General features: G+C 41.7%; 3 protein-coding genes across 6 annotated transcripts; 1 reads left to right on the top strand and 2 right to left on the bottom strand.

The window, feature by feature from the left end:
- Window positions 1-56,045: 56,045 nt before the first annotated feature.
- On the bottom strand, window positions 56,046-83,456 carry LOC140496027 (G-protein coupled receptor 83-like). Its single transcript, XM_072595476.1, has 4 exons — window positions 82,841-83,456; window positions 79,466-79,591; window positions 66,645-66,778; window positions 56,046-58,952 (listed from the first exon to the last, which is right to left on the bottom strand). The coding sequence occupies exons 1-4, from the start codon at window positions 83,234-83,236 to the stop codon at window positions 58,334-58,336; spliced, it is 1,275 nt and encodes a 424-aa protein (XP_072451577.1). The 5' UTR covers window positions 83,237-83,456; the 3' UTR covers window positions 56,046-58,333.
- Window positions 83,457-275,216: 191,760 nt separating this feature from the next.
- Window positions 275,217-466,058, bottom strand: LOC140496025 (phosphatidylinositol 3,4,5-trisphosphate 5-phosphatase 2A-like). 3 transcript variants are annotated; one of them, XM_072595470.1, is made up of 30 exons: window positions 466,018-466,058; window positions 428,327-428,528; window positions 413,959-414,137; window positions 375,838-375,901; window positions 343,076-343,220; window positions 338,399-338,522; window positions 333,594-333,725; window positions 330,120-330,204; window positions 328,004-328,096; window positions 325,273-325,392; window positions 324,219-324,333; window positions 323,020-323,126; window positions 320,125-320,227; window positions 317,680-317,876; window positions 316,109-316,226; window positions 315,254-315,350; window positions 313,820-313,958; window positions 311,770-311,869; window positions 310,018-310,106; window positions 306,428-306,509; window positions 302,918-303,007; window positions 301,477-301,590; window positions 297,427-297,515; window positions 294,668-294,755; window positions 293,763-293,918; window positions 292,095-292,176; window positions 288,048-288,194; window positions 282,896-283,637; window positions 279,044-279,159; window positions 275,217-277,744 (listed from the first exon to the last, which is right to left on the bottom strand). In XM_072595470.1, exons 3-30 carry the CDS (start codon window positions 414,099-414,101, stop codon window positions 277,651-277,653), a joined length of 3,771 nt encoding a protein of 1,256 aa, XP_072451571.1. In that variant the 5' UTR covers window positions 414,102-414,137; window positions 428,327-428,528; window positions 466,018-466,058; the 3' UTR covers window positions 275,217-277,650. The 3 variants fall into 3 exon arrangements, with proteins under 3 accessions (XP_072451571.1, XP_072451572.1, XP_072451573.1); XM_072595471.1 differs by lacking the exon at window positions 466,018-466,058 and adding an exon at window positions 465,880-465,916; XM_072595472.1 differs by lacking the exons at window positions 413,959-414,137; window positions 428,327-428,528; window positions 466,018-466,058 and adding an exon at window positions 403,929-404,036.
- On the top strand, window positions 448,876-525,609 carry LOC140496026 (beta-arrestin-1-like). Of its 2 annotated transcripts, XM_072595475.1 has the most exons (17): window positions 448,926-448,999; window positions 453,037-453,301; window positions 468,702-468,749; window positions 469,943-469,973; window positions 470,212-470,272; window positions 481,233-481,277; window positions 484,698-484,894; window positions 486,856-486,915; window positions 491,619-491,686; window positions 494,048-494,183; window positions 498,955-499,039; window positions 500,015-500,087; window positions 504,761-504,898; window positions 507,516-507,599; window positions 510,288-510,311; window positions 511,045-511,097; window positions 522,749-525,609. In XM_072595475.1, the coding sequence occupies exons 2-17, from the start codon at window positions 453,270-453,272 to the stop codon at window positions 522,763-522,765; spliced, it is 1,152 nt and encodes a 383-aa protein (XP_072451576.1). In that variant the 5' UTR covers window positions 448,926-448,999; window positions 453,037-453,269; the 3' UTR covers window positions 522,766-525,609. The 2 variants fall into 2 exon arrangements, with proteins under 2 accessions (XP_072451574.1, XP_072451576.1); XM_072595473.1 differs by lacking the exon at window positions 453,037-453,301 and having other exon boundaries at window positions 448,876-448,999.
- The last annotated feature ends 51,107 nt before the right edge of the window (window positions 525,610-576,716 follow it).

Here is a 576,716-nt window from a genome sequence, read left to right as displayed (position 1 = left end):
CAAAGGTGGCATTCACGTAGTGGACCCAAAGTTTGAGTTGGATGGCTGGCAGAGCTGTTTGTTTGAGTCTCTGTTAAGAATCTTGATATCGGAGATCCCATGGGTGTTCCGTTGGTTTGCCTGTAGGTTTTGTTATTGAAAGTGAAGTGGGTGGTAAGGCATAGGTCCACTAGCTTGACTATGTTGTCCTTGCTAATGATGTTGATGGTGCTTGGTGTATGTGTCTTTGGTTCTTCTAATAGTGTAGTCAGTATTTCTTTGGCCAGGTTGATGTTGATGGATGTGAACAGGGCTGTTACGTCAAAGGAGATCATTATTTCATCCTCTTCTATCTTGGTGTCTTTGGTGTTCACAAATTCTTGGGTGGAGTGAATGGAATGGTGTGAGTCTTCTATTAAGTGTTTTAGTCTTTCGTGTAGCTCCTTGGTTAATCTGTACGTTGGTCTTCCAGGTAGTGAGACTATGGGTCTGGGAGGTAGGGTGGGGAGGTGGGGAGGTGGGGTGAGGGGGAAAGGGGGTGCTCCTGGTTTGCTCAAGGACAGATTCTGAACATGTCCAAGATGGGGAAGATGGGAATGGAAGATGAGACTGCGACTTTCCAGGAGGGACATGGAGTTTTTGGTCCACGGAGCTGATGCAAAAAAGAGAAGACGTCTTCCTAGAGCAGTGGGAGAGGAGGTTATGCCCACTAGCCCTACCAGCCTAGTCTCAGGTTGCCTTCCACCTCCAGAGGAATGCCTAGTACTGTCATAAGATGGTCAGTAACCCTCTCCACCCCACCAGGGTAAGTACCATACTTCTCTCTGCCACCTCACACTCACTGTATCTCTTCACTCACCTCTCACTAAGGTTCATGCTCTACCACTCTCAATACTGCTTATAACATTTTTTCTCATTCTCTTTCACACCGCCAACCTTGAAGTTCTTGCCCAAATCTGCCCTAAATGTTGCCATAGTCCACATTGCTCAGACTTCGATCAGAATCTCTGAGTTAAGGAGTTAAAACTGAATTAGGATTTCGTCTTCTGTTTGTTATCTAGAAGCGCATATTTGAGAATAAATGCAGAGCCAATCATGGTTGTGTGTCTTAGCTATAAAATGTTATAGTTACATAATACTTTTAGCACCATAAAACACCCAAGAAACTTCAAAGAATGCAAAACTTGACGGCAAGCCACACAAGATGATTCTAAGTGAAGGAGGTAGATAATAAGGAATGCCTAAATGAGGAAAGTCAGGCTTAGTAGGGGAATTCCTATGCCCTTGGCACTATACAGTTGAAGGCATGGCCACCAATGGCAGAGCAATTAAAATGAGGAACGCTGAAGGGGTCAGAATGAGAGAAATACCGATGTCTCAAAAATTTACAGGGCTATGAAATCGGGAGGAGGGATTATGGAAACAGGAGGAGTGATACATATGCCCACACGGGAGAGAAATGTGAGGGTTGGCAGCACTGATTGGGCCTGAACTTGAATCAGTATCTCCAACAGCGGTAAGGATAAGAGCACACAGAGGTTGGCCTGGAAATGTTGGAAGTCCCTGATGTGCCGGTATAAATGCAGCATAGCAAATGCTGAGCAGAAACAAAGGAGATGGTCTATGTAGGCAAACGGCTGAAGAATACATGGCAAAAGGAATGTCACAGTTTTTGGGGCTGGTGGCAGCAAATCAGCACTTGTGTGAAGCCTCCAAGAGCAAGCTGGATAAATAAACACCCCGACTTTGAATGGAATGCAGATTGGGGTATTGCTGTAACAGGCCTTTGGTGTCCAACAGACCATGTCAAAATGAATGGCCTCACAAAGTCACAATTAGTGACACTCCATCCTGCAGCCTCGGACTCTTAGGGCCACATACTTCAGGAAATATATGCCAGTTACACTCTGAGTTCATTGGTTTCACTGAGGCTGGACAGAGCCCCCAGACCTCCCCATTCACAAAAAAATTATGGCTTTTCCTATTCTCAAATGGTTCTCCACATTCATTGCTGGGATAGCAGCAATGCCGTTGTCAGGTGATGCCAAGTTAAACCTTCCTTCTTATTAAACGGCCATTGATCCTGACAATAAACTTCAACAAAGGCCACTTGAATGGAACTACTCAAGGCAGCAGATGTTTGTGGGATTGAACTCCAGAAAGGAATAAGCAAAGACACAAAATGACAGAAAATCAGTGGAGAAAATATGCACAGCTGTTGTGATAATTTCCTCCATCAGATTGCCATTTCTGTCAACATATAGAGTTAATGCATTATTAATCTCATTTAACATATGTTTAATCACCCATGCTGCTGGCTGACTGCATGTGAAAACCAGGAGAGAGAGAGGGAGAAACCTGTACTAGTGATGAGGATGTACAATCACTTAATTTGGCATTTAGAGCCACAGCTCTAATATTGGTACTGCACAGACTGGAGAATTGGTCAGGATCTATGCATATTGAGTCACTGAGCGTGAATGGGCTGCAGCTAGACATTGAAAAATAAGAAGGTGACACTAAATTTACTTGCTGTCTCCACCAGGACTGAGATGAATAGATCACAAATTATAACAGCCAAACCATCAAATTTTCAGCCCAGTATCTCTGAGAATTCTGTTGCACTCCACTGGAATGTCAGTCTGTATTATACACATATCTAATACAATAGGGCATAAGCTCACAACCTGCTCACACAGCGGTGAGACTATTTTAAAAAAAAATAACCTTTTTTGCTTAAACAACCTGTTCAGAGAAGTTATTACAGACCTGCAGAGCAGGTAAGACTTGAACCTGGGTCTCTTGTAAGGACCACAATCTCAATGCCACAAGAGGGCCCATAAAGGAGAATGTCAGGAGTGGGATGTGAACACATTTCCCTGAGAAAGAGACCAGAATTCACCAGGCTCGAGCCAGGTGAGGACTAACACTTGTTGAGTCTGGAACCTTAGATCACTCAGCCATCTTGATAAGCTGTGAGCTGAGAGAATTACCTACGAAGCTAAATGCAGCCACTTGATATAATAGGAAATGAGAGATAATTAGAAGTCTGCACAGTATCATCTCTGCACCTTATTAGAGCTTGTGATATATCACTTCTGTTAACTTTAATTATGCTAATGGCATAGCTCTCATCTTTGACCATTTAATACCTCCTTTTATGAAACTAATCCTTAGGCTGGGCTTCAAACAGTAATTGTCTTGTTATTATCTGACCATCTGCACAGTAGATTGTGAAAAGCAACTCTTTGGCTACCTTTATTTTTGAGGGCAGTTCCTAGGGGCAGATAAAAGTATATTTATAAAATAGATTTCTCCAATCATGAATTAATCAATGTTTTAAATACCATGATAATTGCTGGATAGATGCACAATTGTTTTAAGCCACACAGACTGGTATCCAGGTCCATACACTTCAAATATAAAAGCCAGAAACAGTCCTTGTTCTGAGCACAGCAGGCATTATTTTGGTCAGAATGGTTTCTTTATTATTGACTGAGCATTGTGAGCCTCATAGTGGGGATCACACGACAATGGCAAACCAGGAAGGACATTTGGACATGATAGCATTTCAACCCAAACATCCTCCTTTAGACAAAAAATAATTACATGTATTATTATGTGCATTATGTGTTACACAAGTTAGGTAATATACATTAATGTTCACGTGCATAAGCAGTTCATTATTTTCATCAGTCTCTGCATATTATTGCACACATTGTCGGTAAATTGTGTGGTCTCTTAATGAGATGCATGCATGTCGTTGTGGGCTTTTCATCTGGGTGATGGTCTTTCACTGGAAAATGTTGCTCCCACATCATTTGTAATTGGTGTTGTTCTATTTCCATTGTTGGGTTGTTGTGGGCCCCTGGGAATGATGGGTAATCTGTGGACCTGTGTGGGTGATGAATTTATATCTTCCTGGTCACTGCCTGATATAAGGAACAGCATCTTGAGTTGAACTTCTGCATATGCAGTTGCAGTGGTATAACCAGTTATTCACTTCCACAATGTACAATCAAGATGACAACTGCAGTTTGGGTGAACTTTTGTTGAGAGATTTGAACATTTGTACCTTCACCGGCTCTCCAAAGATCAACTCTGGCAATGGTTTAGCAGTCTTTCCAAAACAAGATGTAACTTTCTGCCATTTCACTTTGACTTTGTCACTAACATCTGTTATTACTTCTGGCTTTTTGTTTTGGTATTGGAAGCGCTATTGCCTTGACACGAGACTTTGTATGAGACTATATTTCATGCCTTCACTTGAGGATTGTCTTGAATACATAGAGTCAAAAAGTTATAGAGGTAAAAACAAGGACTGCCGATGTTGGAAACCAGATTCTAGATTAGAGTGGTGCTGGAAAAGCACAGCAGTTCAGGCAGCATGCAAGGAGAAGGAAAATCGATGTTTCGGGCAAAAGCCCTTCAATTCCTGATGAAGGGCTTTTGCCCAAAACATCAATTTTCCTGCTCCTCGGATGCTGCCTGAATTGCTGTGCTTTTCCAGCACCACTCTAATCCAAAATGTTATAGAGTCATACAGCACAGTAGAGATCTTTCAGTCCATTGAGTCTGTGCTGACCTAGCTACACTGACCCCAATTTATCTGCTGACTTGCTCCTCTATATCCTTTCCACTAGTTTGTGGTCCATAGAGCGACTATGACGTTTGGCTGTCCAGCTACCCTTATGAGAATGTCCAGACCCTGCTCTGTGGCATCCTTGACTCTGGAACCAGGTCCAAGAGCAGGTCTGGTGATACGTTGAGGCTTTTCTCTCTCCTTCGTCTTTCCATCTTTCTTGCCATTACTCAAATTGTACCGGGGAGAGAAAATTCTAACCAAAGTATCAACTAGAATCCTCTAAATCCTCAAACTATTAATTAGAATTCTTTTACATCTACACACCCTGGTAACATTTTTATTCTCTACTTGTCTAAACTCTTTCCTAGTTATTCCCGTACTCTTTAAGTATTTATAAAACATCTTTGATTCCTTGTATATGCTTGCCAATAATTTTTAAGACCCACATTTATCTTTTGTAATATTCTTTTTATGTTCACCCTCACGTTCTTTGCTCTAGGATTTCTGTAGTGGTGGGTTTTTGGCATATGACATAAGCTTTTAATCTGTCATATCCCACTTGTTGGCTCTTAGATCTCTGGGGTTAGAGGTGGGAGAGTGTCTCAATTCGGGAGTCCCACCCTTTTTCTTTGTTGGAATATATTTTTCTAATCCTCGTCCACTCTTTCTTTGAAATGTTTCCCACGAGTTGGACAACAGCTTAAGTTCAAGTAAATGTTTCCAGACTACCTTTGCCAAATCACATTGCACCTTTTGTAAATTGGTTCTTTCTCCAGGCTGAAACGTTTATTCATGATCTATCTTCATCCTTTCCCACAGGTACTCTACATCTGACTGAATTATGGTCATGACCATTGGAATTGCTCTTTCGGTCCTTCTTCCACCCTGGTACGAGACCCTAGGCATTGGCAGCAGCTGAATCGGTGAGGTAGGCCCGGAGCAGACTTTTGCCAGCAGCAATGACAGAATCAAGTTTGGGCCAGTGTGGGACCTGGTGGCATCGGCAGCGATGGTTTAACGTGGTGTGCAATAAGGACTCATGGTGGCAGCAGTGTCAGTGGTGGTGAGATGGTGCTGGGGAACGGCAAGTCTTGTTCTGGTGGTGTGACGAGGGGAATCTTGGCTGGCTGCTCCAGTTCCATGGCTGAGCACTTAACAGGAAGAACTGTAAAGTAGAACTTTATTTATTTATTTATTTATTTATTTTTCTGGCTGTATAATTAGTGTTTTAAGATGGCGCCAGAGAATGGCAACACTATTCCCTACACTTTTCACTGCACTTTGTAACAGACTACACGTGACAATAAATAAATTAAATCTGCTCAGCTTCGTTCCTTAAAGCAGAGTCAAGAGTTGTCCTTTCACTTGCTGACCTTCCTACATATGAGCTGAATTCATTTTGCACTCAATGCATTACGGTTAAATTCCAAAGGGAATTGTTAGATGTATCTGCTGTTAGGATTGCCAGAGAGTGGGTAGAAATCAATGGTCTGTCTTGAAAGATGTGGAGAGCTTCAATGGCAAATTCTGCAGCTAAGATTGACATTTTGCATCGTTATTTTACGCAGACCTGAACTTCTGACTGTTTCCGGGGATATGGAATCCTTCCATCACAGTTCCCCCAGATCCACCTCAGACCATGATATTCCATTCTACCTTCTTCCAGGGGATGTTAGCATCACCTGTATGTTTCTCTTCTCTATTTGCCCTCGAACTGTACGGCTTGCCAGGCCATTTCAGGGGGCAGTTAATAAACAACCACAATAGGTGCAGACGTCAGGTTTCTTTCCTTTTAAAAGATGTAGAATCTTAGAATCCCTGCAGTGTGGAAACAGTCTTCAGCCCAACAAGTCCATGTTGACCCTCTGAAGAGTAACTCACTCATTCCCCTACCCTATTACTCCTGTATAAGGAATCCAAGTATGACCTTCGCAGAGCCATTTAAGACAGCCAAGGACCAATACCGATCCAAACTAGAGACCCAGACACCTGGCGTCTATGGCAAGGACTGAATGACATCATAAGTTCTAAAAAGAGACCGTGTGAGATAGCAGACGATGACACATTCCTCCCAGATCATCTCAACGCCTTCTATGCTCGCTTTGAGCAGAATTTCAGCGGAAAGGCAAAATCAATTCTGATAAGATCTTTCGAACCTATCCCAGCAACTCACTGCGTCAGAGGTCAGATCAGTTTTCCTTTGTATGAATCTAAGGAAAGCAATGGGACAGATGGAGTACCAGGCCGTGCACTCAGAGCACATGCAGATCAACTGGCAGAGGTCTTCTTGGACATCTTCAACCTCTCCCTGCAGCAGGCCACTGTGCCTGCCTGTTTCAAGAGGCCAACATCATCCCTGTGTCTAAGAAGGCTCATGCAGCATGTCTTAATGACAACTCCCAGTGGCCTAACTTGGGTGATCATGAAGTGCTTTGAAAGGCTGATCAAGGCATTGGTCAACTCCAGCCTCCCCATTACTCTTGATCCACTCCAATTTGCCTATCGGACCTTCAGATGCCATATTACTTGCCCTTCATTCCTCCCTAGAACATCTTGACACCAAGAACAATTTCGCAAGAATCCTACTCCGTTCAGCCTTCATCACTAATCCCCTCGAAACTGATTACTAAATTTAGTGATCTTGGACTAAGCCCCATTCTCTGCAACTGGATCCTCAGTTTCCTGACCCACAGGCCACAATCAGTGAAAATTGGGGACAATATTTCATCTCTCTAACACTCAACACTGGAACCCACAGGGGTGCGTACTCAGCCCCCTGCTGTACTCACTGGAGACCCATGACTGCATCACCAAATACCAGACTAATGCCATTTACAAGTTCACTGATGACACCACCATAGTCAGTCGAATCTCAGATGGGAGGTGGAAGACCTGGAAAAATGGTGCACTGAGAATAACCGAGCTCTCAATGCTGGCAAAACTAAGGAACTCATTATTGACTTTTGGCAGGATGTTACTCATGCCCCCCTACACATTCACAACACAGGGATGGAATGAGTGGAGAGTGTCAAGCTCCTGGGAGTGGTCATCCACAACAAGCTTTCTTGAACGCTTCATGTGGACGTACTAATTACAAAGGCCCAACAATGTCTCTTCTTCCTCAGGCAGCTGAGGAAATTTGGTGTGATGGAGAATACCCTTGCCAACATTTATAGATGTACCATCGAGAGCATTCTATCTGGCTGTATCCATACCTGGTATGGCAACTATACCATTCAAGATTGGAGACGGTTACAGAGAGTGGTGAACTCAGCCGAACAATCACAAAGGCCAACCTACCAGCTAAAGAATCCATCTACCAGGCCCATTGTCAAGGAAAGACTGCCAGCATCCACAAAGATCCATCCCACCCTGGCAATGTTTTTCTACAACTTCTACCATCGGGGAGAAGGTACAAAACCTGAACACATGCACCAGCTGCTTTCGCAATAGTTTCTACCTTACTGTTGTGAGAATACTGAATGGACTCACAAACTCCTAATATCTACCGGTACCTGTGCTTTTGTTTTTGCCGCTGTTTACCTATTATTTACTATCTATGTTACTTAACTCTGATCTGCCTGTATTGCTCGCAAGACAAAGCTTTTCACTGTGCCTCAGTACACATGACAATAAATTCAATTCTGTTCAAGTAATGCCCCTAGCCCATACATCCCTGAACACTATGGGCAATTTAGCATGGCCAATTCACCTGACCTGTAATCTTTGGATTGTGCGAGGAAACTGGAGCACCCACAGAAAACCCACGCAGACACGGGGAGAATGTGCAAACTCCACATAAACAGTCACCCAAGGCTGGAATAAAACCCAGGTCCCTGGCACTGTGAGGCAGCAGTGCTAACCACTGAGCCACCATGCCATCCGGGGCTTTTGCAACAATCAAATCTGTTTTAATGGTCACTGGTACTGAGACTAGCTTTATAATTGCAGATTTAGAAATCGTGAATTCAAATTCCCACCCAGGGCATGAGTGTGGGCTTTGCGATTACAATCCAGTGATGTACCAGCACCTTCCCTATTTGCATTCTTTCATCATAGAGCAAAAGCAGGATAACTACAGAATGCAGTAATTGTGTGTCAGGCAGCATTTAAGGATACTGAATCACTTAAGATAGAGTAATATTGACACAACATAGCTCATCTAAGAATCGCAGAGAGGAGAAATCATCAAAAAGGCAATAGGGTATAACTGATAACTACTTTGTGATGGCCAAACTTGTGACAATTTGTGTCTGACATAGGTTGGAAGCTGTCATGATACAGTGTCTTGCTGTCTGATTTTAGTATCTCAGGTTCTGTTGTATTTAATAAAAACCAGTTGAACTCAAAGACAGGTAATTCACTGATCCAAGCACTTCCTTTCTTACTTCTTGCCACACCAACCTGTGATTACCGCCTTCAATCAGAACATTTTAAAAGCTGTGCTCTGAGTTACTTGCATCCCAGCACGTTACTTGATTTTTACACTGGGTTAAAGGTCATCGCTAGTCCAATGGCTATTGTTTCCGCCCCCACTCCCAGCTCCACAGCCACACCAGATCCCAGCTCCCAGCCCTGCCGGGTTTTCACCATTCCCCCTGACCTCCCCCTCACTGAGGACGAACGATCAGTCCTCAGCAAAGGACTCACCTTCATCCCCCTTTGTCCACGCATCAATGAATTTAATACACGCCGTGATGTCGAACAATTCTTCCGTCGCCTCCGCCTCCGAGCTTACTTTCACAATCAGGACTCCCGCCCACCTTCCGAGGACCCCTTCACCCACCTCCAACATTCTGCGTCCACCTGGACACCCTGCGCTGGCCTATTACCCACTCTCAACCTCTTCATTTCACCCTCTTCATTGACAGGATATTAACCGCCTCAACCTGTCTACCCCCCTCCCCCACTCCAACCTCTCACCCTCACAATGCGCAGCCCTCCAATCCCTCTGCTCCAATCCCAACTTCACCATCAAGCCAGCGGATAAAGGGGGCGCAGTGGTAGTCTGGCGCATTGACCTCTACACCGCTGAAGCCAAACGCCAACTCGAGGACACCTCTTCCTACTGCTCCCTCGACCATGACCCCACCCACCATCACCCAACCATCATCTCCCAGACCATACAGAACCTCATCACCTCAGGAGATCTCCCACCCACAGATTCCAACCTCATAGTCCGGGAACCCCGCACTGCCCGGTTCTACCTCCTTCCTAAGATCCACCAGCCTGACCACCCTGGCCGACCCATTGTCTCAGCATGCTCCTGCCCCACTGAACTCATCTCTACCTACCTCAACACTGTCCTATCCCCCCTAGTCCAGGAACTCCCCACATACATTCGAGACACCACCCACACCCTCCACCTCCTCCAAGACTTCCGTTTCCCCGGCCTCCAACGCCTCATCTTCACCATGGATATCCAATCCCTCTACACCTCCATCCACCATGACCAGGGCCTCCAAGCCCTCCGTTTTTTTCCTCTCCAGACATCCCCAACAGCACCCTTCCACTGACACTCTCATTCGTTTGGCCGAACTGGTCCTCACCCTTAACAATTTCTCCTTTGAATCCTCCCACTTCCTCCAGACCAAAGGGGTAGCCCATGGGCACACGTATGGGCCCCAGCTATGTTTGTCTCTTTGTTGGCTATGTAGAACAGTTGATCTTCCGTAATTACACCAGCACCACTCCCCACCTCTTCTTTCGCTACATTGATGACTGCATTGGTGCTACCTCGTGCTCCCGCGAGGAGGTTGAGCAATTCATCAACTTCACCAACACATTCCACCCTGACCTTAAATTTACCTGGACTATCTCTGACACCTCCTTCCCCTTCCTGGACCTCTCCATCTCCATTAATAACGACCGACTTGACACTGACATTTTTTACAAACCCACCGATTCCCACAGCTACCTGGATTACACCTCTTCCCACCCTACCTCTTGCAAAAATGCCATCCCGTATTCCCAATTCCTCCGCCTCCGCCGTATCTGCTCCCAGGAGGACCAGTTCCACCACAGAACACACCAGATGGCCTCCTTCTTTAGAGACCGCAATTTCCCTTCCCACGTGGTTAAAGATGCCCTCCAATGCATCTTGTCCATATCCCACACCTCCACCCTCAGACCCCACCCCTCCAACCGTAACAAGGACAGAACGCCCCTGGTGCTCACCTTCCACCCTACCGACCTTCACATAAACCAAATCATCCGCCGACATTTCCGCTACCTCCAAACAGACCCCACCACCAGGGATATATTTCCCTCCCAACCCCTTTCCGCCTTCCGCAAAGACCGTTCCCTCCGTGACTACCTGGTCAGGTCCACGCCCCCCTACAGCCCACCCTCCCATCCTGGCACTTTTCCCTGCCACCGCAGGAACTGTAAACCTGTGCCCACACCTCCTCCCTCACCTCTATCCAAGGCACTAAAGGAGCTTTCTACATCCATCAAAGTTTTACTTGCACATCCACTAATATCATTTATTTTATCCATTGCTCCCGATGCGGTCTCCTCTACATTGGGAAGACTGGGTGCCTCCTAGCAGAGCGCTTTAGGGAACATCTCTGAGACACCCGCACCAATCAACCACACCTCCCCGTGGCCCAACATTTCAACTCCCCTCCCACTCTGCTGAGGACATGGAGGTCCTGGGCCTCCTTTACCGCTGCTCCCTCACCACCAGACGCCTGGAGGAAGAACGCCTCATCTTCCGCCTCGGAACATTTCAACCCCAGGGCATCAATGTGGACTTCAACAGTTTCCGCATTTCCCCTTCCCCCACCTCACCCTAGTTCCAAACTTCCAGCTCAGCACTGTCCCCATGACTTGTCCGGACTTGTCCTACCCGCCTATCTCCTTTTCCACCTATCCACTCCACCCTCTCCTCCCTGACCTATGACCTTCATCCTCTCCCCCACTCACCCATTGTATTCTATGCTACTTGCTCCCCACCCCCACCCTCCTCTAGCTTATCTCTCCACGCTTCAGGCTCACTGCCTTTATTCCTGATGAAGGACTTTTGCCCGAAAAGTCGATTTCGCTGCTCCTTGGATGCTGCCTGAACTGCTGTGCTCTTCCAGCACCCCTAATCCAGAATCTGGTTTCCAGCATCTGCAGACATTGTTTTTACCAATGGATATTGTAATAAGTTGACCCAACTCTATTGTGTCTCTTTAATTATTAATTAGCACTTAATAGCATTGCTCATAACTGCTTGAATGCACATACTAACAGCATCTGGAGAACTGTGTACAGTATTAGCCACTGTATTGAAGGAAGGAAGGATCTAAATGTATTGAAGCCAGTTCAGACTAGATTTGCTGGACAGTTGCACAGAATGGGGAGGGTTATCTTCTGTATCAACTTGAATTCTGAAGAGTAAGAGGGCACTTGACTGAAACATGTGAGATCTTGAGGGACCTTGATAGTATAGATGTGAAAAGGATGTTTCCACTTATAGAAGGATCTAGAACCAGGGGTCACTGTTTACAAATCGCTAATTTAAAACTGAAATAAGGCAAAATATTTTCTCCCAGAGGATTGTGAATCTTTGGAATTCTCATTTTACAATGTTGGTGGAAGCAGAGCTCTTTAATATACTTAAGACAGATTTTTATTAAACAAGGGGGCGAAAGGGTGAGGTGATACCAGGGCTTGGAGGTTGCAATGAGATCGGCCATCATCTTACTGATTGAGGAAGCAGTATAGAGAGGTTGAATGGCTGTCTCCAGCTCCTGATTCAAACCTTTCTATCTATGTGCATATATTGTAGATAAGAAGGAGCTGCATCCTTCAGTGAAAGGGTCAAGAAACCAAAGAGACTGATTAAACCAAATCTCCAAAGGCTAGATAAGAAAATTAAAAAAATTAACACAGCAAATCACCAGGATCAGGACTGTACATCTTGAGAATGTGATGTAGGAAGATTCAATCATGTCCTTCCTCCCAGCATTTCAGTTCAATGGGACTCAATGAATGGCAGAGAGTTGATGTGGAAACAAGGATCCCTCTTCTGCCATGTAACCACTGTATGATTCTGCGAGATTACAAAAATAAGCCTCAAGAAGTGAGATCAAAGAAATAGTATTGTAAAGGAGTGACAGTGGAGCGTTTGCATTCGGTGGAGATATCACTTCTGTAGATGTTTCAGGAAAGGTAGGCTGTGGATTGTGATAAACCAGTCCTTAGGGTAAAGGTCACAGCGGGGCTTAGAGTTAAGGGGTTTGGCAAGGTTACAGAAAATCTGAAGAAAATGGGGGTGGGGGACATTGTTACCTGAAGGGCTGGGAACAAACACCTAGCTCATCTTGGCCTATGAACAATGCTAGAAAAGCACATTCCAATTAGCTCTCCTTCATTGGTGCTTGTCTTTATGGCTATCCAAATGGCTATTAAAACCTGAAGCAGGCAGCCTTTCTCCCACCTTAGAATAATTACTAATTTCTTGCAAACAGGTTAGTTAGTTGCAAACCACTGCAGTCCAACTGACCATGTACTCCTTCATGACAGTTTGGAATCAGATTTCTAATTTTTAAGAAATAAAATCTCTCCTCACCTCTTGAATTCTTCCTCAGTTTTAAATGATCTTACAGAAATGACCATGATAACACAATAACGTCTGAGTGCTGTACTGATAGCAAACACAAGGACTGTTGTGTCAAATTACTTCTGAATATGTCATGAATTTCTGACAGTTACTTTGCATGAATTTATGATTTGAGTTCCTGGTCCTGTTTTTCAATAATTTGTAATGTTTAAATGGCATCCACTTAAGACTATATATCAGATTTAAGTCAATGTAATTTTTGGACTTTACACACCTCGATAATCTGTTAATAATATATTTCTGGGCACATTGTTGAAAGCAGGAAAGAACGAAGAGAAGAACAGACATTTTGGTCACATAAGTAATTGATATGGACTCCAAGTGAAATCCAGACAAATAAAAATGACGATATACAGCAACAAATCAAGAGGAATGGATGTTGCAAATCATTAATGAGTACACAGAAGTCGTCAGTAATCTCTCCTCTTTGGTACCTTTCCAAATATTCTAAAGAGGTCAGACCTAGTCTGGATCCCCACATGAAAACAAGCTGAAAGTTTATACAAGTTGGGAAGGAATAAAGATGTATCTTTTAGGCTAAAGATTGCTTTTATATGGGCAGTCAACTGTTGGTAAACATGGGCTGACAAATAGCAGAAATGCTGCTAACCCTGTAAATATGATCACCAGAGTTACAGAGTCAATGGGCTGCAAAGAAGGATAGTAGATAGGTACCTGACAGGGCAAAAAATTAAGAATGAAGCTCACCAAGGAAACAAAAGGAAACCTTAAGCCCACACAGGTCATGGTGAGAGAAATTAAAAATTTAGAGAACAAAATGAGGACTCTGTAGCCCTGATGAAGGGCTTTTGTCCAAAATGGCAATTTTCCTGCTCCTCGGATGCTGCCTGACCTGCTGTGATTTTCCAGCACCACTCTAATCTTGATTTGGAGTGAACAGATGAAAAACTCAACAAACAATCAAGGTATTTTTCAATGTATAATTTCAGTTACATCACACTGTAAACTTTTGCTCTAAATTCTGTGTCTTACAATTGTGTCCTCCACAACCACCTGATGAAGGAGCAGTGCTCCGAAAGCTAGTGCTTCCAAATAAACCTGTTAGACTATAACCTGGTGTGGTGTGATTTTTAACTTTTAACATTCTAATCTTGACTCTAATCTCCAGCATCTACAGTACCCACTTCTGCCTTGGGTAAGAGAACTGAAACTTTTGTGTCTATATTTTTCGGTGCCTGCCTAATTCATTGTTTCAGCCTGTTTCTTTATTTTACAAGGTGACTGGATGGGAAAAATCATTTCCTAAAAAAATCACACTCAGTTAATGACAAATGTCACTGTTAAGCACATGGTCATGAACATGAGGGTGGCTCACAGAACAAGCATGATATGCACAGAGAATGCTGGAAAAACTTATCAGGTTTGTGGCTGTTTCATCCACAACTATTTCTCCAAAATATTGAAGATGTTTTCATGAAGAGCTGCTTCCTGCTCTCTTACAGACTTGGAAATAATATCATCAGTTTTGCTTCCAATTTCCATCCTTCTCTCGCCTTCACCTGGTCCATCTCTACAGCCTCAAGGTCTCAATGTAGCATTCCACGTCTTCAGTTTCAAAATGTCATTGAAAATGTTAACTCCCTTTTTCTCTCTCCACAGATGTTGCCAGTTGAGTTTCTTGGGCCTTCATCTTGTTTTAGATTTCTAGCATCTGCAGTATTTTGCTTTTATATAAGCATCACATGATTGCAGTGCATGCATCCAGAGTTTTCACAAATTTGTATTTATCAGAGAAAGATCATATTTTTTATTTGTTTTGTGGAATGTGAGCATTGCTAGCAAGGCCAGAATTTAACCATTTCTAACTGCTCTTGAGAAAATGATGGCAAGACATGCTATTTAGCTGCTGCAGTCCATAGGGAGTAGATATGCCCAGTGGGGTGTTAGGAAGCTCCAGGGATTTGATCCTGTGACAGTGAAAGAACAATGATTACAGTTGCAAATCAGGATGGTGTTTGGCTTGAAGGGGCACAATATGCATGTGGTGGTTTTCTCATACATTTACTTCCCTTCTCTTCCACAAAGGGAAGTGGAGGCTGGGTCATTGAATATGTTCACAGATGAGTTAGACTGATTTCTAATTGACAAGGGAGTAAAAGACAATAGCTGACAGATAAGGAAGTGGAGTTAAGACTAAAAATCAGATCAGAATCAAAATTTAATTGTATGTGGAACCAGGCTTAAGAAGCTAAAACCACTCATCTCTGTGTTGCTGTTTTGCGCAATCTTATATTCAGTTTTCATTTATAATTGAGCAATTATCATTAAATCACTTGTAGTGCCATAATTTGCTGCATCTGTTGTTGTTACCCTGTTGTGGCATTAATAAGTAGGTACTTTGTTTTTAATTAATTTAATATTCAATGGTGCAAAATCATCACTCTTGAAACCTCAAGACATTCCTGGCTTCAAATGGCTCGAAATATTATTTTTCTCACACATCATTACTTCACTTATTATTAGCACCTCTTTAGTATTCCCCAGGCCTCTGCCCAATATGATTATAACAGGATTAATTGATAATATAATCAGTGATTGTAACATTCCCTGTCGGATCATTAGGATATGATTTAAATGGAAGTACAATATTCACATTCAAATAAATTAATTTGTGAATGCCTAGTTTTTTCAACGTGCAAGAATAGTTTCTTGAATGATTTCAATTGGACTTAAGAAAATAATAATTTAGATTTTAAACATTTGAATCATAATTTAATAGATTTGTTTTCTTTAAAAGTGCTGTTTATGCCCTGTAAATTTCTACAGTTCAAAGGAATAATATGTATACAAAAGAAACTGTGGTCAGCTGAAATATGTCATCTATAATATTATAGGTTTAGTTCTATGATAAATCGGAGAAGCTGGGGAGGTGCACTGTAGTCAAATTTGGAAACAACCCAAAACAGGTGGCAAGACAGTTTATGAGACGGATGCAAAGAGTTTCCAGAGAAATCTTGACAGGTTAAGAAAGTGGACAAAAAGTAGACAAAAGGTATAATGAGGGAAAATGCAAAGTTGTTCACTTGGAAGGAAGAATAAAAGAACAGAATATTACTTAAATGAACGGGAACTGAGAAACCTGCAACACAAATGGACTTGAGGGTACTTTGCACAAAACTCAAAGCTCACACACAGGTGTAGCAGGTAATCAGGAAGGCTAATGGAATGTTGGCTGTTATTTCAAATGGGTTGGAGTATAAGAGTAGGGAAGTCTTACCGCAACTGTACAAGGTGCTGGGGAGACCACATCTGGAATACACTGAGCAGTTTTGGTTCCCTTATTTAAGGACATGCATTGTTTCATTGGAGGCAGTTCAGGAAAGGGTCACTAGGATGATCCCTGGTATGGACGGATTGTCTAATGAACAAAAGCTAAACAGGTTGGAGCTCACTGAAATTGAGAAGAATGAGAGGTGATCTCATTGAAACATATAGGATTCTTAAGGGGCTTGACAGGATAGGATGTTTCCACTCGTAAGAGAGTTGAGGACCAGAGGACATGGCCTCGAATAAAAGGGTACAGCTTTAAGACTGAGATACGAAGGATTTTTTTTCTCTCAGAGGGGTAAGTGGGTTTTTATAACTCCTTGCCATAGAGAGCCATGAGGGTTGAGTTCTTGTGTATATTTAAGGCTGAGAGAGATAGATTCTTGGTCTGTAAGGGAAACACGAATTATGGGGAAAAGGTAGAAAAATGGACTTGAGGAAGGTTGGATCATCCATGACCCTATTGAATGGTGGAGAGGGCTCAGGGAGCAAATGGCCTACTCCTGTTCCAGATTCTTATGGTTTTATTGTCTTAGAGTGTGAAATCATGGAAGCTTAGAGTACATATGGAAAACCAGTCTCTTTGCTGAAGAGGTCAAAACCAAAGGATGGCACATGAATTTGTTGGGCAAGATGACCAAAGGGTAAATAGAAAACAGTTTTCATTATGCAGTGAGGTATTAGGATCTTGAATACACTGCCTCAGAAGCTGTGGAAGCAGATTTAATTGTACCATTGAAAATGGGATATGAAACTGAAGATAAAAAAGATTTGGCACAATGGAACTAGTTGACTTGCTCTCATATGTTTTCAGTCGTAATGTGATGGGCTGAATGGCCTTCTTCTATGTAATAATCATTGTAGAATTCTCAGATTATATTGTGATAACACGGTGGCTGTAAGAGGTGCGTTTTGTCCTTGTTTCTTTTACAGAGAGCGATTAGGGAACAGGTGCTGAGTAGTCTATTAGAAGTTAGATAATTAGTGAAGCCTTGGGTTTTTGTTTTTAAAAGTTTGAACAATGGAATCAGCCTGACGAGGTGTGGGCAAGCCCCCACCCACAGAACCAGGGATTTTTAATTTTTAGTTTTCAGCAGCAGTTGCTGTTGGGGTCTTGAAGAAATGGAAGCTATTTTTCCTTCTCTAAATTACAGTCAAAAGATGGGGGTTCTCTTCCTGGGCTGCTGGATTGCAAGTGAGATAAAATCTGTTTGCTGGATTTGCCTTTTGCCAAGTGTATGTTTATGGAATGTTACTACATTGGAACAGTTAGTTAGTAACAATTACTGAATATGTTATTCTGTTAAGTTTTCCAATAGAGTTAAGTTATTCTGAATTCTTATTTTTATTATATTTTAAGTTGTGTCTGAATCAATTGTTTTTTGCTTAATAGCGAGTACTTTAATCAATCAAATTGCATCTGGAACACAGCACCTGAGACTTACCTTTAAAATGCAAAAATGTTAGGGTTGAGGCTACCTTCTTCATATATTTTAAGGGGGTCTGGTCTGGTCCATAGCAATTCATATAACTATTGATGGCATAATTGTTTGGTGTGTTTTAATGTGGGCTTGGACAATACAAGGTAGAAAAGTCTCCAGTTCAATTCTTCATAAGTTCAAGGAGAAGAGTACCACAAAATAGTGGGTAGATTTAAAAAAAACAATTTGCCAATGAAGTGTTGGTTGGTTGCTTTGAATACCATTTTTGATCACACCCCAAAAAACATGGAATGTACTGGTGTTTAGTGTCAGCACAGAAAGCACAAAAATGGACTCAGGGCTGAATAGTATGGTTCCCTGCCAGTGAATAAGTCCAGAAATATTTGATCACTTGTACATATTGAGTGTCCAGTTAAAGATCTCTTAAGCATGTCAGCCTATTGCTGCAAGGATTAGTCAGAGTTCCCACTGTCTGTGAATCCTGCTACCACTCCTCGTACCCACCCCCCACTGAGCACTCACCTTGTTCCTGGATCTCTGAACTGTGGGATGGCTTTTCCAGCAATGGCCATGAGTGCTTCTGAGTGGCCAGCAGATCCAGTCAGGAGGAACTTTTGCTCCCAGAGATAGAATTCCAGACGAGGATATTTTGGTGGCCCTCCCTGATTGAAGGATGATTGAGTTAATTTTCCTTAAGATGCAGAATGAGCTTCCCGCCAGCTTTTTAGTTGGAAGGTGTAACCCATATCACAGAGGGAAGCAGCTGGCAATGCTACTAGATGCTCAACATGACAAAACTGCAATTTCTACTTCAGTGGCTGTGAGGTGTCTTGGGAAGTCATGAGATTGCTAAAGTCCCTACTTCTTCCTCTCTTTATTGCAATGAACTGGAGCAATATCCTGGGCTATGAAGCAAATAAGCAATGATTCCCTTAAATCCAGGTTCCCAGGTGACAGCAGCCACTTAACTTGAAATACTACAAAGTTGCTATGAAACTGTAACTCAGCAAGTCAACATTTTCAGGGTAAAAGGGGCAGCATTAAGAAATATAAATAAAAACAACAGCAACAACACAAACGATGACTTGAGCTCAGAACAATGATGCACCTGATGTGATAGTGACTTGTTTTTCTCAGGTGTTGAGGGTAAGGGGCCATGTAGATCTATTGTGCATAGTGCAGGATGGAGAGATGGGGAAATGCCACTGGTACTAAGGATGACATAGTGGCTCAGTGGTTAGCACTGCTGCCTCACAGCATCAGGGACCCAGATTCAATCCCAGCCTTGGGGGATTGTGTGGACTTTACATGTTCTCCTCATGTCTGTGTGGGTTTCTGCCAGGTGCTCGTTTCCTCCCATGGTCCAAAGATATGCAGTTTAGGTGCATTGGCCATGCTAAATTGCCCCATAGTGTGCAGGCTGGATGGGTTAGCCATGGCAAATATGGGCTGGTCTAAGTGGGATGCCCTTAAGAGAGCTGAATGGTCTGTGCCTGCAGTGTAAGGATTCAATAATATGTTGTGGGCATATGTCACACTCAGAAAACAAAACTTCAAAAATGTGTGAAGGAGATTGTGGCATCACAAAACGGTCTCAGCATCTAAACAGAACTAGGTAAAAACAAGGACTGCAGATGCTAGAAACCAGAGTCTAGATTAGAGTGGTGCTGGAAAAGCACAGCAGGTCAGGCAGCATCCAAGGAACAGGAAAATTGGCGTTTCGAGCAAAAGCCTTATTCCTGATGAACGGCTTTTGCCCGAAACATCGATTCTCCTGCTCCTCGGATGCTGCCTGAACTGCTGTGCTTTTCCAGCACCACACTAATCTAGACTCTGGTTTCCAGCATCTGCAGTCATTGTTTTTACCTCATTGATTTTAAACCTGCTGCGAATCCTCTTGCAAGGATGCCTGCCTTGAAGAAGTTTTCCTCCTCTCTCTACAAGAATCTCAGTGAGTCTCTCTCCCACTGCAACTTCCAGGTTGTCATCTCATCTAAACAGAACTGCTGAAGTATATAAAACTAACACCATGTGACCAGTCCACTCCATCCTTTTTAGTTGGAGCAAAGCCTGTTTAGTAGTCACATCAGGGATTTGCATATCGAATAGTCACATCAGGGATTTGCATATTGAATAATCACATCAGGGACTTGCATATCCAATAGTCACATCAGGGATTTGCATATCGAATAATCACATCAGGGATTTGCATATCCAATAGTCACATCAGGGATTTGAATATCGAATACTCACATCAGGGATTTACATATCGAGTACTCACATCAGGGATTTGCATATTGAATACTCACATCAGGGATTTGCATATCCAAAAGTCACATCAGGGATTTGCATATCGAATAATCACATCAGGGATTTGCATATCCAAAAGTCACATCAGGGATTTGCATATCGAATACTCACATCAGGGATTTGCATATCGAATATGAACTTCAATGCTTATTTTAGGTCCCCTGTAGACTTTCATATTCTCAAAGCAACATTCCAGCTGCTTTCTGTCTAATATACAGGAGCACTCTATTGAAAGTAGGACACTGAACAATTGTCCTTGATGAATGGCTTTGCGGAAGAGGAGCAGGATTAGAGGGCGTGTGTGGTGTAGGTGAGTCTAAAGCATAATTCCATCTATATACATTGCCCTCACAAAGACTCCATGCCATAGCTTAGTTAAAGTACAAAAGTATTTGATTTGACTTGTGTTACTATTGTGAGGTTTATAAGATTATGATTTAGGACTGTATCATTTGGTTTAGAATATTATTACTGGTCTGTAGTTTTAAATTTATGGCAAATAAACGAGGGAGGGCAGATGACCTGATTCCATCCAAACATGAGCTTGGGTGGTTTGATTGGTAGGATTCAAAGGCAAGTTCAGATTGTTTTACTGAGAAAAAAGTGCAAGACTCTTCTTTGTTGAAAATCATACAACAGCAGCTTACAGTCCAACAGGTTTATTTGGAAGCACTAACTTCTGGAGTGCTGCTCGTGAAACCGATGTTTCGAAATAAATCTGTTGGACTATAACCTGCTGTTGTCTGATTTTTAACTTTGTACACCCCAGTCCAACACCGGCTCCACCACATCAAAGATTCTTCTTATTGTTTTTGGAGACTTGTCGACAGTTGTGTTGTCGACAGAATAACCATCTACTGCTAAAATGGAATGAAGCTGTTTTTAGGATAACTTATAGAATTCGTACAATGCAGATAGAGGCCCATTGAGTCTACCCAGACACATCCCCTTCCCCTGTCCCCGTAACTCCCCATTTCACATGGCTAATCCACACAGCCTGCATATTTCTGGACCTACGGGGTAATTTAGCATGGCCAATCCAACCATAATGCCCATGCAGACATGGGGCGAACGTGCAAACTCCACAAAGACAGTCACCCAAGGGTGGAATTGAACCCAACTCCCTGGCATTGTGAGACAGCAGTGCTATCTAGTGAGCCAATCACGTCAACCATGTTTGATTGTCCACTTCAATGCCTGTATCCCACATTATCCCCATTTTCCTTTACATGTTTAGTAATTAGCCATCAGCCAATCTCCAAACTCAATAACTGAACTAAGGCAACCTATGGGACTACAGAATCCCAAATATTCACAGCAATTAGAATAAATAAAGATAACCTCACCTCAGTACATTGTAGCTTCCTCCTAATTTCACAATTGTTTTGCCTGGTTCCAGTCTCTCCAACCTGCACCTACCCTGTCTATTCATTTAAGTAGTTTGTAGATTTCAATTAAGTCATTGAGGTTGTCATATCTTCAGTCTTGAGCCCGAACTTTTCTTTATATTCCCTAAGTTAAAACCCTTGATGTTTTCTTACCTTCTTTATACACCTGCAGTGTCACGGAGCAAAGGCATATTTGTGAAGTAGTAACTGAATTATTTGCTTCCTGACTAAGCTTCGTTTCAATATCCAGTCCAATCACAGCTAGCCTATTTCTTATACTGTATACCATTGAAATTCTTGGTGCATATTACAATACAAAGCATTAATTTTCCCCAACAATTGCTGGTTGAGCATCACCATCATCACCATTCTGCCTGGTTGAGTTTGTGCTCACTTTGAACAATCTCTCCTTTAACTCCTCTTACTTTCTTCAGTTCAAATGTTTCATGCATTCTGATCGCAGGGAAGTTACAAATGTACACAGAATTGTATGTAATCACAAGACCTTCCCTTTTGAAAGGGAAGTGGAAGTGAGAGGTTGGTTGCTTTCTCTTCAATCTCACTCTTGAACACAATACATCAACGCTTAATAATGCAAACTGCATTTTATTACTAAACCTAAGCCAAGGTTTGCCCTTGCATAACACTAGTGATGTCAAAAAGAATAGAAACGTGTATGGAATAAATCAAAGGGTAATGTGTAGGTGATACCACGATTAGTTTTTAAGAGCTTGTAATGTGACACTATCATCCATTTGATAAATTGCTGATAAAATTGTTATGATACTGTTAAGGTTGGGAATTCTTTTTTAACTGCTTCCGGGGAAAGGAAAGCAGTTTATTACACTTCGCAAAGGTCTTGTGGACTTTGTTTTCAGTATATTTTCTCTTAAGAATTGTACCCACAGGTCAGGTTCCCATCTAGAAGTGAGTGATTCGCTGCTAACTGGTCTCCTTGCTGAAGTGGCCATGATTCACATGTGAAACACGAGAGTGAGTGAAGAATTATTTTAACTTCAGTCCTCCTTTTTGTTTTCTCTTTATTCATTAATGGGATGAGGGTGTCACTGACTAGGCAGCATTGAATACCCATCCTTAATTGCCCAGAAGACATTTAAGAGTCAACCACCTTGCTGTGGGTCTGGAGTCGCATGTAGGCTAGAACAGTTAAAGATGGCAATTTCCTTCCCTAAAGGACATTAGTTAACCAGATGGGTTTTACAGCAACTAGAGATTGTGAGGGAGTGCAGTTTTGGACCAGGCATGTGAGGTAGGAGTCAAATGAGTAACTCGTGATTGTAAATCCGTTTGCCATTCTGGAAACTACTAAAGGTGATGGTTCTTCAGGGGAATGCAGCCATAGATATGTTCATGGCACCAAGGGTGTTTCGACTGTACAGGGGAGGAGAAAGAAAAATGGAAAACCAATGGTGATGGGGGATTCCAGTGTCAGGAGATCAGACAGGCATTTCTGCAGCATGAAACATGACCCCAGGATGGTGTGTTGCCTCTCTGGTGCTGGGGTCAAAGATGTCACAGAGCGTCTACAGGGCATTGTTCTTGGGGAGAGGGTTAAGACCACAAGACCTAGGAGCAGAAATAAACCAGTTAGATCTAGGTGCAGGAGTAGACAATTCAGCCCCTCAACCTCTGCCATTTAATGTGTTCATGGCTGATCCAATCATGGCCTCAACTCCACTTTCTTCCCTGTTCTCCATTACCCTTCAACCCGTCATTAATTAGAAATCTGTCTATCACCTCCTCAAATGTACTCAATATCCCAGCATCCACTGCACTCTGGGGTAGTAGACTCCAAAGACTCAAGACCCCTCAAGTGAAGTAATTTCTCCTCCTCTTTGCTTTCTCATATCTGAATGTGAAAGTTGGGATCTGGGATCTGATCATGTATATCCCAAAGTGTTGAGGGAGGTAGCTATAGAGAAAGCTGATGCCTTGGTAAACTTGGAATTCCATAGATTCTGCAATGATTCGTGCATATCTGAAGCTTGCAAGTGTCACACCACTACTTAAAAAGGGAGCAAGGGTAAAAAAAAGTCTTGAATCAATAGAGGGGTAAGTGCTAGAATCTATTAGAAACAGAGAAACATATAACAAAGCAAGAGAAGGCCACTTGGCTGATCATCTGCCTCAGTCTCCTGTTTCTATTTTCTCCTATACCATTTGATCATTTTACCGCAAGAACTGTATCTAACTCCTTCTTGAAAATAGCCAGTAATTTGGTCTCTCAACTGCTTTCTGCGGAAGATAATTCCACAGGCTCATCACTGGTTGGGTGAAGAGATTTCTCCTCATCTCAGTCTTAAATAGCTTATCTTCTACCCTTAAACTGTGCCCCCCAGGTTCTGGACTCCTGGCTATCAGGAACATCCTTCCTGCACTTACCATGTCTCGTCTTGTTAGAGTTTTTATCATCTTCTCCATTGGGGAGTCTAGACCGAGGGGGCACAATTTAAAAAAAGGGGTCCCACTTAGGACTGAGATGAAGAGAATTTCTTTTACTCGAAGAGTGGCAGGTCTTTGGAATTCTGTCCCCAGAGAGCTATGGAAGCTGAGTCTTTCGGTATATTTAGAGTTTGATAAATTTTTCATTATCAATTCTAGAAAGAATTATGGGGATAACGTGGGGAAAGGCATTGAAGTGTTTGATCATAAGACCATAACATATGGAGCAGAATTAGGTCATTCAGCCCATGTATCATCTCCACCATTCAATCATGGCTGGTACGTTTCTCAACCCCATTCTCTTGTCTTCTCCCCACAACCTTTGATCCATTTGCTAATCAAGAATCTGTCTCTGTCTCAAATGTACTCAATTGCTTTTGCTCTGAAGGCCTCTGTGGAAATGAGTTCCACAGATTCACCACCTTCTGGCTGAAGAAAACTTCTCCTCATCTCATCTCTAAAGGGTCATCCCTTCACCCTGAGCCCATCTTCTCCAAGCCCACGCATCAGCATTCTATAATTTTCAATGAGATCATTCCCCTTATCCTTCTAAACTCTATCGAGTACAGACCCAGAGTCCTCAACCGCTCCTTGTAATAACAAGCCCCTCATTCCACAATCATCCTCTGTGGATCTCCTTCAATGCCAGCACATCCTTCCTTGTATATGGGGCCCAGAACTGCTCATAGAATTCCAAATGCGGTCTGACCAGAGCCTTAAACAGTCTCAGCAATACATCACTGCTCTCGTAGTTTAACCCTCTCAAAAGGAATGTGAACATCGCATTTGCCTTCTTAACTGTCAGCTGAACATGGATATTAACCTTAGTGAATGTTGAACTTGGACTCCGAAATTTCTTTATAGAATCCTAACAGTGTGGAAACAGGCCATTTGACCCAGCAAGTCCACACTGACCCTCCGAAGAGTATCCCACCCAGATCCATTCCCCAACCCTATCACTATACATTCCCCTGACTAATGAACCTTGCAGAGTGTGATGCTGGAAAAGCACAGCCAGTCAGGCAGCATCTGAGGAGCAGGAGAATCTACATTTTGGGCATAAGCCTTTTATCAGCCATTCCTGATGAAGGGCTTATGCCCAAAATATTGATTCCCCTGCCCCTCAGTTGCTGCCTGACCTGCTGTGCTTTTGTAGAACTATACTCTCGACTCTGATCGTCAGTCCTCACTTTCTCCTAATGAACCTAGCATCCTAGCACTAATGCATCCTTGAACACTATGAGCAATTTACCATGACCAATTCACCTAACCTGCAAATCCTTGGACTGTGGGAGGAAACCAGAGCACCTGGAGGAAACCCACACCAACACGTGGAGAATGTGTAAACCACACAGACACTCACCTGAGGCTGGAATCGAACCCGCGCCTCTGACGCTGTGAGGCAACAGTGCTAGCCACTGTGCTGCCCCAGTTTTCTGAATTTGTGCTTCAGTTTGATGAAATCTCACGCATTCCCACATCGTATTCCATCTGCCACTTCTTTGCCTACTCTCCGAGCCGGTCCAATTCCTTCTGCAGCCTCCCTGCTTCCTTAGCATGACCTGTCCCTCCACCTAACCTAGTGTCATCTGCAAATTTAGCAACAATGGCCTCAGTTCCTTCATCCCAGATTGTTAATTATAATGTGAACAGTTGTGGTCTCAACAGAGGCTTCTGCGGAACTCCACTAGTCATCAGCTGCCATTCTACTAAAGACCACTTTCTCCCCACTCTCTGCCTTCCGCCAGTCAGCCAATCCTCTACCCATTGCCAGTACCTTTCCCCTAAAACCACGGGCTCTTATCTCATTTTGCAGCCTCCTGTGCAGTGTCTTGTCAAAGACTTTCTGGAAATCCAAATACATCACGACCTTTGGCTCTCTTTTGCCTAACGTAGTCGTAACTTCCTGAAAGAATTGCCATGATCTGCTGTGATTGCATGAAATGGTTGAGCAGGCGTGATGTGCTGAATGCCCTTTTGATGTTCCTATGTTCCAAAATGCTCTCCCTTTGAGTAATGTCTGAGTCGGTTTCTGTTTTGGGAGAAAAAGATGTTCGTGGCAATATTGCCCTCTCCTGTTTGTTACTGTATTAACTCTCCTGTTCTCAGTGTCACGTGTCGTTTCTCCTGTTACTTTTTCATACTTGCCATGACAGATTTTCAATGCTTTGTATATCTCTGCAACATCAGCCTGTTTGTGGTATATTAAGTCTATGTCTCATCTGTATCATTTCTGCTTTGATGCCCCCTGGTTATGTTTCCTATATAACACTACTTATATATGATTTGGAGATGCCGGTGTTGGACTGGGGGGTACAAAGCTAAAAATAACACAACACCAGGTTATAGTCTAACAGGTTTAACTGGAGGCACACTAGCTTTCGGAGCGACGCTCCTTCATCAGGTGATTCCTGGTGTTGTGTGATTTTTAACTACTTATACGGAGTGCTCGACATAGAGATATACAGCACAGAACCAGACCATTCAGTCTAACTCGTCCAAGCTGAACAGATGCCCTAAATTAATCTAGTCCTACACTTAGCCCATATCCCTCTAAACCCTTCCTATCCATATTTCCACCCCCCCCCCCATGCCTTTTTAATTTTATAATTGTACCAGCCTCCACCACTTCCACTGGCAGATTTTATATTTTTATAACTAGTCTCAGTAACAAAATATTTGAACACACTTTGCAGAGACATAATAAAACAAAGTATGACTCTAAGATCTAGAAGGAGGTATTGGTTCAAATGAACAAAGTTTGGTTAAGAATGTACATTTTAAGAATTGCTTAAGGAGGGAAGCAAAGCAGAGAGATGGAGAGGGTTAGGGAGGGCATTCCAAAGCTTAGAATCTAAGCAACTAAATGTATGGTCACCAGTGGGGAAGGAATTAAAATTGAGGAAACTCCGAACACAGAAATTACAAGCATCTCCGAGGACTTTTTGGGGCTGTAGGAGATTCCAGAAACTGAGTTGAGCAATGCCATGGAAGGTTTTAAAAACTTGGATTTGAATTTTTAAATTCAATGAGTTGCTTCACTAGAAAGCAATGTAGGTATGTGGACACTTGCATTATTTTGGTAAATCATTCACATTATTTGCTGTGAATTAGATTGCGAGCAGCAATGTTTCAGATGAGTTTAAGTTTAGGGAGGATTAAATGGACAAGGATGGCCCAGGAGTAGGTTGGACTCATCAAGTTGAGAGTAAACGGAAACATGGATGAAGTTTTCAGCAACAGTGGCACCCACAGGTGGGTGACTTTATGGAAGTAAAAATAGAGACAAGGTTATGGGTGTGGAAGTTCATCTTCCAGCTTAATATGAAAGCCAGGATGGAAACTATTTAGATCATCCCCAGATCACTGCCAGAGAGAGGGATGGAGTCAGTGAAAAGGGATCTGATTTTGAAATTGGGAGTGAAAATAACTTCAATTTTTGCAATTATTAATTGAAGGAAAGCGGATGCTGGATGAACAGTCTGGCAGCTAAGGAATGAGGGAGAAGTTGAAGGAGCTGTTTCTGAAGTGAATTGGAGCATTATCAGTTTATATATGGAATGTAATGTTTCACTCAGTAATGTTACCAAGGGGCAGTGTGTTGATGAGAAATAGGATATGACCAAGGATTGATTCTCAGGAAACCCTGGGAGAGTGCTGAGATCAGATGGCCCTGAGATCCCACATCTACAGCTTTCTATCATTATAGGTCACATTAATTACAACATTCTGTGACACTCAACAACAGCAAAAAGATCAGAGATCTAAAAGTAGGAATAATGATGCTCAGCCGGTCTACATATAAGTGATGAATTTGATATAATAATATCCTACCTCAATATTAAAATTGCTGGGTTAATTGAAGAGAAAGTACTCACCTGGGACTTTAATTCCATGTCATTTTTGACTTGTTCCTCCCATCCCAAAAGCCCTGACTAATGTTGAAGCATCTTCAGCTATTCAGAAGTCAGACTCTCACTGCTTCCAGATTTTCCTTTTACAGTGTTGTGGTGCCCTCTGCTGGTGAATGATGCAGCTCCAGAGACAGACTGAAGCTCCACTCCGGGCCTCTTACACATGATTTGGAGACACTGGTGTTGGACTGGGGTGTACAAAGTTAAAAATCACACAACACCAAGTTGTAGTCCAACAGGTTTAATTGGAAGCATACTAGCTTTCGGAGCGTTGCTCCAAAAGCTAGTGTGCTTCCAATTTAACCTGTTGGACTATAACCCAGTGTTGTATGATTTTTAACTTTCTCCACCCCAGTCCAGCACCGACACCTCCACATCATAGAGAGAATGAAAGCAGGTTTTGGGTTTCGCTCGTAAATGGGTTCCAAAGGTAATGGGTGGCATAGTGACTAAATGGTTAGCCCAGTTGCCTCACAGTACCAAAGTCCCGGGTTTGATTCCTGCCTGGGTGACTGTCTGTGTGGAATCTGCACATTCTCCCTGTATCTGCGTGGGTTTTCATCCGGGTGCTCCAGTTACCTCCCACAGTCCAAGGATGTGCAGGTTAGGTGGATTGGCCATAGAAAGTGTAGGGTTACAGAGATATGGTCTGAGTCGATTACTCTTTGGAGGGTTACTGTGGATTCAATGGGCTGAATGGCCTGCTCTCACACTATAGGGATTCTATAAGTCCCATTATTTGCATGGTCTGAAATCCAGTTGTTTTTGAAATAGAAAGATGTGTGTGTGTGCTTCTAGATACAATGCCACTAAGAATGATCCTATGGGAACTAAATGTCACCTGTAGATCTCCATGTAGGTGAAAACTTCAATGTTTATAACTTTAAATGCTTTAAACTTTAAAATGAGAGCATCCTGAATAAAAATACTTCACTCACTTTCCTTTTAAATATTTACCATGTTTTTCTCTAACCGCATCTGCCAAAGGCATTGAGTCATATTGAAAACATTTTTTTGAGATGGAGTTCGAAACTGCAGCGTGGACGTCCCCATAATAAGGTTTTGGGGTGAATCCTTCCCCATTCTCTGGTTTGCCCTGTAGCAGTTTAATATTTTTCAGGCCTTAAAGTGACTTGGGACAAGACCTGCACCCTGATCCAGGCAAGGAGTCCCACCTCTGAGAGTTGCTAACCATCGATTCATCCTAGTTGCGCCACTTAAACTGCAACCAGCACCTGATGCATGTCACTATTAGAGCCAGCCACCAAGATGCATGGGGCTGAGGTGACGATGTGATGGCAGTGTGTAATGACTGAAATAACACCACAGCGGCTAGTATCCCATCACCAAGTCACCCTTTATTTACACTTGCATAGTTCTGGAAACTGATCCAGCTCTCTCAGAGCCAGCTCTCAGACTGAACAGAACCTCTGACCTTCCCAGTTATATCTATCAGCCAGGACCAGTCCTCAAAAGCCAATGGGCTCCATTAGAGAGCAGGCTGCCTCCAAACCTGTGGCAGAACCAAAGACCTAAGAAGTAGTGAGGGGAGTGAAAGAAGGAAGCCTATTATGGGTATTTTGATGGTGTGGTTGACAATGCATTATACATCATTTGTTATGTTTCTATAAATAGCACTGTTTGGACCAGACATCTGTTTGTTTGTCTCTCTGTGTAGCCCTGAAATGTAACTGGACCAGCACGATGCCTAACATCAATCGATGTCTGTGCTGAGAGGCTGCTGTAGCATCTGGAAGCAACAGGAAAACGATGTATACAGAACAATGGGTTATGCTGGCAGCACCAGCCATCATTCTACAATATCCTTATTCTTTCCCAGGCTTCTGTGTCCAAATGTGTTATGATTGCATTTGATTTGATTTATTGTTGTCACAAGTTAAGTGTTACCTTCATTATTAGACAGAATCTGATTCAACATGATTCACCACTAGATGGCTAGTTTTAAGTTGACAGAATTCGACTCTTTTTAAACTTAGCTGCTCCACACCGAAATTATCACACCGTGTTTTATGCTTTGGGAATTCATAAGGTTAGATGAAACATGCTGCATTGTTGTTAGACAGAAGAAAAATGTTCATTGTAAGAGCCGCATGAACTCAATATAAAGAGTGCACAACATGTTTTAAATTGGAACAACAGAAAGGATCCTCAAGAACCAGGGGCTAAAATGTGACAGTTTGAAAACTAACAGGACTTTCTACTGACATGGCTAAGTTATATTTTTGAGCAACACATTGTGGGAAAATCGATGCCACTTGCTCCGCTAAAGCTCAATTTGTGAACTGCAGGGTTGTTGCATTTGCCATGAAATGAAAGCTTTGGAAAGGAATCAGCAATTATTGGTGATCTACTTTCCTAACCATTTTTTTCTTTACTTCATCGCAAGATTGCTTTTCTGTGTTTGATGCTCTAACTTTCCATAGCCAAAAGCACAAATCTTTCAAATTACCTTTAACCCTGTATCTCAGCATTATGTATGAATAGAAAACTTGTTTGTGTTTCCTTCTTTGGTGAGTCAGCTTGAAGTATGAATCAAGTAAGTTCTTAAATGATAGCATTAATATTTCATCACCTTGAATTACTTTATGTCATGTGCGTCTTATCAAAGAATCACTCTTTCTTGTCTGAATTGAAAGTTGAGAAAATGAGTGAATTTAAACTTTAACTATAAAACTGCATAAATAGTGTTCATGTGAAGTGTATTTGGAAGGTAGTGTTGCCATTTAATACAGACTGGCATATATAAAACCTCACATTACATGCATTTGTGTATAATCTTGACATGGCATGAGGCCTGCATTATATACAATGAGTGTTCCTCATGTAAGAACAACCTAATTTTATGTTGATTAACCCTTATGTCTGGTGCTCGATGGCAATTGAAGATTATTGCTGCACCCTCGGTCAGCATTTGTCTCGATGCTGAACTGATGATATCTGACTTTTCTAGTTTGAAAATAAGCAAGAGAAGAGACTTTACAAGAAAAGAAATTGAGAAAGAATGGAAAGAAAGGAAGTGCAGATATATATTTAAGTGTGAAGGATAGAATGTGAGTGAGAAGAGGAAATTTACAAAGGTTAAATAACGAAGAGGAAAGTGAATCAAAAGATGGAGAATATGAGGTAGTGAGTGGGTCAAAGATGCCACAGAGAGAAGAACAGAGATAACAGGCGAACAATTTATGTCGAGGAGGGAATGAGAAGGAAGAACGAGAACAGAAGAGAAGCTGCCATGAAAAGAAGATCGCCATGACTTGGAGGAGCCGGTGTTGGACTGGGATGGACAAAGTTAAAAATCACACAACACCAGCTTATAACAGGGTGTTGAGTGATTTTTAATGAAAACCAGAGATTGAGAGACTTGAAATCAAACTGTTGGAGGTATACAAAGTTCACCTTTCATTTATTTTATTGGAAGTGAATACTTATTTTCGTGAATGCAAAAAATGCCAAAAATCTGTTCTCTTTCCACTGCCAGATGTGCAGATTATTTCCAGAATTTTAGGTTGACAATGGGAATGCCAGATTAGTCTGATTTAATTCATCAACCTTTTGTAGTTTAGCATAAAAGCATGCGTGAAAACTGTCAAAAAGAATGTGAATATCTTGAGATTCAGGCTCTGAAAAACAAAGTTGGTTGCTGGGAAATGGCAGGTGTATAGGATTGTATTTATACATCTCTGCCTGTGGACTTGAAGAAGGGTCCACATATAATTTAGTGATAGCCTTCCAACAGTATCCATCTGCAGTTGGTTATACCATCTTCCCCCATTTCTGTGTTCCATCAAATACTATTTGTGAGAGAAACAATAAAATTAAGTGATTTCATTCTTATCCCTTTGAACTGCTAAATGCTATTTTCAAGGTAGACATGCATTTAGATTATGCTCCAGATTTAATCTAGAGATTGTTGTATTTTATGGTGCAAATTGGAATGTAATCTTATGGTGTGCTTCTCGAAGAGACAATTTCAACATTCCTCAATAGTTTTCAAACAGAGGACATGAATGTTCATCTGCTTCAGGCTGACATAGTTGAAGCAAATTTCTGTGCTTCCAACTTGAACACGGTTGAACTCGTTCAACTGCTGGGTCGAGTGTTGAGTCGATTTAGTCTCTTGCATGCAGCAATCATTTATTCAGAGGTCACACAACATCAGGTTATAGTCCAAAAGGTTTATTTGAAATCACAAGTTTTCAGAGCGTATCTCCTTTGTCAGGTGAAATGCACTATGATCTGGTGTCATGTGCCTTCCCACTTTGTTTCCCCCCCCAGTTTGGGACCTTCTCATCATGGCAATCATTAACAGCAGGGATCAGGAAATAGTGGGCAGGACAGGATTGCCAGCAGCCCAAGTGTAGCTCTCGGATGCTGCCTGAACTGCTGTGCTCTTCCAGCAGCACTAATCCAGTAGTAGCAGCCCAAGTGTAACTACCCTTCTTGGTAGTAATAAGTGTGACTATATAGAAGGCATGATGAGCCAGGGTCCATTCTTCTGTACTGTATGATGCTATGAAAAGATATACACCACATTAATTTATAGATTAATATTACGTATAACAGTCATGCCAGTTTTATAATAATCACATGATGCATCTAATTGCTATTTATACAAACTGAATTATATCTAATGGATAGACTGCTGTTACGCTAAGTAATAGAATCCCCCACACTTCTTGCATTCATGTTAAATGATTAACACACCATTAGATCTTTTTGGTAATTTAAAAGTTGCCAGTTATAATTGTTTAATGCATCTATATTTTGAGCAGAAGCGGTTGTCTTTTGACAATGTATGAACCCACTGCATTTTTAAGAGTTGATCAATTGGTAATTCTTGCTTGCATTCTCCATAAGATCCTTAATTAATGCCATTTGCAATCATTTTAAACTTGTCATTCAAAAAACATGATTTGTTTTGGTCACAAACAATTGTCTTTTCTCAGTAGTTTGCACCTTGTTATGGTGCACTGACAACAGTGAAAGTCTCTGAGAATCTTAAGTATGCATTCTTGAAAAACAAAGGCTCTTCATTGTCATATATTGAAATGATGGCATTTATAATTTTAAACTAATGATGGGCATATTCATTATTCAAAGCTCAGGACATCAAACTTGACTAGGCTTTGCTGTGTGGATTATTGTTAAGATTCAGGTTAACATTTGGAACAGGGTGGGTGCAAGTCACAAAGACTCAGTATGATGTCACTACATTATTTAAGATTTGATCATTGGCTACTTCTGTTCCAAACCTTCCAAATCTTTTGAACACTTCATTAGTAATTTATTGTTCGGGATGGGTCTTAGAGGAGAAAGTGAGGACTGCAGATGCTGGAGATCAGAGCTGAAAATGTGTTGCTGGAAAAGCGCAGCAGGTCAGGCAGCATCCAAGGAGCAGGAGAATCAACATTTCGGGCATGAGCCCTTCTTCAGGAATTCTGAAGAACACCTGCTGTGTTTTTCCAGCAACACATGTTCAGCAGGATGGGCCTTACATAAGTCAAGGACAAAATTAATTGCTTTGCTCAAGAATGGAAAATTAATGAGCATGTTCAATTCTGCCACTAATATTTTTGCTGAAAGCCTCAATTAGCTTACTTGTATCTTGTATGTGATAGAGATAGATGGAAGATGTAGTAAGTGAATGTGAGCATCAACAAATTGAAATGTTTTTTTTATTAATACCATAATTTACCACTGGTCATTGAGTACAACAGGCAAATTGCTTTGACATTAAAACAGTATAGATGCAGCAGTGAGGACTGTATACATAACAATATAAATAGAACATTTCTGAGTAGTCCACTGCAGGATAAATCTGGAAAACAAAATTAATGTACTTTGCAAGTGGAATTATTTTGCTGTTGTTTACTTTCTGGCTCTTGTTTTCACAAGATAAAGGATAGAAGCTTCTGGAATCTGAGTGAAGTGGGCGATGGCTAGACTTGTTACAGAATTGAACATAAAGCCCGACCAAGCCTATCTGAATGTTGGGAGAACCTTACTGCATCTTTTGTGTTTTTGTCAAGCAATGAGGCAAAATTCTTGCAGGGTAACTGAGTGGCCAATAAAAGGATATTCCTGTTGTTAAATGCCTTTTCCCAGCCACAATTTATCTTATCAATATCCAGTTTCCTAACTTGCCAAATGTGCTCAACGTGCAACGTCAAGTATTCTCGACATGGAAATCAGAACAAGTACCTGGTGCCAATAGCTCATTGCTAGATATGAGGAGCCTCCATGTTGCTTAGCACCAAACAATATCTCAGGTGACGATCCCTGGGCACCGGCCACATGGACAGCCTTCATCCATGGACATTGGCCTCCAGGATTGGCTAGGCTGCTATGGCTATCTTGACATCTCTCTAGTCAGGAGAGGTGGTCAGGAAGTACAATCAGGATGCTATAGGAAACCTTGGCAAATAGCATTGAAAGGCTGCAATAGAGCCACTTTCAATGTCCAAAGATGCACCAAGCTCATGGAGAGGATCAGGCTGCTTTGCAGGACTGCCGACTTAGTCTCCTAGTGCGTGTTCACTTTGTGCCTACCTACACTGCGTGCGCCATCTATGCCTTGTATTGCAATTCCATGTTGTGCCAACTAATGCAGTCATACAACCAGACAGCTTGCCTTGCTAGTCAGCAGTCCTCATTGAAGGGGGTGGGTATCTTGGCTTTATGGCAGCGTGTTACATATCAATCTCACAGCTGCACCATGTGCCAGCAGCTTCTGTGGTAAGCGCACTGCACATGGCATGTCTCAGACTCTTAGGGGAGTAGACTTCAACAAAGGCCATGGAGATGCCCTTCAGTCAGGGGGTCCTGGCACAATAAATCAATGGCCACCTCCTCTACCAGTCCAGGAGATCGTATAAGATCAGGTACCTGATCCCATGGGACCATGGTTTTCAGGTTTACGGGCTACAGGCTTGGAGGGAAGGGGGAATGATAATTGTGAAGTGGGTGGGCCAGCAATATCTGCAAGGTGGTGGGGGGTGAGGGGGGGAGTAGGGTAAAGCTTGGGTGGGAAGTGGTTCACATGGAAAGTGCATTTATCCACATTCAGGGAACATCCTGGCTTCAAGGGAGGGCGAAGGCAGTGTATAATCAGTCCTGACATGGCTACCTCATATCCCAGCGGCTAGCGGAGGGCAAGGTGAGCAAGTGGAAGCACATATGGAGGGGTTGGATTGGGACCTGGGGAGGTGAGCAGGTTTTGGGGTTCATGGGAAGGAGTTCTGGATGTATGGGGCCTCACTGACATGGAAAGGCTGAATCTGCATGGCATTGGTGGAGGAACGCTCACTGTCACCTCCCATTGTGCTGCAGGTTGCAATTATAGCTGTGACCACCCTGAGAGTTGGCGGGACAGGTGTCTCCACCTTCTGAGGGAAGGGACTATGAAGTCCAGCGATGTAGGAAGTTTTAAAGAGAACCAATATTATGCACAGACACATGTATAGTCCAGGCACTGTGAGTCCCCTCATTCCTTGCCATCCTCTTGCATTAGATCTCTGTGTGCTGTACAACTCCCTGCCCCAGAGCTCGCTGACCAACTCATTCATCACAAACCAGCCTTCCATCCAATGACTGTCTAAACTTCCCACTGCCTCGGGAAAGCAGACAACATATTCAAAGATCCCTCCCACCCTGAGTATACTCTCTTCCACTCTCTTCCAGTGGGCAGAAGATACGAATGTTTTGAAAATACGTACCAATAAATTTGACAATAACTTTGTGAATTACTGATTATCAGACTTATGAACGGCCCTCTTATATTTTAGAGTCGATCTTTCTCTGCACATTCTCTGCAGCTGTAACACTATATTCTGCATTCTGCTCTATTACTCTGATGTATTTTTGTAAGGTATGGACTATCTGGATAGCATGCAAAACAATACTTTTCACTCTGTCTCAGTACATGTGACAATAATAAATCAAATCACAACACATTTGGACACAGACACCTGGGAAAGAATAGGGATGTTGTAGGATAAGGGTTAGTGCTATCAGCAGAACCCACTGCTCTGTATACATCATGTCCCTTTTGCTTCCAGATGCTGCAGCAGCCTCTCAGCACAGACATCGATTCCTGGTACATCCCATGTGTCCATGATGTTAGGCATCTTGCTGGTCCAGTTACATTTCAGGGCTACACAGAGAGACAAACAAACAGATGTCAGGTCAAAACAGTGCTATTTATAGAAACATAATGAACAATGGATAGTGCATTGTCTACCACACCATCAAAATACCCACAATAGATTTCCTTTTTTCACTTCCCTCACTACTTCTTAGTGTCCTCTTTGGTTCTGCCACAGCTTTGGAGGGAGCCTGCTCTGTAGTGGAGCCCAATGACCTGAGTCAGGCACCTCAGGGAGGCATGAGGGTTTGGAGGGGCTGAATATACAGAGGGTCCTTTTGACAGAGGCAAGCCAACCTTCTGTGGAAGCAACTTTGAAAGGTCGGAATGGGGTCAGATAGGGTGGGCCCATCAACCAGTGGAGTGCCCTGGGAGGTGACTTCTGACAGGGCTGAATATGGTTCCTCTTGCAGCAGTGTGCCTCTTTAACTGCCCCTCTCCTTGTATGAAGTGGGTGCCAGATTCTCTTCCCCTTTCACCATGCCCTCAGTCCTGAGGACCAACGGCTGGGCCAATAGTTTGCGTGCTGCTCCTGCAGATCCTAAGGATGCTGGTCCTGGCTCTCTATGGCAACCACTAACCTGTCCATGGAGGCCACTGCACTGCTGCAGCTTCTGGGTCCCACATCCCTGTTTGCTGCTGCTGCTCCTCCCTGTCCAAGTGGATGAAGTCTCTGATACTACAGGGTCCTTTCCAATCTAGGCCTGAGCTGAAGCCTGGTCTCTGACCATCTACTAAATGCCTTGAACCTGGGGAATTTCTTCCTGGGCCAGGCACAGGGCTGACTCTAATCTCCAGCATCTGCGGTACCCATTTCCACCTACAAATTACATTAGCTTGTTCTTTGTTGCTACTAAGACAATTGGGAGAAACTGATAAGACAATGGACCCCATTAAAATCCACTCTTCAGATTTCTCCAATTGAGACATTTTGTAAAAATGTTCATGCACAGGATGAGGATGTCACTGGACATCCCTAATTGCCTAAAGGGTAATTCAGAGTGAACTACATTACTGGAGTAACATGTAGGCCAGATGAGGTAAGGATGGCAGTTTCCTTCTCTAAGGGCATTAGTGTACCTTATGGGTTTTTCCACATTAGACTCTTAATCCCAATATTTATTATTGAATCCAAACTCCATAATTTGCCATGGCAGGAGTTGAATCCAGGACCCTGGAACATTAGCTGAGACTCTGGATTAACAGTCAAAAAGTGTGGTACTGAAAAAGCACAACCGGTCAGGCAGCATCCGAGGAGCAGGAGAGTCAACATTTCGAGATAAACTCTTCCTCAGGAATGTTCCTGATGAAGAACTTATGCTCAAAATGTTGACTCTCCTGCTCCTTGGATGCTGCCTGATTTTCTGTGCTTTTCCAGCACCACACTTTTTGACTCTGATCTCCAGCATCTGCAGTCCTCACTTTCTCCTTTCTGAATTAACAGTCCAGTGATAAAACGACAAAGTCATCACCTCCCTCGTCTGACATCATTGGATTGACTGGAGCTTGATGCAGTCTCAGCACTAAATCTTACCCCAGGGTTTTCGCCCAAAGTTAACACTTGTACACTCATGTACTTAATCACATTTATCATTACCACACCTTTGGTCATATCTCTGACTTTACAAGTTCAGGAAATCTGCAAGTTTCATATTTCTTCCAGAATGAATCTTCTTCCAACTAAACTTGAGGTCTAGTGAGCTTAGTTCTGATCTTCAGTTTGACTTGTCTGTAAATTGTCTCTTTGCTAGAGCAATCTTTTTCATTTTTGGATGTCCTTTATAAAGGGTGTTGTTCCTGTGAAACCTAGGTTTGGACTATGACCTCACTAGAGGACACTCACGCTCCAGCCTGGCCTTGACAGAGGTACCTTTCTCTGCTGAACCAGGGCGCTGCCCCCGATAACATTTGAGAGACATTAAATCTCATGAATTTCCAACATGGAAGATGACTGCTCACTGGAGAGTAGTCCTTACTACTTTGCAGTTTTCTGAATTCCTTCTTTGTGATCTTGTCCTGAATCTGAGAATGCTTTGTTGGAGAATACAGCACATCCTAACTTTATGTAAGCAAATCAATTTTCAACCTGCAGGTGGAACTGTTTTGAAGTTTAAGTTGGATATTTTCATTCTCGTTCTGTGATTGTTGCAGTGATGCAGCAAGCTCAGTCCTTGTACTAGAAGATGTCTGTTTTCTTAATATGTATTTTCATAACATGTTCTCTGTCACTTACATTGATAACTATATATCGGACAACAAAGATTTTAAATATCTTCCTTGAACTTACTTCATCTTGTTGTCTGGCATCAAATTCCAGTCTGTTCCCACAATTTGTTTCACAGATTGTTTCCCTGGCTGAACAACTTCATTTCAAGACATGTCAATGATCCCAAGTGGGTTGTACATCTCATTCTTGTTACTTGTATCTTTTTCTGCTCACAAACTTTGCTGATTTCTGTAAATTTTTTTTGAATTTAATAAGAATAGAAAATGTTTCCAGTGCCATTGTAAAGTCACAAATTTCCTTTCTGTTCACAGAATGAAACGATGCCAACATAAGTCGTTTCAATAGGGTTTTTTTTGGATTCCACTTGAATCTAAGAAGCCCAATTGAATCAGTAATGGTTAAATACATCAAATTGTTTCAGAACCAATTGTTGTCTGACTGGCTTCTTTTTGAATCGAATCAGAATAATTTGGTTTCTCTTGATGTGGAGGAGCTGGTGTTGGCCTGGGGTGGACAAAGTTAAAAATCACACAACACCAGGTTATAGTCCAACAGGTTTATTTGGAAGCACTAGCTTTTGGAGCACTGCTCCTTCGTCAAGTGGTTGTGGAGTATAAGCTTCTGCTCTGCAACCACCTCTTTCAATTATGAATGTGTTCTTAAAGTAGTGTAACTGTTAAAACTTGAAGAACTTTATGGTAACTGTGCCCTTTTAAAAAAAATTATGATGTCATAAGCCCTATTGATTATAAAAGTATATTTCCTTGTTCAGCCTGGCCTTTAGTATTTAAATTTGAAGCAGTTTTGTACTTTAAGAGCTGTTTTCTCCCAAAGTGACCAATCCTATGTTCTGTTTTAGCCCATCTCTGGTCACAAATTTTTCCGGTTTTTCTCCTGCCATGTCTTCCTATAAGATCTTAAGAATTACTTATTCCTCTTACATTAAAGCTTTTAAATTCTTGTATCTCAGTGTTGAAGCAATCTCCTTCCTGTTTTATTTTCCTTGATCTTAAAACTTTTAAATTATGCAGCATACCAATGCTGTACTGTTTGAGGAACATAGGCCATTCAGCCCCATGAGGCCTGCTCTACCATTCAGTAAGATCATGGCTTGATTTGTGGCCTAACTCCACATGGCTCCATATCCCTTGAAACTCTTGCTTTATAAAAAAAAGCCCATCTCAGATTTAACTTTGACAATTGAATGAGGGTTGACTGCCATTTGAGGAGGAGAATTCCAAATCTCCACTACCCTTTGTGTCTAGAAGTGGTTTCTAACATCACTTCTGAATGGCCTGGCCCTAATTCTTAGACTATGTCTCCAGGGTCTAGAATTTGCATCCAAGGAAAATAGTTTATCTTTCTTACCCTGTCCTTTCCTATTAATATCATGAAGACCTCACACAGATCACCCCTTAACCTTCTAATTTCTAGAGAATAAAGACTTAATTTGTCTAACCCCCGAAGTCCCAATATCTTCCTTGTAAATCTGTGTTGGGCTCCCTTCCTCAAATAACAACTTTGTACAAAGGTACTGCTTTTGAGTGTTTTCCTGTGATTTTGTGGTCAACAATGGAGGCTTCTTGCTTTCTGCAGCCAAATGAATGGCTTCACACATTCTGAGGACTTCTACACAATGCAGGCCCTCTCCTCACTTTCTCAAAATAAAGCCCTGAGTTTGCTGCTGTAATAAATCCTTCCAATCAGCACTGTGGTTTAAGTTATGGATCTCCTGCTCTTTTTGCCACCTCAAAAATCTTCTAAGTATCTTGTTCTGTTAGGCTCTGTCTGCTTTAGCTGTTAAATTGTTTCTTTTGTTACCGTAGTTCTGTTGCACCAATTTCCAGAGCTATGACCTTGGCATAAGGTGCTCCTTGCTTGGTTTACTTCAAAAAAATTCTTTCTGGTGTCTGTTTATTATGCTGGCCATACTTTGTGAGTTGTACAGGCTCCTTTTTCTACTTACAATCTGCTCAGCATGATTTTTAAATCTAAGTTTCTTTCTCCCCTCATTGTACAGCTTTACTCACAGAGCATTGCCTCTAACTAGAAATGATACTGCAGGTCCTTGCTTCCCAGTGGGATCTGTAAATGCCTGATACAAATAGCTTTTAAGTTCTTTGCAGTCCACATTGTTTCTTTTGTGCTTTTTATCAGTTCAGAAGAGAAGGCCTTAGTCTGTAATGTCGATGTGTCCTTATTGATATTTATGCACTTCCCTGTTGACTGTTTATTCAAGAGATTGTAGCTACATGTGGAAGTCATAAAATCGTAAAGTTTTTAAAGCTGCAAGCTCACTTTGTCCTCGGGAGATTTCTTCTCCTGTGTCCAGCAAATGCTTTCACCATTGTTAAACAACACCCACCACTGATCATTATGTTCTATATGTGGGCGGATGCATGCTGCCACCATTCCTCTTTTATTGACTGGATCTAAGGGCTAATTTGCTTCATAGCGATAGATGAACAACAGCCATAACAAGATGCTGTTGGTTGCATTGCAGTTATTAGTCACAAGTTACTCTTTCATGGCTCAGGCAGGATTCATTGCCTCTCCCTAATTGTCCAGAGGGAGGCTAAGAATCAACCACATTGCTGTAGGTGTGGAGTCACATGTCGACCAGACAAGCTAAGGATGGTAGATTTCCTTCCTTGAAGGACGTTGGTGTACCAGATGGATTTTACAACAATTGACAGTAGTCCCACGGTCACCCCTAAACTAGCTTTACCCTTATGTCCAGATTTTTAAACTTAAGTTCAAACTCCACCAGATGCTATGGTGATATTCAAACTCATATCTTCAGAGCATTAGCCTAGCGTTCTGGATTATTAGCCCAGTGACATTTATACCTCTGCATGATTATTACTAATGCTACTGAGTGACATAGATGGTGCATAAGTCCACCTTGAGATCAAGAGCTATTTTCCTAATTATCCCACGCAATATAATGATGATAGAGTCACAGAGTCATAGAGACGCACAACAGAATGCAGTCTCCAACATTAACCCTTTCAGAACCATTCCCCTGTACAATATTCCCAGGATTTATTTCTAGGTGTTGTAATCATTTGTGAAATCAAAGTTATTTCATATTCTAATAATTTATAATACTGTGATTTACATGGTCATTACATTTTCATGTCTCAGTGTATGATTCTAATTAGTGGCTCTTTAATACTTCATACAAGTGAACTATATTGTGTGTCAGCCCTGGCAATAGCAAGATCAGATCTTTTTTTAGGCTGGATAGTGTCAATTGATTGCATTGGCAGAGGAACTCCATTCTTTAATGCTCAATGGACTTTGCCACTTTGTCCTTTCCTCAGATAGCCACACTGAGACCAAATCAAGAGTTCCTCCTTCTGCTCCAGCCAACACTCCCTCAACCCCTGCTCTTGCCTCATGAAACATCAGTCGAGACAGAAATGATATTCAGCTTTTCTAAATGTTCAGTGTTATTAAATCTTGTTTGTTTTTTAAACAAGTAGGGCAAGAACATTTGAATCTGACATTTAAGGATGATCAAAAGCTGAAGGGTTGGCAGGTGCTCAGAGAGCTGTCACCGTTTAAGCTCTGGATTAAGAAGAAGCCAGAAGGGGCTTGGTCTTAATCTATTTGAATCAGCAAAATGAAAAAAAAAGACAAAATGGAAAAGTGAGGCACTCTTTGGGTAACTTATGATCTTATAGGATTTATTTGTGGTCATCAATCAGTTCAAACATTCCGTGCTGTTTTTAATTATTTCAAATGTGCTATATTACATACAAATGCCATTTACTTTGGCTCAAGATGTTTTGTACAAATGGAATAAGAATTTACAGTTAATTTTCATATTTTTCATAGTGATTGGATCTAATACTTGTGACTTAGTCTGCAAGTGCCTTAATCCTTGACATGCAGTTTAAAACTACTCCATGAGTAATATCTGGGAAGCAGACTCCCAGAAACAACACCAGCTGCTGAAATGTGGAGACATTCAATCAAAGAGCAGATTAAACATTAGCTGGAATTGAGACTGGTTTCATGTTTTGTCTCGCATTTAAGAGACAAACCAAATTGTCAATGGCAGAAACTGACAGCGGTGTTGGGCACCAAATGTGGCTTTTGACCAGAGATATTTAACTTTGTGGAAACATTTGAAAGAGTGAGATTTGCAACTTCCAAGAATAATATACACTGCAAAGCCATTTTAAACACATTGATCTAGATTAATTCTAAGCTTTTCTTTAAAAATATATTCTTCTCTTTTCCCAAAGGCATTAAATTTTGCTGCTGACTAAACACATCATTTTTTTTTCCCAGTTGGCCATTCTTCAAGCACACACAATGGTAGCTGCTTGCTATTTGAACACAGAAGATGTCACACTTGAATTAGTCCCTCTTTTCACATGATATGTGTAGGCAATTACCAACCAAGGTTAGATGATCAGAACAGGATACTGTTTGGTAATAATTGTAATGGTAATTGTATGATCTCAGAAGATCCAATCACTTCTGTGTGGCATTACCCAAACTCCACTCGTAACATGTGATCCTCTGAATAAAAAATATGACTGGGCCAATGGGCTGAGAAGTGGCAGATGGAGTTTAATTCAGATAAATGTGAGGTGCTGCATTTTTTGGGAAAGCAGATTTTAGCAGGACTTATACACTTAATGGTAAGGTCCCAGGGAGTATTGCTGAACAAAGAGACCTTGGAGTGCAGGTTCATAGCTCCTTGAAAGTGGAGTCGCAGGTAGATAGGATAGTGAAGAAGGCTTTTGGTAGGCTTTCCTTTATTGGTGAGAATATTGAGTACAGGAGTTGGGAGGTCATATTGCGGCTGTACAGGACATTGGTTAGGCCACTGTTGGAATATTGCGTGCAATTCTGGTCTCCTTCCTATCAGAAAGATGTTGTGAAACTTGAAAGGGTTCAGAAAAGATTTACAAGGATGTTGCCAGTGTTGGAGAATCTGAGCTACAGGGAGAGGCTGAACAGGCTGGGGCTGTTTTCCCTGGAGCGTCGGAGGCTAAGGGGTGACCTTATAGAGGTTTACAAAATTATGAGAGGCATGGATAAGATAAATAGGCAAAGTCTTTTCCCTGGGGTCAGGGAGTCCAGAACTAGAGGGCATAGGTTTAGGGTGAGAGGGGAAAGATATAAAAGAGACCTAAGGGGCAACTTTTTCACACAGAGGGTGGTACGTGTATGGAATGAGCTGCCAGAAGATGTGGTGGAGGCTGGTACAATTGCAACATTTAAGAGGCACTTGGATGGGTATATGAATAGGAAGGGTTTGGAGAGATATGGGCCAGGTGCTGGCAGGTGGGACTAAATTGGGTTGGGATTTCTGATCAGCATGGATGGGTTGTACTGAAGAGTCTGTTTCCATGCTGTATATCTCTATAACTCTTTGACACTAAAGCCTCAGTCCTGAAATTGTGCACAAAACCAAGATTGACCTGTCACAGCAGATCTCTCAGAGATACAGCCCTGTGGCTGAGTTGGTGCACTGGTACTCTTTGGCACGTCCAGATGGTGAGGTAATCAGTATCTCAGTGCTACCTGGAGTAGGGACTTGAATTATTATTGTCAATATTTCCCTCTGAAGCTGAAACAGAATAAATTATCCTTTCAATAATTTGTTACACATTGTAACATAGCTGCCACCCTTGATATATAATAGCAGCGAATCCAGTCCACTGTGGGGTTGAGATTTTTTTGCCTTACAGGCTCAATAAGGGGGATTTTCACTCTTTTGCCTTTGTGAATACATATGAAGTACGCTGTGGAAGTTAATTGGGTGGGTGGAATCAATCATAAGGTGATTTATAAAAGTACTTTGATGCAACAATTAATCATCTTTTGTTCTGTTTTCTCATGTCCTTACTGTGCCAAGGTGAATATCATGTTCCCCACTTCTTCTTCAACTCTGTCTGTTCTTTATCACTACAAAATTAACTTTAATTGTTCGAGGGAATTCAAAATCAATATTGCAGATAGCAGAAGATCCATGTGGAAGAATTCATACAGCATTTTCAGTACAGTTTCTGAAAGCAACATAATCCATAAAACCTGAAGAAATGGGACTAGGAGTGGGCCATTCGGCCCCTCTGAGCCTGCTCCACCATTCAATAGGATCATTGCTGACCTGACAATCCTCATATCCACTTTCCTGCCTTTTCCACATAACCCTTGATAATTATCAGTAATTTATCTATGTCAACCTTAAAGCTGCACAAGGCCTCTGCCCCCAGCTCACTAAACGTGTGGATCCAACCATGGATCAGGCTATTTTGGATCTAGTGACGTATAATGAGGTAGGTTTAAAAATTATATAACAGTAAAAGATTCCTTCATTAACAGTGACCACAATATGGTAGAAATAGCTTTCAGTTTGAGAGGGAGGCACTGGATTGGAAACAACTATGCTAAGCTTAAATAGGTGCAAATACAATAGAAAGAGGGTAGACTAGGATGGAGTGTTGAATGAGTTTATCTGCAAAGACATTTGAGCAATAATAGCAAACATTTAAGAAAATATTTCTTAGCTCACAGCAAAGACAAATTCCATTGAGGAAGAAGGATTCTAGGCAGGGTATAAGTCAGCCATGGTTAACCTGGGAACTTAAGGATAGCATTAGATTGAGAGAAAAAAAACATACAACGCAACAAAGATTAATGGCAATTAGAGGATTGGGAAAGTTTCAAAAAACAACCAAAAGAAAGAGGAGGGAAAAATGACCTTTACAAATAATATCAAGAAGGACAGCAAGAGTTTCTTTAGTTATATAAAAAGGGAGAAAGAAGCAAAGACGAATGAGACTGGGGAAATAATAACGAGGAACCAGGAAAAGGCAGAGGAGTTGAATGGATACTTTGCATCAGTCTTCACAGTAAAAGATACTAGCAGCATCCCAAAACTATTAAATATTCAAGGGGTGAAGGAGGACAGGAAATAAATACAATAACTATCACTTGGGAAAAAGTGCTAGATAACTAATGGGACTAAAGATGAATAAGTCCTCCAGACCAGATGGGGTGTATCCTTGGACATTAAAGGTCATAGTTGCAGACATAGTGGATGCACTGGTAGCTAATTTTGCATGAGTACTTATATTCTGGAAAAATTCTAGAGGATTGAAAAACTGACAATTTAATGCCTTTGTGTTCCCCTCTTTAAATGAAAGAAAAACCAGGAATTGTAGGCCAGTTAGTAGAGCATTTAGAATCTATATTATGATAAGCAGAGTCAACATGGCTTCATCAATGGAAATCATGCTTGACAAATTTACTAGAATTCTTGAAGAGATAACGAGCAGGTTAGATACGGGGAAGCAGTGGATAAAATATATTTGATTTTCAGAAGACATCTCATAAGGAACTACAGATTAGTCTACTTAATAAGATTAGAGCATTGGTGTTTGCAGATAGTCTACCAACACGGATAGTTGATTGGTTAACTAATAGAAGGCAGTTGAAATAAGTGAGGCATTTTTACAATGACAACTAATAACTAGTGGGATCATGCAAAGGATGGTGCGCGTATGGAATGAGCTACCAGAGGAAGTGGTGGAGACTGGTACAATTACAGCATTTAGAAGACATTTGAATGGATATTTGATAAGGAAGGGTTTAGAGGGATATGGGGCAGTGTTGGGGCCAGCCTTATTTATAATAAATATTAATGACTTGGAAGAGGAATGTGAATGCACTATAGCAAGGTTTGCGGATGACACAAAAATAGCTGAAAGGGCAAATGGTGAGGGTACACAAAGAGTCTGCAGAGGATTACAGATAAAATCCCTATTGTGTGGAAGCAGGCTATTTGACTATTTGAGTCCACACTGACCCTCCAAAGAACACCCCACCCAGACCCTATCCCCATAGCCCTACATTTCCCATGGCTAATCCACCTAATCTGCACATAAGACCCCAAGGTATAGGGGCAGAAATTAGGCCATTCAGCCCACTGAATGGTGGAGCAGATTCAATTATGGCTGATAGGGACTCCATTTTCCCACTTTCTCCCTGTAAACTTTGATCCCTTTGGCAAGCAATGAACTGGGCTCCACAGCTTTCTGTGGCAATGAATTCTATAGATTCACCACTCTCTGGCTGAAGAAGCTTCTCCTTATTTCTCTTTTAAAAGGTCTTCCCTTTACTCTCAGTCTGTGCCCACGGTCTTTCGACTGTGGAAATAAACCAGAGAGCTCAAAGGAAATCCACATAGACACGGTGAGGATATGCAAACTCCACACAGGCAGTCACCTGAAACTGAAATCAAACCTGGGTCTCTGACACTGTGAGGCAGCAGTGCTAACCACTGAGCAATTGTGCCAAGATAAGTTAAGTAAATGGATAAAAACTTGGGCAGATAGATTATAATATGGGGAAATGTGAGTCATAGACATGGATAGCATGGAAACAAACACTTCATTCCAACCAGCCCATGCTGACCAGATATCTTAATAAATCTAGTCCAACTTGCCAGCATTTGGCCCATATCCCTCTAAACCCTTCCTTATCAAATATCCATTCAAATGTCTTCTAAATGCTGTAATTGTACCAGTCTCCACCACTTCCTCTGGTAGCTCATTCCATACGCGCACCATCCTTTGCATGAAAAAGTTGCCCCTCGGGTCCCTTTTAAACTTTTCCCCTCTCACCTTAAACCTATGCCCTCTAGTTTTGGACTCCCTCGCCCAGGGAAACAGACCTTGTATCGTATCCATGCCCCTCATGATTTTATAGATCTCTGTAAGGTCACCCCCTCAGTCTCCCACACTCCAGGGAAAATAGCCCCAGCCTATTAGGCTCTCCCTATAGCTCAAACCCTCCAACCCTAGCAACATCCTTTTGAATCTTTTCTGAATCCTCACAACATCCTTCCTCTTGAAGGGAGACCAGAATTTATGTTTTATTGTTCATTCACAGGATGAGGGCGTTGCTGGCAAGGCCAGCATTTATTGCCCATCCTTAATTGCCAGAGAGAAAATGAGAGTCGACCACATTGCTGTGGGCCTGGAGTCATGTGTAGGCCAGACCAGTTAAGGATGGCAGTTTTCTTCCCTGAAGGAGATTAGTGAATCAACTGGAGCCAGAATTGCATGCAGTATTCCAAAAGTGGCTTCTCAAATGTCCTGTACAGTATTAACATAACCTTCCAACTCCTATATTGAATGCACTGGTCAATATAGGCAAACATACCAAATCCCTTCTTCTTTAATCTATCTACTTGCAACTCCACTCTCATGGAACTAAGAAACTGCACTCCAAAGTCTCTTTGTTCAGCAACATTTCTCAGGACCTTAACTTTAAGTGTACAAGTCCTGCCCTGATTTTTCTTTCCAAAATGCAACATCTCATTTATCTAAATTAAACTCCCTCTGCCATTCCATTGGCCCATCTGATCAAGATCCCATTGTACTCTGAGGTAACCTTCTTCACTGTCCATTACACCTCCAATTTTGGTGTCATCTGCAAACTTACTAACCATACCTCCTACATTCTGATCCAAGTCATTTATATAAATTACAAAAAACAGTGACCCAGCATGATGTACACTTTAGCTTGAAGAAAAGTGGGGGTGAATATTATTTAAATGGAGACCGACTACAAAAAACTCCAGAACAGAGGAGGCCATTCGGCTTGTCCTGTGCCTGCTAATTCTCTTTAAGAACAATTCTGCTTTTCCTGTCCTCTCTCCTTTCTCATAGCCTGGCATGTTTTTGCCCTGCAGCTGCTTATCCAATTCTCATTGAAAGCCATGACTAAACCTAGGACCACGACACTCTCAGGCAGTGCATTCCAGATTCTAACCATTTGCAGCGTAAGAACATTGTTTCTATTTTATAACCATTGTTTTTCTTACCTGTCACCTTAAGTGTACAAATTATACTTATTCATTACAAGGAAACATGTTGTTCGGCTGTTTTGTACTCAATGATAAATAATACTTGTAACAATTCATCAAATCTGAGATGTGTTTGTGTAAATGATGAGTCATGGGCTGAAATCCAATTGAAAGATTCCATTGTACATATGATAGGTAGAAATGAGTCATATACTTGATGTCTTGTTAACTCCCCACAATGAAAGAATATCAAAAGGGAGAAGAAACATGGATCCTGAAAACCCACATGTCATTATAGAAGCATTTATGTATGGCTTGTGCCCTTCAGCAAGAGTTTGTAATATCAGTGAAGACATCAACTTTGCAGGGTCATGGTTAACAAACCTCTGCCATGAAACAATAAAACCTCAAATCCCATTTCTTCCCACCTGCACCTGCAGCTCAATTTCCATGTAAGACATAGACAATATCAAGTCAACACCATAGTTTAGAAAGTTGAAAGAAGTTTGAGATGGAAACAATAAGCAGAGCTTAGAGCTGTCATTGTACTGGCACTAATTCAGTTCCTTTAAATCTACAGCAAGAATGGAACTTCATATCAATGCTGTCGGCATGAATTGAAGCTGTTTCTTACAGGTCAACAGGAATGAACAACTTCAAGAGTAATTAGAAGAATCAATTTGTGTTTAGATAAAGATTATCGCAGAATAGCCAGAAGCATTCGCCTGCTTTGATCTGTAGGGCACTCCCTTGTCTTCTTCAGAGCTAAAGCCAATGCATATATTTTCTCTGTAAATGCAGTTACAGTAGTGTGAACTAACAGTGTTTTGCCTTTAGTCGGGCATTTCTATCTGATTTGACAATGCTGATATTACTTCAGCATAAAAATAAAATGTTGGTAATTTGGTTATGCAGAATCTGATAAAATATTGATTACAGCTCACTGTTATACACAAACATTACATTTACAGACACAGAAACATGTGGGGCAGTATTAAGCTATTTAGTCACCAAGAGAAGCACACTTCTATCCACATGTCATGCTTTAAGTGGTCCCAGCTATGATGTGTTAGAGACTTTTATACTTGTAAGTGATATGCTATGACATTAGCAAGTTTTGAGAACATTTGTAGCTCAGGTTGAGGTTCTGGATGTAGGTTTACTCGCTGAGCTGGAAGGTTCATTTTCAGACATTTCATCACCATACTAGGTAACATCTTTAGTGACCTCCAGATGAAGCACTGATGATGATTCCTTTCTATTTATATGTTTGGGTTCCTTTGGTTGGTGATGTCATTTCCTGTTCTTTTTCTCAGGGGGTGGTAAATCGGGTCCAGGTCAATGTGTTTGTTGATAGAGTTCTGGTTGGAATGCCGTGCTTCTAGGAATTCTCATGCTTTTCTCTATTTGTCTTGTCCTAGAGTGGATGTGTTGTCCTAGTCAAAGTGGTGTCCTTCAGGTTAAAACAACCACCAAACCTCAAACAGATCATTGTTCATAGCAAACTGCCTGGCTTTCAGAACAATACCACACAACCTTGTCACGGTGGACGCTGCAAGACATGGATACCACCATTATGCATGGGGGCACCTCCCAAAATGTACATGGCAGATACTCCTGCGACTCAGCCAACGTTGCCTATCTCATACACTGCAGGCAAGAATGCCCTGAGGCATGGTACGTTGGCAAGACCAAGCAGAGAATATGGCAACGGATGAATATGGCAACAGACACCACACAACAACAATCAACAGACAGGAGTGTTTCCTCCCAGTTGGAGAACACTTCAGCGGACCATGACATTCGACCTCAGACCTTTGGGTGACCATCCTCCAAGGCGGACTTCGGGATAGACAACAACGAAAATTGGCTGAGCAGTGGCTGATAGCCAGGTTCGGTACCCATGGGGATGGCCTCAAGCTGGACCTTGGGTTCATGTCACACTACAGGTGATTGCATTGCACTATATACACACACACACACACACAGACACTCCTACACATGCACATAGACAGACATACACTCACGCAGACCCTCTCTCATACGCTCACACATGCACACAAGCACCCTCTCACAGACTTATACCTCTGTACCCTCACACTTACACATGTACACACACTCTCTCACAGACACTCATAACCCCTGCCCACCCCCCCATCACACACATCCACATGCACATGTACCCATATAAGTTTGTTTGATGAATTTGGACATGCAGAATTAGATTTTACTTTGCTCAAAAACTGCATGAATTCATGTAAGATTCTGTAAATCCGTCTTTTAGATTAAAATGAGTCTGAACATTGTGGCACAGACAGTCTCACACAGGGCAGCACACACCTTAAATGCATTATCTGGGCCAACATGACACCAATTATTAAAGTTCACTTGAGAATGTAACGTTTAAATGTTCTGCGATTTGCTTATGAAAGAACTGAAACCAACATGCTCACTCTAAAAGATGAATTACCTCACAAGCCAATCCAGGTCTTTTTCAATATATAATTTCAGTTACGACACACTGTAAAATTTTGCTATAAATTCTGTGTCTTACGATCTTATACTCCACAACCACCTGATGAAGGAGCAGCGCTCTGAAAGCTAGTGCTTCCACATAAATCTGTTGGATATAACCTGGTGTTATGTGATTTTAACTTTGTACACCTCAATCCAACATCGGCACTTCCAGATCATATGCATGGAATAGATCAGACCAGTTTGGGAGAATAGGGTGCGGGCTCACTACTCACACCTTTATCCCTCACCTGTGAAAATTAGGATCACCAGTAATGAGGGTGAGAATCCTGACATTAGGTCCCAGCTGTCATTGAAACACCATGACAATCCATCCCGTTAATGCTTTTACTCTTAACCTGAACCAGTTCCCTTCACCACAGCTGCCAGAGCTGCAGAGTGCTCTATTTCAGAGACAGTAGTACTTTATTTTTGTAGTCTGGCTAAGTGATTGCGCAAGAAGCTGGCAGAAGGAATATAATATTCTTTTCAGATTCAAGGAATTATGAAATTACCAAGCAGGTGCGAAAACTAGAAAAGCAAAATTACTTTTGAAGGTTGAATGATGAATAAATGTTGGCATAGAACTATTTTGTATGCTTGTACATGAATCACAGCAAGTAAGTCTCGAGGTTTAAGCAATTAGGAAGGTAAATGATGAGTTGATCTTTATTACGACACAGTTGGAATAAAAGATGAAGGAAATCTTGTCATAATTATATCGAGCTTCAATCCTGTGGATTGAAGAGTGAGGCTTTTGCTCAGGAATCTTTGACAAGGAGGTTGGGTGAAGTGATTGCGCCACAGTTGAAGAGGGTGAAGACATGACTGCCAAGCTGGTTCAGTGTGCTACGTGCTTGATGTGGGAGGTCAACGACTCTGGTGTGTCTGGCTCGTATAAGTGTGGAAAGTGTGTGCACATTCAGCTACTGTCAGAGCATATTGCAGCACTGATGAAAGAACTCGAGGACCTTAGGCTCATCCGAGAGAACGAGATATTTCTGGACAAGACCTTCTGCCAGGTTATAACACCAATCATACCAGAGAGCAGAAGAGAGCAGACAATGAGGAAGGCAGAGAGGAGACAGGTGCAAGAGAACCTGGGAGAAGTACCTGTCAGGAACAAGTTGAATCTTTCGGTAACAGTAGAGACAGATGACACTGCCAGTCCGCGAGGCGGCCAGGTCTGTCAATCAAAAGTTGGCGCAGAGGCAGAGCGGAAGAGTCGGACATCGCTCAGAGCCGTGGTAATAGGGGACTCCATAGTAAGAGGAACTGACCGGGCTTTATGTGGCAGCAGACGGGACTTAAGGATGGTGTGTTGCCTTCCTGGTGCCAGGGTTAAAGACATCACAGAGTGCAGGAAATCCACAAGGACGAAGGTGAAGGTGAAGGTGGTGGTACATGTCGGCACAAATGGTGTCGGGAAGAGGAGGAGGAACATACTACAGTGGGACTTCGGAGAACTAGGAAGAAGGCTGAAAAGCAGGACGTCCAAGGTGGTTATCTCCGGTTTGCTTCCAGTTCCTCGGGCTGGTGAGGCCAGAAACAGGGAGATAATGGACTTGAACGTGTGGCTGGGGAACTGGTGCAGGAAGCAAGGAGTTAAATTCTTGGATCACTGGGGTATGTTTTGTGGTAAGCATAAATTCTACAAGAGAGACAGTTTGCACCTTAATAGGTTAGGGACCAGCATTCTGGCAGGCAGGTTTGCTACTGCAACACAGCTACGTTTAAACTAAGTAGCGGGGGGGAGGGGACAAACTGGATGTTTAAGAAAGAAATTGGAGGGAAAGTTAGAACAAGGGAAGTCAAGAAAGACAACTGTATCAATGAGGCAGAAACCTCAGAAAGGGATTATGCTGTAAGGTTGAGTGAAATAGGAGTTGATGGGATGGGTAAGGGCAGTAACAAATTAAAAATACTATACATGAATGCACAAAGCTTTACAAATAGGATGGATGAGCTTGAGGCTCTTTTGGAAATTGGCAGATACGATATTGTGGGGTTAACTGAGATGTGGCTTCAAGTGGACAGGGCCTGGGAATGAACATTCAAGGCTACACTTGCTATCGTAAGGACAGACTGATGGGCAGAGGGGGTGGGGTGGCCATGTTGGTAAGGGACGATATTCAGTCCCTTGCGTGGGGGGACCTAGAATCAGGGGATGTAGAGTCAGTGTGTATAGAGCTGAGAAATACTAAGGGTAAAAAGACCTTCTTCGGAGTCATCTACAGGCCCCAAACAGTAATCTGGATGTCAGATGTAAGTTGAATCAGGAGCTGAAATTGGCCTGTCGCAAAGATGTTACTACAGTTGTTATGGGGGATTTTAACGTGCAGGTAGACTGGGAGAATCAGGATGGCATTGAACTTCAAGAAAGAGACTTTGTGGAGAGCCTCAGAAATGGATTCTTAGAACAGTTGGTGCTGGAGCCGACCAGGGAGAAGGCAATTCTGGATCTGGTATTGTGCAACAAACCAGAATTGGTCAGGCACCTCAAAATGAAGGAAACATTGGGAAGTAGTGACTATAATACAATAAGCTTCAATCTGCAATTTGAGAGGGAGAGGGTATAATCGGAAGTGACAATATTTCTGTTGAATAAAGGGAATTATGGAGCTATGAGGGAGGAGCTGGCCAAAGTTCAATGGTGCAATACCTTAGCAGGGATGACAGTGGAGGAACAATGGCGGATATTTCTGTGTATAATGCAGAAGTTGCAGGATCAGTTCATTCCAAAAAGGAAGAAAGATCCTAGGAGAAGGCATGGGTGGCCGTGGCTAACGAGGGAAGTTAAGATACATATAAAGTTAAAAGAGAAAAAGTATAACATAGCAAAGGTAAGTGGGAAAACGGAGGACTGGGAAGCTTTTAAAGAACAACAGAGGATTACTAAGAAGGAAATACACAGAGAAAAAATGAGGTACGAAGGTAAACTGATCAATAATATAAAGGAGGATAGTAAAAGCTTTTTTAGGTATGTGAAAAGCAAAAAAATGGTGAAGACTAAAATTGAGCCCTTGAAGACAGAAACAGGGGAATATATTACGGGGAACAAAGAAATGGCAGAAGAATTGAATTAGTTCTTCAGATCTGTGTTCACTGGGGAAGACCCAAACAATCTCCCTGAGGTAACAGTGGCTGAAGGACCTGAACTTAAGGGAATTTATATTTGCCAGGAATTGGTGTTGGAGAGACTGTTAGGTCTGAAGGTTGATAAGTCCCCGGGGCTTGATGGTCTACATCCCAGGGTACTGAAGGAGGTGGCTTGAGAAATCGTGAATGCGTTGATGATTATTTTCCAGAGTTCGATAGATTCATGATCAGTTCCTGTGGATTGGAGGGTAGCTAATGTTATACCACTTTTTAAGAAAGGTGGGAGAGAGAAAGCAGGAAATTATAGGCCAGTTAGTCTGACCTCAGTGCTGGAGTCTATTATAAAGGATGAAATTACGACACATCTGGACAGTAGTAACAGGATAGGTCAGAGCCAGCATGAATTTATGAAGGGGAAATCATGCTTGACTAATCTTCTGGAATTTTTGAGGATGTAACTCTGAAGATGGACGAGGGAGATCCAGTAGATGTGGTGTACCTGGACTTTCAGAAAGCTTTTGATAAAGTCCCACATAGGAGGTTAGTGAGCAAAATTAGGGCACATGGTATTGGGGGCAAAGTACTAACTTGAATTAAAAGTTGGTTGGCTGATAGGAAACAAAGAGTAGTGATAAACGGCTCCATTTCGGAATAGCAGGCAGTGACCAGTGGGGTACCGCAGGGATCAGTTCTAGGACCGCAGCTTTTTACAATATATGTTAATGATATAGAAGATGGTATTAGCAATAACATTAGCAAATTTGCTGATGATACTAAGCTGGGTGGCAGGGTGAAATGTGATGAGGATGTTAGAAGATTACAGAGTGACCTGGACAAGTTAGGTGAGTGGTCAGATGCATGGCAGATGCACTTTAATGTGGATAAATGTATGGTTATTCACTTTGGTGGCAAGAACAGGAAGGCAGATTACTACCTAAATGGGATCAATGTCGGTAAAGGGGTAGTACAAAGAGATCTGGGTGTTCTTGTACACCAGTCAATGAAGGTAAGCATGCATGTACAGCAGGTAGTGAAGAAGGCTAATAGCATGCTGGCCTTCATAACAAGAGGGATTGAGTATAGAAGCAAAGAGGTTCTTCTGCAGCTGTACAGGGCCCTGGTGAGACCACACCTGCAGTACTGTGTGCAGTTTTGGTCTCCAAATTTGAGGAAAGACATTCTGGCTATTGAGGGAATGCAGTGTCGGTTCACGAGGTCAATTCCTGGAATGGCAGGATTACCTTACACTGAAATACTGGAGCGACTGGGCTTGTATACCCTTGAGTTTAGAAGACTGAGAGGGGATATGATTGAGACATATAAGATTATTAAAGGTTTGGACACTCTGGTGGCAGGAAACATGTTCCTGCTGATGGGTGAGTCCTGAACCAGAGGACACAGCTTAAAAATACAGGGTAGACCATTTGGGACAGAGATGAGGAGAAACTTCTTCACTCAGAGAGTGGTGGCTGTGTGGAATGCTCTTCCCCAGAGGAGAGTGGAGGCCCAGTCTCTGAATTCATTTAAGAAAGAATTGGATAGAGCTCTCAAGGATAGTGGAATCAAAGGTTATGGAGATAAGGCAGGAACAGGATACTGATGAAGGATGATCAGACATTATCATATTGAATGGTGGTGCAGGCTCGAAGGGCAGAATGGCCTACTACTGCACCTATTGTCTATTGATCACATCTATGGCACTGTCATCAACTGCACTTCTTTTGAGATCTTAAGAATGGAAGAATACATTTGCCTTAAAGAGAGCAGAATAAAGTTTTGCTGCAGGAGTAGTTGAGCTGACTGGACCTCCACTCTCTGCAGTTTAAAGGGATGAAACATGATCTCATTGAAATGTAGAAAATTCTTGGATAGGCTATAAGATAGCTAGTGAGAGGTTGCTTCCCTAGGTGGAGGGAGGAAAACAAAGGTGTTGCAATCTCTAGATAAGAGATCAACTATGTGGTACTGAGGAAAAATATCTTTATTGAGAGGTTCACAAGTTTCTGCAACCTTTATACCAGACAATTTTGGATCCTTTTCTTTGCCATATATACTAATTTCCTCTCTCTGTCTCTGTTTCTTGGTCAATCAATGCTCTATTGTCCTGTTGATTAAGTTGCGGACTCTGTTCTACAGGATAACACTCAGTAAACAGTTTCTCTGAGCTTTCATAATTTATTTCAAGGTGCAAGTGTCGAAAGGAGATTAAAGATTCAAAATAAGTAATGTCTCACATATTTATTAGAATATAGGTTACATTACAGAAAAGTCAAACAACAAAAGTGCAGGTTCAGTGCCATGCTTAACCACACTGGAAAGCTCAAACAACAATGAGTCAAACCTTTCTCAGTGCGAATATATTTTGAGCACTAATTTCTTATGAAGAATAAAACTAAGATTGGTTTTACCTTTAGGTCTAAAACACTGATTGGTTATTCACATTTGAGATAGATAAAAGTCCTTGCTGGAATCCCAACTCAGATTTACCTCTTAACATTTTATTCTGGCTTGTGAACTTTCACAACTAACTTTCACAGAAGGTACAGGTTCTCTGGATCTTCGCTGAGGAAGTCGTAAAAACTAGAGGACATGTTGTGCCTGGACTTCCAGTATTCCTTTCCACAAAGGCCTACATGAAGAACTATGCATGGGATCATGGGTACCTTCATTTTTAATGTACTAAAACCAGGGATGTTTGTTCTGATCTTCACTGATTCAGATTTACATAAATGGCACAGTTCAAAATCACAATGTAAGTTTTTAGATTACTTACAGTGTGGAAACAGACCCTTCGGCCCAACAAGTCCACGCCGACGCGCAACCCACCCAGACCCACTCCCCTACACCTCACACTACGGGCAATTTAGCATGGTCAATTCACCTAACCTGCACATTATTGGACTGTGGGAGGAAACCAGAGCACCCGCAGGAAACCCACGCAGACACAGGGAGAATGTGCAAACTCCACAGAGTCAGTCGCCTGAGGCGGGAATTGAACCCAATCTCTGGCGCTGTGAGGAAGCGGTGCTAACCACTGTGCTACCGTGCCGCCCAAGTTGGTCAAATTTGCAAGTACCACTGGTTTGGAAAGGCAATTTATAGAGTCCTTATGGGAAGATGAGTTGAATGGTCTCCCCCACTCTTTTGTGGTCTTTTATGCTCAAGATAAATCATTGACAATAATCATTTTTGAAATATAAACAATGCTGTTTTTGAAAACATTTCTAAGATAAAGGTGAAAATGTTAATGAAAAGTAAAATTTTGATCCTTCCTTCCACCTCATACTAAACTAAATGATGACTATTTGTAAACAAGACAGAGGTAAAAATCACACAACACCAGGTTATAGCCCAATAGGTTTATTTAGAAGCATTAGCTTTCAGAGGAGCAGTGCTCCGAGAGCTAGTGTTTCCAAATAAACCTGTTCGACTATAACCTGATAATGTGTGATTTTTAACTTTGTCTACCCCAGTCCAACACCGCCTCCTCCAAATTACTATAAACTAAACAAGGAATAGATGTCTCCCTTAATGCTATAAATTACAAGATTTAAATCCAAGTTCCAGATATTAATGAAAATTATTTCTCGGATTAAACCAATACTGGGAAACAAGTTGTTAATAAGCATCTTGATGCCTGATTTTACATGTGGCCACAGAGGCAGTTAGTAAAAAAAATTTGATTGATTTGTGCACTTAACCATGCAATCTGATCTGAGTCCATAATACCCACGTATATATATTTGTTTTAACCAAGTAACACGAACACAACAGAACATGATTCAAAGCTTTAAGAATAATTTTGAACCATCTAAATATATGTTGTTCATAAGACTGCTTGGTGAGAACTGCAGTAACTCAATGCAACAATAAATAAGCTGACAACATTCAATGTACAGTTTCAGCAAAATGCACCGGTCAGCTAATAAAGCATATATTTTCACCAGATTACACCAATATTTTCCAAACTACATACAATAATTTAAGAATTCTTTAAAACTTTTCAACCATTTCTCAAAATCTCCTGGGAGACTAGATCATTCTTAAATGCCCATCAATCTTAGTTGTACAGTTCTCAATAAAAAAGGAGAACAATGGTGTCCTGATTAAATTGTTGGTTTGATAATCTAGAGACCTGGATAAGTAATGAGCTCCAATTTAGGAAGGTGAATTCAGATCCTTGTACAAACATGGGAATAGTGGAAGATGATGCTGGTATCAGTAAAAAGTGTGTGTGAAGTTGGATTGTTATAAAATCACACTGATTACAGTCATTCAGTGATGGTAGGTTCCTGCTTTGTAATGGATCAGATCTCTGATATACCATGTGGTTGTATCTAACCACTACAGTTCTGGCCATCAACACTTACTCAGGGAAAACAAGTGATGGCTACTAAATGCCAGCTTGGCCAGAGATGTTTATATCGGAAGAATGATGTTTTAAAGGTTGGAAGACCCTCCACATACTCTAGTTATTGACATTATCTTTTAAAATGCCCTGCCTTTCCAGATTAGTTTACAGTCACAATAGGTTCGACAATGGAAATATCGGTCCTTGCTGAGTTGGTGTTAAACCTCAAGTTTTGAGCTTGATTGTTTCTCTTTTGGCTTCTGTCTTCAATCCATGCCTGCCTGTAGGGAGGAGATACACAAGGAAGGGGTTGTGAGTGGGTGACCCTTTGCCTTTTGCACATGTCCAGCAAGGATTTAAGTTCACCTCGAAAATTTGCATTAAGCCAGCAATAGATGAAGGGATTGTAGCAAGTACTGCTCATGGCGAACCAATGGAAAGCAAAATATATGGCATTGTTGGTGTTGATGGCCTTGCTGGAGATGAGTACAACGTAACAGTTCAGGGGAAACCAACAGACGGCAAATACTACCACCACGAGCATCAGCATCTTCAGGGTCATTATCTTCTTGCGTCTGTGGGCAAAATACTGCTCTACAGTGATGTCTCCAATGGCATTCCGCAGCCAGAGCTTCTTTGCCACAGTTGTGTAGGCTACAGTTATAATCAGAAGCGGCAAAACATACAGAAGAATGAAAGTCGACAAGTCCATGTACTTCCAGTACAGATCAGCTGGCTGCGGGAAACTGTGGAGACATAAACTTCGCACTTTTTCTTTCCTGGAACATAAAAAAGATGAGTGATTTCCTTCATGATAACGAAGTAGACAGTAGCACAACGTGGGCGATATCATGTAATGTACAGTGATTGAATCCAATGATTGCAAATAAATTTCTGTCCACAATGAATGCTCACATTAATGTGACTTCGGATCTCTAATCACATGATCACACGAGGATGCCACTGAATGGAAATGAGAGCCTGGGCTGTCAACTATGCTTTTAGCTTTAGTTCTAAGTTTTGATTAATTAGCAGTTCACTGAATTACTCTACTCAATATTATTCAATTAATGTCAAAATGTGTGTCGTTGGATAAGCACAGCCGATCAGGGAGCGTCTAAGGAGCAGGAGAGGTGACGTTTTGAGCATAAGCTCTTGAGAGCTTATGTTCCAAACGTCGAGTGGCCTGTGCCTCGGATGATGCCTGACTGGCTGTGTTTTTCCTGTGCCACACGTTTTGACTCTGATCTCCAGCATCTGCAGTCCTCACTTTTTCCATTGTTCAATTAGTGCCAACTAGTGCCATGTGTCAGCCTCGGCACAATGACAACACTCTCACCTCTTGCTCAAAGAGTGTAGGTCCAGCACCCAGTGCAGAGACTTGAGAACATATCCTCGACTTTGGGGCAGTTTTCCCAAATTTTCGCCAAACATTTACCCCTCAGCTGACATCTAAAATAGATAATCTGGTAATTAATTTCATCACTGTTTGTGATATTGTGCCTGTGTTTAACTTGCCTGCATGTTTTCTGCAATATTGAAATACCTCAAAAGGGAAAAAAATTGGCTGTGCAGTGCTTTGAGATGCCTAAAAGTTGTGAAAGGCGCTATATAAAATATTTTCAGTGTGGTTCATCAGGAGCTTTAACATCTGTTTTCAATTCTGTCCTCTCCTCTGTTATCAGAAGGTATGAAGTCTTTGTTGGTGTTCAAGTTCTGGGGAACTTGAAGCCATCATCCAGTTAGTTTTGTTTATGTGTGAGCCTAGATCACAATAACAATAAAGAAGGTATTTAGCCAACACCAGCTCTGATCTCTGTTCTCCAAATCATTTGTCTGCATGTGTTTGCTTTCTAGGAATGTTACCAATATGGCTATTACATTGGCATCCATCTGGCAATGTGGAACATTATCCAGGTTTGTTCTATGCACAAAAAGCAGATCAAAGCCAATCTGTCCATTTACTGACCCATTGGTTGTCTCTGAAATGTCAAAGTTATAGAAGTTTTCACAGACAGTGCTATCAGGCCACACTTACAAAGCAATGCTCACTGATACTCAGTTTACACTCCACTCAGTTCTAGCCTCATCATAGCTTTGGTCCAAACATGGACACTAGAGTTGGGTTCAAGCATTGAGCTAAGAGTGACTGCTCTTGACAATACGGCAGCAATTGACTTAATTTTGACAAGCAGGGGCCCTAGATATTTTCTAATTAGTCTGTTCAGCAGAGATGTTATTGCACACCTCAGAAGCAAATGGGATTTGGACATGGGCCTCACCAACAAAGGAAAGAACATCAAATTCTCTCTTTAACTGACTTCTGGAACCATTCTTGGAAACCTTTTCTGCACGCTGTCCAATTTATTCACAAGTGCAGCACCCTGCACTGTACATGATACTCCAGCTGATGTCTGACTAGCAGTTTATACAAATTCAGCAGGACCCCATTGCTCCTGTCCTCTCTTCGGCAATAAAGGATTCTGTATGCTGTTAGAACTGATCGCTGTACCTGCTCCAGCACAACCTTTAGCACAGTACCATTTATTGTGTTTTGTTCCTCTATGTTCTTTCTACCAGAAGGTATCATTTCACACTTCTGAAATAAAATCAAAAAATGCTGAAAAAGTACTCAGTAGATCTGGCAGTATATGGCCTCTGCTTCTCACTCCATAGATATTGCCAAATCTACCCTGTGAATTGCAACATTTTCTTTTGCTTTAATTTATTATGATGATAAACTTGGATCATCTGAGAAATATCAACAACCCACTGTGCTGGATGGTGTCCCAAATCTTAACAACTTGTTCTTGACACTCTCTTCCTATTTCCTACAGCTCTCAATTTTCTCCTCTGTGACTCCAAAAGATTGGTAATGCACTGAAGCTTAGCATGCTCTTTCTGCGTACATATGAGCTTATAAAAGTTATACTTCAATTAATCTGGTCTTACTTCTGTGGCAATTTTGTTTGACTGAACAGAAAATACATGGAGAAAGGAATTGGCATACTCTTCATATGCTTTCGGATGGATGCCTGCATCTATAACATAGTGATCAGCTTTCAAATGAAGGCAAGCATGAACATTCTTTCTTTAGGCAACTATGGCTGACCCTTAATTCAGGAAATGTACACAATGATGTGTTTCATAGAATCCCTATAGTGTGGAAACAGGCCATTCAGCCCAACAAGTCCACACTGACCCTCCAAAGAGTAACCCACTGAAATCCATTCCCCTACATGTATTCCTGACTAATGTACCTAGCCTACACATCCTGAACACTATGGGCAAATTAGCATAGTCAATACACCTAATCTGCACATTTTTGGATTGTGGGAGGAAACCGGAGTACCCAAAGAAAACCCACACAGACACGGGGAAAATGTGCAAACTCCACACTGTGGAGGATGGAATCGAACCTGGGCCCCTGGTGCTGTGAGGCAGCAGTGCTAACCCCCCCACTGAGCCACCATATGAGGGGAAAAATATACCCCCATGATTCCAGATATTCCTTATGCATGTTAAAGTTGTTACATTCACCCACTTATTTACACTGCAAAGATATATTAAGTAGTTAGCTCTATATCATGCTTTCTAATACCATCAAATTTGTGCCTTCAGTTAACATGACCAATATGATAGGTAATTAATGGATGGTGGAGGTAGTGTGACTGTCCTGGTCAACTCCTTCCATTGTGCCTGGACAACTCAATAGATGGGGCATCCTCTCTTGCTGCCTTCTTAACCTTATTTCCATTAATCATTCCTCCACCACTACCATTTGAAGACGTGGGAGCTCTTCCTACTGTTGAAACCTTTCCTCTCGAACAGTGTGCTCATGTCAATTCTTGTGACCTTTCACCTGTTGTGGTATACGTTCTGAATTACAAAATGCCCAGGATCCTCTTAAATCTGGCACTGTGACCTGAAGGATTACTAAAATACATCTTTGTTTGATGAATAAGGGACTTACTGCTGTCTTGGACCTTTACTTAAAATATTGAGAAGATTCTTATGTCTGTTTTTGGTTAACTGTCAATTCTATCGAGTTAACTAGTGTTTCTCTCCATGAGGCCTACTATGTTTTCTCACATTATTAGAACAAACTTGTCTTTTTATCTACTTACCATGCCCTCATGGACTCCCTGTCGTTAGATGCCAGCTGAATTGTGTTACTCACTATACCCCAAAGAACAAAGAAAATTTACAGCCCAGGAACAGGACCTTTGGCCCTCCAAGCCTGAGCTGATCCAAATCCACTGTCTAAACCTGTCACCTAATTAGATTAGATTACTTACAGTGTGGAAACAGGCCCTTCGGCCCAACAAGTCCACACCACCCCGCTGAAGCGCAACCCACCCATACCCCTACGTTTACCCCTTACCTAACACTACGGGCAATTTAGCATGGCCGATTCACCTGGCCTGCACATCTTTGGACTGTGGGAGGAAACCGGAGCACCCGGAGGAAACCCACACAGACACGGGGAGGACATGCAAACTCCACACATTTAGTCGCCTGAGGCGGGAATTGAACCCGGGTCTCTGGCGCTGTGAGGCAGCAGTGCTAACCACTGTGCCACCGTGCCGCCCAAATTCCTAAGCATCTGTATCCCTCTGCTCCCCATCTACTCATGTATCTGTCCAGACGTACCTCAATTGAATCTACAGTGCTTGCCTCTACTACCTCTGCTGGCAACGCTTTCCAGGCATCTACCACCCTCTGTGTAAAGTATTTGCCACGTGTATCCCCCTTAAACTTTTCACCTTGAAAGCGTGACCTCTCATTATTGAATCCTGCACCCTGGGAAAAAGCTTATCTCTATCTACCCTGTCTGTACCCTTCATGATTTTGTAGACCTCAATCAGGTCCCCCCTCAATCTCCATTTTTCTAATGAAAACAAATCTAACCTACTCAGCATCTCTTCATAGCTAGCACCTTCCATACCAGGCAACATCCTCGTAAACCTTCTCTGCACCCTCTCCAAAGCATCCACATCCTTTTGGTAATGTGGCGACCAGAATTGCACACCATATTCTAAATGTGGCCAAACCAATGTCTTGTACAAATTTAACATGACCTGCCAGCTCTTATACTCAATACCCCATCCTATGAAGGCAAGCATACTATATGCTTTCATGACCACTCTATAGAGCATCCTTCGGGGTACAATGGACCTGCACTCCCAGATCTCTCTGCTCATCAACTTTTCCCAAGGCTCTTCTATTTACTGTATAATTCGCTCTAGAATTAGACTTCCCAAAATGCATCACCTCACATTTGCCTGGATTGAACTCCATCTGCCACTTCTCCGCCCAACACTCCAGTCTATCTATAATCTCCTGTATTCTTTGGCAGTCTCCTATGCTTTCTGCTACACCACCAAGCTTCGTGTCATCTGCAAACTTGCTGATCATACCAAAAGTGCCCTCTTCCAGATAATTTATGTATATCACAAACAACAGTGACCCAGCACTGACCCCTGTGAAACACCACATAATATGTGCCCTCAGTGTGGCAGGTATGGGGAAGCAGGTGTGCCACTTTGCAGACAAGGAGCTGAGGACCCTGCTGGATGAGGTGGTGCAGAGAAAGGGATGTGCTCTTGCTCCAGGACTGACAGAAAATACAAAGCCAGCCCGGTCTGAGGGTGCCAGCAGTCTCAGCCATCTGGAGATATGAAATAAGGTTTCAGTGATCTTCACTGCACGGCCTGGGTTAAGTGCCAACATCTTCTCTTCATACTCACTCTCTCTGCTACAGCACTCACATCCCCCTCAGGCTGGTGATCTATCCTTCTCACGATTACAGAGAGTATCTTATTTCACTCGCTGTCAACCTCTGCAAACCCCATCCCTTCTAATCCTAAATGGCCTCTGCACTGCCGACTCACTCACTCAGCAGATAGCGTTCAGCACCAATAGCTGTTGCAGCTGGGTTCATCCCACTCAATCTTTTCTCTTATCCTTGGAAAAAAGAGCTCACAGTGGGGTAGAGAGAGTCAAGATGAAAGATCAGCAGCCCGTTATAAAAGTTTATAAAATCCTGAGGGGCATAGATAACGTGAAGATTAAGGCTCTTTTCCCTGAGGTGGGGGAGTTCAAAACTAGAATGCATATTTTTATGGTGAGAGGAGAAAGGAAACGAGGGACAACTTTTTCTTATGGACAGCAGTTACTGTGTGAGATGAACTACCAGAGGAAGAGGTGGATGCAGGTCCAGTTACAACATTTGAAAGACATTTGGATAAGTACATGAATAGGAAAGGTTAAGAGGGATATGGGCCAAACACAGACAGGTGGGATTGCAGAACAACCTCGATTATCAGAACGAGATAGGCGGGGAGCATTTAGATCAAATAACACTCAGGGTTCCCGTAGTGGCGGCAATAGCAGGGATAGTGTTCTGATGGCGACCGTGTTCCTGCTCCCACCCCCAGCACAGCTCTCGTTGTGCTTTTATTTAAATTTAATAACATTTTTATGGGACTTTGAGATGTTGTTCAGCTAATCCAAAATTTGGATAATTGATGTTTGGATAACTGCAGTTGTTCTGTACTTAAGTTTGGGAACATGGTCAGCGTTGGACCGAAGGGTCTGATTCCATGTTCTATGACTCAATGTATAATTCCTCAGCTCATAGGTTGAGAGCACTTATCCTTGACCACCACAAGTGATTAACTGACTGATATCCAAGTCTGTGCTTGACGTCCTCTACCAGGACCTCCTGTCTGAAGGCTGTCGCTCTAAACTTGAGTCAATTCTGCCGTATTGGAGAAAGAGTATTAGGAGCCTTGAAGGGTAGTTTCATTCTCACCGCGCTTGTCCAGGTGTACAATGGGCCTTTGAAGATGGTGGAAGGTGGTACTGATGAATTCTGGGATTTCTGCTGTGTGGTGAGTTGTTTGGGAATTACACGTGACAAGCTAGGGCTGGAAGCAGACATGACAGACACGACAGGGGCGGTGTAGATAACTAATGTGGCGAGTTTGGAAGATGCGAAGAGAGAACTCAATGGGCCTCATGGGGGAAGCCCATGTAAAAAACTCTTGCAACTAAATCTTATTCAAACAAATGTAAGATCCAACCCTGGCAATCAAAGCTTTGGCCTCTTGTCTGCATAGTTTCCTATCTCATCAAGTCGAGTAACAGAAATGGACCTCTCTAACTTCAAATAATGTTGATCTTTTTAATGTTGATCTTGCTTTGTGCACCTCCTCTGCAACCATAACCTTGTACACCTTGCTCTGTCTAAGCACCCTATGTCCTTGTTTGTTATGATTTGCCTGTACTGCTCGCAAAACAAAGCTCTCCACTCCTTGTACATGTGACTACAATAAATCAAATCAAATATTTACAGGTGGCTCAGGAAAATAAGGAGCTAAATTCAGCAGATATTGAAATGTAAATCCCAACACAAAACAAAGCTTATCTAAGTGGTATGGTGCTCATTCATTTATGTCATTTAGACCAACTTCCTTGGTCTGGTTATCGCTATTCATTGTTTGAAAATAAACGAAAATGAAAACAAGGTTGATCATGGCCCAGATTTTGTGGACAGTGAATTGATCACAAAGTGATCTTTGTGATGTAGTATTCTGGTTTCTCAACACCAGTTTAATACAAAGTCAAGGTGAATACCAGGTGGTGAGGAACAATGATACCTCTAAAGAGGTAAAGACAAATGACTGCAGATGCTGGAAACCAGATTCTGGATTAGTGGTGCTGGAAGAGCACAGCAGTTCAGGCAGCATCTAAGGAGCTTCGAAATCGATGTTTCGGGCAAAAGCCCTTCATCAGGAATAAAGACAGTGAGCCTGAAGCGTGGAGAGATCTCTAAAGTTGAGTAGTCAAACACAATGAAGAATTCTCACAGACAGCAAATGAGAAAGTGAGATATTCTAATTAGCTTCATAGTTAAATACATTTTACACAGAGTAAAATAAACAGATTGTATTATACAGATTAGAATTTGACACATCATTAACAAATTTAGAAAAAATAATTACATTAAAGGGCTATGCAAGGTTTATCATGATGGAAAACTTTGTCATTACATAAATAAAAGATTAATTTTCTAGGTCTAGGAAAATTATTCAGTACCAGTTATAATGTCATACATAATTAAAAACTCAACAGAAATGTATTAGAGATGTAGCTTTTCAAGGCTTGCATTGTAGTATTACAACTAAAATGGGATGTTCTTGTCAGTTCAGTGATTTCTAAATCTGTAGTCTCCAGTCTCTTTAACAACACACCCAGTGGAGGAGAAGGCAATTGCTGATAGTAGATTCTATGCATGCTTCAGTGATGAAAGTTATAATCAGCTTCACAGGCTAATGATTGCAAAGTCTGACAGTTTCACTTCATCATATTAAAAAAAACTTGACCCAGAGTTATGTGCGTCTATGTGAAATGTAATAAACTAAAAGCAGTAAATATTTCTTGGCTGGTTTCACTCTCTGGCTCACCTGTATTCGACTCTGAACAGCTTCTGGTAGATCGCGTGTGGAAGGGAGAAGCAGGTTGCCATGATCCAAATGACAATAATACAGATGACTCCTTTAACTGTCGACATCCTGGGTTTCAATGGGTGCATAATAACCTGTGCAAAACAATGCAGAGGGGAGTCAGAACGTTCCAACATTTGTCCCAAATAACCTACGAGGACATACGCAACTTATCACCTGTGAGCACAGCTTCCAGTTTGAGTGAAAGTACTTTCTCTGCCTACAAATTTCTCTCTTATTGTTAAGGATGATGTGGAGGTGCTGGTGTTAGACTGGGGTGGACAAGGTCAGGAGTCATACGACACCAGGTTATAATCCAACAGGTTTATTTGAAATCACAAGCATTTGGACCGCTGCTCCTTCATCAGGTGAAAGAGTAGCACTCCGAAAGCTTGTGATTTCAAATAAATCTGATGGATGGCAACCTGGTGTCATGTGACTTCTGGTATTGTTAAAGACATCATTCTGGGTCACAGTTCCAAAGGTGCCAACTACCAGTGGGATCCTACCAGTGGGAAATGAACAGCATTTATGGGCGGTACGGTGGCACAGTGGTTAGCACTGCTGCCTAACAGTGCCAGAGACCCAGGTTCAATTCCCGCCTCAGGCAACTGTCTGTGTGGAGTTTGCACATTCCCCCCGTATCTGCGTGGGTTTCCTCCGGGTGCTCCGGTTTCCTCCCACAGTCCAATAGTGTGCAGGTTAAGTGAATTGGCCATGCTAAATTGCCTGTTATGTTAGGTGAAGGGGTAAATGTAGGGGAATGGGTCTGGGTGGGTTGCTCTTCGGAGGGTGAGTGTGGACTTGTTGGGCCGAAGGGCTTGTTTCCACACTGTAAGTAATCAAAACTTCAGACAACTTGGCCAGATAGAACCTCACAGACAATAGGCATTAGTCAAGATTCACATGCATGAACATAGAAACAATGAGGGATGGCAGGCTCGGAACCCAGTTATAAAAGACTCCCAAATACCTGTTTAGTAAGAAGTAATCATGAAATCACTGCAAGAAAGTGAAATGTAAGAAGTTAATTCAGTAGTTCTTACAGAGGAAATAAAACTTTAGAAGAGAAAATAATTGTTTTTGTCCATAGCAATAATGGAGAGATCAGTTAGACTTTTTTATTGCAAAAGCAGAAGAAATTAAAAATTGTACTTTTCATGATATGTGTTTGTTCTTTTTTCCAATTTGTAGATGCTGCTGGATTTGTTCAGATTTACTGGTAGACCACGTCATGGAATGTGGTCAAGCACTTCAGTAGAGATCACAATTGTTTCAAACATAAAAGGGTGCTGCTTAGAGCCACTGATCTAACTAAGCTGTACAAAGCAATTCAGTCCCCACTTAAAATAATATTTATACTGAGCCTGATCAATGATGGTATGTGCAAAAAAAAATACAGTAAATCAGCAGGTCTGGTAGCAGTTACAGACAGAAAAAAAAGAGGTTTATAGAACTGATTTCCTCCTCGTCCCATGCATTTGGAATTGGAGGGAGGAGTACAGTGATGTTGGGAGGGCAGGTGGTCAGAAAAGTAGGAAGAGAAAATCCCATTAAGATAGTTTGCTGGTGCCATCCCAACTCCCTGGGAATTACCCAAGGTGACAGCAAAGTTAAACCAGAAAGCTATGGAGGCTTTGGAGAAACAATTTACCAGGAGGTTGCCTGGTTTAGAGGATATTAACTATGAGGAAACATTGGACAAACTTGGCTTGAATGTCAGAAACTGAGGATGACCTGAAAAAAGTTTACAAAATTATGAGAGGAATGGATAGAATGGTTATTCAGAGTTTTTTTCCTAGGGATAGAAATGTCGATTACAGTCGAACCTGTTCGGATAACTGATCGTTCGGATAATCGATCTGATCGTAAACACATGGTAATTTATAAGTGCCGGTTATCCAAACATTTCTCGGTTATCCAGCAATGCACAATGCAGTTTAACTGGTAACTGAGTGCTGAGTTGTCTATTGCCATTTTTACGGGACCTTGAGATCTTGGTTGAATAATCCGCAATTTGGATAATTGACGTTCAGAGAATTGAGGTTGTACTGTACTAGGGGACATAGATTTCAGGTAGAAGAGGCAAAGTTTAAAAGGAGATCTGAGAGGCAGGGTTTTTTACACAGAGGGTGGTAAGTGCCTGGAATGCACTGCCAGAGGAGGTGGTGGAAGCAGATGCAATAACAATGATGCATGAAAGTAAGGGAATACAGGGATACAGACCCACACAGAGGCAAAATGTTTTTAGCTGGGAAAGGTGTAAGCTGTCAGTGCAGACTTGCTTGGCTGCAGGGCTGGTTCCTGTGTTGTACTGTTCCTTGCTCTTTGTTGAATAGCTTGTTTCAAACAGGCAGACAATTTAGAGTCACCTTTTTCCTGAAGAGATTGACAGACTGTGGAGGTTGGAAGCTCCTCAAAGGTAGTTGTCTTTCAGTGGGTCATTAGATTCAGAGGATCTAAGATCCAAATGATGGAGCTGCCATAATGAAAAGCCACAGCCAAAGGCCCAAGGCAATCCTGTGGAGGAGGCACCCTTTCCAAACTGATAGCCCCAAACCAGTTCAGGATGCTTCACTTTCAAATTTACATAAGGTATCTAAGGGAATCTCCACGTCAACCATTTTGAGACTGCCACTGTACTGCAGCAGTGCCTACCTCTCTCGGTCAACATGTGCTGAATGCCCTTCTGATTGCATTACTATGATAAGGAAAAATTTGCTCATGCAGAGAGTGGGGAGCCTGTGGAATTTTCTGCCACTAAATGCAGTTGAAGCCAAAGCACTAGATGTTTCCAAAAAGGAAATAGATACAGTTCTTCAGACTAAAGAGATCAAAGGGTATGGTATAGCAGGAATAGAGTACTGAGCTGGGTGATCAGTTCTGATCATGTTGAATGATGGAGCAGGCTTGAAGGGCCAAATGGCCACCACCTGCTCCTATTTCCTATGTTTCCCACATCCCGACCCTATCTGCCATTCTTAATAGTGTGGCAAGCATGGAGGTGGCCAATGGGGAGACAATGGTTGAGTTGTACTTTTGCTGTTAATCTAGAGATCTAGGTAATGCTCTGGGGACCTGGGTTCAAATCCCACCATTTTGGAATTTGAATTCAATAACAGTCTGGAATTAAGTGTCTCATGATGATGATGAATCTGTTGTCTGGTTCAGTCATGTCCTCTGGGGAAGAAGACTGCTGTAAACACATGGTCTGACCTACATGTGACTCAAAACCTAGAGCCCTGTGGGCAATTAGGGATGGACAATAAATACTGGCCTAACTAGCAGCACTCATCCTGTGAATGAATAAAACAAGAAATCAGGAGGCTGCTGATCAGATGGTTGTTCCAGGGCATGAACTGACGAGCCTGATATATTCACAAAGTTGGAGTTCTGATCTATTCCAGAAAATTCAGCCCTTTGATCAAATCAAAACCTTTAATCAGATCCATGGGTGGAATATCCACTTCCTTGAGTTTAGAGGTCAATTGTGAGTAATGTGGGTAAACACGGTGAAATGATAAGAAAAATGGAACTTCGACATTGAGAAAAGAATTTCTGAATTTCCTCTAATCAAATATTGAAGTGAAAAACAACCTTCACTTTTGCACATAACACTCTTGTCATTGATCCTGAAATCAAAAGGACTTGAGACAATTTAACCCTTGAGATATGGACTTTCGTTCCTCAGAATTTTATTGTCCCTGTCTATTCTTTTATTCCGCAATAATATTTGTATCAAACTACCTGACTTTTGTCTGCCTTAATTGTAAATGTAGATATTTTACTGTGTTAGAGGGGTATAATTTTAAATGCATTGGAGTGATTTGGAATCTTCTTTTTATCTCTGACAAAATGTGTTACAATAAATAGAGCCATCTCCTGTTAATGCTTAAAGCCTGGTGTGAATTGCTTTTATCCTGAGGGCAATCAGTCAGGCAATTTGGTCATCTTTGTAGCCTAAATTGTGTTTTATACTTTTAGTGACAGTTTGTGAAACAGTGGGGCATGATTATTGATGTACTCTTCCCAGTTAAATTGCAACAAATCACCTCTAACTTGCCTGTAACTGTCACATTGCTTTGGACTGCAGGAAGACACTCGAATCTCAGGCATGGGCACATAACGCATCTTACGGCTTTTTAGTTCCTCTTCTTAGCATTCATTCACTTTGCACTTACTGCTGGAGGCTGCCAGCCTGTATGGCTTTCATTGCCTTTTAACCTATAGGTAGAGGTGGCAGCTTGTCACAGTAGGAGGCACTGAACAATCAATGGAGTTGGTATGTTGCTGCACAGAAATGTGCTGTGTAAATGTCACAGTATGGGGCACGTGCCGGCAGTTTATATGGCAAACACAGTGCATGTGCTTCAGCCATAAGAGAAAGTTAAAGGGGACCAGTCCTTATTGAAGTCATAGAGTTCATAGACGTACATCATCTATGTAGACTCTTCAGTTCAACTCGTCTATGCTGACCTGATATCCTAAATTAATCTAGTCTCATTTGCCAGCATTTGGCCTATATCCTTCTAAACCCTTCCTGTTCATATGCCCATCCAAAAGCAGTAATTGTTTCAGCCTTCACCAATTCCTCTGGCAGCTCATTCCTACATGCACCACCCTCTGCATGAAAATATGGCCCTTTGGTACCATTTAAATCTTTCCCCTTTCACCTTCAACCAAACTGGCCAGTTTTGGATTTCCCTACACTGTGGAAAAGACCTTGGCTATTCATTCTAACTATGTCTCTCATGATTTTATAAAACTCTATCAGGTCATCTCTCATCAACCAATGCTCCAGGGAAAATAGCCCCAGTCTATTCAGCCTCTCCCTATTGCTCAAGTCCTCCAACCCTGGCAACATCCTTGTAAATCTTTCAGGTTTATAACAACATCCTTCCTATAACAAGGAGATCTGAACTGAATGCAGAATTCCAAAAGAGGTCTCACACCCGTACAGCTGCAACATGACCTCCCAATTCCCATACTCAAATGCATTGACCAATAAAGGCAATCATACCAAACGCCTTCTTCACTATGCTATCTACATGTGACTCTATTTTCAAGGACCAATGAACCTGCCCTCCAAGGTCTCTTTGTTCAACAACACCACCCACCCCCACCCCAGACCTTACCATTGAAATATGGGCTTTCAATCCTCACTATTTTATTGTCCCTGTCTATTCTTTTATTCTGCAATAATATTTATATCAAACTATCTATTTTTTGTCTGCCTTAATTGTAAATGTAGGTATTTTGCTGTGTTAGAGGGGTATAATTTAAGCCGCATTGGAGTGATTTGGAATCTTCTTTATATCTCTGCCAAAATGTGTTACAATAAATAGAGCCATCTCCTGTTAATGCTTAAAGCCTGGTGCGAATTGCTTTTATCCTGAGTATAAGCGTATGAGTCCTGCCCTGATTTGCCCTATCAAAATGTAGCACCTCACAGTCTCTAGATTAAACTCCTGCTGCCATTCTTGGCCCATTGGCCCATCTGGTCAAGATCCCGTTGCACTCTGAGGTAACCTTCTTCGTTGTCCACTACACCACCCTACAGTCAATCCATTTGCACTGTCACACTCAGTCAAGGGGGCTCATCAGATTCCAGAATGGGAGGTCAGGGGGCTATAATTTCCTGCAGTGTGACCAATAACGAGACTGAATATGAAGATGGTGGATGGAACAGCCGCTGGTAGGGATACAGGAGGACAACAGGTGGTGAGTGAAGAGAGGGGAAAAAGTATTACAGTCAGTTCCTCTACGACTATTCTTGTGCAACCCTGCATTATAGAAAAATCGCGCTTTAGAAATAGTGCTTAAAATGTTGGCACTATAATTGCATTGTAGCCAACACATGTTTTAAAAGGTCACACTGTAAAAACATCATTCCCAATCGCATTACAGTGAATCCGCACGGATGAAACACACGTTAAAACAGAACAAACTTTATTTTATTACAGATTTCCAGCTTCTGCAGTGTTTTGCTTTTACTTGGACAGAAAGACCAGCCTGCTCTGCCACTCAATAGGATCCTGGCTGATCCTATCAGGATGAGGTGGGAGAGAACCAATGAGTGGACAGGCTGCATGCAATGGAGAGAATTGGTAGGGTAGGTCAGAGGACCTCCTCGTGTGTCTGCTCCTGGGCCTGGCCAAACTGGCCCAAATCAGGTCCAGGCAGCAGGCTGTGGAGGGGGTTGTTATGGCCGATTGCCTGCCCCTCTTCCGCAGCTATGTCCGCGTCTGGGTGTCTCTGGAGAAGGAGCACATGGTGTCCATCAACACCCTTGAGCTATTCAGGGACAGGTGAGCGCCGCAGTGAGTGGAGTGCTTTATTTCCCCCTCCAACTCTATCTTGATGTAATCCTTACCCTCCCCTTCACTCTTTTGATCATGCAGCATTGCCCTTTGATGAGAAGGGCACTGCTGGTCACTGGCCGCTCGGGTGTTTCCTTTCTTCCTGGTGGTGGAATATAAGTAAAGATTTGTACACCTGTTGTCTTTTATTGTGTCTCATACCTGCACATGGGTGCTAGGGAAATACAACTACAGCTAGAAAAAGGAATAGGGAGAATTTGAGATTATGATGAGATGCGAGAGGCATGTGCAGTGGCTGAGCTAGTGAGTCATGGCCCCTTGAGTGTGAAGCAGCAGAAAGAAGATGATGGCATTCACTCTCGCTAAGGACAGAAGGTAATTTACTTTATCGCTGCATTCCATAAGAAAAGAAAATACTGGAAATATTTAGCAGGTCACTAGACTTTAGAAGGATGAGATGGCATATGATTGAAATGTATAAAACATGAAGAGGACTACAGAGAGTAGATGCAAGAGTATGTTTCCCCTGGTTACAGAGTCGAGACTGCAGTCACACAGCGCCAGGATTAGGACTGAGACGAAGAAACATTTTTACATTTAGGATGGTCAACCAGTGGAAGTTGATGGAGACTGATGAGTACATTCGAGGAAGAGATTGATAATATTTTTAGGTACTAAAGGCATTATAGAATTTGGAGAGAAACTGATAATATAGCGTTTAGACAGAGGAATAGCATTGAGTGCTGCAGCAGGCCCAAAAGGTTTCTGTACCAAGCAACATCTGTGGAGACAGAATAGAAATAACCATCCAAGCAGTGACCCTCCATCAGCACAGCAATCCATCCTGAGGATTTCACCAATCCAGTTTTTATTGTGGCTGAGTATCAGAATGGACAAATACTAATTAGCTTCTACTGGAAATGTATGTGGGCGGGCATCAGCAAAGATGCAATCAGGCTCTGCTTCTGTGTAAAACAATTTTAATCACTGAATTGATGCAGAAAAACTGCAAAACAGCTTACAAAATGAGGACAAGTTCAGCCACGATAAAATGTAAGGATTTTATTTTGAAAGGCAATTTATGTTTGGAGAATCTCTGAACAGCTGGTAGTAGGTGCAAGTTTACAACCTCCTATACAGCAGGCAAAGAGAAAGCAGTATTTGTAGGTAAGAAAAAACTTACAATGAAACTCCATTTTTCCCAATGCCATCTCGGAGCTGCCAGTTTGCTGGGATGGTAAACCGCTCAGGTGGAGAGCTAAGAGGTAATTTTCCCCTCACTGGTAAATCAACCTATTTACATGCCAATTCTCATCCCCCATTCCACTGCCAAAAGAATTACAAAACCCAACAGGTAAAACAGAGCAAGTACATGAAGGCTGTAGCTCACCAGATGCCTGCCTTGGCCAGCACTCCATTGTTTTTTCTGTGAAACATCCCCACACACTTCATGTCAACCAATCTCCTCGATCCTTCACGCACATAACCTCATTCAACATTGGACCAATGATGGACCACGAGCTAAATTCCAGAGATAAAGTGAGGATAACTGTCCTTAACATCAAGGTCACATTTGACAAAGTGTGGCATCAAGCAGCCCTGGCAAAACTGGAATCAATGGGAATCAAAGGAAACTCTTTCCACTATTTGGAGTCAAACCTGGTACAACAGGAAGATAGTTGCGGTTGGAGGTCAGTCATCTCAGCTCCAGTACAACAGTGTAAGAGTTTCTCAGGCTAATGTGTGAGGTCCAAACATCAGCTGCTTCAATGACATTCAATCCATTTTAAGATCAGAGGTGGAGGTTGTTCGCTGATGATTCCACAATATTTAGCACCATTCACAGTTCTTCAGATACTGAAACAGTCCATGCTGGGCAATATCAGGCTTGGGCAACAAGTGTCAAATAATGGTCATGCCACACAAATACCAAGCAATGACCATATCCAAAAAAAATAGAAATTAATCACTGCCCTTTGACATGCAATTGTGTTATCAATACTGAAACCCTACTATCAGCATCTTGGGGGCTTACTATTGACCAGAAACTGAACTGGACTCACCGTTTCAATATAGGCTACAAGAGAAGGTCAGAGGCTAGGAATGGTATAAGGAGTAACTCAACTCCTGATTCACCAAAGCCTATCCACCATTTACAAGGCACAAGTCAAGGGTCTGATGGAATACACTTCACTTGCTTGGATGACTGCAGCTCCAACAATATTCAAATGCCTGACACCATCAAGGACAAAGCATTCTGTTTTATTGGCAGCTCAGACACAAGCATTCACTCCCACTACCATCAACACAACGCTCAGTATCAACAGAGCATACCATCTACTGGATGCACTGCAGAAAATCAACAAGGTAGTTTTCAGCACCTTCCTCACCCATGACCACTTCTATCTAGAAGGACAAGGACAACAGCTACTTGGGAACCCTACCTTCTGCACGTTCCCCTCCAAACACTCACCATCCTGAGTTAAAATATGCCGCTGTTCCTTAAATTGCTGTGCCAAATTCTGAGAACCCCCTTCAAGCAGCATTGTGGATCGAACGACACCAAATAGACTACAGCAGCTCACCACTATCTTCTCAAGGGATGGATAACAAATGCTGGATCAGCCAGCAAAGGACAAACCTTTGAATTGTCAAAAAGATGCTCGATAGGATCAAACCATCAATCTCCCACATCATCAAGTCTGTTCGTGGTCCACCTCTGACAGGCCATGATTGACCTGGTCATCATGAAGCTCACTCATTACCACACTAACCACAAATAGGAAAGCAACATGGAGTTGAAAACCTCACTGACATCTCCCCTGAGAAAGTGAATCACATTGTATTAAGCCACCCCATGCTTAGTCACTAGCATGCTGATATGGTGAATTAAATCTAGGTTACTGACTCCAAGACTCCCTTCTCGATCTTGGTTAATCACAGCTCAGTTCTGAGAAAATATGATTTGCGATCTAAGCTATGTTAAGCTGTCAACTCTCAGCCATTTACATTCATAAGAACAAGTAGCAGAAGTATTTAGTATGATCATGGCTGATCTCATCCTGGCCTCAACTCTACACTCCTGCCTGTTCTCCATAACCTTTCAACCCATGACAAATTAAGCATCTGTCTAACACCTCCTTAAAATTACCCAATGTCCCAGCATCTACACTGCAACCAAATTCACCACCCTTTGACGAATGTAGTTTCTCCTTGTCTCTGTTTTAAATCTGCTGTCCTTTATCTTAAAACTATTTGCCTCCCATTCAGAAAAGCTACAAGAAGAGCTTAAGCAGAGAATGAAGATGTTGCAGTTATGTCAATAAAATGCCTTAAGAAAGGGATACACTCACAGGAACCATTTATTGGCCAAATGTGCAGAAGTATTTCATCTACCCACCTTTCTGATCTTTGACCTTGATGAAAGCAAAAGCTCATGAAAAGATAAACTAAAAAGAGGAAAAGAATGCTGCACTGTATTAAGCTAAAAGCACAGCCATAACCATAATTGGATAATGTAAAAGATAATATGACATGAATTGTGTTCACAGTTACACAATTCCCTCATTGCATTTGAATTATTGATAAAGACTGTCAAATGTTTCCACATCTCTCAGCTTTCTATGAAGTCGATGTCAATGCAAAATATGAATATTATTTCCACATCTGTGTTGCTTCCAAACACCATTATTTACTTCAGAACAAACAGAACAAAACAGACTTGCTCCACTACTGTTTTCTCTCCTCATTATTTTGACATTGCTCATTTGAACTCTACCATCTGGTTCCTCCCACATTTCAAATACACCACTTTATTTTCTTTCTCTACCACCACGCTGTGGTCAAGACATATACTGTATCCTACCCCAAATGTCCATTTCATGATCCCAAAACATTGTAGCTCCTTGATTCTCATTGTTGGAGGTTAGGAACAATCTATAGGATTTAAAAACCAAGTATGGCTTCTCTAAAATTGTAATTATCTTAAATTTTTGTCCATTGCTTTCATTAAATTTGGTGATGTCCTGCATAATGGGTCTTAGTGCTGCTTAAAGGGCATAAATCAAAATACCTTCCTCCTTGTAAGTTCCAGTCCATATACTGCACTCTGATTTATGCATTTCTAACAATATTGCCTTTCATACATTTTTTACATTACAGAATTACGATCCAGTGGTTGCATTTTCCTAAACATCAAGAATTTATTATGAATGCTTTCCAATGTATAAAGATTACTTTTGGCAACCACAGTTTTAGTGGGTTTCAGTCGAAGGCTTCCTTCGCACTTAACACTGCTACAAGTTTACTTTAAGTCAATAACCATAACATTTGAATTACTGTTCTCATTTAGAAGGAATTGCACACTCCTAGCATTGTACCTGTGAAAGAGAAGTATTTCCCCCACTTCTGACTTTTGAAATAAAGTAAAATAATTGCTGCTGTCAACAGAGATCCATGATTTGGAGATGCAGGTGTTGGACTGGGGTGTACAAAGTTAAAAATCACACAACACCAGGTTATAGTCCAACAGGTTTAATTGGAAGCACACTAGCTTTCGGAGTGACGCTCCTTCATCAGGTGATTGTCACAATCACCTGATGAAGGAGCGTCGCTCCGAAAGCTAGTGTGCTTCCAATTAAACCTGTTGGACTATAACCTGGTGTTGTGTGATTTTTAACAGAGATCCGGGTTTGCAGAGGACACAGACACAATAAGTTCAACAGGTTATAATGTAATCTATGTTGTACAAGCAGTGGTTTGAGTTTTGGTCTTCAATTTATCAAGTAACTGAAGTCAATTTTACCATGAAGGGATTCATCTAATATAATTATTTTCTGAACAGAACTGCACCAGATCAGCACAGAATTATTTGTTTTTAGTTACATCGAAGAAATCTTTCCTCTCGTGGAAAATACTAAAGGCAGAACAAATTGACCCAAATGTTTCATCCTTTGCCTGCGACAAGATAGCTAATAAAACTTCTGAAGAAACATCATAGACTTGAAATGGTAATTCCTCTTCTTCAGAGATGCTGCCTGACGTTTCAAGCATTTTCGGCATTTTCTATATTTATATGAGATAATCAATATTAGTTTTGAACCTGCCTGGTGATTCATGCCAATTGGGATTGTGCTATAAAGATGGCGTTGTTTTATGTTTTTTTTGATAGTGAAGGAAAATGGGAAAAGGGTGTTTTAAAATCAAGGAATGTAGAGGAATTTATACCCTTTTGAAAACAAGTTCCTGGAACTTACTGTGAATTTTGTTTGCAGTGCTGCTTTGTTTGAGCATGGTGGCAGAGGAAATAAAATCGTATTGCATTTAAAGAGGAGGAATGTGTGATTGCAGTGAATGTTTAACCAGCAACAGATCACTGATTGGCTTGTGCAAATGTGCAGCTTTACAACAGCTCTGTCATTGGTTCTGGTCAGATAAACACCTTGAATGTTTATATCGAGGATGAGAAGCCTCTGCATGTTGGGAGAGGAGGTTCTGTACCTCTGCAATAAAAGCGCCTGAAGCAAACTAGTTATATTCTCCCACCAGCTGCAGCAAATGTTGCCTTTCACCAGTGATTAAGACTCTTTGTTATCAATGTTCCAATCACTCTGTGAATCCTGAAAAGTGAGAAAAATCTGGAGAAAAGAGATCAAAGATCACAAAATCTTCGGAAACAAAAATAACATCTAATTTTACTCTGAAGAGTCGTGCTGTTGAAATGCATTCCCCTAGTTTCCCCTTCCATTAAAGTCTTTTTTATTTATCTATTTGTTTGTGTGTGTAGGGGTTTAAAAGTGGGTTAGAGTTCACAGTAGTTGAGGCATATATTCATAGTTTTGTTTACCCGCAGCTTGAACTTGTTAATATAATCAATAGATTGTATCAAGTACGGGAACCTGCTCCCTGTTTTCTGTTAACCTGATTCCTTCAGATAGGTAATGTGGGGACTTAGCATACTTTGATTAAATCATTACCTTCTGTGTTAACACCAGGATCATGAGGCTTGAGAATCAATGCACTTTCCCAAATGAGTCGTAATAGTACTCATTTTTAAGAAAAGATTGTCATTGACTGTCACGACCCTCTAGTCAAATCATGTGGCAGAATTCACTGCAAAAAGCAGTTTTCAGAAAAATGATCATACTGGGTAAGAGGGGGAATGAGGCAGAATTACACCAAGATGACAGGAAGAGAAAACAGTGTGTACACACTACAAATCAGAAACCTTCAACAAGGAAGAGAAAATAGTCAGGATAGGAGGTAAGTAATCATGATGCCTACTTTAAATCAAAGATAAGATTGCTGTTATTAGAAAAGGAACTTTCAGCACTTTAAATTTCCCAATTTGTAAACTCATATCCCCTTTGAATCCTTTACCATCATAAGCAGGTTCCCTGGATGTCTATTCAATAATAGAAATATGCAGTGCATTAATCTTGCCCTTTGGTATTTATTCCGTACCTGATGTCGGTCTAAAGCAATAGCAGTGAGGGTCAGTACTGACACATGCACAGAACAGTATTGTGCAAACCGACTGATGTGACACATCAACTTCCCGAACACCCAGTTGCTATTTACGAACCGAACCTGCAAGAGAAAGAGCAATTATCATACTGCAATCTCTATTCAATCTTTTATGGGTAAATTATCTTTTATTACCAAGAAGAAATAAAATATAACGCAGTTGAACAATTGAACAAGTTACCTTAAACACAAGTTCACCTGCCTTTGACTTGAAGACACTGACAAGTGGTATGGTTCCAATCTACTGAAATGAAAGCTACTGGTACTATACTTAGTTTAATATATGAATGTCAGCAGTGCATTCAAACAAATCTGAGCTATATTCTGTCTTCATTCAATATCCACCTGCACTTGTAAAGGAGGTGCTGAGTAACCCACGGAAATAAATAACAAAATGCTGAAGAAACTCAGTAGATTTGACAGATCTATGGAGAGAAAAACAAAGTTGATGTTTCAAGCCCAGTAACTCTCATCAGATCTGAAATCAGCTAAGAAATGGCGGCATTTATGCTGATGACAGGTGGTGTGGTTAGGGAGGAAGGAAAGAGTCAGATGAATCAATAGAGACAGTGCTCAGAGAATGAGAAAGAAAATAAAGGAAGCAGGCAATGGGATTAGTGACTGTAACCTGGAGACACAATAAATGCTGAATAAATGAGAATGGGAAATGTGAATTGGTTGGTTGGCTGCACTGGCAAGATATAGGACCAGGGGAATGGTGGGTGGTGAGGGTGGAAAGGGGGGGAATAGGAGTGGGGGGAACATAGAGGGGGCACACTAAATTTGTTAAACTTAATGTTGAGCCCTGAGGGCTGTATAGTACTGAGACATAAGGTCATGTTTTGTTCCTCCATCTTGGTTGAGCTTCACTGGGCCACTGCTGCTGGCCTGAGACAGAAATGTTAGCATAGGAGCAGGGTGGTGTGTTAAAGTGGTGGCCGACTGGAAGTTCAGTGTTACTTTTACAGAGATGGAGATGTGCATGAATCCAGCCTGATATCCCTTTATCTGTGCTCAGAACATAATGGCAAATATCCGCAATACAAATAGCAATAAAAGCCGAGGATTAAAACTCAGATCTTTGTGATCTGTATGACTCACGACCATACTCAATTGTACAGTTTTTATTGATGCTATTGAAGAAGTCTTTGGTTTTTTTTTCAAGAGAAAAGGAAAGCTAAGCAGAGTTAATAGATCTGTAAGCCTATGCCAGGGCTTCCCAGTTGAGGGGTCAGGAACACAAGTGGGGTCACATGCTGGTGGTGCAAACAGCCAGGCTGTAATAGCTGGTTCCCCTTTGCTCTAGTTAGCACCCTTCTCTCTCTCCCACAGCTCACCAATGAGTCACAACAGTTACGCTTTGAAGTGGAGTCACACCCAGTGGGAAAAAGGAAGGAAACACTTCCTTACAGGACCAATAGATTGTAGACTTTAGGACAAGGAAAGGGTTACAACAATCAACATTAAGTAATGTACAGCAGGCTAATTAATCCAAAACAATACTGGATGTGTACCACAACATTCATACTTCTGTGTGGGCGGACATATCAAATCAGTTGATTGAAATAATGAAAATAAAAAGTCAGGTAGACACACTTAATATACAACACAATTTTAAACAGAAACCAAAGTTACCCATCTGAAGTCAACAAGTAACATTCTTCAATCTCATGCGTAGTTGACAAAATTGCTGTTAAGTCTTTTTTTTATCATGAAACAGAGCATCTCTTAAAAAATAGTCCTTACAAGTAACATTGCTCATGACTGATCTACCTTCTCAAGGGCAACTAAGGATGGACAATAAATGCTGCCTAGCCAGCGATGCCCATGTCCCAGGAATGAAAAAAAAAATTAGAGATCTGCATCCAATTGAACAGCCAAAACTAGTCCCATCCATATCATGACCAATGGGGACATGGTTTTGAAAGACACTTTTGAGCTTATTGTCAATGTCAGAGCCATTAGTTAATTTAATTGAAAATGGAAGCTTTCTTCAGTCTCAATTTACGCAATGTTAAAGGCTGTCAGATGCAAGACATGCCTATTTGAGAATGCTAAGGAATACCAAAGAGACTGGAGAGTTGTCAGCAGTGATGCAAACCTTAAAATCATCAAATTCTAGTCTGCAGGAAGATGCAAGCCTATCAGGACTAACTCCCTGAGTCACTGGTAACCCAAACTCTCAGATTTTAATGTGCATATTCTCATGGATAATAAAGTCACTTTTTACTGCCATGCTTTACAGAAGGTATAACACAGATGAGATTAACTCATAGAAATCTGATTGGAGTTCTCGGTATGGATGAAATGAAACTGAGGCAGTACCATAATGTCCATTAAGAGCAAAACATTATAAAACCATTACATACCAAAAACATTTGCGAATATTTTGTTTCCAAAATCCTGGGTACCTTCTAGATGTAGACTTTAAATCAGAGATGTCTGAATTACACTGATGTACACTGATAAAGATACTTGCATCCAGCAAGGTGAACTCAATAGTCCAAGTGGAGATTCAATTCTAAGATAATTGGTTTCTGAGAATCAGTTCTGTAGCTTTATCTCTAATTCAAGCTCCCTTTGAGCTGAGTTTCTCCTACAAACTCGGGCATCACTGAACAACCCCCAAGACAGCAAGATTGTTAAATGTCTCCGGATTCAGAATATTTATCTTCAAATTTCATAACTGTTGGTACCGGAGCTATGACATTAACATCTCACAAAATGTCCACAAGAGTTCGCAAAAATGTCTCAAATGCACAGAGTGACTCATTACCAATGAAAACAAATCTGAATTGTATTTTGTAAAGCCAATACCCCATTGCCAAGGCATTTTAAGTGTACAATATGTATTGTCCATCCCTAGCTGCCCTTGAAAAGGTGGATCAGTTATGAGCAATGTTACTTGTAAAGACTACTTTTAAGGGATGCTCTATTTCATGATAAAAAAAAATTCAACACCAATTTTCTATATTTTAAATCAAGATTAATTGGCATGTTAAAAAATACTATCATTAAACATGGGGCAGCTTGAAAGACCTATGCCTGACCTATACCTCAGCTGGTTCCTACACCTCCCACCCTCAGCACAATAAGGGGGGGGGGGGTTCCAGGCACTTTTTCATCAATGTAGTCTTAGAACATAGAACATAGAACAGCACAGAACAGGCCCTTCAGCCCACGATGTTCTGCTGACCATTGATCCTTATGTATGCACCCTCCCATTTCTGTGACCATATGCATGTCCAGCAGTCTGTTGCTAATAATCCTGGCGCCTCCAGGTCTGGTGCAATGACAACAGGCAGGTCTTACCAAAGTGAAGGGGGTGTTAAGGAGTGTGATCATGATATCGGCCACAGCCAGATTGACCACGAACAGGCTGGTAGCAGAGTGCATCCTCTTGTTTTTGACCACCACCTGGCAAACCAGGACATTGCCGAAGAGCGAGATGACGATGATGACAGAATAAGCGACGATGAGCAGCGCTTTGACGGTCGGGTTCTGGGACTCGGCTTCATACTTGGACTGGTTGCTGAAGATTCCCCAGTCCTCGATGGTCAGGTTGCCCCAGTTGAACAAGGAGGAGCCGTTGGAGAGATCGTACAGCGCCGACAGAAAGCCGCTGGCATTGGCTTCCTCCTGGCTCTTTCGGAAGGAGTTGGTGACATAGGGCAAAGGCAGCCAGAGATAGCGGCTCATGGCGCTCATTTAACAGCAGGATCGGCAACTTGGGGACATCCAGCTCCGGCGGATCACATCAAGAGCCTTTGCAGTGCACGCCACTCCAATACAAATCAACAATTCGCTCAATGATGCGGCACCAGGTTCCTGTAAAAGTGCCGACACATCTCCCTTCTCTGAGATTTGATCTTTCCCCAGCATTGTGGCTCTGAACGCTGAGCTTCCTTTATACCGAACAGGAAAGAGGCGGGTTTACTGCGGCACTTCATCTGGATGCCTCCTATGCAGCCATTCCCCCACCCACAGTATTGTGCCCACTTCAACCGAAATCACAAACTGCTCCAATACTCAAAACTTTCATCACTCACCTTGCACTAGCCGGGAAGTTGCATTCACAAGTCTTCAACTTGTTTTGTACTGCAGTTCCAAAAGAGAAATGTATTTCCGTTCAAGCAGTCATAGCACGCCCACTGCACCCCACACCCCTCCCCATCCCACCCAAAGTCACATTTTATTCGGCAATTCAGGAATGAATGAACATTCTTTGCAGCAATTCTATTAAAAAGAGAGAAAAGTAAGGATACTCATTTCTGTCTTCGGCTTCAATAGGGACCCACCAGTAGTTAGTTTCTAATGTATCTACCCTCAACCCAGAATGTCCCTTTCACCATTTGCCCACCACCATTATTGCTGCGGTGATATTGAGATAAATGATCAACATCTATAGCACCCAAATACTGCGGATGCTGGAAACCTGAAATTAAAGGAAAAGAAATTGGGACAAACCCAGCATGCCTGGCAATATCTGTGGAGCGAGAAAACAGAGGCAACATTTCTTAAGCCAGTTTGACCAGCTCCACCGATTCAGCCAGACTTGCCAACCTTCTCCTGCACTTTTTTTTATTATATGTGAGCTACAGAGCCCAGTTGTGCTTCGCAAGTCAGAATACACAGAAAGATGTCCCCAGACACCAACAAGTGGAGGATGGCACAGTGGTCAGCACTGCTGACCCGGGTTCAATTCCCGCCTCAGGCGACTGACTGTGTGGAGTTTGCACATTCTCCCCGTGTCTGCGTGGGTTTCCTGCGGGTGCTCTGATTTCCTCCCACAGTCCAAAGATGTGCAGGTCAGGTGAATTGACCATACTAAATTGCCCGTAGTGTTAGGTAAGGGGTAAATGTAGAGGTATGGGTGGGTTGCGGGTTGGTGTGGACTTGTTGGGCCAAAGGGCCTGTTTCCACACTGTAAGTAATCTAATCTAAAAGTCATTTCCAGTACAATAATGTGAAGCTCCCCTCTAAAAGTAAAGCAAATAATAGAGAGCTGAAATGATAAAAATGCAAAAGATGTTTAGCAGGTGTGGCAGGATCTGCAAAGTGAGAAATAAAGTTTTCATTTCAAGCTCCCTTTATTTCTGCAGCTCTCTGTGATTTGGAAAGAGCCAGCAGGTAGAGACATCATTGCACTTTGCTATATTAGCTGAGGAGTCACCAGGAGGGCAGACTGCAACTATGTTCGTTACTTAATCAGGTTAGAAGAAAATAAATAAGGGATAAACTTTAAAAATAAACAACAATGGCGGATGTTGGAAAACAGAAACAAATACTAAAACTGTTGGAAAAACTCAGTCAGACTGACAGCATCTGTGGAGAGAAAGCAGAGTTAACATTTTGGGTCCAGTGGAACCTTCTTCAGAAGTAAACTTTTATTGAAGACGAAAACTCACACAGATGGATTTTGATGTAATATACTGTCACAAAATAACAACAATAATCCTTCCAGGTTCTCATGATTCACTGAGCAATTGCTTTTTTGTTTAATTGGTCATGTGATGTGGAGGTGCCTATTGGACTGGGTTGGACAAGGTCAAAAATTACATGACAGGAGGTTATAGTCCAGCAGTTTTTGAACCCTCGCTCCTTCTTCTGGTTCTAGCAAGAGAGCAGACATCAGGCACAGAATTTATAAGCAAAACATTAAAAGGCTTTACAACTGACATCAATGTATTGAACAAACCTAAGACAATGGAAATGACCAAGTTGGATCCCTACTTTGTGCAACATGAAGTTGTTTTACTGTAGCCATATGACCATACAGTACGGTCAAGAGCTAAGAGAAAAAAAATGAGGATTGCAGATGCTGGAGAGTCAGAGTTGAAAACTGCAGTGCTGCAAAAATGCAGCAGGTCATGCAGTATCCAAGGAGCAAGAGAGTTGATGTTTCAAGAAGGGCTTATGCCCAAAATATCAACTCCCCTGCTCCTCGGATGCCACCTGACCTGCTGTGCTAAGTCTCTACAAGGATAATGGGGAAAGTGGCCAGCTTCACAGGAACAAAAGCCTAATGTGCAGAAACAAAGAACAATACAGCACAGGAACAGGTCCTTCATCCCTCCAAGCCTGTGCTGCCACATTTTGCCCTTTCATAATAAAACTGTCTTCACTTACAGCATCTGCATCCCTCTATTCCCTTCCTATTCATGGATTTGTCCAGGTGTTTCTTGAATGCTGCTATTCTGTCTGCCTTCACCACCTCCTGTGGCAACACAGTCCAGGCACTTACCACCCTTTGTGTAAAAAACTTACTTTGCACATCTCTTTTAAACTTCGTCCCTCAGACCTTAAACCTGTAATTGACCCCTTGACCCATGGTAAAGTCTCATACCTCCCACTCTATCCATGCCATTCCCAATCTTATAGACTTCTATCAGGTCACCCCTCAACTTCCTGCATTCCAGTGAAAACAAACCTAGTCTATCCAACCTTTCTTCATAGCTAAATTGTCCCATACTAGGCAGCATCTTGGTAAACCTTTTCTCTCCAAAGCATCCACATCCTTCTGGTAGTGTGGTGACCAGGACTGTATGCAATATTCCAAGTGTGGCCTAGCTAAAGTTCTATAAAGCTGCAGCATAACTTGTCTTTCCTTATACTCAATGCCACTTCCAAAGAAAGCAAGCATGCCACAGGCCTTTTTTACTGTCTTATCCACCTGCGCTTCCACCTTCAGTGATCTGTGGACCTGCACTCCCTGATCCCTCTGCATATCAATACTCCTAAGGGTTCTGCCATTCACTGTATAATTTCCACCTGAACTTGACCTTCCAAAATGCATCACCTTACTTTTTTGCGATTAAACTCCACCTATCATTTTTATGCCCATGCCTCCAACTGATCTATATCCTGCTATATCCTCTGACAATCATCCTCACTATCCACAACTCCAACAATCTTAGTATTGCCCGCAAACTTACAAATTAGACCAGCTACATTTTCCTCCAAATCATTTATGAACAACAGAAGTCCCAACACTGATCCTTGTGAAACACCATTAGTCACAACCCTCCATTCCGAAAAGCATCCTTCCACCATTACCTTCTGATACTATGTGGCTTCACCTTTTGTATCAGTATGCCATGAGGGATCTTGTCAAAGACTTTACTGAAGTCCATGTAGACAACATCAATTGCTTTTCCCTCATCAACCATTTTCATCACCTCCTCAAAAAACTTGATCAAGTTAGTGAGGCATGACCTCCCCCACACAAAACTACGCTGTTCGTCACTAATAAATCCATTTGCTTTGAAATGCATTCAGATCTTGTCCCTGAGAATCTTTTCAGATTATTTTTCAAAGTAATTTTCCTACCACTGACGTGACACTCACAGGCCTGTATTTTCCAGGATTATCTCTATTACCCTTATTAAAGAATGGGACAACAATAACTATTCTCCAGTCCTCTGGGACCTCACTTCTGGTCAAGGAAGATACAAGGATGCCTATCAATGCTTCGCAATTTATTCTCTTGCCTCCCTCAATATTCTGGGATAGATCCCAACAGGACTCAGGGACTTATCTACCTGAATACCTCTTAAAATGCACAACACCTCTTTCTTTTTAATATCAACTTGGCTTAGAAATTCAACATTCCCTCCCCTGAGATCATCCTCCATCAATACCTTCTCTTTGGTGAATACCAATACAAAGTATTCATTTAGAACCTCACCTTTCTCTTCTGGCTCCACACATAGATTCTCTCTTTTGTCCTTGTGGGCCAACCCTTTCCCTGGCTACCCTCTTGCTTTTTATATATACACCTGGAACAATCTTGGTTATCTGAACATCAATTGTCTGAATTTCAGATTATCTGAACAAGATTTCAAGGTCCCGTAAAAATGTTATCCGTTATCCGAGCAATCAGTTATCCGAATGCTCAGTTATCCAAACAAAATACTCCCCACCCGTTTTGTTCGGATAATCGCAGTATATGTACAAATGCAAGGTAGAACCAAGCACTGCTGTCAAATCACAAAACTGGTATTCAAAGACTGCTTGACCTTCGTGATGATCAAAGTGACAAAACTAAACACAAATGGGAGGATAATGAAACAGACTCTTCTGTCTATACAACCCTTGGATAGGTTAGCTTAAATTCGCAAGTGTGACTTTAGGCAGGAGCTAAACTTTCCAGAACCTTTAAGAGAAAACGTATAAAAATCAGTGCTTTGAAGACATCGATAGTGTAATCTTGGACCAACCATCACAGGGGCAGGACCCTGACCTCAGAGCTCAGAGAAGAACCATAGACCCGGCTGGATGACTGAAGGCTGACCAGCTAGCCCTCATCAGTGTCGGCAATGCCTATATCTCAGCTGTGAGTCTGAGGCAGCTAGGTTTGTAACCTGGAACACTGTTATGCTTGAGTTAACTGGACTAAAAGATAAGTAAAGAACTAGACTGCAGTAACAGCGAAGGCTGTAATCATTGTGCTTACTGGCATTGATTTGCAGAGAGTAACAGACAACACGAACTCAGATGTGGGTTTGGCATTTGCATTGTGGAGCTGGAGCGAAAAGATTTATTATAGGTTGGAAGGTTTCAATAGGATAGATTCTTGGAAGTTATTCCCTATAGTGGGCAAATCAAGAACAAGGGGATGAGATTTTTAAATTGAAACTAAGTTATTCCAGAGCAGGATTGAGTAACTGGTTTGTGTACAAGGGTCCACTGAAGCCTGGAGCCAAAAGGCTGTGGAAGCTAGAGAAATTAGATCTTGCAAGACTCAGATCCAAAGAGTTTCTTTTGACAAGGAAAATGAAACATGGCTGATAATGGACAGCCATGGTCCAATTGAGTAGAAGAGCAGATTTAATTGACTGAATAACCCAGTCCAATTCCTAAGGAACAAAGAAGGCAGGGTTATCCCTCCCTCCTGACACCTAACGATTTCTGTTTGGGAATATTCTGGGTTGATTTCAAGCAATGACAGAATTTGATGGACCATAACCATTTTCCATAGCCCCAAACACTGAATAGTTACCAGTGCTCACTCTGCTCAAATGTGAAGAATGATCATTCAAGATCCAAAAGAGCTTCTTGGAAACTCACTGCCAGCAAAAGTCAATGTGTTCAGGAAAAGAAAGCACAAAACTCTGAAAAGATTTCATTGAGCTCAATCATCTCACTTTGAATAAACAGATTTCCCACAACATATTCTTGTTTATTAATGCTTTGCGGGTTAAATGATGCAAGAGATTGAAATTAAGTGAATTATTATCATAACTGAACAGATTTTGGATGTAGTGCTGTAGAAAGCATTACTAAAATAACAGAAAGCTGTTCAACAATGAGCAGTTGGGCTGAAATTCATCTGCCTGGAGGGAAGTTATAACAAATAATGACAAAATTATAACTAAATGCAATTAAAATTGTGTTAAAATGTGATCATACAGGCTGAATTTATAATGCTGTCTTGTGTTAGGTACATGATGTCTCGGGTTGCACGCCATCTGGTAGTTGATATTTTGTGTAGATATTCCTTAGTATACATATGGTTGGCCCATATGTACATTGACTGTTACACTGAGATATAATCAGATGAAAGCAAGGTTTTGTAGAAGGTCGTCTGAATTTACCATCCAATATCTTACTCAAACCATTGAATTCTCCTATGAAGGATTATGCAAAATTATTGTGACTGCTTTGCATGGCATTCAGATTAGTGTGGAGCATGTTAATATCCTAGGGCATTTTGGATCAAGAAAGAAGTGGTGTTGGGTCTCTTGAAGTGCATTAAAGTGGATAAGTCCCCAGGACCTGATGGTATCTACCCCAGGTTACTGAGAGAGGCCAGAGAGGAGATTGATGGGGTCTTGACCAAGATTTCTTTATTCTCATTAGCCACTGGAGAAGTCCTGAGGACTGGTGAGTTATGGTGAGTATAATGTTATTCCGCTGCTCCAGAGGCAAAATCTAGACAATCCAAGAAACTATAGACTGGAAACTATAAGCTATTGTCTCACATCAGTGGTTGGGAAGCTTTTGGAGAGGATTCTTAGGGACAGGATTTGCATGCAATCAGCAAAGCATGGCCTAATTAGGGACAGTCAGTGTGGCTTTGTGCAGGGAATGTCATGTCTTACTAATTTGATTGAATTTTTCGAGAAGCTGATGGATGAGGGTAAAGCAGTAGATGTTGTCTACATGGATTTGAGGAAGGCTTTCAACAAGGTAGGCTCATCCAGAAGACTAAGGTGCAAAAGATCCATAATGATTTGTCCAAATGGATTCAGAATTGGCTTGCTTATCGAAGGTGGAGGGTAATGGTGGAAGGTTGTTTTTCTGGCTGGAGGTCCATGACTAGTGGTGTTCTGCAGGGTTCTGTACTGGGACCTCTGCAATTTGTGATATGTATAAATGACCTGAGTGAAAATGTGGGTGGGTGATTTAGGAAGTTTGCAGATGATATAAAGATTGGTTGATAGTCTAAAAGGTTGTCAAAGGATACTGTGGAGTATGGATTAGTTGCAGATATGGAAGGAGAAATGCCAGATGGAGTTTAATCTGGGTAAGTATGTGGTGCTGCCCTTTGGGAGATCAAATGCGAAGGGAAAGTATCCAGTTAATGGCAGGACCTTGAACAGCTTTGATATATAGAAGGATCTTGGAGTTCAAGTCCATAGCTCCCTGAATGTGGCCACACAAGCAGATAAGGTGATGAAGGAGGTGTATGGCATGCTTGCCTTTATTGATCTTGGAACGGAGTACAAGAGTCAGAATGTAAAGTTGCAGCTTTATAGGGCTTTCGTCCAACAGGTTTATTTGGACTCACTAGCTTTCGAAGCACTGCTTCTTCATCAGGTGGTAGTGGGGCAGCATCATAAGACAAGCCTTTGTAGCAACAGGATTGCAGTTTCGTGGAATGTAATATTGAACAACTTTAGCTTAAGTCTTTCATCTTTTAGAATGACTGTGTTAGTTTCGGTTCCTTCATATATAAATCCCAGAAATTTTTTTAAGTTACATTCTCAAGATAGCTTTTAACAATAGGTGTCATCTCAGCTCAGATAATGTATTGAAGGTGTGAGGTTAAAGTCTGTCCCAATGTTAGGTAAGACTGATTCTGTTTCTAATGTGGAAGTTACAGAATATTACATGAATTTATGCAGTTTTTGAGCAAAATAAAATGTAATTCTGCAAGTTCAAAGTCACCCCACAAACTTATATTTGTGTGTGTGCAGGGGAGACCGAGTGAGTGTGTGCATGTGGATGTGTGTGTTGGGGTGTGAGTGTCTGGGAGAGAATGTAATGTGGTATAAGTCTGTGAGTGGGCGCGTGTGTGGGTGTGAGTGTATAAGGGTGTGTGTGTGTCAGCATATGCGAGAGAGTGTGTGTGTGTGTGTGTGTGTGTGTGTGTGTAGTCTCCTGTAGACATGAGACATGACCCAAGGTCCTGGTTGAGGCCATCCCCATGGGTACCGAACTTGGCTATCAGCCTCTGCTCAGCCACTTTTCATCTTTTCATTGTTGCCTTGGAGGATGGTCAGCCGAAGGTCCGAAGCCAAATGTCCTGGTCCGCTAAAGTGTTCCCCGACTGGGAGGGAACACTCCTGGCTGGTGATTGTTGTGTGGTGTCTATTTATCCATTGCCATAGCCTCTGCTCAGTCTCGCCAATGTACCATGCCTCAGGGCATCCTTGCCTGCAGAGTATGAGATACACAATGCTCACATGAGAACCTACTGCATACATGGTGGGTGGTGTCCCCACGCGTAATGGTGGTATCCGTGTCGACACTCTGACACATCTTGCAGCATCTGCCATGACAGGGTTGTCACGGGTGAAGTAACTGAAACTAACATGGTCATTCAAAAAGATGAAAGACTTTAACTAAATTTGTTCAATGTTACATTCCATGACACTGCAATCCTGTTGCTGTAAAGCTTGTGTCTCATGATGCTGTTCCACAACCACCTGATGAAGAAGCAGTGCTTTGAAAGCTAGTGTTTCCACATAAACCTGTTAGACTATAACCTGGTGTTGTGTGATTTTTAACTTTGTTCATGCCAGTCCAACACCAGCACCTCCAAATTATGAGGCTTTGTTTAGACCACACTTAGAGAACTGCATTCAGTGCTTGTTATCACATTGTAGGAAGAATGTGGAGGCTTCGGATAGGGTGCAGAAGAGGTTTACCAGGATGTTGCTTGCTTATCAAAGGTAGAGGCTAATGGTGACAAGGCTAGAAAAACTCAGTTAACAATCACACACAGAATTTATAGTAAAAATCAAAATGTCATACAAACGACATGATGTATTGAACAAATCTAGATTGAACAAACCTTAAGATATCTCAGGAATGTGACTTGAAAGAAGTTTTGGGATTTACACATTAATGAATCAAAACCTACAACTCATTTTAAGTGAAGCAGTCCAAGTTTGTTCAACACATCTCTACAGTTCTATGAACACTTTAATCTTTTACTATAAATTCTGTGTCCTATGATCCTGCACCTGATGAAGGAGCAGCGCTCCGAAACCTTGCAATTCCAAATAAACCTGTTTGACTATAACCTGGTGTTGTGTGATTTCTAACTTTGTCCACCCCAATCCAACACTCCACATCATAGAAAAATTCAGGTTGTTTCCTCTGCAGCAGCGGAGCCTGAGAGGAGACTTGAAAGAAGTCTATACAATTATGAGATACATCGATAGGACTGAAGTTCAGAACCTTTTTCCCAGAGGATGAAATGTTGAAACTAAGGGACATGTATTTCAGGTGAGAGGGGGAAAGTTCAAAGGAGAAGTGAGTGACAAGTTTTTTTACACAAGCATGGTAGGAATATGGAACACGTTGCTGGGGTTAGGGGTGGAGGCAGATATGATAGGGGCATTTAAGAGACTTTTAGATAAGCACATGAAAGGAGGGATATCAACTAAGGGCAGGCAGAAGGTGATAGTTTAATTTGGTGTCATAGGACCTCGTAGGCTAAAGGGCTCATTCCTGTCCTGTTCTTTGTCCTATTGCCTGCAGTCCAAAGACAAATCAAGAAGAACTAAATACCAATTTTGACTGATTAACCTACATTACGATACTTTGCTAAGTTTCTTCCTTGGCATAAACGCAAAGAATACTGTTGAAACTCAGCAGGTTTGTTAGCACGTAGAGAGAAAAACAGATCCAACGTGTTGAGTCTGGTCTGGCCTTTTTCAGAATTTCTTCAGTCTCAACTTAATCAAGCTTTTTTCCTCAGGTTTGTAATCGACACATGTGACCCATTGAAACTTAGTGTAGTTTTCTTACTTGCCTTCTGAGTCTACAGTTTGACATTATAAGAGGATCTTATAATATTACAACCAAAAAATAACATTGTCCTCAGAACTGATGATCAGCAAAATACCCAGAAAAGACTTAGAGACATACTTGTCTTTGCAAACCATAAACAATTACTGCTGCAGTTATCACTACAGAGTTCTCGGCCTTTTCTCGTTGGAACGGCGAAGGATGAGGGGTGACTTGATAGAGGTTTATAAGATGATCAGAGGAATAGATAGAGTAGACAGTCAGAAACTTTTTCCCCGGGTACAACAGAGTGTTACAAGGGGACATAAATTTAAGGTGAAGGGTGGAAGGTATAGGGGAGATGTCAGGGGTGGGTTCTTCACCCAGAGAGTGGTGGGGGCATGGAATGCGCTGCCCGTGGGAGTGGTAGAGTCAGATTCATTGGCGACCTTTAAGCGGCATTTGGATAGGTACATGGATGGGTGCTTAATCTAGGATAGAAGTTCGGCACAACATCGTGGGCCGAAGGGCCTGTTCTGTGCTGTATTGTTCTATGTTCTATGTTCTATGTTCTACTGTAATTTACTAATGTCAGTTCTTGTGGTAATGTCACTCTCCCTAAGCCTGAATCGTTGTGTTCAAATTCCAGTCAAACCTTGATGGCCATGGTTAGTGTGTTCATGGTAATGAATAATCTTCATAATCCTTCTGATATGCCTATAGCAGATGATAAGAGTGGGTGAGTGTCCTGGTTAGTCATGCCTGATATAAAGTGATGTCCTTCAAGCTCTTGTGACAGGCTGATGAGCTATTAGAATCACAGAATCCCTACAGTGTTGAACTAGGCTAATTGGCCCACCATGTCCAAACCAACTCTCTGAACAGCATCACACCCAGACCCACCACCCCTACCCTATCACTCTACATTTCCCTTGGCTAATCCATCTAGAATCATAGAATCCCTATAGTGTGAAAACAGCCCCTCAGCCCAACAAGCCTACACTGACCCTCTGAAGAGTAACCCACCTAGATCCAATACTCGTATCCTATATTTACCCCTGACTAATGCACCTCACCGACACATCCCTGAACACTATGGACAATGTAGCACAACCAATTCACCTAACCTGTACATCTTTGGAATGTGGGAGGAAACCAGAGCCCCCAGAGGAAACCCACACAAACACGGGGGGAATGTGCAAACTCCACACAGACAGTCACCTGAGGCTGGAATCGAATCTGGGTCCCTGGCACTGTGAGGCAGCGTACCAACCACTGAGCCACCATACTGCAACATCCCTAGACAGTATGGGCAATTTAGCAGGCCATTCCAACTAACCTGCACATTTCTGGACAATGGGAGGAAACCTACACAAACATGGGGAGAATGTGCAAACTCTGCACAGACTGTCACCCAAGACTGGAACTGAACCCTGTCACTGGTGCCGTGAGGAAGCGGTGCTAACCACTGAGCTACTGTGCCTGCAATGCATTAATTTCCTGCCTCTAAATACTTTAAACTTCTTCTGAAATAGTTAATTGAACTTTTTTTTTGGTGAATTTCATGCTAATCAGGACAAAGAAAAAGAGTTCCACTTTTGGACTATTGGTATCAGCAAGAGATAATCCTGGCTCATGCGAATTGTGTATTAGATAAAAAACAGAACTGTATGGTTCTGAGTATAAAACTGAGCAGTCTGGAGCTCTTTTCTTGAGAAAAGAGAAGGTTGAGCAGTGACAACATCAAAGTTTATAAAATCATTAGGGATTTTATAGAATGGATGTAAAGAAGATGATTCTACTTGTGAGGGAATCCATAGCCAAGGACCACAAATGAATGACAGCCATGAATAATGAATTCTGAATAAATATCTTTACTTTGAGAATGGTTAGAAACTGAAACTTTGCTGCTGCATGGAGTGGTTGAGCTGTATACTCTAACTGTATTTAAGAGGAAGCTAAATATATAAAGGAGAAAGAAAGAGTAGAGGGTGTCCTGACAGGATTCTATTGAGGTGGGTAAAGAGGAAGCTCTTTTGGAATATAAAGACACGCATGGACCAGTAGTCTAATTTCCTTTCTCTGTGCTGTCAAGTCTTCCTAATTTCTTGTCATACCATGTAATCAGTCCTGACTTCAGATGAGCTCTCCTACTCAGCTGGATGACATTTTTCTACTTTTCATTGTAGCTGTCTCTGAAAGCGATTGCAAATAGAGTGAAGCTCAGACCTGTAATCCCATTTTGAACACTGAAAAGAAAAAAAAATTATAAGATAATCAGGAATATGTTGTACAATAAATTTCGGGCCCAAAAACTAATATTACAAGATTATTTGACAAGGTAATATTTCCTGAAGAATCCAGTGCAACAAGTAATTGTACAGGAAATTAATTCCAATTCATTTAGCATTTCAATCCACCTCTGTTGAACTGCAGTAAACAGAGAGCTAGGACTGATTCATACAATTTCACGTTAGAAATCAAAGACCAGGTGTGACAGTGAACATTTTCCAGATTTGACAACTAAGGGGAAGAAGTAGCTTTTGTTCTTTCTCTCCTGAAATGATGCCTCATGCTGGGGTGTGGTTCCACAGGCGCCAGTTGCCCTCTGATACAACTCTCACTTGGGCATTTGTCTAGTGTGAGCCACATCAGCAAACATTGGCAGGACCACAAGAGACTCCCGGCCGATTGCATTTCTGTCTGCGACAAAATACTTTGAGCACATATTTTCTAGTTGTAGTCAGTCATCACGGGAGAAAGGATTTGATGGTCCCATTATAGTGAAGAATGTTATTGAGGGGCAATGGAGCTGGATTATTTTATCCCACACGGGAGTGGGAGAAGACAGGGGTGGGAGTGGGTATTCATAGAACATATAACATAGAGCAATACAGCATAGGACAGGCCCTTTGGCCCTCAATGTTGTGCTGACCTTTTATCCTACTCTAAGATCAGACTAACCTTCCATGTGCCTATTCAAGAGTTGCTTAAATATTCCTCATGTATCTGACTCTACTACCATTGCTGGCAGTGCAGTCCACCCATGTATTCTCTGTATAAAGAATCTACCTCTGACATTTCCCATAAACCTTTCACCAATCAGCTTAAAATTATATCCCCTTGTGATAGCCCTGTGAAAAATTCTCTGGCTATGCATTCTATCTAAGCTTCTCATCATCTTGTCCACCTCTTTCGAATCACCTCTCTTCCTTCTTCATTCCAATGAGAAAAGTCCTAGCTCCCTCAGCCTTTCTTCATAAGATATGCCCTTCAGTCCAGGCAGCATCCTGGTATATCTCCACTGCACCCTTTCTAAAGCTTCCACATCTTTCCTATAATGAGTAACCAGAACTGAGCACAATATTCCAAGTGTGGTCTAACCAGGACTCAATACAGCTGCAGAAGGGCTTTTGCCCAAAACGTCGATTTTGAAGCTACTTAGATGCTGCCTGAACTGCTGTGCTCTTCCAGCACCACTAATACACAATTGCAGCTCTTAAACTCAATCCCCCTGCTAATGAAAGCCAATACACCATTTGCCTTCTTGACAATCCTACTAACTTGGGTGGTAACTTTGAGTGATCTATGGACATGGATCCCAAGATCCCTCTGTTCCTCCATACTGCCAAGAATCCTGCCTTTAACCCTGTTTTCTGCATTCAAATGTAACCATCCAAAGTGAATCACTTCACATTTTTCATGTTGAATTCCATCTACCACTTAACAGCCGAGTTCTGTATTCTGTCAATGTCCCGTTGCAACCTACAACAGCTCTCCACATATCTCCCACTCCATCAACCTTCATGTCATCAGCAAACTTACTAACCCAGCCTTCCACTTCCCCATCCAAGTCATTTACAAAAATCACAAAGAGCAGAGGTTCCAGAACCAATCGCTGCAGAAAACCACTGGTCACCAAGCTCCAGGTTGAATACTTTCCATCTACACCCACCCTCTGTCTTCTATGGGCCAGCCAATTCTGTATCCAGATAGCCAGATTTCCCTGTATCCCATCCGTCCTTACTTTTGAATGAGCCTACCATAGGGAACCTTATCAAACACCTTGCTAATAACCATATACATCACATCCACTGCTCTTCCTTCACCAATGTGTTTTGTCACATCCTCAAAGAAATCAGTAAGGTTCGTGAGGCATGCTCTGCCCCTTACAAAACCATGCTGATTATCATTAATCAAACTATGGCTTTCCAAGTAATAATAAATCCTGTCTCTCAGAATCCTCTCCAATGATTTACCCACCACAGACGTGAAACTGATTGATCTGTTATTCCCAGGATTATCCCTATTCCCTTTCTTGAACAAGGGAACAACATTAGCCACCCTCTAATCATTTGGCACTACTCCAGTGGATAGAGAGGATGCAAAGATTAGCACCAAAGGCCCACCAATTTCTACCCTTGCTTCCTGTAGTAACCTTGGGTATGCCCCATCTGGCCCAGGGGATATATCTATCCGCATGAATTTCAAAACTTTCAGCACATTCTCCTTTTTAACGTCGGCCTGTTTGAGCATATCCTGTTTCATGCTATCCTTACAAACGACAAGGTCCCTCTCACTAGTGAATACCGAAGCTAAGTATTCATTAAGGACCTCCCCTACTTCCTCTGACTCCATGCACAAATTCGCTCCACTATCCCTGATTGACCCTATCCTCACTCTGGCCATCTTTTTGTTCCTCATAAAAGTGTAGAATGCCTTAGGGTTTTCCTTAATCCTACCTGCAAAAACTTTTTCATGCCCCCTTCTAGCTCTCCAAGTCCATTCTTCAGTTCCTTCCTGGCTACCTTGTAACCCTGAAAAGCCCTGTTTGATCCTTGCCTCCTCAGCCTTAAATAAGCTTCTTTCTGCCTCTTGCCTAGATGTTTCACCTCCCTTATCATCCAAGGTTCTTTCAACCTACTATCCCTTCCTTGCCTCAGTGGGTCAAACCCGTCCAGCACTATCTGCAAGTGCTTCTTAAGCAACCTCCACAGTTCTGTCGTGCACTTACCTGAGAACATCTGTTCCCAACTTAGGTGCCCCAGTTCCTGCCTAATAGCATTGCAATTCCCCCTCCCCCAATGAAATACTTTCTCATATCATCTGCTCCTATCCCTCTCCATGAGTATAGTAAAGGTCAGGGAGTTGTGATCACTATCACTGAAATGCTCTCCCAGGGATCTGACACCTGGCATGGTTTGTTGCCAAGCACCAAATCTAATGTGGCCTCCCCTCTCATTGGCCTATCTACATATTGAGTTCAGATCAGAGTCATGCTGGAAAAGCACAGCAGGTCAGGCAGCATCCGAGGAGCAGGAAAATCAACATTTCGGGCAAAAGCCTTTCATCAGGAATGAAGCTGATGAAGGAATGATGCTGCCTGACCTGCTGTGCTTTTCTAGCATCACTCTAATCCAACCTCTGGTTTCCAGCATCTGCAGTCCTCACTTCTGCCTATCCACATATTGAGTCAGGAACCCATCCTAGACACACCTGACTAAAACTGCTCCATCCAAACTATTTGAACTAAGGAGGTTCCAATCAATATTAGGGAAGTTAAAGTCACCCATGACAATATCCCTGTTACTTCTGCACCTTTCCAAAATCTGCCTCACAATTTGCTCCTCCATTTCTCTGTTGCTACTGGGTGGGTCTGTATTCAGCAATGTTGGCACATATGCCAACTTGCCAGAGGCAGAATTAGAGATGTCAGGGCTATCTGGTTGCACACAATGGGGGCAGTAAAATAATGAAGAGCAATTAAGGTCTATTGTCAGATGCCATCTGGAATTTTCCAGTTGGCTACTAGACACACCAAGGCATCAGGATTAGATCAATTGTCTTAAAGTGGTTTCTCAATAATAGATCAGGCTCAAGATAGGCTTTCAGGCCCTTCCCAGTTGCTTGGTCTCAGCAGTAGATCACCCTGTATCACGGGTCCTATCAATGCTGTGAGATATTTTAAAGAAAAATTACAGAGCTGCAGAGAGGCACATCCAATTTTGCACACCAAAAAGCAAGGATGTTGTCCAGGTCAAGATAGTAAAAGCCCATGAGATCCAAAGCAGAGGAGCATGTTGAGTACAAAATTGGCAGAGAAGCAGGAAGCAGGGTGTGATGATAGAAGAATGTTTCAGTGACTGGAAGTCTGTTTCTCATAGGGTTTTGCAGAACTCAGTGCTGGGCCCCTCGCTGTTTGTTGTGTACATTAATGATTTGAATTTAAATGTATTGGGTATGATCAAGAAGTCTGTGGATGACATGAAAATTGGTAATGTAGTAAATACAGTAAATAAATATATTGAGAAAAACAGCTGTAATCTGCATGGTCACATGGACAGAACAGTGGCAAATGGAATTTACACAGGAAAGTGGGGAATAACACATTTGGCAAAGGATTCAACCATGAATGGTAGGATCCTGGATAGTACTAGAGGTCAGAGGTACCATAGTGAGCATATCCACAAATCCTTGAAGATCGCAGAGCAGATAGGAATGTAGTTAGAGACATATAGAACACTTGCCCTTACTAGCCAAGGTGTTGACTAAAAGATCAAGGAGGTCATGCTACAACTGCATAAAATGCTGGTTAGGACACAACAGGGGTACTGCATGTAATTCTAGTCACCACATTATCGGAAGGTTGTGATTACATTAGAGAGGGTGCAGAGGATATTTATCAGGATGCTCCTGGGCTGGAAGGTCTAAGCTATGTCGGAAGATTAAATAAATTGGGGCTATTTTCCTTGGAGCAGCACAGTTTGAGAGGGGACCTGATAGAGATGTATAAGGACATAGATGGGGTGGATAGGAAGGCACTTCTTTTCATTAGTAGAGGAGTTAATAAACAGGATCATAGATTTAATGTAAGATGTAGAAGGCTCGAGGAGAGTTGAGGAGAAATATTTTCATCCAGAGAGTAGAAAGAGTCTGGAACTCAGTGCCTGAAAAAGTAGTTGAATGAGAAACTCTTGGAACATTTAAACAGTTTTAACGTCTTTATTTGCATTGCTGTAGCCTCACAAGGCTGCGGGCTTAAGGGCTGGAAAATGGGATTAATGTAGTCAAATATTTATTAACCAACACAGGCATGATAGCCTTAATGATCCTGTTTTTGTGCTGTAGCTGTCTCTGGGGATTTGAAAAACAGCTTGACAAGAAGCTAATGTTGTATGATAGAGAAATAGGATTCATTACACTTTCAAATATGGGCAGCAGTGTTTTGATGACCTGAAGTCCGCTGAGAGTAGAATGTAGGAGTGCAGGCAGGCGTGCATTGGAATAGTTAAGAGGAAATGGATGAGGATATTAGCAGCAGATGAGCTGAGGAGGGGTGAAAGAAATCAATGTTACTGAGGTGGAAATAGGCAGTCTCAGTGCTAGTTTGGAGCTCATCTCAGGATCAAATGTGACATAAGATTGTGAACAGGGTTACAACCAGGAGAGGAGAGATGAAGTTACTACCTTAACTCTCTCACTTCACATTTGACAGTAATAGGATTTTGCTTTGAAATTTAGAGAGGATGGGCTTTTGTTGTGAAGCTGTGAAGAATTTACACAGACAGGTTTCCATCATTAAAACAAACACAATGTAAAATTCTTGGAAATACTTTTTTTCCGAAGCTTTGTTAAAAAGTAATGTCATACTATTCATGGGGTCATACACATTTACTGGGGCCCCCAATCTCGCACAAGCACAGAATTAAAGATATGCCTGCAAGACCTTTAATCGTCCATGTAGGTTAAGATAAGGGTGTGTTTGATTAATTGACCCTTAACTGACCTCACTGGGATGAGTTGAACATCACATGTAAACATGTACAATTAGGCTGAGAAGTAGACCATTCAGCCCCTTGAGTCTGCTCTGGTATTAAATATGATCATGGCTGATCTAAATGTGTTTCAAAGTCCGTATTCCCACCTACACCCAATAATCTTTGATTCCCTTGCCTAACAATCCACCTCTCTCTTAAAAATACTCAATGATTCCTTTTGAGAGTTTCAGAGTTGCACAACTATCTGAAAATAATTTCTCCCCATTGCTGTCCCAAAAAGTCGAAATCTAATTTTAAACAGCATCCCCTATTTCTTTATTGACCCACAAGAAGAAACTTCCTTCCCACATCCACCCTGTCAAGATCATCCAGAATCTTAATAATTTCAAAACAAGTCACCCCACAATCTATTAATCTCCAGTGAAAATAAATGCAACCTTTCCAAACTACCCTCATAAGGCAACCCATCTATTCCAGGTATAACAATGTGGCCATTTGGTTCAGCTGTTCTCCTGAATACAGTTGTATTGAGGAGATTTCAACATTTTAAAAGATGTTGGTTTTCCATCAGAGTTGGTCAATTTTGCAGAATTGGGCACACCAGATAGAGAGAGAGAAAAAACACATACACAGCTTCTCAGCCTGTTTTCAGCACTGTATTGCTTTAATCTCTTTTACTTGGTAAGACTCTTGAAGTACTCTCCTCATTTGTATATTGCAGATGCATTGGCAATTGCTTCAAAACAAGTAATTGCATTTTGATAAAAGTAAAATACTACAGTGCAGGAAATATGAAGCATTTTGATTTCTTATTTCAGAAACATCAAATGCACCAGGAGTTTGATCGCCTACTCTGAGGATACTTGGTGAACTGCAAGATTGAATTATTTGCAGGCTGTTTGATCAGACAACCTTTTAAAAAAATTGCAATTGTCTGTTGACTGTTGTCAACATTTGGAATTGCAATTTTGGAGAAAACTTTAAGAAACGTCCTCATAATGGACTTAATCTCAGACTGTTGCAATGGAGAGGGATGAAGTCTGTACCTGGGGTTTGGAGTTTGCAGTGGGGACCTAAATCAGTGATTTCAGCATTTTCAATAGTGAATTGGAGAAATTTATGCTCATTCAGCATCTGCTTTTCCAGCTCTGGAGGACATCTTACTAAGCTCTCCACCTTCAAGCGGTGCCCATCAAATTAATTAAATAAACAAGCATTCCCATTGAAGAAACTTATCGCTCAGCAACTATTTAATGCACTTTGTGAACTTCTCCCACCCTTGCCCACTCCTGTTGACCTGGATGTAGAGGTGACAAAGTCTATGGCAAAACTCCTACCCTTTATATCAACAACAAGCAGTTCCAAATCAGAATAAAACAAATTGCTTCTTAAGTATCTCAGCTGAAACCAACTAATTTAGCACAGATCAGGAAGTGAAAAATTGCTCCAGTTGCTGTGTGCAGTGACTTTGTCAATGTTTTTTGTAACATTACTTTTACTTGAAGATTCTAGCAAAGTTGTAAAGGCTTCCCAAAAGTACAAAATGTCAATAGAAATGCAGTCATCATTCTCTTGGAGTGATTTACTGCAGATCCTGGAATCTATACTGAAAATGTGAGGAAACTAAGCTCACACACTTCAATAATTTCAGTCAGAGACAAAATCTGAATCAGTAGTATCCTTTATTTTACTCTTGCAAGAGGGTGTGATGTCCACTGTCTACAAGGCAGGGGACACACACACTGAATTCAATTAATACATGATATTTATATAATTTGGTTCGTTTTTTTTATTTCATTGCTCCTCCCCTGTTTACATCTTCCACTTCCCTTAGACCGGCACTCATTACTCCTGTTTATCTCTTGCTTTATCCGGCCTTGTCTGTGACAAAATGCTTATATCTGGCCTCACAAGGCCATTTGTCCTCATCCCGCTGTGGGTCATTGTTAGGCATATTATCCTTTCTTCACCATTATCTACTCCCCCCATCTGTGCCTTCCCTTACAATACTGATCCTTATGACCCTTTTAATTGGGGTTTGTTCCTGTGTTTCTGTAAAAGTGGGAAACAGATGTTTATACCTACTGTTTGTACAGACGTATCTAGCTTAACTTCCTCCCTTCACAGCATCTTATCTATTCTCCTGTAATATCTACCATTGCTTTGCAGTCACGTTTCATTTTTGCATACAATTTTAGCTAATACAAAAACAATTATGTATTTCCTCCTTCAGCTTTTGGCTGAAACAATTACACACTGGTGTGAGTTCATTTACTTTGTATAAGTAATTATAATTGCAGAAGTAACACTACTTTACCTTTATCCCACAATTGGGAAATATCTCAAGTTAATCAGATGGAGATAGCAAGGAGGGAGACTCCCCATCCCATTAATCTCCAAGCTAGTTAAGTAATGCTTCTCCATGGAGGGCAGTACTAAACACCATATCCTGGATCACAACACCTGGGGTCATGTGATAACAGGTATGCTTTTTGTCTTGGACTTGCATCATATCTGAGATGTCAATATTTTCTTCTCTGCTCTCATTTTCAGTCCTCAGATTGGTTAAAATATAACCACTATTTTAACAGCACCAATTTTAAAATGTTGAAAACTGTTTATGAAGATGTTGCCTGGATTTATAAGGATATTGCCTGGAGTCAATGGTCTGAGTTATAAGGTTGGATAGGCTAAGACGTTTTTCTTTAGAGCATAGGAGACTGAGGGGGTGATCTCATAGGGGTGTACAAGATCATGAAAGGCATGGATAGGGTGAATGCATGTTTGGGGAATCAAGGACTAAAGGCCATCAGGTTAAGGTTGGGGGGAAAGAATAAAAGGGAACCTGAGGGGGCAACTTTTTTACACAGAGGGTGGTACACATATGGAACGAGCTGCCAGCAGAACTGGTTGAAGCGGGTACATTAACAATATTTAAAAGGCATTTGAACAAATACATGGATAGGAGAGGATTGGAAGCATATGGGCCAAGTGCAAGGAAATGGGGTTAGTGCGGTGGACATTTTGGTCGGCATAGACCAGTTTGGGCCAAAGAACCTGTCTCCGAGCTGTAGGACTCTATGACTCTATAACAGTAAATGTCCTTTAATTTTGGAGTACGGATCCCAGATCCAACATATACTTTCACTAAACACTAGTCTTACATATATGCTAATTTGGAGTGCTGCCTGGAACAATTGTCATCCCTCTGGTTGGCACATACAATTATTCATGGGCATGGCAGTTTAGCTCAGTTGGCTAAACAGTAGCTACATGGATCAGATTACAGGCAACAGTAGTGGATTTAAAGGTCATCTTGTTGCACCTAGACCTGGGGCTTGCTTCCTCACTCTACCCTGAATAAAACATATGTTACTTAATCATGGTTCAGCGAACTATCACCAAGGACCTACCTTTGGGCAGAGGACTCAAGAAGAATTTTAACCATTCACATCCACCTACACAGCAGCTTTTGGTTTCTAGCCAGTGGTCTTCACCAGAAAAGCTTAATTTATCAACAATCACAACAAGATGGTAGACTGTCATGTTGCTTTGTAAAAAGAGGAAGAGAACAAAATTATTTCTGGGGAATAACAGTCTCAGAGAGACAACTACTTTACAAAATCTCCCTTTGCAAAAGCTGAGAGCATGGAAAATTCAAGACAGGATCTTTCACTTTAAGTGAGAATATTACGACTTGTAGGTAGCCCTACTTGGTTTCCTTTTGAGTCATATACACAGCTGTTTAATACAGTTGAATTATTGTTGAGAAGCAAATGCTGCTTATGCGTCCAAAAAGATGTTTTAAAGAGTAACCTTGCCTTCTCATGAAAGACTACAATGCCTTTTGAAGATATTTGTTTGTGTCAAGAGGGCACACTGTGTGATTGCTTTGATAATTTCAGAATGCAGACTCTTTGATTTAAACTGCAGAAGTGCAGCCTACATGCAGTTTTCATTGATATTTAGATGTTAGGAGAACAACAAAATTGTAACTGAGCAGAAATTAAGGCACTATGCACAATGAATCTTAAGCATTAAAACTGTATCGTCATGTTTGAAGTTTACCTGGAACTGAGCTACAACCAAATAGTTTTATTCAGTAAGGTTGTTATTACTACTTATTGGAGTTCTGAGTTCCAGTTGTGTTTTGTTGATGTGAAAAGGCTGCTTTGCATGTCTAGAATGTGAAATGGCATCTTCCCTGATTTTACTTTTAGCTTGCAATTGAAAGCTTTGAAATTTTGAATATCCCATTCATAAACAGTAGGTAGTTTTGATTTTGTGCGTTACTGTAAACTTGGGCAATATCAACGAGCTACTCAGTATGCATTTTTCCCAAAATGAAAATCAGGAGAGAAACCAAACAAAGACAAGTAGAGCCGTGGACAGTGTTGTCGAACAGACCTAAGGTTTCAGGTACATAATTCTTTGAAGTTTGCATGACATATTGATAAGGTGGTTAAGAATGCAATTAGCATGTTTGCCTTCATTGCTCAGCCCTTTGACTATAGGATTAGGAAGTAATGTTGAGGTTGTATAGGACGTTGGTGAGGCCTCTTCTGGAGTACTGTGTCCAGTTCTGATTATCCTGTTATAAGAAGGATATTGTAAAGCAGAAGACGGTTCAGAAGAGATTTTCCAGGAGGTTGTGGGAATGGAGGGTTTGATTTACAAGGAGTGGCTGGATAGGCTGGGACTTTTTCACTGGAGTATAGGAGGTTGAGAGGTGACCTTATAGAAGTTTAGAAAATCATGACAGGATAGATAAGGTGAAAGACAGAGGTCTTTAACCTAGGGCCTAATTTCAGGACTAGGGGGCATATTTTTAAGGTGAGAGGAGAAGGATTCTAAAGACATGTGAGGCAACTTTTTTTACGCAGAGAGTGGTTCATGTGTGGAATGAAATTCCAGAGGAAGTGGTGGCTGTGGCTATAGTGACAATATTTCAAACACATTTGGATAAATACATGAATAAGAAATGTTTGGAGGGATATGGGCCAAACCCAGGCAGATGGGGCTAGTTTAGTTTGGGATTAGTGTCAGCATGGACAGGTTGGACTGAAGGGTGTGTTTCCATGCTATATTACTCTATGACTCTCTGACTCTATGTATAAAAATGAGTTTGATATTGTCCATTTTATTCAATTGTTTGAGCCAATATTACTCCCCAGAGAACGTATTGGACAAAAACTTTAAATGGAATTTGGACCTGAAAGATAAATTCTGGGAGAACCCTACAGCAAATGGCCCTTGGATGATTTTGCAACTAGGGAGTGATTTCTAGTGATGTTCCACAAGATTTAGTAATAGTTTCCTCACTGTTAATGATATATATTCATGATTTAGATTAAAACATTGGAAGTATAATTGAGAAATTGGTAAATTTGTATGTGTCACATAATTGGCCACATAGTTGATAGTGAAGGGAATAGCTGTTGACTCCAGAATGATGTCAATGGTTTGGTTGAGGGGACAGGAAAGTAGTAGATGGATTTCAATCTGAAGAAGTGTGAGGGAATTCATTTGAGGAAGAAAAACAAAGGTATAGACAGAGGTATAGACAATAAGTGGAATGATATGAAGAGGGGGAGAGAAAGGGAAAGAGAGCTCAGATTGCCAGTCCTTAAAGTGACAGGAATATAGAAACAGGAATTGTCCATTAAGCCTCTCAAGCCTGTTCCACTATTCAGTGAGACCATGGCTAATCTGTGGCCTAACTCCATATACCTGCCTTAAGCCCATTCCCTTTATTATCTTTGCTTAACAAAGGTTTATCTGTCTTAGATTTAAAATGAACAACTGATCAAGCATCCACTGTAATTTATGTAAGATAGCTCCAAACTTCTACTGTCCTTTGTGTGTACAAGTGCTTCCTAACATTTCTCCCAGACAGCCTGGCCCCACTTTTAGGCTGCTTCCTAGTTCTCGAATCTCCAATCAGTGGGAATAATATATCTTTATCTACCCTGTTATTTTCCTGTTAATATAGAACATAGAACATAGAAAAATACAGCGCAGTACAGGCCCTTTGGCCCTTGACGTTGTGGCGATCCAAGCCCACCTAACCTACACTAGCCCCCATTCTCCATATGCCTATCCAATGCCCGTTTAAATGCCCACAAAGAGGGAGAGTCCACCACTGCTACTGGCAGGGCATTCCATGAACTCACGACTCGCTGAGTAAAGAATCTACCCCGAACATCTGTCCTATACCTACCACCCCTTAATTTAAAGCTATGCCCCCTCGTAATAGTTGACTCCATACACAAAAAAAGGTTCCCATGGTCAACCCTATCTTAACCCCTAATCATCTTGTACACCTCTATCAAGTCACCCCTAAACCTTCTTTTCTCCAATGAAAACAGCCCCAAGTGCCTCAGCCTTTCCTCATACGATCTTCCTACCATACCAGGCAACATCCTAGTAAACCTCCTCTGCACCGTTCCAGTGCCTCCACATCCTTCCTATAGTATGGTGACCAAAACTGCACACAATACTCCAGATGCGGCCGCACCAGAGCCTTATACAACTGCAACATGACCTCAGGACTCCAGAACTCAATTCCTCTACCAATAAAAGCCAGTACGCCATATGCCTTCTTCACCGCACTATTTACCTGGGTGGCAACTTTCAGAGATCTGTGTACATGGACACCAAGATCCCTCTGCTCATCCACACTACCAAGTGTCTGACCATTAGCCCAGTACCCCATCTTTTTGTTACTCATACCAAAGTGAATCACCTCACACTTACCCACATTGAACTCCATTTGCCACCTTTCTGCCCAGCTCTGCAACTGGAACCTGACACATCCTTCCTCACTGTCAACAACTCCACCGACTTTCGCATCATCCGCAAACTTGCTCACTCAACCTTCTAGCCCCTCCTCCAGGTCATTTATAAAAAGGACAAACAGCAATGGTCCCAAAACAGATCCTTGCGGAACACCGCTAGTAACTGCACTCCAAGATGAACCTTTATCATCAACTACTATCCTCTGTCTTCTTCCAGCCAGCCAATTCCTAATCCAAACCTCCAACTCACCCTTAATGCCATACCTCCATATTTTTTGCAGTAGCCTACCATGGGGAACCTTATCAAACGCCTTACTAAAATCCATATACACCACATCTACCACTTTACCCTCGTCCACCTCCTTAGTCACCTTCTCAAAGAATTCAATAAGGTTTGTGAGGCACGATCTGCCCTTCACAAAACGATGCTGACTATCCTTGAGCACCTTATTCCTATCCAGATGTTCATAAATCCTATCCCTTACAATTCTCTCTAAGACTTTGCCCACAACAGAAGTGAGGCTCACCGGCCTATAGTTACTAGGGTTATCCCTACTCCCCTTCTTGAACAAGAAAACCACATTTGCTATCCTCCAGTCTTCTGGCACTATTCCTGTAGACAACGAGGACATAAAAATCAAGGCCAATGGCTCTACAATCTCCTCCCTTGCTTCCCAAAGAATCCTAAGATAAATGCCATCAGGCCCAGGGGACTTATCTATTTTCACTCTTTCCAGAATTTCCAACACCTCTTCCCTACATACCTCAAAGCCGTCCATTCTAATTAATTGTGACTCAGTATTCACATCAGCAACAATGTCCTGTTCCTGAGCGAATACTGACAAATAGTATTCATTCAGTGTCTCCCCAATCTCTTCAGCCTCCACATGCAACTTCCCACTACTATCCTTGACTGGATCTATTCCTACCCTAGTCATTCTTTTATTCCTGACATACCTATAGAAAGCCTTTGGGTTTTCCCTAATCCTACCAACTAAGGACTTTTCATGTCCCCTCCTTGCTGCTCTTAGCTCTCTCTTCAGATCCTTCCTGGCTACCTTATAACTCTCAATCTCCCCAATTGAACTTTCACGCCTCATCTTTACATAGGCCACCCTCTTCCCTTTAACAAGGGATTCCAATTCCTTATTAAACCACGGCTCCCTCACACGACCCTTTCCTCCCTGCCTGACAGGTACATATTTATCAAGGACACTCAATAGTTGCTCCTTGAACAAGCTCCACATATCAATTGCGCCCTTGCCTTGAAGCCTACTTTTCAAAGCCACGCATCCTAAGTCGTGCCTCACAGCATCATAATTTCCCTGCCCCCAGCTATAACTCTTGCCCTGCAGTGCACACTTATTCCTCTCCATCACTAGAGTAAAAGTCACCGAATTGAGGTCACTGTCCCCAAAGTGCTCACCTAGAGGAGGGTGGAGGTGGGGAGAAAGTAACATAGAGTACAATGGGTGAGAGGGGGAGGGGATGAATGTGATAGGTCAGGGAGGAGAGGGTGGAGTGGATAGGTGGAAAAGGAGATAGGCAGGTAGGACAAGTCATGGGGACAGTTACTGAGCTGGAAGTTCAGAACTAGGGTGAGGTGGGGGAAGGGGAAATGAGGAAACTGTTGAAGTCCACATTGATGCCCTGGGGTTGAAGTGTTCCGAGGCGGAAGATGAGGCGTTCTTCCTCCAAGCTGCCTGAACTGCTGTGCTCTTCCAGCACCACTAATCCAGAATCTGGTTTCCAGCATCTGCAGTCATTGTTTTTACCTTTCTGTGCCATTATCCAAGTTGTTAATAAATAATGTGAATAATTGAGGCCCTGATATAGACCCTTGTGGGACATTATTTTTAAATTTCCTGCCAATTTGAGTATCTAACTATTATCCCTACTTTCACTTGCAACTCAACTAATTTCCGAGCCATGTTAGTAATTCACCCTCAATTCTGTGGGCTTCTACCTTAGTTTACATTCTCTTATATGGGACTTTATCAATCTCTCTGCCCACTACCTTAATCACCTCTTTAAAAACATTAATGAGGTTTGTCAGGCATGATCTGCCGTTCATGAATCCATGCTTCATAGAATCCCTACAGTGTGGAAACAGGGTCTTCGCACAACAAGTCCACACCCACCCAGACCCATTCCCCTACTCTCCTATATTTACCCCTGATGAATGCACCAAACCTCCACATCCCTGAACACTGTGGGCAATTTAGCATGGCCAATTCACCTAACCTGCACATCTTTGGACTATGGGAGGAAACCAGATCACCCGGAGGAAACCCACACAGTCAAGGGGAGAATGTGCAAACTCCACACACAGAGAGTTGCCCAAAGCTGGAATCAAACCTGGGTCGCTAGCGCTGTGAGGCAGCAGTGCAAACCACTGAGCCACCGTGCCGCCAAGCTTGAGTTTCCCCGATTTACTGAAACTTTTTGAAATGTTCGGTTATAGAGTCATAGAGATGTACAGTACTGAAATAGACACTTCAGTCCAACTCATCCACGCCAACCAGATATTCTAATCTGATCTAGTCCCATTTTCCAGCACTCGGCCAATATTCCTCTGAACCCTTCCTATTCATATACCCATCCAGATGCCTGTTAAATGCTGTAATTGCACCAGCTTCACCATTTCCTCTGTAAACCCATTCTATACACGTACCACCCTCTGTGTGAAAAGTTGTCCCTTTGGTCCCTTTTATATCTTTCTCCTCTCACCCTAAACCTTCACCATATCCTTCTATGTTCACATCCTCTAGTTCTGGACTCCCCCACCCCAGGAAAAGATCTTGTCAGTTTGTCCTATTCATGCCCCTCATAACTTTATAAACCTCTATAAGATCACCCCTCAGCCCCTAATACTCAGCCCTAACCTATTCAACTTCTCCCTATCGCTCAAATCCTCCAATCTGGGCGACATCCTTGTAAATCTTTTCTGAACCCTTTCAAGTTTCACAACATGCTTCTGATACAAAGGAGAGCAGAATTGCATGCAATATTCCAAAAGTGGCCTAACCAATGCCTTGTACAGCTGCAACATGGCCTCCCATCTCCTCTACTTATTGCTCTGACCAACAAAGGAAAGCATACCAAACGCCTTCTTCACTATCCTATCTACCTGCGACTCTACTTTCAGGAATTATGAACATGCACTCCAAGGTCTCTTTGTTCAGCAACACTCTCCAGGACCTTACAATTAAGTGTATACGTCCTGCTTTGATTTGCTTTTCCAAAATGCAACACCTCACATTTACTTAAATTAAACTCCATCTGCCATTCCTCAGCCAATTGGCCCATCTGATTATGCTCTTGCTGTACTCTGAGGTAAACTCTTTGCTCTCCACTACACCTCTGCAAACTTACGAACTATACCTTCTATGTTCACATCCAAATAATTTATATAAATGGTGAAAAGTAGTGGACCAGTTATCCCATCCTTGACTATAGACGCCAACACTTTTCCTACCACAGATGTTAGGGCTGGTGAATAAGATGGTAAAGGAAGAATATGTGATGATTTTCCTTTTTGGATGAGGTATAAAATACAAAATGAGCGATGTAATGTTAAAGCTATATAAAACATTTGCTCAGCCATAGCTGGAATTTTGTTTCCAACTCCAACTATGTCAGTCCTATATTGAAAGGACATGATTGCATTGATCAGAGTACAGAAATTTACAAGAATATTGCCAGGACCTGAAGCAAGATGAGATAAGAGGAATGGGATAGGATGGAATTGGATGGGATGACAGGGTGGGGGGAGTGCTGGGAGGGAAAAGGAGAATGGTGGTGCAGGTGACCATGTTAGGTATAGGGGCGAGCTGGGTGCAAGGCTTTCTACTGGGATCCAGACCATGTCCAATGTATAAAAATAAGGAATAGAATAGAAATGCCCTTTCAGCCCTCATCCTTTAAGACATTCCCTATGTCCCACCAATGTCAGACTACCTACATATCTCCCATAACCTATCATGCCCAAATGGTGAGGTATATCCACAAAACAATCAATATAACCCGCCTGCTCCGATGTCAAAAAAAACTCAATGATCAATGATGTGTTCATCCAGGCTATGATTCCTCTTCATACCAACATATAAGTAGGCCATTCAGCCCCTCAAGCCTGTCTCCAGTAACCTATGACCATTTTGCATATCAAGAATATATCTACCTGTGACTTAAATATATTCAAGGACTTTGCTTCCACCTCTTACTTAGACATGTGTACGCACACACACACACAAACACACAAAACAAATGGGTGTTATGTATATAGGGAAACTTCGAAGATCCGCTGAGATGGTTTTCGTTCTGATCAGAACATTATATCTCAGTCTTCCTTTTCCAGGCTTCACTGGTTTGCAAGAGACTCAGGGTAGCCTGGTCATACTTGTAAAAAGGTCTCTGACATGTTAATTCAAAATCATAGCCTACAGCAAGTGCTGAAGGAAAGATAAATTAGTTTCCTTGAGGCTTAACATGGCAGAGAGCATCAGAATGCCTGATTGTTGGAGGAAAGGCTTCTCCCTGTCTTGTTCATGGACCCAAGCTGTTCAGCTACCTGAGAACTAATCATGTAGATGATGGCAGGCAGAAGGCCTTTGTCATTAGTAATTAATCTCTAATCCACTGGCTGGCTGAATCTCTATCAGTACATGCTGCTTGACACCAGCTCATCTGAAAACTAAACTGCAACCACTGCATGAGCAGCAATTGTATAAACAGTATTCATCACATGCGTCAGGTTACCTGCTTTTAACACCTCGGTTCGTAAAACGTTTCTCTTCCCATTTTTATCTACAAGTAAAAACATAGGAAAGTTATGTCTTTGGGAAATTGAGGGTGAGTCATTGAGAGCAGGATTCCTTGCTGCCCTTGTAGCTGCAGTATTTGTTCTCAAGTCCAATTCAATCTCCAATTGCTGGTTATCCCCCCCCCCCCCCCCCCCCCAGGACGCTGATTCAGCAACCATAATACTATTCAACGTCAAGGGGGCAATAATTAGATTCCCTCTTGTTGATTGTTACTTGTTGTGTCCTCTTGCTGGGGAAATGTTTACATTCAGAGGGGGAGTAGGTGCCTGGGACCTTGGTAGCAGAGGCAGAAACCCTCAAGTCTTTTAAAAGGTTCCAGGATTTGCAGCGTAAGTGGCTTCATGAACAAGGTAAGAGAACAAATGCAGGAATGTGAGATTCAGCTCGGATACTCATAGCTAGTTTACCTTGAACAGATATAATTAGGCAAGTGGTTCTATGCTGCAGACTTTCTATGATTCTATACAATTCACACAATTTACTCAGCTCCCACTAACGCTTTATACAAGCACGTTATTTTCTCTTTGCTCACGTTCACAGATTCATAGTGACTCATGTTGTCAAGTTTATATATTCTCAATCTAAATACATCTAGATGCAGTACACACACCTTTGGGATCTGTGAGGCAACAGTCAAAAGCAGCAACCCCAACTAATTTGATGTTTCCCAGCCTGGAGCATTAAGCCAATCTGTAATGTAATTGGCAATACTTCACCTTTGCTGAGATGATCATACAGCAATGAATGAAATGCTTATAAAACAGCATGGCTGAACATAATAACATACTGGTCAAAACCCTTTTGTTAGGATGTGGGACAATTCACAATGTGAAGACTAAAGAGGGGGTTTTCTGAATGGCTGAATATAATATCATACTGGTCAAAACCCTTTTGTTATGATGTGGGACAATTCACAATGTGAAGACTAAAGAGGGGGTTTTCTGAATCTATCCATGAAATAATTCATTGTAGATCACTTGATTGATCAATATTTATACTCCAGGCATTGCACACTCTTGATTCTGATATATATCTTCACGTTGCTTCATCATTTGTGAAGTCTGTGTGTTTGCAGGTTTTAATTTAACAATGGAAAATCAAATGTTAAATTAAAATATCGCATAACAAAGTGAAGATCAAAAGGTTGTAATACAGTTACATCACAAAACTGAGGGCAGTTGATGGAGGTACTTATAAATGAATGATCTCTGTGCTAAAGAAAAGGAAAATAAATTAATAATTTTCATACAAAATAAGGGAAATGCTTAAAATGGAGATTTAACTTTTTTTTGTTATTCTTTCCTAAGACATAGGCATTTCTGTCAACATTTGTTGCCCATTTCTAATTATTCTTGAATTGACAGGCTGCTCAGTCATTTCAGAGGGTAGCTCAGAGTCAATCATCTTGCTGTGGATCTAAAGTCACATGGTTCCCGATTCTGTGGTACAATAGGTTAGCACGCTCGGTTGTTATCTGGAAGATTGTTGGTTCGAAACCACCCAGAGATGCATGATTTCCTTACTGATGGGTGGTTCAGTGGTGAGCAATGCTGCCTCACAGTGCGAGGGACTTGGGGTTCGATCCCAGCCTTGGGCTACTGTCTTTGTGGAGTGTGCATGTTTTCCCTGTGTTTGCTGGGTTTCTTCCCACAGTCAAAAGACATGCAGTTTAGGTGGATTGGCCATAGTGTCCGGGGATGTACAGACTAACTGGATTAGCCATGGGAAACGCAGGGTAGGTGTAGATGGGATACTCTTTGGAGGGTCAGTATGAACTTGATGGGCCAAATGACCTGTTTCCACACTGTAGGGATCCTCTGATGATGTAGACTAGACTGAGTAAGGACAGTGGATTTTCTTCCCTAAAGGACATTAGTGAACCAGAAAGATTTTTTATGACGCCCAATTATAGTTTTATGACCACCATCACTGCAACTTGCTTTCAATTACAGGAATTTTAATCAATTTTAAATCTAGTGCCATAGTGGAGCTTGAACCTAATTCCCCAGGGCATTAACCTAGGTTTTTGAATTATTATTCCAGTGACAATACCATTCCAATACCACATTTCCTTTAACTGCTATAACGTTCTTTGGGGCGGGACAGAGGAGAAGAAATTTTCAAGTTGGGTTAACAGAGATTGCTGGAAAAGCTCAGCAGGTCTGGCAGCATCTGTGGCAAGAAATCAGGGTTAACGTTTCAGGTTGAGTGACACTTTCTCAGAACCGTTTTTGTTTTTGTTTGTAAATTTCATTATCTTTTCAAGATTTTGAGTACAATTTTTCTTTCATAAGGGGGAAGTGCAGTGGATGTGAAATAAGACTTAGAATAGTCAATATTCTAAGAATACTCAATGGGCCAAAGCATGTCTTCTGTTTTTGTATGATTCAATGATCCTTTAATTTCATCTGCAATTATACTTTTTCTACCATATTTGTGTGTGCATGGGTGTGGAGGCAGATGCACAGAATCTACCTTTTGAGACTGACCCATTTGGGTTCTGATTTGGATCAGTGTTTTTTACCTGTAGGAATAAAATCACCATGCAACAAATGCAATGTTTCCCCTGTGAGAGAAAATAGGAAGCTGTTACATGTGACAGTTCTCCTTTGAAGTGTTATGCTGAAAACAATCGCCTCAGAGTTAGGACTGTGACATAAAATACTTTATTTAGATCCTAAGGCTGTAGCACTTCTTTAGTTCATTCAGTTAAATAATGTATCCAGGTGAGTGAGAGAAAAATCTGTCAATGTAACAGCCGACCCTTGAAAGCTTGTTATGATGACTCTGTGGGTGAATCAAATAAGAATGATCAGAATGTAAGAGAATAAGAAATGGAAGTTGGAGACATTTTAACCTTTCAATATAATCAAGTTTGATCTTCAAACGTAACTTCACTACCCCAAATAATTTCCATATTCCTTAATTGTCTTAATATACAAAACTTTATCAATTTTCATCTTAAGTATACTCAATGACTGAGCATCTCTGGGGTTGAAAATTCCAGAAATTCATAACTTTTTCAGAAATAAGTCTTTCCTTATACCAGTTCTAAGACATATACACAGTTTTCACAGAGGGTGATTAATTTTTGGAATTGTCTTTGACAGAAAGAATGTATTCAGGGCTGAACTAAAGAGATTGATGATCTATAATTGAGTCGAATGTTATGACCACCAAGCAGAAATACAGAGTTAAGACCACAACCTGATCAGCCATGATGGTATTGAGTGATGGAGCAGGCTCAGTGGACCTAACCATCATCTCCCAGACCATCCATAACCTCATCACCTCAGGGGATCTCCCATCCACCGCCTCCAACCTCATAGTCCCATAACCCCGCACTGCCCGTTTCTACCTCCTACCCAAAATCCACAAACCTGACTGCCCTGGCCGACCCCTTGTCTCAGCCTGCTCCTGCCCCACCGAACTCATCTCTGCATACCTCAACACGGTCCTGTCCCCCTTAGTCCAAGAACTCCCCACCTACATTCGGGACACCACCCACGCCCTCCACCTCCTCCATGATTTTCGCTTCCCTGGTCCCCAACGCCTTATCTTCACAATGGACATCCAGTCCCTGTATACCTCCATCCCCCATCACAAAGGACTCAAAGCCCTCCGCTTCTTCCTTTCCTATCGTATCAACCAGTACCCTTCCACTGACACCCTCCTTCGACTGACTGAACTGGTCCTCACCCTGAACAACTTCTCTTTCCAATCCTCCCACTTCCTCCAAACCAAAGGAGTAGCCATGGGCACCCGCATGGGCCCCAGCTATGCCTGCCTCTTCGTAGGATATGTGGAACAGTCCATCTTCCGCAGCTACACTGGCACCACCCCCCACCTTTTCCTCCGCTACATCGATGACTGTATCGGCGCTGCCTCGTGCTCCCACAAGGAGGTTGAACAGTTCATCCACTTTACCAACACCTTCCACCCCGACCTCAAATTCACCCGGACCATCTCAGACTCCTCCCTCCCCTTCCTAGACCTTTCCATTTCTATCTCGGGCGACCAAATCAACACGGACCTTTACTATAAACCGACCAACTCCCACAGCTACCTAGACTACATCTCCTCCCACCCTGCCCCCTGTAAAAACACCATCCCATATTCCCAATTCCTTCATCTCCGCTGCATCTGCTCCAAGGAGGACCAATTCCAATACCATTCAACCCAGATGGCCTCCTTCTTCAAAGACCGCACGTGATCGACAATGCCCTCCACCGCATCTCCTCCACTTCCCGCACCTCCGCCCTTGAGCCCTGCCTCTCCAATTGCCACCAGGACAGAACCCCACTGGTCATCACCTACCACCCCACCAACTTCCATAAACAGCGTATCATCCGTCGTCATTTCCACCACCTCCAAACGGATCCCACCACCAGGGATATATTTCCCTCCCCTCCCCTATCAGCGTTCTGAAAAGACCACTCCCTCTGTGACTCCCTCGTCAGGTCCACAACCCCCACCAACCCAATCTCCACTCCTGGCATCTTCCCCTGCAAACGCAAGAAATGCAAAACTTGCGCCCACACCTCCCCCCTTACTTCACTTCAAGGCCCCAAGGGATCCTTCCATATCCACCACAAATTCACCTGCACCTCCACACACATCATTTATTGCATCTGCTGCACCTGATGTGGCCTCCTCTATATTGGGGAGACAGGCCGCCTACTTGCGGAACGTTTCAGAGAACACCTCTGGGACACCCGGACCAACCAACCCAACCACCCCGTGGCTCAACACTTCAACTCCCCCTCCCACTCCACCAAGGACATGCAGGTCCTTGGACTCCTCCATCGCCAGACCATAGCAACACGACGGCTGGAGGAAGAGCACCTCATCTTCCGCCTAGGAACCCTCCAACCACAAGAGATGAACTTAGATTTCTCCAGTTCCCCCATTTCCCCTCCCCCCCATCTTGTCTCAGTCAAATCCCTCGAACTCAGCACCGCCTTCCTAACCTGCAATTTTCTTCCTGACCTCTCCGCCCCCACCCCCACTGCAGCCTATCACCCTCACCTTGACCTCCTTCCACCTGTCGCATTTCCAACACCCCTCCCCCCTACCTTTTATCTTAGCCTGCTGGACACACTTTCCTCATTCCTGAAGAAGGGCTCATGCTCGAAATGTTGATTCTCCTGCTCCTTGGATGCTGCCTGACCTGCTGTGCTTTTCCAGCAACACATTTTCAGCTCAATGGACCTAATAGCATATTTCTGCTTTCTATTCTAATGACTTTATGACCTAAATGACTAATCTACTTATTCTGAGGCTATGACTCCTTGTTCTAGACTCCCAGTGAGTACATGCTACCAACATCTATTCTGTTAATCCCTTTTGGAATTAATAATTTCAATAACATTGTCCACCTTTTTAAATGTAAATACAAGCACAGTCAATTTTGTCTCCACAATCTCTCCTCACAGGACCTCTGAGTAAGACTCAAGCTAATCGTTGCAACTGTCTCCTCGGTTTAAAATGAGACATGTAATGGTGGGAGTCATGTGATTTCATAATGGCGATGTTTGAGGACAAGTCAATGATCTAGTTGCCATGGTGTCCAGTATTTCAGATGAAATCAAATTGCAACCCAGGTGCCAGCTTGCACAGGTGGACAAGGAAAGGAACAGCTGCTTTGCTTTTGGTAAGGCAGTCAGATCCAAAGGCTCTGGACACAGACCAAGAGACCAATAGACAGGGGAAAGAGACAAAAAAAAAGAACAGCAGGGGCTAAAGGTGTTCTCTGTAAGCCCCTAGACAGAATGCAGGTGGGAGCTCATTGTCTGGCTCATGTGTAAAACCATTTGAAACTTAAGGACACTGAAGATACACCTTGATGCGGCTGAGATAAGGGAACACTGGAGTGGACCTTTCTGCTAGAAGTTTGTTTGGAGATTCTCAGAAGCCTGAGGAAAATGACTGAATGAACAGTGGAGATTATGACTGAACTAAATGGGGAGAACAGACCTGATAGAAACTGGGAGTAATTTTTGACTGGTTCCTGCAATAGTTAAACTTCTGCAGTGAGTCTTTGGTTGATGTTGAAGCCAGCAAGACAGGAGGATTGCTTCCTTGATCTGCTGCTTGAAGGCTGACTCCAGGCAGCTGGATATTCCCCCAGCACAATCTGTAGACCAACTCAGCCCATGATAAGCCATTAATCAGCTCAATTGGCAAGTCTGCCCTGGGGGAAGTAGTCAGGGATGAGCTGGAACCAAAGAATCAACATATCAGCTGTCAGCACTCTTTTTAACTTACTCCGCCTCCGTGCTTGACACCAGTGGGACCAAAAATTCCAATTCATCATTTGCAGCCTAATTGCTTGTTATACATACAAGTTAACTTTTTGTGGTTCGAGCTGCAATTCACTTGGGCGTCTGAATTTCAATTTATGGGCTTTGTTGGCTTCTGTTTTCCTAAGGAGTGCAATAATTTAATTTTGGTGATAACATTTTGTTACCTTACATTATGTCATTAATTTGCAAGGTACATATACTTCACTTGAGTTTTCTTGTCACTTATAAAAAAAGGATCCTACCTGCTTCTTTCCATCAGATTGTTAACAAAAGTAGCAGCCACAGTTCAACTCAAATGCTCATTATTTCACTCTCTTTCTATAACTGCAAAGTCTGACTCACTCCTGTAGTTTCAGTACAGGGAATGATCTGACTTGACAATTGTAGGCTTGTACTTTGTTTCCCAACAATCTCAGAGGACTGATGGCTTTACAATATCGTTCAATAAGGATAGCTAATCTGAAACATTGAGTTATTACTCCTGTCTGAGAGGAGTGTGCTACAAGTCAGCATCACTTATGAAGTAAATTGGAAGAGTAGAGCTGTGTGAGAAAGGCAGCAGCAGTTAGAGTTTTAAAAAAAAAGGAGCTGACTGCCCCTTTAAATTGTTTCTATCCATCAAACCTGAAGTGTGACATCACAGGAAATCAAGTAGATAGTTGTGATTATTTCTTCGGTGTCTCTTAGTTGGCTAAGTGGTTTAAAGTAGAAGATGTTATTGCAGCTATGAAATTTGCCTTTAAAATATATAATGGGCAATTTAATTAATTCTATTAAATAGAGGAGCTGGATAGGTAATGTGTTCCAGCTGTAGTATGTGGGAGCAGGTATGATCCACAGTGAATATATCTGCAGCAAGTATTGGCTGTTTGAGAAATCTAAGCCCAGAGTTAATAGACTGGAATCTGATGCAAAGGGATTTGGGTGTTCTTGTGCATGAAGCACAAAATGTTGCTGTGCAGGTGCCACAAGTAATTAACAATGTAGTTTGAATTTTGTATTTATTGCTTAGGCAGGTTGGAGTTTGTAAAAAGGGGAGATCTTGTTACAACTGCATAGGGTGTTCGTGAGATCTTGCCTGAAATACTGGGTACAGTTTTGTTAAGGAAGGATATATTGGCATTAGAAACAGATCAAAAGAGTTTAACTAGGCTGATTTATGGGATGCAGGGGCTGACTTATCAAGAAGGACTGGACAAATTAGTCCTTTTTAATAATGAGAGCTTAGAAAAATTCTGGGTTGAGTTTATCTTGAGGTAGTTTGAATGGGTAGGGGCTGAAAAGGTGGTTGCACTAGTGGGACTATCCCAGTTTAGGGGCAAAGTTAGAGTAAAGGGACATTCATATTAAACTGAGATGAGAAGATGATTCTTCTCCCAAAGGGGTGGTGAATGCTTGGAATTCTCCACCTCAGTGAGCTGTGGAGGCTATATCATGGAAAGTTATTAGAGGTCATTAATATTGTTTTTTTTAAATATATAGATATTGAGTGCTGTGAGGAGCTGGCATGAAACAGGATTTGAAGTCTAGGGCAGATCTGCCATGGTCTTATGGAATACCAGATCAGATTTGAGGTGACATGTCCTATTTCTTATGTTCTTATGGTATGTTAGGGGAAGTTAACACAAAGTGAATAGTAGTCATGTTTTATCACATGTATGAATTGTGTAATTTGTCAAATGTTAACTGTAAAGCTTATTCATAATTAGATTAGATTACGTACAGTGTGGAAACAGGCCCTTCGGCCCAACAAGTCCACACCGCCCTGCCGAAGCGCAACCCACCCATACCCCTACATCTACCCCTTACCTAACACTGCGGGCAATTTAGCATAGCCAATTCACCTGACCTGCACATCTTTGGACTGTGGGAGGAAACCGGAGCACCCGGTGGAAACCCACGCAGACATGGGGAGAATGTGCAAACTCCACACAGTCAGTCACCCGAGGTGGGAATTGAACCTGGGTCCCTGGCGCTGTGAGGCAGCAGTGCTAACCACTGTGCCACCGTGCCGCCAAATGTAACATTGGTCAATTAGGTTATAATGTCTGATATGGAGGAACTCTATCCACACATTATGCTTCACTCATTTTGTGATTTGTTGGAAATGTAACAGATGTAGTAGCTGGGGAAATGAGATGGAATCATTGTACATGGACTTCATAAAATGTCTTTATATTCCATATGATGCATTGTTAAAGGAAAATTTAATGACTTTGAAATTCGGGGAGGTAACAAACTAGATTAAGTCAGGACAGGCAGAAAACTGACAATTTTGCCACCTTGCTGGTAGGTGTGCTAGGTTTTGCCTAGTGAACATGTATAACTTAGCTCATTACCTATGTATGTGCAGGTCAAACACTGATTCTCACAGGTATGTGGGCACAAGATCATTGGCTCCACCATTAATGTGTTGAAAGTGCTGGTATACTTTAAGTATGCCCTGACAGCCATGCATTCCCTGAAAATCATGTCATATGCCTCCTATGTACAATCATGCATTGAAATGTGTATTAGTGTTGTGCAGAATCTAATTTGAAAGGGGAACTTAATTCTAGCAAGTTGGCATGTTGACAAATATGCATCAATTGCAAATGCATACAAAAGGACTTCTGAATGCTATCCACTTAAAGCAAGTGTGTTTGAGATGTTGAAATGATGTGACAGGGTAGATAGAGGTTCACTGTTTCCATTGACTGAAGATTAACCAAATTAGATGAGAAAGTAAGATAAACGCTCTTGTTACCCAAAGTTAGATTGGATAGGTAGATGAAGACAAAGGGAAATGGAAGTAAAGTGCAAATTGGGACAATTTGCTCCCATGACTGAGAAACTGAGTTGCATTGCAATTTTTATATATTCTGTGTATATGTTCAACATTTTTCCCACCCCCATATCCACCCAACAAACAAAAGGCATTTCAAATTGGCTTGTTTTATTCAGTTGACTACTTCATAATACGCAATAATCCTATTTAAAGAAAATATATTAGACACTTAATGATAGATTCATGGAAGAATGTGCCTTTAAACAAAGGCAAAGTGTTGCCTAGTGATTTGCGAGTAATTATATACATTTTTTTCACTGTTCTTGAAGTTCAACTCTTAAATATGAGATTTGTGCAGAATCTAATGTAAGTGGCTCCTCAAAATAACTGTGTCCTTTTAAATGTGTCATAACACCTGTTATCTGCCAGGGAAAAAACCCTACAATTACAATGAGGATTTGGATCAATTGTTGGCCTGACAATTGCCCTCCCAATGACAGACTGCAGCTGGCCAGACAGATAGTCTGGTGGTGCCTTCAGCTTTAGTTAGTCTGATTAACCATTGAGCTGGCAAGTAGAGAATATTTTAAGCTTGACTCCTCTTCTGACACTGAGTCATAAAACAGTAGTTTAGGATGTACAAGGAGGAAAGTTGTTTAATGTGCTCAACGGGTAGATTCATAGTTCTGGGATAAAGGCCTACCTGCTCAGTGTAAAAACATTGATTCATAGAGTGACCAAGATGTGCAGCATGGAAACAGACCCTTCTGTCCAACTCATCCATGCTGACCAGATATCCTAAATACATTTTGTTGCATTTGGCCCATATCCTTCTAAACCCTCCCTATCAATTTACCCACTTAGATGCCTTTTTAAATGTTGTAACTGTACCAGCCTCCAACACTTCCCCTAACAGTTCACTCCATACACACACCACCCCTTGTGTGAAAAGTTACCCCTCAAGTCCTTTGTAAATCTTTCCTCTCTTGCCTAATCTATTCCCTCTAGTTTTGGAATCTCCCATCCTTGGAAAAAGACCTTGGATATTTACCCTATCCATACCCCTTATGTTTTTATAAACCTCTGTAAGGTCATTCCTCAGCTTCCAAAGCTCCAGGAAAGAAAATTGCAATCTATTCAAACCCCCACCCCCCGCCCCCCATAAGTCAAACCCTCCAGTTCTGGCAACATGCTTAAATATTTTCTGCACCCTCTCAAGTGTAACAACATCCTTTCTACAGAAGAACTAACCTGGAATTGATAACACAACACAGATATACATGGAAAAGAAAATTTAAACAAGATGTGTAGGACAATCTGAGTTCACAAAGCATAGATAGTAAAATATAATGGCTATTTCACTGGATGACACTGATCGCTTTGAAGTTGGTGGCTGAACTGTCAATTTCAAAACTTTTGGCTTAAAGTAGTTTGGAATTCTTTTATTCTGGTTTGAAAATGAAACCATTACCTGGATGAAGTATAGGAAAATGTGGTGTAGTCCAAATCAGGATAGGAAAGAGAGGGGAATAGAAAATTGGAAGGAAAATAAATGTTTAATTTTCCCTTTTTTTTTTCACCTCAGTCCACTTTTGGATGTTTCAAATATCCATCATGCTCAGAACAGTAGATACTCAGTGCCAGTGTCTGGTAATGCTGCCAGTTCTAGTCCAAGAAATCTTCAAGTAAAGGGGTTGAAATGTTGTGGGTTAAGATACCTACCCATACAAGGCTGCAGTAATGATTAAGAATAGAATGCTGGTTTATGTTGTTACTCAGAGCACATGCTAAGCGCTTGACAAAGAGTTTAAATGTCAAGAGCATTTTAAATGAGTTTTGAGTACTGTGTACTTAGAAAAAGAAGACAGTGAGAGAAATTCAATAAGATAGCAGTTTCCTTATGAAGCTAGTTATTTAAGTTATTCAAGTGTTTACTAACATGCAACTGTTCCTATTAATTATAGCTTTTAAATTATCAGCAAAGTCTCTAGAAAGGTATTAGGTATTTGTCCCTTCCTGCAGTCCCATTCCATTTATGGGTGGCACGGTAGCTCAGTGATTAGCACTGTTGCTTCACAGCACTAGGGACCCAGATTTGATTCCAGCCTCGGGTGACTGCCTGTATGGAGTTTGCACGTTCTCCCCGTATCTATGCGGGTTTCCTCCGGATGTTCTGGTTTCCTCCCACAGTCCAAAGATGTGCAAGTTAGGTGGATTGGCCATGCTCGTGTTCAGGGATGTGTAGATTAGGTGTGTTATTTAGGAGTAAATGTAGAGTAGTAGGTTCAGGGAATGTGTCTGTGTGGGTTACTGTTCAGAGGGTCAGTGTGGACTTGTTGAGCCAAAGGGCCTATTTCCACACACTGTAGGGATTCTATGACCGTGCATGGATTGCTGCGACAATATTCTAATAACTTAATCTGCAATTGTTTTCTTTCAGCACCAGCTCCAGATGAACAGATACGCAGCATTATTTAGCTTGGAGCATTGAAATTCCATGTGACTAAGCTTTATTTCCTTCCAGCCTCTTACTTCAAAAATGGGAATGTTAAAGCCAATAATTTGATTTGGATCGTAGGGCCAGACTCCAAAATAGGAACGTGCAACAAAGTGGTGAAATGCTAGCTCGTGGAGTTTGAGTGAAAACCGTGTCAATATGAACTGGCTGTAAACCACAGGTCCAAACTCCCCAAGCCGTAGCTTAGAATGCAGGGAACAATTCTTCAAATCAGTCCATCCTAGTACAGGGAGGTGCGCTAGTGCTACAGAGTTGAAACTAGAGTGTTGGGGCTGGGAACCAGACAGTGGGTCAGCCAGTGGAGGGATTGAGGGGAGGGTAGATTGGTCGACCAATCAGTCAGAGAAGGAGGACAGGCAGAGACTGGCAAATGAACATTTGGTCCTCATGGGCTGGTGTGCTTATTTCAATACAAGGAGTATTATAGGTAAGGCAGATGTACTGATCCAGGCTCTAAATTCATGGGATGATGCTGTGGCCACTACAGAGACTTTATTGAGGGATGGACAGGACTGGCTGCTTAAATTTCCAGGATTTTGTTTTAGACAAGATTGCGAGGAAGGTAAAAGAGGTGGAGGAGTTGCTTTACTAATCAGGGAAATTATCAATTCTGTACTTGGAGGACATCTTAGTAGGCTCATCCACTGATGGATGCAATCATTCTGATGGGATTATATTAAAGGCACCCCAGCAGCCAAAGTTCTCATAGTGGGTGACTTTAACTTCCCCAATATTAACTGGGACTCCCTTAGAGCAAGAGGCTTAGATTTGCAGAATTTGTCAAGTGCATCCAAGACGGTTTCTTGAAACAGTATGTGGATAGCCCAACCAGAGGAGGGGGTCATACTGGACCTTGTATTAGCTAATGAGCCTGGTCAGGTGACTTGCCTTTCAGAGAGACAGCATTTTGGAAATGGTGATCACAACTCCTTAAGTTTTAAGATAGCTATGAACAAGGATAAGTTAGGACCTTGCAGGAAGGTAATAAATGGAGGAAGGGCAAATTATGTCAGTATTAGGGAGTGTAAATTAGGAGGAGCTGTTATAGGGCAAATCCACTTTGGACATGTGGGAATTGTTTAAAGACCTGCATGTTTTAGTAAGAGTGATGGCTAGGAAAGGGACCCTTGGATAACAAGGGAGGTTGTGAATTTAGTCAGAAGGAAAAAAGAAGTATATGTAAGATTAAGGAAGTGAAAATCAGACAGCCAGTGAGGAATATGAAGAAAACTGGAACGAAGTCAAGCAGTGAATTAAGAGAGCAGGAAGCGGCCATAAAATGACCTTTGCAAAAGGCTAAAGAGAATCCCAAGGCATTCTATATGTACAGTAAAAATAAGAGGAAAACTAGGAAGAAGGTAGAACCCCTCAAAAATAAATGAGGGAACTTGTGTATGGAGGCAGAGGATGTGGGTAAGATCCTAAATGAGTACTTTGTGTTGGTGTTCACCCAGGAGATGGAAAGGAAGGATAGTGAGATTAGTGTGGAATATGCAAATATGCTAGGGTATTTTGAAATCAAAAAAGAAATGGTATTGGGTCTCTTTAAAAAGTATTAAATGGTTAAGTCCCCAGGTCTTGATATATCCACCCAGGCTACTGACTGAGGAAAGAGAGGAGATAACTAGAGTTTGACCAAGATTGTTGTATCCTCATTAACCACTGGAGAGGTCTTGGAGGACTGTCGAGTAACTAATGTTGTTCCTCTGTTCAAGGAGGGGAGTTGGGATAATCCAGGAAACTATGGACTGGTGAGTTTTACATCAGTGGTTGGGAAGCTATTGGAGAGAATTCTTAAGGATAGGATTTATGTATTTGGAAAAACATGCCCTAATTAGGGAGAGTCAGCATAGCTTTGTGCAGGGCATGTCATGTCTTATTAACTTGATTGAATTTTTTTGAGGAGGTGACAAAGGTGATCGAAGAGGGTGGAGCAGTGGATGTTGTTTACATGGATTTTATTAAGACTTCTGCCAAGGTCCCTCATGGCAGGCTTATCCAAAAGATTAAGATGCGTGGGATCCACAGTAACTTTGCCACTTGGATTCAGAATTGGCTTGCTCATAGAAGACTGCTGGCTAGTGACTAATAGTGTTCCACAGGGGTCTGTACTGGGACCTCTGCTGTTTGAGATATATATAAATAACTTGGGTGAAAACGTAGATGAGTGGGTTAGCAAGTTTTGCAGATAGTACAAAAATTGGTAGAGTTGTGGATGGTGTAGAAGATATAGATCAGTTGCAGATATGGGTGGAGAAATGCCAGATGGAGTTTAATCCAGGTAAGTGTGAGGTGTTGCTTTTTGGGAGGTTAAATGTTAAGGAAAATTGTACAGTTAATTGAAGGACCCTGAACAGCATTGAAGTACAGATGGATCTTGGGTTTCAAGTCTGTAGATCTGAGAGTGGCCATGTAAATATAAAGGGTAATGAAGAAGGCATATGGCATGCTTGCCTTTATTGGTTGGGGTATTGAATACAAGAGTCAGGATGTCATGTGCAGCTTCATAAGTCTTTGGTTAGGCTACTCTTAGATTATTGCATTCAGTTCTGGTTGCCACATTACGGGAAGTATGTGGAGGCTATGGAAAGGGTGCAGAAGAGGTTTACTAGAATGCTGTGTCTGGATTAGAGGGTATGAGCTATAAGGTGGGGTTAGAAAATCTTTGTTTTTTTTCCCTGGGAGTGGCAGAGGCTGAGCAGAGACTTGATAGAAGTCTATAAATTTATGAAATGCACAGATAGAATTGATGGTCGAACTTCTTCCCAGAGTTGAAATGTCTAAAACCAGGGGGCATGCATTTAAGGTGAGGGGGGGGGAAAGTAGATGTGAGGAGCTAGTTGTTTTCCAGAGTGGTAGGAGTTTAGAACATATTGCCAGGGCTGGTGGTGAAGGCAGATATGATAGGAACATTTAAGGGACTTTTAGATAAGAACATAAATATGCAAGGAATGGATGGATATATACCAAGGGCAGGTAGAAGAGATTAGTTTAATTTGCTGTCTTGGCACAGCATCATACATCAAAGGCCTGTTCCTGTGCTGCACTGTTCTATGTTCTATCACCACTGCTATTCAGTTTTATTAATTACAAGTCAGCCTTTGTGTTGTATATGGGAAGGGCATACCACAAATGATCTTCAGATGTAGTTGTATTTGCTTGTGGGTTATCATTTGACAGAAGCGCACAGACACAGATATGTATGCATTTGAAATGGGAAATATGTATATACTTGAAAGTTAAACTTAAATAGATATATCCACTAGGAAAGCAGAGAAGTAGTGTTGATTGGAGCATAAAGATTGCTGTGCAGTGGTGACTGAAGAATTTGAAGCCATGCAAGGCCAGGAGATGTATGAAGTGGTAGAAAGTAGAAATAAATTAACTAGTGGATTCATACAAAGATCCATACTAGGTCCTCAACTGTTTAGAATGATAGAATATAGACACAAAATGGCCCTTTGAGTCTTCACCAACATAAAGTAGTCCCACTTTTTAACATTTGGTCATTGCCTTGAATGTTAATATATTTCAAGTGCTTCTCCAAATACTTGTTAAAGGCTATCAGATCTCCTGCCTCCATTACCCTCTGAGTCAGACCATTCCAGATTCCCACCACACTCTGGGTAAATTAAATGTTTTCCTCAAATCTCCTTTAAATTTTCTGCCTTGCAGCTTAAAATTTATGCCCCTTGTTGTATCCCCTTCGATAATGGGGAATAACTGTCCTGATGAAGGGCTTACACCCGAAACATCACTTCTCCTCCTCGGATGCTGCCTGACCTGTGCTTTTCCAGCACCACATTCTTGAGTCTGATCTCCAGTATCTGCCAGTCCTCACTTTCACCTCATAAATATTTTATCTCCACTGTGGCCATGCTTCTCACCTTGAGACAGATTGAGTCATCCATTCATGGGATGTGAAAGTTTTGCCAGCAACAATCATTTCTTGGCCTATTTGTAAAGGCACCATCTCCTTATTGAATATCTGTGATCGATATGGTATGGAGACTACACATCCGTGTTAGGTAGGATTTCAGGAATTTTGACGCAGTGATAATGAAGTAACAGCAAAATATTTGCAAGTCAAGATGGTGCCTCTCTTAGAGGGGGTGGTGTTTATGTCAATCTGTTACTCTTGCTCTTCCAGCCAAAGATCGCAACTTGGAAGATGCTGGTAAAGGATCATTGGCAAGTTGCTACAGTGTACTATCTCACACTGCATCTCAGATACACGAATGGTGCAGGGAGTGAATGTTTATAGTTCTCAAAAAGGTGTCCGTCAAGTGGGCTGCTTTATTCTGAAATATGTGAGGAGCTTTTCATTCCATTGTGTCCTGTAGATTGAGGATAAGCTTTAGGCTTCAGCCAGTCAGGAGTAAGGTACCTGCTGCTGCAGGATACTCAGCCCCTTACTGGCTCTAGTAGCCACAGCCACTTATTGGGTCATCTAGTTAAGCTTTTGGTCAATGATGAATGCCCAGAAGTTGATATTTGGAATTCAGTGAGGTTTATAAATTGACAAGGAGTAGTTTGGGCCTTCACTGACCAGGACCAGGTTTCTCTCTTCATACAGTTTCAAATGTTTGGCACTGCACCACCTATTCTGGCTCCCTCTTTGCTATTATGGGACATTTTCTGCTGGAAATGTGCGCACAGTCTTTAGTGCTGGTGCAGTGGAGGGGAGGGGAGGGGGTGGGGTGGGGAGGAATGACGCTTGCAGAAATTGAATTCTCAGAACCACACTTAATTCTTGTTCCACCCTCCCATCTGTAAGAGGGGGAAGATTTTAATCGGCCAGTTTTGAGTAGATTGACATCTGGTGTCACAAACCGCCCTGTTCCACTCTTTTTCCAGGGTCTGCACAAGTTAAAGGTTTTATCAAATGACTGAGTCCCCAATTTGCCAGTTGTTGGTCTCCAGTTAACGGAAACCACAGACCATGTTACCGTACTTAACAGGACTGCTATTTATCAGAAATCAATAAATACTAACCACAAGCAAAACAAAACTATGAATTAACAATGTAAAACTCTATTAGCTGAAACACTAACTCCTTTTAAAAACTCAGTAAACACTGGTATTTTATTTTCTGTAGTTTTGATTGTGGACTAATGTAAAAAAAAGGTCCGTTTTAACACTATGAAGTGTGGAACTAATTACTGCACTTTTAAAAATGAGTTACTGAAACTTGTTGTATATGGTGTTTACACTGCTGCTTTTAATTTGTAAACAGGAGCAGTTTGTAGATGGCCTGACACCTAAGGCAGTACGTGCAATGTGAGATTTGGCCAGCAACAAGGGGCTGATTGGTTTATGCAGTTATGGCCAGTTCTGGATGTTAAAGTTAGACTTTAATCTTCTTCTCACACCACTGGACACTTCTCTGGATGTATTAACCAGGTGGCTGTGTCGGGCCAGACTGGCAGGATCTGGTGTCATGGGATCTGCTGATCCTGTAAGGAGTGGACAAACCCTTCTCTGCACCATCCCATCCATCATAACCCCCATGTCCCTATCTGAAAGTCAGGGCACCAGTTTTCTCTCAATGGCAATGTCAAGGTCAAATAAAACAAACTGTGGATGGGGCATCTCCCAGACAGAGTGCGCACATCCTTTTGAATATTGCTTAGACACCACAAATCCCAGGATGCCCTATCAGCGTGAATACTTCTGCCTCTGTGAGTGGGAAAATTGGATAGGTGGGACTCAGTAGGGACATGATGCATTGTTAATGGGGCACTTGAGATCATAACGTCAGAAAATTGGGGATGAATTGTTGGGAACGAGTGAGACTCATGGTTGGTGTTTTGCTGCCCAGGTGCCAGGGTCCGTAATGTTTTGGATCGTGTCTTTGGGGTACTGAAGGGAGAGGGTGACCAGCTCCAAGTTGTGGTCCACATAGGTACCAACAACATAGGTGGAAACAGAGGGGTAGGGATGTAAGGCAGGATTTCAGGGAGCTAGGGTGGAAGCTGAGAGCTAAGACAAACAGAGTTGTTATCTCTGGTTTGTTATCCGTGCCACGTGATAGCAAGGCAAAGAACAGGGAGAGGTATCAGCTGAACACGTTGCTGCAGGGATGGTGCCGGAGGGAGAGTTTCTGGTACATAGATAATTGGCACTTATTCTGGGGCAGGTGGGACCTGTACAAATAAGACGGTCTTCGCTTGAACCAGAGGGGTACTAATGTCCTGGGTGGGAAATTTGCTGGTGCTATTCAGGTGGGTTTAAACTAGCTCAGCAGGGGTGTGGGAACCTGAGGTGTAGTTGCAGTTCACAAGAGGATGAGAGTAAGGAGGGCATAGACAGTATTTCATGGTCACAGGAATGTGCTGGCAGACAGCAAGCTGGTTGGAAGTGCATTTACTTCAACGGCAGAAGAATCCAAAATAAGGTAGGCGAGTTTGCAGCATGGATAGGTACCTGGGACTTCGATATTGTGGCCATTTCAGAGACATGGATAGAGCAGGATCAGGAATGGATGTTGCAGGTTCCAGGGTTTACATCTTTCATTAAGAACCGGGAAGGTGCTAAAAGAGGGAGGAGCATGACTTTGTTAGTCAAAGACAGTATAATGGTGGCTGAAAGAAATTTTGATGAAGACATGTCTACTGAGTTGGTATGGGCTGAGGTTGGAAACAGGTGGGAAGAGGTCACACTGCTGGGGTTTTTTTATAGGCCTCCACAGAGTTCCAGGGAGGTGGAGGAGAGGAAAGAACTAGGTGGTGGTCATTATGGGGGACTTTAACTTCGCCAAAATTGACTGGAAATGTTCAAACTCTAGTATATCGGATAGATCAGTTTTTGCTCAGTGTACAGGAAAGTTTCCTGACACAGTATGTTGAAGGGCCGACAAGAGGGGAGGCCACACTGATCTTGTGCTTTGTAATGAGCCAGGCCAGGTGTTTGATTTAGTTGTAGGTGAGCGCTTTGGAGAGAGTGACCATAATTCAGTTGCATTTAGTTTAGCAATGGAAAGGGATAGGTACATGCCACAGGTCAAGAGTTATCGATGGGGCAAAGGCAATTATAATGCGATTGGGCAAGACTTAGGATGTATGCAATGGGATAGCAAAATGCAGGGGATGGGGACAATCGAAATGTGGAGCTGGTTTAAGGAACAGATATTGCATTTCCGTGATAGGTATGTCCCTGTCAGGCAGGGAGGAAGTGATAAGGTAGGGGAACCATGGTTTATGACAGAAATTGCATCTCTTCTAAAATGGAAGAAGGAAGCTTACGTGACGTTGGGGGTGAGATGGTTCAGATGAGGTGATGGAGAGTTACAGATCAGCTAGGAAGGATTTTAAAGAGAGTTAAGAAGAGCAAAGAGAGGACATGAGCAGTCTTCAACAGGTAGAATAAAGGAGAACCCTTTCCATAGGTATGTGAGGAATAAAAGGATGACTAGGGTAGGAATAGGGATTAGTGGTGCTGGAAGAGCACAGCAGTTCAGGCAGCATCCAAGGAGCAGCGAAATCGATGTTTCGGGCAAAAGCCCTTCATCAGGAATAAAGGCAGTGAGCCTGAAGCATGGAGAGATAAGCTAGAGGAGGGTGGGGGTGGGGAGAGAGTAGCATAGAGTACAATGGGTGAGTGGGGGAGGAGATGAAGGTGATAGGTCAAGGAGGAGAGGGTGGAGTGGATAGGTGGAAAAGGAGATAGGCAGGTTCGACAAGTCAGGACAAGTCAAGGAGACAGTGCTGAGCTGAAAGTTTGAAACTAGGATGAGGTGGGGGAAGGGGAAATGAGGAAGCTGTTGAAGTCCACATTGATGCCCTGGGGTTGAAGTGTTCCGAGGCGGAAGATGAGGCGTTCTTCCTCCAGGCGTCTGGTGGCGAGGGAGCGGCGGTGAAGGAGGCCCAGGACCTCCACGTCCTCGGCAGAGTGGGAGGGGGAGTTGAAATGTTGGGCCACGGGGCGGTTTGGTTGATTGGTGCGGGTGTCTCGGAGATGATCCCTAAAGCGCTCTGCTAGGAGGCGCCCAGTCTCGCCAATGTAGAGGAGACCACATCGGGAGCAACGGATACAACAAATGATATTAGTGGATGTGCAGGTAAAACTTTGGATGTGGAAGGCTCCTTTAGGGCCTTGGATAGTGGTGAGGGAGGAGGTGTGGGCGCAGGTTTTACAGTTCCTGTGGTGGCAGGGGAAAGTGCCAGAATGGGGGGGGGGGGGGGGTGGGTCGTAGGGGGGTGTGGACCTGACCAGGTAGTCGTGGAGGGAACGGTCTTTGCGGAAGTTGGAAAGGGGTGGGGAGGGAAATATATCCCTGGTGGGGGGGGGGGTCTTTTTGGAGGTGACGGAAATGTCGGTGGATGATTTGGTTTATGCGAAGGTTTGTAGGGTGGAAGGTGAGCACCAGGGGCGTTCTGTCTTTGTTACGGTTGGAGGGGTGGGGTTTGAGGGCTGAGGTGCGGGATGTGGACGAGATGCGTTGGAGGGCATCTTTAACCACGTGGGAAGGGAAATTGCGGTCTCTAAAGAAGGAGGCCATCTGGTGTGTTCTATGGTGGAACTGGTCCTCCTGGGAGCAGATACGGTGGAGGCAGAGAAATTGGGAATACGGGATGGCATTTTTGCAAGAGGTTAGGTGGGAAGAGGTGTAATCCAGGTAGCTGTGGGAGTCAGTGGGTTTGTAAAAAATGTCAGTGTCAAGTCAGTCGTCGCTAATAGAGATGGAGAGGTCCAGGAAGGGGAGGGAGGTGTCAGAGATGGTCCAGGTAAATATAGGGCCAGTCAAAGACAGAAGTGGGAAGTGGAGTGTGGACTCTGTGGAGATCGGTGAGGTGCTAAATGAATATTTCCCATCAGTTTTCACTCTGGAAAAGGAGACTATTGTAGAGGAGAAAAATGTGATACAAGATATTAGTGGCACAAGATATTAAGGGTGGCACGGTGACACAGTGGTTAGCACTGCCTCACAGCGCCAGAGACCCAGGTTCAATTCCTGCCTCAGGTGACTGACTGTGTGGAGTTTGCATGTTCTCCCAGTGTCTGCATGGGTTTCCTCCGGGTGCTCCGGTTTCCTTCCACAGTCACAAACATGTCCAGACCATGTGAATTGCCCGTAGTGTTAGGTAAGGGGTAAATGTAGAGGTATGGGTGGGTTGCGCTTTGTCGGGTCGGTGTGGACTTGTTGGGTCGAAGGGCCTGTTTCCACTCTGTAATCTAATCTAGACTAGAAAGGATTGAGGTTAATAAGGAAAAGGTGTTATCAATTTTAGAAGGAGTGAAAGAAGACCAGTCCCCTGGGGCAGATGTGATTTATCTGAGGACTCTCTGGGAAGTTGTGGAGGTGGTGTTGGAGCCTTTGGCTTTGATCTTTTGAGTCGTTATTGTCTACAGGTTTAGGGCAGAGGACTAGAGGATTGCAAATGTTGTGCCCTTGTTCAAAAAGGGCAGTATAGATGACCCAGGTAATTATAGGCCAGTGAGCCTTACTTCTGTTGTTGAAAAGGTTTTTTGCAAATGAGTATAAGAGATAGGATTTATAAACATCTAGCAAGCAACAATTTGATTGCAGATAGTCAACATGGTTTCGTCAAGGGCAGGTCATGTCTCTCAAACCTCATTGAGGTTTGGAGAAGGTGACCAAGCATGTGGATGAGGGTAGGCAGTTAACCTGGTGTACATGGACTTCAGTAAAGCCTTTGATAAGGTTCCACATGGTAGGCTGTTGGAGAAAATGCAGAGGCATGGGATTGAGGTTGAGTTAGCAGTTTGGATTAGAAATTGGCTTTCTGTAAGAAGGCAGTAAGTGGTGGTTGATGGAAAATATACAGCCTGGAGTCCAGTTACTAATAGTGTACCACAAGGATCTGTTTTGGAATAACTGCTGTTTGTCATTTTTATAAATGACTTGGATGCAGGCATAGGGTGATGGGTTAGTAAGTTTGTAGATGACACTAAAGTCGGTGGAATAGTGGACTGTGGAAGAATGTTGCAGGTTGTAGGGGGACTTAGATAAGCTGCAGAATTGAGCTGAGGTGGCAAATGGAGTTCAATGCAGAGGAATGTGAGGTGATGAACTTTTGGAAGAATAACAGGAAAGCAGAATACTGGGTCAATGGCAAGATTCTTGGTATTGTGGGATCTTGGAGTCCACGTACATAGATCCCTGAAAGTTGCCACCCAGGTTGATTAGTGCTGTTAAGAAGGCATATGGTGTGTTTGGTTTTATTGGTAGAGGGATTGAGTTCAGGAGTTGTAATGTCATGCTGCAACTATACAAAATGCTGGTGCGGCCACACTTGGAATATTGTGTGCAGTTCTGGTCGCCCCATTACAGGAAGGATGTGGAAGCATTGGAAAAGGTGCAGAGGAGATTTACCAGGATGTTGCCTGGTCTGGAGGGAAGGTCTTATGAGGAAGGGCTGAGAGACTTGGGTCTGTTCTCATTGGAAAGAAGGCTAAGAGGAGATTTGATAGAACCATACAAAATGATCAGAGGATTAGATAGGGTAGACAGTGAAAGTCTTTTTCCTAGGATGATGTCAGCGTGTACGAGAGGGTATAGCTATAAATTGAGGGGTGACAGATTTAAGACCGATGTCTGAGTCTTGCTCTTTACTCAGAGTGGTAAGGGTATGGAATGCCCTACCTGCTAATGTAGTTAACTCAGCCACATTAGGGAGATTTAAACAATCCTTGGATAAGCACATGGACTATGTTGGGATAGCGTAGAGGGACAAGTGAGAACAGTTCACAGGTTGGTGCAACATTGAGGGCCAAAGGCCTGTTCTGTGCTGTATTGTTCTATGTTCTAAAACTCATTGGCCTCACTGAGAACAACACTCCATGGGACCCATCCAAAAAGGCACTGCGCTATTTTCCAATAAGATTAAGCCCATGCTTCTAACTTTGTATTGCTGGGTAATATAGCACATACCTGAACAGCTGGAAATAGAAAAGTCTTCACATGATTAGTTTCAGTGTCAAGCAATTGCAGGACATGACCTAAATGGATTAAATACAAGATGAACTCAGTCAGTTCTTCCTGAACTCCTCCTCAGAGCAGAAAATTCCATTGTACTAACGTGACATTACAGTGCCCCATGCTCATTATGAACAGGCCTTCTAAAATTGGAATGCAGTGTTAATTAAAGGAGAAGTGAGTATTTTCGAACTGCTACAGAAATTGTGTTCTCCGTGCCCCATACACGTTTAATGTTGCACCCTGCAACCTGACAAAGGGGGAGGATTTTAACAGGTCTGGTTTGTCTGTATTGAACTCTTATGTTATGATCTGCTTGTGAAAATGCATTGATACTCAACCCCCACTATTCCTGTGGTCATCACAAAAGCTAAAGATTTAATCAATATACTCCATTCCTCAGTTTAAGTTTCTAATGGATTCAGGTTAACGTAAAACACTAATACGGCTCCCGTATATAGCACTGAGCTACTAGTTATTACAAATAAATAAATATGAACCACGGCCAATTGTGACCAGTTATACATGTCAGAGGTCATCAGCCTGAGAATAATTCTGATTGGTTTCTAGTACGTGAGCAGATTATGCGTGTGAATGATGGTGAGAAGCCGAAAGATCTCCGGGAGGGGCAAACATCTCTCTGTCTTTGCAGTAAAAATAGCTGAAGCCTGAAGAAAGTCATTTTTTTAAACTCCCGTTAGTTGTTGTAAGCAGTTGTCCTTAAACAGTAACCAAGAGACTTTACAGGTTGTATATCAGTCACCCTGTGCCTCCTGCAAAGAAGTGAAGGAACATGCAAAAAAGAAACTGAAGAGTGGAAAGGCCAGGCAAGTCAAAATGATCACTTTAGTAAAACATATCGTGTATTGGGAGGTACAGTAGCATAGTGGTTAGCACTGCTGCCTCATAGCACCAGGGTCTTGGGTTTGATTTCCCCCTTGGGTGACTGTCCATGTGGAGTTTGCACATTCTCCCCGTGTCTGCTTGAGTTTTGACCGTTTTTCTTTGTTTCATCATTTGAGATGTAGGTATTGCTGGCTAGGTCAGCATTTATTGCCCAGAGGGCATTTAAAAGTCAACCAGGTAAGATTAGATTACTTAGTGTGGAAACAGGCCCTTCGGCCCAACAAGTCCACACCGACCTGCTGAAGTGCAACCCACCCAGACCCGTTCCCCTACATTTACCCCTTCACCTAACACTACGGGCAATTTAGCATGGCCAATTCACCTAACCTGCACATTTTTGGATTGTGGGAGGAAACCAGAGCACCTGGAGGAAACCCATGCAGACACTGGGACAATGTGCAAACTCCACACAGTCAGTCGCTTGAGGTGGGGATTGAACCCAGGTCTCTCGTGCTGTGAGGCAGCAGTGCTAACCACTGAGCTACTGTGCTGCCCACAAGGATGGTAGTTTCCTACCCAATAGGACCTGCTCCAGTCTCCTACCAAATGAAGATGTACAGATTAGGTAGGTTAGCTGTGGCAAATGGAGAGGTGGGTCTGGGTAAGATGCTCTTCAGGAAGTCAATGCAGACTCAATGGGCTGAATGAACCCTTTCTGTACTGCAGAGATTGAATGAGCCATGTTTCCCAGTCTTATCTTCCCCCTCCAACCCCATGAAACTAGTGTCTTTTATTTGTGTGTTTGTCTGTGTGTATCACTATTTTAAAAGGGGTTAAAGTTTTAATTGTTACGGCCATTTATTGATAGTTAATAGCTGTTACTTGTCATACAGTCATAGAAATGTACAGCACAGAAACAGACCCTTCGGTCAGACTCATCCATGCCGACCAGATATCCCAACCCAATCTAGTCCCACCTGCTAGCACCTGACCCATATCTGTCCAAACCCTTCCCATTTACACCCATCCAGATGCCTTTTAAATATTGCAATTGTACTAGCCTCCACCATTTCAGCTGGCAATTCATTCCATACGCATACCACCCCCTGAGTGAAAACGTTGTCTGTTTTACATCTTTCTCCTCTCACCCTAAACCTATGCCCTCTAGTTCTGGACTCCCTCACCCCAGGGAAAAGATTTTGTCTATTTATCCTATCCATGTCCCTCATAATTTTGTAAACCTTTATAAGGTCACCCCTCAGTCTCCGATACTCCAGGGAAAACAGCCCTAGCCTTTTCAACCTCTGCCTATAGCTCAAATCCTCCAACCCTGGCAACATCCTTGTAAAATTTTTCTGAACCCTTTCAAGTTTCACAACGTCTTTCTGATAGGAAGCAGACCAGAATTGCATGCAATATTCCAACAGTGGACTAACCAATGTCCTGTACAGCCGCAACATGACATCCCAACTCCTGTACTCAATACTATGATCAATAAAGCATACCAAATGCCGCCTTCATTGCCCTATCTACCTGCAACTCCACTTTCAAGGAGCTCTGAACCTGCACTCCAAGGTCTTGATTAGAATTTATTTATTTGTAATAGACAGAAGTTCTTTTTAATTACAGGAACATGTTCAGTGTTTCTCTGAACACCATTCCAGTCGACAGGTAAATTGGGTTTTAGCATGTTTGTTTAGATCATTAACTTTTGTGATGACCCTGGGGTAAATGGGGGACACTCAATGGGCTGAAGAGCCTACTCCTTTTCCTATATTCCTGTATATTATGGGGAAGCTGTGACCATAGGTCATAATCTTAGAGTAAGTGGTCACCTATTTAAGAGAGCAATAAGAAAGACTTTCTTCTCTCAAAAGGTATTGACTGTGGAATTCTTTACCACAGACAGCTGTAGAGGTTGGGTCCTTCAGGACATTCAAGGTTGAAATTGACAGATTTTTAATCAATAAGAGAATTAACTATGATGGTGGAAAAAAACCATAAAAGTAGTGTTGTGTTGAGGATTATCAAATCAGCCATGATCTCAGTGAATGGCATCTCAGACTTGATAGGCTGATTGATATACTTCTGTTCCTAAGTCTTCTGGTTAACCACACCCCACAATCAGGCATTCCTTTCCATATAGAATTTCAAATCCCAGCTGCTCACTCCCACACCAAAACCCAACCAGAACCCAAGGGGCATTTAAAACATTATGATCCTGCCCCACCTGCATTACCAGCAGTGGCCATCGATCCCAGTGGTGCTGATAGTACAGAAGATCTACTGATCCCTTGATTGGGTTACAGCTCTTTGAAGTGGGATTACGTGTCTCTGCTGTGGGCTAGCTGTTCTTCTGCTGTATGGACTCTCGGCTAATGTTTTTTAGCCAGGGCACAGAGACCTGGAAAATTCAGTGCATAATCTTCCAAATCATTCTGTTTTTGACATTATTATTTTTGATTTCAGACTAATGTCATTTACAAGTTCACTGACACCACCATAGTCAGTTGAATCTCAGTTGGTGACAAAACAGACTACAAATGGGAGGTGGAAGACCTGGAAAAATGGTGAACTGAAAGCAATCTAGTTCTCAATGCCAGCAAAACCAAGGAACTCATTCTTGACTTTCAGCAGGATGTTACTCATGCCCCCCCTACCCATTAATAGCACAGAGGTGGAAGGAGTGGAGTGTCAAGATCCTGGGAGTGGTCATCAACAACAAGTTTTCTTGGACTCTTCATCTGGATGCACTGGTTACAAAGGCCGAACAACCCCTCCTCTTCCTCAGGCAGCTGAGAAAATTTGGCATGACCGTGAATACCTTTGCCAACATTTATAGGTGTGCCATCAAGACCATTCTGACCATCAAGACCTGGTATGGCAACTGTACCAGTCAAGATTGGAGATGGTTACAGCGGATGGTGAACTTGACCTGGACAATCGCAAATGCCAACCTCCCATCTATAGAATCCATCTACCAGGCCTGCTGTCAAGGACAGGCCGCCAGCATTCTCAAAGATCCATCCCACGCTGGCAATGTTTTTCTACACCCTCTACCATCGGGAAGAAGGTATAGAACCTGAACACACATACCAGCTGGTTTCGAAACAGTTTCTACCCTATTGTTGTTAGAATACTGAATGGACTCATAAACTCTTAGCATTTGCCTGTACCTTTTTTTTTTGCTGCTGTTTACCTATTATTTACTTATCCAAGCTATTTAACTGTGATCTGCTTGCAAGACCAAGCTTTTCATTGTGCCTCTGTACACGTGTACACTTAATTCAATTCAATATTTTGGCTGGCTCTGTCATTAGTCTTTGCATCTCCCAGTATCTTCCAACATGGAGGCGTGTTGATGCATCGGCTGAGCTGTTTATAGGGGTGGGGGGGTGGTGGAGGGGGTTAATATGAAGTGATCAGCAAGAACTTTCCTTGTCCATGTTTAACTTGATGCCATGAGACTTAATGGCCATTAATATTGAAGAGTTGACTGTTTTGCTGGAAAGGCATAGCAGTTCAGGCAGCATCCGAGGAGCAGGAAAATCAACCTTTCAGGCCGGAGTCCTTCATTAGGAGGTGAAGGTATTGAAGACCCCAGGATCACCCCCTCCTGGCTGTATATCATTGTGCTGCCATCTCTAGTGGTTCAATCCTGTTGGCAAAATAGGAGATACAAGGGATGATGACAGAAGACCCTTCTACCGACACACTCTCATTTGTTTGGCTGAACTGGTCCTCACCCTTAACAATTTATCCTTCGAATCCTCCCACTTCCTCCAGACCAAAAGGGTAGCTATGGGCCCCAGCCATGCCTGTCTCTTTGTTGGCTACATAGAACAATCATCTTCCATAAATACACCGGCACCACTCCCCACCCCTTCCTCCGCTACACTGCTGACTGCATTAGCGTCACCTCATGCTCCTGCGAGGAGGTTGAGCAATTTATCAACTTCACCAACACATTACACCCCTATGTTAAATTCACCTGGACCATCTCTGGCACCTCCCTCCCCTTCCTGGACCCCTCCATCTCCATTAATGACGACTGACTGCACACTGACATTTTTTCCAAACCCACCAATTCCCACAGCTACCTGGGTTATACCTCTTCCCACCCTACCTCCTGCAAAAATGCCATCCCATATTCCCAATTCCTCCACCTCCCAGGAGGACCAGTTCCACCACCAAATACACCAGATGGCCTCCTCCTTTAGAGACTGCAACTTCCCTTCCCACGTGGTTAAAGATGCCCTCCAACGCATCTTGTCCACATCCTACCCCTCCGCCCTCAAACACAACCCCTCCAACCTTTTACAAGGACAGAACCCCCCCCCCCCCCCCCCCCCCCCCCGGTGCTCACCTTCCACCCTATCAACCTTCGCAACATCGAAAAACATTTCCGCCAGCTCCAAACAGACCCCACCACCAGGGATATATTTCCTTTCCCTCCCCACCCATTTCTGCTTTCCGCAAAGACCGTTCCCTTCGTGACTATCTGGTCAGGTCCACGCCCTCCAAAAACCCACCTTCCCCTGCCACTGCAGGAATTGCAAAACTTGTGCCCACACCTCCTCCCTCCCCTCCATCCAAGGCCCCAAAGGAGCCTTCCACATCCATCAAAGCTTTACCTGCAAATCCACCAATATCATTTATTGTATCTGTTGCTCCCAATGCGGTCTCCTCGACATTGGAGAGACTGGACGCCTTCTAGCAGACCGCTTTAGGGAACAGTTCCGGGACAGCCGCACCAATCAACCCCACTGCCCTGTGGCCCAACATTTCAACTCCCCTTCCCACTCTGCCGAGGACATGCAGGTCCTGGGCCGCCTCCACCGCTCCCTCACCACCCGATTGCTGAGAGGAAGAACACCTCATCTTCCGTCTCGGAACACTTCAACCCCATGGCATCAATGTGGATTTCACTGGTTTCCTCATTTCCCCACTTTCCCCTTCCCCGCCCCCCAACCTTACCCCGTTCCAACCTTCCAGCTCAGGACAGCCCTCATCTGTCCTGCTTGCCTATCTTCCTTCCCACTCTGCCCTCCTCTTCGATCTATCACCTTCATCCCCACCCCCATTCACCCATTGTACTCTTTGCTACCTTCCCCCACCCCCTTACTTATTTCTCCACTCTGCAGGCACCTGCCTCTATTCCTGATGAAGGGCTTTCGCCCAAATTTTTCCTGCTTCTCGGATGCTGCCTGACCTGCTGTGCTTTTCTAGCCCCTCTCTAACCTCGACCCTGGTTTCCAGCTTCTGCAGTCCTTGTTTTTACCATGATGATCAAGGAGTCTGGGGCACTGGTGGTCAAGTCTGACTTAGTGTGTATAACTAAGTTAGGCTACTGCTTGATTGTTGTATATGGAACTCTCATCTGTAGATGGAAATTTAATCAAGATCAACTGTTAACTTTAAAGCTAAGACTACCATACTTCTGTGAGTCGAATGTTTTAAGGGATTTGGTGTGTGGAGTTAGATTGCTGATCAGCTTGGCCTTCACTGAATGGTGGAGCATGTTTGTTGTAGTTGAACTTGACAAACCACCTGAAAACCCTGGCATATCTTGCAATTATTTATTCAAATATACATAAGTATCAGTCAGACTGAACTCTGGCAAAAATCCCACAATTTATTTTTATCTGTCACCCTTCAGATCATTTAATAAATCCCTTATTTTAAGTTTTCAGCGTTTAAAACTTTCATTTGCTCCCAGTTTGGTCTGTGGCATAGCCCATGATGGCCAACATAGTGGTATCACCTTTTCTCCTTCCACTTTGCCATCCATGGATACTAGGCAGGTATTGCTATTAATGTTGGAAACTTACTTAGTAACATGATCTGTACAGGGTTGACGCAATAATAGACACCATGGCCTCGTGCTTTGGCCCTTCAGTTTCTGTATGGTATACTCCTTGCCATTTCTTATGTGTCCTTCTGGAGTAATGAACCAAATATGCTAAGTGGAGAACCAAAAGCAACTGGGTGATAACCAAAACATAGGAAATAATCTCAATCCATTGGTATATCTGTATATTCGATCTCCACTTTCAAAATTCCCCAAACAATGGGTGGTCCCTATTTGCTTGACGGCATCAGCCAATACCGTAGCTTGTTTCTGCAATGTGTAGCATGGCCCTCATTGGAATTCCTATAAAGTGTATCAGAAGCAAATGATTTTATTGAACAGTTTGAGATACTGTCAATTTTTATTTTCTATTTCTTCAGCATGTTAATCGTTTCCAATGGAATTTGACCAGTTCTACTATTGCCACTCTTGCTGGTACCCATGAACATGTAAAGAAAACCACATGACATCATTTAATTGTTCCATATTGGTACTCCGTTTGTGACATGGTAATGCAATATTTGCAATGTGAGGTAGTTCCATTGCTTCCCATATGACTTCTATTGTAATCAGTGCTGTTGTGATGGTGGATGGCTGTTGTGGTTTGATGTTCTTGTGGGTAAAGCTGCCAAAGCCTGTTGTCCTGGACACTGGGATATGTCCCTGTCATTAGCCAGGCCTTATTTTCCTTGGAGTTCCTGATTCTCAATGAATACTATTCTACTCCAAACCTCTCATCCCTGCCTGCTATTCTGTCTCATGCCATATATGCCCTTCCCATTCCTCCTGAAGTGACGTAACCCCTTTGACAATGGTTATTATTTTGTTTTGCATTACCCTAATGCCATACCTACTGCTGTGTAAATGTTAGCTCCTTCAGTGTGCTGGTATATTAAGTGTAATAATATGTACTCAATATTTTAATTTGTTTTCAAAGTTCCAATTAGTGGCATAGAGTCACAAATGTACAGCATGGAAACAGACCCTACAGTCTAACTCGTCCATGCCAACCAGATATCCTAACCTAATCTAGTCCCATTTGCCAGCACTTGACCCACATTCCACCAAACCTTTCCTATTCATAACCATCCAGATGTCTTTTAAATGTTGCAATTGTACCAGCCTCCAGCACTTCCTCTAGCAGCTCAGTCCGTGGACATACCACCCTCTGAGTGAAAATATTTCCCCGTATGTCTCATATCTTTTCCCTTTCACCCTAAACCTTTGTCCTCTAATTTTGGACTCACCCTCGCCAGAGAAAAGATCTTGTCTATATACCCTATCCATGCCCCTCATGACTTTATCAACCTCTATAAGATCACCCCTCAGCCTCTGACATTCTAGGGAAAACAGCCCCAGCCTATTCAGTCTCTCCCTATAGCTCAACTCGTTCAACCCTGGCAACATCCTTGTAAATCTTTTCTGAACCCTTTCAAGTTTCTCAATATCCTTCCAATAAGAAGGAGACCAGAATTGCATGCAGTGTTCCCAAGGTGGCCTAACCAATGTCCTGTACAGCTGCAACATGACTTCTCAACCCCTATACTCCATGCTCTGATCAACAAAGGAAAGCATACCATCTTCTCCTTCAATATCCTATCTACCTGCGACTCCACTTTCAAGGAACAATGAACCTGCACTCCAAGGTGTCTCTTGAATATCTGGTATTGCCTGTCTATAGATTACCTCAATCAAATAAAAGTCTCTTGCAAAGTTATTACTAAAGATTGACTACTGGAACTGAGACACAATTGCTTTAATTATAAAATTAAATGAATTTAAAAGATCCTACAGTTTTCTTTTCCTTATGTCCAACTTGTGAATACCCTTTTTCATTTCTATTACAACCTCCTGATTTTTAATTGTTTCAATTCAAACATTATCTCATGTACACGAGTCTCAACTGCATTTTCTTTTCATTATAACCCACGAAAATTCCAATTGATATATTCAATTGAATTACACCCTGATGAATTATTCAAAGTTAACAAAAAAACAAAGTTGTTCGATTATCTCTTCTTACTGAGACATTATAAGCATTCTATCTCATTCATGAATATTAGGCAACCTTTTCTTTCCTATAAAATATTCTTAAAACAGAAATCAAACCAATTCCAAGTGCTAATGTTTCTTGCATGTTCATTCTTTACACTTGGATATCATATCAGATTTTCAACAGTAACCTCTAAATTTATTGAAGTATTTCACAACTCAAAATTTAAAAAACAATGTCATTTGTACTCTTGCATTTTAAATTTCATTTTTAAACTTGGTGTTTCCAAAGAAACTACATATGAGTAGGTGGTTGTCTATGCACTTGTTCATTATTTTTTACACACACCTCTTGTCTTCAAAAGGACTTAATGTTCTCTGCTGGCTGCTTTACAGAAGAAAAAAAACAAAGACAAAAAACTGCCTTGGCAATCAGTCAGGAGCTCAATAAATCTTTCAACATGGTCAATCGTACTTTTTTTTTTATAAGCTTAATATCTAAAGATCCAAAAGCTGTGTGGGGTTAGACGCTCAAAAAAAATTGCTAATTTCAAGGGGCAGAGCAAAACACTCCATGTATGTCAGCACCTTTTTAACAACTAGGAGGAAGCGAGGACTGCAGATACTAGAGATCAGAGTGGGAAAGTGTGGTGCTGGAAAAACACAGCATCCAAGGAGCAGGAGAAGCCGCAAGCCAAACAGGTTGGTGAAACTGTACTGGTCAGGAGGAAGAGAATATTTGAAGGAAAATCACGCACCTTTGTTTTTGGCTCCTTGGATGCTGCCTGACCTTCTGCGCTTTTCGGCTGTTTTATCACAGTTGCGTCTTAGACTTTCCTCTGACTTCTCTTCCAAAAATAATTTGTGTGATTTTCCTTCAGATATTCTTTTCCTCCTGACCAATCTGTTTTGACTTGTGGATTCTCAGATCCTGAACTATTTGCACAACTTCAGATTTGCAATTCTTTCCCCCCCCCCCCCGCCCATGTGTTTCTGCTTCCTCATGTAGAAAATTCTTCAGATTCTTTGGATCTTGTCCATGTCAGCCTGGTGTGGCTCTTTGCCCTATTAGAATATACCCAGCATATTGCAGCGCTAGTCCCAGGTAAGTGATCCGAGATCCTGCTAAGTATACCAGATACCAGACGAATTTCAAATCTGATCTATTTGAAACAATATATTAATATTAACCAGATGTTACTCATTTCTCACAGTACATATGGCAGGGTTTATTTATATCCACCATGACTTCCCATTGTCTTGTTGATCATGAAATGTAGGCTGCATGCTTATTTCTATCATTTAGTCCCTGCCCTGGCTCTTTGCCAACTTGTCCAGAGTGCACTTGCGAATCTAATGTCCTTTTTATTTTCTTTTTAACCCTTGTTTAACCCTTTCAACTTGAGCACTTTCAGTGTTCAAGGCATTAAATGGCTTAATTCTGTTCCAATGATCCAGCAATCTGGATATTGGCGTAACACAGCTCTTTTCTCTGACGAGTAGGCAGGGCATCAAAACACCTCAATCTCTTATGAAAGTGCTGCATGTTTCACACTAGAAATAATTTGTGGGTCAGAAAATTAGAATCTACTCTAATCATTTTCATGACATGCATCACTCCAAGGATATTTTCACTTTTAGAAAGAGACACAGTTTATCGTTACTCTGAATCCGTTTACGTTATTTGTTACGTGCCTTCATTGTGAAATGCAGGCATTACTTATTCCTAGAAAAGGCAGGATGAACACAGGAGGTTGCGTTGCCCATGAGCACTTTTCAATTTGCAGCCAGTTCCAAGAAGCATTTAATATCTGTTCACATCCTATCATGCTGATTTTAAAACACAGTCAAAGGAGGGAGCACACAATACATTTTCAAAAAAAGTATGAAGCATGCTCTCACTATCAAAACTTTACACCATTGGAGTCTCAGCAAATCGCTGTTTTAACTTCACATTGGATTTGAATTCATGCACAATATTCAGATAAGCCTTGTGCTTTAATTCCCTATGTGAATCATTAGTAACTCAAGAATGCACAGGTTGTCTCATTTCAATAACTGTGGCAAAACAGCCCACGCATGTATCAGTTAGCTCAAGGCACTCACTGCAGAAAGAATCTAATTGTGACATGGGTGATTGGCCTGAGACAGCATAAGAGTGCACATATTGGAGATTGTTGAAGCATTTTCCTGAATCGTTTTGCATTTGCAAATTTTAACATATTTGCCCAGATTTTGTGGTTGTAATGATGGTGTCAGTGATTGCTAACATTACTGTGAAACTTCCTGCAACATCTGCCATCTGCACATGTGCAGTTTGACATCTAATCCAGCTGTTAAAGTCAGCAATTGGCTGCTCCTGCACAGGTTAAGCTGTTGAGCTGCCTATAATTGTCAACTTTCCATATCACTGAGGGTACAGAAAAGATTTACAAGGATGTTGCCAGGGTTGGAGGATTTGAGTTATAGGGAGAGGCTGAACATGTTGGGGCTGTTTTCCCTGGAGCGTAGGAGGCTGAGAGGTGGCCTTATAGAAGTTTACAAAATTATGAGGGGCATGGATAGGATAAATAGACAAAGTATTTTCCCTGGGGTCGGGAAGTCCAGAACTAGAGGATATAGGTTTAGGGTGAGAGGGGAAAGATATGAGACCTAAGGGGCAACTTTCTCATGCAGAGGGTGGTACGTGTATGGAATGAGCTGCCAGAGGATATGATGGAGGCTGGTACGATTGTAACATTTAAGAGGCATTTGGATGGGTATATGTATAGGAAGGGTTTGGAGGAAAATGGGCCAGGTGCTGGCAGGTGGGACTAGATCGGGTTGGGATATCTGGTCAGCATGGATGGGTTGGACTGAATGGTCTGTTTCCATGCTGTACATCTCTATGACTCTGTGACTCTATGATGATAATTCCCTATGTACATTGCAATAGTGCTGATAAAATCCTCCCAAATAGTTACATCTTGTTAATGCAATCTGTGTTTTAATGTGTACTAAATCATGACCACTGCTGAACAAAATAACCCCTCTGGATAGGAAATGATTTTGATTTATGGAATGTCATTTAGCTCATGTTTCTAAAAAAAAATCCATGATGATTAAATTCAACAACATGTTCATTTTTTAAAAAATGCTGGTTTTTTTTTCAGCTCCTTATTTGTGTCCCAATTTTTATTCAGTCTCTAAGATTTTTAAAAAGTGAGGAGTAACCAATGTATCTTTTATTTTGGAAAGCACTTTAATATTTTTGGCTGTTTATCCTTCATAAAACATAAACAAAGTACTGAGAATGCTAGAAATTAGAAACAAAAATAGAAATTGCTAGGAAAAGTCAGCCAGTCTGGCAGCATCTGTGGAGAGCAAGCAGAATTAACATTTTGGGACCAGTGATCTGAAACCTATTCTAAAGAAGAATGTTATTTAACTCTCGACAGATCTTGCCAGACCTACTGAGCATTTCTGGATATTTTCTGTTTCCTTTTCATCATGCTAGCATCTGTAGTATTTTGCTTTCATCCTTTAATCTTGTCTGGTTGACTGAGTCACTAAGCCACAACAACAGGTGTTTAACTTGATTTGAAAAATTATGATGCTACTTTTTTTTTCTTTTCAAAGGTCTTCTTGCTCATAACCATGCACTGACCCAAATGTTCTCACTTGATTTTTTTCATGGAAAAATGTTCTGTAAACATGTTGCTTTCAACACTTCACTTTCTTCCATCAGTCAACTGGTGACAAATTCAACATTGATCTCATTCACTGACTATGCATTTTACAAATGTCACCAATGCGTCATTTTACGTCAATAGCACATTATTTCCCTTAATAACAGAAGGATGGTGCTTGGAAATGCAGATCCCCTTTCTTTTAGGGCATGACAACTACCAGCTGGACAAGGTGAGCAGCATTATTCTAAGAAGGAATTGATAGTAAACCTTTATGAAACACTGGTTTCACCTTCTGTTCAATTCTAGGCAGAACAACTTAAGTAATACATGAAGACAATGGAGAGATGTCAAAGTTCTAAAGGAATAGTTCCTGAATGAGGCACTTCAGTGAAGTGAATAGATTGGAGAATTTCGGGCTCATTGGTTAAGAGAGAAGAATGTTAAATGGAGGTTTGATAGTAGTGTTCAAATTCATGCAAAATCTGGACAGAGCAGGTTGGAAGAAACTATTGCTGTGGAAAAATATTTGACATAAATAGGCTCACAATACCATTGACCGAGTGACACTGAAGTAATGGTGATATATTTTCGAATCAGGGTGATGAGTGGTTTGGAGGGGAATTTGCAGGTGGTGGTTTCCTTGCCTACTGCATTGCTCTTTGAGATGGAGGTGGTCATGGTTTAAAAGGTGTTGTCTAAGGATGTTTGTTGAATTTTATCAGCACATCTTGTGAATAGTACACACAGCTGCGACTGTGTTTTGGTGGTGGAGGGAGCAAATGTTTGCTTATGTGGTGCCTATTGAGTGGACTGCTTTTTCCTGGATGGTGCCAAGCTTCCTCAGTGTAGCTGGAGCTACACTCATTCAATTCATTGCGAAGTCTTACGGAAATGGGCAGGATGTGGGGAGTCAGGAGGTAAGTTACTTGCTGCAGGGAATCTTAGCCTTTGATCTAATCTTGTAGCCATGTTATTCATGTAGAAAGTCCAATTCAGTTTGTGTTCATAGTAATCCCCAAAATATTTTTAGTGGGGATTTTGTGATGGTAATGCCATTCAATGTCAAGGGCAATAATGTTAGAGATTGTCATTGCCTGGCACTTGTGTGGCAAAAGTGTTATTTGCCACTAGTCAGTCCTGTCCTGGATATTTTTCAGGTTTTGCTTCATTTGGATATGGAATGTTTCAATATCTGAAGAGTCATGAACAACACTCAACATTTTATAACCATCAGCCAATATCCCTACTTCTGACCTTTTTGATGGAGAGAAAGTCATTGACAAAGCAACTGAAGATGGTTTCGTCTAGGACCACACTAAGAGACTCCTGGAGCTGAGATGACTGACCTACAACCACCACAAACCTCTTCCTTTGTGCCAAGTATGACTTCAACCAGTGGAGCGATTTACCCTTGATTCTCATTGATTCCAGTGTTGCTAGGACTTGTTGTTGTCATACTCCGTCCAATGCAGTACTGTTGTCATGGGCTGTCGCTCTCACCTCACCTCTGGAATTCAATTATTTGTCCATGTCTTTGAACCAGTACTGTAATGAGGTCAGGAGTTGAGTGGCACTGTTGGAAACCAAACTGGGTGTCACTGAGCAGGTTATTACTCTGTAAGTGTTGGTTGTTTGTATTGTTGATAACACTTTCCATCACTTTACTGATGATTGGGAGTAGACTAAAGGGAAAGTAATTACTCCAGTTAGGTTTGACCTGTCCTTTGCGTGCAGGAGATATCTGGGCAATTTCCTACATTGTCGGTTAGATGCCAGTGTTTTAGCTGTACTAGAACAGCTTGGCTAAGGGAGTGGCAAGTTCTGAAGCACATCTTCAGTGCTATTGCCAGATTGGTATCAGGGCCCAGAGCATTTGCAGTAACCAGTGCCACTACCCATTTTTTAAATAGCACATGGCATGAATCAAATTTGCTGAAAACTGGCAGTTGTGATGTTGTGCACCTTTAGGGGAGGCTGAGATGGAACATCCACTTAGTACTTCTGGCTGAAGATTGCTGTAAAACTTTCAGCCATAGCTTTTGCACTGTTGTGCTGGGGTCCCCCCACCATGGGCGATAAGGACTCTTCTCTTCCAATGAATTGTTTAACTGTCAACCATCATTCAGAGTTTGGGTCTGATCCAGTGATTGTGTAATTGCCTAACCTCCATCATTTTGGCTTATGCCAATTGGCATGCAAATAGTCCTGTTTGGCAGCTTCACCAGTTTAGCACCTCATTTTTGGGTTTGCTTGGTGATACTCCTGGCATGTGTCCCTGTACTCTCCATTGAATCCTAGCTTGATGGTAATGGTAGAATGTAGATGTGCTGAGCCCTGACATTACAGATTGCATTGGTGTCAAATTCTGCTGTTGTTGGCCCATAGCACCTTCTGGGTACTCAGCCTTGAGTTATTAGATCTGTTCAAAATCCAGCCCATTTTGCATCCCACACAACATGATGGCTGGAATCCTCAGTGTGGAGATGGGACATCGTTTCCACAAGGACCCTTACAGATATTCTCATGGGCAGACACAATTATTAGTGCAGGTGAGATCAAGTTTGTTCCCTCACCAGGTCCCAGAGACATAGTCTAGTAGCTATGCCCTTTAAGACTCGATCAACTCAGTCAGTTATGGTATGCAGAGTCACTCTTGATGATGGACATAGATGTCCTTAAGATACATTCCATGCCTTTACCACCCTCAGTCATTTCTGCATGTGGCGTCCAATATGGAGGGGCACTGATACCTGAATACCTTTAGAGGTAAAAACAATGACTGCAGATGCTGGAAACCAGATTCTGGATTAGTGGTGCTGGAAGAGCACAGCAGTTCAGGCAGCATCCAAGGAGCTTCGAAATCTACGTTTCAGGCAAAAGCCCTTCATCAGGAATAAAGGCAGTGAGATAGTGTGGAGAGATAAGCTAGAGGAGGGTGGGGGTGGGGAGAAAGTAGCATAGAGTACAATAGGTGAGTGGGGGAGGGGATGAAGGTGATAGGTCAGGGAGGAGAGGGTGGAGTGGATAGGTGGGAAAGGAGATAGGCAGGTAGGACAAGTCTGGACAAGTCATGGGGACCGTGCTGAGATGGAAGTTTGGAACTAGGGTGAGGTGGGGGGAGGAGAAATGAGGAAACTGGTGAAGTCCACATTGATGCCTTGGGGTTGAAGTGTTCCAAGGCGGAGGATGAGGCGTTTTTCCTCCAGGTGTCTGGTGGTGAAGGAGGTCCATGTCCTCGGCAGAGTGGGAGGGGGAGTTGAAATGTAGGGCCATGGGGCGGTGTGGTGGATTGGTGCGGGTGTCCCGGAGATGTTCCCTAAAGCGCTCTGCTAGGAGGCGCCCAGTCTCCCCAATGTAGAGGAGACCGCACCGGGAGCAACGGATACAATAAATGATATTAGTGGATGTGCAGGTAAAACTTTGGATGTGGAAGGCTCCTTTAGGGCCTTGGATAGAGGTGAGGGAGGAGGTGTGGGCGCAGGTTTTACAGTTCCTGCGGTGGCAGGGGAAGGTGCCAGGATGGGAGGGTGGGTTGTAGGGGGGGGTGTGGACCTGATCAGGTAGTCACGCAGGGAGCAGTCTTTGCGGAAGGTGGAAAGGAGTGGGGAGGGAAATATATCCATGGTGGTGGGGTCTGTTTTGGAGGTGGCGGAAATGTCGGTGGATGATTTGGTTTATGCAAAGGCTGGTAGGGTGGAAGGTGATCACCAGGGGTGTTCTGTCCTTGTTACGGTTGGAGGGGTGGGGTCTGAGAGCGGAGGTGCGGGATGTGGATGAGATGCGTTGGAGGGCATCTTTAACCACGTGGGAAGGGAAATTGCGGTCTCTAAAGGAGGAGTCCATCTGGTGTGTTCTGTGGTGAAACTGGTCCTCCTGGGAACAGATACAGCAGAGGCAGAGGAATTGGGAATATGGGATGGCATTTTTGCAAGACGTAGGGTAGGAAGAGGTGTAGTCCAGGTAGCTGTGGGAGTTGGTGACTTTGTTTTAAAAAAAAAAGTCACTGTCAAGTCGGTCGTCCTTAATGGAGATGGAGAGGTCCAGGAAGGGGAGGGAGGTGTCAGAGATGGTCCAGGTAAATTTAAGGTCAGGGTGGAATGTGTTGATGAAGTTGGTGAATTGCTCAACCTCCTCGTGGGAGCACGAGGTGGCGCCAATGCAGTCATCCATGTAGCAGACGAAGAGGTGGGGAGTGGTGCCAGTGTAATTACGGAAGATCAACTGTTCTACATAAAGACAGGCATAGCTGGGGCCCTAACGGATGCCCATGGCTACCTCTTTGGTCTGGAGGAAGTGGGAGGATTCGAAGGAGAAATTGTTAAGGGTGAGGACCAGTTCGGCCAAATGAATGAGTGTTGGTGGAAGGGTACTGTTGGGGACGTCGGGAGAGGAAAAAACTGAGGGCTTGGAGACCCTGGTCATGGCGAATGGTGGTGTAGAGAGATTGGATATCCATGGTGAAGATGAGGTGTTGGGGGCCAGGGAAATAGAAGTCTTGGAGGAGGTGGAGGGCGTGGGTGGTGTCTCGAATGTATGTGGGGAGTTCCTGGACTCGGGGTGGGGGAGAGAATAGGACAGTGTCGATGTAGGTAGAGATGAGTTCAGTGGGGCAGGAGCATGCTGAGACAATGGGTCAGCCAGGGTGGTCAGGCTTGTGGATCTTGGGGAGGAGGTAGAACCAGGCAGTGCGGGGTTCCCAGACTGAGGTTGGAAGCTATGGGTGGGAGATCTCCTGAGGTGATGAGGTTCTGTGTGGTCTAGGTGATGATGGTTTGGTGATGGGGGGGTGGGGTCATGGTCGAGGGGGCAGTAGGAAGAGGTGTCCTCGAGTTGGCGTTTGGCTTCAGTGGTGTAGAGGTCAGTGCGCCAGACTACCACTGCGCCCCCTTTATCCGCTGGCTTGATGGTGAGGTTGGGATTGGAGCAGAGGATACCTTTGCTGGGTATACTTGCTGGGTTACCTGAATAAGTTGCTGGGAGATGTCAGAGGGCAGTTAAGCATCAATCTCTTGGCTGGGGATGTGGAGTCACATGTAGGTCACTTCAGGAAAGAATGGCAGCTTTTCCTTCCCTAATAGCTATTTGTGAATGAGATGAGTTTTTACAACAATGATTTCATGGTGATCATTAGATTTTGAATTCCACATTTATGTTTTCTCCTTGAATTCAAATTCCATCTTCTTCCATGGTAGGTTTCAAAGTCAGGTCTCCAGAACAGTATCTGGGTCTTTGGATTACTAGCCTGGTGAGAAGACTGGAAAAAAAACTGATGCTCCTATCAAAAGAGGACCCCAACAGATGTGTTGACACACTGACATTGGATGAAAACTTTGGGAAAAAGCTTCACATTTAGGTCTGTTTTGTGGCTGTTAAAGTTACCAAAGGACGAAGTGGAGCATGTCTACATATCAGTGTTTGGGTCCTTTCAGGCTGGTTGGGAAAATGTCTTCACTTTTAGATCTGTTCGGACCAAACAAAGCTTTTATCCAAAGGGTCCAAATGGATGCAAAGAGACCTGCATGGACTGCTGTGGTACCAAAAACTGAAAATAACCTTTCTCTGAAAACTAGCTGGTTTGGAGGTTTTAGATTCAAGGATTCCTGACCTGCACCACTCCATCTCCATTTTCACCAAGTTATACTAAGTCCAAAAGTGATGCAAGCAAGAACTTTTTCACCTCGCTTGTGGGTAGGTTTTGCAAAGCACTGCCTTAAGGTGAGTTGCAGATGATTCAATTGTGTCTTACAATTTTGCGCAATATCGGGTGGAGTGCTGCATTGGCAGATGTCAAATAAGACATTAAATCCATTTACCCTCTCAGAGGAATGCGAAAGATCACAAGAAACTATTCAGAAAAGAATAATATTGTGGCAGATACTAATTCCTCTAACAACATTGCTAAAGATGTACTAAAGTTGGATTTTATCTCAATTCTACTTGTGCTAATGTGAGAAACTGGCCCATTGCATTTTACAATGAATATCCTTGAAAAGAACTTCATTTGTTGCAAGGCAGATTGGAACATCAATGAGGTCATGAATGCTGCTACATCATTGTAAGCTTGTCTTTAAGATGTTTTAGAAATGGGGGAAAAAAACATGAGGCTAAAGCAAACCTTGCCCCATTGGAGTATGAGACCAAAATCCAAGAGCCCAGTGCCTACACATTTCAAAAATTAAGATAAGTCAAATTCGATCCAGAGGTTTTAGTTAGCTGACATCATGCTGTCATTATCAAATTGAGTTGATTGCAGAAGGAAAGGAAGAGGAAGAGAGACTAGCTCAACACTTAAGAAAAGAGTGCGTTAGAACAAAGTGTGACAAAACGAGATTTCAATATAATTGAGAATCCAACAAGGACTGTACTACAAATGATAACCTGAATTTAAATAGCTACTTAAAATTATAAAACTTGCATAAAAACGCAAAAATGGCTTGTAGAATTTATCCAAAACTTGGGAGGCAAAGGAGAAGAATGTGGATTAGTGGTGCTGGAAGAGCACAGCAGTTCAGGCAGCATCCAAGTAGCTTCGAAATCGACGTTTTGGGCAAAAGCCCTTCATCAGGAATAAAGACAGTGAGCCTGAAGCGTGGAGAGATAAGCTAGAGGAGGGTGGGGGTGGTGAGAAAGTAGCATAGAGTACATTGATGACTACATTGGCACCACCTCTTGCTCCTGCGAGGAGGTTGAGCAATTCACCAACACATTCCACCCTGACCTTAAATTTACCTGGGCCATCTCTGACACCTCTCTCCCCTTCCTGGACCTCTCCATCTCCATTAATGAGGACCGACTTGACACTGACATTTTTTACAAACCCACCGACTCCCACAGCTACCTGGATTACACCTCTTCCCACCCAACCTCTTGCAAAAATGCCATCCCGTATTCCCAATTCCTCCGCCTCCGCCGTATCTACTCCCAGGAGGACCAGTTCCACCACAGAACACACCAGATTGCCTCCTTCTTTAGAGACCGCAATTTCCCTTCCCACGTGGTTAAAGATGCCCTCCAACGCATCTCGTCTACATCCCGCACTTCTGCCCTCAGACCCCACCCCTCCAACCGTAACAAGGACAGAACGCCCCTGGTGCTCACCTTCCACCCTACCAACCTTTGCATAAACCAAATCATCCGTCGACATTTCCGCCACCTCCAAACAGACCCCACTACCAGGGATATATTTCCCTCCCCACCCCTTTCTGCCTTCAGCAAAGACCGTTCCCTCCATGACTACCTGGTCAGGTCCACGCCCCCCTACAACCCACCCTCCCATCCTGGCACTTTCCCCTGCCACCGCAGGAACTGTAAAACCTGCGCCCACACCTCCTCCCTCACCTCTATCCAAGGCCCTAAAGGAGCCTTCCACATCCATCAAAGTTTTACTTGCACATCCACTAATATCATTTATTGTATCCGTTGCTCTCGATGCGGTCCCCTCTGCATTGGGGAGACTGGGCGCCTCCTAGCAGAGTGCTTTAGGGAACATCTCCGGGACACCCGCACCAATCAACCACACCGCCCTGTGGCCCAACATTTCAACTCCCCCTCCCACTCTGCCGAGGACATGGAGGTCCTGGGCCTCCTTCACCGCCGCTCCCTCACCACCAGACGCCTGGAGGAAGAACGCCTCATCTTCCGCCTCGGAACACTTCAACCCCAAGGCATCAATGTGGACTTCAACAGTTTCCTCATTTCCCCTTCCCCCACCTCACCCTAGTTCTAAACTTCCAGCTCAGTAACTGTCTCCATGACTTGTCCGGACTTGTCCTACCTGCCTATCTTCTTTTCCACCTATCCACTCCACCCTCCCCTCCCTGACTTATCACCTTCATCCCCTCCCCCACTCACCCATTGTACTCTATGCTGCTTTCTCCCCACCCCCACCCTCCTCTAGCTTATCTCTCCACGCTTCAGGCTCACTGCCTTTATTCCTGATGAAGGGCTTTTGCCTGAAACATCGATTTTGAAGCTACTTGGATGCTGCCTGAACTGCTGTGCTCTTCCAGCATCACTGATCCAGAATCTGGTTTCCAGCATCTGCAGTCATTGTTTTTACCAAAGGAGAAGAATTTAGCAATTGTCATGCTCATAATGACAAAATGGAAAAAACAAGGCAAGGCAAGTTATGAAAATGGAAACAGGTTGAAGGTGAGAATTGAGAAAGTTATCGCATGCGTGATACCCACCTATATCTCATTCAAATCCAAATGATCAATGAAACTCATTAGATGTGGAAAAAATGCTTATCTCGTAGCATTCAGTTTAATGAAGGAGAATGATGAGTTGTTCCTATGGTCTGTTTTATCAAACTGCTTTGAAGCCAATTGAAGAATGTGTAATCAATCACAAACTCATAGAATGTTACAGTGCAAAAGGAGGCCTTAAAGGCGATTATTCCCCCGGGATAGTATGTAGATGTCTAGCCTGATCCCACTTTCAGCTCTTGATATCGAGTCACAAAGATGTACAGCATGGAAACAGACCCTTCAGTCCAACCCATCCACGCCGACCAGATGTCCCAACCCAATTTAGTCCCACCTGCTAGCACCTGGTCCATATCCCTCCAAACCCTTCCTGTTCATATACCCATCCAAATGCCTTTTAAATGTTGCAATTGTACCAGCCTCCTCCACTTCCTCTGGCAGCTCATTCCATACATGTACCACCCTCTGCATGAAAAGTTGCCCCTTAGGTCCCTTTTATATCTTTCCCCTCTCACCCTAAAACTATGACCTCTAGTTCTGGACTCCCTGACCCCAGAGAAGAGACTTTTGCCTATTTATCCTATCCATGCCCCTCATAATTTTGTAAACCTCGAGAAGGTCACCCCTCCACCTCAGACGTTCTAGGGAAAACAGCCCCAGCCTGTTCAGCCTTTTTCCCCATAGCTCAATACCTCCAACCCTGGAAATATCCTTGTAAGTCTTTTCTAAATCCTTTCAAGTTACACAACAAATTTCCAATAGGAAGGAGAACAGAATTGCACGCAATGTCCTGTACAGCCGCAACATGACCTTCCAACTCCTGTACTCATATGCTGACCATTAAAAGAAAGCATACCAAATGCCTTCTTCACTATCCTATCTCCCTGCAATTCCATTTTCAAGAGCTATGAACTTGCACTCCAAGGTGTCTTTGTTCAGCAACACTCTCTTGGACTTACCATTTAAGTGTATAAGTTCTGCTAAGATTTGCTTTTCCAAAATGCAGCACCTTGCATTTAAACTCCATCTTCCACTTCTTGGTCCATTGACCTATCTGATCAAGGTCCTGTTGTAATCTGAGGTAACCTTCTTTGCTGTCCACTACACCAGCAATTTTGGTGTCATCTGCAACCTTACTAACTATACCTCTATGGACACCTCAAATGATTTGGCTCGCATCCAAATCATTTATATAAATAACAAAAAGTAGAGGACCAGCACTGATCCTTGTGACACTTCACTGGTCACAGGCTTCCAGTCTGAAAAACAGCCCTCCACCACCATCCTCTGTCTTCTACCTTTGAGTTCTGTATCCAAATAGTTAGTTCTCCCTGTATTCCGTGAGATCTAACCTTGCTAACCAGTCTCCCATGGGGAACCTTTTCAAACACCTTACTGAAGTCCATATAGATCACATCTACCACTCTCCCCTCATCAATTCTCTTCGTTACTTCCTCAAAAACCTCAATCAAATTTGTGGGACATGATTTCCCATGCACAAAGCTATGCTGACTATCCCTAATCAGTCTTTGCCTTTCCAAATATAGGTACATCCTGTCCCTCAGGATTCCCTCCAACAACTTGCCCACCACTGACGTCAGGCTCACTGGTCTATAGTTCCCCGGCTTGTCTTTACTGCCCTTCCTAAACAGTGGCACCATGTTAGCCAACCTCCAGTCTTCCGGCACCTCACCTGGGACTATCGATGATACAAATATCTCAGCAAGAGGCCCAGCAATCACTTCTCTAGCTTCCCACAGAGTTCTAGGGTACACCTGATCAGGTCCTGGGGATTTATCCACCTTTACCCGTTTCAAGATATCCAGCACTTCCTCCTATGTAATTTGGACATTTTGCATGGTGTCACCATCTATCTTGTTACTTTCTGTATCTTCCATATCCTTTTCCACAGTAAATACTGATGGAAAACATTCATTTAGTATCTCCCCATTCTCTGCGGCTCCACATAAAGGCTGCCTTGCTGATCTTTGAGGGGCTCTATTCTCTCCCCAGTTACCCTTTTACTAACAGCACTTCCAAGTCCACATCCAAATATGTAATAACTGTTATGAAAGTTTCTGTCTCTATCCTGGACAGTGAGGTCCAGATCCCCACCACCCTCAGGAAAAAGAAAAAGTCCCCTCATTTGCTCTAAACTTTATTTCTATTGCTCTTAATTTATGTCCTTAAAATTAACCCCTCATACAAAGGTCTTTTCACCGGCTTCATCTCGGTTCCTCATAGTTTTATACAGATCAACAATTATTATTTTCCAGTCCAGATAACATCTATATATATATCTCATTAATCAAAACTTTCCTAAAACATTGTGACCAAAAACCGCCAATTGTATTTCAGCAGTACCCCTCACTTGTGGTAATATACAAGTCCAGCATAAGTTGTCTCAGATCTTATATTTTGTACCTTGGCTAATAAAGGCAAGTATCCCTTCTCATCTGCATGTTCACCCAACTTCAGGGCTTTGTGGATGTTTTGATAGCAACAAAGGTTCTCCATTAAGCTTTAGGCTGTAAATTTATGAATGCTTTGATACCAGAAATATACCAACATAACAATGCAAAAGCAATTATTTTCCTTGCCTTGTCAGAGTGACTAACTCACTAAACAAGTGTTGAATACATTTATGCTCCAATTTTACTGCAGTACAGGAGTCAATAAATGCATATAGTCAAGCCCGAAAAAAAAGCACTAAGATGACTGGTGACAGCAATTAAAATTAAAATTCCTTTTAAGTGTTACATTATGTATTAAGTTTACACAATTTTGTTACTTAATCCAATCATATGGAAGGAAGTGGGTAGTGAAATTTAAATAATGGATTTCTATATATTGCTCTCAATACACAATGACAGAAAGACACTGTGTGGGGCACTGACCTTACCAGATTCAGCATAGTCAGGTCATTTGAATAATTGTAACAAGTTCACTGAGCATTTCCACTTTGTTTCTGACACCATAGGAAATAACTATTACTTTCCCTGAAATAGCACTTGGAGATTATAATGGATGATCTACATCCTATATTCTCACTAAGTACAAAGAAATGGGAAGTATATATTGGAAAAGAAATGCAAAAGTAGAAGAGGAAAAATCACTCCAGTAAGAAATAACGATTCTCATACATTTTGATTATTTCTTTCATATCATTAAACTTCTCGCAGCACACTTCTACTGGCAAGAGGTTGAAAGAGGATCCAGTCAGTACCGCATGTAACTTCCGCCATGAGACTCTGGGAACTTCTTGCCATAGCTTCTTTTCTATGCTTTTCTAACGCAGTATGTAGATTGTCCAACCAGAGGGGAGGCCATATTGGATTTGGTACTCGGTAATGAACCGGGACAAGTGGTGGGCTTGTTAGTGGGTGAACATTTTGGTGATGGTGACCACAATTCTGTGACTTTCACCTTGGTTATGGAGAGAGATAGGTGCGCACAACAAGGAAGTTTTTACAATTGGGGGAAGGGAAATTACGATGCTGTAAGACAGGATTTGAGGAGCATACGTTGGGAGCATAGGCTGTCAGGGAAGGATGTGGTGGAAATGTGGAACTTTTTCAAAGAGCAGATACGACGTGTCCTTGATATGTATGTACCGATCAGGCAGGAAAGAAATGGTCGTGTGAGGGAGCCTTGGTTGACGAGGGAGGTTGAATGTCTAGTAAAGAGGAAGAAGGAGGCTTACATAAGGTTGAGGAAACAAGGTTCAGACAGAGCAGTGGAGGGATACAGGATAGCCAGAAGGGACCTGAAGAAAGGGATTAGGAGAGCTAAGAGAGGGCATGAAAAATCCTTGGCGGATAGGATCAAGGATAACCCCAAGGCATTCTATGCGTATGTGAGAAACCTGAGAATGACGAGAACGAGGGTAGGTCCGATCAAGGACAGTGGTGGGAGACTGTGTATTGAGTCGGAAGAGATAGGAGAGGTCTTGAACAAGTACTTCTCTTCAGTATTTATGAACGAGAGGGACCGTATTGTTGAAGAGGAGAGTGTGAAACGGACTGATAAGCTAGAAGAGATACTTGTTAGGAAGGAAGATGTGTTGGACATTTTGAACAACTTGAGGATAGACAAGTCTCCCGGGCCTGACGGGATATATCCTAGGATTATGTGGGAAGCAAGAGAGGAAATTGCAGTACCGTTGGCAATGATCTTCATCGTCTTCACTGGCAACGGGGGTGGTACCAGGGGACTGGAGAGTAGCGAATGTTGTGCCCCTGTTCAAAAAAGGGAATAGGGATAACCCCGGGAATTACAGGCCAGTTAGTCTTACTTCTGTGGTAGGCAAAGTAATGGAAAGGGTACTGAGGGATAGGATTTACGAGTATCTGGAAAGACACTGCTTGATTAGGGACAGCCAGCACGGATTTGTGAAGGGTAGGTCTTGCATTACAAGTCTTATTGAATTCTTCGAGGAGGTGACCAAGCATGTGGATGAGGGTAGAGCAGTGGATGTAGTGTACATGGATTTTAGTAAGGCATTTGATAAGGTTCCCCATGGTAGGCTTATGCGGAAAGTCAGGAGGCATGGGATAGAGGGAAATTTGGCCAATTGGATAGAAAACTGGCTAACCGGTCGAAGTCAGAGAGTGGCAGTAGATGGTAAATATTCAGCATGGAGTCCAGTTACAAGTGGAGTTCCGCAGGGATCAGTTCTGGGTCCTCTGCTGTTTGTAATTTTTATTAATGACTTAGATGAGGGAGTCGAAGGGTGGGTCAGTAAATTTGCAGATGATACAAAGATAGGTGGAGTTGTGGACAGTGAGGAGGGCTGTTGTCGGCTGCAGAGGGACTTAGATATGATGCAGAGCTGGGCTGAGGAGTGGCAGATGGAGTTCAACCCTGCCAAGTGTGAGGTTGTCCATTTTGGAAGAACAAGTAAGAATGCGGAATACAGGGTTAATGGTAGGGTTCTTGGTCAGGTGGAGGAACAGAGGGATCTTGGGGTCTATGTACATAGATCTTTGAAGGTTGCCACTCAGGTGGATAGAGTTTGTAAGAAGGCCTATGGAGTATTATCGTTCATTAGCAGAGGGATTGAATTCAAGAGTCGTGAAGTGATGTTGCAGCTGTACAGGACTTTGGTTAGGCCACATTTGGAGTACTGTGTGCAGTTCTGGTCGCCTCACTTTAGGAAAGATGTGGAAGCTTTGGAGAGGGTGCAGAGAAGATTTACCAGGATGTTGCCTGGAATGGAGAGTAGGTCGTACGAGGATAGGTTGAGAGTTCTCGGCCTTTTCTCATTGGAACGGCGAAGGATGAGGGGTGACTTGATAGAGGTTTATAAGATGATCAGAGGAATAGATAGAGTAGACAGTCAGAAACTTTTTCCCCGGGTACAACAGAGTGTTACAAGGGGACATAAATTTAAGGTGAAGGGTGGAAGGTATAGGGGAGATGTCAGGGGTGGGTTCTTTACCCAGAGAGTGGTGGGGGCATGGAATGCGCTGCCCGTGGGAGTGGTAGAGTCAGATTCATTGGCGACCTTTAAGCGGCATTTGGATAGGTACATGGATGGGTGCTTAATCTAGGATAGAAGTTCGGCACAACATCGTGGGCCGAAGGGCCTGTTCTGTGCTGTATTGTTCTATGTTCTATGTTCTATGTTCTTTCTCTGGTGAGCGCAACAAGCAACTGTCATCTGCAGGACATTGCTCAGTCACACAGTAACAATTATAAAGTACTCAGCAATTGAATGAGTTTCCCATTCAATTAAAATCATTGCTGATATCTGTATTGATTTCATCCACTGGCCTCAGTTCCATTAGCAGTCAATGTTGAATGTCAGATAGCCTGCCACTGAAGGGTAGATCAAGGTCTTAATTTTTACAGAGTTTAGAAGATTTATTTAGAGGAACAAACAAATGCAAAAACCAAATTCCAGTATTCTCTTATATGTAGGATCACAAATGAATCTCCAATTTAAATATGCATGGCCTGTATAGAATTGATATGGAATTAATGTTTATTTTTTTGTCAAAAAAGCTATCCATATGTTAAGAAATTTTCAATCGACCTATCCACAAGAGCTCTTTGGTGGGTTTGTATTACTTTTCATGGCCTGGCTTTATGCTGCCTAATTCAGAACTCCCATACCAAAGAAAATTGTTTCTCTCCATCTACCCATCATGCCCTATTTTCATCCTGGACATGTCAGTGAGGTCAGCCCTTAACCATTTGTTTTCATTGGGAATTCAAGGTTATTCTATGAATCCTGCGTAAACTCACAGTTTAAGATCTTAGAGTCAGCATCACGCTGGTGAATCCTTGCCTCACACTTTCAAGGTCTTCAAAGGTCATTCACAAGATGATCTTGGGGATGAAGGGCTTGTCATAGGAGAAGTGGTTGAGGACTCTGGATCTGCACTCAATCAAGCTAATAAGAATAGCAGGTCATTTCATTCAAACTCAAAGAATATTGAGAGAGTGAAGGACAAGAGTAGATGTTTCCATTAATAGAGAGCGTACGAGCTGAGGGCATAGCCTCAGAGTGAAGGGATGATGCTTTAAAATTGGGATGAAGAGGAATTTCTTGAGCCAGGTGAATCTGTTGAACTCATTGCTGCAAAGGTCTGTGGATATCAAGTCATTGACTGTGTTTAAAACAGAAATTGATAAGTTTGTGTATAGTAAGGAGATCAAGGGTGATGGGGAGAAAGCAGGAAAATGGGATTGAGAAACATATCATCCAGGGCAGACAGGGTGGGCCGAATGACCTAATTCTGCTCCTGTACCTGATGGTCTTATGGCCTCATGTTAAACACATTTTTACAGGAACTGCGATACGGTGGAAAGTAAAACCTGCTGAACTGAGCATCCAGTGGGCTCCAATTGCCTGAAGCCTTCCTCAATAAACTCCAGTGGAAGAAATTGAAGCCAGAATTCATTTGTAAGGACTCAGAGAAGAGTCTGTGCCCACAGCAAGAAAATGTGGATTTAAACCAATTAGTAAGAGAGGCAGAGCAGAAATTTCTTTTTCTTATGTAACGAGTTAGTAGAATGCACTGCTTGACAGGACAATGGTTTCAGATTCAGTATAGCTTTCAAAAGGAAATGAACTTGGAAAGAAAATGAATTGACATTATTGGAAATAGCGGGTGTGTGTAATTGAGTAGCCTTTCAAAGAAATAGAACAATGAGCTTGATGGGCTTGAATAATATTCAAATTCCTTGCCAAAGAAAGAGCTGTGTTTAAACATTTTGGAAAAAAAACTACATGATGAATCACACTATTTACTTGCTGCCTTTCCAAGAATTAGTTGCAAGTAATTCAAACCCTACAATAACTATTCTACTCCAGTCCAGCAATTTGCCTCTTTGCTGCACAGTGCTGTATGATTAGGTTTGAATTGTACTTAAGAGATAATCCATACTCATGGCAGTGAAGAGCATTAACCTCTGTTAAGGAATGGAAACGGAAACCATGTACGGACCCTGACCTGCTATGTTTCTCCAGCTCTTTTTTGTTTTGTTTTATACAGATTTCCAGCATCTGGGATATTTTGTTTATGTTTAGGCTGTCTGACATATGAACTATTTTCTGTAGCAACTAAGGGAGGAAACTCTGGAAATACAATCCAAACTTCGACACCATTTTCCCTGGCTGTGCATTGCACATCTTCCTTTCTCACATTCAACTCTGCATTATCAATTGACAGATTCTTTCTTGCCTACACAAGCCTATAGTTTCTGCAAACTGATGAGAAATAGGTATCTTCATGTTCAGCTGGATCTGTGCAAGAAATAATCACTGTGGCTGCTATTACTGCAATTAATATTCATTTCAAAGAATGGAAAAAAAAACAACAGCTTCAGTAAATTGTAAACTTTGAGCTTACCCCTTGCTACTTGTCACCACGGGATTATATATGATTCATTTTTGATCTGAATACAGACTGCTCCATTTCTCTAGCTCTTGTTACTAATCCCAGTGTGAGTCGAATATTAACGCAAACAAAGCCAGTGCACGTTTGGCATTAATTGTTGATATTCCACTTCCACACATTTTGTGGCATTTGTTAGGAAGTTTTATTAGTAAAAACACCTAGAAAAAATTTTCAGAGTTTCAGAAGGTAATTTATATTCATCATCTCATTTTAATAAGTAACATAGGAATAGAGGTAAGTATGTGGCTCACTGTTTTGTTGCTCCAGCTCAAAATCCAGTTTCTAATTTTATCCCTATATCTCATCATTCCCTTTGTGTCAGAATATTGATTGATCTCAGCCTTGAAAATGCATCTACAGCTCTCTGAATTAAATTTCCAAAGATTCACATCCTTCAAATTGAAAGAATTTCTCATCAACTCAATCCAAAATGACTGACCACTATGCTGTCTAATTCTAGACAGTACAGTCAATTTAAACAGCCTCCTAACATACATCTTATCAAGTGTTTTCAATGTTTATCACTGCAGAGAATATGCAAACTTTCTATTTAAGCATTTCTTACAGCACACTCCTCTCCTCTCAGGAATCAATTTGATGAATCTTTGCTGCATCCTCTCGAGGGTAGGTTCTTCGGTCAGGAGACAGACTTGTATACAGCATTCTCAACATGTTCCAATCACTTTGTAATGAAGAATAATCTAGCATGTTACTCCTCTATAACAAACGCAAATCACTATGGATGCTGGAGATCTGAATTAAAAACAAAAGGTGTTAAAGAAACTCATCAGATTTGAGGAGAGAAACGGTGTCAACATTTTGAGTCTAATGACACTTCTTTGTAACCAATTGGATTTAAAAGAGTTATCTCTCTTTCTTTCCACACAGATGCTGCCTGACCTATTGAGTTGCTCCAGGATTCTCTGTTTTCATTTATGTTACTTTCCAAATTGTTCGGTCTACTTTCATGTTAACTTTCCATTATTCACATACACAAAGCTCTTAATTGTTCTGAATGCCAACATTTAATAATCTCTCACCATTTGAACAAAAATATTTTATTTTTCTATGCTCTCTATGAAAGGATCATTTCACATTAGTTTCCATGACCAGGTGTGACTAAAATCCTGAGACAAGCAGCCAGGAGCACTTAGAGTCATCGAGTCATACAGTTGTATAGCTTGGAAACAAACCCTTCTGACCACCTTGTCCATGTCGATCTGATATCTGAAATAAATCTAGTCCCATTTGCCAGCATTTGGCCTGTGTCCCTCTGAGACCTTTTTATTCATATACCCATCCAGATGTCTTTTAAATGTTGTAGTTGTACTAGCCTCCACCAATGCATCTGGCAGCTCATTCCATACACGTACCACCTCTGTGTGAAAAAGTTGCCCCTTAGATCTCTTTTAAATCTTTCTCCTCTCACCTTAAATCTATGCTGTCTAGTTTTGGACTCTGGATTAGTGGTGCTGGAAGAGCACAGCAGTTCAGGCAGCATCCAAGTAGCTTCGAAATCGACGTTTCGGGCAAAAGCCCTTTCCTGACGAAGGGCTTTTGCCCGAAACGTCGATTTCGAAGCTACTTGGATGCTGCCTGATCTGCTGTGCTCTTCCAGCACCACTAATCCAGAATCTGGTTTCCAGCATCTGCAGTCATTGTTTTTACCTAGTTTTGGACTCCCCTACCCTTGGCTATTTATTCTATCCATGCACCTTATGATTTTATAAACTTCTATAAGGTCACTCCTCGGTGTCCAGGGAAAACAGCCCCAGCCTATTCAGCCTCTCTCTCAAGCTCAAACCCTCCAACCTTGGCAACATGCTTGTAAATCTTTTCTGTACATTTTTAAGTTTAACAACATCCTTCCTTTCATGGGGAGAGCAGAACTGAACATATTATTTCAAAGGCGGCCTAACCAATATCCTGTACAGCTGCAACATGACATCCCAACTCTTATATTCAATGCACTGACCAATAAAGGTAAATGTATTAAACTACCCTGTCTACCTGTGACTCCACCTTCAAAGAAAAATGAAGCTGCATCCCAAGATCTTTTTGGTCAGCAACACTCCCCTTGCATTAAATGTATAAGTCCAGACCTGGTTTGCTTTTCCAAAATACAGCTCACATTTATCTAAATTAAACGACATCCGCTACTCCTCGGCCCATTGGCCCATCTGATCAAGGTCCCGTTGTACTCTGAGATAATTTGCTGTTGCTGTTCAATACTCTTTAGTGTTCACTACACCACCAATTTTGGTGTCATCTGCAAACTTACGAACCATTCCTCCTATATTCATGTCCAAATCATTTACATAAATGTTGAAAAGTTGTGGACCCAGCACCTATACTTGCGGCACACTGCTGGTCACAAGCTTCCAATCTGAAAAACAACCCTCTACCACCACCCTCTCTCTCTTACCTTCAAACTGATTTTGTATCCAAATGGCTAGAGCATTCCATGTAATCTAACTTTGCTAACCAATCTATCATGAGGAACCTTGTCCTTATAGACAATGTCTACTGCTCTGCCTTCATCAATCTTCTTTGTCACTTCTTCAAAACACTCAAGTTAGTAAGACATGATCTTCCACATACAAAACCATGTTGATTATCCCTAACAGTCCTTGCCTTTCCAACTACATGTAAATCCCGACCCTCAGAATCTCCTCCAACAACTAACCCACCACCGACGACAGGCTCACCAGTCTATAGTTTCCTTGCTTATTCTTAAATAATCGCACCACATTAGCCACCCTCCAGTCTTCTAGCATCTCACCCATGGCTATTGATGATATAATATTGCAGCAAAGGATATTAGAATGGTGGGTGAGTGGAGAACCCTGAGACAGGCAGCTAGCACCACCTAGAGGAGTGGGTGAGTGAAGGACAGTGAGATAGGCAGCTGACAACATCCAGAGGACAGGGTGAGTGGTAGAACCAAGACAGTCATTTTGAAAGAATCAGTGAAAGTCACATCACAGGAAAGCTATAAGACAATTGGCTGCTAAGTATAACTGGACATAAGAAAGGTGTATAAGTAGCTTTTAAGTCTGTTGTTACATGTGTCAAAGGATTATTCAATTTTTAAGTTATTTTCGTACTGTAAGGTGAAACCTAAATATATTTTTAAAAGATAATAATTATTAATATACACTTATTAATATATAATAATAATTACATTCAAAGGAAGAAGCAGACAGCTGTAGACCTGAAGGTTGAGACAGACAAAGATTAAAAAAAAGTAGTGTTTGAAAAAAATCAAACAGCGTCATTCCAGAGAAGTTGTGAGTGATTGGTTGGCAAGTATTTGCTGCTATGTTGACATTGAGAAAAATGCAAATATTTTTAAATAATCTATGTTTACCTAGCTTATAATTATTTAAGAGTTTCTAGCAGAAGGGAAATAAGATGTTAATGATTTCATTATTTATCTTACTCTTAAGTGGGAAAGTCTACTGGATTTGAAAATATATGTTAGGAAAGAAAATGTTAGTGAGAAGACACACGAGCATGGGTCGATTTGGAATGATTGATGGGGTACTTACTGTGACTCTGTATTCCAGATCCCTTTACAATGTGGGGGATCAATACTGGTCTCTGCAGCAAAGAGTAAGAGTTCAGAACGTTATGTTACCTGTCCCATGCCAGGATTCAGGTCATCTGCATATCTGGAGAGTGCCCATGACCTCCAAGATTATTACCAAAATATTGACATTTTATCATGAACATGGATAGAAACTTGAACTGTGGAATCCATGTTTAAACCTAACTGGACTCTTCAATTTGCAAACTGCGGAGCACAAACAGACAGTATTCATGCATCTAGGCCTTGGACAATCAACTTCCCACCGAAACCAGACAGACCTGGAACTGCCGGGCCAGGAGCTAAGGGCCACATTGTTTCAGAATGAAGTGTTATTTATTCCTCCAGTGAATCTGCTTTGTTAGAAGAACATTACACAGACCTGGTAGCATGCAGCTCAGTCGGAGGCCAGAGGCATAGTGTGACAAGGAGCGCACTTGAATATGAAGGTTTAAAACAATGTTCTGCAGCATTAAAATATGGAAAATTGTCACTTTGTGGGATCATACTGCTCCTGCCCAATGCTAGTGTTGAACACAAGACACAGAATCTTTAAGTAGGGCATGAAGAGGGGGATAAAAGGAACAGCCTAGAGCCTCAGCTCTCTGCAGTTTGCACCTCCTTCTCCAGAGAACACCTTCAATAGGCAGCTGAGCCTCCATCATCCCCAGCTCCTTGTGCCTCGTTGTGAGCATCATCAGACTAACCAGATCCAGGGAGACCTCCTCGGTGAGGCAACCTCAAATTCAGAACCCGCCCTAGATCAGGGGGGATGTCCAAATCGAAGACTGAACATTCTGAAACATCAGACAACCCTCAAAGACTGAGGAACAGTCTGTCCCAATTTTATTGAATGGGTATTACCAGTCCCTTCAGACAAAGAGTTGTAGGGTTTTGTGGATTGGGTGTAGTAAATCTTCAGAAGTGTGTGTCAGAAAAATATAATTAGTTAGTTTTGAGACTGTTTACTGAGAGATTTAAGATTGTTTACTGAAGAATCCTGTGAAGAGATTGATACAGTTTGACAAAGTTTAATTAAAGTATAATAGTAAACTCTAATAAATATTGTTTTTCCTTGACAAAGTGTTCAAAAAAGTTAATAAAAGACCTTCCTCTAACCTTTGTCCCTTTTGTCTATCTTATCACATGGCATGCCTGAATTTATGAAGGGTTATAGCAAACTGGTCAAGTTCAATCTTCATACCTTTCACTTTACAACTCGAAGGATACACAGTGTGAGGGTGAGGACTCTCTCCTCATGTTCCATGTATATAGCAACCACAAAGGCAGGATAACTAGTAATGTTCTACATTGGTATAATGAGGACCCAACAAACTAAGAAGCAGAATCTCAAAGGTAATAAACTCTGGATTATTATCCAAACTGTGCGATACTGGCACATGGTATTCGCAACAAAACAGAGTCACTGAGCATTCAAATAGAAATAAATAAGTCATCTGGCAGCCAGTACTAAGTCATGGCTGCAAGATGACATGGATTGAGACCCGAATATTGAAGAGTATATGATCTTTAAAAAGGACAGGAAGTGAGGAAAAGTTAAAGGGGAGACACTTTAATTTGTAATTGTATTAGCCTAATAGAGAGGGATAAATGAAGTTGAAGAAAAGAGAATGGAGAAACAGTTTGGGAAGAGATGTACAAAGATAAAGGCAAGAAGAAGCCACTTATGGGAGAGGCATACAGATGCCCCAACAGTAACCGTATGTCAGAGCAGGTACAAAGGACAAAATGATATGAACTTGTCAGAACAATACAGTGATAACTTGGGACATTTTAATATGCAAACAGATTACAAGAATCAGATGATCAAAAGTAGCCTAGATGAAGAGTTCATAGGATACTTTCAGGATAGTTTCTGAGAAGATTATGTTCTGCAGCCAACGAGAGGGCAAATTATACTGGAACCTGATGTTTTGCAACAAGATAGAGTTAATTAATGAGTTCCTTGTGAACATTTCCCTACGCTGAAGTGAAATAATATATTTGAACTTTACATTCGTTCGAGGGAGAGAAGATTTTTTTGAAAACCAATATTTTAAACTTGAGTAACTGTTTATGAAGGCAGAAAGCAGAGCTAGCTAAAACAAACTAGCAAAATAGATTAAGAGGTAGGTCAATAGAGAGTCAGTAGTCGGTATTTAAGGGAATATTTCAGTTTACACAAAACAGATACATTCCAACAAGAAATAAAACATCCACATGGAGGACATACCATCTGTGAATGACTAACAAAGGTGAAGATGATATCAGACTTAAATAGCAAGCATATAATTTTGCAAAGGTATATTGTAAAACAGAAGGTTGCACAGAATATATATGAACAGCAAAGAATGCCGAAAAACAGAAAACATTTAGAATCCAAAAGAAAGCTAGCTATAAATCTAAAAACAGAGCATATCAGTTTCTACAAATACCTAAAAAATAAAAAGAGTTAACAAAGTGAATGTTTGTAATATAGGAAATGAGTATGAGGAAAATAATGAAATAGTAGGTGAGTTGAATGTTTTGCATTAGCCTTCACTATAGTAGAGACAAGTAACATCACAGATATAATTGTCAAACAGGAAATTGAAGTAATTGAGGAACTCAAGAAAATTAAAATCACCAGAAACATTACACAAAGTTGTTGTAATTAGATTGACAGGTACATGTGTCCTACTGGACTTCATCCTCGGATCTTTAAGTAAATGGCTGGTGAGATGATTGATGCATTCATTTTAATTTTCCAAAATTCTCTAGATTTGAGAAAGTTTTCTTCAGATTAGAAAATAACAATTGTAGTTTCTTTTCAAGGAAATAGTGTTCAACAGGGTGAGCGATCAAAAGCTGGAAACTACAGGTTAATAGGATTAACATTTGTCTTAGGGAAGACTCAATGCTGACCCTCTGGAGAGTATGACACGCCCTCAGTGCTGATCCTCCGAGAATGCATATTGTGTCCTCAATGATTCCCAACGAGCGCACACAAAACCCTTTATAACTGAGGCTGATGTGAGATAACTATGGAAAGCTAGCCAGTGCAGTGAAAATTTAAGGAACTTCTATTATCATCATGGACATGACCTATTGTGCTCAATTCACATTCTTGTAATCATTCGTTAACAAGGGGAGGCATTGGCCTAGTGGTATTACCACTGAAATACTAATCGTGAAACCTTGGTTAAATTCCCACCAAGGCCAATGGTAGAATTTGAAATCAATAAAAATCTTGAATTAAGAGTCTAATGATATACATGAATCTGTTGTTTATTGTTGGAAAGCCCTGAATATTTCACTCATATCCCTTAGGGAAGGAAATCTGCCAACTGCAGGTATGTTTATTGGACGCAGTTCAGAGAAGGTTTCCTAGACTACCTGGAAGGGGCATGTTGTCTGATGACAAAGATTTGGACAGACTCAGCACATATCCACTGGAGTTTAGAAGAGTAAGAGTTGACTTCAATAAATCACATTAGATATTGAGAGGTCTTGACAGGTTGAATGCAGAAAGGATGTTTCCTGTTTGGAATCCTGGGTCCCTATTTAAGACAGAGATAAGAAGAAATTCTTTCTCACAAAAGGTTATGAGCATTTGAATGTCTTCCTCAAAAGGCGATGGGTACAGAGTATTTGAATATTTTCAAGGCAGAGCAGTTTAGATTCTTGATAATGCTATGGACCAGGCCAGACCCCCTTAACACATTTCAAGAAAATAGTCTGGACTCTAACTTTGCTAGTCATTTTAAGCAGGTGTTAACTGGATACTCTAGGAGTGATGCAGCTGACCCAACCACTTAGTTTTCAACAAAACAAAATTTATTTGCAAGGTTACCGAATGAATCACAAGCAAAAGAGACTAGAATACAGAATAATTTAACCAATCCAAAAACCCAACAGATTATCCCAACTTAATGATACTGTTCCAAATACTTGCAATAATCCCCATAAACAGTCCTTGGAGAAAAAAAGGACTTACAGGAGAGATGTCAGAGAAAGAGAGGACCAGCATGGACCTGATTCTTTAGTTCCAGCAGCTTCACAACTGACTGACTGCTTTTAGTGAACAGCCAGACTGCTAAAACCAAATCAAACCAGAGTAAAGCTGAGTTGGGAGATCTGGCCTCTCCCCTTTCATTGTACAAATATTTAGTTTTAAAACTTGAAAGCCTTTTGTCTGAGGCAGTATCTGTTATCTATAATCAAATTGGCCCTAAAACCTATACTTTTCGCAATCGTTGTTTTTGACAACTTTTCTGGAAAAAAAGACCAAGGACAGCCTAACCTTGATAAAGGAGCAACATCATCACCATAAGCAGGGTTTTGAAAGTTTATTGGGTTGGAGGGAATGTCAAGTAATCACGTCAGCCGTGATCTTTTTAAATGGTGGCAGGCCCGGGCTGCTGAGAAACCTAGGCATGCTCCCTATACGTTGTATTTCGGGGCACAACTGTGTCAAAGTGAAATTGCTATTCCTATAATAAACAGGTTATTTGAGCTGATTGTGCCTTCAGTGAGTTTGATACCTCCTGGACCTTTAACTTCATCAAATATGAATGGCATTTGTTAAATTTGCCCTATCAAATTCAAAATAAAACAACTAAATACATAACAGGTACCAAAGATGGTGAGTGAGTCCAGAAATTCAGAGTACATGGGGCTTAATGTTAGCCTAGGCTAATCAACAATCTGTGACTTATTGATTCCCACTCATGATAGCAATTTACCAAGTGCATTGCAGCTTGCTCACTGTGTAAAATCAATGTAATCTAGATCAATGTGACGCGAACAAACAATTTTATTAAGTACTACTTTTTTTCTGTGGAAGACATCCCATTGAAAATTTCTAAGAAATCAGTCAGTGGGTGTTTGCTGCATTTTGTGCAGTGAATAATATGGTGTAGGCAAGTTATAATTCAGCATGATTTGTCTGCAAAATAAAATTCACAATTTAATGCATGAATATACTGACCTGTTCCAAAACCAGAGATTCATAAATAGGAAACAGAACTGGCTGAGGGGTAGACAATCTATGGTTCAGGCTTTTTCATAATCTGCAGTAATTAAACATTTTTGAGGGTCATTAGCATGCTGCTGTGAGAATCTTTGTAATTGTTGCACATGAATAGGTTGCGCATTGGATGTGTTAGTTTATCTTCTAATTATTTTAAAGTGATATTGTCATCCTTTAATTGGTGCTGAGACCATTTCCAACTTGTTTTGAGACATACCACACAGTCGGGAAACCTCAGAACTCCACTTCTCACTTCTTATGCATTTCTGATTGTAATCAATCATAATTGGTAGCTGTGCATTCAGTTTACGTTGGCTCTAAACTGTAACCTGCTTCACTTTCTCACTCCGTTATCTTTTCAATTCTTTATGACCAGCTCTTTGGCCATATTTTTGATCATCTACTGTAATATCTCCTTATGAGACTTGCCAAATTTTGCTTGATAACATTGTTGCAAAGTACATTGGTAAATTTGCAACATTAAAGACACCAGGTAAATGCACCTTATTGTTGAAATCTGAAAACAGTTTTGTGTTACAAACATTGCATTTCGATGCTTGTGTATATGGAATTACTCCCTGGCATTTGCTCTTTTTAGTTGCATTCAGTTAGCAAAATGCCTCCTTCAAATTTATTGTTTAACGACTAATTGATTATATAAATATTCAATATTATGAAAATATTGCATATGAGTAGTATATGGAATTGCTACACCTATAATTAATGGGTTATTTGATCTGACAGTGCTTTCAGTAAACCTAATCCCTCCTGGACCTTTAACCTCATCAAATATGATTAGAATTTGTTACATTTGCCCTATCAAATTCAAAATGGAATGTAACACAATACAGCAGATAACTAGCAGAACTGGCATTGTTCATGTTAAGTAGTTTCAGCAGCTGCATTGACTTATCAGATATGTGGTGACTCGGGTGTCTGAGAATTATGGGAAAGGTCAGGGGTTTGTGTAAGGAACCAGGATTCAGCTGCAGTAGGATTGGAAATGTTGTGGTGGAGCCCTCATTAAAGATTATAAATACAGACTTGCTAGCTGTACTTGCAACTGAAGAACAGATAAAATACCAGAGAGCTGTCAAAGTTCATAGCGCCACAGACAACACATGAAGTGGAAGAATGAACATGTGTGCATTGTGTAATTGTTCTTACATCATCAGTTACTCACTATAACAGCACCAATAGGCTTTTTGGCCTTTCAAGCCTGCTCCATCATTAACATCTTGGTTGATCTTCTCACTTAGTGTCTGCATTATAATTGGTATCATGTAATATTCAAAGTTCTGTGGAACTCTGACTTAAAAATTTTCTAAAAAAACTTCCCATTCTAAAAATTATATTGATAACTTCCCATTTTAAATATTGATGCCAGTCAAACTTCAATCCAGGTCAATGTGAAAATTCAGGAGATTCAGGCAGTCTGTAGCTTGAGAATTACCTAACGGTTGATAACTCTTCCCTAATTTCAATTTTCACAGCTGAAGCAAGCTTTTCAACTTTGAAGGCACCACAACACTTAATGTTTAATAAGGATGATAAACTATCTCACAATCACAGAGCAACCGTTTATTCTTCCATTGCTATTGAAATAAAAATAACAAGGAGTTTACAAATTCAACCTCATCATGAGGATTGCCTAATATTTTTTTCCTGGTGCACTTTTGCTAATTTATTACAGAACTTTCTAATTGCATTTGCTATGCCAATTTGCACACTATCTCCTGCTGCAGCTTGTGGGATTGACTCTCATTCTGTGAAACAAGAAAGTGAGTGATGTTAGAATTGTACAATGGAGCACATTTCAGTTTAAAACACCAGCGCTAGCACAATGAATAATTTCCTAGTGAACACTGATTTGAAATTTCAAGAAAACTGATTGCATGTTGTTTTGTCCTGAGCAATAACTGCTGGATATTTTCTCATCAAACATTTCAGCAATGCCATTGCACGTCTCTGGAGCAGATGGAACTTGATTCCAGGCCTCCTGGTTCAGAAGTGGGAATACAACCATTGCACCACAAGATCCCTCCTGTTTTCATTTCAAAAATATACAGTAGCGCCTCGACATACGAACGACCCCATTCACGAACAAATCGGTTTACGAACAGGATTGTACGTAAAAGTTTGCTTCAACGTACGTACGAAATTCAAGGTACGAGCGAAGGTACGAACGCAAAAAGCCTGTGTGCGACCACGTGGTTTCATTGTTCTGCTTTGCTATGCGCTTGTTAAACGCAAAAGCTCTTGGGCCCTGCGTGATCTCATTCAGTTCGTCTTTGGTGCGTGCGCTGTGAACAGCGTTCGTTGCTACATCCAAGCATTCTTACGCTATCCGAACAATGGGAATAATTGATTCAGTTCGTGAACTTTTCGGCTCGTGAACCGGGTCGCGGAATGGATTAAGTTCGTAAGTCGAGGTGCTACTGTACTTTATTCATAAAAAATGTCTTTATACATATGCATAGTAACAAATGCAATTCGGTTCTGTACAGGATGAAGAAAACAAACAAACATTGGAGTTTGACTATCCAAGGAACAAAGAAAAGGCCTCGCTTAATTCTGCAGGATTATATTTACATATATTTGAGGTACAGTCTGTCCTGATATAATGTGACAGTTCTGTTCCTGTGTGATCCCACATTATAAGAAAATTGTGTTATAGCAACACAATTGAAACCAATGGCACAGAAATCATATTATAACCAATACAGGTAAGGAAAGTTCACCTTTTACATATAATGGTCTAAATTCTTCAATCGCGTTATCACCATTTCACATTGAAGAAATGCATGTCATGGCAGAAATAACTATAGTAGGTGGGTCCAATAACTGAACAGACTTCAATTTAATTTAACAGAAAGACATCAGGCAGTGGCTTTTCCCCAGCACGCCTTGGCAGCAGATATCCCAAGCTTTAGTGTGTCCCTCAGCACATAGTCCTGAACCAGTCTGCAACACTTGGTCGAGATCAATTCCTTAGTCTGGAAGTTTTGGGTGGACCAAAGACCGTCCTTTACAGAGTTGATGGTCTTTCAGGCGCAGTTGATGTTTGTTTCAGTGTGTGTCCTAGGGAACAGACCATAGAGCACAGTGTTCTGCATCATGGAACTGCTCGGGACGAACCTCGACAAAAACCATTGTATCTCTCTCCAGGCTTCCTTTGCAGACTTCCTTTCCTTGCACTTCAACTTCCTCTTTTCTTTCTGGCTCTTCTTCATTTCAGTTTTGCAGTCTTTTGTTTCTTTCTTCACAATGTACTTTACTATGGTTTTTGGTGAGTGTTTCCTTATTCACTTGATTATTAAAAATGACAGAAGAGGGAGGAAGCAAAGCTTTTATCATCATTTCCTCAGCCAAAATATTCATAGTAAAGGAGTTTGCAAGGAGCCTGGGTAGTAGTGGCTTTACAGAGACTTTCAAACAGTGGATCCAGATGGTTGGTTCCAAGGGAGTTGGGGGAGATGTTGGTAAAAGATAGAGACTGTCCATGGGGAGATTTACTAAGGTGCACAAAGTTTTGTTATTCTGAGCAGTCAGGATAGGAAATCCCCAGGAATGTTTCAATATTAAGTTTTGAGAATAATAGTTGGGGCATCATATTGAGGTTGTACAGGATGTTGGTGAGGTCTCTTCTATGTGCAATTCTTCATAGAAAGGATATTATTAAACTGGAGAGGGCTCCGAAAAGATTTACCAGGATGCTGCCAGGAATGGAGGGTTTGAGTTATAAAAATAGTCTGGATAGGCTGGGACTTCTGTCACTGGAACATCGGAGATTGAGGCATGACTTTAAAAAGGTTTGTAAAATCATGAAGGGCACAGATAAGGTGAATAGCAAAAGTCTTTTTCCCTCAGGTGTGGGAGTTCAACACTGTAGTGGTTGGAACTATGGCCACGTAGATCTCACTAACTATGGAGATCCTTGATTGGGCTTGTTACTCTGGGTCAATCTGGGAGTCCTAGCTGACCAATATAAACAGGAGATTCAGAAGGGTCGCCTCAGTCTAGGGAGTGGCTTTGAGCTGGCTGCTCAGAGCCCATGTACTGTGCACATGAAAACAATGAGTGGTTTGTTGACAGGATACCAAACTGTGCACACTTCAAAAACTAGGGGCATATTTTAAGGTGGGAGTAGCAAGATTTAGAAAGGGCATGAGGGACAACCTTTTCTAAACAGAGCATGGTTAGCATGTGCAATGAACTGCCAGAGGAAGTGGTGGATACACTTAGAACCTTTAAAAGACATTTGGATAAGGACATGAATAGTTTGGAGAGATATGAGCCAAATACAGGTAGTTCGGGCTACTTTCATTTGAGATCATGTTCAACATGGACCAAAGGATCTGATTCATGCTGGATGAATCTATGAGGGGCATAGACAGGTTAAACCGGAAGACATTTTTCCCCTTGGTGGAGTGGTCAATGACCAGGGGGCATAGATTTAAGAGAAGGGTCAGGAAGTTTAGAAGGGATGTGAGAAAGTTATTTTTGTCTAGAATCTGGAACTCAGTGCCTGTATGGGTGGTTGAGGCAGAAATACTCCTATCATTTAACAAGTGTTCAGAAATACACTTGTAATGCCAAAACATCAAGGCTATGGAGAAAGTGAGGAGTGCAGATGCCTGCATGAAAAGCAAAGAAAATTCCCAGCTGCTTTTCTCTTTAGTAAATTGTTTTCTTTCATCCCTTTCCCTGTCTCCATCACCCTCACTTCCAACAACAGTTGCAAGCATCTCATTGACACCTTTCTCACAAACATTGAAACAATCAGGTGAATTGGCCATGCTAAATTGCCCGTAGTGTTAGGCAAGGGGTAAATGTAGGGGTATGGATGGGTTGCGCTTTGGCGGGGCGGTGTGGACTTGTTGGGCCGAAGGGCCTGTTTCCACACTGTAAGTAATCTAATCTAATCAACTTTTTCAGCTCCTTCCCTCCCTTTTCCTAACCCATTGGACCATCTCAAGAAGGGTCATAAGAGTCGAAACGTTAATTGTGTTTTCTCTCCATGGATGCTGCCAAATCTGCTGAGCTTCTCCAGGAATTTCTGTTTAAGATCTCCGGCTTCCACAGTTCTTTGCTTCATCAGCAGATGAGTGGCTGTAAATTCTGCAGCCAGTAACTCACTTCTTGACTCCCCAAAGCTTGTTCATCATCTACAATACACAAGTCAAGAATGTCATGGAATACTCTTCACTTACCTATAAGGTTGAAATGCAACAACAGCCAAGAAGCTTAACACCATCCAACCCAAAGCACCCCCACTTGATTCGAACCACACCCACAATCATTCATTCTCTCCACCACCAATGCTCAGTAATGGCAGTGTGTAACAATTAGAGAATGCATTGCGCAAATCCACCAAAGATCTTGGAGAGTACCTTCCAAACACACAACCAATACCATCTAGAAAGGCATGAGCTATGGTTACGTTTGAACACCAAGGTCCCGTCCAAACCCCTCACTATCCTAAAGTGGAAATATATCACTGTTCCTTCAGTATTGCTGGGTCAATATCCTAGAATTCCATGCCTAATGCCATTATAATCCATCTGGAGCATCAAACTGCAGCGGTTCATTCTCAACTGCATTTTGAGTTGAGAAATAACTGCTGGCCCAGCCAGCGGTGTTAACTTTTCCCAAGTGACTAAAAGATTTACACACTCCTGGGGTCTTCCAGCCAATTTTGACAGAGCACTGTCAGCAATAATCATGGAATTCCAGAGGTCCACAGCACAGAAAAAAGCCCTTCAGTCTGCATCAATCAAAAACAATCAGCAAAATATTTTAATCCCATTTTCCAACGCTTGTCCCATTGCCTTGTATCAGAGTCAAAAAGTATCAATCTATAATTCAAGTCTTATGACCCTTCTTGACATGGTCCAATGGGTGAGGAAAAGGGAGGGAAGGAGCCGGAGCAGTTGAGCGTCTCAATGTTTGTGAGAAAGAAAACAATGAGATGCGTGCAACTGTTGTTGGAAGTGAGGATGATGGACACAGGCAAAGGGATGAAAGAACACAATTTATTAAAGAGAAAAGCAGCTGGGAATTTTCTTTACTTTCCATGGTAAATTTGGAATGGTGAACTGTTCGGTAAATGAGAGCAGGAATTGATTGTGCTTTATATGGTTCAAACTGATCAGGCAGTGAATGACCAAACTAATTATCCACAATACCTGCTTAAGTGCTGGCGCATCTGATTGTAATTATGGTGGCATAGTTGTTATGCTATTAAACTAGTAATCCAGAACTGTGAGTTAAAATCTCTTCTTTCTATTTTACAACTTTAACGTTGATTAATTAACGTGGGAAAAGAAGCCAATCTTAGTATCGGAAACCATAAAACTATGGAGTTTGCCATTAAAACCCTTCTGGTTCTCTATTATGCCAATTGCAAGGAAACCTGGAACCCTTATTCTACTGCTTGACTCACATTAATGTGATTGATTCTTAACTCTACCTGAGATGGCCTAGGGAACCATTAAATTGCATCAATACACAATTAAAAGTTATATTCCAAAGGGACTGCAATGATTTAAAGTGTGGTTCTCCACCATATTGTCAAGGGAAATTTGGAATGGGCAATATATGTTGTCTTTGGCAGAGGTGCTCATATCTCACTAATTAATTTTACAAAAGGTGGGCGTGACTTGGACTTAAGGGAAGGCAGGTAAGGACCTACTGTGTGAAATAGCAAATTTGAGAGAGAGTTCATTTTTGGGAATTAGGGCATCATTGGTGAAGGTGTGAACAGGTATGAGTAAAACAGTAACTGAAAATATCACAATGAAAGGAAAGTTAAAGGTGAAACATTTTGAAAGAGTCATTATAATAAACAGGGGAACGTTTCCTTTTCCCAATCACAAACACCAAGAAAGTAGGATTGGAAGGGAAGTGATTTGTAGATGAGAACGCTACAGGTGAGTGATTAAGAATTACTTTACATGTGATTGATATGATAGGTATAGTGAACCCTGGAAACGGACTGTTGGGAGATTCTTTTTGGAAAAAGAGATTAGCGAGAATAATTGGATTATGAAATCAGAGAGAGGAATAATGTTTCTATTATGGTCTAAATAAAACCATATGTAAGTCCCATTTGTCTTGGTCAGTTGTTGATACTGGTCTGGAAGTATAATTGAATCCTATATAGGACCTATGTGGCAATCATTGCCCATTCCACATCACCATGATGATTGTAAACCAAGCAATGATAAGAGGGTAACCTATTTTATACAGTACCACCATCCCCTTCCCTCCAGACTAAAGACCTGAAAATTCAATGTTTGAATGTTGTCGTGGTATTATTTAGATGATGTAAAATATGGACCCTTATCACTGAATTCCATCATCCAATGTCATATCAAAAGGGACCAAAACCCTGACAGAAAATGGCCATAGACATTGCTTGTTAGGTTAGTCAGTTTTCGTGAAATCAATGTAACTTTGACAGAAGACAGTCTGAGCTGAAATTATCAAGTCTCCTCAAAGGCAATAAAACAGTCAACTCCTCAAGTGCATGCAATGACCCTCATCTTCTATGTGATTTACACCATGGTGAGAATCCTCACATGTAGGAGATGGAACCTCAATTATAATTACCAAGCCTCAAAACAAAAATTTGAGCAGACAGGGAATTTACAACTAGTTGCTATTTCAATGGGCTTCTCTGACAGAGCAGGGGAGATGAAGCTAGGAAGGCAGAGCTAAACCCACGCTAAAGACTTTCTCTTTCTCTATCTCGCTCTCTGTCCCTCAACACACAATGTGCTCAGTTCCTGCAGAAACAGCAGAGAAGAAGTTTTGGAAAGTTGAGAAATTTAAAAATAAATGCAACCTTCACTACTGCTAATGTTCCAAAAGGCCAACAAATAAACTGTGGTCTCAGGTTAAATACTCACTCCTCAAGGACACCCATTAGACCCTAAATTGTACATTTGGTGTATTTGCAGAATGTGTTATTACAAATTTATTATTTTGTTTAGATTGAGCAGATACCAAAATTACTCGATTTTAATTAAAGTAAATCTTTCAACTGGTTCCTGACTGCTATCACTGAAATGTTTGAAATAACTCATCAGAAACCACTATCCTGTCACCAAGTAACCCTTTATTTACATGTGCACAGTACTTGACACTGGTCCAGCTTCCTCAGGGGCAGCTTTTAGAGTGAACAGAATCCCTGACACTCCTGTTTATTTTTAATTAAACAGTACAGTTTACAAAACAATTAACATTAAGAACTGTATACAGAGAAATAGCAATTTACAAGGGAGAAGAATGGCAAAGCCAGGCCCCAAGCCTCACCATTCAACCAGGTTTCAGGGAAATGAGGACAAACCTTAAATCCCATTTTCAATCATCACAAAATAGTAACAGTAGCAAATATAGACAGTCCAATTAGATTTTTAAAAAGTGCATAGAATCCAGATCCTGCCTTAGGGATTGGTAACCCTCTTCCTTTCTGCTTAAATTAATTACTTCTTTTTAACATAATTTTGTTTTTCTTCTTTTTTAATGTAAAAGCTATGTTATAGGTTAAAGCTCAGAAGATGGCGGGCAGGATAGCTGCCTTATCTTTCACTCCCAGCCCCCTCCCACCCTGCACACACACACACACACACACACTGCCAAAAACTTAGTTCAAGGTCTCATACTCAACCTGCTGGGTTCAAACGTTTAGCTCATTTCTTTGAAGGTGATGAAGAAACCTTGAACATCAGAGTATTTGACACTGCTATGACAGCTTAAGTCTTAAGACCAGTTCCACGCAAGTCATTGTCTTAATTGTCTCATCAACAGAAAATTAAACTGATCTGTTTAAAAAGATAGCTGAGGCAAAATCGTAGCACTTCAGTTCAGCACAAAGCACCTTAAAAATAAACAGGTACCATCAGTGCCATGCACTAGTTTCACAACTGCAATATCTTCCATCTACCAATTTCAGATATCAAACTAGATTGTTTTGAAATGATGAGTTTGTTACAGATAAATAAACATCAAGAAAATTAAATAATGCCCTCAGGGTATTTTTTCAGGTGAACAATTATCCCATAAGAGGGCTTATTCTTAAAATCACTGTGATGATCAGTGAACCAACTGATGGGCCAATTCTTATGGAAATGATTATTTGCATTCCAAAAATTTCTATGAACCAGTTGGAAAATAGTAATTAAATGCTCCTCAATTTGCCTATTCAGAATAGCAGGAGCATAATGATTAACAGAAAACCACAGTTTCATTGTAAGAATTTGCAAGTGTTTGTCTTGATGTGTATATAAGGTGGATAGAGTGTGATCGTTGGTGGATTGGGGTGTGTGCAGCAGACAGATTTTTAAACAGTGATGAGTTATCAGAGGGATTATGGAGATGGGACAGGGTGTGGAATTGTTGCCAAGATGAGATCATCAATAATCATACCAAATGGTTGAGTAGCCTCAAGGGGTTGAATGGCCTACTGATGTTTTATGATCCCTGAGCGTATGGTCAATTTGAAATGCCAACAGCAAGCTCGGTATGCATTTCGATAAAGAGGATTCTGTATTTACTTGTTCACCCAGAAAATCTACTGTCGCATTGCTCACTCACACACAGACACTCACATGAAGTCAAGGAAAATCGTTGGATTGTCTTTTGCAAGTGATAAATTAATTAATAATAGACAACTCACACTGAATATCTAAAAGAAAAGATTGTGCAGTGTTGATGAAAAAGAGGTCTTCACTCAAGAATTAGAGTGACTTCAGTAGCTGGAGTGATACTATCGAATTTCTGCAGGATTGCCTCAAGGAGCTGATTTTCCAAAAAAAGTCATGATGTAAGTACCTTGTAGATTCATTACCAGAAGGTCTGTTTTTGTTTAATATACTTGAAAAGGATCAGGCTTGTTGATTGTATGAAGCTGCAGTTTCTAGATCTTGAGGATGTAAGCATTGCGGCTCTTTCTGTTGCTGTCTCTATAGTTGTCATTCAGTGCTGCTTTAGACAACACATAAAACATCTATGTAAAGGGAAGCCAAGATGGCTGCCTGACCTTACGGCATCCTTCACGTCTCCCTTCCAAATGTGGTTTAAATGAATTAGCCACAACTAAGGTCTTTGTGTGAAAATGTTCAACTTAGGGATCTGAGACAACACTATATTTTATTCTAAACAGGCCAATACAGCCAGAAAACACCTTTTGAATGATTCAATAAATGGATGCTGACACATTTTAGTCTGGAAGGTGGACTCTTGTCCTTCTGAGACAATGTGGTCAAGTCAAGTCAGGTCAAGGCATGGCCATCTTTTGTGGGCCTTTAATGTCTACTTCTAAAAAGAGAAGTTAGCACCAGAAGATTCCAAACCATTTGCAGTCCATGTTTTGAATGTTATGGGTAGTTTAAGTAAATGGGCAAGAAGTTGGCAAATAGTGCATAATGTAGAAGTTGTTCACTTTGGAAGGGAGAGCAAAAAACAGTATTATGTAAATAGAGTAGAACTGCAGAAAGCTGCAACACAAAGGGACTTGGGGGTATTGTGCATGAAACAAAGCATAATGGCACATAGGTGCAGCAGGTAGTCTCAAAGTAAAGCATAGAGACCTTGAAACAAACATGGACACAAGAACTCCCAAGGAAAGGGGCAGCAAGGTAGCTCCCAAAGTTCTTGATATCCCACTTTACAGTTAACCCTTCTGCATCCCAGCATCCCTCCAATTCCTAGAATTGACTTCTCCACTTTCCCACCACAATTATGGACCCTGATAAATGCCCATGACTTTCATTGAGCTGAACCACAAGCTGACCAAGACCTACCCTCCTGACTAACTTGGACAGACAGCCCCAACTGATGACTGCTCAGAAGCCTGACTGATTTGAGCGTAGTTTCTTGCCTGAGTTTCTGTGTTTCCCTGAATTGTTGCACTGAACCTGCAAGACTCACCATGGCCTGTCATAATACAGACCCCCTGAGCATGACCATCCCAACCAGACAACTGACTGTGTAAGTCACTAGATGTGTATTGCATGATGCCCTTGGTTTACCGTGGCAGGATCTCCAAATGAAGGTTGTCATTTTTGGCATGACTGTGGATGACTTAGACATTCTGATGTGGCCATTTGGTTGGTGCACATGCAGCGTGTTTGCTACATACGCGGATGGCATGTGGTGTAGTTGTGAGATTGATGTAGAATGTTGGCATACTACCACATGTCTACCCTGTTGAGTGATCACTGCTGGCAAACTCAAGTTACCTGGCTTTGTATCTACACTAAACAGCGAAACAAAACAGAAGGACATTGAGCCTTTAAACTCTGGTTGAGGGAGAAAAGGCAATATAGGTGTTATGAGTTTCCAAGCAGCCACAAAATAAGTGAGGATTAACAGAGCAAGTGAGCACTCATTTGATTAAACTTGTTTCAATACATGATTGTCTGTCCCTAAATGCCTACCCCAAAGATGGTTTGGAGATGCAGGTGTTGGACTGGGGTGTACAAAGTTAAAAATCACACAACACCAGGTTATAGTCCAACAGGTTTAATTGGAAGCACACTAGCTTTTGGAGCGACGCCACTACCACCTGATGAAGGACCCTCGCTCCGAAAGCTAGTGTGCTTCCAATTAAACCTGTTGGACTATAACCTGGTGTTGTGTGATTTTTAACTTTGTACCCCAAAGATGGTTACGTAAATTCACCTCCGTCTTATTGTGGCTGAAATATCATGAGGATAAATTCAATGAATGAGCAACTATTGTTATTCTGAAGGAATGATTTCCTCACTAAAATATGACTCACAAACAGACACACTTAAGTTTTATGGGTATTTGGAAAATATAAACCTTTTTGACCAAAGTATGATCTTTATTTTACTATAAGCATTCTCAATGCTAATATATAGCTGCAGAATAATTGCAGTGTGGAATGAGTAATAGAGATAAATCAAAATATTCCAGTTGAAAACAAAACAAGGTGCAATTTCTCAGATAAGGAAGTTAATGGTTGAAAAGTGATTGGGATTGTTGTGATTGTGCTTCCATGCTGAGTAATTGCCTTTCCATGTCGTCACCAGTGTTAAATTCTGCTATAAGTCCATGACCCAAGCCTCCATTGAACTTTCCCATCTACAGCAGAGATGTATTTACTTTGAGCTTATAACATTTTGAACTGTTTGTCGTTGATGGACAGTGTTGTGGAAAAATCACTCAATGTTCTATAAAAAAATTACCAGGAGATGCAGAAAATCTTTCACGAAATTAAACTTTAATCTTGCAAAATCAAAGCTGTGGGAATCAGCAAATATCTTCCCTGACTCCCCACAAGCTTGTTGTTCTTCTGCAGTTTATTTTTTTATCCCCCCACATTACTGCCTAACTGCTTATGTTTTCCCCAGCACCCATGTTGTGTGTGTACAGGTGTGAGACACAGTGAGAGACACAAGGTGCACAAATCTTTATTCAAATTTCCACCACCAGGAAGAAAAGAAACACCTGAGTGGCTTGTGACAAGCACTGCCCTTCACATCAAAGGGCAATACTGTTTTATCAAACAGTGAAGGGGAGGGCAGGGATTAAATCAAAATAGAGTTGGAGGGGGAAATAATACACTCCACTCCCTGCGGCGCCCACCTCTCCCTGAACAATTCCAGGGTGTCGGTGGACACCGTGTGCTCCTTCTCCAAGGACACCCGAGCTCTAACGTAACCGCGGAAGAGGGGCAGGCAGTCGCCCCTAACGATCCCCTCCACGGCCCGCTGCCTGGACCTATTTATGGCCAGTTTGGCCAGGCACAGGAGCAGACCCACGAGGACATCTCTTCTGCAGTTTATACAGTTGTTATTCCTGTGCTTATTGGATAACATTAGCATAGCCTATCATGCTGGCTTGCTTTGACTTTCGAAACTAATCATCGTCTGCCACACTGGTTCCCGAGATTACACTTAACCTATCACATTACCCCACCGTCATCTTCAGCATTTGCTCATCTACCAATGATTTAACAAGCCTATCACAATGCACTACCATTATCTGTGACTGGCACGATGCTGGGCATGCATTGCAACACTAAATTAACTACATAACTGCCAGGAACTTACATAACAGGAACTGCAGATAGTAATGAAGCAGAGACAAAAGTACTTTTGAGTGTGGAGGAAGTGTTCAAACTTCATCGTCTCGCTCCGATTAGAATATTATGCATGCGGCCCCTTCCAAGATCAAGAATCAACCAAAAATCACAAAGCACAAGAACTTAGCAGCAAGTTGCCATTTCAACTCCTGTGAGATTGTACCCCACTCCTGTCAATGTTTTTTTTTAACACAAATGATGGTAGTCAGCCAACAATCGTATGGGTAATGTCAGAGCTCTAGGTGAAAGTGAGGACTGCAGATGCTGGAGATTAGAGCCAAGAGTGTGGTGCTGGAAAAACGCAGCAGGTCAGGCAGCATTCAAGGAGCAGGAGAATCGATGTTTTGGGCAAGAGCCCTTCATCAGGAATGAGGCTGTGAGCTGTAAGGCTGGTGAAATAAATGGGAGAGGGGTGGGGCTGGAGGGAAGGTAGCTGAGACTGCAATAGGTGGATGGAGGTTGGGGTGAAGGTGATAAGTCATAGAGGAGGGTGAAATCAATAGGTGGCAAGGAAAATGGACAGCTAGGACGGGTCGGGAGGGCCATGCTGAGCTGGAAGTTTGGAACTAGGTTAAAATGGAGGGAAGGGAAATGAGGAAACTGGTGAAATCCACATTGATGCAGTGAGGTTGAAGAGTCCCGAGGTGGAAGATGTCGCATTCTTCCTCCAGGTGGGTGGTTAGGGAGTGGTGATGTAGGATGCCTAGGACCTGCATGTCCTTAGCGGAGTGGGAGGGGGAGTTGACGTGTTCGGCCATGGGGTGCAGAGGTTGGTTGATGCGGGTATCCTGAAGTTGATTTCTGAAGCGCTCTGCGAGTAGGCATCCTGTCTCCCCCATGTAGAGCTGACCGCATCAGGAGCAACAGAAATTATATGTGTGGAAGTGCCCTGCAGGGTGGTTTCAAAAGTAGTCAATTGCTACATGGACAACCTAGAAAATACAAGGAGTTACTTTGTGTAGCATCAGCAGAAAATGAGCTTGCTGTCTTGTCATTGTGATGCAATCTTGTTCTTCGTTTTGTAGCCATTATGAATCACATGATTTGTCGAGTTTATACTGTGCTTCTTAGAAATAAATGACACACTGAAATATTTCTTTGACATATTCCAAATGACAGATTAGGACAATTCCATACTCAGAAAAGTGTTGAGTGCAAGAACTAATTGCAAAACCTGATCATTAGGGTTGTGAATACAGATGATTAAATAAAATGTATTGTCTGAAGGAATTATAACTGATAGGGCAGTGAAAGTGCTTGTTATATGCCAAGTACTGTGGAGATATTGGAATTAAGCAGACAGCTGCCGGGAAATAAATAAAATAATTGAAGGACAACGAACTAAAAAACACATCACTGAAATTCACTATCTTACTGGAACAAACATGTAACCAGTATCAAGGTTGGAAGAACAGGCCTTTGAATCCTGAGAATGAATATCATTCATCCTTGCTGAAAACAATTACCTTGGCAGCAATTAGGCTGCAATTTTGGTAATGAGCTGTATGGGTCAAAGAACGCTCTCGCTTCTCTTTCATACCCACTCTTTGTTCTTTTCCATAATCCTCATATATGCTAAATTACTCAAACTGGCTCATTTATTCCAAGGACCGAGGCAAAACACTGGGATTTTTTAATTAAAAAATCCATATCGTTCTAATAGTTATTATTTTTAAAAACCATGATTCTTATGAAAAAATGTGATAAACTCATCAATTTTCTGTGAATCTACCTCTTACATTGATTTCATGTCCTTGGCTTAGAATGTACTTGCATCATCAAAATGAGTTCAGCAAAACTATTGCAATAAAAAAGCATAACTTTAATATTTTCAAAGTGCTATTCCACCATGGAGGGAATCCTGAGTCAGGTCATTTGCAAGTTATTGACTTGGTTGCAGCATGTGAGCATCACTGACTGGGATAGTATTTATCCCCATCCCAGAGAGATGGTACTGAGCTGCCTCCTTGAACAGCAGTTCTTGCAGTGTAGGTGCACCCGCAGATCTGCTTGGGAGGGAGTTCTGAATTTTGAGCCAGCGACACTGAAGGAACGACAATATATTTCCAAGTCAAATGGTGAGTGGCTAGGAACACATAGGTGGTGTGATCTTAAGTCTCTGCTGCCCTCGCCTATCGAGGTAGTTGTGATCACATGTTTGGATAGTACTGTTTAAGGAGCCTTCGTGAGATGTGCAATTCATTTTGTAAATGGTACATATTGCTACCACTTACTGTCGGAGCGAGTGAATGTTGAGGGTGGAGATTGGGAGAAATGTCCCCTGATTCGCATTGACTTCAGTTTTGCTCAGGCCTTCTGATGCAGCTCTCAGTCAATACTGCATTGATATCAAGTGTCCTGGCTGGTGTTGGGCTTCTCGTCTGTTGAAGGAGCTGCTCATTTTGGCAAGTCGAGATTCCACAACATCCAGGCTTTGGCTTTGAGAAGTCAGGAGGTGAGTTAACCACTTAAGGATTCCCATTCTATGACCTCCTCCTGTAGTCACCGTAATTATATGGCTGGTGTGGTTCCGTTTCTGGTAAATAGTAATACCTAGGATATTGATCGTGGTGTTTCAATTATGGTAATGACATTGAATATGAGGGGGAATTTGTTAGATTTTCTTTTGTTGGAGATGGTCATTGCCAGGCCCCTGTGTGGAGCAACTATTACTATCTATTTATCTGTCCATGCCTGTATGTTGTCAACATCTTGCAACATATGGACAGAGACTGTTTCACTGAGGAGTGCAGAATGATGCAGATCACTGTGCAATTATCACCGAACATCCATATTTTTAGTCTTATGATAGAGGGAAGATCATTAGTGAAGCAGCTGAGTCTTGTTGGTCTAGGACACTGTTCTGAGGAATTCTCGCAGAGATGTTCTGGAACTGAGACAATTGAACTCCAACAATCACAACCATCTTCCTTTATACCAAGTATGACTCCAAGCAGTGGAGAGATTTCCACTGATTCCCATTGACTTTATTTTTGCTATGGTCTCCTGATGTGACTCATAGTCAATGCTGCCATGCTATTAGTGTAATCATTCTCTCTTCACCTATGTAGTCATTGTGTCATTACAGCACAGAAGGAGACATTTCAGTCCAGCAGGTTCATACACTCCCCAGAGCAAGCCAATTAATCCCATTCTGTCGCTGTATTTCCCCATACTCTAGAAATTTTCATATCCTCATCAATATGCGATTTCCTGTTGAGAGATTACCTTCTGTCCTTGAACTTTAATTACCTTCTGTCCAGTACAGCTCACTACATTAAAAAAAGCTGTTCTTCATATACCCACTAAATCCTGCTCAAAAATGTTAAACTCTGCCCCTGTAACATATTCAAATGGGAACAGTCAAATATTCTTAATCAATCTGGTCAAATGCTTCATGACACATATCATAGAATCCCTACTGTGCACTACCACACAGAGACAAATGGGAACAAATACCTAAACCTGCGTCATCTTTTACAATTGTATTAAATGTCACTCAATCTCATTTACTCCAAAGCGAATTATCCCTGCTTGTCAAACTTGACCTTGTAACTAAAACCCTCTGGGCTCTTGTGGTAGTGTCCTTACCTCTGAGTCAGGTTTCAAGTCCTAACCTGATCTAAAGGTGTCTCTGACATTTCTAAACAGGTTGATTAGAAAATAATTGCAACTAAGATCCTTCACCTCAGGAACCATTTTTATAAATTTGCTCTGGGCCCACATATCCTCCCTGAAGTTTAAATTTTTTGGAGTAGGCATTGCAATAAACAGGAGTGAGTAGCTGAAATGCAAGGAAAATGCTGGACAGTCATTATCAAAATGGGATGTTTTCTCATATAAGTTTGAATTGATAGGATTTCTTATGCAAACAATAGAAAGACGATAGGCTCCCATAAATGGCTTTGTACATGGGAAGTCATGTCCCACTAACTTAATTGAGTCTTTTGAAAAAGCAGCAAAGAAGATTGATGAAGGCAGAGTAGTGGACATTGTCTATATGAGTTCAGCCAGCATTCAGTAAGGTTCTGCATGGTAGACTGGTTAGCAAGTTTAAGTCACATGGAATTGAGGGAGGGCTAGCCATTTGGATATTAAATTGGCTTGAAGGTAGAAGACAGAGGGTGGTGGTGGAGCATTGCTCACTCCAAGAGTGTACTGCAAGGATCAGTGGTAGGTCCATACTTTTTGTCATTTATATAAATGATTTGGATGTGAATATAGGAGATATAGGGACTTTGATCAGCTGGACAGTGGGCCAAGGAGTGGCAGATAGACTTTAATTTAGATAAATGTGAGATATTGTGTTTTGATAGAGCAAATTAGGGCAGGACTTGTATACTTAATGGTAAGGTCATAGGGAGGTTCATAGTTCCTTGAAAGTAGAGTCACAGAAAGATAGGATAGTGAAGAAGGTATTTGATATGCTTGCCTTTATTGTTCAGTGCATTGACTATAAGATTTGGGAGTACATGTTGCAGTTGTATAGGACATTGGTTAGGCTTTGTTTGGAATATTGCACTCCCTTCTGGTCTCTCTGCTATCAGAAAGATGTTGTTAAACTTGAAAGGATTTGAAAAGATGTATAAAGCTATTGCCAGAGCTGGAGGTTTTGAACTACAGGGAGAGGCTGAATAGGCTGGGGCAATTTCTCTGGAACATCAGACGCTGAGGGAAATATAGAGGTTGATAAATTCATGAGAGGTATGGATAGGATGAATAGCCAAGGTACTTTTCCCAGGGAAGTCCAAAACCAGAGGGCATAGCTCTAAGGTGAGAGGAAAAAGATTTGAAACGGACCTAAGGGGCAACTTTTTCACACAGAGGGTTGTGTCACCGTTGTCTTATCAGACCATTGGGCCCACTCTCTCATTAGAGAGAAGCGACTGGTGGTGATTTAACCTGAGGGCCACCAGACCTCAGGCAAGGGAAGAGGTCGAGAAGGAGAGTCCTTCATGGTAACCTTAAACCAGTGATGGGAATTGAACCCACGCTGTTGGCAACATACTGCACTGCAAACCAACAATCCAGCCAACTGAGCTGAACTGATTCCCTCAGTAAAGATGAATTAACTACATTTTAGATGAAGAAAAGGGAGACAAATCACAGCTTTCTCACCTGGTCCTATCAATACAAGGAAAACATGTGTTTTATATCATCTCATCTTTATAGTCCTTAGAGTGACTAAGCACTTTCCCTATACTGCTGATTCACGCTCTATTGCTGGCACGATGTCTTCAAACCTGGAATCCTTTCTGAATTAGCCTATGTATGATTAACATTTAGAACCGTATATTACATAAAGTCATAGAGTCACAGAGTTGTACAACATGGAGACAGACCCTCCAGTCTAACTCATCCATGATTACTAGATATCCTAAATTAATCTAAGGCATTTGTCCATTATCCCTCTGAGTCCTTCTTATTCATATACTCATCCTGATGCCTTTTAAATGCTGTAATTGTTCCAGCCTCCGCCACTTCCTCTGCAAGCTAATTCCGTATACACACCACCCTCTGACCCATGATTGCACATAGCCTGTATGCTTAATGTCAGATCTTTATATGCTCCACAATGTTTTTTTTATAATAATGCTAAACAAAAGATTCTAATCTAGTGTTTGGAACATTGATGCTAGTATAACAAATGTCTCACTTGTCTATTTACCTTGCTTACCGCTTTAGTCTCATTGATTTTCTTCTGATTTGCATCATTTCTTTGCCATGATGTCCAAAAACCTGCTCTCAAAAATTTGTTCCTCATTGGCTTAAATGTTCAGCTGTCAGATCCAAGTGTAATGTATAAGAACACAGATTTGATAGAAATGGACCAGAGGTGACCAAGTTTACCTGTGTACTTGAAGTAGCATAAACAGGCCTAATTTTTAATAAGCTTATTGAATTGTTGAACTGTGATGTGCTAACCTTGCTTTTCTGGATGGCTGATTAAAACAAACTATCTATGTGATGATGCTGCTCCTTTAACAAGGTTATGCTGTCCTTGGAGGTCGTAAAACACAGGTTCCGAAAAGTCTGAGCTAGGATGGATTTTATGACCAGTTTGGTTATAGCTCTCAGATTATATCTCAGGCAAAAGGCTTTCAGGTTTCAAAAAAAATCACATGTACAATGAAAGGAGAGTGGCCTGTTCTCAGTGGCTCAGCTTTTCTCTGGTTTGATTCAGTTTGGGCAGTCTGGTTGTTCATTGAAAGCAGTCAGGCAGATGTGAAGCTGATGGACCCAAAAAAAACAGGTCCATGCAGATCCTCTCTCTCTCTCTCTTTCTCTCTCTGACGTCTCTCCTGTAAGACCTGGGTTTGAATTAACTTTTGTGCCAAGGGGTGTTTATGGGGATTGTTGCAAGTAGTGGGAGCAGCATCATTGGGATGATCTGTTGGGCTTTCAGATAGGTTAAGTTATTTTGTCTTCTGTTCTTTTTTGTTTGTGTTTCATTCAGTAATCTTGTACATAAATTCTGTTTTATTTAAAACTAAGTTGTTTGACCAACTGCAACCCTCCTGGAGCACCTGCTTAAAACAACTAGCAAAGTTCGGGGCTGGGCTACTTTCTTGAAAGGTTTGAGGGAATCTGGCCTGGTCCATAACACCAATTAATCTTTGTCTGCTAGAATGTAAAGTTAATTAGTGAAAAGTGAATCAACCAGAAGAATTTAATCCAGATAACCATTCTGAGTAGCTCTGAACATTCAAAGAATTTTTAAACCGGTAGTAAGCGCCAGTATAAGAGACGCACTACTGAGCATTTTCAATTAAAATGGAGATGCTTGCATTTATAATTGCACCTCTTGTGATCAACAATGCCTCAAAGCACTTTACAGCTAATTGGGTACTTTTGAAGTGGAGGATGTGTAGCAGCCAATTTGCATACAGTATGCTCCTACAAACAGCAATTTTATAATGTCATAAAATAATCTAATTTTAATTATATTGAATAAGAAACAAATATTGATCTTGCTTCTAGATGTTCTGCATTTTCTAAAAAATAATAACCCACCTATCCTGTCCCATCCATTCCTATCCCACCTCAAAAAGGGCAGACAGTTTAACTTCTCATCCAAAGAGTTAGTATCTCCAACAGCACAACACTCCTTCAGCACTGCACAGGGATGTTAGCATCAATTTTTGTGCTTAGGTTCTAAAGTGAGTATGAGGCAAGAGTTTTACCAAATGGCTACAGATTGACATTTGCTCAGAGGGGATAATAAAGGACAATAGATACAAGACAATAAAGTCCTATCAACATAACAACCAAAAACATTTCAATAAAATTTGAAAAGCAAGCAAAATAATAATTGCTGTCATTGGAAGGAACTTATTTGGTCAAAGAGGACCTACAATCAACAAGGACTGATCATCTATTGATATTTCCATGTATAACGATCTCTAATAACATATCGTTGCATTCCTTGGGCTTGTGTAGGGAATTGAGCTCACATCTGTAATACTTCTCATAAATTTCAGGAAAATGACCTTATTGTCTTGTATTTCTAGTCCTTTATTAATCCCTCTGAGCAAGTGTCAACCTGTAGCTCATTTGGTAAAACTCTTGCCTCATATTCACTTACCATAACACAAAAATCTGAAGGGCTCAAGAGCTGCTGCTTGCCAATGTGGGTCTGTCAAGATGAAAGGCCAGCCCAGCCAAGATGGGTTATGTGGTCAATACAAAGCCTTTGTAAGGGATTGACAATTTTAAGGCTGAACATGAAGTGAAAGGTATAACAATTCCATCAAGTGTGAATAGTAAGGCATTGCTCACAGTGAATGAATATGGCTTCATGCAGAAACAATACAAGTGTGGTAAACAGATACAGATCAACCTTTGTCAGAATGTGTTGCTTCATTTTTATGACTCCTGCCACTTATGACTCATTTTCTGTTGTGAGCAATATAATCAACATTATTTCTTGCTTTTATCTGAACTCTTACATGACTGATAACTTCTGCAATTCCCTTGGTGAAAATATTGGTAACTGACTCATTGATCTGTTAAAACTTTTGCTTACTCTTGCTAAACATTGATGATTGAATGTTTAGTGAATTTCAATAATAGTTTGCTGTCTGCTGCTTCACTAATTATTATAAATAAATTAACTCCTCCAATAACTTAATGAAAAGAAGAAAATGATACAAATGTGTTCAATGTTCATCTGCTATTACAAACAAAGATAATTTCCAGGTTACTGTGGTGTCTTGTTGCCAATCTTTTTGAACATAAATTAATTGTATATTCTTAGCCACGTAGATATTGGAGATATTATGAGGCTGATTTTAAGTAAAATAATCTGGGAAATTCTCAGTTTAATGTCATCCACTCTTTGGAGAAAAGGCTACAATGTCATCTATGATGTCCCACGTGCTGGGGAAATCTTGTATTTTCTTCTATTCAATTACCCTTAAAGACTAAAAGTACACTGGGTATTAGTCTGAAACAAGTCTTTTGTTTCTTTATTCATTCACAGTATGAAGGCATCGCTGGCCTAACCACCCAGAGGGCAGCTAACAGTCAGGAGTCACATGTCGGCCAGACCAGGTAAGGTTGGCAGTTTCCTTCCCTAAAAGATATTAGTGAACCAGATGGGTTTTTTCCAACAATCGATTCAGGGTCATTATTAGACTATTTAATTCCAGACTCTTATTGAATACAAATTTCATCATCTGCCATGGTGGGGTTCAAGCCTGGGTTCCTCAGAATATTATCTGGCTGTCTGGATTAAAGATCCAGCGCTAAAACCATTAGGCCATCTCCTCCCTTTTGGAGAAAGTGAGGACTGCAGATGCTGGAGATCATAGTGAGATCAAAAGTGTGGCACTTGAAAAGCACATTAGGTCAGGCAGCATCCCAGGAGCAGAAGAGTCGATGTTTCAAGCATAAGCTTTTCATCAGAACCTTGCCTCTACCACGATAGTATTTTTATTCTATTAGCTAGCTTACACTCATACTTCAACTTCTCCACCTTTATTGATTTTTTAGTTGGCTTCTGCTGATTGACTACTGGACCTTCTCCTGTCAGCAGAACCTCTCCCATTAGCACATGTAGACCACAGGTGCAATAGGTTTTCTAACCACTTCTTTAGTATACATCTGAAAGGGAAACACACAGAAAATGTCTTCAAGGTTTAGCTTTCTGCTGAATGGGAAGAGATAGTCACCCCTTATGATGTCTTCCTGCGTGATCACTCTGAGATTGTCCTGACACTTAACAAGTATAATATTCCATGGCTCCCCTAGACAGCACTGAATTTACAACCACAGTCCTTTTTTTCAGTCTGTAGCAGCCCTCTTTCAAAAGGAAAGCACCTTTTGGAATTAAAAGCTAAGAATGTCCACAGTACTTTGGTGTTTTGATCCATAATCAAGACAATGGTTGCACATTTGTGTGAGATCTGAGTGTTTGTAACTACATGAGATGTACCTTTACTGTATCAATTATTTCAAATAAAATTTAATTTCTTAATTTGAAAGATCCTTGGTCAATTAATTTAGATTTGAATTATGTTGCCACCAATTGGTTTCGCAAAGTAAAAGTTTTAAAAAGTGAAATTTCTTTCTTTCTGTGGAATTCATGAGAATTCCTTTCTTTTAAAAGGTATTGATCTCTGTGGGACTTGTAACTATCACATCTGCTATTACATGTCCAAAGGAGGCAGTGTTATATTCTCAAATGGTGCTGAGGCCAAAAACGATTTCTGGTGCAAACAAGACAATGGGCTTATTACACAGATGGACACAATGGAATATAGAACTCAAAGAGACTGACTTCCTGAATTGGGTTATATATTTACAAACCAGTTAATCATATTGGTTTCTTAGATATTCCAATTATAATAGGATAATATGTGATGTAAAATGATTACAGAACTTCCTTGCAAGAAAACCAAGTCAGAAGTTGACATAATGATGAAGATTGTGTCCCTTATTAAGTTAAAGTTAATCAGCTGTTTCTCAGTATGCACTTCACATCACTTGTCTCCTGTGCAGTACTGGTCAAGGCCCCAACAGTGTCCATAGCACAGCATTGGTGTCTTTCGTATTTAAAAACAGAGCTCCACCTTATCTGTCCGTAACAATACTTTCAGACCAAAGTGAAATTTTTTATTCACTTCATATCATGATTGTGGCTTCTTTTCCTTTATGTTTCTCCTCAACCTACCAGCTTCAGCTCTTAATGAAATTAAAATAGATTCCTGGCATTTAAAACATCATAGTGCTTATACCCCTTTGGTATGATAAAAATTATTTCTATTCCTTTGTTCATAATGCTGATTTCTATCTATCTATATGTATATCAGTATGTATAAATATTTCTTCCTGGTTGTTGTCCCCTCTTGATCAGTTTTGCAGATCAATAATGAATAACAGAGAATATAACATGCATTATCAATTGGATTTCATGTAAAGAAATACTGTTTATTTGCTAAATAAAGATCCAAAAATACTTTGTTCATCTATGAGGCTAGAAAGGCAAATACATACATTACAAATTCAATTGCAACTTCTAATGGCATGCTTAATATTTTCAAGCAAGCAGAAGTAGTTCATCACAAAAGTGATGTCGTTTTAAACTATTACTAAAGCACATGACTATTTTGTTAGTAGTATGACAAAACTTTAAAGTCTCCATTATAATTGTAAGTAGGTCATACAATTCTCTGGGTATGAGCTCCGATGAGATGTAAGTGAAAATCTGAATGGAATTTAAATCAGGTTACAACATGAAGAAATAAATTGCATGCAGAATTGAGATGCATACGACAGTTCAATACAGGTGACATCTGATTAATTCAAGCCTTTCACAAAATTTAGTGTTGTCTAAAAGTGTTTTGATGTGACGTTAGTAATTGCAATTGCATCACTAAAATAACTGAAGGTTTTTGCTGTCCTTGAAAGAGGGGATTATAGATTCCCATAAAGCAGTGAAAAACAAAATGTACAATCAGGCAACCCTGACTGCTGGTGTACACTTCCTGGTGGTCAGGTAATAGACTTCCAGTGGTAACGCAGCATTCCATATGTCTAGGGAGTAAAGGGCCTGTGCTCTCTTCAAACTTAATGACAGTGAGTTCTCCCAGTAGTGCAGTTACTAACTAACCAGTTGTGGTGGTGAATCAGATAAACCTCAATTAGTGTATTGAATGGGAAAAGAAATACATAAAACTCAACATCATTTACTGTTATCTTGCCTCCACTTCAGAATTATGGCGCACTGTCTATACAAGTTGAAATAAAGTCTTGCACTTGCACACTGCATTTTACAACCTCAGGATCTCTCATAGAGCTTCAGCACTAATTAAGTGTTGCTGAATTATTATCATCATTGAACTTAGGAAAGTTCTGCATTCCAAATATTGATGTATCTCAGTGACGAGCAACTGGCGATCAAACAAACTAGCTCCATCTAGGTAAAAGAAATGAAGTGAAGGGGAAATATTAATAAATGTACAGAAAATAAAAGCATCCCTGACTGTAGTGAAGTGTTCAGGTCTAAGAAACAGAAGTTAAGAAGTTAGAACTGAGAAGTCAAGTGAAGTGTAGAGGAGATTATAAGAACAAGAAAGAAAAAACAAAATAATTTAAGAGGCAACTCAATATATTTTAATGAAAAAAGGACAGAACGCCCCTGGTGCTCACCTTCCACCCTACCAACCTTCACATAAACCAAATCATCTGCCAACATTTCCGCCACTTCCAAACAGACCCCACTACCAGAGATATATTTCCCTCCCCACACCTTTCTACCTTCCGCAAAGACCGTTCCCTCTGTGACTACCTGGTCAGGTCCACACACCCCTACAACCCACCCTCCCATCCTGGCACTATCCCCTGCCACCATAGGAACTGTAAAACCTGAGCCTGCACCTCCTCCCTCACCTCTACCCAAGGCCCTAAAGGAGCCTTCCACATCCATCAAAGTTTTACTTGCACATCCACTAATATCATTTATTGTATCCGTTGCTCCCGATGCGGTCTCCTCTACATTGGGGAGACTGGGCGCCTCCTAGCAGAGTGCTTTAGGGAACATCACTGGGACACCCACACCAATCAACCATACCGCCCTGTGGCCCAACATTTCAACTCCCCCTCCCACTCTGCCGAGGACATGGAGGTCCTGGGCCTCCTTCACCGCTGCTCCATCACCACCAGACGCCTGGAGGAAGAATGCCTCATCTTCCCCCTCGGAACACTTCAACCACAGGGCATCAATGTAGACTTCAACAGTTTCCTCATTTCCCCTACCCCACCTCACCCTAGTTCTAAACTTCCAGCTTAGCACTGTCCCCATGATTTGTCCGGACTTGTCCTACCTGCCTATCTCCTTTTCCACCCAGTCAATCCACCCTCTCCTCCCTGACCTATCACCTTCATCCCCTCCCCCACTCACCTATTGTACTCTATGGTACTTTCTCCCCACCCCCACCCTCCTCTAGCTTATCTCTCCACGCTTCAGGCTCACTGCCTTTATTCCTGATGAAGGGCTTTTGCCCGAAACGTTGATTTCGAAGATCCTTAGATGCTGCCTGAACTGCTGTGCTCTTCCAGCACCACTAATCCAGAATCTGGTTTCCAGCATCTGCAGTCATTGTTTTTACCTAACTCTAGTATGTTCCTACAAACTCTTTTATTCACACAACTGAACATAATCCAGTTCTCTAGAAGTTCATCCTTTAGTAATACACAGGTACAGAACAGTGAACCAAGTAAAAACAAGGAACAAATAAGCCCAGCACTCAGTACAATGCCACAAAAAAACCATAGATCTTTAACATGAAATGGAAGGCAGGCATTTGATTAGTCAGCATGGGACATCTTCACTCATCTACAACTACATACAAAGTTTACTTTTCAGATCAAGCCATAACTCCTCCTGAGAAGATATATCTTGAAATGTTGCAATTGCTGGAAAGTACAGCAGTTCTGACAGTACCTGTTGCGAGAAAATGGACTTAACATTTTGGGTCCAGTGACCCTTCTTTATAATTTTCAGCAATTTCAGGTTTTTTTGTTTCTGATTTCCAGCATCTGCAGTTTATTCCTGTCTTAAGATATTGCCTGTTTTTGGCAGGGAGGAGCTTCACAGCTTTTCTGAAGACAGTAAAAAATGACCAGAGAAGATCCAGAGGCAACTTGAAGACCAACTCAAGATATGAGTCAACTCCTAGATTAAAAGAAGTCAGTTTGTCACACAGAGAGAAAACCCTTGAGTCTATTGACCACTGTATCGCCAGATGCTGCAGCAAAGGCCTGAGCACAATTACTCTGAAAAAGAACTTGCAGAGAGGCGAATTGAATAAGTAATCAGCTTTACTCTAATCAAAACCTTCCAGTATGATCCTCTGGACAAGAATAAAAGGATCATACCATTGATACCTTGGTGAGAGATGGATGCCAGTATGAAGTCATGGCGACAGGCCAACATTGATTATGTACTTTGGGTGCAAGTGACGAGTATTATGGTCAGCAAAGTGTAACATAAATGTAGATTGCGACACCTCACAGAATCACAGGATTGTCATGGTGCAGAAAGAGGCTATTTGGCCCATTGTGTGCATACCCACTCTTCAAATGAACATCAACAGCTAGTGTCAATCTCCTTGATTTTTTTCATACCAGAAATTCACATCTGAAAAGCATATAGTGCCAATGGCTATTTGGCCAAAGCCAAACCAGCCCCCAGAACAAGACCGAGGTGATCAATAATGTGGTAAAACACCACAACCTCAGAAATGTAAGCAGTTACCTGGTAATATGCACAATTGCACAATTGAAATGTGGAGCTTATTCAAGGACCAGCTACTGTGAGTCCTTGATAAGCATGTATTGGTCAGACATGGAGGAAGTTGTCAAGTGTGGAGCCGTGGTTTACTGAGGAAGTTGAATCTTTTGTCAAGAGGAAGAAGAAGGCTTATGTTAGGATGAGATGTGATGGCTCAGTTAGGGCGCTTGAGAGTTACAAGTTAGCCAGGGAAGAACTAAAGAGAGATCTAAGAAGAGCCAGGAGGTGACATGAGAAGTCATTGACTGATAGGATCAAGGAAAACCCTAAAGCTTTCTATAGGTAAATTAGGAATAAAAGAAAGACTAGAGTAAGTTTAGGGCCAAACAAGGATAGTAGTAGGAAGTTGTGCGTGGAGTCAGAGGATATAGGGGAAGTATTAAATGAATACTTTTCGTCAGTATTCACACTGGAAAAAGACAATGTTTTTGAGGAGGATACTGAGAAACAGGCTACTAGACCAGATGGGATTGAGGTGCATAAGGAAGAGGTGTTAGAATTCTGGAAAGTGTAAAAATAGAAATGTCCCCTGGGCCAGATGGGATTTATTGTAGGATTCTCTGGGAAGCCAGGGAGGAGATTGCCAAGCCTTTGGCTTTGATCTTTATGCCATCATTGTCTACAGGAATATTGCCAGAAGACTGGAGGATAGAAAATATTGTTCCCTTGTTCACAAAGGGGAGTAGAGACAATCCTAGAAGTTATAGACCCATGAACCTTACTTCGGTTGTGGGTAAAGTGTTGGCAAAGGTTATAAGAGATAAGATTTATAATCATCTAGAAAGGGATAAGTTGATTAGGGACAGTCAACATGGTTTTGTGAAGGGTAGGTTGTGCCTCACAAACTTTATTGAGTTCTTTGAGAAGGTGACCAAACAGATGGATAAGGGTAAAGCAGTTGATGTGGTGTATATGGATTTCAGTAAGGTGTTTGATAAGGTTCCTCATGGTAGGCTATTGCAGAAAATATGGAGGCATTGGATTGAGGGTGATTTAATGGTTTGGATCAGAAGTAGGCTAGCTGAAAGATGACAGAGGGTGGTAGTTGATGGGAAATATTCATCCTGAAGTTCAGTTACTAGTTGGTACTGCAAGGATCTGTTTTGGGTCCACTGTTGTTTGCATTTTTATAAATGTTCAGAATGAGGGCATAGAAGGATGGGTTAGTAAATTTGTGGATAACACTAAGGTCAGTAGAGTTGTGAATAGTGACGAAGGATCTTGTAGATTACAGAGAGACATTGAGCTGAAGAGCTGGGCTGAGAAGTGGCAAATGGAGTTTAATGCAGTAAAGTGCAAGGTGATTCACTTTGGTCGGAGTAACCGGAATGCAGAGTACTGAGTTGATAGTAAGATTTTTGGTATTGTAGATGAGCAGACATTTCTTGGTTTCCAGGTACATAGATCCCTGAAAGTTGCCACCCATGTTGAGAGGATTGTTAAGAAAGCATACTGTGTGTTAGCTTTTATTAGTAGAGGGATTGAATTTCGGAGCCATGAGAGCATGTTGCAGCTGTACTAAACTCTGGTCCAGCCCCATTTGGAGTATTGCATACAGTTCTGGTCACCACATTATAGGAAGGATATGGAAGCTTTGGAAAGGTTCAGAGGAGATTTACTCAGATGTTGCCTGGTATGGAGAGAAGGTCTTACGAGGAAAGGCTGAGGGATGAGGCCGTTTTCATGAGAGAGAAGAAGGTTGAGAGGTGACTTATTTGAGACATGTAAGATAATCAGAGGGTTAGATAGGGTGGACAGGGAGAACCGTTTTCCTCAGATGGCGATAGCTAGCACAAGGGGACATAGATATAAGGGTGATAGATATAGGACAGATGTCAGAGGTAGTTTCTTTACTCAGTGGAGGTGTGGAATGGACTGCCTGCAACAGTAGTAGACTCGCCAACTTTAAGGGCATTTAAATGGTCATTGGATAGACATATGGATGAGAATGGAATAGTGTAGGATAGATGGGCTTCAGATTGGTTCCACAGGTTGGCACAACATTGATGGCCAAAGAGACTGTACTGCGCTGTACTGTTCTATGTTCTAATATGACAGATTCACAGATAACCTCATAGAATGAAACTCCAGGTCAAGGTAACTCGCATTTGGACTATTATTTGGATTGGGAGAAATCTCAAAAATGCCTCTACACATACAAAAATTCTGGTAAGCCATGACTGACAACAATAGAACAATTTATGCTCCAGCTAAAACACAAATAGCAATGATATTCTTGAAGATTGAGTAGTGGATTAAGTAGAAAAGGAGGATCTTATTCTTGTTGAAGTTGAGTTTTATTTTACAGCAAAAACCAATATTTTATTGACAAACTAAGTGTCAAAGTGCACACAAGGATCAGACAATTCTATCTTCAAAGTATATTGAAATGTAGTTCACCAGCAAGCGCTGAATGTGCACCAGGACAAGAAACAATACTTGACAATATTGGAAGATCTTTGGGTGTATGAACAGAGAATGGTTATAGCAAAGGTGATACAAAGAGAAATCTTACAGGAGCTGCACTGAATTCATTTAGATCTCATAAAGTGCAGGGCAACACCACAACAATCAATGTGGTACCCAGACATTTTGAAAAACATACAGGATTACATTTTCTCCAACAGCATGCCTTATACAGCCAAGTGCCTAGAGATCTGAAAATTTCATCAAGGTTTCAGGAAAAGCCACGGGAAAGTCAAGCAACAGATTTTTTCTGATTTTAGAGGGAAGACGTATATACTCCTAGATGACTATTATTGAAATGGATTGAATTGGTAAGACTTTCTTCACTTACAGTGGACTCAGAGATTAGAGTACTGAAAAAGATCTCTGCAACACATGAATTCCTGGAAGAATTATTGGTCAATGGATCTAAATCCATGAAAGAGAATTTCAGGAAGTTCAGTTTGGATGCAGATGTCAATCAGGTGACAAAGTTTCCATTCCATCCTCAGTCAAATGAAAATGCAGAAAGAACAATTAAGACAGTGAAGTCACTGATGCATAAGATTCCATAATGAAATAATCCCGATGGTGTTCCAGAACAGCACCATTGAATAAAAGCACCAGGGGGATTGTTAATGGAGTGGAGGTTAAATACAGATCTATCAGTTTAATATTATCACCTCAGGCCAAAGATAACCTCTAAAGACCACAGGAACCAAAACAACCAGAGAAAAGCCACAATGAAAAGCAGCAAGATGGTACAACTCTAGACACAGGGTGAAAATTCTGTCAAATTTAAAGAAAGGGCAGAAAAAGTGGAGATGTATCAGAATGCACATGCATTAAGCAAACAGATCAACTAAGATCTTATATTGTCAGAAATCTCCTAAAAGGAAACTTAGGAGGAACAACAAGGCATTGACATTACGTGAGGCAATAAGGGAGAATCTGATTACCTCAAAGTACAGGTCAGCCATGCTGACACCAATTTTTTTTCTTAATTCATTTGCAGGCTGAAGGTGTCGCTGGCTAGGCCATCGATAATTACCCAGAGTACAGTTAAAAGTCAACTACATTGCTGTAGGTAAGGATGGCAATTTCTTTCCTTCAAGGACGGTGAACCAGATGAGTTTTTTTCCTGACAATCGGCAATGGTTTCATGGTAATTAGGACTCTTAATTACAGATTTTTATTAAGTTCAAATTCTACCATCTGACATGTCAAGATTTGAATCCAGGTCCCCAAAACATCATGTGAATTTCTAGATTGACAGTCCAGTGATAATACCACTAGGTCATCACCTCCAAAGAAGTCAACAACACTGTAGAATGGCACAACGTTATGTCAACAGCTAGTGTTGAACACAAGTGAACCAGATTGGGATGTCCAGTCAGTTTCATACCACTGAGTGGTGGGTGATGGCGACAATGGTGATAACAATGATACTTGTAATAACAGTGTAAATTATTACAAACATAATGGAGAAGAAGTAAACAAGAATAATGTAGACTAAGAGAGAAATTTGGGGTATAAGTAGAACAACAAGATTCATGTAATTTATAACAGCATAATTGAGGACTCTGATATCAGTAAGAGAGGAGGGGAGTGTAGAATGAGCATGTGAAGAGAGAGGATTGAAGGGCTGTGTTTATGAACCTGCTCTGTACAGATATAAATAAAGGAGTGTTTTGGTACATATAGAGTCATAGAGTCACACAGCACAGAAACTGACCCTTTGTTTAGATTAGATTAGATTAGATTAGATTAGATTACTTACAGTGTGGAAACAGGCCCTTCGGCCCAACAAGTCCACACCGCCCCGCCGAAGCGCAACCCACCCATACCCCTACATTTGCCCCTTACCTAACACTATGGGCAATTTAGCATGGCCAATTCACCTGACCTGCACACCCTTCTGTCCAACTCTTCTATGCCAACCAAACTAAACTAGTCCCATTTGTCTACATTTGGCCCATATCCATTTGAAACCTTTCCTATTCACGTAACTGTCCAATTGTCTTTTAAATGTTGTAACTGTACCTGCATCGACCACTTCCTCCGGCAGTTGTTCCACAGTCAAACCACGAATTATGAATATACTGGTCTTGTGCAGATCGATATCCCTGCCACCATTGAGCTGTTGGTATCTATCAGATCGAAGTTTTTGGGAGGCCAAAAGGAGCTTGTGTTTTGGCACTGAGGTTCTTGAAATGTATATCATTGGTGATCCCCCATTATGTAAGATGGTCTCTTTAAAGCTGCACCATCAAAACATAGAAATGTACAAAATTAGAAGGAGTAGTCTATTCAGCCCCTTGAACCTGCCCTGCCTTTCAATATCACCCAATTCAGTACAGTGTTCCTGCTTCCTCTCCATACTGTTTGATCTTTTTAGCCCTAAGAACTATATCAAACTACTTCAAAACATTCAATGCTTTGGCCTCAACTGCTTTCTGTGGCAGAGAATTCACAGACTCACTCCACTCTTGATGAAGAAATTTTCCTTCATCTCCGCTCAAAATGGCCAACCCCATGTCCAAAGACTGCAATCTCTAGTTCAGGAGTCCTTAGTCATCAGCACATCATTCTTGCATTTACCTTAGTCTTGTTAGAATTTTGTAGTTTTCTGTCAGACCCACCCTTCATTTTTTCAAACCCCAGTGAATGCAGTCCTAATTGATTCAGTGTCTGACCAGATATCAGTTGTGCTATCCCAGGAATCAGTCTGGTAAACCTTCATTGCACTCCCTCAATAGCAGAACATCATTCCTCAGATAAGGAGATCAAAATTGTACACAATACTCCAGGCGTGGTCTCTGCAAGTCCCTGCACAATTTCAGCAAGCCATCCATGCTCCTGTACTCAAATTCCTTTGCTATGAAGGCCAGTATACATTTCTTCATCACCTGCTGCACCTGCATATTTACTCTCAGTGACTGGTGTACAAGGCCTGAATCCACCTCCTCCTTTCCCATTCCACTGCCACTCAGATAATAGTCTGCCTTCTTGTTTATGCCATCAAAATGGATAACCTCACAGGTACCCACAATATACTTCATCTACCGTACATTTTCCTATTTATTCAGCTTGTCCAAATCAGACTGAAGCACTTTTGCATCTTCCTCGCAGCCCACTCTCCCACCCAACTTTGTGTCTTCTGCAAATTTGGAGATATTACATTTAGTTTCCTCAGACATGGAGCAACAAATTTGGCTATTGTTACTTTCCTCTGAGAGCTAATCATCCTACATAATGGTAATATGTTGGCACTAGCTCCCCTATCAATTTTAGCAATTATTGTTGTTGTGCTCTCTTTTCAGGAGATATGATAGTACTGGTATACACTAGTAATATGGAAAGCTTGAACATCTTCTGAAATTTACCTTTTGCTTAGTTGACTCTGAACCTCATTGATACGTTTGCATTTGCACACATTCTGCCAGTGTTGTTGTGTTGTACCACTGTGTTGGCCATCTGTGTTTTTGCCTTTGGAATCTGGATTGACCTTTGAAATCAAATGTTCTGCATGTCCAGTGTCTTTGGTGCCACATGCTTTACTGTGATTGAGAAAACCTAGTCAGCTTATGAAGACAGAGAACTGTATTTTTCTTTTGTTTAGTTCACGTTTGATGATCATAGCAATAATGCTGGCTGTAATTGCTGTAGGTCTGTCACTATGGCTTCACACTTCTGTCCATCTTCAAGTACTGCATCAGTGGCACAGAGTTGAAGAGGATGAGACACTGATTTTTAATCAGTAATGGAATCAAAGATTATGGGGATAAAGAAACTTGAGTTGAGAATTGTCAGATTAGCCATGATCATACTGAATGGCAGAGCAAACTTGATGGGCTGAGTGGCCTATTCCTCCTGCTACGTCAGATGGTTTAAAAAGTCCTACTTACGGATAAGGAGCAAGCAGCCTCAGGGACAGTCCATGTGCAGACACCCTTGGGCCAAGATGCTCCAGGTCAGTTTCACAGCTGCATGGCTCTCCATTTTAAGCCAGAGAGACTTCGGTACTGCAGATGCTGGATGACAAAAATCAAGTGGAAGTTCTAGAAAAGTTCAACAGATCTGGCAGGAACTCTAAGACTGAGTCATACTGTATGTGAATCATTAACTCTGTTTTTGTCTCTTCACAGATGCTGTCAAATCTGCTGAATTTTTCTAGCACTTTCAGGTTTGAGAACAGATTCTCATCTCATTAGTGCAATTTCAATTTATAACCAGATCCCTGCTATGCTGTTCAGTCTCTCTGATTTTTAAAAGATTGGCAGTTCCAGTGGGTGAATTTTCAGCATTTGTTTCTTGACTAATGCTTCAGGCAGGAAAGTAATTATATATTAGCAGGCATTGTTATTAATTCTGACTGTCAAAAAATGTACACTTCTGCCACAGATCTCTTAGGAATATTATAGTATCCATTCAGCCCTTTGGACTTCCAATGAAATTTTGACAGATCTGTGTCTCATCCTCAATTTTAACCTCTGGGTCCATTTCTTTCATTTGGATTCTCATCAATCCACCATGAATAAAATCTCAAAAGTTAGGCTTTTCTATTGATGCTGAAAAGGAAGATATCTTAACATTGAAAAAAAAAGTGATGCAGATAGTGATTTCATAAAAGCAAATTGATGACCTTGGTTTAATAACCTGGTGATTAACAGGACTATAAAATGGAAATCCAATATTCATGAATGTTTGTGTTCTTCAGATGGGTCTGATATCCTTCAGAATGTGCTTTGACTATGAAAATCGATTAAGCTAGAAACTGAGAAAATTACTGTAAACCCACCTTTCATGCATCTAAATATTTAATTGGTTTTTCAATGACATTGTTTTATGGAGCAAAGTACAACATGAAATAGACTGGAATTACTAGGACAATAGGCCTAGTAATTCATTGATCTTCAAGTCCCTCAAGTGCTAGTTATTCATTTTGACCACCATTTGCAATTTTCTCTCTTTTTCTATTTCTTTTTCCCTTAGAAGCTTCCAATTCATGTTGAACTGAAGTACATTCAAGGGAGGATTGTACAGTACCTCAACTAACATGCTTCGGGTAAGTGGGCAAGCCTAGTCGGCAAGAGTTATATGAGCTGTATACTTCCTTCCCTCAGCTGAATGCATGTGTGTACTTTTAATCATAGAGCCTGGACAGCAATTCAAGATTGATTTACTTTTTTTCCTCATTGAGAGAAGTTGAGGTGTCATTGTCAATTCCTTGCTTTCAAATCATTCCATAATTTTACCTTGCGCTATCTTTTTAACTTTGAAGCCTCCAATCCTTCAAGATGTCTGTGCCCCTCCAGCTTTGGCCTCTTGAGCCTCCCTGATTTTCATTGTTTCAGCAAGCCTTATTGTCTCTTCCCTAACCATTAGCCCTCACTTTTATCTCTTTCTTCCCCAAAGGCACTTCTTAAAATATATTTCTTTGGCTAAGTTTTTAGTTACTTGGTCTAGTATCTCATTTGTGGATCAGTCACAACTTTTGATGGATAACTCCACTGTCTAAGGCCTTAGGATAATTTTAAGCATTAAAGACACAAAATAAACATAACTTTTTATTACAATACTTTGACAAGAAGAGTTAAAGAGTATAAAACTGTTTAAATGGAGAGAGATTATGGAACTTAAGAACTACAGATGGATCTGGGCATTCTGTACAAATCACAAATGTTAAATGCAGGTACAGTAGGAAATTAGGGAGGCAAATTAAATATTGTCATTTATTGCCAGGAGAATGGAATATGAAGTCATTAAAGCTTTGTTACAGTTGTGCAGGGCATCAGTGAGACATTATCTTGAGTTCTGCATACAGTTTTAATCTTCTTACTCAAGAAAGGATATTACATTGAGACAATCTTTAAATCATGAGGGGCATGGATGGTGTGAATAGCTAAAGTCTTTTCCCCAGGGCAGCAGAGTTCAAAACTAGAGGGCATAGGTTCAATGTGAGAGGGGCAAGAATTAAAAGGGATCTACGGGGCAACATTTCCATCCAGAGGGTGGTGCGTATATGGAATGAGCTGCCAGAAGGAGTGGTGGAGGCTGGTACAATGACACCATTTAAAAGACATCTGAATGGGTACCTTATTAAGAAAGGTTTAGAGGGATATGAGCCAAATGCTGGCAAATGGGACTAGATTAATGTAGGATGCCTGTCCGCATGGATGAGTTGGACCAAAGGGTCTCGTTCTGTGCTGTACAGCTCTATGACTCTTTAACATCATCCAACTATTGCCATGGAATGCAGGCATTATCCTATAAGGAGTGATGGACATGTTGGACGTGTATCCATTGGAAAAATGGGAAATGATCTTATTGAAACATATAAGATCCTAAGGAGACATGACAGGGTGAAAGCTGAGAGGATGTCGTTCCTAATAGGAGAGATTAGAGCTCAGAGACACAGCTTAAACATAAGGAGTCTGCCATTTGACCTGAAGGTGAGGAGACATGTTAGCTTAGAGACTCATTAAACAGTGGAATTATTTACCCCAGAGAGAAGTGGAGGCTGGTTCTTTAACTGAGGACAGGTAAATGAAATGTATGACTGTTCCTTTTATTTTGTGACCAAAATGTGGTATCAAGACAGACCTGATTGACTGCTGTGGGAAGATATCAAACCTTTTGTATGTTGCAATGAAATAGGGAAATGTTAAAAGCAGTCAGTGTTGACACCAAATTTCAATAAACTACAATGATGACACGTTGCCCTCTGACTAAATTTGCTCAAGTCATCCATGTTTCAGTCATGTCAAAATGCAACTTCCATTCTCACGCCAAAATTGAAACTTTCATTGAAGCAAGCCTCTTTAGAGAGCTGAATGGAAGGGTTGCTATCTGATCCTTGAACCTATCTTTTTATTGTTGAGATACCAATGAACATTTAAATGTCATTGCAACGTGTGTGTCCTGTCTATTGTCAAGAAATGTAGCTGTGAATTGCAATGGATGAGTCAAAGTTCTTAAACTGAGCTACTTGAACTATGAACAATCTAGGCATTTAATGGAATAAATTGTCCTTTTGAATTTGAGGAAAAAATTCTTTTCTCGTACTTCGCAAATCCTCTTAGATTATTCTTCTCATTAGCCCTAGAGAGTCTAGTTTTATAACACTCTTCTAATTCTTTTTTACTCAGGGGACATTTACTTTTTGATGGAGCCCCCATTAGGGTTCTTGCCAAATGTTGTCTATTCCTTTTATATAGGATTTGCGTTTCCTTGAACCTTCCTTTCTTCGTACTATACCTTTTTTTAGCGTTATTCACTTGTATTCATTTTAAAAAAAAATTGCAAATTCTGACTATCTGACTATATTAGACAGATAATTCAGGAATCACACAGCAGGAGGCTAAATTTTGTTTTCGATCATAGTATAAAGTGGGCAATTGGCAAAATCACCTACCTCTTTCAATTCCGTTAAAACAAAACTAGGAGAGCTATGAAAGGGAAAGTTATTCCTAAACAGGTATAAATGTAAAAATTCTGTTAATACTGGAAACATGAATTGAATCAGAAATGGCTGGAGAAACTTAGCAGACCTGGCAGCACCAGTGGAGAGAGAAACAGAATACAAAGGTCACATTGGACTCGAAATATTAGCGCCGTTGCCAGATTTGCAGAGCTCTCCAGAATTTTCTGTTTTTAGTCACAAACACGAGATGCATTCATTTAATTCAGCAGGATAATGGGGTAGATCAATTCGTTCAGTTAGAGCCAAGATAAGATTTTTTTAAAAATAATTCTACCCCTATACTGACCTCAGTTGGAAGTCTCAATGCATGAGTGAAGACTGTGCAATTTTCACCATTAAACAACCCGCAGACACTGACAGCTAAGGCTGACAAATGAATAATGGATGCTGGAATAAGGTACTGGAGGGTAAATACCAACAAATGGCACTATATCTCAGCAATATGCAAACATCTCTGAGAGAGTAGGGAAGAAATTGAGATTATTTGACACAAACACACTCAGTAATGCATCCAAGCTTTCCATAAATCATGGAGTTTTTAAAATTTCAAGCTCCACTAAAAGGTAGATACCTAGCTTTTTAAAAAAATTACAAGGTATTTCATAACTATTACACGCAAGCAATTTTCCAGTCATGTCTCGCTCAACCAACTTTCCAACAAAAACAGCATCATCATGAGGCAGTACTCTTAGCTTATGGACCATGGCAATGAGATCCTAGTTTGATTTTACTGTCCTGGCTAGTGACTGAAAATATGGAAATACCTAACACTTTTCAGAATATGCCAGAATCCTGAGCTAGCTTCATAAACTCTGTAGGGAGGTGCATTTCCTCACAATGGGAAGATTGTCCTTGGAAGAGGTGTGTTCCATTTAATACCCCAGGCCTTCCTGACCCAAAAAAAGGTAACACAAAAGTGACGTGGGGGTCAGAAATGAAGGAGGAGGTATTTTCTTTCCAGCCAGAAAACAATGTTCACCAGAAAACCTGATGTACAACTCCAATGGGAGTCAAAAGACCGACCAATTAGTTCTGGTTCCAAAGCAGTGTTTTCCTTTATAAACTAGGGTGATGTGCAGCTCACATTCTCTTCAAAGAACTGGAAATTAGAATTTTTTTTTCCCTTTATTTATCTTATTTGCAAACAGCATGATTTTAAAATGTTCATACAAGAATCGTGAGTGAATGATCTAATCTTGGTTAAGTTGTTATGATCTCAGCTGATGATAATATTGAACAAATCAGATCCCAATGAACAAAATTGGTTTGATAAACCAAAATTTGTTTTCTTTTGCTATTTGTTCACTGTGATGGCCCATCACTGAACATATTTACAAAGGTCATCAATGTAGTTTAAACAAAAGAAACCCAACATTTATTGCTTCCTAAAGCAATAGAAAAACTAACCATTTTATATTAGTTAACAACTAATTGGAACAGTCTTTTTCCAAATATCAGAAATTAAGATTCAACTCTGTGCCTGAAATAACTCCATAGAGGCCAGTATCCCATCATCAAATCACTGTTTGTTTACATGTGGAGAGTTCTTGCCACTGATCCGGCTCCCTCACTGCCAGCTCTGTGGGAACAGGATGTCTGACATACCTGTTCTTATCTGTCAGCCATGGCTCCCTGATTAGACCAGATTAACCCAATCAGGGAACTCTTATTCTACTCTGGCTGACCTCATTACAATCATTAAAATGCCATATGACAAAAACTACACAAATACTCTGTCAACGTCAGTTAGTCATAGAGTCCTAGAGTTGTCCAACATGAAAGCAGAGCCTTCAGTCCAACTCATTCATGACAACCAGATATCTTCGATAAATCTAGAACCATTTTCCAGCATTTGGCCCATATCCCTCTAAACCCTTCCAAGTCATATACCCATCCAGATGCCTTTTAAATGTTGTAATTATACTAGCCTCCACCACTTTGTCTGGTAGCTCATGCCATACACATGCAACCCTCTGTGCGAAAATGTTGCCCCTTAGGTCCCTTTTAAATCTTTCCCCTCTCACCTTAAACCTAGGCCTTGTAGTTTTGAACTCTCTTATCCTGGGAAACATATCTTGGCTATTCACCCTATCCTTGCCCCTCAGGACTTTATAAACATCTATAAAGTCAACCCCAGTCTCTGATGCTCCAAGGAAAATCGCCTTAGCCTATTCAGCCTTACCCTATAGCTCAAACCCTCCAAACTCAGAAGCATGCTTGTAAATATTTTCTGAACCCTTTCAAATTTCCACAACAGCTTTCCTATGGAAGGGAAACCGGAAATGAATGCAGTACTCTTAAGCGTGGCCTAACTAATGTCCTGTACAGCCGTAACATTACATTCCAAGTCCGATATTCAATGCACTGACCAATCAAGGCAAGCATACCAAATGCTTTCCTCACCACCCTGTCTATATGGCACTCCACCTTCAAGGAACTATGAACCTGCATCCCAGGGTCTCTTTGTTCAGTAACTCTCTCCAGGACCTGACCATTAAGTGTATAAGTCCTGCCCTGATTTTCCTCACCAAAATGCAACATCTCCTCACATTTCTCTGAATAAAACTCCATCTGCCACTCCTCGGCCCATGAGTCCACCTGATCATGGTTCCCTTTAAATTTGCCCCTTTAAAGTTGCTCTTTCACTCAGCACAGCTGCAATGGGTTATTTGTTTGGCAAATTTCTGCAGTCACTTGATTTTTTTTGTGTGTGATGTCTGTTCCTCAGAATCCTTAAACAAATGACTGACATGGCTTCATTCTTTCTTAACATGGATTTTTTAAACACTTCCTCCATAACCTTCTGTTTCTGGAGCTTTTCTCTTGCTAAAATTAAGCCCCTCAGGACTATATTCTTCTCCTTTGACTATTTCAGGGACTGCTAAATTGCATTGCTGCTACCACAGGCTTTTTGCCTCTGAATGGCATCCCAGCATTCTGTATGGTTCTGCCTCTCTAAAAGAACTGCTGTCACAGTGTACCGAAGGACATCTTGTTGCTAAGCAACAGCTCAAATTTCATCCACTCTTCGATCCATGTTTCTATGCACCAAGTTATTAATTTCAAGTATATTTAAAAATCTCATTTGCATGCCTATAAACATTTTTCCATACATTTATTTGCCACTCATAGAATTCAAAAATGAATCACAATTATATATTTTTTTGCTAAGTGTTATACTGGAACCAGAGTCCTGGCGAATCATGTAAATAGCGCTGGAGATAGCGCTTTAAACTAAATAATGGAGGGGGGAGCTTTAATTGCATGGAAAGTTATAAAACCAAGGTTAAAGGAGAAAGTAGGATGGTAGGTTAGTGATGGGGTTGCCAGAAAATAAAAATAAGGGACGGAATGTGGGAATGCCATATTGTAAGGAACCAAAAAAGTGTAGGGAAACTTGATAATAGAATAAACTTAATGGCTTTGCATCGTAATACATGAATCATGTCGGAATAAGGTAGTTGAACTGATGATGTAAACTGAAGTCACAAGGATTTATACTAGTTTTAGGTGGAAAGGGCTCAGGAGAGGTTATTGCAGTTTCCAGAACCAGTAATAAGGCAGAGTATATGGAAAAGATCAAGAATCTAAGTTCAGGCACAGCAGATGAGCGGCCAACTATGAGAATGGGGTGTGTTAATGCAAGACTGAGAGTGTTGTAGTTAAATGAATGCAGTGTACAAAACAAGGTAAATAAGTATATAGTGCAGATTGAAAATTGGCAGGTACGATGTTACGGTAATCACCACGATAAAGTATGCAAAGTTTACCCTGCTTTCAGATCCAGATGAATGGAAAACACTTGTTTCTGTACTGAATAAGAATCACCACTTATCACAAATACTTAAGACTCTAGCAACAGGTAAACAGTTATATACCTTTGGCACCTAATATTAATTGAAACCCTAATCCCCTTTACACAAAGAGACAGATAAGTAGACAGGATGAATTAGTTTATGGGTAGAGGGGTAAAGTCTGGAAAGACAGTCCAGTAGCCTTTGTTCCTAGGTAGTGTTGTTGAGATTATCTCTATTACTTTTCTACAGGTCAGTGGATTGTTTCAATTATCTTTCTCCATGCCAGTGTGTGTGGGTGGAGCCTGCAGTCACTATCCATGGAGTGTGCCCCAGGTATTGGTCCAAGACAGCTATCTGGAGGAACAAGCAGTGATCTGGGGCCATCAAGTAACCAGTCTGACTGCATAGCAATGAGATGACATTATTTCATAATGAGATATTAGCAAATGTAAATGCATGCAAACTGATCTCTTACCACTCATCAGCAAGAGTCTCATCTTGTTGTTCAACACTTAGTTAGAAAATGATACTTTTGCTCTTGACATTGAGAAGCCCCTTGCTGTCCATCTCACATAATTTCCCAAATTTTCTCACCTTATTCATGTCATTCAGAGGCTGGAAAGATTCCACCCTGTGCTTTTGATTTCATAGTCTAACTTGTTAATAGAAATTGCTAACAACACCCTTCTTTATGGAATCCAACTTCCCACTTTCTGCCATTCAAACCAGTTAATCTTTGGCATTATTACCCACTTTCTTGCCACCAGCTACTTAATCATTCTCTACATTTTTCTTCACACCCTACATTCAGACCATTTTCATTACTTTTTTGGGTTTGGGTTAGAGTAACTAATTGAAGACATTATGGAAATTTGCATTTATTATTATCCCTTGTATAATGCATGTATAATCGCTCTGTTACCTCCTCAAATGATTCTGTGAGGTTAAACAAACATGGTTTTCCTTTTTTAAACCAATGTTGATTGCATGCACTACATATTTACTTTTTAGCTTCTTTTCTCTTTTCTTCTTTCATCAGGATTCCATTCTCTCTCTTATCAGCAGTGTCAAACTGACTCATCTCTAGTACCCTGGAGACATTCTATTTTGTTTCTTGTACATTGTCGCTGCTCACCCTCTGACACTACACCTTTTGCTAACAAATTGTTCAATTGAAATAGTAATGTCTTTTACTGAACTAAAGTAAGACAGGAGAACAATTACAATAACTTATGTTAAGGCCCACCGACTGGGTTTTTGAAGTGACAGCTAAGAAGGGTAATGGACTTATATAAACTTTACATTATTGGAAGGACGAGTCTTACCTGAAAATTAGTATTTGCTCCATTGCAGCATCCCTTCAATACTGTACTGGAGAGTCAGCCTCATTCTTGAGATCGATCTCCTGGAATGGCAAATAATCCCACAACCTCTGATTCAGAGCTGTGAATGTTACCCAATGAGCCACTATGGATACCTGCAGCACTGAGCAGCTGCTAAATGTACCCACCCAAAACTGATGGAATCTTTAATCACATGTATAGATCCCAATGAAGTTAGTGGAACAAGATTGCGCATACTAATAAAAGTTGAAGACTAACCATGTAAAAACAATTTTTCCCCAGAGTTGTAAATGCACAAGATGTCTATGACTCAACACTTACATGAATTTCTGATCTCAGCCAGTGTGCATCATTTCAAAGAATAAAAGCTGAAGAATACAGGCAGCTTTCATCTATACTCTGATATATGCAAGATACTGGGAAACTATAGTTTTACTCATAATGAGTTTAAGTATACAGTAATATTTCTTGTGCATTCAATTCTATTACACTCAAAATTAAGGAGAAAATCCATGTATTGATGTGAAGCAGATATTTTGACATGTTTCTTTAAAACAAATCAGAGAGTGGTCTGTAAGAAAGCAGTTATAGGAAGGATAGTACAGAACAATGCTTATTAGCAAGACAGAATGACACAAAATAAAAAATCATTACAATTCAGTGAGGGAGCTCTTCAAAGCTGTAGATGTTAATAGATAAAATCAATCTGTTTCTGAAATAAGGGAAAGAAAGATTGATTTACATATTCCTACTTGATTTTTTCCACTATTTTAAAAGAGCAGTTCACTTAAAGTCAATAGTCAGAACTGTCCCTTTTCTTCAGTAGTGTTAGAAGTGAAGAACAAAACCACCAAGGAGGTATGGATAAATATTGTTGGAACACACTTGCAATTCTCAAATTCAAGAAACAAATTTCAATGAGACCAGCAGCTGCTGATTTCAAATTAATCCCTCACCTCTTCCTGTGTGACAACGGATATAGTTTGCATTTATTTCAGAGATTGGAAAAGACTCTGCATGAAATTTCCAAATGGAGGATGGAAGAAAAGGTGAAGCCAACTGTGTATCCTCACCATTGACAGGAATCCAGATTAAATATGTCCGTTAGAATTCCAATTTTGCCTATTATTATGTCCTTGAATAATTGACAGTCTGGCTTCAGTGATATTCAGTGCCGAGGGTAGCATGGTAGCTCAGTGGTTAGCACTGCTACCTCACAGGGACCTAGATTTAATTCCAACCTAGGGCAACTATGTAGGGTTCGCACATTCTCTCCATGTCTGCATGTGGGTGCTCCTGTTTCCTCCCACAATCCAAAGGTGTGCAGGCTGACTAAATTGGCCATGCTAAATTGCCCGTAGTGTTCAGGGATGTGTAGAGTAGGTGCGTTAATTGGGGTAAATATAAAGTAATAGGTTGGGGCAAAGGGTCTTAGTGGCTTACTCTTCAGAGGGTTGTTGTGGACCTGCTGGGCCGAAGGGCCTGTTTTCACACTGTAGGGATTCTATGATTCTTCAGTGACCCTCAGAGGATTATATGGGGGAAATTTCTCACTGTGGTCATGTTCTGGTGGGAGGCCCCAAATCTGAGATATTTGTTCAATCCCTCATCCTTAATACACAAAGTACTACAGCAACGCTCATTAATATGATACAATTAACTACACAGGGGCTTAAAAGAAGCATTTGCAAAAAGAAAATTTTCGCTAAAGGGGTAAACTTCAAAAGCTGCTTGTCATTTTAGGATATTCTGCAGTGATGTTATGGGATTTCAAAGCCACCCACACACACTGGCATGGAGAAAGATAATTGAAACAATGCACTGACCTGTAGAAAAGTAATAGATTGGGCAGTATGGCAACCTCACAGCGCCAGAGACCCAGATTTGATTCCACCCTTGGGAGACTGTCTGTGTGGAGTTTGCACATGCTCTCTGTGTCTGCAGGTTTCTTCCCATGGTCCAAAGATGTGCAGGTTAGGTGGATTGGCCATGCTAAATGTCCCATGGTGTCCAGGGATGTGCAGGCAAGGTGGATTAGCCATGGGGAATATAGGGATAGTGTAGGGAGTTGGATCTGGTTGGGATGCTCTTCAGAGGGTCAGTGTCAAATCAATGGGCTGAATGGCTTGCTTCCACATTTGTAGAGATTTCATGATTTCATACTTTAGAAAAACAAAATCTGAAATTAATCAGACAAACATTCTCCCTGGCTAATGTTTCCCAAATGTATATGACTGAGGCCAATCAAGTACTTTAAGCATTAGGGACAGGATGGCACGTGGCTCAGTGGTTAGCAATGCTGCCTTACAGTGCCAGGAACCTGGTTTAAATTCCCACCTGGGGCGACTGTCTGTGTGGAGTTTGCACATTCTCCCAGTGTCTGTGTGGGTTTCCTCCGGATGCTCCGGTTTCCTCCCAGAGTCCAAAGATGTGCAGGTCAGATGAATTGGCCATGCTAAATTGTCTATAGCATTGGGTACCTTAGTCAGAGGAGGGTGGGTTGCTCTTCAGAAGGTCGGTGTGGTCTTGTTGCGCTGAAGGGCCTGTTTCCACATGTGGGGAATCTAACCTAATCCATTTGATCCTGTATGTGGATGCTGCAATTCTCCAAGAAAAACACAGAAAACATAACTCCCCTCTCGGGGATGTGTGGTCAATACCTTGAATTTTATATGTTGCAAAGCCCAGGAGAATTCTGTGTGAGGCTGTGCAATGTATTGCAGAGCAGTGTTGTCACTATCAAAAGGATTTCTTGGCCTAACTTTGCAACAACCCAATGCTTCCATACTCAGTCAATTTCACATAAAATTATGGCACAATAAAAAGAATAAACAAAATATATAAACAGCTCTCCTTTACCATTCATTCATCCGTTCACTAATTCCTTGATTTTTCTCAAAATACTTATCCTCAGCAACTTTAGTCTCTCCTTAATTTGGACAGTTTAGAAATTGGAGGAGGTTTCTCAGCCTATCGAGACTGCCCCACCGTGCAACACGATCATGGCTAATCAAATCCTTCAATGCATTTTACCTACCCCATTTTCATAATCCTGTCTGTCATTGTTAATAATAAACTTATCAATCTCTACCTTACATATACTCAAAGACTGACTTTCCACAACCCTTTGTTGTAGAAAATTCCAAAGCTTCACAACCCTCTAAGTAATGACACTTTTCCTCTTCTTCGACCTAAGTGGAATCCCCCTTATTTTAAATTGCCTACTGTTTCTCTTCTGTCTGCTGACCCATCACTAATCCATGTCAATACATTACCTTCTATTCATGATTAGATTAGATTAGATTCGCTACAATGTGGAAACAGGCCCTTCTGCCCATCAAGTCCACACCGACCCTCTGAAGCGCAACCCCACCCAGACCCATTCTCCTACATTTACTCCTGACTAATGCACCTAACACTACGGGCAACTTAGCATGGCCAATTCATCTAACCTGCACATCTTTGGACAGTGGGAGGAAACCCACGCAGACACGGGGAGAATGTGCAAACTCCACACAGACACCCGAGGGGGGAATTGAACCCAGGTCCCTGGTGCTGTGAGGCGGCAGTGCTAACCACTGAATCAGCCTCCTGTGAGGGTCCTTACCAAAAGCCTTCTGAAAGCCAATGTGTACTACATCCATTAGTCCTCCTTCATCAATCTTATTCTCAGAAAACTCCAATAAAATTATCAAATACAATTTCCTGTTTGCAAATGCATGTTGACTATGCTGAAACATATTATCATAGTTTGGGTGTGTATTTATTCCATTCTTTATGATAGATTCTAACAATTTCCCTGCTACTGATGTAAGTTTAACAGATTCGTAGCTCTAAGATTTTTCCTTGATAATCACCATTGCATTAATTATCTTTATGGTCACCTTCTTCAGTATTTTGCTTTGAACATTGTCAGATTCCAGGAATGTATTAATTTTCAGCCCCATTAATTCCTCCAGTAGACTCTTCTTACTGATTCTAATTTGACTCCTGAATCTCCCTAGCCAACTGCATCTTTAGTTCTGGAGATTTCTTGCACCTTATTTAGAGAAAACAGACAAAGTTAATCATTTATCTTCTCTGCTGTTTCTCATTCCTCATTATCCTGTTTCTGCCTGAAATGGACTCAATTGCATTTTAGCTGACTGTTTCCTTTTTACATACATCCAGAACCTGTTATAGGCTAGATTACATTCATTTTCAATTCTCCCTTATCAGTTTCCTCATCCTCATTTGCTGAATTTGAAAAACATTCAAATCTTCAGAATTACTGCGATTCAGACAACTTTATATGCCTTCTTTTTTAATCTTATATAGTTCTGAACTTCCTTTTTTCAGCCACGGTAAACTGACAATTTTTGAGCTTTTGCAAGGGACATGGAGTTGATCAAAGGGTCACACAGCATAACACCAGCACTGTTGCTGTAAGCATTATAATAATTCTTAAAAGGCTATCCATTGCTGATGTGCAGTCATGACTTTTTACATATTTTCCCAATCCACCTGAGCCAATTTGCATCTGATGCCTTCATATACTCCTTTATTCAGATCTAACAAACCTGCTTCAGAATGAAATACCCCATTTTCAAGCACAGTGCAAAACATTGTGATCACTCATTCTTTTACAACAAGATTACATATTAACCTTTTCTCATGACATAATACCAAATCTAAAACAGCCTGCTCTCTAGTCAGCTCTAGAAAACCATCTTTGAAACACTCCAGAAACTCTTCCTCTCCAGCTTTAATTACTCAGTCTGCATATAGATTGCAGTCACCCATGATTACTGTATTGCAGACGCTCCATGCTTCTCTCATCTCCTTAATTTATACCATGCGCTACACTACCACAACTATTTAGCAGCATACAAATAACTCAAATCAATGTCTGCTGTCCCATGCTGTTTCTTAGCTCCACCCAAACTGATTCTACACATTGTTCTTCAGATTCTAAGATTCTCTCTTCCTAAGGCATTTGTCCTAACTTGTTTTATCAGTGCAGTTCCATATCATCTTTCTGTCTTGTCGATCCTTCCTAAGTATCTTTGAATATTTAGTTCCTAGTCTTGGTCACCTCATCGCCATGTTTCTGTAATGGCAATGAGATCATCCATATTTATGCCTCAGGAACCTGTACAGAGATGTCCTGGAGCTGAGCTGTCTGACCTCCAACATCTACAATCACCTTCCTTTGGTCCAGATATGACTTTAACCCACAAAGAGTTTTCCTCCTGATTCATATTTACTTGAATTTTGCTAGGTTGCTGATGCCACACTTTGTCAAATGCAACCTTAAAGTTAAGGGCACTCACTCTCACCTCACTTTTGGAACTCAACTCTTTTGTCCATGTTTGAATCAATCCTGCATTGAAGTCGTGGAAGTGAGCTGCCAATCCATCATGGTTATGACCCTATCAGGAGGAACGCACTGATAGTCAAGCTCCTTTTCACTATTAGTCACACCTCTTGTCTAGTCAACTGTGTGGCACTCGAAAAGTACAGCAGGTCAGGCAGCATCCGAGGAGCAGGAGAATCTATGTTTTGGGCATAAGCCCTTCATCAGGACACCTTTTGTATGTTTGTTTAAAATTAATCAGTAAAATGGCCAATTGTTTCCTTTTCATTCTGCTTACCAGAGTAAAAGCAACCTTCTCTAGTCTTTTTCAATAAACTTGAAATAATCCATTTACTATAATACAAAAACCTTTTCTTAAAGCAAATTGCAAAATTGGATACAGAGGAACCTCAATTGTCTGAACAGTCAATATCTAAACATTCGATTATCCAACAAAATATTCCCGTGTCATTTGAATAATCAAGGTTCCTCTGTAGCATCTAATCTATAAGCCATATTTAGAATAAAGACTCCTTTTAATCCCAAACAAATGCATTCATACATGCACAGAGCAACTATGGCTCTGCAGAGTTAATACTTTGCAAAAAAAGGGTAAAATATATTTCCCAATTAATGATTTGTTAAATAAAGGACAGAGGTTGATGACTCTTAACGGTTCATTGAGCATCTTGTTATAGCTGCGTATTAATGGACGATTGTTTAAACATAGTTTCAGTTTGCGTCGAAATCAACTTTGTTCCAGGTCTTTGGAAAATAGTAGCACATCAACTTCTCGAGATTAGCAAGGTACTAAAACATTGCCTGACTCTATTAGTGTTGACTTAATCAGGTTCCCAAATTTTAACCAGGAGAGAGTGGGGAAGGGAAGAGAGAGAGAGACAGAGAGACAGAGAGAGCACGCGAGAGAGAGAGTGAGAGAGATCCCACAGCCCTCTGATCCTTCCTGCTGCTTCTCCTCTGATTCCTCAGGTAGTTAAGCAAAAGTCAATTTCAGTCTGGGTCACTAGGCTGCTATCAGCAAGTGTACCAACAAATAAGGGAAATCAATAACTTTTATTCTAGAAAATGATCAGACTGTTCACTATCTTTGATGGTTCTGCATAGCTGATATTTACAACATCAGTGAACACTAAATATTTGGACTGACAGTCTAGTGGATTAACAAGGGAGAGCTGTACTGTACGTCTTCCACGTAACATGTTCCATTGGGCTGACTGAATTTAATGTGGGCAGTGGTGTGGTGGACTCAGTGGTAAGCTGGAAAGACAGAGATCCTGGAACACCAGTTTTCCTGCTCCTCGGATGCTGTCTGGCCTGCTGTGCTTTTCTAGCAACACACTCTCAACTCTGATCTCCAGAATCTGCAGACCTCACTGTCTCCAAACCAGAGATCTTGGCCAGTGCTGGGAGCCCAACCTGGTTATGTGCCAATGAATTGCTGACATCTGGACAGAGAGCCTGTGTCCGTGAGCTGCTGGCCGTTTGTTCCAACTGACAGGCAGCTCTGCATTCTGAGCGACATCACCGGAAGCAGTGGGAGCACTGGTATTCTCCAGATTCAAAATTCTGGACCCCAGATGGATGTAGGAGTGAGTGTCTTGGGAAGGGAGGCACTGGGTTGATGGTGAGGTAAGTGATGGCAAGAGCAAGTTGGAATGGATTAGATTAGATTAGATTACTTACTGTACAGCCTCCACTACATTGGGTAGATGCGCTTCATCTCCCCAATGTAGTGGAGGCTGTACAGGACAGTGGTTAGGCCACTACTGAAATATTGTGTTCAATTCTGGTCTTCCTCCTATAGGATGGATGTTGTGAAATTTGAAAGGTTATCAGAGAAGAGTTACAAGGATGTTGCCAGGGTTGGAGGAATTGAGCTACAGGGAGAGGCTGAATAGGCTGCGACTGTTTTCTCTGGAGATTCGGAGATTGAGAGGTGACATTATATAGGTTTATAAAATCATGAGGGGCATGGATAGGATAAATAGACAAGATCTTTTCCCTGGCGGGGTAGGGGTGGGAGGGTCCAAAATGAGAGGGCATAGGTTTAGGATGAGAGGAGAATGACTTAGAACGGACCTGTGGGCCAACTTATTCACAGAGAGGGTGGTGCGTGTATGGAATGAGCTGACAGAGGCTAGTACAATTGCAACATTTAAAGTGCATCTGGGTGGGTATATGAACAGGAAGGATTTGGAGGGATGTGGACTGGGTGCTGGTAGATGGGACTAGATTAATTTAAGGTATCTGGTCAGCATGGACAAGTTGTATCAAAGGGTTTGTTTCTGTGTTATGACTCTATGACTCTATAAGTGTAGGTAAAGCGCTGCTTCAGTTGGGGCCTTGAATAAGGTGGGAGGAAGTAAATGCGAAGGTGTTACACTTTCTGTGGTTGTAGGAGAAGGTGTTGTGGGGTTGTAGGGGATGTTGGGAGTGAGAGAGGAGTGGACCACGGTTTTCCAGAGAGAATAGCCCTTGTGGAAGACTGACAAGAGAGGGCAAGGGATGATTGAATTGAATTGAATTAGCTTTATTGTCACAGGGACTTAGATGAGTTCAGTGAAAAGTTACACATGACAGCTATACACAGTGGAAAGGGAGGACTGCAGATGCTGGAGATCAGATCTGAAAAATGTGTTGTTGGAAATGCGCAGCAGGTCAGGCAGCATCCAAGGAGCAGGAGAATCAACGTTTCGGGCATAAGCCCTTCTTCAGGAATGAAGATTCCTGAAGAAGGGCTTATGCCCGAAACATCGATTCTCCTGCTCCTTGGATGCTGCCTGACCTGCTGCGCTTTTCCAGCAACACATTTTTCAGCTATACACAGTACAAACATAGGTCAGAAAAACAATAAGCAAAATTAAAAAGATAGTGTCTCTCCAAAACAGTACGAAACAGATCAGCAGTGGGGGCCTCCATATGGTCTGACTGCTGCTGCTGTCACGCTCTACACTGACCCCCCCCCTCACTGCCACTGTCCGTACTTGGACCCTGCTCTCACTCTCCGCACTGATCCATCACTGTCACACTGCCCACCTACCCCCTCCCAACCCCCCCCCTCCATTGTCACACTCCACACTTGGCCCCTGTGTCACACTCCACACTGGGCCCCTGCCACTATGCTCCACACTGGGCCCCTGCCACCACGTTCTGCACTGAGCCCCTGCCGCCATGCTCCACACTGGGCCTCTGCTGCCACACACTGCACTGGGCCCCTGCCGCCACACTCCACAATGGGCCCCTGCCGCTATGCTCTGCATTGGGCCTCTGCCACTATGCCTCACCTGGGCCCCTGCTGCCATGCTCCACACTGGGCCCCTGCTGCCATGCTCCGAACTGGGCCCCTGCTGCCTTGCTCCACACTGGGCCCCTGCCACCCTGCTCTGCACTGGGCCCCTGCTGCCATGCTCCACACTGGGCCCCTGCCACTATGCTCTGCACTGGGCCCCTGCCATAACACTCCACTCTGGGCTGCGGGTTTCTCTGATGGTGGCATCTTGCTGGAGATGATGGAAAAGGCAGTGAATGATCTTCTGGAAGTAGATGCTGATCAGATGGTAAGTAAGGACAGGGGGGCCCCTATTGCCATTGTGGGTGGGGAGAGTGAGGTGAGGGCTGAGGTGCAGAAAATGGGTCAGACACATGGCTCAGGGCCCTGATAACCACTGTGCTGTGGAATCCTCAGTTGAGGAGGAAGGTGCACATTTTCGAGGCCCCCTTATTAAAACAGATGCAACGGAGACAGAGGAACTGGAAGAATGGATGGGAGCCATTATAGGAAGCAAGGTGTGGGGACACATAGCAGCCATTCATGGTGACTGTGGGAGTCAGTGGGTTTGTAGTGATATTGGTGGCCAGTGTATTCTCAGAAATGGAAACATAGATGCCGAGGAAGGGAAGGGAGAAGTCAAAAGTGGACCAGATGAAGGTAAGAGCAGAAAGGAAATTGGATGTGAAATTGATCTATTTTTCTAATTCTGGACAAGAGAGGGAAGCAGTACCGATAATATCACCAACGTACCAGAGAAAGTGTTGTGAATGAAGGCTGGAATGGAACTGAAGCAAGGCATGTTCCATATAACCCACAAAGGACTGGCATAATTGGGACTCATGTGGCTACCCATGGCCACCCCTTTCAGCAGAAGAAAATGAGAGGAGTTAAAGGAGAAGTTGTCCAGAGTGAGGATGAGCTCAGCCAAGGGAAGGATGGTGGTGGTGAATGCGAACGGATCAGGCCTTTCTTTCCAGGAAGAAACAGAGAGCGCTGAGACCATCCTGATGGGGGATGGCCATGTAAAAGATTGTATGACCAATGATAAAGAGGAGATAGCCAGTGCCCCCAAACTGGAAATTCTGAAACAGATGTAATGTGTCAGACGAATCTCAGGTGGAAGTGGGAAGGGACTGGATTTGGGGAGATACAATCGAGTCGAGGTAGGAAGAGATGGGTTCTGTGGGGCAGGAGCAGGCAGAAAACTATCGGTCTGTTTGTGGAATTTCAGAAGGAGGTAGAAACAGGGTGTGCAGGTTTGAGTGGCTTTAAGCTTGAAGGCAGTTGGTTGGGTGAAATGAGATTAATGGCCTATTGGGGAATGGTGGGGTCATGGTCGACAGGAGATAGGAGGAGGTACCTGAGTGCTTGCACTCATCTTCTGCAACGTAGAGGTTATTCGGCAAACAACAACACCCTTGGCGGTGGGTTTGATTACTAAGTCAGGGTTGGATCTGAGAATATGAAGTACAATTAGTTCACAGGAGGATAGGTTGGAATGGGTGAGGGAGCAAAGAAATTGAGCCAACCAATGTCACATCGATTGCACAGGTGCACAATCCTTCATCCAAAATGCTCGGGACCAGCTGGTTTTCGGAATTTAGAATTTTTCAAATTTCAGAATAAGTGACAGTTTGATGGTGAAATTTTAATAAACCTTACCAAAGAGCAGAAGCACTGTGAGTAAAATGGGGCCTGAAACATAATTGAGGCCTGCCAGTGCTGGGCCATGCCCTCTCCCCAATGTTGCATCTGAGTGACCCGCATCAAGTGGGTGTGCGGTTAGGTTAACTGTTTGCATGCCAAACAACATTGTTAATGAGAAATAAAACTTCACTAAGAAACCTTCAGATTTTGGATCTTTTCGGATTTCGGGATTTCGGATTAAGAGTTGTCTGCCTGAACTCGATGAACAGGTCAAGTGCAGATAAACAGCCAAAGGAAGGGGTCTGGATGGAGGGAAAGTGTTGGAGGTGAGTGAAGGGATCTGTGGGGTAGGGAGAGGACACTTGTCCAAACAAATGGGCATGCAGGTGAAGGCAATTAAAGAAGAGTTCCACATTATGTCATGCCTGAAATTCATTAAGATGGCAGCACAGAAGGATTAAAAACACCAATCTTTACTGAGTACAGAACATTCAGCATCGCATAGCAGAAACTCAGAAGGGATAGGAAATCCACGATGGGAAGTGGAAAGGGATTCATTACTAGAGGTGCTCCTGAGGTAGTGAATAAAGATGTACCGGCGCAACACGCTGTATGTGTCCTGATGATGGGAGTCCGTTGCCAACCGACAGAGCGTTACCCAAGAATAACTCCACTCCCTCCATGAATGCCTCAGACAACAGGTATAACCACAGACCGTTGTTAGTGATGGTGTTACCCAGTTAGGTACTGCACAATAACCCAGCAGCTCAGCAAGTTAACCAACTACCTTATCCACAACCCAAGCTACAGATCTTTGCAAAAACCTTGAAGAGGTGTTCGTCTCCCTCTTCCCTCCACAACCACCAGCCCCATCTTTTCCTGAATAAAGCTTGAGTAGAGTGCTCTGCCGGACATTCCTCTCCACCCTATCCCGGAACTCCTCCTGCTAGGCACAGAATTGCTGCAAGGCAAGAAGCAGCCTTTCAGCGGCCTAAAATGGGTCTCACTACTCGCCATGAAATTGAGGACAACTCAGTGGTAGATGGGCGGGCAACAGGAAGGCCTCCTGGGAAAGATTGTGCCCCCCCACCACCCCCCCCCCCCACCAGACTGCAGACCCACTGACAGGGAACTGTGCCTCTTATTCCTGCACCATTTTCTTCATCCCAATTCCTGCTGGCTGCATTTTCTTTTTCTTTATGTTGTAACAATTTCATCAATGACATGCCAAGCTGATTACAAAATCCCAATGACCAAGATTCCTCCCCAGTCTCAGCTTCTGATCTGTCACTTTTGGTACTGACCCCTTTCTGATCCTATTCGATTTCAATTGTCAGCTGTCTTCCCTTGGTAACAGAAAGTGGCAGTGATACAGTCATAAAAGTGATATAAAAATAAATTAATATCCCTTTCACATTTAAGAGACAATTTTTCTGATGCTGCATTGGTGCTCTGTCATTGCTAATGAAGTGACTAACGTTGGAAAATCATTAGACAGTGTTCCTTCAAACGGTGGGAATGCAAATGCTAAAACCTTGTTGATGTGAGTGAAGACCTCATGTCAGTTTTAATGCAGAGCAATGCAAATGATCGGTTTTGATAGACCGAATGAGGAGAAAGCGTTTCCACTGACAGGGAGGTCACTGTGTGGAAGACACATATTGTAGGTAATTGGCGCAAGAACTAGAAATAATGTTTTTTTCATAGCTGACTTAGTTAAAGTGCACATCTTCCACCTAGTTGAAACAGATTAAAAAATAATTTTAAAAGGATGATTGTGCATGCAAGAGAAGAATGATTTGGAGAGGAAGGTGGGTACAGAAACGGAGGTGAGTTGGGGGGTGGGGGGGGGAGGGAATGGATTGGAATGAGTTGAATAGTGTTTCAGGATCTAATACAAGCATGAAGAACTGGCACCCACCTCTGGGACTGCTTATCCCAAAATTGTGAAAAGGTGCTCGACATTTAGAAGCCAAGGCTCAGAATCCCCACAGTGTGGCAGCAGGAAATTTGGCTCATCAAGTCCACACTGACCCTCTGAAGAACAAGGTAAAAACAATGACTGCAGATGCTGAAAATCAAATACTGGATTAGTGGTGCTGGAAGAGCACAGCAGTTCAGGCAGCATCCAACGAGCAGCAAAATCAACGTTTTGGGCAAAAGCCCTTCATCAGGAATAAAGGCAGTGAGCCTGAAGCATGGAGAGATAAGCTAGAGGAGGGTGGGGGTGGGGAGAGAGTAGCATAGAGTACAATGGGTGAGTGGGGGAGGAGATGAAGGTGATAGGTCAAGGAGGAGAGGGTGGAGTGGATAGGTGGAAAAGAAGATAGGCAGGTCAGACAAGTCAAGGAGACAGTAACTGAGCTGGAAGTTTGAAACTAGGATGAGGTGGGGGAAGGGGAAATGAGGAAGCTGTTGAAGTCCACATTGATGCCCTGGGGTTGAAGTGTTCCGAGGCGGAAGATGAGGCGTTCTTCCTCCAGGCGTCTGGTGGTGAGGGAGCGGCGGTGAAGGAGGCCCAGGACCTCCATGTCCTCGGCAGAGTGGGAGTGGGAGTTGAAATGTTGGGCCACAGGGCGGTTTGGTTGATTGGTGCAGGTGTCTCGGAGATGTTCCCTAAAGCGCTCTGCTAGGAGGCGCCCAGTCTCCCCAATGTAGAGGAGACCGCATCGGGAGCAACGGATACAATAAATGATATTGGTGGATGTGCAGGTGAAACTTTGATGGATGTGGAAGGCTCCTTTAGGGCCTTGGATAGAGGTGAGGGAGGAGGTGTGGGCACAGGTTTTACAGTTCTTGCGGTGGCAGGGGAAAGTGCCAGAATGGGAGGGTGGGTCGTAGTGGGGTGTGGACCTGACCAGGTAGTCATGGAGGGAACGGTCTTTGCGGAAGGCGGAAAGGGGTGGGGAGGGAAATATATCCCTGGTGGTGGGGTCTGTTTGGAGGTGGCGGAAATGTCGGTGGATGATTTGGTTGATGCGAAGGTTTGTAGGGTGGAAGGTGAGCACCAGGGGCGTTCTGTCCTTGTTACGGTTGGAGGGGTGGGGTCTGAGGGTGGAGCTGCGGGATGTGGACGAGATGCTTTGGAGGGCATCTTTAACCACATGGGAAGGGAAATTGCGGTCTCTAAAGAAGGAGGCCATCTGGTGTGTCCTATGGTGGAACTGGTCCTCCTGGGAGCAGATACGGCGGAGGCGGAGAAATTGGGAATACGGGATGGCATTTTTGCAAGAGATAGGGTGGGAAGAGTTGTAATCCAGGTAGCTATGGGAGTCAGTGGGTTTGTAAAAAATGTCAGTGTCAAGTCGGTCGTCACTAATGGAGATGGAGAGGTCCAGGAAGGGGAGGGAGGTGTCAGAGATAGTCCAGGTAAATTTAAGGTCAGGGTGGAATGTGTTGGTGAAGTTGATGAATTGCTCAACCTCCTCACGGGAGCACGACGTGGCGCCAATGCAGTCATCAATGTAGCGGAGGAAGAGGTGGGGAGTGGTGCCGGTGTAATTACGGAAGATCAACTGTTCTACATAGCCAACAAAGAGACAGGCATAGCTGGGGCCCATACGTGTGCCCATGGCTACGCCTTTGGTCTGGAGGAAGTGGGAGGATTCAAAGGAGAAATTGTTAAGGGTGAGGACCAGTTCGGCCAAACGAATGAGAGTGTCAGTGGAAGGGTACTGTTGGGGACGTCTGGAGAGGAAAAAACGGAGGGCTTGGAGGCCCTGGTCATGGCGAATGGAGGTGTAGAGGGATTGGATATCCATGGTGAAGATAAGGCGTTGGGGGCCAGGGAAACGGAAGTCTTGGAGGAGGTGGAGGGCGTGGGTGGTGTCTCGAACGTATGTGGGGAGTTCCTAGCATCCTACCCAAATTCACCCCATCCCTGTAACCTTGCACTTCGCACGGCTAATCCATCTACCCTGCACATCGCTGGACACTATCGGCAATTTCCCATGGCCAATCCAACTAACCTACACATCTTCCGACTGTTGGACCAGAACACCCAAACGAAACCCACACAGATACAGGGAGCAGATTGTACACAGTTACCCAAGGCTGGAATTGAATTCAGGTCCCTAGTGCTGTGAGGCAGCAGTCCTAACCATCACATCTTCACCATGGACATCAGGTCCATGAACACATCTATCCCTCATGGTGAAGGCCTAAAAGCCTCTCCCTCTCTTCCTCTCCCACTGACCTAACCATTCCCCCTCCACTGACACACTCATGCATTTGGCAGAACTGGTTCTCATCCTCAACAACTTCTCCTTCCAATCCTCCCACTTCCTTCAGACCATAGGCACTCACATGGATCCCAGCTATGCTTGCCTCTTTGTCATGGAACAGTCCATCTGCAGTTACACCAGCACCATCCCTCACCTTTTCCTCTGCTACATTGATGATTATATTGGCGCCTGCGAGGAGGTTCAACAGTTCATCAACTTCACCAACATCTTCCACCCTGACCTCAAGTTCATATGGATCATCTCAGATACCTCGCTCCCCTTCCTGGATATCTTTATTTCCATCTCCAATGACCGACTCAACACGGACACGTATGTTAAATACAGTGACTCCCACAGCTACCTTGACTACACCTCCTCCCACCTGCCCCCACCCAAAAACATGATCTGTTACTCCCAATTCCTCTGCCTCTACCATTTCTCCTCTAGGAGGAACAATTCCACTCCAGGACAACCCAAATGTCCTCCTACTTCAGGGACCACAATTTCCCCTCCCACATGATCAATAATGCCCTCCAGCCCACCTCCTCCACTTCCCACACCTAGAAGCTCAAACCCCACCCTTCCAACCACTGCAAGTATAGAAGTTACCCCGATACTTACCTTCCACCCCACTAATCTCCACATTATCCTCTGTCATTTCTGCCACCTACGGTCAGACTCCACCACCAGAGATATATCTCCCTCCCCACTCCTATCAACATTCCGCAGAGATCATTCCCTCCATGACTCCCTTATTAGATCCATGGTCCTCACCAACCCACCCTGCATTCCTGGCACCTCCCTTGCCACCGCAGGAGGTATAAAACCTGTGCCCACAACTCCCCTCCTCGCTCCCATCCAAGGCCCCACATCCAGCAGAGATTTTCCTCCTCATTCAAACACCTCATCCATTGCTCTTTTTTTTAATAGATATTTTATTAGAAATTTAACATTTTTACAGGTTTACAAAAATAAACAAAACTCTCAAGTACAAACATTGATATACAATTAAATCTTAAATATATAATAACCAAAATTTAATAAAAGAAAAATACCAAGAAAAATAAACAAAACTCAACTAACTACCAATCTAACCTACAACTAACTAGAGTGTATATTTAAGTCTCTATCCATTGCTCCTGATGTGCTCTCGTCTACATTGGAGAGACAGGATGCCAACTCACGAAACGTTTCAATGGACATCTCTGGGACACCTGCACCAGTCAACCCCATCGCCCTGTGGCTGACCACTTCAACTTCCCCTCCCACTTCACCAAGGCCATACAAGTCCTGGGCCTCCTCCACTGCCAAATCTAAGCCACCTGACACCTGGAGAAAATATGCTTCATCTTGCCCCTTGGGAACCTCCAACCATACAGCATCATCATTGATTTCACTAGTTTCTAAATCTCCCCTCCCACCCACCTCATCCTAGATCCAACCGTCCAACCTGGCACCACCCTCTTGAACTGACCTACCTGTCCATCTTCCTTCCCATCCATTGTTCCACTAACCTATCACAATTACCTCCCACCTGTATCCACCTATCGTCTTCCCAGCTACCTTCCCCCAGCCCCACCTCCACCCCCACCCTCCTATTTATCTCTCATCCCTCTTCCCTCTCCACATTCCTGATGAAGGACTAATACTCAAAATGTTGACTCTCCTGCTCTTCGGATGCTGCCTGACCTGCTGTGCTTTTCCAGCACCACACATTTCAACCCTAACCACTGAGTCACCATGCTGCCTGAAAGGACAAAAGGGCTTTTTCTATGCTGTATGATTCTTTGTTACTATGAGTTGCTGGCCTATGTTACAATCTGACTTATTTAGAATCCTGTGTCTCTTTTAAATGTTTTAAGTTCAGGAGCAACACTACCCCAACCTCTCACCCTGTCCCCCACTCTTGGAGGAGAAGATGCTAGAGTGTGGCTGCCAGGAGGTGAACAATGGATGTAGGAATGTTCCTTTGGCAGCTGATCAGTTGCCGATTAAGGAGAAAGTTAGATGATGGGACCTTTGGTAAGTCTCACAGGTTACAAGGGGACAGTGGAGTTTGGCATGGAGGAGAGAGAGTCTGGCTTTCTTTGCAGTCCCATAGAAGAGAATGCCAAATTATTGTGATATTAGAAAATCCAGAACTTGAACAACTAGGGATGGATCAGTGGATAGCACTGCTGCCTCAAGCACCAGGGGCCTGGGTTCAATTCCAGCCTTGGGCTGTGTGGAGTTTGCACCCTCTCCACGTGTCTCTGCGGATTTCCTCCGGGTGCTCTGGTTTCCTCCCACAATCCAAAGCCGCGCAGGTGAGATGAACTGGCCATGCTAAATTGCCCGTAGTGTTTAGGGATGTGTAGGTTAGGTGCCTTAGTCAGGGGTAAATTTAGGATAATAGGGGAGGGGAATGGGTCTGGATGGGTTACTCTTTGGGTTGGTGAGGACTTGTTGGGCCGAATGGCCTGTTTCCACACTGTAGGAATTCTAAAAAAAAACTGTTCATGGATTGAAATAATCAAAAACACCGCACTTACACATAAAGGGGTCAGCAATAACTCCACCTGGAATAAGCTGTTAAAGGACAAAGACAAACTGTTACTTATGAGATTGAAAGCAATGAGTCATGCCTGGGGAAAGAAGGACTTGAGCTACTTAAACCAAACTGTTTTGATACCTGCTTGATAACTGGATGCCTCATACAACATGGGGGAATGACCACCTTGCTGGATAATTTAAGGTGTTAATTGCAAGACAGGCTTGCGCTTTAAACAGACAGTTGAGACCAAATGTAACAAGAAACAGAGGAGTCTCTTCTGATCAGAAGACTGCACACTCAAGGACTCCAGAAGTGTATTCAATATTTTGGAGGAAAGAACCTAAAAGATCATCACTAAGGTCACACCATAGTTCCAAAGGACAAGAATCTGTATAAGAATTCAACACCAGAACTCTTCATCAGCAAAACTTTGAAGAATAACACTGCACAAAGATTAATCCTGGACATCGGAGTCAGACACTGTTGGTAGCTAAATTCCACCATCAGTCAGATAATAGCCAGTTGAGTTGTGAAGCTTAGCTTGCTTACTTGAGGGGTCTTATTTTGGTTGCTCCGTGCAATACAGTTTAAAATCATTGTTTCAGGACTCGATTGTCTGTGAGATTCCTTATGTAGCCGAATTAATGGTAACTTGTGATTTGCCTACAGCACTATTCAGAAAAGCCTCTGGTGTCTTCATATCAGCCACAATGAGGAGAGTCACGCTTTGATCACAGAAATGAATTTATTTGCCAGTGTCAATTTTGCACTTTTGTTATACAATCTCTCTGACCAATAAAAAAATAGCAGTATCAGAGACTCATCATGCCTGCATCATTCCTCAATTATCCATTATTTGATAATTGCTGTGTTCTTTCTGAATCACCTGATCGACTACATCTTCCCCAATTTAAAAATACTAATCTCATTTTCACTTACACGCTCTTACTATGTCTTGATCAGTAAATAGGACTTTAAAAAGCCCCGAGGCTGTCAACTAAGATAAAATCTCTCACACTCTCTTCTCTCTCATGTGCACTCCATTAGCTGCTGATGTACAGCAGATGTAGAGGTAAACTACTTAGATGATTCACTTTTAATAAATCCACTTGCTAGAAATAACCACTGGCTTTAAATATCAAGAGTTTAAATTTGCAAGAAGAACATTTTCCTCCCAGTTGAACACAATGTACCAGCAAAGGATAACTACAAAGATATTCAGTCTCATGGTGGCATGTTATTTTATAAAGAGAATGTGTGCAGATATTTGTCCAATGTTTACGGCATTGTGATTGATCAAAAATGGACCAATTTTTGGAATTTTCTTCATTAGGACAGTATATTTCAATCATATTTGCTGTTATGACACAATGGTGATCCCTTCTGTTAATTAAACTAAACACCCAGAAAAGCTCACCTTGTCTCATAATCTGGTAAACTATGAGTGGTGGTGAATTCTCAAATTCCACTACTTAAAGTGTCAGAGAATTGTCCAGTTGTGAATAAAACTTGTACATGGATCTTGTGAAATTGACACACCCTGATTTATTTCACGATATTGTGGGAAGAGAAATTGACCACACAGGTACAGAATGGCCACTCTGCACAGATGCATCTCAGCCTCTTTCCTGAAGTACAGGCAGATACAGTTTTATAGGGTTACAAGAGATCAGTATTAATTACAAGACAATACAGTTCTGATTACAGTTGATAGTTAGGCATTATTGAAATGGGCAAAACAATGCTGCAGGCCAGGCAGTATCGGTCAGTTAAACAATAGCAACAGGAGGTTTGCTAATCTAAAGGCATTGATAAAGTAAACAGGAGTATCCTGTCTACAAATAGTCCTATAGGGCTGTGGTCACCCATATTGAGCATCTTGGTGACATCTAGTCTGCGGGAGCATTGTGTCGGCTGGATTCCTGGGGATGCAGACGGAACCTTTGGGGCTTCTGGAGAGACAGTGTAATTGTGAGTTAGGGAATCCCATTAGTGAGTCATTTAGATAACATGTTCCTCTGATGAGGTAATGGTTCATTTGTGAGTACAGAGGAACCTCGATTATCCAGCATTCGATTATCCGAATTTTGGATTATCTGAACAAGATTACAAGATCCTGATGCTTGGCTAAATTGTGTTATCTGCCATTCGATTATCTGAACAAAATACCTCCTGCCTGTGTTATTCAGATAATCAAGGTTCCCCTGTATAGCTAATTTGCAGGTATCGATGAAGCCAGTCCAAAATATTAAATGGCTGGGAAGACAACTACGTTCTGACCCACTCTTGAGATATCCCCCTTATTATGGTTGGTGGGCAATCAGCCAGCCATGTCTTCCCTTAGGCCGACTGGGGAGCTTAACTGTCAAAGTATGTCTATATGGGATCTTCATTCAAAATTCTCCACAATAGTACAAAACCTGAAACATCTGCATCCTGGGCTAAAAGGGAAGGGGGTGTGGGAGAGTGTGGTACCTCATTTTAGGGAGGGATGCCTTTGCTCTGTATCTCCTTTCTGTAAAAGGAGAAATGATTCACGAAACTGCGAATCAAGTTAGCGTAAATTGATCATTGACAATGCCTCTCTAAAGACTCTCTCATTGTTAACATCATTCCTTCGACTAACAGCATAGTAAGAATCCAAACTTTGTGATAAATGACAGCATTGTCATTGGAAAGATATGACAGGAACAGTATTAAAGAGAAAAAAAAACAGTGTAGAGCTTTGGAGAATAAACAGTTCGTGTTTCAACTTACTCTGTATAGAAAAGAGGAAGTTATCAGGAGATACTCCCACTTGTTGCAATGTGTAAATTATTTGAAGTTCCACATATAAATGAATTGGAACAGTTTCAAAATGGACAGCAAATTAGTTACAAAGCAAGCTTCCACTCATATATTTATTGGAAACCATCAGAGTAAGTTCCAAAGCTAATCTGACAAGAAATGTTAGAGCCATAGAAGTGTTATGGCACAGGAAAAGTTCATTCAGATCATTGTGTCTGTGCTGAACTAGTCACCCAGGCTGATTTCTACCTTATAATGTCTGGTCTGCTGGCTTGCAGCTTGCACCATTTCTGGTACAAATCAAGATTAATTTAAAACAACTTCTGGATTTCTGTCTAAACCTCCAAAACACCCAGTCAGCCACTACTCACTGAGTGAAAATATTTTTCCCTTTGTTCCCCTTCAAGCTTTCCACCAATCTCTTTAAAACTGGACTCCCAGGTCTTCCCAATCTTCTCTATCCAATCCCCTCATTACACTTTAAACCTCAACCAATTCTCCTCTCAGCCTCCTCTTTTTAAGGAAAATAACACTTACCTAACTAATCTTTCCTCTTACCTGCAATTTTCAAGCCTTGGCAACATTCTTGTAAATCTGCTCTGTATTCTGTCAAGAGCAATTAGGCCCTTCCTGTAACGTGGTAACCAGAAACATACCCAGAATTCATGCCATGCCCTAAGCAGTTTCTTACATATTTCCAGCAGTACATCCCTGCTTTTGTAGTCAATACTTCTCCCAGTGAAGAAAAGCATCCCAAATATTTTCTTAAACCAACTGTTCTGCCATCTTCAAGGACCTATGGGCATGCAATCAAAGATTTGTCATTTCCTTTCCCCTCTCAGTATACACCTATTTATTGTGTATTCCTTTATTTTGCTTATCTTTCTCAAATGTGTAACTTCATAGTTTTCTAGATCAAATACCATTTGGCATTAACTAACCACTCAGCCAAACCATGGAAACATAGAAACATAGACATAGAAATATAGAAAATAGGAGCAAAAGTAGGCTATGCAGCTTTCAAGCCTGTTCCACCATTTAATACAGTCAATACTGATCATCCAACTCAGTCCCTGTTCCCACTTTTGCCCCACACCTTTGATGGTAAGAGCCACGCCTAGCTCCTTCTTGAAAATATTCAATGCTTTGGCCTCAATTGCTTCCTTTGGTGAGATTTCCACAGGTTCACCATTCTCTGGGTGAATCATTGCTATAATTCTGAAGTCAACAGCCATTTTCTTTATTTAGTATTGAAATGGATTTGTGCCACGGTCATGTAAGCTCTACCACAAAGCAGACACCCTGCAGACAGACAAATTAGAATGTCATTTCAACAAAGCCTTTGTGTTGAACACACTGCTATGTTGTAGCCTGGTGTCGGAAGTGATGAGTATCCAGAATAAATAAAAAGCACAGCCGCAGAGCTGGGAGCTGTCACAATTCTTTGAAAGTAGAGTCGCAGCTAGATAGGATAGTGAAGAAGGCATTTGGTATGCTTTCTTTTATTGGTCAGTGCATTGAGTACAGGAGTTAGGAGGTCATGACACAACTGTACAAGACATTGGTTAGGCCTCTGTTGGAACATTGCATGCAATTCTGGTCTCCTTCCTATCGGAAGGATGTTGTGAAACTTGAAAGGTTTCAGAAAAGATTTACAAACTTTTTGCCAGGGTTGGAGGATTTAAGCCATAGGGAGAAGCTGAATAGGGTGGGTCTGATTTCTCTAAACAGTGGAGGCTGAGGGATTATAGAGGTTTATAAAATCATGAGGGGCATGGATAGGATAAACAGACAAGGTCATTTCCCTGGGGTGGGGGAATCTAGAACTAGAGGGCACAGGTTTAGGGTGAGTGGGGAACGATATAAAAGGGACCTTTTCACACAGAGGGTGTGGGTGTATGGAATGAGCTACCAGAGGACGTGGTGGAGACATACATTTACAGTGTTGTTGAGAAAGGGAAAAAATGAAGGTCTTTGTGAAAGCACTTCTTAAGTTAAAATGGCTGCTGGTATTCCCACTAACAGCTCCTGTTCAAATAGGCAGCAAGGTGGCACAGTGGTTAGCACTGCTGTCTCACAGCGCTAGAGACCCGGGTTCAATTCCCGCCCCAGGTGACTCTCTGTGTGGAGTTTGCACATTCTCCCCATGTCTGCGTGGGTTTCCTCTCACAATCCAAAAATGTGCAGCTTAGGTGAATTGGCCATGCTAAATTACCTGTAGTGTTAGGTAAATGTAGGGGAATGGGTCTGGGTTGGTGTGGACTTGTTGGGCTGAAGGGCCTGTTTCCACACTGTAAGTAATCTAATCTAATCTTGAAATGACTGGGCAAAACTGGGAATTCTTTCATGATCAAGTGCAGAATTATGCAATCATGATGGATTTGTTCAGCAAACCTGAACAAACACAATCCATGGCTATTGGGAAAAAAAAATTGTTGTTGGGAAGAAACTATTCAAAATACAGTCCATATAATTCTCTCTGAAGAGCAAAAAAAGAACTCAAGGCAGACATTGTAAACACTTCAATTCCAGGAAGAAGTGAATGCACCATCTGCACAGGACACATATCACACATCAGGTCCAGAGGTCACAGCAACCCAGCAACAGAAATAGAATAGCAACGGCAGGAACAACTTCCCTGAGCGAAGCACCATCACCCAGATCAACAGCTAGCAACAGCATAAGACATGAGCCCCATCTAGAGATGGCTTAACATTTTTGTGTGCAATATATGATGGAGATAATGAATTACTAAGGTATCAGAAAGGTAGTGCATATAGTTGGTAACTTCTGTAACTAAAAATATATTAATAATGCATGCCATTTCTTGTGTGTTGAAAATGGGGTGTTTGTACTGAAATACAATTGCATACAAATGTCTGTCCTAGTCTGTCAAGCCATGTTATCTTGACCAGGAAGCATGTACCCCATAGGTAAATATCTTAAGCGTCACTAAGCTCTGGTATTGAACACAATGCTGTTTCTTCCACTATTCAGTAGAACCAATCTTCCCAATGTACTACACAGACAATTTTTATGGGGTCTGCAGATTTCCCAATCATGCCTTCCACATTTAAGTCTCAATCATTAATATACTGTATACCACAAAGAGGAAGGGATCAAGCCTTGAGCCTTGTGGAAGACTACTAGGAACTATTTTGTATTTGCAAAAAACATTATCCTTTGTTTATCGCCATTGAACAAATTTTGGATCCAACTATTCACATTTCCCTGCATCTTATGGGCTTTAATATTTTTGACCAGTGGGACCTTGCCAAATGTCTTACTGAAATTGATACAGACAACATCTATTTCACTATCCTCATCAATTCTCCTTGTTACTTGCTCAAAATATTAAATGATGTTTATAAAACATGGCCTTCCCTTTAACAAAACCATGCTGCCTATTCGCAATTAATCAGTGCCTTTGTAAGTGACAGGTAATCCTATCTCTTAGCATCGGTTCCAGTAATCCATCAGTGTCCATCAGTGAAGTCAGAGAGATTGGGCTATAATTTCACTTAGTCTATCCCACCTACCCTTTTTGAATAATGATACAATAGTCATAGACCTCAAATTCTCCACTATCCTGCCTGCATTGTATAAGATTTTTATCCCTTCTACAAACACAGTGAAGATTTCCTCTTCTTCCCAGAGGAAATTAACATTTTTCTGCCTTTCATGACCAAAAACACAGTGCACAACTATTCGCATAATTTTTTAATATAAACTTCTTTGATTGTGGCCTTATTAAATCTCCCTCCTGAAATGATGATTTAAATCCTGCGTGTCCAAATATTCTGAAAGTCTTAAGGTGCTCGTAACTATCTCTTCTGAAGACCTCTTTCTTCAAGCCTTATGAATTGGTCATTCTTTGCTCTTAATTAAACTGATGTGAGTTTTCTGGTATTGTCCCCTCAGCATAAATTAATTTCTGATTCTTGCTTTGTCTACTCCAGCTAAGCTTTGGAGAGTCTATTCACAATTTCGGTGACACTTTGAAAGGTGAGCAGTCCTTTCACTTCTTCTCAGCCTGGTCTTTGACACCATTTATTGGAAGGGTGTCAAGCCCCAAAGGGCCTTTAATATTACTCCCAAAGCTCCTAATAGTTGCCACAGAGCCTTCTTCTCAAAGACCTGTGTCATACCTGGATTAGTGTTCATGCTTTTCTGAGCTCACATTATCTTCCCATGCCGCTGATACAACCTGAGGTGATATGTTTCCTTCCCGATTGCTACTTTGACCCAGTTGCTGCTCCCATCACAGCAACAGACTATCATTTTCTGTGTCTCAGTAGTTGACTGGCTGCCTGTGATTTCATAAAATGACAATATTCTTAAAGTGGTAAAATCACTTGTCTTTAAACTTCTCCGTTCTGGGTCAAATAAATTCTCAGTCCTGTTGTTACTATTAGGTTTTTCAGTATTGGTATCAATTGCATCACCGTACTGTATTGGACTTTGGGTAGCAAGCACTGATGGCTAGTGGTTGATGTAATCTGCTGCCAGCAATGCTCCTTTCTATGCCAACTCTAATGGTCCAACTAATTATCATTGACAGGTGATAAAACACATGAAGAAGAAGCACTTGCTGTAAATAACAAGGTATGGCTTATTGCAAGATAGGAATAGATGCAATTACGATCAATTGATTTGGCATGGTAACAACCACAAGGAGATAGGTGAAACATCTAACTCCATTGAGATCTTGTGCAAGGCTCACTGAATCTTCACCAAAGACTGAATCTTACTATATTTTGACTAGGTATCATTTTTTGTCAAATTTCAGTTAGGGTTTATCTCCATGATGTCTAGCAAGTCTGGTTACGTACCAGGAGAAAGTGACGACTGCAGATGCTGGAGATCTGACCTGAAAATGTGTTGCTGGAAAAGCGCAGCAGGTCAGGCAGCATCTAAGGAGCAGAAGAATCGACGTTTCGGGCATGAGCCTGAAGAAGGCTTCATGCCCGAAACGTCAATTCTTCTGCGCCTTAGATGCTGCCTGACCTGCTGCGCTTTTCCAGCAATACATTTTCAGCTCTGGTTACGTGTCATCCAACACTTGTCTCATTAACTACGTGCCATGCCCCTATGGGATGGGTATATGAATAGGAAGGGTTTGGAGGGATATGGGCTGGGTGCTGGCAGGTGGGACTAGATTGGGTCGGGATATCTGGTCAGCACAGACAAGTTGGACTGAAGGGTCTGCTTCCATGTTGTACATCTCTATGACTCTATGGCACTCATCTTATCCAGTGCCAGCCTGCTTCCCCAAATCACTGCAGGGATACTTAGAGCACTCCTCCACCATTTCTATATTAATTGCATTTCATATTTGCATCACATTTTCAAATGGTCCTCATACTGCTGAAATGTGAAAATGTAGTCTTTTCCTTCAGTACTGTGTGTTCAAATAGTTTTTAATGACTCTGATTGTATTGAACAGTACGTGGGTATTCAGATACAAGGCATCTTTCCTTTCGGTTTCAGTGCTGAGAGACAATTTTCAAGTAGTTCTAGTTGAGAAATGTAATATTTTGTTTCTCGATCTAAGTATGAATAATCTTACCATACAGTAAATATGTATTTATACTTTTGGAAGTTGATTTCTTGGGTTCAAAATGATTGCCAATTTGACACTATGATTATGTTAACATTAGGGAACCATCTCAAATGACACTTGCAGAGATAGAATTGAAAGTGAAGAACACAATGCAAAAACATTGTAATTTCCATTGTCAATTGGGCCAAAGCGCTGATGCGAAAGTCATTTTGATAATTCAGAAAGCAGGTATTGTGAAGCTGCCTGAGTTGTGATGTAATTATAAATGATACATGAAAAGCTCAATTGCTTTTATTTGTATTTTGCAGAAGTCTGCATTTATCCATGAGTCATTTAGTGCCAATTCACTAATTCTGTTGTTGTGCAATATATTTTTGTATGTTATCCCATCCTTAAGATCACCACCAGTTTTATTTCAGAACTGTATTAGGTGCAGCAGAAATACGTGGAAAGATTTGGATAATTAAATGATAGGGTTAATCGCAATAAACTAAGCTCAGCTATGAGAAGGAATTATAATTGTCTTTGGTAGACAAGAAGAAAAAAAGGTAATTGTTCCATTCATGAACACTTGCCTCAAAAGCACAAGTGAACGCATGAAGAAAGGGCCCCAGACTTTCAGTATATTGGGGGGACTTTCCAATATGGGAAAATAGTGGAATTCCTCAGAAATCTTGCCCTGTGAACACAGCATTTCTGAATTGTTTGGGGGTAATGGACAGGAATGGAATTGGCTCTGAATTCATGCTGCATGGTTTATGAAATTAAAAATCACACAACACCAGGTTATAGTCCAAAAGGTTTAATTGGAAGCACTAGCTTTCGGAGCGATGCTCCTTCAACCACCTGTTAAAGGAGCAGTGCTCCGAAAGCTAGTGCTTCCAATTAAACCTGTTGAACTATAACCTGGTGTTGGTGATTTTTAACTTTGTCCACCCCAGTCCAACACCGGCATCTCCAAATCATGGTTTATGAAGACAGCTTGCCATTTAAATCATTAGGGTTCGAGTAAAGTAATAATGAAGTTTTGTTTCAATTGCATGTAAACCTGAAATGTATCCAGTTTTGTTCTCCTTATCTTAGGAATGATATTATTGTCATAGAGGGAGTGCAACAAAGGTTCACCAGAATTGTCCCCAGAATGGTGGGACTGACCTATAAAGGTCAAAAATCACACGACACCAGCTAATGTTTTCAAACAAGCCCTTTGTGCTATAACCTGGTTTTGTGTGATTTTCGACCTTGTTCAATCCAGTCCAACACCAGCACCTCCACAATATGTTTAAAAGGATAGATGCCAGTAAGATATTTTCCCTGATTGGAGGGTAAGAATTAGGGATCACAATTTAAAAATAAAAATTTTCATTACTCAGTTGGTGGTGTACCTGCGAAGTTCTCTGACCCAGATGTCAGTGGAAACCCAGTCTTTGAGTATAGTTAAAGTAATGGTTGATAAATAGACAATAGACAATAGACAATAGATGCAGGAGTAGGCCATTCTGCCCTTCGAGCCTGCACCGCCATTCAATATGATCATGGCTGATCATTCCTAATTAGTATCCTGTTCCAGCCTTATCTCCATACCCCTTGACTCCACTATCTTTAAGAGCTCTATCCAATTCTTTCTTAAAAGAATCCAGAGACTGGGCCTCCACTGCCCTCTGGGGCAGAGCATTCCACACAGCCACCACTCTCTGTGTGAAGTAGTTTCTCCTCATCTCTGTCCTAAATGGTCTACCCCGTATTTTTAAGTCGTGTCCTCTGGTTCGGCACTCCCCCATCAACGGAAATATGTTCCCTCCTGCCAGAGTGTCCAGTCCTTTCATAAGCCTATACGTTTCAATCAGATCCCCTCTCAGTCTTCTAAACTCAAGGGTATACAAGCCCAGTCGCTTCAGTCTTTCCGTGTAAGGCAATCCTGCCATTCCAGGAATTGACCTCGTGAACCTACGCTGCACTCCCTCAATAGCCAGAATGTCTTTCCTCAAATTTGGAGACCAGAACTGTACACAGTACTCCAGGTGTGGTCTCACCAGGGCCCTGTACAGCTGCAGAAGCACCTCTTTGCTTCTATACTCAATCCCTCTTGTTATGAAGGCCAGCATGCTATTAGCCTTCTTCATGACCTGCTGTACCTGCATGCTTGCCTTCATTGACTGGTGGACAAGAACACCCAGATCTCTCTGAACAGCCCCTTTACCTAATTTGATACCATTGAGGTAGTAATCTGCCTTCCTGTTCTTGCCACCAAAGTGGATAACCAGACATTTATCCACATTAAACTGCATCTGCCATGCATCTGCCCACTCACCTAACTTGTCCAGGTCACCCTGTAATCCCCTAACATCCTCATCACATTTCACCCTACCACCTAGCTTTGTGTCATCAGCAAATTTGCTAATGTTATTGCTGATACCATCTTCTATATCATTTACATATATTGTAAAAAGCTGCGGTCCCAGCACGGATCCCTGCGGTACCCCACTGGTCACTGCCTGCCATTTCGAAATGGAGCCGTTAATCACTACCCTTTGTTTCCTATTAGCCAACCAATTCTCTATCCAATCTAGTACTTTGCCCCCAATCCCGTGCGCCCTAATTTTACTCACTAACCTCTTGTGTGGGACTTTATCAAAAGCTTTCTGAAAGTCCAGGTACACTACATCCACTGGATCTCCCTCGTCCATCTTCCGAGTTACATCCTCAAAAAATTCAAGAAGATTAGTCAAGCATGATTTCCCCTTCATAAATCCATGCTGACTCTGTCCTATCCTGTTACTATTATCCAGATGTGCCGTAATTTCATCCTTTATAATAGACTCCAGCATCTTTCCCACCACTGAGGTCAGACTAACTGGTCTATAATTTCCTGCTTTCTCCCGCCCACCCTTCTTAAAAAGTGGCACAACATTAGCCGCCCTCCAATCCTCAGGAACCAACCCCGATTCTATTGAACTCTGGAAAATAATCACCAGCGCATCCACGATTTCCCGAGCCACCTCCTTCAGTACCCTGGGATGCAGGCCATCAGGTCCCGGAGACTTATCAACCTTCAGACCTAACAGTCTCTCCAACACCAAATCCTGGCAAATAGAAATTCCCTTAAGTTCAGGTCCTTCAGCCACTGTTACCTCGGGGAGATTGCTTGTGTCTTCCCCAGTGAACACAGATCTGAAGTACCCATTTAATTCCTCTGCCATTTCTTCGTTCCCAGTAATATATTCCCCTGCTTCTGTCTTCAAGGGCCCAATTTTTGTCCTAACCATTTTTTTGCCTTGGACATACCTAAAAAAGCTTTTACTATCCTCCTTTATATTCTTGGCCAGTTTACCTTCGTACCTCATTTTTTCTCTGCGTATTTCCTTCTTACTAATCCTCTGTTGTTCTTTAAAAGCTTCCCAGTCCTCCGTTTTCCCGCTTATCTTCGCTAAGTTATACTTTTTCTCTTTTAACCTTATATGTTTCTTTACTTCCCTTGTCAGCCACGGCCGCCCATGTCTCCTCCTGGGATCTTTCTTCCTTTTAGGAATGAACTGATCCTGCATCTTCTGCATTATACACAGAAATATCTGCCATTGTTCCTCCACGGTCTTCCCTGTTAAGGTATTAAACCATTGAACTTTGGCCAGTTGCTCCCTCATAGCTCCATATTTCCCTTTATTCAACTGAAATATTGTCACTTCAGATTGTACCCACTCCCTCTCAAATTGCAGATTGAAGCTTATTGTATTATGGTCACTACTTCCCAATGGCTCCTTCACTTCGAGGTCACTGACCAATTCTGGTTCGTTACACAATACCAGATCCAGAATCGCCTTATCCCTGGTCGGCTCCAGCACCAGCTGCACTAAAAATCCATCTCTGAGGCACTCCACAAAGTCTCTTTCTTGAGGCCCGATACCATCCTGATTCTCCCAGTCTACCTGCATGTTAAAATCCCCCATAACAACTGTAGTAACATCTTTGCGACAAGCCAATTTCAGCTCCTGATTCAACTTACCTCCAACATCCAGACTACTGTTTGGGGGCCTGTAGATGACTCCCATGAGGGTCTTTTTACCCTTAGTGTTTCGAAGCTCTATCCACACTGACTCTACATCCCCTGACTCTAGGTCCGCCCGCGCAAGGGACTGAATATCCTCCCTTACCAACAAGGCCACCCCACCCCCTCTGCCCGTCAGTCTATCCTTACGATAACACATGTAGCCTTGAATATTCATTTCCCAGGCCCTGTCCCAATGAAGCCACGTCTCAGTTATCCCCACAATATCGTATCTGCCAATGTTTGATGATCAATGGTGAAACTGTGAAAAGACTTTGATGTGTTCAATAATCCATGATCATATCAAATGGGGAAGCAGGCTTGATGGGCTGAAGGGCCTACTCATTTTCCTATGTTCCTATCTGCTATTTCCATTCTTGTGTGATCTTACAGGAATGCCAGAAGATGCAAATGTGAAGATTAAACCAGATAAGAACATATTTGAATCTTATGGATTCACTTAGATAGCCAGGGGATTATTTTGGAGGGTTAATGTAGCCCTTTGGTGAGATCAGGTGCCGCTTGTAATTGCTTAAAGGCACATAAACTCATTCGGACTATCAAAGCTGTCCAAGGGACCGATCTAAAGCCTCGAACATTCATTACCTCTTAAGTTTTGAAAAATGGGGAGATAAACAAAACGTTTGCTTTCCATTTTTAATATCTGTTGACATTAGCCTGACTGCTTCTGTTACTTAATTAGTGTAGCATGACTGATTTCATCATGATCCATGATCTCAGTGAGATGGTTTCTATTTCCTAGTTTGATTAAAAGCTATAAGTGATTTCAGAATTAATTTGAGAACTTGAATTCCAATGTTACTTCTATTTTGAATGAAATGTTTTATAAGGCTGTTATTGAGGTGATGCCATTTAAATGTGCTATATTTGTTTTTTTATTAATGAATGAAACAGTAATGCACTTATTTTGTTTAATAGTTATTTTTAATATAATCTATGCATGAGTCCTTAGGTCTGCCCATGATGGATAATAGATGAGTTGGCAGGGTAGGTGAAAGGACTGCAAGTTGTAGATGGTAGTCAAGATTAGAGACGTGCTGGAAAAACACAGCAGGTCAGGCAGGAGCAGGAAAATTGACGCTTTGGGCAAAAGCGTTTCATCAGGAATGACCTGCTGTGCTTTTCCAGCACCACTAATCTTGACTCTGATCTCTAGCATCTGCAGTCCTCACTTTTGTCTAGTTGTAGGTGGTAGCCTGATTTGATAAGCATATGCACTAAGTGGACATAAGGGCCATAATTGAGTGGGGGCAGTACAGGGGCATAGGTGGACGTGGAGTGTATGGAGGTTTGGGCTGGATAAAAAGCATTAGGTGGCATGGGTTGGCATGGATGGGGACTTGAGAGTGAGCATTGGAGGGGTGATTTATTTGTTAATCCTTATTTTTAAACATTAAACACATTGCTGGCGCCCCCAAGCACACTTTTTTTTGTCTGCACAACTCCGCAATGGGGCATCCTCTTCCAGGATATCTGCATGACATCAAATCCAGTCTGTATCTCCTCCAATCCTCTGAACCAGAAACAAGACGTCCACGTGGTCATTTTTAAAGGATGGGTTCACAGAGCTGAAATCCTGCAATGTCAGCACTCATGACGCAGGAACAAACGGCAAAGCCATAGTCAAGCAATGTCCAGATCTACAGCCATTCCTGAATCAGTGCAGAACGGAGATGGGATACCAGGAAAAATGGTGTTGTACTATGTGTAACTTACATAACTGTCAATATCATTCAGTTTTGATTTATGATTGTTGTATATGAACTAGTGGCATTTGGATTTTCTGTGTGTTGAAGGGATTTACTGATTAACTTGTAAATATTTCTGTAGCTATGGTGATTAATTTGAAAAAGATAGTCTGAGTGACAGTTTTGGAGAGTAATGAGATTATTTTTACACAGGTAGATTTTACTAGGGAGCAAGTAAAGACAAAGTCAACAGAGTAATACAGATGCTGGAAATCCAAAATGAAATAAAAATATAAAGTGCTGGAGAAACTCAACAAGTCTGATAGCATTTATAGAACATAGAACATAGAACATTACAGCGCAGTACAGGCCCTTCGGCCCTCAATAGTGCGCCGCCCTGTCATACTAATCTATGTGCTGATCAACGGCCTTAGACTGCACCAAGATCAATGCCAACTGCTGGCTTTCTGTGAGGAGGGGTGGTGGGAAAGAATCCATGAAGGAGAGTCACATTAGACTTAAAATATTAACTTTGATTGTCTTCCCAGAAAGTAGTAAGGGTATGGAATACTTTGCCTGCAAAGCTAATAGATTCGCCAAGTCTAAGTGTATTTAAGTTGTCATTGGACAGGCATATGGACATACATGGAGTAGTGTAGGTGGGATGGGCTTCAGATTAGTATGACAGGGCGGCGCACTATTGAGGGCCGAAGGGCCTGTACTGCGCTGTAATGTTCTATGTTCTATGTTCTATAAATGCTATCAGACTTGTTGAGTTTCTCCAGCACTTTATATTTTTATTTCATTTTGGATTTCCAGCATCTGTATTACTCTGTTGACTTTGTCTTTACTTGCTCCCTAGTGAAATCTACCTGTGTAAAAATAATCTCATTACTCTCCAAAACTGTCACTCAGACTATCTTTTTCAAATTAATCACCATAGCTACAGAAATATTTACAAGTTAATCAGTAAATCCCTTCAACACACAGAAAATCCAAATGCCACTAGTTCATATACAACAATCATAAATCAAAACTGAATGATATTGACAGTTATGTAAGTTACACATAGTACATCACACATCAAATCAATATCCCTTGGTTATTGACCTCTCTGCTCATGGAGACAAGTTCTTCCTAGCTATTCTATTTATCTAGCGCCCTCATAATTTTAGAATAGATTAGATTCCCTACATTGTGGAAACAGGCCCTTCGGCCCAACCAGTCCACACCAACCCTTGAAGAGTAACCCGCCCAGACCCATTTCCCTAACGCTATGGGCAACTTAGCATGGCCAATTCACCTGACCTGCACATCCTTGGATTGTGAGAGGAAACCTACACAGATATGGGGAGAATGTGCAAATTCCACACAGATAGTTGCCCGAGGGTGGAATCGAACCTGTGACCCTGATGCGGTGAGGCAGCAGTGCTAACCACTGAGCCACTGTGCCACCCCAAGAATATCCTTTATTGTCAAGTACATAAGTACAGGAGTATAGTAAAAAGTTTACAATGACACCCCACATGGTGTCATCTTAGGTACAAAGTACCTAGGTACAAATCTTAGATACAAAGAAGAGAAATAGAGGAAAAAAGTTACATTTCTTTGCAGTTATTCATGGTTAACATGAGAAAAATAAGAAGTAAAGTTAAAAAGATAACTATTACAGACTCTCCATAAAGGGTCTGTAGCAGATCCATGCAATGGCTTCCACACATGGCCTGACTGGGCTCACAAGCCACTGACTGCCCTCATCAGTTCCCAGTCCAACAACAGTCCTGCATTGCTCAGATATCCAGCCTGCTGGCTGTCCCTGCATCGCTCAGTCCATGCCTCCAGCCCACTCTGCATCAGAGGAACACACCAAAAGGGAAACAAATTAGGAAGAAAAAGAAGGAAATGGGAAAAAAAAGACAGAAGAAGCAGAGGAGATCCGTTTGCTAAATCTTCCCTCATTGTCTTCTGTTCCAGACAAAACTGCCTGAGACTTTGGATATTCTTTTTTTTGTAATCAAAGTTCCTCATTCCAGGAAATATTTCCTTTTACCATCTCTTGTGAAGCCACATACTTTCTGTAGTATGATGCTCAGAAATGTAAGTTGAGGTTTAACTTACTGTTTTTTCCATCTCTAACATAACTTCCCTGCTCACCTGCTTTCCACCTTGCCTAATATAGGAATGTCTCCTGTCTGTCTGCAAATGAGGTCCTTCTATGGATGAATGAATACTTCCATCTCTTCTGCATACCCTTGGCTTATTTACCTTTTCCAAGTACATGATCACACTTCTCCACATTGAATTACATTTGCCATTTTTCTGTCCATCTGGCTGGACCATTGATATCTTTTTGCAGTCACAGCTTTCTTTCTTGTTATCAAACAGAGTTTTGATTTCTTCTGCAAACTTCTTAATCATGCCCCTTACAGTTAAGTTAAACAAACAATATAGCAATCCCTTAGCACTGTTCTGGAGTGACAGCCTGAATTATGTTCTCAGGTCTCTTGAGCGGGATTTCAAACAACAACCTTATGACTGAGACGTAAGAATGCGATCAGTGAACTGTAGTTGACACCTTAGATACAGAGGTAGATGGATGAAAATGAGAACTAATAATAGCTCATTTGAAAGTTTCTTTTTGTGGAATCTTTGATCAGATTGCCTCACTGTAAAGATTCCTCTTTCATGTGTTGTTTAACAAAATCCTGTTCCAACAATGTTTGGCAGTGTCTTTAAATATTTATTAAAGTTTGGCTGTTAAGGCTCTTGAGCTTTCTCATTTTTGTGCTGAATATTTAATTCCAAATTAATTTTAAAAATGGTTTTTTGACAGTCCTTACTGAATAATAGTTTATAATATTAGCTTACATCCTTGCGTTTATATGCAATTCACTTTACAGAGACAGTAGTTGTTCAACTGAAAATTTTCTCAGTGTAGATTAAATAATGGAGAAATAGTCCAGACAATGTGCAAACATGGCTTGTTGAAGTGAGCTGGACCAGCTAACTTCTTGAAACATGAGAATTGCTTCCAAACTGGAAAATCTAAACCATTCCAGCAAGTTATTCAATTGGTCTCAGCTCTTCATTTATCCTTGCTCACTGCGTGAACAATTCTGTCCTTCTCCAGAAGCTCCAGACTAATTTTCTGAGGTACAAACTATTACTATTTATGTCAAATAATTCACTATCAACATTTAAAATCATGAACTCTTGTTTCTGAATACTTAATAAGATTAGATTCCCTTCAGTGTGGAAACAGGCCCTTCAGCCCAACCAGTCCATGCTGACCCTCCGAAGAGTAACCCATCCAGACCCATTTCCCTCTGACTAATGCACCTAACACTATGGGCAATTTAACATGGCCAATTCACCTGACCTGCACATCTTTGGATTGTGGGAGGAAACCAAAGCACCCGAAGGAAACCCACACAGACAGGGGGAGAATGTGCAAACTCCACACAGACAGTCAACCAAGGTTGAAATCGAAGCTGGGACCCTGGTGCTGTGAGGCAACAGTGCTAACCACTGAGCCACCATGCCACCATGTAAAAGGTGACTATTTTCAGCTTTTAAATTTGTTGTTTTCCAAAGTTTCGTAAACGTTTGTCAAACCACAGCTGATAAAGGGTGGTGCCTGTGCTTAAAGCTGATAAGACACAAAAAAGCCAATGAGTTGCAACAAGGGATACTGCAGGAAGTAAAAGTGAACATCATTGTGGCACTGGCTGTAATCTTCTAATTGTCCTCAAACACAGGGGAGGGTTTGTGATGCAGGGTTACACCAAAAGCGTGGGTTGAATTCCCACACTGATTGCGGTTACCATGAAAGACTGTCATTATCAACATCTCCCCTTGCCCAAGATGTGGTGACCTTCAGGTTAAGTGACCACTAGTCATCTGTTTCTAATGAGTGAGCAACCAGAGAGTCATGGAGTCATAGAGCAGGGAAACACACCCTTTTGTCCAACTAGTTCATGCTGACAAAAACAGATGTTGCAGGAAAAGCTCAGAAGCTCTGGTAGCATCTGTGAAGAAAAATCAGAGTTAAAGTTTTGGGTCCAGTGATCCTCAGAACTGATGGCAGCTAGGAAAATGTTGGCTTATATGCAGAAGATAGGGTGGGGAGAGGGTGTAAAGGAGTAAATGGTATGTGGGGATAGAGCTCAAAGAGAGAAAAGAACAGTTGGACAGACAAAGGAGGTGATAGTGATCTGGCTGGGAGGGTGACTAGCTGTTAATGGAGATCGTTAGAGGCCAATAATAGGCTTTCCGGATGAAGGGCTTTTGTCCGAAATGTCGAATCTCCTGCTCCTCAGATGCCGCCTGACCTGTTGTGCTTTTCCAGCACCACACTCTCGACTCTGATCTCCAGCATCTGCAGTCCTTACTTTTGCCAACAATAGGTAGTGTGTAATAGCAGACAATGTGATAACAAGGCCTGGACTGAGGGGTTGGGGGCTAGGACATGGGAGAGTTCAGGCCCTAAAACTTCATATTGAGTCCAGAGGGCTGCAAGGTCCCCAAGTAGAAAATGAGGTGCTGTTCTTCCAACTTGCGCTGAGCTTCACTGGAGCACTGCAGCAAGCCTGAGACAGTGATGCTGGCCAGGGAACAGGGTGGTGTGCTCAAGTGGCAGGCAACTGGAAGCTCAGGGTGTTTTTTTGCGGGCAGAACATAGACATTCTGCAAAGCAGTCAGGCAGTCTACACTTCAGTCCCCAATGTAGAGGAGACCACATTGTGAGCAGCAAATGCAGTAGACTAGATTGTAAGAAGTACAGGAAAATACTGCTTTACCTGGAAAGTATGTTTGTGCCCTTTCATAGTGAGGAGGGTGAAGGTAAATGGGTAAGTGTTACACCTGTGGCAATTGTAGTAGAAGGTGCTATGGGGCTGTGGGAGGGTAATGGGAGGAAGGATGGACCAGGATGTCCCAGAGGGGACAATCCCTGTGGAACATGGACAAGGGAGGAGAAGGGAATATGTGTCTGGTGGTAGCAATTTGCTGGAGGTGGCAGAAATGGCAGCTGATAATTTTCTGGATGTGAATGCTGGTGGGATGGTAGGTAAGGACAAGGGGAATTCTGGATTAGTGGTGCTGGAAGAGCACAGCAGTTCAGGCAGCATCCAAGGAGCTTCGAAATCGACGAAGGACAAGGGGAAACCTATCGCTGTTGCTGGACGAAGACAGGGGTGAGGACTGAAGTCTGGGAGATGGTTCAGACCCGGTTGAGGGCCCTGTCAATAATGGTGCTGCGAATCCTTAATTAAGGAAGAAGGTGGATATTTTGAAGGTTGCCTTGTCAAAGTTGGCTTCGTTGGAACATATGCAACAGAGACAGAGGAACTAAGAGAATGGAATGGAGTCTTGGCAGGAAGCAGGGTGTGAGGATGTATAGTCCAGGTAGCTGTGGGAAATAATTTGAAGGCCTTAAGTCTCCTATGCCCTAACCCCTATCCCACACGCAAGGCCTTGTTATCATGTAGCCTGCCATTAAAATGTGAATATGATGGAATTACTGAGGGATCAGAAAAGGTTTCCAAAAATGGCTCAAGGATGAGGGGAATTGAGTTACTGGATAAATTAGGGAAAGCTGTCCCTCCTGGAGAGAAGTGAGTTGAGGAACATTCAAAATTATCAAGGGTCTGAACGTGCTAACTTGGAGAAAATTGTTCACAGGACTTGAGCCTTAAGGACTTAATGCAGTTAAGAATTAAGAGGCAGGCCAGACCAGATAAGGATGGTAGATTTCCTTCCCTAAAGTACATTCATGAACTAGGTTGGTTCTTCCAACAACTGGCAATGGTTTCATGGGTATTATTAGACTCTTAATTCCAGATTTTTATTCAATTCAACTTCCACTGTTGGCCAGGGCAGGATTTGAGCCTAGCTTCATTGAATAAATGAGGTGTCTGGATTAATAGTCGTGCAATGATATCACTGGGTCATTGTGTGGTGAAGGCAGATCCAATTGTGGCTGCGAGGTGTGAATAGGATAAGAGAAGATAGATTGCACCAAAGTAATTGTAAAGATTTACCTCTTACAGTTTGAAGAAAAACTGAGTATTTGTTACAATTAATCCAGCACCTAATTCCTTCCCACCAATTAGAAGGCTCAAGCCAGGACAGCAATCCTTGCTCTTTGCCTGAATGAATGTGATGCCAGTTCCAATCAGGAAGTTCAACACCATCCAAAAATGTTGCTTGATGGCTAAACCATTCATTAACTTTAACATTTGGCTCCTCAAGCCTCTTCTGCCAATCAATATGATTGACCTGATCTTGACTCCAACTCTACCTTTCCACCTATCACCTCCGCTAATTTATTGGTTAAGAATCTACCTAATTCAGCCTGCTAAATATTTATGACTCTGCCTCCTCCATTCTCTGAGCAAGATGCTTCCAAAGAGCAGAAAAAAAATTCTTCCTTTTCTCTGACTTTAATGGAAAACCTCTCATTTGTACCAGCTTTCTTTTCAAGTTGCCCTCATGGTGAACACTCTGCACATTGTTGGGTTAACACAGTGCCAGTAGGGTAAAGCCCTTAAGTGGGCTTTAATTCTCCAGTAAAGGCCTCAAATGACAATGAGGCAGGAGAACTATTGATGATTCCCCACCCCACCATGGGCTGAATTGTACTGGAAGCAGGAAAGTGATCAGGGCACAACCTGGTACAACTGTGTCTGGTTAAATGCAACTCCTCCACCCCCCACAAAACTAACCAGAGGTTGCATAATCATTTCTGCCCTCTGTCTCTTGGCACACAGTTGCTGTATTCATGCTCAGTATCTGCAGCATTTTCTACTTTAAGGCATTTTCTACTTTCAAGGGTTTCATAGAATCCCTTCAATGTGGAGGTAGGCCATTTGGCCCATTGAGTTCACACTAACCTGCTGAAGAGCATTCCACCCAGACCAAAACCCCCAACCTAACCTTGCAATTCCCATGGTCACTCCACCTAACCTGCACATCTTTGGACTACAGGAGGAAACTGGAGCACCCAAAGAAAATCCATGCAGACACAGGGAGATTGTGGAACTCCACACAGTCACCCGTGGATGGACTCGAACCCAGATCCCTGGCTGTGAGGCAGCAGTGCTAACCAATTAGCCACCATGCTGCCTAAATTTTCAGTAAATGAATCATGATATATTCTTCAAGGGACTTTGGTTAATTCTTCAGTAACTTATTGTGTTCATGCTTTTTTGCTAAAACCAAAATAACAGTAAAAGTTAATGAAATTGAAATCAGTTTTACAAGCCACCTAGAAAAATCTGACTGCAAGGAAGAAGTAATATTTTATGCAGATTAAATGACTGCTGCTGAGCATTGCAATATTAATTTCAGTGTTTATTAGCAATATGAATGGAAAGAGCATTAATTTATTACAATGCTGAAGTGCCATTGTTAACACAGAAATGAGTATGGTAATTAGCAGAGGTTGAAATAATGAATTTGCTGTTATGATTTATTTTCTGTAGACAACCCAGGAAGATGCATAATAAAATGTGTTATTTGTTTCAGGGGAATGCCAACCTCCTGTTCCTGACAAAGTCATGAATCTTTCACAATACACAACAAGCTTTGACAATGCCCTGCCTACCCATAACAATAAGATGCTCTTTAATTAAAATAAAACAAAGAACTGCAGGTGCTGGAAATCTGAAGCAAACAAAAAAAAAACTCAGCAGGTCGGGCAGCATGTGTGGAGTGAAAATAGATTTAGTGTTCTGAGTCATGTGACCCTGTTTCAGAACCATTTTATTCAGTTCTGAAGAAGGGTCATAGAGTCATAAAGTCATTGAGATGTATAGCACGGAAACAGACCCTTTGGGACAATACATCCATGCTAACTAGATATCCCAACCTAATCTAGTCCCATTTGCCAGCACTTGGCCCATATCTATATTGATTCTCAGGGCCAAACTCAGGTCCTGTCAGATTTTAAGGGATCATAATATCCAACACAACCACCTTCTCAGGGGCAGCTAGGGATGGGCAAATCATATTCCTATTCATATACCCATCCAGATGCCTTTTAAATGTTGCAATTGTACCAGCCTCCACCACTTCCTCTGGCAGCTTATTCTACTCACACAGCACCCTTTGCATGAAAATATTGCCCCTTAGGACCCTTTTAAATCTTTTCCCTCTCACCCTAAACCTATGCCCTCTAGTTCTGGAATTCACCACCTCAGTGAAAATACCTTGTCTACCTACCCTATTCATGGCCCCTTATGATTTTATAAACCTCTATAAGGTCACCCCTCAGCCTCTGATGTGTCAGGGAAAACAGCCCTAGCCTATCCAGCCTGTCCCTATCGCTTAAACCCTCAAACTGAACTTGAAATGTTAACTTTGTTTTCTATCCACTGATGTTGCCTGATGTGTTCTTTAATTACTTCAGCCCAGCTGCTAGATCACAGGGTGGCAGCACTGTTACACATGTCGGTGCAATAGCAAGCTATATGTCTTCTACTAACCTTGGTCTAACACTAACTCGTTTTATTCTCTATCAATGTGTTTTTCAGATGGCTACCCTGAGAGGATTGTGAATGAACAGGGTCATTCATGCACATGTGGTGGAACACAAACTGTACATCTAAAATCAATCTATTTCTCAAGCACATCATAACAATTCATTCCATTCTTATGTGAGTCCGACAAGATCTGTTTTGACCGATAAGTTGTTTTTGTTCATTCATGGGATGTGCATATTGCTGTCAGAGCCAATATGATTTGCCCATCCCTAGCTGCCCCTTAGAAGGTGGTTGCGTTGGATATTGTGATCCCTTAAAATCTGACAGGACCTGAGTTTGGCCCTGAGAATCAATATTGAGTTAATAACTTGAGTTTGATCATACCAACCACCACACCCAGGTCTTGTTATGACATGGAATGATTTCAGCACAGCCTCCTTGTTCTCTTCTGTTCTTAGTCCTCAATATCACTTATTCAGTTTATGTTCTGTCTTGGCTCACTATCGATAATCCCCTTGTTTACCTATTCCTTCCATATCTCCCATGCTCAAGATTCCGTCACCATCTATCCACTTACCTTTCCCCCTCAAACCAAAAACCCCCAATCCCATCGTCACCACAGATACCATTTTCTCTTAACTGCTATCAATTCCGACGAAGAGTCACTGGGCTGAAACCATAAATTCAGTTTTCTCTCCACGGATACAGTCAGATCTATTGAGTTTCTCCAGCAATTCCTATTATCAGTATGTTGTTTTCAAAAATAAGAAAGCTTTGTTCTTAGGAAGAATGGTAATCTAACCCTCAGATGAAGGCAGATGGGGGACTATGTTCATGAATGGCCATTGATCAAAAGTCTTCAGACAAATTGGTTGACACAGAGAAAATAAACTGCCCCTAGGAATATAATATGGAGGCAGTTTATGATATAGCAAGAAATGTTCGGGTGTAGAGGGGAGTTCTTCTTAGGGAGTCCTTATCAAGCAGACCTTGTAGGTAGCTGTTGTCATTGGGTGGTCCTCAAAGAGCAGCCCTAATCAGGCAGATGGAAGCCTGGCCAATGAAGTGGGGGAACAACCAGGGAAGAGTTCCCTAGCACCTCGGCTAAAGAGAAGGATATTGTCCCCATCCCTTTAATGAGACCAAGACGTTCCACACCCACAGTCATTTTTCTTCTGGTATCAACGAACCTCCCCAATTGTGACATTTGTAAACATAACTAATGTATCATATCGAAAGTGCTGCTTCCCAATAAACTCAAAAACTGCAACATTTAAAAGGCATTTGGATCGGTATATGAATAGGAAGGGTTTGGAGGGATATGGGCCTGGTACAGGCAGGTGGGATTAGATCGGATTGGGATATCTGGTCGGCATGGACAGGTTGGACCGAAGGGTCTGTTTCCATGCTGTATATCTCTATGACTCTATGACTCTAAAATTGCTTACAAATTGCCAATTGCCTACATTAGGTAACTGCGGTCATGAACTTCTTAAAATCAATGGCGAGCTGCCTTCATGATCTATTATAGATATGTGTTACAGGTGCCATCAGGAGGGAATTCCAGGATTTTGATCCAATGATATGAAAGGAATGGCAGTATACATCCGAGTCAAGATGGTGTGGGGCTTGGAGGGGAATTTGTAGGTGGTGAGGTCCATGTATCTGATGCCCTTGTCCTTTTAAATTATGGTGGCTATTGGTTTAGAAGTTACGGTAGGAGACAGAGGGTGGTGGTCGAGGACTGTTTTTCGGACTGGAGGCTTGTGACCACTGACGTTCCACAGGGATCAATACTGGGTTCACTTCTGCTTGTCGTTTATATAAATAATTTGCATGAGAATATAAGAGGTATGGTTAATAAGTTTGCAGATGGCACCAAAATTGGTGGTATAGTGGACTGTGAAGAAGGTTATCTAAGATTACAAAGATTACAATTGGGTCAATGGGCTGAGGAGTGGCTTTTGAGGTTTAATTTGTATAAATGTGAGGTATTGCATTTTGGCAAAACAAACAAGGGAGGACCTATACAATTAATGGGAGGGCCTTGAGCAGTGCTGTAGAACAGAGTAACCTAGGGGTTCAAGTACATAATTTTTTTGGATTTTGCATCACAGATAGTCAGGGTGATTAAGAAGGCCTTTAGCATGCTTACCTCATTGCTGAGGCCTTTGAGTATTGGAGTTGGGACATCATGTTGAGGTCATGCAGGGTGTTGGTGAGGCCTCTTCAGGAGGGCTGTGGGGTAGTTCTGGTCACACTGCTATTGAAAGGATATTATTAAATTGTTGAGATTTACCAGGATTTTGCTGGGAATGGAGGATTTGAGCTATAAAAATTAGTGGATAGGCTGGGACGTTTTTCACTGGAGTATAGGAGGTTGAGAGGTGACCTTATAGATATTTATAAGATCATGAGGGGCATCGATAAGGTGAGTAGCAAGGGTCTTTTCCCTGAGGTGGAGGATTTCAAAACTAAGGGACATATTTTTAAGGTGAGAGGACTAAGTTTTAAAAAAACAACATGAGGGGCAATTTCTTTACACAGAGTGTGTGGAATTAACTGCAGAGAAGTGGTGGATGCAGGTACAATTACAAGAACATTTAAAAGACATTCGGATAAATAAATGAATAGGACAGATTTGAAGGGATATGGACCAAATGCAGGCAAGTGGGGATAGTTTCGTTTCGGAACATGGTTGCTATGGGCTAATTGGACCGAAGGGTCTGTTTCCGTCAAAAACTGAGTACAACAAACTTTTATATACCCACCTCCATAATCAGCACTCCTCAAACATTCCAGAAGGTTCCCCGGCCCTCCAGAACAACTAGGCCACCATTAGCCATGAGGCTGGTAAAGCTACCATCCCCACAGCGATCGATGATGTCACTTCCACCCCCATCGTGGCCACTTCCGCGCCTCACGACTTCACATATACCAGGCATGACATCACTTCTGCCCCTTACGTCATCATTGATGTCACACGCTCAGCGACTTCTGCCCACCCACTGCCGTGTTCACCACCACTTCCGCCCCCACCAACGCCACTCACCTGCATACTGCTGACATGTTTCCCCCCCACCACAGATCCCACTGTAACAATCCCCGCCCCCAGAACCGAGGGGAACATCACCCCTGCTCATGACTCCATCCCTATTCCCCCTACTACCACGCCCACTCCAGTTACAGGGTCCGCCCCCACTCCCAGCTACACACCTACACCAGGTCCTAGCTCCAGCTCTGCTGAATTTTTACCAGTCCCCCAGATCTCTCCCTCTCTGAGGAAGAACAGTCAGTCCTCAGCAAAGCCCTTACCTTTATTCCCCTTTGTCCACGCATCATGACGTTGAACACCTCTTCCGCCACCTCCATCTCCATGCTTACTTTTACAGTCAGGACTCCCACCCACTCCGAGGACCCTTTCACTCACCTTCAACACACTCCATCCACCTGGACACCTCGTGCTGGCCTATTACCTGCCCTTGATCTCTTCATTTCCAACTGCCGCCAAGACATTAACTGCCTCAACCTGTCTACCCCTCTCCCCCACTCCGACCTCTCGCCCTCACAACGCGCATCCCTCCACTCCCTCTGCTCCAATCCCAACCTCACCACCAAACCAGCGGATGAAGTTTGGTGCACTAACCTCGACACCGCTGAAGCCAGACGCCAACTCAAAGACACCTCTTCCTACCGCCCCCTTGACCATGATCCCACCCCCCCCATCACCAAACCATCATCTCCCAGACCATACAGAACCTCATCAGCTCAGGAGATCTCCCACCCACAGCTTCCAATCTCATAGTCCGGGAACCCCGCACTGCCCGGTTCTACCTCCTTCCCAAGATCTACAAACCTGACCATCCTGGCTGACCCATTGTATCAGCCTGCTCCTGCCCCACTGAACTCATCTCCACCTACCTCGATACTGTCCTATTCCCCCTAGTCCAGAACTCCCCACATATGTTCGAGACTCCACCCACGCCCTCCACCTCCTCCAAGACTTTCATTTCCCTGGCCCTCAATGCCTCAACTTCACCATGGATATCCAATCTCTCTACACCTCCATCCCCCATGACCAAGGCCTCCAAGCCCTCCATTTCTTCCTCTCCCAACATCCCCAACAATACCCTGCCACTGATACTCTCATTTGTTTGGCTGAACTGATCCTCACCCTTAGCAATTTCTCCTTCGAATCCCTTCACTTCCTGCAGACCAAAGGGGTAGCCATGGGCACCAGCATAGGGCCCAGCTATGTCTGTCTCTTTGTCGGCCACACAGACCAGTCCATTTTCCGTAGATACAAAGGCACCACTCCCTACCTCTTCCTCCACTACATTGTTGACTGCATCAGCGCCACCTCATGCTCTTGTGAGGAGGTTGAGCAGTTCATCAACTTCACCAACACATTCCACCCTGACCTTAAATTTACCTGGACCATCTCTGACACCTCCCTCCCCTTCCTGGACCTCTCTATCTCCATCAATGATGACCTACTTGACACTGACATTTTTTATAAACACACCGACTCCCACAGCTACCTGGATTACACCTCTTCCCACCCTACCTCCTGCAAAATGCTATCCCATATTCCCAATTCCTCCACTTCCACCGAATCTGCTCCCAAGAGGACCAGTTCCACCACAAAACACATCAGATGGCCTCCTTCTTTAAAGACCACAATTTCTCTTCCCACGTCATGCACCTCCACCCTCAAACCCCACCCTTCCAACTGCAACAAGGACAGAACCTCCCTAGTCCTCAACTTCCACCCCACCAACATTTGCATAAACTGCATTATCCGCCAACATTTCCACCACCTCCAAACGGACCCCACCACCAGGGATATATTTCCCTCCCCACCCCTTTCCACTTTCCACAAAGACCGTTCCCTCCGTGACTACCTGGTCAGGTCCACACACCCCAACAACCCACCCTCCCATCCTAGCACTTTCCCCTGCCACCGCAGGATTTGCAAAACCTCTGCGTACACCTCCCCCATCACCTCGTCCAAGGCCACAAAGGAGTCTTCCGCATCCATCAAAGTTTCACCTGCCCTTCCAACATGTCATTTATTGTATCCATTGCTCCTGATGCGGTCTCCTTTACATTGGGGAGACAGGACACCTTCTAGCTCAATGCTTTAGGGAACATCTCCGGGACACCCGCACTAACCAACCCTACCACCCAGTGGCCCAACATTTCAAATCTCCCTCCTACTCTGCCGAGGACATGCAAGTCCTGGGCCTCCTCCACTGCCGCTCCCTCATCACTCGACGCCTGGAGGAAGAACGCCTCATCTTCTGCCTCAGAACACTTCAACCCCAGGGCATCAATGTGGACTTCACCAGTTTCCTCATTGCCCCTTCCCCCACCTCACCCCAGTTCCAACCTTCCAGCTCATCACCATCCACATGACCTGTCCTACCTGCCAATCTTCCTTCTCACCTAGCCACTCCACCCTCCTCTCTGACCTATCACCTTCATCCCCACCCCCATTCACTTATTGTACATTTGACTACCTTCTCCCCAGCCCAACCCCTCCCCTCCCATTTATCTCTCGACCTCGGAGGCTCCCTGCCTTCATTCCTGATGAAGGGCTTTTCCTGCACCTTGGATGCTGCCTGACCTGCTGTGCTTTTCCAGCATCGCTCAAATCTAGACTCTGATCTCCAACATCTGCAGTCCTCACTTTTGCCTCTATGATTCTACAGCTGTTCTCTCATTAAAGAGAGCTGACTAGTATTGATTTAACCTTAGGGTCACAACACCTCTCTGACTCTATGACATGATAGTGAATTAACAACAAATGCAACAGGCTGTTCAATTCATCTTGATTCAGTTATCTAAATCACTTCTAATATCTCCATTATAGCGATCCAATTGATTTTTCAATGATTTTAGTGTTTGCCTTGTTGATGCTATCTGAAAGTTTGCTTCTCACATTGTACGCCCTAGACTTTGGAAAATTTGGAACTAATTGCTAATGCCAAGCAGGAAGCTCACAACATTGAAAACGGAATGCAGCATGCATTTCTGCAGGAATAATTAAGGCACATTATTATGTACATGAAGCTTTGATACTATAACAGAATTTGCAATTGATGATGATACAACTGCAGATGTACCTCTGAATCTGTAAGAGAGGTTGAGAGAAGGTATCAGACTGAAAGAAGTTTCTAAGGAGAGAGACCTTAGACACTGCATGAGGGAACTGTATTTAATAGTTACAACTCATCAGGAGTGACAGAGCCTTACTCAAGGGTAAGGAGCCAACAACATCATGCCACATAGTGTGTATATGTAGAACTCATAGGCCAGAGATATTAAGGAATATATTTAACTATGCCAGTAGCAGGATTATGCCAAAGCATAGCATAGAGTACATTACTACATAATTCACTTATGCTAAGAGTACTGGATGGTGACATTTCTTTACTAAACTGAAATGCATATCACTTTTCACCATTCTTGCTGCTCAACCTTTGAACATGCAGATGGTTGGTAGAAAAGGCCTAAATTTCCTCCAATGTAGAAGAGTGAGAGGTGGCCTCACTGCAACATATATCATTTAGTCACCTTGATAGAGTGGCTGCTGAAGGTCTGACACCTCTGGTTGGAGAATCTAAACCGAAGGGGCACAGCCTCAGGGTAAGAAATTGGTTTTTGAGATGTGAAGAAATGTCTCCTTTTGTAGACTTGTGAATCTTTGAAATTCTCAACCCCAGAGGAGTGACGGTGTTCAGGGTTTCTCAGGGAATCAAGGCGTATATGGAAAGAGCAAGTTCAGCCGTGATTGTACAGGGTTATAGAGTAGGATTGGGGAATGGTGCTTTCTATTTCTGTTTTTATTTCTTATTTTCTTACACTGACAGTCATCCAATTAAGACTCTCCCCTGTGAGCTGTGCTGCTGCTGTCACCAAGAGGCAGTGCTGATGAGACAATCCACATCCTCGAAGAGCACATGACAGGTTCAGCAAATGTGCAGCATAAATAATCATCATCAGGTTAAAAGGTCATTGTCTTTGTTCAGACCATTTCTTGAAAGTGGGAAATTGGATGCACTTAGTAATATTCATGGATGACGGAATTACAGGCTGCATTGACAAACAGTGCGAGGATGGAAATGACTGCATATAGCACCCCTCAAGCACACCTTGATATTGTTTATTTGGAGTCTGGGATTAACATTACACATTTATGGGCGACACGGTGGCACAGTGGTTAGCACTGCTGCCTCACAGCGCCAGAGACCCGGGTTCAATTCCCGTCTCAGGCGACTCTCTGTGTGGAGTTTGCACATTCTCCCCGTGTCTGCGTGGGTTTCCTCCGGGTGCTCCGGTTTCCTCCCACACTCCAAAGATGTGAAGGTCAGGTGAATTGGCCATACTAAATTGCCCGTAGTGTTAGGTAAGGGGTACATGTAGGGGTATGGGTGGGTTGCGCTTCGGCGGGGCGGTGTGGACTTGTTGGGCCGAAGGGCCTGTTTCCACACTGTAAGTAATCTAATCTAATCATTCATATTATGCAACTCTCCCCCACTGACTACATTTTACTGTAGAAATAGTGCTGCTTGACTGAAATCTCTTCACCCAGAGAGTGGTGAGTTTGTGGCATTGACTATCACAGGAAGTGATTGAAGCTAAAACATTATGTGTATTCAAGAAGGAGGTAGATATAGCTATTATGGCTAAAAGGGTCAAGGGATTTGAGGGGAGTGCAGGATTAGAGTATTGAGCTGGATAATCAGCCATGACCATAATGAATGGTGGAGCAGTCTCAGAAAGTCATATGGCTGACTCTTGCTCATATTTTTAATGTTTCTATCCTTACTTAGAGAATTGTAAAATGGTGGACTGAATAGGATTGGACACAGCTCCCAAACTTTTCTGATGTAGATCCAGGAGCAGGGAACTTTACTGCTCCCAAAAAGCAGTGTGGCATTTTTCAATATAATAATGACACTAGAAGCCAAAGATAAAACCCTCTTTGCAATTTTAGCTTCCATTGGAAATCCAGTGCCTAAAGCAGAGTGAGGATAATCTTGTTAAGGAAGCTGTACACCGCTCACTCTAGCCCGGAGGATGAGGAATTCTCCTTCTTGGTCCCCACCATTAGGCACAGCAGCTAGATGCTCTGGTGTGTGAATTCTCCCCATCACTCATATTGGAGATCAGACTCCCTTTGCAATATAATCCTTCCTTCAAGGATTCCTGCTGTGGTCAGTACGTGGCCTTCTTTGCAGTGTTCACCACTTAACAATCAGGATGACATCAAGGTAGGGAACTAGACTGTGCTAAAAGGTCAAAGTTCAACTCCACAGCATGTGGGGTACGCGAAGGCCTCAGGATTCACCATGAGCTATTGGATTCCCAAACCGCTGGCAAGTGAAAACCTCCCCTCTGCTTGTGTAGTCATGAGCCCAAAGACATGCTGAATTAAAGTCTCAAGTCCTACACCATCTTTTTTGAACTGACACAATACTGGCAACACCTGTTCTGTTTATCCAGGCTGCATTCAAACTCAAAATCCAGAGATGAAAACTCTGGGTGGAAATGTTACCAGCTTGAATGACATGGGCCACAATGCGAAATCCAAGAGAATTCCATGAAAAGTCCAGTGACGCCTGTCTTAATGTTGGGAGCAACTAGCTGCATTTTCCAATTACATTCCAGACATTGAGATGAGCTTCTCATTAGACAACAACGAGATGCATATCAATCACCGCCTGTTAATAGCCTTATTTAGCACTGAATCTTGATTTGTTAACATCCAACTTCTTATCCTACAACCCACTGTGAGGAAACCAGACATTGACTATTCCTGACCTGAAAGTCTGAAAAGATAACTGATGACTCCAGACTGCCATCTTAGACACAAGGCAGCAGCATTTCAGGGCATGGTCCAATGTATGAACTGTATGTATTCCACATTCATGGACTTATTTAGATTAGATTTGCTCCAGTATAAAAACAGGCCATTTGGCCCAACAAGTCCTCACCGACCCTTTGAAAAGTAACCCACCCAGACCAATTCCCAACCCTATGTTTACCCAACTAACAATATGGGCAATTTAGCATGGCCAATTCACCTGATTTGTGGGAGGAAACCGGAGCATCTGGAGGAAATTCACACAGAGAATATGCAAACTCCACACAGACAGTCACCCAAGATGGGAATCGAACCCGGGTCCCTGGAGCTGTGAGGCAGCAGTGCTAACTGCTGAGCCACCGTGCTGCTTTGGAGCTGGCATCTGACATCTGACAGCTTCTCAGGACCCTCACTGCACCTCACTGACCAACTTAGAGGATGTTCCTACACTTTAAAGCTGCACTTTACACCACATCAGCAATTAACTTTGAAATGTTGCAGCTGGAACATTACACACGCAGGGACAGGCACTCAGCTGATAGACTGGACCGGGTTCCATGCCAGGCCTTTTCACTTGCTCTTGTAGTGCTCACTCACTCTGAGCAAAGATACAAAACCAATAAAGTTTATCATGGCTGCCAGCAGTCCTCCATCAAGTCAAGGGAGACATACTTCAGTTGGGGTGTTAGCACAGGGCAACATCCGATACTAGTCCGAAGACTTGGACAGGAAATGTTGCTCATGGCAAGCGAATGATCAAAGTTCTGGCAGCCTGTCATTGTTCTTTCAGTGTTGGAGTGGGTGAGAGCGGGTGAGGGAAGATGTTGCAGGCCAGTAGCATGATCGGTAAAGCATGAGCCTTGGTGGGAGATTTATGCAATAGCAGAGATACAGTGAGTGTGCAGTAGCAGTGAGCACATGGCAGAGTGGAGAATGTCATTGACCTTCTTCCTACACAGCTGTGCATGCCATTAGATGTCTGAGACAGCATTGACCTTTGTTCCGAGGTTGGCAGGGTTTGGTGCTGTGGCCTCCCCTGCCCATCCTGGAGGAAGAAGATGGTTCACCCCATGCACCAGGACCTCCAGATTGCTGTCTGCAAAGCAAAGCGCCACTTTCCCATTCCCTGCCAATCACTGTGCCAGGCATCTCCACACTGATAGTGCTTGTGCAAGCCCAGGGTTGACTGTCTATTGTGGGTTATCCTGGCAGCAGCAAGTGGCAGAATCAAGCAAACAGTGACCAAGCATAGGTAGTTAATGAGAGAATTACAAAATAATGTGGTGGGAAATCTCATTGCACCTTTCAGAACAAACACCTCCATGAAGGTCTTCAAAACTGTCACATAGCCAAAATATAATAAGGATTAGCCCTCTGTTCCCACACCTGCCAGTCACATTGACTTGAATGGAGCTTTTATTTTCACCAGTTCAAATTCATCTGTCAACATTTAAACTACTCAGCTACTAGAGATGGTCCTCTAGCAAGCCAATCAGTTCAAAGTCATTTAGGGATTGGTAATGGAAGCAGACCTTGGCAACGATGCTCAAATCGCCAAAAGAATTTGTGAAATTGCAAACATCCAGGTTTCTATTTCACGTCAGAAAGCCCTCTTGTGGTCCAAAAATACTGTAGCCTTTTTAAACAGCATTGACAACAAATGTTTGATGCAGTCTGACAGTGAACTGGGTCATCCTTGGATTAATTTCAAACAAACAACTAAATCCGTCCATAGCAAAATTTGAGTAATAAGTGCAGGATTTATTTTACAATCATTGCAAATGTTGCCTTTTCTGCTATGTTGGAAGGTCCTGGCATTCTGCACTCTTCCAACTCATCTCTGCACTGAATTTACAGTCTTTGTTGAAACTTTCAGCATTTTATCACCACTCGCCCCAAATTTCCCTTAGTTTGAAATGGTTAAAAGAAATTCTGTCACTGAAGGTTAGTTGAGGTAATATTCTTGCTCGTGTTTGTTAGATTCATGGTGTTCATAGTCATAATTGCGCATTCCACTGGAGAGCATTATAATAAGGGTAAGAATGACAAACTTAACCTGTTTCTTATTTAATATGCAACTTTTCTAGAAAGACATGTTTAAAAGTGTTAAAAACACTTTATTGTATTTTGCCTTCTACTGTACACTGTCCATTTCAAATTCTTCGATGGTTGGAACCTATCCCATTGACTCCCATCATTAAATAGGTTTGCAATTTGCAAATTCAGTGCTTGTGGGGATATTCTTTCAGGGTAAACTGTGCACTCATGAGGACTTCAGTCACAGTGAGTAAACACAGTATGTATGAGATATACCCTCTACTAAGAGCCTTCTACACTGGTTGGCTTGTGTTTGGCCATGGGATTCCATGAAATGCTTTTGGCGAAGACTTTCGATGCTACTTTTAAAAGTGTTAAATTTTGGTTCATTTCAGAAATAATTTGTTTCAAGTATTTCTAAATTGGGGGCAAAGTGCTGACGATATCTATAGGGTTGCTGATTATAATATTTTAAAATTAGACATTCACAATGATAAGTTTAATGTTGATTTTATTTGTTTCATTTGTAGTTTTTATTCCTGCTATTTTTTCATATCTTCTTTTTCATTTCTATGCATCTCTTCAACATTTTTGCTCCAGTAGTTACATTTCCTGTTGTCCTAATAATACTTTACTGCATCATTCACAATCTTTTATATTACTTGATCATTTGATGATCATTTAATCCACTATCTCTACATCATTCTGTTCTTGCTAAAATGCCAGTTTATGTTTAGGTCATCAGTTCTGTTGGACATGAAACATCTTTTTCTTTGATAATCCAATAAAGGCCAAAGACTGTGGAAGCTGAAAATCTGAAATTAAACCTGCTGAATGGCAGCAGGAGTAGAGTTAGTGTTGATGGTCCAAAATGACGTTTGAATGCTTTAAATATACTTTACTGCCCATTAGATGAAGCTTTTATGTAGTGCCTTTCATGAAATGATTGATCCCTTGTGTAGAAATTCAGCCCCACCAGTCCACACAGATCCATTTCCCTCTGACTAATGCACCTGATACTACGGGGCAATTTAGCTTGGCCAATCCACCTGACCTGCACATCTTTTGGGTTGAGGGAGAAAACCAGAGCACCCGGAGGAAACCCACACAGACATGGGGAGAACGTGCAAACTCCACGCAGACAGACGCCTGAGGCTGGAATCGAACCCAGATCCCTGGCGCTGTGAGACTGCAGCGCTAGCCACCGAGCCACCCTGCAGACCCCATTTAGAGCCTGGGGCCTATAGTTCCAGAATGGTCAGCTACACAATCTCCCAAACTTCCTGAGCATTCAATACGTTTCAATCGAATCACTAGTTACTCTTCGAAACTCCATAATGACATGGGGCCACCTTAGACAATCTCTCAAATCTTTTTGCTGAATTTTACTGTAGGCTTCAGGACCCCACTATCTGAAGCTAGGAGTGAAGTGTGTGTGTGTTGGGGGAGGGGGGGGAGATGGGAGGGGGGCGGGTGGGGTAGTGGTTCCTATCCTTGCATTTGCCATCAGTGGGATCAGCTCAGCTGCTCCCCTGGAGGTAACTCCCAATTGGCAGCGTGCCCAATTCTGGTCAGTAGGTGGATTCAAGATGGTGCTGGTCTAATCTGAGGTCTGAAGCCTCAGTCAGTGAGACAGGAGGTGCTGAGGCACACCAGAGACCTTGGAGTCATCCACGGATGGTTTGATAAGATTAGATTCCCTACAGTATGGAAACAGGCCCTTTGACTCAACAAGTCCACACCAACCCTCCGAAAGGAAATCCACCCAGACCCATTCCTGTACCCTATATTTACTCCTGACTAATGCACTTAACACTATGGGTAATTTAGCATGGCCAACTCACCTAACCTGTGCATCTTTGGATTGTGGGAGGAAACCAGAACATCTGGAACAAACTCCATGCAGACAGTTGCCCGAAGCTGGAATAGAATCCTGCTCCCTGGCATTGTGAGGCAGCACTGCAAATCGCTGAGCCATCGTGTCACCCCGATTTGAGGTTGGAGAGGAACCCCCTTGAGACATTGGAATCTGCTTCACCTGTTATTGAGCTCCTGCTCACAAGGACCTTACAGCCATTGAAGTATTTACAAAGTAGTCTCTGTTGCAATGAGGTGAAAAGTGGCACACGCGTGGCTGAAGTGAATGTGGTAACAGTGTCTCCAATGACCAGCTGTAAACCCCAGTCAGGTCAATTCCAAGAGTCTCAAGACAATTAATTGCCTGTGAGGAATGTGCTGCCTTCTAACAAGATTCCTGTACCTTCGAGGCAATGGGTCTGCCTCCAAAAGCTGCTGCCCAATCAGATAGCCATCTGTCCTTCAGTCTCATCAGTGCCCACCAGAAGCGAGGTGGCCTGTGCTGGTACTGCAGGGAACCCAGAGCAGTATCCAGCAAGCAAGGCTTATTATGAGTGGCTATTGGAGCCAGTCAGGCAGGCCGTGATAAGGGGAAGGGGTTGTTATGGAAGCCAGCAGGGGACACCCTCAGTGTTGAGTGAGCCCTCTGTGGGGCACAGGATACTGATCAGAATTGTCCCTCTCACTGAGCTGGCATGGAACCAAACAGGGTTAGGGCTTTTGCCCAAAACGTCGATTTCGCTGCTCGTTGGATGCTGCCTGAACTGCTGTGTTCTTCCAGCACCACTAATCCAGTATTTGCTTTCCAGCATCTGCAGTCATTGTTTTTACCAAACAGGGTATACCAGGCTGCTACTTATGTGGTTTGGGCTTCAAACAATGGCAGCAGGATAAGGTCCTTAAAGAGCCTTTAACTGGTTATTAAAGTACCTCAATGGCCTAGGAGTAGATATGCTGCCGTTAGGCTTCCCTGCCCATAGTTGGAATATGTAGAAACATAGACAATAGGAGCTAGAATTGGCCATTCAACTCCTTGAGCCTGCTCCACCATTCAGTATGATCATGGCTGATCATCAAGCTCAATACCCCGACCCTACTCTCCCCCATTTCCTTTGATCCATTTAGCCAAAAGAATTAAATCTACCTCCTTCTTCAAAACACACTGTTTTAGCCTCAGCCATTTTCTGTGGGCATCACTGGCTGGCCGGCATTTATTGCCCATCCATGGATGCCCTTGAGAAGGTGGTGGTGAGCTGCTTTCTTAAACTGCTGCAGTCCACCTGCTGTGGGCTGTCCCACAATGTCATTCAGGAGAGAATTCCAGGATTTTGTCCCAGCCGTATACTTTTGAGTCAGGATGGTGAATGGCTTGGAGGGCAATTTTAAGGTTATGGTGTCATAGAGTCACAGAGTCGTACAGCATGGAAACAGACCCTTCGGTCCAACCCGTCCATGCCGACCAGATATCCCAACCCAATCTAGTCCCACCTGCCAGCACCCAGCCCATATCCCTCCAAAACCTTCCTATTCATATACCCATCCAAATGCCTCTTAAATGTTGCAATCGCACCAGCCTCTACCACTTTCCCTAGCAGCTCATTCTATACACATACCACCCTCTGCATGAAAACGTTGCCCTTTAGGTCTCATTTATATCTTCCCCCTCTCACTCTAAACCTATGCCCTGTAGTTCTGGATTCCCCGACCCCAGGGAAAAGACTTTGTCTATTTATCCTATCCATGCCCCTCATAATTTTGTAAACCTCTATAAGGTCAACCCTCAGCCTCCAACGTTCCAGGGAAAACAGCCCTGGCCTGTTCAGCCTCTCCCTATAGCTCAATTCCTCCAACCCTGGCAACATCCTTGTAAATCTTTTCTGAACCCTTTCAGGTTTCAAAACATGTTTCCGATAGGAAGGAGACCAGAATTGCATGCAATATTCCAACAGTGGCCTAACCAATGTCCTGTACAGCTGCAACATGACCTCCCAACTCCTGTACTCAATACTCTGACCAATAAAAGAAAGCATACCGAACGCTTTCTTCACTATGCTATCTACCTGCGACTACACTTTCAAGGAGCTATGAACCTGCACTCCAAGGTCTCTTTATTCAGCAACACCCCCTAGGACCTTACCATTAAGTGTATAAGTCCTGCTATGATTTGCTTTCTCAAAATGCAGCACCTCACATTTATCTGAATTAAACTCCATCTGCTACTTCTCTGGTCATTGGCCCATCAGATCAAAATACTGTTGTAATCTGAGGTAATCCTCTTCACTGCCTACTGCACCTCCAATTTTGGTGTCACCTACAAATTTACTAACTATACCTCTTATGCTCGCATCTAAGTCATTTATGTAAATGACAAAAAGTAGAGGACTCAGCACCGATCCTTGTGGCACTCCACTGGTCACAGGCCTCCAGTCTGTAAAACAACCCTCCACCACCACCCCTCTGTCTTCTACCTTTGAGCCAGTTCTGTGTCCAAATGGCTAGTTCTCCCTGTATTCTGTGAGATCTAACCTTGCTAACCAGTCTCTCATGGGGAACCTTGTCGAACACCTTACTGAAGTCCATGTAGATCACATCTACTGCTCTGCCCTCATCAATCTTCTTTGTTACTTCTTCAAAAAACTCAATCAAGTTTGTGAGACATGATTTCCCATGCACAAAGTCATGTTGACTATCCCGAATCAGTCCTTGCCTTTCCCTCAGAATTTCCTCCATCAAGCTGCCCACCACCGACGTCAGGCTCACCGGTCTATAGTTCCCTGGCTTGTCTTTACCGCCCTTCTTAAACAGTGGCACCACGTTAGCCAACCTCCAGTCTTCCGGCACCTCACCTGCGACTATTGATGATACAAATATCTCAGCAAGAGGCCCAGCAATCACTTCTCTAGCTTCCCACAGAGTTCTAGGGTACACCTGATCAGGTCCTGGGGATTTATCCACTTTTATGCGTTTCAAGACATCCAGCACTTCCTTTGTAATATGTAAATTTTTCAAAATGTTACCATCTATTTCCCTGCAGACTATATCTTCCATATCCTTTTCCACAGTAAATACTGATGTAAGATACTCATTTAGTATCTCCCCCATTTTCTGCGGCTCCACAGAAAGTCCGTCTTACTGATCTTTGAGGGGCCCTATTCTCTCCCTAGTTACCCTTTTGTCCTCAATATATTTGTAAAAAACCCATTTGATTCTCCATAATTCTATTTGCCAAAGCTATCTCATGTCCCCGTTTTGCCCTCCTGATTTCCTTCTTAAATATACTCCTACTGCCTTTATAGTCTTCTAAGGATTCACTCGGTCTATCCTGTTTATACCTTATATTTGCTTCCTTCTTTTTCTTAACCTAACCCTCAATTTCTTTAGTCATCCAGCATTCCCTATATCTACCAGCCTTTCCTTTTACCCTGACAGGAATATACTTTCTCTGGATTCTCATTATCTCATTTCTGAAGGCTTCCCATTTTCTAGCTGTCCCTTTACCTGCGAACATCTGCCCCCAACTAGCTTTCGAAAGTTCTTGCCTAATACCATCAAAAATGGCCTTTCTTCAATTTAGAACTTCAACTTTTATCCTTTTCCATCACTCTTTTAAATCTAATAGAATTGTGGTTGCTGGCCCCAAAGTGCTCCCCCACTGACACCTCAGTCACCTGCCCTGCCTTATTTCCCAAGCGTAGGTCAAGATTTGCACCTTCTCTAGTAGGTACATCCACAAACTGAATCAGAAAATTGGCTTGTCCACACTTAACAAATTCCTCTCTATCTAAACCCTTAACACTATGGCAATCCCAGTCTATGTTTGGAAACTTAAAACCCCTACCATAATCACCCTATTATTCTTACAGATAGCTGAGATTAGATTAGATTACTTACAGTGTGGAAACAGGCCCTTCGGCCCAACAAGTCCACACCGCCCCGCCGAAGCGCAACCCACCCATACCCCTACATTTATCCCTTACGTAACACTACGGGCAATTTAGCATGGCCAATTCACCTGACCTGCACATCTTTGGACTGTGGGAGGAAACCGGAGCACCCGGAGGAAACCCACGCAGACACAGGGAGAACGTGCAAACTCCACACAGTTAGTCGCCTGAGGCGGGAATTGAACCCGGATCTCTGGCGCTGTGAGGCAGCAGTGCTAACCACTGTACCACCGTGCAGCCCACTCCTTACAAATTTGTTTCTCAATATCTCTCTGACTATTAGGAGGTCTATAATACAACCCAATAAGGTGATCATCCCTTTGCTATTTCTCAGTTCCACCCAAATAACTTCTCTGAATGTATTTCCAGGAATATCCTCCCTCAGCACATCTGTAATGCTATCCCTTATCAAAATGCCGCTCCCCCGTCTCTCTTGCCTCCCTTTCTATCCTTCCTGTAGCATTTGTATCCTGGAACATTAAGCTGCCTATCCTGCCCATTCCTGAGCCATGTTTCTGTAATTGCTATGGTATCCCAGTCCCATGTTCCTAATCATGACCTGAGTTCATCTGCCTTCCCTGTTAGGCCCCTTGCAATGAAATAAATGCAGTTTAATTTATTCGTCCTACCTTGTCCCTGCCTGCCCTGACTGTTTCACTCTTTCCTCACTATGTCCCTGGGTCCCACCCCACCCCCGCCTTACTAGTTTAAATCGTCCCAAGCAGCTCTTGCAAATTTCCCTGCCAGTATATTAATCCCCTTCTAATTTAGATGCAATCCATCCTTCTTGTACAGGTCACTTCTACCCCAAAAGAGATTGCAATAGTCCAAAAATGTGAATCCTTCGCCCATACACCAGCTCCTCAGCCATGCATTCATCTGCTCTATCCTCCTATTCCTGCCTCACGAGCTCATAGCACTGGGAGTGATCCAGATATTACTACTCTCAAGGACATCCTTTTTAAATTCCTGCCTAACTCTCTGTAATCTCTCTTCAGAATATCAACCTTTTTCCTTCCTGTGTCATTGGTTCCAATGCGGACAATGACCTCTTGCTGGCTCCTCTCCCCCGTGAGAACATTCTGCACCCTCTCTGAGACACCCTTGATCTTGGCACCAGGGAGACAACACACCATTCTGCTTTTTGCTGCTGGCCACAGAAACGTCTGTCTGTACCTCGGACTACAGAATCCCTAAAACAATTGATATTTTGGAACCTGAAATACCCCCTCATTGCATTAGAGGCTCTCTCAATACCAGAAACTTAGCTGTTCATGCAACATTCCCTGAGAATCCACCACCCCCTACATTTTAGATTAGATTCCCTTTTCCAAACCAGCATACCTGTTTGAAATGGATATAGCCACAAAAGACTGCTGCACTAGCTACCTACATCTCTTAACTTTCCTGGAGCTAACCCATCTATCTGACTATATCTGAGACTTTCCCCCCATCCTATAACCGCCATCCATCATATATTGTTGCTGTTGCAAATTGCTCATTGCTTCTAACTGTCTCTCCAACCGATCCATTCGATCCGATAAGATTTGCAACCAACAGCATTTATTGCAGATATAATCTGCTGTAACCCTTAAACTCTCTTTAAACTCCCACATCTGACAAGAAGCACATATCACTCTACTAAAGGCCATTTTTGCTTCTTCACAATCTGCAGACTCAGAAACTAACACCATCTTATTCTGTGACAAACACTGCCCCAGGTTAAATAGTTATGGCTTATATTTTAAGTTTAATCAAGAGACACATCTCCAAAAACATATAATCAAGAAAGATCCCACTCTACTCACTACTACAGACTTTCTGTAGGCCACACTTAAAACAACAATTCACTTATCTGATTCTGTGCTGTGAGCTTTGCCCAACAGTTACTCCAAGATCAATTGTGAATTTTAATATTTGTTAATTTTCCCAGACACACTCCGATGTCCAGCGATACATGAATTCAAACAGCAAAAGCAGTGTCAGTTTCTTTCTTTCTCTCTCTCTCTTTCTCTCTCTCTCTCTCTCCTGCACTGTCCTCAACATGTGCTTCCGTTGTCTGTTCTTCTCCCTTTTAAAACTGCTATTGTTTCGACTTTTTATTCCCAAAATTCCAAAACAATGCAACAGCATATAAAACAGTAATTGCTGCTCCTGGGGTTCAAGGAAATCACCTCCAGCACCTAAAATACCTCAAAAAAGGAGCAGCTGTTACAGCCAGAAATTTTTCCCGTCCTCCAAGTTGGCATCCCTTGTCCTTCTAAATGGAAGTGGTCGTGGGTTTCAAAGGTGCTGTCTGAGGATCATTGGTGAATTTCTGCAGTGGAGCGTTAGTGGTGGAGGGAATGGATGTTTGTGCATGTGGTGCCAATCAAGCTGGTTGATTTGTCTTGGATGGTGTCAGGCTTCTTGAGTGTTGTTGGAGCTACACCCATCTGGGCAAGTGGGGAATATTTCATCACACTGCTGACTTGTGCCTTGTAGGTGATGGACAGACATTGGGATTCAAGAGGTGAATTACTCTCTGGGTGAGGATAACTGAACATACACCCACACATTCCTGTCTATTTTAAATACCTTTTGGGTGAAGTGGGGCATTAATTCTATCTCACGTCCCACAAAAATCAATGCAAAAATGATAGTAATCACACTCTGTACATCAAGCTGAATACCCCAATCCTACTTTCCCCCATTTCCCTTGATCGCTTGAGCCAAATGTGTCGGTTTCCAATTGCGTCCTTAAGGAGATATTGGTTAACCATTTGTTGAAGAAGATTGTTTGACCCTAACTGACCATGTGAGATATTCAAGCAACCTGGAGCATCATGTTCTCAAAAAATATTTTTTAATCCCAACATACTTATATGCATTTTGGTTATGAAGTTGAAGGCATGTACAGTACTATTAAGAAAGAGTGAATGCTGTTATACGCTGACAGCTGACAAGCACCCATCATATGACTAACTAGCAGTCTCAGAGTGTCCTGGACAATTGAAAATATTGAACATTTCACTGTGAAATAGATATCTGAGTTGGTTGCTGTTTTGACAACAATTTGAATTTAACCAATCAGTTTAAATTATGCCCCAGGATACTAAAACTCAATCAAGTTTGAATTTATTGTTTTTGACAACATTGAACCAATGAGATGATCCAATGTTTGGGTATAAGAAAAGCAAACATTTTAGAAGTCAGACAAGGTCACTGCCATTGAGAGAGACTGTCATTCAAAGCACTCTCTATCAAAGGTACTCATGATTTGGAGGTGCCAGTGTTGGACCAGAATGTACAGAGTTAAAAATCACACAACACCAGGCTATAGTCCAACAGGTTGAATTGGAAACCCTAGCTTTTGGATTGCTGCTCCTGTGTCAGCTGGTTGTAGAGTTTAAGATCGTAGGGCATTTCTGTGTCCTATGATCTTATACTCGTCAACCACCTGATGAAGGAGCAGCGCTCCGAAAGCTAGTGCTTCCGATTAACCCTGTTGGACTATAACCTGGTGTTGTGTGATTTTTAACTTTATATCAAAGTTACCTTTTTCATATGATACATCTTTGTAGCAAAAGACTGAAGATGACCCAAGGAATCTTCAGCCAGAGGAAGACAGACAGCAAGAACGACAGCTACTGTGTGGTTTTGAAATTAAGTTGATGTAGTCGTAATACAGGTTTTGATTGGAACAGTACATTCTTATAGGGATGGAGGTAGATAAGAAACATTTAAGAGAAAGGAGGCTTAGAATTGTAAATAGTTGTTGATTAATGCTCAGTTTTAGAGTTAAGGAAAAAATTGATATTTTTTCTTTAAATAGTGGAATTTGGGAGTTCTCTGTCACTCATATTTTAACAGATTACGAGGCAAGGTGAGCTTTTCTGGGTGTTTTGTTTAAGTAACAGAGGGGTTCACCTCATGTCGTAACATCTCAGAACTCCAAGCGATATGTCAATTAAAAATGTCGAAAGAAATGATGAAATCAAACTGATCTGTGGACTGCTATTAACAAATCTCAAGTAAGTTTTCAATCCATAATATATATTAAAATCAAACATTCATAAAAGCCTATACTGTGTACAACAATCAATAATAATAAGCTTTTTTAGAGTAGTATTGTCTCTATAAAATTCTAGCAATGAAATGCATTATTGTTCATATGCACATGCTGACATGGCAGCACATGTTTACAAAGATGTTGTCAAAATCGCCATCATGAAGTTACCACTTTTCAAGTTCACGATAAGTAAGGTGTTGTTGTTTGGTGTTGGTCTTACATATGTAGCATGATGGTCCATTGTGTAATCAAAATTCAACCCTCTCAGAACTTGTAGGTAATCTCACTTGATGTAATCAATTCAGAAAATGAAACATCAATTTACAGCAACCATGTAAGTCAAAGGATTCCTTTTCTGAATGCGCTGCTTTCCTCACTTCCGTGTTTATACAATGGTGTGAACTGAATTGAATTGAATTTATTGTCACATGTACTGAGGCACAGTGAAAAGCTTTGTCTTGCGAGCAATACAGGCAGATCACATATTCACAGGTTTTTTTTGTCTTTCAAATCTAGTATCCAGTGTTGTTTTTCCAAAGTATCTGGACAGCTAGAAAACCTTATTTTAACTCTGCCTGGTCTATTCTGCCTATTTTAAATCCCTTCAATGTCTTATCCATTAATTTCAATGACAAGAGTCTCAGATGGGATCTAGAAAGAGGGTGCAATTTATTCTCCTCGATTACTACACCAGAAGAGTTGGAGGAATTTACCATAGCCCATCTTTACTGAAGAGTCGATCAATTTGAAACCAGTCATATTCATATCAAAGACACTGTGGCTGAGATAGATTCTTGAACGATAAGGAATCAGGGCTTTCGGAGTAAGGGCAGGAAAGTGGAGGTGAAGTATGTTGGATCTTGATGGGTGGAGCAGGCTTGATGGGCCTGTTCCTATTTCCTACTGCCTTGTTTGCCCACTGTATTAGATCTAAAAAAAACTGGGAAGCCTCAAGAGAGATCACGGCCAAAATTAAAATGTTGGAATTAGAAAACTGTTAGATTGTGCTTGAACAAGAAAAGCTAGATTAGTCTAAGGTTTACATTCAAATTTCTGTCAATCTTTTATTAGCAATTGACACCAAGAATTTCTGAACATAAAACAAGCATAACACAATAAATAGGAGCAATACTGGGCCACACTGCCTCTTCAGCAGCTATACCATCAATAAGATAACAGTTTATTATTGACCACATCTCCAATTTCCCATCAGCTCCAGAAGTCTACCAATCTCAGCCTAGAATGTACTCAAATGCTGAGTCCTATGCATACAAAATTTCAAATGGTGGCAACTCAGCGAGTGAAGAAGTTCCTCCTCTTCTCAGTCTGAACTGGTGAACGCCTTGTCCAGTGACAGTGTCCCTGTGTTCTCGGCTCTCCAGCCAGGGGCGATGCCTCATTGAACTGTGCATGAGATGACAAAGTGCCACTGCTGACCCCTGCTTTAATCAACGGCAATCCCCAGGGATGTTGCCAGCAGCAGCTAATTAAGAGATTTCTGCAGGGTCTGGGGTCAGGGTGGAGACACAGCACCAAGAATTGCTGGTCCAATCTCAGGGTTGATGGCTTGCCACTCAGCAGTGGGCACTGGTTAAGATGCACAAATAGGGTGCATCAATGCTGGGGCACCAATGTAGAAATGCAAGTGTGGTTGGAGGAAGTGGAGCCTGGTGATCAGAGTCAGGGAGGAATGGGGCGGTTAGAAGAGTGCAGTGGTTAGCAAGTGCATTGAGATGCCATCACCATTGAACATGCCCACTGGGGCCCTTCCACGGGCTAAAGATTACCCAGAATAGAGGGCCCTGCCACATCCATAGGTATGCACTAGAAAGTCACCAGGGTTTATTTGGTAGGTCTCTACACATGGCAGCAGTCTCTCTAAGGCCAGTCAGAAACAGGGAATAGATCTCTTTTAAGTGATTTAACCCATTCATTTTGCAGGCTGGTGGGATGCCAACTTTACCAACACAGGCAATATGGCATTTTGGCAGTAAGGCAAAGGGCACCTCCTACCAATTCACCATTCCTCCCAACTTTCAGCCCATTTTCATTGAACTTGAGAACAGCCTTTCCCAAGTTACCGTTTCATCATCTTTCAGAGACTTAAAGTCTTTCAATGAAGGCACCTTGGCTTCGAAACTCCAGAGACAGTTGGTGCATTCTAGGCATCATGCCTAGTGACCCTTTGTTGTGCCTCCTACGAAGCAGTTCTTCTCTTCCTCAGGTAAAGAGATGAAAGCTGTACAATACTCCAATAATGGTCTCACTAAACCTGAGAAATTTGTGACTACTTAATTGTACAAAGGAAAATCAATGAGAATAAGTAGGATCCTCAGGAAACTCTAAACTTACTCCACATCCCTTTGTTAACATCTTCTGTCTTTATGAAAATTAAATTTCAGAGCCATCAAAACTTTTTGTTTTCAAACACTTCCAGTGCAACATTTAGGGAAAGGCAACCATGGACATTTTCCAAGTTTTCATTAAAATATTTTCAAAGATAAAGGGAATCCAAGTCTTTGTGAGAAGCTTTTTTTTTAAAAAAATCAGAAAACACCAGAGGTATGAGTGGTTCCAGTTATGCCTCTGCTTTTGGCCATAAACTTACAATGCACAGATATAAATGAAGGAAAACCACCTTCCCTGCACTTTTATATGGAGTTGGAGTGATATTGATGAGCAACAAAGGATTCTGATGAAGTTGTTGTGAAATCAACAGGAAGCCCAGGAAAGCTTAGGCACAGCATAAAAAATACAATTTGTCCAGTTTCTTTCCTCCAGTTCATCTATAGTCAGGAAAGTGTGATTCTTTTCTTAAAAGGTTTATCTTTTTGACAGCAGCCTGCAGTAGCCCCATCATATACTACTGCACAGGTTATTTGCAAACCAGGATTTCCTGAACACAGCTAACCCAGTGCTCACTGTGTCCAAAGTAAACCAATTTTCCAGAGGAGGTCCTGGATAGGTAAGACTTAGACTCCTCAGTTTCTTATGCAAAGGGTCTATTTCAGGCATATGCCCTTGGCCTCATTTTCTGTTGCTTGTACCATACTCATTTGAAGCTTCTGGCTTGTAATGAGGGTGCAGTTCTTGTTAGCCATATTAGATGGTGTACCTGAGCTTGAAAAATGGAAGTAAAACCATTGAATTACTAAGTGTTAAGATCTGCCAACACTGGATTCCATTCCTAGCTGGGGAAGCTTGACTCCCAGATTACATCCCTGATTCTGATCCCTAGCTATCATCTGTGTGTGGTAAAGGATTTACAGAAGTGACGAAAAGGGATAATTCCAGATGCAGTGCGGTCATTGCTGTTTTCTTCCTGGTCTCTCAGCCAGAGTGATGCTGGAAGCTTGATTGAATGTTAACCCCTTCCAAACATATCAAAGGACTATCAGGATATGCTCTGATTTGAGATTTACGGAATATTCTTTTTTGTTCAGTTAAGAATCATTTCTGAATTGAGAGAAATGATAAAGTACATTTATGTAACCTGCTGTCTTTCTTGCCTGGGTTGCTCATCAAGGCTTGTGTTGAGACGCTATTTCCAGGAGCAACTTCCTGTGAATGGGATCAGTGATGCCAGCCTCCAGCAAATCCTCTTCAGCAATGCCACTGAACGTGAAGGTGAAAAAAAGACATTAGACTCTTAACAGCAGTAATTTAGCACACAATTAAAATCATTATAATTATCACTTTCATCAGCTAGGTGCGCTAAATCAACCTCTTGTAAAATCTATCATGTATCACACATCATTTTTCAAGGATCACAGTGATGTGTTTGGCTGAGCAATTAACATTGGATGTGTTTGTAGAGGCACAACAGTAATTATCCAGTGCATCTCAAGGGGTTCTGATAGGATGCCAATCCAGGCTAGAGGGGCAGTGCCAAGGTTGTTGGATGGAAAAGACACAGACCAAGCCTGATTGGGTTATAATGACCCACGGGAATCTGTTAGTCAACTGGGACAGTATTTGCTCCATTTGAAATTCAACATCCTTAGGCCTGTGTTAGACCTAAATTGGGATTCATAGCTGTTAGCATCAGATACGAAAATTGCTGGCAATAAGGGACATGCATTAATAAGAATTTCTCGAGGAGCCTGAGAATTCTCACAAGCTGCTGCAGTAATTAAATGAGGGCACAAGGAAAGGGCAGGGACACAGCCTGAACATTTGCTGGAAGGGATCAAAACTCTACAGGGAAATGACAGTACATTAATCAATTTGCTAATTCACAGCCAATTTGTGCTGCTTTATAAAGTAGTTAGAATCCCTACACTTTGGGAAGAGGTCATTTGGCCCAATAAGTTTGCATCTACCCTCCAAAAAGCATTCTACCCAGACCTCCACCCTATTCCCATAACCTCACATTTACCACAGATAACGTACCTGGTCTGTACATCCCTGGACACTATGGACAATTTAGCATGGCCAATCCACCTAACCTCCACATCTTTTAGACTTTGGGAGGAAACTGGAGCACCCAGTGGAAACTCATGCAGACACGGGCAGAATGTGCAAACTCCACACAGATAATGCTGGAAGTGAACCAGGGTCCCTGGATCTGTGAGGCATTAGTGTACCATGCCAGCCATGCACCTAACTTTTGGCTATGGATGCCCACTACAACTGAGTTGAACCTGATTCCTCAATATCATACTAATCTGTACTAGAGTGCCACTCAATTTGCTGATAATGAGAGAAAGTGGCTTGAATCATCCGTCATTACAGCACTTCCCTTCCTCTCCAAGCCCCCACCTCCTGCCTTTCCCTGGGAACATTACAACACTGACCACCATAATAACCACTTGGTTATAACCACATAATAACCACCATAATAACCACATTTGTGTAAATACAAATAAGCAGACAGTTATTCATATTATTTAGGTGTTCTTTTGCTGTAATTACCTCCAGTATTCCAATTTATCCCATCCGTTCTCAACCAAACCTGCTTCATATTTTTCCAAACCCAAATGCTTCAGGAACTCAGACAGAGTACTTGAGTTGCTACGATTGTCAAAGTTCTAAAAGATAGAGAAAAATATTTTATCTTTTGAAGATACAGGAAGATTATTATTTTCAGCATTACATTACTATTTCTTGCATCTATAAAAATGGAACTACATTTGGAGTGCATGTGCAGTAATTGTTATGAATGTTTAGAGCACACACTTTCATACCCAGAGGGATGGTTAGTTCAGTTGGCTGGTTGAAAGTGAGGATTGTAGATGCTGGAGAAATTGCGGTCTCTCATCCATTGTTGGGGGGGCATGGACCTGACCAGTTAGTCACGGAGGGAACGGTCTTTGTGGAAAGCGGAAAGGGGTGGAGAGGGAAATATATCTCTGGTGGTGGGGTCCGTTTGGAGGTGGCGGAAATGTCGGCGGATGAGAGACCGTAATTTCCCTTCCTACGTGGTTAAAGATGCTCTCCAACACACCTCGTCCACAACCTGCACCTCTGCCCTCGAACCCCACCCCTCCAACTGTAACAAGGACAGAACCCCCTGGTGCTCACCTTCCACCCTACCAACCTTCGCATTAACCGCATTATCCACCAACATTTCCGCCACCTCCAAACGGACCCCACCACCAGAGATATATTTCCCTCCCCACCCTTTTTCGCTTTCTGCAAACACCGTTCCCTCCGTAACTACCTGGTCAGGTCCACGCCACCCCCAACAATCCACCCTCCCATCCTGGCACCTTCCCCTCCCACTGCAGGAATTGCAAAACCTGCTCCCACACCTCCTCCCTCACCTCCATCCAAGGCCCCAAAGGAGCCTTCCACATCCATCAAAGTTTTACCTGCACATCCACCAATGTCATTTATTGTATCCGTTGCTCCCAATGCAGTCTCCCCTACATTGGGGAGACTGGACGCCTCCTCGCAGAGCGCTTTAGGGAACATCTCTGGGCCCCCCCACCAATCAACCCCACCGACCTGTGGCCCAACATTTCAACTCCCCCTCCCACTCTGCCGAGGACATGCAGGTCCTGGGCCGCCTCCACTGCCGCTCCCTCACCACTCGATGCCTGGAGGAAGAATGCCTCATCTTCCGCCTCGGAACACTTCAACCCCAGGGCATCAATGTGGACTTCACCAGTTTCCGCATTTCCCCACCCCCCCACCTTACCTCAGTTCCTAACTTCCAGCTCAGCACCGTCCTCATGACTTGTCCTACCTGCCTATCTTCCTTTCCACCCATCCACTCCACCCTCCTCTCTGACCTATTACCTTCATCCCCACCCCCATTCACCCATTGTACTCTATGCTACTTTCTCCCCACCCCCACCCACCTCTCATTTATCTCTCTACCCTGCAGGCTCCCTGCCTCTATTCCTTTTGCCCGAAACATCGATTTTCCTGCTCCTCGATGCTGCCTGACCTGCTGTGCTTTTCCAGCACCACTCTAATCTAGACTCTGGTTTCCAGCATCTGCAGTCCTCGTTTTTACCTCCTTTGTCTTTGCTTTGCCCTCGGGCCTATCTAGTGGTTAGTGGGAGAGAATACACCACAGTGGAATATCCAAAGAATTGCCACAGTTCTTAGATATACACAAGATTCTTAGGGGACTTGACAGAGTCAAAAAAGAAAGGTTGTTTGCTCTTCTGGGAGCGTCTCGGGTCACAGGGCATAATTTCAGAATGAGAAGCCACCCATCAAGAGTTTTGGGAAAAAGGCAATGAGATGGATTTGAAGACCATCAGATCAAACATGATCTCATTGAATAGTGGAACACATCCGATGGGTTGAATGGCCTACTATCCGCTCCTACAACTTATGGTCTTATAACACAAAGATTTATTGCATGGTAGCATTGAAAAATCTTTGGTTAGCTGGAACTGCTAATATGTTAGGGTGCTAATATAGGTTCATCAATTTGCTCTGAAAGTTGGAACGGAACACAGTGTCTCCAGCCACAGACTGTATATGATATCAATAAAATGAGAGGAGTCAATGTGACATTCATATTAACCACTTTGGAAACATTACCCTCCATAATAATAATGACAGGTTTTGACTTAATATCTAACTTTAAAGGCTGGATGTTACTTCTGCCTTCCAAATGTGACTTGTTTCATTCATTCAGGGGGATTGCTGGCTAGACCAGCATTTATTGCCCAACCCTACTTGCCCAGTTCAGGGTCAACCACATTGCTGTGGGTCTGGAGTCATATGTGGGCCAAACAGGTAAGGATCGTAATTTCCTTCCCTAAAAGATATCAGTGAATCAAATGGGCTTTTCCAACATACGATGGTCATCATTAGACTCTTGATCCAAGATTTTTTTAGAGAATTCAAATTCCACCATCTGTTGTGGCATGATTTGAACTCAGGTCCCCAGAACATTTCCTGGATTGCTGGATTAACAGCCCAGCGATAATACCACAAGGCCATCACTTCTTCTGATTTGGGTGGTGGAGGGTTGGGGGGAGGGGAGTGTGCATAATGTAGAGAGGATGGTTAGCCCACCAACTTCACACTCACACCCATGTTCATCCCTATAATGTATAGGATGGGTGGGCAGTAAAACCAGTAGCCTGGCCCATAATATGAAAATAAATGGTATCTAGTCACAACCCATAAATGACCATTGGCATCTCTATTCATTGGAGAACACCAGTTGGGTACATTCAGATTGAAAGTAAGTACTCCATAAGCAGGAGTTAAGGTGACGTGGTACAGCTCACAACCAGTATGGACATTGAACAGGACTGCATCAGATTCTAGTCATCCAGCCAACTGAACTAACTGAACCCCGATGTAGCTAAATACTTCAGGGTCAATTGAACATGGTAAAAGCTCAAATGACCCAGTGTTACACTGCCAATGTCATAACATGGTAGTCAGGTGTGAGTAGGATTCACAATTTTTTTTTAATAGTGCTAAAAATAACAGGAATGAAGGGGCTATCATTGAAGGGGACCTCTTGCCAATTGAGGCACCCCGAGAGAAGATAACATCACAAACTGCCTCTTTAAAATGGTTGTCTCTGGCAGCCCCCAAGTATCGGCGTAGCTTCCAGTGAAAGAGGGAAACTCAACATGGAGTGTGTTTGGCCCAATGTGTGCTGCTGGTCAAGCTTCTAACTGTTCAGTCAGCTGGCTGCCAACTTTTCTCCTGGGCAGGAACCAAGCCGTAATTTCCAACCCACACTTAAAGTGCACCACTCAGTACTGCACTGGAGTGTTAGCTTAGATTTTGTATTCAAATCTCAGGAGTGAGGCTTGAACCCACAAGCCCTAGACTTAGGGTAAGAGTGCTACGTCCAATCTGCGGTTGATGTCTATTCTCAACAGAATAGCTGGGACAAACCCAATAATTTTAAGCTAAAAAGGAGTAAATTAAATACATCTAATTGAAAAGTGTGTTATTATGCAATGACAAATGAAACAAACACACAGATTCCCCATTATTCATACATACACTGTCCACAGCAGTAGTCATGTACAATGATCAGGGACAATCAGGTAATATTTCCCTCTTTAGCTCAGGAGTATACATTTTAATTGTTATGCTCTCACTGCTAACCTTGAGATCATCCAATCATCACAAATTGGGAATTGACCCTCAAATTATTTGCTCTGTACATCTTAGTAGCCTACTGGGCAACACATTTTTCCACTAAGACGTTTGGGAACCTGGTTTACATCTGTGTTCCAAATGTTGCTTCTCAAATGACACCGCTGTGGGTGAAACAAAGATTTAACTATTCCATGGTTCACACCGGAATGTTTCATTGTTTTAAATACGTACCCCAGCCTCCATAGTTCTGTTCTTGACAGGTAGTGGTGGAGGTACGTCCGTTCGTGTAGGCCGAGGTTGGAACTCTGCTGTTACTTTGTTTCTGGCTGGTAACCGAGGACTCACTGCTGGCCGTTCTCGAACAGGAAGGGGGAGTTCATATTTGTTGACTTGGCGGTCTTTGCTGCTCAGAGACTTTGTCGTATGGAAGTCATCCATTTTTCTTTCAGAGAGTTTGTCTCGGACCTCATTGATCAGCGACACTTGAGGCCCACTCTTGCCTGCCAGCTGAGCTCTGGAGAAGCTCCTAGGTGCTGTGGTAGGCGCTTTGAATTCCTGGGAATCCCTGGTTGTCGTTGCAGCCTTGTGCCACTCTTGGTTAGTTTTGGATGGCGCAGCCTGGTGAGCTTTACCCCATACATCAGCAGAACTGGCATAAAGTGGGTTGTTCTGCATTTCAACCTCCCCCACTTTGGGGAAAGTGTGCTGGGACTGATCGTAAGAGCCACGCAAACCTTCGTGGTCTAAGGAGCCTCCTTCACTGTTCAAGTGTCGGAAGGAGGGGTCTCTCGGTTTTTCCAACACTGTTGGAGGAAAAGGTTGTGGCATATTCCTGGGAACAGTTTTTGACACTGAATTTTCCTGACTGCTTGTTCCAGACTGGGGGTAAGGAATTCCTTCAAGTACAAAGTAGGCTGGGTTGTTGAAACTGTTCAAATAGGAATCATCGTCCGCAGGAATATTTTGTTTCATCCTAAAAAACAAAATAATAAAGGTACAACTTAGATTATGTGTGTCATCTTCAGTGTACAAGCTTATCATTTACCCTCAGTATGAGATAGTTTTGAATCCAGGACAAAAGACTAGCTGCCCATAAAAGGATTCTCATTATCATTATGGAAAACTCTATTACATCTCAATTCAAAATTACTCCCCAGATGTAGTGCCACTACTCTTCCAATGCCACATAAGGAAACCACTCCTCAGTGCTACTTACTCAGGATATAGAATATAAAATTAAGAGTACCCACTAAAATTTGCTGCTACTGTCCTCAATTGCCACATTTCAACTTCTCCTTGAAAGACCCCAGCAACTCCTTGGCCAGGAGTCACCTCAACTCTTGACCGTTGCATCTACGTGGGCGTCCAGGACAGATTGTCGGGTATCATCACTCCTAGGAACTTGACAGTGTCGACTCTCTCCACATCAGCTCTGTTGATGTAGATTGGGGTATGTCCTCCTCCTTTCTTCTTGAAGTCAACGATCAATTCTTTTGTTTTGCCGACATTGAGAGAGAGATTGTTATGATTGTACCATGACACCAAGCCGTCAATCTCCTTCCTGTATTTTGCCTCATCATTGTTTGATAACTGGCCTACCACATTGTTATCAGCAGCAAGCTTGTCAATGGCATTCATATGGAATTTGGCCACACAATCATGGATGTACAGGGAGTACAGTAGGGGAACTGAGGATACATCTTTGTGGGATGCCAGTGTTTGAGTTTGTTCACACTGGACTTACAGGATGGAACTAATATCAGCCAGAATTCCCACCTAGAGTTCTGAAGAAGAGTACCTGACTGGAAACATGAACTTTGTTTCTGTCTCCACAGATGCTGCCTAATCTGCTGCACTTCTCCAAAATCCTCTGGTTTTTTTTCAGATTTCTCACCTTTGATTATTGTCCAGTTTGGTAGACATTGCAAGACTTTGCTCCATGGTTGAATAATTTGCTGTTAGGTTGGGTTAGGCTGCTCCATGGATGGTTGCCTGGGACTCGGACTGGCACCAATAGACATGAGGTTGTATGTGCCTGCACAGACACATAGCAATCATGAAGGTCTGACACAAACTGCTGTCAAGTCTGTCCTCCTCCATGGTAGCCCAGTGGTTAGCACTGTGGCCTCACAGCATCCAGGGTCAATTCCAGCCTTGGGTGACTGTCTGTGTGGAGTTTACTCATTCTCCACTTTGGTTTTTGTCAGATGCTCTGGTTTCCTTCTACAGTCCAAGAATGTGCAGTTAGGTAGATTAGCCATAGGAGATACAGGGTTACCTGGATAGGGTAGACGGCTAGGTCTGAGTGGGATGGTCTTCAGAAGGTCGATGGTTTGAATAGCCTCTTTCCACAGTGTAGGGATTCTGTGATTGATTCTATACTGTGGCTGTGCAAACAAATATAATGCTACTGCGCATTGACCCAGGTGACACAGAAATTCTTTTTTTAAATGGAAAGGTATCAAAGCCCAGCTCACGTCATTACCTTTAGAGAAAGAGAAAGAAGACTCAACAAATTTTAACATCATCCAAAATCAAAGTGATCTATTGATCTGAAATTGGAAGAATATTCTCGCCCAAGTTGTCTGAATTTCTGTCAGCATGCTGTAAACAGCACAATACACAAATGCAGGGACGCCCCCTGTGGTTCAGTTTTAATTAAGTTGTAGATACCTCTAAGATCTATTCAGTTCAGTCACAGGTGCTCCATATAAAGATCTTTCACTCAAAACACAATTCTGTTTCTCCAATTCAATATCAGTTTAATAAAAGGTTACATATTAAGCTTTCATGCCTATAGTCTGAGTAGTTTTATTATACGCAAGCTAAAAACAGAATCCTCTTCATAATTGTTGCAAGACACTTTGCAAAGATCTTTGACTTCAGATTTCTCCTCTTTTACATTCACTCCGCTCCCTCCTGTGGTGAGCACAGAGTGAGTAAAAGAATACTAAAGCCAACACCAAGCAATCATTTTGATTCTTTCAGACAGCTTTTCCACCTTTTAACCTTTTGTTTATTAAGTAACATTTCTGTTCTTGCTGCGGTGTGGGACATCAATATTGAATAATGAAACATTTTCTAATTCAGACACTGAGCAAACACTCTCAGTGCAGACAAAGTGCAGTAAAGGGCATTTTATTCCAACAACATATTGGAGATGTGGTCAAAGAAATTCAATAATAGTTCCAGTTTCCCTTAGCTAGTAGGGAAAATGGAATTACGGCAGAAAATTCATTGCCAGTGTTTTATTATGAACTTACGCCCCCAAAAGAATTGAGTCAACATGGCCCAAAACCATTATTAAAAAAAATCATAGAGAGAGCATAAAGATTCTTTTATTCCATGTTGGCTTTCATCCCAGGAGCTGGAACAATGACAGGACAAGGTGCCAGTCCCCTGCACCTTCCATCTCACCAGCACTCCATTTTTTAAATGACACAGCACTGTAAGAATGGAGAGTGAGGGAGAGGACAGGACCTGTGAGGGTAGGGAGTGAGGGAGAGGACAGGACCTGTGAGGGTAGGGAGTGAGGGAGAGGACAAGACCTATGAGGGTAGGGAGTGAGGGAGAGGGCAGGACCTGTGAGGGAAGGGAGTGAGGGAGAGGACAAGACCTATGAGGGTAGGGAGTGAGGGAGAGGGCAGGACCTGTGAGGGTAGGGAGTGAGGGAGAGGACAGGACCTGTGAGGGTAGGGAGTGAGGGAGAGGACAGGACCTATGAGGGTAGGGAGTGAGGGAGAGGGCAGGACCTGTGAGGGTAGGGTGTCAGGGTGGGGGCAGGAACTGTGACGGCAGGGAATTGGGGGTTGGGGACTGTGAGCATAAGTTGTCGGGGTGAGAGGTTGCAGATTCTGTCCAAAAAGAAACGTAAAGATAAATGGGAAATTGAATGCAGAGATTGAGTGAGGTACAGGTAGAGAGCTGCTTCACCTGGAAGCTGTGTGTGGGTCCTTGGATATCGAGGAGGGATGAAGTAAATGGGCAGGTGTTACACCTTCTGTCTGTGCAAGGTAGATGCCATGAGTGGAGGGGCTGTGTTGGGTTGAAGGAGGAGTGGACCAGCAGGTCCTGGAGGGAATGGTTCCTGCAGAAGGCTGGTAAGGGAGATGAATATGTGCCTGGTTATGGCATCTCACTGGAGGTGGCTGAAAAGGTTGAAATGATCCTTTGGATGTGAATTCAGGTGAGATGGTAGTTGAGGACAAGGAGGATCCTACTGCTGCTATGGGAGAGAGATTGAGTGAGGGTGGAAGTGCGGAAGATGGGTTGGACCTGTTTGAGACCCTTGTTGACCATGGTGCTGGGGAATGCTCGATTGAGGGAAAAGTTGGACATTTTGGAGGCCCTCTTGTCGAAGTTGACATTAAAAGAGATGCAACGGAGTTAGAAGAACTAGGAGAATGGAATAGAGTCTTTACGGGAAACAGGGTGAGGATGTATAGTCAAGGTAACTGTGGGAATCACTTGGTTTGTAGTGGATATTGGTAGCTAGTCTATCCTCAGAAATGGAAAAAGAAATGTCAAAGAAGAAAGGGAGGAATCAGAGATGGACCAGGTAAAGATGAGGTCAGGGTGGTAATTGGAATCAAAATTCATAAATATTTCCATTTCTGGATATATTGGAGAAAGAGTGTGGGTGGGGACAGGAGTAGGACTACAACAAGCAATGTTCCACTTATGCCACAAAGAGACAGATATAACTGGGGCCTATGTGGGTAAAAACAAGGACTACAGATGCTGTAAACCAGAGTCTAGATTAGAATAGTGCCGGAACAGCACAGCAGGTTAGGCAGCATCTGAGGAGCAGGAAAAATCGTACCCTGGCCACCTTTCTGACCTGAAGAAAATGAAAGGAGTTAAAAGAGAAGGACAAGCTCAGCCAATCGGAGAAGTGTGGTGATGGGTGGAGCGAGTTCAAGCCTTTGTTCCAGGAAGAAGCAGAGAGCGCTGAGACGATCCTAATGGGGGATGGACGTGTAAAGGGCTGGCACTTCCATAGCGAAGGGGAGGTGGCTGGAGCCCACAAACTGGAAATTCTGGAACCGACGTAAAGTGTCAGAGAATTGAAGTTGTAAATGGGAAGCAACTGGAGAAGGGAAAAACATGTTTCTGTTTCTGATTTCCAGCATCCACAGTTCTTTTGGTTTTTTTATGCCATCATAGGGCAGGAGATCTCAAATTGGTTGCATGCTGGATTCATAACAGTCCATGAAGGGTTGTCTTTCTGCGAGTGTAGATGTTTTTTGATTAACTTGTTCAGAGATGTTATTGCACACCACTGGAGTCGGTGGGTCTTGAATCCAGATTTCCTGGTGTATATGAGAAGAAGGTAAGAGTTCCCTTTCAGCCTAACCTCAGGTGTGATGATCGGTTGACATACCTTGATTGAATGACCTCTTCATTGCCCTTCCCTTTAATTCCTACACCAGTACTCCCAGGGTGAGGGCCATCATCAGGCCAATTGGAAAACATGGAGCTGATGACTTCAGAGAACGCTGAATTCTGACCACATTTTTTCTCACTGCCTCTGTGGAGTAACAGACAAATGTTAATAAACCATGAAAAATATTCTTTCAGTTTCAGTGCTACCAAAAGCCTGGTCGTCCCTCACATGAGCTCAAAGTATAAATGCTACCAAATACTTCTGCTAGCTTTGTATTGTAGTATTCTTTATAGTGACTTTTTTCCAGTTCAAGCATCGTAGTTTGTTGCCAAAAACCATCCCAATCCCTCATAAGTCCCTCAAGACTCCCCCACAAGATTCCTTATGAATCAGCGCAAAAAATACATTCTGATTCCTTGCTTCTCTTGAGCTTTCTGATCTCAGTTAAAAAGCATTAAGCCAGTTACAAACTGTCTGCTTGCATGTGTAGTAAGAAAAGGAGAGAGTAATACCAGCTGGGATCCCTGCCCTGAATTTCTGCTGCAAGTAGAAATACTAGGAAAGAGAGATCAGGCTTCGCTGATGTTGGCCCTATCATCAAGTACTCTACAGGTGCTCATCATCTGGATGTTACATAACTAATAGCTTGCTTTGTTGTATGGTATCCAGATGGCACAAAGAAAAAGCTACTGGCAGCTGGGAAACCCTGCTCAGAATCAGTCACCAGCTGCAAAGGAGGTGAGGGAACGGAATGTAAGAAAATTATTTTTATTTTAAATCATCTTTTTCGCAAATTATTTTTCCTTCATCCACACTTGGCCCCCTGATACGTTCAGTTCTCTGTATCAATATGGAGATATGTAAGAGGCATCTGGGAGTAGTCGCTGGATCTTTCTTTCTCTTCCTTTGTCCATTCAGTGCCACTTCCCAATGGCTGAGGTCAGGAACTTGTGTGAGAGACATCAGATAGGCATCAGTGTGCCACTGTGGATCAGAAATGCCAAGGAGCATTCAATGCTAATGGTCTTTTAAGAAATGATAGCATCGCTGTCCTCACAGTTTGAAAATGTTTCAAATCGCAATGTGAGGACCAGTTTAACAGTTTATTTCAAAATAAAACTGGCTGTGCAAGCAAAATTCTGCACCTAAAGAAGGGCAAGAGGGTGATGTTTTGGGTATCTGTTCTGTTTATTAAATTGATTGATTTAAGCAGGAACTGAGGTAATCTTCAGTTGTTTGAGTCTCAAATGATTTTTTAAAAACAGTAATGCTATTCACACTCACTGAAGTGTTTGCAACATGTAACAGCAAGATCGGTATAACCAGGGAGGAAGGCAGCAGAAGCATGCACTGTTCAATCATTTAAATGCAAGATTCTTTCAGAAAATTCTTACAAGGTCATTTCCCGGAATTATGAGGTCAATTCCTGGAATGGCGGGACTATCTTATGCTGAAAGATTGGAGCGACTGGGCTTGTATACGCTTGAGTTTAGAAGGCTGAGAGGGGATCTGATTGAGACGTATAAGATTATTAAAGGATTGGACACTCTGGAGGCAGGAAACATGTTTCCGCTGATGGGTGAGTCCTGAACCAGAGGACACAGCTTAAAAATAAGGGGTAGGCCATTTAGGACAGAGATGAGGAGAAACTTCTTCACCCAGAGAGTGGTGGGTGTATGGAATGCTCTGCCCCAGAAGGCTGTGGATGCCAAGTCTCTGGATACTTTCAAGAAAGAGTTGGATAGAGCTCTTAAGGATAGTGGAATCAAGGGTTATGGGGATAAGGCAGGAACAGGATACTGATTAAGGATGATCAGCCATGATCATAATGAATGGTGGTGCTTGCTCGAAGGGCAGAATGGTCTACTCCTGCACCTATTGTCTATTGTCTATTGTCTATTAATATTTTGAGATATATTTAAGGTAAGATATATAAGAGGAACATAGAAAACAGGAGCAGGAGTAAGCCATTTGGTCCATCAAATGTGCTCTGCCATTAAACATGATCATGCAACTCAGTACCCTGTTTCTACTTTCTCTCCATACCCTTTGACCCCCTTATTCCCAGAAACTATATTTAGAAAACATTCAATGTTTTGGGCTCAACTGTTTTCTGTGGCAGAGAATTCCACAAGCTCGCTACTCTCTGGGTGATAAAATACACTTCATCTCAGTCCTGAATGGTTTATCCCATATCCTTAGACTGTGACTCCTGTTTCTGGACTTCCTGGTTATCAGGAACATTCTTCCTGCATAATATATTCAGACAAAATATAATATGTTTGACACTAATGATTTCCAAATTTTCCATCATTCTCTGTATTATGCTTGGATTTGTTGTGGGTTAGGAATGAACTTCCTGATTTTCCAAAATTCCATTGTTATTTTTAATGTGTCTCCCAGGATGGTCAAAGATGGTACTAATCACCTAGTTTTCATGTTCTGATGAAGGCTTACTTCTGAAATATTAATCCCTCTCTTTTTGAAATGCTATCTGGTCCACTCCACATTTCTAATAATTTCTGTGTTTGATGAAGAACATATTTGCATAGAAACTAGGATCAGAAATAGACCATTTAGCCCTTCAAACCTGCTCCAACATTCAATGAGGCTATGGCTTATCTGTTCATGCTTGAAATTCTACCTTTGATGAACCTTCCCTAAAATAATATACTCATCTCCACTTTTAAAATATTCAATGGCTCCTGTCTCCACCATCTTCTGAGGCAGAGTTCCAAAGTCACACAAGAGGCCATTTCCCCTGATCTCTGTCCTGAAAGGGAAAGCCCTAAATTGAAGTCAGTGCCCTCAACATCTGTACTGGCCCACAATAGTAAATGAAGAGACCAGATTGAGATTTTAAGATAATGAGATGGTTTCATACAGTGGACCAAGAAAAACTCTGATGAGTGGGTGAATAAACAGATTAAGATATATTGGCAAAGGTCCAGAGTCATAGAGTCATAGAGATGTGCAACATGGAAACAGACCTTCGGTCCAACTCGTCCATTCTGACCAGATGTCCCAACACAATCGAGAAGAGAGTTGATGAGATATTTTTTCAATCAGAGTATAGGCAGGACATTGAAAGCACCTGAAAATGCAGTTGTACTTGATTCCATAAGTGATTTGAGAAGGGAATTGGATAGGTACTCAAGGATGAGGTAATTATAGGGAAATGGAGAAAAAGTGGGGATGTAGGACGAAGCATGATTGCACCTTCAAAGACCCAATAGGCCGAATGGCATCCTACTGGGTTCTAAGTCTGTATGAGTCTAGAAAGCATGAGGTCTTACATGTTTGAATAATTTTTCAATAATTTTTCAATAATGTTTTCAATAATTACAATCCTGCCTCACGGATGAAGAAAGACTGCTTGAACAAGCTACATGAATGTGAGAACGCTAATGGAAGTGTACCCAATCAAGTCACTGATTCCAGTGAAGAAGAAGGAAACGTTCTCGGGGTTAGGGGTCCTTTTGTGGTGCTGTAGTAGTGCCCTTACTCTCTGGGCTGAGAGGCCTGGTTTCATGTCCTGCCTGCTCTAGAACAGGTTGATTTCGAAAAAAAAAGGTTAAATAAAAGAAATGCTATGAATAGAAACAGGAGACTATTGAAAATGGACATAGAGTTATACAGCATGGAAACAGACCCTTCAGTCCAAATCGTATTCTCTGACTAGATATCCTAAACTGTTCTAGTCCCATTTGCCAGCATTTGGCCCATTCCCCTAAACCCTTCTTAATCATGCGTCTATCCAGATGCTCGGTCCACACACCCACCACCCTCCGCGTGAAAAAGCTAGCCCTCAGGTCCCTTTTAAATCTTTCCACTCTCACCTTAAACCTAGTTTTGGACTCCCATACCTCGGGAAAAAGACCTTGGCTACTCACCCTCTGCATGTCCCTCATGATCTTATAAACCTCGATAAGGTCACCCCTCAGCCTCCAATTTTCCAGGGAAAAATGCATGTTATAAATGCAAAACTGGAAATTCAACAATTTTCCAGCACCTATCCCACAAACCTGTTCCAATGTTACCTACCCAGGGTTGTCCTGGATTGGTTTGGAAGATATAGGCTTATCTTTCAGAGACCGGATGCCATCTCTCTCTGAACTAATCCATTCTGTTCGAAATAAAATGAAGAAATGTCAGTAGATTGCAAATGCACTAAATAGTCAACCAATTTGCAAAAGGTTTTGAAAATTTATGCTTGAACGATAACATTTTATAAAAATAGAACTTTTGCTAATTTATATGTTGTGTGAATTTAACCAAGAACAAAGATATCCAAGATGCTTTTAGACATAGACATAAAACATTATAGCGCAGTACAGGTTCTTCGGCCCTCAATGTTGTGCCGACCTGTGGAACCAATCTGAAGCCCATCTAACCTACACTATTCCATTTAAAAGTCCTTAAGATTGGTGAGTCTACTACTGTTGCAGGCAGTGTGTTCTACACCTCTAGTACTCTTTGAGTAAAGAAACCACCTGTGACATCTATCTATCTATTATCCCTCAATTTGTAGCTATTTCCCTAGGGCTAGCCATCACCATCCAAGAAAAAAGGCTCTCACTGACCATCCTATCTAACCCTCTGATTATCTTATATGTCTCAATTAAGTAACCTCTCAACATTCTTCTCTCTAACGAAAACAGCCTTAAGTTCCTCAGCCTTTCCTCATATAGCCTTCCCTCCATACCAGGCAACATCCTAGTAAATCTCCTCCGAACCCTTTCCAAAGCTTCCACATCCTTCCTATAATGCAGTGACCAGAACTGCATGCAATACTCCAAGTTCGGCCACACCACAGTTTTGTACAGCTGCAGCATTACCTCGTGGCTCCAAAACTCAGTCCCTTTACCAATAAAACCTAACACACCGTACTCTTTCTTAACAACCCTATCGATCTGTGTGGCAACCTTCAGGAATGGATATACATGGACACCGAGATCTCTCTGCTCTTCCACACTACAAAGAATCTTACCATTAACCCAATACTCTTTATTCCTGTTATTTCTTCCAAAGTGAATTACCTCATACTTTTCTGCATTAAACTCCATTTGCCACCTCTGAGCTCAGCTCTGCAGCAAGTCTACGTCTCTCTGTAACCTGCAACATCCTTCAGCACTATCCACAACTTCACTGACTTTAGTGCCATCCACAAATTTCCTAACCCATTTTTCTGCACCCTCATCCAGGTCATTTCTCAAAATGACAACCGTGGCCCCAAAACAGATCCTTGCGGTACACCACTAATAACTGAACATCAGGATGAACATTTCCCATCAACCACCAGCCCCTGCCTTCTTTGCGCTAGCCAATTTCTGATCCAAACCACTTTTGTTTTGGAAGGAAGAAAATAGCTGAGGACAACATTATGAGAGTACCAACAAGTAATATGACTGAGTTCATGCCAGCAATACCCCACCAAAGGCTGAAAAATAATTTTCAGTCAGCATTTGGTAAGAAGGAGATGCCAAGTGGAGATCCCAAACTTCAATAGAGGGAAAGACAATTAGGCACATTACCTCCTGGACCACTTAGCGGATATTTTTAATGGTTTGCAGGTTATATTGTTGTCCAATCATTGCTTATTGTGTAGGTGATGTATTAAATTTTGAGACCATAACAGAGAGGTAATGTGCTTCTGTACATATTACCGTGTCATTTTATTGTACTGGGAAGTCCGGCATCTGAGGAACTCACCATAAAGACGTTCCCGAGTTCTTTTGCGTTCAGCAGGAACAACGACCCTCATCGTAACACGGATAGATCCTGACTCATCTCCCAGGTGAGACAGACCTGTCTCAAACATCTGTGGTGTGTTTCCAATTAGGGACTTCAGTGCAATACAACACTCTCCTGTCAAAGGGTGGGAAGTGAGAACACAGCAGCCTTATAACAATGTAATTCAAGTTCATGTTGGATTGATTTATGGCCTTCAGTAGTATTATGAGAGATTTCTGTACTGTTACTATCAGCATTCTTCTGTTATTTTTGACTTTTGTTTTGCTTTAGAGCATCGTTTGGAGGTAACTTCGTAGCAGATACTCCTGATTTAATGAGGACAGGGCAAAGCAGGATGGGTTGCTGGAGTACAATGCACTCAAGATGGGTGATGTGCATTGAACATGCAACATAATCCTGCTTAGGGCACCTGCATTCCCCAGAAGGTTCATTAAAAATGTACCGTTTGGTCTCCTAATTGGTCTATTCAAAGGCCTAACACCTGGTTAAGACAACAACATACCTGAAAAGTATCAATATTGAATCAGATTCCTTTCAAATTAGTTGTTTGCAAGGAGGAAGTATGAATTGCTGAGTTATAACTCTACACCTTAAATTCTTCCCTTTAGACATTCTGCCTTTACAAACAGACAGACATATGAAGACAGATAAGACATAAATATTAGGATTGGAAAAAGAAAATCAAAATCACCGTTTGAACACACATGTCTGGACCACAGGCTTCAGTGAGTTACTTTTCCTTGTTCCTTCAATCCCTTTGTCGTCCGTTGCGAATGATAGAAGGTTGCTTAAACACATCTTTCCCTCATTAATTTATACTTTTACTGTCTTTAAAAGCTAGTTGGAACTTGGTTTTAACTTACCATAGGATTCGTATCCATCTGTTGATTTTATGGTCAGCAGGAGGTGTTGGTCTTGTAGGTACTCAATATCAGACAGAATTGGAGACAACTAAAAGCAGCAACAGTGAGTAATGAGACATGGCAAAGAGTTCAGTGAGTTTAAATTAGTAATGATATATTAACCAGGATTTGGAAAATCTTTGCTTTGGGTCAATGTCTCTATCAACAGCTTTTCATTATAAATCAAAAGGTTAAATTATGCTTTGGTGAAGTCAGAATTAGAATACCGTGTATCATAAGGCACACCAATTTCTAAATGATAGTGATGAATTTAAAGGATTTTAAGAGTATTGGAGTTATGTTCACATAAATGGATACATCAGAATTCCACATTTAACTCTATTTGGTCCTCGTGTTCTTGAGAGAGCAGTTCAACAATTTTATTCTGCATTAGATTTATGATATACCTAGTTTGAATGTCCTTGATGAGACACCTTATTGGGAATGTTACACTGGATCAGACCCATCATAGATACAAAGAATCCCTAGAGTGTGGACACAGGCCCAACAAGTCCATACCGACCCTCCAAAGAGTAACCAACCCAGATCCATTCCCCTACTACTCTACATTTACCCTGACTAATGCACCTGACCTACACGTCCCTGAACACTATGGGCAATTTAGCATAGCCAATTCACCTAACCTGCACATCTTTTGATTGTGGGAGGAAACCACAGCACCCAGAAGAAACCCAAGCAGACACGGGGAGAATGTGCAAACTCCACACAGACAGTCGCCCCGGGTGGAAATTTAAACTGGGTCCCTGGCACTGCGAGGCAGCAATGCTAACCACTGAACCACTGTGCCACCCTGTACCTAATGCTCAAAGTATTTGATTGACGACTGTCATACATATTTGGGAAACATTAGCCAGGAGAGTGAACTGCAGCAAGTCCTCCTGGCTTAGAAATGGCTTCAAAGAGGCCTCTCATGTCTTCCATCAAATTGTGGGAATTATCAGAACTTTTTCATTCATTTGTCGGACATGGGTATCTTGAGCTAGGTCAACATTTATTGCTTTCTTGTACCACTGCAATCTATGTGCAGTGGACAGACTCACAGACTCACAATGCTCTAGACAGACTCACAATGCCATCAGGGCGGGGCTTCCCGGAGTTTGACACTGAAGGGATGATGATATATATATCCAAGTCAGGATGGTGAGTGTCTAAAAAGGGAATTTGTATGGTGGTTGATTCAGTCAGCTGGAGCGTTAATGAACCTGCAACACAAGGGAAGGACATTCCTGTGAACAACAAGAAATGTGTTCTTGTTGTTCTACAGGTCCTACATCTCTGTGTTCCTTCATTAGTGGGGCGGCATGGTGGCTCAGTGGTTAACACTGCTGCCTCACAGCAACGGGCATCAGGTTTGATTATACCCTTCGGAGGCTGTCTGTGTTCAGTTTTCATATTCTTCCTGTGTCTGCGTGGGTTTCCTCCGGGATGCTCTGGTTTGCTCCCACAGTCCAAAGATGTGCAGGTTTGGTGGATTGGCCATGGTAAATTACCCAGAGCATCTAGGGATGTGTAGGTTAGGTGGATTGGCCGTGGGAAATGCAAGGTTACAGGGGTAGGGTACAGGGTTGGGTCTGGATGGAATGCTCCTTGGAGAGTCAGTTTGGACTCAATAGGCCAAATGATCTGCTTGCACATTGTGGAGATTCCATGATTTCAAGAGTGTATTGTCAGCCCCAATTCTATAAGGAATGAATGACCACTCATTGAAAATTAAATTTAGTCTGTTTTGAAACAATATTTAGATTCATCCCATTAAAGCCAACATCATGCTCACCTTGGACAATAACCTGCTCCCCAAATGAAAATTAGATGGAGTCGACTATTTTTTTACAAGGTCTATGTACAATTGGGTAAAAACAATGACAGCAGAAGCTGGAAACCAGATTCTGGATTAGTGGTGCTGGAAGAGCACAGCAGTTCAGGCAGCATCCAAGTAGCTTCGAAATCGATGTTTCGGGCAAAAGCCCTTCATCAGGAATAAAGGCAGTGAGCCTGAAGCGTGGAGAGATAAGCTAGAGGAGGGTGGGGGTGGGGAGAAAGTAGCATAGAGTACAATGGGTGAGTGGGGGAGGGAATGAAGGTGATAGGTCAAGGAGGAGAGGGTGGAGTGGATAGGTGGAAAAGAAGATAGGCAGGTAGGACAAGTCCAGACAAGTTATAGGAACAATTACTGAGCTGGAGGTTTAGAACTAGGGTGAGGTGGGGGAAGTGTACAATTGGGCATGTTTAAATCTGAGATAACTTTGAGCTTCTGCATACAAATACAAAGCTCATTCACTCTTACACATGTCCAGTTTATTTCCAACTGTAGCAGTCAAGTAAGTTTTTCCTGTCTGTCTTTGATGTATTAATCCCAGGTGACTGGCCTGACACTAGCCTATTAGGATGGGAAAATGGTAGGATAGTTTATCCTTCTGGATTCTCAAGAGAGGTCTTTGCTGATTAGTGAGACTAAGGTTCCTGTGTTGCTTCTAACACAACCTTGGCTGAGACCAGTTAAGGACAAGGATTGAATCCTAACTAACTAAGCTTTTTGTTTGCTCTAGACATTGATCAAATAACCAAATAACATTTCTCACTGTTCAGATCGAAACATAAAGACCTGGTTGAGTTTACAGTAAATGACTGTTGTATTATGTATAAAATAAATATTATATATTTTAGTTATCATCTTTCATCAGGCTAAAACAGTGACCTACCATTGGCAACTGGTGTGCAGACCACTGAACTCTCAGGAATCCATGTTTAATACAAATCTGCAAAGCATTATCCAAACTTTTCTTAAATTCTGTCAAGAAAAAGTGAATTTTGGAAAAATTAGCATTATTGTTTTCAAAATGCGTACTTTTCTGTTCACCTGTGAATATCTTTGTGGTAATTTCAAACAGAGATTTTCATCTACACTGAGTGCAAATCTTTGCTATTGTCCTTGCATTGCCATGTCTACATTGAAAAGGTAGAGTCAGGTTTGACAATACCTTGCGCATAATCTTTGTCCAGCTAGAAATCTGATTACTGCACAAGATATCACTGAGGCACAAAAACAGATAAGCCATAATAATGGTATTAAAATTGTTAGTTACTGTTTGCAGAACAAATTGCGCTCTTCATTTGACTGTAAGGATTCTGCACCAATTGTTCGACTGGTGTTAAATCCAGAATTCAACAATTGCAGACAGTCAGAAACCTTTTCACATTTATTGATCATATTGAATGGTGGAGCAGGACTGAGTCAAATGGCCCAGTCTTGCTCCTATCTTCTGTATTTCTTTTAACTGCAGTTGAGATTGGAAGCTGCTGGGATCTCCACTTGCCAATCTTTCACCTGATAAACCCGCTACAGTCATTTACAAAAACAGGAGATCAGTAAACAATGGCATTGATTTATAGCAGATTGGTTCACCCAGTATAGGAGTAATAACAACTGATATGACATAGGCACAGAACAGCTAGAAAAACTGTCTTTGTTCCTTTGAATGGAATTGAATACCCTCCCCCAGAATGAGTGTGGTGGGTGGAGGAAGGGGAGTGCAGTGGATGAGATAGGAGTTTTCCAACCTCTGCTGTGAGTGGGTACACCTTTCCTAAAAGTCATGGGGCTTTTGTCAGCACCCTGGGCTGTGGGTGAGACCCATGTCACCTCTCATAGATATCACAAAGTTCGGGAGTGAAATTAAACGGGAAATGTGATAATTTACAGAAAAAAATAACTTGTTCCATTGAAAGTTATTATAAAGAAGGAAATTCATTTTAAAAAAAGGAACAAAATGTGAGTGCCAATCAATAAGGTGGATCTCAATTAAACTCTGATCAGTCTGAGAAACCAATCTCCTAACTGCAATGTGTTTAAAACTTCCCATTAAAATCCTGCAAGTTTTATCATCTTAAGTGCTGCTGTTAAATGTGTTATTACTCCTAATAAATCCTATTATAATAAACTTGTGCCATGTATTGTTGTGAATCCTATTTAATGGAAAAGTAAGTTATGAGTAAGAACATTTGTCCTTTAATGATTATCTTCATTCTCCCTTCCTGTATTGATGGAATTTTGTTCCTCTTGATGTTTTTGTTCCATATATTCTGGCTGTTCTTCAAGCAATCTGGCACAGAAATGCGTTGAGGGGTGAAATTTGTTCAGGTTGTGAAATGTGTGACAGTCATTCAGCTGCCCATTATTCAAACGTCAACTGAAGTCAATACAAAGAAACAGGGTATAGCAGATGGCCAGACAACCAATGCCCATTCTGGATTGTGCAGGAATAATAATCATATGAATTTACACAACCAGGCTATGTTGGTATATATGCTGCATACCCACAAACAATAAGTCTGATTTGACATGCTGCATTGTTTCCACATCACTATCACACTTTTCTTTAACTATATATAAATATTTAAATATTGACTCAAGTTGTTTCAATCATTAACTCCACGAGTCAAAGCAAAACCCTCAGTATACAAAACCATCCACTGAGAGAAAGTGAGGATTGCAGATGCTGGAGGTCAGAGTTGAAAAGTATGGCACTGGAAAAGCACAACAGGTCAGGAAGCATCAAAGGAGCAGGAAAGTCAACATTTTGGGCATAAGTCCTTCATCAGAAAACCATCCACTGCCCCTCCAAGTTACTATTGCTCATGCATGATCTTGGAACCTGTGGGCAAAGTGTTTTACAACCAGTGCTGACCTGAAATTTACATATGCTTCCCACTCACAGGGTTTCAGTCAGTAATGCAAAGTAATCAGTCACTGATATATGCATGGATATGAAATTTTCCTTTCTTTATTCAAAGACATCGTGGCCAATTGTAATGAACCTATCGCTACATGTATTAGAACATAGAACATAGAACATAGAACAATACAGCACAGAACAGGCCCTTCGGCCCACGATGTTGTGCCGAACTTCTATCCTAGATTAAGCACCCATCCATGTACCTATCCAAATGCCGCTTAAAGGTCGCCAATGAATCTGACTCTACCACTCCCACGGGCAGCGCATTCCATGCCCCCACCACTCTCTGGGTGAAGAACCCACCCCTGACATCTCCCCTATACCTTCCACCCTTCACCTTAAATTTATGTCCCCTTGTAACACTCTGTTGTACCCGGGGAAAAAGTTTCTGACTGTCTAGTCTATCTATTCCTCTGATCATCTTATAAACCTCTATCAAGTCACCCCTCATCCTTCGCCGTTCCAACGAGAAAAGGCCGAGAACTCTCAACCTATCCTCGTACGACCTACTCTCCATTCCAGGCAACATCCTGGTAAATCTTCTCTGCACCCTCTCCAAAGCTTCCACATCTTTCCTAAAGTGAGGCGACCAGAACTGCACACAGTACTCCAAATGTGGCCTAACCAAAGTCCTGTACAGCTGCAACATCACCTCACGACTCTTGAATTCAATCCCTCTGCTAATGAACGATAATACTCCATAGGCCTTCTTACAAACTCTATCCACCTGAGTGGCAACCTTCAAAGATCTATGTACATAGACCCCAAGATCCCTCTGTTCCTCCACCTGACCAAGAACCCTACCATTAACCCTGTATTCCGCATTCTTATTTGTTCTTCCAAAATGGACAACTTCACACTTGGCAGGGTTGAACTCCATCTGCCACTCCTCAGCCCAGCTCTGCATCATATCTAAGTCCCTCTGCAGCCGACAACAGCCCTCCTCACTGTCCACAACTCCACCTATCTTTGTATCATCTGCAAATTTACTGACCCACCCTTCGACTCCCTCATCTAAGTCATTAATAAAAATTACAAACAGCAGAGGACCCAGAACTGATCCCTGCGGAACTCCACTTGTAACTGGACTCCATGCTGAATATTTACCATCTACTACCACTCTCTGACTTCGACCGGTTAGCCAGTTTTCTATCCAATTGGCCAAATTTCCCTCTATCCCATGCCTCCTGACTTTCCGCATAAGCCTACCATGGGGAACCTTATCAAATGCCTTACTAAAATCCATGTACACTACATCCACTGCTCTACCCTCATCCACATGCTTGGTCACCTCCTCGAAGAATTCAATAAGACTTGTAAGGCAAGACCTACCCTTCACAAATCCGTGCTGGCTGTCCCTAATCAAGCAGTGCCGTTCCAGATACTCGTAAATCCTATCCCTCAGTACCCTTTCCATTACTTTGCCTACCACAGAAGTAAGACTAACTGGCCTGTAATTCCCGGGGTTATCCCTATTCCCTTTTTTGAACAGGGGCACAACATTCGCTACTCTCCAGTCCCCTGGTACCACCCCCGTTGCCAGTGAAGACGAGAAGATCATTGCCAACGGTACTGCAATTTCCTCTCTTGCTTCCCACATAATCCTAGGATATATCCCGTCAGGCCCGGGGGACTTGTCTATCCTCAAGTTGTTCAAAATGTCCAACACATCTTCCTTCCTAACAGATATCTCTTCTAGCTTATCAGTCCGTTTCACACTCTCCTCTTCAACAATACAGTCCCTCTCGTTCGTAAATACTGAAGAGAAGTACTTGTTCAAGACCTCTCCTATCTCTTCCGACTCAATACACAGTCTCCCACCACTGTCCTTGATCGGACCTACCCTTGTTCTCGTCATTCTTGTTTAACATTACCAAAGTAAGGAAATCAAAATGGTCTTTTTCTGTGGATGTCAATGCTACAGTGGCGTTTTTATATCTAACCAATATTGGGGACACTTAATTGGGAGGTATCACCCTATAATTGGTTGCAATGTGAGTATTGAATATTCCAAACCTTCCAGACAGCTTGAGTGAAATTCAATGAAAAATTTTGTTTTACATGTTGTCTTCACAATGGCTTCAATGAGTTCAAACTCAATGCAGGCCTGCCCGGAGCTGTTACCAGGACCTGCAAACAACATAAGTTTAATTAATTGTAAAAGAGAAACAGTCAGCAGCAACAATAACCTGCATTTTATAGTGTCTCTTAACCAAACTCACCAATATATGAATGCATATCATACCTTATGCACACTAGCCTTCGAGTAGTGTGTGTGCGTGCGTGTGCGTCAGTGTATATGTGTGCCTGTGTGTGTGTGCATATATATGTATGTGTGTGTGTGCGCGCGCGTGCGTACTCACTAAGTTGATATATGTCTTTGCTGGAAAATGAAACAATGTCAGTGTTATATACTCCTAGCCCAAGCTATGGTCAATTATAAAATAAAAAGAAAACACAAACTTTCAGGAAGCACCTAAATTTACTTAGCTCCATAATATTAGCCAAGCTTTTTAAATGGATGTCTCTCTACCACCCTCTCACAATAATACTCATTGCTTTGTTTCTGTAGGAACAAGCCTAGAAGTTGCTTTGACATTTAACAGCATTTTTCAAAGGCTCTGCTTGGTAATTTGAATGACTCACTGACTTTATTCATAATTTCCTAATTTTAATTTGTATTTCCCTAAAATCATTCCCTCCTTTGTAAATTCCTTTATAATTTTGCAAGCAATTAATTATGAAATCTCAAAGTGTCGTAGCTTCAACCAAACACAAATCTAATTTCCCTTAACATCTTATTATTTTAATACTCAATACCCACAACCACACTTGTTGCTCATGTCTATACAGTTTAAGCATTACAATATCTTTGCCTGATTTCAGGAGAATGGCACAGAGTATCCAGTCATAGAACCTTGTCTGATTTGCACTCAATGGGCTGCTTTTTACTAGCTATTTGGGTTGGGTTGGGTTGGGAGGTTGTAGCGTGGGCAGTGGAAGTTTGGGCAGACATATAAAAAGGGCCAGGAAAGAGAAGGTGAAGGGCAGCTCTCCTGTGAAATTTCGAGATCCCTCAACAATGGACCAAGTGGAGAATGTATTGTTTATTGCAGCCTTGTTGTATTCCCATAATGCTCATCTCCCTAATGTGCCAATGACAATCTTTAACCAATAACTAGCAATTTTCGTTGCCTCTGGACTTATGTGTACTCTGCTGCCTGTGCTGCTTAACCTGACCTCAGACAAAGAGACTTTAATTCATTCACCTTGATCTAGGTTCATAGCCAAATGCAGAAGATGAAAGATCAGTGGACAATCTGCAGTGACAACCCACTCTAATCAATTCAAACTGTCCAATTTCACTTGCAGAATGATTCAGGAATCGCTCCCCCCACGCGCTCTCCCCACCCTTGAACTGATGAACATGTTCTTTTCAGTATGTTGCTCTTTTTACCTTTTTTAGATACAAACTGGGAAGTTACCCCAATTTCAAATGTGGAAAAGACAGGTGAATGGTCGCTGGTCATAATGTCATCAGTGCAACCTGCAGAAAAATGAAATAGCGTGAATATGTGAAAATGAATTATTATACTCTTGGTTCTTCTGAGACAGGTGATCTGGTACAATTCTGTCATTATTGTACCACGGTAAGTAGTGGTGAGGAGCACACACCTTTAAAAAAGAGGAAAATAATACCTTGAACTTTCAACTGCTTTTTAGAAATAGTGGTTGGGACCAGATTCTTGAATTCTTACCCCCATTCTCACGTCTTGCAATTTTCACTGGTATGGGATAAAGATATCTGTAGCACACTCACACACATCCCTTGTCAGCTCCTTATATTTCCCAAGGTTAATACAATTGAACACGTGCTGAATGGTTGGTTGAGTCCCAAAAGTCCAGAACCACTAACCTCACAGGAGACTGTGTTTACATTTTAACTGGTGGCATAATGAGGGAATTCAAGTGTTATCTGTTTTTGATGCAATTAGTGAATCGATTGATTTATTGTTTCATAATAGGTTGACTACTTGAAAGGGTTTACATTTTTTGAATGAGTTTTATGAATTCAAGTTTGTTATCAGTCAGTTTGCTTCAGGGAGAGCTAAATTCGATTATCAATAGTTGAAATTTTCATCTATCAGCCAATGTCATGGCTTATAAGGTTTACCCATCGTAGATATTGGATGATTGGCAGTGAAGCACACTTAAGATGAGGAGGCACAAAGGGTTCATGGGAAATATGAGGGATCATGTCAGGTAGAAGTGGGTAGGGGAGGGTTTGAGGGCCTGAAACTTGTGTTGAAAACCAGACCAACATCCCAGTAAATGTATGAACGCATTCCATCCTGCTGCTTGGCCGTTACCCATGACATTGCTACCTCTGGACATTGTGGACTGGATCTATCCCATTCCACCACCCCATCACAAAAAGAAGGCAGGTGAGGGGAATTTTCTCGGACGTAGTTCAGCAGGTATCCCATTCAAGCTCCTTCTACTCCACAAAAATCTGAACTAATTGTGTTCATTAAAACATTGTTAAGATGGTTCCGCAAAATCCCTTCGTCAAGTAAAACCAATTTCCTTTCACTGTCTGTCCGATGTGACGATCTAAAATGGTACTAGTTTCAAACTATGAACAAAGGGTGGGACAGAAAGTGGGAAAAGCCCTATAACATGGGTGAAAGTTGTGGTAGAAACAGAGTTACTATCATTCCATCCAGTACAAAGTTCTGTTTTCTATTCCACTGAAAGGAATTAAACAAATCGTCCACCCTTCCTATGACATTGAAAGGCAGTGCACAAGGATGTCATAGGCTACTCTGAGAATTCTGCCTAATATACATTTATAGGGTCTAAACAAACCTCTCATCAGGTGAGATGTGGTTTGTGTTCCATTGAGGGGCTTGAGAATGCCTCTGGGAGTTTCAAGACAAAGATAATTAGCCCAGTAAACCAATTACCTTTATATAGAAAAGCTTTAATTCCTTTAGGATCTCTATTGTAGGATTTAATTTAGTCATAGTAATAATGTCTATCTTATTAATGTAATTTGTATCTGATTGCTAATAGTGTAACAAACTACAATGCCTCTTCTCATTAAGACACACTTGATGACAGTAAATTATCCCAAACGCAGTCTGGTAATAGTTGGCATTCCCAAAACACACAACAATAATCTCCTTATATACTACTGTTTGCTATTTCTGCAAATAATCGTGATTTCCCTGAAGAGTTTGGGTGATGGACAGGTCCTCCACTCGTAGTTATTAAAATTGCATTCAAGACCTAACATTGATCCCTGCCAACACTGCTAGTTACTGATTTCCATTTTGAAAAGTACCTATCCACCGTTACTCTCTCTTCTCTGACCAAGCAAATTTTGATTTGATCTTAATGGCTCATCCTAGTTCCCATGAGACTCTACCTTTGGTATCAACTTGCTATGAGGTACCTTATCAAATGCCTTACTGAAGTCCATGTAGACAACATCCACTGATCTTCCCTCATCAGTTATTCTTGTCACCTTCTTAAAGAACTCAATCAAGTTGGTGAGACATGACTTTCCCTGTACAAAACTATGCTTCCTTTCACTAACAATTTCATTTCCTTCCAAACGTAAATAAATCCTGTCTTGCAGTATCTTCTCCAATAGGTTCCCCATCACTTATGTTAGGACCTCCTACCTACAATTATCTGGATTATACCTATTTCCCTTCTTCAACAAAGGAACAACATTGGCCATTCTCCAGTCCTGTGGAATCTTGACTGAGGCCAAAGAGGATGCAAAGGTATTTGTTAAGGCTCCAGCTATTTCCTCCCTTGCCTCCCACAGCATCTTAGGAAGAAAGGTTGAGGGAGCTTGGGCTTTTCTCACTGGAGTGAAGAAGGGTGAGAGGTGACTTGATAAAGGTGTACAAGATGATGAGAGGTATAGATATTGTGGATACCAGAGACTTTTTCCCAGGGTGGAAATGGCTATCATGAGGGAGCATGATTTTAAGGTGGTTGGAGGAAGGGTTAGGGGAGATACCAGAAATGGGTTATTTACACAGAGAGTGGTGGGTGCATGCAATGCACTGCCAGCAATAGTAGTAGAGTCAGAGACATTTGGATATTGGAGCAACTCTTGGATAGGCACATGGAAGATAGTGCAATGAAGGATATGTAGAGTAGTTTGATCTTAGAGTAGGATAAAATGTTGGCACAACATTGAGGGCTGAAGGGACTGTACTGTGCTGTACTGTTCTATGTTCTATTTCCAAAATGCTCCCCCACTAAAACTTTGATCACCCAGTCAGGCTCATTTCCCAATATCAGGTCCAGTATGGCTGCCTCCTTCATTGAACTATCTACTATTGTTCCAAAAAACCCTTTCTGGATACACCTAGCAAATTGTTCTCCATCCAAATCCCTGGTGCTAAGGGAGTCACAGTCAATATGGGGTAAGTTAAAATCATCCACCACAACAACACTGTCAGTTTCACATCTTTCCAAAATCTGACGACATATCTCTTCCTCTATCGCCCACTGTCAGCTGGGAAGTCTGAATTCCAATCCCAACATTGTGATCATACCCGTCCTATTTTTCAGCTCTGCCCATAATGCCTCACTGCAAGATGCCGCCAAGGTGACCTCCCTCAACACAGCTGTGATACCAGTAATACGACTCTCTCACCACTTTTGCTTCCTCCTTTGTCTTGTCTAAAACGTCAATAAAGTTTGCTTATTTTAAATATTAGATGTGATAAAAATTTGTAACATATTTTCTCAGTATGGGCTAACCTGAGTATGAGTAGCAAAATTATTCATGTTTGGAAAGTTGATGCAAAATATTTTCAAAAACTTCATAAGTGACATGTCTTTGTTCACCAGCACAGTAATGGCCAGGATACTATGGAAGTATCCTTGCCCTAAGCTGCAAAGTATCCATTTATTTCAAATGATAAATTATTATACTCACCATATGAGGTACATTGATTATATGTCTCTGGGTAAGATTTCCATAGGACTCTATCACACCAAGAAGGAACATTTATTCTTATCTATAATAAAAACAATGAACAAAGATATGAATAATAAGCTTGAATGTGTCTTCAAATGATGTCAAACTTTTGAGTCTGAAGTTGCTTCCTTCCTCTTTCTCACCATTTTTAAATGATAGAGCTATATTTGCAATTTTCTAACTAAAAACACATTTCAAAGATCTAGAAAGCTTTAAAAAATTACGATTAATGCATCTGTACTTCCCTCACCTGATTTTTCTAATGTTCTGGATTGGAAACCACAAGGTCTTAGAGATTTTTCTGCCTTAAGTCCCATTACTGTTTTCCTTATTCATATTAGATCTAGATAGTCCTTCCCTTTGACTTATATTTAGGTTTCTTCTATTTCTGCTTGTTTGCCCTCTTCTAATACTGTGAAAACAAAGTCAAAATACTCATGTAAGCAAGTCTCCAACTTCCGTATAGTTCATTATGGTCAGGCAGACTTCAACCTTAAATTAGCTCTTTGTACCTTCTCTGAATCTCTTTCTCTTAATATATTTACAAACACCTTTGCTGCTAAATTTAATGTCCTTTACTCTTATGTTCAGAAACTGTTTCTTCTATTTATAGATCTCACAACTTGCTGGATGCATTAGTTTTCCTTTTGTTCAGACTGTTAATAAATGCTCTTCCTGACCTCGCTTACTAATTTTGGTTGCTAGATTACACAAGTGGAATCTTTGCCTTTCAGAAATATATTTTGGTTTTGTACTACTGGTTTTTATTTTACCCATTAACAATCTACTACGGATAATTCATTCCTTATGTTACAAAAGATTGTCTTGCTTAAACTTTAATCTGTAGTCTGAGACTTGTTACAATTCTAGCTCATGTTATTACTGGAAAAATCTGAACACAGACTAAAATCTGGCTTCATAGATTGTTTTTTTTTTAACAAGGTGCTCTTTTACTGAAATATAAACACACAATGCTTCAGATCTGATGTTAACAATAAAATAGAATTGGATTATGCAGACTGGAGGCCTGTGACCAGTGGAGTGCCACAAGAATCAGTGCTGGGTCCATTACTTTTCTTCATTTATATAAATGATTTATTTGGATGTGAGCATAAGAGATATAATTAGTAAGTTTGCAGATGACACCAAATTTGGAGGTGTAGCGGACAGCGAAGAAGGTTACCTCTGATTACAACGGGATCTTGATCAGATGGGCCAATGGGCTGAGAAGTGGCAGATGAAGTTTAATTTAGATAAATGAGAGGTGCTGTATTTTGGGAAAGCAAATCTTAGTAGGACTTATACATTTAATGGTAAGGTCCTGGGGAGTGTTGCTGAGCAAAGAGACATTGGAGTGCAAGTTCATAGCTCCTTGAAAGTGGAGTTGCAGGTAGATAGGATAGTGAAGGTGGCGTTTGGTATGCGTTCCTTTATTGGGCAGCGTGTTGAGTACAGGAGTTGGGAGGTCATGTTGCAGTTGTAACATGGACATTGGTTTGGTCAATTTTGGAATATTGCGTGCAATTCTGGTCTCCTTCCTATTGGAAGGATGTTGTGAAACTTGGAAGGGTTCAGAAAAGATTTACAAGGATGTTGCCAGAGTTGGAGGATTTGAGCTATACAGAGAGGTTGAATAGGCTTGGGCTGTTTTCCCAGGATCGTCGGAGGTTGAGGGGCATGAATAGGATAAATAGACAAAGTCTTTTCCCTGGGGTTGGGGGGAGTCCATAACTAGAGGGCATAGGTTTAGAGTGAGAGGGGAAAGATATAAAAGGGACCTTAGGGGCAACCTTTTCACGCAGAAGGTGGTTTGTGTATGTAATGAGCTGCCAGAGGAAGTAGTGGAGGCTAGTACGATTGCAACATTTATGGATGAGTATATGGATGAGTATATGAATAGGAAGGGTTTGGAAGGATATGGGCAGGGTGCTGGCAGGTGGGACTAGATTGGGTTGGGATATCTGGTCGGCATGGATCAGTTGGACCGAAGGATCTGTTTCTGTGCTGTACATCTCTGTGACTTTATGGCTCTAAGAGAAATTCATAAAAGAATACATTATACCAAATTATTTTCATATAACACAAGTTTGAAGATTTTGAAAGACATGATAAAATATAACCCCATTCATTTCAACACAGCCCTTACAGAACTCAAGTACCAGAGAGAATTCCCTTATGACATCTATAGGGTTTTATTGAATAGGTGTTTCAATTTCTGTTTTTGAAAATCTGATAACCTCTTTTTTGAGTATTCACACAACTGAGATTAAGCTTTCTCAGCTTGAAGTAACTCCTTCAGTATTTTACCGAAACATTTCTAAGGTCTAGAAATTGTAAACAAAACTCCTTAACCTAAGGTAGCCTATTGCTCAACAATTCTAATCAATTCCCTTTCTTCAGGAGTAACTGTTTGATATAAGCGGGAAACAAAGTGTGGGTGCTTCCTTTAAGTAAAAAAAATTACAATTCCGTATCCTCCTAACTAAAGTCTAATTTCTAACTGAAGTCCAATGAATACATCGATCACTTGGTTCACTTATGGAAATTTTCCCAATGTCAACAAGTTTGCAAAAGCCTCCAAAAACGATCATATTGTATTTTTTTAAGAAGTCATAGCTTCATAAAATCTTCCAAGTTAATAATGTAACCCCTTCAGGCACACAGACCAAAACCTACACACCACTAGTTTGAAATTCAAACTCAAAAATAAATGATATATATATTATAACACAGATGCTCTAGCCTCCCTTGTCACACTCAATCATACCAAGACCACTGCTTGCCAGATATTCCCTGACCAACTATTTCCAATATATTCCTATCATGTCCATGTCTATTTTCTTGTAAAACAACACTCAAGAGCAACACTTTTTAATGCAAATTAAAATCACACAGGGGTTAAAGATGATCTGATCCCTCAGTTCCCTCCATCGTTAAGATGCGGTAGGTAGTGGACAAGGAATTAGGTTAAAATTGTTCAACAAAACTGCCCCTATCACATTTTAGACATTAATTGCCCTCATTATTGGAGCAGTACTTCTCCCATTCAATGTTAAAGTTTAAATGACCTTTTGAACTACATTGCATTCTTATTCACTCATGGAATCGTCCTCTCCATCTCTTCCCCACTGCATAATTGCGATTAGGTGATCTGTAGCCAACTCCTACCAGAGTCTTGCATCCCTAGCTGGTCCTTAGCTCTGTTTAATGGTGTTTCCAGTGCCTGATCACCCTTATCAAAATCTTTTCTTTGTACAGCTTTCATTAAGTATTTTATCAATATAGCTATTACTCACATCCTTTCCCAATTTCTCTTTCCTTTCTAAAGATTTGATATGTGGCCCTTTATCATGCTCAGTTTGTAGCTAGGTCTCTGCAGTCCCATCGTACTATGGAAGGGCAATCTGTTTGTCAAACTCCATTATTTTATTTCTTATGCTTTTGGGAGTCCTAACAATCTTCATGATACCCCTAAGACCTTTCCATCATTTTCTCACACTTTCTCACAAAGAAGAAAATTAGAAAATAATCAGCCTGGTGATCCTTACCCCAGTGGTTTTATGTTTTTGCCATGAATAAATGTCTCTGGTATTTCGCTCGTATCGATAAGTAGGAGGAAACGTGATTTCTTCCTCATCTGAGAGATATGGAAAAGAAAATTGAGAACACCGTGTCACAAGTTTAGAGCCTTTTGTAAGAATGAGAGGGATAGTGTTTCAGCTTTATAACCTTCAGCTTTGACCTGATCCCTGCACACCACCATAATGCCAAGGGAAAATTGAATGGCCAGCAATATCTGCTGTTCCTTCTGCAGTGAATGACAGACAAGGGAGTCAAGGGTTACAGGACAGACAAGTAAATGGAGGTGAAACCACAACCTGATCAACCATCATCTTACTGAATGCTGGAATAGGCACAATGAGGGTGATAAATGGAATGTCATTGCATGGGTAATCCAAGATCCCAGGTTATGGGTTGGAATATCACCATGGCAGATGGTGAAATTTGAATATGAATACAATATCTGGAACATAAGGATAGCTGCAAGACAGCCACGTAACCAGGGTCAACTTCAATCTAGGGCGGTACAGTTTCTCAGTAGTTCACACTGCTGCCTCACAGCGCCAGGGTCCCAGGTTCGATTCCAGCCTTGGATGACTGTCTGTGTGGAGTTTGCACATTCTCCCCGTGTCTGTGTGAGTTTCCTTCAGATGCTCCAGTTTCCTCCCACATTCCAAAGATGTGCAGGTTAGGAGGATTGACAGTGCTAAATTGCAAATAGTGTTCAGGGATGTGTAGGCTAGATGCAATAATCAGAGGTAAATGTACAGTAATAGGGGAAGGGGTCTGGATGAGATTCTCTTTGGAGGGTCGGTGTGGTCTTGTTAGGCTGAAGGGCCTGTTCCCACACTGTAGGGATTCTATTCTAATTGTGGTAAGAACACCCATCTGGTTTGTTAACGCCCTTTAAGGAAGGAAGTTGGCCACAAGAACAGAGAATGCTGGAGAAACTCAGCATATCTTGCAACATCTGTAGAGAGAGAGAAAGAGAGTGAACATTTTGATTCCACCGTGACTCTTCCCCAGAACAGGCTTGAAACACTAACTTTGTTTTGCTCTCCACAGATGTGATCAGTCCTGATGAGTTTTTGCAGCATTTTCTGTGTTTGTTTCAGATTTCCACCATATTTTGCTTTTTTCACAATGAAATCTGTCTTCCTTTCCTGGTAGACCCGACATGTGACTCCAGACTCATAGCAATGTGGTTGACTTTTAACTACCCTCTGGGCAACCAGGGATGAACAGCAAATGCTGACCAAATCAGCGATGCTCATATCCCATGAAAAAAATCAAAAAAGAATCAAAAATTTTATCCAGCTTTTGGAACCCAACTGAATTTCACATTACCACAATCTTCAGGCTTAACACAGTCTTATTGTACTTTTCCAATTTTAGTGGCATTAGCACTTCAAAAATATTTCTCCCTGGGAAAAAAATATAATTTTGTGATGTGGTGCTGTTTGACATGATGAATTAATCCATTAAAGACCACTCTTTGTCAACAAAATATCTGACTATGCGGCCACCAACTGTCAATAGGGCATATGTGGACCTAACATCTGGAGGTTGTTGAAGGGTTGGTGTTGAGTTCAACTGAACATTTCCTGTAACTTTGGTGGAAACTCTCCAGAAAACCCGAAGAATTAGTATAAATGCAATTTATGCCATGGTGGTAGTTTATGTATTTTACAATAACATGGAAAAATTTAATGCATTTGAATCATCGGAAATTTACTTACAGAATTTTAGAAACACCTTTCTTTTCTCTTGCTCCAGGTTCAGTTGGTCTACACTCAATAATGGCTCAAATTCCTTTTTGCTGATGTGACTTAAAATATCCTGAATGATAAAGTATTTGAATTATTTGAAGCTTTTCGGCAGTGCATTATCAGCCACTGAGTCTCTCCAAATGATCAACTTATGCTTTAATTTCTTGACCCTCCCATCATAATTATTTCATCCACTTTCAAATCTCATCCACTGGCTAATTTTCACAGACAGCAGTAGACAAATAGTGGGCGGCACGGTGGCACAGTGGTTAGCACTGCTGCCTCACAGCGCCAGAGACCCGGGTTCGGTTCCCTCCTCAGGCGACTGACTGAGTGGAGTCTGCATGTTCTCCCCATGTCTGTGTGGGTCCCCTCTGGGTGCTCTGATTTCCTCCCACAGGCCAGGTGAATTGGCCATGCTAAATTGCCCGTAGTGTTAGGTAAGGGGTAAATGTAGGGGTATGGGTGGGTTGCGCTTCGGCAGGGCGGTGTGGACTTGTTGGGCCGAAGGGCCTGTTTCCACACTGTAAGTAATCTAATCTAATCAAATGGTGCTGTGGAGACAAGGCTGAAAATGGGAGAGATGGTAATTTCCAGTTACCAATTGGTATGCTAGAATGCATATTTCTACCACTTGATTGTTTTGGCACAATCTAGTTTACCAGTGATAGTAGATAATCTACAATTTAAGGGTGACCATATAGGCCAATTAAAGTCCCTACTAAGGCCCCTCTCCAATGTAAATTAAATTGGAATTCCATCAGTTTGCCATCTTGGGTGCTAAAATATAGATGTAAGCAGTTTCACCAGGAGTTTCCATCCATCTATTTTCTGAAAGGAGATCATGGATGAATATGCTCTCCACTATCAAAATGAAAGAAATTCCCCATTCTTTCCACTGTAGGCTTCACACCAGCTGCCAATTAGCGTGACGTCTACTGATGCCAGCAAGAAGGCCCAACCCTTTAGGCCCACAGGAAAATGGTAATTTTAATAATATAGTTGGGAAGTTATAGCAGTTCTGAGAATTTTACAGAAATGCTGAAATGATAGCTTTAGTAATACCAATGGAAATGATGAACCTGTGGAGCCCAAAAGATTATCTCCATTTATTTTCAAGGAACCTTTTGGCCTTTACTGGATATAACAAAGACACAGCACAGTCAATTGCTCATTGCGCGCCAGACAGGTTTTACTTAGGTTCCATTGCTCCTTCAGGCATAGGTGTTCAGGGTGACAGTCCTAGGCCTGAATAAATCAAGCCATATGCCCTTTAATAAATAAGATAATTTTACATGATAAGTAATCAGGTCATTTCAAATGCCAGCCCTGGATGAAAAGGGAAAGAAACCTTGGGTATTCATATCTCATAACTGGAAGATTGAATGGAAAAATGTAATTGACTGAGTGACCAGACTGAGACATCCATAAGTCTCCTAAAGATAAAGTCTGTAAACAGGCAGTTATGAGAACAGAAGAGTATGGGGTGGGTGTGTGTGTGGAGGAGTGGGGGTGGGGGGGAGGGGGGGTGGTGGAGGGGGTGGTGAGGTAGGAAGCTATTTAGGGTTGCTAGCTTTTGCTTAATGTATTTTTCTGTCTAAGATAGAGAGAATGCCATTGAATCTATCTGAATGCTGGACTGGTAAATCTTCACTATCATTGATTGTATGTCCACTATATCTATTTTGTTTATATGATGTATTGGAACTAATGCTCTTCATTAGACTGCATGAAACCTTTCAACTAAATAAATTGTGACTCCCCAACTTGAATTGGATACACAGGACCCATGTGAGTTTGGATTGACCAATAATTAGGCAGGCAATAATTCTGAAAATTGGCACAAGCATCAAGGAAATAGATTCCTGGAAGAAGAGAGCCAAGGGATATACTGAGGATTCAGGTAGGTCAAATTACAAGAAAACAAAAAATAGAGAATTGGCCTTTTACACTTAGTCCTAAAAAGTCTTATTTTCCTGAAATATGGATTCCAATGAAGCAGCAAGATAATGATCCGTACCTGGATATCCATATCCAAACGATAATTAAGATCTCCAAACCAGAAAATATGGGTGAAGCGCAGAGCAATATCAAATGAGCTGAGCTGCTTATCCCCCAGTGATAACAAACGGAGTATGTCCAAGTAATTCTGGTTGCGCCTAAAACAAAAGATGATGGAAGATTACAGCCAAGGCATCTCAGTCTCAGAAACATAAGCTAAGAAATTCAACTTGTGCCAAAGACATGAAAATGCCCCGTGAAATCTTTGGTTTAAATTATTGTCACTCTGAGAGATGCAAATTATCTCCAGTTTGGTGGCAACTATTTGCAGTCCTCCCCATTCCCTCACTCAAATTACCAGCAGGTTTCAGGTAGGAACCAGATGATATGTCCAGTTTTCCCTGACTTGATGCTGTCAGAATGATGAGGCCTGATGCTGAAATTTCCTTGTGTGCCACACTAGTATACTGAGCTATTTCTGTTCTCACTTTACAACCAATTTTGAAAATAAGGTAAATTTCCTGGATCAGAAGTGCCCAATCGAATGCAATTCTGGTGCCAGAAGTTTTTCCGGTGATGCAAAGTTTGGAAGATATAAGCCAATTTTACAGTTTTCTTCATGCTGAACCACTCTGTTGCATTGGTAATAAAGCTAACTGAATGCTATTGCTTTATGAGAAAGTGGCCCAGAGTGGTACTGCCACCTGCATCACCCATTCATCCTTCCCCTGCACTGAGTGTTTGGCCTCGGTGTGATGACAGAAACAACAGAGATCAGGTACTTCAACACAGTAAGAGAAATTTAGACAATGGTTCCTGTCTAGCCTGTTTATGCGAGTCCTTTATTGATCCGGGAAAAAAGATCAGGCATCTTTTTCATGTTTTCATCTTGCAAGTCTGTCCATATTGAAAACCTACATTCTGGTTCCATAGTAAAGACTATCTATCACTTAAAACACAGCGCAGTTGAATGTGCTGCAAAATTTAAGATAAATTTCACTGTGAACAGGATTATGTATAGAAAAAGTTAAATTTATGTTATACAACGCTCAGTTGTCTGAGATGTGTATTGGAGAATGCTGTTTATATGGATATTGCATCTCATTTCGAGGAATGAGAACCAACCCTTCTGACACCAGTAGACACATTTTATATTCAGACACGCTATCCTTTAAGAATATAGGCATTCACAGACTTAGTCAGCACTGCAACATTTCATTCAGCTGAAAAACAGGAGGCAATTTCCACTTTAACTGGTTCTACCACACACCCGGAGCACATATGAGGAAATATTGCACCACAGCCTGTGATTTTTTTCCATCCATTAACTCTAATAAACAGGAAATTACAGCCTAATGGTATGCAGTTACCTTTGAAAGTCCCACCTTATGTTTCAAGATTGCAAAACATGGTCTGACTTTGTTTACTTGTTTAAACAAATGAATGCGTGTACCTGAGGACTTTTTCACTACCAGATGTCAAATGGCAGTTGACAAAACCCAGGGATGTTCCATTAAATAAGAATGAAACCCCAACTGCACCTTTATTACCTGCAGAGAAAGTAAAACAAGACAAAACAAAAGGTAGGTTTTGGCTAAGTAGTCACAGAAAATGAAACTGTGTTGGAAATGCAGAACACGCTTTTTTTTTACATCATTTCTACTTTCCTTTCCCGAGAGAAAAAAATTGGTGTCCTGTGTTACAGACCATCAGTTCAATACCAAATATCGAAAGAACAAACTGCTTGTGTGGATCACAGCTTTTCCAGAATACTGGTATTTCAACAAGATCCAAAGCTTAATTTTGGGCTGGATCAAGGTCTTTCTTTTTGCTCATGATTTTGACCAGATTAATATCTAACCCAATGAGTTTTATCCAATTTGTTTGAAAACAGGCAGCGAATGTGGACATTAGACAAGAGATTAATTTCAGGTTTATGAATTGAATTTAAATTTTAGCACTTTGAACTCATGACCAAGAGCATCAGCCTGGGCTTCGGATTCCCAGTCTAGTGACGGTACCAATAAGCTCCACCAGGCTTTCCACTCATCTTCCATCAAAGTTAAAATGGGGATTGAAAAGAACAGCTGTGGAAATTGCAAGAAAGACTATCTAACTTTACATAGTTATTTTGATATAATAAAAAAGCACTCTGATAAATTGTGATTAGTGAAGTGTGTATCATCATTTCAGTCTTTTCACTTTATTCCCATTTCACTCCAGCTCCCTTCTCATTTTACTTCCAGAAAAGAATGCTTTCCCATCAACCTGTTCATCTCAGGGCATTTTCTACAACACAATGACTTACCAAACGTATTTGCTATGCCCGTTTTAACACTGGACATGTTGATGTGACTGACTCGGTTCTCATGGTCTGGTTTGATCAACACTGCAATTTTAATACTCCATAATGAATGTGTGGCAATCTATAATACAGATACATTATTGAGTGGCACAGCAACATAACAGAGAGAGTAACAACTGGGAATTCCAGTACACATTTCAGTAAATTCCAGCCTCTTTCCATTGACTCAGATCAACTTCAGATCAGTTATGTGACAGTAAGTCAACAATATTCCACCTACTCAAATATCATAAATATTGCTGGAATGATACAACTAAAATACACACTATCATCCACAAATATGATTCTGATTGGTGGACAATTGCCAAAAATACCTCATGTTTACGAGGCTGATACTCAGGATGGCAGGATAACTTGATTCAGCTTGGTCTGTGTTCACTAGTGTGTAGAAAAATGAGAAGGAAATAAGATTGAAACATACAAAATTTTAACAGATCTTGGGCAGAGAAGATGTTTCCCCTGGTTGGAGAGTCTAGAATCGGGGGTCACAGTCTCAGAATGTAACATAGGCCATTTGTGACTGAGATGAGGGAACATTTCTTCACTCAGAGAGTGGTCAACCTGTGGACTGTGCTACCTATTGAGGCTAGATCACTGAGCATATTCAAGGAAGAGATTGATTTTTAAAATATATATTAAAGGCATCAAGAGATATGGAGAGAAAGCAAGAATACGGTATTGAGATAAAGGATCAACCATGATCAGATTGAATGACAGACCATGTTTGAAAGGGTAAATGGCCTCCTCCTTTTCCTAGTTTCTATACTGATGCATGCCTTTTGCTCCTTCTAGGTGGATATACCAATGTAACTATGATTGCACCAGTCACTAACAGAGCTCTGAATGGGTAAAATTTCACAAATTTACAGAGCAGTCGCCTCTTGTGAAATATTAACAAAAAAAACAAAATAAATTGGCATGATGTGTGACTATTTTGAATTAAAAATGGTATTTTTGTTGAATTTTGATTGCATCAAGATGATGGGAATGTCAGAAGTCAGAAGCAGAGGACATGATCCATTTCTGGATTGGCCTCACCTTTGTAGGACTTGGAATTGTGGATCAGCCCATGAACAGTGCCTGCCAATATCACCCTGCCAAGCGTGCCAATACAGCATGGTTGTTTCCGCTATCCTATTAAATGAGGATTATCAATTTGATGTCAACTACTAATCTGCTTGTTTAGAATGAGTTCTTGTCAATTAAGCATTTGTTCAGATTTCTTGGCACTTCACATCTTATCTCTCTGCATTTAACACAAATTCTCTTTTGTATCTGTAAATAGAAACCTCAAGGAAGCCCACTAATTTAATTCAGTTTGATAATTGTGCTGGCCTTCATTTATGATCTCCTTGCATTTCACTACCACCAACTGCTTTCCAATTTGACTGCCAAATTAAAATACAAACAGGTGATAGTATACAATGTGTTATTACTCACAGATTCCTATTATATAAACTGACACATTTTTGTTATGCTATCAAAGTTATCGTCCCTGGAATTTCAGTCCTTACCACTTTGAAGTCCAACTCTGTTACATCTTTTATTCCGGCTCTCAGGAAATCCACCCATTCCTTGTCACCTAGCGAGTTCTCCTGGGTGCCAATCACATAGATATCATGGGGTATACTGGCTGTTGTTTCATCTCTTGTACGTCCAAGGCCCTTTGACATTAGCCAAGAAGCAATGCTTTTTGGAGGATTAGCAGCACCTGTTAAGTATTTCAAACGATCTTCCATTAATGTCTTGGTCATTTGATTTTTCAGATTAATTTTCCACACTCAAGTGATATTTTTAAAAGGATGGAGATAATTGAAGAGGGCTTTTGCAATTGGTGACAAAAATTCTGACTTACCATCTCAGTTCAAGTTCTGCATGAAAAAGGCAGAAATTGGGCTAAGATGGTATATCAAAGTTTTTTTTTGTCGCCAACTGCAAAACTCCTCTTCAATTTTCTCCATCCTTTTAAAAATATCACTTGAGTGCAATTTTCCATTCTCACTGATAGCGTTGACCTGAAACCTACCCAAATTTGTAGCTAAATCTAAGTTGCACAAATGCTGACATTTGAGTTCCAGTAGCATGTCGCCCTGATGTTGAGAATGGTAAAACGTCTTAACCGTTTATAGGTGACTCAAACCAGTATCAGAAAATTGTTGCAGTATTGTTGGACTTGCCTAGTTGAGTCAGCTCCAACAACATTCAAGAAACTTGACATCACTGAGGACAAAGCAGCATACTTGATTGGCATCTTATCCAAAAGCACCAATGCTCAGTAGAAATGGTGTGTACCCTTCTACTAAATGCATTGCAGAAACTTACCATGGCATTTTAGACGGCACCTTGTAAATCCATGATTACTGCCGACTAAAAGGACAAGGACAGTAGGTACATGGAAACGTCACCACCTGAATGTTCTCCTCCAAATCAGTCACCATCTTGACTTAGAAATATATCACTGTGCCTTCATTGTCTCTGAACTTGCTCCCTAACAGCATTGTACGTACATCTACACCAAATGGATTATAGCAATGCCGCATCACATGAATGAATATAAATAAAAGGTTTCTCATTTTTTTAAAAAAGTATTATGCCTATGGATTTATTAAAGTATTTTCTATTTCTAAAAGAAACAAACTTGCTGCCTGATTAGATCCTGCTCCCTCCAATACACCCTTGCAATCTCACTAATGTCACACCCATGCAAAACAAACTTATTTTCTTTAAAGTAACATGGAGAATTGACAATCTGTATTGTGACAAGATGGAGTGAAGAGGATCAAGTGGTCTCTCTCATTGTCTGGGGACAAAAATGAAATTTCACAAGGATGGAAATAGCTGGCTTTTTTGGACAAGAGGTGAACAATGTAAATGACTACTTTGGAACACAGCTTTGAGAACACATTAAAATGTAACAGATTTTCCCTACAGATTTAACAGCTTATATTGTCAATGCCCAAAGAAACTAATGCATAATAATCACATAGACTTGATGACAGCAGAACAAAAATAGCCAGTTACTGGGTGAGGCTAAAGCATTCTCTCGCAAGAAAATGCAAAGACTGAGAATCAAACCCCACTGTGTGCCAGCGTTAATGTTGCCAAGGAACCATTCATGTGGACAGTAGGAGAATTGATAGCACAGCCCTTGACAGAAGCCAGCTTGTGATAAGAAATATTAATGAACACATATCTTGACAAGCAATTTCACAAGTATCTTCTCAGTCAGATAAAGCAATCACAGAAGCAAGAGTTTCCACATACCTAAGGAAGAGCCCTGCATAGTGTCTGTGAAAAGATAGAGTAGTGGGCCAGCCTTTTACATAAGGCTTGTAGAATGAAGCCTGATCTTCACTACAGAGAACTCAGCAATTACTTTGAATAGAAGAGAAATGTGCTGTTGCAAGAAGTGTGCTACCAGGAACTTCCAACCTGTATTTTCTTCAGTGATCCAAAAATCAGGCATGCAATACTTTCAACTTCTATTTTGTAAGACAAGAGCCATAGCGACTTTATGAACTTTATAAAAACCTACTTCTTTCACAATCATCTTTTCTTGTATGCATGACTCTTATGAATGTAAGAGTGGATGCTGTTGCAAAAGCATTCCACATGATGAAAAATATACACTTACTGTTTCTTTTGTTAAACTTATGAGTAAATTGGTCTTGTGCATGCATTTTAGGAACACAGCGTTCAAGAGGTGAAAAGACTTCTTTCTTTCTGTGGTTAGTATAGAAGTAGAAAATAAACAGAAAACCATCCTGTTGTCTCTACACTGTTCATAATACTGGCAAGGAGTATTCGCCTTCATGTGGAAGCAGCTTGCACATAGATTAGACTGGCCTAGGAACCGATCCAGGAACGCCATCCCTAGGAATGCATGCAGCCCATTGCACATACAGCATAATTCTCTGGTACAGTGTTTTTTCTAGGTGTACAATCCTTCAATAACTTACCCATGTTCCAGGTTCCAATAAAGATGGATATCATGTCTGGTTCATCCTGCTGAGAGTGTATGTTCTTCATAAGCTGAAGGAGCTGACAGAAAGCTTCACGCTTCTGCAGGGTAAAGATTCAGGACTGTCACTATTAGAATGATAAAAACTTTCGTATAATCCACAAGAGCAGCAAAAACGATGACCACCTTTATGAAATGCACAAGTCAGCTTCATACACACCGGAGAAAATAATAATGGCCACAACATATCAAGAACATAGGAACTGGACTAAGTTATTCAGCTCATTCAGCCTGCTCCACCGTGATATGATCATGTCTAATCAAACACTTCAATGCCATTTTGCCACCTTATCCCAATAACCCTTTATGCCATTGGTAATCAGAAATCTATCAATCTCTACTTCAGCATACTCAAAGATTGGATTTCCACAGACTAAACACCAAAATTCAGAACTCTGACTAAAATAAAATGGCTTCATCTTGGACCTAAGTATTATCCCCCATAGTTTTAATTTCTGACTCATGGTTTTTGATTTTCAAACCAGGGGAAACATCTTACCTGTATGTCCCCTGCCTGTTCTTCTAAGAATTTTGCAGGTTTCAATGAGATCTCTTCTCAATCTTAAAAACTCTTAAGAATACAGGGCCAGTTTACCTAATTTCTCCTCCACACCCTCCATCCTGGGAACAATCAAAGTCATAAAGTTGCACAGCACGGAAATGGACGCATCGGACCAACTCATTCATGCCAACCAGATATCCTAAATTAATCTGGTTCCATTTGCCAGCATTTGGCTCATATTGCTCCAAACCCTTCCTATTCATGTACCCATCCAGATGACTTTTAATTGCTGTAATTATACCAACCTCCACCACTTCCTCAGGCAGCTCATTCCACATACGCACCACCCTCTGTGTGAAAAAGTTGCCCTTTAGGCCCTTTAGGTCTCTTTCCCCTCTCACTCTAAACCTATACTATCTAGTTTAGGAGAACCCAACCCAGAGAAAAAACCTTGTGTATTTACCTTATCTGTGCCCCTCATGATTTTACAAACCTCTTTAAGGGCATCCCTCAGCCTCCAACTCTCCAGGGAAAACAGCCCTCGCCTATTCAACCTCTCCCTATCCCTCAAGTCCTCCAACCCTGGCAACATTCTTGTCAGTCTTTCCTGAACCTTTTCAAGTTTCACAACATCTTTCTATAGCAGGGGATTCAGTGCAGCAGTCCAAAAGTGGTCTAACTAATGTCCTGTACAGCTGAAACATGACCTCCCAACTCCTATACTCAATGCACTGACCAATATAGGCAAATGTACCAAACACCTTCTTCACTGCCCTATCTTCCTGTGCCTCCACCTTCAACGAACTTTGAACCTGCACCTCACGGTCTCTTTGTTCAGCAACAATTCCAAGGGCCCTACCATTGAGTGTCTAATTCCTGCCCTGATTTGCCTTACCAAATGCAATACTTCACATTTATCTAAGTTAAACTTCCTCTGTCATTACATTCCATCTGTGAAAATATGCTTCTGAGGTACGGAGACCAAAAGTGTACACAACATTCCAAGTGTAGTCCTCACCTATTTTACATGCCCTCCCTCACTGAAGTTACACCTGTCAGGGGCAAGTGGAATGCAGCTCTTCAACATGTTTTACAATTGATGGTATTCCCATAAACTGTCCCCTTGACCCTTTGGTTGCAGGAAGTCCTGAGAGGCTTCACAAAGCTTGGCAATGTGCTGCTCTGTATCCTGTGGATAGTACAGGCTACAACTACACCATAGTAAATATAGACATTTATTGGTTGCTGGTGAAAATTGGTTATGGAAAATGCTGCAATTATCATTCCACAACTTTTAAGATTGATTTGAATGCCATTGTAAATTAACAATATGAGCAAAAGTTGCCTGAAATGGAAAGAAGTCTCCAACTATTTAGCAATGATTTCTTCTATTTGATAATGAATTTTTAAAATATTCTAGATTAGATTAGATTACATTAAAGTGTGGAAACAGGCCCTTTCGCCCAACAAGTCCACACCGACTTGCCGAAGCGCAACCCACCCATACCCCTACATTTACCCCTTATCTAACACTACGGGCAATTTAGCATGGCCAATTCACCTAACCTGCACATCTTTGGACTGTGGGAGGAAACCGGAGCACCCGGAGGAAACCCACGCAGGCACGGGGAGAACGTGCAAACTCCACACAGTCAGTCGCCTGAGGGACTTCTATTTATGCAAGTAACCAGAAAAAAAACCTTATGTTTCTACAGAGCTTTTCACAGGCACCAGATGTCTCAAAATACACTACAGTTAATAACGGATTTTTGATTTGCAATCGCTATTATAATTTAGGAAACACAACAGCTGATATGCACACAGAAAATTCCCAGAAACTGTAATATGATCTGTTTTGGTGATGTTGATTGAGATTTACATATCAATTGGGGGAATCTTCTGCATAAATGAACAGAAATTGCTTGAGAAACTCACAAGTCTAGCAGCATCTGTGGAGAGAAAGTAGAGTCAATGTTTCAGGTCCAGTGATCCTTCTTCAGAACTCTGAATCTGAAATGTTGCCTCTGCTTTCTCTCCAGAATGCTGCCATACCTTCTGCGTTTCACTAGCAATATCTGCTTTTGCTTCAGATTTCCAGCGTCCAAAATGTTTTGTTTTTTGTTCAGTTCTTCTGCATAACTGTGTTGTCAAATCTCTTACATGCACCCTAGCAGGCAAGTGGATCCTGATTTTAACATTTCTCTGAAAGATTACACCTCTGACAGGGCAGCATTCCTTGGGTACATGAGCACTTATGTGTTATGATGTAAAGACTAGAGTGCAAGCAACTGAGCCCCTATTCAACACAAGTAGGTTATGCTCATAACTTACCCGTGCGTTTTCAAAAATGAAATCCCTCTGCTGATTTTTCTGATTTTCTTTGTCAGTCACAATCTGTAGTGTGTTTGGTGTGCTCTGATATTTAACCAATTGCAAAACTGTAAAGCAAAGAGATTTAAGGGGAAAGTCAATGCTCTATATTTATCAGCAGTTTGCAGACCAGCCTTAGAAAGGAAATCTAAAGGTGTTTCATATCTCCAGCCTAGAACATAAATCTCTGACAGGAGATCTTATAGAGGTATATAGTATTAGATCATTACAGGTATAGAGGAACCTAACACAAAATATTAAAATAAATTCTGAGAGTAAAACAAGAATTTATGGTTTCAAGTTGATATCAAGAAATTCTGCTTTCACATAGAGAGATTAATGTGTGAAACAGATGTCTAGGTAAACTGAAACAAAATTTGTAAAAAAATGATATGACTCAACATAGAGCTATCAGAATGAATAGGTTAAGAACGGATAAACATAACTTCTTTCTGCGGGATTAGGCAGTTTACAACCATCTGTGCTCAATATTGAGTTTAACACTTGCAAATTGTGAACCCATTCCTTCCCTTCCTTTTTGCTTTACTTGTTATATTCTCTGTCACCTTTGGTCTCCTCCCCCCACCCCAGTGGGACTGTCTGTTCTTTCCAATCTGGCAGGTGGACACACCATAGTTCTGCCTTTCTCACATTCAGATCACTTTTTGAACTATCAACATCCTTTCTACCCCCCCAGCACTCCAATCCCCTCTGTCCCAGTATTGCATAAATACCGCCCTGTCAACATTCACTTCAGCTCCGATGAAAAGTGATCTAGACTTGAAACATTTGCTTGCTCTGATTCCATGGATGCTGTCTGACTTGCTGTGATTTCCAGCACTTTTTGCTTTCAGTTCAGATTCCAGCTTATGTAGTAATTTGCTCCTAACTTAAAACCTTGATGCTTTGAATTTTCCCTTAAATATTTTCAATATGATAAAAATGCTAAATAAGAAGTGCATAGACTGCAGCCACCAATGAAGACTGAGCAGAAGACTTGATCCTGGGATACTCCAGTTCTGAGGAAGGATCACTCGACCTGAAACGTTAACTCTGATTACTCTCCACAGATGCTGCACAATATCTGAGCCTTTCCAGTGATTTGTGTGTTTGTTGTTGAGGATCGATACTGGGCTTGACTAATAACCGATTCTCCTTACTCTTATCATTTGAAATAGATTCCTCAGGTGATCCGGCGGCTTTCTTTGAGATTTGAAGTTTTCCCCCATCCACATCAACACTCAATGTATATTTCTGAGTCTTTCCAAGCTTTACCTAAAATGTAAGAAGAAACAGATAGTGTTAGCTGAGCAAGATAATTTCACATGACCATTAAGATCCTTCTTTGTCTCATTTGCTGAGTTTGTGACAAAAATTGCATTGCTCATGTCGTCCTGTGAAGGATTGGATTTGATTGATGCATTATGATGAATTAGTTGATCTCAGCCAGAATTAGTAACAGAAGTTTAGGCAGCATGAAAATCAGTTGGGGCTCCCACTTCTGCTCAGCATCCAGTGACCTCTGCTTTGAGCATGATGTGAAGGGAGATTCAGGATAATGGTCAACAGAAATGTTTATACAGGCTGATGGTGTACACATCCTGAACTCACAAAAGAAAAAAACAATCAGTTGTGCACAGACCAAGGGCTTGTGAAGTTTTAACTCTGCCACAGTTTTGTACCTTTTAGGGTAAGGGAGTTCAATAGGGTAAATGATCATCCTCCACATAAAAAGAGACTTTGAAATGTCCACAGCATAATAGTGCATGTGCTCATTATGCCATGGTCTACTTATGATTGAATGAGTTCAAGATTGTAGCCATGTTACATTGAAGACATGTTGAAAGGTTTCTGTAACTCTTCCCATGGACAAACACCATAGCAAAGAATTGGAGTAAAATTTTGATAATTTGGAGTAATAGACTGGAGTAAAATCAGGGACTGTGAGATGTAACCTGTCTGTCCTATCCTCAAACAGCAGAGACACTGAATAGCATTGGGAGAAGCATAGAGACAAGCAGGCAATATGTTACAAACTGCTTTTACATTAAGAGATTTTCTTCTAAACAACCTTGCTTCACACCTGATCCAAGCTTGATGTAATAACAGGAGATAAATACTCCATTCCTCATAGCTTCAATTTCTTCCATGATAAAAACTTATGCATTAGAACTTGCATTTGCTTAAAAAAAAGGAAAGCTTTTTCTCTTTTACCTCGAAGCTCTGGATTGGGATGGGTTTGGATGCATTCCTGCCATTGTTTTCAGGAGATGTTAAGTGAACAGGTAATTCCACCCTGTTTGTGATCATCATATGCTGCAACCCCTTCAACACCTGTCATCAAACAAAAGTACAGTGAGTGAAGCCCATCTGAACTTTGTTTCGAGAATACAAATAGATCATCTGTATCTTTTCATATTTTGGCAATGATGCATAAGCAGCGACAGTTTGCTGGTATTGTTAAAGAGCGAAAGAATATGGGAAGGACATTCTAAAGGTTCCAGGTTAACTGAACTTGGTGGACAGTGCAAGGAATGAATGCTAACAGAATAACACTTCAGAAATCAATCAATGACCTCACCCAGTTCCAAAATAACCCTTGGTTCCTCAATGTTCATTTTTGACATTCCCCATCAGTGACAGGATACAATGTCCATTGGTCAGAGAACTGTGCTAGCAACCTACAGGTTGCAAGCTTAAATTCTGCCCAGGAAGGCAATGTGAAGGCTGTGAAACATGCCTGTATGTTGGACAGACCTTCTGACTCACAAATGTCCTTGTACAAGGGAACCTTCCTGCCCCATCCAGTCCAACCTACATGTGATACGAGAGAGTTTTCATCAGGAACATTTTCCTTATAAACTTCATCAACTGCAATGTATCCAAAATGTAGCTATTTATATCTTGTCCTACAGTGGTGCAAGAATTTATCCAGCAAAGCAAGTTAAACCTCTGCCAGCTGCCTGTGGGTCCCCCAGTCACATGATAAATGTTTCTTTGGTTTATCTTTGGTTTTCCTGTTACCCCACCCAAGTATCTGCAAGAAGTTGAGAAGTGCCAGCTTCGCCATGCCATCAGAAGCCATGGAAGGTAAAGGGCTCATTATACTTTTACACTGATGATTGCAATAGGGTGGGTGGGTAAACAGCCATGTCATAGTGACATGAGATCACTTGGAACTGGTGCCCATGTTTGTAGGGTCCCAGCAGGATTCCCTCCCTTCCCATGCTGGAAGGATGAGAGGAGATTCAACTGAGGTAAAAAAGATGCTAAGGAGGATTGACGTTGATACTATGGTCAAGAAAGCACAACAATATAGCTACTTTCTCAGGAGGCTAAGGAAATTTGGCATGTGCACAAAGACTATGATCAATTTGTATAGATGCACAATAGAAAGTATCCTATCTGGATGCATCATGGCTTGGTCTGGCAACTGCTTTGTCCAGAACCATAAGAAATTACAGAGAGTTGAGAAAACAGTCCAGTACATCACACAAGCCAACCTTCTATCCACTGACTCCATCTATACTTCTCACTGCTTCAAGAACTCTGCCAATATAATAAAAGGCCCATCCCACCCTGGTTATTATCCCTTCAAACCTCTTCCCTCAGGTGGAAGACACAAAAACTTAAACACACACAGATTCAAGAACAGTTTCTTCCCCACTGTTAATAGACTCCTGAATGGACCTTTCAAATTTTAAATTTAATGTTGATCTCTCTCCTTGATCACTTTCTCTGCAGCCATAACATTGTATTCTTTGCTCTGTTCTATTTCCCGAATGCACTTTGCATGGCACAATCTGCAGGTACTGCACACAAAACAAAATTTTTCACTGTACCTCGGTACATGTGACAATAACAAATCAAATCAAGGTAGCTATAGAAAGGATAGTTCCCTTTGTTGGTCAAATTAGAATGCTGGAACAAGAGATCATGTTTCAAACTGAGACAAGGAGGAATCTCATGTCTCAAATCTGTGGAATTTAAGTCAAAAATCTGTTTGATTCTTAAAGCAGCACCATCTTCATGACATAACATCATGGAAAATCACTTCCTTTCCAACTTGCTTACAAAACTATAGTGAGATACAATATATATCAAAATAAGTTATTGACTACCTAACTGGGATATAAACTGATAACTATATTTTCTGGTTCTTTTCATTTCCCAAATATGAAGAATGATTTCTTAAACCATTTCCTACATTGATAGAGATCCTTTAAAGAAGTTGCCATTTTGAAGAAAATCTACAATGTCGCACTGCAATACAACTGCTTCTTAATATCGCATTGTTGTGGCCTGTCCAAATGAGACAGCACATTGGTATCAACATTGCTGATTCTGTCTTGCTCTGCCACTATGACCTCTATTTTCATAATCGACAACCCTACATCTAATTCTGAGATCCTGATCTCAGTCCACTACCTCATATGCATCCCTTCCTCCTTTTGCCCTATCACAGAAAATGGAAGCAGGAGTAAGCCATTGGCCTTTTGAGCCTGCTTCTATTGGAGATTCATGCATCAATGGCAGTCATACCTTCAACCAGGTAAATCATATTCTTCATCTGGAATTCCTCGTCTAAGCCATTCCACCCCCCAAACTCCACCCCTTTCTCCTTACAAATTCACACTTTTTCCTGAGTGTTTGGTCACACATCTTAAGCTCACTTTATTTTAGCCAATGTTCCTCACACCTTTCTGAAGAATTTTTATATCCTGATCCTCCATTAAAGACATTATGTAAATACAAGATGTTGCTCAAATGTGAGCAGAAATAGGAATCAGACTGTGTGCACTCAAGCTCATTTCTTACTTCATACAGCCTGAAGAGAGAAGAACCTTTCATTTGACTGGATATAAAAGATGAAAGTTTAATATACTAGCCCATGAAACAATTCACCAGCCCCAATACAGTCTCAAATCGGATATAGAAACTGTACCCTTTCTTCCATGTTCGGCAGCAAATTGCCCAGATTTTTAATTTTACTGATGAGGATTTCCAGCTCATTAGAACCACTTGGACTGAGAGGCTCCTGTGAAAATTAAAACATGAGTTATTAAACATTGGACATAAAAAAACTTTGGCTTCCAAGTTTTTTCTTCTAATTTAATCATAATAGGGCATGATCATGTCATGGACAACAACCCAGAAGTAAACATTGACAAATTGATGTGGAACCTCAATTCATTCTAACAAACCAATATCCTTCACATTAAAGGAAGAAAGTACTATAAGAACATAAGTAGACCCTTGAATCTTTTCCACCATTCAATTTGAATATGGTTCTTTATGCATCTGAACTCCAAGAATCCTTTAAACCTCTCCTCCTAAATCTGTCAATCCGAGTCTTTATGATTTTCATAAGATGAATGGCCTCAGATTTTACCAGACTTGACTCCAATTTTCTGCTCCAACTGATCTGCCAGTTCTGACTAAATTGCGTTCTTCACGCCCATATTATGTGCATGGCTCCAAACTCAGACACTCTTCTTGAAGAGTTATCACTAGCAGAAGTGCCTTTGAAGGACTGAGTCATCGAGGGTGACAGCGTGGAAACAGGCCCTTTGGCCAATTTGTCCATGTCACCCAGTTTTCACAACTAATCTAGTCCCATTTGCTTGTGTTTGGTCCATATCCCTCCATACCTATCCCATCCATGTATCTAGTCAAATATGTCTTATATGACAAAAATGTACTCGACTCCACCACCACCAGCAGCCCATTCCAGACACTCACCACTCTCTGTATGAAAACATTGCCTCTCTGGACCCTTTTTTTTATCTCTCCCCTCTCATCTTAAATCTATGCCCTCTGGCTTTAGACTGGGAATTAATAGTAATAACATAAATTACCAACATCCTGAGAACAGGTACAAAATAAAGCTTAATATAAGAGAAATATTAGAAGAAGTGGGGTCTGCGCTGAAACATTAACTCTATTTTTCCCTGAATAGATACTGCCCTGGCCTGTATAGCATAGCTAGCATCTACAGTAGTTTGCTTTCCAATTTCGCAACTATTCTCAAAATTAGCAACTAAAAATATTGATTTAAAATATTTATACATCCAAATTGTTTTGGCATCTTGTCTTTTTTAAACGTATTTAAATTTGGATTGCTAATAAGAGCAGGAAAATTGGATTTGTGAAGACTCATGGTACACAGATTTTGTGTTAACTGTTGTTATTCATTCAGTGACCTTGACATTGCCACAGTCAATAAAGCCATAGCAGTAACCCCTGCACTTCTATCATAAACCTTGATGTTATCAGGATCCTGCAGACTTGTTCAGAACGTGGTTGGAAATTGGATGGAAATATCTTACATATTAATCTGAATATTTCAACATTTGATGATGGAGCCTATGCACAAGCATGCACTTCATGTACAAAGAAATCCAGCACTAACTTTTGATCATTGAATGCAAGTGTTTCACAGACAGCTCCAGTGTCTATTATCTCAACTAGACAAATGCAAGAAATGTAATGGAGACAACACTTCCGAAGATCAGGACTGATGCTCCTATGCCACTGGAGTAGCTTCACTGGAGGAGAGGAAATTTCACTTATATGACAATTGCACAGCTTTTCCAGTTACGAAGTGGGACAGTTAATGTCAGCCCCACTTTCTCATCATGTTGCATCAATTTTCCTCAGGGTCAACTCAAGGTGCATGTCTCAATGAAATGATAACCAATCCTCTCTCTGCAATCAATCCACTTTCTTTCCAAAGATTCTAGGTTGTCTATTGGTACTCACATGGAACTATGCTGCACGCGAAAGGCAGAGTATCCTGGACAGTGCAGAAGTGTCACAGGCAAACAATGTACATGTGACTGGTGGTGGGGGGGTAGAGGTGTGGTGGACAGAAAAATCTGTCAGCACCCCGCTCTCAGCCCCAGAATTTAAAGAGTAGAAACCCAATGAAAGTGAGAAGTTGTAGGAATCTGCAACATATCGGATGGTTTCAACATCCTTTCTTGACAGCGTACAAAATGAAAAATTATATTTAGAACTGAACTTCAGGTCATTGTTTTTGAGTGCCATTCATACCTTACCTCTTTTTTGGCTGTGTTGGAATGGGTATTCCCACTAAACACTTGCACTATTGCCTCAAGGTTGCTGGACACCAGGTCTATCTCCCTGGTGAGAGAAACTGACAGTGAGTTGAAACAGATAGAGGAACAAAATCATAATTAGTCCATTCTAAAAGGTTCATCCTGAATTTGAGTCTCTGAAGCATTTAACAATTGGGGATGCCTTCAAAGTTCCCCTAAAGTGATCAACATTAATATCAAATCATGGGATTCCCTGTCCTGAAGCTGGGTAAAATGGAGATATTTCATCTGGAAAGCACCAAATCTGTCAAGAGACCTTGTTGGAAAGCAACACGAGCAAAGTCAAAGGTTGGAGGGAGTGCAGAAACCCTCCAAACAACCTATCCAGCCAATCTATCCAGCACCTACCTTGTCTGTGGTAGAGTCTTCAGGTCGGGCATTGGACTTATCAGCTATCTCAGAATCAATTGAACCATAGTGGAAGCAAGTTATCTTCAATATCAAATGAGCCAATGCCTTTTTAAATTGTTTTTTAATTAATTTCTTTATGTTTGTTTTATTCAGTCATTCATTCACAGGATGAGAGTGTCACTGGATATTCCAGCATTTATTGCCCGTCCTTAATGATCCAGAGGGCTGTCAACCACATTGCTTGATTCTGGGCTAACACGTCGGTAGCTTCCTTCTCTAAAGGGCATGAGTGAACCAGATGGGACTTTTCTAACAATCGTCAATGGATTCATGGTCATTATAAGATTCTTAATTCAATATTTTGTTTTTAGTATTGAATTCAGATTCCGCCATCTGCCGTGGCGTGATTTGAACCCAGGTCCCCAGAGCATTACCTGGGTCTCTGGATTAACAGTCCAGTGATAATACTACAAGGCCATCACCTCCCTGTTTAGTAAGGGGATCAAGGATTATGGGGAGAAGGCAGGCAAGTGGGATGGAGAAACATATCAATCATGATCAAATGGTGAAGCAGACTCAATTGGCCCAATTCTGCTCTTATATCTTATGGTCTTATGAGCTTAATTGGAACGTAAATATCTGATAAGACAATGTTGTGGTTTCAGCAATCATCATGTCTCTCTGACAAATTTGAAAGTCGTACGTAATAACTCTGACTAAAAGGACATGCTGGAAAAGATGGTCCAGGATATTCCAAGATGGGCCAAGGGTGGCACGGTTGCTCAGTGGTTAGCACTGCTGCCTCACAGCACCAGGGTCCCATGTTCGATTCCAACCTCGGGTGATTGTCTGTGTGGAGTTTGCACATTCCCCCCGTGTCTGTGTGAGTTTCCTTCGGGTGCTCTGGTTTCCTCCCCCAGTCCAAGTGGGAGGGTCTGTGTGGACTTGTTGGGCTGAAGGGCCTGTTTCCACATTGTAGGTAATCTAATCTAAGCCAAAGATGTGCAGGTCAGGTGAATTGGGCATGCTAAATTGCCCACAGTGTTAGGTGCATCAGTCAGAGGGAAATGGATCTGGGTGGGTTATTCTTCGGAGGGTCAGTGTGGACTTGTTGGGCAGAAGGGCCTGTTTCCACACTGTAAGGAATCTAATTGTGCTAGACTAGAGAATGCTGCAGTACAGAGGACAAGTTACAAAACCTTAGCATAGCGATACAGCAAATTCTTAAGAAATCAAATTCCTTTAATGCAAGTGGGAAAAGGTGTATAAAGGTAGGGAAGTTTTGTAACAACTGCATAGAGCAAGACTGAAAACCAGTTTGGAGAACTGCTTATGGTTTTGGTTTGCTTATTTCAATGGGAATATACTTGCATCAGATGCAGTTCAGAGAATGATTGTTAGGATTAAGGTGTTCTTGTTTGAAGGAAAATGAGCAGATTCACCCTATACTCATTGTAGTTTAGAAGAATTAGAAGTGATCTTAATGAAACATATAAGACCCTGTGGGGTGCCTGGCAAGGCTGATAATGAGGGGAGTTTTCATCTAATGAGGTAAATTAGATTTAGGGGATTAAGTTTCAAAATAAGGAGTCTCCTATCTAAGACAGACAGTAGAAGGAATAGTCTCTGTTTATTTTTAATTTTTGAACTTTTTACAACAAGCTTCTGGGCAAACTTTGTCAATTTGTTCCATTTCCCAACAGGTGACCCAAAGTTATATTCCCGAGTGAGGGAGGGTTTTAGGGGCTCCACGCAGGACAGGATTCACTAACCCAGGAATGGAGGCTAGGTCAGTGAATATATTCAAAGTCGAAGGAGTCAGAATTTTGCTTTGGATGGGAGTCAAAAGTAATGAGTGCGTTAACAGGAAAATGGTGTGAAGGTCACAATCAGATGAAACTCTGATCTTTGCAAGACAGAGCAGGATCGATGGGTCAAAAGGTCAACTCCTGCTGCTATTTCTGAAATTCTTATGCTCTTGTGCAGATCAAGAGTCAGTCTGTTGAATGTATTGATCTTGATAATAAACAGTAGGAATCAATAGTCCATGACGGTCTTTTTTTTGTGCTATAATGACACCCTGATTCTGATTATAGCAGTCTAAAAGGAAACAGAAGACTGGCTGTTAGCTCACGCAGAGAATCGTTGTTGGAGCATAATGTTGTTATATGTCAAAATCATTAGTGTATCTTTTTTATTTTTTAGGCACTGATGAACTATCTACGCATTGCCAGAATTTTCTATATTTATTTTAGCGTAAAGAATTGCTGTTGTGGGTTCGAAAAAGTCAAAACTATTTTTCCCTCTTTTGGTTACAGTAAGAAACTGGAGTTTCTCTCTGCTGCTGGGTTACCTGTCAGACAAGTCATTTTTTCTGAATTTGCCTTTTTGCCAAGGTGTCTATTTATGGGATATTAGAACTGTTAATTAGTAATAGTTACTTTATCTATTATTCTGGCAAGTTTTCCAATAGTGTTAAGTTATTCTAAGTTCTTCTTTCTTGTGATTTATTTTAACTATAATTTAGATTTAGATTTAGATTTAGATTACTTACAGTGTGGAAACAGGCCCTTCAGCCCAACAAGTCCACACCGCCCCGCCAAAGCGTAACCCACCCATACCCCTACCCCTACATCTACATCTACCCCTTACCTAACACTAGGGGCAATTTAGCATGGCCAATTCACCTGACCTGCACATTTTTGGACTGTGGGAGGAAACCGGAGGAAACCCACACAGACACGGGGAGAACGTGCAAACTCACACAGTCAGTCGCCTGAGGCGGGAATTGAACCCGGGTCTCTGGCGCTGTGAGGCAGCAGTGCTAACCACTGTGCCACCGTGCCGCCCACATGTTTAAATGTATTGTATTTTGTTTCATGTACAGTAGTTTGACCAAGGGAATTACATCTAGAACACAATAAGTTAAATTTGCCTTTAAAATAAAAAAAAGTTTAGGGTCTAGGATACCTTCTTAAAATATTCTGAGTACTCCTCTGATGCATAGCACTACTCCAATAATATAAAAGGATGCGAGTGCCTAGGCAGGGTCCTGAAACTTACCTGTCCAGGTCTTTGCATAACCTCATAATGGCCTTGTTGAGATGTACCAGTGCTATGTTCCCTGCACCAATAGCATCAAGGTCTTTATGAAGACTCATCTTCAAGTAGTCACTCAGCAAAGCAGCATACTCACTGCAGTAAATAAGGCAATTGTATTACTGCACAAAATACATTCACATACCCTCAAAAGCTTAGACTACTTATTAAGTATTTTCAACATTGTCACATTCCAAAGATCGTTAGTTATTCAATCAGTTACAGTCAGTAAATGTTCGGATGTAATCTCGTCCAAAAGCTGCTCAGTGTGAATCAATTCAAGATACCTGACAGTATAAGTGCATCAGTATAAAAATTCATTTTAATTTACTGAGTTTTGTTTTGATTGACATTGTGAAATGGGTAATGTGCCCTTACATTTCAGAAAGATCAAAGCCCTTGATTCCTTTACAGACCAAGTACTCTTCTTCCTTGCTGTTAGTTTGAACGTTATTCTTACCACATGCTCCAGCTGAGTCAGACTAGTAAAGATCAAGGGTTTGGTGCTGGAAAAACACAACTGGTCAAGCAGCATCTGAGGAGTAGGAGAATCAACATTTCGGGTACAAGCCCTTCCTGATGAAGGGCTTATGCCCAAAATGTCGATTCTCCTGCTCCTCGGATGCTGCCTGACCTGATGTGCTTTTCCAGCAACACACTCTCGACTCTGATCTCCAGCATCTGCAGTCCTCACTTTCTCCTAATAAAAAACAAATAGATCCTGCTAAACCAAGGTTTGAGTTTCAAACATTGCATTTTATTTATCACCAAGGTCCCTTTGTTCCAATTCAGTCAGTGTCCAGCTCTTTGGGGCATATCCTTTTTTAAAAAAAAACAACCTGTTCAGACATATTAGTAAACATCTCTGGTACTGGTAGGAATTGAGCTTCTGGATCAAAGATAGGGGCACTACCATTGCACCATTAATGACCTTCAATTTTCTCAGGGCAGTCTCCTTGGCCTGACTATCTTCAGTTGCTTCATCAATGAACTCCACTAAAAGGTCAGAAGTGGTAATGAATGCACAATTTTCAGCTCTATTTGTGTGTCCTCAGATACCTAAACAACTCAAGCACATTTCACAAAATTACACAATTCTCATAGTGCAGAAGGAAACCCATCATATCTGTACTGACTCTTCAAATGAACATCTCATTAACTGCCATTCTCCTGCTTTTTCCTGTAACCCTGAATATCTTCCTTCCCAAATAAAATGAAGAACTGCAGATGCTGGAGATCTGAAACAAAAATAAAAAATTGCTGGCGAAACTCAGCTGGTCTGGCAGCACCTGTGGGAGCAAAGCAGAGTTAACTTTTCTAGTCCGGTGATTCTTCATCAGAACAGATTCCTTCCTAAATAATTGTCTGAATGCCCCTGTGAAAGCATCAACTTACTGCCTTCACCACACTACATGGCAAACCATTCCAGACCCTAACAAACTATTCTGTGAAAAACATTTTCTTCATATCAATTCTGCTTCTTTATTAATGGCAGCCATCTCTGTTCTCCAGAGTAGTCCCAACTTCTCCAATCTATCTTCATTTCTGAAATTCCTCAAGCCTGGAGCCATTCTCAGAAACCTCTTCTGCACACTCCCTAATTCCTTCACATGTTTCTAACGTGCAGCTGAGGCCGAGCTAGTGTCTTATACAAGTTGATCATAACTTGCTTTTTGTTGTACACTGTCCTGAAGAACAAAGCCTTGAATATTGTATCTTTTATTAACTGCTCTTTCAATCTGTGGCACCAGCCTTAATAACTTCCTGCTCATATATACCCAGCGCTGTCTACTCCTGCACTCCCTTTTGAGTTGTACCACTTATTGTACATTGTTTCTCATGTTCTCCTGACCAAGATCAATCATCTCTCTGTTCTCCATATTGAATTTCACCTGAAACCTTTCTATAGACTCCACCAACTTGTCTTAATCCTTTTGAAATTGCAAACTGTCCACCTCATGGCTTATAATATTTCCAAATTTCTTTATCCGTTGCAAATTTTGAAATTGTGCCCTTATACCAAGATCTAGATCATTAATATATATATAAAAAAAAGGAGTCCAAACACAGATCCATAGAGAACTCCATTGCAAACCTTCTCCGAGCCCGAGAAAATAGCCATTACCATTTCTCTCTGTTTGTTTTCGCTTGGCCGATTATGTATCCTTGTTGCTAAAATCCCTTTTATTCAACCAGCTCTAAGTTTGCTCATAAATCTGTTGGTCATGATGCAGTACTGCATCAAATGTCTTCTGAAAGTCCATGTAGACTATCTTAACAGCATTGCCATAATCAATCCTTTCCAATCCATCTTCAAAAAACTTCAGCAAGTTAGTTAAACCTGATTTTCTATGAAAAAAAAATGCATGCTGCCTCTCCTTAATTAACCTTCTTTTGCTCAACTATTAATTTTGTCCTGAATTATTGTTTCTCAATCTCTGAATTTGGACCGACTGGTCTACAGTGGCTTATGCTCACAGCCTTTTTGATCAAGTTCGTAATGGTTACAATTCTCCAGTCTTCTGCCATCATCACTGAGTCTAAAGATGATGGAAAAATTCTTGTCATTGCCTCGGCAATTTTGACTCTTACTGCTCTCAGTCTTCTTGGATTCATCTCAGCTGGTCCTGGTGTCTTGTCAACCTAAAGTATAAACAACACACCCAACACCTCTTCCATCTAAATTTGAAGAACATCTAGTAACTGAATTTTCTTCTGTTTCACCATGGACGGGGTTGCATCTTCTTCCTTGGTAAATCTGCAACCTCTAGCACCTCAAAGGACATGGGCTGTAAATGCATGAGAGCACACTACCTGCAATTTCCCCTCGAAATCACATACCAACTTGACTTGGAATATGTCACAAGTCCTTCACTGTTAGCAGAGGTCAACATCTTGGAACTCTCTGGCTAACAGCATTGTGTGTGCCTACACACTAAAGACTATAACAGTTTAAGAAGGCAGCCTCATGGGGTAACTAATATTGGGTTAGCCAGTAATGCAGCATCTCACGAACAGTCAAAAATTAATACTTTCTCCAGAATGCTTATTGCTGGTGCCCGATCTGTCACCGTCAACATCAAATTGTGCAAACTGTCTTGTTAATATTAAATATTGCTTCCTGACCTGCATTCTTCCCTGTCTTCCCTCCCACCTTAGATTTTCTCTGAATTAACACTTTTGTCTTCAATTCCAGATCCTCTCAAAAAGTCAACTCTGCCACCATGCTTAACATTATATTCCTCCTGTTCCTTCAGTTTCTTGGCTGTAACATTTAGTTCATCATCTCACTGGCTTGACACTATTAAAGCTGAAAAGAAAATTAGTGGAAATGTAAAACAGGCTGCCAGTTCTTTGTCACTTATAATTGTTGGTGATAAAAGTTATCACTATTTCCTCTGGCATCTCCCTTCTATTGCCTTAGCAGGAGGTTGGTTAGCTCAGTTGGCTGATGGCTGGCTTGCAAAGTCATACCAACAGCATGAGTTCATTTCCTATAGAAGTTGAGGTTACCAGGAAAAATGTTCCTTCTCAATCTGTCCATTTACCTGAGGTATGGTGACCTTCAAGTTAAACTACCACCAGTCTTCTCACTCCAATGAGAGATCTGGACGATGGTGACTTTATCTTTTCTTTAACCTCCTTAGTACCTAATTTTCTTCAGTAGTGTCTGTGAGATACCTTTCCAAAGGTTATCTTGAAGTCCATGTACACCAGCGAAAATGCATTTCCCCTGTCAATCATGGCCTCCCCCTCCTGAAGGAACTCAGTTAGGCTTGCCAAACATTATCTTCCTTTCGGAGATATTGAATGCTTCTAATTATGTATATATCTTAATATTGCATCATGATCTAAAGATGTTAAAATGATCTCTATTGCATCTATTAAACTCACTGATCTTGAATGATCTCTATTATTTCCATCTCTTTATTTGAAAATAGGTAAGACACTGGTCATTCTCCAGTCCTGCAGTATTGCCCAGTAGAACCACACAACTCAATTTCTACACTCCCTACTCTTTTATTGTCCATTCCCCCAAGGTTTATCACTGTACGTAATCAGGCTTCTGCACCTTGCCCTGAGCATGGTTACCATCACAGACTCCTCTCACTTGGGTGTAATCCTGGCAGTGGCCACTTTTCTTAGTGACGCTACTGAGATTAAACAACCCCCAGCCCTCCAATTAGCCATTAGCTCTGAAAGGCCCATCTCATCCTCGAAAGGGCCTGGAGCCTCAATATAACTAATATCTTGCTGGGCAGACCAAATGTTCGGCTAGAATTCCCTGAACAGAGAAGATTGAATCTAGCTAATAGAGCTGATACAGGCATGATGGGCCAAATGGCCTCCTTCTGCAATGTAATAATTTTGTGACTTGATCAAAGCTTATGGCAATCTGCCCTAATTTTTTTTGAAATGGCCTGGTATTACATCTTATTTGATCATGCTCTTGTGGTTCCATATTAAAGATACCATATAAATGCAAGTGTTGTATGTTTGTTGCTCCTTTCGTCACTGAGATTTTATCATCGTGCAAACATTAATGTCCTGTAATCATTACTTTGCTGAAATATCCAAACACATAACTCAATATCCGACTTATTTTGTTACTCATAACCAAATTTAACTTCACACCTGCCCTTATAAACATACAAACGTCACATTGTCCGTTATACATTCCAAGTACATCATCCCCTTTTTCTTTATTTGCTCCGTCTCTGTTCCAGTTAATACGTGGATATTTAAACACCCATGTCTCACAGCATTACCTTTTTAAAGACCCCTCCTGTAAACGTTCCTGTAGCTGTTGACTTAGGGTGTTTTTTGCCTCTGGTGAAGTGATGGAGGTACTTAATGGACGAGGAGGCAAGGCTGGTTTCTCATCCTCACCATCTACAAATAAGAAGACATCTGTATAACTTCTGAGACTGTTATATGTAATGGAGGAGACAGAGCACAGTGGTAATGTTACTAGACATTCAACATTTTCTAGGGGCTCAGGCTAATGGCTTGGGGCATGGGTTCATACTCCATTATGACCAATGATGGAAGGTGAATTCAATTAATAAATCTGGAGTTGCAAAGTTATCTCAGCAACAGAGACGATGAAACCTTCACTGACTATCAATGACATATTTATTTGCCTTTTAGCGCACACGAAGCTAAACTATCAATTGAATTTATTTTACAAGAAAAATAAACAATTTTATATGTAACTGTCTTATATTTCCATTGTATACTTACCCACTACCTATCTCACAGTCCTAAAAACCGATTCTTTAAAAATAATTTGCAAATTCATCTTCAGAAATTTCAAAGTATCAATCTCGAGCTATATAGTGGTTGCACGTTTCAGATATCAGAAGTGTTTCTCTCAAGGGAATTACTTGGCATCTGACCAACATGAAAATTAAAATGGCTACAAGCCAATGAGTGAACAGGAATTCTCCTGCTTGAGAATTCATAGTTAGAGATGAGGGCCATGAAGTACTGGAATATGGAACTGCTCAGGTGTTCCAGATTTTTAAAATGGGTTTCTAAGGTTTTGAAGGGATGTTTTGAAGGGCTTTCTTGAAATTGATCATTACTGAAAATTGAAGTAACTTTGCAAAGGAGACAAGCAAAGGTTTTGCAAAGTAAGAATCAGTCTTCATTGCCTTCCTTGCTGGACAAACGCAATCGGAATAGACAGGGATTATGTATTAAAAGTTGCCAAGCAATACTAGTGTGGATTGTTTTCTGTCTTTCCAGGGCACCTGGTTGTGTCAGTGAAAGTACAAGGCCTCCAAAGTTTGGAGTTAGCAAATCTCTCTCACCCCAGGAAAAAGTCAGAAAAGTCCAAAAGCAGCATAAGCAACAGAATTCTCTCTCACTGAAATATTTCTGAGAAGTTGAGAAAGTTCCAAATATCAGCATCTGAAGATGTGATAAATTCTGAAAGCTGAACTGTTATTTCTGTTCATAGACCTAAGTCCAACTGACCTTTCACCTGAAGTGAAAGCTGATCTAAAGACTTTCTCTCACTCCACAATAGTCAGCATTTCAACCTCCTCTGCAGGAAAGTCAGGAAACAGTGAAAAATGATCCAATTTTATCATTTGAGTTTTATCATTGGCCCACAGGGTCTTTTTTCCCCCTTTTGTGCTTTTTATATAAAAAACTATACCATCTCTGCAGTACCATATATCTTGTTTGTCATGTGAATCTGATTGTTTGGAATTAGGGAATATTGTTTAATTTCAGATGATAGTTTAGTTGTTAATGGTTTTGCCAATTGTTTAAAGAATAAGCTTTGTTTATAATAAGCCAGTTATTCTTAAGCTTATCAAAGAAATGTTGTGAAGTCTTTTTTATTCTGGAGGATAGGAATAAAGTGAAACAATTCAGCCATTTTAGTGATTGAACCAAGCATTTACATTATTGTGTGGCTCATGGAGTAATGGGACTTAATTCTCAATGCATTTCTTCCATCAGATTTGTAACAACTGCTGTTCTACTAAATAGTGGGTGTTAGAGGAATAATTATCAGTTGTGTGTGCAGATGGTAAAGGTCCTGTGAGCTGACAATTCCGGAGTTGTGTGGGGGCCTAGTGGTGCAGCGGTAATATCCCTACCTCTAGACCTGGAGGCTTGGGTTGAAGATCCAGAGGTGTGTTGATAACAATGCTGGTTGAGTAAATCTTTAAAAAGCTGAAGTTCTGAGTTAAACAACAGATCAGCCTGCACGTAGCATAGAGACAAAACTGGTATATCAGTTAAAGGTTGTGCTAGAAATGATTACCTAATGCTGATGAATGGGCTGACTCACTTGAATGCCTGTTTTTGTTCATTAAAGAGGCTACATGGCAAAATGTTGGCTATATGTTTACATTGACTTCCTTCTTAACAATGAATAGTTGATGGAGTAAACAGGCCTTTATTTCTAACATTAGTCAAGTGTCGTTCCTTATTCCATCTTCCCTTGCTGTTGTGGTTATGTGGAGGATCTTTGAAACTCATCTGAGATTTTCTGGAACACTTTCTCAGGACTTACCAATATGTTGGCAGCATTGATATTGCAAATTCTTTCGCTAGAGAGAGTAAATGCACTCAAGCACTTTTGCACTCTGATCCTAGACCAGTCAGACTGCTAGTACCCAGTCTAAGAACACATGTGCCCTGTCCCTCAGGCCTTGAGCAATCCTACAACATGCCCTTGTGTGTCAACCGGTGCATTCCACATCTCCAGTCCAATTGGAAACATAGAGCCCACAATTACTATTTCATAAAATGTGTTATGTATTTAGTATTTGCAAAGCTTGCAGTTTTATTTTGCACTTACAGGCAAGTTCAAATTATGGAGATCAGCAGTAAGACCAAAACTGTGTGCTATACCTAGAGTTTCACAAAGTTATATTTTCTCAACAGCTGTTTGGTGCCCTATCTCATGCATATCCTATGAAAAGTCTGCTGACTTTATCCTGTGACTAATTTATCCGATACCAGTGTCAAGAATGGGAGTTTCATTGAATCATGAATATTACTGAAGGAATATTACTTTGTATCTTGCTTGTATTAAATCTGCGAGTTCCTGATACAGGGCTGACTGCAATATAAGTCAAATATCGCATCGACAGCATCAACAGCACTTGTGCTGACAAATCAAACTAGACCCAAACATCAGGGAGGAGAAAGTGAGGACTGCAGATGCTGGAGATCAGAGCTGAAAATATGTTGCCGGAAAAGCACAGCAGGTCAGGCAGCATCCAAGGAACAGGAGAATCGACGTTTCGGGCATGAGCCCTTCTTCAGGAATGAGGAAAGTGTGTCCAGCAGACTAAGATAAAAGGTAGGGAGGAGGGACTCGGGGGAGGGGCGTTGGAAATGCGATAGGTGGAAGGAGGTTAAGGTGAGAGTGATAGGCTGGAGTAGGGGTGGGGGCGGAGAGGTGAGGGGGAAGATTGCAGGTTAGGAAGGCGGTGCTGAGTTCGAGGGATTTGACTGAGACAAGGTGGGAGAGGGGAAATGAGGAAACTGGAGAAATCTGAGTTCATCCCTTGTGGTTGGAGGGTTCCGAGGTGGAAGAACTGTATCGGCGCTGCCTCATGCTCCCACAAGGAGGTTGAACAGTTCATCCACTTTACCAACACCTTCCACCCCGACCTCAAATTCACCTCGACAGTCTCAGACTCCTCCCTCCCCTTCCTAGACCTTTCCATTTCTATCTCGGGCGACCGAATCAACACGGACATTTACTATAAACCGACCGACTCCCACAGCTACCTAGACTACACCTCCTCCCACCCTGCCCCCTGTAAAAATGCCATCCCATATTCCCAATTCCTTCATCTCCGCCGCATCTGCTCCCAGGAGGACCAGTTCCAATATCGTACAACCCAGATGGCCTCCTTCTTCAAAGACCACAATTTCCCCCCAGACGTGATCGACGATGCCCTCCACCGCATCTCCTCCCCTTCCCACTCCTCCGCCCTTGAGCCCCGCCCCTCCAATCGCCACCAGGACAGAACCCCACTAGTCCTCACCTACCACCCCACCAACCTCCATATACATCGTATCATCCGTCGTCATTCCGCCACCTCCAAACGGACCTCACCACCAAGGATATATTTCCCTCCCCTCCCTATCAGCATTCCGAAAAGACCACTCCCTCCGTGACTCCCTCGTCAGGTCCACACCCCCCACCAACCCAATCTTTACTCCCAGCACCTTCCCCTGCAACCGCAAGAAATGCAAAACTTGCGCCCACACCTCCCCCCTTACTTCCCTCCAAGGCCCCAAGGGATCCTTCCATATCTGTCCCAAATTCACCTGCACCTCCACGCAAATCACTTATTGCATCCATTGCACCCGATGTGGCCTCCTCTATATTGGGGAGACAGACCACCTACTTGCGGAACGTTTCAGAGAACACCTCTGGGACACCCGGACCAACCAACCCAACCATCCCGTGGCTCAACACTTCAACTCCCCCTCCCACTCCACCAAGGACATGCAGGTCCTTGGACTCCTCCATCGCCAGACCATAGCAATACGACGGTTGGAGGAAAAGCACCTAGGAACCCTCCAACCACAAGGGATGAACTCAGATTTCTCCAGTTTCCTCATTTCCCCTCCCCCCACCTTGTCTCAGTCAAATCCCTCGAACTCAGCACCGCCTTCCTAACCTGCAATCTTCTCCCTGACCTCTCCGCCCCCACCCCCACTCCGCCTATCACCCTCACCTTAACCTCCTTCCACCTATCACATTTCCAACGCCCCTCCCCCAAGTCTCTCCTCCCTACCTTTTATCTTAGCCTGCTGGGCACACTTTCCTCATTCCTGAAGAAGGGCTCATGCCCGAAACGTCGATTCTCCAGCCCCTTAGATGCTGCCTGACCTTCTGTGCTTTTCCAGCAACACATTTTCAGCTCTAGACCCAAACATCAGTCAAGTTTATTAAAAATTACCTGAAAAATCATCCATCATCTCTTTTTCATTTTCTCTCTCCACTGGATATTGCAGCGGTGTGACCAGCCCTTGAAAGGGTTGCTGATAGTTTAACATTAGATCGGTGAGACATGAGAATTTCTTCACTGGGACACCCTTTTCAGTCTGTAATATAATTAAAATGTATCACTAAGGATACTTATTGGTTCCATTGAGTTTATTAGTTAATGAATAACAAATGGTACAGCAATCATGCAGAAAGTCTGATTCTGGAGGGATTTTTGTTCTTTTTTTTTGATGTGAACATTGTGCGAAAGTCAGCATTTGTTGCTCATCCCTCCTTGCCCTTCAGAACCTGTCAAGGGGTCTTCTTGAATCTCTGGTCAAGATGAGTACTGGGATCTCAGCTATCACAGTAATACCAGCAGAATGGGCGGCACGGTGGCACAGTGGTTAGCACTGCTGCCTCACAGCGCCGGAGACCTGGGTTCAATTCCCGCCTCAGGCGACTGACTGAGTGGAGTTTGCACGTTCTCCCCGTGTCTGCGTGGGTTTCCTCCGGGTGCTCCGGTTTCCTCCCACAGTCCAAAGATGTGCAGGTCAGGTGAATTGGCTATGCTAAATTGCCCGTAGTGTTAGGTAAGGGGTCGATGTAGATGTAGGGGTATGGGTGGGTACGCTTCGGCGGGGCGGTGTGGACTTGTTGGGCCGAAGGGCCTGTTTCCTCACTGTAAGTAATCTAATCTAATCTAATGTATGATGGTTAAATTTACCAATGACACCAAAACAAAGTGGGAATCTATCAAGTTATTAAGAGTAGATAGAAAGATAACAAGAAAGGGATAGGGACAAACAATTACTTGTCAGAAGTTTGGAAGGTGGAGGATTTGAGCTGTAGGGGGAGGCGGAATAGGCTGAGGCTGTTTTCCCTAGAACGTTGGAGGCTGAGTGGTGACTCTACAGAGGTTTACTTATAAAATTATGGAGGGCATGGAGAGTGTGCATAGCCAGGGTCTTTTTCCGAGGTGAGGGGAGCCAAAACTAGAGGGCATAGGTAAAAGGGGAAAGGTTTTATAAGGGACCTAGGGGGAAAATTTCCATGCAGAGGGTGGTGCGTATATGGAACAAGCTGCTGGAGGAAATGGTAGAGGCTAGTACAATTACAACATTTAAAAGGCAGCTGGATGGGTACATGAACAGAAAAGATATAGAAGGACATGCGCCAAGTGCTGGCAAATGGGACTAGATTAATTTAGAATATCCGGTCAGCATGAATGTGTTGGACCAAAGAGTCTGCTTCCATTCTGTACAGCTCTATGACTCTATGAGTCGATAATGTAGGGAAATGTGAACTTTTGGCAGGAGGAATTGAAAAGCATTATACAGTGTTAATTTAATGGAGAGAGGTTAGAGAACTCAGGAGTACAGAGTGACCTGGTGCATGAATCACAAAGTTACTATACACATACAGTGAGTCATTCGGAGGCAAATAGAATGTTGTCACTTATTGCAAAGGGAAATGGAAAAGATGGAAGAAAGTTTCACTGAAGTTCTGCAGAGTGTTAGTGTGATCATGTTTGGGTTACTGTGTATAGTTTGATCTCTTTAAAAAAAGTACAATTGTTTTTGAAGCTGTTGAAGCCTAACCCTGTGGCCTTATCTTGTGAAGAAAGATTGAATAAATTAAGCCTTAATCCACCAGAGTTTAGCAGAATGACAAGTGATCTGATGGTAACACATACGATTGTGAGATGATTGGAAAAGGTGGTTACCAGAAGGATGGTTCCTTTTATGGAGGATATTAAATTAGGGACATAGATATGAATAAGAGGTCTCCCTTTTAAGATAGACGTGAAGAGAAAGATTTTCTCTCAGAGGGCCATTATGCGTGTGAAATTCTCTACTGCAGAAGGGAGAAGAGGTTGGCTCTTTAAATTTATTCAAGGCTGCGTTAGAGAGAGTTTTGATGGACAAGAATGTTTTCAGGGGCGACAGGAAAGTGGAGCTGAGACCACAAACAGATCAACAAAGAAGATTGATGAGGGCAGAAGAGTAGATGTGACCGATATGGACTTCAGTAAGGCGTTCAACAAGGTTCCCCATGGGAGACTGTTTAGCAAGGTTAGAGCTCATGGAATACAAAGAGAACTAGCCATTTGGATACAGAACTGGCTCAAAGGTAGAAGACAGAGAGTGGTGGTGGAGGGTTGTTTTTCAGACTGGAGGCCTGTGACCAGTGGAGTGCCACAAGGATCGGTGCTGGGCCCTCTACATTTTGTCATTTACATAAATGATTTGGATGTGAGCATAAGAGGTACAGTTGGTAAGTTTGCAGATGACACCAAAATTGGAGGTGTAGTGGACAGTGAAGAGGGTTACCTCAGATTACAAAAGAATCTTGACCAGTTGGGCCAATGGGCTGAGAAGTGGCAGATGGAGTTTAATGCAGATAAATGCGAGGTGCTGCATTTTGAGAAAGCAAATCTTAGCAGGACTTATACACTTAATGGTAAGGTCCTAGGGAGTGTTGCTGAGCAAAGAGACCTTGGAGTGCAGGTTCATAACTCCTTGAAAGTGGAATTGCAGGTAGATAGGAAAGTGAAGAAGGCAATTGGTATGCTTTCCTTTATTGGTCAGAGTATTGAGTAGAGGGGTTGGGAGGTCATGTTGCGGCTGTACAGGACATTAGTTAGGTCAATGTTGGAATATTGCAAGCAATTCTGGTCTCCTTCCTATCGGAAAGATGTTGTGAAACTTGAAAGGGTTCAGAAAAGATTTACAAGGATGTTGCCAGGGTTGGAGGATCTAAGCTACAGGGAGAGGCTGAACAGGCTGGGGCTGTTTCCCCTGGAGCATCGGAGGCTGAGGGGTGACCTTATAGAGGTTTACAAAATTATGAGGGGCATGGATAGGATTAATAGGCAAAATCTTTTCCCTGGGGTTAGGGAGTCCAGAACTAGAGGGCATAGGTTTAGGGTGAGAGGGGAAAGATATGAAAGAGACCTTAGGGGCAACCTTTTCACGCAGAGGGTGGTACATGTATGGAATGAGCTGCCAAAGGATGTGTTGGAGGCTGGTACAATTGCAACATTTAAGAGGCATTTGGATGGGTATATGAATAGGAAGGGTTTGGAGTGATATGGGCCAGGTGCTGGCAGGTGGGACTAGATTGGGTTGGGATATCTGATCAGCATGGACGGATTGGTCCGTAAGGTCTGGTTCCATGCTGTACATCTCTATGACTCTATAACCGTTAACATTAAACAAAACAAGTAACTGCGAATGCTGGAAATCTGAAACAGAAACAGAAGTTGCTGGAGAAACTCAACAGGTCTGGCAGCAGCTGTGAAGAGAAGACAGAGCTAATGCTTTGAGACCAGTCACCGTTCTTCAGAGCTGATAGTACAGATTAGGTGGATTAGCCATGGGAAATGCAGTATTACAGGGATGGAGTGGGTCTGGGTGGGATGCTCTTCAGAGGGTCGGTGTAGACCTGACAGTCCGAATGGCCTGCTTCCACAGTGTCAGGATTCTGTGATCTTATCACCCATTCCTTTGTCTCTGTATCTGTGGCATTTATACTACCTTTAACTAACTACTGTCAGTTCTGAAGAAATGTCACGGGACTCAAAACGTTAACTTTCTGTCTTTCTCCACAGATGCTGCCAGACCTGCTGAGTTTCTCTGTCAATTTCCGTGTTTGTTTCAGCCATGATTTGACTGAATGGTGGAATAGGCCTGAAAGCCAATGGAGAACTTTATAAAGGAAGGCTCATCCAGATTTCAGACTGCCAGAAAGAAGAAGAAAGTCAATAGTCTTCCACCCAGAAAGCTACAAGCTCTCCTAGTCCAATGAGAATATGTTCAAGGAGAATGTTCCGCAAGGATCTGTTTTGGGACCATTGCTGTTTGTCATTTTTATAAATGACCTGGAGGAAGGGTTAGAAGTTTGGGTGAGCAAGTTTGCGGATGATACGAAAGTCGGAGGAGTTGTAGACAGTGAGGAAGGATATGGCAGGTTACAGCGGGATATAGAGAAGCTGCAGAGCTGGGCAGAAAGGTGGCAAATGGAGTTCAATGTAGCTAAGTGTGAAGTGATTCACTTTGGTAAGAGTAATAAAAAGATGGATTACTGGGCTAATGGTAGACTACTTGGTAGTGTGGAAGAGCAGAGGGATCTTGGTGTCCATGTACACAGATCTCTGAAAGTTGCCACCCAGGTAAATAGTGCAGTGAAGAAGGCATATGGTGTACTGGCTTTTATTGGTAGAGGAATTGAGTTCCGGAGTCCTGAGGTTATGCTGCAGTTGTATAAGACTCTGGTGCGGCCGCATCTGGAATATTGTGTGCAGTTTTGGTCGCCATACTATAGGAAGGATGTGGAGGCACTGGAACGGGTGCAGAGGAAGTTTACCAGGATGTTGCCTGGTATGGTAGGAAAATCCTATGAGGAAAGGCTGAGGCACTTGGGGTTGTTTTCATTGGAGAAAAGAAGGTTTAGGGGTGATTTGATAGAGGTGTACAAGATGATTAGGGGGTTAGATCGGGTTGACAGTGAGAATCTTTTTCCACGTATGGAGTCAGCTATTACAAGGGGGCATAGCTTTAAATTAAGGGGGGGTAGATATAGGACTGATGTTAGGGGTAGGTTCTTCACTCAGCGAGTCGTAAGTTCATGGAATGCCCTGCCAGTAGCAGTAGTGGACTCTCCCTCTTTATGGGTATTTAAGCGGGCATTGGATAGGTATATGGAGGATAGTGGGTTAGTGTAGGTCAGGTGGGCTTTGATCGGCGCAACATCGAGGGCTGAAGGGCCTGTACTGCGCTGTATTCTTCTATGTTCTATGTTCTAATAGAGAAACCTCCAGATTACCCAAATTTGTAAAGTTACAGACTTGTGGGGACATAGGATAGTGGTAAAGGTAATTATATACACAAAGTAAAAATTAAAATTATGAACAAAAAGCTTGCAGGAAGATGTTGAGTGTGAGTTTGGAAGAGTTAATACCACAGAGTGCTATCAGCATTGCCCCCAATAATGATGTTACTTGGAGTGCTGGGTAGAATAGCCAGAATCTCAAAGAACTGAGATCTGTCATTTGATCTTCGGATATGGCTTTGTACCAATGTCTTCACATGAATGTCATCTGTAACTAGCTGCTAACATGCAATAAATGATACCTTGGAGAAAGTGAGGACTGCAGCTGCTGGAAATCAGAGTCAAAAAGTGTGGTGCTGAGAAAGCACAGTCGGTCAGGCAGCATTCCTGATGAAAAGTTTATGCTCGAACCATTGACTCTCCTGCTCCTCAGATGCTGCCTGGCTGCCTGCACTTTTCTAGCACCACACATTTTGACAATACATGAAATCTTGTTAACTTAACTCTCAGCATTTAACTAGTGCTGCCTATTCTCCAGAATTATTCTCGCATGGCTCAATCGCAAAAAGTGAAGAGACTTTCTGTTGTCCCATCGGGCAGATGACAGACTCACGCACTCTCCTATTACCACTTCCGTGTGACAGAGTCAGTTACAAGAGAATCTCCTCCAAAGTTTTGAAACTCACAGGTTCAGCCCATTTCAGTCCATTCTCATGCGATCTGAGGTCTCTCTAAACAGCGAAGTCACCAGGATGTGGTCACTGTCAACAGATGAACTTTACTCTAAAATTTATTGTGCTGACTGAACTATTGTGGTCTTTGTAATGTCATACAGAACAGTTCCCTTAAAAGGTAACCCTGTGCTTCACACATAATAATCCTAGTTAATCAAAGGCATGTGGCACATGAAGAAAGTTTACATTAAGTGAGATGATAAACTTTCCAGCATTTGACTGCAATCGAATGATGTTGAATTTCACGCTCGGAAGTCCAAATCTCGAGGCTGATATATCTAATTAGTGCTGCAAAGGCAAAATTCCAGTTCAAATCTTCCTTCTGATGAATTCACCTGAGCAACACTGCTATTAAGACTAGTAAAAACTTTTACTAGTCTTAATAGCAGTGTTATAACCTGGTGTTGTGTGATTTTTTTTAACTTTGTCCTCCCCAGTCCAACACCGGCACCTCCAAATTAAGACCTGGAAATTAGCCATGTCCTGTAAGCCATCTGCTGTGATAGGGCTAGCCTGAAGTATCTGAGGGGAATGGGGCAAAAACAGACAGACTCATATTCTCTTTCACCCTTAAGATTTATTTACAGTAAAGGATTAATACTCAAATATCTCTAGTCAACTATATCAGTTGTGGTGTAAGAGATCACACGGCAGAGAGATTCTGGAAAGAGATGCCGGTGTGTCAACCTGATGCCAAGTCTAAGAGTAAAATACTTAGAAACATAGATATGCAGAAAATTGGGGCAAGAGGAAGTCTTTCAGCCCCTCAAGCCTGCTCTGCTCTTCAATACGATCATGCTTGATCATCCAAATGAATACTCTGCTTCTGCTTTATCCCTACACTCCTGGATCCCCTTTGCCCTAAGAACGATATCTAACTCTTCCTTGAAAACAATTTCTCTTTCCTGTGGCAGAGAATTCTACAGGCTCACCACTCTCATCTCAGTCCTAAACAGCCTACCCCACCTCCTTAGCCAGTGATCCCCAATTCTGGACTCCCTGGTCATCGGGAACATCCTTCCTGTGTGTACCCTGTCGAGCCCTGTTAGAATTTGGTAGGTTTCTATGAGATGCCCCCCCCTCATTTTTTTCCTGAGGCAAATCACATCTTTAAAGTTGTAGATAGGGCTGGAGACAACAGTGTGTAGGGTAGGGGGCGTGGAGAGTGTTTGGAATATTAGAATGCCAAACGTGAAGGAGAATGAAGAATTATAGGTTAACGATGGGGTTGATTGTTAACAGAAAATAAAAATAAGGGATAGAATGTGTGAATGCCATGTTGTATCAAGGAACCATAAAGTGTAGGGAAACGCAATAATAGAACAAACATAAAGGTTTTGTACTGTAATATCTGAAACATTCAGAATAAGGTAGATAAACTGACAGTGCAAATCAAATTACATGAATACAATCTCATAGCTATTACAGAAACATGGTTACAAGAAGACCAGACTTGGGAGCCTAACATTCATGGATATTTGACCTTTTGAAGAGATAGGAGGGATGGAAACAGTGGTGGGATAACACTGTTAATAAGAAATGAAATGAGGACAGTTGTGAGAGATTATCAAGGCTCCAACAATGTAGAGCCCATTTGAGTGGAGGTACTAAAACATAAGGGAAAGAAGACATTGATAGGGGTAGTGTACAGACCCTTAAACAGTAGCCACTCTGTAGGAAAGGTTACAAATCAATAAATAATAGGGGCATGTAAAAATCAATGAACAATAGTCAAGGGTGATTTTAATCTTCATGTCAATTGGATTGGAAAGGGTAGCTATAATAAAAAAAGTCATAGAGTCCAGGGAACAAGTTATCTTGAATGTGGTAATCAGCAATGAGACAGGTTTAATGAGTGACCTCTGAGTAAAAGATCCACTAGGAAGTAATTAATATTCAGTTTGAGAATGGGAAACCTCGGTTGGAAACAACTGTGCTAAGCCTAAATCAAGGGGATTGAAATGAAATGGGAATAGAGTTAACTAAAGTGAACTAGGTGGATAGATTAGCAAGAATGACAGTGAACAAATAGCGGCAAACATTTAAGGAGGTAATTCATGAGTCTCAATAAAAACACATCCCAGTATGGAAACAAAATTCCAAAAGTGGGATAAACCAACCATGGCTACTCATGCAGAGAAAGCATAGATTAAATTCAATGATAGCCCAGCAGACTGGGATAAATTCAGAATCCAGCAAAGGAGGATGAAAATGATTTTAAAAAGACAGAGAAAATAAGCTATGTGGGCAAACTGGTGAGAACTCTAAAAATTGATAATAAAAGTTTCTTTAAATATGTAGAAAGGAAGAGAGAGGTCAAAGTGTACATAGATCCCTTCAAAAATGAATCTGGAAGATAGTCTTGGGGAACAAGGTAATGGCAAAAAAGTTAAACATAGAATTGAGAACATAGAACATAGAAAATTACAGCACAGGAACAGCCCATTAGCCCACAGAATCTGAGCTGATCATGTTGCCATTCTAAACTAATCCCATCTGCTACACATGGTCTATATCTTTCTATTACCTGCCTGTTAATGTGTCTTTCTAAATGCCTCTAAAATGTTGCTATCATACCTGTTTCTACCACGTCCCCTGACAGTGTATTTCCGGCACCAATCACCCTCTGTGTAAAAATGATTTGTCATAGAGTCATAGAGATGTACAGCATGGAAACAGACCCTTCGGTCCAACCTGTCCATGCTGATCAGATATCCCAACCCAATCTAGTCCCACCTGCCAGCACCTGGCCCATATCACTCCAAACCCTTCCTATTCATATACCCATCCAAATGCCTCTTAAATGTTGCAATTGTACCAGCCTCCAACACATCCTTTGGCAGCTCATTCCATACATGTACCACCCTCTGCGTGAAAAGGTTGCCCCTAAGGTCTCTTTCATATCTTTCCCCTCTCACCCTAAACCTATGCCCTCTAGTTCTGGACTCCCTAACCCCAGGGAAAAGATTTTGCCTATTAATCCTATCCATGCCCCTCATAATTTTGTAAACCTCTATAAGGTCACCCCTCAGCCTCCGATGCTCCAGGGGAAACAGCCCCAGCCTGTTCAGCCTCTCCCTGTAGCTTAGATCCTCCAACCCTGGCAACATCCTTGTAAATCTTTTCTGAACCCTTTCAAGTTTCACAACATCTTTCCGATAGGAAGGAGACCAGAATTGCTTGCAATATTCCAACATTGGCCTAACTAATGTCCTGTACAGCTGCAACATGACCTCCCAACCCCTCTACTCAATACTCTGACCAATAAAGGAAAGCATACCAATTGCCTTCTTCACTTTCCTATCTACCTGCAATTCCACTTTCAAGGAGTTATGAACCTGCACTCCAAGGTCTCTTTGCTCAGCAACACTCCCTAGGACCTTACCATTAAGTGTATAAGTCCTGCTAAGATTTGCTTTCTCAAAATGCAGCACCTCGCATTTATCTGCATTAAACTCCATCTGCCACTTCTCAGCCCATTGGCCCATCTGGTCAAGATTCTTTTGTAATCTGAGGTAACCATCTTCGCTGTCCACTGCACCTCCAATTTTGGTGTCATCTGCAAACTTACCAACTGTACCTCTTATGCTCACATCCAAATCATTTATGTAAATGACAAAAAGTAGAGGACCCAGCACCGATCCTTGTGGCACTCCACTGGTCACAGGCCTCCAGTCTGAAAAACAACCCTCCACCACCACCCTCTACACTTGAGCCAGTTCTTCTACATTTGAGCTTGTTCTGTATCCAAATGGCTAGTTCTCCTTGTATTCCATGAGATCTAACCTTGCTAATCAGTCTCCCATGGGGAATCTTGTTGAACCCCTTACTGAAGTCCATATAGGTCACCACTATGGCTCTGCCCTCATCAATCTTCTTTGTTAGTTCTTCAAAAAACTCAATCAAGTTTGTAAGACATGATTTCCTACGCACAAAGCCATGTTGAGTCTCCCTAATCAGTCCTTGCCTTTCCAAATACATGTACATCCTGCCCTTCAGGATTCCCTCCAACAACTTGCCCACCACTGAGATCAGGCTCACCGGTCTATAGTTCCCCAGCTTGTCTTTACCACCCTTCTTAAACAGTGGCACCACGTTTGCCAACCTCCAGACTTCTGGCACCTCACCTGTGACTATTGATGATACAAATATCTCAGCAAGAGACCCAGCAATCACTTCTCTAGCTTCCCACAGAGCTCTAGGGTACACCTGATCAGGTCCTGGGGATTTATCCACCTTTAACCATTTCAAGACATCCAGCACTTCCTCCTCTGTAATCTGGATATTTAGCAAGATGTCACCATCTATTTCCCTACAGTTTATATCTTCCATATCCTTTTCCACAGTAAATACTGACGCAAAATATTCATTTGGTATCTCCCCCATTTTCTGTGGCTCTACACAAAGGCTGCCTTGCTGATCTTTGAGGGGCCCTATTCTCTCCCTAGTTACCTTTTTGTCCTTAATATATTTGTAAAAGCCCTTTGGATTCTCCTTAATTCTATTTGCCAAAGGTATCTCATGTCCCCTTTTTGCCCTCCTGATTTCCCTCTTAAGTATACTCTTACTTCCTTTATACCCTTCTAAGGATTGACTTGATCTATCCTGTCTATACCTGACATATGCTTTCTTCTTTTTCTTAACCAAACCCTCAATTTCTTTCGTCATCCAGCATTCCCTATACCCACCAACCTTCCCTTTCACCCTGACAGGAATATACTTTCTCTGGATTCTTGTCATCTCATTTCTGAAGGCTTCCCATTTTCCAGCCGTCCCTTTACCTGCGAACATCTGCCTCCAATCAGCTTTCAAAAGTTCTTGCCTAATACCGTCAAGATTGGCCTTTCTCCAAATTAGAACTTCAACTTTTAGACCTAGTCTGTCCTTTTCCATTACTATTTTAAAACTAATAGAATTATGGTTGCTGACCCCAAAGTGGTCCCCCACTGACACCTCAGTCACCTGCAAAGAGTAGGTCAAGTTTTGCACCTTCTCTAATAGGTACATCCACATACTGAATCAGAAAATTGTCTTGTACGCACTTAAGAAGTTCCTCTCCATCTAAACCTTTAACACTATGGCAGTCCCAATCAAGATTTAGAAATTTAAAATCCCCTACCATAATCACCCTATTATTCTTACCGATAGCTGAGATCTCCTTACAAGTTTGTTTCTCAATTTGCCTCTGACTATTAGGGGGTCTATAATACAATCCCAATGAGGGTATCACCCCTTTCTTATTTCTCATTTCCACCCAAATAACTTCCCTGGATGTATTTCTGGGAATATCCTCAAACAGCATAACTGTAATGCTATCCCTTACCAAAAATGCCACTCCCCCTCCTCTTTTGCCTCCCTCTCTGTCCTTCCTGTAGCATTTGTATCCTGGAACATTCAGCTGCCAGTCCTGCCTATCCCTGAGCCATGTTTCTGTAATTGCTATGATATCCCAGTCCCATGTTCCTAACCATGCCCTGAGTTCATCTGCCTTCCCTGTTAGGCCCCTTGCATTGAAATAAATGCAGTTTAATTTATTAGTCCTACCTTGTCCCTGACTGTTTGACTCGCTTCTGTTCTCAACTGTACCAGTCTCAGATTGATCTTTTTCCTCACTATCTCCCTGGGTCCCACCCCCCCCCACCTTACTAGTTTAAATCCTCCCAAGCTGTTCTAGCAAATTTCCCTGCCAGTATATTAGTCCCCTTCCAATTTAGGTGCAATCCGTCCTTCTTGTATAGGTCATTTCTTCCCCAAAAGAGATTCCAATGATCCAAAAATGTGAATCCTCCCATACACCAGCTCCTCAGCCATGCATTCATCTGCTCTATCCTCCTATACCTGCCCTCACTAGCTCGTAGCACTAGGAGTAATCTAGATATTACTACCCTTGAGGACCTCCTTTTTAAATTTCTGCCTAAGTCTCTGTAAACTCCCTTCAGAATCTCAACCTTTTCCCTTCCTATATCGTTGGTTCTAATGCGGACAATGACCTCTTGCTGGCCCCTCTCCCCCTTGAGAATATTCTACACCCTCTCTGAGACATCCTTGATACTGGCACCAGGGAAACAACACACCATTCTGCTCTTTCTCTGCTGGCCACAGAAACGTCTGTCTGTACCTTGGACTAGAGAATCCCATAACACAATTGATCTCTTGGAAGCCAATGTACCCATCGCTGCATTAGAGCCAGTCTCAGTACTAGAAACGTGGCTGTTCATGCTATCCATCACCCCCTACATTTTCCAAAACAGCATACCTGTTTGAAATGGGTATATCCACAAAAGACTCCTGCCCTAGGTGCCGACCTCTCTCACCCTTCCTGAAGTTAACCCATCTATGTGACTGTATCTGAGACTTTCCCCCTTTCCTATAATTGCCATCCATCACATACTGTTGCTGTTGCAAATTCCTCATGGCTTCTATCTCCAACTAATCCACTCGATCTGGTAAGATTCACATCCAACAGCATTTATGGCAGATGTAATCCGCAGTAACCCTTAAACTCTCTTTAAACTCCCACATCTAACAAGAAGTACATATCACTGCAAAGGCCATTTTTGCTCCTTCACAATCTACAGACCCAGAAAATAACACCGTCTTATTCCTCTACAAAACACTGCTCCAGGTTAAATTAATAGCTATGGCTTATATTTTAAGTTTAATCAAGAGACTTATCTCCAAAAACATATAATCAAGAAAGAACCCACTGTACTCACTAATACAGCCTTTCTCTTGGACAGACTTAAAACAACAATTAACTTATCTGATTCTGTGTTGTGAACTTCGCCCAACAGTCCCTCCAAGATTAGTTGTGAAATTCACTGTTTGTTAATTTTCCCAGATGCGCTCCGATGTCCAGCGACACATGGCTTCAAAAACAGCAAAGGCAGTAACTGTGCAGGTTTTCTCTCTCTCTCCTGCACTGTCCTCACCATGTGCCTCCTTTGTCTGTTCTTGTCCCTTTTAAAACTGCTGTTGTTTTGACTTTTTTTTCCCAAAGTTCCAAAACAATGCAACGGCATATAAAACAGTGATTGCTGCTCCTGGAATTCGAGGAAATCACCGCCAGCATCTAAAATACCCCCAAAAAAGGACCAACTCTTACAGCCAGAAAGTTTTCCTGTCCTCCACATCTCCTTTAAACTTTCCCCCTCTCACCTTAAAACTGTGCCTCTAGTATTTGACATTTCTATCCTGGGAAAATGATACCATATCCATGCCTTTCAAAATTTTAGCAACTTCTATCAGGTCACTTGGCAGCTTCTGCTGTTCCAATGAAAACAATTCAAGTTTATCTAACCTCTCCTTATAACTAATACACTCCAATCTAGGCAACAACCTGATAAAGCACTTTGCATTCTTTCTGAAGCCTGCACCTTCTTTCTATGGTGTGGCAAGCAGATCAGCACATGTTACTCCAAATGAAGCCCAACTAAAGTCCTATACAGTTCCAACATTGTTTGCAACCTTTCTACTCAATGCTGGCAAGCATGCCATACACCTTCTTTACCATCCTATCTACTTGTGTTGCTACTTTCAGGGAACAATGGACTTGCACTCCAAGATCTCTCTGTATATCAATCATCTAAAGGGTCCTGCCATTAACTGCATGTTTCTCTCTTTCATTTGACCTCACAAAATGCATCACATCACATTTGTCTGGATTAAACTCCCTCTTGTCATTTTCCTGCCCAAATTTACAGCTGATCTATATCCTGCTGTAATCTTTGACAACTCTCCTTCCTGTCCACAACTCCACCAATTTTTGTTTCATCTGTAAGTTTACTAATCAAATCATTTACATTTTCATTCAAATTTTTAATATACATGTCAAACAACAGAAATCCCAGCATTGATTGTTGCAGAACTCCAGTGGTCACAGACCTCAAGTCAGAAAAACACCCTTCCACAATTACCTTTTTTCTTCTTTGATCAAGCCAATTTTGTTTCCAATTTACCAACTCATTGTGGATCCCATGTATGTTAATCTTCTGGACTAGACTACCATGAGGGACTTTGTCAAATGTGTTCCACATACATAAAGTCCATTACCCTATCCTCATCAATCCTCTTTGTCACTTCTTTAAAAAAGTCTCAACAAGTTTGTGAGACAACACCTCCCCACACAAAGCTGTGTTAATTATCCCTAATAAGTCCATTCTTTTCCAAGTGTGAGTAAATCAAATGCCTAAGAATCTTCTCCAATAATTTCCTTTCTACTGACATAAGTTTCATTGGCCCATAATTTCCTGGATTATTTCAGTAGCCCTTCTTAAAAACAGGAACATCTCTGGCTATTCTCCAATTTTCTGGAACTTCACCTGTGGCTAAAGAGTATACAAAGATTTCTGTCAAGGCCGCAGCAATCTCCACCTGTGTCTCCCTTAATATCTTGGGAATATTCCCAAAAGACCCTGGGACATATCCACTTTAAAGTTTTCAAGACACTCAACTACCCTTATCTAACTAGCGACATGCCCGAGAACATCAATATACCCCTTCACAATCTCACCATCATCCATGTCCTTCTCCATGGTGACTACCAATGTGAAGTACTCATTAAGGATCTCATCCACTTCCCCTGGATCCATACATAAACTCCCTAATTTGTCCTTCAGTGGTCCTACATTTTCCTTTGCTATGCTCCAAATACGCAGAAAAAGTGCTTTGGGATTCTACTTAATCCTACTTGCAAAGGAAATTTCATGGCTCCTTTTTGCCCTCTCAATTCCTTGTTGAACATCTTTCCTGCTTCCTTTATATTGTACCAGCCTCCACCACTTCCTCTGGCAGCTCATTCCATACATGCACCACCCTCTGCATGGAAACGTTGTCCCTTAGGTCTCTTTTAATTTTTTTCCTCTCACCTTAAACCTGTGCCCTCCAGTTCTGGACTCCCCACATCAGGGAAAAGACCTTGTCTATTTATCCTATCCATGCCCCTCATGATTTTATAAATCTCTATATGTTGTATTTAGATTCTCAGAATGCGTTTGACAAGGTATCTCAGAAAAGATTAAGTCATTGGGTAAGCATCCATGGTGCTGGAGACAGTATGTTAGCATGTATAAAGAATTGACTCATGGACAGGAAACAGCAGGTGGGGAAATTTTCTGGGTAGTGACCTAGGACCAGTCGGGTTCCACAGGAGTCATGCTGGAACCATAGCTGTTTACAATATGTATTAATAACTTGGAGGGAGGAAGTGAATGCAGTTTAACCAAATTTGCAAACAACAGGAAAATATGTGGAAAGGTAGATTGTGAGAGGGATACCAACAGTTTAGAGAGATAATGATAGGTTAGATAAATGGACAAAAAGTTGGCAAATTGAGTATAATGTGGGAAAATACAAAGTTGTTCATTTTGGAAGGGGGAACATAGGAACAGAATATTACTTAAACAGAGAAAAAAATACTGTAGAAAGCTGTAACCCATAAGGACTTGGTGTTATTGCCCATGAAACACAGAGAGCTGGCCCACAGATGAGGAAGGTAATCAGAAAGGCTCATGGAATTTTGGCTTTATTTCAAGGAGCTTGGAGTATAAGAGTAGAGAAGTCTTACTGCAAATGTACCAGGTGCTGGTGAGACCATATCTCAAGTACTGTCAGCTATTTTGGTTCCCTTATTGAAAGATGAGGCATTGAAATATATTGGATTTGTGAAGGCTTACCGGGTAAATTCTGAGGGTATGTTTCCCCTCATGGCAGAGTCTAGGATCAGAGGACATGGTGTCAGAATAAAGGTGCACCAATTCAAGTCTGTGATGAGGATAAGTTTCTTTTCTTAGAGAGTTGTGAGTCTTTGGAACTCCTTGCCACAGAGAGCTGTGGGGGCTGGGTCCTTGTGTACTTTTAAAACTGAGATCGATAGATTCTTATTCAGGAGAATCAGTAGGCAATCAAAGTTTCCAGGAAGAGGGAGGGAAAGTGGACCCGAGGGAGGACAGATCATCCATGATCTTACTGAATGGTAGAGCATTCCTGAGGGGTCAATGGCCTACTCCTGTTCCTATTTCTTATGGTCTTATGGGCTTAAGATGATTTCAGAGTGAATTCCTGAAAATGGGTCTGAGGCAGTTGAAGGCTCCTTTTTCAATGGTCAGATAAAAATATAAAAATCACACAACACTGGGTTATAGTCCAACAGATTTACTTGAAAACACTAGCTTTAAGGGCACTGCTCCACAGCTACCTGATGAAGGAACAGCACTCTGAGAGCTAGTGCTTCCAAAAAAACCTGTTGGACTATAACCTGAGTGTTGTGTGAGTTTTAACTTTGTCCACCCCAGTCCAACACCGGCTCCTCTACATCATCGATAAAAGGAGGCGGGGGCGCAGGACAGTACAGAGTTTGGGCAAGTGAAATTTTGGGGTGAATAATGTTTCTGGTCCAGAACTGATTACAGCCACAAGGTGAAGAGATCCTTTAGATCAGTGCTAAAGTTGATTCTAAATCCTTCACATTTCTGCTGAAGTGGCTAAAAAGGTAAAGGAAAATATGTATACACAAGTGGCCTGACAGTGAAATAAATGTTGGCAAAAAAAAAGCACTTCCTAAATCACATACGATAAATGATTAGATAAGGGAAACACCAGTAGACAGTTGCAACAACTAAAACTGGATCAAAATGAGAGAAGAACATAATTTATCAAAAATTAAAATGATAGCAGCCACAATTTTCCCTCTTTGAGGTGAAGTGTGGAGGTGGGCCTGCAAAGTATAAAACTAATTTGTCTCGCCCCATCACCACGAAAACTCAATCAAACATTGCTTGTTGAGAACCTGGAGAGATTTAGTGAACATATTGGCCAATCACAGATCTCGTTAGTGGTGTCCCGGCTTCCCAGAAGGTGCCAGCCAGTAAGAGTCCGGCAGCCTCTGTGTTCTGAAAATCATTGATGGAGACCTAATCCTTAGGAGACCCAACAGCAACATGGAAGGCCTTTTTCTTTTTCTTTCTCTTCCTGTGGAGATAATATGGTGGGGAGAGGTGTTATCAAGGGGCTGGATGCAAAGCCCAATGCATGGCTTTCAGAGATCAACCACTTGATATCACAACTTGCCTAACCATTTCCCCTTTTTACCATCTGAGGCAGGGAAAATTGCACCCCTTTCCAAAACAATCAAATTTTAATCCTCTATCTTTGGGGTAATCTTTGTTTCCTTTCTGAAGTGTTGGCAATAATCTTGGTCTCCCTTACTTCAGTACGAGGGTTCAGTTGATTTGAACTTCTCCTGAATAGTCACTCTTTGTGCTGGAACTTTCTGGCAGGAAATGGCACAGCACATTGATAAACTACTGACCCTAAACTGCAACAACAAAATGAAATGCAAATATCCTCAACTAAAAATATCACTTCAACAAAATACTGCAGCTCAGAAATAAACAAAATATAGCAACGGAGAAATAAAATGAAGATCCTGACCACGTTTCAACTCAACAAATCAGGAGAGAAATTGTATGAAACCACAATGTTAATTTTATATTGCACTTGTGAACAGTGGAAAGATGTTTGACCTAGTTGTAAGCTTTTGCAGTTACTTTTAAGTGCAACTATGCATTTCACAGATCAACCTATTCTGCACAAAAAGTCAGGAAATAAAAAAAAAGTAAATCGCAACAATCCACTGTTTACCATTTACATCTTTTGTTGTTTAGAGCCCTAGAATATTGGCGTCACTGGCTAGGCCAACAGTCATTGCCCATTCTGAATTGACGTTGATAAGGTCGTGGTACGCTATCTTTATGACAGCTGAATGGCTTGCTCAACCATTTCAGAGAACAGTTTCAGAGTAAAACCACATTGCTTTGGGCTAGGAGTACTACAAAAGCCAGAGCTGATCAGGAAGGCAAATTTCCTTTCCTTAAGGGCAATCATGAACAAGATGGGGTTTTTACAACAATCCATAGTCCCCTGCACTGGTGCTAGCTTTCTCATCCAGATTTATTAACCACATTTCTAGTTGTGAAACTTGAAAGGGTTCAGAAAACATTTACAAGGATGTTGCCAGGGTTGGAGGATTTGAGCTATAGGCAGAGGTTTAACAGGTTGGGGCTGTTTTCCCTGGAGCGTCAGAGGCTGAGGGGTGACCTTATAGAAGTTTACAAAATTATGAGTAGCATGGATAGGATAAATAGATAAAGTCTTTTCCCTGGGGTCGGGGAGTCCAGAACTAGAGGGCATAGGTTTAGGGTGAGAGGGGAAAGATATAAAAGAGACCTAAGGGGCAACTTTTTCACACAGAGGATGGTACGTGTATGGAATGAGCTGCCAGAGGATGTGGTGGAGGCTGGAACAACTGCAACATTTAAAAGGTATCTAGATGGGTATATGAATAGGAAGGGTTTGGAGGGATATTGGCAAAGTGCTGGCAGGTGGGGCTAGTTTGGGTTGGGATATCTGGTTGGCATGGATGGGTTCGACCGTAGGGTCTGTTTCCATGCTATACATCTCTATGACTCTATGACTCATCTCCGAACCTGCTCAATAACCTGCATCAACAAGTAATAATTTTTGGGTCAGTCACCTCAGTTGTGGGAGCTTGCTGTGCCCAAATGGCAGTCACATTTGCTTGCATTTTAACAATCGCTGAATTTCAAGAGTAATTAGAACATAGAACATAGAACATAGAACAATCCAGCACAGAACAGGCCCTTCAGCCCACGATGTTGTGCCGAACTTCTAACCTAGATTAAGCACCCATCCATGTACCTATCCAAATGCCGCTTGAAGGTCGCCAATGATTCTGACTCTACCACTCCCACGGGCAGCGCATTCCATGCCCCCACCACTCTCTGGGTAAAGAACCCACCCCTGACATCTCCCCTATACCTTCCACTCTTCACCTTAAATTTATGTCCCCTTGTAACACTCTGTTGTACCCGGGGAAAAAGTTTCTGACTGTCTACTCTATCTATTCCTCTGATCATCTTATAAACCTCTATCAAGTCACCCCTCATCCTTCACCGTTCCAACGAGAAAAGGCCGAGAACTCTCAACCTATCCTCGTACGACCTACTCTCCATTCCAGGCAACATCCTGGTAAATCTTCTCTGCACCCTCTCCAAAGCTTCCACATCTTTCCTAAAGTGAGGCGACCAGAACTGCACACAGTACTCCAACTGTGGCCTAACCAAAGTCCTGTACAGCTGCAACATCACTTCACGACTCTTGAATTCAATCCCTCTGCTAATGAACGATAATACTCCATAGGCCTTCTTACAAACTCTATCCACCTGAGTGGCAACCTTCAAAGATCTATGTACATAGACCCCAAGATCCCTCTGTTCCTCCACCTGACTAAGAACCCTACCATTAACCCTGTATTCCGCATTCTTATTTGTTCTTCCAAAATGGACAACCTCACACTTGGCAGGGTTGAACTCCATCTGCCACTCCTCAGCCCAGCTCTGCATCATATCTAAGTCCCTCTGCAGCCGACAACAGCCCTCCTCACTGTCCACAACTCCACCTATCTTCGTATCATCTGCAAATTTACTGACCCACCCTTCGACTCCCTCATCTAAGTCATTAATAAAAATTACAAACAGCAGAGGACCCAGAACTGATCCCTGCGGAACTCCACTTGTAACTGGGCTCCAGGCTGAATATTTACCATCTACCACCACTCTCTGCCTTCGACCGGTTAGCCAGTTTTCTATCCAATTGGCCAAATTTCCCTCTATCCCATGCCTCCTGACTTTCCGCATAAGCCTACCATGGGGAACCTTATCAAATGCCTTACTAAAATCCATGTACACTACATCCACTGCTCTACCCTCATCCACATGCTTGGTCACCTCCTCGAAGAATTCAATAAGACTTGTAAGGCAAGACCTACCCTTCACAAATCCGTGCTGGCTGTCCCTAATCAAACAGTGTCTTTCCAGATACTCGTAAATCCTATCCCTCAGTACCCTTTCCATTACTTTGCCTACCACAGAAATAAGACTAACTGGCCTGTAATTCCTGGGGTTATCCCTATTCCCTTTTTTGAACAGGGGCACAACATTCGCTACTCTCCAGTCCCCTGGTACCACCCCCGTTGCCAGTGAAGACGAGAAGATCATTGCCAACGGTACTGCAATTTCCTCTCTTGCTTCCCACATAATCCTAGGATATATCCCGTCAGGCCCGGGGGACTTGTCTATCCTCAAGTTGTTCAAAATGTCCAACACATCTTCCTTCCTAACAGGTATCTCTTCTAGCTTAACAGTCCGTTTCACACTCTCCTCTTCAACAATACGGTCCCTCTTGTTCGTAAATACTGAAGAGAAGTACTTGTTCAAGACCTCTCCTATCTCTTCCGACTCAATTCACAGTCTCCCAGTACTGTCCTTGTTCGGACCTACCCTCGTTCTCGTCATTCTCAGGTTTCTCACATACGCATAAAATGCCTTGGGGTTATCCTTGATCCTATCCGCCAAGGATTTTTCATACCCTCTCTTAGCTCTCCTAATCCCTTTCTTCAGGTCCCTTCTGGCTATCCTGTATCCCTCCACTGCTCTGTCTGAACCCTGTTTCCTCAACCTTATGTAAGCCTCCTTCTTCCTCTTTACTAGACATTCAACCTCTCTCGTCAACCAAGGCTCCCTCACACGACCATTTCTTTCCTGCCTGATAGGTACATACATATCATGGACACGTCGTATCTGCTCTTTGAAAAAGTTCCACATTTCCACCACATCCTTCCCTGACAGCCTATGCTCCCAACGTATGCTCCTCAAATCCTGTCTTACAGCATCGTAATTTCCCTTCCCCCAATTGTAAAATCTACCTTGTTGTGCGCACCTATCTCTCTCCATAACCAAGGTGAAAGTCACAGAACTGTGGTCACCATCACCAAAATGTTCACCCACTAACAAGCCCACCACTTGTCCCGGTTCATTACCGAGTACCAAATCCAATATGGCCTCCCCTCTGGTTGGACAATCTACATACTGCGTTAGAAAAGCTTCCTGGACACACTGCACAAACACTGCCCCATCCAATCTACTTGATCTAAAGAGCTTCCAATCAATATTTGGGAAGTTGAAGTCACCCATGACTACGACCCTGTGGCTTCTGCACCTTTCCAAAATCTGTTTCCCAATCTGTTTCTCCACATCTCTGCTGCTATTGGGGGGCCTATAGTAAACACCCAACAAGGTGACTGCACCTTTCCTATTTCTGACTTCAGCCCATACTACCTCCAGAGGCAGATCCCCCTCAAACTTCCTTTCTGCAGCCGTTATACCATTTCTAATTAGCAATGCCACCCCCCCTCCTTTTTTACCACCCTCCCTAATCTTACTGAAACATCTGTAACCAGGAACCTCCAACAGCCATTCCTGTCCCTCATCTATCCACGTTTCCGTGATGGCCACAACATCGTAGTCCCAGGTACCGATCCACGCCTTAAGTTCACCCACCTTATTTCTGATACTCCTTGCGTTGAAGTATACGCACTTGAGCCCATCTCTGTGTCCGCAAGTAGTCCCTGTCAGTGCTACCTTCTCCACAGCCTCCCTACAGTCTTGGGCATCCTGACACACAGCTAGCTTACTTGCTGGACTACAAGTCCGGATCCCATCCCCCTGCCAAATTAGTTTAAACCCCCCCGAAGAGTGCTAGCAAACCTACCCCCCAGGATATTGGTGCCCTTCTGGTTCAGGTGCAACCCGTCCAATTCTTTGCTAATGAAGCCTCAAGAAATGTCCTGAGGATGTGATAAGATACTACCTAATTGCAAACCCTTTCCTTCTGTTAATGATCACGTATCAGCTGTTTATAGAGGTCAGGTAGCTCAGTTGTATAGATGGTTAGTTTTCAATAGACAGTCATGTCAACAGGGCGGGCTCAACTCCAATACTAGCTGAGGTCACCATGAAGCTCCCAATTTCTCAATCTCACCTAAAGCTTGGTGGCTCTCAAATTAAATTCACTGCAAGGCATCTGTCTGTGGTTCTCTGGTTCTATGGAAACCATCACTCCACCTGTAGTACAGCAAAAGCTGAGTTTAACAATCTGCCTCCATTAATGCTTGGTCAAAAAACTGTAAGTGGAGAAAATAAGATAAGCAGGAATTAAAAGGGGCAGTGTTGGCCTTAGTGGTATGAGTACCAGCCTATTAATCCAGAGAACTAAGTCATGTTGTTCCCAGGGACGGGATTTTGAATCCTGCCATGGCAGATGATGGAATTTGAATTTTATAAAAATCTGGAATTAAAAGTCTAATGATGACCAAAAAACCACTGTCAACTGTTGCAAAAAACCCACCTGTCTCACCAGTAATGGCCCAGTCAACTATGCATCCATCCCACAAATTTAAAAAAAGTCTTTTTTTTATGGTGCTAAAAGATACAACATCCAGTCAATTTTGTTTTCAAATTTTCAGGTTTTTAAGTCACATGCTGTATTGATTTGAGTGAACGCAAATATTATGGTAATAAATTTTTTAAAATGTCAGGATTGGATTTAGTGCTGTAACACCTTAAACTATGAAATAAGCATGTTGAACACAACCTGAAACAAGTTTTTTTTAAAATTGTCAAAATATGTCATGGGACAGACAGAGTGACCATCATATTGTCCTTGTGAAGATACAGGTCTGTTTTGACATTGGAGACACCCTCCACCATGTTGTGTGGCACTATCATCACGTTAAACTGGTTAGATTTGAACAGATGTAGTAACTCAGTAGTAGATAATCATGAGGGCCATTAGCAGCAATAGGAATATACTCAATCACAATATGTGACATCATAGCCTGGTGTATTCTCTCTACCATCAGTACCAATGCAGTGGATCGATTCTGGTTCAATAAAGAGTACAGGAGGGCATAACAGGAACAGGATTAGGCATATCTAAAAATGAGGTGTCAACCTGCTGAAGCTACCAAACAGGACTGCTTGTGTGCCACATAGCATAGGCAGCAAGTGAGAGACAGACAATTCCACAACAATGGATCAGACCTAAGCTCTGCTGTGCTGCCACATCCAGTCATGAATGGTGGTGGACAATTAAACAATTCACTGAAGGAGGACGCTCCACAAATATCTCTGTGATGGAAGAGGCCCAGCACATCAGTTCAATAGATAAGGCTGAAATATTCGCAACAATCGTCAGCCAGAGGTGCCAAGCAGATGATCCACCTTGACCTCCTACGGAGGTTCCATTTACAAAATGCACCAAAAATATTTACTAAAGTTTGTTTGACAACATCTTCCAAAGCTACAACCATTTAGAAGGATGCAAGCTGCAAATACGTGGGAACACACTAGCTGTCCGTTCCCCTCCAAAGCACTCATTATTCTAATTCTGAAATATATCACTGTTCCTTCAGTGTCACTGGGTCAAAATCCTGCAGTTCCCTCTCTAATGGCAATGTGGGTCTATTGCTAGCAATGAACTGCAGTAGTTCAAGAAGGTGGTTCACCATCACCTTCTCAGGAACAACTGGGCATGGGCAATCAATACTGGTCCAGTCAGACGCTCACATCCCATAAAGTAATAATTTAAAAAAATCCTGTGTCTTTTGGATTAGATGAGATTCCCAACAGTGTGGAAACAGATCCTTCGGCCCAACATCTGTGGGTTAACATCAGCCTGTTTAGGCACCTGAAGAGACCTGGTAGAAACCCCTGAACCTGAGCTTGTGATCCTCAAATCAATGCACAGCATGTGAGCTGCACTGAATAAGAGTATAGGGTGAGAAGGTCATGTTGAAGTGTGTTGTCTAAGACATCAGTTCAGCCACTGCTGGAGTTTTACATCAAGTTCTGGCCACTTCACTTTGGGAAAGATGTGAAGACATTGGAAAGCATGAAGAACAGATTGATGAGAATGATTCTAAGTGTGAGGAACTTCAGTTATGAAGATAAGTTGTAGACATTGGGACTATTGTCCTTCCTGATGAAGGGCTTAGGCCCAAAACATCGACTCTCCTGTTTTTCTGATGCTGCCTGACCTGCTGTGCTTTTCCAGCACCACACTCTTCGACTTTGATCGCCAGCATCTGCAGTCCTCACTTTCTCCTCAGAGACTGAGAGGAAATTTGATAGATGTGTTCAAAATCATTAGAAGTTTGGACAGAGCAGATCAGGAGCAAATGTTCTTAATCATGAAAGGAGGATTAACAACAAAACACAGACTTGAAATAACTGGTAACTGAAGCAAAACTAACATGGGGAATAATTCTTTCACACAGCAATTGATTCAAAACTGAGATTTACTTGCTGAAAGTTTATTGGATGCAGGTTCGATTGAAGCATTCAAAAGAGATCAGGACTTAATAGGAAATCATGCAAGATTGTGAGAACATGGCTGGGTGAAGTGTTCATTTAGAGAACTAAAGCAGACATAATGGTTTGAATGACCTCCTTCTCCCTTATAACAATATTGTAATTCTGTGAAAATTGCCTCACTACCTCTCCCTCCATTCAAAAATCTCCCTAAAACTGCTTTATCCATCATTCTTACTTAATTTCCAACAAAGTTGACACTGCCTGGCCCATTTGAAACAATCATCAACAGGCATGGTGGAATGTAGGGGTAAATTATTGCTCGTCAACAGCTTTAACTAAGAAATCATTGTATAAAGCCACCAGACACATCTCCATGCCTTTGATTAATTTTCAAGTTTTAGACTTTGCTTGAAACTGAAACAACAGCAATACACATTGGCAGAATAACCTTTGCAATGCCTTGCATTACTGGACTCATTGTAATCACAATAAAACCTAGAGAGTTTTGAGAAGGTTTGTAGCTCAGGTTGAGGTACTGGGTGTAGGTTGCTCGCTGAGCTGGGAGGTTCATTTTCAGATGTTTCGTCACCATACTAGGTAACATCTTCAGTGAGCCTCCGGACAAAGCTTTGTCTGGAGCTCACTGAAGATATTATCTAGTACAGTGATGAAACGTCTGAAAATGAACCTTCCAGCTCAGCGAGCAAACCTACACTCACAATAAAACCTATTGGGTGGAACCAGCCCTCCCTCCAAAGAGAAGGCCTGCAATTGAAGTTTTCTTTGGGCTGTAAAATTTGAAGTTTTCCTTAAACCGTTGACAATTAATAGTTTATAATTACACATATATTTTACATAGACAATGCTATAATTTCTGGAGCAGCTGCCTTTAAGTAAAAACGAGCATTTAATTTTATGAAACTTCAATAAAGTCAGCAAGTAGCAAAGTGGCTCGGTTGATGTTCACTGTTTGATCTGAGAGGAAATACATCAGGCTCTGTGGGCACATCAACACTTGGTTGTGTAAAAACAAACCTTAAAATTTTGGTAGGAAATGCATCTGTCAAGCGGCTGCATTGTTATCACTGAAAAGGCAGAGCTGTGCTAAGGAATGTTCACAACAAAGGCAGGCACTGGAGATGAGAGACTAAAAACAAACTCAGATGGAAACATACTTTTAATGGAAGAAGACAGCAGGGAATTAGAGTTTTACTCTTTCACACTTCAGCTGAGATCAGATTTCGTATCAGACCCTCAGTGGCATGATGAAACTGTCTTCCCTTCTCCTGCCTGTTCTATTTCTATAAATATTAGAAACCATGGGTAGAGGTAATGAAGCCTATTAAATTGGCAATCACATTCAAAGAAATCACAAGTGAAACTGTTGGGAGATGTCAGACAGACAGAAACATGAACCTGATTTAGTAGGTCATGCCTGACTGAAATAAGAGTCAAAATGTATTGTTAGAGGACAGGAAGATTCACTCAGTAGTTAAATATTGGCAGTGCTTATTCACAGATGGGAGATGGAGTGTTATTCTACTTCTACTGAATGCTGCACTTGAGATGAAGTCATTTGAGTGTGCAGTAGGGAAAGTTTATTCAGTGTCTTGTCCTGATTTTAACACACCAGATATCAGATGCTAGAAGCCACTACTGCTTATAAATGAAGATGATTATATATAATGCATACCATGTGATTGACATTTGATTCAAATTCAAAAAGCCTTCTGAAGTAAATAAATGTAGTATTTAGATTAGATTAGATTACATACAGTGTGGAAATAGGCCCTTCGGCCCAACAAGTCCACACTGACCCTCCGAAGAGCAACCCACCCAGACCCATTCCCCTACACCGAACACTACGGGCAATTTAGCATGGCCAATTCACCTAACCTGCACATTTTTGGACTGTGGAGGAAACCGGAGCACCCGGAGGAAACCCACACAGACACGGGGAGAACGTGCAAACTCCACACAGTCAGTTGCCTGAGGCGGGAATTGCACCGGGTCTCTGGTGCTGTGAGGCAGCAGTGCTAACCACTGTGCCACCATGTCGCCCACCAAATAGGTTTTCTGGGAATAGATAAGACATCTAATTAAAAACAAAGTTTTAAAACACTGATAGAAAAAGATAGACCAGATCTAAAAGTTGAAGTTCTAAATTGGAGAAAGGCCAATTTTGACTGAATTAGGCAAGAACTTTCAAAAATTGATTGGTGGAAGATGTTCTCAGGTGAAGGGACGGCTGGAAAATTGGAAGCCTTCAGAAATGAGATAACAAGAATCCAGAGATAGTATATTCCTGTTTGAGTGAAATGAAAGGTTGAGAGGTGTAGGGAATTCTGGATGACTCAAGAAGTTGAGGTTTTGGTGAAGAAAAAGAAGGAAGCATATGTCAGGTATAGACAAGACAGATCGAGTGAATCCTTAGAAAAGAATAAAGGCAGAATGAGTATACATAAGAGGGAAATCAGGAGGGCGCAAAGGGGATATGAGACAGCTTTGGCATATAGAGCTCAGGAGAATCCAAAGGGTTTTTACAAATACATTAAGGACAAAAGGGTAATTAGGGAGAGAATAGGGCCCCTCACAGATCAGCAAAGCGGCCATTGTAGGGAGCCGCAGAAAATGGGTACGAAATAAGTATTTTGCATCAGTATTTACTGTGGTAAAGGACATGGAAGATACAAAATGCAGGGAAATAGATGGTGACATCTTGAAAAATGCTCATATTACAGAGGAGGAAGTGCTGGATGTCTTGAAATGCATAAAAGTGGATAAATCCCCAGAATCTCATCAGGTGTACCCTAGAACTGTATGGGAAGCTAGGGAAGTGATTGCTGGGCCTCTTGCTGAGATATTTGTATCATTGCTAGTCACAGGTGAGGTGCCGGAAGATTGGAGGTTGACTAACGTGGTGCCACTGTTTAAGAAGGCTGATAAGGACAAACCAGGGAACTATAGACCAGTGAACCTGACGTCGGTGATGGGCAAGCTGTTGGAGAGAATCCTGAGGGACAGGATGTACATGCATTTGGAAAGGCAAGGACTGATCAGGGATAGTTAACATGGCTTTGTGCGTGGGAAATCATGTCTCACAAACTTGATTGAGTTTTTTGAAGAAGTAACAAAGAGGATTGATGAGGGCAGAGTGGTAGTCATGATCTATTATGGACTTCAGTAAGGCATTCAACAAGGTTCCCCATGGGAGACTGGTTAGCAAGATTAGATCTTATGGCATACAGGGAGAACTAGCCATTTGAATACAGAACTGGCTCAAAGGTGGAAGACAGAGGGTGATGGTGGAGGTTTGTTTTTTAGACAGGAGGTCTATGAACAGTGGAGTGCCACAGGGATCAGTGCTGGGTCCACTACATTTCATCATTTATATAAATGTTTGGATGTGAGCAAAAGAGGTAGTAAGTTTGCAGATGCCACTAAAGTTGGAGGTGTAGTGGACAGCGAAGGACGCTACCTCAGATTAAAATAGGATCTTGTTCAGATGGGACAATGGGCTGAGAAATGGCAGATGGAGTTTAATTTAGATAAATGCAAGGTGCTGCATTTTGGGAAAGCAAATCTTAGCAGGACTTACACACTTAATGGTAAGGTCCTAAGGAATGTTGCTGAACAAAGAGAGCTTGGAGTGCAGGTTCATCGCTTCTTGAAAGTAGAGTAGCAGATAGATAGGATAGTGAAGAAGGCCTTTGCTATGTTTTCCTTTATTGGTCAGAGTATTGAGTACAGGAGTTGGGAAGTCATGTTGCGGCTATACAGGACATTGGTTTTGCCACTTTTGGAATATTGTGTGCAATTCTAGTCTCCATCCTTTGGAAAGATGTTGTGAAACTTGAAAATGGTCAGTAAAGATTTACAAGGATGTTGCGAGGATAGGAGGGTTTGAGCTAAAGGGAGAGGTTGAATAGGCTGGGGATGTTTTCCCTGGAGCATCGGAGGCTAAAGGGTGACCTTTTAGAGGTTTATAAAATCATGAGGGGCATAGGTAGGATAAATAGACAATGTCTCTTCCCTGGGTTGGGGGAGTTCAGAACTAGAGGACATAGGTTTAGGGTGAGAGGGAAAGATATAAAAGAGATCTAAGGGGCAACATTTTCACTCAGAGGGTGGTATGTGTATGGAATAAGCTGTTGGAGGAAATGGAGGAGGGTAGTACAATTGCAACATTTAAAATGCATCTGAGTGAGTATATAAATAGGAAGGGTTTGGAGGGATATGGGCCGGGTGTTGGCAAGTGGAACTAGATTGGGTTGGGATATCTGGTTGGCATGGTAGTGTTGGACCGAAGGGTCCGTTTCCGTGCTGTACATCCCTTTGATTATGACGCTATAATTGAGTTTCTGAGAATCACTGGTGTTTATTTGTTCACTGCTTGGTTCTAGATGGCTGTTGTATGTTCTAATGTTTAAATTTACTCAGCACAGCAGTGCCATAGGTGCCACCTGGCATCTGTCCACTGACAAACTGCAGCAAAGACAGTGCCATCCATGGATGGGATGGGAGTGGACTGAAAACTGTGGTGACTAAGCATTTCTGTAATTTAAAAAAGTCCTAGCCAAGCTAAAGTCTTAAAATCCCAAAGAAGGGTTGGATTGTTGTGTTTTGAAATTTATTGCTGAGCTGGCGCACAAAAGAGAATAATTGGCTTGAAAGCGGAAGGAAATGGAAAATAAGTTTCCTCTCCCTGTTAAAAGGGCTTCCTTTTTATTGGGATACTGTGCATCCTAGTGTTGCTTGACCCGTTCTTTGTGTACAAAACTGGTCAATGAGCATCTACCCAGATCACAGACTGGGACAGTACAATAGCTGAATAAAAGCCTGAAGCCTTTTGACATCCAGACTTGCACCATTTTGAGGAGGAATTGGGAGCTGGTTTTCTGCTCCTCAGCCCAGGGGTACAAAACTGAAATTAAAAATGTTTCAAAACACTTCAAAAAACAATATTCCGTTAAATAAGTTTATTTTTGTTGTATTAATGGGAAAATGCACTGTATGTATTATACTACATAATATAGCCAGGAAAGATTCATTTCAGTTTTTGGTTTTAAGTTAGCCTTGAGGCTGGATTGAATCAGCACATGGTGGCACAGTGGTTAGCACTGCTGCCTCACAGCGCCAGAGACCCGGGTTCAATTCCCGCCTCAGGCAACTGCCTGTGCAGAATTTGCACATTCTCTCTGTGTTTACATGGGTTTCCTCTGGGTGCTCTGGTTTCCTCCCACAGTCCAAATATGTGCAGGTTAGGTGAATTGGCTATCGTGTTAGGTGTAGGGGAATGGGTCTGGGTGGATTGCTCTTTGGAGGGTCGGTGTGGACTTGTTGGGTCGAAAGGCCTGTTTCCACACTGTAAGTAATCTAATCTTAAAAGAAAATGCCTTGTTGAAGCTGTTGATGCTGCCCCTGAGAAATCTTCCTACTTTCAAGAGTCCAGTGCACAACACTGTGTCTGAATAGGTGACCATAACCATTGGTTTGGGTAGAATTATCTATGTGTGCCCACAAATATCTACCCATTAAAGGCAGTAATTTGAGAATCAGTGAAAAACCCTGACCGTAGACTGGCTAATTTTCTCAGATCAATGTGAAACATGTCTCCAGTATTAAACACAGACCTTAAAGCAAACAGCAATACTTGTCTACTCCTGAATGTCTAATTAACATATAAGTTCAAACAACCAAAAACATATGTGTTTGGATAATGTTTCTACTGAAAATATTCCACTGAACTTGGGAAGGTACAAGCTCTGAAAAGATTTTGTGGTCCATCAAAAAATATATTCATTCAAATATCCAATTCTTCTTGAAGTGTTTTCACTTTTCAACATCTCCTGGCTGTGGATTATATATATTCATCAGCTTCTATACAAGGCATGTTATTCAAAACAATTCTTGCGCCTTCTGGATTGAAAGCTTCAATCACATGGTCTCTCCTAGATCATGTTGCATGATGGCTGTGCTTGATTTGCCAATTTCTCTAAAGGAGGTTGAAAATATTTAGACATCCAAATTGTATCTCTCTTGAGCTTCCTCTTGCATTGAGCAGGGAATCAAAAAAATAGTTGTCAATGCCCGCCTTATCTTCAAATAGTTGTCTGTCTAATATATCATTATCCATCACATTATTGCCTAGTTGCCTCAACCCACTGTGGACACAATAGTTCCACAAGGACGTACCAAACACAACAAATCACATAATGGAGGAGAAGTTGAAAAACATGTGAAAGGGAATCATAAGTCTGCCTTCCATTCCTCTTAACTTTCTTTTCCTGATGGAAGTAAAGCAGAGACAGTATATAATAGGCCGCTTATTCATTTTTGTTGGTTTTCTTTAGTTTAGATAGGGTTGACAGTGAGAACCTTTTTCCGCGTATGGAGTCAGCTGTTACTAGGGGACACAGCTTTAAATTAAGGGCTAGGACAGATGTTAGGGGTAGATTTTTTACTCAGCGGGTTGTGAGTTCATGGAATGCCCTGCCAGTAGCAGTGGTGGACTCTCCCTCTTTATGGTCATTTAAGTGGGCATTGGACAAGCATATGGAGGTTATTGGGCTAGTGTAGGTTAGGTAAGCTTCGGTCGGCGCAACATCGAGGGCCGAAGGGCCTGTACTGCGCTGTATTTTTCTATGTTCTATGTTCTATGTACCATGCAAGTTGAATTTGACTCCTCTTGCATCTTTCTGTCTGATGCAAAGCAACAAGATATCAGCAGCAGCTTCAAGTGTAATGTTCAATTCCAGCCTCAGATACAAGTACAAGCCTAGGTGAAGACATTTTAATTATCAATTTGACATTTGAATTTGCTGACTTCCATTGAGCAATTATTTTATAGGCTTGTGATATTACTGATGCTAGCTAACATCTTCCTTTTACAACAGCAGTGATGAAAAGAGTATTTGGAGTGACTACACACCTCCAAACGTGAGACACAGGTTTTCAGACAGATCTAGACAAAGACAGGGGGAATACCTTCCCTGGGTGTCACATGTGAGACGTATGCAAGGATTCTTGTTGCTTACTATCTCCTTAAAAGACTTGCATGCCAAAGACACTGCACTTGGCAAAACCACAAAATACACTTAAGGATAGGCAGGGAATCAGGTAACAGAGCCAACAAGGCTTAAAATGAACGTGGATACATACCTTAAAATAAAACAAAGGTTATGGTTAAAAAGTAGGACAGTGGGATTAATTGAAGAATTTTAAAAAGAACAAAGAAGAAAGAACAAAGAAAATTTGCAGCCCAGGAACAGGCCCTTCGGCCCTCCAAGCCTGAGCCGATCCAAATGTACCGTCTAAACCTATCGACTAATTCCTAAGCATCTGTATCCCTCTGCTCCCCACCTACTCATGCATCTGTCCAGACACATCTTGAATGAATCTACCGTGTCTGCCTCTACCACCTCTGCCAGCAACTCGTTCCAAACGTCCACCACTCTCTGTGTGAAGTACTATCCTCCTGTATTCTCTGACAGTCCCTTATGCTTTCTGCCACGCCACCAATCTTCGTGTCATTAAATTCAAATAATACTTTCAAAGAGATGGCAAAGGCATGATGGTGTGAATGGCCTCATTCTGTGCTATATTTTTCACAATTTTGCAGGTGAAATTGAAGACTGATCAACACCATGCAAAGTGACTTCTAGTGAAATCCATTCTGAGGAAATTTGGGTTTTTGGTCAGCATGGCAGACTTGTAAAGGTGATATTTAAGGGCAAATGCTTACAGATCTACACGTGGAAATAAATGCTGTAAGCAAGCAATAATGTTAATTCAAATAAAACTTGCTAGTCAAAATGATCATTTTTCTAATAATTTGCATCTCTTATCTGCAAGAAACTGATTTGTTGCCATCCAAATATGTCAAATGGTATTTATTTATGTACTTGAGACGTCCTGCTCTTTATTTCCAGTTTTGCATAAAACACATTTATACACATACCTGTATAAATGTTTGTGCCCACTTGCTAAAAGATGAGTTATTTTATCACTTTAAGAGGGAATATGATAATAAACAAGTACCAGGATGTAGAACATGTGACTCCCAGCCACTGCATAGACTTGCTGGCTGTATGTTGTGTGAGGGGTTATAGTTGACATTTCTGTTAAAAATAATCGGTGAACCTTTCTTGTGAGCCTATCTGCTGGGTAGGCCTTCAAAATATCTTCATAAATACAAAATCTAGATTTGGTCCTGATGTGGGATTGGTAAGTTTGTGTTGAACAAACATAGAACCACAACAACATTGACATCATTCTGGCTTGGATGCTAAGTACTAAATAGCATGCAAAATGCTACAGAATGACCATCCCCAATAAGAGTAGGTCAAGACACCTCACTTTGACTTTCAGCACAGTTATCTTCACAGTAACTTCCCCACCATCACCATTGATCAGAAACTTAACTGGACAGGTCACATAAATAAAGGTGGGTGGATATAAAGGTGGTTCAGGGCTGAATATTTGCATCAAATAACAGATTTATCAGTATTCAAAGAGCTCAGCACAACTGAGGGCAAATCAATTTGCTTGATCAGCAGCATATTCACCATATTCAACATTCAATCCCTCTGCCATTGTGGTGCAAAGTGTATCAGCTATAAGATGCATCACAGCAATGTGCCATATAACTTTAACAGCACCACCGAGAAGGAAAAGAAATCTAGTAATTCTTGGTCTAGTCATACTGTCCCTAGGTCAAATTCCTGGGACTCCCTTTCTGATAGGACTGTGGGTGTCCCTCACAATAGAGCTCAAAAAGACACCTCATCACTATCTTCTCAAGGTCAATAAATGTTGGTCTTGCGAACCATACCTATTTTTAAATAAAAATACACAAACAGAGGCAAACTGAATATCACGTGCTGAATAAGAAAAAAGTGAAGTAAGTTATTTTAAATGTGCTATGACATTCAACTTACCTGTACAGCCAGAAACCCTTCCTCATCTTGCAAGATTCTGTATGTATAAACTTGTTTTAGATACCTGTATGGAAAGAACAGACATGGTACTGTTGATTAGCTATGATAAAAGTGACTTTAACTTACTGAAAAGGATCAGCAGTAAAAGAGACAGGCAGTGCAGTCCTTTCATCTCTGAGTTACCAAGTTGATTTCAACCACTCCACACCAAAATGTCTCTGCCTTCTCTTCACCTTCTCCAAGTCAGTTTTCTTTCTTTTTGCCTTCCTCTTTTTCAAGCTTATATCTTCTCTTTTGTAGAAGAGTCAAGTGGAACAAATTTGTCGGTGCTGCTAACATACCTCTGCACAGACACAGAATTACCGAAAAAGTTTGCTGAAATTTGACCAATAACTAATAGGGACCAAAACGATAACTGGTGAATGGTGCTCCATTAAGATTGGGTATGAACTGTATCTGCATCTTCCAGTTTCCATGAATAAAAGTATCTCAATCCATGATATTAAATCTAAGACCTAAAGCAAGATAATAACCCATTTCATTTCAACATGCCCTCTGACTTCAACTACTTTGGCTTCAAGACAACCCATTGTCTGGTTTGATTTTGCACAACTGGACCTCGGCCCAAGCTTTGGTCCTTAATCATATCTGAATACCATGTCTACTTTTAATAATTTTGCAATTTCATTGTGGTCATTTCTCCTTGAAATATTGTACAAAGCTTACTTTAATTACATTGATCAGAAAGCCTTACACAGTGGACACACTTTCCCAATCTGTCTCAATTCTGTCACATCTGACATTATTCCATTGAGAAATCTCATTCAACAGCTGTCTCTATAGAAACAAAGTTCAAATAATGGATGCTGCATCCTTCTTCAATGTGCTTTACATTATTTGAACCTGTACTGGCAGATAGAATTAATGTCATAATTCGAATTAGAATCCTTGCAGTGTGGAAACAGGCCCTTCAGCCTAACATATCCACACCGACCCTCCGCAGAGTCACCCACCTAAAACCATTCCCCATTACTCTCCATTTTCCCCTGACTAAGGCATGTAACCTACACACCCCTGAACACTATGGGCAGTTTAGCATGGCCAATTCACCTAACATGCACAGCACCCAGAGGAAACCCACGCAGATAAAGGGAGAATGTGCAAACCCTACACAGACAGTCACCCGAGGCTGGAATCGAACCTGGGTACCTGGTGCTGTGAAGCAGCAGTGCTAACCACTGAACCACCGTACCACCCCAATCTCAGTAAATGTATTATTCTATCAAGGGAACAATATACAATCTTTCTGAACCAGAACAGAAAATCAACCTGAAACGTAACAATTCTTCTCTCCACAGATGATGCCTGACCTGCTCAGCATTTTCACAATTTTCTGTTTTTGTTTCAGGTTTCCAGCATCTGTGCGGCATTGCTCTTAAGCTTAAGTTCAGAAAGATCTGATCAGAATAGCAAATAGTGGAATTGCCAATAAATTGGTTCAAATAAAGGGGTAAGAGGTAAAGGAAACTGTTAAATCATCATCCAGCCCTTCAAAACAAAAATCAACTATTTTACTGTTGGCCAAGATCTTTCTGTTATGATGTCTGCTGGGATTACTCAACTGCAATCCACTTCCTGTGTAATTAATATATTTTTTGACGTGTTGCACATTTTTTCTTATTTCTCATCAAAAATGATATGTCTCCAAATGATAGTACAGTTATTTTAGGAAAATGACACATTCTCTTGAAAGTAGAGACACGGACCCAGCCACACATAAAAATAATAAGAACACCGCGCTGATTATCAGAGCAGATGCTTGTTTTGGTTAAGTATCAGTTTGCATCAGGGAAGCTTCCATTTCATGTTGTTTAGTTTTCAGATGATGGGAAAGAAACCTCTCTGAATTTATTTTTCGTCTTTTTCCCCAGTTGCTTTCTCTGCAATGCACTATTGACAGCAATCTAGTTCCAAGTCGCACCATCCTTTTGAGAAAGAAAGAAATTTCATAAATGCAGTACTTTGCTTTTACAGCCAATGAAATATTTCTGAAGTGGATGTATTATTGACATGGGATATTGAAGGCAAAGGAAGACTAGCATTTGCTGAAAATCAACAAGATGTGCAAGATAATGTCATAGTTAATATGCCCATTTGCCATTAACGTCTTTACCTAAGACCATAAGGCATAAGAGGAGAAAGAAGCCTTTCGGCCTATTGTATGGCTCCACCATTCAATGCAATCACAGTTGATCTAATAATCCTCAATTCTGCTTTCCTGCCTTTTCTACTTAACACCTGATCACTTTAATTATTGAATTTTACATTGAACAAAATAAGGCTGACATAACTTAATTGCATCGGGTCTATTGGTGCAGAGGGTAGCACCTGCATGGTGTTTACTGCAGCAAGTTGAAATCACAATCAATTAAAACTAATCGATGGGAAAAAAAGTGCGCTGCATAGTCTCTGTCCCTCTGGTATGCACTAATCCCTTAAATTGGGGGGATGGAATGAGTTTTATTAAATGAGATCAAAATAATATGAAAATACCAAACAAAATGGATTTCAGTAGAAAGTGCAAAGGAATCTCTGCATTTTTCAAAAGCAGTTTACACTTATTTCAAATTTATAAACATCCAGAAACTCATAATTTGCAACTTCAGCCAGAATGTTACACGTAAAATTGGATTTTCACAGTGGTCTTTGCAACAGACACAACAGCGGAGTCTGAAAATAAGTCATGATATGTGACTCCAAAATAAACTATTGTTACTTTCAAAGTCCAAACTGGAACAAAAGATGATAAGGTTGTCTTTCAGAATCAAACATGATCGATAATTACAGATGAGTTTCCAAGACATACAATCTGTGCTCTGTGTTTTAATCACTTACATTGGGAAGTGCCTTAAGGGAGAGTCACGACTTCATTTGCCAATTGGCACAGTGTCTCAACATATTAATGGGAAATTGTTGAAATTCATATGGTCGACATAATGTATTTATTCTGATTTTTTTTAAAAAATCATTTGCAGGATGACAGCTTTACTGGCTAGGTCAGCATTTATTGTCCATCTCTAATGGCCCAGAGGGCAGTTCAGAGTCAATCACATTGCTTTGAATCTGGAGTAACATGTAGGCCAGAAAAGGTAAGAAAGGCAGTTTCCTTTTCGAAAGGACATTAGTAAATAAGATGGTTTTTTTCAACAATTGACAATGGATTCGTGATCATCATTAGACTCTGAATTCCAGATTTTTTTATTGAATTCAAATTCCACCATATGCTGCTTGGGATTTGAACTCAGGTCCCCAGAACGTTACCTGGGCCTTTGGATTAACAGTCCAGCTACAGGGTGGCAGGGTGTCTCAGTGGTTAGCACTGCTGCCTCACAGTGCGAGGAACCAGGGTTTGATTCCAGCCCCGGGCGACTGTCTGTGTAGAATTTGCACATTCTTCCTGTGCCTGCGTGGGCTTCCACCAGGTGATCCCACTTCCTCCCACAGTCCATAGATGTGCAGGTTAGCTGGATTGGCTACAGTATATTATCCAGGGATGAGCAGGCTTGGAGGATTAGCCACAGAAAATGCAGGGTTACAGGGATTGGGTTGGTCTGTGTGGCATAATCTTGGGAAGCTCAGTGTGCATCTGATGGGCTGAATGGCTCATTTCCACACCATAGGGCTTCTATGAATACCATTATGCTTACAGCATAATGTGGCAGCAAGTTGGTTTAATAATAAATAATAACAGGATTGGGTTCCAGAATTGAAAGAGCTGCGAGAGCTGATTATTTCCTTTTAACTGATTTTCAGTTATGCAAAACGTTTTTTCTAATAATTCACTTAAAGTTAATGATCTTAGTTTCTTGCTATTATCGTTAAAGATTGTCAACAAAGTTTTAAAATGAGTTTGAACGAAACTTATAAGCATCTGCAGTAACTGTAGATTTTATGCAGAAACCAAGAATATTTTATTTGTGAATTAACACAGTATTTCAAAGCAGAGTTACCTAGTTCACTATTGCATATGTTTAAACAGACTGCCAGGCTTTGCTTTTCTGGTGACAGTGAGGTAAACAGTGTGAAAACCTACTGTTGTTTCACTTTGTCAGAACGTGGCATGTCGTGTCTTATGGACATTGCCATCTTATCAAACCTAAACTTAGGAGCAGATTGTCAAGACAGGGCTTTGTGGCCTCTCAGCGTGCACACAGATTCTACCGGGGTCTAATGAGAATGAAGTACCTCAATTACCAGTGAGAGCACTGACAAACTGCCCCAGCTCATCTAATTAGTATCACCCAACCAGTGAAGATATTTGGGAAATGTCAACTTCAAAGACAGATCTAGCCTTCCATATTCCTTTGTTGGGCTGCCTTATCAATTATCAGCTGTATTCTAAGATACTGCGGACCTCTATATTTCAATTAGCAGAATCCTGAGTGTGTTACTGGATTTGGTTCAGAACCCCCTAATATCCCTCTTCATATGCTTTTTGGGTGCATATGTCGCAGTTGTCATCCCAAAGAGACCACATGTAAATGGGATGACTCATTTGCCAAAAACATCTGTTTCATCTGTAACAGCACCCTTGGAGTCTTTATCATTTGCTGCTTTAGTTTCCCATGACACTTTAACCTTTGGTAAGGGTGGCAGAGTGGCTCATTTATTAGCACTGCTGCCTCACAGTGCTAAGGACCTGGGTTCAATTCCAACCTTGGGTGACTGTCTGTGTGGAGTTTGCACATTCCCCCTGTGTCTGTGTGGGTTTCCCCCCATAATCCAAAGATGTGCAGGTCAGGTGAATTGGCCATGCTAAATTGCTCATAGTGTTAGGTGCATTAGTCAGAGGGAAATGGGTCTGGGTGGGTTACTCTTTGGAGGGTTGGTGTGGACTTGTTGGGCTGAAGGGCCTGTTTCCACACTGTAGGGAATCTAATCTAAAAATGACACAAGGTTACAGCAAAATAGGTAAATAATATCTGGAAATAATTCACTTGCTGTTGGGGTGACATCTCACCTTGATTCCTTTCAGGACCTTCAAGTCTTGTGTCACGGTCATACATCACATTATTGACAACCTCCTTATGGCATGAATTAACAGTCCTAAATTGTTACAACAACATGTTTTTTTTTATTAATGCTGTAAATCCAACAATTTCCTGGCACTCCTTGCTCTCCAGTGGGGAGAGATGGTAATTTCTGTCAATGTTGCTGAGGCTTAAAGTGGAGACAAATTGTCCTGCAATTTGTCACAATTCAGTGTATCTGTACTTCAACACAAATGACTAGATCTTTAGAGTGAACTAATATTTGCTAGTACTGTTCATCTATCATCTATCATTATTTTCCATTAATTTCCATCCCATTAACTGTAAAAGTTATAAAGGGGAACACTTGGATAAGGCTGGTCATCAGGCAAAGGGATCACAATGCATGATTAACACATGCCCTTCAACATCCACATTTCATTCTGCTTATTAATTTAAATGATAGTGGCTTCCAACCCACATTGGTCGATGTGCTGTGGAGTGCATGTAGAGCTCAGCAGCTTGGAGCCTTTGCTGAAAGGCTGCTACCATTAAAGCCAGCCTGCTGTATTTAAAGCAAGCCTGTCCCGTCTAAATGCAAGGTCCATTTTAGCTGGTGCAGCTTTTGTTTTTTTTTAAAAGAAGAGTTGATACGTGTAGAAAAGAGTTGAAACTGGCAGGAGAGTATTCCCAAGAGCCTTTGATGGAGGTCACAGTGGAGGACAGGAGGAGAGAAGACATTTTTCCTCAGGTGCCTAGCACACTCTCCAGTCAGGTATTATAAAAGCAATGAGTGGGAATAGCTTTTGTGCTCAATGACAGCAGCTGAACTCCAAGGAAGAGGGTGGTACGTGTATGGAATGAGCTGCCTGAGGACGTGGTGTAGGCTAGTACAATTGCAACATTTAAAAAGCATTTGGATGGGTATATGAATAGGAAGGGTTTGGAGGGATATGGGCCAGGTGCTGGCAGGTGGGACTAGATTGGGTTGGGATATCTGGTCGGCATGGACGGGTTGGACCAAAGGGTCTGTTTCCATGCTGTACATCTCTATGACTCTATGACTCTATGTACTTTTGCAAAATGATAATTAATATCATTCATGTGGTTAAGGTCAGTGAATTCATCTGTACATGACATTTCGTCACAACTACACCATTGGCCTTATACATTTGAACTGCTAATTCACCACATCCCCTTCACTCACCTCCAGTTTCAATCAAGCACCACTCATACCAAAAACTCCCTTACCGTTATGACGTTGTAATGGGGGAATGTTCATGAGACTTCTGATGTGAAAATACAATGAGATGCTGGTGGTTTTGGTAGCTTCATTTGCTTTATCAATGACCTTCCTGTTACGCTCGGACCAGAAGTGGGAATATGCATGGATGTTTGCAGAAGGGTAATGGAATATTTCTAATTTGCCTGGATGAGTGCAGCTCCAATCATACTGAAGAAGCTCGACACCATCCAGGACAAAGCAGGTTGCTTGATCAGCTTCACATTCACTACCCTATAAACAAGTGATGCATAGTGATGTGTGTACTGTTGATAAAATGCAGTGCAGCAACTCACCAAGGTTCCTTTGATAGTACTTTCCAGACCTTTGTACCACCTATAAAGGTATGGGTAGCAGACATGAGGTATACCACATCCTGCCTTCAAAATGACACATCATCCTCACTTGGAATGATATTGCCATCCTTTCACTGTTAACAGGTTAAAATCCTGAAACAGCCCCACGCTTCTGCCAATAGTTTTGTGGATGCCCCAGTGCCCCAGACATTGTAGTGGCTCAAGAAAACAATTCATCGTCAGCTCCTTAAGGGTAATTAGGGAAGGGCAATGTATAGTCAATGACATCAACCACCCAGTAACTGAATAAATGACAAGCAAGATCAACCAGAAAGCATGCTTTCACTATCAAGGAGTTTGGAACAGCATAGTTCCCAGTTCGCTAAGGGTTTTGCACAAAGATTTGAGCCCATCTTTTCCAGATTTGGAATGTTACCAATTCCCCAGAAACACTTGTGAGAACATGATACACAGTATGATAGGCAAAGACTCGACACAATCTCCAAGTATTTAGTGAGAACTCACACGGGAGACATGAACTCTCAGCTTGTTGCCTTGCAGGCTCAGATTGTTGGTGCTTCAGGGAGCTTTCAACATTTCATCACAGTCCAGTAGACTGGCCTTCAGCAGGTTACGAAGGTTGGACAGGCATCAGGGAAAGGGCAGGATCTCCATAGTATTCAGGTCTTCTGACCTCGCCAGCAGGACAGCATTTGTCTTCTCAGCAATGCCCCTCCAGCAATGCCCCTCCAGCACTGCCCCTCCAGCACTGCCCCTCTAGCAGTGTTCTTGCAGTTGGCCCTAAACTGAGATTATACAGTCTGATGTTGACCACAAGTTACTTGAGGTTGTCAAGTGAAACATTTGCAACCTGCTGTAGCCACTAGGATAGCATTGTGTCAGTGTGGTGTTCCAGTGAAAGATATCAGATGCTCAATGAATACAAAAGGGATATTTGTTGAGTTTTGTGTGGAAATTTTTCTGGTTAGTTGGATATAGCAAAGTTAGAAGTTATATTTTGGGGTGGCCTTTCTTCCAGTTTTATAACAGAGAAGATTAGATTAGATTCCCTACAGTGTGGAAACAAGCCTTCAGCCAAAAAGGTCCATATCAACCCTCTGAAGGGCAACCCACCCAGACCAATTCCCCTATGTTTACCCCTGACTAATCCACCTAACACTACAGGCAATTTAGCATGGCTAATTCACCTGATTTGCACATCTTGGGACTGTGGGAAAAAACCAGGGCATCCAGAGGGAACCCATACTGACACAGGGAGAATGTGCAAACTTCACACAGACAGTTGCCTGAGGTGGAAATTGAACCCAAGTCCCTGGTGCTAACCACTGAGCCACCATGCTACCTGTGGTATTATAGGACATTGCAGTGTTCCATTGAAGAGGGATGCTAAAGTCTAAGCCTATTGTATAATGATATTTAGGATCATGTTCATGGAAACTATTGTTGAATTAAGGCATCATGAACAGCTAACTGAACATGAATATGCCAGCTGCCACTGCCCTTTTCCCTTCCCTTCCTCCTGAAATGCATCCAGATTCTTGGTGATAAGAGTAGTGCCCTCTTGATCGTGAGGTTTTAAAACATAGAATGTAGAACAGTACAGCATCGTATGGGCCCTTTGACCCTTGATGTTGTGCTGATCTTTTATCCTACTCTAAGATCAAACTAACCAACAAACACTTAATTTCACTATCATCCATGTACCTATCCAAGAGTGGTTTTAATATCCTCAATGTATCTGACTCCATTACCACTGCATTCCACACACCCACTACTCTCTGTGTAAAGAAACCACCTCTGACATCTTCCCTAAACCTTCTTCCAAACACCTTAATATTTTGCCTCCTTGTGATCGTCATTTCATCCCTGAGAAAAAGTCTCTGGCTATCCACTCTATCTATGCCTCTCATCATCTTGTACACCTCTATTAAGTCACCTTTCGTCCTTCTTTGCTCCAGTGAAAAAAGCCCAAGGTCACTCAATCTTTCTTCATAAGACATGCCCTCCAGTCCAGGCAGTAATCTGATAAATCTCCTCTGCACCTTTTTTAAGCTTCTACCGCCTTCCTATAATGAGGCGAACAGAACAGAACACAATAGTCCAAGTGTGGTCTAACCAGGGCTTTATAGAGCTGCAGCATAACCTCATGGCTCATAAACTCAATCCTCTGCTAATGAAAGCCAACATACTGCAATCCTATTTACTTGGGTGGCAACTTTGAGGGATCTTTCGACATGGACCCCAAGATCCTTCTGTTCCTCCACACTGCCAAGAATCGTGTCTTTAACCCTGTAATTTGTATTCAAATTCAACCTTCCAAAATGAATAACTTTTCCAGGTTGAATTCCATCTGTCACTTCTCAGCCCAGTTCTGCATCCTGTCAACGTCCCGTTGCAACCTACACAGTCCACAACTATCCACAACTCCACCAACCTTCATGTCATGGGAAATCTTACTAACCCATTCTTCCATTTCCTCATTCAAGCCATTTATGAAAATCATAAAGAGCAGACATCCCAGGACTGATCCCTGTGGAACACCACTGGTCACGAAGCTCTAGGCTGAATGCATTCTATCTATTCCCATCCTCTGTCTTCTATGGCCAGTCAATTCTATTTCCAGATAGCCACATTTCCCTGTATCCCATGCCTTCGTACTTTCTGAATAAGCTTACCATGGGGAAACCTATCAAATGCCTTACTAAAATCCATATACACCACAGCCACCACTCTCTTTTCATCAATGTGTTTTGTGACATCCTCAAATAATTCAATAAGGTTTGTGAGGCATGACTTGCCTCTCACAAAAACATGCTGATATCTGTAATAAAACTATGGCTTTCCAAATAATCATAAACCCTGTCTTTCAGAATCCTCTTCAATAATTTGCCCACGACAGATGCAAGACTGGCTGGTCTATAATTCCCAGGATTATCCCTATTCCCTTTCTTGAACATTCACCATTTTCCAACCATCTGGCACTACTCCAGTGGACAGTGAGGATCAGCGCCAAAGGTGTGGCAATTTCTTCCTTTGCTTCCCATAGTAACCTTGGGTATATCCCATCTGGCCCAGGGAATTTATCTATCCTCATGAATTCCAAAATTTTCAGCACATCCTCCTTCTTAAAATCAGCCTTTTCAAGCTTATCAGCCTGTTTTATGCTGCCCTCACAAATGACAAAGTCCCTCTCAGTAGTGAATACGGAAGCAAAGTACTCACTAAGGATGTCCCCTACCTCCTCTGACTCCAGGCACAGTTTCCCTTCACTATACTGATCAGCCCTAACCTCGCTCTGGCCATCCTCTTGTTCCTCACATAAGTGTAGAATGCCTTGGGGTTTCCTTAATCCTACCCACTAAGGCTTTTTCATGCCCCCTTCTAGCTCTCCTACTCCGTTCTTCAGCTCCTTCCTGGCTACCTTGCAACCCTCCAGAGCCCTGTCTGATCCTTGCCTCTTCAGCCTTAAGTAAACTTGCTTCTTCCTCTTGACTATATGTTCCACATCCCTTATCACTCAAGGTTCCTTCACCCTACCATCCCTTCCTTGTCTCGTGGGACAAACCTATCCATCACTTGCAGCAACTGCTCCCTGAAAAGCCTCCACATTTCGGACATGCATTTCCCTGAGAATATCTGTTCCTAATTTATGCTTCACAGTTACTGCCTAATAGCATTGTAATTCCCCCTCCCCCACTTACGTACTTTCCCATATCGCCAGCTCCTATCCTTCTCCATGACTATCGTTAAGGTCAGGGAGTTGTGATCACTATCACTGTAATGCTCTCTTACCGATAGATCTGACATCTGACCTCGTTCGTTGTCAAGCACCAAATCCAATATGGCCTCACTTCTCGTCAGGCTATCTACAGTTTAAGTCAGGTATCTTTCTTGCACACACCTGACAAAATCTGCTCCGTCCAAACTATTCACACTAAGAAGGTTCCAATCAATATTAGGGAAGTTGAAGTCATCTGTGACAACAATCCTGTCACTTCTGCACCTTTCCAAAATCTGTCTCCCTATCTGCTCCTCCATGTCTGTGTTGCTCTTGGGGTGGGTCCACAGAAAATTTGCAATAAAGTGACTGTTCCTTTCCTGTTTCTGACTTCCATCCATACTGACTCAGTAGACAAACCCTTCTCGATGACTTCCCTTTCTCCCTGATTAGCAATGCCATCCCCCACCTCTTTTACATCCCTGCCTATTCCTTTTGAAAAATCTAAACACCAGAACATCCAACAACCATTGCTGACCCAGTAAGGGCCACAACATTGTAGCTCCAAGTACTGAACCATTTTCGAAGTTCATCATCCTTTTTCTTGACACTTCTTGTTTAACCGATCGCACTGTCTGCAACTTTGCCCTATCAACTATCTATCCTTCCTCACAGACTGTCTGCATGCTGTATCTGCCTGCTCACCCCATCCTATGAACTATAGCTCCAGTTCCTATCCCCCTGCCAAACTAGTTTAAATGTTCCTGAAGAAATCTAGCAAACCTCCCATCCAGGATATTGAAGGATACACCAGACCACCACAAGAATCATGACACTCTGACTCCAACAAATACATCAGGCCTCTTCCAGAATGGTACAGTCAGCAGAGCCATTCTTACAGGACCCCAAAGGTCTGCTCTGTCATGTTTAACATGGGGATTGCTCATGTGGGAGGATAGCCTTTGCAGCACAGCTGCTGGCTTTTGATTTGACCATAGCGCTGTATGACTGAGGCAACAATACATTGACAGAATAAAAACAACCAGGGTAAGACGCATTCACCAACGTAATGTGCCCTGCTCGCATGCCAACCAGACTTTGCACTAGTGGTGACTTCCCCCTATAGACAGTAGGATAACCCGAAAGTCACACATTTGTGCAGTCAGTGGTACTGTAGGGTGGTCTGTTAAAGTCACTTTCACACTTTGTGTATTTCATTGTATTCAGAGAGAACATAGTGACTTCTCCCTCCCCCCTTACGCAAGAACAAAATAAACGGAATACACCATTGAACCTTGACTGATTCCTGGGATGGCAAGACTGACATGTGAAAAAAGATTGGATTAATAAGGATTATATTCACTGGAGTTTAAAAGAATGATGGGAGTGGAGAGCAGGAGGAATGTCTTAGCAGCCTATAAAAGTCTAACAGGATTGACAGGATGAGTGCAAGCAGAATGTTTCTGATGATCTGGAGAGTGCAGAACAGTTTAAGGATATGATTTAGGCCATTTAGGATTGAGAGGAGAAATTTCTCCACCTAGAGAGTTGTAAGCCTGGGGAACTCTCTGATGCAGAAGCAGTTGAGGCCAAAACTTTGAATATTTTTAAAAGGAGATTTGGACGGCATGGTGGCTCAGTGATTAGCATCGCTGCCTCACAGTGCCAGGGACCCAGGTTTTATTCCAGCCTCAGACGACTGTCTATGTGGAGTTTGCACACTCTCCTCGTGCCTGCGTGGGTTTCCTCTGGGTGTTCCAGTTTCTTCCCACAGTCCAAAATCAAGCAGGTTAGGTGAATTGGCCATGCTAGTGTTCAGGGGTATGTAGGCTAGTCAGGGGAAATGTAGAATAATAGGATAGGGGAATGGTTCTGGGTGCATTACTTTTCGGACAATCGGTGTGGATTCATTGGGCCAAATGGTCTGTTTCCACACTGTGCGGATTCTATGATACAATTCATATGGTTAAAGGGATTACAGGGAACAAATGGCCTATTCTTGTTCCCAATTCATATGGTCTTCATGAAAAGAATGGTATATATTAAATGTGCTATCTGCTGCAGACCGGAAAGTTTCCTGGTATCCACTGTAAAGAATCACGTCTACTCCCCCATCCTATCCTCGCCTACCACAACCCACCCACCCCTCTTTGAATTAGCAGAGATCCAAAATCAACACCTTAACTGCTTATAGCTCCTCTTACCTTTCTAAGTGAGATCTGAGAGTAGTTTTTACAGATGGATTCTGCTCCAGAGAATGTGCAGTGCGAAAATGATTTTCACATAGCTTCATTTGTACTAAAAATCACAACTGATTGAGTACTTTTCTCAATCTGGTAGTTTCGTCCCATCCCTGGGGATAGCCAATCCTCTTCAGTATTAGCTGTGTGTTGTGGATAATTCAGTTCCTCTCATGACATTAATAATGAGACAATCATTTTCAAAATGCCATTTAAGGATATTGAATAAAGACAATTATTTCTGGTTGGGTCTTCCCCTGAAGTGTATGAGATGCTTTGTTATGGGTATAGTCACCATGCAGTTCAAAAAAAGCTGGGGGAAGCAGGGCTGGAAGTACAGATTCTCAATCAGAGAGTTTCCTGGGCCCATTCTTGTGGTGTATTGTGGCGCACTATGATGTATGCAATTTAGCCTACGCTAATTGTGTGGATGATCTGGAAAGTTTATAAAAATACTTTATTTATTTAATGAGTTAGGGGTCATTAGATGAGTGTTCTTGATCTTTTGAGGAGAGTAATCACACCAAATCTCAGGCCCCAGGCTTGTCATTAGTTCTTTTGATTTTCAATCTCAGAACATCAAAGACTTCAGAAGTGCTCTTAATGTACACTATTAACGAACCAGAAATCTATTGCCTTCATTTAAATGAAGCAAACTTTCTCTGATTCTGAAGATTTTGGCAGCGTCTGTGTTGAAAGTCATTTGCTGATTTCTTTTTGCCTGAATGAAAGTGCAATAGAATTTCAATCCCAAATCTTCTGAAGCAGAACAGGAAATTCTCACAGTATTCTGGGTCCACTTTTCTTTCTCAGGATTTCAGATTAGGAATTTTATCTGACCTTGACAAGGAAAACAAAGTTTGTTTACTGACTAAAATTTTGTGTTTGTAGCATTGTCGAACTGTGTGAATCTTACGACATCCAGTCAAGATTATAGGATGGCACTCATTATTAATTCATTTTTACAAACTGGCTAATAGGATCCTCTACATAATAATAGTGATGTCAAAAGTAATCTATTTATTGTAAAACATGTTGAGAATTCATGTGCATTTGCTAAAGCTTTGAATGAATGCAGATTCTAACTTCCTTTGGATAAAAGGGGCTTTCCCCCTTGATTTAATTTTCACAGCCTTTGTAACTTTATTTAACCAAATTAATAACATCATTTGCATTGATAAAACTTCTTCAATGTGTTTAGTAACCTTAGGTATTTCAAAGAGGAAAAATAGATGTCAGGTTGAGAAAGAAAAGTTAACCAAATATATGTTTGAAGAAATAGGCGCTGAAGATGATTTTAAAGATAAGGAGGGAGTAATCAAATTGAAAGCTGGGGAGAGTCCCAGGGTGTACACTCAGGATTGCTCAAAGATTTTTCATCTGACAGGGAACAGGAGAATACATGGGGAGCTACAAAGTGGACAAAAGGACATGGGTAATGTTTGAGTAGGTTACTTTATTAAGGTAGGACATGACCATATGGCTTTATGGAATTGTACACATACTCTTGGAAGGAAGCAAAGGAAGTGTCGATGGACTTGAACAAAACATGAACAAAAGTTTCTGTGACAGTGAATAATAATAGGAGATGGCAGTCAGTAGGTTCTTTGATAAGTAGGTTATAGGGTTTAAAGTTTCTCTTTTTTAAGGTAAAGGTTAACCAAGTCTTTACTCTAATAATAACTACTGAGCATGTGCTTTGGCTTAAGAACCAGAGGTGACACAACAAAGGTTTCCTTTATATTGTGGATTGTTGTGCACTGCCTGAATTGATAGTGAAAGTAGTGTCAGTAACAACATTTAAAAGAAAACTGGTATAAACTTAAATGGAAAACATTTAGAGGGTGATGGGGAAAGAGCAGGGGAGCAGTGGAGGTGGTGCAAGAGCAGTGGACATATTGTTTAACTTTACCAAAGAGCCAGATCAGGTACAGTGGCCCCATTGTGTTCTGTACACTTCTGTGATTCCATGTCTGACTTGCTGATGGTCAAGCACTTTTACTGTGTACAGTGATGGTCATGAGATCAATGTGCTGGCAGACCAGGTAAAGCTGAATATCACAGAATTGTGACAGCATAGAAGGAGGTCACTCAGCCCATTATGTCTGTGTTGGCATTCTGGGAGACAATGTAACTAATGCAATTCCCTTCCTCCTCCCCATAACCCTGCAAATTCATCCTTTCCAGGACACAATCCAATTCCCTCTTGTTTACCTCATCTGAAACTGGCTCACCACACTCTTAGTTACTCTTACCCTCTGCTCTTCCTAATCTTTTTCCTTGGTTCTATTATCAGCATAAATGGGGAAGCTGCCCTTACGGGTAATACACTTTTGAAGTTAAAACAAGTTCATATTCAAGATGATTTTTGATTAGATTCCCTACAGTGTGGAAACAGGCCTTTCAGCCCAACAAGTCCACATCGACCCTCCAAAGAGTAACCCACCCAGACCCATTTCCCTCTGACTAATGCACCTGACACCATGGGCAATTTAGCATGGCCAATTCACCTGATCTGCATATCTTTGAACTGTGGGAGGAGACCAGAGCACCCAGAGGAAACCCATACAGGCACAGGGAGAATGTGGAAACTCCACACAGACAGTTGCCCGAGGCTGGAATTGAACTCTGGTCCTTGGTGCTGTGAGGCAGCAGTGCTAACCACTGTGCCACCCCCTAATGAATGAATTCAATTAATGCAAATTATTGGAGAAAAAATAAATTACTCAATTTGCCAGTATTTCAATCAGAAGAGACTTGACTGTGTTCCTTAGCTTAAAGGGACCATCACTATTTCTGGAGTGAGGAAGAGCTGAAGAATTCTACAATGAAACATCATTATGTAAGGTTTAGAAGCATTCTGTTCCAGTGGGAGGGCAGTTTACCAAGTCACAGCATCTTTTGGTGAGGTACAGAATAAAGATTCAAAGATTCAAGGTACAAAAGATGAGAGATAAAGAAATACTAATTCTTGGGGAGTAACCATGAGTTTTAAATTTACTGTGGATTGCAACTGGAAGGAAAGATATTGGTACATCATTAACTTGTGAAGTCCTGGGACATATTTTAAAATCCTGGGCAGTAGTTTCACAGATAGCTCACCACCACTTTCTCAGGTTAATTAGGGATGGGCAATTAATGCTGGCTCAGCCAGTGATGCCCACATCCCAAGACTGACTTGATCAAAATATAGGGGTTATTTGATTCAATGGACTTGTGGAAAAACTGCTTGGGAACCCATGTCCCTTTTCTGAGAACAGCTAACTCAAGTGCAATCAGGCATTGAACTGGGCTGTGTCAGGCCAGCCATAGAGTCAGAAGTAGAATTAGGTTTTGTTGTCACATATGAGACTATAAGGGGAAATGGGAGTGACTACAAGAATATATTGAATTGAATTGAATTTATTGTCACGTGTGCTGAGCACAGTGAAAAGCTTTGTCTTGCAAGCAATATAGGCAGATCACAGAGTTAAATAGCACAAATAAGTAAATAGTAGGTAAACAGCAGCAAAAACAAAAAAAACACAGGCCCAGGCGAATGCTAGGAGTTTGTGAATCCATTCAGTATTTTAACAACAGTAGGGTAGAAACTGTTTTGAAACCAGTTGGTGAGTGTTTTCAGGCTTCTGTGCCTTTTCTTCGATAGAAGAGGTTGCAGTAAAGCATTGCCAGACTGGGACGGATCTTTGAGAATGCTGGCAGCCTTTGCTTGACAGTGGGCCTGGTAGATGGATGCTATAGATGCTAGGGAGGTTGGCCTTTGTGATTATCCGAGCTGAATTCACCACTCTCTGTAATAGTCTCTGATCTTGAATGGTATAGTTGCCATACCAGGTAGTGATACATCCAGACGGAATGCTCTTGATGGCTCACCTATAAAAGTTGGCAAGGGTATTCACCGTCATGCCAGATTTTCTCAGCTGCCTGAGGAAGAAGAGACATTGTTTGGCCTTTGTAACCAGTGCATCCACATGAAGAGTCCAAGAAAATCCATGGATGACCACTCCAGAAGCTTGACACTCTCCACTCGTTCTACCTCTGTGCTGTTAATGTGTAGGGGGGCATAAGTAACATCCCTCTGAAAGCCAATAATGAGTTCCTTGGTTTTGTTAGCACTAAAAGCTAGGTTGTTCTCAGTGCACCATATTTCCAGGTCTTCCACCTCCTGTGTGTAGTCTGTTTTGTTGCCACCTGAGATTTGATCGATTATGGTGGTCGAATCTCAGATGGCGGCAAAATTGTAAATGGCATTAGTCTGGTTTTTGGCAACGCAGTCATGGATATACAGTGAGTACAGTAGGGAACTGAGTACGCACCCCTGGTGTGCTCCAGTGTTGAGTGTTAGAGAGGTTAAATATTGTCCCCAATCTTCACTGATTGTGGCCTGTGGGTCAGGTAACTGAGGATCCAGTTGCAGAGAGTGGAGCTTAGTCTGAGATCACTAAGTTTAGTAAGCAGTCATGAGGGGTAATAGTGTTGAAGGCTAAACTGAAGTCAATGACTAGGATTCTTACATTGATGTTCTTGGTGTCAAGATGTTGCCTAGAAGGTGGGCACTGATGTGTAGATTGGCATGGAAGGTATGAAAGGCCATGATGGAGGGAGGGGCATAAGATGGCAGTGTCTGGGGGAGGTGAATTGTTGCTTTAGATGAGGGCTGATTCGTGGAGGTTGTTCTTCACATCCTCAAAAGAAAACTGTTGTGTCAAGTTGGGTTAGCCTGGTCTCGCACCTAGCATCCTCCATAGTGTTTCTTGGGTCACCCAACCTGACTACAAACACCCCTTGTCTTACCACCGCACCCCCCCCTCCCCTCCTCCACCGCACCCCCCCCACCCCACCCCAGAGTGGAAATCTAACTTGGGGCACCCTGTCCCAGTTCAAAAGATTCCCTGAGCCACCACTAAATCCCTGTGAGGTTAGAGATAATGGCCTTTTAGTGACCCAATAATAACCCTTTAACCAGCAGGTAGATTCCCTGCATTCTCACTACTGACTAAAGAGGAATCACTTTTCTCACTTGCAGGAAGAAACTGCATGACTTTGTCTGTAGTTATGCAAGCTGGTCTGTCACCTTGCCCACTTTAGTGGGCTCCGTTAAAGCTTACACTGCGCTAATGTTAGATATTGCCTTTGACCTTTCAACTTGGGTTCATATCTGTTGCCCTCTTCCAGATTAGAAACATACTCCATCTCTGTGCTGTCAGGACGTCTGTAAGGAATACATTTAAGCAGATTCAATCCAATTTCTTTTGGGCATGGGTTAATTGTCCCTAATGTAGAAAGCTTTAAGGAGTGATTTATGTGGGAAAGTAAACTGATATATCAAATCAGAGACTTCAAGGTAATTGTGAATTCAATACCATAAAGAATCACTTAAGTGATTTTAAAAAATGTGTAAAACATCAGGTTTAAAAAGATCAAGGAAAGAATTGTTCCTGTTGGAACACTTCATTGAATATCTGGCAATGCCATAGATCTGATAATTGCCATAAATTGATACAAGAAATAAAGCCCCACCTCCACACTGCACATCAAGAAGATCAACTCACTTTTCAGGACTGCTCAGCATAATCCTCAAATCCCTGTCACTTGAAAAATCTATCTACTTCCTCTTTAAATACTTCCAGTGATTAAACTTCCAGAACCTATTGGGGCAGACAATTCCAAACATTGGTTGACCTCTGGGAGAAGGAATTCCTTCACCTCTCAGTTTTAAATGAGTCTCTCCTTATTCTGTAACTGTTAAGATTCCCCACAAGTGGAAATAAATTCTCCATATCTACTCTATCAAGAATCTTGGATGTTTCAATTCGATCACACCTCATTCTTCTAAACTCTAATGAATAAAAGCCCACTTTATTTAACCGTGATTCATAAGTCAACTCCTGCATTCTAGGAATCAGCCTAATGAATCTCTTTAGAAGTGCCTCCATTGCCAATGTATCTTTTCTTAAGAACAGGGATAAAAACTGCACAGAGTATTCCAGATGTGGCCTCATCAACACCCTGTATAGTTGTCATAAAACTTCCACCTTGTTAAACCACAACCCACTAACAATAGAGACCAAGGTTCAATTTGCCTTTTTAATTACTTTCTGCATCTGCATGGGAATCTTTTTGCATGTCATCCATAAGAACAATTGACCTTTTCGTGATGCACATTTTTTGGAGTCTCCCTCCATTTAAATAATAGTTTACCTATTAATTCTTCCCACCAAAATGTATTTACCGACATTAAACTCCACAGGCTAGGCTTTTGATCACTCCTCAATCTATCTACTGTATATCCCCTTGCAAATTCTCTATGTCCTCATCGCAATAAGTCCTATCATGTAATTTTGTGTCATCAGAAAATTTAGATTCTGCCCCCTCCTCCAATTCATTACCATTTGATCATAAATAACTGAGGCCCTAAGACTTATCCTTGTGACCTTCCACTGGTAATATCTTTCTAAGCTGATTAATCCTGACTCTGTTGGCTGTGTGTTAACTGACACTTAGTGCATGCTAATTCAATATTGTGTAAGAACCTTTTATCTCGTACCTTATTGAATGTCTTCTGGAAATCCAAATGCACTACATCTACCAGTCCCCCTTTATCAGCTCTGCTTGCTATATCCTTAAAGAACTTTAGCAAATTTGTTAAATATTATTTCCCTTTTACAATTCTTTTATTGTATTAAGTGTTTCTAGCAGTTTTGCTATTTCGTCCTACAGCTGATGGATGTTATGCTCCTACATTCTGTTTCCTTCACTTCTTGAATGTAGAGTCTAGAGTCATAGAGATGTACAGCATGGAAACAGACCCTTCGGTCTAACCTGTCCATGCCAACCAGATGTCCCAACCCAATCTAGTCGCGCCTGCCAGCACCTGGCCAATATCCCTCCAAAACCCTTCCTATTCATAAACCTATCCAAATACCTTTTAAATGTTGCAATTGTACCAGCCTCCACCACTTCCTCCGCCAGCTCATTCTATACATGTACCACCCTCTGCATGAAAAAGTCGCCCCCTAGGTCCCTTTTATATATTTCCCCTCTCACCCTATACCTATGCCCTCTAGTTCTGGACTCCCCGACACCAGGGAAAAGACTTTGTCTATTTATCCTATCCATGCCCCTCATAATTTTGTATACCTCCATAAGGTCACCCCTAAGCCTCTGACGCTCCAGGGAAAACAGTCCCAGCCTGTTCAGCCTCTCCCTATAGCTCAAATCCTCCAACCCTGGTAATACCCTTGTAAATCTTTTCTGAACCCTTTTAAGTTCAACATCTTTCTGACAGAATGGAGACCAGAATTGCACACAATATTCCAACAGTGGCCTAACCAATGTCATGTACAGCTGCAACATGATGTCCCAACTCCTGTACTCAATACTCTGTCCATAACAAACGCCTTCTTCACTATCATATCTACCTGTGACTCCACTTTCAAGGAGCTATGAATCTGCACTCAGAGATGTCTTTGTTCAGCAACACTCTCTAGGACCTTACAATTAGATTAGATTAGATTACTTACAGTGTGGAAACAGGCCCTTCGGCCCAACAAGTCCATACTGACCCGCCGAAGCGCACCCACCCAGACCCACTCCCCTACACCTAACACTATGGGCAATTTAGCGTGGCCAATTCACCTAACCTGCACATTTTTGGACTGTGGGAGGAAACCGGAGCACCCGGAGGAAATCCACGCAGACACGGAGAGAATGTGCAAACTCCACACAGTCAGTCACCTGAGGCGGGAATTGAACCCAGGTCTCTGGCGCTGTGAGGCAGCAGTGCTAACCACTGTGCCACTGTGCCGCTAAGATGTGCTTTCCCAAAATGCAGCACCTCGCATTTATCTGAATTAAACTCCACCTGCCACTTCTCGGCCTATTGGCCCATCTGATCAAGATCCTGTTGTAATCTGAGGTAACCTTCTTCACAGTCCACTCCACCTCCAATTTTGGTGTCATCCGCAAACTTACCAACTGCACCTCTTATACTGGCATCCAAATCATTTATGTAAATGACAAAAAGTGGAGGACCCAGCATCAATCCTTGTGGCATTCCACTGGTTACAGGCCTCCAGTCTGAAAAACAACCCTCCACCACCACCCTCTGTCTTCTACCTTTGAGCCAATTCTGTATCCCTTTTTTTCTATGAGATCTAACCTTGCTAACCAGTCTCCCATGGGGAACCTTGTCGAACGCCTTACTGAAGTCCATATAGATCACATCTACTGCTCTGCCCTCATCAAACCTTTTTGTTATTTCTTCAAAAAACTCAATCAAGTTTGATTAGATTAGATTAGATTACTTACTGTGTGGAAACAGGCCCTTCGGCCCAACAAGTCCACACTGACCCGCTGAAGCGCAACCCACCCAGACCCATTCCCCTACATTTACCCCTTCACCTAACACTACGAGCAATTTAGCATAGCCAATTCACCTAACCTGCACATTTTTGGACTATGGGAGGAAACCGGAGCACCTGGAGGAAACCCACACAGACACAGGGAGAATGTGCAAACTCCACACAGTCAGTCGCCTGAGTATGTGACATGATTTCTCACACACAAAGCCATGTTGACTATCCCTAATCAGTCCTTGCCTTTCCAAATACATGTACATCTTGCCCCTCAGGATTCCCTCCAACAACTTGTCCACCATTGATGTCAGGCTCACTGGTCTATAGATCCCTGGCTTGTCCTTACCACCCTTCTTAAATAGTGGCACCACGTTAGTCAACCTCAAGTCTTCCGGCACCTCACCTGTGACTATCGATCATACAAATATCTCAGCAAGAGGCCCAGCAATCACTTCCCTAGCTTCCCACAGAGTTCTGGGGTACACCCGATCAGGTCCTGGGGATTTATTCACCTTTATGCGTTTCAAGCCATCCAGCACTTCCTCCTCTGTAATATGGACACTTCGCAAGGTGTCACCATCTATTTTGCTACTTTCTATATCTTCCATATCCTTTTCCACAGTAAATACTGATGCAAAATACTATTTTAATATCTCCTCCATTTTCTACGGCTCCACACAAAGGCTGCCTAGCTGATCTTTGAGTGGCCCTATTCTTTCCCAGTTATCCTTTTGTCCTTAATTTATTTGTAAAAACCCTTTGGATTTGCTTTAATTCTATTTGCCAAAGCTATTTCATGTCCCCTTTTTGCCCTCTTGATTTCCTTCTTAAGTGTACTCCTACTGCCTTTATAGTCTTCGAAGGATTCACTCGACCTATCCTGTCTATACCTTACATGTGCTGCCTTCTTTTTCTTAACCAAACCCTCAGTTTCTTTAGCCATCCAGCATTCCGTATAACTGCCAGCCTTCCCTTTCACCCTAACAGGAATACATTTTCTCTGAGTTCTCATTATCCCATTTCTGAAGTCTTCCCATTTTCCATCCATCCCTTTACCTGCGAACATCTGCCCCGAATCAGCTTTTGAAAGTTCTTGCTTAATACCATTAAAATTGGCCTTTCTCCAATTCAGAACTACAACGTTTAGATCTGATCTCTCACTATTTTCCATCACTATTTTAAATCTGATAGAATTATGGTCGCTGGCTCCAAAGTGCTCCCCTACTGACACCTCAGACACCTGCCCTGTCTTATTTCCCAAGAGTAGGTCAGGTTTTGCACCTTCTCTAGTAGGCACATCCACATACTGAATCAGAAAATTGTCTTGTACACACTTAACAAATTCCTCTCCATCTAAACCCTTAACCCTATGGCAGTCCCAGTCTATGTTTGGGAAATTAAAATCCCCTACCATAACCACCCTATTATAGATAGCTGAGATCTCCTTACAAGTTTGTTTCTCAATTTCCCTTTGACTATTAGGAGGTCTATAATATTTATTTCTCAGTTCCACCCAAAAACTTCCCCGGATGTATTTCCAGGAATATGCTCCCTCAGCACAGCTGTAATGCTATCCCTTATCACAAAACGCCACTCCCCTCCTCTCTTTCCTCCCTTTCAATCCTTCCTGTAGCATTTGTATCCTGGAACATTAAGCTGCCAGTCCTGCTCATCCTTGAGCCATGTTTCTGTAATTGGGGCAGCATGGTTGCTCAGTGGTTAGCACTGCTGCATCACAGCACCACCATCCAGCCTCGGGTGACTGTCTGTGTGGAGTTTGCACATTCTCCCTGTGTCTGCGTGGGTTTCGTCCAGATGCTCTGGTTTCCTCCCACAATCCAAAGATGTGCAGGGTAGGTGAATTGGCCATGCTAAATTGCCCATAATGTTAGGTGCATTAGTCAGGGATAAAGGTCGGGGAATAGGTCTCGGTGGGTTGCTCTCCGGAGGGTCAGTGTGGACTTGTTGGGCCAAAGGGCCTGTTTCCACAATGTAGGGAATAAAATCTAAAAATAAAATAAAATCCCATGTTCCTCATCATGCCCTGAGTTTATCTGCCTTCTCTGTTAGGCCCCTTCCATTGAGTTAAATGCAGTTTAATTTATTAGTATTATCTTGTCCCTGCCTGTCCTGACTGTTTGACTCTCAACTGTACCAGTCTCAGATTGATCTCTTACCTCACTATCTCCCTGGGTCCCACACCCCCACCTTACTAGTTTAAATCCTTCTGATCAACTCAGTGGTATCACATTTGTAGCTTTCCAATCCACTTGAATGCTTCTGAAATCCCTGAATCCAATGAGTTCTTGTCAACAAAAGGCAACAATTTTTCCTACTCCTACAAAGAACCTTTGGTTTTCCTCAGGAAAATAGCTTATCCTCCAGTTGGTGAATTGACTTTGTTTTATTTCTTGTGGAATTAATTATTGAAAAATGTTCCATTTCATTTCAATTATTTTCATCAACATAGGTTATAAGATTCCAATGATGATAGTTACTAATGATTTGGATGAAAATGTAGATGGTCAGTTTGCAGACAACATGGAAATGACTAAAGTTGCAGATAGAGAGGAAGGTTGTCAAAGGATGCAGCAGGGTATAGAACAATTGGAAATTTGGGTGGAGAAATGGCACATGGAGTTTAATCTGGGCAAGTGTGAGGTGATGCATTTCTGGAGGTCAAATCCAAGAGGAAACTATATGTAAATGGCAAGGTAGCATTGACAAATAAATGGACCTTGGAGTGTAAGTCCAAGGTTCCCTGAAATTAACAACACAAGTGGATAAAGGTGGTAAGAAAGCCATACAGCACTCTTACCTTATTGGTCAGGGCATTGAGTAGAAAGGTTGGCAAGTCATGTTACAGCTGTGTAAAACTTTGGCCACATTTGGAGTATTGTACACAATTCTGGTCGTCACCCTATAGGAAGGATATGGAGGCTTTGGAGAAGATGCAAAAGAGGTTTACCAGGACGTTGCTTGAATTGGAGTGGATTAGCTGTAAGGAGAGCTTGGAAAAACTTGGATTGTTTTCATTAGAGCATTGGAGGCTGAAGAGCAACCTGATAGGAATACATAAAATTATCAGAGACATGGCGAGGGTGGATAGTTAGAGTCTTTTTCCGAGGGCGGAAATGACAAATACTAGGAGAAAAAGGTTTAAAGTGAGAGGGGGAGAATTTAAAGTAGATGTGCAAAACAAATTGTTTTGTGCAAGAGGATAGTAGATGTGTGGAACACATCCAGTGGAGGTGATAAAAGCAGGTACAATAGCAACATTTATGAGGTGTTTAAACTGACACATGAAAATAGAGGAAGATGCAGAGGGGATTACTACAGAATTGCATCATGGTTGGTACAGACAGGGTGGGCTGAAGGGCCTGTTCTATTGTTCTACTGTTCTATATTCTGAAAATATATATAGAAAGCAACACAGACAGTGCTGTTGTGACTCTGTCCTTGCAGGAGAAATTGAAATAAGATGTTTCAACTTGGGAATTTGCCTGACTGAACCTTTCTGGTATTTAAATCCTATCTCCTTCACAAATTTGTCATAATATCCCTTAGCTGGCTAGTTGCAAAATGTGTTTGATAATGCACCCATGAAAGTGTTTTGGAATATATAGCTTCATTAGAAACTCGAGAAATGCAGCTTATTTTTCTAGATGCCCCAAGTCCAAAGGAGAAAAGAAACACGTCGGTCTAATAGAGTCATAGAGATGTACAGCACGGAAACAAACCCTTCAGTCCAACTCGTCTATGCCGACCAGATATCCTAAATTAATCTAGTCCCATTTGTCAGCATTTGGTCCATTTCCTCCAAATCCTTCCTAATCATATACCCATCCAGATGCTTTAAATGCTATAATTGTACCAGCCTCCATCACTTCCTCTGGCAGCTCATTCCATACATCACCAGCTTCTGCGTGAAAAAGTTGCCCCTTAGGTCCCTTTTAAGTCTTTCCCCTCTCACCCTAAACCTATGCTATCAGGTTTTGGACTCTCCCACCCTAGGGAAAAGAATTTGTCTATTCAACCTATCCATGCGCCTCATGATTTTATTAACCTCTATATGGTCACCCCTCAGCCTCCAACACTCCAGAGAAAACAGCCCTAGCCTATTCAACCTCTCCCTATAGCTCAAACCCTCCAAACCTGACAACATCCTTGTAAATCTTTTCTGAGCCCTTTCAAGTTTCACAATGTCCTTCATGTAGCATGGAGACCCAAACTGCATGCAGTATTCCAAAAGTGGCCTAACCAATGTCCTGTACAGGCAGAACATGACCTCCCAACTCCTATACTCAATGCACTGAACAATAAAGGCAAGTATACCAAATGCCTTCTTCATTATCCTGTTTACGTTGGACTCCATTTTCAAGGAAATTTGAACCTGCACTCCAAGGTCCCTTTGTTCAGCAGCACTCCCCTGGATCTTACCATTAAGTGTAAAGGTCCTGCATTGATTTACCTTTCTAAATGCAGCACCTCTAAATTAAATTAAATTTAAATTAAATTCCCATCTGCCACTCCATCTGTCCATTGGCCCATCTGATCAATGCCCCACTGTACTCAGAGATAACCTTCTTCACTGTCCACTACATCTCCAATTTTGGTGTTATCTGCAAACTTATTAACCATACCTCCTATATTCACATCCAAGTCAGTTATACAAATGGAATAGGAAGGATAGGAAGGGGGCAAGAAAGGGCTGTGTTGCATTTTTGATTAAAAATAACATTACAGTGGTACTTAGGGAAGAAATTCCTGGGAATACATCAAGGGAGGTTATGAGGGTGGAACTGAGAAGTAAGAAAGGGATGATTATCTCATTGGGATTGAACTATAGACCCCCAATAGTCAGTGGGAAGTTGAGAAACAACTTTGTAAGCAAGTCTCAGTTATGTTGGTAAGATTTTGGAGTCCATGGTGAAGGATGAGATTTCTGAGTACTTGGAAGTGCATGGTAAAATAGGGCAAAGCCTGCATGGTTTGATCAAGGGGCTGTCATGCCTGACAAATCTGTTGGAATTCTTTGAGGAGGTAATGAGCAGGTTAGGCCAAACAGAGCCAAGGGATATTATCTACCCGGAGTTCCAAAAAGCCTTCAACAAGGTGCTGCACAGGAGGCTGCTCAGTAAGATAAGTGCCCATGGTGTTAGAGGCAAGGTGCTAGCATGGCTAGAAGCGGGGATAAAAAAGGGTCCTTCTCAGGATGGCATTCAGTGCAAGTAGTGTTCTACAGGGTTGAGTTTTGGGACCACAAACCTTTCACTTTATACATTAACAATCTAGATGAAGGAACTCAGGTCATTCTTGTTAAGTTTGTAGATGATACAAAGATAGCAGAGGGAGAGGTAGTATTGAGGCGGTAGGGAGGCTGAAGAAAGATTTGAATAGGTTAGGAGATTGGGCAAAAAAGTGGCAGATGGAGTACAATGTGGGAAAGTGTGAGGTAATGCAGTTTGATAGGAAGAATCAAGGCGTGGAATATTTCCTAAATAGGGAGAAAATTCAGAAAAATGAAGTCCAAAGAGACTTGGGAATCCTAGTCTAGGTTTCTCTCAGGTAAACTTGCCAATTGAGTTGATAGTTAGCAAGGCAAATACACTTGGCATCTATTTTGAGATGACTAGAATATAAAAACAGGGATAGTCTTCTGAGGCTCTATAAGGTTCTGGTCAGACTGCATTGGGAGCACTGTTAGCAATTTTGGGCCCCATATCTCAGGAAGCATGTACTGGCCCTGGAGCAGGTCCAGAGGAGATTCATGAGAATGGTTCCAGCAATGATAGTCTTAACATATGAGGAATGTTTGAGGACTCTGGATCTATATTTGATGGAGTTTAGAAGGATGAGGAGGTATATAATTGAAACTTGCAGAATATTGAACAGCCTGGACAGAGTGGACATTGGGAAGATATTTCCATTAGAAGGAGAGATTAAGCCTTAGGGCACAGCCTTAGAGTACGGGAAAACCCTTTAAAACAGAGATGAGGATAAACTTCTTCAGCCAGAGAATTGTGAATCTATGGAATTCACTGCCACAGAAGGCTGTGGAGGCCAGGTCATTGAGTATATTTAAGATGGAGACAGATAGGTTATTGATTGTCAAAGGGATGAAAGGTTATGGGCAGAAAGTTAGAGTTTGGGTTTGAGAAACTTATCAGCCATGATTGAATGACGGAACAGACTTGTTGGACTGAATGGCCTAATGTCTGCTCCTATGTCTTATGGTCTTATGATCTTATCCATTAAAGGAGCATTATTCTATTCATGAGATGGGTTTGGTCAAGTTCTCAGAACTGCAGTCTATTCAAATAATTCAGCTGCCATGTCATCAAATCAGTGACTCATGATATCTTTGCACTATTGCAACTATTATAGCTGCAATGGAACAAAAAACTTTTAATGGTTGTAAAAAGGATTCGGCTAAAATTATGATTATGTCAATAACTGGTTTATGGTAAGTTAACCAATTAAATTATATCATTGCTGTTTGTAAGTCGAAGGAGATCAGCAAGACAAAGTTGGCCGAAATACAGTTTGCCTTGTCAATGTTCTGTGCACTCCTCCAAAGCACCCTTTCTTGCTTCAGATCTGAACTTGAGTTTTAAATAAAAACACAGCATCCGAAAAAGCTATCTGAGGTCTCCACCAAGTGTGCTAAACATTGATTTAATCTTGTGCTTCTAATCCAGTTGCAAGTCAGTTTGATATCATTTACTCTCCATTCTCTTCCAACACAATATGACTGCGGTTTTAGAAGATCAGCTCAACTGTAATTTAAACCAAATGAAAAGTACTTCCAAGGCAAAAAGCCAGACTTTTCTTTAAATTTCAATGTTGAAGTTGCTTTGGTCTGTGCCTCTCACTTTAATTTTACTTTAATCTTGTTATGATTAAGAGACAAAGTTAAGAGACAAAGAAAACTGTACAAAATATTGAGTAACAGTATCATTTGCAAGAATACAAGTTGTGCATTCAATTTATGTCTTAATGTAAATAAATAATCTAAAAAACAACTTTTATTTCTCTTGCCTGTATGTTTTTAATGCCAATCTAAAATGCTGATTACTGAGTAAATGATTTTTAAGACAGTACTAACCAATTGCAAGAGAAATGGAAACTTTTAGCAAAGACATACCAATTTTAGATGCCAGCGTGGAAACAGTTAAATGGAAGCAACATTCAACACATTTTAAAATGACCACATCCTTTCCATTCAACTGTGAGTGAAATACTTGCAGTCGTTTGACTTCCTTTGTACTCTAAACAATCCCCACAGCTTAGATAAGAGCACTTTCACATCTCGATCTAGACATATATTGAAGCTTGAAAGTTGTTGGAGATGCTGTCTTTCAGATGATATATACTGAAGCCATGTCTCATCAATGTAAAAGTCCAAAGACACTATTCAAAGTAAAGAGTTTTCCAGTTGTATAGGTTAATATTTCTGCTTGTCAATGTGTAGTCTTTGGAACCTTACTCAGCACAGGTGGACTGCTCTGGTTTCCCAATGCAACAGCTTGGATCGCAACTGAAAATTTCTACAATGATTACATAATGCATTTGGATGTGACAAGCTTGAATTGATTATTGTTATTGGGGAGAATTAAGAAATTGTGCCTGCTTGAGGTTTATTCAAATTGGTGATAAAAAGGAACTGATCAACAGTTGGGGAGCTGTTGCTAACAATTGTTTGAGGAAATGCAAAGTGTTATCATCGCTGACAATCTCTGTTATATACAGGAAGTATTAGGCCTAAAAAGCAGTCAATGTTCAATGCCATTGAGTGTTCAAAACTGCGTTGGTGTACTGTCTCCACTGAGAAAAATACTGTACAGCATGCACAATTACTACTCTGGTTAGGTAGCGGGGCTTGCAGTTTACAATTTCCCAAAGAAAATATTTCTTTGGATTTACTGTAACTCTCAATTTCCCAGCAGCAGCAATTGGTGCTTGCATCTAAAAAAAAATTTTGATCACAACAAATATGGGAAATTACAAAAACTTGTCTTATTTTCGTGAGTTTGCAAAAAATAAAATGTTTTCAAACAGAGGGTGGTTTTTGTGTGAAATGAACTACCCGAAGAGTTGATGGATGCAGATACAGTTACAACATTTAAAAGACATTTGGATAGGCATATGAATAAGAAAGGTTTAGAGGGATATGGGCCAAATGCAGACAAAGGGGACTCACTTACTTTGGAAAACTTATTTGACATGGACAACTTAGACCAAAGAGTTTGTTTCCATGCTGTTTAGCTCTACGACTCTAATCTGACCATTGCTGCTACTGTTTGAGAGGATTAAATCAAATAATTATTAATGTAGTTCAGCTCAATTTTTCAAAAACTCTTTAAACCAAGTTAAGGGCTTGATTACTCAGCTTCGATCTTTGCACTGTGCATAGCTAATCTCAGCTCAGGCTACAACTTAGTGCCACACTGTAATGGTAGAAGAATTCAGAAACATAATTGAGACTACGAAATGTGGATTTCCAACAGCTAAGTCTTTCTTGAACTTGAAACTTTAGACAATCCAGACAAAGCACAGACCCTAGAATTGCAAAAGGTGTGGTATGCAAGGACCTTGAAAAATAATATGATAAACTACCATAATTGACACCTGCAGATGATGGCATGCTGAACTGAAGGGACTGTGATGACAGGAACAGAAACCTGTTCCTGTTCCTGGAGGAGGGTGAAATAGCCAAGACTAAGGGTTTGAGATAGTTTATAAGGCTATTAAAATGCAATCTTAAGGGACATGAAAGGCTATACGCAGCAAGGTTGTTTCACCTTGTGGGAGAGTCTAGGACCAGAAGGTGTAGTCTCAGAATAAGGGGTCACTCATTTAAGGCAGACGTGAGGAGGAATTTCTTATCTCAGAGGATATTGAATCTCTGGAATTCTTTACTGCAGAGGGCTGTTGAGGAAGGGTCATTGTGCCATATTCAAAGTGGAAAAGTCAAATGGTAAGGAAATTAAGGATGATGGGGAAAAAGGAGGAACGTGGACTAGAGGATTATCAGATCAGCCACGACCTGATGGGCGAACTTGATGGGCTGAATCGCCTCCTTGTGTTCCAGTATCTTATGGAATGATGATCTAAGTGGGCTGATGCTGATTGCTAATTGTATGTTAATTATATCATTAAAATACACAAAGATGCAGTTTTCAATTAAGTACTTTATTTGTTGTTGATTCATGTTTCATCATGCTTGTGCTGTTGTATACAAAAGGCTCTGGACTTAGGAACTGAAGGAAGAACAGTGAAATTGCTGCGGATAGTTTGTGGAATAATATGACAAACAATGATGAAAAATTTGAAAGAATGTAGGAGAACATAGTCAGGGCTGCCTTGGCTAGTCATTATCAAGGTCAATGTAAATAAATGAGGAAATAACAATGGCAAACACTATGTGCAGTTTGTATCCCGAATGGAGATAATAGCTGAGAGCAGGTTTTTTTTAAGATTCCCAACCCTTTGGCCCAACAAGTCCACACCACCCCTCCAGAGAGTAACCCACCCAGACCTATTTCCCTCTGACTAATGCACCTAACACAATGGGCAATTTAGCATGGCCAATCTACCAAACCTGCACATCTTGGACTGTGGGAGGAAACCAGACCACCTGGAGGAAACCCACGCAGACACAGGGAGAATGTGCAAACTCCACACAGACAGTTGCCCGAGGCTGGAATTGAATGCAGGACTCTGGTGCTGTGAGGCTGCAGTACTAACCACTGAGCCACTGTGCCATCCTAAAGAACCATGAGCACATTAACAGTAATCACTGAGCACTGTGCCACCTTATAGAAATTTTTAAGATAATGACAAGTATAGATAGAGGTAATGGTAGTTGTCTAGAATGGGGGAGTTTCAAGACCAGGTACCACATTTTTAAGGTGAGATGAGAGAGATTTTAAAAAGCCATGAGAGAGAGTTTCTTTTTACGCAGAGGATGTTTTGTGTGTGGAATGAACTTTGTGAGGAAGTGGTGGATTTAGGTACAATTATGTTAAAAAGACATTCGGATAAGTACATGAATAGGAAAGATTTAGTGGGATATGGTCCAGGAGCAGGCAGATAGTACTAGTTTAGTTTGGGCTGATGTTCAGCATGGACTGGTTGGACTAAAGGGTCTGTTTCTGTGCTGTGCGGCTCTGTGATTCTATAAGTTATGTTATGGTCCTGGTCATCTAGAGGCTTGGAGTAGAGTCATGAGCTTAAATTTACCACAATGTTAATAAAATACTATTATCAGTAATGGTGAGTATTTAATGGGGAGGTGATCGTCTTAAGGTATTGTTGTTGGACTGTTAATCCAGAGACCCAGATAATGTTCTGGGAACCCAGACTTGAATCACGCCATGGCAGATGGTGGATTTTGAATTCAATAAATATCTGTAATTAAGGATCTAATGATGACCATGAATCCATTGCTGAAAGTCTGGAAAAACCCCATCTGGTTCACTAATTCACTAATGTCCTTGAGGAAAGGAAACTGACATCCTTTCCCGGTCTGGCCTTCATGTGACTCCAAACCCTCAGCAATGTGGTTGACTCTTAACTGCCCTGGGATGGGTATTAAATGCTGCCTAGCCAGTGACACCCTCATTCTGTGACTGAATAAAGAAAAAAAGCTATCAGATATTTACAAAAGCTTGTCTGATTCTCTTGTCTCTTTTCAATGAATGATATCTGCTGCCCTTACTTGGTGCGGTTGTTTTGTGACTCCAGGGTTTATGTTCGCAATCAGGGATTAATGACCATTAATTGTCCCTTGACATGGCATAGCAAGCCACTCAGTTGTTAAGATTTTAGCTTACCACCAACTTTGCAGGTACAATTAGAGATTGTAATAAATATGTATAATGTATATTACCATTAGGAATCTATTATATAAAAGATAGATGGATTTTGGTTTCAGTTCTGTGAAGATAACTGCTTTTTTAAACAGGTCAGAAAGTCCTGTGGAACCGTGGCCTAAATACTTTATTTCCAAGAAAGCATATTAAGTGCTCAGTTGGATGCATGTGGTCTTAATTTATGGAATGTTTACATTGCTGCATTTGCAATGAAGAGAACAGATCGGGACTATTAGGTTAGTCTGGACTTTGGTTCTGAACTGAATTGAATTGAAATGAATTGAATTGAGTTGAATTGAATTGAATTGAATTTATTGTCACGTGTACTGAGGCACAGTGAAAAGCTTTGGCTTCTGAGCAAGACAGGCAGATCAAGAGTTAAGTAGCATAGATAAGTAAGTAACAGGTAAACCAGCAAAAACATAAACACAGGTACAGACGAATGTTAAGAGTTTGTGAGTCCATTCAGTATTCTAACAGTAGGGTAGAAACTGTTATGAAACCAGCTGGGGTGTGTGTTCAGGCTTCTGTACCTTCTCTCCAATGGTAGAGGTTGTAGAAAAATATTGCCAGGGTGGGATGGACCTTTGAGAATGCTGGCGGACTTTCCTTGACAGCGGGCCTGGTAGATGGATTCTATAGATGGGAGGTTGGGCTTTTGTGATTGTCCAGGCAGAGTTCACCACTCTCTGTAACCATCTCCGATCTCGAATGGTACAGTTACATAACCATGTAGTGATACATCCAGACAGAATGCTCTCAATGGCGCACCCATAAAAGTTGGCAAGGATATTCACCGTCAGGCCAAATTTCCTCAGCTGCCTGAGGAAGAAGAGATGCTGTTGGGCCTTTGTAACCAGTCCGTCCACATGAAGAGTCCAAGAAAGCTTGTTGTGGATGACTCAGGAGTTCAGTTTAGAAGAGAATCTTCCTCACTCATAGCAGAAGAATCAAGTTTCTATTTCAGGAGATCAGTCACTGTAATTGAAGGGATTTAGTTGGAGAAGACTCCAAGCTATGAGAGTTTGAATAGGAATTTCAAATTGTAAAGCTGTCTTATAATTCCAAGGAGGAGAACTGGAAATAGTCAATCAACCAAGAAAATAAAGGTCGCATATAGGAGTGCTATCTCTCTGGGATAGAGCACTTGTGAAAGGATATTCCTTGTAAGCAGATTTAAACTTTGTTTTGATGCAAGTGTTAAGATCTTCCTAAACTGTCATTTTCATAAATACTAAATTAATATAAATTTACTATTTCTCTTTTATGCAATAGACTGTGTCCTTTTGTTAAAGAACATTTGCAACCTCATGCATGTTCAACCTAACCACCACAATAACCAACTGCAAAATTCCGTTAAAGATCTATCAAACAATGTTTCACCGAGAACATCTCTTGTCCAGTATTGCCATCTGTTGCAACCACAACAAGATTTGAATAAATGCTCCATCAGTAACTTTCGCACTTTGTGAATGATTGAAAATAAATTGATTTCAAAAGTGCGAAGATGAGGTATTGAAAGAAAGATCATAGAATCCCTACAGTATGAAAGCAGGCCATTCAGCCCATTGAACCACCACCACCCCCATCAAGAGTATCCCATCCAGACCCAACCCTATCCCTACATTTTCCATGGCTAATCCACCTAGCCTCATATCTCTGGACACTTTAGCATGGCCAATCCACCGAACTTGCACACCTTTTGAGTCTGGGAGGAAACTGGAAATCCGAAGGAAACCTACGCAGACATGGGGATAACATGGAAGCACCACACAGACAGGTGCCCGAGGGTAGGATCAAACCTGGGTCCCTGGTATTGTGAGGCAGCACTGCTAACCACTGAACCACTGTGCCACCCTTGCAACACACCTGAAAACCCCTCTCCCTATAAAAGTGGGACACATAAAAGGCAATAATTTTGAAAGCTAAGGGCATGCTGTGTAAAGGACATGCTGCTGACTGTAAAGGAAGGGCAGGGAATAAGATGAGGAGCTGAATCTTGAGCTCCCAGTGGTGGCATGGCTGGAGGTGAGAAAGCAGTCTCATGAGATGGTGGGGGAGGGTGTGCCTGACCCACACTACCATCTTGATTTTACTAGAATTACATTCTGAGTAGGTTCCCTCCCAGCTCAATGCTGATTGAGACCTGTAAATGGTCTCTTACGTCATCTCTAAGTTGTTACTTAATGACGTCTTCCTGCCATTGCTGGGAGTAACCCAGCTCCAGGCGGGTCTGCTGATAAGTGGTCTGCATGACTGACCAAAGAGTGTGGAGCACGTTGCCTGAGAGAGGAGGGAGGGATGCGTCAATAAAATGCACTCAGTAACTGATTGAAGGCATGGGCAATGGGCAAGGAGCTGTTGGCAAGAGGAAACCTCTGCTTAGCTTCTGACACATCGTACACCCCTCTTCCATGTTAATTCATACCACTGAAACCTCTCTCTCTCTCTCTCTCTCTCTCCTGGATTGTGGAGAAAGACCCAGAAGTGCCCTCTCACCTGCTGATAGGAAGAAGATATCCTGAAGAGAGAGTTTGGGTGTCTCTGCACTTTTTAACCAGTGAGCAGAGCTTGCAAAGGAAACCAAAGATTCTGCTCTAGGGGAGGGCAGAGCGAACAGAAGTAAAGTATTCATACTCATATGTTTAAAGTGATGTTTTGAGTGTTTCTTTGCAGTTTCAGGATGATACATTAACATTTCAAGTACCTTTATTACAATGATAAGTTTTCTTTTGGCGTTGCAAAATGGTTTGCTTGTGAAAATGATAATTGATGATTTGAATTAAAAAATAGCATTTCAAATTTCCACTGACACAAACATAATCAAATTAATTCAATAGAAATTTGAATGTGAATTTACATTTTTTTTTAATTGCAACTTGTGTTTGAAAATATTGGGGCCTTTTAAATTACTGGACAGAGCTAAGTGACATTTGATTCAGTTCTGTAGCTGAAGTCTGTTGATATATTCATAGGTTTAAATACGGATATTGACAGAATGTTTGCAACTAAATCTACACACCTTCAATACAACCAAGTGTTTCAATGTCATAGGTATAGCAGAGCAGGGTAACAGTTGGCCGTCTACGTCCATCAGGTGGTATACAGCTTTTGCACAATGGCTTTTTGCCATCTAACCCTAAACTGAGCAGGATACCATTAAAGCTTGAAGGAATACGTTGTGGTGAGGTCCACCGCTACTTCACAGACCAACTACTATTCTCTTTCTCCCTGTCAGAAATGCCACTGGGCTTCTTCTTTTCCACATATGAAAATGGATCTCAGAGGGATGCCAGTGAATTGCCTAGCATCTGAAGGCTGCCATGAGAAAGGTATTGCTAGCTCGTGGGAGATAAGCGATAGGCCCCAGTTTCTCACATAGAGGCAAGGGCTCATTGAAACCACATTGGCTTCCATCTTTGGAATTTAAAGAGCATATCTTTGGGATTCTTTCCATATGAGTATGAATACTTTACTTCTGTTCACTCTGCCCTCCCCTAGAGCAGGATCTTTGGTTTCCTTTGTATGCCTTGCTTGCTGGTCAAAATGTGCTGTGGGTACTCAGTTGAAGAGAATATTCAACACTGACATTAATAGATTTTTCAGCACTAGGGCTGTACCTACACTAGATGGGTAGCTGTAGACCAATAAGGTGGCTCACCACTACATTGTCCAAGGCATTTAGGGATGAACAACAAATGTTAGCATTAGTGATCACATCCCATAAATAAATAAAGCCAAAAATTTAGCAAATCATGTAACAGAGGGATAGAGGCCCAGATAATAAGTTGACCTATATAAATTTAACTGTGATTGTAGTTGTCGGATTTTATTTCCACTTTCCATGGTCTGTCCAGTTTATTCTGAATATTAATAAAACAACACACTTCCAACTACACAACATATAGCTAAAATGCTGTCAGGCAAGTGTTTTATGACACTCTTTCAATACAAAGAAGTTAGATATTCAAATGCTTGACACTATCCAGTCTCTATCAAATGATTAGTTTGATCACTGGTAAATATCACAGACATGTCACTTACCATGACTAGTTTTAATCAATTATGTTGTTAGGGCTTAGTTATCTCTCTTTGGAAAGAAGCTCATCTCCTGCTTTTAATGAACTCAGCTTTAGCTTGCTCTGTGATTGTATTAGATTCCCTACTGGATAGAAACAGGCCCTTCAGCCCAACAAGTCCACACCAACCCGCCAAAGAATAACCCAGCCAGACCCATTCCCCTAGCCTATATTTACCCCTGACTAATGTGCCTATCACTATGATAGACAATTTAGCGTAGCCAATTCACCTGACCTGCACATCTTTGGATTGTAGGAAGAAACCAGAGCACCCAGAGGAAACCCACACAGACACGGGGAAATGTGCAAACTCTACACAGACAGTCACCCGAGGCTGAGATTGAACCCAGGTCCCTGGTGCTGTGAGGCAGCAGTGCTAACCACTGAGCCACTGGGTCACCCTGTGTTGCTCAATCAACTGAATGACATTTACACTGCACAATCACTAATTGTTAACTGATAAATTATCCACATTATTACATCTATTCACTGCATCTCTGTCTCAAGAAAACATCTGCTTTTTTTTGTGACAGTTTATTAGTGACACTATTAGTGTTGAGTTACTACTCTTGCTGTAAACACATACACATTCCTTGAGCAAAGCAGGGAAACACATTAAAACTAGTGACCTTTCTAATCATTAGGTTGTCAGCAGCCTCATTTCTATTCCCCATTTCTTTCCATTTAATTTGATGTTGGCTAACCCAGCTAATCTTAGGTTGATATCTACAGACTGAAGCAGGCTTAAGGTGCCTACTTTGGCAACTGAATTTTATGTGCCAACTTAACTCTTATTGGTCGACAGAAAATAACATACCTTTTGGCCTCTCTCAATGTTGCTTTATGAAGTTCATTTGAAAGTAACATATAGCTTTCTCCAGGACTGTCCCCAGAGCTGATTTTCTTTCTCAGAGAAGAGGTTGAAACTGGAGGTCCGTCCAATTCCCTGATCCCTTATCACATTCTCTTGCCTCATTGCTAATGAAGAGTGAACCAGGGTATGGTCCCACTGAGCCAAGAAAGGGAAGGTGGGGCAGTAGGACATCAGAAGATAATCTGGTTCACTTTGCCTAATCTGGACTCTATGTTCATTATCCATACTTTATGAATTCCCTTCAGAGAAACTCTCCTTGCTCTATTTCAAAAATATTTTGCAGCACGTTCTAAATTATAACCACCCTTGTGTGAGTTTATTTAATCACCATTTAAAGTCCTTTTATGATAATTTCAATCCTGTTCCCACTTGTTGCTGATGTTGCTGAGAAATAGAGCTAATCTATCCATGGACTGCCTACCTGGGCGGCATGGTGGCTCAGTGGATGGCACTGCTGCCTCACAGCATCAGGGACTCAGGCTTGTTTCCAGCTTCGGGCTGTGTCTATGTGGAGTTTGCATATTCTTCCCGTGTCTGCGTGGGTTCCCTTAGGGTGCTCTGGTTTCCTCTCATTGTCCAAAAATGTGCAGGTAAGGTGAATTGGTCATGCTAAATTGCCCACAGTGTTCAGGAATGTGTTAGGGGTAAATGTAGAGTGATAGCGTAGGGGTTTGGGTGGTATATTCTTCAGGGGGTCAGTGTGGACTTTGTTAGGCCGAAGGGCCTGTTTCCACACTGAAGGGATTCTATGATTTATTCTACTTCTGCTTCTATGAACTAAGCTCCCACAGCATGCATCATCCCTAGTCCTTCATAATCTTGAAAACCTTCATCATGTATGGGAATATGTTACCACATAGGCTGCAGCTGTTCAGCTCGGCAGTATACTGCTACAGTTTGGCCCAAACTGTAAAATTGGCATCCATTGAATGAATAAATAAATATCCAATCAATTTTCTCATCCCTAGTTTCTTCTCCAGCAACTTGAGTAACAATCGTAGACATGACCTCTTCAATCCCATCCATCCAAAGTGATCACCTGATGTTTCTCCATTTGTTGGCAAATTGTATTCAGTTTGTTCTTGAAACCCACAAAGATCTCTTGTCTCATCACCCCCAAACCATCCTTTCAGTAAAAGGTTCCTCCTGCATTTCTAGTTTGCTTTTCTTTAGTCTCATACTTCAAAATAAACTAAAGACAACAGAGGTCAATTCATCAGCCCCACTTGAACATTGCCAATTCTCACATGCTAAATCCAAAGTGGATGCCAAGACATCAGAATATTTGCTTTGGAAGTTTCCTGTATCACCATTAGTATTTCCACAAATAGGCTCAGTAATACTCACAGCAGACAAAGTGCATACGCTCCAACCACTGACTCGCTGCCTCTCACCAGGAAGCTCCCATCCATTCCAGCTTTGGCGAGCAGTTCCTCAGCTTGAGCTCGGCTAATGTCCAAGTGATACCACGGTGGACCTGCTGTAGCCATTCTGACCACACCCAATACAAACCGATTAGTGAAACCCTGGAAGGAAAGAAAAAAGCCATCAGCAAGATGTTAATGAAGGTGTGTAAATAGTTGTAAACTGGTGCTGTCATTATGGTTCATGTGATTGCACTGTTGTTGCAGAGTAAGAAGGATATAGGTAGACAATTTGAGGACAAAATCTAGTTCACTGTTGTACAGTTGCGGATGGCTTTCTTCTCTTTCTGATAGATGCAAAAGGTCCCATATCACAGTTTCAAAGAACAGCAATGGAATTCTCCCTGGTGTCTCAGCTAATATTTATTCATCAACCAACATTACTGGGATGGATTGGCTGATTACTTCCAAATAGTTATTTGTGCGCAAATTGATTGCGCAGTTTTGTTACATAACGGAGGTGAATTTACTGCAACTGTACTTCATTGCCTATATGACACTTTGGGCCAGCACTCGATTGTGATGGGTGCTATATAAATGCAAAGTCTTTCCTTCTAACTGTCCTGTGAATTATATTTGACTTCATGATCCAATGTCTGACCCTTGGTTGTGCATCACCTCATGAAAAGTCAACTTATAAAGAATTGGCCACTGATCTTCCTCTTTCCCTTCCAAACCCCAGTTGGGCCATCAGCGTCCAGTAATGAGGAAGGACCAAATGTCCTCCTCCTGTTCCTGTTTTCCATGCTTCTCAGGTTTGTTCAGTCCTGCACACCTTGGAGCTCAGAGCCAGTTTAAGTTCCTATCGGTTTCTGGAAATATTCAGTCACTACTGAATGACCTGTGATTGGCCAAGATTGGCATTTTCAACTTACTTTTTCATTGGCAATCCCCTTGATCCAAAAGGAGCAAGCATCAATCTCCAACATCTACCTGCTCTCAGCACTCTTCCTGCCTTTGAATGCTGGGATCCAGAAAAATGACACATGAAAAATCAAAGGAAAATATCTACTGCACTTAGGTTAAATTTTAATGCCTCCATCAATTGCAGGAAATGTAGATTGAGTGAAAGTGTGACAGAATCCAAATATTTCAGGTCTTCCCCTCTGTTGTATCTGGGTTTGAGAGAGACTGAAAAGCTTAATATTTGGTTGAATTGATGTAAACACTACAAACGATTATGGTGTCAGAATGGCTTCGTCTGAAGAAAGTAGGAATGTAAGAACATAAGAACCAGGATCAGCAGTAGGCCATCCGGCCCTTCAAGCCTGTTCTGTCATTCAATAAGATCATGGCTGATCTTCTTGTGGCCTCAGCTCCACTTACTTACCCTCTCACCATAACCCATAATTCCTTGACTGTGCAAAAATGACCTATCTAAACTTTAAAAACTTGCAATGAGGAAGCCTCAACTACTTCACTGAGCAGGGAATTCCAGAGATTCACAACTCTTTGGGGCAAGAAGTTACTGCTCAATTCAGTGTTAAATCTTCTCATCCTTATTTTTGTTAGAGACAAAAAAAACTGCAAATGCTGGAGTCCAAGGTAGAAAGCAGGAGGCTGGAGAAGTTGATGTTTCAGGTTTCACCCTTCTTCAGGACTGGGGGTGGGTGTAAGGGGGAGCTGCAGATAAAGGGAGTGAGGGGGCCCAGGGTAGTGAGGTGGGGAATCAGTGAAGACAGGTAGAGGGTACGACCTGGTTGGTTGATGGGAGGAATGAATCCAGTTGGTGGCTGGGAGGAGTGGAATGGCTGAGGAGGGGCTGGGAAGGGAGTTGGAAAAAGGGAAGGGAGTTTATTTGAAATTGGAGAACTCAATGTTGAGTCCTCCGGGCTGTAGGCTGCACAGGTGGAAGATGAAGTGTTGTTCCCCCAATTTGTGGTTTGGTTCATTGTGGCAATCGAGGGGGCCAAAGATGGCCATATCGGAAAGGGAGTGGGAAGGGGAATTAAAATGGGCGGTGACTGGAAGGTCCAGTTGGCACCTATGGGCCCCTTAGTTTGAGGCTGTGCCCCTTTGTTCTAGTTTCACCTGCCAGTGGAAACAACCTCCTTACTTCTAATTTAGCTATTCCCTTCATAATTTTATGTGTTTTTATAAGATACCCTTCATTTTTCTAAATTCCAATGAATATAATCCCAGTCTACTCGGGGTCTCCTCATAAACCAATTCCCTTGACTCCGGAATGAATTTAGTGAACCTGTCTGCACTCCCTCTCCTGCCAGTACATCCTTTCTCAAGTAAGGAGATCAAAACTGCACACAGTACTCCAGGTATGGCCTCACCAGCACCCTGTACAGCTGCAACATAACCTCCCTGCTTTTAAACTCAATCTCTTTAGCAATGAAGGACAAAATTCCATTGGCCTTCTTAATTACCTGTTGTAGCTGCAGACCAACTTTCAGCGATTCATGCACTAGGACTCCCAGATCCCTCTGCATAGCAGAATGCTACAATTTTTTACCATTCAAATAATAATCCGCTTTATTGTTATTCAAACCAAAATGGAGGTTCACATTTACCAACATTAGGCACACCAGTAGTTACTGATTGCCAACCAGAAAAACACTGATTTATCCACACTCTTTGCTTCCTGTTACATAGCTAATCCTCTATCCGTGCTAATACATTGCCCATACATTCGTGCATCTTTACCTTATGCAGCAGCTTTTTGTGCAGCACCTTGTTGAACGCCTTTTGGAAATCCAGATACACCACATCAGTCCCCATTGTTCTCCGCATTCATAACATCCTCATAGAATTCCAGTAAAATTAGTCAAGCACGACCTGCCCTTCATGAACCCATGCTGCATCTGCCCAATGGGACAATTTCTACTTAGAGGTCTTACTATTTCATCCTTGATGATAGTTTTACCTGGCCTCCTTATCAAGGTGATGCTTTCTGTTGTCCACCTCTCCCAGCTTGCTCTGTTAACACTTCAAACACTGCCAGCCACCTGATTGATAAGATAATACTGGAAGTCTTGTCTTAAAGCAATGAGCTCCGCTGTCAGGATTACCTGACATTTACGGCCATTTACGGGATTGTGAGATGGCCATGGGAGTAGGGGTGCCAACCTGGAGTCTCCAGGAATTGAAAATCAACCTTCAGGACATTGCTCTGTGAGACTGTGGAGAAAGACTTGGAAATGTATCACTATTCCTTCAATTTCATTGGTTCAAAATCCTGGAATTCCCTCCTTAATGGCATTATGGGTCTACCCACAGCACAGGCACCACCATGGTTCAAGAAGGCAGCTCACTAACACCTTCTCAAAGGCAACTATGGCTGGGTTTGGCCAAGGAAGCCCACATTCCTGAAGAAGGGCTTATGCCCGAAACGTCGATTCTCCTGCTCCTTGGATACTGCCTGATCTGCTGAGCTTTTCCAGCAACACATTTTTCTGCAAGGAAGCCCACATCCCATGAGTGTATTTAAAAAGGTCATGGCACCATTAAAAAATTTTTTTTGTCATTTTCTTAGAACATTTCTCTTTACCAGGCAAATGATATTGGATATTGGGGGGGGGGGGGGGGATAAAGGAACTGCTTGGCTTGCAGTTAATGTTCATGCCTTGTGGGTAATGAGAAATTTTACTTTCCAATTGATGGAGCAAAATAGCGTGTCACAGGGATATATAGAGCATAGAACATTACAGTGCAGTACAGGCTCTTTGGCCCTCGATATTGCGCCGACCTGTTGTAGCAATCTGAAGCCCATCTAACCTACACTATTCCATGTCCGTCCATATGCTTGTCCAATGACAACTTAAATGTACTTAAAGTTGGCAAAGATGGATATAATTATCAACTAATAACTGGGAGCATGAGGGTAGGTCAAGTGATTAAACGTCCATGAATACGTCCAAACACAGTTGGCAACCCAACACAAAAGTATGGACTGTGGCACCCCATATAATCCAATAGACAATAGACAATAGACAATAGATGCAGGAGTAGGCCATTCAGCCCTTCGGGCCTGCACCACCTTTCAATATGATCATGGCTGATCATTCCCAATCAGTATCCTGTTCCAGCCTTATCTCCATAACCCTTGACTCCACTATCTTTAAGAGCTCTATCCAATTCTTTCTTAAATGAATCCAGAGACTGGGCCTCCACTGCCCTCTGGGGCAGAGCATTCCACACAGCCATCACACTCTGGGTGAAGTAGTTTCTCCTCATCTCTGTCCTAAATCCACCCCTCAATCTTTCACTGTTCACTCAGGTTACTCAATGTTTTGAAAAAACAGACAAGTGAAATAGATGGGAACATTTCAATGAAGTTTAGTACAGAGAAATGCAGTGCAGTGTTTGGAAAGAAAGACTGAAGAGCAGGGAAAATAAATTGACTTGTAGAGGGCTGGTATAAGAGCAGCCTTGGCTTTATAAGCATCGGGGTGGAATACAGGGCAAGGAAATGATATGCAAATTTTATAAAACACAAATGAGATCTCAGCTAGAGTTCTTTGTTCAAGCACCACACTTTAGGATAAATAACCAGGTCTTGGAGAGTGCACACAAATCTTTTATGAGACTAGAATAGGGATGAGGGCCTTTATTTACATTCGAGACTGAAAAAGGTGGGATTGTTCTCCTTAAACTAAAGAAAGCAAAAGGTTCAACAGAGAGCTCAAAATATGTAAAGGTATGTTGTCGGGTAAATAAGAAGAAACTGTTTTCATTGACAGGTTAGTCGGTAGTCAGAGGACACGTTTAAAATGGTTGGTGAAAGGATGAGAGAGGGAGATCATTTTTTCATGCGCTGTGTTGTTATGACCTGGAATGCATTGTGTGAAAGAATGGTGGGACTGATTAAAGAGCTATTGGCAAATGAGAATTCGATGGAAAAGGAAACATTTGCAGGGATGTGGGGAAAGAACAGTGCCGTGCGATTAATTCAGTGGCTCTTTCACAGAGCCAGCACAAACACAATGAGCCAAGTGAATTCCAATCTGGGAAGTATCATGTTTTAATCCTATAAAGGTTCTGGCCCTTTCTTAGAACATGCTACTGGCAGTAATATTATATGGTAATCATTTCCACTCCTAAGGCTGACTCGGCCTGGAGTTTGTCACTCGTACATTTTATGCTCAGCAAATCAAAAAAAGGACAGAAGGAGGCAATTCAGCGCATTAAACCACGCTGCCGTTCAACATGATCATAGTTGATTATCCAACTCAGTATCCTATCCCTGTTTTAACCTCATACCTTTTGATCCCTTTGGCCCTAAGAATTAAGAATCCAGGTTCATATCCCATTTTGAATGAGCATCTGTTTAATAAGAAATGGTGTCACCTAATTAAATCTCTTACTCTACAAAAGTTATGAATCCCAGAATGTATTCAATGCTGTTGGGCGGAGTTCAATGCCCCCTCTGGATATGTTTCAGAATGTGTAGAAGAGTGTTGTCTGAATGATCAATACAGAGGCATTGCATTCCTGCTTCACTCTGATTAAGTCTGTGACAGCAACTCTTGTGGCACTCACCATTGACTAACAGGGTGGATTCACTATGTACTGAGATCACCCTGGGATCCCATCAGCTTTGCTGACAGATTTGTGGGGCTAATAAAAGGCTTGACTGAGGGAACCAGCATCAGAAGAGGGGGACTTGTTAAAAGACAGGCATTTGAAGGCCACTTCCACAGATCCCATGCTCTCACCTTGCCCTACCTCCTCCCCTATACTGCTGGTGACCCTCTCTCACAGGCCCCACTCTACCCCCACTTAACTTTCTCCAGTGATTCCAGGCAGAAGTGAATTATCAGCAGTGGGCACCGGTGCCGGTAATATTATCCTTAATGGACAGCTATTGATGTTTGACAGGGTGGGAGCTCTTAGGACATGTTCTCCACCACACTGCAGCAAGTCCTGGGAATAAATATCCACAAGGATTCGAGAGTCCCAGTGATAGGATTCCCACTGTCAATTCGGGAACTAATCCCCATGCGACATCTAGAAATTCTCAGTGGACACATCACCGGCTGTAATGACAAATGACATGCCTCACAGCCTCTCTTTAAATTCCACCTAATCTCTCCATCACAAAGACCTGCTTCCACTTTCATTATGTAGCCTGGTTCTAGTTTCATTATATCCTTTAACTCTTTAACTATTAGACAGAGTTAAATCCAGGTGCCATAGTTCAATCCATGTAGGATTCACACAACCAGAGCAAGGAAAGGTCCTTGAACATCCCTGTGATTAGTGTGAGGTGAAGATCATCCAGAACATAGCATGAGCCAGACAAAGTTACAGAATCATTACAGCACAGTAGGAGTCCATTTGGCCTGTTGCATGTATGCTGGCTCTGTGAACTAATCCTATTCTCCCACCTTCTCCCCGTAACCTTGCAGTTTTTCTTTTTGAATAATAACTTCATTCTCTCCTGAATGTTCAAGCTGTATAGTCCTCTGGTCAAATTCAATCTTAAGTGTTACGTCTGATCACAAAACCACAGAGAAAAATGAACATGCACGATGCATCTCTCAGAAAAACGACAGGGTTTATTCCAAGTATCAAAGATCTGATTCGTGGGAAAATAATGGAAAGACCTAGGTTTTACACTCTGAGGGACAAACAGGTATCAAACATTGGAAATGATATGGAAAGGGTAGATCTGCAAAATGGCTACAAGCTGAGTTGGGAGAGCAGAGAACAAGAACAATTTTAAACTCATAACAAACAATCTTATGACTTTAATTATGAATTTTCTGCAATTAAAAAGTGACCAATTTATCTGGACTTTCAGTTAGAAAAAGAAACAAGAGCTCTGGAACTGCTCAATAAGCAAAAGTGAGACTATGATTGCAGCCCTTCGACATCTTTTGGACAGATGCGTTTAGATTGCTTGAATAATATTTGCTATATTTATGTAATTCTGCAACCTTACAGAAAATACAGTCAGAAGTTTGCAAACAGTAGTCTAGCAAAGCATAGACATAAAAGGCTTCGGACTTTGCACAGTGGAAAAAAAACAGTGCATTGTGATGTTGATCAAACCATATCCTTTATCTTTTCCATCCTGGTCAGCAAGACAACAACAAAAATTTAGGTTGTTTAAATAAAAAGGCAGTGCACACATCATTGATGGATATAATAACACACAACTGTGGCAATAAAGTCTCCAAATCATAGAGAATCACAGCATAAGAGGCTATTTACCCATCATTTTTTGTGTCAACCAAAAAAAAATTGCCATCTACCTCTTGGTTTTTAAACCTAAAGGTTATGGCATTTCTAATATTTATCTCAGTGATTTTAAAATAGTGAGAGTTTCTGCCTCTACCACCATTTTAATCTTTGAGTCCAGACCTCCACCACACTTTGGGTGAAATGTTACTCCTCAATTCTGTAAAATCCTTCCACCAACTACTTTAAATCAATGGTCTAAGATAATGGCCCCTCTTCTAGTCAACGGTCTTCCTTATTCTTTCCTATTCAGGCTCTTCATAATTCATTGTGATTAAATCACCCTGAGAAACTTTGGAATGTGTCCTTATGCCAATTATTTGAAATTAGAACTGTAAAGTGTCCAGGGTAGTTCATGTGTGCATTGTTTGATCACCTCCTTCTGACTAAAAACAGACTGTTTCCAGTAGTTGAGTGGTCTAGGGCAAGAGAATTAGAACATGAATTGCCAAAATAATATAATGAACATTATGGACGAGATGGACATTATGCTATATTCCCTATTCTATCCAACACTGATAGACCATTAAATTAAAGCAATTATAACATGGGAAAACATAGAATATGTAACATTGTACAGTACAGCACAGTACAGGACCTTCGGCCCTCAATGTTGTGCCGGCTTTTTATCATACTCTAAGGTCAGACTAACCTACATACTCTTCATTGTACTAACTTCCATGTGCCTATTCAAGAGTCGCTTAAATGTCTCTGATGTCTCTGACTCTATTCCACTGCTGGCAGTGCATTCCATGTACTCACCACTCTGAGTAAAGAACCTACCTCTGACATCTTCCCTAAACCTTCCTCCATTAATCTTAAAATTAGGTCTCCATGTGATAGATAATTCTGCCCGAGGAAAATGTCTCTGGCTAGCCACTCCATTTATGACTCTCAACAACTTGTACTCCTCTATCAAGTCACCTTCTCATCCACCTTCGCTCCAATGAGAAAAGCCCTAGCTCCCTCAAACTTCCTTCATAATACATGCCCTCCAGTCCAGGCAACATCCTAGTAAAAGTCTTCTGCCCCCTTTCTAAAGCTTCCACATCTGCCACGAGTGGTGGCAATGTTTATGGACATGAACCCCAAGATCCCTCTGTTCCTCCACACTGCAAAAATTCCTGCCTTTAACCCAGTATTCTGTATTCAAATTCGACCTTCCAAAATGAATCACTTCACACTTTTCCAGGTTGAACTCCATCTGCTACTTATCAGTCCAACACTGCATCCTGGCAATGTTCTGTTGCAAACTACACCAGTCCTCCACAGAACCCACCACTCTACCAATCTTTGTGTCATTGGAAAATTTACCAACTCACCCTTCCACTTCTTCATCCAAGTCATTTATAAAAATCACAAAGAGCAGAGGTCCCAGAACCAATCCCTGTGGAACACCACTGGTCACCAGCCACCCACACTATCCACAACCTCACCAACCTTTGTGTCACCAGCAAAGATGATATCTCCATGTTTTTTGGCTCTTGCAGAAGAACCATATTGGATTCCAAATATTAACTCTTTTTGTCCAGATGATGTCAGATCAAATGAGTATCTCCAGTACTTGCTATTTTTATTACAATTCACTCTACATTTGTCTTTAATCTTTAAGGACATGTTTGTGCATTATCAACCTGCTTTTTCAATGGACAAGCAGCTAAATTCCTCAATATCCATCAGACTCAAGTCTCACATAATTAATCTTTCACTGACTGCCTACACGGACATTAGAACTCATTACTTCCAGGAGCTTTTGAGCTATGTTCCACAATTACTTTGTTCAATGAGCTCAGTGTGATTGACTATCATGACATTGAGATAACCCCAATGCACAAATCCAACTATTTCCTTTATAGATCTGAGAAGAAAGCAGAATCGACATTTTGAATCCAGCGATTGATTCTTCTGAAGGGTTCTGATGAAGAATCATTGGACTCAAAACATTAACTCTGTTTCCAACCTACAGATGCTATCAGAGCAGTTGAGTTTCACCAGTAAATTCTGTTTTTGTCTCCGATCTGCAGCATTGGCAGTTCTTTGCTTTACCCTTTATAAATGGAGCTGTCCTGTTTTACATAGACAAGAGTGAGCTGCATCTCAGACTGTTTCTAAATGCATAAAGCAAACAACCTCGAAAGACCACAACCAAGCAACAATTTAACACTCTTATTCAAAAAGAGAGGGAGACATAAACAAGTAACTATAGACCAGTTGGCTTAATATCTGTCATTGGATATGTATTAAACTGATCTTCAAAGGATTTAACAACCGAGCATTTAGAAACACAGCATAATCAAGCAAAGTCAGTATGCTGTATGTGTATGATTACAGGGAAATCATGCCTGACAAATTTATTACAGATCGTTGAGGAGGTACCAAGTGGGATAGATAAAGGATATCCAGTAGATGTAATACATCTGGATTTCAAAAAATGTATTTGTTAAGGCGCCACACATAATGCTACTTAATAAGATGAAAGTATATGGTGTTAGGGTAGTAAATTAGCTTGAATGGAGGATTGACTAACTAATATAAGACAGAGAGTTAGGATAAAAGGAGTATTCTCAGGATGGCAATACAGTACCAAAGGAATGCCTCAGTAGTCAGTGCTGGGGCCACAGTTATTTACAATATATATTAATGACTTGTATGATGGAAGTGAATGTATTATAGCTATGTTTGTGGAAGGCAAAAAAGAAAATGGAAAGGCAAGTGGTGCAGATGGCATATAGATTCTCCAGCAGAATATAGAAAGGTGAAGTGAGTGAGGAAAACTTTTGCAGATGGAACATATTATCGGAAAATGTGAGATTGTGCGTTTTGGCAGGAAGAATAGAAAAGCTGCAGCACAAAAGATTTGGGGATTCCATTGTATGAATCACAAAAAGACCAGCAGGTAATAGGGAGGGAAAATGGGCTGTTGTTCTTTATTTCAAAGAGAATAGTGTACAAAGGGAAGTCTTGCTAAAATTATGCAAGGTCACAGATGAAATACTGTGAATAGTTTTACTCCCTTTATCTAAGGTAAGATGCACTGACATTGGAGGCAGTCTGGAGTAGGTTCATTGGATTTGTTATTGACCAAACCAGACCCCCCCCCTCAAAACATTTTAAGATGACCCTAACTTTTCTTATTTTAAAGGCAGATGTGAGGTGGATATTCAGGGTGTGACGCAACTGGTCTAACCACTCGGCTTTAAACAAAACAATTTATTTAAACACTACAATTGAAAAATGAACAAAACAAAATGGAATCTAGAATAACAACTATTGGAAAACTCAACTGACCCAAAACAGCAACTTAATTTTTAAAATTTTTTTCATTCATTTGTGGGATTTGGGCATTGCTGGCTGGCCAGCATTGATAGCCCATCCCTATTTGCCCTGGACAGATGGTGGTGAACTGCCTCCTTGAATTGCTGCAGTCGACTTGGAGCTGTTCCAATTCCGGTAACATCCCTTGGCAAAAGGTCAATTCAAACACAGGTTCTTACAGGCAGGACTGATTTCAGAGACAGAAGCCAGTCAAGAATCATCTGAAGAGCATGTTTTCTGCTTTTCTGCAGCTTTTCCGCTACAACTAAGCCAAAATAGAGAGAAAAAAAACTGAATTGGGAGATCTGGCCACTCCCCTGCCATTGTTAACCTCGAGTCTTTCCGACATTTCTGCCTTGACAACCTCTCTTAAAAAAACCCAAGGACAATATAACCTTATTAAAGTGACAGCATTGTCACTGATTGAACCTGGATATGGCAGGTCTGCCTTATGACAAATAGTTGAGCAAGTTGGGCCTTTACCCATTGGAGTTTAAGAGATTGCGAAGTCACCTCATTGAAATATGTATTAATCGTAGGGGCCTTGGCAGGATAGATAGCAAGAATTTGCTTCCTTTTATGGAAGAGTCTACAAGCAGGTTACATAATATCAGAATAAGGATAATGTAGAGGTGCCAGTGTTGGACTGGGGTGGACAAATTCAGAAGTCACACGACACCAGGTTATAGTCCAATGGGTTTATTTGAAATCACAAGCCTTTGGAGCGCAGTTCCTTCATCAGGTGACTTCTGTCAGAGCAAGGTGTAAGACAGATATGAGGGGGACATTTTTATCTCTCAGAGGATGGAGAATCTGGCATTACTTGCTGGAGAGGAGTATTGAAGGTGAGTCTTTAAGTATCTTCAAGGCAGAGAGAAACAAATTTGCAATCAGTAAAGGAATCAAAGTTATGGACAACAGCAGGGAAGCAGAATTGAGGATTTTCAGATCCACCATGATGTCATTGAATGGTGGAGTGAAATTGATGGGGTAAATGGCCGACTTCTGTTCCTACACCTTCTGATTTTATGCTCCGAAACCCGATCATGAAATTAGTAATTAAAATGTCAAGTGAACAATCAAGTCGTCTGATACACAACCTCAAAACAAATGAAGATTTATACTCTAATACTAAAGGCATATTAAGCTACCCAAGTGTTGGGCATTTTATTGACAAAGTACTATCATAGCCATTATCAGGTGAGCAGGACAATAAAGTAACTTGCTATGAAATATCTATTATAAAATATATTAAAGAACAATATGAAAGAGACTGTTCAAGCAAGGTCTGAAAGATAAATAATTTCAATTCCAATTATTTGATTTTTCGCTCTTGGTCTGTTTAAGCCGAAGGCAGGAAAGGATGCAATTAAGGCTAAGCTTTTTACTGTAGATTAGATTTATTTGAAACGTTGATAATAATATGTAACATAAAAGACTCGTAAATTGAAAAAATGATCTGTTTACTTCAACAGCAGATTTCAAAGTCTGGATATTCCTCTCAGCCAGTTTCACCACTGAGACCATGTGTGTGAAAGACTCGAGCCCCTCAGCCTGCTCATCATCTTCTCTAACTGCTCTGCCAGAGTGCTTCCTTTCCCTTGTTGAACTATACCTGTGTTGCTTTCCCTTTCTCCACGTATTTTCACTTCGACCGTACCAGCAAGTAAAAGCATACTGGGAAGGGTCTCATGTGATGAAATTGTTGTGACAATATCTTGCCACGTAGGTTATAGCAATCTGTTGTGAATGGCTCCAAATACATCAACTTGTCTGCTTTAGTATTGCCCTGCCCAGAACTTCAGTCCTATCATTTTACCACTTCGTTCACAATTTCTCTGGATAGTCTCCCTGGAATGCTGGAGGTTGAGATGTGACTTTATAGAGCTTTATAGTGAATAGCCAAGGTATTTTCTCCAGCGTTGGAGTGTCCAAAAATAGAGTGCACAGGTTTAAGGTGAGAGGAAAAGGATGTAACAGGCAAATAGTGACCTGAGGGATAACCTTTTCACAAAGAGGTTAGTGAGGATATGAAATGAGCTGCCAGACGAGGGTAGGAAGGGCGAGTACAATTACAACATTTAAATGACATTTGTAGATGGATAGGATGTGTTTGGAGGTTATGGGCCAAATGCAGGCAAATGGGACTCGTTCAGTTTAAGAAACCTGGTCTTCATGGACAAGCTGAGCTGAAAGGTCTGTTTCCGTGCTGTATGACTATATGACTCTTTAACGCAGGACTGCAGAAATGAAAGATATCAACCAGGTTGTCAAACATATAAATCAAATGGTGACAGAACCATCCATGGTGTGCATCCTAACTATTTCAGAATTTGTGAAACTCAATAATCAAGGGGTCAAAATCACTCTGTATTGAACAGATTGAAGTAACATATTTCCCACTGGCATTAATTTCTGACTATTGGTGCTGAATGTTGAGTAGGGTTTAAAGGTCGCCATTACAGTATCTGTTCATGTATTAACAGCAATTAAGTGAAAGCTGTTGCACTCCTGATATGATCCTTTATAAACAATCAAAAAAAGATTATTATTTATCCTTTGCAATTCTCTCTGCACCTTAAAAAATCCATTAATGCTGATTGATTTGTGTGTATTTCCACTTACCTGAGTAACCATTTATCATGTTTGGTTTGAGTAACCAATTGTCAAGCAGAGAGTATCATAGGTACTTTCCACTTATGGGCATCATCTAGTAAGTTGGAGGGGCAGTGTCAATGATATTAATTTTGGAATCATACAATGAGGAAGACCATTCAGCCCCTCAGGTCTGCGTTTAATCTTGGTAGTTCATTTTTCTTCCACTTCAAACCTGTGTAGACCAATTATAGTATCCCTGTCATGACCACGATTGCAATCAGCTAACTCAACATCGACTAGGAGTGTGGAATCTGGGACTCTCTATTTTGCAGTTTAAACTTGATAATCTTGAAGAATCAATGGTGAAACCCAATGAGGTAGATCTCAATATCATACAATCGTGTCAAACTGCTGACGGGGAATTAGCAGCCCATGTTACATCGCTCCCAATTTTATACTTCCATTGAAGTCAATGAAAATTCTGCATTATCTGTTTCACACAGAATTACAAAATACCACAGTCAGTTTTCATTAGGTCACATTCAAACTGGCAATCAAAATATTTTTTTGAAAAGTGAGAATCTCCAAAATCAAGCAAAATTAAATGCCAAACAATGAAATAGCTGAATCAGAAAGCAATCATGGAAAAATATGAAACTGATACGAACTTAATGATTGTTGTCAAAGTGAAAGAACACTGGATGTAAAATTGCACTTCACCAAATGGCTACTTGGTGAGAGGCTGAGCACTAACCATTAAAACATTATTTATTAAATCCAAAAGACGAAAGTGTAGCAACTCGATATTCTTGCCCAAACACAGCAGAGCATGTCACACACCATCCATACCCTGACGCAGAAGAACAATCAGTATTGATCAACATGGTGGACAACTGGGGCGAACGTCTTTGTTACTTTCAGACTGCAACATGTCTGATATTTATCTCTACAATGTTACTTACTTCAAACAGAAACTGTTTTATTCTAAGAATCCAACCAAACAGAAACACAAGAGTCAGTCTTACAACCATCTGATGTTAAAAGTCTTATGTGAAGCATATTCATTAAACTTAGCTTGAACATAAATAGTACTTTCCATTCTTTCATGTCCTTTATCTAAAACTAAATGTATGAAGTAAGAGTTTCACTGAACACCACTCATTGCGATGAAGCCATACACTTACCCTTTTGGCCTGTTGCTTGCTTGGTGTTTAGGCTTTAGACAACTACTCTGTCGTTGCAGCTTCCGAGGAGATAGCCTCGTCTGTCTGTCCTGTTGCTTCAATCATGAGCTTTCCCACATGCCTGCAATTCGTGTTGTTCACTAGCAGTCCTGTGTGTCACACAGGCCCTCCAGTGGCGGGACTCCTCAGTGGCAATCACCTCCTTGGTGTGAGAAAACCAATATAAGTCGAGGTGAACTTTGAAAGGGGATATGTGTCATTCCTGTGTTGAATTGCAAGATCTTGTGATCTCTAATTAAATCTATTAAACCTGCAGTGCTTAACCTCCCAAGTTAATTTTATAAATAAGATATAAGTCAATTTGCACTGCACACTTTTAAGTGATTAAGATCCTGACGTTTAATAGTACAAAGGAGGAACCTTGAGATTGGCTAACAGAAAGGGACGTTTCTTGTTTGCACTGGAGAGAAATGGTCTTGCAGATAGGTGAATGACTAAGGAGGTGCAGAATGGGAAATGGAGTGGGTTAAAGGCAATACAAGTGAAGTAGCAAATTCGAGAGCTGATGAGAGGGGAAGGGGAGCAGACGGGTTGGTCAACAGGCACATTGGAACACCAGTAGGGAAATGGGGACCAAAATTTGAATATAACCCAACAATTGTTTAAGACAGAAACAATTCAGCAGAACAAATATATACACATGTTACAAAGCTGTCCCATGACAATGGAAAATATTTAATCATTGCTTTTAAAAAAAATGCTTAACTAAAGGCAATTGGAGATATTAAAAGTAAACAATATTGAGTTAACCAAAAGAGAAAATGCTGGAAAATCTCAGCAGGTCTGGCAGCATCTGTAAGGAGAGAAAAGAGCTGACGTTTCAAGTCTAACTGACCCTTTGTCAAATATCTACAATAGCATCTGGAGGGATTGCCTACTTTAGTTTTGATTTGGGGGAAGCGGTAACTCCACCTAGTGTTGGGCAGACTGAAAGCTAAGAAGAGTTTATATGAGAGAACATTTTTACAGTCAGATGATAGGAAATGTGACGAACAGGAAGTATGCACTAGTTGCAAGATTTTTACATGGTTCAGCTTCATGTGCCATAACGCTGTTGTTTAGGAAAATATGCGATTGGATAAAAGTAAGGCTTTTTGTAGCAGGTTGTCTGTAACATCATTGAATGGGTTGCCAGGTCTCTCAGTGAGAAGCAGAAAGGCTGGGTCCTAATCTAACCATATTTCACTTGAACATTTCCCAGCCTTTAAGGCAGATGACACTGTTACTCACTTTCAGTCAGAGAGAAAATTTGTCCAGCAAGCTCACACATCTAAAGACTTCCACTGCCATCCAATACAACAGAAAATGGAATCCCTGTCATTAACACTATTCCACAACAGAGACAAGTCACTGCAGGAATCCTAAATCCCCTCAATAGACACCTCTAACCTGCCACCAACCTCAACCACCATTCCTTATCTCCTTGAGATTTTGCCATCAATAAAATGCTTGCAATAAGGTTAGGCTTTGCTTTTCCATCAACCTCTACTTGCTCCTCTCCCTGTACTTTTGTGTCTGCACTAAATGGCAAGGAGAAACAGAAGTAATATGAGCCTGGTACGTCTGACTCAGACAGCAACGTGCAAAAAGCCAAGAACAAAAACGGAAATTGCTGGAAAAGCTCATTGGGTCAGGCAGCATCTGTGGAGTGAAATCAGAGTTAACATTTCATCCAGCGATCCTTCCTCAGAACCAGGGAAGGATTACCGGAACCAAAACCTTAACTCTGCATTCTCTCCACAGATGCTGCTGAGCTTCCCCAGCAATTTCAATTTTTGTTCCTGACTTCCAGCATCCACAATTATTTTGGATTTTACTTTGCAAAAAGACAAGGCAAGGCAACACAAGGCAGGGATGCTGTGAGCATACAGTTTGGTTAAAGTAAGTGAGTGCTATGAAAGTAAGTGAAGAACCTGGAGATACAGCCTGTTCCAGCCCATGGGCTGGGTGTGTGACCTGAGCAGAGCATCTTTGCTGCAGCATTTCAATGAGAGTTGCTGGTGCAGCCCAAAGTGCAAACATTGAAGTGCTAAAGGCTCCTATAAGTGGACTGAAGATATGCCACATGGTTTCTACCTTTCTTATGCCAATGTCCATGGGCATGGGGTCCACTTGGTCAGTGCCCAAGGAGTGTGCCCTGATATGTTGGAGCCCAAAGTCCAACACAGAGGTCATTTGTGGCAAGTAACAACCTAAATCTGTCAGATAGTCACTCTGGTTTTCAAGTCAAAAAGTGTGGCGCTGGAAAAGCACAGCAGGTCAGACAGCATTGAGGAGCAGGAGACTTGACATTTTGAGCATAAGCAGTTCATTAGGTGCTGAACAGCTTATGCTCAAAACATCAACTGTCCTGCTCCTCGGATGCTACCTGATTGGCTGTGCTTTTCCAGCACCACACTTATTGACCCTGATCTCCAGCATCTGCAGTCTTCCCTTTCCCCTACTCTGGTTTCCAAACTGAGTCTTCTCAATGGCTAGCTTAGTAACAGCGAAAACTGAATACTAATGATGTGAGTTGGGCTGTCAACAAGGCATTTAACAAAAAAAATTATCATTGAGCTTAATTAGCAACTCATCACTGCCTAGACAGCAGGACATAACAGATGAAATCTCACTAGAATTTTTATTGAATTCTACCATGTCTTGCCATAGCCCACATAGCTCAGACACCAATAAGATTCTGCCAAAAGTCTCTGTGCTTTCCCCTCCTCCTCTCAATTATCAGCATGTTCCTCTTCCTGTGCCTCCCAGTATAGGGAGGAAAGGCAATATCTCAGAGATTTGCCACCTTCAGACAGAGAGGGAGGGTAAAATCTTCCATCTGTGTGAACCATCATACCGAGGTTAGGCCAGGAATATAGATGCGCAGGCACTATCCTGCCCTTGGCAGAACATTACCAAATTCTCTGCTTCCTCCAGCCACAGCCTGTCAAGAAGAGTTCAATTATCTTTACCTTAAATAGAATGAAATCTATAATGGTGGATATATGCTGACTCTCATGGCCCCTGCTGATTGATGCTGTATCCCGATTTCTTCTGCAAGCAATTGAGTAAATGGGAGGAAGGCCAGCAGCTAAGGAGTGTGGGCCAAGTGGCTTTGGAGAATTGAAGTAATGAAAGCAAAATGATGATATATACTTTCTGGAATAGAATATGTTCTATTCTCAATTCAACCATTCTTCAGCTGGTGTGGGTTTATTAAAAAAAAGTCATCAGTAAAGTACAAATGAGAAAAACAGTAGCTTGGTAATTCAAAACTTGGCAATTGCTGAAGAAAACAGACATGCTGCCATAGATTTTGTCTTGCATTAAGCAGGACCAGAAGCAAGAATACCAAATTTAAAAGGGAACTGCAATTGTCTCTTTTCTATCCTGTCTATTCAACAAAATGGTTTAACAAAAAACAATTGGCCTTACAACTTAAAGATTCACTTTCAAACTAATGTAGGCTGTCCATCTATTCCTTTTGATATGCTCATGGGGAAGTGGGCATGCTTGGACCAGCATTCGCTACGCTAATCACCTTTGAGAGGTTGGTGGTGAGTCATTTTCATGAACTACTGGAGTTTATTTGCTGTACATATTTCCACAGCACTGTTCAGGATGGAGTTCCACGACTTTGATAATAACTTAACAGTAAAATTATCTCAAGTCAGGAAAGTGTATGAGTTCGATGTGAACCTGTGGCTGGTGCTCTTCCACTGCATCTGCTACTTTTCTTCATCTAGGCTGTGTGGGTTATAAATTTAGAATGATCTGTTGATTTATTTACTCAGATAAAGAGAAGATTAAAGTATTGCTTGAATTAATTTCCTTTCTATGCATACTTCAACAGATTGATTAAAGACTCATCACCTTTGTTTCCATGACCCATTATCCATAGACAACATATTCTATCCATGACTTGGAGATGCTGCTGTTGGGCTGGGGTGGAGAAAGTTAAAAATCACACAACACCAGTCGGTCAGGTTGTTGTAGGAGCTGTGCACTGAAACCTAGTGATTCTAAATAAAGCTGTTGGACAATAACCTAGTGTTGTGTGATTTTTAACAATATTCTATCCACACAAAGAACCCATGATTCTACTGAAATTGCACAGAACATAAAATCAGAGGCAGGCCATTCAATCCTTTGAGTCTGCCCACCATTCAATATGGTCACGGTGGAGCATCTATCTCAACACCACATTCCCACTTTCTCTCTCTTTCTCTATGCCTTTAATATGTAAAAATGTATCAAATCTCTTTTGTGAACGTACCCAGAGACCTGCCCTCCAGAGCCTTCTCTAAATTCCACAGGTCCTATCCTCTGAGTGAAGAGATATTTCTTCATCACAGTTTGAAATTGCCTACTCTATATCCTGAGATTGTGATCCCCAGCTCTAGATACTGATACATCCTCCTTGCATCCAGTATGCCTAGTCCTGTTAGAAAGGTATACATTTCAATCAGAGTCCTTCTCACCCTTCTAAACTTTAGCCAGTCGAAACAATTGCTCCTCACACAGCAGTCCTGCCATTGAATTCATGGGAATTCATGAAAATGTGGAATTGAGCCACATTTTTAAGAAGGATAAACTTACTGATTCTCTTATTTTTCATCTCCCCTTCCAATGCATATGTCAACTTCGGCTTTAGTTTATTTCCTTGAATTTGAGCAGCTTTCCATTAACTTTGTTGTTCAAGTGGTTATTTTTCATCAAATACAGATAGCGCATGTTCACAGCAGTGAAAACATCCCATCCCATTCTTAGTTTTACCCAAGTTGACACACTCATGCCTTTGAACAATCTAAAACCCAGATTCCCTGTGAAAGTGGAAGAGTATCCCTGTGGCTTCCACAAGAAAATACTAAAGCTTCTTCTCCCCAATCCCCCAACCGTTTTCCATTTGCATCTTCCACCCAAACTTGTCTTTCTTCTCACCCATACCTGCAACCTAGCCAATGGGAGGGATTTTCTTCAAAACCCTAATGGACCCATAGCTTAAAACTCTCCAGAAAGTGTGGAATGACAGTCAAGGGCATTTAAACAAATCCTCAGAGATGAAATATATGATTCTTTTTTGGCGGAAGGACTGAGCTTTGAAAAAAATATCAAAATTTCCCATCAAAGACAGGCCAGAATGTAGCACAGTCTGCAATTAATCTTTTGAAATATTACACAATCACCAGATTGTAAATAACCACCCAACATGTGTATAGGACAGTAACATCCATGGCACATCTGCCACAAAACAGTAAGTGGCTAGTCACTGGATCAATGGGACATAAATCTCCTTGGATCTCAGCTTTAAAACCATAGTATGGGAGTCCACAACACATAACACATGTTTTATGGTGAAAAACAACATATTATTGGTTCAAAGAATCAAAACATTGTTCACTTTTTGGACCACATTACCAGATGCCTTTGTGATGAAAGGAGTACTAAGTAAATCACCTATTTTTTGGAACTTCCATTGTTTTAAAAGAGAAGTGTATAAATGTGAGGAGTTTTCTAAAACAAAAGGTCAGAAAGTCATTCTGGAACCTAAGTGACTGAAGTACACCAGTTCCAAGAAGACATGCGATTGAAAACAAGGACTTTGAAGGAACCTTGGAGTGTTAATGCCATAAGATGGCTATATTTCTGCCTGACCTGCTGAATTTCTTCAGTGCTTCCTGTTTTTATTTCAGATTTCCAACATCCACAGTGTTGTATTTTTGTCAACGTAACTTAAGTTTCTTACCTCTGAAACTATTCTTGAACCCTATTTGTGCCTTTTTAAGGTGTGGTAAACAAGACTCAACACCAGCTGAGATCAAGCCTGTGATTGTTTTCATACACATTTAACATAACCTCCTTGCTTTTGTTCTCTATTCCCTACTGATAAAGCCCAGGATGCTACATGCTTTATTAATAAATCTTTCAACATATCTTACCAAGTTCAATATAGCAGGTGAGGAAGTGGCTCATTTCTATTTAAACCTCTATTGTTTGCTGGCAATCCTCTTTAGCATACAGCTATCACATTTGGATGAAAATTTCATAAAGAGGACGGCTTGAGTAAAAAGACGAAAATAATAATATTGTGTGACGTCAAACAGACAGGAACACAGGAGATAAGTTTAAAAAGAAGGGAGAAAGTGTCTTGGGGTGGACAGTAAAGGCAGTTGCAGTTTAAAGTTTTTAAAGTACTTGAGTTGCAAGACTGAAAACTGAACCATTTTACTATTGCCCTGTTTTCTCAGGATCTAGCAGATAACCTTGATTTCTCGGCTTATGATGGTTTCTCTACATTTCCTTGCTTCTGTTATTGACAGAGAGAGGGAAAGAAGAGCTTTCAGGTATGCTTGCTGTGAGCTTACTCCCTGCTGTTTTGCTCAAAGACTGCTGTTGGTATCCTTTCTGGATGACGGTGTTGTGTCATTGTTTAATTTCAAAAAGGAGAATTGTAGGCAGCTTTTCATCTCCACTTTGTGAATTCATCAGTACGTAACGAAAGAGATGCAAAAATCTTGATGCCTTACTGAGTTTCAGTATATCACGTTTGAAGTGATCATTCTAATGCAGCTGGTTTCATATATACTATGTGACTTTCCTGAGCTTATCAAGTCATCACAGAAGCCATTTTAGATCAGTAATATTCTTCCTTTAAAGCATTTTGTACTCCATGAAAGTCTCAGACATTAAAGGCCAATGATGAAAGGTAAGTATTGCCTGCCTCTTCTTACCACAATTATAACTAAATCCAGACCCAGGTACCCTCTGCTCTTGTATTCCCTTTTGAATTTCCCTTTATGATGTCTCTCTAAGATCTTCTTACTGAAATGAATCATTTCACACACTCCTGCATTAAATTTCTTGTTTGCTCCATCTAATGAATTGTCCATATCCTTCGTAAGTTAAAGTCACAGATTCATAGAATCATACAGCACAGAAGAGGCTCTTTTAGCAGCGACAAAATCTACACTGGTCCCACCATCCAGCACTCGGTTCATAGCCCTGAATGTTAGGACATTTCAGTCACTCGTCTAAGCAGTGTTTAAAGGTTGTGAGGTTTCCCACCTCAACTGGGCGACATGATGCCTCACAGCACCAGGGACCGGGTTCGATTCCAGCCTCGGGTGATTGCTTGCGTGGAGTTTGCACATTCTCCCTGTGTTTCCTCCCACAGTCCACAAATATGTGCAGGATAGGTGAATTGGCCATGCTAAATTGCACACAGTATTAGGTGCATTAGTCAGGGATAAATGTCGGGTTGGGGAATGGGTCTGGGTGGATTACTCTGTGGAATTGTTGGGCTGAAGGGCTTGTTTCTGTACTGCAGGTAATCTAATCTAAACTACCCTCCCAGGCAGTACACATCATATTCCCACTGTCCTTTGGGTAAAAAATATTTTTCCTCAAATGCCCTCTAAACATCCTACCTTTCACCTTAAAATTATGCCCCATTCAACTAAGGGAAAGAGCTACTTTATATTCACCCTGACCATGCCTGACATAATCTTATACAATTCAATCAGCCTTCTCTGCTCTAAAGAAAACAACCCAAGCTTATCCAGCCAATCTTCATAACTAAACTACTGAATCCCAGGCAACATTCTGGTGAATCTCCTCTGCACCCCCTCCAGTGCAATCCAATTATCTATTCTGTGGTGACCAGAACTGAACACAGTAAGGAGCCAATTCGATTAGTAACCTAATTGTGCGTGAACATTTTTCAAATAGAGATCATAACATGATTAAGTTCAATGTAGCAGTTGAAAGCAAAAAGCATGAATCAGCTACTGCTGTTTTAGGTTTAATTTTACTGCAATGAGACAGACTGTCCACAGTAAAGCGAGAATATCTGCTAATGTGTAAAATAACTGAAGAATAGAGGAGCATGTTTAAAGAAACATTAAAAATAACACAAAACCAGGGAGGGAAAAGCTCCACTTCACAGAAACTACAGTGATGGAAATTTAAAGAGATAGAGACATCATGAAACTAAAAGAACGAGCTTACAAAAATGCAAAACAACAGCATGAGTCCTGCAGAATGGGAAAGATACAAAGACCAGCAAAGAGCCACAAAGCAGTTTATAAAAACTACTGAACGGGATAATGAAATGAAAATTTGCCAGGGACATCAAAATCAATAAGAAATGGATGGAGGTTCGCTTGCTGAGCTGGAAGGTTCAATTTCAGGCATTTTGTCACCATATTAGGTCACATCTTCAGTGAGCCTCTGGACGAAGCCTTGTCTGGAGGCTCACTGAAGATGTTACCTAGTACGGTGATGAAACGTCTGAAATTGAACCTTCCAGCTCAACAAGCAAACCTACATTCAGAACCTCAACCTGAGCTACAAATTTTCTCAAAACTCGCTATCAATAAAAAAAATGTTATAGCTGCTTAAAGTGAAAGTGAGTCAGCAACAATATTGGCCCAATAAAAACTGAAAATGAGGATAATGATTCTGACTATGGGGAAATAACAGACATACTGAATAATTACTTTATCTAAGTATTCACAGTAGGAAAGGAGGATAGTTTGCCGGAAGTACTGAGGAAATTAACAGAGGAACAGGAACAGGTACTGAATAAAATTAACAGAATTAAAGCATTGGTAATTATGAAAGTAATTGATTAAACAGTGACAAAACTTCAGTACCTGATATTCCCATCCCATGTATTAAAATAAGTATAGGAACACATTATAGATACCCTAACTATAATCTTTCAAATACAGTATCTGTAGATGGAGCAGTCACCCTTCTGGATTGTAAAATTGCACGTCATTCCACTTGTTAAGGAATGCAAAAGAGGAAACCAAGGGGAAGTTGTTGGAGCCCATAATCAAGGACTGGGCAATTGAATACCTTTTCAGTGAATCAAGGAGAGCCAGAATGGATTCATGACAAATAGGCCATGCCTGAGAAAACTCAGTGAATGTTTTGAAAAGGTGTCAACGGTAATGGACAAGGGAATGTCCGTGAATGTTTTTAGATTAAATTACTTACAGTGTGGAAACAGGCCCTTCGGCCCAACAAGTCCACACCACCCCGCCGAAGCGTAACCCACCCATACCCCTACATCTACATCTACCCCTTACCTAACACTACGGGCAATTTAGCATGGCCAATTCACCTGACCTGAACATCTTTGGACTGTGGGAGGAAACCGGAGCACCCGGAGGAAACCCACGCAGACACGGGGAGAACGTGCAAACTCCACACAGTCAGTCGCCTGAGGCGGGAATTGAACCCGGGTCTCCGGCGCTGTGAGGCAGCAGTGCTAACCACTGTGCCACCGTGCCGCCCACATGTTGTTTATATGGATTTCCAGAAAGCACTTAATAAATTCCCACATAAGAAACTGTTAACTCAGGTATAAACCCATGGGATTGAGGGCAAAATACTGACAAGCTTGGGAACTTGGTTGAGTGTCAAGCAACAGAAAGTAAAGCAGAAAGTACCCAAATTGGCAGGCTGTGACCCGTTGTGTCCGACAGGGATCTGTGTTAGGGCCTCAATTATTCACATGATCTATTAATAACAATTAATAAAACATGGCATAGAAACTACAGAAAGTTGTGTGTACAGCCCAGACTACCAGGAAAGCCAACCTTCCATCCATTGACTCCATCTACACTTCCCATTGCCTCAGAAAGGCAGCCTACATCATCAAAGACCCCTCCCATCCCAGTAATCTCTCTTACAATCTCTTCCTCCAGGCAGAAGATACAGAAGCTTGAACACGTGAATCAGCAGGATCAAGAACAACTTCTTCCCTGCTGTTTTTAGGTTTCTGAATGGAACTGTCTAATTTCAAATCTAGTGTTGATCTTGCTTTTGTGCACATCCTGCACAGTCATAACCTTGTGCGCCTCACTCTTATGATCTGTATGTCCTTGTTTTCTCTGATCAGCCTGTACTGCCTGCAAAACAAAACTTTCCACTGTACTTAGGTGCACATGACTACAATAAAACAAATCAAATAGAAAATCATATATCCAAATTTGCTGGTAACACAAAGTTAGGTGGCATTTTAGACAGTGTAGACAAAGGGATATTGATATATTAAGTGAATGGGCAAAACTGTATCAGATGGAATTCAATGTAAGCAAATGTGAGGTTACCTATTTTGGACCAAGAAAGGATAGATCAGGATACTTTCCAAATCGTATGAATTCAAATATAATGGATATCCAAAGACACTTTGAGGTTCAGATGCATAGATCTTTAAAATATCACAAACAGGTGCAGAAAATAATCAAGAAAGTTAATGGGTGGTCTTTATGTCTAGAGGACTGGAGTACAAGGACTGGAGTTATATTACAATTACACAAAGCCCTGGGTAGATCTCACTTGGAGTAGATCTGGGCACCACAAGTATGGAAGGATATATTTGCCTTGGAGATAATACAATGTGGGTGGACAAGAAAAATACCTGGACTTCAGGGGTTAATTTATAAAGAGAGACTATATAAATCAGGCCTGTTTTCTTTCAAATTTAGAAAGGTATGGGGTGATCTATTTGAAGGCTTCAAGATATTAACAGGAAAAGACAGAATAAATCAAGACAAACTATTTTCACTGGTTGGAGGTTCAAGAACATCGGGGACATAGAGTCAGAGAGATGTACAGCATGGAAAAGACCCTTCGGAGAACCAGGGCCAGACTGTTTAGGATAGATGTTAGGAAGCACTTCTACACACAAAGGGTAGGAGATGTTTGCAACTTTCTTGATGGTATGTTAATGATGTGGAGGTGTCAGTGTTAGACTGGGGTGAACAAAGTTGAAAATCACATGACAGAAGGTTATAGTCAACAGAGTTATTTGAAAATACAAGCTTAATGGCCAAGCCCTGGGGCATGTTGCCAAACAAAGAGACCTAGGGAAGAATGATCATAGTTCTTTGAAAGTGGAGCCAGAAGTAGATAGGGTAGCATTGACAAGCTTGACCGCATTGGAATTTTTTGAGGATGTAACTCTGAAGATGGACGAGGGAGATCCAGTAGATGTAATGTACCTGGACTTTCAGAAAGCTTTTGATAAAGTCCCACATAGGAGGTTAATGAGCAAAATTAGGGCGCATGGTATTGGGGGCAAAGTACTAACTTGGATTGAAAGTTGGTTGGCTGACAGGAAACAAAGAGTAGTGATAAACGGCTCCATTTCGGAATGGCAGGCAGTGACCGCAGGGATCAGTGCTGGGACTGCAGATTTTTACAATATATATTAATGATATAGAAGATGGTATTAGTAATAACATTAGCAAATTTGCTGATGATACTAAGTTGGGTGGCAGGGTGAAATGTGATGAGGATGTTAGGAGATTACAGGGTGACCTGGACAGGTTAGGTGAGTGGTCAGATGCATGGCAGATGCAGTTTAATGTGGATAAATGTATGGTTATCCGCTTTGGTGGCAAGAACAGGAAGGCAGATTACAACCTAAATGGAATCAATTTAGGTCAAGGGGCAGTACAAAGAGATCTGGGTGTTCTTGTACACCAGTCAATGAAGGCAAGCATGCAGGTACAGCAGGTAGTGAAGAAGGTTAATAGCATGCTGGCCTTCATAACAAGAGGGATTGAGTATAGAAGCAAAGAGGTTCTTCTGAAACTGCACAGGGCCCTGGTGAGACCACACCTGGAGTATTGTGTGCAGTTTTGGTCTCCAAATTTGAGGAAAGACATTCTGGCTATCGAGGGAGTGCAGTGTAGGTTCACGAGGTCAATTCCTGGAATGGCGGGACTACCTTATGCTGAAAGACTGGAGCAACTGGGCTTGTATACCCTTGAGTTTAGAAGACTGAGAGGGGATCTGATTGAGACATACAAGATTATTAAAGGATTGGACACTCTAGAGGCAGGAAACATGTTTCCGCTGATGGGTGAGTGCCGTACCAGAGGACACAGCTTAAAAATATGAGGTAGACCATTTAGGACAGAGATGAGGAGAAACTTCTTCACCCAGAGAGTGGTGGCTGTGTGGAATGCTCTGCCCCAGAGGGCAGTGGTGGCCCAGTCTCTGGATTCATTTAAGAAAGAATTGGATAAAGCTCTCAAGCTTAGTGGAATCAAGGATTATGGAGATAAGGCAGGAACAGGATACTGATTAAGGATGATCAGCCATGATCATATTGAATGGTGGTGCAGGCTCAAAGGGCAGAATGGCCTACTCCTGCATCTGTTGTCTATTATCTATTGTACTGAGTATGGGAGTTGGGATGTCATGTTGTGGTTGTACAGGGCATTGGTGAGGCCACGCTTAGAATACTGCATTCAGTTTTGGTCACCATGCTATAGGAAAGATATTGTTAAACTTGAAAGAATTCAGAAAAGAGTTAAAATTATGTTGCTGGGATTGGAGGGTTTGAGCTGTAGGTAAAGGCTGAATAGACTCAGGTCTCTTTTCCCTAGAGCATCAGAGACTAAGAAGTGACCTTAATGAGGCTTATAAAATCACGAAGGGCATGGGTAAGGTGAACAGCCAAAATAGTTTCTCAGAATATGGGAGTCCAAAGCTAGAGGGCATAGGTTTAAGGTGATATAGAAAAGATATAAAAGAGACCTGAGGGGCAACAGTTTCATGCAGAAGGTGGTGAAGATATTGCTGGCTAGGCTAGCATTTATTGCCCATACCAGAGGGTCATTAGAGTCATCCACATTGTCGTGGGTCTAGAGTCACATAGTGTTCATATGAGGTAAGAATGGCAGTTTTTTCTCTAAAGTATATGAGAGAACCAGCTAGGCTTTTCCAATGAATTCATAGCCATTATTAGATTCTTAATTCCATATATTTATTAAATTCTACTTCAATGCTTTATCCTGAAAGTGTTCTTCAAGAGGAAATATCAAGGGAGAATTGTTCCTGAATTTCATTTGGTGGGCAGCAAGAGGACCTTGGCTTGTTGTGCACTCACCTCCAGGAGTAAGATTTGGCAGGTGAAGTAAACTAGATGAAAATCTCACTATAAAAGGGAAAACATCCACAAAATATTTGGCAGAATCCAGAAAAATAAGTTTGAAACCTATTATTAATCCTTGTGACAGTTAGAGAAATGAGCCAGAAGTGATTTATTCTGTCGGCTGAAGAAATGGAAATAATTGATTCTTTTTGGCCTTGAAATGACACTGTATGATGTTAGAATGCCTGCATTAAATATGAGCATATAAAATCTCTTTGCCTGCTAAATTGCTTTAGTTTCATTCCATTATTTGACATATGGTGCCCTTATAGTACATACATTGTTCATCAAAAGCCAGAGGAATATTTTCCGACCAATTCATTAATGAACCAATCTCAGTATAAATGACTTGAACAATTACAGAACTGTCAAGCATTGAGTTAGCATATGAGTGGAAGAGCTTACAGAGATGCACTAAGAGGATTAAGAAAAATCATTGCTAATTAGAGATAGAACAAGCACCATCTGTCTCTTTTTGAGCTCCATTCATCTCATGCTCGGGATTTGAAAACATGTGGAACAAGAGGCTTAGTTAGAGGAAACACGTTAGTCTGAACAAATGGATAAAACGATTTACCCATCATGGTCACCTTGATGAAAATATCTATCCTCCCATCCTTAATCAAAGATAATACATTTCTGAATATTAAAGCAAAAATATATTCATGTTAGATAGATCAAATATTTCAAAGAGATTTAAACAAAAAAAAACTTTTATCCTTTCTTGTGCTTGATTCAATTATCATCAATATTGTGAGGCTTGGTTATATTTTCCATTTGCTAATATCAGACGCAGTATCTCTACTATTGCCTGCTTGGAATTAACTGAACCCAATTGAGACGAACTGAAATGGAAACACATTGATCTGTGGAGGGTGTTCTAGCATTGGGTGGTGCCTGACCAACGTCACCATTAGGAAACCATATCCCTCCTAGAGCTGACTTTTCCCACAATGGAAGAGGAAACAAAAAGAATCATGGAGTCACTGACAGCTTACCTTTCAGAGAGACAGGAGCAGATGGGCTACACCCCTACTGAGTGCTCAGGTGGCCAACCTCAATTCCTCTTGAACTATTCAGGTAAATGAGGAAGCACAACTATAGTTATTTCTAGCTGCCATGATAGCAACTGGAGCAAGCTGATAAAACATCAGCTAAATGGTACATACCAATATGTTAGACCTAAATAAAGTGTTATATAACATAGAAGGGACAAATGTTTCATCTGAACTATGACTGCCTTGTTGTATATTTTCTGAAAATAACTGTCTGTAATTCAAGCTTTTATTATTTACAATTCAATTAAATAGAAGCTTTGTAGTTGCAATATTTCTTCTTCATACTTGTCTATTCCCTTTGTATCTGTCCCAGTTTTTGCATTTTTTTGAACAAGACATAAATTGTCTGGGTTTTATTTTTAAGTTGTAACATTGTTAGGCAGAAAATCACATATTAAAGCTTCTAAGGACACCTTGTACCTCATGACTGAATCAACAAATTCTAATTTAGAGATCCATCTCACCAATGCCAAAGACTGCCTGACTTTGCATGTGACAATGGAAGGTCTGCTTGAACATTGTTTGACTTTCTATAATTAGGTGAAACATTAGCTTGCAAAAATTCACGGAGGCACTTTAATGAGGCTACTGCATACATCACCCATTCGTCCATCAGATAATATAATGTTAGAGACCCAGTCCATTAGCTACTTGAGTCAGGCTGGAGCCTCTTTTGTCATTGGTCAGGGTAAAGATGGAATGCAAAATGATTAATGCTATTACTGAAATTTCGGCCTAATCTTCAGACCCCATTTTCAAAGAAATGTCTCCTGGTAAGAAGATATGAAGACATGTCTTTTTCGACACTGGCAATTACTTACACATACAAACTATGAACATAAAATGTAGCAGATGAACATTTGTGCTACGCCTGTTTCCCCATGTAACCTATCAATAGATAAGAATGCCTTTTTAAGGCACTTATGTCCCATTCATCCACATTACTTGAACCAAAAGCAGAGAGCTTCACCCCTTGAATTCCTGAGTGACACTCAAATCAGTTATTGGGATATAACAGGAACAAATATGGGGTGAACATTGCCTTCTCTGCCAGATACTTTCAAAAGTCAACAAAGCCGAGGATAATTGGCTGTATTTACCATGAAGGACTCTCCATCTCAACCCTTTGTCTGAGGCATGGTGACCCTCAGGTAAAACCACCACCAGTCATCTCTCTCTAATTAGACAGAAGGACAATTGCAACATTACGTTCAGCTTATATCATCGGTGTGAATCTACTCTTTGCCAAATCTAAGATTCTCCATGTTCCAGTACTCTCTCCTCTGTCTGAATCACATGACTTGAGAATATGAAAGTATCTTTCCTGTTAGGTTGCACCTGTTGGGATGGACTGTATCACTGATTGTGGAGAACCGCCTTTACGGTCCAGACATGGGTTAAGAATTCTCAAAAGTAATATCTGACCCTCGAATTATTTAAATCTTTGCTCCCATATACGTTCTCCAAGGAGATAGAGATTTCTTTTTCAATGTATTAATGTCTCCCATGACACCAAAGGAGACAAGGCAGGAGATTGTGGGGGAATTGACAGAGATCTTTGAATCCTCTTTAGCCACAGGTGAGTCCCAGAGGACTGGAGAAGAGTCAATGTTGTTCCTTTGTTTAAGAAGGGCAACAGTGATAATCCCAGGAAATTATAGGCTGGTGAACCTTAGATCATTGGCAGGAAAATCATTGGAGAAGATTCTTAGGGACAAGATTTACTTACATTTGGAAAAGAATGGACTTATTAGGGATAGTTGGTGTAGCTTTTTGTAGGGAAGGTCTTGCCTCGCAAATTTGATAAGTTTTTTGACAAAATAACAAAGTTAATTGATGATGGTCTGGCAGTAGATATTGTCAACATGGGTTTTGCTACAGCATTTGACAAGGTCCTTCATGATAGGCTGGCCCAGAAGATTAAATCACATGGGATTCATGGTGGGTTGGCAGGTTGGATACAACATTGACTTGATTAGAGTGGAGCTGGAAAAGCACAGCAGGTCAGGCAGCATCCAAGGATCAAGAAAATCAACGTTTCGGGCAAAAGCCTTTCATCAGGAATGCCCGAAATGTTGATTTTCCTGCTCCTCGGATGCTGTGCTTTTCCAGCACCACTCTAATCTAGACTCTATTTTCCAGCATCGGCGGTCCTCACTTTTGCCTACAAGATTGACTTGGTCAGAGAAGACAGAGGGTGGTTGTGAAAGCGTGTTTTCTAACTGAAGGTCTGTGACCAGCAATGTTCCTCAAGGATCAGTGCTTGGATCTCTGTTGTTTGTAATTAAATAAAAAATATGGATAAAAAATGCAGGTGATCTAATTAGTAAATTTGCAGATGACACAGAAATTGTTGATATTGTAGTTAGTGGGGCAAGTTGTCAAAAGATACAGCAAGATATAGACCAGTTAGAAAGTTGGGTGAAGAAATGGCAGCTGGAGTTTTATCCAGACAAGTGTGAGGTGATGCATTTTGGGAGGTCAAATGCAAGAGGAAAGTATACAGTAAGTGGCAGGACCTTTAGGAGCATAGATATACAGGAGGATGCTGGGGTGCAAGAACATTGTTCCCTGAAAATAACAATACAGGTGGATAAGATGGGAAAGAAGATGTACTGTATGTATGACTTCAAACAGTCAGGGCTTTGTGTATAAAATTTAGCAAGTCATGTTGCAGCTGTGTAAAACTTTAGTAAAGCCAGATTTGGAGTGTTGTGTGCACTTCTGGTTGCCACACTTTAGGAAGGATGTGGAGGCTTCAGAAAGGGTTCAAAAGTGATTTACCACAAAAGTGATTTGTCTGGAATGGAGCATATTAGCTATAAGGAGAAGTTGGACAAACTTGGATCATTTTTGCCAGAGGCTGAGAGGTGAACTGATAGGGCATATAAAATTATGAGAGGCGTGGATATGGTGGATAGTGGGAGTCACTTTCCCAAGGTGGAAATGTCAAATACTACTGGGCATAGGTTTAAAATGAGAGGGGAAAAGTTTAAAAGAGATATATGAGGCAAGTTTTGTTTTACAAAAAGGATGGTAGTTGCCTGGAACACACTGCCAAGGGAGGTGGCAGATACAATAGCAATGTTTCAGAGGCATTTCGACAAACACATGAACAGGCAGCGAATACAGGGAAATGGACCACGTGGAGGCAGATGGGATTAGGTTAGGACAGCATTATGGTCGACACAGAGTAGATGGGCCAAGTGACCTGTACCTATACTGTACTGTTCTGTGTTCTGTATTAGGATTGGGAGCTCTTTTAGTGTAGAGGTCGTGTCTCTATTTCTGGATGAAAAGAACTGGATTCAAGACTCAATTTATCTAGAGTCATAACCAGTCTAAACAGTTTGATTAAAATTATCTACCCTTCAGGATTCTGTGACATACAGCCAAAAATACAAGATGAGGCTATTCTGGCCTTTGACTCTGTTCTGTCATTCAATAATATTATGGCAGATCGGATTGTAACCTCAATTTTACATCCCTGCCTATCTTGATAATCTTTCATCATCTCAGCTAATGAGTGGAGGTTTCTTGTCTCTGTTCGTAACATTGCACAATACATCTATCCCCAGGCCATTCTTTATTCATAACTTTCATTGTCAAAGTAAGCATTGTCAAACTATAATGTACATATTATTACAACTTGCTAACTTCAGTGGGCATACTCAGGATCAGACCATGCAGTACTGATGATGGCACACTGAGTATTCTCCACTCATGGACTACACATGAATGAATTGTCTGCTAAAAGAAAGAATCTGCATTTATATATCACCTTTCAAAATGTCCGCAAAACCCAAAGCCTGTTCTCGCTAATTTTTTAAATGAAGTTATTGATGTAATCATCAGGAGCTGGTGGCTAATTCATAAACAATAACGTGATATTGGCCGGGTAACTGTTTGTTTTAGTAAAAGTTGTTTGTGGGGACTGGTGGATTGGAAGACTGTTATGGCACAGCCAAGGTGCCCAGGTTCAAGTTCCACCTCCTTCAGAAGTGTGTCATTACCATCATTAAATAGGTCGATTGTAAATATCCATAATGCTAACATGGTTAGGCGTGTGGTTCCTGAGAAACTTGACCTAAAATTTCAGACACGAACACAGGAAATGCTGGAGAAACTCAGCAGGTCTGGCAGCACCTGTGGAGAAACAGAAACGCTGTTAATGTTTTGGGTATAGTAGAACTTGAAGGCATAGGTTTAGGATGAGAGGGGAAAAATGTAAAAGAGACCAAAGTGGGAACTTTTTCATGCAGAGAGTGATATGTGTATGGAATGAGCTGCCAGAGGAAGTGATGGAGGCTAGTACACTTGCAATATTTAAAAGGCATCTGGATGGGTATATGAATAGGAAGGGTTTGGAGGGATATGAGCCAGGTGCTGGCAGGTGGGACTAGATTGGGTTGGGATATCTGGTTGGACCAAAGTGTCTGTTTCTGTGTAATACATAGAACAAAGAAAACAAAGAAAATTTACAGCCCAGAAACTGGCCCTTCAACCCTCGAAGCCTGAGCCAATCCAAATCTACTGTCTAAACCTGTCGCCCAATTCCTAAGCATCTGTATCCCTCTGCTCCCCACCTACTCATGCATTTGTCCAGATTGTCCTCAGTCATTTCACTGAGTGCCAGGATAATCTCTGCATCTCTTCTGGCTCTTCAAAACTCTTCAGTTGCTCTGAAGCAGGCAGTTATTTATAACACAAACTTTATCCAGTTAATAAATTAATAGGATTCGAATGAAAACAGTGTCGAGGCAAGCTGCACTCCTGAGTGGGAGGTCAAGGCTATAAAGCAGACACCAAGTGTGACATTTGGAGACACGTTGGGATTGTTACAGTCGGAATAAGTCGATGCAACATTATCCACCCGTGAAGTAAAAAAAACTTAAATGAATCTATCGTGCCTGCCTCTACCACCTCTGCTGGCAACGCATTCCAGGCATCTACCACCCTCTGTGTATCCCCCTTAAACTTTTCACCTCTCACCTTGACAGCGTGACCTCTCGTTATTGAATCCTTCCTCCGGGACAAAGCTTATGTCTATCTACCCTGTCTATACCCTTCATGATTTTGTAGACCTCAATCAGGTCCCCCCTCAATCTCCTTTTTTCTAATGAAAACAAACCTAACCTACTCAACCTTTCTTGATAGCGAGCACCTTCCATACCAGGCAACATCCTCGTAAACCTTCTCTGCACCCTCTCGAAAGCGTCCACATCCTTTTGGTAATGTGGCAACTAGAACTATACACAGTATTCTAAATGCAGCCGTAACAATGTTGTGTACAATTTTAACATGATCTGCCAGCTGTTATACACAATACCCCATCCAATGAAGACAAGCATACCATATGCCTTCTTGACCACTCTATCCACCTGTGCAGCAACCTTCATGGTACAATGGACCTGCATTCCCAGATCTCTCTGCTCATCAACTTTCTCTAAGGCTCTTCTGTTCATTGTATAATTTGCTGTAGAATTAGACTTGCCAAAGTGCATCACCTCATTTTTGCCTGGATTGAACTCCATCTACCACTCCTCCGTCCAACTCTCCAGGTTATCTATATTCTCCTGTATTCTTTGACAGTCCTTTATGCTTTCTGCTACTCCACCAATCTTCATGTCATCTGCAAACTTGCTGATCATACCAACAGTGCCCTTTTACCAACCTACCAACATCTCTATGACTCTCAGAATTAGGGCTTAGATTTGACTGGATTTGAAACATTAACTCCATGTCTCTCTCCACAGATGCTTGCAGACCTGCTGAGTTTCTCCAGCATTTTCCAAGTTTTTGTTGGATTTTCAGCATCCACAGTGTTTTGCTTTCATTGTTTTTAGTAAAATTACTGGGTGCTGATCTTAGAGCTGTGAGTTTTACATGAAATAGACGGTAAAAGTTTGGAATGATTAAAAAAAACCCCACAAAAGTTGGTTGAGGGACAAGCATTGGACAAGATATTGCTGGAGAAGTCCCCTGAAATAAATATCATGGACACTTTTCCATCCACTTTAGTGTTCAGATGGCACCGCCTGGTTTAATATTTCACCAGAAAGATGCAGCTCCAACAGTGCAGCCCCCCTCATGAAATAAACAGGCAAGATTAAAGATGCAAGATCTTTCATTGAGTTATCTAACTAGTAGACAAAAACCATATGTTTTAAATATATGTCCTTGTCTGGTTCAACCAAAGGGCAAAGTGTTCTTGATATAAATCTCTCTTTCTGCACTGTCTTGAAACCTTTCCAGGTTTCACACACTGTGTGGCATACATAACATTGCAACAATGTAATACGCTTGATTAATCTTTGTGGATTGTCCTCAGTCATTTCACTGAGTGCCAGGATAATCTCTACATCTCTTCTGGCTCTTCAAAACTCTTCAGTTGCTCTGAAGCAGGCAGTTATTTATAACACAAACTTTATCCAGTTAATAAATTAATAGGATTCGAATGAAAACAGTGTCGAGGCAAGCTGCACTCCTGAGTGGGAGGTCAAGGCTATAAAGCAGACACCAAGTGTGACATTTGGAGACACGTTGGGATTGTTACAGTCGGAATAAGTCGATGCAACACTATCCACCCGTGAAGTCAAAAAAAAACTCGTCAAGGTAATGATATGTGTATATACTGAAACTGCATGCTACTGTCTATACAGAATATAACGCCACTCTAGTAGCAATTAAAACTATTTACCTCTCTCTCTCTCTCTCTGTATAAGCAATTAAATCTGAACCCCTCTGCCTGTGATCATTTTCCTTTGTTCTGAACGGTCCTGCAAAAGAGGCAGGTCTTAGATCTGATCCCACTCGAAGGAGGACAGGGTAGAGACTGAGTCCTGGTTATGCCCAAAGAAAGTTGGCATAAATTGAAATGGACAAACGGCAAGATGCCTCTTGCCAAATGAGAGAGTGGCATTCCGCCTCTTCGTCTGCGGACTGTGCTCTGTGCATGCTGTTGCTTATACACCTGAATGAGATTTGTAAATTTTTGTTTCCTCTTAATTTGACCTGTTCTTCCTTTCAAAGGAGCGCTGAGTTCCTTCACATTTACAACAATATCTTTTGCATTTGGCATTCCCCACTCTCCAGCATCACCAAGTGCCTCTGCATGTGTTGCTAACAATCATGCTCTTCCAATATTTGAGACATTTGCTCCTGTTTTCTAATTAGCCGAGGCTGCATCTTGTTGTTGAAATGCTTCGTGTATACATCCAAAAAACTTTTTCTTCTCACTCCACAAGTACCAACTCAGGACAACATCCAGTTATGAAACTGATTTAAGGTGGTAAGGATAAACTCTGTGGTATATGATAGCTGCAGTCTTAAAAAGACTTAAGGATAGCATCTATGAAATGTAATCAATCAAGTTTAAGTTATGTGAACTCTAACGTCAGATTATCATCCAAGAAGTTTTCATCTGAACTAACTTAACAAAAAAGGTCTGCAGAACTCTGTTCTGGCAAGTTGTACCTGGCATTATCACTGCCCTCAGCAAGCGAAAGAAATTTTTGAAGTAATTTAGATTGTTTAAATCTGGAAACAAAACTGCAGTACAGAAAACAAAGACAAGGGTTACAGGTGTTTAGTCAAATGTCTTGTTCCTGTAGTTTCACTATGATCTTATAACAACTGTTCAATTCTAAACGTGCATTAGAAATGCGTTAGCAGCATATTTTGATTGAAGTTGCTATAAATAATGTGAGCCAAATGCTTGGATGCATTTCAAAGTTAAAATATGTAACTCAACCCTTACATGGACTACTGATGAGGCCATTAATAAAAAAACATTAATGTGCAGTATTGAATCTCCCGACTTGGAAAGAGTTTTATGCATCAGAGAGAATTGAGAAAAAAATTACAAAGATTAGAGAGGGACATAATTCATGATGAAAGACCCATTGAAATGAATTTGAGAAAAGAGAGTTGGGTCACTGGACAGGGGGAGGATGTGAGACCCTTTTTTAACTATTGAGAAGAATGCATAAGCAAGTCAGTTCAGAACTAAAACCATGTGTTCATAATAAACCAATGCAGGAACTGTTGGGTTTAGTTTGTTTATCTTGCAGGAGAATGCCACACAAGAAAGCATGGAAAAAGTCTCAGAAGTTGATTCTTTTAAAAACAACTTATTAAACAATCAGTTTGGTATCAGACTGAAGCATGTAGTAATAAGTTTGGACAGAAGTAATCAATTGTTCCATGGGAGGCAAATGCTCCTGTGCTATTGAGGACACTGTGATGGTGGTGCTGTTGGTGACTGCAGCTCCAGACAAGAAATTTAACACCATTTGAAACAAAGCAGTTCACTTAAAGTACGCTCCATCCATCATCTTCAACTTGACTTGCTCCACGACCGAGGCAACAGTGTGCACTATTTTCATGATGCATTGTAGCAACTCACCAAAGCTCCCATGATTATACCTTCCAAACTCATGGGTTCCACCACTGAGATGAACAAGGGTAGCAGGCAAATGGGGACACCACCACTTGATCCTTTAAGTCACCCACCATCTTGAATTGCAACTATGTCACTGCACCTTCACTATTGTTAGATGAAGCTTTAGGAATTCCCACTCTAATAGCGCTGTACGTGTACCTACACCATGTACTCCTATGTTCAAGAAGATGATTTACCACCACCTTGTCCAGAGGAGGCTCAGAGGAGGTTCACGAGAATAGTCCAGGGAATGAAAAGCTTGACAGATGCGGAACGTTTGAGGACTCTGGGTCGATATTTGATGGAGTTTGGAAGGATGGGGGTGGGGGGGGGGGGGGGAGATCTAATTGAAACATACAGAATACTGAATGGCTTGGACAGAGTAGATGTTGGGAAAATGTTTCCATTGGTAAAAGAGACTAGGACCCGAAGGCACAGCCTAAGAGTAAAGGGAAGACCTTTTAGGATGGAGATAAGGAGAAACTTCTTCAGCCAGAGAGTGGTGAATTTATGGAATCCATTTCCACAGAAGCATGTGGAGACCTGGTCATTGAATGTATTAAAGATTGAGATAGATAGGTTTTTGATTGTCAAAGGGATCAAGGGTTACAGAGAGAAGGCAGGAGAATGGGCAAGAGAAACTTATCAGTCATGATTGGAGCAGACTTGATGGGCTGAATGGCCTCACTTCTGTTCCTATGTCTTATGGTTTTGTCAAGGGCAATTGGGATGCTCACATCCAATGAACAAAGAAACAAAGTTTGCGTTCTAAACATTGATATTTATAACTTTGATTAACACAAAAAAGTACCAGGAACACAAATTATTCACACCCTTATAATGTAATCATTACAGTAAAGTTCGACCCATGGACTGTATAATAACATATTACTTTGTGATTTTTGGATACATTTTCTTTTAATTATATTTTTGTTGTTCTATATCCTAAGACATGACATTTTTTTTAACTCTCAAAATAGGTCTGACTCATGCTCTGTGTATATTCAGCTAACCTACTCCCAAGTAAATGCATCCTCTTTTATCTTTCTAAAGGTTGGAAACAGCAGGACAGAGACAAGACAAATTAAGTATTAGTTAAGTGACATTCAATTTTGTTTGTTAAAATCATATACATTATAAGAAGTGAAGGTATCGAAAAAAACATGGGTGTTGAGGTCAAGGAAGAGACTGAGTTGAATTCATTGGTGTTTTCAACACAGTGGGATGTAGAGAGGACGAGGACCAGGATGAATTTGATGCATTTAGAACCAGTGGCTAGTATAGTGTTGATAAAGCAGAAAAAAAAAGCAAAATTGTATTACAGTAGGCTTGAGGTTGGAGGTTGAACAAGGATAATAGTTTACAAAACATGCATATGTAAGTGAGTATGAGTAGTTCAGAGGAAAGGAAGGAGTCAAATTGTGGATATCTGACAAGGATTGAATATTCTGGTGTTGGATTACATTTGGGGATTAATAGTACTTGCAGAAAACAAAAAGAATCCAAGATAGGAAAGCAGCCCCTTTCATGGGTTGGCAAAGTTTGCATCAGATTTGTAGGGTGGAAGCCTATGCAATTTCTCCCCGTCAATGTTTACAGGATTACTGTTTTTTAAGTTGAGTCCACCACCAAATATCCACAGGTTCAATACACCTTACCTTAACCATCTGTCTGTTCCTGGAAACATTACAATCCCCTGATAACCATTGTTTTGTTCACCCTGCACAAAGATGTTTCAGAAAATTGCTGGAATAGCAGAGTTCCTTCCTAACCCCTGGTGCATCCCATTGGTCACTGCTGGTGCTAATGCAAAAAAAGCAACATTTCTGTGGAGTTCCATTGCCAACATGTGATATAAATCATGGGAATGGGATTCAGCAACAGAAAGCCAAAAACAGAAAGGATAGAACATTTAGACAAGTCCATTTTACTCAATTTACTTCAGTGTTCACATGATATCATGATGCAAGATGAAGATTAACATATATCTATATTGACATAACTGCAGTTCAATACTGAGTTTACCACTTACATGAATGGAAATCTGCAATGTGCCACCATGCACATTATCACAATCATACACAGTTCAACTTTTTCATGGTTTTAAATTTGTCACACTGTTTATCCAACATCAGTTACCAGATGGACAGGAATTGTCTCTAATTAAATAGTGAGAAGACTGAAGTTATCACCTTCATTTCCCCAACAGACACTCCATTCCTGAGTCATAAACTCCAGTCCTCTCCCTAGCTACTGTCTGAGGCCAAACAAGATTAAGTGCAACATAAACAGAAATTATTGGAGAAACTCAGCAGGTCTGGTAGCATCTGTGGGAAGAAAGTCTTCATCAGAACTGTTAGCAGCTCGGAAAATGTGGTGCTTCAGCTGAAGCCACAGTTTGCAGAAGGATTGAGATAAGAAGAAGTGAATAGATAGGTGGAGATGGAGCCCAGAGAAAGAGACATATGCAAAGGGTAGGTAAACAATGAGATTATATGCAATTCCAGCGTTGTGTTTGACCTTGAGATGCACTTCTGATTGAAAATCTGCTTCACCACCACTATTGTCGATTTTCACCTCCAAAACATTTCCCTATCTTACCCACTTAGTAGTTTCCCTGCTTCTGAATCCTTTCTCTGAAACTATTAACTCTACATTGGACTGAACCAATGGACATCAGGTCAGCCTCTCAGGGGCTACCATCCGCAAATGTAAATTTATCTGAAACTCTTCTGTTTCTTCCACAACTCCTCAAGTTCTGTTCATCCATCTTCCATCTGCCTATTCACTTGTTTGGCTGCCAGAATCAAAATTCCACAATTACGAAATGCCCATCCCTTGATGGCCTCATCTCTCCCCTATTTCTGTTATCTCCTCCAGCATGACAATCTTCCAAGACCTAAATGCTCATCAGATTAAGGTTGCTTCCATATTTCCAATATTACTCAGTCCAATTGTTCAAGCACCTAGGCCCCTATAACCTTCAACTCTTTCTGAAACCTCTTTACCTTTCCTCGTTTCCATTCCCCTTTAAGACATTCCAAGAAATGTGCCTCTTTGACCAAACATTTGATTGTCTACATTAATGACTCCTCTGTGTCAAATTTTGTTTAATAACATTCCTGTGAAGTGCCTTGGAACATGTTGGTATGTTGAGAGGGTGATATGGAAAGACAAATTGTTGATGTTGTAGTATCTTCATATATTGAATTAGGTCTATGCAAGAGTCACACTAGTGACAGGAACTAAGCAAGTGGAATTTATATCTGAATCCCATGTAGATGTGGTAAATTTGGTCCATAATTCAAATACAAACATTGTCATTACACAATGCCCCATTTTGTTTTATGGGTGACTGCAATGAAGTGCAAAAAATAAGGCTGAAGCACTCGCAGCAATCTTCAGCCAGAAGGGCCGAGTGGATGATCCACCTTGACCTCCTCCAATGGTCCCCAGCATCACAGACACCAGGCTTTAGACAATTCGATCCACTCTACGTGATATCAAGAAATGGTTGGATGCTTGGATGTTCTGACAGCAAATACAATGCTCTGACAGCATTCTGGCAATAGTACTGAAGACTTGTCCGGAACTTGCCACTCCTCTAGCCAAGTTCTACCAATACAGTTACAACACGGGCATCTACACAACAGTGTGGAAAATTGCCCAGGATGTCCTATATGTAAAAATCAGAACAAATCCAACTCAGTTAATTATCGCCCTATCAGTTGACTCTCGATTATCAGTAAAATGATGGAAGATGTCACCATCTGTGCAACCAAGCAGCATCTGCTCAGCAATAACCTGCTCAGTGATGCCCAGTTTGGGTTGTACAAGGGCCACTCGGCTTTGGACCTCATTGCAGCCTTGATTCAAACATGGACAAAAGGACTAAATTTCAGAGGTGAGGTGAGAGTGACAGCCCTTGACATCAAGCTGCATTCAACTGAGTATGGCATCAAGGCGCGCTTGTAAAACTGGAATTAATGGGTATGAGGGGGAAAACTCTTTGCTGATTGGAATCATACCTTGTACCTCGGAAGATCGTTGTGATTGTTAGAGGTCAGTCATCTCAGCTCCAAGACATCTTTGCAGGGGTTCCTTAGAGTAGTATCCTAGGCCCAACCATTTTCAGCTGCTTCATGAATGATTTTCCCTCTATCAAAAGGCCAGAAGTAGGAATGTTCACCTATGATTGTGCAATGTTCAGTGCCATTCATGACTCCTCAAATACTGAAGCAGTCCGTGATCAAATGCAATAAGATCTGAACAATATCCATGCTTGGGCTGACAAGTTATAAGTAACATTCACACCACACAAATACCTGGCAATAACCATCTCTAATAAGAGACAATCTAATCACTGCCCCTTGTTATTCAATAATGTTACCATCACTGAATCCCCACTATCGCATAAACACAGTGGCTACAAAAGCAGGTCAGAATCTAGGAATACTGTTGTAACTCACTTCCTGACCCCCTCAAAGCCTGTCCACATCTACAAGTCACAAGGCAGGAGTGCGATGGAATACTCCACACTTGTCTGGAAGGTTGCAGCTCCAAAACACTCAAGAAGCTTGACACCATCCAGGACAAAGCAGTTCACTTGATTGGCACCCACAATTTGTAATTGTCTTCCGGAAAAGGCAGTGGACATTATGTCAGAATATTTTTAAAGCAGTTTCTTATATTCCTGGTAAGCAATATTGTGAAAGATTACCAGGGCAAAGTCTTAGAAGTGATGAGAGCAGACACAAGGGGCTGAATGACCTCTTCCTGCTTCTTGTTCATGTGCTTAACACTAACCTGAATTTTACAAGTCAATGCAGTTTACTAGAACATTTCTGGACAAAATCACTTTAATTGTTCAGATGCTAAATGCTGTACTGTGTTTATGAAAATCAGCTTGAAGCATTTTTTCTATTTGCCACTTGCTAGTAAATATATCAACATTTGTACCTTATGGTGAGTTTTCAAAACAAAATGAGCTTTGTATTGAATACATGTCCTTTCTCTTTCATGAAGATTAATAGTATGTATTAAAACCATTAAGTATTAAATATACAATTGTGAAATTTCAAACTATTTTTCACTAAGTGCCATTAAAGCATTACAACCTGTTGATAAATGCTTTTTCTTGGCCGTCACAGTGGAAAAATAATTTGCAAGTGAAGATCTTGCATCTCACACAGTTTTTTGTAACAGTCTCAGCAAGCATCCAGGTATTCTGCAAACTATAATAACTTTCGAAGTGTAGCCATTTCTGTAACCTAGACAACAACTGGGGGGCAGGTCATCAAGGATGTCCATGTGCCTGTTTGCCACAAACATCATCATGGCGGAGATGGGAGGGTGGTAGGTCTTGAATTGTAACCCTCTCTCCTGATTAAATGCCCTCTCTGCCATCAACCTCACCACAGGGAAGGGCACAATTTACAGGCTGGAGACGCTTAACAGACAGCACTGCGATAGATACAGGGAGGTGACAGCCTAGTGGTACTACCACTGAGCTGTACATTCAGACACCCAGTGCGGGAACCTGGGTTTAAATCTGGCCGCAGCCAGATGGTGGAATTTGAATACAGTAAAAATCTGGAATTAAGTGTCTGATGATGACCAAGAATCTATTGTTGATTGTTGAGAAAGCAAAAAAAACATCTGGTTAATTCCTGCTCTTTAAGGAAGGAGATCTGCCATCATCATCAGGTCTGGTTTACAGGTGACTCCAGACCTACAGCAATGTGGCCCACTCTTAACTGCCCTCCAGGCAATTAGTGATGAGCTGGAAATCAGCAGTGATGCCTCCATCCTATGAATAAATAAAGGAAAAAAATAAGGCGATCTGTGTTGTGTATATTCAGGTACAAATATTGAGCAAGCCAACTAGAAAGAACTTGTCTGCTTTTCTTCAAAGTAAATCTCTGGATAGTTTTTTACATTTGCCTGGGAGGGAAGATGAAACCTGAATTTAGTTTGGCACACAATGCATGGAACATTAGTGTAGCTTAACCCAAATTTGGCCAGGTCTACCCTTAACATCACTGAGAAACAGCACTTGACTCAGGCTCAACAGCTTTCTGTGGCAAAGAATTCCACAGATTCACTACTCTCTGAGAGAAGAACTTAGAACAACAGAATCTCTACAGGGTGGAAGCAGGCCATTTGGCCCATCAATTCCACACTGACCCTCCAAAGAACACCCCCATGACACAGCATTTCCCATGGCCAATCCACCTAACCTGTACATCTTTGGGCTGTGGGAGGATACTGGAGCATCTGGAGAAAACCCATACAGACACGGCAGGAATGTGCAAACTCCATGCAGACAGTCACCTGAGGCTGGAATTGAACTCAGGCCCCTGGCACTGTGAGGCAGCATTGCTAACCACTGAGCCACAGTGGTGCCCATCTCCTCTTTCTCCTCATCCTTTTCTTAAATGTTCAACCCTTTATTCAGAGATTATACTTTCTGGTCCTGGACTCTCCCACAAGAGGAAAGTGCATATGCCCTGTCAAGTCCCCTAAAATTCTGACAGGATTCAATAAGAGCAGCACTCATTTTTCTAAATTCTAATTCATACGAGCCCAATATACTCCACCTCTCCTCATAAAGCAGTTCCTCCATACCTAGTATCAGCCTAGTGAACATTCTTTGGACTGCCTTGAATAGCAGTATATCTTTTCTTAGAAAAGGGGCTCAAAACAGTTCACAGCATTCCAGTATCTTATGTAACCTTCCTACTTTTAATGCAGTCACTGACACTTCAGTATCTAGGCTATTATTACATTATTTATGGACAGAAGAGTAGAATGCTTTCATCAGTATTTCATGTTTCAGGAGCTCCCAGTGAAGATAGAGTTTGTGACCTTTGTTCCAACAGATTGTATGCTATGATGCAGTGATGATACAATGAACATGACTTAGGAGGTATATTGACATATTGAACATGAGACGTCTATTTGTTTTGCAAAAATAAAAAATTAGTCCAAACAGAAGATGGTTAGCCATAGGACTATGTTGTTAATTCAATCATGGTACAAACAGCTATAAAAGAATTTATAATTATCCATACAAACTTCATAGATTTGAAAAATTATCTTCATCTGTCCACTGCACACTTACCTAGAGAGGTACATGTTGTTCATGATTGCTCTTGGTTGACAACTTGGTTGTTGTGCTGCTGTTTGCTGTCACTCAGAATCCTCACTCAGATGTGTTTATTAGGTGCACCAGTCATTGGCCTGAGCTGGCTTCTGTTTCTTCGCAATACAGCATGATTAGTGATAACCTGGTATAATGTAGGCTTGGAGCATAGTCGAGAAAGTGTTGCTGTTATCCAAGTGTCGATATTTGCATTTCTGACTCACTCCCTGCCCAATATGCAGTTTCATTGTTCTCTTAAGCTTGCTCATTGTTTATCTTTTTTTAATTCTCGTCTATCTTTGATGAAGAATATTGTGAGTCTTGGACAATTGGTTACTGGGCAAGGTTATTCTCTTAGAATTGCTGATCTTCAGGTTTTGTTGATTGCAACTGTTCACACCAGTTTTTTAGATTAGATTAGATTAGATTCCCTACAGTGTGGAAACATGGTCTTTGATCCAACCAGTCCCCACCGACCCTCTGAAGAGTAACCCACCCAGACCCATTTCCCTCTGACTAATGCACCTAACACTATGGGCAATTTAGCACAGCCAATTCACGACCAATACATCTTTGGACTGTGGGAGGAAACCGGAGCAAACCCACGCAGACACGGGGGGAATGTGCAAACTCCACACAGACAGTCGCCCGAGGCTGGAATCGAACCTGGGACCCTGGTGCTGTGAGACAGCAGTGCTAACCACTGAGCTACTGTGCCGTCCCGTGATATTGGGACTGACCAGTGTTTCAGTGCTGAACACTTAAAAATGTTTGATTTGATGGGATGTATTACATGTTCAGCCTGGATATTTCAGCACACATAGTCGAGTGACAATATGATATGGGTCCCCACTCCCCACTGATTATACATAGTTCAACCTTGAACTGTGCTGTCCTCAGGCACCGAGTAAACTGAAAGTAGTGGCCTTAGTGTCAACAACAGTTGTACTCTTTGCATTTGGAGATGCAATTCATCACAAATTCTGATCTTCCTTATACTCTGTGAATAAATCTGTTGCTATTTTCAACCACGTAGTACAAGGAACATCATGTGGATTGGAGGCTTCCTCTGCCATTGGGATTGATATGTTTGAAGCCTCACACGCATTCACGAATCATTACATGTTCTGATTCATATCTGATGCAGCTGCTCCTTTAACAAGGTTATGTTGCCTTGGTTTCTTTTTCAGAGAGGTTGCAAAAGACACAGACTCTGAAAAGCCTAATTTTGATGGGTTTTAGGGCCATAGCTAACAGATACTGTCTCAGGAAAAAGACTTTCAAGTTTTAAAAAAATCACATGTACAATGAAGGTAGCGTGGCCAGTTCTAGCTCAGCTTTTCTCTGGTTTGAGCAGTCTGGCTGTTTACTGAAAGCAGTCAGGCAGTTGTGAAGCTGCTGGACCCAAAGAAGCAGATCCATGCTGGTCCTCTCTCTCTCTCTCTCTCTCTCTCTCTCTCTCTCTCTGCCATCTCTCCTGTAAGACCCTGGGTTTGATTTTACATTTTGTGCCAAAGGGTGTTTATGGGGATTGTTGCAAGTATTGGGAACAGCATCATTAAGCTGGGATATTCTGTTGGGTTTTCGGATAGGTTGTTATTTGGTATTCTGTTCTCTCTTGTTTGTGTTTTATTCAGTAATCTTTTAAATAAATTCTGTCTCACTTAAAACTAAGTGGTTTGACCAACTGTATGCCACCTGGAACATCCACGTTACACCTGATTAAAACAACGAGCAAAGTTAGGGGCTGGGCTATGTTCTTGAATTGGTTTGAGGGGCTCTGGCCTGGTCCATAACATATACAATGGCATATGTACTAATCATCTTTTGCATTCAATACCTGTATGTCCTTGGTGTAACATGTCATGGGTTTCTAGTGTAATGCTTCTAGAATTAGGACGTGTTTGTCTCAACAATTACTTGCCATAATACACCAAGTTCATTTTTATATGGCTGCAATGATCCAATGTTCTCAAGAATTTCTTTAATACTGTCAGCTCATCCCTAGATAATGGTTTCTAACAACTCTGAGAATTATTCATCTTTGGCAGTTGCTGATTACAACTGTTTACAGTGGTTTTGGTCAAAGTGCAACAGATCTACGTTAAAAACCTCTCCATCCTCAACTAATTTGATTGTGTCATGTGTGCTCTGTCCTATCACAATGGGTGTGGGTCCTATCTCATAAATTGTGACTATATAGAGATTTGTGCCAACTGGTAGTCCTGCTACTGCTAAACTGCTGGTATCAACCAGATAGAAGATTTTGAGATACCACAATGAGCTTGTGTGTTGGCACTGTACTGTGACTCTGTGACTCTGCAGAATTATGGATTGACTTCTGTGACTCTACCTTTCATGGGTTGTAATTTGTAATTCATGGGTTGTAATTACTACCTTTGTGGTCGTAATCTATTGCATTAGATCCTCTGTCAATTTTCACTGTTGAGGGTATGTTATCCAGCCTTTTCAAGACAGATAATGTTAATGGTTCAAAAACCTTCAGATTGACTTAAACTGTCCACAAAAGGTATGAAATTAATGAAATGGAAAGTTAGATCATGTAGCTTTCAACAGGTCACCAGTCCACTTCATCATGTTTAGAACATAGAAGAATACAGCGCAGTACAGGCCCTTCGGCCCTCGATGTTGCGCCGATCAAAGCCCACCTAACCTACACTAACCCACTATCCTCCATATACCTATCCAATGCCCGCTTAAATACCCATAAAGAGGGAGAGTCCACTACTGCTACTGGCAGGGCATTCCATGAACTTACGACTCGCTGAGTGAAGAACCTACCCCTAACATCAGTCCTATATCTACCCCCCCTTAATTTAAAGGTATGCCCCCTTGTAATAGCTGACTCCATACGTGGAAAAAGGTTCTCACTGTCAACCCTATCTAACCCCCTAATCATCTTGTACACCTCTATCAAATCACCCCTAAACCTTATTTTCTCCAAAGAAAACAACCCCAAGTGCCTCAGCCTTTCCTCATAGGATCTTCCTACCATACCAGGCAACATCCTGGTAAACTTCCTCTGCACCCGTTCCAGTGCCTCCACATCCTTCCTATAGTATGGCGACCAAAACTGCACACAATATTCCAGATGTGGCCACACCAGAGTCTTATACAACTGCAGCATGACCTCAGGACTCCGGAACTCAATTCCTCTACCAATAAAAGCCAGTACGCCATATGCCTTCTTCACTGCACTATTTACCTGGGTGGCAACTTTCAGAGATCTGTGTACATGGACACCAAGATCCCTCTGCTCTTCCACACTACCAAGTAGTCTACCATTAGCCCAGTAATCCATCTTTTTATTACTCTTACCAAAGTGAATCACTTCACACTTAGCTACATTGAACTCCATTTGCCACCTTTCTGCCCAGCTCTGCAGCTTCTCTATATCCCGCTGTAACCTGCCATATCCTTCCTCACTGTCTACAACTCCTCCGACTTTCGTATCATCCGCAAACTTGCTCACCCAACCTTCTAACCCTTCCTCCAGGTCATTTATAAAAATGACAAACAGCAATGGTCCCAAAACAGATCCTTGCGGAACACCGCTAGTGACGGCACTCCAAGATGAACCTTTGCCATCAACTACTACCCTCTGTCTTCTTCCAGAGAGCCAATTCCTAATCCAAACCTCCAACTCACCCTCAATGCCATATCTCTGTATTTTCTGCAGTAGCCTACCATGGGGGACCTTATCAAACGCCTTACTAAAATCCATATATACCACATCTACCGCTTTCCCCTCGTCTACCTCCTTCGTCACCTTCTCAAAGAATTCAATAAGGTTTGTGAGGCACGACCTGCCCTTCACAAAACCATGCTGACTATCCTTGATCACATCATTCTTATCCAGATGTGCATAAATCCTATCCCTTACAATTCTCTCTAAGACTTTGCCCACAACAGAAGTGAGACTCACTGGCCTATAGTTACTAGGATTATCCCTACTCCCCTTCTTGAACAAGGGAACCACGTTTGCTAGCCTCCAGTCCTCTGGCACTACTCCTGTCGACAAAGAGGACACAAAAATCAAGGCCAATGGCTCTGCAATCTCCTCCCTTGCTTCCCAGAGAATCCTAGGATAAATGCCATCAGGCCCAGGGGACTTATCTATTTTCACCCTTGCCAGAATTTCCAACACCTCTTCTCTACATATCTCAAAGCCATCCATTCTACTTATTCGTGCCTCAGTATTCATATCGACAACAATGTCCTGTTCCTGAGTGAATACTGACGAAAAGTATTCATTCAGCGCCTCCCCAATCTCTTCAGCCTCCACACGCAACTTCCCATTACTATCCTTGATTGGACCTATTCCTTCCCTAGTCATTCTTTTATTCCTAACATACCTATAGAAAGCCTTATGTGTTTGCACGTGTTCTTTATCATTTCTTCCTTGCTAGTTTTACCATCTTGGTAATCTGTGTTTGGTTAGAAATATAGAAACCACAAAATAAGAGCAGGAGTAGGCTATTTGGCCCTTTTATCCTGCTTCTCCAATCAATATAATCATGTTTGACCATCCCACTCAGTATCTTGTTCCTGCTTTACTCATACATTTTGACTCCTTTAGCCCTAAGAACAATATCTAACTCCTTTTTGTAATTATTCAATGTTTTGACCTCAATTGCTTTCTGTGGCAGAGAATTCCACACTGTCTCCACTCCCTGGCTGAAGAAATTTCTCCCCATGTCAGTCCTAAATGGCCTACCCCATATCCTTAAAATGTGACCCCTTGTTCTGGTCTCCTCAGTCATTGGGAATATCCTTCCTGTGTTTATCCTGTCTGGTCCTGTTGGAATTTCAGAGGTTTATTTGAAAACACCATTCTTCTAAACTCTTAGAATACAGTTCTAATCGCTGCAGTGTCTCTTCACACAGGAACCAGTCTGATAAAACTTTGACATGTTCTCTCCATAGCCCAAACCATTCTTCCCAAAACTGCACACAATACTTCAGGCATGATCTAACTAAAGTCCTGTATAATTGTAGTAAGACATCCCTCCTCTTGTATTCAAAACCTCTTGCTATGAATGTCAATATACCATCTGCTCTCTTAGCTGCCTACTGCACTTGCATACTTACTTTCAGTGACTGGGTGTATAAGAACACCCAGGTCTCTTTGCCTTTTCCCACCTGTTGCCATTCAGATACTAATCTGCCTTCCTGCTTTTGAGGCCGAAGTGGATAACCTCACATTTATCCACATTATATTTTGTCTGCCTTGTATTTACTCACTCACTCAACTTGTCTGAATCAAACTGAAGCACCTCTGCATCCTCCTCACAGCTCACCCTTCCATCCATTTTGTGTGTGCTGCAGATTTGGAGATATTACTTGGAGTTTTCATCCCGAGTGAGATGGGCACCTGGAATGTACAGCCTGAAAAGTTGGAGAGGTAGAATCCCACTTAAAGTTTAGAAAGAATTTAGATAAGAATTTGTGGCGCAATCACCAACCAGCTTACAGGGCAGAATCAGGATAGTGGGACTATTCAAGATGGGTATATCAGTTGGAGTGGACATGATGCGCCATATGGGATTATCCTTTGCTGTCCATGATTCTATGATCCTATAAAAATTAGGAGACATGTGGCTAATGACAAATGCTAATCTAAAGTCAACTCATCAGTCACTCACTCAACAGCCACAAGAGACCTGCACCTTCCTGCGGTGACATTCATCTAGAATATGTCAAGGGTTGGCATGGTTGCTCAGTGGTTAGCACTGCTGCCTCACAGTGCCAGGAATCCAGGATAGATTCCTGGCTCGGGCCACTGTCTGTATAGAGTTTGCACATTCCCCCCCGTGTCTGTGTGGGTTTCCTCGGGGTGCTCTGGTTTTCTCACAGTCCAAAGATGTGCAGGTTAGGTGAATTGGCCATGCTAAATTGCCCATATTGTTCAGGGGTGTGTAGGTGAGTCCATTAGTCAGGGGTAAATGTCGGGAAATGGGTCTGGGTGGATTACTCTTCAGAGGGTCGGTGTGGACTGGTTGGGCCAAATGGCCTGTTTCCACACTGTGAGGAATCTAATCTAAAAAAATGTGCAATTATAAAACTTGTTTGAGCCACCACAATGGATAGAGCAAGCACTAAACACTTAAAATTGCCAAAACCTTCCTAGAAAGGAGCAATTAGATGACTGTTTCAGAGTAATGGGAAAATGTATTGACCAATTAGAAAAATCAGCCACCACCTCCATGATTCAACGTAAAGCAACACATGTCGAAAAGTATGGCACTGGAAAAGCACAGCAGGTCAGGTAGCACCTGAGAAGGAGTAGAGTCAACGTTTCGGGTATAAGCCCTTCAGCGTTCCTGTTCCTCGGATGTTGCCTGACCTGCTGTGCTTTTCCAGTGCCATACATTTCGACTCTGACTCTCCAGCATCAGCTGACCCCATTTTCTCCTAAAGCAACCCAGATGCCCACTGGAGCCAAGTCAAATGCAACAAGCACGACTGGTGATTCATAATGAAACCTCACACAGCTCCGAATGTGCAGCAGTGCAATCAATCGTGCAATACGCTTAATGAAGCACATACACCAGCAAGAGATTTAAAACCCAGCCCCCAAAATGACAAAAACAGTTGAGTTTGCACAACAGAAATAATTGCACCTGCAGACACCATGTGCTGACCATAAATGCAACAAACAAAACATCTCGGAGACAGCAACGTATTTTCAATGTACATTGCTTTCAACTAGGATATGACATAAAATACATATTACATTTAAATTAGCATACTAAATTACTCCAACATTATGGACAAAAGGATGGAGCAACAACACCAGAGAAACAGATTTTGGAGCATTGCACAATGCTTTTTTGGGATGTGTTTTTTGATACAGCCAAACCGATTGATTGTCACGTTGCAAATCATGCCAGCACATGTCAATGGCAAACAGTAACAGCAGGATAGATTCCCTATCAGCCATTTGATAGAAAGAATGGTGATGCCTCCAGCATCACTCTCAAAATCTTCAGACCACACATTCATGTAAAAGAAACATTGCCAGAGCAACATGACTGCTGTAAACAATTGGAAGCGCCCACCTCAAAGCAAATATTCAAGTATTTAAGATGCTCCTGAGAAACATGGTGCAGAATATCTTTTCTCTAATAATCTTGATGAAAGTCAATTCATTGTAGATGATGCAAATCTATACTGAGAATGTCACAAAGAGTGATCATATTCAGTCAATAAGACTTCATTTTCAGCAAGGCCTCAGCATGTCAAAGAAACTCACACCATCTCCAGTATCAAAATCAAGTGCTCAGTTTACTATGTGAGTCTCTAATCCATCAGTATTCTGCAATCATTATTTCCAGTGATGTCCAAAATAAACTGGTCAAATTCTGAAATAAATGACAAACCACTTGTCAAGCCATTTAAAACAAAAAGTTTTAAAGTGGTTCCAGCTAATGAGGCATCTTGATGTTCTTAGATGTGATTTTCACTTGACTAGATTTATACCAGGAGAAAGTGAGGACTGCGGATGCTGGAGATCAGTGTCAAAAAGTGTGGCCCTGGAAAAGCATAGCACGTCAGGCAGCATCCGAGGAACAGGAGAATCGATGTTTCAGACATAAGCCCTTCATCAGGGAAGTTGTGGGGAGAAACGGGCTGAGACATAAATAGGAGGGTTGGGGTGGGGCTGCGGGGAAGGTAGCTGAGAAAACAATAGGTCAATGCAGGTGGCAGGTGATGGTGATAGGGGAAAGCTGGTCAGAGGGGAAGGTGGAGTGGAAAGGTGGGAAGGAAGATGGACAAGTAGGCCAGTTTTATACCAGTCAATCCAAATTAAACTCTGAGCCGCTGTTTCAGTGTGTTTCATTGTATTGCTATTGAATATCAGATTCGATATTTTACAATCCTTACCATTGACATGCACCACTCAGGCAGAGTCAGTGAAATGAGAGCATTTATCACCTTCGGCGAACCTTCAGCTCTCTGTACCCCTCTCCACCGCTAAACCACATAGAAAAAGATAATTAACTTTCAAAATGAATTACTCACAGGTAACATTGTCCTGCCTGTTGTTCAGTGGCACCACAGTCCCTTACCACTGTTCACCAGAGTAACTGCTATACTCCACACGTCTCACGAGATACCACAAAATCTTTCTGATAGGTTGAAAATGTGGAACTGATATTTTTGATTAAACAACATTTGATTATTTCCTTTGTGTGCTGAATAGACAAACAGCATAAAGAGTTAAAACAAAATAAACATTTTTGCAGACATTGAGATAATAATGTTATAGCTAGAATATTAATAATGAAATATATTACAATACATTAACATCCAGGTAAATGCATATATATTGGCAGCTCTGTACACCACAACTTTTAATATAGTGGTTAAGCTAAATTATAGTACACAGCGTTAATTGTCATTTAATAGGAAATCTAAAAATACAGTATCAAATTGCCACATTCTATCAGTACTGTACCAAGTTAGTAACCATTCAAAATAGAAAAGCATTCTTTAATGTTATAAGTTTACAAATATTGTGAGTTGCTAAACTTTGAATATTTTGTCAAAAACTTAATTTTAAATATTTCCATTTCATTTCTGTATGTTATTAAATCCAGTAGCACTGTTCTCTCCTGTTCTGAAATATTGCACTCTCTCTCCTCAGTCCCCTTCTATTCCATTACATTGTGGAAGAGAAATAAAATACTCAATTGAGTTTAGCAACAAAGACAATCAAAAAGCTAATTTCAGACAGTGCAAATTATTAGCAATGAGACTATTGTAGAATTAAAATTAGAATTAGATTTTATTGCCAGGCATATGTAATCTGCATTACATTAACTGCTTTTCAAAAGTGCATTGACTGTGATTGCAAGATGCCTCAATATGTATTTAAATATGGGATAAAAATCACAAAGTGCTGGAGTAACTCAGCAGGCCTGGTAGTATTTGCGGAGAAAGAAACAGAGTCAGTACTTTGCTTATGCAGAAATCTTATCAGACTCGAAATATGAACTCTGTTTCTTTCTCAATGGGTGCTGTCAAACCTACCGAGTTTCTTCAGCATTTTGTTTTTAGTTCCGATCTCCAGCATCTATGGTTGTTTGTTTTTATCTAATCAAAGGATGCTGACACAATAATGCATGCTGACAATGACCACGCTGGATAGCCCAACTGATGCCACAACTCATTTTGAAAGACTATTGAAGTAGGATCAAAATAAAGTAATACTGCTATTTCTAAAAGGAAAAATAGCTAGAGCAGTGATCACAATCCCTTCCTTTTAGTATGAATTACCTAATGCATTGGAATGTAGAAACATGTTTGCTGTTTGTTCATTGATAGAAATCCAGTCAACTTTCAATTCTTCTTTTTAACAAAGGCTGACGGTATTTTGTCATCATTCCAGCCCAAACCTTTGCCACCCTAGACAACCGTTAGTTCAAGCTGGTGCTTATAGTCAAGGGTGCGGTGCTGGAAAAGCATCCGAGGAGCAGGAAAATTGACATTTCAGGCAAAAGCCCTTCATCAGGAATGAGGCTTGTGAGCTGAGGGGGTGGAGAGATAAATGGGAGGAGGGGGGGTGCTGGGGGGAAGTTAGCTGAGACTGTGATAGTTAGGTGGAGATGGGGGTAATGGTAATAGATCAGACAGGAGGGTGGAGCGGATCGGTGGGAAGGAAGATGGACAGGTGGGACAGGTCATGAGGACGGTGCTGAGCTGGAATGTTGGAACTGGGATAAAGTGGGGGGAGGGAAAATGAGGAAACTGGTGAAATACACATCGACACCATGGAGTTGGAGGGCCCCGAGCGGAAGATGACACGCTCTTTCTTCAGGCATCAGGTGGAAAGGGAGTGGTGATGGAGGAGCCCCAGGACCTGCATGTCCTAGGTGGGGTAGGAGGGGGAGTTGAAGTGTTTGAGCACGGGGGGGTGGGGTTGCTTGGTGTAGGTGTCCTGGAGATGTTCTCTGACGTGTTCTGTGAGTAGATGTCCTGTCTCCTCAATGTAGAGGAGACCACATCTGGAGCAAGAGATTATAGTAAATGACATGTGTGGAGGTGCAGGTAAAAGTTTGATGAATGTGAAAGGCTCCTTTGGGGGTTTGGATGAGGTGAGTGGGGGGGGAGGTGTGAGCGCAGTTATGCCTCGGGACCCTCCAACCCCATGATATCAATGTGGATTTCACCAGTTTCCTCACTTCCCCTCCCTCCATCTTATCCTAGTTCCAACCTTCCAGCTCAGCACCACCCTCATGACCTGTCCCACCTGTCCATCTTCCTTCCCACCTATCTGCTCCACCCTCCCCTTTGACCTATCACCTTTACCCCCACCTCTATCCACCTATTGCACTCTCAGCTACCTTCCTCCAAGCCTCACCCCCCCTCCCATTTATCTCTCCATCCCCGAGGCTCCCAGCTTCATTCCTGATGAAGGGCTTTGCCCGGAATGTCGATTTTCCTGCCCCTCGGATGCTGCCTGACCTGCTGTGTTTTTCCAGTACCACACCCTCGACTCTAAGCTCCAGCATCTGCAGTACCCACTTTCGCCAAGCTGGTGCGTATGCTTACTCTGTCCTGCAGTTTATTGAGAAAGCATACAGAGAAATCTTCATAATTAATATTCTAAAGATTTGTTGATTTACATCTTATTATTGATAACCTATATTCAAAGACAAATACTCATGTTAACTGTGTATTATGAGTATTATTCTCTTTTACAGATCATCATATTCATCAACTTCCATCAGCATGACTCAAAAATCAGGGCAGTGAGTATAAATCATTTCATTCTGAAAACTGCCCTCAGCTTTTACCTTTACAAGCTCCAGTTCAGATGTGTTGATATTGGATCAAAATGAATGAACAAAGGTGGAATTACAACAAGCAACATCCTCAAACTCCCCATGACACCCCAATTCCCAAACGCATCATGACCTCATGCCCCCTGGTTTTGCGAAGGTGACAGAATTGAACTATTCAAATGAGGACCTGAATTAAAAATGGCCCGGATTAAAGAGTCTACTGGGGTATCCCTTCCAAGACCCTGTCCACCCTAAAACACACCCCAAATTAAAAATGACACTTACCAACTGAATGACTCAAGACTTGGCCAACTTGTGTAATGTGGTACGTGGTGCCCCCTAGTGGGATGCTCTTCCCAGTGGCATAATGTGACACACATTTCTACTAAATTAACATCAGTTGGAGTTTTCACATATTCCATTTCCGTGTTGGTACCCTGTGAGCGACTGTGCCTTTTGCTCTGTGAACCAATATTACAGTTCAAGTTCAGGATCCCCAGCATATAAATCAGAGATGAAGAGAAATCCCTTGAATTTGAGGGTGGTCAGTATGTGGAATTCTTTACCACAAAGGGCTTTGGAAACTCAATCATGTTCAAGATAGAAAACAAAGATTTCTGTATATTGATAGCATCTTGTGAGAGGGGAATAGTGGGGGAAAATAGCGTCAAGGTTGATGATCAGCCATGATCTCACTGAATGGTGAAACAGGCTTAAGAGGTGGAAGAGCATACTCCTGCTCCTATTTCCTATGTTCCTATGAAGCATTGCTATAGTATATGGAACTATCATCAGGTTACATCATTATATGGAGGGCTTCATATGATTCTGATCACCAAATCAGAGAAAAAATAGTTTTACTCTCAGGAAGGACCAGAGGGAGATGACAAACATATTCCTAGCTGCCAAACTTTTAAGTCACATGGAAAGATCAAGTAAACTAGCTGTTTTTCTTGGGAAAATATATTTGGGATTGAATTTTTTGGCTGGTTAACAAACCATTATAATGAGAATTGATAGTCTATTTGCCAATTAAACTCTTCAACTTACGGAATCTTTAAACAACTCCTCTTTTTATTGTAAGAGGCACACCTGACACATTAATGTGCAGTTAGAAAGTATGTACTATATTGGGTAATTCTTTACTTTTCAATTTCCAGAGTTTTCAAAAAGACAAGCCCCAATGCCAAGGTTAGTATCTTCAGGCTCTTGTCTGAGAATCTGATTGACTGTTCATTTAATCTTTTGTCATGATATCACTGTTGGACATTTTTAATTTCACTGTTCCATTGTAGCTCCTTCCTTTTTGGTTACCTGTAATTCTATTATTTCTCTCCCAGCAGGAAGGCTTTGAGGTAGTTTTGACTTCTGTGATAAGTGTAGTGTTGGAGATTGATTTACAGCCTTGTATGAAATATTCTATCAACAGCTCTCACTTTATCTGGGAAAGCGAGACTTTGTAGATCATGTCGACACTGTGGACCCAGTTGGTAAGTACCTTAAGGACGACCATCTATGAATCAGAAGTGATGCTGTACAGTATGATTGTGTGTGTGTATCCCCTCTGCCTGTGCAATGCACATAGCAGTGTTTATGAGTAAGCACTTGTAAAGTTCTAATAGATCAAATATCTTTCCATTCAGTCTTTTTCAATGGAAGTTTCAAGTTCCCTCTGTAAACTAGTGAATAAGTGATAATTGAAAACTAGAAATATTCTAGGTTCAATCTCTGCTCACAGCCACAGTGGTAATAAGACTTCACAAGTGGAATTTATTCCTGCCTGGACAATGAGGGTGAGAGTTGATCAGAATCCAATTATTGCCCTCTTTTAAAGTACAGATAGCAGTAGTCACCACAGTCCCAGAAGACTATAGGGCTACTTCTCCTTTAGAGAGAGATAATTGGAGGGTAACTTTAACCTGATGGTCATCATGTCTCAGGTGAAAATCAAGGTCAAGAGGCACGGTGACCTCAGCTACTGTGATTTGGAGATGTCAGTGTTGGACTGGTGTTATATGATTTTTAACTCAGCTACTGTGGGAATTGAACTCACATGGATGATATCACTCTCTCTTACAAACTAGCCACCCAGCCAAATGAGCTAACAGACTCCCATCATGTGAATACTGGATGGGTGAAGGACCAAGTTGGCTTTGAAACCATAAGCAGTTGAATATTCTGCTTGTTATCATTTCTAAGATAGTATGAGCAGTGTGCAAAAGGGTTAGTGAAAACCCAGCTTAAGTTCTCATCTTGAAGGTAGGTGGAAGAGAATAAGAAAAGAAGGGAAGATTGCCAGTGGCAAGACAAGCATGTTTCAAATCTAACTCAGAATCTAGAACTTTGGAATAAAAACCTCCTTCTATTAAATGTATGTTAAAAAAACAAAATTACAATGATTTCACCCCTGTTTCTAGTAAATGAATATATATTCTGCAACATTATTCCCATTAACGCGACCACTGCAGAAATTAACAGAAGTTCTATCGGTTCTGAGGTGGAGTGAGTATTTTTGGATAAGAACATAGAAAAATACAGCGCAGTACAGGCCCTTTGGCCCTCGATGTTGCGCCGATCCAAGTCCACCTAACCTACACTAGCCCACTATCCTCCATATGCCTATCCAATGTCCGTTTAAATGCCCATAAAGAGGGAGAGTCCACCACTGCTACTGGCAGGGCATTCCATGAACTCACGACTCGCTGAGTAAAGAATCTACCCCTAACATCTGTCCTATACCTACCACCCCTTAATTTAAAGCTATGCCCCCTCGTAATAGCTGACTTCATACGTGGAAAAAGGTTCTCATGGTCAACCCTATCTAAACCCCTAATCATCTTGTACACCTCTATCAAGTCACCCCTAAACCTTCTTTTCTCCAATGAAAACAGCCCCAAGTGCCTCAGTCTTTCCTCATACGATCTTCCTCCCATACCAGGCAACATCCTGGTAAACCTCTTCTGCACCTGTTCCTGTGCCTCCACATCCTTCCTATAGTATGGCAACCAAAACTGCACACAATACTCCAGATGCGGCCACACCATAGTCTTATACAACTGCAACATGACCTCAGGACTCCGGAACTCAATTCCTCTACCAATCAAAGCCAGGACGCCATATGCCTTCTTCACTGCACTATTTACCTGGGTGGCAACTTTCAGAGATCTGTGTACTGGACACCAAGATCCCTCTGCTCATCCACACTACCAAGTATCTGACCATTAGCCCAATACTCCATCTTTTTGTTACTCATACCAAAGTGAATCACCTCACACTTACCCACATTGAACTCCATTTGCCACATTTCTGCCCAGCTCTGCAGCTTACCTATATCCGCTGTAACCTGCCACATCCTTCCTCACTGTCAACAACTCCACCGACTTTCGTATCATCCGCAAACTTGCTCACCCAACCTTCCAGCCCCTCCTCCAGGTCATTTATAAAAATGACAAACAGCAATGGTCCCAAAACAGATCCTTGCGGAACACCGCTCGTAACTGCACTCCAAGATGAATCTTTACCATCAACTACTTCCCTCTGTCTCCTTCCAGCCAGCCAATTCCTAATCCAAACCTCCAACTCACCCTGAATGCCATACCTCCGTATTGTTTGCAGTAGCCTACCATAGGGAACCTTATCAAATGCCTTACTAAACTCCATATACACCACATCTACCGCTTTACCCTCGTCCACCTCCTTAGTCACCTTCTCAAAGAATTCAATAAGGTTTGTGAGGCACGATCTGCCCTTCACAAAACCATGCTGACTATCCTTGATCACATTATTCCTATCCAGATGTTCATAAATCCTATCCCTTACAATTCTCTCTAAGACTTTGCCCACAACAGAAGTGAGGCTCACCAGCCTATAGTTACTAGGGTTATCCCTACTCCCCTTCTTGAACAAGGGAACCACATTTGCTATCCTCCAGTCTTCTGGCACTATTCCTGTAGACAACGAGGACATAAAAATCAAGGCCAATGGCTCTGCAATCTCCTCCCTTGCTTCCCAGAGAATCCTAGGATAAATACCATCAGGCCCAGGGGACTTACCTATTTTCACCCTTTCCAGAATTTCCAACACCTCTTCCCTACATACCTCAAAGCCGTCCATTCTAATTAATTGTGACTCTGTATTCACAAAAGTATTCATTCAGTGTCTCCCCAATCTCTTCAGCCTCCACATGCAACTTCCCACTACTATCCTTGACTGGACCTATTCCTACCCTAGTCATTCTTTTATTCCTGACATACCTATAGAAAGCCTTTGGGTTTTCCCTAATCCTACCAACTAAGGACTTTTCATGTCCCCTCTTTGCTGCTCTTAGCTCTCTCTTCAGATCCTTCCTGGCTGCCTTATAACTCTCAATCGCCCCAATTGAACCTTCATGCCTCATCTTAACATAGGCTGCCCTCTTCCCTTTAACAAGGGATTCCAATTCCTTATTAAACCACGGCTCCCTCATATGACCCTTTCCTCCCTGCCTGACAGGTACATACTTATCAAGGACACTCAAAAGTTGCTCCTTGAACAAGCTCCACATATGAATTGCGCCCTTGCCTTGAAGCCTACTTTTCCAAGGTACGCATCCTAAGTCGTGCCTCACCGCATCATAATTTCCCTGCCCCCAGCTATAACTCTTGCCCTGCAATGCACACTTATCCCTCTCCATCACTTGTGTAAAAGTCACCGAATTGTGGTCACTGTCCCCAAAGTGCTCACCTACCTTCAATTCTAACACCTGGCCTGGTTCATTACCCAGAACCAAATCCAGTATGGCCTCACCTCTTGTTGGCCTGTCTACATATTGTGTCAGGAAACTCTCCTGCACACATTGGACAAACACCGACCCATCTAACGAACTTGAGCTATAGCTTTCCCAGTCAATATCAGGAAAGTTAAAGTCCCCCATAACAACCACCCTATTACTTTCACTCTTCTCCTGAATCATCCTCGCAATCCTTTCTTCTACAGCTCTCGGACTATTAGGAGGCCTGTAGAAACCTCCTAACAGGGTGACCTCACCTTTCCTATTCCTAACCTCAGCCCAAACTACCTCAGATGGCGAGTCTTCATCCATCGTCCTTTCCACCGCTGTAATACTATCTTTGACAAGCAATGCCACACCTCCCCCTCTTTTACCCCCACCTCTGACCCTGTCCCTGTTCTACCCATGTCTCCATAATAGCCACAACATCGAAATCCCATGTACCAACCCACGCTGCAAGTTCACCTACCTTATTTTGTATACTTCTTGCATTGAAGTATACACACTTCAAGCCACTTTCCTGTTTACAGGCACCCTCCTTTGAGATTGATGCCATGTTCCTAACCTCCCTACACTCCAGGTCCTGCACCCTAAAGCTACAGTCTAGGTTCCCATGCCCCTGCAGAGTTAGTTTAAACGCCCCCCAAGAGCACTAGCAAATCTCCTCCCAAGGATACTGGTGCCCCTCAGGTTCAGGTGTAGACCATCCTGTTTATAGAGGTCCCACCTTCCCCAGAAAGAACCCCAGTTATCCAGAAACCGGAATCCCTCCCTCCTGCACCATCCCTGTAGCCACGCATTTAACTGTTCTCTCTCCCTATTCCTCGACTCTCTATCACATGGCATGGGTAACAAACCAGAGACAACAACTCTGTTTGTTCTAACTCTGAGCTTCCAACCTAGCTCCCTGAAAGCCTGCCGAACATCCTCAGCCCTCCTCCTACCTATGTCGTTGGTGCCAACGTGGACCACAACTTCGGGCTGCTCCCCCTCCCCCTTAAGGACCCGGAAAACACGATCAGAGACGTCACGTACCCTTGCACCTGGGAGGCAACATCCCTGCTGATTACACTTGCAGGAAGTGCACCCATCTCCAGGTCCTCCAAGACCGTGTTAGGGAACTGGAGCTGGAGTTGGATGAACTTAGGATCATTCAGGAGGCAGAGGGGGTCATAGATCGGAGCTTTAGGGAAGTAGTAACTCCAAAGATTGCAGACAGATGGGTGACAGTGAGGGGGACTGGGAGGAAGCAGCCAGTGCAGGGATCCTCTGGTCATCGTCACTTCCCCCTGCTGCTCCCGCTTTTTCTGTGAAGAGATAAAAAACACCGCTGCCCGCTACCGGGAAGTAATTTTAAAACAAACTGTCTTACCTTAGCTGTAGCCTTCTGGGTTCGTTTAAACTCAGCCGCTGCTCACACTCAAAATCTTATGCAGGAGAATTCAATGCTCTCTGAATTGGGGATTAAGAAGGTGTTGTATTCAAAGGTATAATAACTGTCTGGTTAAAGTGCTCCAGCTTTATGCATATGCAATACAAATGCATTAACCTCACCAGTCTGGAAAGGTGTAATTTGGGTGATGGGCTTTCTTGCGTAGAACTGTGTGTCAGCTACTTTGAAAAGAAAACTTTTTTTTCTAATAAGCCTGTCGTCTCATGCTATTTTAAAATATTGTGATGCTGAGGAAAAAAATGCTTTATTTGTGTCCATGGAAGGTTGATGATTAAGGATAAGGACACAAACATATTCTTCTGACCTCTTCTGTGTGAGATCAAATATATAATCAGCTAACTCACATGTGGAAGTTACTATTACTGCATGACTGTATTTCCAGATAAATTAGTGCTGCACCACCTTATTCTGTAACACCTGAAGTGGATTGAGAAGGTGCTCAACAGAGGTTGTGCAGAGTTAAAGTGGGCATGAGGTAGATATTTGAAAAATCTAAGAATCCCTGCAGTGTGGAAGCAGACCATTTAGCTCATTGTGTCCACAATGACTGTCCAAAGAGCATCCAAGCCGGAGCTACCCGCACCTCCCACCTTGCCCTATAACATTGCATATCACATGACCAAGCCATTTAACCTGCACACCTTTTGACAGTGGGAGGAAACCAGAGCACCCAGAGGGAGAATGTACAAGTTCACACAGTCACCAAAGGGTAGAATTGAACCCAGATCCTTAGCACTGTGAGGCAGCATTGCTGATCACTGAGCTGTCATGCTGTCCACAGGGGGCTCAGCAGTTGGAGAGGAATCAAAGCCCATGATTTCCTTCCTTGGTCATAGTGGTCAGCTGTACCAGGTTTGCTGGGACAGCCCTGTGCTTGTATGGAATGCCCCAGACTCCCAACACTACCCTCAAAAATAACCAAAATGTCATGGATTCCAATTTTTCCTGCATGGAAAATTCTTTGAATGAGGTCAATGGGAAAAAGACAGCGTTGGATCCTAATGTTTCTTGAATGTAAGTTGAGGTAAGATGCAGCAGGGCTTGGGGGAGGTACCATGGGGTGACTGACAGCTGATGCTGGGGAGTCAGCGCCAGTGAGGCAAACCCTCCAGGAGCCCCTGTGAGAATGTGTCTGCATCACTGTCCTGGGGTGTGATGTTTACTGAGTCTGCTAACATCCTGGAGCTCAGAAATGATGGAGAATGTTCAATAGAAGGTACAGCTTCAAGAAATAAATGTTCAATACAGAGCCAGGAATACACCGTTCCATACTACATGGACTAATGATGTACATTTATTGGAATAGGTTCATACAGAAGAGTGTTATAAGCATCAACCATTATAATGATGCCATATGGACTTGAGGGCATGGACTGCATCCGTTGCACCCGGTGTGGTCTCCTCTACATCGGGGATACAGGACGCCTTCTTGCGGATTGTTCCAGAGAACATCTCTGTGACACCCGCAACACCAACTCTACTGCCTCATGGTGAACAATTCAACTCCTCCTCCCACTTCATCAAGGGCATGCAGGTCCTGGGCCTCCTTCACCGCCAGACCATGACCATCTGATGCCTGGAGGAGGAACACCTCATATTCCACCTTGGTACCACACAGGATAAATGTGGATTTGAATAGCTTCCTCATTTCCCCTCTCCTCACATTATCCCAGTCCCCATCCTCCAACTCAGCACCATCCTTCGGACCAGTCCATCACTGCCCCCTCTTGACCTATCACCTTCACTCACCTATCACTTTCCCAGCTACCTCCCCCCAGCCCCAACCCCCTTCCCATTTCTCTCTCAGCCCCGACCCACAAGCCTGATTCCTGATGAAGGGCTTATGCCTGCTCCTCAGATGCTGTCTGACCTGCTGTACTTTTCCAGCAACGCACACTCTTGACTCTCGTCTCCAGCATCTGCAGTCCTGACTTTCTCCTTTTGGGCGGAACAGCTTAAGATCTTGAAGGAGTGAGATCTAACATCTGTGGTCCTCCTCAGGCCTCTGTTAACAATGTCCACCATATCATTATAACTGGCAAGCCATTGTGACCATGCAATAAACTACATCTCATGAACTACAAGAGACTCTTCTAATTAGGTGAGGATATAGTTTCCTGCCTTCACACTAGACCAAGCAATCCTCCTACAACATAGTGAGCTGGCATGTCCATACAATATTGTGGGTGGCAGTATGGATTTGATTTGGCTGCTTACACAAGGCTGTGAACAGTGGTGTGAGATTTTCAGATTCAACTTGAAGTCACCTGCTCATGTAACACATGAATCATCAGCAGGAAAGGCTTGATGATTTCAAAATCCAACGGAAGAAATCCTCATGGCAATCATCAACAAGGAAGAAAGCTCTAGTGAATGGGTACAAGCATGTCAGATCTGGTCGGAGACACACCATAACAGAATCGTTCACAAGTTTCTGGAAAAGGAGAATGAGTAACTGCAAAATAGAGATAGGCAGCATTAAAAGGTGGTGTCTGTGGGAGACGTCCCAATTTGGTGTTTAACAACGAGTGAATGGACGTTGGAAGCTCTAGCATAAAGATTAGCATAAGATTAGCATTAGCTCTAGCATAAAATCCCAAATGGGCTAAAAGACTTATTAAAAAGGTGTAAGAATTCAGCCTGAGAAAGCATCACAGCCATTTGAATGGGGAGTGGGGAGGGAGTGGGCAGTTAGTGTGGAGCACCACAATACATGGATGCAGAAATGGAACTGAACAGTCTTGAAAGGAACACTAATCTGAGGTCACAAATCCAGGAGTGTCACTATACCAGTAATTAAAGCAACCATGTTGAGCAAGTGAAAAGCCTTGGCCCAGTTCGTCCAAATCGAGAAAGAAAGTATTCGGAACTTTATTCAGGCCATGTAAAAGGCAGATGACATTTAATGAATGCAGGAATAATTTAATTAAATTGCAAGAAGCAGGAATCATTCAGCAAAACTGTCATTAAAGCGGAATCATTTCTTTTAAAGATAGCAGGAGTCATAAAGTCTGTTTGTGTAAAATGCTAGAATTCTCCACTTTAGCTGTGAAGGGAGCAAATTTTCGATTTTAGCCGCAAGATAGAGTCACAGAGTTATACAGCATGGAAACAGACCCTTCATTCACACTGACTTGACATTCCAATCTGACCTAGTTCCATTTGCCAGCATTTGGCCCATATCCCTCTACACCCATACAGATGTCTTTTAAATGTTGCAGTTATACCAGCCTCCACCAATTCCTCTGGCAGCTCGTTCCACGCATGCACTACCCTGTCTGTGAAAAAGTTAAAAAAGTTACCCCTCAGGTCTTTTTTAAAAAGAGCCAAGCCCTCACTGGTGTGCAACTTGCTGCAAAATAGACAAGGGCAGAGGTTGGACAGACATAGGACCAGAATATGTTAATAAATGTGAAGTCATTCTTTTCAGTAGAGATAACAGTAAAAATGACATATCATAGAACATAGAACATTTAGAACATGGAACATTACAGCACAGTACAGGCCCTTCGGCCCTCGATGTTGCATGACCTGTCATACCAATCTGAAGCCCATCTAACCTACACTATTCTATGTATGTCCATATGCTTGTCCAATGACGACTTAAATGTACTTAAAGTTGCCGAATCTACTACCGTTGCAGGCAAAGCATTCCATACCCTTACTACTCTCTGAGTAAAGGGACTACATCTGTCCTATATCTATCACCCTTCAATTTAAAGCTATGCCCCCTCGTGCTCGGTGTCACCAAACTTGGAAAAAGGCTTTCCCTGTCCACCCTATCTAACCCTCTGATTATCTTAAATGTCTCTATTAAGTCACCTCTCAACTATCTTCTCTCCAACGAAAACAGCCTCAAGTCCCTCAGCCTTTCCTCATAAGACCTTCCCTCCATACCAGGTAACATCCAAATAAATCTTCACTGTACCCTTTCCAAAGCTTCCACATCCTTCTTATAATGCGGTGACCAGAACTGTATACCACACTCCAAGTGCGGTCGCACTAGAGCTTTGTACAGCTGTAGCATAACCACATGGTTCCGGAACTCGATCCCTCTATTAATAAAAGCTAAAACACTGTCTGCCTTCTTAACAACCCTGTCAACATGGGTGGCAACTTCCAAGGATCTGTGTTGCCAGACACCGAGATCTCTCTGCTCATCTACACTACCAAGGATCTTAGCCGTAGACCAGTACTTTTTATTCTGGTTACTCCAATCAAAGTGAATGACCTCACACTTTTCCGCGTTAAACTCCATTTGCCACCTCTCAGCCCAGTTCTGCAGCTTATCTATGTCTCTCTGTAACCTACAACATCCTTCATCACTATCCACAACTCCACTGACTTTAGTGTTGTCTGCAAATTTACTAACGCACCCTTCTATGCTCTCATCCAGGTCATTTATAAAAATGACGAATAGCAGTGGACCCAACACTGACCCTTGCGGTAGACCACTGGTAACTGGACTCCAGGATGAACATTTCCCATCAGCCACCACCCTGCCTTCTTTCAGTAAGCCAATTACTGATCCAAACTGCTATATCTCCCACAATCCCATTCTTCCACATTTTGTACAATAGCCTACTGTGGGAACCTTATCAAACGCCTTGCTGAAATCCATATACACCACATCAACTGGTTTACTCTCATCTACCTGTTTGGTCACCTTCTCAAAGAATTCAATAAGGTTTGTGAGGCACAACCTACCCTTCACAAAACCATGCTGACTATCCCTAATCAAATTATTCTTTTCTAGATGATTATAAATCCTATCTCTTATAGCCTTTTCCAACACTTTACCAACAACTGAAGTAAGGCTCACTGGTCTATAATTACCTGGATTGTCTCTACTCCCTTTCTTGAACAGGGGAACCACATTTGCTATCCTCCAGTCTTCTGGCACTATTTCTGTAGACAATGATGATTTAAAGATCAATGCCAAAGGCTCGGCAATCTCCTCCCTGGCTTCCCAGAGGATCCTAGGATAAATCCCATCCAGCCCAGGGGACTTATCTATTTTCACACTCTGCAGGATTTCTAATACCTCTTCCTTGTGAACCTCAATCCCACCTAGTCTCGTAGCCTACTTGAATGGTAAGAAATTGCAGAATGCTGCTGCGCAGAGGGACCTGGGTGTGCTTAAGCATGAATCACAGAAGGTTGGTCTGCAGGCACAACAACTAATTAGGAAGGCAAATAGAATTTTGTCCTTCATTGCTAAAGGAGTTGAGTTTAAAAGCATAGAGGTTTTGTTGCAGCTATATAGGGTGCTGGTGAGGCCACACCTGGAGTACTGCTTGTAGTTTTAATCTCCTTACTTGAGAAAGGATGCACTGGCACTAGAGAGGGTGCAGAGGAGGTTCACTAGGTTGATTCCAGAGTTGAGGAGGTTGGCTTAGCAGGAGACACAAAGTAAACTGGGATTGCATTCATTGGAATTTAGAAAAATGAAGGGGAATCTTATCAAAACACAAAAAATTATGAAGGGAATAGATAAGGTAAATGTAGAGAGGATGTTTTCACTGGTGGGTGAAACTAGGACAAGAGAGCATAGCCTGAAAATTAGGGGGAGCAGATTTATGACTGAATTGAGAAGGAACTTCTTCACCCAGAGGGATGAGAATCTCTGGAATTCTCTGCCCAGTGAAGTGGTTGAGGCTTCCTCAGTAAATGTTTTTAAAGCTATGATAGATAATGCTTTGAACAGTATAGGAATTAAGGGTAATGGTGAGAGTGCAGCTAAGTGGAGCTGAGGTCATGAAAAGGTCAGCCATGACCTTTTGGAATTGCAGAACAGGCTCAAGGGGCCAGATGGCCAACTCCTGCTCTTAGTTGTTATGTTCCTATGTTCTTATGAGCTCTGATCGCACTCAGATAGGCTGCACTATAATCACACACAGAGGCTGGTTATTTGGACATTGTCCTGAAGATCCTCATTGCTCATGGACCTAATTGGCAGGAGGGAAGCATCTTGAGAAGGTTAGAACAAGGCTAAGTAAACAAAGGATATGTCTTGCAAGTATTTCAGGAAATCAGTCTTTTGAATTTCTGTATCTCAGTCAGGGTAATAAATGGGCTGAAATACATGTATCTTAACAACTTTATGTTAAAGTTATACCTAAGGGAGTTCTAATCCTAACTGGTGTTAGAATTCATGAAGCACAATTTTTGTCGAGTAGATCGTATTCATGTTGTTAATTTAAACAATGTGTTGATTTATTTCTTGCAGATGGCATGTTGCTGCTTGATCCAGATTATTTAAAGGACAGAAGAGGTAAGGAGTTAACAGACTTTCCATTCCATGTTTTGATTACTCAATGAAGACACTAATGTGGGCCCACCACACAACTTTCTCCCATCTCTGGTTTTCTGCTGACTCCAGTGCTCTGTTGCTGAGCTGTAAACCAGCTGTCATTGAATGTTGATGAGAAAGGTCTAATGTCCAGTTTGAATTTGGTTACTTACCTCTACTGGCAGCAAGGTAACTCTGAGAAGTAGTTAATTGATAAATTATTAGGGATTTATCTGGGAACTGAACCCATGCTTAATGAAAACTTTCTTGCATTCACGATGACTTCTTGTGAAGTATGCAGCCACTGTGTAGAATATTAGGCAGACTCAATAGCCCAACAATATAGTTGATACAATTCAAAAACTGTAGCAGACTTGTGTGCCCATCCGACATCAACTCAGTGAAGAGGCTGTGTTCTACAGAGCCAGGAAAACAAAAATGGCACACTTGGATCCAAATTCAGACCTTCAGTACAAACATTTCAGATTTTTATAGATCACTTTTATAAATAATGTAGTATTATTACTTACACAAAGGTAAAGTTCAGTCAACAACTGCAAAGAAGAAAAGTCATCAATATGCTGACTTGGGTATTCCCACGATCCCCTTTGAAGGCTTTTTGCGACTCTTAGACTCTGATTTGAAAATCTAAATCTGAGCAACTGAGGAAAAGGATGACATTCAGCCTTTGAATTTGTACATGTCTCAATTAGATCAGAACTCTTTCATGTATTAACTTCATGTAGAAACAGAAACACAAAAACCAGGAGCAGAAGTAGCTTTTTGAGCCTGCTCCACTATTCAATGTGATCATGGCTAATCATCCAACTGTTCCCAATTTCTCCCCATAACCTTTGATTCCAATGCCCCAAAAACTACATCTAACTGCATCTTGAAAACATCCAATGTTTGGCCTTGATTGCTTTCTGTAGCAGAGAATTTGATAAGCTCACTGGTCTCTGGGTGAAATAAAACTTCTCCTTACCTCAGTCCTAAATGGCCTACCCCACATCCTTAAACTATGACCCTTGGATCTGGCCTCACTGATCGTCAGGAACATCCTTCTTACATTTACCCGATCTGGCCCTATAGAATTTTATAGGTTTCTATGAGATAACCCCTCATTCTTCTGAATTCCAGTGAATATAGTCCTAACGAATCCAGTCTATCATTGTGTGTCAGTCCTGTCATCCCAGGCACCAGTTTGGTATACCTTCATTGTACTCCGTCCAAAACCAGACCATCCTTCCTCAGATTAGGCGACCAAAACTGCGCACAATCTCAACAAGGCCCTGGATAGTTGCAGCATAGCATCCTTGCTCCTGTACTTAAATCCTCCCACCATAAAGGCCAAAATACCATTTGCCTTTTTCATTGCCTCTTGCACCTGTATGCTTACTTTCAGAGACTGGTATACAAGGACATCTGGGCATGTTGTACCTCCCCTTTTTTTAGATTAGATTAGATTCCCTACAGTGTGGAAACAGGCCCTTCAGCCCAACCAGTCCATGCTGACCCTCTGAAGAGTAACCCACCCAGACCCATTTCCCTCTGACTAATGCACCTAACACAATGGGCAATTTAGCACGGCCAATTCACCTAACCTGCACATCTTTGGACTGTGGGAGGAAACCAGAGGACCCGGAGGAAACCCATGCAGACACGGGGAGAATGTGCAAACTCCACACAGACAGTCTCCCGAGGCTGGAATCAAACCTGGGACCCTGGTGCTGTGAGGCAGTAGTGCTAACCGCTGAGCCACTTCTTTTCCTAATCAATTACCATTTATATAATCATCTGATTTCATATCTTTGTTACCAAAGTGGCAACGCTTATCTATATTATATATCAACTGCCATGCATTTGTCCACGAACTCAACTAATCCAAATCACACTGAAGCTTCTTCATTCACCTCACAGTTCACCCTTCCTTTCAGCATTGTGTAGTCTGCAAACTCAGAGACATTACATTTAGCTCCCTCATTTAAATCATTAATACATATCATGAACAAGCTGTGGTCTAGGCACTGATCCCTGTGGTACCCCACTGGTCACTGCCAACTACATGGAAAAAGATGTGATTCTAACGAGGTCAGTCAGCTGGACCTCACAGAATATGAGTTCCATGATTGGGGCTGTCAATCTGGTCCAATATGGGAGCCCTGGCTGACATGTAAAAACAGGAGTGTCAGACATCCTTTTCAATCTGAGAGCTAGCTCTTAGGGAACTGGACTAGTGTTAAAGACTCTCCACATTTAAATAAAGGATGCCTTAGTAATGGGATACTGGTCTCTGTGGAGCCATGCATACTTGCAATTGTCTTTAAAGGAAGATTCCCAGAAGTATGCTGTAATTAATACCCATAAGGGTTTGTACCAATATAAAAGGTTTGCCTGAGAAGTTTTCAGTGAATGATGGAGAACATTTTGCAAAGTCTACCCCAGGTCACTGCTTATCTAGATGACATGGTAATAAAAGGGAAGACCATTAAAGAGCACTTCGAGAATTTGGACGTAGTCCTTCGATAGCTCTCCCAGATGGTTATATGCCAAAGGGAAAAATGTGTGTTTTAGGCACCCCTAGTACCCTAATTGGACTACAGAGTCGACAGGATAAAGGGTAGGTGATCAAAGGTGCCCCGGTTCCCATGTCTGTACCAGAGCTTGGGCCTTTCCTTGGGCTGGTGAATTATTACCGAAAATGTTTACTTAACCTGACCTCCATCCAGCCACTTTTGCATCAGTTCCTGAAAAAGAAAGAGTCAGCCTTGGAAATGGTCACGTAGCCAAGCCATAACTTTCAGATTAGTGAAGAAAAAACTATCACCCTCTGAGGTGCTGGTACTCTATGACCCCGAGCAAGATTTGGTATTGACATGCGATGCCTCCCCATAGAGCATTGCTGTAGAATTAGCTCATAGGTGGCCCAATGGAGAGGAACACCCAATGTGTATGCATCCAGGATGTTAGCTAATGTAGAGTGAAAATACTGATAGAGAAGGAAGGTTTGGCGGTCATATTTGGAGTCAGGAAGTTCCATGATGTCACCTTCCCTTAAAAGGCATTCTAAGGTAAACAAACTTACAGATGGACCATAAAATAATAGCTAGTGTTAATCTGCATGAATCAGCATTGCCTAATTTCTCTGGTTGATAGAAACTGCTTTAGAAAAACACACCTTAAAACCTACATGTTTGATCAAGCGGTTGATCTCTTGTCCTAAAATCTGAATATGTGGCTTTGTGTTTCAAATATGCTTCTTTACAGAACCACAAGCCCAATTTTACTTTGCTAATAGTACTACGTACAACCATTAAACCATTACATTTAATTCCCTATAAACATAAAAGTATTAGTAATTCACTTGCTGAAAATGCTTTTCTCATTTCCCTGTTTAAACAGCTTACGTGATGTTGACATGTGCATTCCGATATGGACGGGAAGATTTGGATGTCATGGGCCTTAGTTTCCGAAAAGATATTTACTGTGAGACAATCCAGGTCTATCCACCAGTTTCAGACAACAAAAAGCCACTGACTCCCCTGCAGGAGCAGCTGGCTAACAAGCTGAAAGAAAACTGCTATCCTTTCCTCTTCCAGGTATGACTGTAATGTTACCAGATGGCCTTTGTTGTTATCAAAACCGTCAGTTCTGATAGCTAACCCAGAATTATGGATTTCCTGGGCTCCCTGCTAAAATTAACCACAGGATTTTATTTCCAATATTTCCTAAAAGTTATGACCTCTCAGTTCTGGTATCATTTGAATAAATCTTTTTTGCACCTTCTCCAATACTTCTTTTCTCATAATGGAGAGATCAAAATGATGATCTAATCTTGCTGTGGCCAAGTTCTGAACAAGTATGATGGCTGTATCACCCAGGGAGATGAGTTGCTATGCCAACGTGCATTTTTACAGGCATTTTGACATCTGGAATTATGGATTGTAATGGGAGAGGCTCCAACTCTCGTTCCACCAGATCAGTGACCAGTAATCTCTCTCACTCATACCACTTGGCACTGGCAACTGTTGGAAAGATTTAGTGGTTGATCCTTTACCTGTTGGACCACACAATGGACGCACGTTCTTTGGATGTTAGACCCTGATGTAGGACTTGAAGCCACAGCCTCTGGCTCAGGGGAAGGGACATGACCCACTGCTAATGGGAGGTGGGAAGACCCATAGAAGAGGTTTACTGAATATCCTGCAGAGTTTCCTGGTGAGACTGCTTTTGAGTGGGATTCCCAATGATAGGCAACTAGATTGTCAGGAGTAGAAGGTCTGAAAGTGCAGATTCTGGACAGTTTTGGTGGTGGGGTGGTGAATGAGTCATGGCAATTTTTCATTCTGGGACCTAGATTGTGTGGGTTGTGCATAAAATGCAAAAATATGAAGAATATTAAAATGAAGCCATGCAGCCTCATTGTAATGTTGACATGACCAACACTCACGTGACTGAATTTTCCATCTGCCTTAGTCAAACCTGCAATTGCGATGACTTTATTTCCATTCAGTGTTTTTTTGTATTTACCCTCAGATCTAACTCTAATGCTACCTGCTTCTGGGACTTCAAACACATTCCCCTTATTTTTTGATAAATCTATAGAATCATAGAACATTTGTAGGATTGGAGACTGTTGCAGCTCATCCTGACCTCCCTATTTTTCTTACCAAAATGTACCAACTGATAATTATCTATTCAGAAATGCATTTGCCAATCACAAGGCTAGTTTCCAAATTTACAATGCCTTCCTGTATTTCATCATAGTCCTCATGAACATTAGCCACAAACTGGCTAACACCTCACTTAACTAGCTGCTGCTGCTTATAGCTACTTCTGCCAGGAGGTCTACTCCTCTAACTTGCAGCATCTTTCCACATCGACCATTGTTTGTTCGCAGCCATTCTGTCATCCAGCTACACCTTGGTTGACCCCTCATTTTGCTGAACTCCACTTTGCAGCTCTTGAGCTTTGATAATTGAAAAGGTCACTTTTAAAAGATTAAAATACCTCAGCTTTCTACATCTGCTCAGGTTTATGTGAACACTGATCCCTTATGATCTTACTTAAGGTCTGTTAATAATCTAAGCGTAATGAACTACTTCGAACCCTTGCAGTGTGGAAACAGGCCCTTCAGCCCAGCAAGTCCACATCGACCCTCCAAAAAGTAACCCACCCAGACCCATTCCCTTATTTCTCTACATTTCCCCTGACTAATGCACCTAACACTACAGGCAATTTAGCATGGCCAATCTACTTCTTTGGATTGTGGGAGGAAACTGGAGCACCCAGAGGAAACCCACACAGACATGGGGAGAATGTACAAACTCCACACAAACTGAAGCTGGAATCGAACCCCACTGAGCCACCATGCCTTTAGTATGCATGTCTTGCAGAATTGTATTACTTTTTTTAAGGAAGGCAAATTTAACTCAGTAATTCTCGATTTTTAGTGGCTCATATGAGTTTGTTTGTAAAAATAGCATTTGTGTCTCAAGGACAATAATTTGAAGGTCATTTTGAAATGTATTTTGCTTTGAAATTATTTAAATCTTTCCAGATCCCTCCAAATCTGCCATGTTCAATCACCCTGCAGCCAGGACCAGAAGATCACGGGAAGGTAAATATAAATTCTGTGAAATACCTCCTGGCTAGATAAGCACTTCCTAATTGAAAATGAAGAAACATGGATTGGGGATGAAGAATGATCTTCAAACTCCACCTGTACTAGGCAGGATGCTGACAAAGTGACTACACCTCCTCCTCAAAGTCAATGCTCCCGCTACATCCCAACCTTAATAATGTTGCACCTACTTTGACTGCATACTCCAGATGGGGCTTTGCCATAGTTCAAGGCAGCAATGACCAGATGCTTTACTGAGCTGGCTGGCAGGTCAGGTCCTGGTAGATGGCTGGAGTGGGTAGGAGAGAAGTGGATGTGGAAGATAATGATTGTCTGCAAAGGTTATTTCTAAGTTCAAAGCTTTTTGAGGCATTCTGAGGGGCATCCCTTTTAGGACCATCAATTAAGATTCACTAATTGTATAAACCATGTGTAGCACTCTGAGCGTCACTTTGCCCCTGAATATTAACCCTTCAAAGTTTGGTAGAAGATTTGTAGCTCGGGTGCTCGTTGTTGTGGTTCTGTTCGCCGAGCTGGGAATTTGTCTTGCAAACGTTTCGTCCCCTGTCTAGGTGACATCCTCAGTGCTTGGGAGCCTCCTGTGAAGCGCTTCTGTGCTGTTTTCTCCAGTATTTATAGTGGCCTGTCTCTGCCGCTTCCGGTTGTCAGTTCGAGCTGTCCGCTGTAGTGGCCGGTATATTGGGTCCAGGTCGATGTGTTTGTTGATAGAGTCTGTGGATGAGTGCCATATAAATACCAGAGAAAACAGCACAGAAGCGCTTCACAGGAGGCTCCCAAGCACTGAGGATGTCACCTAGACAGGGGACGAAACGTTTGCAAGACAAATTCCCAGCTCGACGAACAGAACCACAACAATATTAACCCTTTATTTGCATAATTTCACTGTCACCTGTTTCTGTTGCTCACTCAGTTTCAGCTCTGTGGGGAAATACCATTTGATAAATATTGTCATCCAACAGAATGGTTAAGATGCAGCAATACCCCATCCCACTTGATACTGAGCTGTTGAACACATGCCTTCCCACGTTCTAGGCGATCAACAGCTGAAAGTTGCCTCAGCATGCCTATAAACCAGCCACAATTAGAAAAGTGCAAATAGAACAAACAGATTTAAAACAGCTTAGCTTCACCAACAGAGAACATGAGTTTATATTCCCAACAGCATCTGTCCTGGAATCAAGAGCAGATCATTCCAATTGTTACCAAAATCCTCTGTCGTACAACTGAGGGAATGTTGGCTGTATGCCTGTACCTAAAGTTATATGCCAGTGATCCAGAATGTTTTCAGCCAAGCCACATATTCTGGACTGCATTTGAACCATCATTATTTTTTGTAGGGGCTGTTATAGACGTGTAATGTTTTTGATTAGTTTCTGCTAGATTTGGAGTACAGCAAAGTTGGGTCGGAACATTCTCAAGACCACTATACAGCATCAACAGGCAAGGCAGTTGACTCAATTGTCTCCCATAGCGTAACAACAGGCAGAGACAAATGTTTTTTATCCTCTCCCTTTTGCCAATTTTACTTTGCCCTGATGATGCTGGGTTTCAGTTCAAAGAGTATTGATCAATCATCAACAACCTAATCCTGGTCATCGAAGACTCCTGACAATGAGGATAAGACAGACCAGCCTGTTCCTACTCAGGCAAAAACAATGAAAGGAGCCCGCTGCTACATCAATGCCCCTACCCACCTCTTCCTACAACCACCCTCTGCCCCAAATGTAACAGAGCTTATAGTAGCTGCATCAGTCTGTACTGCCAACTACGGACTCATCCTGACAATGGAAGAGAGTCAGCATTGTCTGTGAAGGACCAATAATGAATGAGCCACTTTCCATTGGCCTTGCAACCAATAAGCCCAGATGCACACGAGAATGCGGAGTCATAGAATGGTTACAGCACAGCAAGATGACACTTTTTCTTTATTCTTTAATGCAATGTGGGCATTGCCAATGGCACAATACCCGCTCCTAAATGACCTTGAACTGAGAGACTTACTAGGTCGGGGCAGTTAAGTACTGGTTTATAGATCCACTGAAGGCAACTTTCAGCTGGAGTTAAATGTAGACCGAACTGGGTAATAATGGCATATTTCCTTCCCTGAAGGGCATTTGTGAATCATATGGTTCTAACAACCATCAATAGTTTCATGCTCACCATGCTGGAGACAAGTTTCTAATTCCAGAATAATTAATAAAGTGAATTTAAATTCCACCACCTGTCATCATGGGATTTGACGCCATGCCTTCAGAAATTAGCCTGGATCTTTCAAGATCACTGCACCACTACACCAATCGCATCCATTGAGGTTAAACCAGCCCACTTCAGGAGCAACTCAGTTAGTCCCATTCCCACAATCTTTCCCAGTAACTTGATTTTTTTTAAAAAAATCTCTTCAGCTTCTTAACTAATCTTCTTGGGAAAACTCAGGAGTGAATGGATCTCAGTCTCATACTCAGGCAGTGTAGACCAGGTTGTAAATTTGTGGTATAAGACATTTTTTTTCACGTCTGCATTGCTTCTTATGCCAATCGCCTGAAACCAGTGCCCTCTCAAGCTTGAACCTTTCATCACAAAGGATCCATGGGGGAAATGTAACACACACAATAATGAGGGAGAAATGGAGGGATCTTCCACAGAAGTGTAATCCTTTGATGTGAACAGCTGAGCAGTAATTCACAAGAAGCAACAGCACCATCTGCTGATTGGCAAATAAGGCAGCAAATATTTAATCTTTTACAAGGTTTTCTTTGCCTGGAGGAAAGCTTTTCTTTCGGTTGAGGTGACAAAATGATAGCAGCATTGAAACCTTGTAGCCTTTACTGTTTGATAACATTCACTGATGGATAGCATTGAAAAGAAAGTTGTATTATACGTTTTTACCCACCAGGATGTTCTTGCTGTTAAAATTGCATCAGTGAACTTTACAAAGTGTGCCACACAATCGAGGAGGTAGGCACGGACTATATTCGTACCACATACTGGAGACATTAAAGATTTCTGACACAAACATGGGACCTGTGGGTGACATGTACCTATATCAGCTTGAAAGCAATTGTTTTTAGCTTTTGAAGAAATAGGTTTATGTCGTGGGACACATTCCCAAAACTTAGCTGGAAAGCTGGCTTGCACTGCAGAGTGATGCCAACATGGCGGGTTCAATTTCTGCACTGGCTGAGGCCACTATGAAAGATTCCCCTTCTCAACCTCTCTTCTTGCCTGAAGCATGGTGACCCTCAGGTTAAATCACAACCAATCATCTCTCTCAAATGAGAGAGCTGCTCTCTGATATGGTAAGACTATGGTGATTTTACTCCCAAAGACATTGCTAAAATTCTGCCAAGTGCAAAAACACTCTAAAGTTATTTTAAATGTGTTTCCCATTATTTTTGGTAAGCAGTCCAGTGCAGAATAAACTAAACTCCAGGTCGAGAGCTCAACAAACGTTGCAAGTCGCAGCACACTATCTCAAAAATAAACCTCAGTCACATGTTGCCCTATATATAGGTATCTGTAAACCAGAGCAAAGGAGCTTAAGGCTTCAGTGTCACAGAAATCTGAAAAATCTGGTTTTAAACTAAAAACACATTGACTATTTTTGCACTAAGAACAATCCAGGTTGAAACAGGGGAGAGGAAGCAATGAAAATTGGAATAGTTTTTGACTTTGTGAGTTGCTAGAGCAGTTTGCACCTCTTCTCCTGAATTTCTTTTAACATTTTTGGGGAAATAACGGATAGGGAAAGATGTAGGACAAGCTTCTGACTCTCTGTCACTGTTTCACACTGTCACACAAAATGAAGCTCGACACCAAAACCTCTTTAAATGCTGTCCCTTCTCAGAAATTGACCTGTTTCTGTCAATTTCTTACACTCTCTGGGGTTGGGGGCTGCAGTAAACATAATCCAAAAGTGCAGTCAATATCCATCCTAGGGACAAGGAAAGGCCAATGGAACCTCACATCAAATAGTATATTGACATACTTAATGTTATCATGACAGCCTGCCATTGATTGGTAACTTGTGTAGATTATAAACAAATGCAGAAGTTACTGGAAAAGCTCAGCGGGTCTGGCAACATCTGTGAAGAGAAATCAACGTTAACGTTTCAGGTCTGGTGATCCTTCCTCAGAACTGATGGGAGCTAGGAAAATGTTAGTTTATACGCAGAAGATAGGGTGGGAAAGGGGGTAAAGAGTAAACATGTAGGTAAGGATAGAGCCCAAAGAGAGAGGAGCACAACTGGAAAGACACAGGAATGGCTGGGAGGGTGAATAGCTGTTAATGGAGACTGTTAGTGGTGAACAATAGGTGTAATGGCAGGCTATGTGATAACAAGGCCTGGTGTGTGGGGTTGCAGACTAGGACATGAGAGAATACAGGCCCTAAAGTTATTGAACTCAATATTGAGTTCAGAGGGCTGCAGGGACCCCAAGTGGAAAACGAGGTGCTGTTCTTCCAGCTTGCACTGAGCTTAGCTGGAACACTGCAGCAAACTTGAGACAGAGATGTTCTCCAGGGAACAGGGTGGTGTATAGTTTACTGTTTGATTAACAGTGTTTGCTTAAAAGCTTAATAATTAAGGAAGGACAATGACTTTGTTAAAATTAGAAATTTAGTTTTAGTGACGTCTTTATCCCAGTGAGCTTAAACTAAAATGCATTTTACTTTTTCTCAGGCCTGTGGTGTGGACTTTGAGGTGAAAGGATTCTGCGCAGATAATCTGGAGGAAAAGATTCATAAAAGGTACAGCTACATTCCTAATTGCTAACGTGGCAAAAACAGGCGATTGTCTTTCCACAGTGATGGTGAAAACTGGAGGGAAAGAAACCTGCAAATTGGAATGTATCTTTAAAACATCTCACAAAGTTTAACTTAAGCATATATGAAACCTTCAAATGACCCATTGTATATTTTTACTTGTCCTTCCTTTTCCTCATTGCCACTTAGATTTTATTCAGTATGCTGACCAGTTGCTTCTGATTTTTATGATGTCTTAAATTCTCTGTATCAGTGGGCCCACCTACCTACACCAAAGAGGTAAAAACAACGACTGCAGATGCTGGAAACCAGACCTGGATTAGAGTGTTGCTGGAAAAGCACAGCAGTTCAGGCAGCATCCAAGGAGTAGGAAAATCGACGTTTTGGGCAAAAGCCCCTCATCAGGAATATCTTTCGGGCAAAAGCCCTTCATCAGGTATTCCTGATGAAGGGTTTTTGTCTGAAACGTCGATTTTCCTGCTCCTCGGTTGCTGCCTGAACTGCTGTGCTTTTCCAGCACCACACTAATCCCAACCTACACCAAAGGATACTTCAGCGGTGAGTGAGTGCAGCTCCAACAACACTCAAGATGCTTGAAACCATTCAGGATAAAGCAGCCCATTTAATTGAGACCATATCCACAAACATTCACTCCCTCCACCACCAACACTCAGATATACCTCAGAAATTCACCAAGGCCCCTTAGGTAGCACCTTCAAAACCCATGACCTCTACCTTCTAAAAAGACAAGGGCAGTGCATATCATTACCACTTGCAAGCTTCTCCTCCAAGCCATTCACTGTCCTGACTTAGATACATATTGCCATTCTTACACTGTCGCTAGGGTAAATCCTGGAACTCTTTTTGTAATGGTACTGTGTGTATACCTTCAGCATGTCCATAAGGACTCTCACCAATTTTTATTGATGCACCATAGAAAATATTTTATCTGGATACATCAGGGCTTGGTATGGCAACTGCTCTGCCCAGGACGGTAAGAAACTACAGAGTTGAGAACACAGCCCAGTCCATCAAGCAAGCCAACCTTCCTTCCATTGACTCCATCTACCCTTCTCGCTGCCTCAGAAAGGCAGCCAACATCATCAAAGACCCTTCCTATCCTGGTTATAATCCCTTCCATCAGACAGGAGATACAAAAACCTAAGCACACCATATACCAACAGCTTCCCCACTGTTATTAGACTTCTGAATGGACCTCTTCTTTGCAGCTATAATTTTACACTCCTCACTCTGTTTTATCACCCTATTATCTTTGTTCTGCAGGCAAAACAAAACTTTTCACTGTACCTTGGTGAATGTGACAATAATAAATCAAATCAAAATGATCTGCATTGGTTTAAGAAACAGGCCACCACCACATTCTCAAACTCATCTAGGGATGAGCAATTAATGCTGGCCCAATCAGTGATGGCCACATCCCACGAATGAATAAAAAAAGCTGTACACCCAGAGTTCCTTTCGGAAGAGAGCTCCAGGACTTTGACCCAGTGATAATGAAAGGTGACTGATTTAGTCAGAATGGTGTCAACAGCAATGAGTTTGATCCTGAAGCCAGCTGGGGTTACTTTAAGACCTGCCTCCTTGCCATCTCCAACATGGTGTTTGTAGCATTGTGGTTCATAACTACCTTTAGGAAGAAGAATATATGTCAAACGAGCAGTTGTCTGAACACGGTCATTTGTCATCTACAATAGTATACATTCACCTGGCCAGTAATTGTTCACCACAATTACCTGCTTTCAGTTTCTTAACTAAATTTATTTCATATTTCCATTGTCTGTTTAATCCATGGACTTTTAGATGGGGTGTTTATAAATAAAAGTAAATAAATAGCAGATTTACAGTAATAGAGTTGAACCTCCTTCACACTGGGAAGGTGGTGTTATTTATTCTCAGACTTAAATCAGTTCCAATTGTGTTTGCATCACTTAACTGAAAATCAAGCATTAATGTCATTAAAGGATTCAAGCCAAACCTGATTTTTGTAATAATTTGCAAGCCCCGGTGACACCTCAAGAGAGGAAATCAGATATAAAGGGATGGGAACTGTTAAAGGGAAGTGGCGGAAATCAGGACAAATCACTTCAACTCCCTACCAATGGGCTCACAATCTTGAAGGCTGTCCATGTGAACAAAACATGCTCCTGGTGTTTTTGAAAAGGAGCTGAGAAAATTAGAACATGGGAGCAACTTTGAAAACCAAGCACCAATGATCAACGCACAGTTTTCAGTGTTTTATATTTTATTCACCTCAATTGGGGGTGAATCAAGCTTAATTTTCCGTGGCATGGTGACATTAATGTGTCATTTTGTTTCACATGACAGGAATTCAGTGAAGCTGATAATCCGCAAGGTCCAGTACGCCCCAGAGAAAAGCACAGTGCAGCCCAAAGCAGAAATAACTCGGCAATTCCTCATGTCAGACAAGCCATTACAACTGGAGGCCTCGCTTGGCAAAGAGGTCAGTTCAATTATCTCTTAGACAGTGGTGATGCCAACAAACTGGACAGTCACCAAAATCATCTTGATTACAGTTCAGGGTGACTGCCTTAGTGTGACTGCTCAGTTTGTAGCTTATGAGTCAGACGACTGACACTTCAAGCCCTACTTGAGTAAAAAAATCTTGATCAAAGATAATGCTGATGCTTTTGCAGCAATCTTCAGTCAGAAATGCCAAGTGAATAATCCATCTCAGCCGCTTCCAGTGAACCCAGTTGCCAGTCTTAGCCATTTCGATTCACGCCATGTGAAATATTTGGATGCTCTGGATACTGCAAAAGCTTTGGCCCTGACAACATTCCAGTAGTAGTACTTGAAGACTTGTGCTCCTGAACTTACCACTCCCCTAGACAAGCTTTTCCAGTACAATTATAATACTGGCATTTATCCGACAATATGGAGAATTAGGAGAAAGTGAGGACTGCAGATGCTGGAGATCAGAGTCAAGACTGGGGTACTGGAAAAGTACAGCAGGTCAGGCAGCATCCGAGGAGCAGGAGAATTGACGTTTCAGGCATCCTGATGAAGGGCTTCAGCTCGAAACATCAACTCTCCCATTCCTTGGTTGCTGCCTGACCCATTGTGCTTTTCCAGCACCTCACTCTCGAATATGGAAAATTACCCAAGTGTGTCCCATACACAAAAAGCAGGACAATGCAACCCAACCAATTACAAATCAGGCTACTCTTGATTATCATTAAAGTGATGGAAGGTGTCATCTATTGTGCTATCAAGCAGCACCAACTCAGCAATAACCTGCTCAGTGATGCCTAGTTTTGGTACTGGCATGACTCAGCTCCTGATCTCATTACACCCTTGGCCCAAATATGGAGAAAAGAACTGAATTTCAGAGGTGAGGTGAGACTGACAGCCCTTGACATCAAGGCCACCTTTGACTAAGCGTGGCATCAAGAAGCCCCAGCAAAACTAGAATCAATGGAAATCAGGAGACAAAGTGTCTGCTCGTTGGAGTCATACCTGGTACAAAGGAAGGTGGTTGTGGAAGGTCAGTCAGCTCAGCTCTGGGACATCTCTGCAAAAGATCCTCAGGGTAGTATCTTAGGCCCAACTATCTTCAGCTGCTTCACCAATGATCTTCCTTCCATCAAAAGTTCAGAAATGGGAATGTTCACCGATGATTGTGCAATGTTCAGCACCATTCCCGACCTCTCAATCACTGACAAGGCACAAGTTGGAGTGTGATGAAATACTCCCTGTTTGCCTGGATAGGTACAGTCCAGGACATCCATCCTTGAGGTGATTCCACAGCAGTCACCTGGCCTCAAGATCCTTGAAGTGAAGCCAGGTGTGGCCTGGAGTCAAGGCCCAATGCAGACTAGAGTCTAGGTACTGAAATGACCTGGATTGAAAGGATTGTTATTCTGCACTTTTTATTTCTCTATTTTCTAATTTGTTTTTCGCCTAAGAGTTTGTACTTAAGAATCTATACAGAAGTACCTTTGTACCTAAAATAGCGCTGTCAGTGACGACTTGTAGATTTTTCTCTGTACTCATTTAAATACATGTGACAATAAAGCTAATTGTAACTCTAAGTTTCAACATCATCCAAAACGCTTGACACCATCCAAGATAAAGCAGCTCCCTTGACTGACACCATACACGCAGAAATTCACCAAAGATCCTTTGACAGAACCTTCCAAACACACAACCATTTCCATCTAGAAGGTCCATAGCAGCAGTTATATTGGAAAACCATGACCTGCAATTTCCCCTCCAAGCCACTCACTATCCAAAGGGAGAAATATATTGCTGTCCCTTCACTGATGCTGAATCAAAATCCTGGAATTCCCTCTCCAATGGCATTGTGGATCTACCTACAGTATATGGACTGTAGCAGTTCAAGATGGTAGCTCACCACAACTTTCTGAAGGGCAACTGCGGATGTGCAATAAATGCTGGCCCAGCCAGTGACACCTACATCCCATGAATGAATTAAAAAGAACATCTTATTGGAGTGCTATGGAATTGGAGTTGTTTTCCAAATGAGATATTATACCAAGGCATTATTTTTCCAAGTATGTTAAATATTTCAAAGAATATCAAACAATTTTTTTTCTGGTGAGCTGGCCAATTCTTGACCCTCAACAAATCACTAAAAATGATTATTGAGTTACTATTTTGTTCTGGACCCTTGCTATGTACATTTTTCCCACTTTACAACAGTGACTACACTTAAAAGGTGCTGGAAAGCACTTGTTGATGGTGGCACAGTGGTTAGCACTGCTGCCTCACAGCACCAGAGACCTGGGTTCAATTCCCGACTCAGGTGACTGACTGTGTGGAGTTTGCACGTTCTCCCTGTGTCTGCGTGGGTTTCCTCCCACAGTCCAAAGATGTGCAGGTTAGGTGAATTGGTGATGCTAAATTGCCCGTAGTGTTAGGTGAATGGGTGGGTTGCGCTTTGGCGGGTCGGTGTGGACTTGTTGGGCCGAAGGGCCTGTTTCCACACTGTAAGTAATCTAATCTAAAATCAGGAAAGGACAGATATGAATAGGAGCTGTTCTTTTTTTTAGGCCTGGGCTGAAATTGTCAGCCTTGTATTTGTTGCTCCCAAAGGAACAATTTTGACACAAATGTGGAGAATATTAAACAATAGGTTGCTTTAGACAAATCTGGCATGACTCTTCGTTGTAGGTTACATGTCACATACTGGTCCTTTGAGCCAGTGAATAGTCTACGTCAGAATTGGAGGGCAGACACAGCTATTGGTGATATAATTGCTGCAAACTTTTGCCTATCATTAGCTGTATATGACATTCAGAAGGGGGTGTAAGGGTATGGCTGGACAGAGGTAGAGCCAGGACAAGGCTCCATCTAATATTCAAGGGCTTTCTGTATTTGTTCTGCCAATTACCTTAGTCCCGGACATTATTTAACAGGCATATTAATCCAAGTAAGTGCAATTTCCAGTATTTCACATTATCACGCTCAAGAATGCTGCAAATGTACACAAAAACAATAAAGAACTTTCTTTCAATCTATTTTTTTCTGAGAAATGTATTCACATTTTTAAAAAGCAGGAAGCAAAGCATTAAATAATCTCTTTTTAATCTAATTAGTGGATGAAGGGCAGTGTTGGATGATGCTTTGCTAAGTAATAATCTGCAGAAAATCTGCAGATTTTCTGAGTCCTGTACATAATCAATCCAAACCACATGGAATAGCTTTGAAAGTTATATATATCTTCAAGCCCTGATTAAATACTGAAGTAAAACTGTTTGCATAAAATGTGAATATTAGTGCAACTATTGCATTGTTATGACATGTGCTTTTGTTCATTGCATGTCCAGGTTGAACAAAAGACCAGACAATTAGTGGAGGATGTGTTATGACATTGAACCTGGTCTGTGAAAGACAATTAACATGCATGGGGCACCGAAACTGAAAGAAAATTATCTGGAGGTCATAATGAGTTGCATGTTTAGAGAAGAAGAAGGTAGAGAGATGACTTAATTGACACATATAAGATAATCAGAGGGTTAGATAGGGTGGATAGTGAGAGCCTTTCTCCTTGGATGGCAATGGCTAGCGTGAGGGGACATAGCTTTAAATTGAGGGGTGATAGATATCGGACAGGTGTTAGGGACACTCAGAGAGTATTAGGGGTGTGGAATGCATTGCCTGCAACAGTAGTAAACTCGCCAACTTTAAGGGCATTTAAATGGTCATTGATAGGCATATGGATGATGTGGAGGTTAGATAGGCTTTGGATGGGTTTCACAGGTTGGTGCAACACTGAGGGCCGAAGGACCTATACTGCGTTGTAATGGTCTATATTCTATTTTTAAGGATTCAGTGGTCAAACTAATAACAACAGCCTTGCTGTCAATTCATTTCTTTTGGTCTCTAAAAGGTGCTACAATATTTAATAAATAACATCAGCTATTTCACGAAGTAGCATACTTAGTTACTTGGGGGTCATCAAACTACAGTTCATGCTGTAGTTTTGCTGCTGGGCAGGCCTCAAGTCTATGTCAGCTCCAATGGATAGTGGGGATTGAGCTCCAAGCTGTTGACATTCTGAACCACGTGTTAGTCACTATCCACATTAACAAAAACACAAGTAAGATGGTGAAGAAGATTAAGTTGTCTGGTTGGTACAGCTTCCCATTTACACAATTGTATTGTTTTTCCATGATATATGCATGTCTAATCAAAGGGGGAAAGTTTAAAGGAGCTGTTCTTGTTTTAACTCAGAAGGTGGTAAGGTGGCTGGAATGTGCTGCTAGAGGAGAAACAATAGGAGCATTTCAGAGGAACCTTCACAGAGATATAAATTCGCAGAGAATAGAGGGATATGGAACACCTACAGGCAAAGGCTTTTAGTTTAGAAGGGCATCCTGCGTCAGCATAGTCTTGGTGGCAAAAGAACTTGTTCCTGTCTGTATTGTTCTTTGTTCTTTAAATACGATGAGGATTCTATTAACCATCGAATTCCTATTTTCTTATCTTCATGACTCAAGGGAATTCCTCAGCCACCTAAAAAAAATTTGAATTCAAGAGGTGACAGTTAGGCCTGAGGTTTTTATGGGGTGGGGCGCACGGGTGTGAAATTTTCAGAGACAACTTCTTCTGAACAAGAGAATTTAGTTCCTTAATCTCACTATAAGTTAATTGGCATGTTTCAAAGGACCAAACAGTGCTGCATGCGAAATAAAATGCTTTGCAAAAAATCAACAGTATGATATAAACTGAATATGATTCCTTTACAGATGTATTATCATGGTGAACCCATCCAAGTCACTGTCCACATTAACAATAACACAAGTAAGGTGGTGAAGAAGATTAAGTTGTCTGGTAAGTACAACTTCCTATTTACACAATTGTATTGGTTTTCCATGACATGAAAATGCTTCTGTACAAAGCATGACACAATGGCTGCAAATTTAACACACAGCAACTGATGCAATCTGCGAGTCTGGTTAAATTAAAGGTAACGACCCACATGGGGATTGTGTTCCCACTGTGAACTGATGTTAACTTGAATAGACAAGAAGAGCCCCCTTCTTGGGTCGAGTCAAGCTCCAACTTTAAATGTAAAGATAGATTCCTGATATCATGCTCAGAACACTTTCTGCTATAATAGAGGGCGGGAGCTACAGCTTTAGATCAGACCTGCTAGAGGGGAGATCATGGGGCCAGAAGAGGCACAGCTAGATAGCTAATTTAGATTTGATTTTAGCTGTTCATGTGGGTCAGGAAGGGCGGGAGTTCTCCCCAACTTTCACTGAACCTCAGTTATTTACCCCCACCCCAAACATGGCAGACCTAATCATGCTAAGCAGTTAATTGTATTGTAATGAGAACTATCCAGTGAGTAGCTAATGTCTTATGTAGCCCAGATAAGCTTGTATTCACTATCCTGACTATATATATCCATGTACTTGCAAGTGTTATTAATTGCTTCGCCACATTGCCAACACATTGGCTGCGTTAAGTTCCTTGAGTCATCTTGTGAAAATTCCATTCATTTTGCAATAGTGTTAAGCAGTATTTTGTTCCACTAACCCACAACCTTTTATTTGCACTTGTCAGTAAATTACATTGTATGCTCAAAAAGCATTCTCCCAGATAGTTTGAAGAGGTAGAATATTATCAGACACCAAAGTGTGAAAAACCAAGACAGGAAAATGATACAGAGAGTGTCAGCAGCAAAACCTACAGAGGAAACGTGGTTTTCAACATTTGCTTAGCTGTGGGCCTTTACTGGTATCGTGCTATGAGTGTTTTCTGTTAGCAACTGCAAGTTACATTGTCCTCTTGTCTAATCAGTTGATCAGATCACAGATGTAGTCCTCTACCAACTTGACAAATATGCGAAGACGGTATGTTCAGAAGAACCAAAGTAAGTTACAACTATATTGTGAAATTATTCACTTCATTGCTCTGCCACTGTTTTGTGTGTAATTGCATACATGCATACATCTGTACATATGTATGTGCCTTTGCATTTTGTGGTATGTTAGACATTGTCGTGCAATTAGATGCATTTTAGTTGTGGACGTAAAATGCAATTTGGCACAAAACTCATTTCACCACAACGCACTCAGTTTTATCCAAACCTTTCGCAATGCAGTGCTCCCTCAGTAATGTAGCAGAGTGTCACTCTACATTTTAGTACTCAGACCTTTGGGTGGGACGTGAACTCACAACTTGCTACATGTAGGCTAGTCTGGACAACAGATTGTTATTCTTAATGCTAGAATACCAGATGGATTTTTAGAAGAACAATTAATGGTAGTCTAATGGCCACTATTATTCATTTCTTTTAATACAGAATTAAAATCAACAAGCTACTATGGTCCATGAGCCTGTGCCTCTGCATTACTAGTCTGGGTGTGATAGTGCCCTGCCACACATGCCTTCATATTGTTGTATGGGGATAGAACCACATAGTTGGGGCACTAGGGTACTGTATCTTTGCAGACAGAAAAGAAGAAAGAGAAAGAGAATTGTATTCATTAAATGTAAACACCATTTCATGAATGGGGTTTTCATTTGGTTTTACAAATCAGAGCAAGTTATGGTAAAATTAGGGGGAAAACCACCCAGAAATCCCTAGAATTCCTTTGTGTGAGGACAGAGGTTAAAAATTCCCTTCGTTGTTAAGTAATATAGGTGCCCCCAGGGGGCACCTAGTTTTGTCTACTACAAAACTATTCATTCATTATTATGGTAATTTTACCAAAACAATTATCAGCATTCTGTCTCTAAATTTTTTAAAGCCTATTATTTGAAATCAGCATTTTAATTGATTTGATTGTCTGAGTTTGTTTTTCTGAATGACTTTTGAGAGAAGGTCAAAACTCAACGTTTCCAGCTGGCTGGATGCTTCAGATGTGATAGAGAAAGATCGAAAAGGAGTAGGGGAATTGCCTTTCTGACTAAAGGAAATGTCACAGCTGCACTAAGTGAGGACATCTTGGACAGCACATCCAACAAGACAATATGGGTACTACTCAGGAATGAGAAAAATGCTGTCACCATGGTGGGGTTGTATTGTAGGCCTCTCAGTAGCCAGTAGGAGATAGTGGAGCAACATGCAAGCAGATCTTTGGAAGGTGTAAGAATGGCAGGGATATTGTGATGGGTGATTTTAACTTCCCTAATATTGTCTGGGACTCCCTTGGTGCCAGGGGTTTTGATGGGATAGAATTTGTTAGATGCATACAGCAGGGTTTCCTGAAACTATATGTGGGTAGTCCAATTAGGGAAGGTACTGGGGTACATAAGGGTTTAGCTTAATTGTATCTTTGCAGACAGAAAAGAAGAAGGAGAAAGAGAATTGTATTCATTAAATGTAAACACCATTTCATGAATGGGGTTTTCATTTGGTTTTACAAATCAGAGCAAGTTATGGTAAAATTAGGGGAAAAACCACCTTGTATTGAGGAATGAACTCAGCCAGTTGGTTGAAGTTTAATTGGGATTGCGTTTTGGGAGCAGTGATCATAATTCTGTAAGTTTTATGACAATCATGGACAAGGATATGACTGGTCTTCAGGTGAAAGTGCTAAACTGGGGTAAGGCTAATTACAACAGAATTAGGCAGGAACTAGAGATTTGGGGCAGCTGTTTGACGGTAAATCCACATCTGGCATGTGGGAGATTTTGAAAGGCCAGTTGACCATCTTCTAAGGAAGAAAAATGAGGATGGGAAGATTCAGAAACCCTGGATGACAAGAGATTTATAAGTTAATTCAAAAAGGAAAAGCAAACATATGGAAGGTTTAGAAAATTAAAATCAAACCAGGCCCTTGAGGAGTAGAAAAGGAGTAGAAAAGAACGTAAACAAGAAATTGAGAATGTTAGAAGGGGCTATGAAATGTCCTTAGCAAGTGGGATTAAGGAGAATCCAAAATAATTTTCTTCATATATTTGGAGCAAGAAGGAAACTAGAAAAAGGATAGGTCCACTCAAGGACTATGGCAGAAATTTATGCATGGTGTCAGAGGAAGTAGGTGAGGTCCTTCATGAGTACTTTGCATGGTATTCAGCAAGGAGAAGGACATGGATGATGGTAAGGTTAGGGAGAGGTTTGTTGACGTTCTGGGGCATATCAATATTAAAAAGGAGGTGGTGCTGGGTGTCTTAAAAAAAACATTAAGTTAGATAAATCCCCAGAACCTGATGGGATCTATCCCAGGGAACTGAAGGAGGCAGGGGAGAAGATTGCTGTGGACTTGACAAAGATTTCTGTATCTTCTTTAGCCACAAGTGAGATCCAAATGACTAAAGAATAGCTAATGTTGTTCTTTATCCAGGGCATTATGGGCTGCTGAGCCTTACATCAATAGTAGAGAAATTATTGGAGAAGATTGTGAGAGACAGATTATAATTAATAAGAATGGACTTATTAGGGATAGTCAACATGGCTTTATGCAGGGGAAGTTTTGTCTCACAAATATGATTGAGTTTTCTTTGAGGAAATGACAAAGGTGATGGATCAGGGTAGGGTAGTGGATGTTATGCGCATAGACTTCACTAAAGCATTTGACAAGGTCCCTCATTGTAGGCTGATCCAGGAGATTAAGTCGCATGGAGTCCATGTTTAGTTGGTAAGTTAGATACAAAATTGCCAGAGGGTAGTTGCAGACGGGTGTTTGTCTGACTGGATGCTGTGACCAGCGATGCTCTACAAGGTTCAGTACCAGGACATTCTGTTGTTGTAATTTGTATAAGTGATCTAGATGTAAAGGTAGGTGGATCTGATTAGAAAGTTTGCAGACAACATCAAGTTGGTAGCGATGTGGATATTGAGGAAGGTCATCAGAGGATACAGCACGATATAGATCTCCTGGAAAACTGGGTGAAGAAATGGCAGATGGAGTTTAATCTGGACAAGTATGTGGTGATGCATTTTGGAAGACCAAATGCAAGAGGAAGGTATACAGTAAAAATCAGGACCATTCGGAAAGGGATCTTAGGCTGCAAGTCCATGCTCCCTGAAAGTAGCAACACAAGTGGAAAAGATGTTAAAGAATGCAAACATTTTTCATTGGTTGGGACACTGAGTATAAAAGTTGGCAAGTCATGTTGCAGCTGTACAACACTTTAGTCAGGCCTCATTTGGAGTATTGTGTGCAGTTCTGGTTGTTACACAGTAGGAACAATATAGAGGCTTTGGAGGGCATGCCAAAGATGTTCACAGGGACGTTGTTGGATTGGAGAGTTGGAGAGGTTGGACAAACTTGGATTGTTTTTGCTAAAGCATTGGAACCTGATGGGTGACCTGACGTTCATGTACCCAGCCAGATGTATTTTAAATGTTGTAATTGTACCAGCCTCCATCACGTCCTCTGGCATCTTATTCCATACACGCACCACCTTTTGCATGAAAAAGTCACCCCTTAGGTCTCTTTTACATTTTCCCCCTCTCATCCTAAACTTATGCCCTATAGTTCTGGACTTTCCCAACCCAGGGAAAAGACCTTGATTATATACCCTATCCATGCCCCTCATGATTTTATAAAACTCATTAAGGTCATCCCTCAGCCTCCGATGCTCCATGGAAAATAGCCCCAGCTTATTCAGCCCCTCATGATAGCCCAACTCCTCAACTCATCCTTGTAAATCTTTTCTGAACCCTTGCAAGTTTCACAACATCCTTCCTACAGTAGGGAAACCAGAATTGCACACAATATTCCAAAAGTAGCCTAACCAACATCCTGTACAGTCACAGCATGACCACTTAATTCCTATACTCAATTCAGATTGGGTCAGGAGCCAATTGAGTAGTCAGGAGAGTGGTCAGGAGACTGTGTGGTTGGGAGTTAGTCAGGAAGTCAGGTTGGTAGATGTATCAGGTTGGGGGTGGGCGCAGGTGAGTAATTGGGTGATCAGAGAGGCAGCCAGGTGTTTGGGTTTGTAGTCAAACTGGCTTGGGGGATTAGTTGTCTGGCTGAGGTCAGATAGACAGTTGGGTTGGGTTCAGGGTGTCGTTGGGTTGGGTTGAAAGTGAGATTGAGGAGGTCGTCAGGGAATCAGAGGATGGGGGTGGGAATAACTGGGGAACTTTGTGTTGTTGTTACCCAGGCCTTGTCTAACATTTCCTGTTTAAGTATGAACCACAAAAAGTATCTGAAGTCTCTGAGCATGCTTGTATTCAGATTCCTTTTCTTTGCCATTAGTTCGAGTGTCTGTGTCACTTCAGTTCCCTCAACAGTGACTCATGGGTTTCATCCATCTCACTGTGTGAATCCACAAAGAAAATTAAGCACCTCCTTCACAAAGGAAAATGGAGGTGACATTAAGATAACTTTCAGTTTAGTTGTTGGTTCGTAGAGAGAGCTAGCACTTATCTGTAGTCTAGTTGACCCAAGGAGAAGATAATTAATACCTTGTTAAGATAAAAGAGCTGAATATTATGGTACCAGTGAAATACAAATGTTGTGGCCCTAACTCCATGCCTGCCTAACCCATTTTGGAAACGGTTTGTAACAAGGTCTCTTTAACATTAGGGGTATTCATATGGTAAAAATATTTTGATTTTATCATGTAAACCATGTGTGATTTCAGCGACACTGTGGCTCCCAATTCTACCTTCACCAAAGTTTACAGCCTGACCCCTACTTTGGCAAACAACCGACAAAAACGTGGCCTGGCCTTGGATGGCAAACTCAAACATCAGGACACCAACCTGGCCTCGAGCACTGTGTAAGTTATATCAATGAGAGTCTGCTCCTGGTGTATGCACCATAAAACAAACACAGTAACTTACTCAAGAAACTGATACTCAATATAAATTAAGATTTAGAAGTAATTTGATCTTAATTGAATCAAGCTGGTCAATAGCATTCAGATATATTCCAAACAAACAGTTCAGCAATATTGTCATATATCTCTAAAGCAGGTGGGACTTGAATTCACACTTCATGGTTTGAAGGTAGGAACTCTAGCACTGTCCCACAAAATCTATTTGTGTTTTCCTGGATGCTGATAGTTAACAATAGAATAGTAAAGTATTGCTGAATGACATTTTCTTTAAGCTTTCCATCTTGAATTCATCAGGACAGTTCTTGTAAATTATCCCGCAAACAAAACCTTTGACAAAATTTTTCTTGCTTTTCTTTCAGAAATATCTAAGTTTCACCAAATGTCTATTGAAAAAATAGGATTTTTTTTCACAATATCATATGTAAATTTTTGTTTGCGGTGTAACACCTCTACCATAATTCTGTATTGCTATCTCCCATTCTCCTGATTTCACTTTGTATTCTGACCACCGGTTTAACCCTGTACAACTATCATTACCAATTCCCTCCCTCTCAAGCTGGCTCTCTCAGCGTTACTTCAAGTCTGACAGCCACCCTTATCTCAGCCTTACTCGAGATCTCATCCTATTGTAGCCCTGCCTAACCTCTGATCCATCTCAATTCTTTCCAGGCTCACCATGATCTCAATCCAGTAGTATTTTCCTTGAACCTTCAGCATGCCCTGATATACTTGCCTATGTAAACCCTTGTCCTGGGCCTGTCCAATCTGTCCTGTCCTCCAATCAAACACGCCCTAATCCTTTCCTGCCAGTCCATAACGTGGTGGGCTAGGGCCAATGGAATACCATAAAATGTGAAAAGAAATGTAAGAGATAATTTGCAATGTATGTTGAAGGTAGTTGGTGATAATAAGTTAGACCGAGTGAAAGTAAACACCCAAACATTCTGTATACTGCTTCATTGAGGAGAATTTTGGAGACTTGGAAAATGTTCTAGTATCCATATCATTTTTAGTTCCAAACTCATTTGTTCATGTGGTACATTTTTTGGTTCAATTCACACTAAAGCAACCAACTAAAAGCCTGCTTTTGGGTTTAGTGTTCAATGAGGAGCATCAAGGGGACTGATCAGGCAGGAGACTAATTTAGTACACACCATTTACAGGGATAGCGAGGCCTTGTAGTACAGTGGGTAGTGTCTCTATCTGTGGGCCAGAGGCTCCAGGTTTGAATACCAATTAGGGACTAGTTGGCCATAAAATGAGCTTTCCCAACATGGTTCAATGGATTGATAATCAGCTTAGAAGATGAAGAGCACAAGGGCAGCTTTCACTGGAGTGAGATGAGAGTGCTCGTGAAGGAAATGCAGCAAGGTAACGGATGGATATTGTGGAGGCATTGTAAGTATTAGAAAACAGTTACCACTGTATTGCCGTCAGTATTATCAATAGAGCTCCTGGAGATTATCATGCAATAACTAGCCTCCACCAGCAGAATGCAGCAGCCTTCCTATTTAAAAATGAAAAGGCCTTGACCTATCAGTCTCTTCTGAACTCCCCTGCCTTCTCTAAATTGTGGAGGTGCTAATAGTTTATGAAGCTCATCACTACCCTCTAGTGGCTGGGAGCCCAGTGTTCCTTCAAGAGTGCAACCACTTTTTAAAGATTTGTTCATGAGATGCCATTGGCTGGGACAGTATTCAGTATCCATCCCCAGTTACCGTTAAGAAAGTTGTGTTGAGCTACCTTCTTGAACAGCTGAAATCCCCGTACTTGAAGGGAGCCAGATGGTCCTTCAAGTTTTACATTTACATGAGACTTTCGAGCAATTTTTACAACTGAGTGGTTTGCTAGGTCATTTTAGAGAGCAGTTAAGAGTCAACCACATTGCTGTGGGTCTGGGGTCACACGTAGGTTAGACCAGATAAGGACAGTAGTTTCATTCCCCAAAGTATGTCAGTGAACCAGATAAATATTTCCAATAGGAGTTTCAAAGTCATCATTTGACTCTTAATTCCAGATTTTTTTTAAAAAGTTGAATTTAAATTCCACCCTCTGCTGCTGTGGGATTCAAACCCAAGTCCTCAGATAAATTCCTCAGATTAATAATCTAGTAATAATTCCCTTAGGCCATCGTCACCACTTACTGATGACATTTTGATGGCAGTATTAAAGTTCTGCATTTTCACCTCAAAACTGATTGGGTTATGATTGTTCCCCACTGAAAGTTAACACAGCCATTTTGTGCCTGTGATGCTGGAAAAGTGGTGGTGGGAAGATTATAGTTAATTGATGATTTGTCACTTGAATGAGGTTTCCTGCTACTGTTGGGTGGGTGGGTTGCTGACATCGTACTCTGCCTGCCCTGGGAAAGTGGCTGAAGGTGGAATTACATCAGCAAAACCTGGCCTGACAAATGGTTATTTAATTCTGCTTGCCCCTGAAATCTCCAAAAGCATCTCAAGGGGATTGATAAATCTCTCCAGTCTGGGATAACAATCTCCTTTCCTCACCATGACTGCTTTCTCACTTGTGTTTCTGCATCTGAATCTTTTCATAGACTCAGGCCACAACTGGACAAAGAGGTCCTTGGAATTCTTGTGTCTTATCTGCTCAGGGTGAAGGTGATAGTTTCACGGGGAGGGTAAGTCTTCATATTTCAAGCATTATTTTTTGCTGTCTTATGCAAAATGCAAAGCTAGATGAGGTGAGATTTGATATTGATTTTAAAATAAGGCTTTGATATCTGGATTAGATTGTAGACATTTTGGGTACAACTCTGAATACGGATTGCTGTTGAGACTGATTTTAACAATTACAGCTTCCCAAAGCATTGTATAGAATGACTCCACCATGTCCTGTTCTGCATTTGGACATTTTTCCTTTCTACAATTTTTTTTTCCTGATCTCCTGAATGTACCGACCACTGTTTGGGTATGGATCAGGCCTTGTTCAAGTAATTATTCCATGTGTAAGGCCTCAACAGTGAACTCCCATGATCCATTCAGCCATGGTGTACAATGTCATAGAGTCAGAGAGATGTACAGCATGGAAACAGATCCTTCGTTCCAACTCGTTCATGCCAACCAAATATCTTAAACTACTCTAGTCCCATTTGCCAGCATTTGGCCCAATATACCTGTAAATCCTTCCTATCCATATATCCATCCAGATGCCTTTTAAATAATGTAATTGTACCAGCCTCCACCACTTCCTCTGGCAGCTCATTCCATACACGCACCACCTTCTGCATACAAAAGTTGCCCCTTAAGTCCCTTTTAAACTTTTCTCCTCTCACCCTAAACCTATGCCCTCCAGTTCTGGACTCCCCCACCCTGGGGAAAAGATCTTGAATATTTATCCTATCCATTCCCCTCATGATTTTATAAACCTCTATAAGGTCATCCCTCAGCTTCCGACGCTCCAGGGAAAATAACCCCAGTTTACTCAGCCTCTCCCTGTGGCTCAAACCCTCCAATCCTCGCAACATCCTTGTAAATCTTTTCTGAACCCTTGCAAGTTTCACAACGTCCTTCCTATCTGTGCCAATACTCATATTATCTTCACCCTGACAATGACAAGTGCATATTTCGATGTTGTGAATACCAGTTAGCTTTTCTCCCTCCTTGGCTCAGTAGTAGAATGCTAATACCATTCCAGCTGAGGTAAGCCTTAGAAACATTTACAGCACACAATGAGGCCATTCGCCTCTTCATGTCCAGTTGGTCAGCAAAAGTCTGACTGCACTAATCCCATTTTCCAGCTATTGCCTCAAAGCTCTCGGGGCTATAGCAATGCAACTACTTAAATGTTTTGAGAGTCAACCATCCTTTCATGCAATGACATTCAGGTTCTCACCACTTTCTGAGTTAAAACATTTCTCCTCATCTCTTCTCCCAGCTTTCTACCGTTTACCATAAATCTCCGCCCCCGGTGGTGCCCTCTCTGATAATGTAAAAAGTGACATACCATCCACCATCTCATAATCTTATGCACTTAGTTTATTCATAGAATCCATTCATAGAATCCCTACAGTGTGGTAGCAGGCCATTCGGCCCATTGAGTCGAGGCTGCGGTACGGGAAAAGCACAGGTCAGGCAGAATCCGAGAAGCAAGAGAATTGACGTTTCAGGCATAAGCCCTTCATCAGGAATGAGGGGAGAAAAAGTGTTTGTTGAACGTGTAAATTCTTCTGAGGATGTAAAACAGCAGAGGTCTTTTGCAAGTGGACTGTGTGGAGTTTGCACGTTCTCCCCGTGTCTGCGTGGGTTTCCTCCGGGTGCTCCGGTTTCCTCCCACAATCCAAAGATGTGCAGGTCAGGTGAATTGGCCATGCTAAATTGCCCGTAGTGTTAGGTAAGGGGTAGATGTAGATGTAGGGGTATGGGTGGGTTACGCTTCGGCGGGGCGGTGTGGACTTGTTGGGCCGGAGGGCCTGTTTCCACACTGTAAGTAACCAAAAAAAAAAGTAATCTAATCTAATCTAAAAAAAGTCTGGGAGAGTGTGGCCCTGAGCTGAGGCAGGGCTGATAGTAGAGAGAGTAGGTGACGGCGCATGGCTGCGAGTGTGGAGCAGAGGATTGGAAAAGAGAACCATTTCTGAAGGTTACTGAGTCCACATCAACTCTCCAAAGAGCATTCCACCGAGACCCATACTATATTTCCCATGACTAATCCACCTAGCCTGTATATCCCTGGACACTATGGGCAATTTTAGTGTGGCCAATCCACTTAACTGCACATCTTTGGATTGTGGGAGGAAACTGGAGCAAACCCATGGAGAGAATGTGCAAATTCCACACAGACAGTTACCTGAGGTGGAATTGAACTTAAGTTCCCTGGTGCTGTGAGACTGCAGTGCTCAGGACTGAGACTGCCCCATTATTATGTCCCCTCTCAATCTTCACTGTTCCCAGGCCACCTCAGCATTGCCTCAGCATAGAACCTAAAGGCTTCCTTGTTTCATTCAATATTCTCTTCACTTTAAGGATAAGCAGATAAGGAGGAAGGGATAAAAAGATAAGTTTGATAAAAAGATAAGCAAATATAGCTCAAAGAAGCTTTTGTCTGATCCAAACAGTAGCCTCTTATTGAAATGTACAAAATACATGCTTCATGTGTCTTGTTCATTTTTAATATGGGTGATACATTTCCAGCTGGAAAAGGGCTCACACTCACTGCTCATAGTGGAATAGCCAAGTAGTGCCCTTAAAAGGGCAGTGTCTGGATCATATTTCAAGGCCCATATCTTTTGAAAATTTTTTTTTAATCAGTCTTGTTGTGCTTGTTTCCTCATTTTTTCCTTCTTTTCCTGACTCTCTTTCCTCCTCAGGATCTTGGGAGACCTCACTTCAAGGTAAACAAGCAAACATCATCTATCAATACTCAACAATCCTGAGCATTGCTTTAATGGGGACAGCGCTGCAGCTGAATATACTGTCAGGTTTTATCTTTGCATGTTCAATACATGTGAATACCACTGGTTGACTGAACATGTTGCCCTTGCAGTTGAGGTGGTGAGCTATCTTCTTGAACTGTGGTACACTCACAGCGCTGATGAGAAAGACATTCCAGGATTTTGCACAGTGAAAGAACAGTGATATATTTCGAAGTTAGAATGGGTGTGTGGCTTGGAAGGGCACTTGCAATTGGTGGTGTTCCCATGAGTCTGCTGTCTGTGCCCTTCTAGGTGTTAGACATTGTGGGTTTGGCAGCAGATGATACACACTGCTGCCATTCTACAGCAGTAAAGGAAGAAGTGAATGTTCAAGGTGATTGGGGTATCAATGAATTATATTGCTTTGTCTTTGACAATATTCAATTTCTTGAGTGTTGATGTAGCTCTACTCATCCAGCCAAGTGGATAGTGTTTCATAACACTCCTGAATTGTGTCCTTGATGGTGGATAAGCGTTGCTGAATCAGGAGAACTTTGTCAAATTCCAAGCTTTTGACCTGCTCTTGTAGACACGGTATTTAAATGGCTGATCCAGTGAATTTTGTGGTCAATTGATATTTTTCAGTGGTTAAGCATTCTGATTATTCCAATATTTCCCTCTTTTATGTGACTCTGTTTCTATTTCATTTTAGTGAGGTGTCTGTCGAAATTCCCTTTTACTTGATGCACCCGAAACCTTCGGAGGGTAAGTAATGTTCAGACACCAGAACCCGCTTTTCATTTACACAGAGACTAATTCCAACACCAGGAGATCTTACAATCCCAGCTTTAGAGAATACATTATTGAGACGAGTTACAATCTTGGGCCTGATTGTAGTCTTCTGCTCGGAATGCGTTTCCTGTCAGGCTTATCTATCAGCTTAAAACCACAGAAAGAGGTTTTGTTAAATTCTTTTGTGCAGCCAGAAAATGACAGAAGAATATTCATTCAGGCTCGCAAGGGAAGCTTAGAAATTTCCAGTATGGCATTGCTCCTACCCCTCTGCTTACCATTCAAGTGAACATCCAAAAGACATTGCTGACAGTTTGGTCTTAATGGGTAATCTCCACTATGTGATTTTTCCATTACCTCCCACTAACATGCCACCCGTTGTCAAACCAACACCCATTGAAAACGGAATTTAACTCAAGCTACTTACCAGTATTGTACTGTTGTCTTTCTGCACACTACTGTTAGACCTTTGCATTTTCACAGCCTGACACACTTTTCTTCTCTCCTATATTCCACACCATTTCCTGATCATGAAAATAAAATATGGTGGATGTTGGAGATCTGAAATCAAAATTGAAAAGGCCAAAAATACTCAACAGATCTGGCAGCGTCTGTGGACAGAGAAATAGAGTTAATGTTTCAGCTGTCTGGCCTTCCATTTTGATAAAGTCCACAGACCCAAATGTTTCTTTCCTTCCGCAGATGCTGCCATTTCCTCAGAAGCTTTTCCAAAACTATATTAGAGACAAAACAAAACTGCAGATACTGGAATCCAAAGTAGACAGGCAGAAGGCTGGAAGAGCCTAGCATGCCAGGCAGCATCAGGTGGTGGAGAAGTGGACTTTTCAGATCCTGAAGAAGGTTACACCCGAAACATTGATTTCTCCACCTGCTGATGCTGCCTGGCTTGCTGTGTTCTTCCAGCCTCCTGCCTGTCTACTCTCCAAAACTGCAGACTGCGTAATCTGTCACACAGATTGTTTGTTTAATTTACTGACTAATCATTTTAAATGTGGTGAGGCCTGGATTATTGTCTTTAATTCTAAGCCTTGTTTTCTAAAATAATGCTTTCTCATCCACAAAGAATTCAAATGAAATTTGTAATCTTATACTAATCTTCAGTATTCTGCATCGTATTGTGTTGAGCCTGTCAGAAATGTCCCTTGAAAACTGAAAAATCAGGAAACTTATATCGATGCATACAGGATGAGGAGTTCCATTTAAAATAGACAGAATCGGGAATTAAAACAGAAAATATTGCAGAAAACCAACAGGTCTGGCAGCATGCGTAGGGAGAGAAATAACGTTTACATTTCAAATGCAATACATCTTTTCTTCGGAACCTATATCAACCTCAAAACATTAACTCTGTTTCTCTTTTCTGGCATGCTTCCTGACCTGTTAAATTTCTCCAGCAATTCTTGTTTTGTTTCTACAAAAGTGACTGCAATGCTTTGCTTTTATTTAACGTGGAAAATAGCATACATTTTTCCCCCACTTTTCAAAGCAGTGGAAGGTGGGTGGTAGAAGGTAACATATTTGAACTTTAATTTTAGCATCTGCATACATAAATGTTACCATAGGAATTACAGGACTACGATTGCAATCAGGACTACTTCCCCTCCATGATCATAGCGTCCCTACAGTGTGAAAGCAGGGCATTCAGCCCATCGAGTCCTCGAAGAGCATCCCACCCAGAACCAACTCCCTACCCTATCCCCAAAACCCTGCATTTCGCATGGCATATCCACCTAGCCTACACATCCTTGGACATTATGGGCAACTTAGCATAGCCAATCCACCTAACCTGCACATCTTTGGACTGTGTGAGGAAACTGGAGTACCTGAAGGAAACCCTCGAAACATAGGGAGAATATGCAAAGTCCACACACAGTCGCCTGAGGCTGAAATCAAACCTGGGTCCCAAGTGCTGTGAGGCAGCAATGCTAACCACTGACCCACTGTGCTGCCCTTGGAGTCTTGGCAACTAAAGTTAATCGGACTAATCCAGCCTTTTGATATAGTCACATGATTGACCCTTGCAGCAGACTCAGCCTAGAGGATATATATCACATGGCACTCAGTATTGCTACTATCTGATAGGTCTTCATTAAAAGTGATCATGAACAAAGTATTGCAGATTTGACATTTGTGAAGTGCCCACTACCACTTACTAACCTGCTATCTTCTCCCTTTTCATTTCTTTCACCGCTTCAATTAATTTCCAGTCAATGTCTGGTAAGTCTGCAGTAAAGAAAGAGAGTTGTTCTTGCATGATATATGAATGGGTTACATACTCATTGAAAACAGTTATTGATCATATCTTGCCTTCAAAATAATGGCACTCGCTGTTATAAATAAATAAATGTTGCAACTTCAGAGATGAAGCAGAGGCAAGATTATATGTGAAAATTCAAAATTTCTTGTCTCAGTCACACCAATCAATCATTAGCTTTGTGAAAACTGATTTGCACTAACTGCCATCTTCTCCCTACCACCTCTCACCATGGTAACCGTGAAGTTGCTGTATTCGCACAAGAAATACAAACTAAACCCACTGCTGAAAGTTGAATTTTATCTATTTCAGTCAATAGTATATGTGCTTAAATATTATGTCAAACTCTCTATGTTGCCTGATTACTTCAAGTTTTAATTGGTTTGAAGATTTAAAAACTGGAAAACGTAACATAAAATGTCTTTAATTTTTCTTTCTGTTTCTTTTCTATTCTCTTCTTTAATCTAATCATTCTTGCTCTCTTTATTTCCCTCTGTGATTTTACATTGCATTTATCCTTACTAATTTATACTTCCTTCTCAGTCAAGAGTTAGAGAGACACACAGCACAGAAGAGGCCCTTTGGCCTATTGAGTCTGATGCTGACCTATTTACACTAATCTCAGTTTCCAGCACATGGCCCATAGCCGTGAATATTATTATTTCAAATGCTCATTCATGTACTTTTTAAAGGTTGTGAGGTTCCCCACCTCAGTCATGATGCTGTCAATACCAAAATCCTTTAATTTTTTTTAAATTTTAATCCATGGGATGTGATCAACCCTGGCCAGGCCAATATTTATTGCCCATGTCTAATTGGCTAGGGGGAAGTTAAGAGTCAACCACATTGCTGTTGGTCTGGAGTCACATGTAGGCCAGACCTGCTAAGGATGGCAGATTGCTTCCCAAAAGTGATCCATCAGACAATGGCTTCAAGGTCACCAGTAGATTCTTAATTTCAGATATTTACTGAATTCAAATTCCACCATCTGCTGTTGCAAGATTTGAACCCAGAAAATTACCTGGTTACCAAATTAACAGTCTTGCGACAATAGCATTGAGACATTGATACAGAAGTAAACAGTTGGTTGTCATGCTCACTCAAATTTTGTGATGTTACCAGTTCATGATTTCAGCAACGAGCCACACACACACAAAAAAAATCAAAAAGGTACAAGATTGGGTTTGACAAATGATAGATGGTATTGGATGTCCTGCCTATGGCTTGTTATATCATAAATCTGCTCCATCGTTGCTGACATTAGTTTAGAGGAGGTATACTTCATAAGAAAAAGAGCATTCAAGATTCTATGGAAATACACTGTATATAATTTCAAATATATTTCTGTGCTGTACATCTCTAGAACTCTGTGAATCTATGACTCTATCATATATACATATAAAAATATATATAACTCCTTTCACAAACTAAGGACATCGTTTTTTAACCAATGAATTACTTTGGAAGAATACATTGTGATTGTTTTAAGTTTAGAAATGTGACAGCCAATTTAGAAGCCATAAGGTCCCATAAATAGCAATAAGAGAGACTCCTGGTGTTTCAAACTGGGGGATCAGTATTGGTCAAATCCCCAAATAGAATGGTCATGCTCTTTTTTAAATATTGACACATTTCTGTCTACCTAAGAGAAGTGGAGATTTACTGTCTCATCCAAAATACCGACATCACTGACTGTGTTAGAGACAAAAAAAAACTGCAGATGCTAGAATCCAAGGAAGACAAGCAGGTGGCTGGAAGAACACAAGTCAGGCAGCATCAGGTTTCAGGTGTAAAGCTTCTTCAGTATAGCATTCTCTCAGTACTGGACTGAAGTGTCAGAGTGGATTAGATATTCACATTATTATGCTTAAGATGTACTGGTCTTGTGTTCTTGAAATGAATAGTAGGTTCAGCTAAATGTAAACATCTTTGGTTTGCTTGACAAACAGATTCACTCAGAAGTTGGAAACATAGTGGAGCTTGCCTATTATTGGAGAAAGTAAACTGGAACATGTTCCGATTTAAGTATGTTTACAGCTGTAAGAAAGATAGCCATGTAAAGTCCCAGAGGGAAGATAGGGAAACTCTTTTGATACATCAAATTATTATGATGTGACGTGCACTGTTGAAAAAGTTGATGGAAGCAGATTCACTCGTAACTTTTAAACAGAATTTGGGTAAGTAATTGAAAAGAAAGTGTGAGGTGATGAAGAAAGAACGAGTGAATAGGATTAATGGGAAATTTCAAAGAGCCAGCTCGGGTACCATAAGCTCAATAACCTCCTTCTACGTTGTAGCATTTTATTTCCAGATTTCCAATTTTCCAGACTGAGATATATTGGCCTCCCTCTGTCCCTGCAGGTTATACTTCACTCCATACATTGCTGGCCGGATCTGCACCATCATCTCTATCCATTTGCTGGATCCTGTGTAAATACATGGCAATGATTTTTCTCTGTAGTTACTCCATTTGAGTATTATCTGCTGCAGTTTCATCTCAGTGATTTTATGCTGATCTGGTCTCTAAGTTGTTCCACTACTCCCACAGTTTGCTTAATAGGATAATGAATATGTGTCAAATCCACATTTGTAAAGCACTGAGAGTGATGGCTTTTTATTTAAAATGTAAAGAGAAGAGCACATCCTGTTAACTGAAAACACAAAATGGAAACATTTTGGTAATTCTGGCTGCATCTTTTCCAAACCTAGGCTGGCACTGGTTTAGTGTAATTCCATCATCCCAATTTAAATTAATGCTCATATTTAGCACAAATAGCCCAGGCCATGTCGAGCTCTGGTCTTGCATTTTTTAAAATTTCCAACAGAATTCCATTCATTTATTTGAATCAAAAAGACCAGCAACAATCAAGTCTGTTCTCCTCCACACTGCTTTCTGCTCTGATCTCATTTTCTCTCAGTTGGTCTTCTATGATTTTCGCAGGCTTGCAGCTCTGCAAAACCCTGTCCTTATGGCTGTTCCCTTATTAAAGGTGATTAAGTTGGATGTTTAGCCAGTTGAGAGGACACTGCTGAATATTATCCTTTCCAAATCCTAGGGCTCTATAATTGGCATGAGAAAGCCATATAATTACAGATTAAATTTCGTGCTTCAGCACCAAAGATCTTAAGGTTGAAAATGCTTTATTTTTTCAATGCGGATTTTCATCATAGAACATAGAAAAATAAGGACAGGAGTAGGCCATTCAGCTCATCGAGCCTGTTCTACTACTCAATGAGATCTTGGCTGATCTGTGCCCTAACTCCATATATGTGCCTTTGCTTAACAAAGATTTATCTATGGCTGATTTTAAAGTTAACATCTGATTCTGCATCCACTGCTGTTTATGGATATTCCAAACATCTATCACCCTTCATGTATTCCTAATCTCTCCTGAATGGTCTGGCCCTAATTCTCAGACTTTATATACCCTTGTTATACATTTCCCATAGCTTTTTTTTACCTACCCTATTTTATCCTTTTAATATTTCAAAGACTTTGTTCAGATTCACCCTTTAACCTTCTAAATTCTGAAGAAACCAGGCTCGTTTGGTCTAATCTCTCCTCATAAATTAACTCCTGAAGGCCAGCTATCATCGAGCCCACTAATTTTGGTCAGTCAGTTCTGTGGTAACTTTTGGATTGTAAAAAGTCTTGGGTAAACAATGGCCACTTATTCGAAATTGCTACTTGTTGCTTCCATAAAAACAGGAAGAGAATCAGCAGGTCTGGCTGGATCTGTGTGATGATAAACAGGGTTAATGACTCTAATCCAAAACGACCCTTCTTCAAGAATTTTGTCCTGATTACAACAAGATAAATACTTTGGCAACACGCTTTATTTTTCTGCAATATCGGCAAAATAGCTGATGGGCGGATCGTTGGTCATTGGTAATTGGTGTCAGGAGATACATTTTTCATGAGACAAACCAAGATTTATATTTAAGTGCTGGAGGCTTGATTAGATTACTTACAGTGTGGAAACAGGCCCTTCGGCCCAACAAGTCCACACTGCCCCACGAAGCGCAACCCACCCATACCCCTACATTTACTCCTTACCTAACACTACGGGCAATTTAGCATGGCCAATTTACCTGACCTGCACATTTTTGGACTGTGGGAGGAAACCGGAGCACCCGGAGGAAACCCACGCAGACACGTGGAGAACGTGCAAACTCCACACAGTCAGTCGCCTGAGGCGGGAATTGAACCCAGGTCTCCGGCGCTGTGAGGCAGCAGTGCTAACCACTCTGCCACCGTGCCGCTTGGGAATGTGGAAGAGCAAAGGATTTCAGATCTGGCTTCATTAGAGCAGTGCTTCCCAAAGTGAGAGTTGTGACCTCAAATGATATCATGGATTGAAAATTTTAAGTACAAGATAGTTACGGCTGCCATGGTTCATGGGAATCAGAGCAGGAGTCAGCCATTCAGTCCCTCAAGCCTGTTCCGCCATTCAATAAGATCCCGGCTGATCTGTGGCCTAACTCAATATGTCTGCCTTGGGCTCATATCCCTTGATACCCTTGCTTATTAAAAATGTGTCTATCTCAGATTCAAATCTAATAATTGAATTAGCATTGACCACGGCCTGAGGGAGAGAGTTCCAAACCTTCTCTACTCTTTGCACATAGAAGTGCTTTCTAACATCTCTCCTGAATGGCTTGACCCTAATTATAGACTCACAGTCATAGAGATGTACAGCACGGAAGCAGACCCTTTGGTCCAGCTTGTCCATGCCGACCAGATATTCCAACCCAACCTAGTCCCACCTTCCAGCACCTGGCCCATATCCCTCAAATCCCTTCCTATTCATATACCCATCCAGATTTCTCTTAAGTGCTGCAATTGTACTAGCCTCCACCACTTCCTCTGGCAGCTCATTCCATATACGAACCACCCTCTGCATGAAAAAGTTGCCCCTTAGGTCTCTTTTATATCTTTCCCCTCTCACCCTAAACCGATGCCCTCTAGTTCTGGACTCCCCCATCTTAGACTATCCCCCCTGGTTATAGAATCTTCATTGAGTGGAAATAGTTTATCTTCATCTCACCCGTCCTTACCTGAAGACCTCAATTATATCACCCATTAACCTTCTAAACTCTCAAGAATAAAGGCCTAATTTGTCTTATCTCTCTTTGTAACTTAACTCCTGAAGTGCAGATATTATTCTTGTAAACCTGTGTTGAACTCCCTCCAGGGCCAAAACATCCCTCCTAAGGTGTGGTGCACAGACCTGCTCACTGTATTCTAAGTGGGGTCTAACTGCAGCATATGCCTGTAATGTTATATTCCAGCCATTTAGATATGAAGGCTATCATTCTATTAATCTTCCTGGCTACTTTCTGCAGCTGTTCACGGTATTTTAAAGAGCTATGCACCTGAACCCCAAAATCCTGTTGGATATCCACTGTATTTAACTTTGTGCCTCCTAAAAGCAACCCTGATCTAATCTTTTCTTAGTCCAACATGGATAGCCTCATACTTGCTAATATTAAAATTCACTTGCCTCAGCTTTGCCCATTCATCTAGTCTATCAAAATCTTGTAATCATTTTATGCTGTTGTCAACTCTGTCTACAATGCTGCCTAATTTTGTCTCATCAGAAAATTTGATATTTTTCAGCCATTATCTAATTAATGAATATTATGAATAATTGAGACACCAACACAAATCCCTACAGGAGCCCAAGAGTCACATTGTGCCAATTTGAGTACTATCCTATTATCCCAACTTTGTTTCCTGCCTCTCAAGCACTTTCCTAATTCAGTTATTTGCCCTCAGTTCCTTTGGCTTCCCCCTTAACTAATAGTTTCATGTGTGGGACTTTATCAACAGTCTTCAGGAAGTCCACATAAACAACATCCATCGATTTATGTCTATCTACCACCTTTGTCACCTCTTCAAAAATCTCTGAGGTTTGTCAGGCATGACTACCCTACGTAAATACATGCTGACTCTCCGTGAAATTTTTTGAAATTTTTGCTTATGGATTTCAGCAATGTCTCCACCCACAGATGTCAGGCTAACTGTCCTGAAATTTTCTTGTTTCCCTCTGTCATCCTTCTTAAAGAGAAGAATAAAATGATTGAATTTCTAAACTAGAGATACAACTCCCAAATCCTGGGAATCTGAAAGATTATGGCTAGGGCATTGGTATTGTGCTCTACTATCTCCTTTAACACCCGTGGATGGAAATCATCAGCTCCTGGATATTTGTCACTCTTCAATTCCATTAATCTCTGTATTATTGATGAACTGAGATAAATGGATGTGAGGCAGCTTTGAGTCTGTGCAATTTCATTTTGCTTTTGAGTTGTTGGCATTGCTCCAGTGACCCACACTGAGACTTAGCTCCTGTAACCTCAAAAAGGTACCCTTAACATATTTCCACAAAACTATAAAATCTGTTCATAATCCTCTATTTATTCCATGTCTCTTCCTCTAACAGGTCTCTGACTTTCATAGTTCACCTTTCTACCCCCAGACACCTTCACCTTTGCTCTGGTCTTGCAGCTCATGTCCTGTCCCTCCCCCCATAGAGTCCCAATTCTCACTGAGAGGTCACGACAATTTTCCAGGCCTGAAATGAGGCTCCAGTGGGAAAAGCATGAGGATATTTTGCAATGTTTTTATTTTCCAATGTCTTAAATGGACAGGACTACTTAAATGATCCAGGTGAATACTAACCTTTAGGCCAAGGCATAGGGAACACAAAAGTTGCCATGTACTAAGAAATCTACGTGAAATTCCCATCGAGTCATTTGAGTACTATATATCATTTTTGCATCCATGTTTTAGAGTCATGAAGCAATAGGAAGAAGACAGTGCAGATTCATTAGGTTCTGGTTTGAGAAAATACAGATACAAAGACAGACTTTAAAAATTGGGGGTCCATTTATCAGGCAATAATGCAGGGATTTGAGACAGGAATTTAGACAGGGTATACGGAAATAGACTGTCTCCAGCATTGGTGATTCCAGAACAACCACACCTGGAGAAAAGAACCAAGGAAGAGAAAAAACCAAATAAGCATTTTATTTCCCTCCTGATTTCAGGTTAGTTGGGTTTAGAAATGTAGTTGGACGCCAAGGTGTCATTGTACTCTAATTTCCAAATTTAGAAAATGGGCTTACAGAAAGAAAGAATCCTAGAGCTCAGGGAGTAGAGAGAGGGTGCTGGGGACACTGTGGGCACTGGGAGCCCAGGTTCGATTGGGCCGACAGCATGGAAGGAATGGTTTGGTGGCATCTTGTGTAAGTGCCCTGAATGCCCTTTCCTTCCCACATTTTCTTCGCGTATACATTTAAAACACACAGTGAGCTCACTCCGGTTTCACTGCCCACATCAGCTAGATTGACACGGGCAGGAGTTTGTCCCGGATCAATTGAGTTTTCAATGTCACAACTGAGCCTCAATTGCACATCTGCATCTGGGGACAGGGCTGCTGACCTCTGGCACTTGCCGACATTCCACATTACTGGGGTGGGCAAGGAGAATGGCAGGCTGGGCCCCTGACCTATTTTACATGCTCTGCCCATCCCCCCTAAAAAAAACAATGAGGCTGCATGTAATATCCAACGCATGTTCCATGCAGTGTGCTATAATGGCTTCTCAAATGAAAGTGACAGCAACTTTCAGGTCAAGTCGTGTGACCATGGTTAACCAGAGCCATGCACTTACATTTCTTCAAATAACCTGACCAGTCAAATTACAGAACCTTCAGGATGGTGTCAAATTGGGTGCCATAAAGGCGATTGCCCCGGGGTGTGGGGAGGAACATTGGAGATCATCTTAGAAGGCCAGGCAGGAAGGGACCACCCAGCATGAGGAGGTGGTGGGAACAGCACACCCAAGGGCTTTTGCCCGAAACGTCGATTTTCCTGCTCCTCGGATGCTGCCTGTCCTGCTGTGCTCTTCCAGCACCACTCTAATCTAGACTCTGATTTCCAGCATCTGCAGTCCTCACTTTTGCCATTAATGGTGGATCCTGGGCTCGAGCTTGAGCTGGAGAACCTCCTAGGTTTTCCCCTTGTCCCTTTACCCCAATAAGGGAATGAAGGGTTATTGAGAAAAGGAAGGAATAGGGAGTTGAGATTTATCAAATCAGCCATGATCTCGTTGAATAAGAGGGAAGACCTGGTGGGGTGAATAGTTTATTTCTGCTCCTTCATCTGATTGTCTGTCCCTGAAACTCTCCCACTGACCTCAAATTGTGGCCAGGAAGTGGCTTTGTGGCTGTTAATTGCCTTTTGAAGGACCTCAAGTGGAACAAAGGCAACTAGGCTGCCCAAAGCCACACCAATCACAAACAAAACTGTCAACTGGTTAGGGGCAGATGCAGGTGAGAATGCAGAGGAATAGGTTCCTGAGATATTTTAATCCCTCACCCCACTCTCTGGCCTGCAAGCACACTGGGCTGCAATACTCTGCCCTAACTAGAAACTTAGAAGATAGGAGGAGGCCATTCAGCCCTTCGAGCCTGCTCGGCCATTCATCATGATCATGGCTGATCATCTAACTCAATAGCCTAATCCTGCTTTCTCCCTGTAACCTTTGGTCCCATTTGTCCTCAGTGCAATATCTAACAACCCCTTGAATCCATCCAATGTTTCGGCATCAACTGCTTCTTGTGGTAATGAATTCCACAGGCTCACCACTCTTTGGTGAAGAAATGTCTCCTCATCTCTGTCCTAAATAGTCCACTCAGAATCCTCAGACTGTGACCCCTGGTTCTGGATGCACTCATCATCAAGAACATCCTGCCTGCATCTACCCTGTCTAGACCTGTTAGAAGTTTATAAGTCTCTATGAGATTCCCCCTCACTCATCTGTACTTCAGTGAAAACAATCCTAACCTTGTCAATCTCTCATCATATGTCAGTCCCGCCAATTCTGGAAACAGCCTGGTAAACCTTGGCTGCACTCCCTCGAGAGCAAGAGCATCCTTCCTCAGAAAAAGAGACCAAAACTGCAGACAATATTCTAGGTGTGGCCTCACCAAGGCTCTGTATAACTGCAGCAACACATCCCTGATCCTGTACTCGAAACCTCTCACAATGAAGGCCAACATGCCATTTGCCTTCTTTATATTTAGTTGTTTCACAATATCATTAAAGTGTTAAAATGTTGCAAGACTCTTGAGTTCTTTTTACAATATAGTAATTAAAAATGGTTCACAATATTGACAAGAGTATGTCATTAAAACCTGAACCTCTTCAACTAGAATTAAGCCTCTTTAAGGATTGGCACATTGATTTACATCAAGTTTTTCTAATATGCCAAGAACCATGAAATCATTGGTGAAGCTGCAATTGAAAAAGTTGAAAAAACTTGCATTTCCTTTTCTCCTAGTGCTGGAGACATTGTGATTGAAGAATTCAATCGTCCAAAGCTTGATGAAGAACAAGATGATGAAGATGAAGAACACGCAGCCACGGAAGGAGAAAATTAAATGCAGGAAATCAGATGGACAGCAGACAGGAGGTCTTAAGATCATGCATGGTTTTGAGATGCTCAATCAGATTATCAAAAAATAACCAGAAACTTTCCTTCCTATCCAAGAACGTACTCTTTCAGGGTAGTCATCCATCCAGTTTTAAGTTGCACCGTCTGGTGTTTGGCAATGCTATTGGAATGCTTCTGAAGCATATGATAGACACCCTTTTTCACCAAGAACACAGATTGGAGAGTTAAGCCCATTGTCCATATGGTGGCATACTGATAATGTTATTGAGCTTGGGACCTATCAAGTGGGCTATCAAGGAACAACGGGGCAAGACCTAACTGCTGGTGAAATTTGATTTCAGTCAATATAAAATCTGGAATTTAAAGGTCATCTTAGTAAAGGTGACCATGAACCTACAGTTAGTTGTTTAAAAGACTCATCTGGTTCATTGTTGTTCTTTCCAGCCTGTCAGGAAGGAATTTTGTTGCCCTTACCTGACTGGATTATACGTGTGAGTCCAGACCCACGGCAATGTGGCTGGCACCCAGCCTCCCTTTGAAATAGCCTATGTAGCTACCTAATTACAAATGGGCAACAAATAGTGTAGGGGGAATGGGTCTGGGTGGGTTACTGTTTGGAGGGTCGGTGTGAACTTGTTGGGCAGAATGGGCTGCTTCCATACTGTATGGATTCTGTGATTCTACGATTCTATGAAATATTGACCTTGCCAGTGGCACCCACACCCCACCAAGGAATTTTTTAAAATGCAATTTTTCAATCATTTGATACTTGTAAGATAAAATACAACACTCAGCTCCATTTCTAATCTGTGTTGCTGGTTGGACAAACTGCCTGACACTACACTAGTTGAGAAAGGTTCTCTTTCAAGTCTTCTACTTCAGTAGGAAGTTGACTTTTCCACTTTCCTCTGCTTCTTAGAGGAAGATCAAAATAGAACGAGACCATTCAATCTGATTCCACAAAGTAAATTAATGCTAATCTGCATCTTAAACTCCGTTTATCAGCTTTAGTTGATATCCCTTAATGCCCTTGCATAATATAAGTCTATCAATCTTATGTTTGAAATTTTCAATAGATCCAGCATCAATAATTTTTTTGGGGAGAAATGTTCAGATTTTGCTACTTTTTTATGTGGAGTGTGAAATTTAGATCTAGCAGTTAATCACGCTTTCAGTCAATTTTCAACATTGAAAACAACTTTGGAATTCAAGACATGGTTGGTTCACTGTCTAGTCGATTCTATTCCCATCCCACTTTGGATTTGAATAAATGTAATGACTCTGGTACATCTTAGATGACTTGTCATAGCAAACCATTAAAAAAAAGGGGTTTTTTTCTGATCAGTAAAGTTGAGCTAAAACATGTTGTTCAGGTTTACAGTTCAATGTTCTGAGTTCATTTTTCAAGTAGCACTAACGCTTTCAAAGTGATGTTCAGAAGAAATATTTAGTATTAAACAAGCTTTTTCAAAATCTTTCTATTCCCATCAATGATATCAAGATAACCAGTGAGTGATGTAAAAATGTCCACTCACTGCCACTCTGGTACCCTCAATGTCCAGTTTTAGCATCCAGTTAACCTTTTTTAGTTTTTGACTCTAAATTATCTGATATGGCTGATATGTCCAAACAGACTGTCTACTCTAAAGTTAACCATCACTCAATTTATGATCCCTTGTTTTACTTTTCTAGTTTGTTTTGGTTAATTTGCATATTTGCATATAAACAAATGAAGTTTTGTACTTTCTTCTGATTTGTAGATCTTGACTTGCTGTAAAAGCATATTTTAGTTCAACTCCTGAATACCTCAGATCTGTCCTGTTGATCACCTCTGTTAGACACACAAAACATTTTGTGGTTGGTGTGGTATCCAAAATTGAATAGAGTGCATTGTAATGCCTCAGTACAGCTCGTGCTGATTGGCTCTCTATTCCAGAGTGGATCTTGGTTTTCTAATGAATTTTGTTTAATTGCCACTTTGTATAAATATTGGAAAGTGGCAATTCTCCTTGAATGAGGTCTCTTTCTAAGTTGTGCTGCACTAAGTGAATCCAATTTGTGGTACACTTACCAGACATGTTTTGATCAACATGTAATGCAATGTTAAATTTAACTAGTAATTTGGAAAAAATATATATATACAATATTATCACAGCTAATTTCTATTTGACTGAGCTCAAAATGAATAAATAAATCTCTAGTTTTGGTACATTTTGTTAGTCTGCTGTGCTGCTGAGCAAGTCTGGTGGGTGGACAATTCGTTGTTTTGTATATCTGGTGCTGTCATATACATGAAATGAATGGATAATAGCTTCATCATGGTAGCAAATGACTGAGCTAAGAAAATTGTTTCTTTTGACAGTATCTAAATGTAATATTTAAGTAAACTGAGATTTTAAATCAAAATAGAATAAGTTTGACTCCCAAGAAGATGTAGCTGTGAGAATGGGTTAGGGATAATACTTTAGACATTAATTTTAGCTTCTGTTAAAATAGCAAAATACTAATCAGTGACGGTGTTTTGAAATGACGTGATGTGCTGTCATTGTTCAAGGATAATGTTTATTAGGTAGTGAGATTTGATTGCTTTATCAACTAAACCCATTTGAAGTAATAACAATTCTCAATTAGAAAGAATTCTCACAGCTAATATATTTTAACTGTCAACTAATTTTGTATGTCTTTAAGTAATTTAGTTTGTGATTGCCATTAAATGTTACAATAAAGTAAATACAGTTGCAGAGCCATCTTCACACCAGTCAATACTTATAAATTATTGAATATAATCTTTTCTGAATGTCATTAAGTGAAAGCAGCAAATTTGTATTCAATTTCTCTGATTTTTTTTTCTCTCTATAATATTTTATCTTTGTCTGTGATTCAGATTTGTTCACACTCGGGGTTTCCATTGATGGTCATGAGATAGTCCTCTGCTACAAGAGTCCTGGTTATCCCTGCTTTCATGCCTACCTCAATGACATCTTCAATGCTACTCTGTTCTATGTTGCTGATGTCCAAGTTAAATTCAGCTAACTCAACACTGATTCGAACCAAACCACGGGGTTTGTTATTACTCAATATAGAACCCACAGAGTCACTGGGGAGATCAAGTGGTGAAATGTTAAACAGAAATTTCTGGGGTTTTGGGCAAAATGCATCACTTTCAGAAACAAATAAAAAATGAAATGAAATCTGCACTTCATACTAATCTCCATGAGATGGCCATAGATTCTCATATTTGAGCTGTTCCTCCAGTAGAGTTCCATCAGAACACTGCCCTGGAAATTAAATGCTTTGATAATATGGTAGGATTTTTTAAGAACCAGCTAATAATGTTAACTAAATAGTTGACCATTAAAGAATTTAAGGAACAATGATCAGGATACTGAATCTCAGAATATGGAATCTTATATGTTAAATGTATAACTAATGACTTTTAATACAAAGAATTTGTTGTTGAGGATTTTGTTTTTCCAGTTGAAGGTGACTAGGTAATTTCTGGGAGAAATCTTTTTAATCCTGCAGCAGACAGTTATCAAAAAAAGAGTTACATCAAATGTACAACCCCCAGATAGTACTTGGCAAAATTATATCAAAATCACTGCATTCATTTAACAAATAATTTACATAATTAGAAGCACTGCTGGATAAAATAAGAGTAAAAGGCAGGTGGTCCAATAATTCTTTTCCTCAACCTGATTTACTGTCTTAACCTTTTTGTACCCTTCCTTATGTCATTAATATTGTGATGGGCATCATACCTTCAAGCCTGCCTTTATTTGTTCAGTTACGCAATCCCACTCAGTTCTGTCACTGTATATATTTAGTTAACGTTGGTCATCACTCTTTCTCAAGAATCCAAACCTATGCAACTCATCATCTCCTTCACCCTTCTCTGTTGCTTTTGGGTTGAGAGTGATGTCACATTTATTGTCCAGTGGTGGACATTCTTCAAAGCAATGAATGTACAACTAAGTGGCTTGATTGATCACTCCAGTGGGCATTAAAACGCAACCATCTGATATGGACCAACGTCACATTTGGGTCTGGCAGGTATGGCTGGAAGGTCTCAATGGCTATTAATAATCTCTGTTGGGCCTTTACTGGCGAATTTCTTATTGTTTTTTTCTCACATTAAACCACAATTCAATTGAATTAATAAAATTGATTATATTGCTATGATGCAGAGCGAAATCCTAAACCCTGGGCTTCTCATCTAGAAACATATTCATTATCCACATTGCCTTTGTATCTTTTAAACCTAATTTTTAAACCCTAAGCTAAGTGCATAACTTACACACCATGCTTTTATTTATCATCTTCCTTTCTCCTCTTTTTTTAACTGTGATGGTCTCCTTGAGGGTCTAGCTTTTCCATTCAGTCTTATTTTATCCTGACAGCAACAACTCTATTCTGAATGGATTGCCACTACTGTTAAGATGTCATTGATCAAATTTCATTTGTTTAAGCCCTTCATGTAGATTTCATCGCAAGGAAATGCATTGAGAAAATCAATCTGCTGAACAATGCCTCTATGTCCATCATCAGAAAAATTAGCACAGCCATTAACAAATATGCTTTTCCTGTTGATGACTTGATTGCAAAAAAAATGAAAAAAAAACCGTCACGCAAGAAAGAAGTTTATTTTAAAAAATATATGTCCTGTGTCTGTGTTGCTCACAAGAATCATACCTGCATCCTGTCTTAATTCACCCACCTTGAATAATGCTACAACTTCACCCAGCCCCAGGGTCACAACTGGGTCATCCCAGCCCCCAGTTCCTAAACATTCTAGGTCTTATTCAACTCCACTCAATATAGTTTATAGAATGAAATGAACAAAGGAGACAGATATTTGAGAAGTTGACGAACTCTGAGCTGCCATCCATGTAACATACCGTTTTGACTTGGAGATATGTTTGTGTTCTTTCAGCATCATTGGATCAAAGTCCTGGAGTTCCATACCTAACAGCACAAATCTAATCTTGACTGCACAGCCTAAAGTGGCTTAAGAAGTTGACTCACTGCAACATTTTCAAGAGTAACTATGATTAGGCAAATAACAACTGGCTTTAACTTAGAAATACACATCAAAAGACATTGTATGCCTCCCAATACTACTTTGTATTGTTAAGAGTCATGTGAGGAAGTGTGCAGGGTTCATTCCCCACTAGCCAGAAGTGTCTTTGGACGTAAAAGGGAGATGTTGTTATTGGTTATATATGTTCATCCATAAATATTAGGGGAGGTGATGGCTTAGTGGTATTATCGCTAAACTATAAATTCAAAATTCCGGGTAATGTTCTGAGGACCTGGATTTGAATCTTGCCGTGGCAAATGGTGGAATTTGAATTCATTAAATATCTGGAACTAGGAGTCTAGTAGTGACTATGCAACCATTGTCAATGAGACAAACTCATCTGGTTCACTCATGTCACTTAGGGAAGAAAACTGCAATAGGAGAAAGTGAGGACTGCAGATGCTGGAGATCAGAGCTGAAAATGTGTTGCTGGAAAAACGCAGAAGGTCAGGCAGCATCCAAGAAGCAGGAGAATCGACGTTTCGGGCATGAGCCCTTCTTCAGAAAATTGGAGTCCCTACCTGGCCTGGCCTACATGTGACTCCAGACCCACAGCAATGTGGTTGACTGTCCTTTGGGCATTACGGATGAGTAATAAATGCTAGCCGATGCTCACATCCCATGAATGAATAAAAGCTCAGTGTTAAAGATAAGCCAGATAAATTCATTAAATTAACAAATTAAAATTTCGTATTACCACACTGAAAAAAAAACACAAGTTAATTTAGATGAAGAATCAGCAAAAGATTTAAAATGAGCTAAAATGCCCAAATACCCTACTGGACAGAAGACACACATCCCTGGAAGCCTGAAAGAATATACACTTCTGCAGATCATTATCTTAAAAGTTATTTTGGATGATATACAGTTAAAATAAGCAAATAAAACCCCAAAACTGGCCAAACGCTGATTTGTAGTTTCATAGAATCTCTACAGTGCAGAAACAGATCACTCAGCCCAATAAGTCCATACCAACCTACTGAAGGGCATCCCATCCAGACCCATCTTGTAACCCTGCATTTTCCATGGCTAATGCACCTAACTATGCATCTCTGAACACGATGGGTAATTTAGCATGGCCAATCCACCTAACCTGCACATCTTTGAACTGTGGGAAGAAACCAGCGCAGCCAGCAGGAATCCACTCAGACACGGGGACAACATGAAAACTCCACACATTCAGTTGCCCAAGGGTGGAATTGAATGCAGGTCCCTAGCACTGTGAGGCAGCAGTGATGACCACTGAGAGACCATGCCATCTGAAGTTGAAATCATTTTCTGCACATTACTTGCTCTGGGATTTCCTCCTCTATCAGTTATGGCTGGTTTCTGTCTCTTTGTCTGGAGACAGTGAAAATTTAGACTCCCCCTTTAAGAAATCTGGATGGGTATATGAATAGGAAGGATTTGGAGGGATATGGGCCAGGCGCTGGCAGGTGGAACTAGATCAAGTTGGGATATCTGGTCGGCATGGACGAGTTGAACCGAAAGGTTTGTTTTCATGCTGTACATCTCTACAACTCTATGGCTCTATAACTCTTGATATGTAGTGGTAAAGTCTTCCAGTAGATTTCCATTTTACACAGAATGGTCGAGGTTTTGCAGAAAGCAAGAGAGGACAAAGTTGGTTAATTCTGTGGCCGGTTATCTCTGTTCAAAACCAATATATCTTATTTCCTCAAACTTCATCTTGAGACCTCTCTCTGAAAATGTTGAAGACTTGGCAACTCCATTAAGGCAGTTTATGATCTTTACAAATGTAGTGTTGTTCCAATAGCTACTACCATTTGCCTTAAAGATTATTCTCTTCAAAAAGCTCAAGACACACACATGTCCAGCCAATGATGTTATAAATTTACAACTCAGATTCAGTCAAACTGGAAACTTTCTTTCAGCCCTTGGTCAGACAAATAAATAAACACTTACGTTTTGATCAGTTTTGCTCTGGGATTTCCTGGACTGGAACCTCCTGTTATAGAATAGCAAAGACCAATCCACAATACTTGCTGCAGCGGCAGAGTTGATCTGTATGGAAACCAGACCCATTTTGTCGAACAGTAAATATGCTGAATTCTGCCATTTAAATATCCTGCGGCCTCTTTGACACCTATTGAGAAAAGGAGCAACAAATCTGGGGTCAGAGAGTCTACGTGGTTAGATTGCTAGGGAGAGGGTATCAGTGGCAAACTGAGTTTAGTAGCTGCCCAGAGGTTTTAATCGGTTTTTAATCCTTGGCCATTTCCTTGGGTTTCTATTCTGCTTACGCAAGTCAGAACACTCCAAAATCTCTTACTCTAAGGGACTTAACAAAGAGATCCAGATTCCAATGAAATTTCAATTTCCTGGGCAGTTCCTGTGGTTTAAGGTAATAGGGAAGTTTGTACAATCCCAATGTGTAACTCTTGGCAGATGTTGAAATACATACAGCCAATAGCACTATAAATCAATATTTTAAATAACACATCGTTCTAATATAGTATGCAGAGTTTTATGGTTGTCCATGTAATTTGTCATCATTCACATTCATACTCATTCTCACACACTTACATTGACACTAAAATGCTTGAGAGATGAATGAAGAGATCTGTAAGGATTTGACAATCAATGAGGTAGTCGAGAGATACCTGTGAAGTAATTATAGTATGTGGGAAGTTTATTAGGATTGTTGTGCTCAAAGGAATGATACAATGTAACCACTGTGATTGTACCTGCCAAGGTTGCCATAGACCCAGGACTCTCCTACCCAATCCCTCCCCTCCCTTGAGGTGTTAAAACCAGCCATCAGTCATCTCAGTCTTCTAATGAGGCAGCAGCCTTAAGGTCTGGTAAGGCTGGGGTGCCTTTACTTTTAACTTAACTACCAAATACATGGATCAATCAGTGACCCTGCTCTGCCCAGTACTTCCCAGCACTGACATGTTTGGAGAGGTTAAGTCATTGAATTTCAATGGAACGAGAAAACCTCTGATCTCAAACAGCTGTGTCTCAAGCTCCCCCAAACCCATGTTTCATGCATTTCACAACTTCAGAGAAAGGATGGCTTTCTTAATCTTCAGATGTCAATAACTAAGTAACACTGAACTCTGAATTAACTCATCTCATGATTTCCCCATTTTCCCACATTATTTTTCTCACTGGTTTCTATAGCAGGTAGGAGTAGCACAGTGGCTCAGTGGTTAGCACTGCTGCCTCACAGCACCAGGGAGCAGGGTTTTATTCCAGCCTCAGATGATTGTGTGGGGTTTGCACATTCTCCCCGTGTCTGCACAGGTTTCCTCTGGGTGCCCTGGTTTCCTCCCACAATCCAAAGGTGTGCAGGTTAGGTGGATTGGCTATGCTAAATTGCCCCATGGTGTTCAGGGATGTGTGGGTTAGGTGCATAAGTTGTAGGGTAGGGGAATGGGTCTGAGTGAGTTACTCTTTGGAGAGTCAGTGTGGACCTATTAAGCCTGTTTCCACACTGTAGGGATTCTATGTCTATGTCAGTTCCCTTCTCATGCCTTGTGGTGTATGAGGCTGGTATGTGTTTGATTACTGCTGTGGCTAGATTTTTCTTTTGTCTGAAACAGGGTTGTTAGCTTTCAACAAAGGCCTTGAGCCTTAGGACACTGTTCCAACACCAAGTCTGGCTGACCAGGAGATTCTCCTGCACTTACTGCCCTTCATAGGCTTTTTAGAAAGATTTACAAGTTGAGAATTAACATGCTTTGTTGGTTACCAGTTCCTGGAATGTGACTCCTTCTGGCTTAGAAACAGTGATAAAACCCACTGTGCCATGTGGGTGGTAACTTGTATTATCATCTTCAGTTAATTTCTTATTGAGTGTAAAGTTTGCTCTGAATTCACATAGCTTTGAGCTAAACCAATGATCTTATGTATGGACATTTTTCAAGTGGCTTTCGTAAATTCAACTGCACAGTATGTGAAATTTTACTGTAGGTTGCCACTTGCTCAAAGAAATGAAGGAGATGATCAGGCAGGATTGTCACATTCTTAACCCATGCTGGCTGCTGTTTATGAGTTTGTTATTGTACAAATAATCTAAAGGTCACCATCAATAATTGATTCTGTCATTTTACACAATAAGGCATTTGTAGTTGTCTTTGTCTGTTGTATCATTCTTTTTAGCACAAAGATCATAATAAACCTCTCGCAAACTATAATTACTTCCCTGGGGTCTATTGACTATCTCATTGATTGTCAAACCCTCACAGATTTCTTCACTCATTTCACAAGGCTCTGGATGTGTTACACTGTTAGAAAGGGTAATCAGATTTGCACAGAATAATACTTTTGAAAGAGCGGACATATAAGGGAATTTAAATATGACTTCTGGAAAACCAAGGTTCAGAAAGCCATCTTTTCTCTGGGGTGTCCATTTACCCAAAGTTATGACATGTATCTGACATGGATTAGGGGAGCTTGAAGCACAGCTGCACTAGATCAGTTGTCTTCTGGTTCAATGGTAATCAGAGACTTCCTATTTTTCTTTCAAATATTTCAGTGCTGGGGGCAATAAGAAGGTAGATCCCCAGTGACTACAACGGCTTGTGCATTTTTGGCCCACTATTAGTGCGGATAGAACAAATTCAGATGAATTTTAATACAGTCAACTGCATTTACTATGAGAAAGATGTATTATTCAAAATGATAATTTATAACGTCATTGGCTGGATGAACTGATTCAAAGGGCCAGAAATTTGTCCCTTATCAAGTTAATTGATTTTTTTGTTTGGAATGGCTGTGTTAGTCGATAATATTATCCTGGCATATATTCTGCATCTGGACTTTTACAATGCTTTTGATAAAGCAGTGTATACAAGCTAGTAGTTGATGAGCAAATTTGGATGACATAAAGAATTAGGTGCACTTGCATATTGAATATATTTACCAATGATATAAAATCTTTGTAAATTCTGATTACTAGTTGAATCTTGCATGTTCACTATCAATGCTTTTATGGTTCATATTCAATAATCATCTGAATGAAGGTGCAGGGGAAATATTTGTGGTTGTTGCACACCTATGTGTAGGTCTTTCAATGAAAACAATTAGTTTTTATATTGATCTTAAAATGAAAACAATTAGGTCTATATGAAATGGGGTGAAGTATCATAGCTGACAGATATCTCTTAAATAATATGGTTGTAGCACAGTGCACTGAGGATCTGAATTCTCCAAACTTGCAGTGCTGTGCAAAAAAGCTTTCTGAGCTTGAGAAGGGCCTGAGTATTATAGGACATGATTCATTGAAGGCCCATCTGGTTCAATTCGACGAGTGCAGCTTGGCATCAATTCACACATATGCAGCACATTTTGGGGAAAGAGGATAACTCACTTAGATTTGATGCTGTGCAACTTGAGAGCGTGTCAGTGTTAGTTCCTGTTGAGTATACAATTTTATCATGCATTTGTAGTGCTCGTTCAGAAGATGACGCTGAAACAAACCCAAGCAACATTAATCACAGGGGCTGAGACAGATCCTGAAATATAGAGATGTGACTCTGACCAACAGCAGTCATTGCACAATAATCAGGATTTGGAACCCTGGCTGATATATCCCCAACCTCAGCACCAATACTCTTCCCATCCTATGAAGCCAATTGTAGCATACTCCAGGTGAGCCCAGCCTTTGCATAACAGATCTGGGACTATGGAATTTATGTTTCAGTATTCATCAATGAAATCCTGTCAACATTTTAGATTGTAACATTTTGTTGATAGTCCTTAAAATATCACATTTCAAGGGCTTTGTAGCATTTTAAGCAACTGAACATATAACTCAACTACAGTTTTGTTTTAGCAATACAATCAATAATTCATTAAACCTCCAGTGAAAGGTTTATATACTATTAACACAAGATTATAGGGAGAACATCAGGGCCCTCTAACTGAATTTTATTCCTTGTGTAAAACATACTCATAAGACATATTAAGTGTAATCAACTCGTATAATACATTGTTCCCATTTTGGGATTTGGATTAAAATAGAGACAGTTAGTTTGATGATTCTTTTTTAAGAACGTCAAAATATCAGCTGGACATGCCTACAAGGGCTGTCTTCTGGGGCAGTGGCAGTGCCCCTACTCCTGGACTGTGAGGTCTGGGTTCAACTCCCACCTGCTCCACAGTAGATAATAACATCTCTGAGCAGGTTATTAGAAAAACAGGTTATTTTTTTAAAATGCCACTATAAATGCTGGAGGAAGCATCACAGAAGCGCTTCACAGGAGGCTCCCAAGCACTGAGGATGTCACCTAGACAGGGGACAAAACATCTGCAATACAAATTCCCAGCTCGGCGAACAGAACCACAACAGCAACATTTCTAAAAGGCATATGATTGCAATCACATGTCCTGAGAGAATTTCTGTAATGTTAATCAATAAACTAACTATACCATTGAGTTCAGAAGAGAACCATTCTTTTGTACTAGCAAGTGAACCAAATTTTGTCAGTTCAGTTCAGGGAGGTCAGACACTTCAGCAGAAGTAGTTTATAGTCTGTGGAGCCACATGGCTGGAAGAATTTAACTACAATTGATACTTTGAGGGCAGTGGAGGCCCAGTGTCTGGATTCATTTAAGAAAGAGTTGGATAGAGCTCTCAAGGATAGTGGAATCAAGGGTTATGGAGATAAGGCAGGAACAGAATACTGATTAAGGATGATCAGCCATGATCATATTGAATGGTGGTGCAGGCTCGAAGGGCAGAATGGTCTGCTCCTGCACCTATTGTCTATTTACAATATCAATACCTATGTTTTTACATTATGTGCAACATGAAAGGTTATCAATCTGAAAGGTTGGACAAAATCTCATCAAGACATTGGGTGTCTCAGTTGTTTGGAAGCCTGGTGAGAGATCCTGATGTCTTTTTCCAGGAAGTCTTGCCCAACAATAAACAAACCAGGCATTGATGAGGCCACTAATGAACCTTTAGCTCGAAACAAGACCCCATCATGCAAAACAATTGCCAGCCACCCAATCAGAGGCTGGCAGTTCTTGCACTCAGCATCACTATGGAGAAGGCCATAGCTACTGGTGGAAGAACAGCTCAGAGCCCCATGATCACAGATAGCTCAGGAGATGGGTGATTGTTTATCGGACTGGTCACCATGGCCTGGTGGGAACAGGGAATCAAAAGCAGAGACAGAAGAGGATTCGCCCAGCAGGCACCTCCCCCTTTATCAGATGTCCAGTCCCTTGATCAGACAGTTATCACCCCCCACCTCCGAACTTCACCAAGGTGGCAAACTGCCTGCAGGGTAGCAGCTGTCTGGAATGCCATATGGTGCCAGGCCTGCTTTCGGCTGGGTCAATCCTCATGATGCAGACTGAGGCCTGTAAATGTTCATAGATAGACACTTAAGGACATTACTTGATTATGGGGCTAGAAGTTTAACCAAAGACTTTCCTGCCTGGAACTTAATTCTGATCAAAGGCTGAAAGGAGTGGGTTTTGGGCACGCCACTATGCCCAACTAATTAAGTGCCTGTTCACCTCCAACCTACACCTTCCAGGGTAGTAGAAGGTTCATAAACCCATCAATCCCATTCCTTTCTATACAGATGCTACTAGACTTATTGAGTATTTCAGCATTTTCAATTTTTATTTCTGATGCTCAGCATTCACAGCGTTTAGAATTCGTAAAAATGAAAAATCTCATTCCCAACTGCCACTGTTTAGCCTATGTTTGTTTCTGTTCATTGCTATACATAAACATTGCACAACAGGCAAACACTAACACCTTGACTATCTCCGGTATCATAAACCTGATATAAACCTGAGTACCAGCTGGTTCACACATATGTTGTGAAGTCAATACTGACTGCTTGCTCTAATGAAGATGTTGGCATGGTGATTATGCCATGAATAGAACGGGTGCTTGATCTCAGTTGACTATAGATGGTTGGCTGTATTCATGGCATTCTTGTTCAAAAAAACAATGAATGTGCCTAACATATCTGACAATTGTAAAATCTTCAATGGATACAAATCATATGCACAATGATATCATGCCAGATAGTATTCATACCATGACAAACATGCTAGCAATAATAAACTAAGATCCACCGAGGAACACATTACTCAGCATTAAATGGAATATTGTGTTCACTTCTGGCATTCACACTTCCACTAGAACTTGGAGGACACCAGAAAAGATTTATCAGGATGGTGCCTGGTTTGGAGGGTCTTAGCGATGAGGAAAGATTGGACAAACTTAGTCTGCTTTTGCTTGAATGTTGACAGACAAGGGGTGACCTGATAGACGTTTACAAAACTATGAAAGGCATGGAGAGGATGGATAATCGGAGTCTTTTTCCCAGGGTAGAAACATCAATTATAGGGGACACAGGTTCAAATTCAAAAGGGGAATGTGTAAAAGAGACCTGAGAGGAAAGTGTTTTTCACCCAAAGGTGGTAATTGGCTGGAATGCCCTGCCAGAAAGATGGTGGAAGCAGATACAAGAGCAATTTCTGCAACAATTGTCCCCAGTACCCCTGGATTATGGAAGGGAGAGAGCCAAATACAGTTCCTGATGTCCTTGCTGGAAAAAAATTAACATGTGAATGTTACTTTAAGGATATTACCATGGCTGTGTCATCCACCAGCATTTTTATTTGCTTCATGACATAGATTGCCTGTGTTCACATATGAAGAAAGGCTATGTAGGAATGAAGCTAAAAATGGGTCACTCTTATCTTTGAAGAAATACTCAAATTAATGAGGTAATCTCCAGTTGTTTTTATTTCCAGACTCTCTAAAACATTCCAGTCAAAGAATAATCGAAACATTACAAGAGAGATTTGGAGTACAGTTACGATAATGTGCTTAGTCCTGTCAGAGGACCATCTAGTGTTCTATAAACAATGCATAAGTACCAGCACCCAGGAGGCTTTTCCCCAGTAAATAATTGCTTGCGGGTGGAGGGACAGAAACTGAACAGTAAAGCAGCTTATGGATCTTCGTAATTAATGAAAGGAGCAATCTTTGTTCTGCACAGAATTTTGGCAGAAGGAATGGGTACGCTTCTCACGGCAGTGTCTCTCATCAGAAGGCAATGACAAGTTGCTAAAAACATTACTGAGCACAAAAATATTTGAAATATCCGACTGTCGTGGGAGATTGGTTGCAAAATTGAGACTCCCATCAAAGATGAAAGACAACAAGAAAACACCAGGGAAACCCAAACACTTCGGCAACATATTATTTGATCCTCAACACAAGTTCCCTGCCAGATGATGTGTCATGTTTTCTTCTGAATCTGGAAGTAGTCGCAGATGCTGCAAAGTCTCTGCCAGCAGATTTCCTCGAGGTGTTTATAGAGGGTTTTGAGATTTCCTTTAGTATTATTTTATTCGGTGATATTTTGTGGAGGGCCTCAGTTATGACTAATCCCTTGCTTCAGGGTCTTTCTCATGAAATCAGCTAAAACAGAATTATGCGATGTGAGTCTGCCCCTTCAATTTTCCATAGAGCGAGCACTAAATTTCAATGGTGCTTTTGTGAGCAATTGCTAATGTGCAGGTTTCAACAATAAAAGAATTAAACAAGTAAAATTGTTAAATTTGAACCAGGACATTATTCTGCTTGCTCCTTCAAGGAAGAACTTATCCCCCTGTTCAATTTTTGTGCAATTATTTAGGGAGACAGTGCTAATGTCACTGAATTAGTTGATGCACTTTCTGATCTTTCTATGTTAGTCTGCAATCATATACCATTGAGTGATGTTCTTGTTGATGCAGATGACTTGAAGTTTATTAATAATACTAACTACTTACACTACTACAACATTATAACCTTACAAACATAGTCTGGGCTTTGTGCTTAGTGATGTTACATCACATGTACACAAACTGAATGACTGGAGATGCTACTTAGACCCTTGACACAGGTCGGTGACTGAAGGTGAGACAGATACCTCACAGAACATCACATGATTATTAAAGATACAGACCTGTCTGGTCTGGAATTTGTGCTGTAAAACAACATGAGTGATCCAGAGGCCCATGCTGATGCTCTGAGTATGGGGGTTCAAATATACAAAGGCAGCTGATGGAAATTAAATAAAATTGTTAATCGAATTGAAACTGTTCTTTGTAATAATGATCATTAAGTTATCACCGATTGTTTTTAAAAGTCACCTGGTTCACTCTTGTCCTTTAAGAAAAGAAAATCATCCCTCCTTACCAGGTCTCACCTAAGTGTGACACCGGATCCTCAGTAATGGGGTTGACAATCAGTTGGCCTGATGAGCCTGCAGTTAAAGTGGTATTAAGGATAACAATTCATGCTGGTCTTGCCAATGATGCTCACATCTGATTAAAGAATAAATAGGAAAAGGAACTCTGATAAAATGGTGAATGGTAACATTGAATTTGACGTTTCAAATGTAAGTGAAAACTGGGCAAGTTTGAGACTTAAATCTCCTCTAAGGACATCCAGCCTGACTCCCATAATCTGGTATCAAAGACAGGGATCCAGCAACCTACAGCCAGGAAGCTATAGCCAGAGGCCCAGAGCATTTTATTTGGTTTTGGTCTGCAGATTACAAAATTAAATAAAGCACAAATTTCTCTAAGAATTAGAGGACTATGTAGAACTATAACTATTCATTAACTGTAACCTCAACATGAGGGTTGTAGAAACTCTAAAAAATTCATAAGTACCTTTATGTCAATTCCCTGGTGTTTCTACAGAGGTTATAGAGGTCGAATTCTCTATTCACCTTCTCCGTGGAAGAATATTTCACCATTGTATGAATAATATAAAGGGAAACCAAGAGAACTGTCTCCAAATTAAAAGTTTGAGAACAGTATGGAGGACAAAAGGGACAAATGTTGTCAGATATATTTTATAATCTGTAGATGAAGTGACCCCAGAAAAGTGTTAAAAGTAATTCATAATTACTAAGGATCTTCACAATATCCAAATGATGAATTATTTGTGGTTTATATTTCTCTGTCTTGTCATTAATTCTTGGGATGTGAGTTTTGCTCGCTTGGCCTGTGTTTAGCAAGTTGCCTTTGAGACGGTGGCAGTGAGCTGCTGCCTTAAATCGCTGCAGTCAGTTTAGTGTAAGTACAGCCATACTGCTGCTGAGGAGGAAATTCTTAGGCTTTGACAATGAAGACACACCGTGTATTTGCTTTCCCTGCCCTTTTAGGTGGAAGTGATCGTATATTTAGAAGGTGTTGTCTAAACAGCCTTGGTGAATTTTTGTCATCTTGAAGATGGTACGCATTGTTGCAACTGAGTGCCGTTGGTGAAGGGGGTGGATATTTGTGGAAGTGATGCCTAAGTGGTAATTACTTTGTCCTGGATGGTGTTAAGCTTCTCAAGTGTTGTTGGAGTTATACCCATCAAGGCAAGTGGACAGTATTCCATCACACTTCTGTCTTGCACCTCTAGATGGTGGACAGGCTTTGGGGAATCGGGAGGGGAGTTACTCGCCACAGCATTCCTAACCGCTGACTTGCTGTTGTAGCCACTGTGTTTATGTGGAGATTCCAGTTGAGTTTTTGGTCAGTAGTATCCTCAAGGATGTTGAAAGTGAAGGATTCAGTGATGGTGACACCACTGAATGTCAAGGGGTGGTGATTACGTTGTGTCTTATTGGAGATAGGCACTGACTGGCATTTGTATGGTATGATGCTTACTTGCCACATGTCAGACTAAGTCTGGATATTAGCAAGGTTTTGTCGCATTTGGACACAGACTGCTGCAGTATATGAGGAGTTGCAAATGATGCTGAACATTGTGCAAGCATCAAGTTCCCTGCTTCTGACCTTATGATGGAGGGCAGGTCATTGATGACACAGCTAAAGATTGTTTAGTCCAGTACACTACCCTGAGGAACTCCTGCAGAAAGGTCCCTGCAGTTGAGATGACTGACCTCCAACAATCACAATAATCTTCTTTTGTGCCAAGAATGAATCTGACCAAATATAATTTTGAATTTTTTAAAAAATTTGGTTTTCAAACTGGTGGCGTATGAATGTTATGTTTATTTTTGTGAAGGGTTTTAAAAATCATTTTGATTAGTCTGTCCAGAACCATGATTTTAAATCAGTCTGTCTGTCTGGCCTGAAGTATTTAAAGAAATTTATATCATGGTGTCTTATGACCAAATACAGAAAATGTTAACCATTAACTTAATGGAAGCTAGGATGAGTAAGGTCATTTTTAAGCAGTTCGAAGGCATGGGGCCTGATGCAAGTAAAATGCCTCCCAGAAAAAAAATGTTCAGAATACTTAAGGAAATAAGTTACTTCTGTGAAATGGTGTAGTTTGATAAACTTCCAGGCTTAAAGCGATTCAATAGAAATCTGCATTGGTTATTCAAAACTGAGAAAGGCTAAGATTTCAGGTCTGTGGATAGTCGAGGGAACAGGCCTCACAGCACATTGGTTTGGAACTGAGAATAAGCAGTTAAGCCAAACCTACAGGTTTGATAGGGAAGGAATTTCTCTCGATTTTTAAGTAACCTTGAAGTGATGGTGTAGAAAGTGAATAGGATTTTGTTTTGCCATGTGTTTTGAAACCTTACAAACTGGGTTATTTTTGGTTGATTTGGTTGTTTATTTTATTTGTTTTGCTTTGTGAAATAAACTTCTGGTTTATTGTTAAAACCAAACCTGCAGCCTAATGTATGAATGTTTCAGTGAAAGACCATTACATTAAAAAGATATCTTTTAAGCCAGGTTTCATTCTCGAATCTGACTTGTTCAGTAGTAATATCCGTGGAATCATATCATCTATTAAGTATCTTAATGAGTATGATAACATATATTGTGGAGAGTAAGTCTTTTACTTCATTATGATCACTTTTTTCAAGTATCAGAAAAGAGTAACCTGAATAATGCTTGCTCCCCACTTATGCAATGAACCAAGGCTGGGTTAGTGGGATTGGAAAGATTCAGCATTCATCATGAGGTGCAGGATAGATTGGAACTTAATGGAAGAGAATCAATCAAGTCTTAGAAGGAACTTGTTTACTCCAACACTGACAAATATTTGCAATCATTCTTTAAGCAAGGGAATATTGATTCAAAATATCAGGACATTCAAAGTGTAGCCAAGCATTATACTCAGAGAAATCGGTAATAGAATATTGAATCAAGAATCCCTACAGTGTGGAAATAGGTGCTTCAGCCCAACAAGTCCATACCAACCCACCCAGACCCATTCCCCTATTACTCTACATTTACCCCTTACTAATGTACCTAACCTCCAGGTCACTGAACACCATGGGCAATTTAGCATGGCCAATTCACCTAACCTGCACATCTTCGGATTGTAGGAGGAAACCAGAGCACCTGGAGGAAACCCACACAGACACAGGGAGAATGTGCAAACTCGACACAGACAGTTGCCCAAGGCTGGGATCAAACCTGGGTTTGTGGTGTTGTGAAGCGACAGGGCTAACTACTGAGCCATTGTGCCACCCAGTTTAGTGTGGTTAATCTTTGACCTTTGTGGGAGAAATATTGATTTAAAGAAGTCTTCAAAGTAGAAATTGTAGCCAAAATGAATGGTAGTGGAAATGGCTAATGCCAATGAAACAATTAAAGTTTGATATGGGTTAGAATGCAGGCAGCTAAGATTTTGAGCTCAAATGTATGGAGAGTGGAAATTGTGTGGCTGGTTATCAGATCATTAGAATAGTCCAGTCAGGAGATAGTAAAACATTGAGGAGAGTTCCAGGAAATGGGCCAAGGCAGTGCAGGAAAGGGTATAGTCACCCAATTGCAATCAGATATTCTTGGTGCTGAAAAGAAAAAGGAATTGAAAGCTTAGCTCAAATAAAATGACAATTTACAAAGATTTTGATTTGGCCTCAAAAGAGGGAGAAAAGCCGATCAATGACAAGGAAACAGATTTTGTCACCACTGTGAAGACAGTCTGTCCAGTCTGTAATTGGAGAGTATTCTGGTCCATCAGAATGAACGCAGATCAAGCAGTCCAATTATGCATAGGTTGTTTACAAGCAAAAAGACTTTAATCTATTCAATGGTTTGGACATCTGATGTTGTTCACTTGCCAACTATCTAAATAGGTTAATCCTAAATTAATCTCATCAATTCATGTCAATATTCAAAAACTGATCTCAACTCTCAATTCATAATCCCCTCACAGTCCATGTAAATTCCTGCAGACATAGCTGAACTTGCTTCATCACCTATCTTATTCATTTTGTCAATTAATTTTTTCTACTAATTAGAAATGTACTCAATGTTTGATTTAAGTGCTGTGACCAAGAAAAATAATGTCAAGAAACAATTGTGGATGAAACCTCATGTGACTGCTTCATTTGATAATTACAAAAGATAAATGCCTTCACAGAATAGGTGTGCTAGACTTGAGGGAAGGATAGACCTGTAATTGTTAATATAATTTGGATTGGTCAATTTAGTGAGTAAAATGTCATTGACATTCCTAAGTAGAAACAAGCAAATCCCTTGATAAGAAGTTAAGATCAAGGGGTTAATGATTCATCCAGTTACCTTGATGAATACTTTCATTGTGTTCTTTTATCTTCTTATAGGACAGAGAGCCTGAAGAGTGGTACTTCATAAAAAATCTCCAAGTTGGTAATCAATAAATCTGAACAAAATCCTGTTATATTTATATTTTATATTGTTACAGGGTAAGAGGGTGTATTGTTTAATATTGATATGAGGAAAAGTTTCTTCACTTAAATTCCTTTGGAACTCTCTATCCTAAAGTGTTATATGCCCCATTCTTGAACATATTTAAGGTGAAGAGGGAATCTCTCAGGGAAATCTTCCAGGGAATCAAGGGATAAAGGAAATGGGCAGGAAGGTGAACTTGAATCCAAAAATTAGACATTGAATGGCAGAACAAACTTGACAGGTATGATGAGTTTCTCCTGTTCCCATTTCCTGTGTTCTTACCGACCCGTCTTCCAAACGTTCTTGCTGTAATATGCTTCTGCAGACACTGGTTGTATTGATTTGTCTAAAATGACTAACCTTTAAATCTCAGCTTCAAGAAAGAGGACATGGCTGAGATTCATTCTACCATTAGAAATATCCAAGCTGGGTGAGAGCGCAGCCACCAGGATCAGGGACTCTGATTAATTTTCCACATCTAAGCTTAGGGAACATTAATACCAGCTGCATGATCCTTCCACTACCCTGACTCATTTTAGCTAACTCAGCCCAATCCAGGATTTAAATCTGGGATCTCTTTTATCATGTGGTTTGATGCCACATTATGAGTTTCATTTTGAATGAGACTGATTGAGGAAATGTTGAAGTCAAGAACTATCTTTAGACTTAGATTTCAAAGTAACATTATTTATTATATATTAATACTAAATACTGCTATACGTGATCATCATGCTAATGCCAATCTCTGGTATTATAATTACATGAGGTAAGGACTAGACTATTTTTTGCATATGTTTATGTCATGCATTCTGAATACTCATTCTAGAATGCAGAATTGAGTGTTAAAATTCTGCCTACACTGTGCTATTTATACTCAGTGATGTGAAACTCCACGACATTATTGCAGAGATGCTCCAGGGTCCTGAAGAACTTATGCAATAGGGGCTTTTCGATTTGCATCAGTCCTGATGCCCATTTACCCAAATTGAAATGATAAATATAAAATAGTGCTTTTCTATATTTCGAGTAAACATAACCAAGCCCCTTCTTAATATTACCTTTCTAATAAACTGCTGCAAAATGTCCTTTAGTTTCTGAAATAGATCCATATATTCTTTGAACTGATGACATAAACCATTAACCACAAAATGATTCCAGGTCTGTTTTTGTGGTACCAGGGGAGGGTTAAATATTGACCTGATCACTGCAGCTAACTCTTCTTATTTTTTGAAATAGGATCCTTCACCCAAAAGGGTCAATCGGCTTGTTTATACCATCTCATCCAAAAGGTAACAGTTGGTTGAGTCTTGAAACTCTAAAGGGAAAGAAAAGTGGAGTTGGTGACAAGGAAGGGCTCTGAAGTGCTAGTAAAGAATGAATCTGAGCTGGTGAACGGTTTCAAGAGCCATGATTATAAGGCTGTATCAATAAAGAACATGTAGTAACTGAAAGATGATGACTGCAAAGCTCAGGGCAGCAGTGAGATTCAAATATTGACAAAATAGGAGGAAAGCAGAAAGGGTCCACCAGGGATCTCCCATTTGAGGCAGGAAACATTACTAAAGGGATAACCTAAACCTGCCTCTAACTATAAATGTAGCTCCTCAAGAGCTTTGCATTAATGTTCATTCTGAACTCACTCAGATCTTGCAGTTGTAACTTGGCGCACAGATCAAAGGCTGGCTTTGTACTGAAGCCTACTTTGACAAAACAGCCTGTTGCTCACTCTCAGATATAAGCAATAGGTTACAGCTGTTGGCAGACATGACATTTTATTGAATATGGTTTAAGATTAGCCTGGGTTCTATTTTACATGAAATGTCAAGCCTGTTGAAAGCAGAGACTTGCTAGTATTTTAGGCAGGATTTTAATGAAGTTGTTTATTGTGCATTGGTTGTACAGGCTGATTATATGAGAAATAAATCTGTAGAATATTTTTCCAGTTTTGCTCTCACAAAACTTAAGAAATTTTCTAAAACACATTTTGATGGTGATAAATGCCCATTAATTATTATTGTATGTTACCCTTCAACATGGAGAAAGTGAGGAGTGCAGATGCTGGAGATCAGAGCTGAAAATGTATTGCTGGAAAAGCGCAGCAGGTCAGGCAGCATCCAAGGAGCAGGAGAATCGACTTTTCGGGCATGAAGAATTCCTGAAGAAGGGCTCATGCCCAAAACGTCGATTCTCTTGCTCCTTGGATGCTGCCTGACCTGCTGCGCTTTTCCAGCAACACATTTTCAGCGCTACCCTTCAACTTGCCCTATGCAAAGCATGGATCTTCCTCTTTCCCTGTACTCTCTATCATTTGATACTCAAAGCACACCAAGTACTTGCGCCTTCTTAATATTCACCTTTTTTTCCCACCTTTGCACTTTGCTCACTTCTGACTAGACTAGAGGAACTGGAACAGGCCATTGAATCCCTTGAGTCTGCTCTGATAATCAACATGACTGCTCTTATAACCAAAGCCTGAAGTTACCATCAACAATCATGATGAATTACCCACCACAAACTGAGCAAAGAGGTACCTATATGTCAATTATGAACAAATTCAGATCATTTTACTACCATAGAGCATAGAACAGTACAGCACAGAACAGGCCCTTCAGCCCACGATGTTGTGCCGACCACTGATCCTCATGTATGCACCCTTAAATTTCAGTGACCATCTGCATATGTTCAGATCAGTTTACTACCGGTGCCACGAGATAGCGCGGCGAGGAACAGGGAGCAGGCGCAGCTTAATACGTGGCTGCACAGCTTGTGCAGGAGGGAGGGCTTCAGATATGTAGATAATTGGGATGCCTTCTGGGGAAGATGGGACCTGGACAAGAAGGATGGGTTGCATCTGAACTGGAAGGGGACCAATGTCCTGGGTGGAAGGTTTGCTCGAGTAGTTCGAGAGGGTTTAAACTAGTATGGCAGGGGGGTGGGAACCTGAGCTGTATCCCAGAGGTGAGAGTTGATGCAGATGAGGCAAGAGCAAGAGGTAAACCAGCTAGTGGGAAGGATTTTCCTGGGAAGGAACCAAGGTATCAGCTTTAACACAAGGAGTATCAGAAATGTGATGAAGTTAGAGCATGGATCAGTACCTGGTGCTATGATGTTGTGGCCATAACAGAGACATGGGTTTCTCAGGGGCAGGAATGGTTGCTGGATGTTCCAGGGTTTAGAGCATTTAAAAAGAATAGGGAGGGGGGAAAAAGAGGTGGGGGTGTAGCACTACTAATCAGAGAGGGTATCACAGCTACAGAAGCTTCCATTGTCGAGGAAGATCTGCCCACCGAGTCAGCATGGGTGGAGATTAGGAACAGCAAGGGAGCAGTCACCTCGTTAGGGGTTTACTACAGGCTCCCTAATAGCAGCAGGGAGATGGAAGAAAGCATAGATCGGCAGAGTTTGGAAAAGTGTGGACGTAGTAGGGTTGTTGTAATGGGTGACTTTAACTTTCCCAATATTGATTGGAACCTCCTTCGAACAGAAGATTTGAATGGAGCTGTTTTTGTAAGGTGTGTTCAGGAGGGTTTCCTAACTCAGTACATTGACAGGCCGACGAGGGGAGAGGCCATTCTAGACTTAGTGCTCGGAAACGAGCCGGGGCAGGTATCAGATCTTGTGGTGGGAGAGCAATTTGGTGATAGTGTCCACAACTGCCTCACATTCTACATAGTTATGGAGAAGGAGAGGATTAGGCAAAATGGGAGGATATTTAATTGGGGAAGAGGAAACTATGATGCGATTAGACATGAGTTAGGAAGCATGGATTGGGAGCAATTGTTCCATGGTAAAAGCACGATAGACATGTGGAGACTTTTTAAGGAACATTTGTTGCAAGTGATGAATAAATATGTCCCTCTGAGACAGGCAAGAAGGGGTAAGATAAAGGAACCTTGGATGATGAGAGCGGTGGAGCTTCTCGTCAAAAGGAAGAAGGTAGCTTACATAAGGTGGAGGAAGTTAGGGTCAAGCTCTGCTCTAGAGGATTACAGGCAGGAGAGGAAGGAGCTCAAAAATGGTCTGAGGAGAGCCAGAAGGGGGCACGAGAAAGGCTTGGCAGAACAGATTAGGGAGAACACAAAGGCATTTTACACTCGTGTGAGGAATAAGAGAATGGTCAAAGAAAGAATAGGGCCGATCAGGGATAGCATAGGGAATGTGTGTGTGGAGTCTGAGGAGATAGGGGAAGCCCTAAATGAGTTTTTTGCTTCTGTCTTTACGAAAGAAATGAACTTTGTAGTGAATGAAACCTTTGAAGAGCAGGTGTGCATGCTGAATTGGATTGAGATAGAGGAAGCTGATGTGCTGAAAATTTTGTCAAACATTAAGATTGACAAGTCGCCAGGCCCGGACCAGATTTGTTCTCGGCTGCTTTGGGAAATGAGAAATGTAATTGCTTCACCACTTGCAAAGAGCTTTGCATCCTTGTTCTCCACTGGAGTCGTACCTGAGGACTGGAGAGAAGCAAATGTAATTCCTCTCTTCAAGAAAGGAAATAGGGAAAACCCCGGCAATTACAGACCAGTAAGTCTCACGTCTGTCGTCTGTAAGGTGTTAGAAAGGATTCTGAAGGATAGGATTTATGACCATCTAGAAGAGCATGGCTTCATTAAATGCAGTCAACACGGCTTTGTGAGGGGCAGGTCTTGCCTCACAAACCTTATCGAGTTCTTTGAGGATGTGACTAGAAACGTTGATGAGGGTCGAGCTGTGGATGTGGTGTATATGGACTTTAGCAAGGCATTTGATAAGGTTCCCCATGGTAGGCTCATTCAGAAGGTCAGGAGGAATGGGATACAGGGGAACTTAGCTGTCTGGATACAGAATTGGCTGGCCAACAGGAGACAGCGAGTGGTAGTAGAAGGAAAATATTCTGCCTGGAAGTCTTGTGGTGAGTGGTGTTCCACAGGGCTCTGTCCTTGGGCCTCTATTGTTTGTAATTTTTATTAATGACTTGGATGAGGGGATTGAAGGATGGGTCAGCAAGTTTACAGATGACACAAAGGTTGGAGGTGTCATTGACAGTATAGAGGGCTGTTGTAGGCTGCAGCGGGACATTGACAGGATGCAGAGATGGGCTGAGAGGTGGCAGATGGAGTTCAACCTGGATAAATGCGAGGTGATGCATTTTGGAAGGTCGAATTTGAAAGCTGAGTACAGGATTAAGGATAGGATTCTTGGCAGTGTGGAGGAACAGAGAGATCTTGGGGCGCAGGTACATAGATCCCTTAAAATGGCCACCCAAGTGGACAGGGTTGTTAAGAAAGCATATGGTGTTTTGGCTTTCATTAACAGGGGGAATGAGTTTAAGAGTCATGAGATCTTGTTGCAGCTCTATAAAACTTTGGTTAGACCGCACTTGGAATACTGCGTCCAGTTCTGGTCGCCCTATTATAAGAAAGATGTGGATGCTTTGGAGAGGGTTCAGAGGAGGTTTACCAGGATGCTGCCTGGACTGGAGGGCTTATCTTATGAGGAGAGATTGACTGAGCTCGGACTTTTTTCATTGGAGAAAAGGAGGAGAAGAGGGGGCCTAATTGAGGTATATAAGATAATGAGAGGCATAGATAGAGTCAATAGCCAGAGACTATTTCCCAGGACAGAAATGACTAACACGAGGGGTCATAGTTTTGGAGGAAAGTATAGAGGGGATGTCAGAGGCGGGTTCTTTACACAGAGAGTTGTGAGAGCATGGAATGCGTTGCCAGCAGCAGTTGTGGAGGCAGGGTCATTGGGGACATTTAAGAGACTCCTGGACATGCATATGGTCACAGAAATTTAAGGGTGCATACATGAGGATCAGTGGTCGGCACAACATTGTGGGCTGAAGGACCTGTTCTGTGCTGTACTGTTCTATGTTCTATGTTCTATTAGCCAGCTGCAGCTCTCTTGGCTGTCTGTCTTCCACCGACCATCTCCCGCCACTGCCAGATCTCTCCTGGAGCAATGCCCCTACTCATTCATTTAATCTCTTAAAGTACTTTTCAATCAATTTTGGATGTGATGCTGTAATGCAAGAAATACCTATACCAACAAATTCTTTACAACAGCAATCAAGTATTCTATTTTTATGAGGTTGATTGTGGTATAAACTGGTCGAGTGAAGATAGTTCCATATTCTTCTGTACTGGTGGGATCATTTGCATGCAAGAGGTGGGCAGGTCCTGGGTTTAACATCTTTCCACAAACAAACATTTCCTACAATATAGCAATCCATGAGGACAGCACTGTACTGAAGGCTCAGCCTGGACTTTGTGATCCAGTGCCTGGAAAGAAACTTAAATCCATGACCTTCATTAAAGAGGCAAGAGATGCAAGCACTGAGCTAATAGTGGCATTTAAAGCAACATGAAAATGAAAGAACTCAAAGATTTGAGAGAGATAAGAGAGAATATGCTCCCTGACGTATTGCACGCAACTCATTGAAAGCTCTACTATTACTGAGAAAAAGTTATTCCGCACAAGTTGGAATGCAGAAATGTTGGTGTAGAAAAGTTTAAAAAAGGATCTATCCATTTCAGGTATTAGTTTGGCTAGAACACAGGACAAGCTTTTTAATTAAAGTGCTAAATTTCCATTGCCAAACAATACAGATCCACTGAGATTTTTACGTTAAACTTACTATAAAGTGCGGAATCAGCTAATTTAAATAAATGCAGATGATTTGACCTGAGCTGTCGTGCAGGAGGAAATTCTGCTCCAAGGGCAAAAGAGAGCACAAGTACTTTTTTTGCTCTCCTTCTACTCCTCCTGGATCAAGTAGACATCAAATCAAAGGCAATCAGACATCTCTGGGTATAATTGCTTCCTTTGAAGTTGTGGTGATTTGGATCAGAATTAGGACTCCATTTTTTCTCAGCTACCAAAGGATTCTTTGAAAAGGATTATTAACCATACTTCTAGGCTAGCCCAGTCATAGATTGAGGTGATGAACAGACCACTTGTTGTTTTAGGCAGCAAAAGACTCAAATATTAGCATGGCACAAACACCATAGAGTCATAAAGCACAGGAACAGACCCTTTGGTCCAACCAATCCACACCACATTGGTCAAGAGCATAGTGGTGGAAAAGCACAGCCAGTCAGGCAGCATCTGAGGAGCAGGAGAATCAATGTTTCAGGCATCAGCCCTTCATCAAGAGATCCACACCATGTTCCCAAACTAAAGGAGTCCCATTGGCCCACACTTGACGCTTATCCCTCCAAACCTTTCCTATTCATGTCCTTATCCGAGTACCTTTTAAACATTACAACTGTACCCACATCCACAATTCACTCTAGTGGTTAATTCTAGACACAGATCACTAAACAAATTGCACCTCATGTCCTTCTTAAATCTTTTCCTCACCTTAAAAACATACCCCTTAGTTACGAACTCCCCCACCTTAGGGAAAAGACCCTTATAATTTACCTTATCTATCGCCCCCCTGCCCTCCCCAACCTCCTCCATTCCAGTGAAAAATCCCAGCCTATCCAACCTCTCCTTATCTCAAACACTCCACTGCCAGCACCATCCTGGTAAGTCTTTTTTGAACCCTCTCCAGTTTAATAATATCCTTTTGATAACAGGGTGACCAGAACTGGACACAGTATTCCAGAAGAGGCCTCACCAATGTCCTGTACAACCTCAATATGACTTCCCAACTCTGATACCCAAAAGAATAAGCAATGAAGGAAAGCATCAAAACACCTTAACCACCTTACCTGGAACAAATTTCATATAATTATGTACCTAAACCCTTAGGTTTCTGTTCAATAATACTACCCAGGCCTCTGCCATTAATTGTATAAATCCTGATATTGTTGTCTAACCAAACGCAACATCTCACTTTTATCCAAATTAAAGTTCATCTGTCACTCCTCGGAGAATTCAACCAAATGATTGCAAACTGTTTATAATCTTAGATAACCTTCTTCACTATCCACTATCCCACCAATTCTGGTGTCATCTGCAAACTTACTAACCATGCCTCCCTTATTTTCATCTAAATAATTTCTATAAATGAACATAAATGGACCCAATACCAATATTTGTGAAATACCACTAGTCACAAGTAACCAGTCCAAAAATAAATTACCCACCACAACCTTCTATCACCTACCATAAAGCCAATTTTGTAGCCAATCTACAATCATATCCTAAATCCCACATGATCTAACTTTACAAATTAGTCTACCATGCGAAAAAATTTTACTAAAGTCCAAGTAAAAATCCATTTTTAACCAGTTTCTGTCTTTTTAGTCTTAACCCTTTCTTTACTCAGAAGCCAACTGCTCACAGGCCAAAACTCCAGCTCTTAAATACAAAGTCCTATAAAGTCAAAGTCACCTGATCTCAACTCAACTCTGTTCTGAACTGGTTGACCCTTTAAGGGACGTGCATTTCAAACACTGACCCTGGTGGGAGGAGCTTGCAGTCAGGGGAAGGAAAAAGGTTTCACTTCTCGCCAACTCCCACAAAAATTTCCTTTGTCACTGTCAGAGAACAACAGCCTCAATAGCTGTTTTGAGCTTCACTATGAGTATTGTTGCATAAGCAGAGATGGGCAGAAGTAGGCCTTTAGACAGTTTTACAGACACCTTAAACCTGCCACTTGCTGGAGAACCACTTCTAGGTTTAGTTTGATGTCATGTATTTCAATGGCAACACATTGAGGATGTCAGGACAGTGTGCTTTATACTAGACTCACAAAATTATAGACTTGGCAGCAGAAGGGTACAATTTATATTTGTTCCAAAGATTATGCTTAAGGAGTTACTTTAATGCTGAAAATTGAATGTTATTCTTATCGTATTAAGTTAGAGCAGCTAAAGCTGCTCTTCTAGATCTTGAAATTCGAACTATTTTACTTTAAAGTGAACCCAGTTAATTGTGGTTCCATCATAATTCCAGAAATCAAGAAATGGCATTGATGACATTGGACGGCCATTTGTAATTGTATAATGCCTTAATGCAACAAAATGTTCCCAAGAAGCTCCATTTTTTGATGCCCTAACCAAGTTAGGAAAACAGGGAAGTGGTCAGTATGACCAATGAAGACAAAAATAAAACACTGCAGATTCTGGGAATTTGTAATTAAAACAGGAAACAATGGAAATACTCAGCAGACCTGGGAGCAGTTGTGCACAGAAAGAGAAACAGAATTAATGGGTGGAATCATCTGTCCTCTTTAGCAATACATTGACAGGCGGGGAGGGCACTTCTTGATGCAGGAGGGTGGCAGATGAGTACCCTGCTGCCATTTGGCCTATTGTCGACGATCCTGCACTGACACTCCTGCGGTCCTCAAATGGATAATTAATGACCTCTTAAGGACCTCATCTTGCCACCAAAGGAATTAACCCAAGGGAAGGTGAACTGTCATCATAAGACATAACTCAAGCAGGCCAATCCTGCAGGCCACTGAGAAGGAGGAGCAATAGTTTTCATGAGAGAGCAGTGGTCCTTGAGCCAGGGTTCTGCTCTCTCTACTTTCACTTACACTGTTTTATCTTTATTCATTCATAGAATGTACATTTCAGTGGCTGGACCAACATTTTTTGTCCATCCCTAGTGGCTCTTGAGAAGGTGGGGTTTCACGAACCGCTGCAGTCCACTTGCCCTCAGTGGACCCACAATGCCATTAGGAGGGAGTTGCAGGGTTTTGACCCAGTGATACTGAAACAATGATGACATATCTCCAAGTCAGGATGGTGACGGACTTGGAGAGGAATTTTGACTTCATTGAAATTTGTATTTAACAGCTGGACCTAGCAGGTGTTGGTGTTCCTATGTATCTGCTGTCCTTGTCTTTCTAGTGGTAGTGGTCATGGGCTTGGAAGGTGCTGCCTGAACTTCAGTCATGGAATGCCTGAATGTTTGTGGATATAGTGCTAATTAAATTAGCTGTTTTGACCTGGATGGTGTCAAACTTCTTGAGTATTTCTCTCATACATACAATATCTTCCCTCACTCGCACTTACCCACTCTAACAACCAACACCACTAACCCTGCATGTCCTTTGAGCTGCAACCATACTCCACTGGGGCACATCACCACCTCTCCCCGACATGCACCAGCACTAACAGCTGGATCACCCATTTTCATCTCACTCAATCATTCCTTTCTCTCATTCCAAGAAAAAACACCAGCCCAGAAAATGCTAGAAAGTGCTAAGAAAGGTGGTATGCTACCTGAACACTTATGAAAAAAATATCTTAATCCCTTATAAGGAGAGGACCCTGACTCTGACCATCTCCAAGTAGCTGGCTGACCATGTCCAAGCTCCTGGATTGAGAGTGGAGGCTGCCCTTATCATATTGTGCCAGGATCCCTGACTGAAAGGTGTCTCCCTTGGCGTGACTGGGGACTGCTGACAACTACAACAAGCATCCTGGTCTTGTGTCTGGACTAAACAGCAAGGAAAGACAGAAGTGCTCAGAGCCTGACCATTCTGGCTGAAGAAGCAAAGTGCAAGGGAGGGATCCTGTGAGCAGTCAGGTAGACTCAAAGCGAGTGATCACTAAGAGAACAGGCAAATATTGCTGTGAAGCAGCCTGGTCCAATCCATGAACTGAATGCCTGTCTCTCCATACAGGACAAATTTGCTGCATTACTACGATAATACTATGATACAGCCTGAGACAGCATTGTTGCACTGAACTGTGTCAGTGAGGAGCTATGAGAGTTTCTGAGAGACTAGGAGAAAGTGAGGTCTGCAGATGCTGGCCATCAGGGTTGAGTGTGCGTTGCACAGCAGGTCTGGCAGCATCTGAGGAGCAGGAGAACTGATGTTTCAGGCCAGAACCCTTCATCAGGAATGAGCATGGGAGCCGCAGGGATGGAGAGATAAATGGGACTGGGGTGGGGCTGGGGAGAAGGTAGCTAAGATGTCAGGTGGTGAGGGAGTGGCGATGGAGGAGGCCCAGGACCTGCATGTCCTCGGCAGAGTGGGAAGGGGAGGCCAATCCTGTGGGTCATTGAGCATGAAGAACAATATGAAGAACAACTCTCCCTCCCATCCTGCCGAGAACATGCACGCGATGGGCCTCCTCCATCGCCACTCCCTCACCACCTGACGCCTGGAGGAGGAACGCCTCATCTTCTGCCTTTGGACCCTTCAATCCCAGGGCATCAATGTGGACTTCACCAGTTTCCTCATTTCCCCTCCCCCACCTATCCCAGTTCCAACCTTCCAGCTCAGCAACATTCTCATGACCTGTCCCACTTGTCAATCTTCCTTCCCACCTATCCGTTCCACCCTCCTCTCCGACCTATCACCTTTACCCCTACCTCTATCCACCTATTGCACTCTTAGCTACCTTCTGCCCAGCTCCACTCCCCTCCCATTTATCTCAACACCCCTGAGGCTTCCAGTCCCATTCCTGATGAAGGGCTTATGCCTGAAACATCGATTCTCCTGCTCCTCGGATGCTGCCTGACTTGCTGTGCTTTTCCCACAACACACACTCAGTTTCTGAAAGACTGGCAAGTGTTGAATTCCAGCATCAATGGAAGAGGGGTGCACTTGGCTGGTACCTGGGGAATGGCTGGAGGTGTTGTTGCCAGCTGTCCTGGATGGAGACCCAGAGATGTAAGTCTTGCTGGACTTTTCATGATATTTTCCCAGAGTTCTCATCATAGCCCACATTGTTCAGGTGCCAAAAGAATTCTGCCCTGAGTTTCTGACCCTTCAGAAAAACACCTTCACAGATCTGAACACCAAAAATCCATTTCCTTCTACTTTAGAACCCAAGCTCCCAAGTAATAATTATATATTATAAACATTTATCATCAAGCACGTTCAGACTCCTGAATATTTCTTTTTTCTGTATCTGTCCAAGTTCTTCTATTCAATAGAAACCATTCTTAATGGTTTTACCACCAGCAGACGTAAATTTTCCCTTTTCTTTCTTGTTGGCTTCTTGCAGTCATTTTCCAATGAACTTAACAAGATTTACATTTCTGTGTCTATGTACACTAATTATTGAAGGTGGCATATTAGGTGGAGTAAGCAGTTAGTAAAGCATACAGTCTCCTGAGCAAAAAGGCAAGGAATACAAAACAAGGAGGTCATTCTGGACTTGAACAAGACACTTGTTGTGGCTCAGCTGAAGTACCGTGTGCAATTCTGAGCATGAAACTATAAACAGGATGTGAATGCATTGGAGACCATGCAAATTGTTTCTGCATGAATAGTTCCAGGTATGAGAAGCTTCCATTATGAGGATAGATTGAAGAGGTTGCGCTTTTTCTTCTTGGACGGAAGAAGGCTAAGAGGAGATCTATCAGAGTTTTTCAAGATTATGAGGAGGCAGGGTAAAGTCAATAGTGAGAAACTGTGCTGGTAAAATGATCAAAACGAGAAGGTACAGATTCAAAATTGTCCTTTGCAAAAGAAGCAAATCTGATGGAAGAAAAATCTTTTTTTCATACAGTGAGTGATTCGGGTCTGGAATGCATTTCCTGGAGGTGTGGTCAAGACAGGCCAAATTGAAGTATTTAGGAGGGCATTAAATGATTAGTTAAACGGAAGCAATGTGCAAGAGTATGGACAAAAGGCAGGAAATGGGACTAAGTTATGATGCTCAGTTCAAGATGGCAATGCAGGCATGGTGGACCCAATTGCCTCCTTCTGTGCTGTAGCACCACTGTGATTCTGTAATTTATACAGGACTATTTATAAATGGGCTTACAACTAATGAAGTACTTTTGAGGTACTCTTGTAATACACAGCAACTTGGAATGGGCAATAACTCCTGGACTAGCTGGCAATATCCATGCAACCACAAGTGAAGCAAAAAAATTAGAAAATACGCAGCTAGGTTTCACACAGGAAGATCCACAATCAGCAATGTAATGAGGCCAGATACGTACTGCGTAAACCTGGCTGCTGAGAAGTCAGTTGATGTGGTGGCAGCAGTAAACAACCTGAAGGAAACCACTCCAGGAGTCTTCAATATTGAGTCTGGGCCCCATGAAGACTCTTAGGATGAGGCCATACATGGGCAAAGAAATATATTTCCAATTACCACATGGTGCACTTCCTTGGCTGATCAATCACTACTCCTCCACGATGAACCAAACTTGGAGGAAGCACTGAGGGCAGCAAAGGCAGAGAATGTACTCTGGTCGGGGGACTTCAATGTCCATCACCAAGAGTGGCTCAGCAGCACTACCACTGACTGAGCTGTTGAGACCTAAAGGACACAGCTGCCAGGCTGGGCCTGTGGCAGGCTGTGAGGGAGACAACAGAATAACGAGTGGTCGAAGTTTGTGAGCATTGGATGTGAATGTCACTATAGGGACAGCGTAGGTAGTTAATGAAATGGGTTTGGGATGATATGGTGAGAAATCTCACTGGGCCTTGGACAAAGAAACCTTCTATGAAACTCAATAATATTGACACATAGCCATAAAATGACAAAATTCAGTTTTTCTTTTACCAGTGAGTTTTAACAGCATTTCTACAAAATCATGTGACTTAAGCAAAACGATTGGATAAGCTACCTGGTGAGATAATAGTTAAAGTCTTTCCTAAGTTGAGCTTTTATGACACATAAACAAAAGGGCCAGAAATCAGAATCAGGGTCAGTTGGGAAGAGAAGATCCATACAAGTGGATGTGCTGTTTACTAAGCCAGAAGAGATTGGAAAAAGTCTTGCAGTTTTCCTGGAGATCAGCTAGAAAAGTCAGTTAGTTAGCCTCTGGCAGTATATCTCAGTAACAGACAGTAATGGAGAGAATTATTGCAATGTGCTGCATAAACACTTGGTACCTCACCAGTTGAGTAAGGAATTTTAAAGTGGAGATAAGAGCGATAATTCACTGGGTTTGAGTATCTGGAAAGGATATTACTGGGTAAAAAATATTGAATCCTTTTGCTGTTTAAGATAATATCTTTCTGAATTCTTATTTATAGAACATATTTTTCTTGTATGTAATAAACATTGACATTCTTTTGTTAAAAGTACATTGGCAAACACTTGTGAGCATGACCACCATGGTAAACAAATTGCAAAATAAAATTGATTTGACTAATGCAGTATTGCTATGATCAGGGTTCATAATGGATCACTTTGTGTAATTTGCAAGCAGTGAATATCATTATTATTAGTACGACAGTAAAGTGCCCTTTTACCTTAATGATGTCAGGAAAAGTTGCCAGCACTACCTCTCCAGCAGGAACAGAGGTACAGTTAGCGTATCCACATGGCAATTCCTTGTTGATATTTCAAAGTGAAACAACGAGTTAAAGTCTCTCCTGCCTGCAATAGGCAGCTAAATTGTGGTCTTTTTGATAGTCTCAAAGGAAGATTCAATAGCCGAATTAATCATCACAATATAATGCAAGACACAAACCTAAATTTTGATTAATTACTCCTACATATGTACATAATGGAAAATATAAAGGTTTTGAGTGTAATTATTGGCCATTCACTAGTGTATTTAGTCATTGCTGTCAAACATAGGTCAGCTCAGAACCATTCAATTATATGTTGAGCAAAGATTGTTTTTATAATTGATTAGTACAATTACTGTTCTTTAGGGAATAACATTTTAAGATTTCATAAAACATTGTTTTTCAATAAACTAGCCAAGACGTACAAAATGTTTTAGTGAAATTACTATCTTTGTTTCAATAGTATACCTTTAAATTCCTATCTTGTGTTATTCCATCACTCACATGCCATCTCTAACACACAATATCCATCCCATGCTTTTCATCCCTCTCATATTATTTGTATCTTTCCTCATCCCAACCCTTATTCATATACCATCCCTATATCTAATTCTCTCTCTCACATGCCATTGCCCTTCCTTCCTCCCATGACTTACATTTAAGTTAGTGTCCATCAGAATGAATTGAACTCTTGTTTGAGGCTATCAGGAATGGAGAAGAATGCCCTGAACCAAGTGTTCCGGTCAGAGTGTTGGCTAATTTCATCAGATGGGCAGTTGGTTGAATGGAAATTGGTGTTGGAAGGCGGTCACGCAAGCAAAGATCAGGCAGCCCTGAGACTTTTCACCAATGATGTAAAAACAGTGCTACATGTGAGTGTAGATAATAGTGGATGAGGTGAAGGTGATATTTCTTGGAGTCTTGGTAAAGGGGAGTGCTGTGCATGGAATCCCCATGCTACAGAGAATTGTACTTTCTTCATAGGTTGTTGATGATCTTATTAACCACAAAGGAGATTGCAAAGATGCTTCCCAGAATCCAAAGGTTTTGTTTGTGGCTAAAGCAGTATGACATGGTTACAGAATGTAAACAGGAAAAATATCAGCCTACAGCTGATTTTCTGTTAAGGATCCCATAAAGAAAAATCAATAGAACCTATTTTGTGCTTTTCTTTTTGATTTAGGCAACAAATAACCTTGATGTGGAGGTACCGGTGTTGTACTGGGGTTGACAAGGTCAGAAGTCACATGACAACAAGTTATAGTCCAACAGGTTTATTTGGATATCACAAGCTTTAGGAATGCTGCTCCTTCATCAGGTGAAGTGTACCTGATGAAGGAGCAGCCACCGAAACCTTGTGATTTTGAATAAACCTGTTGGACTATAACAGTGGGTGGCACGGTGGCACAGTGGTTAGCACTGCTGCCTCACAGCGCCAGAGACCTGGGTTCAATTCCCGCCTCAGGCGACTGACTGTGTGGAGTTTGCACATTCTCCCCATGTCTGCGTGGGTTTCTCCGGGTGCTCTGGTTTCCTCCCACAGTTCAAAAATGTGCAGGTTAGGTGAATTGGCTATGCTAAATTACCCGTAGTATTAGGTGAGGGGGTAAATGTAGAGGAATGGGTCTGGGTGAGTTGCTCTTTGGAGGGTCGGTGTGGACTTGTTGGGTTGAACGGCCTGTTTCCACACTGTAAGTAATCAATCTAAAACCTGGTGCCATGGGATTACCTTGGCATTGATTTTTTTCAAGCTTAAAGGAAATAGTTTTCTCCATTGTGGGTGACTATGATTCCTGATAGATCAAAGCACAGAAGATCAACTATCCAATCTCAGAGGCCTTGATAATCTCTTTGTAAAGCAAAATTTTCATGCATGGAATCCTGGAATTAGATGTCTCCTAAAAAGAGCCATAACTTTCAGCCATATATTAATTTTTTTCATGTTACAATCCATTGAACAGCCATCATACCAATAGCAAAGCTGAGAGAGGGGTAAAGACTACAAAACCTCCTGAGAATGAATGACGATTTCCATCTCACTTTATTCAACTTTTGCTCTATGCAGGTGATTAAACCATTTTGCTCCATAAAATTTGTGCTTGCAACAATATGTAAAACAGTCAGGAAACAGAATTCCAAGGAGTTGCAACATAGAGTCATAGAAGTCAAAGAGTTGTACAGCATAGAAACATGTTCTTTGGCTCAATTTGTCCATGCCGATCAGGTTTGCTGAACTGAGCAAGTCCCATTTGCCTGCACTTGATGCATATCCTTCTAAACCTTTTCTATCCATGCGCACTGTCCAAACTTTTTTAAACTTTGTAATTGTACTCACGTCTGTTACTTCCTCTGGCAGCTCATTCCATATACCCTCTGTGTGAAAAGGTTGCCCCTCAGGTTTCTTTTTAATCTTTTCCCGCTCCCCTTAAAACTACACCCTCTAGTTTTGTACTCCCCAACCCTGGGAAAAGACCTTGGCTATTCACCTTATCTATGCCCCTCATGATTTTATAGACCTCTACAAGGTCGCTGCTCAGCCTCCTACACTCCAGGGAAAAAAGCTGCAGTCTACCCTCTCCTTATAACTCAAAACTTCCAGTTTTGGTAAATCCTCATAAATCTTTTTTACCTCCTTTCCATTTTAGTAATATCTTTCCGATAACAGGATAATCAGAATTGACTACTTCAAAGTATTCGTAATATATCTATTGGAAGTAAGATGTTTTATTGTCTAAATTTGCTCTATAAAGTCCATTTTTCCTTGCTTAAAATCTTGCAATCCTGTACTATTTCTATTAGCAATCCTGGGCCTTCCCAACCTGACCCTAAGTCAGGAGGAAATAAGAAGGCAGTGGTATTCGGTACATCATCATCCCATCAAATTTAGTGGCCTTTCTTCCTATAAATTCATTACTTCTGGGAGCACAGGATTCTGTGCCCAGGCTCTATTGTATGTGAGAGAGGCTCCCAATGTAGATGTTGGATTAGGACAACATCTGCTGCCATGATTAATTCGTCATCTGGGTTTACAACTGAAAATGACTTGGCCAACTATTTCGAGCAGATAGATGTTTTGTGAGGAATAACATGGAAGTTCAGTGGTTCAGACTGTTGCCTCACAGTACCAGAGACCTGGGTTCAATTCTAACCTTAGGTGACTGTCTGTGTGGGCCTCCGTCAGATGCTCTGGTTTCTTCACACAGTCCAAAGATTTGGTGGATAGGCCATGCTAAATTGCCTTGTCGTGTCCAGGGAGCACTAAAGGCAGGGTTAAGAGGTTAGGGTGGGTCTGGGTATGATGCTTTTCAGAGGATTGTTCCAGACTCAATGGGCTGAGTGGCCTCTTTCCACATTGTAGAGATTCTATGATTCTGAGAACTTTATTCTTGCACAATTTATAAGCTTCAATATAAGGAGAATAAATTGTCATGGCTACTTTAATCCATGTTTTCTGAAAAACAGAGTTCTGCATGTCTTTAAATGACTTTTCACAATTGCTTACACCGCCTGTTCATGAGTGTCGTATTTCCTCAGGACTGACTACCTGGAAATGGTGGCTTTAGCACCCAGTGGTTAAGTGCGTCAGGAATATCATGATATGGGTAATTTGAATATGAATGTGGCACCGCTTATCAATGCTCCACTAAGACAAAACAATAGTGTCCTGTATTTAATGCAATAAAAATCTTTTACCAAACAACTGAGTCATTGACAGTGCTATTAGCAGTTTGTAATATGGAGCCCACAATTAGTAAAATGGAGAAAAAGAGAGGAGTTGCTGACCCCTAATACAGAAGATAAAAGAATTAGAATACCTCACAGGCTTTGTTCAATATAAAATGCAGTGTAATGGATGAGAGCCAATGGCCATTAGTGGTAATGTTCTTCAGCTTGATCTACTTCCCTTCACACATTTGAACTATAGTCTGCCTCATGGGCTCCTACTCCCCTCCCCTTTGGTTAAACAGAGTGAGTTAGCTGAAACCAGACCTTACATTAACACGCTTGATTTGCCTGCTTTTATGCAACATTAGAAACCACTCAGGCTTGTCTGCTGTGATTAAAATCCCCCATGTGCTTAAAAAAAATCTCAAACTCAAATAAAAGTAAAGGGCATGTCAAGGAAAGGACTCATAATGATTAGCAACAGAGCAGAAGCTGGTTAAACGCAACGTGCAATTTTACACCTGTTACAGGTGTCAACAGGCAGTGATTCGATGCACTGTCACTCTGTAAAAAATATCTTCTACACAGAACTGAAGCTAATATAAAAACACATCCCTCTTCCTAGTCAATGGACTTGACCATGTTGTTGCAATATTAACCCAGGGCTTGAGACCAGTAATCCACACAACACGTGTTAAAGGTAGAGAGTGTAATAGTGGGAAGGCACAGCAGGTCTGGGAGCATCCGAGGAGCAGGAGAATCGATATTTTGGGCATAAGCCCTTCATCAGTCAATTCTCCTGCTCCTCGGATGCTGCCTGACCTGCTGTGCCTTTCCAGCACTACTCTCTCGACTCTGATCTCCAGCATCTGCAGTCCTCACTTTCTCCAATATGTGTTAAAATCCCACCATATCAATTTTGAGAATTTTTAAAAGTCAATAAAGCTATCAGTTGTCAGACAACGACAAGTGATTCTCCAGTGTCTTGGTTTCGCCTATATGTGACTCCAGCTCCAAGCCAACTCTTTGCTGCTCTCTGAGGCTGCGTCCCAGTGATTCCAGAAGATGGTCAACCACCATCCTCTCAGGGCAACAGTAGAGAAGCAAAAAACCAGCCTTGCTGGAAAATGCTCCTTTCATAGGAATGAGATTAAAAAATGTGAAGCTAAGACAGAGAGAACAATACTACGGTCAAACGCATGTTGATTTCACTAAGTTAGGTTAGATACAGTCAACAAAGAAAAAGCTAAAACAATAATTTGCATTAAAATGGCAATTTAAAATGTGGTAAAATTTCCTAAGGTGCTTTACACAGGCATCAAATACACATGAGTAAATAACAGGGAAATGCTCAAGAAACCAGAATTAGAGAAGCTCAGGTATGTTGGAGGACATTCGGACATTCCAGATTGGCAAGAGATTTCAAGACCAGGATTAAATTTAAAAGTGAGAAGCTTTTTAACTGTGGGCCAATACAGGTAATTGAGAACTGATGTGAGCATGAAAGCATTGGCAGGAGTTAGGACACAGCCAAATTTGAATGACCTCAAGTACACAGAGGATAGAATGTGGGAGGCTGGCCAGAAGAATGTCACAATATCATAGTGTAGAGGTAACAGGGTTTCAATAGCAGATGAGCTGAGCCAGGGACGAACACAAGTGTATTACAAAAGTGAAAATAGATGCCTTAGTAATGGAGCAAGCATGTGTTTGAGTGCTCATCATATGTATGTGTTTATAATATATAGAGACCACTTGTTAATGACAGTTTTTGATGTTAATTAAAAATATTGCTGCTGCTGGGATCCTTACAAAATTGATGAGAGACCAAATTATAAATGAATGTTTCACAACGGTTCATTTTCACCTCGGATCTTACTAGTCATCTAACAGATGCTATTGGAAGTGGACTAATACTGTAGAGAGACAAATGTAGGGAAATCTTCTCTTAAGTCTCCCCTTTTAATGTTTTCTCGTTATAAAGTTATTTCATCTTAAAGTCCCATTTCCTCGTTGAGTGCCAATCCTCAGTTTAACGTCTCTCACCTCCTGATTGCATCTTGTGTCATTGCCTCTTGCATCATTGCATGTGTCACAGGAATGCATCATCGGCTTAGCCTCCTGATTGGTGTGATTATAAAGTCATAGTGTCATAGAGCTGTACAGCATGGAAACAGACCCTTCATTCCAAAACATCTGTGCCAATGAGATATCCCAAATTAATATAATCCCATTTTCCAGCATTTGGCCCATATCCTTCTAAACCCTTCCTATTGATATACCCATCCAGATGTCTTTTAAATGTTGTATTTGTACCAGCCTCCACCACTTCCTTCGGTAGATCATTCCATACATGCACCATCCTCTGTGTGAAAAAGTTGCCCCTTAGGCTTCTTTTAAATCTTTCCCCTCTCACTTTAAACCTGTGCCTTTTAGTTTTGGATGTGTCGACCCTGGGGAAAAGATCTTGGCTGTTTACCCTATTTATGCCCCTCATGATTATATAAACTTCTACAAAGTCACCCCTCTACCTCCGACACTCCAAGGAAAATAGCCCCAGCCTATTCAGTCTCTCCCTATAGCTCAAACTATACGCAGTGCATTGACCAATAAAGGCAAGCATACCAAACACCTTCTTCACTATCTGGTCTACCTGCAATTCTAGTTTCAAGGAACTAGAAACCTGCACTCCAAGGTTTCTTTGTTCAGTGATATTGCCTAGGACCTTAACATTAACTGTATAAGTCCTGCCCTGATTTGCCTTTCCAAAATGAAACACCTCACATTTATCTAAATTAAACTTCATCTGTCACTCCTCGGCTCATTGGCCCATTTGATCAAGGCCCTGTTGCACTCTGAGGTAATCTTCTTGACTGTCCACTACACTACCAATTTTGGTATCATTGGCAAACCTATTAATCATATCTGCTATTTTCACATCCAAATCATTTCTATAAATGACAAAAAGCAGTGGACCCAGCACTGATCCTCATGGTCACGGAACTCTAGTCTGAAAAACAACCCTTCACCTCCACCCTCTGTCTTCCACCTTTGAGTTGATGCCAACTACATCCTCAGGTTCTGAAGTAAAATTTGTTTTTAAGTTTCTGTATTGTTTGCATCTATACTGGCAGGAAGAACTGCTGAGAACTTAGATTTTCAAAAGAAGCTCCCCAATTGTATTCTGTACAGTACTGTTCCTGAGTTGAAGAGTGTGGTGCTGGAAAAGCACAGCCTGTCAGGCAGCATCTGAGGAGCAGGTGAATCGACATTTTGGGCATAAGCCCTTCATCAGGAATGTTCAAGCGAAATGTCGATTCTCCTGTTCTTCAGATGCTGCCTGACTTTCAAGTTTAAGAGAAAGTGATGGCTTAGTGGTATGATTGTTGAGCTGCTAATCCAAAGACCCACGTAATGTTCTGGGGATCTGGGTTCGAATCCTGCCATGGTAGATGGTAGAATTTGAATTGAATACAAATCTGGAATTAGGAGTCTAATGATGACCATAAATGCATGACCAATTGTCAGCAAAACCCATCTGGCATCTTTAGGGAAGGAATCTGCCATCATTACCTGGCCTGGCCTACGTGTGACTCCAGAGCCACAGCAATTGGCTGAATCTTAACAGCCCTTGGGACAATTAGGGATAGGCTATAAATGTTGGCCTAATCAGTGACACCTTCATCGTATGACTGAATTAAAAGAAATGGACTTTAGCTATACTCCTGACCACTGACAATGGAACATGCTGCCTATTCATTGGGAGTAGCAGCCTTGAGCTCATCTGACACATGAAATATTGAAAATGGTTTGACTGCATTTATTTAACCAGATACCAGGATTACCATTGAAACTTTTGGCTATGGCGAGTCTAACGGCACCTGGTTAGAATTGCCAACCCTAGAAATCACAGGAAGCCTCGTCACATGGCCTCCTACTGCCAATTGCTCTGACCCATATACATGCTTTTGGCCATTGGACAAATTAGCCACCACCTTCCATCAACATCCAGTCCAGTCTGCTTTGACCCAGGGTGAATTTTCTGATGTAATCTTCCACATTTCACCTCATTAATTATGCAGCCAAGGTGTTGGGCATGATTCTCCATAAATTGCTTGGTGAGAAACACAGAAATGCTCAGTATTGATGAGACCTTCTGGTCCAGACACCTCCGGCACTAGATTTTGGAGCCCAGCTGCATAGCACATTAAAGGCTGCGAGAGGCTGCTCATTACATTTCAGTGCTCATCACAGAGAATGTTACAAAAGAAAGACAAGCTCGTCCCTCTCTTTCAGGACAGGGATATTGAGGTAGTGGTGAATGGAGAAGAGGGTAGTTCTTTAACCTGCTTACGACCAAAGGAGTCCACACCCCCAGTTCCAGCCGGCTTGAACAGATGTGATCTCAAACAACAATTAGACCGAGTTCAAGAAAGAGATAGACAGCTTAATGGCAAAGTGCAAAGACAACAGTCTCTCCCTCAATGTCAGCAAAATGAAGGAACTTCATCGACTTCAGGAAGCAGAGTAGACGACACACCCCTGTCTGTATCAATGGTGGTGACGTGGAATCTGTTGAAGGTTTCAGGTTCCTAAGAGTAAATATCATCAACAATCTGTCCGGGTCCATTGTGATGGATGCAACAGTCAAAAAAGCACACTAATGCCTCTACTTCTTCCCAAGGCTAAGGAAATTTAGCATGTCCACAATGACTCTTACAATTTTTAATAGATGCACCATATGTTCCAACTGGATGCATCACAACTTGGTATGGAAACTGCTGTACCTGAGACTATAAGAAATTACGGAGGGTTATGAATGTAGGCGAGTCCATTATGAAAGCTGGTCTTCTATCCATTTACTCTGTCTACACTTCCTGCCGCCTCGAGAAAGCAGCCAATATATTCAAATATCCCTCCTACCCCAATTACAATCTCTTCCATTGGCCAGAAGATAAGAAATGTTGAAAATACATACCAATAGATCCAAGAACAGCTTCTACCCCACCGTTATCAGACTTATGAATGAACCTCTCATATATTAAAGTTGATCTCTATCTGCACCGTCTCTGTAACTGTAACACTATGTTCTGCATTTGCTCTATTACCCTGATGAACTCTTAAGACATAATTATGAATTAGCTTTATTGTCATGTGCACTTGAATGAGTTGATATGTGGGAAGCTTTCAAAGATAGGTTGAAGATGGTGTAGGATAGGTATGTCCCTTTGATATTACGCAAAACAAAACTTGTCACATGTATCTCAGTACATGTGACAATAATAAATCACATGGAACTGGCTTGAAAGTAGAAGACAGAGGGTGGTGGTTGTTTTTCAGACTGGAGGCCTGTGACCAATGGTGTGCCGCAAGGATCAGCGCTGGTTCCACTGCTTTGTCATTTATATAAATGATTTGGATGCGAACATAAGAGGTATAGTTAGTAAGTTTGCAGATGACACCAAAATTAGAGGTGTAGTGGACAGCGAAGAAGGCTACCTCAGATTACAATGGGATCTTGATCAGATGGGCAAATGAGCTAAGGAGTTTAATTTAGATAAATGTGAGATGCTGCATTTTGGAAAAGGAAATCAGAGCAGGACTGATACACTTAACGGTAAAGTCCTGGGGAGTGTTGCTCAAAGAGACCTTGGAGTGCAAGTTCATAGTTCCTTGAAAGTGGATTCTCAGGTAGATAGGATAGTGAGGAGGCATTTAGTAAGCTTTCCTTTATTAGTCAGAGCATTGAGTATCGGAGTTGGCAGGTCATGTTGCGGCTGTACAAAACATTGGTTAGATCACTTTTGGAATATTGTGTGCATTTCTGATCTCCCTCCTATATGAAGGCTATTGTGAAACTTGAAAGGGTTCAGAAAAGATTTGTAAGAACATTGCCAGGGTTGGAGGGTTTGAGCTATAAGGAAAGGCTGAATAGGTTAGGGCTGTTTTCCCCGAAGCGTCGGAGGCTGAGGAGTCCAGAACTAGAGGGCATAGGTTTAGGATATAAAAGGAGCAACTTTTTCATGCAGAGGGTGGTACATGCATGGAATGAGTTGCCAGAGGAAGTGTGGAGGCTGGTACAATTGGAACACTTAAAAGGTATCCGGATCGGTATATGAATAGGAAGGATTTAGAGGGATATGGACCACATGATTAGGACTAGATTAAGTATAGATATCTGGTCAGCATGAACAAGTTGGGCTGAGGGATCTGTTTCCATGCTGAATATCTTTGTGACTCTGTGACTCGATAAACCAAATGCTGTTGGCCTTAGCTCCCATGGAAACTTGAATTCTGATTTTGAGGAAATTTTAATGCGGACAACATTGAACCCAAACGCAATGTGGTGGGAATAGGGTAAGCCCTGATCTGCAGAATTACAGAAGTCTTATAGTACAGAAATAGGCAATGCAGCCCATCATGCTGGCACGGGCTAATTAAATGAGCATGATTGAATATTGAGCAATATTAGCATCAATCCACACTTAACATCCATCTTATGAATGAGAATATATTTGACGATTTCACACATTTCTGCAGAGATAGATTCACCCTGTATGTCAGCTTGTTAGTGGAATACATTGCCATTCAGAGCTGAGATGGACAGTGAGGAAATTACATAACTGCTATCGCTCAAAAACACAAAGATCTGCCAAATAAAACTTGAAAAAATCCTGCCTATGTCAGGCTCAACAGCATTGCAAGGGAAGCTCAAGCACTTAAAGGCATATTAATACATTCTGAACACTAAAGGCTGATAATCAAAGAGTCAAACAAATTCCTCAATATTCTCTTCAAACTGGTGGCTATTAAAATGGACTGCACTACACATTATTTGGATATTTAATCCTTTTGAATACCATAAAAGCTGCCTAATGTTCATACCATGGATGCTAAAGAATTCACTTACTGTCAAGTTTTCATAAGGGTCATAGTGGCCAGATTATTTCAATACTCTAAATTGGGATCGCCAAAATATATCATGCTTACAGCCATGTGGGTAACAAGATGCTTATTCAAACTATGCAAAAGATAAAGGACTGCAAAAATGACATGGTACTGTGGTGAAGAGCATATGATTTGGAGATGCCGGTGTTGAAAAATATATGAGTTTGGTTTTAAACTGGTAGAATATGAGTGATGTCTACTTTTGTAAAGGGCTTTTAAAAATTGTGATATGGGTAGTGGTCAATGTTTATGAAAGGGTTTCATAATTTGCAATTCAGTCTTCCCAAAGCCATGACTTTGTTTGAGTATGTGCCACCTGGAATGCTCACAAAACTTGGTTTATATTGTGGGGATTTCTGACAATCGATAGAAAACATTAAGAGACATGAGCTTGCTTTGAATAATCAAAGATTGATTTTAACTCAGGAAGAGCATGAGATTGGAACTATTTTGCATAATTCAAACGAAATCTGACTGGAGTCAGTTGCCAGTACAGTCCCTCCCAGAAAAGGGAGTATTTTCAGAGCAATTAAGGAAATAAGTTACCTCAGTGAAAAAATGTTGTTTGTGAAAATTCAAAATGAAGAGCATTCGGTTAGAAATCTGAATGGGTTATTCAAAGCTGAGAATGCTTAAGATCTTGACTGTGTTTACAATTCAAGGAAAATATTTTCCAACTCCCAGGACAGAACTGTGAAAAAAAGCAGTTAAGACAAACTGACAAATTGAATAGGGATGGAAAATTTCTTTGGGTTTTCATTAACGTGAAGTGATGTTATTGGGAATAGATGAGATATTATTTTGTCATGTATTTTGAAATCTTTCAAACTGTGTTACATTTAGCTCGCGCTTTTTTTAAGAAAGGTCTTTTTCTTTTTTAGTTTGTAATAAATTTCAGTCTCATTGTTAAAACAAAATCTGCAGCCTTATGTGCTTATATTTCAGTATTAATCTACCACAGGGGAAGAGATGGTCAAGTGGTGTTATTGCTAGACATGAATCCCAGAGACCTGGGTAATGTACTCAGGCCTGAGATTTCAATCCCACCATGGCAGACAGTGGGCTTTGAATTCAATTTCAAAAAATATCTAGAATTAAGAGATTAACAATGATTATTATGGGGCGAAACCATCTGTTTCTGTAAGGCCCTTTAGGGAAGGATTCTGGATTAGTGGTGCTGGAAAAGCACAGCAGTTCAGGCAGCATCCAAGTAGCTTCGAAATTGACATTTCGGGCAAAAGCCCTTCATCAGGAATAAAGGCAGTGAGCCTGAAGCATGGAGAGATAAGCTAGAGGAGGGTGGGGGTGGGGAGAAAGTAGCATAGAGCACAATGGGTGAGTGGGGGAGGGGATGAAGGTGATAGGTCAAGGAGGAGAGGGTGGAGTGGATAGGTGGAAAAGAAGATAGGAAGGTAGGACAAGTCCGGACAAGTTATGCGGACAGTTACTGAGCTGGAAGTTTAGAACTAGGGTGAGGTGCGGGAAGGGGAAATGAGGAAACTGTTGAAGTCCACATTGATGCCCTGGAGTTGAAGTGTTCCGAGGCAGAAGATGAGGCGTTCTTCCTCCAGGCGTCTGGTGGTGAGGGAGTGGCGGTGAAGGAGGCCCAGGACCTCCATGTCCTCGGCAGAGTGGGAGGGGGAGTTGAAATGTTGGGCCACGGGGCGGTGTGGTTGATTGGTGCGGGTGTCCCAGAGATGTTCCCTAAAGCGCTCTGCTAGGAGGCGCCCAGTCTCCCCATTGTAGAGGAGACCGCATCGGGAGCAACGGATACAATAAATGATATTAGTGGATGTGCAAGTAAAACTTTGATGGATGTGGAAGGCTCCTTTAGGGCCTTGGATAGAGGTGAGGGAGGAGGTGTGGGCGCAGGTTTTACAGTTCGTGCGGTGGCAGGGGAAAGTGCCAGGATTGGAGGGTGGGTTGTTTGGGGGCGTGGACCTGACAAGGTAGTTGCGGAGGGAACGGTCTTTGCGGAAGGCGGAAAGGGGAGGGGAGGGAAATATATCCCTGGTAGTGGGGTCTGTTTGGAGGTGGCGGAAATGTCGGCGGATGATTTGGTTTATGCGAAGGTTGGTCGGGTGGAAGGTGAGCACCAGGGGCGTTCTGTCCTTGTTACGGTTGGAGGGGTGGGGTCTGAGGGCGGAGGTGCGGGATGTAGATGAGATGCGTTGGAGGGCATCTACATCTCGCACCTCTGCCCTCAGATAAAGATGCACTCCAACGCATCTCGTCTACATCCCGCACCTCCGCCTCAGATAAAGATGAAGGGCTTTTGCCCGAAACATCGATTTCGAAGCTACTTGGATGCTGCCTGAACTGCTGTGCTTTTCCAGCACCACTAATCCAGAAACTGGTTTCCAGCATCTGCAGTCATTGTTTTTACCTTTAGGGAAGAAATTGCCATCCCTATCTGGTATGGCTCACAGCAATGTAGTTGACTCTTAATAGCCTTCTGAGTAATTAGTGATGGCAATTGTGACGATATTATGCCTTTACTGGGTATATTTTGTCCTTTTTTTATGAAGCTAGATTGAGACAAAGGTCATACGTGATGTGTTCCCAGCCAAGAAATTAAACAGCCTGTGATGCTTCTGATTTTTTTTTCCCAAAGTTGGAACAATAGAAGCAGAATGAAGAGGTCAGATCAAATTCCCACAGCACCAGGATTGTTGTTTAACTTTCCGTAGCTTTTGAGGTTTGGAAGATGTCAAATACCTCTCCCTTACAGTGAAACACGTGAGTTCTTTCCCTCTTAGAAATTTCTCTTGATATTCTGCCCTCGACTGGAGAATTGCATGTGAGACTAATCTATTTTATTGAATGTGGTTTTGCCAAGGACGTGTTTATGGGATGTTATTATCTTGGAACAGCTAACCAGTGGAAGTTAACTTATACATTATCTTTATAAGTATTTTGATACAATTACTGTTAAGCTTTTTATATTCTTCTTTTGTCTGTATTTTAACCACAGTGTAAGAATAAAGTATGTTTTGCTTCAAGCCTGGTAGTTTGACATCTCACACTTGCCTTTAAAAATAGGAAGCTTTTGGGGTCTAGGGTATCTTCTTAATATCTTCTTGAGGGGGCTTGGTCCAGTTCATAATAAATTGGCATCTCAGATATAGAATTGGCTGAGCGGCAGGAGACAAAGAATGGTGGTAAAAGGCTGTTTTTCAGACTGGAGGCCTGCTACCAGCAGTGTTCCATAAGGATCAGTGCTAGATCCACTCTTGTTCTTCATTTATAGTAATGATTTAGATGAGAACATAGAGGCATGTTTAGTAAGTTTGCTGAAGACATCACAATTGATGGGACACTGGACACTGAAGAAGGTTATCTAAGATTACAAGGAGATCTTGATCAATTGGGTCAATGAGCTGAGGAGTGGCAGATAGAATTTAATTTGGTTAAATGTAAGGTATTGTATTTTGGTAAAACAAACAAGGACAGGAGGCATACAATTAAAAGAGGAGCATTGGGAAGTGCTGTAGAACAAAGAGACCGAGGGATTCAGATAGATAATTCTTTGAAGTTTGTGTCACATGTAGACAAGGTGGTTAAGAAGGCATTTAGTATGTTTGCCTTCAATGTTCAGACCTTTGAGCCTACAAGTTGGGAGGTCATGTTGAAGTTGTACTGGACATTGGTGAGGCCTCTTTGGAGTTCTGATCACCCTGTTATAGGAGGGATATTATTTAGATTGAGAGGGTTCAGGAAAGATTTACCAGGATGTTACTTGGAATGGAGTATTTGAGTTATAAGGAGAGGCTGCACAGGCTGGGATAGTTTTCACCAAAGCTTAAGAGGTGCCCTTTTAAATGTTCATAAAACCGTGAGGGTTATAGATAAGGTGAAGGTCAGGACAATTCCAAAAACTTTGCCTTGCTCACTTTCTGCAAAGGCTCTCCCAAAGTGAGTTCCTCCATCCCCAGGAAACTCATACTGACTGAAGGAGTCATTACTCCACAAAGCACACCCTGTTTACTAACTGATTGCAACACCTGAAAAGAGAACACCAGCACTCACCACACTCTCTTTTTGACTCTGATCTCCCACATCTGCAGTTCTCACTTTCTCTCACTCACTGTCTTTGAGTCCAATACTCCTAAGCAAAACCTGGAATTAGAGATTTTGATCTGGACAAGAGTCATAGAGTCATAAAGCATGGAAACAGACCCTTTCATGTCGACCATTCCTACCTGCCTGCGCTTGGTTCATATCCCACCAAATGTTTCTTATTTATTTACTTATCCAAATGTCTCTTCACTTGTAACTGTACCCAGATCCATCACTTTCTCTGGAAGTTATTCTATACAGAAACCATTCTATGTGTAAAAAGGTTGCATTTTGAGCCTTTTTAAAAATTTTTCTCCTCTTACCTTAAAAATATGCCCGGTAGTAATAGAACATAGAGAACATAGAACATAGAACAATACAGCACAGAACAGGCCCTTCGGCCCACGATGTTGTGCCGAACTTCTATCCTAGATTAAGCACCCATCCATGTACCTATCCAAATGCCGCTTAAAGGTCGCCAATGATTCTGACTCTACCACTCCCACGGGCAGCGCATTCCATGCCCCCACCACTCTCTGGGTAAAGAACCCACCCCTGACATCTCCCCTATACCTTCCACCCTTCACCTTAAATTTATGTCCCCTTGTAACACTCTGTTGTACCCGAAAAAGTTTCTGACTGTCTACTCTATCTATTCCTCTGATCATCTTATAAACCTCTATCAAGTCACCCCTCATCCTTCGCCGTTCCAACGAGAAAAGGCCGAGAACTCTCAACCTATCCTCGTACGACCTACTCTCCATTCCAGGCAACATCCTGGTAAATCTTCTCTGCACCCTCTCCAAAGCTTCCACATCTTTCCTAAAGTGAGGCGACCAGAACTGCACACAGTACTCCAACTGTGGCCTAACCAAAGTCCTGTACAGCTGCAACATCACTTCACGACTCTTGAATTCAATCCCTCTGCTAATGAACGATAATACTCCATAGGCCTTCTTACAAACTCTATCCACCTGAGTGGCAACCTTCAAAGATCTATGTACATAGACCCCAAGATCCCTCTGTTCCTCCACCTGACCAAGAACCCTACCATTAACCCTGTATTCCACATTCTTATTTGTTCTTCCAAAATGGACAACCTCACACTTGGCAGGGTTGAACTCCATCTGCCACTCCTCAGCCCAGCTCTGCATCATATCTAAGTCCCTCTGCAGCCGACAACAGCCCTCCTCACTGTCCACAACTCCACCTATCTTCGTATCATCTGCAAATTTACTGACCCACCCTTCGACTCCCTCATCTAAGTCATTAATAAAAATTACAAACAGCAGAGGACCCAGAACTGATCCCTGCGGAACTCCACTTGTAACTGGGCTCCAGGCTGAATATTTACCATCTACCACCACTCTCTGCCTTCGACCGGTTAGCCAGTTTTCTATCCAATTGGCCAAATTTCCCTCTATCCCATGCCTCCTGACTTTCCGCATAAGCCTACCATGGGGAACCTTATTAAATGCCTTACTAAAAATCCATGTACACTACATCCACTGCTCTACCCTCATCCACATGCTTGGTCACCTCCTCGAAGAATTCAATAAGACTTGTAATGCAAGACATACCCTTCACAAATCCGTGCTGGCTGTCCCTAATCAAGCAGTGTCTTTCCAGATACTCGTAAATCCTATCCCTCAGTACCCTTTCCATTACTTTGCCTACCACAGAAGTAAGACTAACTGGCCTGTAATTCCCGGGGTTATCCCTATTTTTTTTTTGAACAGGGGCACAACATTCGCTACTCTCCAGTCCCCTGGTACCACCCCCGTTGCCAGTGAAGACGAGAAGATCATTGCCAACGGTACTGCAATTTCCTCTCTTGCTTCCCACATAATCCTAGGATATATACTGTCAGGCCCGGGGGACTTGTCTATCCTCAAGTTGTTCAAAATGTCCAACACATCTTCCTTCCTAACAGGTATCTCTTCTAGCTTATCAGTCCGTTTCACACTCTCCTCTTCAACAATACGGTCCCTCTCGTTCGTAAATACTGAAGAGAAGTACTTGTTCAAGACCTCTCCTATCTCTTCCGACTCAATACACAGTCTCCCACCACTGTCCTTGATCGGACCTACCCTCGTTCTCGTCATTCTCAGGTTTCTCACATACGCATAGAATGCCTTGGGGTTATCCTTGATCCTATCCGCCAAGGATTTTCCATGCCCTCTCTTAGCTCTCCTAATCCCTTTCTTCAGGTCCCTTCTGGCTATCCTGTATCCCTCCACTGCTCTGTCTGAACCCTGTTTCTTCAACCTTATGTAAGCCTCCTTCTTCCTCTTTACTAGACATTCAACCTCCCTCGTCAGCCAAGGCTCCCTCACACGACCATTTCTTTCCTGCCTGATCGGTACATACATATCAAGGACACGTCGTATCTGCTCCTTGAAAAAGTTCCACATTTCCACCACATCCTTCCCTGACAGCCTATGCTCCCAACGTATGCTCCTCAAATCCTGTCTTACAGCATCGTAATTTCCCTTCCCCCAATTGTAAAAACTTCCTTGTTGTGCGCACCTATCTCTCTCCATAACCAAGGTGAAAGTCACAGAATTGTGGTCACCATCACCAAAATGTTCACCCACTAACAAGCCCACCACTTGTCCCGGTTCATTACCGAGTACCAAATCCAATATGGCCTCCCCTCTGGTTGGACAATCTACATACTGTGTTAGAAAAGCTTCCTGGACACACTGCACAAACACCGCCCCATCCAATCTACTTGATCTAAAGAGCTTCCAATCAATATTTGGGAAGTTGAAGTCGCCCATGACTACGACCCTGTGGCTTCTGCACCTTTCCAGAATCTGTTTCCCAATCTGTTTCTCCACATCTCTGCTGCTATTGGGGGGCCTATAATAAACACCCAACAAGGTGACTGCACCTTTCCTATTTCTGACTTCAGCCCATACTACCTCCAGAGGCAGATCCCCCTCAAACTTCCTTTCTGCAGCCGTTATACCATTTCTAATTAGCAATGCCACCCCCCCCTCCTTTTTTACCACCCTCCCTAATCTTACTGAAACATCTGTAACCAGGAACCTCCAACAGCCATTCCTGTCCCTCATCTATTCGTGTTTCCGTGATGGCCACAACATCGTAGTCCCAGGTACCGATCCACGCCTTAAGTTCACCCACCTTATTTCTGATACTCCTTGCGTTGAAGTATACGCACTTGAGCCCATCTCTGTGTCCGCAAGTAGTCCCTGTCAGTGCTACCTTCTCCACAGCCTCCCTACAGTCTTGGACATCCTGACACACAGCTAGCTTACTTGCTGGACTACAAGTCCGGATCCCATCCCCCTGCCAAATTAGTTTAAACCCCCCCGAAGAGTGCTAGCAAACCTACCCCCCAGGATATTGGTGCCCTTCTGGTTCAGGTGCAACCCGTCCTGTTTATACAGGTCCCATCTTCCCTAGAAAGCAGTCCAATTGTCCAAATATCTGAAGCCCTCCCTCCTACACCATCCTTGCAGCCACGTGTTCAACTGCACTCTCTCCCTATTCTTTGCCTCTCTGTCACGTGGCACCGGCAACAACCCAGAGATGACGACTCTGTCTGTCCTAGCTTTTAGCTTCCAGCCTAACTCCTTGAGCTCTTGAATGACCTCCCCACCCCTCTTCCTACCTATGTCGTTGGTGCCAAAGTGTACCACGACTTCTGGCTGCACACCCTCCCCCTTAAGGATTCTGAAGACACGGTCCGAGATGTCTCGGACCCTAGCACCCGGGAGGCAACAAACCATCCGAGAGTCTCGCCCATGTCCACAGAACCGCCTGTCCATCCCTCTAACTAGAGAGTCCCCTATAACTAGTGCTCTCCTCTTCTCCCCCTTTCCCTTCTGAATCTCAGAGCCACAGTCCCCTTCACTGCAGCTTACACCTGCAAGGCTGTCCCCCCCAACAGTTTCCAAAGCTGTATACCTATTTTTTAGGGGAACGACCACAGGGGAACCCTGCACTGCCTGCTTCTTCCCCTTCCCACCTCTAACTGTTACCCAGCTACCTCTGTTCTCCGGCGTAACTATGTCCCTGTAGCTTCTATCGATCACACTCTCAGCCTCTCGAATAATCCTCAGCTCATCCAGCTCCAGTTCCAGTTCCCTAACTCACTCGGTGAGGATCAGGATCTGACTGCATTTCCTGCACACGAAGTTGGCAGGAGTATCGGTGGTCACCCCTACCTCAAATATCCTGCAGGAGGAACATTCCACCGCCTGCGCTGCCATGACTGTACACTGTCTCCAAAAACAAGAACACTGAGTCAATAACCTGTGGACTTTAAAGTTAGGTTAGAGGAGGAGGGTGGGAGGGAGGCCCTACGAAAGTAGGACCTGGGGTCTAGAACACACCCACTCAAATACTAATCACTTGCCTTCCCGCCCAGCTATGCGCTCCAACCTCACTTCCGCTGCCCGCTACAGGTAAGTAATTTTGAAACAAACTGTCTTACCTTAGCTGTAGTCTCCCGGGTTCGTTTTTCCTCGGCTGCTGCTCCCACTCAAATGGAATCCTCTACCCAAAGGAAAAGACACCTGTTGTTCATCTTATCTATATCCTTCTTGATTTTGTCACTGAGAAAATACCCATTTGGTTCACAAATGCCTTTTTGGGAAAGGAAATGAAACATAGAACATTACAGCGCAGTACAGGCCCTTCGGCCCTCGATGTTGCGTGACCTATCATACCAATCTGAAACCCATCTAACCTACACTATTCCATGTATATCCATATGCTTGTCCAATGACGACTTAAATGTACTTAAAGTTGGAGAATCTACTACCATTGCAGGCAAAGCATTCCATACCCTTACTACTCTCTGAGTAAAGAAACTACCTCTGACATCTATCCTATATCTATTACCCCTCAATTTAAAGCTATGCACCCTCATGCTCATTGTCACCATTCTTGGAAAAAGGCTCTCCCTGTCCACCCTATCTAACCCTCTGATTATCTTATATGTCTCTATTAAATCACCTCTCAACCTTCTTCTCTCTAACGAAAACAGCCTCAAGTCCTTCAGCCTTTCCTCATAAGACCTTCCCTCCATTTCAGGCAACATCCTAGTAAATCTTCTCTGCACCCTTTCCAAAGCTTCCACATCCTTCTTATAATGCGGTGACCAGAACTCTACACAATACTCCAAGTGCAGCCGCATTAGAGTTTTGTACAACTGTAGCATAACCTCATGGTTCCGGAACTCGATCCCTCTATTAATAAAAGCTAAAACACTGTATGCCTTCTTAACAACCCTGTCAACATGGGTGGCAACTTCCAAGGATCTGTGTACA

This window comes from Chiloscyllium punctatum, chromosome 25 (genome assembly GCF_047496795.1).
Source record: "Chiloscyllium punctatum isolate Juve2018m chromosome 25, sChiPun1.3, whole genome shotgun sequence".
NCBI lineage: Eukaryota > Metazoa > Chordata > Chondrichthyes > Orectolobiformes > Hemiscylliidae > Chiloscyllium > Chiloscyllium punctatum.
The sequence above is the reverse complement of the archived record's forward strand: the minus strand, read 5'-3'. Positions and strand labels throughout refer to the sequence as shown.

What these genes read in the sequence shown, in the direction of transcription:
- LOC140496026 (XM_072595473.1), top strand. Translation starts at nt 448,956, where the DNA reads ATGCAACACTATCCACCCGTGAAGTCAAAAAAAAACTCGTCAAG. An exon ending in AACCTGGCCTCGAGCACTGT is followed by an intron (nt 504,899 to 507,515) that starts GTAAGTTATATC and finishes ATCTTTTCATAG; the next exon opens with ACTCAGGCCACAACTGGACA. An exon ending in TTGGGAGACCTCACTTCAAG is followed by an intron (nt 510,312 to 511,044) that starts GTAAACAAGCAA and finishes ATTTCATTTTAG; the next exon opens with TGAGGTGTCTGTCGAAATTC.
- LOC140496027 (XM_072595476.1), bottom strand. Translation starts at nt 83,236, where the DNA reads ATGAGCGCCATGAGCCGCTATCTCTGGCTGCCTTTGCCCTATGTCACC. An exon ending in TTAACACCCCCTTCACTTTG is followed by an intron (nt 79,592 to 82,840) that starts GTAAGACCTGCC and finishes TTTCTCTTGCAG; the next exon opens with GTTCGGTTCGTAAATAGCAA. An exon ending in TTGCTTTAGACCGACATCAG is followed by an intron (nt 66,779 to 79,465) that starts GTACGGAATAAA and finishes TGTTTTGCACAG; the next exon opens with GTTATTATGCACCCATTGAA.
- LOC140496025 (XM_072595470.1), bottom strand. Translation starts at nt 414,101, where the DNA reads ATGGCTACAGCAGGTCCACCGTGGTATCACTTGGACATTAGCCGAGCT. An exon ending in ATCTATTTCAAATGATAAGA is followed by an intron (nt 323,127 to 324,218) that starts GTAAGGAGAATC and finishes TTTGCTTTACAG; the next exon opens with TTTTGCAATTGGTTAAATAT. An exon ending in AAAGGTGTTTCTAAAATTCT is followed by an intron (nt 310,107 to 311,769) that starts GTAAGTAAATTT and finishes CATATCTCTCAG; the next exon opens with ATGAGGAAGAAATCACGTTT.